We start from the raw sequence: 474,830 nt of genomic DNA on the forward strand, positions 1-474,830 counted from the left end.
TCAGCTACGAGTCAAAAGTCGCGAAATTGCTTGTTCCTAAATTTAGGAAATTAATTAAGTTCTAAATTAATTTCCAAAATTCTTTCCGCGGTAAATATTTGTGAAAGGCTATGCGAACACCGTGTTTTTTCCACGTCGTGATCGCGATTGCTGCCTCGGCGATGGCCTTATCGCTGTCCCTCACGTCAGATGAACGCAAGCGAATGCGTGGTTCGTAGTGGCGTAAAGTGGAAATGATCTTTATTGTTATGAGTAATTTCTCGTCGGTTTTCGTGAGATCTGTCCGCGACGTCTAATTCGGCGTCTAGTTGAAAGTTGGGAGCTACCGTTGCAGGAACGAAATTAATCCCAGGTTTTCTTAGCAGTTTCCGGAACCAGTGGTTTTGGCAGTAAGTCTATAACGATTACCACATGTTTCATATATAACCGCCGAATTAATTATTATATTCTTAGAGAAGATTTTATTTTTCTCATTAAATATGTTCTCTCATTAATAGTAATACTAATATTATTTTTCTATTAATGAAACTTGTTAATAGTAAAATGTGCATGGATACAACGATAAATTTATAGTATTTATAATTTAAGAAAATAAATTCAAATCAAGAAACAGTTTGCATGCTCTTGTCGCACTGAGAAAAAGGATTTGCTGTATTAGCAAATATTTGTCATTATAGTGACAACAAACATTTTGATTTGCTGCGGGTAGCGAACTTTTTGCTATTGCAACAAAAGGTTTGCTACCCGCAGCAAATCAAAATGTTTGTTGTCACTAATTTCTCTCAGTGCGATATATTCGAATCATGCTTAAGAATGTAGTTACAAACGTGTATTCTTTTCTTTAATTTTTGGTCTCTTTAGAGATCATTTCCAGGTACGTGGGAGTTAGCTGATTCAAAGATTAATTTTTAAGCATTTAAATAATATAGATACATTTTCATAATGAAATACATGCATAAACACATGGTGACATTTTATTCGATAAATTTTAATTTTTATTAAAATTTTGAGAAAAGATTTTAATTTTTCTTTGTCGTACATTCATGAATGTAATAAAAAATGTGCGGATACTTAAAAAATTCGATGCAAGTCGAATGGGTACCCTGATATTAGATTATGAAATATCGATAACTTGAATTTAAACGTAATTGGTAAATGATAAGATATATATTGTAAAATATTCCTATATAAAATTTTTCAGAATCTATTATTGGGTTCGACTTGTCTCGGATTAAGTTGGTACCCCAGAATTATTTGTACCCGCATATATTAAAATTAAGATAAAGGCGCATGTACTTCATTATTCTTAAATGTACTCGTTTGTAATCACATTTTCAGTAAAAACTGTTCTATCCATGTATTTTAACTAGAAAGTTGTTTACATATATATCTTGTAATAATGGGAGAACATTATATTTTCTCGCACGAATTTGATTTCGCATAAAACAGAATGATGAATATCGATTAAAATAAATATTCAGAAATTGTATAATTGTATAAGTCAATAAGCTCATACGATTAAATCAGTCAGGAAGAAAAGAGCAATTGAGCCGCAACAGGATGTAAGTGTTGAAAACTATATTATAAATAATTGGCAAACGTTTCGCCCTTCATGGGACCATCTTCAGTGTCGGTACATATTCTTAAAACTAACGCGACAGAACTTAACGTAACTAATCCGCAACAGTGTTGATTGCAAAGAGGACCACTGCAAAGATAGTGATATATATGTGAAAAAAATTACAAAAGGTATTATAGAGAGAGTATCAAAACGTACATTAGGAATATGTTTCCTTATATTGCGGAGTCATTTCGATGCTGATGTGTTACAATAGAGTTAAATCGACAAATTACTCAGCGACGAGAATCGGGCTCGTATATATATACAAAGGAAGGAGCGGGAGGGAAAAACGGAAAGGAAGGGGAAGTACGAAATTACCTGGGCGGGAACATATCTCCGAGATGTTATATATAAAACGACAGACATCTCCTTTGAATAAACAGAAGGACACGGAATCTATATCGGCAGAATATCTCCCTGTTCTTAGTTTGTTCCCGCCCAGGTAATTTCGTACTTCCCCTTCCTTTCCGTTTTTCCCTCCCGCTCCTTCCTTTTGTATATATATACGAGCCCGATTTCTCGTCGCTGAGTAATTTGTCGGTTTAACTCTATTGTAACACATCAGCATCGAAATGACTCCGCAATATAAGGAAACATATTCCTAATGTACGTCTTTGATACTCTCTCTATAATACCTTTTGTAATTTTTTTCACATATATATCACTATCTTTGCAGTGGTCCTCTTTGCAATCAACACTGTTGCGGATTAGTTACGTTAAGTTCTGTCGCGTTAGTTTTTAAGAATATGTACCGACACTGAAGATGGTCCCATGAAGGGCCGAAACGTTTGCCAATTATTTATAATATAGTTTTCAACACTTACATCCTGCTGCGGCTCAATTGCTCTTTTCTTCCTGACTGATTGTATAATTGTATTGTTAAGAAACGGTAAATGTTATTGACTCGCTGCCGAAATCACTACTATCGGAAGCAGCCCGGAAGATAAGGGATTCGTTTCCTCCTGCAGCGGGGCCGCCGATATTTGACGAATCGTTTAACTTTCCTTCGCAGATTGATCTCAAGGAGAGTGGTAAGAAGCAAGACTCAGGTCGCCCGTTACCATAAAGATAATTCTTTTCTGCGTTGATTGCTAACCAGCGTATCACTCGGCAGAGGGGCCTTAATCTGGCCAAATTATTGAGTCAGTTATCCTTTCTTGAACATGGTAATAACGGGATCGTAATTCTTTAAGACTTATAAGGTTTTGAAAGATAGAGCTTTAGAGGGTTAATAGTGGTGTAAATTCTATCGGCAGGTACGATTAATCGAAATCATTTAGAGACAACTATAATGTAAAAAAACAAAATACAACAAAAATGGATAAAAATACAACCAAAATGGATTTGGCCAGTAACAACTCAATAGGTGAGTTCAATCTTGGTCAGAAGAAACGACGGAAACATCTCATAAGGTAAGGTCTATATTAATGACCAGAATTGAAGGTTTGTAAAGTAGTTAACATACAAAATAATTTGATCTGTTTATTTGCCCAAAGTAGGACTATTTTCTTTATATTTTCTCGCATATGTGCGAGATTGGAAAATCCCCATCCCCAATTAAATTCCAATCGCGCACGTTAAAACTCTCAATTCTACGTTTCCCAAATCTCAAGTGATCACTTTGAGGTATGGATTAACAAATACTAAATTGTAATACGGGTAGGTAGGACAACGGATAAAGTTAAGCGTGTAAAAAATGTCCCTCTCGTGGTGTGCCACCTTGCCGTGGTGAGAGGGCTCCCTGTATCAACGATCCACTGGGGCAGTACCTTCGGCTTTACCGAAGGGAGGGCCCGGTGGGGAGGTACAGGGTCTACGAGCACACCGTACCCTCCTCCCAGTTCGCTGGGAGTGAAGGGTACAATGGGGTCCGGCGCTCCCGTCGCGTTGTCTGCCGCCGCGAGACATTACGTTTCGCTTATACGGTCCGTCGCGGGTCTCTCCGCGCCGCGAGACTATCGTACGCTTCGCTCCCTTATACGGTCCGTCGCGGGTCTTTCCGCGCCGCGAGGACTATCGTACGCCTTCGCTCGCTCGTACGGTCCGTCGCGTGTCCCTCCGCCGCGCCGCGGGACATTTATACGCTTCGCTCGCTCGTACGGTCCGTCGCGTGTCCCTCCGCCGCGCCGCGGGACATTTATACGCTTCGCTCGCTCGTACGGTCCGTCGCGTGTCCCTCCGCCGCGCCGCGGGACATTTATACGCTTCGCTCGCTCGTACGGTCCGTCGCGTGTCCCTCCGCCGCGCCGCGGGACATTTATACGCTTCGCTCGCTCGTACGGTCCGTCGCGTGTCCCTCCGCCGCGCCGCGGGACATTTATACGCTTCGCTCGCTCGTACGGTCCGTCGCGTGTCCCTCCGCCGCGCCGCGGGACATTTATACGCTTCGCTCGCTCGTACGGTCCGTCGCGTGTCCCTCCGCCGCGCCGCGGGACATTTACACGCCTCGCTCGCTCGTACGGTCCGTCGCGTGTCCCTCCGCCGCGCCGCGGGACATTTACACGCCTCGCTCGCTCGTACGGTCCGTCGCGTGTCCCTCCGCCGCGCCGCGGGACATTTACACGCCTCGCTCGCTCGTACGGTCCGTCGCGTGTCCCTCCGCCGCGCCGCGGGACATTTACACGCCTCGCTCGCTCGTACGGTCCGTCGCGTGTCCCTCCGCCGCGCCGCGGGACATTTACACGCCTCGCTCGCTCGTACGGTCCGTCGCGTGTCCCTCCGCCGCGCCGCGGGACATTTACACGCCTCGCTCGCTCGTACGGTCCGTCGCGTGTCCCTCCGCCGCGCCGCGGGACATTTACACGCCTCGCTCGCTCGTACGGTCCGTCGCGTGTCCCTCCGCCGCGCCGCGGGACATTTACACGCCTCGCTCGCTCGTACGGTCCGTCGCGTGTCCCTCCGCCGCGCCGCGGGACATTTACACGCCTCGCTCGCTCAGTACGGTCCGTCGCGTGTCCCTCCGCCGCGCCGCGGGACATTTACACGCCTCGCTCGCTCGTACGGTCCGTCGCGTGTCCCTCCGCCGCGCCGCGGGACATTTACTACGCCTCGCTCGCTCGTACGGTCCGTCGCGTGTCCCTCCGCGCCGCCGCGGGACATTTACACGCCTCGCTCGCTCGTACGGTCCGTCGCGTGTCCCTCCGCCGCCGCCGCGGGACATTTATACGCCTCGCTCGCTCGTACGGTCCGTCGCGTGTCCCTCCGCCGCCGCCGCGGGACATTTATACGCCTCGCTCGCTCGTACGGTCCGTCGCGTGTCCCTCCGCCGCGCCGCGGGACATTTACTACGCCTCGCTCGCTCGTACGGTCCGTCGCGTGTCCCTCCGCCGCGCCGCGGGACATTTATACGCCTCGCTCGCTCGTACGGTCCGTCGCGTGTCCCTCCGCCGCGCCGCGGGACATTTACTACGCCTCGCTCGCTCGTACGGTCCGTCGCGTGTCCCTCCGCCGCGCCGCGGGACATTTACACGCCTCGCTCGCTCGTACGGTCCGTCGCGTGTCCCTCCGCCGCGCCGCGGGACATTTATACGCCTCGCTCGCTCGTACGGTCCGTCGCGTGTCCCTCCGCCGCGCCGCGGGACATTTATACGCCTCGCTCGCTCGTACGGTCCGTCGCGTGTCCCTCCGCCGCGCCGCGGGACATTTATACGCCTCGCTCGCTCGTACGGTCCGTCGCGTGTCCCTCCGCCGCGCCGCGGGACATTTACACGCCTCGCTCGCTCGTACGGTCCGTCGCGTGTCCCTCCGCCGCGCCGCGGGACATTTACTACGCCTCGCTCGCTCGTACGGTCCGTCGCGTGTCCCTCCGCCGCGCCGCGGGACATTTACACGCCTCGCTCGCTCGTACGGTCCGTCGCGTGTCCCTCCGCCGCGCCGCGGGACATTTACACGCCTCGCTCGCTCGTACGGTCCGTCGCGTGTCCCTCCGCCGCGCCGCGGGACATTTACACGCCTCGCACGCTCGTACGGTCCGTCGCGTGTCCCTCCGCCGCGCCGCGGGACATTTACACGCCTCGCTCGCTCGTACGGTCCGTCGCGTGTCCCTCCGCCGCGCCGCGGGACATTTACACGCCTCGCTCGCTCGTACGGTCCGTCGCGTGTCCCTCCGCCGCGCCGCGGGACATTTACACGCCTCGCTCGCTCGTACGGTCCGTCGCGTGTCCCTCCGCCGCGCCGCGGGACATTTACACGCCTCGCTCGCTCGTACGGTCCGTCGCGTGTCCCTCCGCCGCGCCGCGGGACATTTACACGCCTCGCTCGCTCGTACGGTCCGTCGCGTGTCCCTCCGCCGCGCCGCGGGACATTTACACGCCTCGCTCGCTCGTACGGTCCGTCGCGTGTCCCTCCGCCGCGCCGCGGGACATTTACACGCCTCGCTCGCTCGTACGGTCCGTCGCGTGTCCCTCCGCCGCGCCGCGGGACATTTACACGCCTCGCTCGCTCGTACGGTCCGTCGCGTGTCCCTCCGCCGCGCCGCGGGACATTTACACGCCTCGCTCGCTCGTACGGTCCGTCGCGTGTCCCTCCGCCGCGCCGCGGGACATTTACACGCCTCGCTCGCTCGTACGGTCCGTCGCGTGTCCCTCCGCCGCGCCGCGGGACATTTACACGCCTCGCTCGCTCGTACGGTCCGTCGCGTGTCCCTCCGCCGCGCCGCGGGACATTTACACGCCTCGCTCGCTCAGTACGGTCCGTCGCGTGTCCCTCCGCCGCGCCGCGGGACATTTACACGCCTCGCTCGCTCGTACGGTCCGTCGCGTGTCCCTCCGCCGCGCCGCGGGACATTTACACGCCTCGCTCGCTCAGTACGGTCCGTCGCGTGTCCCTCCGCCGCGCCGCGGGACATTTACACGCCTCGCTCGCTCATACGGTCCGTCGCGTGTCCCTCCGCCGCGCCGCGGGACATTTACACGCCTCGCTCGCTCAGTACGGTCCGTCGCGTGTCCCTCCGCCGCGCCGCGGGACATTTACACGCCTCGCTCGCTCATACGGTCCGTCGCGTGTCCCTCCGCCGCGCCGCGGGACATTTACACGCCTCGCTCGCTCATACGGTCCGTCGCGTGTCCCTCCGCCGCGCCGCGGGACATTTACACGCCTCGCTCGCTCATACGGTCCGTCGCGTGTCCCTCCGCCGCGCCGCGGGACATTTACACGCCTCGCTCGCTCATACGGTCCGTCGCGTGTCCCTCCGCCGCGCCGCGGGACATTTACACGCCTCGCTCGCTCATACGGTCCGTCGCGTGTCCCTCCGCCGCGCCGCGGGACATTTACACGCCTCGCTCGCTCATACGGTCCGTCGCGTGTCCCTCCGCCGCGCCGCGGGACATTTACACGCCTCGCTCGCTCATACGGTCCGTCGCGTGTCCCTCCGCCGCGCCGCGGGACATTTACACGCCTCGCTCGCTCATACGGTCCGTCGCGTGTCCCTCCGCCGCGCCGCGGGACATTTACACGCCTCGCTCGCTCATACGGTCCGTCGCGTGTCCCTCCGCCGCGCCGCGGGACATTTACACGCCTCGCTCGCTCATACGGTCCGTCGCGTGTCCCTCCGCCGCGCCGCGGGACATTTACACGCCTCGCTCGCTCATACGGTCCGTCGCGTGTCCCTCCGCCGCGCCGCGGGACATTTACACGCCTCGCTCGCTCATACGGTCCGTCGCGTGTCCCTCCGCCGCGCCGCGGGACATTTACACGCCTCGCTCGCTCATACGGTCCGTCGCGTGTCCCTCCGCCGCGCCGCGGGACATTTACACGCCTCGCTCGCTCATACGGTCCGTCGCGTGTCCCTCCGCCGCGCCGCGGGACATTTACACGCCTCGCTCGCTCATACGGTCCGTCGCGTGTCCCTCCGCCGCGCCGCGGGACATTTACACGCCTCGCTCGCTCATACGGTCCGTCGCGTGTCCCTCCGCCGCGCCGCGGGACATTTACACGCCTCGCTCGCTCATACGGTCCGTCGCGTGTCCCTCCGCCGCGCCGCGGGACATTTACACGCCTCGCTCGCTCATACGGTCCGTCGCGTGTCCCTCCGCCGCGCCGCGGGACATTTACACGCCTCGCTCGCTCATACGGTCCGTCGCGTGTCCCTCCGCCGCGCCGCGGGACATTTACACGCCTCGCTCGCTCATACGGTCCGTCGCGTGTCCCTCCGCCGCGCCGCGGGACATTTACACGCCTCGCTCGCTCATACGGTCCGTCGCGTGTCCCTCCGCCGCGCCGCGGGACATTTACACGCCTCGCTCGCTCATACGGTCCGTCGCGTGTCCCTCCGCCGCGCCGCGGGACATTTACACGCCTCGCTCGCTCATACGGTCCGTCGCGTGTCCCTCCGCCGCGCCGCGGGACATTTACACGCCTCGCTCGCTCATACGGTCCGTCGCGTGTCCCTCCGCCGCGCCGCGGGACATTTACACGCCTCGCTCGCTCATACGGTCCGTCGCGTGTCCCTCCGCCGCGCCGCGGGACATTTACACGCCTCGCTCGCTCATACGGTCCGTCGCGTGTCCCTCCGCCGCGCCGCGGGACATTTACACGCCTCGCTCGCTCATACGGTCCGTCGCGTGTCCCTCCGCCGCGCCGCGGGACATTTACACGCCTCGCTCGCTCATACGGTCCGTCGCGTGTCCCTCCGCCGCGCCGCGGGACATTTACACGCCTCGCTCGGTTATACGGTCCGTCGCGGGTCTCTCCGCGCCGCGAGACATCACGCTCATAAAGTTAAGCGTATAAAAAATCTTGTCTGCAAAAGACATCATCAAGGGAATAATTTGTAATTCTTTTCAGCAATTACATTTCCATTAAGCGAGAAAAGTCAAGAAACATTTCGACTATATTGCAACAACGTCGTAAAATTAATGCAATATAGCTGAAATGGCTTCTTGATTTATCTTGCTTAATGGCAATGAAATCACACTGCATTGCCACGAGTCTCAATGTGGCTCGAGACTCCTAGCTGACCCGGAGATGGAAGTGGATTTTGTGGCCTGAAGCGCTTAAAAGAAAGTGGTGAGTGTAATTCATTTTCACGTACTATGTCACTTATGTCATAAAATTTTCTATCTCTTCTGTCTTTACTTAATCGAATCCTTCATTTGAATGTTTCAGAAAATAACGACGCAGAAGATGACATCGGAGCAGCGAGGGAATCCTGCGAAGCTGACATCCCGAGCAGCCTGAGAGGAGGAGGAGGCCTAGGATAGGCATCGGGCATCGGCGTACCAACACTTCTGGTAAGTATTACTTTTTATTTTTTTTAAAGATATTATAGAATCCCTCTTTGTACTTATTCAGTTCCTACATTAAACCGTGTTTCGGAATTTAAATTAGTAAAAAAAGATATTTTGAAAAATTTGATTCAAGTTGATTCTAACGTAGAAACCTTTTTCGAAGAAGTAATTTAAAATATAATATTAATCTGAATAACGAATAAGATGTTCGATGCGCGTGACACGTATTTAATCGATTCGATTATTTTTATGTTACAGAAAATATCCGCGCTGGAAGGAGCATCATCTTTGCATCGAGGGAACACGAGTGACATCCCGAGCAGCCTGAGAGGAGGTGGAGGCCTGGAAGAGGCATCAGGCGCCGGCGGAACAACATGCGGTAAATATAATTGGTTTATACATTTTGTGTCTTTCGCGGAAAGTTTAACCAATCGGTTTTTCAATCGAATAGTAAAGATAGTCAGAGAGTAGAAATTAAAAAAGAGTTTAATTTTTTAAATTCTATTTTGAATTCTTGTGTTCAGTAAATAGATTATACTTTCAAGAAATTAAACGTGTTTTTTTATTAAATTTATTTAATTAAAAGAAATATAGAATTCCGTGTTTTACCTTCGGTAATTATTTTTCGAAATACAAACTGTCTCTTTTCTTCCCTGCTCTAATCTGGATTATATGTTTGATTGTTACAGAATCATCGTAGCGACGTTGCAGATACAGCTCCGCTGCTGCGCATTGGTGTCGGTGAGTTTTAGCGTAGGGAAGTGTGGAGAAATAAGCGTAGGTAGGGACATAGTTAAAACGTAGGTAGGGAATAATTTTTAATTATTTTCAGTAATTACATTCCCATTAAGCGAGAAAGGTCAAGAAACATTTCGACTATATTGCAACAACGTCGTAAAATTAATGCAATATAGCCGAAATGGCTTCTTGATTTTTCTTGCTTAATGGATGAAGTCACACTGCATTGCCACGAGTCTCAATGTGGCTCGAGACTCCTATCTGACCCGGAGGTGGAGGTGGATTTTGCGGCCGGAACAGCAGGAAAGAAAGTGGTGAGTGTAATTGATTTTTACGTACTATGTTACTTATGTCCAAAAATGTTCTATCTGTTCTGTCTTTACTTAATCGAATCGTTCATTTGAATATTTCAGAAAATAACGACGTAGAAGGTGACATCGGAGCAGCGAGGGAATCCTGCGAAGCTGACATCCCGAGCAGCCTGAGAGGAGGAGGAGGCCTGGGAGAGGCATCGGGCGCCAGCGGAACAACTTTGCGGTAAATATTATTTTTTATTTCGTGTAAAAGTAAATTTTTCCTGTTTATTCTCGAGTTGTTTTATTTCCCCGTGATTTAGAAATAATAATTAGAAGAAAAGAAGTAATTTAATATTGTAGAAATTTATCCTTGTAAAGATCCTTTTCGTAAAATGTTTCCTTATTTAAATTAATATCTAATTGAATAATAAAAAGTTTGATCCACATAGGAATTATGTTTCAAAACATTAGGTTTTTTGAACACCATTTTAATATGAATTTTATGTTTGTATATTACAGATACAACGTAGCTACGTGGCAGATGTAATTCCGCTGTTGCGCATCGTGGTCGGTGAGTAATGAATTAACATATTTTTTGAGGTAACGGGGATGTGTGGCAACCTATGAAATATATACCACGAAAAATGTATTCCACATAAATGTATACCTTAAATGTATACCACATATCTAGATAAACGTATGCAATTTGATGATAACATAAGTTTATAGCATTCCATACATCTGTTGCCTTAAAATGAATCAGTTAAAACAGATTAGGATAAGTTTAATCTTGGATGTCTTTTTATTATTATATTTATTGATTAATTTAGGATGTATACGAGAATGTACTCGTATGCATACACTGTGTATAAAGACAGAATTTTTCGGAAAATTGTGAATACCATGAGGATCAAATATTATTTATTAATAATTATATTAATTAATAATGTTATTTGGTTAATATTTAGAATCAAATAATATAATTTTTAATTATATATATATGTACATAACATAATTTTTTTAACAAATATAAAAAATAAAGAAAGTAAAGTAGAATACAAATAAAGATTTAAAAATTAAAATCTTTTTAATTTAATGCTCTTATTTAAGTTTACTCATGATATTCATATCTCGGGATCAACAAATAGAAAGAATAAAATATTTATATTGTTTCATACATGCAATAAGAAAAATGAAAAAATATAATAAAATAAAAAATAATTAAAGTAAACAATATTGTAATCATAATACTGAAAAATATTTATTACAAATATTGTATTATAAAAGTGTAATATTGTATTATTCCTTTTCTCATCTACCTCTTTCCTATTATATCCTATTAAATATTTATCCAAGATTAAACTTTATATAAGTTAGTGCAAAGGAGCGATACATATATGTATACATATCACGTAACATTTTATATAAGTTATTGATCTCGCTTTTTTATATAAAAGACATGCTTCCAGTTATTAATTATTATTACCTTTTTTTATGCATTGACTTTAGCCTAATCTGTTATAGCTTATTCATATGTAGTGATTGATAACTGGATTTTATACCAGTTAAAGTAGTAAAGTGACGTGAGATCCGATATCTTTTTTATTATAAAATAAAAGATTTTTAAAATAATTATCTTATGTATAGAATCTATCAGTTTATCTCGCTTAAAAATTATTTTGAAACAATATATTGTATAAAAAGTAATTTTAATAATATGCAAAGTACAAAGTGATTATTATTATCAACAATAGAAATATTAATCGACTCTACTGGCCATTATAATCGCCAAGACAATACGACCACAATTTGGTTCGATTATCGTCAAGACGCTCTTTTAACCAATATAAGCTGCTCTAATCTTTGATACTTATATATAAGCATCTCATTTAAATAATTAAATTTATTGCGAAAGATATTACCTCAGCCAGGGTTCGAATCTGGTGTCGTCACCCATCACGGAATGAGGGAGGTTCCAGGTTCGAACCCTGGCTGAGGTAATATTTTTCGCAATAAATTTAATTATTTAAATAAGATGCTTATATATAAGTATCAAAGATTAGAGTAGCTTATATTGGTTAAAAGAGCGTCTTGACGATAATCAAACCAAATTGTGGTCGTATTGTCTTGGCGATTATAATGGCCAGTAGAGTCGATTAATATTCCCATTGTTGTTTATTATTTGACTGGCAAAATAAAAATTTATTTATGATTATTATTATATTAATTCTAATCGTGTGTTGTGGGAAAATTATTCTTTTCGGGTCTTACGTCATTTATCTGAATTTCTCATTTTTGCATATATGCTTCTTGATAAGATTCAGCAATATTAAATCGTTCGAATCGATGAAAATACGCATATATGGGCTTTAGATTTTATCAAATGGCGGATCTGTTTATTTTCTAATTAGTTTTATTGTTTATATTATAAAGTTTATATTTAAAATTTAATATAAATTTCATAATCGCGATCGAATCTCTTTGAATAAAAACGCTGTCGACATAGAGATTTTTTTTCAAATTCAGATTTGTTTCCAATCGGATATGTATTTTATATATAATTATTGAATATATTTTAATACAAATAAATAACGCGTGTAAACAATAAATGCGCAATTAATTTGTATAGATACTAATGGAGTTATTATTATTATTGTTAATTGGTTAATTCCATAATTGATTTAATTAATGTGATGGCCCCTTCGCGACGCGTTCGTGTTTCGCGCATCGTACAAAAGCGTAAAATCTTTTACGCTTATTGCTGGCAGCAGGAGTATTTCTCCTTGCTGTCGATCTCTGATCGTATGAAGTCAGAATACGGCCAAGTGCAAAAGGTGAGTCCACTCTGGCCAGAAGAAAGAAGACGAAGAGGATCAAGGTAGGTTGGTGTATAACACCAATCAATTTGTAAAAGGTACATAATGGTAAGCCTAACTGGTTTTCTTGTATACGTGCGATTGCACGTAATCAGAGACGGACAGATGACGTCTCGAATTAAATCTGAATTAAGGGGCTTCCCTAGTGTGACAGGGCCTAAAATGAATGATTTTTAAAAGGAAAACGACAAAGCCAATTGATGAACAACTTTTCCCACATATTTTACTATATTTCAAGAGTGCATACAAATTTTTTCAAAATTTTATATCTGTTATTAAGCCCGTGCCAGCCATTTTTTTGGAGCGCCGCGAAAAAACGGTGACCACGATTGTAGTCGTTGTAGTTATCTGAAACAAAAAAGCAAAAGGATTCTTAATCTACTTGAGTGTGGCTATCGTCTGAAGCAGAATCATGAAAAAATATTGAAAATTTAAAAAATTATAGCGATTATAATTATTTTAATAATTATTTTAATAATTATAACCGCTATAATTTTTTAAATTTTCAATATTTTTTCATGATTCTGCTTCAGATGATAGCCACACTCAAGTAGATTAAGAATCCTTTTGCTTTTTTGTTTCAGATAACTACAACGGCTGCAATCGTGGTCACCGTTTTTTCGCGGCGCTCCAAAAAAATGGCTGGCACGGGCTTAATAACAGATATAAAATTTTGAAAAAATTTGTATGCACTCTTGAAATATAGTAAAATATGTGGGAAAAGTTGTTCATCAATTGGCTTTGTCGTTTTCCTTTTAAAAATCATTCATTTTAGGCCCTGTCACACTAGGGAAGCCCCTTAAATCCGAATTAATTTCGCGTAAATTAAACCTTCCATAAAAACTCCTAAACGATTCCGATTTAAAACCAAATTCGTGCGCATTTTTCTAATTTTGGGTGATCGCGATCATAACTATAGAAATACGAGATAAAAACACGGGTAGGTAGGAATATTATTCATGTAGGTAGGTAGGAATACGGGTAAAACTTAGATAAAAATCGGGTAGGTAGGGATATGGATAGGTAGCGATGCGGGAGGGATGATTCGAACACGAAAAGAAATTAATGTACTTAATGTATTTTATAATTTTAAAAAATTTAAATTTATTTCTATAAAAGTGCAATCATGTATAAAGGTTAAGAAGTATGTAAAGCATTACATTCTGTTGTATAAAACTGTATAAAATGTAATTGTATAAAAAATTGTACCTATATGTCTAATTTGTGTAATCTGGGTTACACGAAATTGAAACGCGTATATAACACAAATTTTTCTAAATTAAAATGTTATTAAATATTTTTTTTAAATTTCTTACTTTATCTTTTAATAGCGAAATTATCGCCATTTTTTTATAATGTATAATAAGAATTTTTTATTTAAATAAAAATACAAAGATTTCAGGCTAAGCTAGTGATCGAATATTAACTTTCTACTCGTGAAATTTGACATCTGTGTTTTACTGACAATGAGTCGCGAATGTATTCGAGAAAATAGTTCCGATTCAGGAGTTATATCCTCAGAAGCATTATATCGTCAGCTACGAGTCAAAAGTCGCGAAATTGCTTGTTCCTAAATTTAGGAAATTAATTTAGAACTAAATTAATTTCTTAAATTTCTTTCCGCGGTAAATATTTGTGAAAGGCTATGCGAACACCGCGTTTTTTCCACGTTCGTGATCGCGATTGCTGCCTCGGCGATGAGCCTTATCGCTGTCCCTCACGTCAGGTGAACGCTAGCGAATGCGTGGTTTGTAGCGGCGTAAAGTGAAAATGATCTTTATCGTGATGAGTAATTTCTCGTCGGTTTTCGTGAGCTCTGTCCGCGACGTCTAATTCGGCGTCTCGTTGAAAGTTGGAGGCTATACCGTTGCAGAGACAAAATTAATTCCAGGTTTTCCTAGCTGTTTCCGGAAGCAGTGATTTTGGCAGTGAGTTTATAACGACTACCACATGTTTAATAATCGCTGAATTAATTATTATATTATAGAGAAGATTTTATTCTTCTCATTAAATGTTCTCCCATTAATAGTATAGTATAGTAATAGTATAGTAATATATTATTTTTATATTAATGAAACTTGTTAATAGTAAAATGTGCATGGATATAACGATAAATTTATAGTATTTATACTATTTAGAAAATAAATTCAAATCAAGAAGCAGTTTGCATGCTCTTGTCGATATATTCGAATCATGCTTAAGAAAATATAGTTACAAACGTGTATTTTTTTCTTTAATTTTTGGTCTCTTTTTAGAGACCATTTCCAGATACGTGGGAGTTAGCTGAGTCAAACCGTAAAGATTAATTTTTAAGCATTTAAATAGTTTAGATATTTTCATAATGTAATACATGCATAAACGGTGACATTCGACATTCATTATTCGATTTTTAATTTTTATTAATTTTTTTATTAATTTTTAGAAAATATTAAAAATTTTTCTTTGTCGTACATCCATGAATGTAATAAAAAATGTGCGGGTACTTAAAAAATTCGATACAAGTCGAATGGGTACCCTGATATTAGATTATGAAATATCAATAATTTGAATTTAAACGTAATAAAGAAATTGATAAATGATAAGGTATATATTATAAAATATTCCTATATAAAATTTTTCAGAATCTATTATTGGGTTCGACTTGTCTCGGATTAAGTTGGTACCCCAGAATTATTTGTACCCGCATATATAAAAATCAAGATAAAGGCGCATGTATTTCATTATTCTTAAATGTACTCGTTTGTAATCACTTCTCCGTAAAAACTGTTCTATCCATGTATTTTTAAATAGAAAGTTATGTACATATATATCTTGTAATAATGGGAGAACATTATATTTTCTCGCACGAATTTTGATTTCGCATAAAACAGAATGATGAATATCGATTAAAATAAATATTCGGGAATTGTATAATTATCATTATATTGTTAAAAAATGGTAAATGTTATTGATTCGCTGCCGAAATCACTACTATCGGAAGCAGCCCGGAAGATACGGGATTCGTTTCCTCCTGCAGCGGGGCCGCCGATATTTGACGAATCGTTTAACTTTCCTTCGCAGATTGATCTCAAGGAGAGTGGTAAGAAGCAAGACTCAGGTCGCTCGTTACCATAAAGATCATTCTTTTCTGCGTTGATTGCTAACCAGCGTATCACTCGGCAGAGGGGCCTTAATCTGGCCAAATTATTGAGTCAGTTATCCTTTCTTGAACGTGATAATAACGGGATCGCAATTCTTTAAGATCTATAAGATTTTGAAAGATAGAGCTTTAGAGGGTTAATAGTGGTGTAAATTCTATCTGCAGGTACGATTAATCGAAATCATTTAGAGACAAGTATAATGAAAACGTTTTTCTGAAGTTATATTCATTATCGCGTAAAATAAAAATAAGTATGAAGGATTCGCGCTGTATCAGCGATATATATTTTATAGAAATTATATTATAGGATATCACAATTAGGTATCACAAGTATCGTGGATCAATTTATTGGCTAATATTCGACGCGATTTGTTTTATTCGATCATTGGCTCAACCTGAAGTTTTGACTGTACTTCCGCAACGGAATTTACCACAAAATTCTTTTTTTTTCCAAAATATTGTCGAACATGCCAGTATTGGAAATATTTTTTTCTATGATTGAAGAGGGGTAATTGCAAATTTTATTAATAAATTTCTCAGTCGCGGTTGCTCGCACTACATAAAGTTTTGTGAGCTACGTATAGTTTTAAATTTATAACTGATGATAAATATTGCGTAATTAGATTATGCTTATCAATACACTGTTGAGTTATATTCTATTGCTATAAAATACGGACGATGTGTTAGTATACGCATTTCAAACGTTTTTGTGTAATCCGGAATTAATAAGATATCTTATATGTAACACAATTTTTTCTTATACTGTGTAATTATATATTATTTTATTGTGTATTATTATGTATTAGGTTTTGGCATAGACTGAATTGTGTAAATATGTATAAATTGTATTTAAAAAAGTGTGTGTGTGTGTGTAAAAAAAAAATATGAAGCTTATATCCAAGAAAATGAGGACCGCTGATTGGAATCGGCGGGGGTGGTGGAGGGCCTCTACAAGTTGGCCCATTTTTATTGGACAGAATTTTAGCTGAAATTAAAAGTGTAACTTAATTTTATTTAAAAAATCTAGGCCGAGTTTAGCCAAAGTACATTTAATTGCAACGATGTCCGGTAAAAACGGGTCCTCTTTTATAAGTATAAAGTTTATAAAATACACATTAATACAATTAATAATATTAATAAGTAGGTAATATATAATATAAAATAATATATATGATTAAAATAATGAGAGAGATGCCACCGGAAAAAAGGGAGGCGTCTCATTATTTTCAGCCTTTATTTTCAGCCTTTGGATTATTATTTGGATTATTTGGATTATTATTGGGTTAGGAGATACAAGATCGAAGAAAAAGTTGTAAAAAAAGGGATAAGAAGAATTTACTGGCAAGATGACAAAGAAGAGACGACATAATAATGATAGAAGAACGAAGGCTCAAGAGATAAATAGAAATCGAACAAGAATAAGAAAAAATTGGTCGAAAAGGGTTCAAGGAAAACAGTGATAGAAGAAAGAAAAATGAACATATAAAGTAGCGTCAAGCAGCGTCAAGAAATGACTAACAGCATCGATGATGGAAATTATATAAGAAAAATTATGAAGATTTTGTTGACGAGGAATCGAAGTAAGAAGGAAAAACAACGATAGAAAAGGAAGGAACGTACAAACAAGAAATAAGCAGCATCAACAAAAATCAAGCAGCATCGACGATATGGACATAGAGGAAGAACAATTTTGAAGAATTATTGATATAGGGTCAAAATGAGCAGAAAGAATAAAGGGGAAGAAAGAGAATTGCATTGTCATTGCTAAAAAGGATGAACAAGGATCTTTCGGCGATACATTGCGATAAAGAAGACAACGCAGGTAGTGATAGAAGAATGAAGATCGGAGAAAGAAATGGTGGAGCAAGAAGAATTAAAGAGAAAATTAACGAAGAAGGATTAAAGAAGAAAAACAGAAACGGCGATATAAAAAAAAAAAAAAAAAAGTAAATTGGGTGAACCAGCCAGTGAATGGACGGGGTCCAGTGAATGAACAAAATCACTTATATTTTAAATATGAAAAAAATTATGGATCGAAGATAAATGATTTTGTGATGAAAATTAAGAGAAAAATTCACAGGTGGCGTTGAGATCAATGTCACGGTTATAAACAAAGTGTCGACTTAAGGAGAAATATTTTCATGCTTATGACGTGCAAGCTAATAAGAGGTTAGTTTTGGAGAGGTTGCGATTTTACGTTTGAATAAGCGTTATAATTGATTTTCGAAGGTAAATATTGCATCATATAAGTAAAGAAAGAGTCAATATTTAATTTTGTCAAACATTTTTCTGTAAATTCGTAAAAATACGCTAAATATAATGATGTCTATTCATTGGTGTGATTTTCTAACCTTTTCCCAGTGAATGAACATGTGGGCTCTATTTTGGTAATTAGGTAGTATCTAGATAGTAATAGATAAATTGACTTGATATTTTTAAGAAGAGAAGGCAGAAATGAAAAAAAAGCGAAAATTGAAAGAGAGCAGACTTCAAAACCAAAGACACGACACGGAGATAATGTATAGGAAATAATGTATAATAAATATAATATAATAGATGTGTGTATAAGTATCTCTTTCATATCGTTTGTCTTTGCCTAAAAATCTATTTTTTTTTGCATAATTCAATAACCACAGAAGATCCTGCTATAAATGTTGATCAAATTATTCCAAAAAATAAAAAAAGAGCAACTAGGAACTCTACGTCGAAGAAAAAGGAATTAGATAATTCTGAGACTAAAAAGAAGTAAAGTTACTTCAATCCCCGATTCGAGATACCTAAACCTATTCTCAAGAGTAAAGAAACCAAAAAAGCTTTATGTTAGGTTAGGTTAGATTAGCTTTATAATACATAGGTTTATATGCTTTATAGTATTATTCCAGTGCAAAAATAACATTCTGTGATTGTTAAAATATAATATTTAACTTTAATTATTAAGACATCTATATACATTAGTAGGTATATATCTACATGGAATACATGTTCATTCACTGGTAAGCAGCCGTTCATTTACTGGCAATTCTGTTCATTCACTGGTATATCGGTCCTTTTGTCACTTTTCCATTTATTTTCTAAATGTTTTATTCTGAAAGCACCTTTAATATTTTTTTAAATAATCAGTATGATATATTGAATCAACTACATCGATGCTGAAAGTGATACGGATAATAATTTTATTTCACGTCTCTAATGAATAGGAGACGCCGCTTATTTGTTCATTCACTGGCTGGTTCACCCTACATGAAAAGAAAATTACAGTTGAATAATTAAAAAATTTGTCGAGAAAGAATTAAATAAAGCAGAAAGCATAACACCAGAGGCAGAAAAATCGTAGAAAGACATGAAAAGGAATCAGGAGGAATACGTCGACGAAGCATCGCGATAGAGGAAACAACGCAACGATAGAAGAACGAAGACCGAAGAAAGGAATGGAACAAGAAGAAAGAAAAGCTTATCAAAGAAAAATCAAGAAAGGAGGACTTACAAAAAATTTCCCGAAGAAGAATTAAAAAAATAACGGCGGAGAAAGAGGATAACAGGAGGAGGACACATGACCAACGAGAGCAACGAGACAATGTAAGAGGAGAAACAAAGAACGAAAGTGAAAGGAGTATTGAAGACGGAAATTGCGACGGAAACATGACAAAACATTACGTTTGTCGAGGAAAAATTAAAATAACGACGGAGAAAGAGGATTGACAAGAAGAACATTGTTAAAAAGGAATAAAGAGGAACATCTCAACGAAACATCGTGATAGAGGACACAATGTAAAGACGAACAAAGACTGAAAAGAAAATGACGAAGAAAAGAGAAGTTTATCGAAGGAGGATCGAAGAAGAGGAAAAGGAACGTCGCATTTTCGGGATTGCCGCTCGAAATCGTCGCATTTTCGGGAGTGCCGTTCGAAGTCGTCGGCTTATCCGGAATTCCGTCGCGCGATTTTAATAATTAGCACATAACTGCGTCAATTTCCACGTTCTCAGACGTGACGGCTGTCTCGTGCGTGGTCCTTGAGCGGAAAGGTGCCGGGATCGCATAACAAGAACTGCCCAGATCATTTGACTTCACTGTGCGTGGAAGGGTGGCTACCAGACGTGTCGGTGGCGAGGGGAGATGATCCACATTGTAGAGAGCTCGCTTTCTACTTTTCGAGGATCTCTCTTCTCTCTGTCGAACACTATTCAACTGGCCACGCGGGGCTAAGTCCTTAATCGGGCAAATCGAGTCAGTTGTCCGGCTCTGAACGCGTCGAGATAACGCGGTTATCGCGGAAATAATCGGGCGTTAATTCGCGTTTCGGGATCGTCGCGTAAAATATCTGTTTTTAATAATTAGCATATAACTGCGTCAATTTCCACGTTCTCAGACGTGACGGCTGTCTCGTGCGTGGTCCTTGAGCGGAAAGGTGCCGGGATCGCATAACAAGAACTGCCCAGATCATTTGACTTCACTGTGCGTGGAAGGGTGGCTACCAGACGTGTCGGTGGCGAGGGGAGATGATCCACATTGTAGAGAGCTCGCTTTCTACTTTTCGAGGATCTCTCTTCTCTCTGTCGAACACTATTCAACTGGCCACGCGGGGTTAAGTCCTTAATCGGGCAAATCGAGTCAGCTTAGTCCGGCTCTGAACGCGTTGAGATAACGCAGTTATCGCGGGCAATTTTTCCATGGACAATATCGGTCGTTACTTCACGTTTTCAAGACCGAAGAAAGGAATAAAACAAGAAGAAAGAGAAGCTTGTCAAAAGAGTATCAAGGAAGGAAAGAAGAATTGAAAAAATAACGACGGAGAAAAAGGATTATGTAAGGATATTGTTAATAAAGAATGAAGTGGAAAAAAATATCTCGAAGAAGCATCGCAATAGTAGAGACCGTTTAATGATAGAAGAACGAAGAATGATGAAAAAAATGGAACAAGAAGAAAGAGAAGTTTATCGAAGAAGGATCAAGGAAGAAAAAAAGGAATGGTCATGTAAAAAGGATTGCGATAGAGGAGACAACGCAACGATAGAAGACCGAAGACCGAAGAAAGGAATAGAACAAGAAGAAATAGAAGCTTGTCAAAAGAGTATCAAGGAAGGAAAGAAGAATTGAAAAAATAACGACGGAGAAAGAGGATTACAAGAGGATATCAACAAAAAGGAAATTAGTGGAATATCTCGAAGAAGCATCGCAATAGTGGAGACCGTTTAATGGTAGAAGAACGAAGAATGATGAAAAAAATGGAAGAAGAAGAAAGAGAAGTTTATCGAAGAAGGATCAAGGAAGAAAAGAAGGAATGGTCATGTAAAAAGGATCGCGATAGAGGAGACAACGCAACGATAGAAGACCGAAGACCGAAGAAAGGAATAGAACAAGAAGAAAGAGAAGCTTGTCAAAAGGGTATCAAGGAAGGAGAGAAGAATTGAAAAAATAACGACAGAGAAAGAGGATTACAAGAGGATATCAATAAAAAGGAATGAAGTGGAATATCTCGAAGAAGCATCGCAATAGTGGAGACCGTTTAATGATAGAAGAACGAAGAATGATGAAAAAATGGAGCGAGAAGAAAGAGGTTTATCGAAAAATGATCAAGAAGGAACAGAAGAAACGGCCATGTAAAAAGAATAAACGAAGGACCAACATAAATGAAGTATTGAAGATGGAAATTGCAGTAAAGAAATTACGAAAAGTAATTGTTCAGGAAGAATCGAAGAGGGCAGAAAGAAAATAACAAAAGAAGAGAGATCGTAGAAAGATATAAAAAGGAATCAAGAGGAATACGTCGGTGAAGCATCGCGATAGAGGAGACAACGCAACGATAGAAGAACGAAGACCGAAGAAAGGAATGGAACAAGAAGAAAGAAAAGCTTATCAAAGGATAGTCAAGGAAGGAGGACTTACGAAAAATTTCCCGAAGAAGAATTAAAAAAATAACGGCGGAGAAAGAGGATAACAGGAGGAGGACATCGTTAAAAAGGATGACATGGAATATCTCGACGAAGCATCGCGATAGAAGGGACAATGTAATGATAGAAAAACGAGGACCGAAGAAAAAATGGAGCGAGAAGAAAAGAGCGATTTATCGAAAGATGATCAAGAAAGAACAGAAGAAATGGCCATATAAAAAGGATAAACGGAAGACCAAGATAAAGGAAGTATTAAAGATGGAAATTGCGGTAAAGAGATTATGAGAACTTTGTCCAGGAAAAATCGAAGATGGCAGAGAGAATATATAACGATCCGGAAGAAGAAGGATCGTGAAAAGACGTTAAAAAAAGAATCAAGACGAATCTTTCAGGGATGAGATATCGTGATAGAGAGGACAATGCAACGATTGAAGAACGAAGACCAAAGAAAGGAGTGGAACAAGAAGATAGAAAAGTTTATCCAAGGAAGATCGAGGAATGTAAGAAGAGAAACGAAGAGAAACGAGGCAATGTAAGAGGAGAAACAAAGAACCAAAGTGAAAGGAGTATTGAAGACGGAAATGGCGATGGAAACATGACAAAACATTACGTTTGTCGAGGAAAAATTAAAATAATGACGGAGAAAGAGGATTGACAAGAAGAACATTGTTAAAAAGGAATAAAGGGAAATATCTCGACGAAACATCGCGATAGAGGAGACAATGCAGCGATAGAAGAACGAAGACTAAAGAAGGAAAATAAAGTAAAAGGGAAAGAGAAGTTTATTGAAGGAGGATCGAGGAAAAGGAAAAGAAACGTCGCATTTTCGGGAGTGCCATTCGAAGACGACAGGTTTTTAGAAATACCACCACGCGATTCTCGGAGGAGTTCTACGGAATTGACAACCGGAACAGTTTGAGAAAAAGTGGTGAGTATAATTGATTTTTATATATTATATTATACATACGAAAACTTCAATTATTTCCTTTTAATCAAATCGCTTATTTAAATGTTTCAGAAAATAACGCGGAAAGCGTCAATCCAACCTGACTCCCGAGGACAGTCTGAGAGGAGGAGGAGGCCTAGGAGAGGCATCGGGCGCGATGAAACAACTATGTGGTAAATATTATTTTTTAATGTATATAAAAGTAATCTTCTTTTCTGTATGTTCTTGAGTAATTGTTTTATTTTTCACCATGATTTACATATATAATAATTAAAGAGAAAGAAGAGTAACTTAAAATTTTATAAAAATTTATTCTTGTAAAGAGCTTTTTCGGAGCACGCATAATTATTTAAATAAATATCTAATTGAGTGACAAATAAAAAGTTTGATGCGCGTAAAAATTATTTAATATCAAATTATGTATTTAAATGCTTCAGGAGATAACGACGCGGAAGGTGTCGCATCGAAGGAGCTGATAATCCGAGAGGACAGCCTGAGAGGAGGAGGAGGCCTGGGAGAGGCATCGGGCGCCAGCGAAACAACATTGTGGTAAATATTATTTTTTATTTTGTGTAAAGGTAATTTTATTTTCAAGCAACACGGTAGTGTCTCGCGCCAAGTACGCGCGAAGCGAGACCGCACCGTGACTTTTTTACGCGAACGCACGAGTTGCGAGTATCCGAGATTTTGAGATCTCAATAACGAGTAACCGGATTAAGTTCTAAGTAGGGTTGATCGATAGCTTGGGGTCGATTTATATAATAAGAGTTTTTAAATTGTTTTTCTTGTACCTGAGTCGTTTTATTTTTTATCATAATTTTAAAATAATATTTAGAAAGAAAGAAGTAATTTGAAATTTTATAAGAGTTTATTTTTCTAAAGATTTTTTCGAAAAATGTATAATTATTGAAATAAATGTCTAATTGAATGATGAATAAGAAGTTTGATGCGCATAAGAATTATTTAATATCAAATCATTTATTTATATGCTTCAGGAGATAACGACGCGCAAAGTGTCGCATTAAGGGAGCTGACAACCCGAGAGGACAGCCTGAGAGGAGGAGGAGGCCTGGGAGAGGCATCGGGCGCCAGCGGAACAACTTTGTGGTAAATAAAATTTTATTTTTTATTTTGCGTAAGAGTATTTTTTTTGTTTATTCTTGAGCCTCTTTATTTCACCATTTGATTTGAAAATAATAGTTAGAAGAGAAAGAGTAATAACTAAATAAATTCAAACGGCCAATTTCGAGCAATTATCAGGTGTTAAAGAAAAATATTTAATACATTCAATATAGTATACAAATTCGTTAACGTTTCGCGCCTTACTTGGCCTTCCTCAGAACAATAAAAATTACAAAAACGCATATATATCTCGCATTATTCTAAGAGTACAACGAATCAACTCATTACGACGCCACAATTTGCATTAATCCGGTCTCACCAAAGCAATCGGACAGTTAGTCATATTGAAAGAGTAATCTTATAAGGAGTAATTTAATAATATAGTTATTATATGTATAACTTAATATTATATGTATTAAGTGGTATTATATGTATAAAGGCTGGTCTACAATGAGTTGTATCGTAAGTCGGCATTTGGCCAATATGTATGACACCGACTTACGACAGGGATACGACGCGGTTGTGACCACGGTCGTGTTCAGTAGAACGACTGCTGAGTTGTCATCTTACCAACACTTTACGTTGATTGGTCGATTCACTTATGACTTACGACTTACGATACAACTCATTGTAGACCAGCCTTTAACAATAAAACCTGCCGAGAGTGCCGAGTGCCGAGTGCCAGCGTTTTGGATGGAATCAGATGGAATCTGTTCACTATAATAGCGCCTCTCAGAAAACGTGCACGTTGAATAACTACGTAGCCGCGGATGTTTCCGACGGGTAATGGGTCTGTTTTCTACTGCTGAAAACTGGCTGCACTAATTCAGAGTTCATCTTTTTCCTTCCAATGCAATGTGGAGTAAAAAAGATTTAGGCCCTGCGCACAATAAAGCATCATATTAGGAATAAGAATAAATATTAAATATTAAGACATATATCTCGACAGGAGCAGCTGATCGAGACACGGTGGAGATAGAAACTCGAAAATTTATTTTGACCATTTTTCCAAAAAATCACTCTGTAGCAGTTTGAAGGCGATGCTGCTGATTATGAATATCGCAGTTAAAGTGCGATTTTCTCATTATTTTGGCCGTAATATAGATTTTACGATTCGTAGTTTACGCTTGCAGCGTGGGGTCTCCATCACCGTGTCTCCCGTCGACCCTTAAATATTTAGGATATGTAAATGTAGGAATATTCCTATATTTATATTATGTATTTAATTTTTTTCCATTCTGTGTGTTACGATTAATTATTATTTCTAATTCCGTTTCCTATAATATTTAATATTTATTCTTATTCCTAATATAGGTACCTATTCTTTGTTATTTTTTTCCAGATACAAAACAGCACTTAGATAAAGTTCCATTGGAGTAGTATCTAAAAGCATAATTTCGTATTTATTGCAAATTCTTATAGAGTAGAAAAAGAATTCTTTTGGTATCCGAAGAAAAGGACTCAGAATTGGTGACATAGAAATAAATTTCTTTTGAACTCTTAAAAGTCTTTTTAGAGCAGAAATATTACGAAAAAAGAGTTTATTTTATAAATCGGGAATTTAAAGAGTTCTTTTTTAATTCTCCTTGCTATCTGGGGTGTTACCATCGGAAATATTCGTGACTACGTAGTTTAATGTGCACGTTTGGCGTATGTACATAGAGGCGCCAGTGGCCGGAGCGGCGGCAGCGGAGCAGTGGAGCACGTGCATTCTCAGCCTTCTTTCTGCCACTTGCCGCCATTCTCTGCCGGAACACGGTCAAACACTGCCAGTTTAATAAGTACAAATTCTTATATGGAACGTACGATCTGAGCGTGCAACGTTAAAGCAACTGATTTAGAAGAACTTCTGCATGCAAAGGAGCTTCTGCTGAAACTCACGTTTCGCTACGACCTGGTGAGGATTAAATAGCGATATATTTATTTGGTACAGCATTAGATCGCGTAATTCAGTATATGATGATCCGAGGTTTCAGTCAATTATCGAGAAACGCGCTTTCCGGCGGACTCCCCAATCTTTTATTCAACGGAGCTCTCAGAACAATGTCGGGAAAATCGACCGTGAGGATCGGCACGCACAACGGAACTTTTCATTGCGATGAAGTCCTCGCCTGCGCACTCTTAAAACTGCTACCGCAATATAAGGATGCATCTATAGTAAGGTAATTATCCTCATCTCAAAGCCAAGAGGTTTTCAACGCATTCAATGATAAAATCCGGAGAAAGGGAATTGGCAGCATAAATTATAATATCGAAACGAAATGAATAGGAAATATTGGGTTACAGAATCCATGGATATCCAATTAAATTTTTAGATCTCGGAATCAGAGTGTCTTAGATACCTGTGATATTGTGGTGGACGTTGGCGGAGAGTATGATCCTTCTAGACATCGATACGATCATCACATGAGGTAAAATAATATACTTTTTAATGATACGCCATTAAAGAAAAATCTCTGCTTTCGCTATATCGTTATTTATTACCTTCCCGTATCAGAGAATTCCAGGAGTCGATGAGTACCGTTATAAAGAAACCAGGGTACGATTGGACAATAAAACTAAGCAGTGCCGGACTGATCTACTGCCATTTTGGTCACGAGATATTGAAGAGTGTACTTTCGGACGTAACAGAGGACAAAGTCATTGACGAAATCTTCAGGAAGGTTTATGACACGTTAATCCAGGAAATCGACGCTATAGATAACGGTGTGCCGATGTACGATGCAGAGCCATTGTAAGTGGATGTAACTTGTAGGCTGTGTTCGCTTTGGGCGCTTTCGTGCTGAAAGCGTCACTCTATCTTTATTGCTCATTACATGTTGAAAAAAGATGGAGTGATGCTTTCAGCACGAAAGCACCCAAAGTGAACGCAGCCGTAATGTTACGTGTTGTGCAGTACGCTTTAGCAAAATTATTGTACCTGCATTTGTTTCAGGTATCGAATAGTCACCAATTTAAGCGCGCGCGTAAGCAGACTTAATCCTCAGTGGAACAGTCAAGATGTGAATATAGATAAACAATTTGAGAAAGCCATGGCTTTGGTTCTGGAGGAATTTTTGGAATTTGTACAATACGCGAAAAACGTTTGGTTACCGGCAAGGGACATCGTGCGACGCGCTGTGGAGAGTCGATTCGAAGTAAGGAGAACCCTCCCTCTATTAGTTTTTTCGCTTTGGATATATTTCCGATTATCGTTTAATATAAAATTGTAAAACGTTTCCATAAGGTCGATCCGAGCGGAGAAATAATAGTGTTGTCGCAAATGGTACCGTGGCAGGAACATTTGTTTCAACTGGAAAAGGAAATGAACGTGTCGCCATCAATAAAGTACGCCATTTTTGAGGGTGATAACGCTTACCGGGTTCAGTGTATGCCGGTAGCGCAAGGAAGTTTCGTGTGCAGAATGTTCTTCCCGGAAGCGTGGGGCGGTTTGCGCACTGACGCCCTTGTGGAAGCCTGTGGAATTGAAGGTGCCGTATTTGTGCATTCCGTTCGATTCATCGGTGGTCACAAAACCAAGGACGGCGCGGTCGCCATGGCGCGGAAAGCGCTCGAGATCGGGAAGGCCGTGCAGTGTGTAGAATGACGATGTCTAGACCGTTCATCTTTTTTAGAATTTTTGTAATGGTTATTGAATAATTTTTAGAAAACATTTCTTTTCATTAAGAGTTGCATGGTGCAACTCGATCGTGTACATTTTGTTCTGTTTATAGACTCCGATCATTTATCACTTAGTGAGTCCCATGCAATATAAAATAAATCATTTTATCTTTTCAATTGTCATGCATCGAATATATTCAATAAACGAAAAAGACTCTATTTTTATATTCGACAACGTTTGGCTAATGTCGTGACAACTCGACCATTGGTTTTGGTCAGATTAATCGTCAAGACTTTTTCGACCATGGGTTTTGGTCTTTTTAAATTAAACCCATGGTCGAAAAAGTCTTGACGATTAATCTGACCAAAACCAATGGTCGAGTTGTCACGACATTAGCCGAACGTTGTCGAATATAAAAATAGAGTCTTTCTCGTTTATTAATTTTTGGCGAAACAAATACATATGATTTTCTGATATTCAATAAAGTTGAACCAAACTACATACATTTGTTCCAGAGATTATAAAAAAGGCTCGTTTATTGTCCAAGTTTTTTTTACATTAGATCCATATAAAATATCCCAGATAACAAAGAGAATTGAAAAATAATTCTTTTTCCGTACCATTTCTGCTCTAAAAACACTACTCTTTATAAGAGTTCAAAAGAAATTTATTTTTATGTCACCAATTCTGAGTCCTTCTTCAGATACCGAAAGAATTCTTTTTCTACTCTATAAGAATTCGCAATAAATGCGTAATTATGTTTAGATATTATTTTAGTGGAGTTTTATCTAAGCGGCAAGCGCCGCGCGCTATTTTGTATCTGAAGAAGAATAAGAAAGAATCCTTTATGATTTATCCAAACGCGATTTATCAAAAATCTTCTGATCCACTTTCTGCATCAGAAAGAACGTAAAACGTACTAGTGCATTTTGCCATTTCTGTGCTATGTGATATCAGAGGTATCACTGATACGCAGCGAAGGATATCATGGTCAGGCATTTCGTAGGCCAGCCTCTTATATTTAGCGCGTGAGAATTTTTGCTTGCGAGAAAGTATACTGGCACTTAGCGCGTCGCGGCACGGTGGCGCGCGCGTTAGTTATTGCTCGCGGTCGCAGTCGCGCTCTTTCGTTTTCTATTGTAACTTTACGATAAGATACGTTTTGAATCGTCTATCACTGATACACGATAAATAACAGTGACTTTTCATTTGTCATTATATGATGGAAAACCATTTACCCATGCCATCGTGATTTTATGACAGATCACGAAACGTTTCCTGTTGTAACTTTACGATGAGATACGTTTTCAATATTCTATCGTTGATGCATGATTAATAATTACAGGTTTTTTAATTGTACGACCTATCTTAGAGAGCCTCCTTTATTATAAATACACAATTAATTACGATAGGTTTTTAATTATTTCTCCTCGATAAATTCCAACAAAACAATAGAAAACAATAAATTACTATAAGAGTTCTATCGTATTCCAACGATTAAATCCGTTTTCAACAGAGAATAAAAGAATAACGATATAGGAAACAATAACATTTCTTTCACAATTTAAAATATGAAACGATAGATTATGATAAGAAACGATAAGATTCTTTGCAAATCGTATCGGTTTCTATAGTTTTCTATCGATTTTTTAATATTCTCACGTAGTATAAATACGTAGGGAAACGTATTTATTCGACCCCGCTCCCAGAACGATGTCGGGAAAATCGATCGTGAGGATCGGCACGTGCGACGGATTATTTTATTGCTCTGAGGTTCTTGCCTGTGTGCTTTTAAAATTGCTACCACAATATAAGGATGCATCTATAGTAAGGTAATTATATCTTTATTTTAACCCCAAGAGTTTTAACTGGTCTGAACGTATAGTTCGGCCTCCTTATCTATTCTTTATGGCTTTTCTGTAAGGGAACGTAGTTCCCATTTTCCGGATGTCCCATTGCAGAGAGCGCCACTAACGCTGGTCATTATTCTTTCATAAGGGCTCAGACACAATGAAAAAAATAAGGAATAAGATAAAAAAAGAAAATCTCTCTGTTTTTGCCACATCGTGGCGTTATTCATTTTTTTTGGTATCAGATCTTGAAAATTTCACCAATAACTCTGTCCTCTGTTACGTCCAAAAGTACATTTCTCAATATATCACGACCGAAATGGCAGTAGATCAGTCCCGCAGCGGTCAGGTGCAATATCCAATCATACTCTAATTCTTGGTTTATAATAATAATTGCAGATTTTTGGAAATTCCCAAAAATCTGCAATTATTATTATAAACCAAGAATTAGAGTATAATTGGATATTGCACCTGACCGCTGCGGGACTGATCTACTGCCATTTCGGTCGTGATATATTGAGAAATGTTTATGTCAAACTAATCAGAGAAATCGATGCTGGAGATAACGATTCTCAAATGTACGGTCTTTCCGCGAAAGACGGAGCCCAGTTTTGCCATCTAGGGTTACCTCTCTCCGCTAGATGGGGGGGCAGCGTTTTTGCTGAGAAATTTCTCAGTGGCCTAGCGGGATTCGAACCCGGTTCTCCGGATTACGAATCTGGCGCTCTACCCACTAGACCAGCCGTCACCCCTTGTGATGTTACATTCTGCCCAGAATACTTTTTTAGAATAATTGCATCTGCATTTGTTTCAGATATTCATCACCATGTACTGATTTAACTGCGCGCATATACAGACTGAATCCATGGTATGCGGACATACAGAAATATGTATAAATGCAAGCACAGATAAAAAAATTAGTAGCCCAAAATTAATGCTATCAATAATTGAAAAGATTGGTAAAAATGTTATGGAAAGTAACAAAGATAATAAAAAATATAATAAAAAGAATTAATAAATAAAAGAAATGTACATACATATACGTAATGCATTATATGTGTTTGTAAATTGTGCGTTAAAAAAATAACAAAAGAGAAAAGAAGAACGTACACATTTGAAGAAAAACCTCTCTACCGTTTGTTTCATTTAATACTAAACTTTATTTAAATTCTTAAATTAAAAACATATGCATAATATGTATGAAGAAATTCCAAATTTAAGTTTCTATTGTAATTACTTTCGGTCAAAATGGAATAGCCTAAAAAGTCAAAACTGCACAAATAAATGTTTAAGCAATGACATTATACTTGTTTTTTTTTTTTCAGTTTTGCAGTTTTTCTATGGTAATATATATTCTGCATGAAATCACCATTAAAAAAATTTATATATAGTTGATTTCTTATTTTTAATATCTTTTATCTGGCTTAAATTATTCCAATTCTTAGTTATTTTTTTTTTAAATAATATATGTTGTTACGCAATTGCACTTTATGGGCATGGGACGGAATCATTGGAACGTATGTGTGATGCCGGCCGGAAATATTCGTGGCTACGTAGTTCAACGTGCACAATTTGTATACATAAACGCGCCACTAGACGGGTTTCACCGTTCGATTTTCCCACCAACAAATTTTGAAGGGGAATCTCGAACCGCAAACGGTATTCATGTAAATACGCTTTAGCAAACCAACATCAACAAGATACTGACCTCTGAAAAGAGGCAGGTGCCAACCAAGGGAAGAAGTTCGATTTTTCTGACAGAAAGGGAGCACGTGCATTCTCGGACATCTTTTTGCCATCCTCTGCTGGAAAACGGTCAGTTTAAGAAGTACGAAATCCTATATAAAACGTACGTTCTTCGGCGTGCAACGTTAAGGTATCTAAGCACAACTTAAAAGAACTTCTGCATATAAAAGAGCTTCTGGTGGAACTCATGTTTCGCTACGATCTGTTGATTTGTTAAATAGCGATATATTTACTTAATATAAGTCTCGTAATTTAATATGATGATCACAATTTTCAGTCGATTATATCAATAAGCGCGCTTTCCGGCGGATTCTCCAATCTTCTCACGATGTCGGAAAAATCGACCGTGAGGATAGCCACGTATTACGAAGGATTTTTTTATTCCTCTGGGGTTCTTGCCTGCGCACTCTTAAAACTGCTACCACAGTATAAGGATGCATCTATAGTGAGGTAATTATTCTCATCTAAGAGTCGAGAATTTTGACGTTCTAACTGATATCGAGAAAGGGTATTGACATGGATTATTATATCGGAATTGAATATGAAATATTGGGTTGCAGAATTCATAGCTATACAATTAAATTTTTAGATCTCGAGATAAAAGTGTCTTAGATACCTGTGATATCGTGGTGGGTGTTGGCGGAGAATATGATCCATCCAGGCATCGATATGATCATAACATAAAGTAAAATATATTTGTACTATTTAATTATGCGCCATTAAAAAAAATTTCTGTTTTTACTACATCATTATTTACTTATTTTTTTATTAGAGATTTCAAAGAATCGGTGAGTACCATCATAAGAAAACCAGGGTATGATTGGACAGTAGAACTAACCAGTGCAGGACTGATCTACTGTTATTTCGGTCACGAGATATTGAGGAATGTACTTTCAGACGTAACAGAGGACGGAGTTATTGATGAAATGTTTAAGTTCATTTATGACAAGTTAATCAAGGAAATCGACGCTATAGATATCGATGAGCAAATGTACGGTTTAGTGCCATTGTAAGTGGACGTTTGTGATGTTATATGCTGCTAGAACGCTTCTCCAGAATAATTGCATCTGCATTTGTTTCAGAAATCTATTAGGTACTAATTTAAGTGCGCGCATATATGGACTGAATTTTTCGTTGGAGTTCCACGAAAAAGAGAAACAGTTTGAGAAAGCCGTGGCTTTGGCACGGAAGGTATTTTTGGAAATTGTACAAGACGTGAAAAACGTTCACTTACCGTCAATGGACATCGTGCGACACGCTGTGGAAAGTCGATTCGAAGTAAGGAAAATACTTCCTCTACTTGTTTTTTCGCTTTTGGATATATTTTCGATTATCACTTAATGTAAAACATTTTTGTAAGGTCGATTCGAGCGGAGAGATAATAACGTTGTCGAAATCTCTACCGTATGAAGAGTATCTGTTTAAACTGGAAATGGAGATGAACATGTCGCCATCAATAAAGTACGTCATTTTTGAGGCTATAGGGTCTAGAAACCTTTTTTATTGGATTGAGTGTATGCCGGTAGCGTTGAGAAGTCGCATGTACAGAATGTTACTCCCGCAAGCATGGGGCGGTTTGGAGGGTGATGCTCTTGTGGAAGCCTGTGGAATTGAAGGCGCTCTATTTGTGTATCCCGAGCGGAACAGCGGCGGTCACAAAACAAAGGACGGCGCAATAACTATGGCGCAGGAAGCACTCAAGATTGGGAAAACTGTGCAAGGTGGAGAAGAATGACTATGTCTAGACCATTGATGTTCTTTAGAATTTTTATGACAATTATTGAACATTTTTTAAAAACTTTTTTAATTAAATGCAACTCGATCATGTACATTTCGTTTTTTTTTATACTCATGGAATTACAGTATGAAAAATTATTTCATCTTTTGAATTGTCGTGCGTAAAATACATATATTGATATATTCAATAAGGACGAACCAAACTGCACTTATTCCAGAAATTATTTAAAAAATGGTTCGTTTATTGTTAAAGTTTCTTCACATCAGATCCATATAACATGGCACAAGTTTTCTCCGGATGTTCTTCTACGATCGGGAAGAGATAGCTTGATTTTATCGATACGCGGTTTCCGATGGTTGCTTAACTCGTCAGTCAGCATTTCGGGCGGCTGCTTGCGCGTGTGCGGCCAAATGCGCGGCCTTAGCCTGGGCCACTTCGGGAGTGTCGATTACTCGGCCGTCAGGTCCAAGTGGAGCGTAACTGTAAGCGTAGAACGCAGGCGAAGTGGCGTATGCCAGAGCACCGTATGGGACCAGCCCGACAGTCTTAGCTGCCTCCTGCGTAAACGAATATTTAATTAAATTAAGAAAAATGTATCAATGCCTGGACACGTACCTATGTCCGGACAGGTAGGTACGTGTCCAGGCATTGGTACCAATTTACCTTACTCATCGATATATTGCGACGCGAGGAAATCACGGAAGACTAAATAATGTTACCAAAACGCCTCGGAGATATGATGATATGTAACGAGATGAATGGGACATTACGATTTACAGTCTAAATATACAATATATAATATTTCTATGCTGTGGAGTGTAGATGAACGTTGCATCAACGGTTCTCGACTTTTAACAATGAAGAGCAGTGCTACGTTGAATGCCGGTCACGAATAGCTATTGCCGTTTGCGCAACTATCTCTAAACCGAGAGTGTCGTACTTGGGCGTGAGCGGCGAGATGGGCAGCCTTGGCCTGGGCGACCTCAGGTGTGTCTACCACCCGACCGTCGGCGCCGATGGGCGCGCCGTACGTAATCGCAGGTGCATAGATCGCAGGTGCATAAATGGCGGGCACGTATCCGTAGCCGAGCGTGTTCCTGGCAGCCTCGTAGGCCTGAGTGGCGAGATGCGCCGCTTTCGCCTGCGCTACCTCCGGCGTGTCCAGGACTTTCCCGTCTGGTCCGAGCGGTACACCGACGCGATATATCGAGTAGGTCGGTTTTGCGGCCGCGATGGCGCAGAATGCGCATAGAACAATCTGTAAAAGAAAAATTCACGCGTAAATCTTGTGCGTAGTCATTCTAAATGCTTGTGAAGTACTTTCTCGACAAAGAATCTGACCCCCAAATTGAAAAAACCTAATTACGGAAAGAATTAGTGACAGATATTATCAAGTTATATTTAAATTTACAACTAATAAATCGGTTGGACGATAATCGAGTTGATCGCGGAATAAACGATTGAATGCAATTAAATTTTCGTCCGTAAGATTATTCGTTCGAGGGTCCCCTACCGATCGATGGTACTCACGAGAGCCCTCATGTCTTATCAGTGAGGTCAAGCGCTGCTGGATGATAAACCAGTACTCGCCCTAAAGTATGGACTGCTATGTCGTATCGTGTCGCGTCTCGGATCTCCTTTTATATATGTGAATCCTGGTAGGGAGTCGTCAACCCGTAGGAGGGGACCACACCCTGCAGCAAGTATTATACCTCAAAGTGCTGACATTGACATTACGTTAATGAGGCCCTGCCACCATTTGATTCTGCCCCGGGGAGGGATATTCTCTCCGGCTCTTCTGCGATGTGGACGCATCGTCGAGGTCAGTCTCACATCGTCTTGCGACTTCGTTGGCTGGCTCTTTTTCACGCTCATCATCATCAACAGTGACCGCCAAGGGCTCGGACCTAATAGGAAGCCCGGCGCGATTTGCTGCACGAAGGGTCGATTACTTTTTGCTGGATAGATGCGCGGAAGGTGATTCCCGGCCGTAAAGTCTCGTTTATTACCGCGAAAATGATGGATAATGAGCTTCCTTCTCTCATGGACATGCGTAACCGCAATGTGCTAGACTATCATCTTCCTGCAGGCGTACATAAATTTACATAGCGTATCAAGTGAGGTTTAAGATGAGCGATTTAATTAAAATGAAAACAAATACGTTAGTTTCCTTGAATCTTACATATAATTTAATAGCATTATTTAATTTGAATCGCTTTATTGCGTCTATATATTTAAAAATATAATAATAAACGATGTAAAAGGGGGGTATAAAATATTGAACAGCTATAAGCTCATTTGTCGGTGTCTTAATCCTTATTGATCTTTATATTTATCTGCGAGAAAAATCTTCTATAAAAAGCAATAAAATCGAGGTTGCGTATCACCGTGTTCGGCGGAGGATCCCCGTTCACCGCGTTACCATAACTTCTCGATACGCTCAGGCATGCCGATCAACGGCCGTCCTTGCCGATATCAAAGCGAAGCTGCCGAAAGGTGGAAGGGAAAGGACGGGGCGAGACGCAATTAAAATGTATGAGGTGCGACGTAGAAAAAGAGAGCGTGCCGAAATGAAGGTCTCGATCGCGCGTCCTCGAGATCGGGATTGATTTTTCCTGGATGAAGATCGGGACGGATCGCTCTCTTTGACGATACACGTCTGATCCGTATCGGCAGGTGCGGCACGCGTCTTTTTGCTCGCCGATCGAAAATTCCGCTTCCTCAAGGTCTCACTTCCTGAACGAAACTCTCTTTGTGCCGTGTGCTCGCGCAGGACGCTTCGGCCACCCGACCACACGTTTAAGAACTCGTAATGTTTCGCGGGAGAAAGATTTTACCGTTTCGCGTTACTCGGAAACGAAAGCGTCTTCCGTGAAAATTAAAACGCATTAATTTCTAGGATCTCTTGGAGAAAATATCTTCCGGAAATTTCAAAGTTTCATTCACGGGGAGCGGAGGGGGAGGGGAGGCAGCTTGAAACTTGCGGAACACCGCGCTTCTTAATATTTATTTAAGCGATTCGTATCTGTTGCATCTATTAAAATGAAATATGTAGCAAATCGTAACGCCTTTATAAGCATTACGTTAATTCATTATACGCGCTCTGCCAACGTAATATCATTGAGCAACGACCGAGTTGTAAGATACCTACATTTGCACATAATGGCGAATTGTTAACCTTATGGGTTTGCACATGCGTAAATGCGGTGAGTTAATTGCTAAAATCACTTTAAATAATTTGATAAATAACTAATGAGAAGTCGTAAGTAGGCCACTTACGAAAAGCAACGTTAGGATCATCCAGTATGCAGTACGGATATACCTATAAACGAATATATTAAAATTTATTTACAAACAAATATATATATAAATTTTATATATTAATAAGTAATGTGAAATACGACCGTATATGATATGCAAAATTCTATATATTATTAAATATATAAAATAATTCATATATAATAAATATATTAAATTTGAAATGTATTCAAAATTAGCAACAATCTTTCTTTTACGTAAAAATGAATTTACAATAGTATCCATGTGTGATTTTGCAACACGCAAGTAACGCATGACCACTATTTGGAACGTTGCGTTAATTTCAACGATTCCTTTAAACGCGAAGAATTTTCACTCGCGTTTTCAGCGAGAAATTTTCCCCATATCTGTGTGGGCGCTTTATTAACGCAACGGCCGGGGAACAAAAGCCCTTTTCCTTGGAATTCGAGATAATCTCCGGCACGCCCGACGACCCTATTGTCTATTAGCATAAGCGCATATACGGGTATGACTGTATGACCTTAAATCCCCGTTAAACGACGTCTGCAATTAGCGCCGGCCAACTTGTCGTTTTCCCTTCGAGCGTACGCGTGCGTGGGCCGAAAGCATCGATCTCCCAGCGATTTCTAGTATACCGATTAGGTGGAGCAGCTATTATGACGAGCCGCGATTTCTCGTGCTGAGATAATTACGCGTGTAATTATATAAGATTTGCGTGTATGGAAAATTGCTTCATCGTGAGGAAATTCATCTTCAAGTTGTCGAAAGAGTGAAAATAAAGAGAGAGCCTGTTATATCATCAAATTAAAGAATTATCGAATTAAAGAAATACGCATGTTAGAAAGAAAAAAGTAAAAGAGGGAAAAGAAAAGTAAGTAGATAAATATCAAAGACTTAATGAAATGGATTAACGTTTTTCATTAATCTTAAAATATTCGTAATTAACATTTTTTTTTTAATGGACCGCGAGTGATTTATTGATATTGCGAGAGATGTCGACGTTGTAAAATACGAAACCTATTCAAGGGGTGTCGGAATCGTTGTTGCGTGTGAAATGTTGTGTGCCTTGAATTGAATTCGACTGTGTATTCAGAATAGGAGCACGGGACGCGGTTAAGTGATCGGATCAATCATTCCTCGGATTCGTACGCGATCGCAAAAAGACGACGAGGTATGCCGCCAGCCAGCCTGCGAGGCCGCAGGCGGATGTTGACAGGTATGCCTGTTGCATACGTCGGTTCTCAACGAGCGATACGATTATTTATAGCGTGCTGTACCGAGAGATATGTATCTCTTCAGATCACGCCTTTTCTTCTAGCGTTCATAAATTATAACACTCGGTCGATGTTCCGTCGTTTAAATAGTTACATCCTGTGCAACGTTCTATCTATGTTAACAATCATAATTTTACATAATATTACAATTGAACATGATCTTCCGTAGTCAAGATAGTAGCAAGATTACATGCAATGTTATTGTGGTATTAAAATTCGATTGTTATGTGTGAAATGCACGAATACGTTTTAAATACGGATATTGAATTTTCTTAAAGATGCAATATATTCCACAAATCAGTTTTTCTCTTTTGCAGAGGAACCATTCTCAGCTAAAGAAACATTTAAGTAGTTCAGTAGAAACAGCAATATTGGGAGGACACACTGTTTTAATAAAATAAGAAATCAGGCAACCAGCGGAATGCTTTATATTTCTTACAAGCTAAAGCATTGGCATTAGCATGTCTTACAATTAGATAATGAATCGGGTACGTGAATCTTGCGGTTCAGCCTGAAAGCCGATTGTGCAAGGTGCGAAAACATTTACGATTGACGTATCACGAAATGCATTGTATAACAAAACTGTTGCGCGTACCAAATTAAGGAACGCGCGTTTTCCAACTGCGTAACATTGCGGCAACGTCAATTTATAATTCTATCAACACCGCGGAAAAATCAGCTCGCGTTCACGTGTGTTGCCCTGTTCCCTTGATTGACAAAGTCAGTAATCGTCGTAGCCGCTATTCGCGCCGTCGTCGTAAGACAGGGTGCCCGACGGGTCGCCGTAATAGCCGTCGTGGCTGTAGACCGGTGGCTTGTAAATCTGCGAATGATCGAACGCGACAGGTGTCGCGGAAGCTATGTGATTGTAAGCCGCGAAATGCGCGGCTCTCGCTCTGGCCACTTCCGGCGTGTCTACCACGCGACCCTGAAAACAAAAGGAAGAAAACAATAAAGAAAGCGGCATATTAATATCCACCTTTTAACGTCTACGGCCTTCCTCTTCGATACGATGTTATCAAATTATCTTCAAATTAATTACTGTAATTTCCACTTACTGATTGAAAAATGTATAAAATTTATTTTCAAAAGTTTGCGAAATTTCAAGTATGTAAATTATAGTGAATAATACTTCTTTACTGTTAATATTCAAAATTTAAAATTAACACCTGAAATCGAGTCAAGCGTAACTATAAGAAATGTGAAGAAAAGTGGAAGAAGGATTTTATATTATTATTATGATTATCTATTATTAAAAAGGCTCAAAGAAGAAAATCAATCAAATAAAATAAAAAGGTTTAGAGTCATAACTAGGTATTCGTGTCGATGTATTTAATACGAATTAATATTCACAGGCGTCTCGGTCCGTAATCAGACCATCTTCAGTGTAATTTACAAAAGGAACGGTAATTAAAAATTATATAAGCACGCAAAGACGCATTACACGCAGCCTATATTCTAATAATCTAATGCAATCTTATAAAGTTATGAAGATCTCCTGATTCTCCTTATCGATACGTGTTCTCGACCGTTATTAATAACATAATGACAGTTTACAACTTATTATAAAGAACATTTGAACCATTTTTATTACTGCTTTCACTTTTTAATTTTTGATATGTTTGCACGCAGGGAATTTGATCTGCGCTTTATATGATTGCGTTGGAATATAGACCGCGAATAATGCACTTTGCGTGCTTATATAAGTTTTAATTACATGTTTCTTTGTTTTAATTACAAGTGTTCTTTTGTAAATTACACCGGTCTGAATACAGACCGAGACGCTTGTGAATGTTAATTCGTTGATTATCATTATTAAATTATATAGTTCAAATCTTCAAGAACTCGAAGAAACTGATCTAAACCGAGTACACTTTTAGGATTATTATTTTCGCATATTTTTGAAACTGTGCACCGTATCGAACTTAATTGTTCACTCAACTGAATGGGATAAAAATCTTACGTCGCGATCTAACGGGGCAGGTGGCCCGTTATATCCGTATCCGTTGTGGTACATTTGATGACCGACCGATACGGGTTTGACGTATCCGTGATAGTCCTCATTTTCCGCGTAGGAAGCCACGCTGTGCGGAACCCTCGCGGCAGCTTCCGCCACGGCGGCGAGATGCGCCGCTTTGGCATGCGCCACTTCCGGCGTGTCCCTGACTCTGCCATCGTGGCCTATGGGCGCCGGTGGTCCGTGGTATTGATAATGCGTCGGCATAGCCAAAGTTATGGCAACGGTGGCGATTAAGAAGATCTATATGAACATAAAAACGATTAATGTATGTGTGTGTGTGTGTGAAGACAGCATTTTTTGATATTAATTATCGATATTTCAGCAAAATGATTTTTGAATACAAATTTCATGGTTTTGCGATTCTCATTGCAGATTTTATCGCAATTCCGACAGTTTGTTTATATTGATACTTGCTCAATAATTTCTTGATTGACTGCTAAAAATAGTTGTAATCCAACAAAATCACTTACCAAGGACTTCATTATTACGTTCAAGTCTGAATAGAAGTGTCACCGTTTTATAACCATCGAGAGCAAAACGCTCGGTTTATATACAATCGGTGATATAATCTTACCTAACAGCGTCACCCCACCAATGGTGAACACCGTTCGGCAAATATTCGTACAACTGATCGTTCGATTTTTACGAAATTGTGTCAAAATTCTCGATATTTTCGCATCAACGGTGCGAGACTATATTACGGAACTAAATATAATGTTGTATTAACAGCGGTCTAATGAAAAATAATCTTGTTAATTGAATAACAGTATTAATGAAACAAATATGTTTTAATAAAATGTCATTAAACTCTTGTTTCAATTAGAATATAATTGTTGTTAGCTAACGTTGTTGATACAACATCTCTTTTTTCCGTGCGGGAATGTGCAATTAATTTAATCACAATTGTTTAGATCAACAATCCAAGCGGCGTCCGTGTAATTTCATTTCGTTGATCGAATCATTAATCTTTCGTTAGATCTCGCAACAAAGGATCAGATATATTTAATTGTATCTGATGTAATTATAATCGGCACTCTTATTGTTCTCCAAGTAAACCGCGATGGCTCATTAAACAATTAGACGCAGTGCTTTTACGTGGCGGAATTTAATTCGCAGTGCAAGATAACAAATCGCGAATCACGTTACGGGTTATTAGAGAACCTGTATTTTGTTATACGATATTTATTAATTATAGTCATGAAGAATGTCAATGTCGACGAGTAATTTCAATATTAAAGGGGACTAACGGGTTTTTTTCCTCGTGGACAAGTAAATTGACAGCGTTTAATCTTTACGTTAGATTCGTTAATAAACGCGATGTCGAAAAACTTGCGATTAATCGCTCGTCTCGATAATCTTCCTGATTTATGTCGGGGCTGCAATCTTGAATCATTCCTCGGAGCCGTTCGCTCGGCAATCGGGATGCCGACGAGATGCAGGATCGATCGGATACGTTCCCATCGGCGCTGACACTTTTTTGCCGAGCCAATTGTACAACATCGCTCGTAGAACGTTCGCGTTTTGGCGCAATCATAATTCCGTTCTTGCGGGCATTCCAAGCCGCCCCTCTATCCCTCCCCCTTTTCACCCTTTCTCGCTCCTTCTCTCTGCCTCTCTGCCTCTCTCCCTCTATCCCATCTGTATCTCTCACTTTTTGTTTCCAACTTTTTCTCGTTCTTTCTCTCTGTCTACCGCGATTTTTCGATCTCTCTTTTTATCGCGCAAAATGATCGCCCCGCGATGTGTCTCCATTTCGCCTTTCAAGCGAAATGAACCAAACACGAAAAACCGCCTCTTTCGCGTTTTTGTTATCTGAAAATCAAGGCGGCCCCATGTTGTAAAACGTTCCGCGTTTACGCTATAATATTTAGTACAGCACGTCTGTACTAGTTGCCCGCGTATCGTTCGCCGGCTATATAAAGTCTACGTGGCCTGACCGTACAGACAGAGATTCGCCTGATCTCGAATAGACGCGCGCAAGTATGAAGTCCCTTGTAAGTACACTGATACTCTATCCCGATCCTTCTTATTTTCACAATTCTTTATTAACAAAAGTATTATATTAATTATTATATTTAAAAAAAATTATTATTTTTTAATGATAAACCCTTTTACTATTAAAAAAGACAATAATATAAAAAAATTTAGATTAAGACAACATTCTGTACTAAGTTTATTAAAATTAAACTTTCTCACGCAATGAAAAGACTGCTTTCACATCTGAATACAATTTTTGCTTATTTTGCTTGTAAATTTTCTTGCAGCGTACACTAAGAGACTTTTTATAACTATTGTTATCGCTGTCTTCCATAGTTTCCTCCTTTTATCTCAGGATTCGACAGATAAATCTCTTCGTTCTTTCAGATTGTCCTATCGTGCCTCACGCTGTCGACGCTGGCTCTGCCGACGCATCACGAGCCTCAGGTGTATCACGTGGGACATTACTACCACGGACCACCAGCCCCGCTGGCCCATGACGGCCGGGTGGTCGACACGCCGGAAGTGGCCCACGCCAAAAAGGTGCATTTCGCGGCGTACGCCGAGGCGGCTGCCAAAGCGGCGCCGCCTCACGTTGGATATTACGCGGGCGGAGGTCACGACGGGGGATTCGCCGGCGGATTTGACGGCGGATTCGACGGGGGATATCCCGCGGGCGGAAGTTACATCGGTTACGCCGGCGGACATCACGACGGATACCAGAGCAAGTACCACGGTCCACCGGCACCCCTCGGCAAGGACGGACGAGTCGTAGATACGCCGGAAGTGGCCCACGCCAAGATCGCGCATCTGTCCGCCCACGCCGAGGAGTTGGCCAAGCATCTGCCGTACGCGTATTCCTACCCGCACTTCTCATGATGAACACCTTGTCGAGGGAATACCACGGAAGGACCATTAACTCTCATTGCTTTCATCAATAGCGACTTCTTCAAAGAATTGTGTCGACGCGCATCTTGTTACGCTCGCGTTGGCGGATGTGCATCTCGGGCAACATAAATATTATTTCATACACGCTATAAATGTAACGACACGAAATTAACAAATACAATATAACGTGTGAGTAAATATCAAATATAATGTGTGAATAAATAACAAATAAAATATAACGTGTGAGTAAATAACATTCATTGATTTCCCTCTCGTACAAATCGAAGGTATCTCGTAAGATTCATTATTGCTTCGAAATAATTATTAAATTTCGTAACGTAATAATTTTGAATAGAAGATTACGGAAATTAATTATATACTCGATTTTTGTATCTTTTGATGTTTTGATCTCCGTGCGTTTCTGCCTTTTGAATAATTTGTACAGCAGAGTGCAAATGTTTTATTTCACGCGGTTAGAGTGCATAAGAATTTTTCTCGCGGTTCTGCGGTGAGAAGTGCTGACGACGTGCCGAGCTCAATTACCGTTCAGAAGCACGAGTTCGGTTGCCGATCGTGCGTATCGATCACTCACGATCGACTGCCACTCCGTCAAGCTCGACTAAACGCCCAAACACGTCGGTGTTGAGCGCGTTGGTGACAAACGCGCGCAATTCCTTTCAGATCAAACGTACCAATAGGGCTTGATCGATGAACTGGCCAAGCGGCCGGTTGCGACACCGCTATCTCCGTTTTAGTAATTCAACAACTATTGTTATCGCCATCCGGTGACATACTATTGTGATTGATACGACACGTGCGGATAAATAATCCCCATAAACTGCGGGGCATAGTGGGTGTAACTCGTTGCGTGATCGTGGTTTAAAGATAATGGCACGTGAGATACAATCGTAAATCGGTCTCGCGGGCTGTTATCTGTTGCTTTCAATAAAATGCTAATGAAAATTTACTGAAAACTTCACCTACAGTATCCATAATAATCGATCATATATTTGTGCAAATAAAACGGAACTTTCTCATGCTTTCAATTCTCAAAGGAACACTGTTAAATATTAAAAGATGAAATTTAAGCCATTACCTTGAGTTAAATAACATTTTGTTATTTTTAACTACACCATATTATGTGTCAAAATATATTATTTTAACAAAATAGTATTATTTTAATTGATATAGTTAAATTAATTGTTTTATTTTATTATTAATTAAAATGTTTTAGTTAAATTAACAATATATTGAGTAAGAGCAGTGGCGACCTATAAGAATGGTTAAAAATGTCTCAAATTGAGTATAATTTGGCACTACGAACTTAACAGTGAAACATTTTTAGAAGAAAAGTAAAGTATCTACTTCTAGAAAAATTTGGATACCATAATACATTTAATCGAGAAATTAAATACGAACGAAATAGTAATTGAGTGAGAATCTCGGATGTTCTTTGCAAAGTTACTTTTGTAACTTCTCGATTTAATTCCTGGCGCCGCATTTGAAGAGGCAATAACGTACGATGCTGGGAAGATCATTGATCTCGCGGCATCAGCGATCACTTTGGCGAAAGCCGGCGACTTAAATGACTGCGAACTGCTTCCGCGGGTGACGCGCATAGCGGCGCAGCATAGCCGAGGTGTGCATTTTTTACTCGCGACACGAGGTCACGGGACACGCGCATACGGGTGCCATTGTTAACGCACGGCGTAAATGTTACGGGGCACGGCGTGTGTGCAGTTAAGGAGAACGTTTTTCCTGGGTGTGGTTGTTACCCCGCGAGTCGATCGCGCCAAGTCAGGCGGGGCACGGGCAGCCACAGCACGCCCGATCGACGCTCGTACCCCTATAAATTGCACCACGCACGTTGATGGCGGCTGTAATGCGGATCTAAACGTACGTGCCAGACAACCGCAGTGTCTTGTCGAGAGATCTGAGGGCGACGGGATACCTTTGGGATACGCAGGGTGATCGCCGCGATGATGATCAGATACGTCGTGAGTACGCTGGCAAAATCGGGGAAAGGTGCTGCGAGGCGACGTGCCCGAAATTCCAGATCGATTTCCCCGCACTTGTCATCTTGATTAATATTAAATTCTCCTATGAAATTAATATTAGTTTACTTTCTAAATCTTATTAACTCTGAGCCTTGTTAATGTCAATAATTAGTCAATCGTTTGTCACTAATCCTTCATGTAACTCTCCAGACAACAATGCCCAAAATCGAGATACAAGACATCTTTAAGATGTCTTAAAGACATCTTATGTCCCGATTTTGAACATTGTGTTATTTGGGTCGTTACTGAGCTTAATCAATGTCATTCTCTTTCTTTCCATATCGTGCAAAGGAAAGGACTGTTCTTCCAACGTAGTTTCTAACTTTGTACGCTTGCTTCTTATATTCGGATGATAAGATTCATTATATATTGTAGATCCTCTTCTTCGCAATGTCGAGCGCTATTCTGGCGGCTCCACAGTGGTACGGGCCCCATGCTTCCCCGGCACCTTTGGGCCCCGACGGTCGCGTGGTAGACACACCGGAAGTTGCGCAATTGAAGGCTGCCCATTTAAGCGCTCTAGCGGAGGCTAACGCACGTGCACCGAAGGGACCGGGAGCTATCGGCGCTTACGTCGGACCCAGCGGATACGCTCCAAGCGCATACGGTCCAAGTGGATACGCTCCCAGAAATTACATTTCGCATTACAGGTTTGTTTCGAACACGCGTTTCTACCCAAGATTGGACCTCTCTGGCATCTTCATGCGTTCTTTTATTCAAACGCAACTAGATTAGACTTAATTTAGAAAGGATTATCTTTTTCAAAATTTTATTTTATTTAAATTCCGTTCATCTAACGAGAGCCGACCTAGCTAAACTTAACCCTAGCTAGCCATTACTTATTTTGGAATCTTTATATTAATTCACCGCACTCGGGTCCATGAGACTGCTCGACTTTGTCGCATTGTCATTTTCATTTTAATTAATATTTTTCAACTTGTAACATAGGAATTGGAAATGCAGAGTCTGAATAAGATGTTTATGCTAATATCAGGTCAAGAAAATTGTTTGAGTTTATAAACTGAACTTATTATAAGAAAACTGAAAAATTGCGTTATTTATGTGAAAACCGGAAAATCGAAAAACGTTCAAAGCGGTCCACTGGACCGGAATGTGGCGAGCTATAGGGTTAACTCTCTAAAATCGTCCGAATACATCACGTTGCAGCGGACCACCGGCACCGCTGGGCCCGGACGGCCGCGTAGTCGACACGCCCGAGGTTCAGCAAGCCAAGGCCGTACATTTCTCTCTCTACAATGCGGAAGCGCGGCGCGTGCCGACCGGTCCAGCCGATCCAGTTGCCGTTGGCGCCTACGATCCATCCTGGAACAATGGCGCCTACAGTCCCGCTTGGGACGGCCCGGCCAGCAGCTACTATTAATTCGACTCCAAGGAAACGATCGGTTCAGAACGACACGCTTCTGCTCGTTCGGTGGACGTCGACGATCCCGGCGAAATCGATCGCGCGATCGGTCGCGCTGGACCCGCTCGTGAGATCCTCGACGTCCTTTCCAGCTACCTCAAGAATTGGAAGACTAAGACAGATATTACTAACTACCTCTCCGATCAGTTCGAACAAACGATTCTCCCTCGCCGATCTTCCGATCGCACTTCCCAATGAACTTCCTGCCTGTATTTTCAGCGCCGCGTTTCATGCATTTCCTATTTGTCACGCGCGAGTACTCGTACTTCCGGGGTATGTAGTGGAAAAAATATATATGCATATGGGATAACAGTAGCGTCAAAAGTTAACCATTTCGTGCTTCTTTGCACGGTCCAACACCCTTTGATCCACTCGTCTTGAATGTTAAAAAAGAAGTTTAAATATTTAATTTTCTAAATTTATGTAAGTCCAGAGATTCAAATATCTCTCCCTAAAGCTCGTCATCAAACTACAGATTGGGATTGAGATTGGATTGAAATTGAATCAATCAGAATAAAGAAAACTGATCTCAAGTTTAGTGAACTTTGTTCTGATTGGTAAAATTTCAATCCAATCTCAATCCCAATCCGTAGTCTAATACGGGCTTAAGAATTTATATTATAATAATAATAATAATTTATTAACTTCAGCTCACATGTCAAGAAGCGGACTTGGTTTATAATATTTCCTTCCCTAAGAATTTCTAAAAACTTTTGTATAAACGCCTGCGTTTTGAACGTGTTAATTCTGGCTCTTCTTCTTTGAATGAAAAGATTCTATTACATTCATTCACGGCAATCGGTGTTTCACGGCATTCACTTCGAGATGTTATCGTATTCTACCGTTACTCAGATCTACTTTCGCGGCAATACGCGACACAAAAGATCGTTATCTGCTGAACTCGGTTGTTGCGCACCTCGTTATGCACGATTAATCGCGTCCTTGCTAATGGCGCTAACCGTCTAGGATCACGCAGGATAATCGCCTCAAACTATCTCGCAGTCGTAGAAACCGGTTTCCTCATCGTTTTCTCTTCGCAATCGATTTTTCGTTTCCTGTTGCTAATTGACATCAAGTGATTACAGATCTATTAGTTAATCTTTAATGAGATGTTCGTTGCCATGATTCGCTCCGCACGGTGTTTTCTACGCAACCATCCGCAACGCGTCAACGCAACGTGCATTCGAATGAAGTTTTCTTGCAAAACACGCCCGATTCGCGGACGACCGGTCATGGATCACGGATCACTTCCCTTCAAGGCGGTCTTCTTCTCGTTAGCTGTCGCTGTGCTTTTGAAAATTGACAGTCCATCGTTTAAAGAACGGTGAAACTCAAGCTATAGATTTCTGTCAAAGATCGAAGAATAATTTTATTAATATCTGCCAGGTTCTCTTTAAAACCTAACCTGATGTCGATTTAAATCGTTCGTCGCATTTGATATGTTATAAATATTTCTAAGCAATTTCTTTCGTTAAAGCAATATCGGATAAGTTAATCTCATTTAATTATATAGATCAGTAGAGCAGCATGAGAGGCAAAAGATTATTTAATCCTACTCTCTAACAAATATCTACCAGATTCTTTAAACTTGACGACTAAAATCATTCGTCGCATTTAACATGTATTATATTGATATATCATAAATCTTATATATATAATAAATCTTATAAATCTGATATATTATATCAGATCATTATATCTGATATATATCTTATATATTATATATCTTATATATAATAATAATATAATAATAATAATATAATAATAATCTTATCTTATATATTATAAATTTTATAAATCTTATATTATAAATGTAATATAAAATATAATAATTATAACAAAATATTATAAATGTTTCTATTGTTTAGCAATTCCTTTCGATAAAGCGATATCGGATAGACTTCGTTTGAGGTCAGCGGGGCAGAGCGAGGGAGAAGATTACTTGATCTTGTCCCCGTTATAATCGACGCCGATCCGCGCGGTAACGTGAGACGGAAGAACTCGGTTGACTAGCTCGCCGATTGTTGCGCAAATCTACGCAAAACGGGGTCTCGTAATACGTAATGCCTTCCCCCCTTCGTACACGTAACGAGTAAGACCACGGTCGCGAACGCGCGGCTGCGATATTTCCACGCAGCATCCGCCGATCTCTGCGCGCGCCCGCGGAATTTTTTAGCTCTTCTCGGGTAGGCGTATCGTCCGATCTTGTATCTTTATATCGAGGTCAGTTCAAGTTGCGCAGGGTAAGGAGTGGGTAGCGAGGTTGCACACTCCGTCGCGAATGAAATCGGTTCTTTTTTTTTCTTCCCCCTCGAGGAAACGCCTCGGTGACAGATCGACGATTTCTGGCGACGTAAGTTCGTCAACGCGCTCCGCGATAACGTCACCTTTGGCTCCGCGTCATTTCATTCTGGCGAATCTCCGAGTCTCGATTCTCCGATAAGTACTCGTAAACTCGTTCACGATCGATTCATCCTTCTTGCATATTCTGCATCGGTTTACGAGTTACGAGTTACGATTCCTGACCTTTTCGCGGCGGAGGTATTCCGAATCACGATGTGCACAGGTTCGTTCTCGAGGAACGAAGCTATTATTCCGCTCCCTCGCTCGTTTCTTCTCACGTCTTTCGTACACTGGTGACCTATGTGGCAACATCCACAACCGTAACGCGAGATGACTACGTTTCAATAGGATTTACATGATATTTCTCAGTTCCCAGAATTAAATCGCCATTAGAGCAGTAATCCATATCGTGAACATCATATACCTACACGAGTGTTTCTCGAGAGATACGCAATGCGTAAAAGAAAAATATAATATATAATAATTAACGTGTTTTCCAATAAAATGGTGTCTGCGTGCGCGCCGCGCAAGCACAATACCGATTAGCTCCACGGTACATTGCGCTCCCTTTTTATTCAAGTGTCGCGATTCGGCTTACGTAAAACTGCGTGCCGCATTCGCGCCGCAATCCTACAAGACGATCGTTACGATATCGTCCCGCGGCGCGGGTGCACCGCAAAACGCAAAACTTTCCTAATCGGCCTCCCACGACGATCCGATCGCTCTCTTCTTGCTCTCTTCCGATTTCTATCTGGATTAAGACACAAGAGTTACATCACGTACCGCCGCGATTTCTTCTGCGAGAAATTCTCCTATTTGCGATCCTTGGCGAATCCTTTTCTTTGCGCGTGTCAAAATAACAAGAAATATTTAATGAATTATTCATCTTAATCTAAATTTAATGCTGCAGGCATACCGAATATAGCGAATTAAAAAAAGTCAGTGCAACAAGCTTCTAATCCGTAGAAGTTAGTTAATTAAACACATTTGCATGCATCTTTACAGTCTTGAATTAATATTTTTATGGTTTAATAGTGGTAAAGAAACATTTCAGCCGTATTTAAACTAATTGCAAGCTAGACGCAACGCAAGATCGAGAAGTAGGCCAGCACGTGAATAGGATCTTTATTAAAACTTAATTGCTTATTTGACGTTGCGCGACGACGAGCTAGAGATATTAGTCAACGTATTATTTTGCAATCATATAAATTACAAAATATCGCTCGTTAATTGACAATAAGAATAATCAACTTGTACCTCTCTATTTTTAATTTTTTACTAATATATTTAGATATAGAATTTAATATAATTTAAATCGTGCGATATTTTTATGTTAAAAATAGAAAGAGAAAAGGAGATTAAAAAATAAAGATAAGGATCATGATGGAGAGAACAAGGTTCGTTTTTTCATTAAATCTTTCTTTCAGCAGTCTTTATATAATATATCACACTTTTTCGGAATATTTAAAAATTTGTGAGATGTACAAGCGATTGATCTGCGTGGAGCGTCGCGAAAAACATGATAAATTCGTAGGAAGGGAAAACAATTTATTCATCTAGAGTATGTACAGGCACCGGAACATGTCGATCGACCGCGATCCGCTAGATTCAGAAAGTTCCTAACAGATGCTGGGACTGAAAGTGATGAGGCTCAAAACCCGATGACGGATTGAACACTTGCTGCGTGGCATAAGGCTGAGTTCCGGGGAAGGAAGATCCTGGGAATGCCCGCGAAGCACCATAGTGTCCTAGATTAGGATTATAGTTGATGGGAGCAGGACCGGCTGGTGGTCCAGCATAAGCTGAAACAATATGAACAATATGAACAATATGAATAATATGAACAATACGAACGATATGAACAATATGAACAATTTGAACAATAAAACACCATTTAGAAAATACCCAGCAATTTCAGGGAATAAAATGCATATAAATGCAAGAGTTATTAGAATAACTTTCAGTAGAATAAAAAATGCAGCAGGAGGGGAGACCATAATTGGAATAATTTTTTGTAAAATAAAAATATCCTTCAAAATGTCCTAAATCGTAGCAATTTATATTTATATTTTTTCTATTTTAATTTACTACTCAGAGATGAAAAGTTATATTATATTTCTATGCTCAAATAATGCTGAAAACTCTTCGGTCTAAAATACTTTGTCCAATTTTTCCGCAATTTTCTTATCAAAATCTTTCAAACTTTTACATCTTATACTTCGTGTTATGTTGCCGCGAGCGGACTTCAAAACATGTTTCTTATCCACGCCCTACGTCAACGATTTACGCCGCGGCCCACGCAGCGGGTCATCGGTCTCTTCCAGCTCTTCGCTTCGCTCACCTTGACCCTGGTCCTCGTTCGGGTGATCGCTCGCGTGTTTGTAAGCCCGGGCCTCCGCCTCGGCGAGCTCGGCTAGTCTGGCTGCCTTCAGGGCCGCCACTTCCGGCGTGTCCAAGACCGTCCCGTCCTCGGCCAATGGCGCCGGGATGAAGGTAGTGGTCTTCGTCGGTAGCGAGTAGCTCTTCTGCCCCACGAAATTAGCCCGTGCGTTGTATTGCTGCGGTTGCTGGTAATTCACCGGGGCGTAGATGGGCGCCTGCACGTGATTAGGCGTCTGATATATCGGAGTGGGTTGCTGGTAGCTGGCCTGTCTCAGATAAGGCGCCGCGGTCGGCTGTACGGCCGAGTAGCTGTACGCGGGCGACGAGATCTGATTGTAATCGGACAAGTGTTGCTGGTTCTTCCCGTTCTGGGCCGCGCGGGCGGCGGCCTTGGCGAATTCGGCAAAGTGCGCGGCCTTCGCCTGCGCCACTTCCGGCGTGTCGATGACGTTGCCGTCCTCGCCGACCGGAGCGGACGGCGCGTAGCTCGGCGAGACTTGTTGAGGGTGGTGAACCAGGGGATTCCCGTATGGGGACGAACCGACGTACGCGGCTCTACAGGTCGCCGCCGTGGCGAGCAGGAAAATCTAAAAGAAAACAAACGAATTGGAATAATTAGATCTTAATTCGACCTAAGAGAAATACGTATTTGTAAAAACAATATTATATTTTATGTATTGTTTCCAAAAAGTGTCATTTCGACTCTGAATCATCTTTTGGGAGAATTTTGCTAGAAAACGATGCAGTTTAGTCGTCACGAACTACCAATACGTAATCGACAGTTAATCCACCGCTTATCGGGTCATCTCGTTGCGCGATCTCGATCGGCATTTCTCGCTGGGCGGTTTCGTTTGACCTACCCCAACCTTTCACTTTCCTTTGTCCCGGGATCACTCACCAGGCCTCTCATGACAATCCAGGGGCGTGTATCCTTCGCTGTACTCCCACACACCTTCTGCACCGATAAAAAGAGCGCTGCTGTGTCTGTCAGTACTCGCTCCCAGGAGTGAGGGACCCGGACCGGGCGTCGGTTCGGTGTTTTGTGTTCCTGGAGAACGGCCGGTTGGTACCATTTATAGTCCGCGCATTCGTCCGTCCCCTCCCACGTTGATGCGATAGCCGGCGACCTGGAGGGAGCCAGAGGTGATCGGCTAACCCGGGTGGCCCGGGAAGTTCACCGGAGAAAGATCGGAAAAGCTATTATCCTCCCTTTCTCTCTCTCTCTCTCTCTCTTTTCTCTAGTTCTCTCTATCTTTCGCCAACCTTGACATTTGAACGCGGCTTCTGCACTTCGTGACCGGAAGCGTGTCAGTAGCTAATGATGCACTCGATTGAATCTTAATTAATAGACATAAAATCGCCATCGTTTCTTCGCAGAGTGGATTTTCATTTACTGTATTAAAGCTGAAAGACATTTCATCATTTACAGTATTTACATCGATCGTCTCTTACAATATTTATTAATTTTTTTAAATTTTCCGGCAACAATTAGCAACGCGAATGATTAATTCTCTGTTATACCGAGTTGCATAAATTAATCTGGCATCCTTTTATCGAGAGGCATATATTTTTCACTCCTGCATGATCCTGGTTAAATCATGTCACCGATAGAAGGGATCTCGCCGTTAAAAAACAACAAAGGCATGTGTTAGTGCTAACTCACCAGCCCTGAGCAAACGAAGGACTCGAAGTCGAAGGACGAGCTATATTAAAAATGCATTCTCACAGTACAAAGCACATTGGTCGTAATGCATTTATGGTGTATACGGACCTGCATGACTCGTGCAGTAAATTCACACAAAAGTCACTCTCTACTGCGATGATCAAAAATTGATTTCTCAAATATTTATCATGTGTAAACATAGCAGAGCTACATTTGTTTCTAAAAGTGTGATTTTAATTACGTTCATTTGTTAATTTTAATTCGGCATTACTAACAATAAGAAAAAATGTAACACGATTACTATAAGGTAGACTTTATCAAATTTCAATTAATCTAAGAGCTTAGATTAATATAAAATTTTAAGAATAATTAAAATTTTGGGTCTCAAATTAAATTTAAATTTGGACTCAAATAAAAATTAAATTTAGACTCAAATTATTCCGATAAAATTGTCAAAATTACTTAAAAACTTTTTCTATTGCTAAATATTACGACAAATACAGAGAAGTTATAAAAATAACATTATATTTATAGTGTCTGATTTGTCACACTCTCCTAATGCCGGATTAAGCCGTTATTCGTCTAATTTAATCAATAATATTTTTTAGTTCACTGAAAACGATTGTGCATTTTTAACATATATGTATATGGTATATGTATATCTATCGAGTATATGTTAAACGGATACAGTGTTCACACATATTTCGCGTGAACACCTTTGACACTACATGACGTGAACACCTTTGACAAGCCCATGCTGCAAAGTGCAAGCAGATAAATGCAGACAAGCAAGGTGACGTATTGCTGTCATCATACGCGACCGCGCCTTTCCTTGCTCTATTATCGTAACTTATCGATCTTCATCGCTACGTTCGATCGAATCGACGAGTGACCTATTGACCACCCGTGAGCCTGCACTCGCTCCGCCGAGCGCAGCGTGTCGATTACGATATGAAAGCGACAGTGAGCGACTATTTACCGCGCGCGCTCAATGTCAATCTACACCTCTGCCCTATACCGCGAGACGCAAAAACATTCCAAACTGAACACGAGCGCGCGAGCGAGCGAGCCGAGCTGAGGAATTTTCGTTCTCTCAGATTGGGCAAATCTGCGCACCGCGCGACACTCGGTGAAACGCGAGTATCGCGAAACGTCACGGTAATCGGCGTGTGTGTAATACGAGAAAGCGGGCGGCGGGCAATTCTTGCTCCTTTTTCCCCCGACAATGCGCTCGCGACAGAATCCGCCGATTGCATACCCACGCTGCACGCTGGGCCTCTCCGCCAGCCTCTGAGGTTGACCCAAAAAATCAATTGTGCGAGAAATGACCGAAAATCGCGTACGCAACGAATCTTTTATTGTCGTCGTCGTCTCGGTGATTGTATCATTATTATGGGCAAGATTACGTATTCTCGGCGACATATGGGATTACGAGAAGCAACCACCGTACTTTTTACGGTCCAAACTATTTCTCGCAAATGAATGAAAATGAAGTATTTCATCTTTAGTTTCACCGATTTAACATAAATAAACAAATTTTTATCATTTGAAGAAGAGATCTTTTTATGGAAATCCCAAAAGTATAGCTGGCTAATTATAATTGCAGATAAATTTGAATAGTTCAAGAATTATACTACCGCAACGTGTTACGTCGAGTCCAATTCGACACAGGGCTGCAAAGAGTTAAGAAGTATTTATGGGTTTTAACGACAAGTTTACAAATGGCGAGTGTATTAACACGATAATTTTCACGGTCAACAGCTTCATTCGTTAAATCGTAGAAGACACGTTCCCAAACGACTGTATTCGAAATTGAATTATTAAGATGCTTTCTCGCGGTGCGAACACGCGGCTGGGAAACTTTTTCTGGGACCACGGTCTCTTTAATGGCGTTACTTTGTTACTTCGAACAGCCTCGCTTAAGTTTTGTACTGATGATTAATAGACCATCGCGAACTCCATACCGGTTGTATCGGAAGAATCAATAAACTTGTCATAATAAATATTTCAATGCCTAATTATACATTCTTGATATGTGTTTTACAACTTCTCATACAGCTTCGTAATATAACTCAACCAGGAAAAGCATGACGATGTGTGCAAAATAAATAGCTAATTTTATTTTCGAAATTTGTAGCGATGTTACTTCTGATATTTATATAAGATTTAGAAATATTTCTATACAATTTTTATTCTTCGACCGAAAATTTTTCGGTCAACGAAAAAAAGTTATATGAGATTATATTTAATTACCGTTTTAAAAGTTGAAATAATACTTCTTTCTAAATACTAAAAAGAAATCAAACGTATTGCAATGAAATATTTGTAATGAAATATATGTTTATTAATCTCTTATCGATCTGTTTACATGAGGCGCGCCTGTTAGAACGCATTCCGGCTAGCACGCATATTGCTAACTACGTTGCATCCTTACAGACCAACGTGGATTTCTACACAACTTTTAATTCTTATTTGAAACTTAAAAAAGATATTTGCTCGTAGTAATAATTAACTCTGTAACAGTATGAGTATAAAAAAAGAAATTAAACATTATGGTAATATTAAAATTTGCAGCTATCCTACGAAAACATCTGAAATTCCTGATGTGACTTGAATTTATAAGAAAAAGAGGTAATCGAAATAACTCTGCCGGATTACGGCGCGCAGGTGGTCCAGATATATTTACACTTTAATGTGGATGGCACGCTTGTGTGTATTAACGAAGATAGTATTGAACGAGCGGCGCGCTGCGGTCCAGGATGACCGGCTGATCGTAGTAGACCGATCTCACGGCTTCAAGGCCGAGCTTCTCGTTGATGTGAGCCGCCGCGTGTTCCGCCTTGGCGAGGGCCACTTCCGGCGTGTCGACGACGCGGCCGTCGGGCCCGATCGGTGCGCCGGGGACCAGTTTCGTCGTCACCGCGACCGGTTGCACCAGCTGCGCGCTACCAACCAGGGCCGCGTCGGACTGCGCGACGTAAGCTAGCACGTGCTGGTCGGCCGACCTAACGGCTTCCGCGGCCAAATTAATCTTCTCGTTGACGTGAGCGGCCGCGTGCTCGGCCTTGGCCAACGCGACTTCCGGGGTGTCGACCACCCGACCGTCCAGGCCGATCGGAGCACCGGGCACCAACCTGGCGTAATAGAACAGCGGCGAAGCGGCGAAGGCGCAAGCCAGGATGGCAGAGAGAACAATCTGGAGAGAACATGATATCACGTTGCGATATAATCTTTAAATATTTATTTAATAAAATCTAGACATTATGTTAATCTGGTTAAACCTAGCTCTAGCTTATGCATCTCCTTCGTTAGATTGTATTTTAATACCACTAACATGAATAAATATATTTATAGAAGTTAAAAACCTATCGTATAATTAACGTAATTCTTGAGATTAAGAAATATGAAATTTGTGTATATCAAAATAATTGAAACAAATGCAGTTCATAATTAAATCAATCTATCTCTATTGTAGCCAATCTATTATATTCCTTTATTTTTAATATTAAAATAATAAAGAATAGCAGTAGCTATTACTACAATATTTGTTATTAAAACAGACTCTTTACTCACCAAGACCTTCATGTCGAACAAAATTACTCAGCTTCTCAGCGCTGCCGATCAGGATCAGTACTCGCCAAGGCGCTTGGATAATGTGCGTGCACTACCCTGTCCACGCGGACTTTATATACCCCGTAGGCAAAAGAGGCTTTGTGGCCAAACCAGGCGCCGCTACCAGGATGTAACCCATCGCAACGTAAATACCAGTGTCCAATAAAAGCCGTCACGTATCTGACATTGACGCCCCGTCATCTCGCTCCCGTTCGCATAATCGCGAATCGTATCAGCTTCGTCGGTCCTCACGGCACGGCACCTATCTAAATTGGTCCCCCTTCCGATTCGATTAATCAAAACCTGCGGATTAAAAAGGATCGATCGAGCGATTCGTCGCGCTCGCCTTTTTTGAAGTCGCCAATTTATCGTAGATGATTCTACTTCCGTTTTCTTATTCGCTTTTATTTTAGGTTTAATCGTTAACCGCTGACGCAAATATTTACCCTTTGTCTCCCGGAGGAACGTGCACAAGCTTTTTTCGATAATGAGAAAATTCTCTATTTCGTTAATTAATTACGTAATAGTTATCATGATTAGTATAAGCACTAGCTATAAATAACCATAGTACGAAACTTACGTAATTAATTAAGTGTAAATAAAATGTAAATTAATTTTGCCATGTAACACAAATTCTTTTAACTTTTTAAAAATAAAATTTACGTGAAATCACTTATTTCAATTTTATTTTTTAAGATTATTATTAAAGATTAATTTTCATAAGATTTTTAAAATTGTTTATCTAAATTATAATACATTCTTAGCACATACACCCAGCTTGGTTCGTTAGCCTCTTTTATCTCCTTTATTTTTAATTTTTCGAACCTTGAGTTATTATTTTTTTAAGATTATTGAAGAAATGTGTGTCTCTCTTGAAATCAACAAGTTCCACTAGACTCAATAAAAAAAAAATGCTCAGAAATGCAACGAATGTAGATCGACGAATCTATTTTCGCCGAACTAATCGAGGATTAAGTAACGCGACAGGTATGCAAGTAGGCAGGCATCCTTACCTAACCGAGCAGAAACGACTATAAGCCCGCTCTAGAACCTGATTACGCGATCGTACGCAGCCTTCAGCACGCGTCGTCTCTCTCTCTCTCTCTCTCTCTCTCGCAGACGCAACCTTCTAGATCACGGCCGATCTGGCGGAGAAATGGAAACGGGATCGGGTGTCTTCCCGACCTCGTAAGAAAGAAACCGAAAGAAAATCCCTCTCCGTTTCATCTCGTCATCCTCCCTCGCCCCTCGCTACAACGTTTTTTTTCCATCCGGCGTAAACTCTCGCTTTACAAACAGGCTTATCTTACCCGATGCGAAACGGAAGCAGCTGACCACAGCTTCACAAATCGAGATCTCTCCCACGCGATCGTTCTATTACGTGATCTATGAGGGCTATAAAGACGATCGCGACGACTGGACCGGTGCGCGTTATCGAGTGAATCCCGTGACGTTACGCTACTCATTGTCTACGATTGCGTGGGGCCACTGTCACTTTCGGCGCGACTAAATAAATAAAACGTAAGAGATGACGCGCTTCGCGATCGTGCTACTCGGTTTGACGAGCCTGGTCTCGGCCAAACCCGCTTTCCTGTCCGTACCCTTGACGTACGCGACACCCTTGGCACCCGGGACGCAAGTCGGTACCAACGGCAGAGTGTTGGACAGCCCCGAAGTCGATGAGAGAACAGGGGTGGCGAACGGGGCTGCGAGATCGGCCGCTGGATCTCTGCTGCTACGAGGAAGACAATCGTCTTCGCTTGTTCGCGACGGTGTACCGTCTATCCTAACGTCTTCCGCGCCTCTCGGCGCCGACGGCAGGGTCGTGGACACGCCGGAAGTCGCGGCCGCGAAGGCGGCTCACGCGGCCGCGCACGTCAACGAGAGAATCAACCTGGCGCACGAGGTAGCGAGATCCGGCGGTGATGCATCGGATTCGTCTGACGTCGCCGACAGCGATCCCAACGGCAGAGTCCTGGACGCACCGGAAGTCGTGGCCGCGCGCGGCAGCGGAAAGATCGACCTGGTGAACGGAGCTGCGAGACCTGGCGACGCTGTCGCGCGCACCGTGAACGGTCGGCTGGTGCCGTTGGTGCTCGGCAACGGTGTCGTCGCTGCTCTCGTGCCCGTCGGTCCCGACGGCAGGCCGCTGGACGTGCCGGAGGTAACCGCGCGCGGCAATCAGATTCTGGCGAGCGACGTGAGGTCCGTCGACGCTCTGGCGGTTGCTGGTCCGGCGCTCGCTTACGGCAGATTGGTTTACTGAAGAAGGTTTTACCGACGCGCTTGAAGAAAATACAGCTTACTTTATATGCGTAACTTTGTATCGAATAATTGCGGAATTTTTCAGATGATAATCATGTCATAAGCTATTTGTAGATCTATATTAGGGATTATGTATCACCTTTCCGACGAAAAATGGAGAACTCAATAGGACAAGAATAGAATAAGTTGATCGTCTGACCATTTCTTGCTTGCACGCAATTATTTTCATTATTCTGTACTACATATATAAAAATAAATAATATACACACACGTGAAGCCAATATATCGTAAAGGAATAAAATTGTTACCTTACACACGAATATGATACCTCATTTAATCCGTTCGTACTTTACGCCAAGCTATTCGACTCGTCTCGATAAAATGCGAATGCCGAGACGGCGACAAAATTTTCCATATTTCATTGATCGCCATAACTTCGCGTGGCAGAGCCGCGCTAACCAGCCGAAAGACCATCCGCACCCCTTGGCGAGCGACCGGCGTCAGCGAGATGGCTTTCGCGTTCCGCGGATACACGAGCGAGGTATAAATCGCGTGATAAATTAGCGATAATCCGCGGCGTCCTCCTCCTCGAGATCCCTCTTGGCTCGGCAACCCCCCGCGACATAACGATCGCGCGGGGTTATGCGCGACCCTGACGGTCGACGTATTAGGGCATAGTCGGGCGGATACCGGGCCCCGCGGAAAAAAAGCGCACCGTCCGATGGACACTCTCGACGGCGAGCGAACGCCGCGAAGCCGGATTCCGAAGACCGCGACCTCGAAGGGGCCACTCGCCGCGACCAGTTCTCTCGCCGCGATGGCCCACAACGCGGCGACTCCTCGCGAATTTCTCGCGACTCCGAGGGAGGAGGAAGAGGACGCAGGAGGGCAACATCATCGCAACGCGCCGCAGGGCGTGGTTGCACCGTGACTGCGTGCATATATAAACGTGTCCTGGCGCCCGTGTCGCGTCGAGGATATACCGGTGCCGTCGATACGATCGCCATGAAGAGCGCATCCGTAAGTGCTCGTTCCGCGATTCCTCGCGTAGGAGGATCGCGGATTCTAACAATAAAATCTCTCCGGGGTTGGTCCTTGGTAGAGTTTAACTGCGCGCGTCAGGATAACCACTGCGAAAGGTTGCTCGGAGCAGATCGGGAATTTATCACCCTCTTGTCTTTAATTTTCCTATTTGAAAAATTTATTTGCCTCTTCAGAAAAGACAAGTAAAATTTTGTTTTGCGCGTTTTATGTAGCTAAATTATCTCAATTTGAAATTTGTAGTTTGTTACTTCAAGTGACTCTCTTGATACAACGGGGATTTAACTTGCGCCACTCCCGCAAAGTAAATCGCTGATACCTGTCGCGCTATAATATTATCCGATACTAATCCTAAACACCTAACACTTCCCGCGTATATCTGATCTGCGATACAGATTTTACAAACCGCAACGTAAGTTGTGCAAACTATGAGCTGATTTTATATATAATTTCAGTTGTTCCTTGTCTTCTGTTTGATCGCCACCGGCTTTGCTAAGCCGCCGGTGCCGGTGTTCCTCAGCTATCAAGACAGTCTGGGCCAGTACAGTTTCGGCTACAGCGCGCCAGGCTCGGCCAGGTCGGAGGTCAGGACGTCCAACGGCGCGACCAGAGGCACTTACAGCTACGTCGACGGAACCGGGGTTATCCAGACCGCGCAGTACGTCGCCGACGGCGAGAATGGGTTCCGAGTGATCGCGACGAATCTCCCGCAGGCGCCACTTCCGGTCCAGGACACGCCGGAAGTGATGGCCGCGCGCACCGCGCATCTTCAGGCCCTGGAACTGGCGGCCAAGAGGGATGAAGAGGCGCAGAATCGCGAGGAGAATCGAGAGAATGCGCGCGAGAAGAAGATCGAGGGGAACCAAGGTGACGCGAGTCCCTCGACACGACTTTTGGGAACTAAGATCACGGAAATTCCATTAAACGAGGGGGAGCGAAAAGCGTTGGAGAACACGAAGAATATCGAGCTGAAGGACAGCGACGAGACTCTGCAAGCGGTCGCTTCGACAAGCGGCACTGGCAAGGCGAGCGAGACGAGCACGCAGAAGGTACGTCAACCGTGAAATGCCAAAGACAAAATAAATTTACAAAATAATAACGGAATGGTATTAATAAGTTGTTAAACATTTTCGAGTAGTTACTTCGGTCTTTGTAAATTTTGCAAATTCTTCAATGAAATACCTAAGATACGAGCGTGTTTCGAAATATTCCGCTCCAAAATTCTCCCCTCATCAGCATTTTTGCGACACGGTCCGCAGGAATTCGCCGGAAGAGTATCGCAGGGAATTATCGGCGGCGCAAATATCCCGGCGATCCCATTAATCTCCTCGCACGTGTCGCTATCTCAGGCGTTGGGACAACACGCGGTGCCGGTATTTCGGATCTCCTATGGAAATTACGAGATCGAGCCTTCCATCATACCGGAGTCATCGATCGCTGAAGGTCAATTATGATTGTAACTCACCTCACCGTTCACTCTCTCCTCTGCTCTGATTGGAAATATCAAGTCGCCGTGGGCTATTTTGATTAAATACTTTTAAACTTTCCGCTCGGCATAGTTCACATCTACTTACAATTCTTCGTTTTAAAGTGCGTTTTGGAAATTTGAAGCCGCGAGGAAAGATCTTAGCTATGTGATGCTCTAAAAATTATTTATTTTTATTTAAAAAAAAACGAGATCATTCTTTCACTTATGTCTATCGCTTTTTTTCCGTCGCTCTTTCGAAGGTCGTCCCATTTCCGGGGCCGAGGACCGTCTGAGGTCACCCCTCTCATACCGCGACTGCGACCGGTTCGCAAACTCGTTCGTTCATACTGTAAATTAATTTTGCAACGAATCAACGTTGTGCAAATTGCAGAGCAAATTATAAAGAGTAGCGCTAGGAATGCGAGCTCGTGCGAGAATCGACGCTGAATGAAAATGATTGTGTCGTCCGTTCTTCTCCGCAGGCGCTTTCCGTGATGTGATCACGCCAGCGGCAACAGCCTTGAAGAGCACGACGGCGATCTCGACCGAGGGAGCGGCGACGCCGGAGAGGAAAGAATCGTCGCAACGTACGACCGAGCAGATTCGCACCGTCAACACTCTGCCGCTCGCACCGCTGGGCGCGATCCCGCTGGGTTCCTCGCAGCCGAGCATCATCAGATACGTACCGTCGACGCCGCTTCAGTATGTCGCCTACAACGTTCTGTAAATATCCTGGAAAGCGGAAATATCCTGGAAAGTGTATGAGAGATTCGCGGGAGAACACGCGAAGAGTTGGAATAAAAGCTCGAACGAATCTGAAATGATCAAGCTGGATTTTGGGGGTTCTTTTCCTTTTGCGTTTGTCAAGATATTTTTATTCTTCTTTACAAAATAATGCAGGATGTTGTCGGACAATACAACGGAGTAGTACACGTATTATGATCGATACTAAGGATAAGGATAATCAAAATCAGCGTCGTCGTCGCCATCGCCGCCAGCGTCACTCGTCGTGGAGACATTGGTATAGCGTGAGAAGTAATGCTAGGTATATAAATGGGATATTGAACAGTCTAAAGGGGGAAAAAAAAGAATCTGACGCAGAGTTCCTTACAGATAATGGATGAGAGAGCCTAATTAAGAATTATAATGTAAGGTCCGATAATAAAATCACGAAACCACTACACAACAGCCGTTGTATCTAACAGCTAACACGATATATTAATTAAAACAAAGCGTATACCTTCAACATTTTAATCACGTTTCAAGAGACGTCAGACAGGACGAGTTGGACACGAGCAGAAAATATCAGTGTTCAAAATTTCATTTACACTCCGCCCCGTGAGTCTGAAATCTTTGATTTAATTGATCCAAGGAGAGCGGGATTGGCGATTCGAAAAGGCAACATTATTTCGAAACGCAACGCGATATTGCCTCGTTAGATGTAATTATCTTTAAAATCGCGAGACAATTGTGCCGGACAACCTTTGCCGGTTGAATGTTTATACGCGGCTCTACGTTTTTTTTTACTGGCCTGAGATTTATTCCTAAATTCTGCATCGCGAAAAATCGCTAATATGGTCACAAACAGTCGCGGCTGCGACTGCGCATTTTTTTTTCGCGGACGATTTAAGCTCGAGATGGATCGCGCTCTGCGACAATTCATTATCACGGCAGAACGAACCTCAGCTATTGTAGCAGGCTCGTCCGAGATTAATTACGGCTTCATCTGCGCGTGAAAAACCGCCGCGCTCGTCATGCGACACGCGTAAATCGATCTGAGGAACGAAAGCGACGGGTTTGCCGATAACAGGACTGCCAATATTGCTTGATCGTTCGGTAATAATGACACAGTAAAATTATATTAATAGCGACTTTTTTGTGTGAAGGAAGAGTTATAACGACGTGATTGATATCTGTGCCTCTCCACGCCTCGCCGGTACCCATTTCTCTATACATAACGTTCTCTTTTACATATATATTTATATATATATATAAATCTAAATTTTATAATATGTATTTATAATGTTCATATTTATATATAACACACTTGTTCTAGACGTCAAATGCATTGACTTCGAAGCTCGGATGATCGACACCCTCCGATCCTCTTCTTTCTCATTTGCTGTCCATTGACCTGCACGGTTTTTCTCCCTATTCTTCTCGCCCTCTACCCGATATATGCTGCCTCAATATATATTTGCTATGCTGCTACCAGTGACGGGTAATTGCAGCGCGCGATGTACGCAACGTAATATACGGCTAAACATTGCGCGGAACGTTTTGAATATTTTTTTATATGTTCATTTAAATTAGAAGATACATCTCGAAGTACTCGTTTATATTTGGCGGATACGCGTTTGTACCTGTGGACGCCGCTGTGCTCGCCGCGATACCTCCGTCAAATATCCGATAAACCTGTACGGAAGCTGCATGGGTCAGTGAAATTCGCGGTCAAAAGTCGTTCGAGAAATGGCCTGAAGAGCCGATTCTTATCGACCCGCGCAGTTTCCCCCAGGAAACTCTCACAGCGCGCGATTTCACGTCTCAACGCGAGCAAATTATTACCCGAGAAAACAGGATATAGAATTTATACAGGCATGAACTACTGTACACACGAACATTCGATCATACGCACCGTGCGCGGCAACAATCGGAATACCTCTTGCAAAAGATAAAATATTTACTTAACGTTACGTGAGCAATATATGGAAACGAGAGTACAATTTCTCTAATTAAAAACAATTCTCACACCCGATCGTCTCAATCCACAACGATCATTTTTTTCTTTCTATTGAAAACTTCTCGGTACCTACTTTTGCGACGGTGAAGATCCACCCTTTCATTTTGTGCGGCTTCGCCGCGCAAAAGAAATTTCGCGAATGGATAATTTCAAAAAGATGAAGGAAAGCTCCTTCGTTAATTTCGATTGGAATCGAATAAGAATTGTTTTGCAATAAATCTCCATCTTTCATCTATCTTTCAGCGTTTAAGAGTGCCGTTAAAAATATAAAGAAGACAGTTTACGCGGCGGCAGGTTTCAGCCCTCGCCAGTGTCCCGAGAATATCGGATGCGCCACGTTCGCTTTCTCTCGATCGCGGCGTATCTTCCTAATCGCGCGCGCGCGCGCGCGTGTGTGTGGGCGGTATGCTTTAAACATCAACGAAAAAATTGAACTCGATCGGACCGACGTGTGCGTGTGCGGGGATTACACGTCGCGCGATCGAAATCGTCGCCGCCGACGCGAGAGGAAAACGAGAGGAATCGTCCGAGCGCAACCGATTTTTTTCCCGCGAAAGCTGCCTTCGGCGAATCCTGCGTACGCGTGCGACGCTTTGTATTTGTAAAAACGTGGCAATTTGATTGTTTAATCCGAGATACTTGGTCTCGAGGGTAGTCTCGCGACTCTTCGGATGGGAAATGCGACGACGCGACCCGTCGAATATCCATAAGTCTCTCTCGCGCCTTCCCTTTCGTTTTTTTTTGTATTATTATACTTCTCTTTTGTGCTACGCCTCCCGAAACTACTGCCGACTTACTTCGCGACACGATAAAATTTATTACTTAATGCTCTCTCTATATATAGTTCGCTATTATTAATCTTCTTCTCTTCTTCACGTAAATACGTATACGAGTATAATCTGTACGCGTCCGTTTTTTTTGGGGGGGGGGGGTTGTACGTGTATGTACGTGTGTGAGTACTCGGGTTTTCACACCGCGTGAATGTAATTAGCTCGGATGATCTCGTCCTGACTTAATTATAATCGTGTATCGACGATTTCGATTGACTACGGTCGAAAGGTGGGCACGTTTTCTTTTCACGCACGTTAATTATGAACAATTGACTTCGTACTCGTTTCTAAAAAACTTATAATCAGACATCGAAGAGCTCTCTCTCTCTCTCATTCCTTCTCACACTCTGTCCCAAACAGTACTCTCCTTAATTTTCACGCCCGAATTTTCGCTAAAATACCTCGTTATTCGCACAATATATTCTCGCTGGATAAAAGTCATTAGAGAGCGAATTGTTATGTACTGCATAAAGAAAAAATATACGCGGCTCATTTTCTTGCCAGCACAATAAGCTTGACGTACAAAAAGAATCGGCAAGCTAAGAGAAGTTGGAAACTTTACACAAAATCAATTTTAGAGAAACAATATCAACGATGCAACAGATAACGGCAATAATTAGATATTTGGATGCTACAATCGCGTCATTGTTCTCGTCGATACTCAACGAGGTACTGTTGGAAGTATTTTTGTTGTTCTCGTTGTATTTAACTTTCGAGAAATATTATTAGATCCTTGCGAATAAAGCAAAGTGCTTCTTTAATACTGTTCCATGCGACTGATTGTGACTTGTGAGTATGTCTGCAGTAAATCTCTAATAAATACTGATAGTAATATTCTGATAGTAGAAGGAGAATAGCAAAAATGTTTAAAGAATAGAAAAAATTATTAAATATTAAAAACGCGACACAAATATTAACTGGTTCTATAAATGCAATATTATACATCGCATATTCACATGGTCATATTAATAGATTATTAATTACTTATAGACGCAATTTAATTTAATAAAATAATTAATATTTGATTTTCCCAATTATTAATATTGTTACGCTAAATGTAAACTCGATTTCTAGATTAATCTATAAAACTATTTATAAAATATGGATTTTTTTCTTAAAAAGAATTATAAGTCATCACAATATAAAAACACAATAAGAAAAAACATTAAATTTGATTTGTCTCATCTTCGTTCTCAATAAACGACTCGTCATAAGAGTATTTTGTAGTCTCTATAATCTATGTCTATAAACAAATGAAAAAATATTTTGCAATTTCTCATCGTGCAAAATTATTTACAGCGTACCGCTAAATTCATCAATATTCCTTCAGGAATAAAATTTACAGTTATTTTTTCGTTCCCAGGTTCAATTTATCAGAGTTTACATATTATTCTCGTAAATCGTTAAGTATTAGTTTCTTGAAAACTTTTACTCTATTAATATTAATAAACATAAAGTGATGTATACTTATTATTACCTACTTTCTTTCCACGATATATATATATATATATGCTTAACTTTTTTTCATAATTTATTATTTATTTATGTTATGAAGTATTACAGTAAAAGATAGTAAACATTTTTATGATTTAATATTTTTTCTTTCCTGGAATTTAATAAATTTACTTCTCTATTTAACTCAGAAATGAATTTATCGATACGCTGCAATCGGACGAGATTGAAATCGAAACGCATCGCTTCCCTCGAAAGAGAACGAGACCTCCGATTTTCTTACTAAATTAAAAAAAAAATAGCAGCTTACCTACATTTACGCTACGTTAACTTTCGACTAATCGTAATTGTCAGCGTCCGCCGTTGTTTCTCCTTCTCTATTAATCTCGGGAACGCTGAGAAATACTTAATAGGGACTTTATACACATATTACGTTTACCTCGCGCGATCGCGCTATTTGTTATAAAGTAATTTATCTAAATTGTATGCGCCGGTCTATGTCTTATCAGCGTGAATCTTAACACGAGTATGCTGACTACGACTCCGCTCGGAAGACGGAGCTCGGACCTTATCGCGAATTTCCCGGCGATCGGAGGACCGAGTTTGTCTTCCGCGGCGCAAACATGTTCGTCCTCGTTAGCTCCCCCTCGTAAAGCGCATAATCTGAATATCCATTTGTCTACCTAGCTACACGGAGCCTTCGCGAGGGCTCCATCACGCGCGTACCACACATACGATGGATTTCGGCAGGCGATTAATCAGTTATTTAGACCGTTCGCCGAGTCCGTTTCTTCCCGACGAAATCGGCTCCATTTACTTACGGACATCATGAATCAGGGTGATTTAAATGGTAAACCGAAGAGGTGTTGCGCCGGACTTCGGAAACATATACACGTGAGATGCGGTTTTTTTTTTACGTGTACATATCTTGCTGCTCGTGAGGGTGTCGTGGTGTGTTTGCGAACATGTGTCTCGTGTAGCACACAATGATGCACAGAGAACAGCATCATGCAGGAGAGAGATTTCGAAGATCGAAAACTGTAGCGACACGGGTCACATGTCGTTCTTGATTCGACGTCGCTACGCGCTGAATTATCTTCCATTCTGCGTCGATATTTTAGAGATATTTCTCAAAATTGAGGAGGAATATCTATTAATATAATAAAATCTCGAACTGCAGAAGGTCGTACGTGTTATTAATTATATTTGATTATCATATCTATTTTCATGCGTAGCGATACTATTATCGAGCCAATAACGACATGGTAATGTCTTAGCGAGTGTCCACGTGCCGGAAAGATCAAAGTTTCTAGTAATAGCGGTAATAGTATAGTAGAATTATATAGTAACAGTAGTAGAGTAGTAGTAATAGTAGTAGTAGTAGTAGTAATAGTAGGCCGTTCGAAGTAGATGGCGAAGGGGAAGACGACGACAGGCAGTAGCATAGCGATAGTTCGACGATCAGTTCGAGCTGGAAGAAAAGTCACTGGGGAAAAAGAGGAACTGAAACAGAGATCTGGAAAATTAATGGAATTAAATAAAAATAAAATCTCTCTTGAGAAGATTTCCTCCGGAATTAATTACACCGAACAATCGAATCTCGATGTCCCGAGGAAAGGAAATGTCGGTCGATTAAACAAAGAAAAAAGAAAGAAAAAGAAAAAAGAAATTAAAAGGATCATCAAATGGGATTTCATCGAAAATTGAAGCTCTAGTACTAGTACAGATATTATTGCTGCGGAATGAAAGGTATCGCGATTGCAAGTATCACAGCAACGTGTGAGGTATCTCCCCTCACGTAACGAGCTACGTAGAGGGAAAAGAAGAGCGCATTATTGGAGTCGTGAGTCTTAGACGGCGATAGAAAAAGGGACAGGGTTATAGTACATATATATACATTGAGATAAGAGTGTGTGTATATATATAGCATGTATATATATAGTATACAGACAGATGTAGAGCTACATAGATATACGGAACGCTAGAGGTACAAGTAGAATATGATATATGGAATACGAAAATTATATAGAGTGCCACTAGACTTAGTTATGCAGCATGTTGACAATACAAAAACGTTAGTACGGTAGTGGTCAAGCTCGTCAGAGATAAACGCGACGTCCATTCAATAGCTCGTGCGGTTCCCCCGGTGCTCGCGCAAAATATAATCTTCCCCCAACGAGATATATGCATCTTTGCATCTTGTTCAATAAAAAAAAAAAAAAAATACAAGTATTTACATCAAATATTTTCCAACAACGCGTTGAACGATCAATCCCCTCGTTTGCCGAGCAAGAATTTTAATTTTCGTTCGATTCTTTTGGCCTGATAACGATTCTCGTCGTTCAAAGCCATTTATTCTAATTAATAATTATTGATTAGGATTTTAAATATCTCTAATCAATTTTCAATATATTAAGGATAAAGAGCGATACGCTCCGACGTAACAGGACTCGTTCCGAAAAAATATGGATGGACGTCGAGAGTGATCTCTGACACATATCGGAAGTGTGTGTGTGTATATATAGATATATACACTTGTTGGCAAAAATTCAGTGCCACCGGAGCAAAATAATCGCACGGCTTACGATCGTGCTCGCAATCTCGACTCGGTCGATCGACGTCGCGGCGGAGACATTGCCAACGCATATATAAATTACTCTGTAAGGATCGCGGCTCGATCCATTCTCTCTAATACCACATTAGACGCCTCTTGCCTCCCTTCACTTCTCATCTCATTCTCTCCCTCTCTCTCTTTCTCTCCTCCCTTCTCGCCACTTCACTTCGCGCACTCTTTCTCGATTCTAAAAAGGTAATGACGTTGATCCCATAGAATACAGTGTTTTAAACATCTAGGCACAATTCCTAATGATTGTTTTGGGCGAGCTTGTGCGCAAGAAAATCTTTCTCCCTCACTCCCGAACGGCGGAACTCCGGTTTCTCGATCTTCCGTCGCGTCGTGTATGTTCTGCCCGCTTCTATAACACATAGTCGCGGGCAATTTCTCAACAGAAGCGCATAACCGAGAACAATAATCCTTAGAGAGATGAAAAATACGTGTGCTTTAATTATTGAAATTGCGCGCAAAAGAGGTCGACAAATCTAAATATATGACGACTTCGATGTCTTCAATCTTCGTCAAATAATCTAGAGAGAGAGACAGTTTGATATAAAAATTTCTTTACTTCGCATTCCATTTCGATGTAAGATTGTGCAAATCATCAAAAGATCGAACAATTGTGTTTAATTAACGATTAATTATGCGCTTCTCTCGTGTTTTTTTCTTTTCCGGCAATGCAGAGTTTTTCAGACGCGTTGAAAGATACGAAACACCAAGTTCGCGGTCACCCTTTCTTCCTGTGTAGACCGTAAGGGTCACCGCGCGCGTGTGGATCACGAGCATCGAGTGTGCAATTTGCGATTCACTCCGTTTTGATCCACATCGACGCGGTTTCTCTTAATTAAAAAAAAAAGGCAGAAGTAAAAAGAAAAACAAGATAAAGTAGAGCGGGTCATGAGCGGGAAATCTGAGGATCGCGCGTGAGAAGCGACATAAGGAGTTTATCAATATGTGTGTGTATATATTTATATGTATAATACATACATATAATGCATCCCTCAGGGATAAAAAATAAATCGTTCCTTTTCGGGGAATAAGTAAGATCGCACGAAGCGCTCTTTAGGTCGCCCCCGAGGATCGCGCGTAATGGAAAAATGATTCAGGGAGAAGGGCGATCAGGCGGCCGGAGATATACAGAAAAAAAAACACAAAAAAATGGGTAGGTTTATTTTTTTTTCTTGTTTCAATCGTTTTCTTGACAAATCGAAGATTAATTATATGTATATGTACTTTCGTCCCGCTCGCTCGCGAAGTCTTTTTATTCTCGCTTCGACACTCGGTGATATCAGAGGAAGGGGTGGTCAGTGGAAGAAATAAATGTGTCGAGAGGGATAGTGTGACAGAGAAAAAAAACGGTATAGAGATTCGCAACACCAAGTAGATGCAAGGGGAGGGAAAGGGGAAAAGGATAAGTGGAAATTTCGATTAAAAGTAATTGTTTTTTTTTTTCGTTAAAAACGAGATAAAATAAAGAACAGGCAAGGACATACAGTTACTTACGAGCCGTAAACGCATTGACGGTTACAGTAAGAGCAAACATTGGTCGGAGCGGCAACAGTAGCACTCATAGTATAGTAGAGTAATACAATAGTAGAGTAATATAGATAATGATAAGAATAGAAGTATAGTATAAAGCACATACGATTTATATGTATATATAATAATAATATATGTATAGAGAGAGAGAGTATGTGAGAAAGATTAAGAGAGATAGAAGTAATATAGATGATGAAGAGAGAGAGAAAAGTAGAGAGACAGAAAAGATATAGTATAGTTATGATAGATGCTGAATAGAGTGTGATAACGATCCGCATTGCCATTAAACTCGATTATCATAAAAAGATAAGGCGTACCCCATCTTTCTCCTCTTTTTTTTTTTTAATTTTAAAAGTTACTGATGCTACAGTCATCGCAAATTAACTAGCAACGAGGATCGTCGTGAATTTTTCTGACGGAGAGAGAAAAGTTGAAGCGGAAAAAGTAAGAGTGATAATAGAATATGGCTAATAGTGACTAATAGTGAACAGTGATGAGAGTAGCAATAGTAGAGTAATAGAGTGGAGTAATAGAGTAGCAGTAAGTGACAAATAAGAGTAAACAGTGATAGATAAGAGTAAGAGTGAACAGTAGTACGATTATCAAAGAGGGATAGTCCGGAGAAATTAATTAACATAATGATAAGAATATACTACGAACTAAGAAGTGCGTTTTCTAAGAGAAGAGCAGTCTCCTTCTCTCTCTCTCTCTCTCGGCACGTAAAATTAAGCGCGTCGTTAATGCTAAGATAAAAAAAAAGAAGGAGAATTTATTAAAGATAAGAATAAAGTAATTATAATAAGAGTAGATAATTAATATTAATTAGCGCTAATAATAGTAAGGATCGCAGTGGCGATGATAATAGCAACCGGCGATGATTAAAAAGTATAAAAATAAGATTAAAAGTAAAAGAAGCGCAAGGATAAAACGCAAAAAAAAAAATACGATAGCTTCAGCGGGAAGAAGTAGTGAACGATGATAATACCGATAATGTCAAAGTGGTGGAACGGGAATACTCGTAAGACGCTAAAAACGCGGACAGACCTGGAAGATATGCAAATTGTACAATCGAACTTCTCGCACTCTTGTGATATGTACATAATATTCCCTTAAATATTTCCTGAGGTAATTTCACGAACGAGCATACACATAAACGTAAAGGAACTTATTTTTTCGCGCAGTGAGATTCGTGAAACGTTATCTCTAATTCACAGAAAAGTTATGCTCGTCTAAATACACACCTCTTTCGGTCTAATGAAACAAATAACGCGACAAGAAATTATAAATACGAATAGAATAGGAAAACAGGCATCTCGAGATGTTTTAAGTTAAATTAAGTTAAATTAAGAAGAGAGAAAAATTTATACGGTACAAAACTTGGAACGATACGCAGCCAATGGAACAAAACGACGCGCCAACGATCGATCTCTTTTGAGATCGAACGGTAAAAGCGCCTCCAGATCTGTCGAGGTGGAAAATCGAGAAAAAAAATACTTTTCTTTTCGTAAAAGAGGGCTGGGGTCCAAGAGTCGAGCTATAAAAAGGTCGTAGGCGATAATGTTAACAATATCGCGTCGGCGTACACTGTACAATGTGTTTTGGTTTCCGTGGTGAGCGTGTCGCGCCAAAAAAAAGGCACGTGGAAGATCGTCAATCGTATGTGTTTCACGCGTGTCAAAAAGTATATATATCTTTGTGTTTTAATAATATATATTGTATATAATTATATATATATATATATCTCATGCATGTGTGTATGTATGATAAATGCGAACGTGTGGATGTGCGCGCGTCTCGCGTAAATGCTGACCGGACAATAAAAAGATCGGTCTCGTCGATCGTTTTCTTCGACGATCCGAAAAAAGAGTCTCTCCTCCCTTTTACTCCTCTCCTTCTCTATTTTCTCCACATTACAACTGTGTGTTCCCTGAATTTTTGTTTCTCTTACTTTCTTCTTTTTCTCCTGCCGCGCGCTTCCATCGCGATTCGCACCGCGGTGCAGGGCGCAACGAATGAAATAAAAAAAAAATGATCACTCGCGATCTCCGCCTTCCTACCGATAGACTAATCCCTAATCGAACTTACTAAGAAAGAGCTTAACCGTAAAACGCCCGCTCTGACAATGGTTCTCGTCGAAAGAAAATTGTCTGTTTTGCCGGAGACGAGCTGATTGTGACTTGCAACGCAATTCCTGGCCCATGATTGGTTTTCTCTCTCACATATATATCTTTTTTTTTTCGAAGATTTATCAGATTTTAGAGCGCGCCTCGCCGACGATCGACCTCCTGCTGAAGCGATCCCGCACGTTTCCAGATTTTATCAGCCGTGCTCACGCGTAGCAAATATTGTTTTCCGCAATAACGGAGAAATATCTTTCAAGGACTGAAAGATCTCCTTTTTTTCCCTATCTTTTTTATCGACAGCGACGCGCGGGATTGCCATCAGCTGTCGATCGGATCGGCGAACGGCGACTGTGAGACGAGGGAAAGAAGGAAGGTACATGCAGAAAACCAAGGATCTTCCTGGGCACGGAATTTTGGAAAGTTCGAGAGCTAAAAGGCGGAGTTGACACACTTGTCACGATAGGCTTGGAAGTTTTTTTTTTTTGCAAACAGGCGAAACATAGATGGCAAGATTGCTCGGAAAGGCTTGGAGCGAAGAAGTGATATATGTACAACCTGAGATTTTTCATGAAATTACCGAAAAGGATGAGAAACGTTAAAGATGTTACTCTAAGCTCTATAAATTTATCGAACGAAATATATTCCATTTTCAATATTCATTCGCAAACGATTTTTATAAAATTTCTCATTAATGCGCCAACTAATAGGAGACTCAACAATGCAGCTAACATATCGTTAAAAGGCAATCCGTTAAAGATATATTTATCGGCCACGAAATGTCGCGAAGACATAAAACTGTCCTTCCAACAATCGTCTTGCGAGAGAAACATCGATCTAGTTACAAATCTAGAACACCGTCGGATAAATAAGTCGCGATAACGACGCGAGCCGGAGAGAAACGAATCAACGTATTTTTATCTTTATATCTTCCTTTTCTTTTCTTTTATTTACAGTTTTCTGGCTTGTTAGATTGCGAATTCGCGCGCCTAGTTGTCCGCCAGCTCGGTGAAATTCTCTCGAAGAAGGAAAGTCCACGATCGGAGAGTATGGGGGAAAGCCTCGTTGTGGGGCGGGGGTGATAGGGGGATGTGAGGGGACCGAGAAAAAGAAGGGAACACGAAGAAAGGGGGTTCGGTGCGTAGGCAGCTTATCACGGCTTTTCCGAGATTTCCTTCGTCAAATTGTCGATATAGAGAGTCGAGTGATTGTCATTTAACTATACACATTACTTAAGTCTGGAGGCTTAATTAGAAAGGAGCTACTACACGACTCTAAGACGCTACTAACGTTTCTTTTTTTTTTTTAACTTTGCTAAACATTCCTCGTTACACATCGCGCCTTTCTTTCTTCTCCTCTCTTCTCCCTTAAGCGACTCGCTTCTCATCGCCTTAATGACTACTGGTTAGTTAATTTCTACAACTCTCGTTGACTTACAACGTACAGCGGTTTTTCTTTTTTACGTAATTCAGCCGTCCTTTGTACGCGCGCTAATCGAGAAGAAACAAACAGATACCCTACATTTCCGACTACGAAGGTGTCGTCTCGTCACGAGAGGCTCTAAACGATCCCCTCAATCTCGCTACTTCTCTCTCTTTATCACCTCGAAAATTAGGCTCCATTGAATTGTACGTTTATCTCTACGTTCGCGTTCCTCTTCTCTTACGGTATACCTGGTTATATCGGCATGGCGACAGCGATAGAGCGATACAGTCTCGGTACTACTCGAAATATTTGATAGCGGCTCCGTCATCGAGGCCTCTCTTTGCTATTCCCCCTTAAAGCAAGAAACCCACCGAGGACTACGAGACGTAAGGACCGGTCGAACCGCTTCCTTCTCCGCGAACGAAGGTAAAATTGATTGACAGGTTGATTGATCGTTCGTTCGTTCGCGGTCCTACCGTCTCGTCTCCGTCACGCCTCCGTCCTCGAAATCTAAACTGGCGTGACCCTCGAAAGTAAGAGCCAGGCAAGAAAATCGCGGAATCACTCAGTCAACAGGCACACCAACGAATAATCCGCGTGTCCCAGCGACCTATGCATGTCGAGACGTTATTTACGCAGAAGAAGAAACCTCTGAGTTTCGGATTCTCCTCGTCCATCCGCGCCCAAAGGATCGAGATAACAATCGATGTGATAAACGCAATCTGAAAGAGCCGAATTTAAGGTTTTAACTTTATCTAAAGAATAATATTAATTGTTGGCGTTTTGATGTAAAAATAAAGTATGATCTTCACAAGTTCTCCGAGTCTTTATGGAGTGTATTATCCAATTGTAATCATTTTAATATTATAGCGTGTAATTTGGAACCAATCGCTATCTCAACCCTTCCTATCGGTTACTCGATCCGCTCTCTTACTGTCGACGTTCTATCCCGAAGACCTCTTTGTTACGGTCCGCACTTTGGAGACCCTGTGTGTCTTTTAAATGCTTCTCCCCTCTCGCGATAAACTAATGTATACTTATTTTAATTTTTCGAGCTGTGTTTTTCCGTGTGAGTGTATGTGTTTTGTGTATGTCGTGTGTATGTCGTAAAGTCGTATTTTCTTGCTGCTGGCCGCCCGTTACCATAAAATCCAAACTGTTCTCTCGATATTAAGAAGAAGGAATCACTTGCGAGTCGTGATGGACTGCCAATAACTCGCAATTGTGAGAAACATAGCAAGGTTTTTGTGCACTATCGCGACTCGGCCTCCTCTAGATCGCGACGTTCTAACTCTACCACACGGAAAAAAAAAACTTGACGCGAGAAAACGGGGACGCCGTCGGCAGCGATGACGCGTTCTTGGATCTGTTCCTTTCTCGGTATAAACAACGCCTAAGGCCCCGGTTAGGCAAGCAGATCGTATCCTGATAATTTTCTCAACAATGTATCTCTAAGATAGCACAGATATAGTCATTTAAAACTCATCATATACATATATATTTTTATACCTCACGCCTCTATCCGATCACGTTAACGTTGCATATTGTATGTACGTGTGTATGTGCGTGTGTACGCGTGTCCTCCTCCGTCTTTGCCGTTTCCATGTATTTGAGAGTTCCGCCGCGCATTATACAATATATATATATTTATATAGATTAATCTCTCTAATTTATGATAATCCGTAACACGTTAGTAACCCTATATATAGACTTATCCCTTATTAATAAAATATAGATTATCGGGATGCAGCCGCCGCGCATTTTGGACACACCTGTTACAATGCGATATATCAAATATATAATAGATATAAGTCCGTGTGTGAATGTACGTGTGTGTGTGTATGTATCTGTGTGGGTGTATGTCTGCTTGTATGCTCGCGTACATATATAGTTCAGTGTTATACCTTCTGTGTGTAGGCTAAGCTTCGTTTACTAACGTGGCTCTCTATCAGACCCCGAATTTCCTTTGGTCCGAGTGCAACGTCTCACCGACGTCGCCGCGCCGTCGATTCTCCCCCCCCCCCCCGTGTCTCGTGACTCTTCCCTCGGGATCAACGAACCGTGCGATCATCGATACGCGGAATTTTACACCCTAACAAGAAACAGACATCGCGTCAGGATAATGAAACCGTTAACGCCCGCTTGAATATCCTTGCTGGAGATCTTTTCTTCTTTGATTACGATCCGCGATGTACCACTCGCTGCCGGATGTTCTCGCGTTCTCCTGGATGCACGAAAGGGTAGCGCCTACTAGTCGCGAGGGGGGGGGGATGAAAGCGAACCCCCCCGCTGAACTATACCGACCGATTCCTCGCGCGACGAGTCTGGGGAAATTTCGGAGTCTGAATAAATTCTACGACACCATGTAGCGAGTGCTGGCTACTCCAACCCTCACCTCGGCCCCCCTCAACCCAGCTAGTGATATAGTCGATCTATCCGTCTACAGGGTGCCTCCTCTCTTTTCTTCTTCATCTCTCTTTTTTTTTCTTCTTTTCTTTATCACGCGAGGACCGTCCGAGCGGAAAGGAGGAAGGCCGATCTAACGTGTCGTACGGCGACAGAATAAACCGAATAAGTGTGCGATTTAACGTCGGGCACCCTGTAGATATCTATAGCTCCGTATTATGGCTGCCCCGTTTCCGGTACGACGTTTTCTACTAATAATAATAGTCCATCACGGAAAGAAGCGGCTCGCGCCGCTCGCTAAACGAGTTACTTTGGCGATAACGCTTCGGAAGGAACCTCGCGCCGAATTCCTCCTCCTGCAAGCAGAAGAGCTGATTGTCACCATTAGCGTGGTGTGGATGTTGAAAGAAAAAAAAAAAAGAAAGGCGGAAAGGGGAAAGAAACGTTCGGGGTTTACGTCGCGAGAAGAAATTTCGAAAACGAGAGAGAAAGAAAAATGAAGAAAGGGGATGAAACGCTGGGTGCGTGCGCTTACGTGGATCGTCATCACGTGTGTTGTGTGTTCCGTGTGGATGGGTGGTGTGCGGACGCGTGCCGTACGCGTCGGCAGGAATGTGCTAAGAAACGGCCGGCAAGCGACAAAATGTAATTAGCGATCTGGCGTGAACGACGGTGGGTGCTCGACGTTGCGATTCACGAAAAAGATACACGTATTTGTGTATGTGTGTGTATATATATATGTATGTATAAATCGAAATATATATATGTAGCTCGGGAAATCGAGTAACACTCTCTGTGCGAGCTGTTCAGGTACGCTTAGACGATATTCGTGCCGGAAGTAAGAATTGTACGGAAGCTCCCGCACAGTCTCTCCCTCCTTTTTTTTCCCATCCTCGTGGCACTCTCACGCTAGGTTCCGCGATATGCGATAAGAATCAAGGAGATACGATCGTGTAAACGTGTCAGCGCGCGGGCTGTACAAGACGCTTTAAAGGTGCCGCACGAAAAACGATCCTGGCAAACGGAACGGGCAAAGTAGGATCCGTGTAAGAGCGAGAAGCGCCTCTTGAATTCCTAGATCAATACAACAGCGAACTAAGCGAGCCACCTAAAAACGAAAAGAATCTATTTCATTCGGCCAAATAAAAGCTGTATCGCGCGCTGTGTGTATATACATCCGTGGGCGATCGCGGAGATGTATTTTCGTGTATTATTAATGGATATATATGTATGAGTGTATGCGCGAGTGTGTATATGTGTGTAGGTTTCGTGATTTGCCTCTCGTGTGACAGACGTTGCGTCCGGGTGCTCGGAACGTGTGTGCCCGGTTAAGAATGTATAAATGCAGTCGAAGTAAATAATGTAGTATCAGAGGTCCAAAAGACACAGATCATAGATGCAAAGACTGGCCCCTTCGCTCATGCCGGCTACTCGCTACGTCTCTAAACAACTAGCTGATTGGTCAGTATTCGATCAAATCGAGACCGCCGATCAAGGGGAGAACCCCCGGGGATCGGCGTCCGCACGATCGAACAGGGGTATCCCACTGATCACCAAGAGATCCCGTTCTAGAATTTTAACTGCTAGCCTACTTTGGCACAAACAGCACATCATGCCCGAGCCGGCATTCGCTTTGTTTTATATTTTTTTTTTCACAGTTTCGTCACTTTCCCCGCCTTGTACGATCGCTGCGCGGTTCGACATGGAGAAACTCCTCTTCCCACCCCCTCTACGTAGTTCATCCGTCCAGAGTCGCGCGACACTACACTCGCGTGAATACAACTCGTTCGCTCCATCTCTCTCTATTTCTCTCGCACTCGCACAATTACTCTCTCCCTTTCTCTCTCTCCCTCTCGCTCGCCTCAGTTACGCCTTCGCATAACAGTCCTTCCAACACGCGCTATTCATCTTCCTACTTCTCTCTACGATCAGTTATGTTATATCAGTAAAATTTAATTGACTCCAACAGAACGTCTATTAGACAGAAACCCGTGGGCTTCGCCGGTGCGCGCGCGGCACGTTTCATCGCTTAAGGACTTCAGGATTCTCACTCTTGATAAAAATGAGAGATCGATTATCCTCAATGCAGTGCCCGATTAAAATTCCGCCTCGCGCTTCTCGACGAGGACACCCCAGACGCCTCGAAAACCGTCCCAATCGATTTCTACATCTTGCGCTTTATCATCACGTCGCGCTACATCATGCTTCTACTAAATCCCCGTAAATACGATTCTAGCTTATTACTTTGCTTTCATATCCACGTATTTATGCATCTACAACGCTCCGTCTAACAAGGACTCAACATTGCAAATGGATTCATCGGATGATGGCCACCTCGAGTACTAATGTTTGATACTTTTCTCGAGATGTTCGCTTGTATTGACGGGGCATCCTCACAATCGCCGACTACTGAAGGAATGCTTTGATATCAGGAACTCTCGATGGGGTAAAGCGAGGCTCGTCAAACGATGGACCTATCGTTGGCACAGAGATAGGATATACTCTTCTCTTTTCACACACGGATACCATCCATCGGCGCGAGCCATCTTCGAGGTGTCCCGAGTGTGTCACGTCGATCCGCCAAAATCGGTACAAACATTCCGCGCGCGCCCCGCACGTTGCAAACTTTTTAATTAGCGATATGTTCAACAGTTCACTCCTTCCTCTCCTAGTCAATTACTTATCTAGTCGCTTACTATACGATTAAGATCCTAACACATGCCTAAGCATCTATTCTAACTAAGAAATCTGCGCGCATTCAGTTGTATCTATGCGTCTGTGTGTATTTGTGTTTGTGTTGTATGTGTGTATTATAAATCAGACGGCGGTTGAAACATTTATCTTCGCGCGCGGCGCGTGCGTGATTGTGTGTATGTGTGTCTCGTGTCCGTGTACGTATAACTGGATAATTGTACGGTCTCGTAAAGACGCGGATACGTGTGCGGGTGCGATATAATACTTATCTCCAAACTGAAACGTACAAATTATAAAAATGCCATATGCGACGACCGTACGATGACGTGTGCAAAACGCGCCGCGTGGGCCTCGGAGCGAAGGACCTCGCCTCAGCCATCGAGCGTTCAGGCGCCGCTCGACCCCTCCTAAGAAGCGTTCGACTTCGCCGGACAGTCGAGAATACTGCAGGTACTCTTCGGGAGCGAGAAACTCACCCCGCGAAGAAGCATAAACGTAGGTCGAGCGGGCCTGAGTACGTTCAGAGTAGCGTAGCCCAATTAGAATTAGCTCTCAGCACGCAACGAACGACTTTGATAATTGCTTCGCTTCCGCCTTACGAACGGATCAACCAATCGCGGATAAGTAACGGATACGGAAAGAATTTTGAAGGCCGATTTTGGGGCCACCACCGCTGCGATTTCGGCCGCTGCCAATTCCGCGACGTAAAAATCAAGGCGAGGGCGATCGGTTCGTCGGCGAAATAGTAGTACCTCGTGAAAGCATGCAAAAGGTCCCGTGACATTGGCCATTTTCTTACTTAGATACCCGGTTAATTAAACACGCCGTTCCCTTCGTACTCAATCGATCAGCATCGTCGATCGTATTGTCTCGCCCTCGAACGGAACGGAAACCACGAAGAAGTACGCTCGGTCGCGCATGTATTTGGTCGTCAGAAGAATGAAGATTGTCTGGTGGGAAACGCTGCTGGTTCACGGCTGTCGGTCGCCGCCGTCGCTCGTGAACGTACGACGATCGTCGGGATGGACCTCGCGGTCCATTTATCTCCACTTGGCTCCCTCCTCGAGTCCGTTCGCTCGTCGAACGAACACGTCGACCTACGGAGACCTACTTCCGAACTGTGATATACGGACGCCGTCGCGCGCGCTTATCGCGAGATGGTCGCCCTTGTGTCCACGTAACTTTGAAAAATCCTTAACCGTAATCACTGTAGCGGTCCGGGCCGCGCGATCATGAATTTTACATGTATAATAATATATCTTATCTTCCCTAGCGTTAACTCTGTACAAGAGTCGAGGACTGTTCGCCACACTGCGCTATTTCCTCGCTCCCGTCTAATCTTAATCTCTCTTTCCTCTTTTACGCGTGCTTTCTCTATAGCCCGGCTGCTAGGCTCTTCGTCTCATTTGCATATAATCTCTCTCTCTCTTTCTCACTTTCTCTCTTTGTGTTTTTCTTTCCCTGCGACGGTCCTGGCTTTCACAAGAATGATCGATTTGTCGCGTTATTATCTTTCTCTCACTCTCACTCACACTCTCACTCTCTCTCTCTCTCTCTTTCTCTCCCCGTGATCGTCGTCTGTTTCTAAATTCCTCACATTAAAAATTATGAAATTGTCGCGTTAATACGCTCGAAAGCCAGCACCGGAAACTACCTTCGAGAAGGCCGTCGCGAATTTGCCTCTTCATCATCTAACTTGAGCGCTTGCAGCCCTGGTACATCTCGAAACACCCTAGCGACCCTCGAATCGTCAGAAACAACCGGATGCGGAAATAGGTGCGTGCCGTATGTATAGACGTCCCAACAACAAGGGCAAGGCCTCGAAAGCATCCTAAGCTCGCTCGGACGAGGTAGCTCCTAGTCCGCTTGTGCTGCCACTTCAAAGTCCGAGTGCGCGACGCAGTCCCGCATGGGTCACGCGTGCAGTGCAGCCGGTCGACAGCAGCGTAGCGATTCTCGCAGGAACGGACGAGCATCTGAGCGGATCCAGCTACGGGACCATCAATCGTAGACCGAAGCGGGTGACCAAAGGGGGACTAGGGTGTACGGCTGGTACCACTGCTGCTCGTGCGGTGGCGATTCTTGTTAGATGTTGCTCTTGGAGAACGACACTCTGAGATGGTTGGACTCGCTAAGCTGGTAGTTGTGCATTTTCTGCGAAAAGGAGAACGAGTCGGCTTTATAGTCAAGCAGTTAAAATTTGCATTACACGTCGTATAGTCGTCACTGTCGTCAGATATAACTTCGAATTAGATTTCAAGTAAAGTTAAAACTTTTTCTCCGTACTTTCTTTTTCCTCAAAAATACTTCCGTAAGAAAAATCGATACATATTATCTTTTTAAAATTGACACCATAAGGAATTCTATTTCTCGTCAGAAAATTAAGATTAATAAATAATAACAAAAGCAAACAAGTTTTAAAAACAAAGCTCCTTCAGAGTGAAAGTTGAGCAAAGGGCTTACAACACTTTTCCATAAAAATTGCAACTAATGAAACAAGAAGGAAGCCATATAGGCTTTTCACCAGGAGGCCAAAGTTCAACTTGAGCTGTAACACTATTGATAGTAATAATGACTTACGATCAGCGCAGCCACGGCATCGTCCATGTTAGGCATCTGTATGAGAGCCATCTTCCTGTCCTTCGGGAAGAACTTGAAGGCTTTCACGGTGAAGCCGTTCTTGGTGAAAGCATCTTTGATCTCTTCCTCCGTTACCGTAGCCCTGAAAGAGTAAATTGAATGTCGTTAAGCCAGCGGAAGAAGAATGCCGCGTGAAATACTTGATTCATGCACCGTTGCTGGATCACTTACGGAATGTTTGATAAATGCAGAGTCGCGCTCGGCGGATAGATGTTCTGGTAATTCTTCGAGCCGGGTTTTTTAAATCGGTGAAGGGTGCTGTTGGTGTAATCTTTCGTGAGGCCCGCGTCTGGCTGACCTTCTTTTGGCAATTGGACTGTTTGGTGTTTGCTGAGCATTACTTTGATTTGCTTTCCAAACACTCTTAACTTGTCCATATGGGTTAGCGCTGTTACATAAATTAAATAATATTAATTAGTCATTGATGTATCTAAATGTAACATAAGTAAGCTGTAATTATAATAGAGGTCATACAATTATAAAATAAAAAACCGTGTTTTCTAATTTCTTACGTTAAAAAATTCCATACTTCGAGTTTATAGAAATAATTTTTTTTTTCGAGACAAATTTAATTAACAGATTATTTACGAGACAAAATTCAATTTCGAGTCACCGCTATGCATGCCTAAAAAAAAATTCACTCACCTAAAAGCGCCTGATGAGGTTCGGCCATCTGTATTAGTGCCGAGTCTTTCTTGTTGTAGAGGATCTTCACACGCTGTACATCCCCGTAAACGCCTATATGCACAATACGCAAATTTCTCTTTAGTAAACTCGGACGGGAGCAACAAACCGCGTATTCTTTTTTTTAGAGAGGCTGTTTTGAGGATTATCGAAGATGAACGGGACAATATTTCGGTCGATCGAGATCGGGGTACGATCGGATCTAAGAAATCGGGACATGCAAGAGGCGAGCGATTCGGCTAGAAGCTTTACTTTCAGAGTACAAAGTTATTTCGGTTAACAAAATAACGGGAATCTGTTAATATTTAAGAGTAATCTCCATATTGATACTTCTATATATTTCGGAGTGCACGTCATTCTTTCTATGAAACGTTCTCTTTTAATAATAATTTAATTTACTAAAAAACTAGAAAAGCTAGAAGTTATTATTGTAGAGTAAATTATTAATATTTTGATAATCAAATAAATTTTTGTTAAAATGAAACGCATTAAATTAACGAAACAGCAACAACATTTTATTGCCCGTGTTTCCACCGAAGTTTAATTAATTTAAATTCTACATTTTTCGATGTTACGTAGCTACGGAGCGAAGCGAATGAAATTTTCGCTGGCTAAAAGTCGAAAAAATGGATGTCTACGGGGCGGACAGAAAATTTTTTAATAATTTTTAAAAAAACGCGTTTTGCAACACAGTACGTGATTTGTGTACGTTCGTTTGTAATTATCCGGGAAAAACTGCATAACAATCGCCCGCGGGAAGAAAAAACGCGACCGCAGCCGAGTCGCCACGCCTCGTTAATAGTGAGTTTTCCTATGGAATTACGTAAAATAAGCGAAAGCTTACGTAATATTAAGGTTGTGTGGAACTGATATTAATAAAATATTAATGAAATAAATTTGTATAAAGAGATGCTTGGAAATAGAGATTGTGAGAGAACGTGTGTTCGGTGGTGGTGGCCGAATGGGCGGCATGACGATATGGTGATGACGGTATGAACGGTGATTATGAAATTTGCGAATGGAGTAGCTTGTAGTAATAAAATAAGTTGAAATCACGAAAATATCGAAAGAGATACGGATTAAACGTTAATCAGAATATGTTATGTATGGCGGATGTTTCGACGAGAATAAAACATGACGAGAGGGAAAGAATGAACGATGCTCGAGTTTTGTGAGTTGCCGAAAAGAAAAAAAGAGAGAGAAAAAAATAATCATACAAATAAAACAAAAAAAAATAATAATAATGAAACGAAATAAAAACAAAACCGAGAAGGAAGGAAGAGATCTTTTCTTCTTTTTTTTTCGGTATGAAACGTAAACCTCGGACGTGACAATCGTGTGTATGAGAAAGATTCTACGTTGGCGTGTTCGTTTTGTGCGTGTACACGTTTTGTCTTGCTCGTCGCTATCCGCGAGGAATATCTACGTGACCGAAGAAAAGATTCGGACGATTGTCTTCGCCTGTGCCATTTTCCATCTCTTTTTCTTTTTTTTCCCCCCCTTTCGTTTTAATCGCGCGTACAAGAATATCCGGAGATACGTGTGTGTCGCGTGTCACGCGCGCGTCCGGATTCGTGTGGTGTTGCGTATATGCGTGAGAGCGCGAGGATGTAAATATAATAATTAATAATGTAATATAATTAATAATATAAATGTGGAGACGTACCAAACAGGGTAAAGAGAGCGTCAGGCGTGACCATCTACACAGAGAACAGACAGAGTCCAGTCAGTAGTCAGCGAGTATAATAGGATTCAAATGTATAGTGTTGATGTGCGCACAAGATTCGCATTTCTGAAGTTAATGCTCGCACGTAGCCACGGGAAAGAGATGTACTTCGTGCAAAATCGACAGAAGATACGATAAAAAAAAGTTTAATTTTTTTTTACACGGTGTATCCGGTATAATCGTCCACACGATAGATTTTTCAGTGAGTTTTGGTGACAGAAAAAATGCGTTTCTCCTTTTTTTTTTGCAAAAATTGAGTACGATCGAGAGAGTGGTTGCCAGACTGCGAGGCTTGTGCGCGACACAACGATAGTAGACACACAGTTATAGTACAGTAGTGACAAGTTGCAGCTGCGAAGTGTGACGTCGACACACAGTTTCTTGCCGAGGCGACATTCATCATCCCAGTTGATGCTTCTTACGCGATAATGTTCGTCGTTTTTGTCATTGAACGCTACATCTAAGTTCGTATGCAGGAGCTGATAACAAGGGCACGTACGCTTTTAGCAAAGACACGCGGAATTGTTTAAACGTACGTAGCCACGAGATAACGGATATTGAAGATGCGTGATCCTTCATATCATAAGTACCGAAGTACGAAAAAGTAAATGAATGTCGCCTCGCAAGAAGTAACGTCGTTCAGTCGACGACGCTACGAATTAATTAGGACGCAGGGTGGTGACACGTTGGAGTGATTTGTATGTGTGTTTCGAAAATGAGCGGGGCAAGATCAGGGGCAGAATCAAAGGGTCTCGTGACGAAACAGGGTACATACGCATCGCGGCTCGATTTTTCCACCTACCCGACAGGAGGATCTTGTCCTATTATCCCAAATAAATTTTCCTCCAAAAAAAAAATAAATAAATAAAAATCAAGTTCACTCTTCCTCCGGATTCCGAAACGTTCGGAAGCCGAAACGATTTAACTCTCTCGCTATTCACCTTTTTGTTCTAAATTTGTACTACATTGACCAAAATATTTGTAAATTTTTTACGGTAATTTTCCATCTCGGTAACAAACGCAAACTTGGATCGCGAGATCTCTTGGCAATCAAGATGCGCACGTCGCGCGTCGCGGAGTTTGCGAGTTGATCCTCTGTCTTGCTGAGTTCCCAGTTGGAGCGAGATCAGCCGAACTCGGCTCGGCGGAAAGATCGAGCCGGAGAATCGAGAGATTGCGGGGGTTTGCCTACGTAGCAACTACGCTTGTAACTCGCTCGTTAGGCCGTGTAATTATACGTGTATGCACGTGCGTATATACCGGATGGGGGTTGGCTGGCTGGTTGGTTGGTTGGTCCCGCGTGTCGCACACTGAGAGAAATAGCGTGCGGTCTCTTTAGGGGGTTGGGTGAGAGAGACGAGGGTACGAGAGCCCGGGGAACACGAGAAGAGAATAGAGAGGGAGAAGTGAGAAGGTACAGAGAGAAGATAAAGAAGAGGCGGTCGCGCGTATGTGTGCGTGTGTCGCGGCGGGCAAGACGATAATGTTCTTGCGAACGGAGTTACAGCGGACCGGGGGCTCGAGTAACACACACACGCGGCCCATACACACGCGCACACACGACATACATACACACTGCATAAAGACACGACAGATGCCACACTACAGATACATTATTCGCATACGACACACTTATTCGTACGTGGGCGGCCTACTTCTCTCAGTGTTGCTCGAGGTCTACTCGAACAAAGCGCAACACCCCCATTATCGCGTGCATCGTTTAACGCCTCGTTTCGTCAAATACGCGTATCGTTGTGCCTGGAAATCTACGCTATATTCATCGTCACGTATTAATCGGAACAGACTTCCTTCTAACCGAAGAGAATTCGTCCAAGCCAAAACGCGCGATTGGTCTACGCGAATAAAACGCAAATTATTGTAGCACAAAGTCATCCCGGCAGATCGAAACGAAGAGTTAAACGAACACGACGTTCAGTGGAAACGGAATCTTCCACCTCTTCTTCATTCAGTGCGATTCCGGTTGATGAAAAGGTGGTACACGAAGAAAATTTCCGGGAAGCTGTTCCAGCGCTACGATAGTCGGAAGATCTTTAATTGTAAGAACGTCGTGAATAAAGAGACAAACTCTCCAATTTTTTCTTCCCGGAATCTCTTCGTGTATACCATGCCGCGAATCTTCGTATGGGATCCTCTCGTTCTTGGGGAACAACGCGTCGAGGAGGACGGGGACGGTAGGGGGTTCGGAGTCACGAGATACTTACCTCCTCATTGAGATTGCTGACGAGCAGCACGGCCGATGCTTGCGCGCTTCCCTGCACCCGGACACCTAGACCGGCCGCGCCGAGGGGGAATCCGCCGAGGCCGGCGAGCCCGCCAGCCGGGGGCACGCCGTTGTAGGGACCGGCCAAGGGCGAAGCGAGGCCGTGCATGGCAAAGGGCGTGGGCAGCACACCCGGTGCCCCTGCAATGGACTCTACTTCAGGAAGTTCAGACGACATTATTACATTGCCGACATTGCGATAAAAAAAAAGAAAAGATACAAGACGAAAAGATATAGTTTCGAGAACCGCGCGATATTCTGCCGCCGGGAATTTCCGGAATCGTCAAGTCCGAACGTAAAAGCTCGCGTTTCTAATTACGGCGTCGCGATTCGTTGTATAGTCATTTCCGTCGTGCCCCGAGCGATCTTCCCTCGGCGTCTAATTAATCGTGCTTCGTCGTCGCGGTTTTCGGAGACCCCGACCGATCGTCGCGAGATCGCCTCAATCCCCAATCATCAACGGACCGTTTGCGTAACGAGATAGGACGCAAAAGTGGATTACATCGTTACAGATTAAACACCAACAACAACGCCGTGAAATTAATTTAATCCAAACAAGCGCCGGGCCGAGCGTGTAATTTAAACTAGCGTTGTCGCCGCGGTACAAACGGCAAAAATCCAGGCGATTCGGCTCGCCGAATCGCGCTCGCCCGGTACTTTGTACTAATTAATTAATTTACCCGAGGAAATAATAACGTCCGACCGGCGCACGCCAGCGGACAGCGGACGTAGGTTTGAAACGCCAGCAAATTGCTTCCACCATCGCGAGATAATAATAATAATTCAGCCCGACGTCCGAGTGACGTAAAATCGGTATCGCTACTAATGTAATTAATTCCGATAAACGTAACGCCGCGCGCGCGATCGTGCCGCTAATTGGCCGATCAACCTTCCAATTATACTTTTCACAAAGCCGCACCGCGGGCTTTCACACGCTTGCCAGAAAAAATACAAAAACGTCCTGAATTCATTCGGAATCGACGATTTAACGGCGATGAATCCTATAAAGCTCGCCTGTCACGAGCTATTGTATGCATATATTCGACTATTATCGGGTTATTATTACACAAAATCGCGTAAGAGTAACGCAACTCCATTGTTTCGTGTGTAACCTATTCAGAATTGCTTCGATCGAATTTCGTTAGATTGAGCGTTTAATGATGAATTTTGCAAAGCGCTTGATGCCAGTTATAGCTATATTCAATTATTACCGAGCATATCGCTATATAGAAACGTCCGAGTTTAACGGATTTATCGGACACATAATTATTATTCAGAAATTACTGTAGTCTCGACATTTTGATATTAAGAATTCCGTTTCAAAATGATCAGGGAATCTACCCGCAAGAATTTTTGCAACATTTACGAAACATCTTGTTAATAAATAATTAAAAACGATTTATTCGGCAGGTCAAACGTGATTGAGATGAAAAATTTCAGAGAAATGGATTTTACATAATACAATACTCACCGGGTATTCTGGCACGCGGCTGGGAACCGGCACCCATGAGCAGCAATTCGCCGCCGAGGGCGAGCGACGCCGCATCCAGATTGGCGTCGCCGGTCGGAAGATTCGGGTTGGTGTAATCCCGGGACTTGTCGTTATTGTACTTAACGTTCAGATTTTGCATCTTGCTGTAGTCGATGCGCAGCGTGCAGCAGGAGTTGTAGACGTTCTGCCCGTCGAGCGACTGCACAAGAAATCATGGAATTCTTCGTGATTTGAGAAAACATGGGCACGTTTAAGCTTAAGAATAACACACGGTGGCTAGTAAAATACAATAACAACAACGACTCAAACATCTGTTTGTGTCGATTTTGTCGTATTTTTTTTTAAATCTTGTCGCTTTATTAATAATTTCCTGTCAATTTAAAATTTAGATAAAATGGAGACATTTATAGTTATCTATTATCTTGTTTTTATAACGTGTATCTTAAGGAAATTAACTGCGCAAAATTTGGATTAAAAAATGACAAATTTCTTTAGGAAGGGATAATCCTACTGCGCGATATTATCGAAGCAAAACTATTCAATTAGTTTCATATCAAAGATCAGAAAATCTCGTGAAGCATACATTGCAACAAATCAGGGCGAAAAAAGAGAAGTTAGCTCTGAAAGCGAAGAAGTTGTAAGAGATCAAGATTGATGGACGCTGAACAAATTTAAAGAAATCCAGACAAATGATTCTACACGCGCTACACGGCGAGATCCGCGAGAGTTACGAATCAGATTTCTCGTAGGTCCGTGACTTCCGCTAATCAACATCATCTGCAATGTTAATCCAGGTGCTCCTGAGACGTATGAAATTTACGTTGCGGGTTGTCATACGCAAGTGTGTTTCGTGCGCTTAATGCGGACGCAAGTTGGTCCAGGTCGCTTGTTTGAGCAACGCGCACGGCGCGCATTGTGCGCGACTACGTACCCCCTGGGGTATCACGCGGGTGTGTATACGCCCGGCCGCTCTATATTTACACGGGCTAATGAATTTCGTACATAATTAGCGGGTCGGCCCGCGCTGCGAGCCTTTGGCGTGCGCGCACGGCGGCCGGTCGTCTCTCTCTCTCTTTCTCGCTCTGTTCCTCGGGCGGTTTATTCGTGGCCGAGAGAGCACTGATAATCGAAGAGAACGAGATAGATCGATTTTCTCGGCAAATTCAAAACAATGTTTTTCTTTGCTTTTCGGAAAACCCACAATTTTACAAAAAAAACCAATTAATCCTTTGAAGCATACATTTTTGCTTACGAAATCCTTGAAACTTGGTATATGGAGTTTAGTAGATTTTGAAAAGTTTCAAAGTTCAAAATGGCAGATCCAATATGCAGGATTAAAAATGAAAAATGGGCTCAGTTACTTAAAATTGAGTATTCAGAGGTTTTTAGTGATTATGAATATGGAGTCAGATTTTGCATTAATTTGCAATTAATTTGCAACTTCGTTAAATTAATTTTTGATCTATTTTTTGCAATTTTAATTTGCCATTTTAATTTTTTTGTATTTTTATTTCATATTTAAAATCAGCGACTCAATAAAACTTTGGATACCAAAAGTGTAAATCAAAATGCCATTTTGCGATTTTGATTTCTTCTATCTTACCTATATTTTGAAAATTTGTAAATTTTAACTTTGAATTCGAAATCAGCAACCCCCGAATACCTATAGTTTCAATATATCATGTATTGACGAATTTTTTACAATAGTACATTATATACATGTACAAAAAAAAATTGTTCGGACTTTGAGTCATCATATTGAATCAACCGTTGTAAATTTTGAAATTTTTACTACAGATTCGAAATCAGCGATCCAAAATATAATACCCTAAATATGACATTTCAAAGTAAGAGAGACATATTTTTTTTAATTTTTATAAAAGGCATGTTATATATGATATACCGTGCTTCAAAGGATTAAAGTAATCCAAGTCAAAATGTATTCGTGAATCTTGATCCTCGAGTAACATAATTTGAATACATTTATTTTACACGTTATGTGCAAAGTAGTTTTTTGTACATTTGCCGGACCACGCGCGTCGAGAGGGGAAAAGAAGGAAAGAGAAGAAAGGGAGGAGGATGCGCGAGGAGAAGGGGGAGGGAATTGGAGAAGAGCGATATCCGCAACAAAGCTAAATTAATTTTCTGTCTTACGCGTTACCGGGTTAGTTCCGCGATGGAACCGGTATATTTCAAGCGAATTAATTTTCCCTTTGATCAGCGCACAGGTTTACTAGTTTGCGGCGTCGAGCTTACGGCGCGGGAAGAGGGCTGCAGGGGTTTTCGAACGGCGGTAGAACGAGGGAGGGAGGGAGGGCGATGGATTTAAACGCGCGGGTGCGGGAAGGGACGGAAGTTTCTGGCGAGCTTCCGTTCGCGATGGCTTGTCGTTGCCGGTGTAAAACAACGCGGCAACATATCCCGCACGCGAGTACGCCGACACAGTTAATTCCGGAATGTAACTTTCCGAGTGCGAGTGTCATGAAACGGTGTGCAACCTCGCCTCGCAAATCCTTTCAGATCTACCCCGTCTTTTCCCATCATTAGAAATGACGTCTTCTAGGTATAATTTCCGTTCTATTTTAAACGAATCTTCAAATAAAGGGCATTTTGGCATTAGGTATTGTAATATCAGTCCCGTAAATCAATTTACTAAGTGGCGGATTTTAAACGACAGCGACTGAATAACAAAGAAATTAGTGCACACATTCGGTATATACACGGCGGTGAAGTGAAGTTGCGTCACACTCACTTCACAAAAAGTTATCGAGTATCTCAAAACACTCATAAGACAGCTGGGAGAAGCCGAGTATATAAATCACAGATATGTACAGTAGATTCCAACGGGGAGAGAAAAGTGTTTAGATCAACAGAAAGAAAGCCAAACTTAATGTACACAGTCAGGAGTCTGAGAGAGTTAATTCGAGCTATTTTTTTTTCTTGAGAAAGTTCATAGAATTCTCTTCGTTTCCTAGTTTGTGGGAGTGTTCTACAATATGGTACAACGTGCGTTGTTAGAAAACTGGTATAGACGGATTTATATAGAGGAAATTAGTTGTAATGTTCATAATAGAAGAAAAAAAGTTTCGGGCAGAAACTACACGCACATTCTCCATTTTTTTTCTGTTTTTCAAGCAGTGTGTCCGCTTTAATGCTGCAAATCTCTCAACTTCCTCAAACAGAGAAGAGTGGAAATAGTTATCGTCAAGACACGTGGGGAAGTAACTTTAACTCGTGATTACAGGAAACGAAACGATTATACGTAAAGGAATTACAGGTGAAACAAAATTTACGGCAGAGACACAACTCGTAGTACCTTAAGCAGCGGCAAGTTTAATGCTACGGCTTTCTCAACCTCCTTAAAAAAAAAGAAAAATAGAAGTAGTTATCATCAGGATATGGCGCTTTAAATCCTGCGGGTTAAACGGATTACAGTAATAATTATAAAGTTAAAGCGTATTGTTATCTTTTTTTTTTTAATGGATAGGAGATACGAGCGAAGTCTATACTATCGATATTTGCGCGAAGTGCGAGGAACAGAGCGAGAACAACACGATCGATCGCGCATCTGTGGTCCGCTTTCAAGAATTAATTTGGTTTGCAAAGCAGCCGATATTTCCATAAATCCCGCGGAAATACCGTGTATCAGGCGAACCGCGCGCGCGATCTTCTCGTTCCTTCCCTCCACCCTCCTCGTCGGGATTCTTTCTTCCGCCATCAATCTTTCGATTACGTTCATCGGGCTTACTTCCGGCAATTAAGCGCCGCACCGTGGCTTTCGTCGGGATGAGCGGAAAATATTTTCCCAACGCGGGAGATATTCCGCGGAAAATTTCGATCTGTCCCGCGAGAGCACGGCGGATAAGCACCGCCCGTTACGGCGCGATGCCTGCCTGGATACGGGAGGAATAAAGTAACTAAAGAGAGGAAAGAAAGAAAAAAGAAGAGACAAGAAAGAACGAAGAAAAAAAGGAGGAAAACAACGGGGGCGCACCGATGGCGGAAAGATGAAATAAAGGGAGGGACGCACAGAGCGGCGGTGGTTAAGAGTGGAAGCGAAGTCAAGTAGATACTTACGAATTTAGCGGTCTGCGCCGACAGCATGTCCGCGTACTGTATTAGTGCCTGGAAGGAGCCTGGAATACAGAAACGATAAAAACCGTTAGACTACGTCGTTCGTTGGTGAATTTTACGACTTTTCCGCACAAGTCGCGCTCGAGATCGCAAAAAAACCACCGGGGCGACCAATGAATTCATTCGCGAATAGATAACGCACGAGAGCGGGCATTGAGCGGCAAAATATACTCATTAATAATATAATTGTACACTTTATGTAAAGAAGTAGGCCGATATGCTCTTATTGAAAGAAATTATTAATTAAGAATTACTTTATTTCGTTAGGCGAATGATCAGGCTTTCGGCTCGAGTGATGATCGTGCTATGACTCCTGGGAGAGTCTTTTGCTCCAAAACGTGACGTCATAAAACAAAAGATAGCGCTAAGTACGAAAGAAATACCGCTTTAAGATAAGTCCGCGTAACGTCGAACGCATGCGTCTTGACAGACGAGTGATAGCGCTCCCTTAAATCGATTACACACTTGAAGCGACAATTCCATACAGCCACATGGCTATTGTTAAACTTATCATATTTAAGAGCGGGAGAAGCAACGCTTGATTATTTTTTCATTCCGCTTCCTAATGGCGTACCGCGCAATTTTGCGTTAGGCCCTGCGTACAATAGAGCGCAATAAGAATAAATATTAAATATTAAAAATATTAAAAATAATAAAAGGAATTAGAAATAATAATTAAACGTAACGCACAATGGAAAAGTATAAAATACAAGATATAAATATAGGAATATTCCTACATTTACATATTCTAATATTTAATATTTATTACAGGAATCTCTCTATATTTATATATCCTAATATTTAATATTTATTCTTATTCCTAATATGTTCTCTATTGTGCGCTTACACAAATAGCGACTCCGGCAAAAGTTGTCGGAATCTTTCCCTTGTAATCGCAAACTTCAAGGTATAAAATAAAAGACAAAAAACCGAAAAATGAAAAATACAGAATATTCCATAAAACCTGTTGGGACGCAAAACGCGCAAAATACCATTGAGAACGCAGCTCTAAATGCAAAATATGTAAACTCTTGAAAATTTGATTCGGAACAAAAAACGGTATATTTTTTTGCGTTAAATACGCGCGGTATTTGAAGTACCGACCGGCCATGGGCACAAAAAGCAGTGATTTGTTAATTTAGTGCGCGAGCGCTGCGGGAAACTAACTCTGTCATGATAATACGTTTTTCCCGTGCGGCCGGAAAGCCGGAATTGTTTCGTTAGCAGCGTTGACCAAAGTTCCAGCCGGAATAGCTACGCTATTTCATTTTCGAATTTGTTCCATCGTGATAATGGAACTCTTTACAATAATACACTAAAACCCGAGGAACGTTCACGTGCGCGCGCACACAATCGCACAGTTTCGCTAAAATCTTTTAATTTTCTGAATCCAGAGAACCATTCCGTATGTAGGATTTTATGCGCATCAAAATATTTATGCGGCAAATACGGTATAATTATACGATGTTAATTTTATTCAAAAATGCTATAAAATTAACGAGTCTGTCCACCCAGCTAGGTCAAAGTTTTTCCCGGAAAATATCAATTGAAGTAGATTAATGAAAATTCAAAAAACGTAACGATATGACTGATTGATGTATCCGATAAAAAAAGTAACAATTCTTTTATTAATAATTAAGAGTTACGGACATTCAATTTACGAACATTTTATTTATTCTGTACTGAATTGAGCGATTGTGCGGATGAATGCACGTGCCACGAGAACGCCTATCCCACGCGTGCCCCACTTCGCGATACGAGTACGCAGGGGGGTAAACAATTGCAGAAGACAAATGTTAAAACTGCCAAGCGCGCGCGCGCGCTCGTTTTGTGAAGTTAATACTACAAAATTCCAACTGTCGTTCGCTTTCCGCGTCCGGTCGTACGTGCGGCGGTCGGGTTTATAATTGCTATTAAATCTCAATTAAACGAAACGTCGCAAAGCAGCCCGGACAATTGCAATTTCGCGAGTTTTAATCTCGCATACGTCAAATTCGCGAGACTCCGACCGTGCCGCGTGCGCGCGCGCGCGCGCACCCAGCGATATTTCATTACCCGGAGCGCGTATGATACAAAACAAAGGATCGGCCCGCGGCAATGTTATTTAATTTTCGAATCTGAATTGCGGAAGCGAAAAAGAGAGCTCTCTCCCCCCGGCGATAGGAGAGCTCTCCCCGCGATGTTACGAGCGTCAGAAAAAGGAGCACCACGCGTACTTCGCTCTAGCTCGCGCTCTTTATCCCACGACAATCACGGTCTCCCCCGGACGAATGGCCGCGTTGACGATAATCGCGATGATAACGTTTACTTTGCTTCGCAGACGTAGTGGCCTCGTGGCCTCAGTAACCGAACGCGGAAATTTTCATTGAAAAGTTTTTTATTGCAATATCTCGTTTGAAAATACGCGAGGTTCGTCGCGAGCCGGAATAATATGGTAAAGCGGGATAATTTGCTTTTGTACCGCCGACAATTTTGCTTTTGTGTTATTTACAGCGTCAAAGTAATCCGTTTTGCGTTATTCAAAAGGTAATTGAAATATCGTCTGAAATTTCCTCCGCCTGTTTCGCGAGTGACGCGTCTCCGCGTAAGGGAAAATAATCGATAGCGTGCGAAATTATTAGGAGGACGTGGCGTGTAGTTGCGCTAACGCAAAATTCTCGCGCTACTCGCGAGTTTCTCGACGACGCGAAACGAACTTTCCAGGTTTTTCGTTTTTGCATTCTCGTTTAAGTTATAGCAACGTAGATTCCGTGACCTTTCACAGTTCAACATTCGCAGAAACCCTGCAGGCAATCCCCAGCGAATGTTGAATTCTGGGAGGATTCGGACGACGAGGAGCACGTGCGTGTGTGCAATAACGCGGACGCTTGACGTCACGACTCGCGCGCATCGCGCTTGTTGCGACGCGAACACACCGACGCACCTGTGCACAATCGCGCACACCGACCCATACGCGCACGCGAAATAATGATGCTCTCGCCCTCATCTACTGCAAACATGAATTAGTAACACGCTCGCCGGCTACGTACCGAGGGCCCTCCTCGTATATACCTTTTGTACAGCAAGTGCGCCGAGAGATTGTGCGCGTTACCCGACTCCCAGCTAACGATTTTGATTGAGGGAGAGAAAGCGGGAAAATTCTAAGATGCCGATTCATTGAGATTTTAAATGTACACTGAGAGAAATACTTAAGTCGTTCGAAAATTAACAAACGGGTATAATCCGACAACTTTCAATCGGAATTATAAAAAGCCGATCAAGGCCAAAATAATGTCCGATTAATGATATCCAGATATCATTGATAATTGGATATCATAGATCGGACATTATTTTGGCCTTGATAGGCTTTTTGTAATTCCGATTGAAAGTTATCGGATTATACCCGTTTGTTAATTTTCGAACGATTGTCCGATTATTTAAACCTGGATTTTTCTCTCAGTGTATCTTCCGGTATTTCTGGGAAAGCTTGTATTATTTGTAAATTGTTGGCAATTCGCGATTTAACTCTAGCTCGCCACATTTCGGTTTTCTTATAATTTTCACATAATAACATAATTTTCCAGTTTCCATATAATTAATTCAGTTTAAATTCAAATCATTTTGTTGACCCGATATTATTATAAACATCTTATTCAGACTCTGTATTTCCAATTTCTTACAGCAGTACAAGTTTAAAAATATCAATTAGAATGAAAATGACAATGCGACGAAGTCGAGCGGTCTCACGGACCGGAGTGTGACGAATTAGAGACTCGAAAACGAGTGTGGCCAGCTAGGGTTAAGTAATGAACGCTGCTGTTCGATTTCCGTGCATCATGCGTTCTTCCGGATAACGATTTCGCTTCGTGGTGGATTTCAGGGAGACACCCTTTGGGGCACTCGGCGCGATTCCAAAAGTACTAATGGCGCCAAGTGCGCGTAACGACGGCGGCAAGCCAGGACGACGACGCACTTCAAGCACACTGAAGTACTAAAGTGCCGTGTGTCTGCTAACGAGAGCGGGATCTGTATACGGCTCGCGGGTTCCGCTCTACCGTTCGTTCTCCCTGTGACATCGATTCTAGGTCGTAACACAATGACGATACGCATATTAAAAGCGGTACTTACTGTTCTTTGTGAAAGTGACAATCTTCAGAACCTTGCCGAAGCGCGTGAAAATCTGCAACACACAAAACAAGTCTTGGCTGAGTAAAAAATCGATCGACTTACAATCCATAAGAAATCTTATCTCGTGACTTTTGTTTCTCAGATAATTTAATTTGAAAATACAATTGTAAAAAAAGCATTCATCTCGATAATCGTAATTATGTTTTGTTTACAATAACAATTAACGAAAATTCAAGGCGACGGGTCTGCGGGTGTTTTGCGAAAAATTACCTCGATTGAGTCTCGTAATTAACGAGAACTACAATCGTCATAATCGTATCGCCACACGCACGAGCACGGGGCAGGAACGTGACCGACGAAAATTACGAGTTTGGCGAACCGACGATATTTCGCAGCGACGAAATTACAAAATAATTGGTGTGGATATTACGACAAAGCGATTTATTTCGGGGCAACGGGCTGCAAAACGGGCGCGCATGGATTATCAGACTTATAACGCGGCAATTATCCACCGGTAAAAGCAGCTATCGGAATCCCCCGGTAAAACAGCGTAATTACGATAACCGGACGGGCCGGGCGTTCTAAAAAATTGATTTGCGACACAATGGGCGCGGCAGCGGAATAGCATTCTGTATAAATACCGGCGACATTCAAAGGCCGGGGTAACGCTCGCATGAATTTTCAAAAAGCCTCTTTGGCGGAGCAAAGCGACGGCGGCGACGAGAGCAGTATCACGCAATATTTACAGGCGTATACGGTGTCGAGCCGCGGGCTAATAATCGCGCACAGCTCACGTCAAACCGCCGGCCGTCATATATTTGGCCGACAATGGCCGATGATCACATTAATGCCGCGAATGCAAATATTTGGCCCGGTATAACCGTCGCGCGCTCGCAACGGTCAACTGTATATACGGTTTTCCGCGGCGGCCCGAACGTACACGGGTGAGCTCCGGGATTAATGATTTTTTGATCCATCCAGCCTTTCACCCCGATCGATTGTGAATCATTCCTTGTTAAATGTCAATATAGGTTTCGTCACTGTCTCGGGCTCGCGTCAATTAACCGCTCCATTGGACTGGTTTGACTGTAATGACATTGATTTAAGCGTTTCCGGGCGCGGGGCCATTTCCCGACGCTCGAGATCGTCAAAAGGGCGCGTCCGTCGAGTAAATACGTAAAAAGCTCGTAAAAGCTTGACCGCGAGGAGAAATGAAAAATTCCCGACACAGAGAGGGAGGGAGGAAAACATAGCTAATGCGAACCGCGTTTTAGCTCCCGAATATTCAATATTGCACCGCGAACCGCGGACACCGGCATACCGAATGTTTATATTTCGCCGCTAACGCGACGATAAATCCGCGAAATGGAAAATAGAGAAACGCGCGCCGGGCATCAGATTGGAAGAAGGAGAAAAAAGAGAACGATTGCAATATCGCGGAACGTCGCGCCGGCATATAAAACCGTATGAGGATGCATTTCGTACAAGCCGCGATGCTTTCGTTCCGCGCTTTGAGATCGTACTCTTCCTTTGACTGTGGTACGCGAGGTATAACGCATAAACAGATTTGCGATCTTTACAACCTTTTGTAAAACTCTTGCGTTCGAAATCGCTCCGTAGAAACTCTTGCGAAGGCGTTTGCTCTCGCAAAACCAACGTGACGATAGTTTCTTCGACTCCGACGTCACAACTCTCCTTCTTGCGTTTGAAAAAATTTGCGGGCATTTATGTTTTACGATTAACGATTAATTCATTCGGGGAAGGAAAAGTCATATAAGAAACGTAATTTGCGGAAATGCAAACTGATTTTTAAAACTCGCTAATGCGTGCGTAAATGTCCGAGATTGCGAAAGCGCACGGCGAATACAGTGTACTCTCTGATAAATTAATTCTCGATTTTCGTGTTATACCGTGTGCGCGCGCACGCGGCAACATCTTTTAGCGAACGCAGGAAATGAAAAAATTGCTGTAATAATGAATGAAATTCCAACGTTAAAGGGGGGTACACACAACGTGAAAGAATGTGAAACACGCGCCGCGGGCTTCACGCAACGGTTCCGTAATTAGTGAGCTCCAGAGAGGAAAGATGTGTGCATGCAACCGCGTTGCATCTGCGCACGCATACACCAACTGGGACAAAGACTTTTCGCGTGCCAACGGCGCAGCCGTTCGGAGAACTTGAACTAGAAGGAGACTATACGGCATTCTTTTCTTTTTCTAAACAAGTCGCCAAAGCGGTGTTCTCCGCGGGTGCCCACCCATGATGCGCATGAGTCGTCGAGTGAATGAAAAATCCGAATAAGTAATGAAATTCTTTAATCAAACTGGATGGGCAAAATGTTCTCGTACAGACAAATTTACGAAAGAAAATTCAAATACGGTTGCATTAAATTTCAATGGCACATTCTTTAATAAATTTTTAGTTACTTTTTCTTTGAAAGATTTGATGAAAAAGTATTATTGCCGTGACTTTTTTAAGTTTAGAAAATTAAATAGTGTAATAGTTAATAATAACACTCAATATTAATTATAAATGAGATTTTATGACAATACAATATCTTGGTAATTTCATGATTGTTCCTTAACCTGAACCTAATGAATTTTTCTTATCAAACCAAAGCTTACAGGTAGACAATGCTCGGTTTTGGATGTTGTGTAATTGGTGTGCTTCTTAATATTTTCTTTGTAGGTAACCATTAACTTTTTCCGATAAAAGAGCGAGCAAATTTTCCAAAGAAACCTTTAAAAATAGGTTGAAACGTATACGAGACTGTGTTAACGAGGAGTAGTGAAATTTTCCTGCAAATAAACGTTGAGTATAATCATTAGAGCCTGCCCATTACAGAGAGGGGCACCGATAACGATAAAAATCAGCGCATCTACGCAAATAGATTTTCTTCATTATCGTTACGTTTGTGTTCCGCTGCAAGCAATGAGAATCACTTAAACGGTAATTGTCCCCGGATTCGGAATTTTCGGGATAGCAATTATATATCGGGATAAGCAATTACATATCGACTTATGTGTTGCATTTTCACGCAACAAGAATCTCCCTTTCTTTTTTTTTCCGCGCGAGTACCGGCGATAATGCGCCGTGTAACGTAACAAATACTTTTGACTAAACCCGCTGGGAAATATTGTATTTCTACGAAACTGACGTTCGCGCGCAGCACGGATGCTACCGGGAGAGTCGAGTATCTCGCATTACATCGTTGGCTCGTATTACATCAAATAGAGAATTCGATTATCATGGGTCCATTATCGCGGATATTAAACTCGGAGATTGTGAACCGAGTAAATTAAAAGTAGATGGATCGTTCACGCGGACGGATTCAGCGGACGCGACGGCCGGGGCCGGGGGCTCGCGAAGGCGGAAAGGTGATAACGATGATAATGTTTAGAATATATGGATTACGGTTCCATCCATTACGTTCACATACATCCGCGGCGTCCATTACAGGCCGCAAGACCGCCCGTAATAGCTCTCGCCCGGCTATATGCGCATTTCCCTCTTCTTTACTCTCCTTCGCTCGCCATCGCGCGGCTGCGGCTGCAGCTGCAACTGCGACTGCCGCCTCTGCGTTTCTCTGTGAGCGGTAACGGCGCCCGCTATTTACAACGCGTAATACAAAAAGCAGCAACGGCGGCAACAGCAGCGACAGCGCACCGTCGGGCCACTGTATATGTTTTTATCCGTTTTCCGATAAAACGGAAAATATTTCAATTTTGATGTTCGAATTTTTGCCATCGTGTGTTTCCGGCTCCGAGGGATGCATGCGTCCGACCGAAAACAGTTCGATCACGAGCGGATATGAAGTCGCGATGCGTCCCGCCAGTATTTACTCCGAGATTGCTCCAATAAACGGACGGATCGATAATAATCGCGAGAAATCACAAAGTACGAGGAAAGATAATCTCCGGAATAGTCGACGGACAGTCCTATAATTGTATTCCTTCTTTTGTTCTCGAAAGATAGTCACCGCGATCGAGTAGGCGACAGTTTCTCAACGCGGAGTTTTCGTCGCAGAGTGAATTTCGGATCCTCATAAACATATATTTAATTCCGTTATAATTTCAAACTGTTACTTAGTTAATTCCTTCTTTCATAATTTGTTTTGCGCGATGAAATATAAGCGCCAAACGGATAGATCGATGTCGTATAAATGTTCCAATTGGCAGCGCAATGGAAAGCTCCCCGGCCTTCCCTTGGCATTTACGCGCGTCCATTACAAACATACTGTACAATAAAATTAATTAAACCGGTATTTAATTAATTAATCGAAATCGGACAAATTTTCCGCTTCCTGCACACCAGCGGCAAATTGTCCCGGTGAATTTCGGAGAAATTCGAGCTCCCGTAGGCGGTAACGTTTATTATCGGCGCAGTTGATGCATTCCACGATTGCTGCCGAACACACACAAACTTCTGTTCGTTATTGCACCATTATTCCCCTATTCCGCTGTTAGCATTTGCCTCCTGCTGTTGTTAGAGATTAGGGAAGTACACTCGGCCCCCGTCGTTACTTCACGATATATCGTACATCGTGCGACACGTGCGACTGAAATTACGTCACCCATTACGTATCAACAGCTATCACCAAATAGTGCAATGTCTATATTGCACCCTTGCTGTCAACATAAATGCTTTGTGCGACTGGAAATATGTAAGATATCAGAGACATGATGTTGGAAATCGCTATTTTTAATCTATATACGTCGCCGATTCGCTCGGCTTCATTCTAAAAAGAAAATATGCATGTTCATAACAAAAGTGCGCTGCGCCGGATATATCGACACTGAGAAAGTAATATCGATAATATTGGATGTTCCGATATCTGCAACTTTGTGACGAATGGATTAAGGCAATCCGCTTTCACGCCCCGGCGGACAAACAATAGCGAGATACGCTCTCGCCCGACGAGATGTAAATAAGCGAAATCGGAGAAAATCGGGAAATCTGGAAATAAATCGGCACCCGGCGCTGAAAGAAAATCGGCGTTTCACAAATTCTGCCGGATTGAAACTAGAACTCAGCCGCGCGTGCATGATTTGCGATCCAAGTTTTAATGAGGACCGAATAAAGTGGATGTTGGTGTAACAGTTATTTTAATTGCTGACGTCTAAAATAAGGAAACCGTGCCATTGAATGCCAGAATAAAGGAGATCGAACGCGCGAGGGGGATAAAATCGCGCGAGAAAAAGAAACCTATTTTATTTTAGTCACAGGCAGAAGGTCAAATGTCGCGGTCAATTAATCTCAGAATAGTTTCAGAATCTATTAATAGTAGCTTCGTCAAAATTGCACACGCGCGAGAATTTAATATTAATTTTCGGCCGTTTATCAGCTCCAGAGGCTATTTTATGAAATTATGCTTTGAATTAACAAGTTAATAATATGTACAATAATATAATACAAATTAGGACGAGGGGGAGAGAGGGAGGGAAGGAGAGAGTAGGGAATATATTTAATGGCAAGCTTCCAAAATCGATTCGCGAAAGTTTAGGAAAAGCTGCGGTCGTTATCGCAATCAAACTGCCATAACATTTCTACGCGGAGCGTGACGTTCTCTTCGTTGTCGGTGCTATACTTTTAAGGTCCGCGACTATATACGCGAGATCGTTGTGTACGTGTGTATGTTCCACGCGCGCGCGAAGTTCCCGCGGGAAATCATTCCGCGCGTGCATTCTACATCCGCAATCGATACGTCTGTATATACGCGTACGCGTGCGGCCCCGCATCCGTCGCCCCGACGAACGCTCGAAAGACACGGCGTTGTTATAACTTTTGCAATCAGACCGACCGTGAGTTATCGGAGCTTCCTGTTTGATCTGAACATTTTTTTCCGCGCGGAAACTCCGGCGCGAGAATAAGGCGCGTCGCGCTAATCAATGCCGCTCTTAATTATCGTAAGTCGAGTTACGCGAAATTGCGTATTATTAAGGATTGTCCGTTCAAATTTCAAAGAAATTGAATAAAAGAGACGTATCATATCGATACTATATCGTTTAATATATATCAATGAATAATTGCGCGATATAATCGGGTTACCTTAAATTAAAAAGGACTATAAATCGATTGTCTCTCTCTCTCTCGGTGCACGTAGGAAAAATCGCAGCTTCGCGTTGAAACGCGCGGGAGCGTACAATTAATGAATTAAGAATGATTCACCGGCGTAAATTATTACATCCGACACACAACGCGAAGTTTTGATTTGATTTGATTCATTAAAGTTCACGTAATTGAAACTTGAAATTGAATGAGTCTGCCCCTCATATTAGCGAGCGATTGTAATGCAATGAAATTAATGTGCCTCGAAATATATGTTATTCAATATGCGATTACCCGAATCGGATATATAATTATTCAATAACGGCTGAATTATTAATAGAATATTGTATGATAAAATTGCGGAAAAAAAGGATTCTTAATAATTTCATAACGCCCGTGTAAAAAATGAAATTTAGAACCTCGCCACGCCTCGCTGCCTTTCACACGATTATGCTCGAACACGATTTTTTCCCATTTCATTGATTCTTTAAATTATTCTCTTTATGTACAGACACGCACAAATTGGCACATAGTTTGATTAAAAAACTTGTGTTTATCGTGGACAAAGAGCATTGTGCGTCGCAATGTCGATAACGTCGCGCTTGTGTACGCGAATTCGCGTTTGCTCATCTATACGCGGCTCTCGCAAAAGCTATCGTTAATATTTTATTTCTCCCGCATTGTGTTTCCAGCCGGCTTGGCCGCACTTACACCGCCGAAATGGGATTGCGCTCTGAAAGGGCACGGGAAAAACGTGTACTACACGACGCACGGCTACGGCTCGAAATGGCCATTGTCATGACTTCCGGCTCGCGCACAATGAGAAAACTTTCGATAAGGAAGATTGTGACCTTAAACTTGCCTTGGCGCGCGAACTGGTCTACGCGACTCGGAAGATTATCCGTAGATAAAAAATATTTTTATTTATATTCATAATAGATTTTGTTTTGTTTTTTAGTACTATATATTTGTGTTTGTAATAAAAACGTATTAATATAACGGCAAATACGTGTGAGACTATGATATAATTTGAATGTACAGACGGATTCTCGCGGCGAATATTCTCCTCTAATGACGTAAGATATGCGCCCGATTAAGTGATTATCTGTTCATCCTGGGGCTAGATATCCAATGCACGTTATTTCGAGGGTGCTCGCGTTAATTCACCTACGCGACCCCCCCTTAACCCCGTTTCGCTGTGGCACGTCGACTATGCAAATCAATTCGCGCCACTATTTGACAGAACCGTGCGCAGCGCTGCATCTTTGACATTCCTGCCTGGTCCTGAAAACATAAACTGGCGGAGAAGGAGAAACGCGTGCAATTTCAATTTAAAAAAAGCACGCGTAAAAGAAAAGGAAGGAAATCGGAATACACCTTAATTATTAATCCTCGAAAACCACACTGGGTTCTCAGGAACCTGAACAAAATTTTGAAACTACGTTTGAAACTATTAGGTATTTATATTTTTTGATAATAATTTTTTTTTACAAATTCTGAGGTTACCAACATAATTCTCAGAAAATTTTCAATTGATTTAAAAAAAACATTACAATGCGTTAATTTTTTCGAAACTTGTAAACGAAAAATGGCTACAGGGGTCCTCCATACCCCAGTGTGGCTTACACTACAAAAAATAAGTGTGGCTTGCGAGGATTAAACGCTCTATCGGAGTTCTAGTAAATTATGATTCGAAATTCTTGTAAGTACTACGTTTCGTTCCCATTATTTTATAAGAATTCACCAAAAATTGGATCTGCAGATGACATTAAGAAACGAAGAGTTGATAGTGGTATCCGTAATATTACGAGATTAATATCGATAAAAGCACCGACCTGGAATCCGGCAAGGATGCTACCGGTTGAGAAATGAATGGAACGCGCAGAAATGCATCGTCCGCGCAACAATTTCATTTGATATTTCGTCAGCAGCGGGGAATCATTCCTTTCTTCTGCAAACATTCCGTCACATATTTCGAGCGTGGCCCCCCCTTCGATCCAGCTCGCTCGCGCAAAATTTACCCCCATAACCAAGAACGAATATACGGGATGTTTGCATTATATATTCTACTCGCGAAATCGGCTTTTCTCAGTCAATATTTTCGTAAAGATTTAATCGCATAGAACATTAACTACAGAATTAAACCCTCCGATGTTATACACACATAAGCTATATACATATAACATTTAGATCAAACAGGAAGGCTTGTCAAAAATTATAATTACCTTACTCAAAAATTTGTTAGCAAATTCGTCGGAAAGTAATTCTCGCTATTTATAATGTATATACAGAATACGCAATCATCCGTCGTAATATTTTCCTCAATCTCCTCGAAAGAGGGAGAGCAGGGAAAGGACCAAGGGAGGGGAGGGAACTGAGGGAGGGGAAAGAAGATGCCGGGAACAGCTCGTTATTAAATCGAACGCGACCCTTTGGCCGGTGGCCATCGCTCACGGATCCCGCGGGGATTCTTCCCTCGTGCCGAGGGATTACAGGTGACCAAACTCCTCCCATTCCGTCGCATTCATTCCGCAAAAGCTACCCATTACCGCCCGCGTATTGATTGATGTAACAGTTATTAATTCGCGTGCTCGATTATCGGCCCGCTGCCCATGCCGGCCGGTGTCTCCGCGGTTTCCGTAATGCAATAACGCGCGATAGCAGTAACGCAATTCCCGCGTCGCGTCGCGTCGCGGCGATCCGTTGTTATTCATTTTCACCCCACGATCAAAAGAGAGGGCGGCGAGTGCTGGTTTCTCAATGTCTGATGGCGTCGTCGGTCGCGGGGGTTCGCGGGCACGAACTTCCGCGAGAAACGGATAGGAATTTTCGCAAAAGTTCCCCTGGAAAGTTGCGCGGGATTTTTCCCCTTGCGGAAAATATGTTTCGTATCGCGGTTCGCAACGATTGCAGTTCGAGAGTCGAGCGCAATTATAGTTACGCGCGAGATCAATTTTTCTCTCGACCCTATAGGAGTCCGCTCCTCGCGATCGTGGTAAGGGTGCTTATCGGCGGGTGAAGTGGATTTTTCCTCCCCATTCTGGGACGCGCGTACGAAAAATCGAATCCTTTTACGAGATTGAATTACGGAAATTAATAACGTACGTCTACCTATCTCTACCTAAAGAAGAAAAAAATTATTAATTTCCAAATCGGTTTAAGTGACCATATCTTTTGATTATAATTAATGAATAACAATGATATTTAATATTAGTTCATTTGTAATTTGCGCGCGAGAATTTCGCAAATCCTATAAAAAGGTTTTAGAGTGCATATTGCGCACTTGCGCGCGTGGCTGGTGCGATATATAAGCTGGGACTGTTAATGCCGGCTGCATTATTAATCGCTACAAATGCATCCTGATATGACATAGGACCGTGCAAGCCGCACGAGCAGGCTTTCAAAGCTGTGTCACAGGCGTCGCCCATTAGCGAGATAACTTTTAATATCTTTGTGCCGCCAAGATACGACGTTATCGCAAAATACCGCCGCAAAAATCCTTTTCTTGTTTTTCTCGCGCCAACGCTCTCTCTCTCCGCAAGTCTATACTTTCAATGACGCAATCTCACCCTCCATTAACATGAACAACGGGAACGATGTAATTCCGAGCAAATCCGAGATAAATATCGCGCGCGAAACTTCGTCGATTACCGCGAAACACCTTGTCATCCTGTACACCGAGGTGCTTTATGCGGAAATTTATGTGGTCACGAATGCACGGACACTTGTGACACGTGTTTAACTAGACGAGCTTCCAATGAAGCTAATTTTTCTACTCGCCTCTCGACTATTGATCATCAAATAAACACGCGGGCGCTTTTGTCACAAGCTGCCATGCTCGAATATCAATTGGAATATGAAAAAGGCACGTTGTTTTTCACGTTTGATTGAACAGCACAGTCGAAATAACCGAAATAATTGCCTCGATCTGCGCAACGTTAACCGTTGTAATTGCAACGTTTTAGCGGAGCTGAAGCCTCCAGCGGATTCAAGGCGTAAAACACTCGCACGCCGGAGCGCTTGTTCGTACACGAACGAACAACTAGAACGATCGAACCGAGACATTAGACGGTTGCCAGCGGTCATTAATCATACAGGACGAGGAGGCAGATGATTAATGTTTCCCTCTGTGCGCGCGCTAACTTCGATCCCTCCCTCCCCCTTTCATCGCCCATTTTCACACTCTCTCACCGGTTTTCTTCGAGTCACCGTTCCTCGGATTCCATCGCCGTTCGCCATCGAGATCGCATCGCGAAACCGTCCGACTGCTATCGCCGAGCGATTAATTTACTATACCTATATCCGTCATTTCGCTCGTTGCTGCTCGCCGGCCACGTCGATTTTCGAAAACTCTGACGAAACACCATGTATATTCTGGTAATTCCACCGACGGTTTTCATTTGAAAAAATAATACGCGAGTCGCGTGCGTGCGTGTTGTGTAGAAAACATTTTACTGAATATAAAATTTAGATGACGAGCCATTTGTAAAATCCATCATCTCGCAGTTATAATTCACGATTCAGAATAATTTTCATTATGCAAACCGCAATATTAATTTATATAAAACTTCAACAGACCTTGCAATGCTAGAATGACGCCAGTGATTTTAGAACACATCAAATTTAATACGTGTATAAATTTCGTTGAATTGTGCTGACTTTATATGTGTGTCTCGTGAATATATACATATATATTTCAAATATCTCCTATATTTACATACATATTTTATATTCCTGTATCAATTATAACTTTTACAAAAAAAGTCAATGAAAAAATAATAAAATAAAAAATATACAAAAATAGAATCTTTTATTATATCTATACACTTATAATTTCTGAAGTAACTTTATTAAGATCCTTGGCTTGAACGGCGGCTTTAAAAAAAAAAAGAATGAAAGAAGGATAATTAAATCTGCCACATTTTGCGTAATCACCCTTCGTTCGGCGCCGATGAGGCTACGGTCTCGCTATTTCAGACCGGTACGGGCCTTAATAAGACGAGATTTAGAGCGTCCCAGGTGGCAGACTGGGCCTCAGCGGTGGCAGTTTATGTCGTCGTGTACCCCGACGGAGTTTCCGGACCATTTAACCGGGACGTAAATGTTAAAAGCCCCGCCCCACCGTCTTTCCCTTTACGCTCCGCGCGTATCCGCGAACGTTACGACCGGTTTTACATTCAAGCTTCGACGCGCCCTCAGACCCGCGGGGTTTCGCGGGTAGTGGCTGAGAGAGGGGGGGGATGCACGATGCAGCCTCCCAGCGCATCGTGGAAAAAAGATGCGAAACAGAAATTACCTGCGGAGAAACGGCTCGCTTGAGTCGCTATCGTTTTACGGGTTTCCCTATCCGCTGACTATGTAATCGGATTTATAGAGGAACTCATAGAGCCACCTATCATACACTTAAACTCTTTTTATAGGACGAAAAGTGAACAGATTCTGTAAAGTGTAAACGGTTAATCTGATACTGAAGAAAGCAAGCGTTTTCGATATACAGCTCATATATCTATTATTGGTATTATTCGTCGAATAATGTCTCAATATAATATGACAATAAAATATTAATATAAAATAGTGATATGAAATATTAAATGTAATACTGAATATACAAAAGATCGCAAAAGAATTACGCTGTTTAATTAAACTTAGTCCTAGAGCTTGTATTGCAATTCGTTAAGAATTTATTGTTAACTCGAGATCCCTAAATTAGGAAAAACTCTGCAAAGAAAGCTCCTTAAGTCCAATCTCCTTTTTTTTCCCGCGCGCGCGACACCATCTTTGCTCACAGATCATTAAGAATTTTCCGGCCCAGGAACGTCGATTAATGGCATCGGCTGGATTACCAAGTTTTTACAGCGCCACGCACCGGTTCCCGCACCGGAGGGTACGCACCTAAACACCTGCACCCCTTTCTTACAACCCCCTGGGACGCAACCTTTTCTTCCCTTCCCGCTTCGGGGCTCGCGCGAGAAGTTTCCGCTCCGCGAGGACGGACTTTTCGCGGCATTTAACCCGCCCTGGCTCGGGAGACCGTAAAGTTAAATATCGGAGGAGGATTTCTAAGGCGCGGAGAGGCGAGAGGGTGGAAGAAACACCACCGCCGCCACGTAAATTGGCTTCGCCGCCGGAGGCGGTCGGTTAATCGCGCGAGGAGGTCGCGGCGACCGAGCAACAAACCAGGAACAAATAAAGAACGAAGTTAAAATTCAATTCGACCGGAAGAAACAATCGAAGTCCGGGATGCGAGAACTGTGGGGAAACCGCATTTGCGATTGCTTCAGCGAAGTTCAGGAGAAATCCAAGGAGGCACATGGAAATTTCATGAAGCTCTCTTTGTTTTTAAAAAGAAGCGAATAATAAAATTAACAGTAAAATGTGCAGTGTGTATGTGTGTGTGTGTGTGTTGTGTATGACTTGTTTATATATAAAAATATATATAAATATAAAAACAAAAAAGCAGATCAAGATTTCAAGGCAAGACAGTGCTTAATCTGTTTTGGACAAAAAAACATATACTTTCCTCGAGAGCACCGCATCGGATTATGTACAGTAGAACAAGTCAAGCTTTCATCAGACTTCGGTAAAGCGCACGCAGCATATACAGAATGTTTCCAATAAACTCATTATTGGCATTATTAAAATTTCAAAGAGCACCGTAACATTCAATAATAATTAAAATTTCAAGACTTAAGACAGCTTATTTAAACGATTATAAGAATTTTTATTTGTAATTGTCTCACACTAGGTTGCACAGTGCAAATTGAGTGCGAAGTTAAATGTTCATTCCCCTGGCTCGTATTTTCAAGTCGAATTGATCATCTTACGGTTTATCCGGATTTCTCGAGGTAAGTGTCAGTCCATACGACAGGATTTTCTTTCTAGCGCAAATCATATGATACCCGAGCAGATCGAAGAATCCGTCTGAGCAATAAGTAAGCTCCAGGTGGCTGGCTTTGACGTGGGTTAATCTTTCGAGCTGATTACAAGTCGCGAACAGCCGGACACAAATCCAGTTCTGCCTCCTAGCTGCCAAAACCGTCGGTGTAAGCCTACTTACACAGCCGAACATATAGCCAGCCAATCGTCGATTGGTAATCCGGGAATGTTTTCTGCCCGGTCCATTATCGGCTTAGTGCGGCTGCCGCGCGCTACTCTCTCCGTTCCACAACGACCTGATTCCATGCGAGAAAAAAAGAAAGAAAACGCCACCCTGTGCACCAAGCGCCTCCGGATAAATCGATAGTGTTAAAGATAGTTTCCTTACACGCCACTTTGCAATCGCAATTCCTCCAAGACATTCGGAGAAACGCAAAAATCCTCTGTAACAATCAACACGATAACGCGAGTACAACTCGATTTCAGTAAATTCAGAATAGTTGTAATTTGCGAGCTATATTTTTCGACAATTTTTCGAAATAGCTGCCAATGAGACGCATTGTATTGTCCGTTTTACGAAATGATTGTTCGCGCGCGATTTTTTTGAAATTTTAATTTGTCGTCGCGCTCATTCAGTGAGACAATACAAATTTGTTACGAACGCAAATAAAAATTTATTCGAAAAAAATTCGGTCGATTGGACGCTGCTCGTTTTATCAGCGTAAAAAAACGATATATCGCTGACTAAAACTGGAGTAACAAGCGTAAACATCTGTTTTCACAAACTTGAGGAAGAATAAAGTACGGCCTTCGTGTATGTACACCATCACCGAGGATATTATTCGCGGCGCTATTGAGCACGCTTAAAAATGCATGAGCCACTCAACCCGAACCGGAAGCACTTCGGTTATCCTGTTATCCGGTATCCTCAGGGATAAGCCTCGCCCTCCCTTTAATGATGACCAGCAATATTTGCTTCTTTGTTTTCCTACCGAGAGAGGAAAATAGTGTGCGCCGTCTTGTGCATTAGTGCGCCTTCACATGATTACGAGGTGTTTTATTTTCATAAACGAGGAAATTACACGTGCAAATAATAAAAAAGTCATGCATAGATAGTCGACGATAGATGGCTTGTCCACTTCCTTTTCGGCTTAAGATTAAGAAGCATTATTTTCGGAAGTCTCAAGCTATAAAACTCTACTAAATCATGACTAACAATTTGATTATCTTTTACTTCTTCATATGAATAAATTCGTCTAAACAAAAAAGTTTTTAGAATATGCATTTACATGAATTTGCATAGATAGTTCCTTGGCGCGCGACGTTTAGAATTGCTCCAATTTAACTCAATATCTCCCAAGTATTTCAATAACAAAGTAAAGTGTCAATTCCGCGACAAGTGCAATTAGTATCTTACGAATAGAAAGTCGTGCAAAGTCTATCGCGATGCGCCAAGCGCAATCCCGGACAATTCCGTTGTCGCGCGCTGGCAGGAGATTATTCTATAATTTTAACAATCAATTATTTAGAATTCAGTTATCTCTCGGTAGCGAGGCTACCGGCGTATATTCAATTTTAAAACTGCAAACAGTCGCAACCGGGGCGCCCGTCGCTCGCGACGAGGCACTCAATATGTAAAGCGCGGATGTAACTTCGCCGCGCGGCCGCCGCGCGGATTAATCAAGCGGAATTCACGCCCGACTTGTAAACGTTGATCAAATATCCGTGAGCGAGTTAACGACCGCGGGATTGTCTGCGAAATTCGACTAATTCAACTCCCCGGTGCGCGCGCGCGCGCGCGACATTTTTCGGCGACGACATCGACGTCGAAGTTAAATTACGTTAGCCCTTTCGTTTCCCGGCGTCTCTCAATTAGGGGCACACTTTCCCTTCGTCGGTAACACGCAAACGCACAGTTTGCACAAGGAATTTTTTTCCCTTTTTTTTTTGTTTCCATAATTTCACGACAGTTCACTCAGTGTGTGGACTCTCGAATCTGATTGTGAGCCGATAAAAAAGTTTCTCCAAAAAGTTCCCGCAACACGCCAACGTAGAAACTCGTGAAAAATTTCCATCCTTTCCTAACGTACGTACGCGTATACGTATATTTGAATATGTATATAATTCATCGTTGCATTACACGCGATACTGCATTCAGCGTACCGAATGCGACCGCTTTCAATATAAAATGAAGAAATAATAAATGAACCGGCCGTCATGTACCGGGTGGTGGTTCGTCGCTCGCTCACCTGATAAAGTATGTCGAGGGTGATCGGGTAGAGCAGGTGCTCCACGATGACTCGGAGTACGGTGTTGGGCCCGCCCTGAGTCTCGCCGGCACCGGATACCTGATTTTGCCCGGCGATCGCGACCTGGTTGTTCGAATTCTGTAACAGAGAAGGAGAATGGAAATGAATTAAGCAAACTTCGCAGGAATGAACTGATTGCGATTTACGAGCGACGTTTACGCGTCGCCCAAAGTACTAAAGATACAAAAGTTGCCGAAGTTCCGAATAACGTCATTTCACAAATGGAGTGATTTTCATCGAACTTGGTCTTTTTGTAATTTTTAGGACTCCGCATATAGATAAATAATTGAAGGCTTGCTTATACTAATTGTTTAATTATTTGCATAATAACAGGTAATAATAGCCAGTATATGTAATAATAGTAATAATATTAATATAATAATAGAAAAGTATATATATGTAAAATAGCCTTCAATTATATTGGGGTAGTATAATAGGAATATAATAATCGATACAGTTATTTTAAAATCCAACACGTCAACAGATCAAGGTCTCTAAAAGCGTCGATAAGACGCACACGAATGTTCTGTCCTAATGTTTCCGATATACGTATCACGCTCATCAATACCAAACGAAATTTCAATAGTTAATGAAATGAATATCACGAGATTTTTGTCGTTTGACAAAAATGCGGAAAATTACTTGCAGCGTTGGCATTGGAACGTTTACATTTCAGGGGAATAAAAAAGTTTTCGTCTAGAAATAACAAAAACCTTGATTTTATTCCCAAATTATAATATAATTGAGAGTTTTCTTTTACATTTTGTACATATTCTGTATGAAATCATATTGTTAAAATAGCTATTGTGTCGGGAAAATGAAATAATTGGAAATTCCCTGGCTTAAAGAATACATCATGGATGACCTTACTGACTTCGATGCGATGCATGATCCTCCTCCTTCGCACGATATACGGATCACGGAAATTCTCTCTCGGGGTGTCTGCTGAGCGTGATGAAGCGGAATAGAAAATGATTTCTTTGAAGCGAGAAGCGAGAAAGAGAGCGAGAGAGCGTCAGAAGAAAAACGGAGAGAAATGCGAGAGAGCAAACGAAAATAGATGCAAGAGTATTAAAATTGGACGCATACTGAGTGTAAAAACGAGGGAGACATTATACTTTGTAAGTGAGAGCCCCGTATAATGGACGATGGCGCTGCTGGGTTATTAAAAGGAGCCGTGTCTTTCCGAGTCTGGCCGAGTGAAACACCCGATAAGTTCGGCCCTAATATTAGATTGGAAATGAAGTGGATTGGAAAAAGAAATCGTAGCAACGGGAAACGCGCTACAAGTTCTGCAACAATCAGTTTGCAAGATCTTGTCTCATCAATTTACAGGATACAGGATAATTAATGCAAGATAAAAATTTTATTTGCTGCGTTATACTCCAACTGGACGAGTATAATTAAATGTTAAACAGTTACGTAAAATATATAAATATATATCTCTTGTTTTACAGAAGAGAACATTCAAACCAATATTCATCTTCTTGCCGTAAAAAATTTACTTATTACAATATTTAAAGAACGTTATTTTTTTTAAAACTTTAAAGATTTATGACTTCCTAGACAATTCCTAGACAATTAATATAAAAACAATGTCATCGCTAGAAATTTGGCGGAGGTTTATTCTTCCTATCTTTCACACATGCGAAATGCGTCTCGCGGACCGTCGTTTTCATCAGCTGCCGCTGCCGGTAAAGCTGTCAAAGTGAACTTTAAGGGGTACGACGCGGCGGGCATTAGCATAAAATGCTAAAGAAACGCGCCACATTAGAATTTCGATGTAGATTAAAGCGCGGCACCCGCCCGAGCGAGGCTTCTAAATCTGACTTCGTAAAAATAACTTCTCTCGAGCTGGAGTATCCTAACGAAATTTCCAAGACGACGACGACGGAAAATCGTCTCGCTTCCTAGTTCGCGCAGAATTGCTGGATAACTAAATTCCTCGGCGTAAGTAGCAGGCTAATTATTTGAGTATCGCGAAAAATTTCCCTATAAATATATGTACGAGTAAAAATTTAATTTTATGTCACTTTATATGTAAGACGACAAATTATTTCCATTTTACGTTGATAAGGTACTTAATGGATTATTTTATAGTGGATGTGCAAGAACAGCCAGTAACCGAGAAATAAAACAAAAGCGTAAAGAGAAATTGATTATTGTTATAGGGCGTATAACGGCTGTTACTATCTTCTATCGGAAGCCATTTCAGACGAGATTGTAGTAAGGAATATACACGGCTTCTCACGTAGCACTTTCCACGAGGCGATATACACGTCTTTAATGGAGACGCTCGACAAAAGCAATTTGGAATAACCGATAAACAAGCGGAAAGACTGATATACACAAGAACGCGCAGTACGGGAATCATCTTCACGGAAGAAATGCAATCGCGGATGTATCGCTACACTTAGAAGGTGCAGCATTTAACCGCAATGTCTTGACTTCAAAAATACGACGCGTTGAGAAAGAGTATAAAAGTAAGAAGTAAAACCGAGCTACAAGTATAGTTCTTCAGTGGCGAACGATGATCGCAACAATTCGGAAGAAGTAACTCGAGTGCACGGCGCGGGAGTGAAATTCTATTTCAAGAGGCGCTCGTAAACGCAAAAGCTTTCGATTTTGCGACGGTGTTAAACTACACGTGTTCGAACGGATTAAAATATTTAAGAATAAAAATCAAGGTGTCTTTTTAAAGTCCTTAAATATTTGTTATTGTTACAAAGAAGACAGGAGTTTGATAACAATGTTTCTTTTAATTTTGCAATCACGTTTACATCTCAAAATGTATTTCAAGAAGGAAAAAGAAGGGATCTGGGAAACAAGAAATATATATCGCGCACATAAAAGTGCTTCATGATTTTTAGGTATATTTTAAATTTCTCAAAAAGAGGGAAAGCTAGTAGCAGCATAACGTGCGAATCGTTCTTTATGTAAAAAGTTGCACGAACTGTTTTCTCGCAGACGGTATGCCGAGGCTAAATGAATAGTTAAATGGCCGGTATTTCCTTCGCGCTGCGCGCGTTAGATCTTACGCGGAATTTACGAGCGTTCTAAACGCTCGCCTCATTGCGCCCTCGTTTCTTCACACCAGCCGACCATCGTCTGTAACATCGCGCTTCGGTTTTTGACGGCGACTCTCGACGAGCGCCAATTTTTACACGCAATTCAGTTACACCCCCGGCGCATCGTGTGTGTTCCGTCTAATTGCGATGTAAAGCAGATTGTGAGGCTTCGTCGCAAGAGCACGGCGGATATTATTACCGTCGACCGTGTCCGTTAATAATTTTACGATCAATTTTATTGAAGTTCGCATCGTGCGCTCTCGCGGTTTAGTCGAGTTTCCGCACAGATTCAAAGCAGCTTCCGGCGATGTTGATAGGGTACAAGTGTCTTTAACTGTAAACGTACTGTAGTAAATGCTTTACGGAAGAGCCGGACGTCGGGTTTAAGTGGAATAGAAATGGACCCATTAAAATGGATGAGAGCGACTGGAAATATCAAGAATAATCTGAAGGAGCACGAGATGCAATAAACATTAAAGGTAATTAAAATATAGCTGCCCGATTTTCAATTATGCGCTTACTTGTAATATAAATAATTCGCGGTAAACGCTAACGCGACTATTTTTTCGTTTCACCGGATTATTTTATCATAAAGATAAAAGCATAAATAAAGTGGTTCGACAAAATTCATGTTCTAAATCCTGATGGTCCTTCGCGACGGATAATATTCGAGATCGCCGCGCTTTCTTAAGAAAAAAGAATTATCTTGACGTCCCGACATCGGAGGAGAGAAGTGTGAGAAAGACGGAGGAGACGAGAACGAAAGTTCGCCAGCTGCTAATTAATTAGCTTGAAAAACGGTAACTGACGGCTGTTTTCCCCTCCCATCGGATCTAAGCCCGTAAGGACGGTGTGCGGCCGGTCATTTTATCCGGGAATTAATCCTAAAAGTTGCGCGGCATATACAAACCCCGGCCTTCTCGCATCGCGCGTTCCATCTCCGTTTCCCATCTTTTCACCTCGATGCCGATTCCACCCCTCCAATTAGCGGCCCATAAATTTCCATGCGTGCGGAACATAAATTCGCGCCGACGCTCCTCGCTCTTATTTCCTTCCCTCCCCTCTCTCATCCTCCCGTTTCCATCTTTTTTTCCAAAGAAATTCCCGGGACCGCTTCCGCTCTCCCGATGTAATCCTTTTTATCGAAACCATGCGTCTTCCGCGAGAGACACGCGATATTGAGAGATTCCTGGAATCCCATCAAGCCGCCGCGAAAGAAATTTTCTGCCGGCTCGAGCGTGCTCGCACGAAATCTAATTTCATTTGCCGCTTATCGGAACGAAAATCAAATATTGCGTCAAAGATAGAAAGGTGTTCGGTTCTCTGGCTACCGGAGAGTATTCCATCCGAATATATTTATCGCTAGTAGTGCGAAACACAGTGCCGGTGAATTTCGCGCATGGCTAATTATGTCGCGGGATAATATTCCACCTCTTCCGTAATAAACTCTTCGGATTTGTGATAAATCTCTTGACCTCGCGCGCAAAGATTTTCCATTCCTCGCGTCACGGCCGTTAGCAGGGCTCTCGAGAACGTAGCATAAATTAATAACGAAATTACAGTTGTTATCATCTTATTTTAGTTGCGAATCATCCGCGCGACCGAGCCGCATAAATTTATATCGAAATAAACAGCCACGTGGCATAAGGAAACGTATGCTACTAAACATTTACTAATGTATATGACAGGCGTATCAACTGGTTCCTAATTAAAATTATAATATTATGCTCATGTTAAAATTACGGTGTACTAACTACACTGGATGCTGAAGCTTCCGTTATTTTTTTACGGAAAATTATTCGCACATTTCGCGGAATTCACGTTGCAAATTAAATATGAAATAAAGAATTTGCATCTACAAATTATGCATTACTTAATTACACGCAACGTCTCCAAATATAAATTGCGCGACTAAATTAATAAATAAAATAATATATTTTTTAACATTTCGTATTTTTCGCCCTTAACCACACTATGTTTATTTTTTTCTGCATTTTTTCGCAGTAAGACCACGTCTTTTGTTCAACGAGAAACGTCACTACGCATTGAAAGACGGGACGTTTCCGTTCCAGTAAATTACGACGGAAAGACGGAAGGGATCTGCTCCCTTCCCGCCGCTTAGACCGACTTAATTATACTGAATGTCGATAATAAAGTCACCATCTGCGAGCGGCCTGGAGAGGCTCAATTAAAGCCGTCCTCTAAGCCGCCAAAGAAAGATCCTTAGAAGTGATGGAAGGAGTCTTCCACCCGAAAACTATACAATTCCGGTTCGAAACTCCCGCCGTGAAATAATAATCCTAATTATTGTTATCGCGAATCGCACAATAGAAGCCTGGAGAAATAGCCGGCAGCTGCCGCTACCTCAAGGTGCTCGGCAAGCCCAGTGATATACGGGGTGTCTTAATCGTTGCGCAATTTTCTATGATTCTCAAACGATGAAAATTGTAGTGTCGAGTAAAAAAATGTCGCGGTCTTTTATTTTACGTCTTTACGTTTATTGAACGCTTAAAGTAGCGAGTTTAGCCACGAAATAATCGCGCATTCGTAAATCTGATGTAATCGTCGTTGATACGACAAACTACCTGTCTTTCGCCCGAGTGCTCTTGTCTATATCGCGTACGTTCGTGACTTCCGCAACCCCACTAAAAACAGACCGGCGGGTGATAAAGCGACGAGTATCTCTCCAGAATGTTGTGATCCGTAACGCGTGCGCGCGGTCTGTGCATTCCGGGGCTACGAGATTGCCGTGGCGCGGCGGAACGCCTCGGTCCGGATCGTTACCGCGACTATGCACTTGCCCGAAGCCGCTTTCAAGGGGTGAAATAACTACTCCTAGGGGTAGTTTCTATCCCCCTTTGATAGCTCGGCCTCGGAACTAACGGTGAGTGCCGGGACTGGGAACATTATCATAACCTTCCATTACTTGTTGCCGCCGCCGATCCACCTATCCCTATCCTCACCCTCTCTTTCTTCATCTTGCACATTCTCCGCCTCTTTTACTCTCTTCACTCTTCCTCCCGTTCAATATCTATCTCCCTAGCCAATCGCGGCCGGCTATCTCGCGACGCGTGTCGGCACCTCTGAATCCGATTGGTATATCCAACAAGATCCTGGCAATCCTGTTTTCCGCTGTTTTGTATTCTAACACCTTCACTAAGCTAGCAGAATCAAATCAGCGAAATCAAACTAAACCTGTTGGATTGTTTACCCATTGTATACTAATGTGTACCACTAATAACAATTTTATATTCCGTGCCATTTTGGAAAAAAAACATGGCGCTGCTACCTTAATATTAAGTTGCAGGACTAAGCTAGACCACAATAAAAAAAGAAAACCAGAGGCAGAAATGCAAAAGACTATCACTCAAACAAAAATTTAATACATTCATCCCTTCTGCTTCAAACGACTCAATTGAACTCAACCCTATTAAGGGTTCAAGGGTAAAGTATACTTTCCAATCAGCAAAATCAATACTTGTGCACTCGACGCGGCATAATTTGTATCATTAAAATATAAAGTTTCAGATTTTGTACCCTCCGCCATTCCTTTTGTACCTTCCGCCGCAAACTACTCCCGACCGTTTCTGCCTTCGGCTTCCTTTTTTAATTTTTTTTTTATTGTAATTCTGCTATCTTAATTTTAAAGTGTCATAGTTTTTTTCGAAATAGCGAAATGGAATACAAAATCATTATTATAAATGGTACAAATTAGTACAAAATTTATATTAAATAATTCGATAGGTCCAGTTTGATTTTGTTGATTTTTGGTCCTGCTAGCTTATGTTAGTAGAAGTGTATTCTGGCACCGGAAGCTATGAACGATCGTAATCGAGATCGTGTCGTAAAATTTTGACTGGAAGCACCGCGGCGCGAAAACGAACGTTAAAGTTTTACAAGCGATCTCTCGCGAAGGTCTGATCCGCGGATATTCTTCGAAAATCTTTCCTGCTCTCGGAGTCTATACCTAGAAATTTGCAACTCGTTCTCCACGCGATACAATAAACCGATTCGTTCGCGCTAACACGTCACGATCTATGTAAATCTTGCTTGCCAGGGTGAATCTTGGTTCGCGCTAGAGATTGAGCTTTTCCAACTTCGATACGATCAAAGGAATTCGCCTCTTTCAAAGACCCATATTTTCGAGTTTTCGTTCCGATCTTGAGGTAAGTTTTTCGGCTCTCTTTCTCAAAACCCGTGATATCATTTCAGACTCGACGTCGGAGGGACGTCACTCCGACGAGAGGCATCGAATGAAAACGACTCCGATGATAAATAACAATGCCCCACGCGGCGTTAATTCTCACGATAAAATACGAACTGGTAGCTGCCGCTACAAAAAAAGACGGCACTTCTAAAACTCGGAACGGAAAAGATGACGACGATTAATGATTGCACGACGGCCGTCGTCTTTTTTATATCGTCCCCCCTCTTAGAGACTTGCATTGTCGAAACCAGTTATTTGATCAGCAATACACTGTTCGTTTAATTGCGTTGAATTTGAGTAATGATACTCCCCCGTCGCCGTTGGAGTTATTGAAAACGTGACAGTAGCCCCTGAGAATGATTAATACCGCGACCATTGTTATCCTTTTTTTTTCGTGTCCCTATTGCTTAATTGCGTTCGATCCGCAACTCCGAATAAATTACATTCGCCTGGGAATTATTTGTTTCGGTGGAATGAGAATTGCGATGAGAATTTCGAGAGTAAGTCCCGCCTCTGTTCCGTTCAACTCGCTCTCTCTGTCGAATTGCCCGAGAAAATAATAGTGTCTGAGAAAATAAGAGGATTCCGCAGACCGCGATATCAAACCGGCAGCTTTAAAATCCGTCTGGACTCGGACGCGGAGGTGCGGCATCCTATTACCTATTAGACTGGAATTATTTCATTACGAGAATATATATTATTTCGAGAACTTATCGGTCGAAAGCACCGAAAAATTTGACGTTTAATTATTATCTCATTTTAATAAATCTTTAACTAGCGAGAGATTTCTCCACGCCCGACACTCTTGTGCAATTTCACTTCTCGTGAAATAGACAGTAAGGATTTTGATAAACACTCTCTCTCTCTCTCTCTCTCTCTCTCTCTCTCTCTCTCTCTCTCTCTCTCTCTCTCTCTCTCTAATCTCAAATTAACATCACCGACAATTATTCTACGATACATTGTTTAACTTCATTTCAAGAGAATACGAAACGACCCCTCTCCCGGCGCAACATACGCTCGAAGGCGGAACGAAGGAATTAAGAATTAATGAACACTTGGAAGCGAGAAGCAGCGGTAGATTGCCGAGAAACGTCCCGCGATTTCTTGGCGAAACGAGGGAGGATAACACGTCGGAATACGGCTATCCGCAGAATGTTCCGCGGATGAGAGAGAAAGAGACGCCGTTAAAAAAAAAAAAAAAAAAAAAGACGAGGAGCGCGATAAGAAAACTGCGCGGAAAGTGCCGCACGCTCGTTACACGAGCAGCGCAAAATTTTTCCTGAATAATTCATCGGCCGGCGCGGCGATGGAATTTCCGCCGTATACGTACACGGAGATGCAACCGTGACGGCGCAGCGCGGAGCCAACGTGTATATCACCGCTAATGGACAGCGAAGGGCGCGAAATAAAAAGTAATCGGACGAACTTCATCAGCGACGAGACCCGCGCTTAAACCCGAAACGGTGAAGAAAAGAAAGGAGGAACGATCTCAGTTCTACTTTGCGGGACGACTCGAGAAATTATTTGCGTTCTCTATGAAATAAATTTATATCTCCTCGCTTCGCTCATGGGATTAATGATTCTCGAGATATGTAAATCGGAGAAAGATACATAAAATTTAGGTTTAGGTTAGGTTAGGTTAGAGTATCTATAATATAAGTGTATGGACAATGTTGGTCGATTTTTCATTGGTTCTTCGATTCGCCATATGTAATAGGAAAATAGAATTTTTTATTGTGTATACCGATAAAAATAATAATATTCGCGTGATTTTAAGTTTAAGTTAATAAACAATGTTATAAAAAGAAATGCTATTGAGGCTGATTATTATATTTTGCTATTTCTTTATGTGACAAACAGAGTGATGCAAGTTAGGTTAGGTTACGTTGTCAGGCATACTTCGTAAGTTTCATTTAATGTTATATTTAATATTCTATTATATTATAATGTTATATTATTATTTATTATATTATAATATTATATTATAATGTTGCTATTATTGAATATATTATAAATAATAAAATATAGACTTTTTTATTTACTTATTACTTTCATAATTTCTTATTAATATACAAATTCCTTATTAATGGCGGACGGTGTCCATACTCTTATTATAGGTACTCTAGGGTAGATTATGTAACCTAAAGGCTGAGTAAAGAGAATCATATATCGTAAGTGCGTTTGATGCTTTGATTTTTATTATATTCCCGGCGCGCTTTGCACGTCCATTTCGGTTCAATCCAATTATTCACCCCGATCTCGTGCGTCACGCGTAACGCGGCAAACGACACGAGGAAGCGCCTCGAGCGGGAAAAACTCCCATATGTGATTCCGTCAAATTAAATTCTATCCATTAAATTCGTGTTCACGGGCTCGATCTCGGGCCCCGATACCGGTCTTTGTGCCGTATTTCCCGTCCGCGTCGACGACGTTAACGGGCGCGACGTTACCATCGCGCGTAGTTTGGAGTTTGGACCAGGGGGAGAATTTGTTGGCTCGCGGGTCGATGGTACGGCCATCGATTTCAATCATGCGCAACCCTGACACCGTTTACTCACCCCCTTTCAGGTACGCACGCGACGCCGCGTATTCCATTATACGCGTCGAGTTTTTCGACCCCCCGATAGTCTCGCTTTTTTCACGATTTTAATTTTTGTTTTCCTCTTTCCTTTTTCTCCCTTTCCCGTCTTCTCCGCCTTTCTGTCCCCCTTTTTTTTCAGCGCCTGTACATACCTCGCGCTCGCGAGCGGGATAAAGAACGCGCGTTCATTGGACGACATTACGAGCGGGATTCGCCGCTGTCAAAATGATGGAGTGGCCCACCCAGCCAGACGGACTCTTCTGCAGTCAGAATAATCAGTCTTCCCGGCTTGTAGCGTCACCCCTTTTCCACCCCGTCGCATCCTCCCGCGCTTCCAAAGCCATTCGTGCTGTGCGGAAATCCGTCCAGAATCGTCGCAGCTACCTTTGACGTATTGTGTGCTCGTAATGTCGAACGAAATCAAACACGAGCCTCGAACTAGCGTTTGGCGAGTTCGTGAAGAAAAGAGAAAGAATTCGCGATAAATTTCAAGAGAATCATTCGCACGCTTCTCCTTTAATTCCTTTCTTGGTGATGTGTCACGAGTAGTTTTCTATTTTCGTTCCTTTCGCAAATTTTCATTATCGTTACGTTATACATCGTGGCGATATGATATAATATAGATGGCCTTCGAAATTAAATAGTACTTGAATGGATATATGATACTTGAATTTACATGGAGTCTCGAATAACATATTGTAACAATACAGAATTGTGACAACCCTACTTTTTAAAAGGTTTTTTTTTTTTAATAATTCCTTGGAACCAAATCCCCAATTCTATATGGATCTGGAGTCTTAAATTACACGGTTTTTTATAACACAAAATCAATTAGTCGCGTTATTCGAAGGTCACCTGTATATCTATTATGCATCTCTAGAAATTGCTTCTGGCTCGGGGGTACTACAATGTTCACACCTGACGTTTTTCAAATCACCCCACACAACAGCAAGATAATTCCCATCTAAAAAATTCACAAAGTCGAATTTCGTCGAAAAGTCGAGGAGACACGTCCCTCGCGCTCCCACAAGACATTCCTACTTCTTGATCCCCGCGTGTCCACGTTCCAGCAAGGGGGAAAAAAAATTGAACGATCTATCTTCATGCATCCTTCTCGGCCGACCCTCGCGCCTCGGTATTGGTAAAGCGCCAATAGGCTCGCGTGTGCGGCTTCGCGATACGCATACAAAGCCGTCGATACCGAGATCCGATACTGAAGAGAGGGTGTACAAAGCCATCGGGGGAGGAGAACGGGGTCGTACTCTTTTCCAGCTGGGCAAGGGGGAGGGGAGGCGAGCAACCTTTCAGATTTGTTGCGAGGAAATATTCGATTTTTCGCGCCATCAGTAAAGGGAGCTCTTTTTCTCTTTCGCGGCGACGCGACGGGGAGGAGGTAAAATATGACGGAGGTCGCGGGGAAGCGCGTCGAATGCGTGGAAATGATGGATTAGGTTGGCGTCGCTTACTCGTCTTTAACTCGCGGTGAAAAAGAGAGGGGAAGGAGGTTTCTCTTATGCGCGAGGATACGCGATATGCAAATATCTTTAATAATAGTTAAATACAGTGTTCCCTTCTATCTGTTAAACTGTTTGGTCTCAATAACAGGTCGTACAATGTCGTATTTCATCGGATGATCTGAATGGTGTGGTTAACTATTGTGCCCATGCTAATGTCGGTGTCCATTATCTCCACGCAACGACTGCAATAACGGCCGTTGTCAGCAATTATGATTATGTCGTTCCCTATCCGCATTATAATTACCGGGGTAATTAATATCTATCTTCAAATCGAATGCGAGACATTCGCATACGCCGCCGCGGATAGTATATTAGCTATAAAACGTCAGAGCTACGACAAGTCGCGTATGCCGCACTTTTTCTCGCGGCACGCCGCATATACGTTGAAATAAACGAGTTCGCTCGCATGCCGCTAGCCGCGATAAAGTGCAGTCGTAAAATGTCCCGCGAACTCCGTTCGTGGGATCGTGAATTAATAAATAGATGCGGAAGTTAATCAACCGTCCCACGAAGTTTACTTTTGTCAGAAATGTTGAACGTTAAATTACACGGCCGTTTAGGTTAAATTACAGTCTGCTCTATTGAATTGCGGCATGTCGAAAAGTTTTTCCGCGTGCCAGTGAAAAGTTCATCTATTTCGACAGCGATACTACCCAAGAAAAAATTACATGCAATTTCTCGTTTCTAAGATAACAATGCGTTATGCTTATAGAACAACCGGTATAGAGGTTCAAAGACAAAAGACAGGATAATATCAAAATTGAATTTGTGAAAAACGCAAGATTGCCAACTATTCTGACAAATAATTGATAAATGAATTTTATTTCACATATTGCGATATTACGAAATTCAATATCATTTCTGAGCAGCTGTTGTACACATCGAGACAAAGTACAGGGCGATGTTACAAGATAATATCCGCGGACGTTCCGCGTTCATCCCGCGAGATAGATATATTCTCGGTCGGGCCGAAATTTCGCCCGAGTGGGCGGGAACGAAAACGACATTTACCTCTCGGCGATAAAGCTCGTTCATAGGGGTCGGATAAGCGGGGGCGCCCTTGGCTCAAGGGTGCGTGGAGAGGACCTCGCTCTCTGTAGCGCGACGGTCTTCATAGCTTGCATATTTCAGAGCTCGATACAGTGAATGTAGGTCTAACAATGGCACATTGTTATTCGGACCTGTCGCGGCTGCCAGCCAAAGTGGAGCAGGGTGGCTGACGGAGGGGCGTTCGAGCCCCGCCGGCCACGGGAATACAGAGGGTTCGCGGCGGCGCGGGCGGCGGAGATCGGGAGGAGGACGGCTACGCGCGCGGCAAAATGGTGTAATATTTTTAATGGAGGGTGTCTCGGGTGATCTACGGCGCGTTGCATTGTTTCTGTGAGACACCCCGTGCATTGTATCTTCCCCATTTCTCAACCCTCTTTTCTCACCTGCTTTCTTCCCGTCCCGCCTTACTCATCCCGTCCCTCACGTCGTTCACGGTCGACGCGAGAGCGACCCCGAAAAATCCCCGAAAAATCACGTGTCACCGATGTCTGCGACGATTCAGTTTGAAATACACAAAATGCACATCACGCAGACACTTTGACGTTCAACACTTGCATTATTAGTTTAATTGTCGCTAAACAACGGTAAATATCACGCAACTACTCGCGACTCTTTTGACAAATAGGGAATATTCTCGCGAATTGCGGTCTATCGCGAAACTCGTAACCGCAATAAGTCGCGCGGGAAGAAAAATGATTCCTATAAAAGCAAGATGGTGCCAAGAATATAAAAGGAAAATCAACAGCACATACAACAATCGCGGAGGCGGGTTTGTATCGCAACATATTAATTGTTAAATGTAACGGGGAGGCAAGCGGGATTATTGAAGCACCCGCCCGTCCTTGCCCCCGTCATTGTATTCGGGACGGGAACAATGCCCCAAATTACGCCACTCCGCCGCGCGTATATACTCGGTCTGAAGGGAAAAAGAGTGTGAGATCCATTGCCAGTTTCCCTCCGGACGTAACAAGATTATATATATACGCGCGATCACTTTTCCGGCTTTAACGCCCAGCTTTTATGTTGCTCGCAATTACCCCGGTGGAAGGCATTAGCCCGTAAACAATGGCCGCGCGGCAAACAGATTAATAATCCTCGTCGAGATTAAGCCCAGTACGTATTATTTAACTCTTTAATTGGACGTTAGGTGCTTTTTCAATCTAATCGCGAAGTATTGTTAACAAATTTCGAGTCTTTAATTTTAACCGGCCGGAATTGCCGGCCCCGATCGCGTGCCCCCGATCTCTCTTTTATTCCTACAGCCCCATTTCGTGCCCCGTAATGATTTTTATATACTACGTACGTACGTCGTTCCATGTTCCATGCATTCGTTCGCCGCGCATTTTTATTGCCTCGTCGTTGAATCGAATATTCAATTTTACTTTTTCTACCCCCGGAGCTCTAGCCTTCTGTTTTTCTAGTTTGCCGCTGTATTACTTTGCATCCTGGTTCTATTGCTTTTCCCGCTGAGAAATGCGTCTCTCTCTCTCTCTCTCTCTCTCTCTCTCTCTCTCTCTCTCTCTCTCTCTCTCTCTCTCTCTCTCTCTCTCTCTCTCGCACTCTTTCTCTCGTTCTCCCTCTCTCATGAATCCGATAGCATCTACAACGTGCGCGGAAGTGTACCAACGATAACCTAGTGCCCATAATAAAAAGCAACGACAAGGTTTTAGTCAAACGCGTCGCTTAGCGAACACGTTTACTTCGTGGTAACGCTGATTTATTCATGATCGCCGCGTTTATCGCGCACCGCGCCGGTTAGCGTCGGCGAAAAATGTTAATGTTGACACGGGTTAATTGCAGAAAATTCATGTACGCGGGCTGTCTCTTTTTTTCTGCGTTCTTGTTTACACACCTCGGCCTAGACTGCCCTAGACAAAAATAGTCCCTGACATCCGTAACTAACCGCTGTAAAAAGAACTCTTTTTGCTTGGACAAGCAATTCCTATAATAAGTGAAACAGGACATTGCAGTTATGACATACAATCAATTAGAGAGAAATTACTGAGTGGGGAGGTCCAGGTTTGAATCCTGGCTGGGGTGATATTTTTCGCAATAAATTCTTTACAGTGATTTAATAAGAATGCTTATTGCCTCAAAATTTAATCGATTATCGATTTAACACTTTAAAGCACTCATATAATGTCTTTAAAAATTTTTTAAAAATATTTCTTTTACTCCGATTTCTTTAAAATTTCATATCTAGGTATTTTGAATCGCTGATTCTCGCTCGAATCTGTAATAAAAATTTCAAATTTTAAACGGTTGATTCAACTCCATATTCATAATCACTAAAAACCTCTGAATACTCGTTTCAAGTAACTAAGCCCATTTTTTTTTAGTTGTATATCAGATCCGCCATTTTAAACTTTGAAAATCTGACTCCATAATCAGCGACTCCAAAACTCCCTGTATATCTAGTTTCAAAGAATTCGTATGTAAAGAAAAATGTATGCTTCATCAAAGGGTTAAGTATGTAGATTTATACTGTTCAAGCTAGGAGCTGTGTTTTAAAGACCGACAGAAAATCGGCGCGCAGTTTACTGAGTTTGGAAAAAGTATTAAAAATTCACACAATATTATTATTAGACTACCAAGATCCAGTTCTGGTTATAAATAGCGTCCTTCTCTCTAATCGATAACATTCCTATGTTTCGAAAATAGACTCAGAAGCAATATCACAAAGATCTCTTCGAATTTTGGGTTAGAGGAGATCATGGGTTACAGTCCATATTTAATATAAAACACGTGGCTTTCGATACGCGACACGTAAGCGCATATAGGATAAAAGCCAACAAAGGGTTTGATCTCCCGTGATACCGCTTCTTTCTTTTTTCTCCTCGCCGATGGAAAGTTTTCCGAGAGAACAAGGAAAAAAGTCGCCGACGGTGTAAAGCAGAATTATGTCGCGCCGTTATAGCGGGACACGAAGCTGCCTTTTACCAGGGCTTCCTGCCGGGCGTGAGTTTAGTTAGTAAGGGCGCGAGCGAGCGAGCGCGACTACTACTAAAGGCTACCGAAAGTTTCCTTGTCGGGAAAAACCATTAGCCGGCGCGCGCCTTTTCTTTCGTGCACAGGCACAGGCGGCATACTTTCATTGCCGGCTTTGTTACGACCGTCGCGCCGAGCGGAATCTGTTTTAAAAGTATCAGGGGCCGAGAGTCCGCCCCAGCCGCAGTCGCCCCGCAAGGCGATAAAAATTTTCCGCGCGCGTGGCCTATCGCGGCGAGCTTTTTCACGCGGGTTCCCGCGTCGGCCTCGGTGCGGTTGACGAAACACGAAAACTCGGGGACATTTTCGTGCTTGGTCGTTCGTCGGGCCCGTCATCACACGCGCGTCAAACAAAGGTGTGCACGCAACTCGCCGCGTACGAAAAATCAACTTTTTCTGAATATTATAAAAATTCCCGGGATAAAAATAACGTGAATTAATTTTTGAGCCGGTTTTCCCTTCGTGAAATATTTTGTTGCTATTCAAAAAATATAATAAGGCAAACCTTCGAGACAAAAACCGGTTCTCCTTCAATTTTGTTAAAAAAAAATTAAATGCTCGAATATTTTACAACGGAACAAAAAAAGATGAATATTTAGTTTCAAGCACTATTGAGAGATATTTTTTTTAGCCCGTGGATATGTAAAAACAAATAGTTTGCGTTGCAAAGCTTCGTGGTTTACGATTATTATTCTACATATACTATATTTACTGGCATATTTGACAATGATACATAAAAGTGTGGAATAAATATCAATTAGCGCCGAAAGGTTACAGTATAAAATATCGGTATAGTTTGTGTGTTACAATTAAAAAACCCCGGGATGCTTTTTACTTTTTTCCTTCTAAAGTTGACATTATATGTTGTAAATTTTTAAATAATAATATCGAGTTAACAAGTATTGTAAATAAATGCAATAAACGACGTGTAAAAATAAAGTGACGCAGTCAAGTGAGTAATTCATTAGTCCGATGAAAAGTGTCAAATTTTCTCGTTTTCTCCAAGTTCATTTGTTTCCCGCTTTTCCGTAACACACCTCTATTTATAAATAGACATATCACTGTGAAACTTCGCTCGCGGTGCATGCCAAGCTATTTACGCGCGCGTTCAAATTAAATCCCGTCGACGTCTCGAGCACAAAAGCGAAATCATTCGAACGAGGACAGGAATGGTGATAAAAGCGGCCGCGTAAAAGCAGTCGGGAATATCTAAATTAATCCAAATTGCCAACTAACATGGAACCGCGGGAAAGGCGTTGTACGACGGGCGAGAAACCACGTAAAAATACCTCTTAATTCCGGCCGCGGGTTTCTAGACTGCGACGAAAAGCTTTCCGGCGAACTTGGAAACTCAGGAAAAGTGCATTTCGAGAGGTTAAAAGTGGAGCTGTAAAGCTGACGATATCTCCAAAACTCTTCGTGTGACCGCGTAAAAACAAATCGATCGAAAAATAAGCGCAGAATAAAGTTATCTAAATCGAATTCGCAATGAGGCTACACGGCAATTCGCATCGATGATCTGACATTTAAGTTTGAAAAATTAGATAAAAACTGATGTATTCAAGGCGATGTAGGTAATGCTGAGAGAATTTGGTCTTCGGTAGCTATTATTAAAACATATTTTCAATTTCGACGTAATTTCAATATATCCGTTATTCAAACGTGTATCAATATTATTTCAATTTCCATGTAATTTTGCGCATTCAAAGCGCGTAATTGAAAGCGTCTAATTGCTCGCACGGTTTACTTCAATGGTATTTAATTTGGTTTTAATTAGATCTCTCTTGATAATAATCTATTTTTGGGCGCGCACAACGCGCCGTCACATTATAACTCTCCCATGTTTTTATCGCTTTGTCGTCCGAAATATACCTTATTCTTGTCTCGCTCATTCCCGCTCTAAACAGCGCGGTTATTCGTTGCGGGGCGGCGAGCTCGGCTCTAAATTAATTACTAAACAATGCCGAGGCGCCGCGGCGCATGGCGTCTTTATTAAACGAGTTCGCCAACCGGGCATTTACTTAACCGACACATCACCCCCAGGGGCTGTCGCGTTTTACTCATAAATATATTCCCTTTCTCTCGCGCTCTTTCTCTTACGCTAAATTTGATTTCTCCTAGCTGTTTCGTGCCTTCGCCGACCTGTTCCGTCCAGTCCGCATTCAATTATGTATATCTCGTGCAATCGATACCGGAAGACTTCTAAGTCTAAGACTGTTAATTTTCCTCGCAGATGCTTCTACGTGAAAAGTAGTAGCAAAGTCTATTAGTTTATACACACCAGAAATTAAATCGAGAAGAAACAAAAAATGTCAATGTCGAAAGTGGAAATACTGGATTATATAATAGATATGTAAGTTTTTAAAGATCGAATCGTATAATACGTGAGAATGAAGAAACTGATATGACTCGTACAAGTCATTCGATCTGAAATTGCGCGATGATTTTTTAATCGAGAATAAAAGGCATGGGACTATAATAACGCGTGTTTCGTGGCAGCCGTCGTTGCGAATTTGTTTCTTCGTTCATGTAAAATTGATTTCTCGTTCTAGACGGCGAGCACGCGGTGGCTGACGCGCGACGTTTGTCTTGCGTTCGGACCGCAGAATTTCCGGCATCATCGTCGCCCACATAGAGACAGAGGCCGATGCGCGAGCGGTGCATCGCCGAGGCTTTCACGGCGATTGCTTTTTCGGCGTCGTTTGTCAGTCTGGACGCCCGGCGAGAAATCATTCGACTGTAGAGGGAGCTAGCGAACGCGACGTGAAACCCTTCGCCATCTTTGCCCCTTCAGAAGTACCGTCGCGTTTTCTTTTTCTTTCTTTACTTAACCCTCCGTCCGTGTACGTTTTTTTTTTGTACCGTTGGACTATTCATGACTTTAAATATCTCATTCGCTAACGTCAGAAGTTAAAATCGTTTTAACACTACCGTTTGTATAAGAGTGATATTAAATTAAAATTACCATCGTATCTTCCTTAACTCTCCGTCTGTATACGTGAATCTGTCACGTTTGATGTTATTTTTCCTTACCTTAAAGTATTTAGAAAAATCTAAAAAAAATTCACATAACATCTGTCTACATTTTAGTTGATTTTATAGTCATTTTGATAATCATCGTTTATTTAATATTTTCTGGCAGGCTTGCAAGTTTTACAATTACAGATATCGTTTTGGCTCGAACGCCATAGACCCACGTATACAGACGGAGGGTTAAGGAAGATACGATGGTAATTTTAATTTAATATCACTCTTATACAAATGGTAGTGTTTAAACGATTTTAACTTCTGACGTTAGTGAATGAAATATTTAAACTATTTAAAGTCATGAATAGTTTCAGCAAAAATGTAGGATGATAAAATTATGATTTGCTAAAAACGCTGATCGAACATGTATTTCGCGATTTTTCATAATTTTGAGCCGTTTCCGAATTATAGGGGGTGGACACTTTTCGTTGGCGGACCCTGTGTAATATTTGTCTTTAGATCACACACACTCGAATTTTTGATGTAGAATCAGAACGGAAATAAAATTGAAGCTCGAGCATTCTTTTATTCTTGAATGAACATTTATAATATAAATATAATACTTTCTTGATGCGCTAGAATGCCAATCTTATCTTAAGAAAAGTTCACTGTTATACGTTCGAATTATTTTAATGTTATTTTGATACGAATAGCTTCATCTCTCAATATTATTTTAGTAACGATATAATTGGAGAAAGACTTCGAATATAAGTGTATTTAAGTAAATTAAATATAAATTGTATTTTTATAAAGATATTTATTTTTAACGTAACTTGCAATTGATTTTCTTTCGTCGAGAATTTAATTTCAAGTTAAATCAACTATTTAACATCGCAAATGAATGAACGGTAATAAATTTAGATATACTTAACATTTTCTCCACGCGCTTGAAGAGAAAAATTTACAAAGTGAAATTTACTTACAAGGATATATATATATATATATATAACTAAAAATAAACGTTAAAAATTAAATCTTCATGAAACAAGTTGGAAACAACTTCAATATTTTCTAGAAATAGAATCCTGCATAGCGCGTGAAAAAAAAACAGTGTACATTAAACATAGTTTAAGAAAGTCACTTCAACTCCTTCTCGTTCTTTTTCCACGTATTTTACGACCGCCCTTATTTAACGAAGCGATAATGACATCGTGATACACCGAGAGAGTAATGTGAAACTTGCGCATAGGAATTTCCTAGAATTACGATGAATTTTGTTCGCAGACAAACCGCGCACGTCGCGGCTCTGTAAATCCTGTGGATTGTAAAGTTTCCACGGTCACGTGTGCCGGGAAAGTTTCCGCGTGTCAAGAAAAAGCATCAGCGGCGACGAGGCGCGTCGCCGGGCTATTTACTTCCTTATTTATTATTTTTCGTGCGGACCATCACCGCCGCGCTCCTTCCCCCCCCCTCCCCCGTCCCGATACACGCGAAACTTTCCCAGAGGATTCCCCGTGGGATCGGTGTCCGTTTCCACCGCGAAGTTGCGCCCCCGGGGGGGCGGCAACGGCAGTTCGGTAACTCAGAGGAGGGAGGACGGAGAGTGTTCTCGGGAGGGAGGCAGACAGACCGACACGGTGGCATCGGGAAACTTACGGGAGTTACGATGTTGACGACGCGAATTGGCGGGGCTGGTTAACGATAATACTGGCTTCGCTCGACGTCATTCTCGACTCTCCCGCGGCGATAAGACAATGACGCGCTGTGCCGCGGATTCGCCGAGCACGTGCGTGCGTTTCGAAACCATCACCGTATCGTTCTTGCCGGATTTCCGACTAAAAACGTTCCACATTGATCCGTTTTGGGCCAATTCTTAGAGGAAACGTTCAAAAGTAGATGCGCGTTAATTCCAATTTTCTGGAGCGAACACAATAACAGCAACAGAGCGTTCCACGTAAGTTGGCGCGTGCGCGCACAATGCAATGTCGCGAGTACCCTAACTGAATTCCGTTAATTGATTCGTCGGTTGAGTTCGCACGCTAATTAATTCGCTGACAAATTTCATTCGGAACGGCAGCCGCGCGCAGCCCTGAATTGCGCAGCGAGTTAACTAGTTCCGATGATGACCGGCAGCACACGATGACACGCGCAAGTCGCAAGTAGTGGCGTACGTGCGACTGTGTGCAGTCATGTAGACGAGGGGTTTAGTAGGGTGTAGGCGGGATGAGCCATCGCGCTCGCTCGCGCCCGAGGGATCGTTCATAAATTATGGACGCATTAATTATAACGGAGTTTGCGGACGCGAGTGTGTTTAGATTGACTTGACGGCGAAATGGCCGTGGCGTGTCCCACCCGCTCTCGCGTAGCGTCGCGCCACGCGTTTGGATGTTGCCGCCGATGATCTGCAGTAAAGATATATGCAAGAGGCTGGATATCGGCTTAACTAATTAAACCGCATAAATAACCCTACTGTCGAGACTAATTTGGCCGCGTGGTTAGCAACCACTGTATCGGCAGGATTCGACTCGTTTCATGGATGCCGCTTTCAGCCTGCAACGCCTCGAGGCATCGAAGTCACCGTCATCGACAGGACATAGAGCGACAGCACAAGCTATTTCTTCTCTTCACGGATAGGAATGCAAAACGTTCTTATCGATTTTTATCAAATAAAAACCTATTTAAGATAAGTATATAATTTTTGACGAAACAACGTGACTATTCACTTGTGAGGTTCGACGTTACTTCGAAGTTTTTTGCTTTTAAATACCTACGACCTATGTCACCGGTAGAAGAAGAGGAAAAAAAGCGAGCGAGTGTTAAGAGGAGATCGAAATAGAGTTAGTCCGGCGAGAACAGCGTTCATGCAGCCGTTCCCAAGGTTTAGTGAAGCAAGAAAGAAGTTGAAGCGAGAAGTATGACACAGACCTCAGAGGTGTTGGCGACATCATTTGTTGGGCTACTGACCGCGTTGTTGGAGTGCGTTTGATCCGTCTTGAGTTCACGGTGATTGCTGAACTGCACGTAGACCGCTCTGCCTCTGAGTTGGGCCACGCCGGAAGCGTAGTAGGTCACCATGGTGGCTGCAGCGTTCTCATCCGCCATTTCAAGAAACGCCTGCAACAATAAAAGAAGATTTTGTCAGCTACGGAACACGCACAAGTCATTTGACTTCAAATATCTCAAATAAATTAATTAAAACACTTAAATAAATATATCATTTTTCACACAAGTGTACATATTTTGTGATACAGTTGTTAATTCTGGCTCAATTTTTTTTCTCGGTGTTAACGCATGATAATAATTATATTGTACAATTTTTTGAGACGTATTTCAGTTGCGTCTATAATTTAGTTAAATTAAAATCCCTAAATGACTTAAACGTCGGCGCTTTTAGAGCGAGACCAATAAATTAAGGTCCGATATGTAACACGCTTTTACTACTTAACTGTTCTACTATAATGCCGTGTACGATTTCACAAAGCATTTACGTTTTATAGTCTTGTTGAGCAAAATCACAGTTTGAGATAAAAGGGGATGACACGACTGTCCAAGTTTGCGCAGTTACTTTAAGCCCGAAACCGATCTCGGGGAGTTATGTCGAGATTCTTTTCTGATTTATGCGCGGCAAGGTAAAACATGCAGGATGGAACGAAAAGCATTTTTATATTTACCTCGTAGTGCAAGTCGTAATGGAATATCTGAAACTCGCGTGCGGGTAAACACGCGCGGAACAGATGACAAAATTCAAGGGAACGAGAGATGAAAACGGAGGCGGGTTCGCGAGGCAAAACTTTGTACGCGCAAGAATTTCGTTTTAATTACGTCATTCCGCGGCAAGATGGCAATTGATTCTGCAAAAATGCTTTCTTTTATTTCTCAACATTTTATTCTATTCGTTCGCTTTAATAAACATACCTTTTTTACAGAGCAAGACTTCTATCGGACGGCTATATTACATATTGTAATAATTTATATTGTAATTTCGTCGGGAAATAAAAAATGTAACCGTATAACGGAGAAAGAATAGCGTCCCTCTTGAGACCCCGAGTGAATTTCGCTTGGATTCGTTTCTCCTTTGAGTGTTCATGAAATTAATAATCCCGTATTTCTAAATCGTCCTCGTGCGCAACTCGGCGTAAAGGAAAATTCCCCGAAGACCCGGGGGTTGCAAAGTCGCATCCGCGACAGTCAAGTGGTACGTTTATCGAGGAAAACTTAATAAAAAGCATTACCTACACCGTGCCGTCCTCCGTTTTATTATCGCGGCCGACGAGGAAGAAGAGCGCGATTTCGCTGAGATAGAGAAATCGCGTGCCCAGATCTAGGGAAAATTGATTTGCCCCGAGAGAGAGAGAGGGGAGGAGGGGAGGGGAGTAAAGAGAAAACAGCGGCAGATTAATAAAACGTCGCGTAATCGTCTCGAAGAGGCGAGGAGGGGAAGATATCTCGCGATAACTGCAATTTCAAGCTCATAATGTATGTGTATAAGTGGTGGATAAGCGAAAATGAAAGGCGCAGGACAGGAAGAAAGAAGGATGTTTAAGTGCGGATCACGGTTATATTCGCCACCGAATAGCTACGAGTCTTCTTCCGTCCTCTCCGTTTTCCGCGCGATCCATTTTCAATTCAATATCGATGCATTCGCAACGCTCGCTTCTCCCTCCTCCCCATTCTCTCTCTTTCTCTCTCTCTCGAACGTTCCTCCCTTCTTCCTTTCTTCAACACCCGTCTTTTCGCTCATGACCGGAGGAGAGAGACGCGACGAGTATTGAAATGCGAATGAGATAGTTTCTTGTGCAACAAAAGCACGAGGCTCGTCGCTCGATTGTGAGGATCTCGACGAGTCAGCTGGATCTGTCGTTATTGTATCACGCGCAAGTCAAGTACTAAAAAGTGCTGTAGGGCATGTCTTATTGCGCGTTTGACTTGATAACTTTCTTAAAATTTTATTATCTCGTCCAGGTATAAGAGCATAAAAAAATAATCTGTATTTTGCGAGGTACCTTTTTACCTCGAAGCTTTGAGAGTGCTTCAAAGAAAACTTGATATCGAGAAATTCAATTTTATCCGGATAAAATGTCCGTTGTTATATATATTTTATGTAAAATTGACGTAAGTTTTCTCTGTTGAATGATATTACTGTGCGAGCACCGCTTGTATAATTTCCGTTTATTTAATTTATGATATTTAATTTACTTTTCGTAAATACATCCGCCGTGTTTGAATATTTGAAGGAGTTCTCGGTGTATATATCCCGAGTTAATAAATGAGAATTATTAAAGGAAAACAGAGAGAAGTAACAATTTAATACGTTGTATTTCTGGAAAGTTACGATATTACGATCTCGTGATAATTTCAGAGAATAAGATAAACATACCGCTATATAACGCGTGCAAACATGACATTACTTACTTTCGTTATACTTACTTTCGTATTTCGTGTACAGATTAGATTAAGAATAAGAATCGGCACGAATTTCCGAAAGAAGTTTGTGACTTATCACGGCAAAAGCAAATTTCACGTCAATATACAAGCAAATTTCGCAAATATAACCACCAGTTAATCTGAGCAATGAACTAGATGAGAAAATTATTATAACGTTACGCGCGAATGACATTATGTATTTCGAATTTATCTAGCTACGTATGTCAACGCGTTTTGGATTTGGTATCCGGACACTTACGCTAATTACAGTGTATGCAATGGACAAATTAATTAATTGTTAACGAAGTGAAACACTAAGCAAACAGTGGTATTACTTCATGCGGTATTTGTGTTTACTTCAACGAACTATCCTTTGTATCCACACTATGATCTGCAGCTGATGTAATCTTCCATTAGCGAAAAAGCAATTTGTTAATGTAGCGAATACAGCGGTACTGTTTTCGCGACGGGTAAACAACGCGTATCCATACATATATCCATAAACAAATTATGATATATTTAATTAAATGCATACATGATTAAAATAAACATTTTAAAAACGCGCGTAATAAACGCGTTTCTTTTTATCGAATGCGAAGCATTGTATGTTTAAGCGGCTCATCTCGTTACATTCATACATTTATGTATCTCCACAAAAATTATTTACACCTTTGTAAAACGCACTAGTAAATGTGAAAAATATTGAAATACTCTTTCTACCCGCGCGTGGTAGTTCATTTTGCATCGGTGAAGTGACCCAGTTTTTAGTTTGTGTATTATAGTTCGAAAATATTTGCCGAATAAGCCACGAAAAATATTGGCAAAGCGACGAGATTCGATATTGATAGAACGCTAAAGGAAATAAAATTTCTCGTCAGTAGATTTCCAAGAATTTATTTTTACTACATAAAACGCGCAATTCTGGGACCGCGATTATCATCAAGACCTTTCCAATCTCTGCTAAATTCGGGGTAATTATTTCTTACATTTGCTCTTATTGACATAAAAATTCATTATAAAATTCTAGACAAGTGCAAAAGAGTACGGTGGAGATCTTAAAAACGATCTCGTATCACTGAATCTTCGTGCAAATGATAAAAAACTATCCTTTTGCGACAATCTCTCGATTGCTAACAAATTGGTTCAGGATAAAAAAAACGTGAGAAGCCCCGAGATGATGCAATGACAGTCGGAGGGAAAAGGTCAGGGAGTAAAAAAAAATGTTCATTGACGAAAATCAGGTTACAGTCGGAACGAACGCGATCGCTCATTCGCATTTCGCACGAGAGATCGTCATTTCGCGCGCACCGGCGACGCATCTGCACGACCGAACGAACGAACGGTCGGCACAAGTGCGAATAATAATCGTAGCCGGACCGACCGACCGACCGACCCGGATTTAACGGCGTTAACTCCGTTTCCAGCGCTAATGACGCATAGAACCGCGCGCAATTGGGTTTCCGCTGCGAATGGGACGAAATCCTCCGCGCGAGATCCGCTGAATCCAGGATCAACCCTTATGTTAGCGGACTACGCAGCCGGACACGCATGATCACGTCGCTCAATTTGGCGATCAAGCGCCGCGATTTTCGGCACAATGATCCATTCGGCCGCCTAAACGAGGACGTGCGTTCGTCGATCGCGCGGCTTTAGAACGGCGGAAAATAGTATGATGTAACGATTGTAACGTATCGCAACAATCCCATCACGTTAATCAGAGAGTTACGTTTAAACGCACAAAAACACCCGGGCAAATTAATTTTAATTGGCGGGGGCTGCGGCGCACGTGCGCCACAACCGCCGATCGACGGCAAACAATCGACCCCGCAATCGGAGTTTAATGGGAGAAATTTACGGTAAAAAGTTACCCGAAAACTAGTTTTATACATCGTTGAATGAACAGGCGTGTTCTATTGTGCATGTTACGATTCGCAAACGATTTGCGTACTCGAGTACATGATCATGTTTTTCGTTTCGCTCGACGGATCGGATAAAAGATCTTGTTGCAAAACTACGCGTGCACGCGCGCGCGCACGTACGTATACGAGCGCGCGTCGATAATTATCGAGCAAACGGCACACCGTTATGGTCGGCCGCTGTATTTCACAAAAGCCGAGCATTTACGGACGATTCTCCACGCCATGTATTTCTCTCTTTTTTTTTTATTTTGTTTCCGCTGTACCAAACGCAAATAAGAGCATTCTTTGGCGAAGAGGGGGGAGGCAGCGTATACGTTTCGCTGGCTGGATGTTCTGCGTTGTTTGCCGTTTTATCGTGACATTTCGAAAGCGTTTCGGATTTCATGGACTATCCGGGAAATGTTTTTCGCGACCATTTGCAACTCGTCGTCCGTGTTCTCCAACGCCGCTGTACGCTGCATTTAATTATGATCGAGGGTGCCACGCTCCTCGCCGAGCGATTCGCGCAAGCAGCGAATTTGAAATCTATTAAATATAATCCGTTACGCGATGCCACATCGTTGCTAGACCGCGATGTATTATTTCCAGTTTTTTTTTTTTTACACCGGAGTTAATCCATCGATCACCCTAATCGAGTAAATCGTGACAGTCGTCGTGCTTGCCTGCATAACGAATACTTATGAGACATCGGACTTCTAGGGAGCTAGAATTTTCAACACACATACACACACACACACACCCACACACGCACACACACACACGAGACGTGTTGCGTAGCCAATCGCGGAAACCTCGGAACAAGGGTGGTAATCGTACGGGCGTATACACCACCGGTCGTAGCCAGAACCCCATTACGAGGGTGCCGGCTACATTTATAGGGCCGTACATCACCGAGAAAAGGCAGGCGGAGGACTTTATTATTTTGCAGATAGGTTTATATATCGGTGGCTTTTGCAGCGAGAGTGAGCGGTGTCTTTCCTTGACTTCTCTCAGGATCAAAAAGGTCAGATGTCGCGAATATAATACTTTCTTTGCTTCATTCCTTTTCATGGAGCGCGATATTATTCTACAACGCGTATTCATCTCGCATTGTCCCATTCCTTTTAACGCATAATAAGCTTTTGTTCCTGATGGTACGCGCGCGCGCGCGCGCGCGCGCGCGAGCAATTATATTACTGTAATTTTAAATTACGCAGTGACATAATTCACTTGTGTAATTCACCGTTGCTACGTAATAATTTTTAATTAAAAGTTCGACATATTCCCTTAACGCTGTCGTCCCTCCATTTGGGATATCGAATTAGACTGACGGTCCCCGGTACACAAATATGTTTCGCCACACGACCGAAATTCTATAATCCCCACGTCGTGACACACGATAGATTCGGACTCCCCTTCTCGTATCCTCCGCTTCGAGTCCCGGCTCTCCCCGATCTCGGAGGTTTGGACGGGCATCTCGCCCTTTGTGATCCCGGATTATCCGCAGTCCTCCTCTCTGCCCGTGCCCGGCCACGAACTTCCTAACATTTTGCCATCGAGAAACCGCGGCGCGCTCGCTCGATGTCGGCTATAAAGCCGTTATTGGATCGAATACTCGCGCCCCGCCATAAACATCCGACTTACGAACGTATTGACGGCGTACACACGTATGTATAGATAGGGTTTGTGTGGCTCGCAATGCACGCGGCCCGGAGTCGTACCGATGGATCGAAGAGTGGGTCGCTTTCGCTCGAAAAACCGACCCTTCAGAAAGCCCACCCTTCTATCTTCCTTCCTTCCGCGTCGTTCAACCTCGCTCGCGAAGCTCCGCCGAAATTTATTCGCATCCGGTGAATAAGTCCATCCCGAGTTCGCGAATTCCCGCGGGTGCTTTCTTAGCGATACGTCTCGCATTTCGCAGACTTGGGAAGGATAGTTTCTTTTGGAAAGTCCGATAATCGCGGTATTCGACGGCCACAGAGATTACTGTCATCCAGCTTCTGAATCTGTCGTGGTTTCACAGAAAATATGCGAGTATAAAAGGAAAAAAAGGAAGATATATTATATATACACGTCTTTTCAAGACAATTGCATTTCAATTTTCAAGTTCTTCGAATAATAGGAATTGAATGAATATTTATTTAAAATTTTATTATTATTTATAATTAAGAATAAATAAATCGCAAAAAAATTGCCGTTTGGTTTCTGCTCAGAGGAAATCCAAGTTAGCTAGTAGCAAAAAGAAATCGCGATAGTACCACGACACCCTATAGAGATAGGCAATTTGTCATGAGATTGTTATTAGAGCGGATAGAAGCGGAACCTCGTTATCATTGACGGAGTTATAAGCGTTATAAGCCATCCGCTAAGTTTCTAGCGAGTTTCGGTGCAGAGAGGGACAGGAAAGGGGTGAAATGCGAGATGAGAGGATTGGGGGACAAGCGAGAGAGAGAGAGAGAGAGAGAGAGAGAGAGAGAGAGAGAGAAATGGGGACGGCGGGATATGCCTCAGCGGGAAGAAGACGGGGCACGGAGAGTTATTTCTGATTTAAATAAACTCCGCTGCTACGTTCCTCGAAGCTCGTCTTCCAACGACGATTCGAACGGGGACTCGCGCGGTGCCCGAAGGTAGTTGCTGCAGGCGACGGAGGGATGAGGGCGCGCGGGGTGGAGAACATGAATGTAATTTATCTCTGCTATAAGGGACGCAAAACGGGTTTTCCTTCTGCTGAAACTACGTTTGAACTCGTCCACTGTCTTCTTCTACCCCCTTCGGTCGCTCAAGGAGAAAGAGAGAGGGGGAGGAAGGAGGTTGGGATCAACTCGGGGCCCAAGAAGGGTGGTTGTTAAGGGAGGTACGCCGCTCCGGTGAATCAAAGAAATATTATATCATTAATACAGACCCCAGGGTGCAATGGGGCCGTTGGGTGTCTGCGTGGAGCGCACTACCATCCTCCGGCAGCCTCCTTCTGTCGATTTCCCAACCACCCGAGCGAGCCAGCCACCCTCACCTTTCCCCCCCCCTTTATCCTACGCGAGAGCTCCTCTTCTCTCTCTCTCTTCTTCGCCAACTCTTTCCTTCTCACCCTTTCGCGTCCGTACCACCCCTGCGAGCCTTTCAGCCGCCCGGGGTACCTTAGGAATATATATCTTGATAATTTGACGCGCCTTATATACCGGGCGTAACTATTGTTTACGGCTTATAGGTTCGTTGGGATCGCGAATGCGCGCGACTAAGTAAAGAATGCACGGCCGCGAAAGTTGAGCGTCTCGCGTGCGTGCGTGAAATTTTTACGATTCTTTCGACGGCGACTGCCGTCGTGTGGCGCGACCGATTTTTATGGTCCCCATAAAAATATGCGTCCTGCGTATATATCAATATTTCCCGACTGGAAATCGTTAACCTTCTCGCACTCCCACCTCCCTCGTCTTCTTCCCGCGCGTATATCTATGCACGGCAGTATATTATGTTTTCGTCTTTGATATAAATAAAAAATTTTATTATTAATCTGGGACTTCAGAAAAGTTTTTCCATCTCTTATCAATTTGCATTTTTACTTTCACGTTACGTATATATGTATACATAAAAATAAGGTTTCTTTCCCAGAATTTTTTGAAAATATTTTCTTAGTCGATGACTGCGGTAAGTTTATTAGTAAGAATTAATAATGTGGTATTAATTAAGCTCTTAAATTATATTCTTCTAAGATGCTCGCTCTTTTAAGTAAAATGATCTATATTGCGAAGTTGATGTATATTGCGAAGCCTGTGGAAAATGATGCTAATACTACAAAGAAGTCCACTTTCGAACATTAAGGATTACAATCAATTAATGTCCTCCTTAATTAGGATAAATTATACGTCCATTATACTCGAAAGATGAACAAAATACATTAATAATCTTCTTATGCGCCTTATAATTGCAATATTAATTTCTCGCCGTTACAATATGTAGGATATATCAAAGTTTGTTTCAAGCATGTCGTTGCGTCTCTAATGATTTCCGAATCGATTATTCAGGATTTTTTTTCCGATCATACGAGAATGCCATGAATGTGTACGAATATATTGACAGATACGCGAACCAAAGTAAAAAGCGTCAGAGTTCATTTCAACGGTGACATTGCGACTTTAATTCGGTCGTTTATCGACGCCCGCCGAAATATATGTTCCATCCGTGACGATGCCATATTTTCCTGTATCAAGAGACGCGGGCTATCGATACACGGGATGTCTCGGAAGTGGCGCACTTTCTCCGAACCATCGATATTGAAAGCCAAACTCGTGGGGATATCTGCAGGATATCTGATACATCCTACATAAAACCAATGTAAGGGTATCCATCCTCTCATTCAACGACGCGTTTTTATCCCGCGAAATTGAAATCGGTGCATTGAAGATGGCCCGAATCATGACTGGATGCTATACGTGACAAAGCCTGTGATGAAAGCTCCGACGTTCTCGTTGTAAAAAAAAGGTAATCACGATGATCGGACTTTCGATCGGAACAAACGATGCCGAAAGAGGATCGCGTGAGACGTGTCACCCAGACAAGACGGATGAAAGAACTCTGAAAAAATTTATGTTCGACTATTATGCTTGAAGGTCTAGCACTGCTACGAAGGCTCAGTTTCGGTCTGCGTGATAAATGGCGCGTATGTATTTAAAGCAAATATCTTTCCATATGTACATATGTTAGAATATTCTCATATATACAGGGTGTAAAGCCACAGAACTAAGCAAAATATAAAATTTTTGTGACCTTAATGACTCCACTTAGAGAAAAAGTAACTTTATCATATGATATTACTTTGATACCAAACGGTTGACAGAAAATAAAAATTTAATATTTTGTTCACCTAATTTTAGAAATAATAGTCTGTACACCTTTAGTTTTACATCCTATATATATAAATATATGGATATATATTTATATATATAAATAAATCCATATAAATAAATCCATATAAATAAATATCCATATAAATAAATGGATATATATATATATACATCCATAAAGCGTCGTCTACAAAACACGGAGTAAGCGTGGAGTAAGGAGTAAGAGTAGGCAGGTGTAAGCATTATAGCCTGTTGCGTCCTGATTGGTCGAGCGTAAGTGTAAGAGTAAGAGTAGGAGTAAGAAATAAAATTAATTTATTTCGCTTACACCCTTACGCCAGCTCTCTTAAACCGAAAATAGCCCTCTTACGCCTACTCTTACTCCTTACTGCACGCTTACTCCGTGTGGACGACGCTTAAATTTTTCAATTCTATATCTTCGTCCATAAAAATTGATGTTGAAAATAATCTATATAGAAGCCGAACAATAATAATGGGAATATGTCATATAAAAAAGGGAGGAGGGGCAACGCGCCTCTCTCGCGAGCTTGGTCCCGCGATCGCGAGAGCAATGCAGGCGCCATTTATTTCCTTTTATAAAACCCGACATTTTTCCGACGAGATCGAGTGGAGCAATACCTTTTCTCTCGATTAGCTTTTCCCTTTTCCTCAAGCTTGTGCAGCGCGAACAAAAGCGGCACAACGACCGTGGAATAAACGTCTGTTGACGGTACACAAAATTCCAGTATAACAGACTATTTTTGAGGGCGGTTAAAAAAGATGGAAATGAAAGAGAGGGATGGATCTTTTATTTCGCAAATCCCCCGCCTATCGTTTTATACAACGGGTGATTTACTCTCGCGTTGAATCTCGTTTATTCCCTCCCTTATCTCTCTATCTCTTTCTTTCTTTTTTGTTTTCGCTGAATTTGATTGCGGCCGATCGGCGCGTCGCGTCGCTCGGGGATCCCGATTGCTAGTCTAAAAATTAATAAGCGCCCTGACAGATAAGCGGATTATATCGGTTCGAATTAAAACTCGCGCGTTCCGACGAGCTCACACACGCATACACAACACACATATCCGCAGGCATGCGCGTGGAGTCGGCTCGCGTGTACACGACGACAATATCGCGATATCACGAGATTCCGTTTTTCCGCGAGGGAAAATAAGCGTGCCGCCTGTGCATCTCGCGTTATTTCAGAAACGGCAAAATTTACTTTGGCGTAATCTAAGTACGCCATATAATCTCCCGTCGCGGCGGACTAAGATACCGACAGATCACCGACGCCGTTAGATAAAGCGCGCGGGGATTGCGAAACAGCCCCGAAATTTCCCACGCGAGAAGAAAATGTCGTTTCTCCCTTTGCTCGGTGACGCAAACTTATTCGCGGCGTTTTCACGAGACGAAAACCAGAGCGGTCTGTTGTAATTTTTGCCGGTACCTTCGAGACTGCCGACGATTACGACAAATCAGGCAAGTTTTACGGTTACGTAACGACCGAAAAAATCCCCAAATAAAATAAGGAATTTCTTTTTTAAATAAAAATAAAATAAGCGACCTATACTTTACGTAATTGATATCTTGCCAATTAAACAAATAGAAAATACTGTACAAATTAAAATCATATTATATTCATGTACGCGCATGTCTGTGTGAGAGCTTCCATATCAATCAAGTATCTCTCTGTTGCCTTGGAAAATGTTAATCTCATTAACGACTAAAGTTTGCTATGGTATCGTATAATGATTCGAGGAAATGTACTAAATTTTAGTATATATATTTACTACACCCACAGACTTCTATACTTTCAATACTAGACCGCTAACGGGGGCCTCGGCCATGATCCCTGCCGCCATATTAATTTGAGTCAAAATATGCTATACTACGGACTCCTACACAATAGTATGTGGCACACATAGTTCAAAAGAAAGAGCTAAATACTACAAGAGTGGTTCGACTTCGGCATCCAAGTACGCTACATGTCATAAGCATGATTTAACAATATTTAACACAGGAACAACATTTTTTTGCCTGCTTCGTCACGTATTGTAATAACGAAACGCTGATAAACGCAAATTATGAGCAACTGAACACCCGATAGAATCAATTCAATATGGCCGCATCCCCTCTTCCACTTCCACCCCGCATCAGCCTTTCGCCTGTGCGTCCATAGACGTTAGCGGTCTAGTATTATACAGAAGTCTGTGACTACAACTATTATCACCATTACTCACACACTCTCCGATTTCGAATTTTCGCCTCAGTAGGTACCATTAGCTAATAACAACAACAAGATGGGATCTCGAGTTAGTTTCCAGAAATAACACTCGTAAACAACGGGTCGGTGGTGGTTGTAAGACTATTTGCTTATCTACCATCCTGTAAAAAGGAACGGCACGAAAACTTTTCCATTGGTCGAAGGGGAAAAAAAATCTTAATGGCAGGCGGACGGTCCGTGTTGTTTATTTGCAGGTGGCGAGAGAACAAAGAACGGACAGAATAGAGAAAGAAAAATAAAAGAAAAACTGCGTCAGAAAAATTAAATTATGTGCCCAAGTACTATTATACGCGTGCGTTTCTCTCGAGGGACAAAAAGTCTTCCACACAAAACTGGGCTCGCCCTCAATAATGGCTATTAATTAATTAGTATCGAACCGTCGGTGTTTGGTACATGTCTCTAAGGAGGCTGCCCCGTATCAGAATTTAATCTTATGTATCTTAATTGACAACGAAATAAATGGGAAAGCTTCGAAAAAAAATGTCAAGATTACGCGAGATGCCTGAACGATTCACGATAGCGAAAAGGAAAACACGTTCGTCGAAAAATCAAGCCTCGCATGTGTGCGTTTCGTTTCCAACCCTCAGTCGCGGGGGTTACAAATGACAGGATTCGAAGATATTAGAGGGCAACTTTGGTGACGCGCAGGGAGTGGGCGAGAGGAAGGAACTTACATGATACAGAGCGGTACGATCGGCTTTGCTCGACTTGTATGACTCTGCCGACGGCAAAGAGGCGTGCGTGTGTGTGTGTGTGTGTGTGTGTGAGAGAGAGAGCAGGGGAAAAAGCGAGGGGTGGAGTGCGACGGGAAAAGTGGGCGCAGAGACGAGGGTGGTAGGGTCACCACCTGGAGTTCCCACCAAAGGCTTTTCTGCGGCTTCGATCCCCATTGGCTCACCAACGACGGGCATTTCCCTCATCCCTCTTCGTTTCGGAGGTATTCACCACCCTCGTCGTCGTACCTGTCCTCCCTTTTGCGCACCAGAATTCCACCCTCGCCCTCCCCTCCCCCCTTCCTTTCTCACCCTCCCTCGCCAAATTCGCCGCAAAAGTTTTTCATCCGTACTCTTGCTTCTAAGGTTTCCTTGTTCTTCATTGAGGTGCTACTTAGATGATCCGCATCATTCAAAGCCGCCTCTTTGTAAGTTTCGATAATATGTCGGTTTATTCAGAAATAAGGAAAGCAACTTTATGAAATGCTTTTTGTATTGGACGCGTAAAGGTTTCTTTTCCTTTTTGTGTTTACCGGAGATCGCTTCTACGCGCGATTTTCATATGTAGATTTCGGATTCAGATTGTTCTTTCGTTAACTTTAAGTTCAGCAATGTATTTTACAAAATATTCATATCTATTTCTATCTTATAAAGTATATTTTTCGACAGTTCAGAATTTTTAGTGGATATTTATGATCCAAATTCGGAAAAGTAAAATTTGCGTAATACAGTAATAGTCATTCCTGTTTATTGCGCGCAGATTATGGTATTAATTAAAATTTCAATATAATAACAATAATTAACATTTTCGATACATGTACGATAGTAATCCCGTAATCCATTGTTTTTCTGTTTATAATGCAGAAATTTATTTTTTGATTTTGATTAAAAATTTATTCATTAAAATCCTTTTCCACAACATTTCTATTAATTATCAAAATCGTATTTATTATATAGAATATTGTATACATTCAGTATACAATACTGTCAGTTTTTATTCTCCTTTTATACACGTTGCAGGAACGTGGAGAATTTCTAATCCTCTTACTATATAATTATATATTTTTGATAAGGATAAGAGATTTTGTACACAGAAAGCTATTTTAAGCAGGGTAAGAATAATGAATAAATTTTAACCGTTCCCTGGGGATGTGAAGACTTTGGAACTCCTGCCACCTATATCGCAATTTTAACTATGTTTTTATCTAGAAAAATAAATACAATTTAATTCCACGTACAGTTAATGCCGAAAAAATATAACAAACTACAGCAGCAAGTAGGTATATATGTATACATAAAGTGGAGAACAATTATTGTTATTAATCTTTTTTCCACATCTAAAAGTAGGAATTCCTAAGGTTCCATATTCACTAATGTGTAATGTCTACAATTAAGAATTTAAAAAAATACTGTAAAAATTTAAACAGCTGTGGCTTTGAATAATATAAAATAAGAATAGTCAGATCTTAAATAATATAAAAAGAAGAGTAAAGTAAAATGACTTAATATTGCTATCCGTTTATAACGAGCTTGTGTAAAACCACAGCTATATAAGTGCGGCCGCAGGCGAATTCAGGCCGAACGATTAAAAACTTGGCCCGTAAAGAGACGAGGGCTATCTCCGATCTGTGAGAGCTGATTCACATTTGTAAAGCAACCACTGGGGGGTATGAGGACGTCATTAGCGAACGAGAAGGACTCCAAAGTTCATGGGATTCGATCGAAAAAGCAGGATCTCTAGGGACAGGACGCAAACCACTCGAGCGACCCTCAAACGGGATTAAATACCATCTTAGGTCAGTCAAAACGCACACGAAAATTTCGGGAATTAGAAAAGGCACTTTCCTCCCTAATGGGCACTTATAAGATTGTCCTCTCCTATCATGTTTTCTTAACGAGATTAATGTTGCGCATGAAATAAGCGCTATCACGCAGATATTGTACTGCGAAAGTCAACTTCTCCGAAAAAAGTCGGACAAATGTGCGATTTAAAATTCCGCGGTGTTTCGTTAGTAACCCGAAAAAAATCATCGCGGTGCGTCGAACAGGATGTGATATTCGACGTATTTTTAGAGCAGGATGATGAAGAGCAGCCATAGCCCTAAGCAGAAAATGTTTTCTCCCTGCGGGAGTAACAGCGGCGATATATGTATATAAAAATATACACGTACCGCATATCCAAAGTGGTTTAATAACGCCGGGCTCGCGCGGGCGCCGTTCTCGAATTTGCCGTGTATTTAATGCGGGCGGCTTAACGCGCGGCAAACCGACGGAAGCCGCGAAAAGCGGGATCGGTCGGTTATTTCCTCTCGATCAGCTGCAGTTTTCCCATCACCCTGCACAGCGCGGCGTATGTAGAGCGCGCGAGACAGTCCGCTAATGAATCGAAAATTTCCGCGCAGCTCACCGAGCGCATAATTATTCGACCGGTGCATCTGTAATCCATCGGCTATTCAGACGTTTCATTATTATCGCCGGTAAGGGAGGCAAGGGGATTCGATCTTGTGTATGTGTACGCGCTTATGCATGACTGGGAAAGCGATATTTCGATTCGAGGCGGTCTCTAATGCGTCGGAAAATCCAAATGCCACAAGGAATCTCCAGAAAACGCTTTTTATTGCGTCGAGCTGCATCGTTTTTAATAATCTACAAATTAATCGTAATTATTCGCAACAATATTTCCCGTTTCAGCGGCAATTAAATCTCGCCGACGTGTAAAATGTAGTTTCACGCTTCGCTCAATTAAATAGGTCACGATGCGGAGAGAAGATTGACAAAGAGAAATCTCGATTTCAAAAATTTAAATATGAGATTACACACAAAGTTGTCGAATAAACGAAGGATGGTACAAATGGCAAAAGAAAAGATCGCTAAATCGTACGAACGCCGCGAAATATTGTCGCGGATCGCGATAACTCTTCGGATGAGAATCTCGTTTGGTTTAATTCTCGGGGGGACCTGTCAGCTCGTCAGCCAGGCGAGAAACGGAGGCGCGACATCCAAACGCACGGGCGTTGATGCGAACGCGCGTTGATGAGCGTGTCCCGTGTTCGGTGAGTTTCCGTTCAGTCGAGCGCATTCTTGCGTGTACGCACACGCTGTTTTACGGCCGATACGCGGAAAATCCGTTGACAAACATGCTCGCTTGTTTATGCACGCGAACGAGTTTAAAAATTAACTCTTGCCGCGTTCTCACCTCGCCACATTTACATCCCATTTTTTTTCTCGTACTTATCGCGTCGCAAAAACAAAACTATCTCGTTATTATCATCGTATCATTTTCACTTGCTCTCTCATGTTTTACATGATGGTCCCGTTGGAGAAAAAAAAAGCTTCACGTTTTCCTCTCTTCTCGCTCGTGTGAGTTTCGTTTGGTCAAAATGGAAGGGAGCCAGAGAACGGACGCGAACAATAGGAGATCGTTATTGATGGAACGAAGCAACCCGGTAGCGAAGCATTTGATCCCGAATGCAGGTTGCGCTAATGGTGCTAATGATCATCGTATCCGTCATGTCGGTATAATAAAGCAGCTCGGTCCCGGCTCGTTTTTTTTTTCTTCTCTTTTTGCAACGCGAGAAATGCGGAAACGCTGTGTGGAAAGCAACAAATGACGTGTGGATTACGTTCGTTGCGGTATCGCTGACGAACAAAGCATGCAAAATCGTATTACGCGGAAAGCTTTAATAAGCGATGCAGTGTTATCAGGTAATACGATTTATGAAATCTAATAGTCGTAACAAAATGATCCAATTACATTCACGCGTGCGTGAAACGTACGCAACATTGTGCGATCGTATATTGGCAATCGGAGTATTGAGACAAGGAAAACCCTCAAAATCGAAGAAATTAACGAGCTATAAAAACACATTTTCAATACATTATCCTTAGATTCGTATAATCGAATTTACATCACGGTTTGAATTTTATTTCCGAAAGTCGATCGAGAAACTCTCGTGCATACGTCATCTCGTTTTAACGAGCAATATTAAAGCCTCGTTGTTAAAATACGAAAGAAATATAGCGTAGGCCGAGAACAGTGCGAGAAGCTCGAAGCTCAGCTCGATCCAGGATCGCTGGAAATAACCGGCTAACATGGGTTAATCGGATCCCATCCTGTTTGCGATTGGATTAAAGTAACTCGCTTAAGACCGGGGCCGAGTATAACCCCGGCATTGATCCTGTCGCTTAACCGAGTTACCTTCCACGATGTCGAGACGACGAATTTGTCGTTCGCCCGACCGTACGACACTCTGGGCACGCCGGCATTGCTCGCTCGTGCGTGTAGATTCGTTCCGAACGATATTTTCCCGATACAGGACTAACGCCCCCCGCGAAAATTTGCATTTTTATCCTCATTTCATGGGCCAGCGGCGATGCATTAACGCGAATTCGAAGCGCGCGGTAACGCGGTAACGCTAATAAAAAAGTATTAGCGACGCGTTCTCCATGAAGGACGTTACGTATCCTACATTCAACATTGAATGACACGCGATAAAGTGAGGTTGCGAAAAGTTCACAAACTTAAGTCCTGCAAACAAGTTTCGCAAACTTTATTCGCGACACGTCTACGTGACACTATCGAATCCGGATAACCGCATTATTACGACTAACACAAAAAAAGCCGATTTCAACGAAGCGCTCAGCGAAGCTTCCTCCGGTTTAACTCCCGCGGAAACATCCACGAACGATCCGCCCCGAGGTCGGGAGGAGTCAATCTCGCCGGGACTAACTTTTCAATTTTCCCTCCCAACTTTGCGAGAGGGTGTACTCTCTCGCTATATGCGTATATGTGAATGTACGTGCCCGATCGTGCAAGAGGGAAAGAGAGATAGAGAGAGAGAGGGGGGGGGGGCGTCGCTCAATTTCCTCGCTGACGAGCCAGGCGACTACCTGTAGACGGCTCGATTTATCACGGCCTATAATTGAACGGAAGCAATTTATTAATCGGCCTTGCGCGTCCAAGCAAATCGATCGTATCGCACCGGACAGAGCGAGAACGCTTCTTCTATTTTGAGCGTTTAGCTGGCCTCCAAGTATTTCGGTGTATCTCGTTCAGTAGTTCAGGTTAACGATAGTTCGACGTCCGAGGTGTGAAACGCATTATGTAAAAAGAGAAATCAAAAAATTATGGACGAACGAGTTTTTAATTAGTCAAATAAATTCAAATTCTCGGAGAAATTTTGCGTCAGTTTTTCCATTCTTTAGATCATTAATTCCGCCCTCATCTTGAGTAATTAATTTTACTAAGTCTCCGAGGTGCTTCCTCATGCGGCACGTAGCCAACAAATTTCCAGTTTGAAAATTTGAGACTGAAGTTTCACTCGTATCCCACTGGATGCATCGCGTCATATTTTAACGCCGTTTTTCTTATTTCGCGCCACTATTTACCACGACAACGTAGTTACGATGAGTATTTTTCAACGTCTACTGGTGATATTTTTGCCATGCGCTCTAGATGTGAGTGAGACCGGCGCGGCGATGCAACCGCGCAACAACGACCGCGCTCTCTCTACGGTAATTGTCTGAATGTTTATCGTTGCGTACAGTTTACGTTAAAAAAAAAAGTAATTTGCGAATTATTAATTGACATAATTATTTTAGATTATGCGATTACTTTTAAAATATACTCGTCACTCGTCTTTCTCTTTTTGCGCGCGGCGAGGAACTAAATATAAACTCGCATTAATCCTTATAATTGCACATACAATTCTTTTTGCAATTATTCCAGCTCATAGGATCGCGTGTAAATCGTATTGTATAAGGTATTATTGTATACCGTGCACACAATTGCACGATTCTATTCCAACGAAGTGTTGTTATTCCCGCTCGTTCGTGAAACTGCGATTAGCAGCAAATTATCGACGCGTCAGTGCCTACATCGCGCGTAAACGCACAAACTTCCGGCGACGAAGTGAAGGTGTATGAAACTTCGTTAACTCCCGCGTTCGTCTTTCTTCCTTTTTTTTTTACGTCGTTTACAGTCATAAAAAAAAACGCGCGAGTGCTCTCGTCCGCAACTCCGTCACGGAGGGAGGCTGTCTCGCGAGACGTCTGAAGCGAACCGAGAACTCGACCCTTCCCGCAACGGAACGGCACGGAACGGCAGCGAAACGTGTTTCCAGAGGCCGGTCGTAAAAGTCTTTAACCCGTTTCGAGACGTGACCACTCTCTCTAAACGTATACCGCAGCTATACACGTTCGCGATGACGGCCGAAAGTTTCCGCGTTTCACGATTCGGCCGAATCGCCCTCCCGAATTCGCGAACAGAGTCGCGGCCTAAAGGAGCCTTTTCCCCTTCGAGGAACCGTCGGAAAATTTCGCGTAGCACTCTAGCACCAAGGTCCGAGAAAGGTTCTTAACGGGGATTTAAAAAAAAGGGAATGTCGGCGTGCGATTGGTCGCGGAGGAAAATAGACGGCCGTAAAAACAGCGGACATAAATGGAACGGACGTTATAGAAGAAAGGGATACTCTGCTTATATTCGTGGCGTGAATACGGTTTTATTCGTCCCGAATCGCATCATCATTAAGCTCGGAGTGGATATCGCGCACTTGTTTGGATAATTTTCAAGAAAGATCTGCGGCGTACCCGTGACTAACGATGTTCCTCGCGGTCTTTTGACGCGCACGTTGTTTCTACTCGTAATTAAAATTCGTCAACGTCGTATTATGTACGGCGCCCGTAACGCTAACGTCCATTATCTTCGTAATGGACAATTAAAAACGACATCAAGGGACCATACGCGAAAGGAACTCGCGCGCCCGCAATTGCAGCTTGTGCAGCACATAAAAAAAAAAGAAAGGGAGACACGTCGCGGAACGGTTATCTCGTCACGCTATTGCAGTCGCCGTCTGTCGACGCGCTTGCGACCGACTAGGGTCGAGCTTTTCACTCGCCGAAGGCTCAACGTACGTCCGTCGCCCGGCCGGCCGTCTTAAACTTTAAAGGATGCTGCACACGTACGAGGGATGAATTTCTATCTCTCGCCCGTAACGCCGGGAGGGACGGAGGAGACCATGAGACGTATTAACGAGGAAACGAGATTAACGTTTCGCGCAAATTGGATGTTCAGGAAAAATGGCAATCGCGCGGGCACGAATTAAAATGCGCAATCGCTAACGAAATCACGAGATTAAACGAGAGTTCGATCGCGGCTGCGGCAGATATTCGGCCAATTTCGGAACGCAAATCCGTCGTAGATACGAGCGGTATATAATCCACGTAAGAGCACTAAAATAGAACGTAATGGAAGCCGCAAATAATTGATAAATTATCAGCTAATTACAATAAATAGATTAATGCATATTTTGATAAGCACTCCGTGTATAATTATTTTCCACGATAGATGCAAGTGGATGAAAATTGTCGTTGCCGCGTTTTCTGTGCTCGACAAGCTGAGCCTTTTTTCCCTTCCGCCCTCTTGTCTCGAGCCTCCTGATATCGTACCGTTACTTTAGTTTCTCTCTTAGCCCGTAAAATTCTGCGAGGTACGCTTGCTTGCAAAATTGGAACAAGCCGCGCCCTCAAGTCTTCTCTTCGAGACATTTTCGTCGTGTAGCTCGTTTTCGGAAATACACAGGAAATAAATCCGTGGCAAATTATATATCGTGCACGTTAATATCCATTACCCGTTATAAAATCTGAATCTCTCTAAATGACAGTGATATATCCATTCAAGAATTTCAAATAGTGTATGTTACGTCGTCCTCGTAGAATTCACGATATGTAGTACGGTTGATTCGAATTATAAATTTTTAATCCACGCAAATTCTCTCTTTACACGCTAATAACGTACGTAATACATCCACCCGATTCACATTTCACATTCGAGAATCAAGAAAGATTGAATTATATTTGGCTTTAAGGAGATACGCTTTCCTTCGTTTCCGACGTTCTCCTGAGTTTTCCGGAATTCATTCTCAAGCAGTTAGACGACATGGATTTTCAGCGGAATAAAAGCAGAATTATTATTTATTACCGAAATGAGAGACGATTCGTCACGCACAAAAAGCAAGCGTATTAAAATGACATTGGCGGACGCAAAAAGTGGGTCGAGTTTCGAGGAGACGGCAGATCGTATTTAGATAAACGGGTGCGTTGCACGCGATGCCGCGAGCGAGCGAATCGATAGCTCAGCCCCCGCGAACGGTCACGCATTCCATGCATCCGCGCATTTGCATAATGGAAATTTCATTTCAATCTAAATACGCGCGTGTCGCGTAACGCGCGACCGGCGCGGCGTCGCGGCCGAGTATTCGAGCACGTCTCCTTGCGAGCTCTCGATGCGGTTTCGACGAACGCGAGAAACTTGGCTTCAAACTGCCCCGAGACTCGCTAACGGGAAATTTTATTTTCTGCTGTTTAACAATAAAATTGTTTTCCTCGCGCGAATCGTACTTGTAAGAGAGATCACTCAAAATTAACATTTAACAACAACTCGCGGCAAGGTCAATCGTTTCCGCGAATTACCGGACACTTCTGCACCATCGTCGCGCTTTATCGTGGGAACAAAGACTCATGGACGAACGAAAGAAGAATCGTTAGACTTGCGTAAAAAAAAGTTATCGCGAATACGGAAAGAGAAAACAAACGCGGTACAACAATTAGAGTAAGTATATGTGCCGTTTGAGCACAAAACAAAATTCAAATGATCGATTTCTTTTTTACCCTTTACCTTTCCTTCCTTTCTTCCGTCATGTGATCATCACTTCCGCCAGCAATGGGCGACGACTGCTATTGCGGGATATAACTTTAATTGAATTTAAATTAAATTAAAAAAAATATATATATTAATATTACCGTCATTAGTTAAGTATTACGTTTCCCCGCCCGCGGCATTATCGTAACCTTCTGCCCTTACAACTATTTTCACTCCCGGCTCCGACCTTTTCCGAGTTCGCGCGACCCCGTGCTCCGTTTTGCAGCCCTTTTAACAGCGCGTCGTTCACTCGGCAAATTAATTAGCCAAAAATTGAAATTGTCGCCGTTAATCATATAAGAGTTCGCCGAAAGGATTTTCCCCTTCCCGTTCGCTTTCTCGTTCTCCCTTTCTTAATTAAATTACATGTACGAGCGATTGCGATTGATGTCTCTGAAAACGGGCACCGTGGCACCTCGCGGATATTTTCCTCGCGCAAGAAACGAGATTCTAGATGAAAGACAAACAGGGACTCGGGTTACAAATACTCGGTGATACACACTCCGGTACCGAAAGCATTAAATACCATCGTACATTTACTCTCTTATCGTTTATTTACGAGATAACGATCTCATATCAATTTTTATAAATGAATAGTGACCTACATTGAGATAAGATTGCAAGAAGAGTATAATATTCATAATCTGGCGCAGAATATTTGGTATTTTTTTTGTCTACTCTCTCTTGATAATGTACACATTCACGGAAAAAAAAGGTTTTGCTGCAACAGCAAATCTATTTGTTAAATATAGGACAACTAATATTTTTTGCTGCGAGAGCTAATTAATTTTGCAATAATAGCAAAACATTTTGTTGCAATAGCAAACAGTTTTGCTGAACTTTGCTATTGCAGCAAAAGGTTTTGCTATTATTGCAAAATTAATTAGCTCTCGCAGCAAAAAATGTTAGTTGTCCGTATAGTAGCAAATCCTTTTTTTCCGTGTTGCGTTACGCTAAGCATATCGAGTTTAACGCGAATTTAACGGACAAAGATAACAATCGAATCCGAGAAACTCAGGTGGGATAATGCGTCTGCCGTGTGTCGAAGGGCCGCGTTCGTCGAGGATTAAAAGGAGATCTGGCTGATGAGCACGCATCAACTGAAATCCTAGGAGGTTCCGGTGTAACAAACGCCTACGCTAGTATTTGGATACTCTGCAGGCACGGCCGCCGGCTGTCGCTTTTGTAGATCGAACACCGGCCGCGAAAGTCGGAGGCCGCCTAAGGGCGGAGACCGAGCAAACACAGCGGCGGGCGGCGAATGGGGAAAGCTCGCCGACAGCGCGCGCACGAGGATTAAACAAAGCGCGGCAGAAATACATTTCTAATGCCGGGAATAGTTGATCGATAGTTGTTTTCCTTTTCCTCCGTTTCTTTTTTCCTCGCCGGGCCGCACCCTACGCCGGATATCCAGCGTAGAGAGGCGCGGCCCCTACGGGCGCTCGCGCCCGTTAATTAAAACGAAGAGAAACAGAAAAATCAAACTCCGGCCAATGCGTGTCTAACTGACTGATATTTGCGCGAAATTGAAGCATGCGCGCGGTGGGAAAACAGCCTAATGGCGAATCAACAGTACGGAAAAACCGCCGGCGTAGAACAGAGAAAGAAATTCGCGTTGTTCAATATTGATAAATAAAGTAGACTGTTTTCCAACGATCTACGCGCCTCCCCGAAGGCACGTGCGTTATATTTATCTTAGGGGCGTAAAAATATTTTTATTATTATAAAGTTTTTTGCACATAATTAAAAAATACATACATTGCATTGAATAAATGTGTCATATCCACACAATTTGCGACGGACTTTTAAAACGCAAACGGCGGTGGCAAACGCGACAAGTTTTTTGGACTTCCTACGAGCGATAGGCATTTCCTTCGTCAAATTGAAGCCCGCGAGATAAATCTCGCTGGTCCGAAGGGCCGATACGATAGGGCCGCGCGTTCGTGTCGAATGGCGCGGAAAATCCGCAAGCGGGAGGCGAGAGGGGACGGCGGCGCGGGAATTTGCGAGATCGAACAAAGAGACCGTTCCGGTAACCAACTTAACCGGAAACTTCGAATCAAAGCAAACACGGCGAAAGTGCCCGCGGGGGTCAGGCCGGCCCGGGAACCGGCGGGTTCATCGTGAAACTCGATTTACTACTGCGTCGTAATGGACATGCGCTTCCTCTCGTCCTCCCCATCGTCCCCGTCGTTGTCCTCGTCCTCGTCGTCGTCGTCGTGGCCGTTTGTTTGCGTGTAATTGGGAAGCTTAAGCTCGGGTGTACGATAATAACGCGAGTTTCCCCACTTGATCGAGTTACTTAGGGATTGTCTTAGCCGCCGCGGGCGGACACGCCGTCGAAAACGCGGTCGGGGAGGAGGGCGAATCGCGATTCCTGAACGAGGCCGCCGGTGGTCGGGAAATTGCATTTACGAAACACAGAGCGTGTCTGCGATTTGCCCCGTAATTCCACCTGGGAGAGCCTTCTCAGCTGCGGCTAATGGTTGTAACTGTTGCCCATAATTTCCTGATTATTACAATTGTAATTCCTGTTCATGATGGTTACGGTAGTAAGTAGTAAATCGTATTGTCCACGTTATCGCATTTTGGGTAAATTAGATTCCTATTCGTTAGATAATTACGAAATTATCGGACTGCAGTTCGAATGTTTTTCTATAACGTATATGAACTTTCGTTTCTCGTAAAAATATATAGATGAAAGAAGGTTTCGGCAAGAGCAAGCAGTGTCGAAATGAAATTCCACGCAGTTTGTCTACGGGCAACCAAGGAAAAATAGTCGTGTGTGCGAAAGACGATCTCATCGCGCGAGACGATCGAAAATTGTCGGTCCGTAAACGACCGATGAAACCGCGTTCTGTTACGTACGAATTTGTGAGAATCACCGGGTCACCCGACTGGCTTTCAGTGTGGATCGCCGACGACGAGGCTTTGTCGACGCGCCCCCCGAGATTATGCGAGTGCATTTAATGTTCGCGTGCATACCCCATGCATACGCGCACTGATAACTCTAATACGGTGGCGCACAACAGGTATGATAATGCGAATCGAGCCGGGCCGCAGTTTATACCGGGCGGGGGATTAAAGTAATGCATCGATGCACCGGTTCGCCGCATTGAGCCAGATGAAGAGATTTACCCCTCGTGCAAATTACATACGCATTAGCGGCGGCGATGCTCGCGCAACGCGCGAAATTCCCGCAAAACTGCACGTGTGCGTATGACGCATCGCGATCTTACATGAGATATCTTACATGAGATATATCGCCCTACAAGAGCGATACTGACATTGGGATAAGCCTTCCGATCGTTTATCTCGATAAAATTATTTTCAACTGTGTGCATATAAAACACTTTTCAAAGTAAACTTGAGATGCATTAAAAAGCATTAAAAAAAACGTGAGAATTATTTATCCTTTCTGCGAGAATGGTTGTCGTTACGTTTATGTCGTGCATGCAACGTGTAAGATCGAAAATATCTTGCACGGCGAATACTCGATACCCAAGGTAATCCAATTTTTGTTGAAGTTGTTCGCGCAATGAAGATGTATTATGGTATAAATAGAGAATTACCCCGCAAGACTCGCGTAATGTAATGATGGTTGAGCAAACATTCCTTTGAAGGAGTTCTGTGTCCGCTTATAGCGCAGTCATTTAATGGATTCCGAATAGGGACGCTTCGCCTATTGCGTATCTCGTGCAAAGCGTATGCTGCAATTAACCACGCTGATTAGGCAATGCGCTTTGAAGCGACATGCAAACGATGAAAGGTTCATGCATTCCATATATATCCCTGATTTTGTACCCAAAGGATTCAAATTTCTCGAAACGCAAACGAAATAACGAGATCGTAATGGCGTTATCGTATTCTAATTAGCGGAATTAATTCCACTCTTTTTATTACAGTGTACGAGCCGAAAAAACCGCTTCGAACAAAAAAGAAAATTAAGAATGCTTTTAATCTACACAATGCGCGTAAAGATATGCACAGAAATATATATATATTTTTCTATATAAACGAATTTTTAAGATTGTTAAACACATCAACTCAAAATTTTGCGCTCCAATCATTTTGTTAATAAACGCAGCCCTCCCCCCCCCCAACAAGTAATACTTTGAAGCAAAATTGGAGGAAGCGATCGTTTATCGACGTAATGAGTAATCACTTTTGACTAAAACGATGTTTTAGCAAATTACAACGAAGGGTTCAGCGGAGGAGTATGATCAAATCGGGAATACAGAGGGGTGGTTAGACATCGGCATAGGGGAAACTAAAATGAGTCGTGGGAGAATTCAAAATCGAAACGCGCCATCAAATACGCGTTCGAGGGATTTACAAGTTATTCAAATATTCCCCGCTCGGTAAGCTATGATGAATACTCGGTGTTCCAATTTAATCCCCTTTCGAAGCCCCGTCCATCCTCAAATCACATCCTTGCCGCTCGCACGACCCCTCCCATGATTTCAGACGATTCGCCATTAATTCGTATCGAAAAAATTTTGCGCGAGCTCGAGGAACCGCCGGCATGAAAAACACCCCCTCCGGAATAATTTGCGGTAAAGCGGATTTCGGTGCACCGCCAGTAAATTCAAACGAATCATTGATCGGCCTCTCTGGCACGAGCACAAACGTTAAAGCGAGATTTAAAAAAGATAGGATAATATAATCCCGTATTATTTAAACGTAATCGTTTATCAGTAAAATTAATGAAATATTCCGTGAATTTTCAGCTGACATTTACCAGATATGTATTTAAATTATAAACAGACCTTTTTTATATATAAACCCCTCTGCTTTTTAATACCGGGTTTTGTATGACGATAAGATATTAAAAGTGGATTCTGTTATTATTAAATATACGTTATTTCGAGAAATATAGTTATTAATTTCTAAAGTATCAAAACGCGTGAAACCTGAATTTTTTTGTGTATTTTAAACGCGAAGAGAATATACGAAGTTTCGGTATGCTGACTATCTACATTGTTCAAAATCTGGCACGGTATACACAATATGAAGCTGTTGGCCCATTTTTTGCAATCCGTGCTTACATTGCTGAGAGTAATCATTGCAACTGGAACTTGTGGGATTTTGTAGAGACATTGTGACAGTGCGTTGGGCGTGCGTTGTTCGTTTTTATATAAAGCTCTATTTTTATGCGACGGAAATAGCATAGAACAATGTGAAAGTAATTTATAAAAAAAAAACATATAATCCAACTTTTTCTCACGCAAAAAATCTTCAAATTAATAATTTTCTTCATTACTAAAAATTAAGCACGAAGCAATAATATATAAATATGAAAATAATATAGCACATGTAAATAACATTAAATTTAATATTAAATTATGTAATATTATATAATCTATAAGATAATAAAACATAAAACATCATTTTCTTTACATTATTTTTGTTCCATTAAACTTATGACGAATATTCGTGTCGAGATAATGACGCAGCCATACTTCTCCCAAGAAAATTGATTGTAAACGCGTGGATAAGAGATACGAAGCAGCCGAGGATATCTGAGGACCACTTACCGCGATTGCATCGCATACGGGCGCGAAGTCGAGAGATGGACAAGCGTCATTATTTGAATACGCCGTCGCGTTGCCGACGACGCACGTCGCAAACCCGCAGAGCTTCATGAAACGATGTTAACCTTCCGGCGAGTATTGTCGCACGTGCGGGCAGGGAAATTAATACCACCAAAGCGAATTTGATATTTTGATCACGCAGGCCGGAACGACGCTCGCGCGCGCTCGCGTAATTTCGTTTATGCGTAATTGAGCGTGCTCCGGGAGAGATCGCGGATGGTTAGTATCGTTCGTAAAACTCGATCGCGCCGCTACGATAGTTATGCCACGAAATTGGTCTGAATTTGCCATTCCGTCGGATTTTGATCCAACCGTGGCGCGCGCAGTAAAGAGGAAGCATTAAAATTTATACAAACCAAATCACAACTACTGAAACGTGAAAGATAATTTATTTCCTCGCTAATGGAGGATTTCTCTTTATACCCGAATACAAGCTTTCAACAATATTTATATTTTAAAAAATAAAGTATTAAATAATATATAAATGATCTGACGAATACGATAAAATTCTGAGAATCAATGGAATCCGAAACCACCGAAAAAAAAAACAACCGAAGCAAGGGAGTCCGTAAGTGCGTTTATAAGCGCAACATCTATGCATTCTATGCGGATAACACGAGAGCGAGACAAGCTAGTCGATGGGAAACGTCGTTCGATAAACCGAGACTGCAACTCGATATAAACCGGCTCTCACCGTACGAAATAATAGCCTTGCAATGCGTGTAGCGTCACAAACGAGCATCGATAGAAAGGGCGCGCTGCCGGGTGGGTCAGAGAGTGTCGAGAATGACGGTACATCAAGGGGTTGCGTTTCCATGGGGTAGAGAACACGGTTCGCCTTTGTCGCGACGTGGAGTGGAGCGCGGCGCGGGTAATAATGGATAATAATGCTTAAACGGACGATCGCCAACTCGACTGGACTCAACTCGAGTCGAATCGATTCGACCGCGTATCGGCGATTCGATTGTCTCCGCTATTGCACGCTATTGCATCCATATCGCGCCGGTCGAAACGCGTCATGTGGCACAAACTCTCTCTCTCTCTCTCTCTCTTTCTCTCTCTCGCGTGCTGCAGCACTCCCATCTCCGCCTGGCAAGTGTGCAATGTCGCAGAGCACGTGTAAACGGCGTCGTTGTACTGAACGACGTCGTCGTTCAGTACAACGCAGCGCTGAGAGATTTTGCGATCGAGCAGCCCGAGTAAATAGGATATTCTTCCGCGGAATTCTTCTTCTTTTGTGTGTTAATTCTATATCATTACTTTTAGCCTGCGCTACTGTCAGCAGCAAGTAACGATTTACAACGATCTTGTATGCGTCTTTCTAAATAGTTTGAAATAGACAGTCGCGTAAACGTCTGTAATTAAACTGGACTTACCTGATTCTTGCCTTTGAGAACAAGTACATTGGTGACACGGCCGAACGGCAGACCCAGATGGATGATCTCTGCCTCTGTCACCTCGTTAGGTATGTTCCTAATATGAATGACTCTGGAAGGTTTGCCGCTGTGACTTTTGTCGAGCTTAACCTGGAACAAAAAGAATGGATCCCTGGTGAGTTGTCGGATAGAATGAGCTGAGAACTTAATGTCTAGCTCACCATAAATATATAGCCCAGAAAGGAAAAAAAGATATAATGGACTCATAAATAAGAAAAGATGTTAGGATCATGTAACATCTAAAAAAATAATCTTGTTATTGTCCCCCCCCCCATGCCTATATCCCGTTTGTTGTATTGTATATATACAATACAATTTAATAACTGTTTAAATATAGCTAACGTTTAACGCTTCAATGTACATATTTACATTTATCCAGTTTATTTCGTATGAACCCCAATATAGATATTGTAATAACATTTGTAATAATCTTGCATATATTCCTACCAAAGATACGCTATTATTATACGCGATTAAATGTTTTGTCTTTTAAATATTATATATTGGGGTCACAGGGATTTAGTATAATTCGTTTTTTGCAAAATCCCTTATAGGAAATCCATAAAAAACCGGGATATTGTAGAATAAATAACAATTATTAATATAAATATAAATATAATTTATATTATAATATATTTATAAATATAAATTAATAAAAATTTTAACTCACAATTTCACTCAACCTAGGATTTTGCAAAATCACTAGTAAAATTGTGTAATTTTTATTCATTCCATAATATCCCGGTTTTTTTGTGGATTTTCTAAAAATTTTGCAAAAAAAACGAATTACACGAAATATAGATACACTTGCGACATATAGATACACAGATTTTGCCGGAGAAGTTTAATAAATCTCTTTTATCTCCAAGACGGGGTTGACCAACGATTAGCGAAAATCGATAAACACAAAGACGAAGATCGAAGTTATCGCTAACAAAACAGGGCATAAAGACGGTGCAATCTGCATGATTAGTGTATACCTGCACTTGATACTATAATAAAGAGATAATGTCAATTTTCCACGCTACAAAACCACCGGATGGGGAAGGGTCATATCGCGCTCTTACGACGCGGGCGCACGCAGGAAACGAGCCTCCGCATGGGTTCTAGGAGAAAAAGATGCGGTTAGCCAGCCCGGCAAAAGTTTCACTCGGGATTCATTTTCGCGCGCGAGGCAGAGAGGAACTTATCAAATTCCCGGACGAGTTCGCAATCCCGGCCGCTTATATTATTCCATATGCGGCGGCGGGAAGTCGAAGAACGCGCGAGATATACACGTACGTATATACCCTCGTTGCGTACGTGTGTGTACGCACACTTAAGTGCTCGAAGCTCGTGCTGCCGGGGGCGGTGTTTTCAATCACAGCTCTATCTAGTCGAACTCGAGAGCACGACGCTTCCACCTTCCTCGCTTCGGAAAGAACCCTCCGAAAGCCATCCTCCTCCTCCTCTCTCTTGGCTTCACCGTCACTTTTCCTCATCTTTTTTTCCTTACCGCTTTTCCTAGCCCGTTCCAAGGCTCTCTTAGGAACGTCGCTGAGGTTTAGTCGGGCTTAACTGATCGGAAAACGCGCTTCTTACCGGGTTAAGGAAGATGGATATTTCAGAGGCGCCCCATCCTTAATCCCCCTTCCCTCTTTCACATCCCGGAATGGAGCTCGAACGAGTGGCGGATATTTTTATTTGAGCGTGTCAATCGATACAAAGTAAAAGAGAACAAGAATAAGCGGATAATTAAAAATAATTTGTAGATTACGAGTTATTAGCGGATAATTGATTTAATTAATTAGTTGATCAATTAATCGCGCGAACGGGTTTATGTGTATGGCACAGGGGAAATATAAATATTTCACGGTAATGAAATAGAATACAAATTAAATGGAAATTTTCAAGTTATAACGTGTTCATTTCATAAGCCGAATCAATTTACAAACGGAACCACATACAGTCACATTATATACTGCCTATAAAAAATGTAATAGATCAAATATTATCTAGAAATGATCGATAATTTTGCTGACATTCAAAAATATATATATGTATATTTATCCTGAAAATTATTTGTAAATTTTCAACTTATATGTAAGGCGAATTTGTCTGAATACTTAATAGGAAAATCCAGGGAGAGTTAAACGGTTTATTATCCCTCATAAACACCGGGGTTGACTGGCATTAACTCGACTATAAGAGAAGGTCCGGCGAGTTGTGTCCAACAGTACTCGACTACCTGTGAATGAATTAAAAATCAACCCTGGCCGACGTTCCTTTACGCTCTCCTCAATTTTACCGACGTCCCTTTTGCGACCACGCTTTAATCTCGCTTGTACGAACTGCCGCGACGACGACGACGGCGACGACGACACAACAATGAAATCAGATTATAAGCGAGTTGACGTGCCGTATCGCGGTGGTATGCCGGCGTCGTAATAAGGCGGCTTCCATGACGAGGGTGGCCGACGATAACTCGTTATAAAAAGTGTTTCTAGCTCAACAGGTCAAAGTCGCAATGGAACGACCGTGATTCAATCGTTTTGGCTGCAAAACTTCGAGAAAAAGATATTCTTTTTATATTTCTTTACAACAATGAAGCATATACAAGAATATAAAAAGATAAATAAGGAAAGAAAATCTCAATCAATTGTTAATAATTGCTATTAGTACCTTGTAAACCTTATATGCAACAAATAAAAAAATCAATCACCGAAACTGGATCTATCAATTAGAAGCCCTGTCTTAACGCGCGAGAAAACAACTCCATCTTGTACGCTCTTGATTCTACGCGAAATAATAACTTCCTGATTTTCTTGATCGACTCTAGTTGGAGGTTTCTTCGTTAAACGAGAAAACAAATGGGAATAACGGAGCAATCAGCAGCAGTGCTCTCCTATGTCTATGTCATAAAGTCGATTGCAACACGGTAATTATGTTACAAAAAACGTAAAATTAGTTGAAACAAGCGTTAATCATATATTGGAGGAATCGGACCTAAATACGAAAAAATGACGGCGACACGAAAAATTCCGCGAGTGTTAATTCCAGGAAGGCCGAGATACGACGTGAGTGGACGTCGAATTCAGGGAAGAAGGGCCCTAATTGCTCGGTGTTTTTCCGACGTGTACGCGGAAATCACGCCGCCGTGGAGAAACGCGGTCGTCGCGTAAACAAGATTCGCTTCAAGTGACGTTCATTTACCGTCGAGAATGGCCTCAAGAATCACCACCACCACCATCCCTCCCGTCGAGTCTGGACGACGCGCGTGTTTCCAGGTTCTCCACTTTGATCGTACATAGGGTGAGACTAGCACCCTCGTCCACCTTCGACCCTTACTCATTTGCTCGACCACGTTCTAAAACGTCACCTCGGAGTCCCTAGTTGTTCAATACGGTCGCACGTGTGTCCATTTTTAACAACAATGATCACTGACAACGCGAGAAATTTATTTGATTTCTAATTTTTTTCCCCATGTTGGAAGTGAGTCGGAGGTTTGCTCCGAAGTTGCCTCTCTCCTTCTCGTTATCGTCCGAAGAGGCAGGCTTCGTTGGAGCCGATAATTGGGCATAATAGAGGCAATTCGCGGAAAATCGTTCGTAGGAAATAGGCCATGTGAGCCTCGTGCGTCACAACGGCGGGCGCCACCGAAAGTCGAACGTGACCCTGCGATCTGATTTATTGACAAATGCGCCGCTGTACGGTCGCGATAGCGTGCATTCTTGTCTGACACGGGGGCTATACATTTTCCGATGTTACATATCATCATACACGCCACACGCGTGATTGATAAAAATTTCCAATGGCAATTTCGACACGAGAAAAAGAGGAATGGCGATTTAATTTAAAGGTCCGTGATACAAAATAATTCGAAAATATCTCCAATTTTAATAATATTAATAATAGGATTATACATTATCCTTTAATGTCCGAGTTATTTAAATATTAAATCCAACTCTCATTGGCCGTAAAATTCGAGCGCGCGTGAATTATTCAGACGCGGAGCAAATTACGTTGTCGCGATTCCGTAATTACTGCAAAAAGATAGTATATCCGTATTTTTATACGCGCATTTTTCTAATAAAACTCTACACGAGCACCCAAGGTGCCGTAAAGCAGAAAGCAGTGGTAATAGTAGATTCGCCGTAGGATGTTGCAAGGAATTACAGAAGATGCGTTACGTCCGATGCGAAGTGCGCCGGTAGAAAATCTTGCGCGAACGATAAGCAAGTGATCGTAACTCTCATCCCTTGCGCGTTCTGTACATGCCAAAGGTAAAGCGTGTAAAAGCAAAGTTAACACGTCAATAATCTTTACGGCGCCGCTACTGCAAGCCGCCGGCTTTAAGGGTATCTGTAAATGAGAGCAGCCATCCGCAGCGGATGCTGCCTATTACACAATCATGTCAATCATTAAAAACGATCGTTACGGAAAACGGCGGATAGATACACCAATGAATCGATATCGCGAGTTCCAATTCGAATATTTTGACACACGCGATAAATGACGATCAATCTTTCAGCTAAACAACAACCCCTTTTTCGCTGTCAACGATTATCGCGGATTTACAAAAAATATATGATATTAAAAGAAATATAGTTACTAAACGCGAGCGTATTTTTTGTTATTTCTACTGTAAAAAATAAAATTCAAAATCCAGTGTGTGAATTAAATTATTTTGTTTACAGTACATAAGAGATATTAGTTTTACCTGTGTAGAAAAATAATGTTATATTCATGAAATTGTTATATGGCTTAATGCTACATATGGTGTAGAGAAAGAGAGAGAGAGAGAGAGAGAGAGAGAGAGAGAGAGAGAGAGAGAGAGAGAGAGAGAGAGAGAGAGAGAGAGAGAGAGAGAGAGAGTAAAATAAATAAGTACATTGCGATCTGTTATTGTACAATATTACGAGTATAACAAAATCTCATGTTACTAAATGCATTCTCTTGTAACGCGAGAATTTTTTTTCAGTAGTATAAAATAATCGTATTTCTGTTTTACGTATTTTCGTAAAAATCGTGATCTATATAAAGAAATGTTTAGATTATCTTGCAGAATTTATTATATAAAAGAAAAGGTATTTCATAACGACATTAAAGGTATTTCATTAAAGATCTATCATAATAGCTATAAACCAAACACAAGAACATGCAGCTATTAAATATAATTGAACAATAAACATTTAAAGTATGGCAAAGAATCGCGATAAAGAGACGATTCATATATTGTACATTTATTTTTCTATCGCGCGTTAAGAAACGTGCAGTACCGAGAATCCACGTTCCGTGTTTCACGAACATTACACAACTTGTGCTCCACATAGTGCTGCATATAATGCAAGATCAATCGCACTAAGCTTTGCGCTTCTGTCTCAAGGTTACAACAGCCGTATGTTGCAGCCGCGCTGCGTTCATTGTTGTGTGTTTACGTGGCGCCTTGCATTAATAATATAATTCGCGTACACTCCGTCCGGAGCATGTAAGATAAACGACGTATTAAGTCCCAATTATCTGCCGCGGGCTATAATACAAATTGCCTTCGATAAAGCGATCCGAGAATTCGCGGCGATAAAGCCGAGAATCCCGGATATCGCTGGAAAGTAAAACGAAGACGGATATATTCTCCTTTCGCGTTCGATACTGCGAGATCCAGAAACGTGCCCGATATAAAAATGATTACGTATCGATCCCGAAGGACGCAGTTAAACGCGGCATTAGCCACCGAGGGGGCCACATCGTGGATACACTTGAGATCAGAAAACGGTCGAATAAAGCGCAAAGGAAAAAAAACGGGGATTTCGATCCCGTAATGGGCGGTCGGATACGTCCGCCTTATTTGCTCGCCCCCGTGGCACTTTCCAAAATGAGGGAAAGCCGGGGAAAAGCACCGTGGCTTTTCGCCGTTTTCGCCTTGCCTTTTGCACGAAGATAAATGTTGCGCGGCGAGCCGCGTAAATCTTCGACCTCGTTCGATGATAATTGATAAGAGGGGACACTCCGGATCGACGTTCGAAAGCAACCTTTCTCGGCCAGCTAATTTCTTTATAGGTTTATCCTTTTCCGACGCACAAAATGCAACTCTCCCCCAATCGTTACAGAAACAAAGATACAGAATCATACAAATTATTAGTACAGGCGTGTAGGACGATATATTTCGTAAAAATGTTATCGCGAAATTGTTGAAATATTAAGCTCGTGTTTGCAAATTAAACGAGGAAACAAACGGCCAACAATACGATCTAAATCAAGATGTTATATTAAAAATAAATGTTATTCATAAATGAATTGAATAAACAGTAAATGTTTCGACTTCACTTAACCTTCTCAGTACTAAAATAATTGAATAATGATAATCATAGAAGAATTCGTCTACCATAAAATTTTTCGTAATTAAAACGAATAATAAATAACATATTGTTTGGAATAAATTAAAATTTAAAAATAATAACAATAAAATACATACACGAAATACGAGATCACACGAGAGGCTATAAGACAACGGCAAGAAATATAATCCTTATTTTTTTTAAATTATATAGGTAGATATTAAATAATTGAAATCCCGAGTCGTTAAAATATGATGGTTATCGCGAAATATTCGTCGGTATTTCCATCGAGTGTGCCACAATATTTTATTTCGTAGACTATTCTGTTTTTGAACGAATATAGTTTACAGCACTAGCGGTAATGGAAATAGAACTCGAGGCGAAACGTGAAAAATGCTATCGAAAAACACGAACATTTTCGTATCGCGAAACGAACGCATATATCGGGAGAGAACCGCAATTTCGCGCCTATGTAATAGTTTTCGACGTTCAAAGCTCCGGCAAACGTCAAACAAATATTTTCGTAAAGAAAAATTGCAAGAGTCACGTCGCTCGCTTCGTATCTCTGTGGATCGGCAAAAACGAATAAGTTTCGGCGACGAAAAATCATCTCGACGCAAACGGGATTCAAACTTAGGTCCCACGTGACCGCCCATGTTCGCGTTACCGATAGCTGACGCCATGTTGCTCCGGGCGCTTCGCGCGAAAGGACGACTGAACGAACGAGGCACAAACGAGATATGTATATCTCGAAACGCGGCAAGAAGCCGGGAGACGAGGTAGCGCGCGAGCAAGGTGTACTTACGTCGAGGAAATCCATGCGCATCCTCAGGTGCGAGCCTCCCCTGGCCCACGTTTCGTGCTTGATACTGCCGCGCATGCCTATCGAGCCGCCGAGCGCCAGCAGGTGGTGAGACTCGCGATAGACGTCGAGCGGCACCGGCTGGCCGACGACGCCGATACCGACGCCGATACCGACGCCGACGCGGTCCACCGCCGCCATATCCGCACTCCCGAGACTCTTGTTAACGAGCCGAAACATAGCCAGTAACCCGGCCGTCGCCGCGGACGCCGACAACGACGACGACGCGACGCGCGGCGCGGCGTCCGTCGCGCGCGAACGTGCCCACGGAACAACGTGTTGCGGCGCCGCCGGCCGCGCCGCCCGGTCGATCTCGCGTCGCCGCTCGGCCGGCTCCGCCGCGACTCGGCGAGCCTCGGCAAGCCTCGCGCCGCTCCGTCGGCCCCGCGCACGTCACGTGACGCTGCGCCGGTCTCTGCGTACATGATATAAACATAAATAGAAAACGTGCTGTAATGCGTGATTTAACTTCGTTGAATCGGTTGAATGTTCGTCCCCCCCCCCCCCCCCGAAGATGCCTCGATAAATTCGCGCCTGACGTTCTTCCGTCTCTTTAACAAATCAATTTTTCCATCTCGTTTTTTGAACTGTCGACGCGTGCTTATACATTCACGAGCGCGTGTCGCGCATATGCGAATGTATAATCTGTGTATGTAATAACTGATATAAATGTAAAATCAATTAAAGCGAAAAATGCTATTTACAGTCTGGACTGGATCTTGGTAGCCTAATAATATTGAGTGAATTTTAGCATCAAATTTTAATTCAATTTTATCGATTTAAGTTCATTTACTGTTCCGACTTGAAGCTGTGTTTTAAAGACAAAAAATCGGCGCGCAGTCTACTGAGTTCGGAAAAAAGTATACATATATAAAATTCACGTAATATTATTACATATTATCAAAATCCAGCCCGGACCGTAAATGGCATTTTCTCTCTAATGTAAAATATGTATAGATGCAAGGTGTATAATTATATCTGTGAAACTATAATATATAAAACATCTTTCCGTTTAATTTATCATTTATCATACTCTGATAAAATAACTAATGTATATTAAAACTGGTAAATTATGATTAATGTACTCGACTTATATCTGTAATTTTTTCTTATATCTATATATTTTATAATTTTTATAACTATAATTAGTTACATGTATATTATATCTGTAAATAATTTTTATATTTAAAAATTGTATCTTTAATTTATATCTATAATTTTTTTATATCTGATGTAATTTATTTTAAACTATTATAGAGAGCAAACAAACAATATGCAGAATATTCCGAAATTACGCACCTCTAATACTTTTTTTCGATCTTGTACATGCTTTTAACAATTCAGCAACAATGAAAGGAAAAATGAGCAGTAATGCAGTAAACGAAGGTAAACGAAGGTATTAATCACGTCAAAATTTTTTATTAGGTTCAGGCTGATAGGCAGAATTTGTTTGCAGCTTGTCCCGGAGCGAAGTTGCGCTTATTCGATTTGAAACGAAAGTGAAGCTTTAAAGCTGCAAGGCCGTTTAAAAATTCTATTTCATGCAAATGAAGAGAGGCGAGAGATGCGCGTGTGCCATGGCTATAGGTTTCGCAAATTCCGATACCTCGTAAAAGGCACTCCGGTTTGTGTCAGCGCGCTCACGGGAGGCAAAATTTGTTTTCATTCGATGTAATTAGAATTCTCAATCGATGATTATAATAACGTTAAAACGTTGCCGTTGAATTGGCATAATTAATGCGCTCCAATGTGAACACGGCGTATTTTCTAAATCTAACGCCCTCTATTTGCATTGCACGACGTGTGCAATGCAAACGTGTACCACCGATGAAAATAACAATAGACTCAATTGCCTGTACTCGCCATTTTCGCTCGCGCTAAAGCAAAGGTCGTTATTATCCGCAACTCTACGCAAAACTACATCGTCGCGACACATTTACGTCTCCCAGCTCCCCAGCGAGTCGTCTAATAGCGCGAATGCACACTTATTGTTAAATTCGGCGGCACGTGCCACGACGAAAGACGCAACAGGCGGGCGGCAGTCGCATCTCGCATTAGAAATCCAAGTAGGCGCCCGCAGCAACCGGTCCAGAACTTGTGATCCTCCTACGCGGTGTCGCAACCGCCAAGCCGTTTCCAAACTCTTCGCCCCCCCCCCCCCCCCCCGTAGGAGAAAATCCAGGTTCTCTTCCTCGGAAGTCATCCGGAAGCGTCTGCAGAGCCCCGAGATAAGCGTCGCGACAGATGCACCCGAGTGCATTCGAGGGTGATGCAGAAAGGAACTCCCCCGCCCCTCCGCTTCATTCTCCTCTCTCTTCTATCCACCCTTCACAATGAGATGTATTCGCGTTACCGGGTTGTCTTGTCGAGCCCCTTTGTGCATCTCTATGTAGATCCCGACGACGAGAATCTTTTATGACGATCCGCTCTTCCACCCGAACGCCTTGCCATCAAATTTTAATCGCGGATTCTTTGGCAAACTCGCAATCGAATCACTCCTTCTGAGATACTTATAAATGTTTCTTTATGTACCGGAAGTGAAGTTTTACTGTTTGCGAAATGGATCAATTACTGCTCACTTGCGTCTATGTATGTAGTTTCTTCCTATATTATATTATGTTATAAATTATTTATGGATTTTATTTATTATAATAAAAATAAATTATATTTTATGGAATATAGAATACCTAATACGTAATATAGGCTAAAACCGAGAGGAGTAAAATTATATTTAACGTTAAATACGAAGCGAGAATTTTTATTTCCGTTTTCCTAATTTAATATGCGGCGACTGAAAATTCATGAGAGCGAACGGTCGAAGATTTATTTCAATGTGCATAATTTAAACCGTCGGAATCAGCGATCGATTCGCTTTTTCTCGAATAGATTAATTAGTGCTCGAATTGAGCTCCGACGTGAGAACTAAACTCATTTTCCGGAACGACCCAGAAATACGCGCCAACCGTGAGTGTATAGGGGAATAGCCAGGAACGATACGAATTGCGCCGCAGGAACATCGATCGTTGATATCACTGACGCGAACTTTCAAAAGAGTGACGAAAGAAAAATCTTCGGTTCGATTAATTGGTCGTCCGCCACCTAAAAAAAAAATTGGCGGAAAGAAAGGCAAAGGGGTAACTGGCTGGCTCAAACCCAATCACGTGACGGTGTCGATAAAAAAAAAGAAAGAAATGAGAAGAGAAACGAGAGAACGCAGCGAAAAGGTACGGCTGGAAAAACGTAGCGGGACAAAAAAGAGCGAAAGAGAGAGCGATGAGGAATGTATCCGGAGGGGTTGGAGCGGAAGGGTTAAGGCGAGGGAGGGAGGGAGAGAGGGAGGGTGGGTAGGAGCGAACGTTGCGAACGTTGCGAACGTGCGGGCGCCCGTTCTCGATATTAATTAACGCCAATAATGAGTTATTTTCTGTTTGGCTTGGCGCGGACTCGTCGCGCCGCGGGCAACCACCACCTGGTCTCCCGCGTACAGTTGTACAAACGATCGGCTTCCATCCCTCTTCTCCGTCCTGCAATCTCGTACGGTCCCCTGCCCCCCCGCAGCAGCGCCCAACGGCAGCCAGCCGATCGCACCCACGCGCGCTCTCGCGACCCCACCGATCGCCAATCATCGTGCGGGTTTTGACTCTGATGAAGGCGAGCCGCAGTATCGATTTCGATGGGACACTTGTCCCTCTTTTTTTTCCCTACATCGCTCTTCCGCTGTCCTGGCTTTCCGCAACCCTTCCGTTTCATCCCCCGCGACCGGCAGCGATCTCTTTCTCCCTCACTCTCTCTCTCTCTCATTCTGCGACGAACTCGCAAAATTAACCGGTTGCGAGCCCGTCGTGCAAAACGGGAATATATAGTGTAACGGCGGCTGCCACTGCGGATTAATTAATTCGATCGAATTTCATATGCCGAGGGCTGTACGGATGAAGGGGTTGTTTTGGCGAAACGATCGAGGAGCCGATCGGGGTAAATACGATCGGGTAAATTTTACAAATACGTGACCGAACGCACCGGGAACTGGCTACGCGCTTAGCAAAAAACGATGGATATTATTTTTAATTTCTTTTTCCGCAGTCACGTGTCAAATCCATTTTTCCCCGGCATACCGGCAAATTCTTCATCGTTTATTTAGCTCGTTTTATCGATACATGCAATACGATTACCACATTAATTTTTAATAATAAATTTCACGATTTCGAAGCCAATTATTTTGTAATTATTGGCCGACGAAAAATATTGGACGATTCGAGCACATTAAATCTCAAATAATTAATAAAATCATAATGTCTACATTAAATCGTAATTGCAATAACTTTGTGTATATTTTAACCTGAGCGTCCGGTTCTACGTATCGGTTTTTCTTTTTTATGTAAAACACGATCGGTAATATTGAAGGATGATTCCGAACTGAAAATAACGCAGTAAACCGTTCTCGCTTGATTACACGATACGAAGTTGTTGCATTTGGGGAATAATTTGCACGCAGGGCAGCGTCCAGGAGTGTACAATTGCTCACGCGTTTTCGACAATTGCAACGCGAGGGCGGTAACTCGATAGTCGGGAGGCAAAAAAAATAATATCGCTCGCAAGCGTTTAGAAATTTTTCCCCGGTCGCGTCGAACGTCAAAGTGGTTAGAGAAAAAAATTTGTCACCACCCGCGATGTGCCATGCCGCGGTGGAAATCGCACGCGCGTACCGAAATGCGAAAACAAGCAAGCGTGATGATGGTGATCAACGCGGTTGGTCGCGACCCATCGGTGTTTATGAATACGCCGTCCGACGTATTTTGTTAAATGTTAAACAAACACATATGTCTATAAAAAATAGCGGAGTATATCGTCCGTGCTCTGGTGTCGCGCGCGAACGCACGAACGGTACGCGTACACCGTGCATTATTCGCGTAATAAAAATACCCGGAGTATAAAATCTCGATCGGCTCTTCGAACAATTTGCATCATCCATAACTGGCGAGCAGTTTATAAAAATACAAATCCCTCGATTGACTTATAAAGCATGCTCGACGACCGTGATGAATCGATTTCGATCATCCTACTCGAAATGACGAAATGGAAAAGTAAGAATCACGTAAGGGAAAGAGAGAGAAAGATAGAGAGAAACAGAGAAAGAGAGAGGTTCGTTCAACCCTCGGCGAAGTCTTCGATCGAGAAGCGGTATCCATTATCCTGGAACATCTTGCTCCTCTGACCGCCCGACCAGACCCGATTTACCCACTCTCGTTTCCTCATCCCGGAAACGCATTCTATCCGCAGACTTCGCGCACAAAACGCTCTTGTGGCCCGGGGTTTCCTCGTTCGACGCCTAGCGCCGGGGACGCCGCGGGAATTATCGGCAAAACGTCAATATGCATTACGTCGCCGTCTCTTCATCCACCCGGATCTGACACCATCCCCTTGGCTATCCTAGGGAGATCCCAACCCTCCGCGCGTCCTTTCGACAATCTGCAATCTCACCGCTCGGTCTCTCTTCCTGTCTCTACCTCCCTCTTTCCCTCTCTCTCTCTCTCTTCCTTCTTTCCTTTTCGGCTAACTTGACTATCTTTTCCTTTACCTTCAGCAAAAAATTCGCTCGTTATTCCTTTTCTCTCGTCGATTCAACACGCTCGATCGCCGATAGAAACGTGTTGCTATCGACAGATTTTCGGGACGGTTCAGCGAACTTTTAAAACGATACCAATTGCGTGTGTATACCGTTCTTGTGAAAAACATTTCTAACAATAATCGCTTCTTCGCAAAATGTCTAAATAATAATAACAATTTTTAGCGCATATAATTTTACAGCAAAACGCAAAAATGTTTTTTACGTCATACGAGCTTCAATCATATAAGCGCGAATATCGTAAATTAACAATGGAAAAACAAATTGTGGTTTTTAAAATCAGATTTTTGGATTTTTGCTGTTTGAGTCGCTGACAATGAATGCATGTAGCACTGTATGTAGCATTTTTTTGTAATGATGGCTACACACAATAGTGCGATAACAATCGATATTAAATATCCAATCGATGGATCAGGGCAGATGTTATTTATTTCATCTCGCGAGAAAAACGGGAGAGAAGGGATGAGCAATGGTAAAATGTTAAAAAGACATTAAAATCGAAATACGATCAACCGATTTGAGCGTGCGATATTATTGCGTATGCAAATGCAAAATGCACCGTGACACTCGTGCGATTTCGCGTCCCAGATCGCACGAATAATTGAATTGTGGGAAAGATTGATTTGTCGCCCGTTACCGCGACACGAGAATATGTACCTGTCCTTTCTTCATCATCTTTCTTCGTTGCCGGCGATGTCTGTACGCGGCGAAGCAATAAATGATGCACGAATCGGATGGAACGAATTTAAACACAAGTATTATCAAATCTGCGATCGTCGCGATCGTCAGCGCGATCGGATTAAAGATTAACGAGGAATCAATCTCTCGCGAGATAGACCATCACGATCGATCGAGAGATCGGGCAAGAAGCGTAAATGTCTTAATCGCGCGGAGCGCCGTCTTAAATCAAATCAAACTTTCGCGAATAATTGATCGTAGATTCAATGCATTTTCCCGGGTACCGCAATCTCGGACGGATAATAACGCGGGGCTTGGATGAATCTACATATTATGCGAGCCAATTTTGACTGTACAGCGGATGATAGCGTTTCACGATAATTATACCAACGAGTTTAAGAATTCCTCGCGAGAGAAATACGACCGAGTTCCGAGATTGAGCAGGATGAAATCACTAAATTTACCGGGGATCGCGCTATTCGTTCCAAACTTCTAGCCGGCAAGAAAGCTTTAACTTGCCATAAATATGCATTCGGCACGCAATAGTCTGCTCGCCGTAAAGAACCTGTCAATAAGAATTACTCCGTGAAATCGCCAAATCGCAAACTGAGAGTTTCATTTAGTTAATATCGACGCGAGACACGGCAGCGGGGGGAAGGAACGGCGTGGTAAAGACAGGGTTGGTTAATAAATTGGCAGAATATCGTGATGGGGGACTTCTACATTTTCATTGCTTTTACGGGGAGTGAAGCTCGAAAGACTCGAGGGACGGACGATGGAACGACGAGAGAGAAGCGCTGGTTATTGATGAACCGTTCACCCTTCGTGCGCACGTTCTCACCCCTTTATGTCCACCGTCCAGCGTGACGCCGGCGTGTGCACAGGGCGATACAATGAATATTTGGATACGCCAACTTGGCCAGTTTGTGCCACGACAACGTGATTAATCGTGCACCTCTTTCTTTCCCGCAAAATGAGCCGCGCCGCGCGAGAAGGAGGCGGGCTTTGTCGCGCTCCTGGCCGTCGTTTCGAATCGATTACGCGCTCATTTGCGACGACAAAGACCTAATCCGCTCCGCTAAGAGACACGCGAACGATTAGTGAAACTGAGGTGGCGCGAACCTAGTCCGACGATTGATCGAAGTAAATGAATTCTTTATAATACGGGGCTCCTATACATTGTGGCCGACGCTAGTTTGAAACTGTAATGATGATGTCAATAAAACGTTGGGGACGTATAAATATATAAAACTATAGTTGAATCAATTTTCACCGTGCGTTTGTTTGGTAACCTTGTAATGAAATGATATTGATCGAAAATAATTGCAATTTCGGGCAAGCATAAACTGAACCATGCAAATAAAGCTGCAATGTGTGATTAGCAAACTGCATCGTGAACTATACTGCAAACTCTGCAACTCGATGAAAGCTAATACTATAAATTAAAATTATTTCGATATTATTAACGTAGTGCGTCGTACGAACGCCTTAATCGCAAATTTTATTTTCACTCTACTTAATTGTTACCCGGTTTTCGTGCGACGCGATCGCTCAAGTTATTAAACACCAAATTACGATCTCCGTATACATAAACTTAATGACGCGGTACGTAACGACGTCGACTTACGTTGAGCCTGTCGACATGTTCGGGATCAACTAGATTATTACAATGTCATCACCGTATCAGTTGATCTCGATTAAGTGCAAACGAAAGAACGAGCTGTCACTCGACAGTAAAATTATTATTCATTCAGTCCTATGTCCATGCCTTCTCTGTCTATTCCCTGTCTAGTCCCATTATCGTTTCTTTGACAAATGGCCTCTATAGATCTGTTCCTATAAATATCTTTTCATTATATCAATTTTCGTGCCGTCAACCACATTATCCTTTGTGCACTGAAAAGCGGCATAAAAAAATTATATTTATATTATAATCATTATTAATATTAATCACCTTAGATACGTTTGTGAAGCGACGCTCAAAGCCTTTCGAAGTCTGATTACGTCTGAATCCCTTTTCGCTACGATTAATACCGCAGAGGAGCTCTATTTGCTCTAGAATCTCCAGCATGTGGAACAAGTTCAAACATAAGAGTAAGTTCCGACAGCCTAGAGGAGTTCATCGGGATATTATCGTTTGTACGTGCGTTGTAAGTTCGGGAACTCGATCCGAGGCACGCGTCGGATAAATTCAGAATAAAGGCGTATATGTACGCAAGCATATGGGAGAAAAGTATCTGTCGATGTATTAACGAGCCGGCTATGATTCACGACGCGGTGATTCGACATCTGCGCGAGAAAAACGGTGGAAAACTTCTGAATTTCCGCGAGAATCGTGACAAACGTGATTTAAAGTCAAAGATATTCATCAAAATATTTTTACTGAGAATCTTAATGTAATATGTTATATTAAAGATTTAAATTCGTATTATATCGAAAAATTGCTATAAATTCGTGAATTCTAACGAGTTTTTGGACGTTCTAGTCCATGATCGCCCATGCAGTCCTTCCGAGAAATATTATGGCATTAAAAGCCTCTCTATTTAATCAAATTTGTCAGTATACTTTAATCAAGTTTAATTTAATAATCTATCAATACCATAATTAATATCTCTCTTATGGTTAAATTATTATTAATAACGAATATTAATAACACTGCAATATAACTATAATCACTGATACATTATCAGAGTCTCTTCCGGCACATATGCATAGTTACGGCTTAGTTAATAATGATTTAATTAGTATCCGGCTGGCAAAACCCGATTAATATTAGATTACATGTTAATTAATTTTGAAATCTGTACTTCGTAAGCAGAAATCCTGGCGCAATCCAAAATATTTTCTTATAATAAATATTAATAATTGCAAAATCGCATTTAGTTGAAATATTTTGAATATTCCGCATAAATATTTTTATAGATACTTTTCAGATATTTGTAAAAATAATTATTTTAGTCATATCTTATAGTTTCATAATCGTCCGAATGAATATTTACTACGTAATAATTGAATTAAATTGTTTTCCGCTAAAAAGGTAAAAATTGTACATTGCGAAAATAAATAAAGTCGGTAGGTAAATTTTTATAGAATCATGCCTCGTCATGAAAGAAATATTACAAGGTTGCGGTTTTGTTTCTAGCTCATCGTTCCATTTACACGCACGAAGATATGACGTCTCTTGAATGGTAGACTAATTACTCGCGTACAGAGTTTATAATTACAGCGGCTGTTTTATCTACGAGGAAAAGTAAATTAAATAATTGCTAACGGCTAAAATAATACGTGGTATGCATTATACGTTAGATAATTCCGTAAAATAAAAATACCGTGGTTTCACGTGAGCTCAGGGTTTCTCAAAGGGTACTCGACAAACCGTAAAAAATTCCGCGTCTTTTCAGACGAATATCAAAATGTTTCTTTTACTTTTTTGTTTTGGAAGAAGGACGGACAATTCAGGACGCAGCCCGCAATTCAAGATACTTCAGGCGCGGCATGATTACGACCACTCGTTAGAAGAAACCGCCAACTTCGTTACACTCCTGAAATGCACGCTTCATTGACCGCGCATCAAAATTCAGAAGAGAAGATAAGAATTGCGGGGGAAAAAATGAGATGTCGCGGGGAAAAAAATGTTTGATGTTCCAAACACGCTTTCTCAACTAGCTAAATTCGTATATATTATCGCGAGCTGTACTTTGACGAAGAAATGGAATAAAGAGATATTAATTTTTGTTATTTACATAGATATGACAAAGAAGAATTAATATCCTGGATAAGGAACGATTTTGCAGGGTACCACAAATGATTAATGAGGACGTATTCGAGTGATAATATCGATACGGTATTGCGATTTGCGCAGACTATTCGCGAAACGAATGTATCCTACGTGTGTATGCACGTATGCACTTTTACCCGTGTTTTCGGAAGGCGCGGCTTGGCACGGCTCCAGCGGCTTTGAATCTCAATAGGAATCTTGTTATTCGTTCCACACTACTTTGTACGAGTTCCATGTCGCGCTTGTCCTAATCTCTGCGTGTCTGCGTGATTTATCACGTCACGCGATATCCGCGTCGAATTTAAAAAGAAAGAAGATTCACGACGTAAACGCACGGATTGTATAACAATGAGCAGAACGCGAATTCGTAAGATTCGCTTTGGAAATGAATAATACGATTGAATAACGTCGAGTCTACGATAATCGTGGACAATGACAAAAGATCGTTGTCTCGCGAACGCCGAGACGAAATTCCCTTCGCGTTCTTCCCCCGCCGGTATAAAAATATTCCCTCCTTGTCTACCAACCGGAGGTTGCTTTAAAGCTCTCGCGCGTCGACAGACGTCGATAAATTCATCGTCGCACCTTCACATTTTCAAGCCGACTACGCGCGTCGCAGAAAGGGAATGACGAGCCTCGCGCTCCACAGGCCTTTTCCTCCCGTTCCTCTCGATAAGTGGCGTGCTTCCGTTGCGCGCGAGAGAACGTTTCCGCAGCTGCTGCTTATCCGGCAAATAAAAGCCGTCGTAAAGATAATCGGGAGTGTCGTCCGAGTATCGTTAAACGCTACTACTTTCATCGTTATCGAGTTCGTTAGCAAATGTGACGTCAGTGCATTAAACCCGTAATAAGGGCGTAAAATTTTTTCCTCCCCACCGGAGAAAATAACGTTCGGTTCACTCGACAACTGCTTGTCCGCTAACAAGATAAAGATGATCATTTCGATCGCCGACATTTCATATGGAGGTCGATTGTTATCATCTGTCAGCGTAGTTATACAGCCGCGGATATAATTTACAGTAGATATTTAACTGTAGACATAACGTTGCAATTGCTTGACATATTATTTGGGATATAATTTCAAAATATTTATTTTACAATTATATTTTAAGACGGTATAGTTATCACTTTTTAAAAATAATTTGCTAAGGTTTGCCAACGCGAAGAATTGCACGTAAAATTCACGCGAATAATATTATTAGGCAACCAAGATCCAGTCCTGACCGTTTAACGGCGCTTTCCTTAATTTGATTTTATAATAATAAATAAAAATATACATATTTATCGATGTCGTAAATATGTATTACCTTAATAAAACATGTCACGCGTTCAATGCGTCAATCTTGGTTCTGCGCACCCTGCAACGGTCATCCCGTAAGGGAAACGGACCGTCAATCGTCGCTCACTCGTATCGTTCGTGCGATTCACGTGGCGATACTCGAAGGATAGAAGCAATTTATCTAAACGACAGCTTTGTGAGGTCACTTCGACCGAAAGCACAGCCCATTCGTAATATTACTGGCCGGACATACCGCCATTACGTCGGCGGGGCTTTGATTCTTTTGTACCTTCCGGGCTGATGCTACCGACCCCGCGCGCTGCCCTATCGTTGTCGTTGCCTTGTGGGCGATTATATACGTCGACGTCGAGCACCGCGGATCCATATTGGTAGCCGAAGAGAACGGGAGAAAGAAGAGAGAGAGAGCACGTGCAGTGGGGCCATGGTGAAGAAGCGAAGCAAATTGGCGAAGTCGAGCGGTCGCTCACAAAGAACGCTTTTTCTTCTATTTATGCTCCTTGGCTTCGTTTCGCCGGTCTCGAGATTTTATTCGATATCAACCTGTCGTGCGGCTCTAGGGATGACAGAGCGTCTGTAATCGCGTAATTGACGCGGCTATAGGTATATCGGGGATTTTACAATTGTATTATGCAACGAATGGAAGTCATTTGTACAGAAAAGCTATTCAACGAACTGAATTAAGGATAAGTCATTAAATGAAGAAAAAACTTTTTATAGAAATTTTCTGACTTTATATCTCGATATGAAAGAAAAATATGATATAATGCAAATAGTGAAAATAATAATCATACTTTTAGCTCTAATAATAATTTTGATGATATTTTCGATATTTCTAATTTTTCTCAGACACTTATTTCCTTTATTGCAGACGCGACGGTGTATTTTTAAATACAAGATCGTCATCAATAATAATCGTTGTGGGAATACCATGGGTCGTCTATTTCCCGACCCGTCACATCGTGGCTCAGATCAGTCGTAACCTAATTCGACAATCCCCTTCATCGTCTATTTCGATTTCGACGTCGCTTGTATTTGACATAAGCTCTATTAATTGATGTTTCCAAATGCGACGCAGTCCCGTCTCTCATCGAATTTTGAACAGATAGACAGAGTCTGTACAAAAGACGATCGAAATTCCGTTCAAAATATTACAAACGTGTGAATTAAATAGATCGATCGTTTCACACAAGATATATTTGTATTTTAGACCTGTGTGCAAAGTCGTACCTTAAAAAAGACCAAAGCTTACTTCACTCTAATACGCGATCAATAAATAAAGTTATCATTTATTATTTCAAGATTACATTTCAACCCTAGAAAAGAAAAGAAAAAAAAGAGAAGTCCAAAATATGTATTCGACTACGTGCAACTCGAATTAATCGCCGTAAGGAGAAATATTTGCCCGATCGGGCGAACATGCCAGAGAGAGAGAGAGAGAGAGAGCGATACTTTGCTCGGGCGCGGCGCCATACGATACTGCCGTTCTTAAATCGAGAAATCGAGATTATCCAACACGAGGGACGGCTGGCATTCGAAAATCGTGCCCGACGTTCCGGTGCATTCGGAGAGAAACATTCCGACATGAAATATGTCAGACACGCCAGCGAGAAGTTCTAGTCCGGTTTCAGACGTCCCGCGTCGGTGATTGACCCACCCCGTTGCCGCCCGTGTATACGTATACGTATATAGCCCTGTATATACACGTTTTTAATATAAAATTCCGGGATTCGCAGGGAGAATGGAACAGGGGCAACTCCGCGTGTGCGCAGTCAGCAATCTCGAATACTTCGCCGCTACCGACGTGCACGCCCATGGGCTACGTCAACTTATTGGTATCTGGTAGTAAGCACGTGGAAGAACATGGACATTCTTTTAGCGGAGAATGCAGAAACGAGGAATCTACAATTGATTCCGCGCAGATGCATCGGTAGAAATTTTTCCGACAAAAATATTAAGTGGTATAACTTCTTTCCCAAACTCTTTCTCTTGAGTACATTTTGATCGTTGCAAAATTAATAAGATATTTTTTTTAATTAACAAAATTTAAAAAATCTCCTGTGTCTTTAATGTCTTAAATATAAGGAGAAATTTATAGAAATTACAATGTCTTGTTTCTTGTGCAACACAAAACTCACATGAAGTACCGAAGTTCCTACTTAAGTAGAAGTTTGCCTCTTAATTTGAAGCACTTCTCTACTCGTCAGTTTAAGACCGTTTAAAAAAACCGGCACGGCAATGAAAGGATTTAATTGTGGCTTCCTTGGGCGCTTTCGGAATTAGGTTGCCGCCTCGGAAGCGACGGCTTACCCGACGAAAACGTCGTTGGCGTTGACCTTCTGTCGTCCTTAATCGAGAAAATAGGAGCACCGCAACATCGTCAGAATAAGTATTCAATCTTAACATAACTATCTTACGAAGTCATGGAGGAATACATACTTGTGATTGACATAAATCGTCTTCTAAAATCTTTATATGCGTGAAGGCATATATATTTACGGTACGATATACCGTAATTGTAATTCGAATTATAGCACGACGACTGAATTATTTTCTTAAAAATAAAACACGTTCCAATATTGGTTCCAAAATTTTTAAGCCTTTTTGTAATATACAAATAAGAATTCAAAATGAGAGAGGAGAGAGAAAGAGAGAGCTAGAAGAGTGTATAATGTATGCGTCATATAGTTTTGTTCTTTTTCATAAAATAAAACATTAATTTAATTTCTTCAATTGATTACATGTCTTCTTTCCGAATTATATTAATTATGGAACACAAATGTTATAGGATCATCACAAGTGTCGTCAAAAATGATTGAGAGAGAAAAGCAAAGGGTCGCGAAGAGCCAATAAAATCGACTATATGTTGTAACACCCTTAACGAAGCCATGTTCCTAGTGTCCTCTCTCTCCCTCTCTTTCTCTCTTCTTTTTGTCCTCTAGTGTATCTAGGCACGAGGGATAAGCACGCGGACGCGCGTTTAAGTGACATGGCTACCATTCGTGGATAATGGGATGGAACGAGGCAGAAAATGGTACATCAAAAAGAAACGGGGACAAAGAAGAATCCGTTGTCGCCCTCATAAAGCGGAGTGGCGAGCACGCCAAAGCAGTTTTTGCGCGACCCGAACGGCTCGTCCTAAGATCTCGTCCTTCGCCCTACGAAATTTAAGGATATTCGAACAGAACCGAATAGTGTCGACGCGCAGAGAAATTAACAGCCTTGCTGAAGACGAACGAAACTGCAGATTTTATTTTTGTAATAGAGTCTTACAGATATAACGTTTTTCCATTTTATTTTCTAATTTCTCAGATATGTTTTTGGTGACAGTTAATTTTAATTATTCTTGGTACTCGTAGGTCAAACACAACTAGATTTAAATTCCATTTAAGTGCAAAAATGTTACCGGAAACATTGATATTATTTATACATTTGTTTGTCTCTCGTTTCTGATAAAACGCGATTTACGGAAAGTTAATTGATGATTCATGAAACGCACACAGAGAGATCGGTGGAAGATTAAACGCTGAATTTTGGAAAGAATTTCGTCATGGCCTTCATCAAGCCGCTCTCCGACTGATGGAAATACAAATTGCGATATTAATTCTATATGGAGCGTTATTTACGAAACGGAAATGGGACGCTGATAGAGAAGTATTTACGTTTCAGTGAGTCCAGTTTCGCGATTATTAAAATTAGCAATTCACAACGGCCGGAATGTAAATTACACGGTCCTCATTAAGCCGAGCGTGCAACTAATCAATTTATATACCCGCATTTAATCCGCGTTTCCCAAACGCGATTATTCACGCTAGACGGGATCTTACAGAGCGAATTAAAAATCCAGATTAAAGCGGATACACGTCCACTTAGCAACGTTATATAGAATTAATACTATATTATACAATTTCTCGGTGTGTGCGTCCGTCCAAGGAAGGATAGAAGCGTTATATCGACCCGCCGCGAATCATCATCGCGGTATCACCACTTTCCACGTTACACGTTACGTTGCATTAATTGCGTCGCAAACATCCCGCATTGTGTACATTCTACGTTCGTATTCGCGAGAGAATGTTTTTTTTTTTTTTTTTAAGTAATACTGTCGTACTTGCGAAAAACGCGGGGGCAACTGCTTTCGCGATATAGACAAGCATACAAAAGACTGCCACTTACAGACATCCTGCCGTTGGAGGGTTGGGTAAAGAATCCTAAGTGACCGGCGACGATCGAGAAAACCGTCCCGGGACTCGACTCGTCCTCGATTGATACGGTATCCCCAACCGGATGGGAACAGTCGTTCCGCGGAGATTTGCTGAAGAGGAGGACAAATCTGAAGGCGAATCCGGAGCGATTGATATCGAGAGGAAAGCCCCGAAGGCAAGGTAGGTGGAAATATGACGGTGGAGGCTGCGGAAAAGCTGTATGCTTCCTCTCTCTCTCTCTCTCTTCTGCTTTCCTCCCCTTTCGGAGCTTTATTCAGCCTGCAAGGCGCAATGAATGGGAGCTTCTACGAGCTTCGAGCGTACCTCTTCAGACCGTCTACGCGAACATCGGCAGAACTCTTTTCCTTTTTCCACCGTCCCCATTCCACCCTCTCTCACCATCCGCCCGCAACGCCGTGCCTCCAAGAGAAAGAGAATTTCCCACCTTTTCTCGTCCCCTTCCTTTTTCCTCGCTTCGGGAAGGTCGACTCTTCGCACCCGCGGATTTTCACTCCACAAGCATCGCGGAAATGGCGTTCTTCGACACATCGTCTTTCTTACTGCGAAATTAATTTGTGTGATTTCTTTTCTTATCGCAAACGCGTATTACAAATAAATTAAACAAGTCAATTAATTGATTTAAAAAGAAGTATAATTTCTGTCTCAATTTTTAATGTACGACAAAAAGCCGTGTGACTTAATAAAGAAATAATACAAAAACCTCGAAAATCTTTCTAGGTCAGTAAGACGTCGAAGACGTTCGGTGAAGCGGGAAAACAAATGTTGAAAGTACGTGAAGGATTATGGCGCGGAAAAGTAGAACACCCATAAAAAAAGAGTGAGAGAAAAGAAGGAAAAAAAACAGCCGACATATCGCGCGCAATAATAGCAAGCGGTTGATGTACGTCGATCGGTGTCCAAATTTCGGAGGGGGGGGGGGAATAATGACAGCGCACCTTCCTTCTCTTCCGAATATGATGAAAACAATGCCGTTTCTCTTGGAACGAAATCGCAATCTCCTTGTCCCCCTCCGAGAAATCAACTTTTCTTACCCTTAATGGATTACACGGTGATGGCGAGCAGCGAGTTCGATTTCCTCACTGATAAATCACACCCTCCAGACCTTTTTCCCGAATACCAATTTATATTAAGTGAGAAAGGCATACGTGTTATGGCAGCGCCGTCCAGAAATATATACCGCGTAGGTCGGGGGGCGAAATTGCTCCGGCCAGGGTCAATTTCGAGAGAAGGTTTCGCCGCTATTCCGGCTATGTTTAGGAGAGAAGCCGACAAATCGCCACACGGATTGCTTTGTAGGCTCCAAAATAGCCCGGAACTTTTTAAGTCTTTTCCGGGAGCGGCTCTAAGGCTGCATCCCCATGGAGAAAGAAATAGCGGAACGGAGTTAAAACGGAATTGCTCTGATTGGCTAATCTCCAGGTGGGAGCTCTCAAAATGGGATATTAGCCAATCAAAGGAATGCCGTTCCGCTATTTCTTCCTTTATGGGGATGCACCCTAAGACCTTTCTCGGAGATAAAATCGAAACGTATCCGCAATAATTTTAGTCGGTCACTCGTCATAAGTCGCTTATAACCACGTGCGCGTTTCGTTAAGTGCGTTTCGCTTTCAAAATCTTCCTCGTAACGTTATTCTCGTCGCTTTTCTTACACTAGCGCTAATCCGGCGAGCCAGCTTTGATGTAGGTAACTACTCACGGCATTTCTCGACGCGGTATTTTCTCGCGCGCCCCGTAAATGTTGCGATTTCAAATAACGCGAAGCACACACATGTACTCGACGACGGCTAATAATTTCCTCGGATTTTTCTCGTCGTCGAGACCGTCGAAAAGTAGAGAGCGTGTACGTTTTCAAAGTAAAAGGCGCGTGCAACGAAAGGCTCGGACCCTTTGTCACCGAATCTCCACGCCGCTCTAACCGTTCTCGTGCGCGTCGCGACGCCATGCGTGTAAAAAGCATGTGTGTCCGCGCGCGCGCGAACAAAAAGAAGAAAGAAACACGTACGCGAACATTAACGATCGCCGATAGACACAACGGTTTTGCGTTACATGGTTGCGCTATTGTAATGCGCTCGCATTCTCGCCGAGATATTTGTGCAACGGGCGCGCGCTGTGAAAAACATCAGCCTCGCGCCACAGCATGATTATTTTCATTTCCGCAAATGCTCTGTAAAACAGTAACATTGTTGTTTGTGACAAGAAAGAAGATGCGCGCGCGTTTCCCAACAAATATAATTACGGTAAAATTAATTAGTATTTAATTTCTGCGAAAGAAGTAATATCAATGTATCAAAGAACGCTTTGAACATAATTATTCGCGACGAACATTTCGTAATAATTAAAATGCACTTAGTGTGATTAATATGTATATTTCAAATGCGGGAGGAGGGGGGGGAGTAAAACATTATTTTATACTCCGTCCAACGAGAGATCATGGTTGATCAAACATAAATAACGATAATTTAATAGTGCTGGAAAATATCTATTAAAAATAAAAATAATTTAACGCGAACACCTTGTTGCGGCTCTGTACCCTATCGTTATTTACGTTTGATCAACCGCATGATCTCTCGTTGGACGGAGTATAGACGCGTCTATTCAGCCGCTAAAAAGTCAGACCGCGGTTGGGGGAAACGGCTTGCGCCCCGGCAGTTATTTTAACGAGGCTATTAAGATCGCTCTGACATTTTCAAATGGCATTGTTTGTCATGATCAAAATGACGGTAACGTCGGGAGAAATAACGCGCGGCGTATATGGCGTTACTGCCCCGATACGTCGATTTATGCCGCGCGCTAAATGGCCATCACGTCTCTCTTCGTAATTTATAAAAACATGTGCCAAAAGATAACTCCGGGCTTTAAAGAGCGCATCGGTCATTACGTTTTCCCCGATTAAAATACGAACGGTCGAACTACGCGCGCGGGCGACCGGCTACGCGTTCCGATGACCGAGGCTATTAATCAAACCGTATCGGCATTTTTCGGTGACGCCAAACTCGTGGATTCAGTTAAACAGGAATTTCGGTAAATTCCGCGGAAAATGAAAGCCCGCGCGCGTAGCGCTTTACACGTATATCGCGCCCACGGGTTGCTTCTGTTTGCCAGCTATACGGAAAATGATTAACGACGCGAGGAACGAGGTCGAACTTTCGGCACATCCGGCGGTTGCACGTGCAACCGAGTGATCCGAGACACGCCCGGCGCTTTTCCCGTGCGGTTTTCAGACACGCCGTCGTCGTCGCCGTCGTCGTCCGCGTCCCCCGGAAATTTCACCATTTTTTTTTTCACCGTCCTCCCGTCGAAACGACATGTGACGACGTTGAGCATACGTGACGAGAGCAGGTGCGCGAGAAAAGTGCTGTCCGTCCTCCTCACCGTGGAGGCAAAGCTTACCGCCGTAAACGGCTGTCGCCACGGCAGCGCGCGCAAAATATTAATTAAGGTACGTTACCTCGCTAAAAGGTCGTATCTTACGGCCCGCATTTTTCCCCTCTCTCGCGGAAACGAATGTCGGCCTCTTATTCTTCCAGTTCTCTCAAGGCGTGAATTTTTTAATCTCTTAAAATTCTAAACGTCTGCACAAAAATTCTTTATCTCCTTCTCCACCCCTCCCCGCCGTTTCTTTAAACATCTCTTGTCGAAATATGTTCCGATAAAATATTTACAGCTGAGCCGACTATCAATTTCAGCGAAACATAAATAGACTGCTTAATGCATGGTATTCGCAAAATCATCCATTCTTTCATTTTGATCCCGTATAAGTAGATCGATTAATAATCGTCAGACTATCGGATGGCCACTTTCTCTCCGCTGCGCTGCAGTTTTCATCGGCTCGAGGCGACGTGCGAGGGCTGTGCGCCGGGAATTAATTTTTCCTGCGGAACTATACACGCCGAGATAATTTCTCTTCGTCCATCGGTCGTCGATTATCTCACGACACGCACACACGAGGCTAATTAATATTTGTCATATCTCTCGTTAACGCGCGCCGATAATAACAGATTATGTTAAAAAATTTAAGTTTTTCCTTCGCGAGTCTGCCCCGCCTTTGCATTTTGTTCCTCTCGTCTGGTCGAAAAATTTCTGCGAGCGGCGGCGATTCAGCGTTAGTCGACTTGTCCGAAAAAACGATTCCCGGTCCCTTTGATGGACAGCCATACGTTCGTCGCAACTGGGAAGGCCGGAAGGAACGCGAGAACTCTTCGGGGAACACGAAAGCGCGACCGATCAGATTTCAATGGATGCATTTCAATCGGGGTCACTGCATACGAATTTCTCTTTGGTATGCAATGATTTATGGTTCGTTGCGCGTTCTGGTTGCGGTCGGTTCGCCGCCGAGGTAGCTTCGAGAGAGAGAAAAAAAGCTCTTCTAAAAAGCTCCGCACGACCGCTCTGCCATCGGCGAAATGGACGGACCCAAAAGGAAGTTATCGGCGTTCCTTGTATTTTATTCCGTCATGTTGCGCGTATTACTACAGTCGCCGAAAATCGAAGAGGGATTTTCGGAGAGAAACAAAATATAAAATGCGATTCGACGAATTTACGCGATCATCCGTTTCTCAAAATTCCTTAAAATTTTTATCGAATCATCATAAATAATAAACGATAATTATTAATAATTACTAATACGATCGTTTTCGCTCCTGTCCTGAGCTAAAAGCCTCAAAATATTATTGGGCCCTGTAAAATCTGACACTGACACACAATATTCGACTTCGCTTTTATTTCAATTAAAACCACTCACCTTCTTGGCGTCATTGTTGTTGTCGGCCGCGTGATGAGGTTGCGGACTCATTGAAGCACCATTGCTGACTGCCCCGCTTTGCGATAGAAGCTCGTCACTACCCCTCTGCAACAATAGAAAACACTCGTGTGAAAAAAATAACTCTTTTTACACGACGATTCCTCAATAAATTCTACTTTCCGCCAAGCATATTTTACGTTCAGCGAGCAATAACGTAATTCAGAAATATTGCAAACATCGCAGGTTTTTGTATGAATTCTACGTTACGACGATCTCCGAATATTATTATAATTGTATATTTTCGGAGCACGGATAACAACATTATTGCAACGTTATGCGAATCGGAAGAGAATATTTACTGGAGAATATTTACAGAATAACATTAAGCCGGACGGTTTAGTATTCCACGAGTACTAATCGCGTCGCCCGTCCCATTTTATCCATGAAGCTTTGAGGGGAATTGAAATAAATTATCGCGTCGAGCATCTTTCGATTACTTAAAAAAGTGGAAAGAAGCAACGCGGATCTTCAGCGAAATCCCATTCGATGTCTCGTCCTTAGAGCGCTGATAAATCTCGGACTTGGCGTCAAAAGAAACGGATCAGAAGCGTATACAGTAGTAAAACGCTTTTAACACGGGTCTGAATCTGAATTTAAATGCTGAACGGAGTCTCTGAGACGCGCGGAGAAACGTTGCGGTCACTCGAGCGAGGAGGGTTTCCTCCTCGCGAGATATTAATAATTAATCCCTATGAATCTTCGTCTCTTTTGCGAATCATCAAGAACTTCTTTCGATTCGTCTCTCGAGATCGTTAATCGGCCTACACGCAATTGCTACAAAGAGGAATTTACAGAAATAAGTGGACGAAACTATTATATTCATAAGAGTAATTAACAGTAAGCTTAATCAATGCTGTGCCTTTATATACGTGTGTTTAGTAACGCTCCTTATTATTATTATTATTATTATTATTTTTCTACGGATTATCTATAACGTTAAACACCGTTACATTATTCCGCAGATATTTTGCACAATAATATAAAATATGTAATCTATGAAAATAATACAAGTTTTATGAGAGACTCGCCTTCTCACAATTACGACTTTTCTTATTCGCATGCCATTCATTGTACATTAAACACCGTTACATTATTCAGCATATATTTTGCATAATAATATAAAATATAGGAAATATGTGTAATCTATAATAATATTAATAATAATACAAGTTCTTTAGGAATGTAACATTTCCTCATTTATGACAGACTCGCCTTCTCGCAATTACGACTTTTCTCATTCGCACTGCCATTCATTATACAGTGGCGGTTTTCTTATCGGCGGCATTCAGCGTCAAAGGATTGCGTCGCATGCATCGTGTATCGCTCAACAAAATATTTATTCTCCGCCACGCCGTCGCTGCATTTATTCACGAATTACCGGCTGTATTATGCAATCGCGGTTGGACACGGTCCGTTAATATTGCAGATGAACTTTGACAGCGAGAGAGTCTTCGCTGTGGGTCTCAAACAGGCGAAAATGCATGAAAGATAATTCATAACTCGTAAGGAAAACCACCGAGTTCGGCCACATCGAGACGGAATGCGAGATCAAAGACAGAAGAGACGACTGAACGAAGCGGAAAAGGAAGCGAGCCACGACATATGGCAGACTTCACTCGCGGCCAACCCTCCGGGTCACATATAGGCAACAAAGAGCGCAAGAGTCAACCCGGACTTCGTTATTCTTTGACCGTTAACTGAAAAGTTGCTGGCCGATTCAAATAAATGCATTCACTCGTTTACGAAACGCCAATTTTATTATCCTCTTCTATTTCTTCCATTTACGAAGATCTCTTTCGATTTGAGAGAGAGCAAGCCAAGAAAATTGCCGTCCATGATTTGCGACTTTCTTCGCATAAATTAAAGAAAATTGGATATCTAATCTCCACTTTACGAAGCAGCATTACTTTTTACTTTCTCGAAATTTAATGGAAATATTACTTCTTCCAGTTTTTAATACTTCCCGCTCGAGACAGCATCGCGCGAAATACGCAGAAACGTACAAATTAAATGCAATAAAAAAAAATATGTATCTGTATATACATTTAAATGTACGTTATGTAATATCTACTCGTCCGGTCGCACGGAGTGCAGAAAGTCGCAGAAGTGTTTATCCCGAACTCGAAAAATAAATAAAAGTAGAAAACCTCGAGCCGCGAGAGAGTGCAATTAGGAGGATGCGTTCTCTGCGACGACGCACGTCTCATACACGGTTTATCTTACGAGGTACGAGAGTACACCGCGAGCGTTCTCAGCGCATTGAGTGCGCGCTGTTAGGCGGAATATCGTTCAAAGAGCGGCAAGAAGGGGCTCTTATACGGAACGAGGTCCCCATCTCTTTGCGATCGTAGAGAAAGAGAGAGAGGGGGAGTCTCGTGGGTGGAGACAAGCCGTGGAAAGGAACTTGGATTCTGTATTTTCGTCGGATATGGGGATAGGGGTTCATCCTCTCTGACCAACATCCGGCGGAGTCTGTCCACCCCGATCCCGGTACTCGTATATTATTTATTTCCCGCGGACGTATGGATTATGGACCGGCCAACTCCCCTTTCGCTTCGGAGCCTCTCGCAACCCCCGTCACGAACTCTGTTCTCTCTCTCTCTCTCTTTCCCTCTGTGTTTTCATCCTTCATTTTTCTACCCCCGACCGCCCGCCGTCCCGATTGCCGCCCCGGTTTCTTCTTTCAACTTCGCGGATCGCGAGGTTGTTTTCTCTCGATCTTCGCGAATCGTCGAGATCTTAAATCCAGGAAGCAGCCGCTGTCTCGTTCCTTCTCGCTCCCCTCCCCGCCTCTCGGTCACCGTTCTCGGTCTCCGTTTTCTTCTTTTTTTCTTTCCTTTTTTTGTCCTTCATGTTTCCGTTGAAAGAGAATCTCCCGTGCGACCCGGCGAAAGAGCGCGCGAGCATTTTACGTGCCCGACGACCCGCACGGAATTGTCTCAAGATCGTCCGCGCGGAGTGGACGGGGTGGAGACGGACGTTGGTACACCGAGCGAGAGCGTACCCGGGAAACGATGGAGCTTCGCTCGGATGACAAACCAATCTCACGCGCCGGCTGCGGGCCCGATGAGCTCTCTCCCGGCCGCGGACGCTATCGAAGAAGAGAACTCGTGACACGCTCCGTTGGGCTCATCCGGGTCCGATGACTATCGGACGAATAAATACCGAATGCACGAGTGGGCGTATTAAATTGCGCTCGATCACCGAAAAGCGGGGATAGGGGTACGCGCGTTAAGAAATAAAGTGCAATTTTCGATCAAAATCTAGATGTCGAAGTCCGTTACCGGAAGCAATCTTAACCCGTGATCCTGTTATCCCTAAGCACGGCTACGAGACGGCAATTGCCTAGCTCGTAGGTAGGTCAATTTTCTCGGTAGATCGTCTCGCGCAAAGCATGACGAGGATGACGACGACGACGGTGGCGGTGGCGGCGGTGGTGGTGGAAGGATGCGCAACACATGACGTAGAGCCGCTAAAATAATATTGGCCGAAGATAGGCTGCCAAGGAAAGGGCTTGGCTGGCTCGGGACGAGGGTGCGGGGGCCATTATTGCCTTTCGAGATGGATGACCTCTGGATACACGAGCTCCCGACACACAACCGACCGAAACTTTCGCCGAGAAATTACGAAGGTTTTAAAATCAAGGAGAGTTGGATCACTTCGTTTTATGGAGCAGGATTATGTACGAATCATATTCCTGGATATTACCTGCTCCTATCTACGCTTCTACGCGCGTGCCACATTACCGCTGATGAATAAAGTTTCGTCTTTCCCCACCAGTCTCGAGAAGTTATTAATATCAAATGATGTCTGATGACGTAAATTTATCCACGATTGATCGTGCACCTGCGACGGGTTTATCGTTACGCAATGAAGACTGAATACTATCGATAGAGTGCCAATGAGAGTTAAATATCAGCTCGTTTCGTTGACGCGTTAGAAACTAACGAAGAAACGCTGGGTTATTAAAATAATTCTTACGCAAGGGCCAAGGCCATTATAACAAATTGAACGACAGCAGTGAAACTTAACAAATGAATTGATAAAAATGTTAATCAATTTCAAGTATATAAATTTATGTAAAGGTCCTCGGTCTTTCGTAATTCTTTACTTTGGTAAGAGTGTCCTCATTTCAATTAAAATTTAATCGAATGCAATGGAAGAAGCAAGACGTAACGGGATCGCAGACTCGATATCGGCTATAATTACTAATAAGAGGAACCTTTATGCGACTTGTATCACGACTTGCCTACAAGCTGGATAATTTGACGGAAGTTTCCCCGTCGAGTCGTGATTCTCGTCGAGATCCCTCCTCTAGGGCAAATGACGTGGAAAGAGGGCAGAAATTAAAGCCGCTCGTTAGGATGAAACGCTTCCGCTGCGATCGCCGAGCTTCGGCGTCACTGAACCGCGAACAGAGAGGATGGTAGGGACCTGATATTCGAAACATACAAAGAGCGCCGCGAAAGTGGATTGCGTCTTCTCTTTCATGGGCGTTGGAATTTCGCGAAACTCGTCGGGTCAAACGGCGGATGGGAAACCGGATTATCGACTACGATAATCGCCCGTCTTGCATCTCCCACCGTGTGCGGTTCACCTACCCCGAAATTTATTTAAGATTAGAGAATCCTTCATAAGTCCGCGGCTGACAAATTCCTTGAGAAACTCGACTTGCCACGACTTAAATTGATTACGAAATAAGATTCCTTTTGTCTCACGGTCGGCTTCAGACAACGAAAAAGCTACTACCCCAAAGCGCTATTCATTATCACACACAATTAGGAATTTCCGATTCTCCATTCCTCCGCATCTCAAATCGATACCCACTACACAAATTTTTCATTCGCAGACCCTCCTTAGCACATCAACTTCTTTCCACATACTAATTATTCGTATTCCCAAAACAGAATATAACCATCTGAACGTAATCTCGTTTGTATTAGACTATATCAAACTATTATACTGCAGTATCGTTTGTATTATGTATCTCAATAGTCACAACATACTGTACAACAATCCATATAAAGCGCCAAACGCTGCTTTTGAAATAAAGTATTCAAAAAAAGCTGTTGCTTCAAGACACCGAGAAAAAAATCAGCATTGAGAATTGATCGCTCAAAGGAAAATGGGATGAAAAGAACGTCGCGTCGGTGATTCTAGGACATCTTTCATATTACGCAAGCCCGCCACTCTCGCGCAACTCCCGTGTGAAAATTTACTGGACTTAATGAACGGTTAATCCGACGCTCGTGAGGGTCGCATTGAATGAAAAGTTCGATGTGTACATAATGGTGCCGATCGACGCTACCAGGTACGATGCCATATGCCCGTGACTAGCATCATTAGTGGTGTTTCCCTCCGCGGTGCCATATATCTATCCGCTAATGAAGTCGATACGAGGATCGAGAATTTCGCTTTAATTAGCGCGCGCAGCTAGGAGGTTTCATTTGCATCTTACGGTCGGGAGAAACCTGCCAATGCGTTCCCATCGATCCGGTATGAAATTGATAGACGATCGCGGTAGCGCGAAAAACTTGTACATAACGAAAAAGTTACATCGGCGCATTTTCCTATATATCGATTAAATACCGTGCACGTTAATTTGTCATTAATTAGCTTTATCATACAATACAATACAATGATATGAATAATTAGTCCAACCAATTGCGTGCTGATAAGTATCAAAGTAGCTCGCCTTGTCGTCCGCAAGTCTCATAAATTACGTCGAACGAGCTTTTCACGGTTTCTTCCAAAGTATACGACAATAAAGGCAAGAATATTCTATCTTGGAAAATTAACAGGCGGTACAAATGAATGAAGTAACAAATGGATTTCCAATTTCTCTCCGTCAATTGTTGGGAGAATTAATCCTCTATGAAACATAACTGATATCGGTGATATGGGAAGAATAACTGACTCTGTACGAGGGATATGAACACAATGTACGTCTTTATCGCGTGGATTGACTTTTAAAACAATGAAGCCCATAGTGAATCTAGAAAATATCTGCCAACCGGAAATACCTGCCGTAACCTCCGTTCGTTATCGAACGTAAAAATGACTTCTCCCGATTATATTTAATTTCGGGGATGGGACGGGATATTCAAATATCGACGATGTACTTTCCGCCGACGCATGCAAAATAGCGAATGTGTTTGCCAACGAGGCGTTTGCGGTGGCCTTTTTTTCATCGCCGGGTGCCATCCCCGCCGTTCCGTACTCAACAAAAGTTACTTCAACCGGGCCACTTCGCCCATCCCTCTCCGCCAGTCTTTTCTCTCCCCTTCGTCTCTCAAACTTCGTCCTTACGCGGTTACGCCATTCGACCTCATGAATTTCAAAATAATGCCTTGGCCCGCTGCCTACAAAATACGCGCGAGCATCTTCGCGGGAGAGCAAAGCCTGAGCGCGACGACGAATTTCGCGTATGTGTATGCGGGACTCGTGGTGTACAAGTGCGAGTACTTTCGCGAAAACCAAACACAAGGACGGGAGAGACGCACGCGGAAAATTCGCCGACTGCATTCCGCGAAGTAAATTAAGTTTCGACGAGCGCAACTTCGCGATGAAAAAGAACTCGGTAGCTCGGGTAAATAATCCAGCGCAATGTAACCGTAGCTTCAATGATAAATCTGTTCATCCGAGATGCGGAGCATCTCAAATTCTCTTTCAAATTTCTCTCCCCGTAAAAAGTAGCATGGCAAGGAAAATTAATCAACCAACGCGCGGAAAGAAGCTGCCGTTTATCGATCGCAATTTTCATCGAAATTCCAATTCTCGAGAAGGTGAATGTTCGAAATTACGCTTGGCTCGCAAATATTCGTTTCTCTCCAGCATCTATTGTAAGACACCGCGCGTTGCAATCTTGAATCCTTGATTTGGAAATATAATCTCGAGACAAAGCTTTTCGACCTCATACGCGAGATGAGATTCTCTCAAGGGCTTTCTACATTTCGCGTTTTTATCACGATTACGTCGTTCGGCTTCATGAATTTCAGAATAACGCATTTTGAAAAAATACGTACGAAGCTCTCGGAGAAAACACAGCAATAACCGGCGACCTCGAGCATTACTACGCTTGTGCCTTTTCAGCTACGTTTTGTGAGAACATAGGGTGAAATAAGGATAAAGGGCACGCAAAAAATTTGAAAAAAAAAACTGTTTTAATCTTGCATATCGTAATTTACGTTCTGTAAAATATCATCGTGTGTGAACAGAAAATGATTCGCGAATATTATTTGGTATTCTCGATGTAAGCGATATGAAAAGAGTAATATATGTATAAAGAATAACAATATATAAGGACATAATTAATATTAATTTTTTGTAAAAAGCATGAATAAAGATCGCTCTGTCCGGTCTAAAGTTATTTTGCACTTGGAGTCTTTATTGCCACCATTTTTATTATGAGAGGCAAATTGATGACAATTACTTTTGATATATAGCAATTTCGCTTAACCAGGCGATTGTCTTGGGAGAAATAGAGCGACAGTAAAGAAATGCCGCGTCGATAGAAGACGATCCGGAAGAAAAGTCGCCTTTACGGACGATTATCTTTGAAATCTTTGGGGAACAAAAGGGAGAAACTCGCCTAATAAAGGCACGAGGGCTTAATAAGCCATAATCGCGGAAGAAAGTAGACTTACCGACGGTTTTTCAAGAGGTACTTAAGAGTTCTTCGTGCGGGCTAAAAAGCTTTGCGCGAACGACTGCGACGATGACGACGACAGCGGCGATGAGAAACAATGAGAGAGAGAAAGAGAGAGAGTAGTTGCACAAAAATAAGATCCGTCGGTGCCGGGTTGTAGCTGTGCGAATCGAAGAGAAAAGTACGAAGAGCGCCAGTCTCGGAGCACTTCTCCAAAGGGATTGCGTTACGCGAGTTTCAAGAGCGCGAGTGGTCGATTGGCAAAAAAGCGTTTAAAGAGCTGGAAAAGTCAGCAAGTTCTCTCCAAAACTGGGCTATCAGGGCTGAAAGTAACGTGAATTCTTGAAAGCTAGCGCGAGTCGGATGAATCGTGAAAACGCGGGCCGAATCCCGCGGGAATCCCTTGAGAAAAATTCCACGGCGGCGATCCGTGCGCGGACGAATTGAAAGTCTAAGACGAATAATCAATTTTTGTCAGAAATCCGAATTCTCGTATTTTCGCGCTCTATGGAAATTTACTCTTCGAGCCGCGCCAGCACAACTCCCCTCTCGCGTAGTACCTTTATCTTCAATTTTCTCTTCTTCTTATATTTCAAATTCAGCATTTTCATCATTTTCTTGAATATCTTCTTGAACATCTTGAATATCGGTTAGGATCAAATCACAGAGAGACGTATTATTGTAAACACAGAGCGCCGAGGAAACGCGTCCGACACTGACGGAGCTTAGTTCGATACTGATAGACAAGTACTGTTTACATGTCCTCGTTCGAGGCTGTATTATGATGACAGTTGTAATTCCAATGTTCATGGACGCTTTAACATTCTTATTTATAAAACGGGGAATATCGGTTGAATTGACAAGCAGACAACTAAGTCGAGCTTTTACCTGAAACGTTTCACGATACTTAAATCTTAACGGAAGATTATATTTTTCGTGAAAATAAAGTGATAAATTAACAGCAAAACAGCAATACGTTTCTTTATATGTCTTATTCGATTGGCTGTGCCGGTTTAATAGACGGTGAAAGATGGAATATCGCATCGGATGTACATAGTAGCCGTTATGGTTCTATTATGCCGTTGCGGAGCCACGAACGATACAATTCGGATTTTTCCACAAGAGAGCTAGCTCGCGATCACCTTTATAATTCCGTTACGGAGAAGTCCGCGAAAAACGGCCCCGCGGGGAAAGCCGAATGGAAAATTTAGTCGGCCAGAATGCGATTAAGGTCGAACGTGGCGCAGATGAAATTTCAAGCATCGCTCTCCTCTCGTCGATCCTTTGAGATATGCTTCGCCATTCATGCGCGGGATATCTCGATCTTGCTACAAAAGCGCGTAGCTATCGGCCCCGATATTTCACTTTCAACGTTAAAAATGCGAATCTTCACCGACAAGCCGATTTCAACGCCTTCGAACAGCGATATATAAATCTTATCAGATCTGCGTTTAACTGAAATAATAATTTCCTACGTTGAGCGCGATTTAATTTAATTTGATTGAGTATCTTCCGGATTAAGAGACGCGCGTGCAGATTTATCGATAATCTTTTAATCTCTTAAATCACAACAATACAGTTTTCCTTCAAAATATTAATCACTTAATAGAAAAATGATTTTGTTAATTTGTAAAATATTAATTATTTCAAGCATTCTGCATTTAGAAAAAGTGATGCGAATTTTGAGAGACTTTTATTTCTTTTCCGCCGTGGCTTTCTTATCTATTCAGTCTTCCAATCTGTTCAGTTAAAGGATTGTTGATTAGAAATCATTGGCAGAATGTCTGCGGAAGATAAGGATAAGCTAATCTCGGAGGAGAGCACAATTCAAATGACATAACTAAAGGATAAAACGAGGGAATAATTACCCCCATCGATTAACAAAGAGTCTAACTAATTGTTCCAAGAAAGGCAAAAACGCTCGATCGATCTCATAATAACGTTCTATTTTCCTTCTTGTAATTCTTCATTACATCGTCATTTCATTTCATTGCAAAAACTTTCCGCGTATGTTTATATTTGAATTCGTAAGAAGATGTCTTGAATCTTATTTTCGTAATAATGAAAAATAATGTCCCAAATAAATTAGAAATCGTCTCCTTTGAAGGAAATCTTTAAAGGAAACATATTGAGGGGATGTTGACCTCGTTTCCAGAATAGGAATGATGAAAGGCGGAACACCACGAAATGAGCGATGAAGTCGCTGAAAGAGGTCCAATTAGCCGTACGTGTCACGGTGTATAGCGGAGAAACTTGTAAAATAACGCTTTTGCCGTCAGCTTGATCGTAAAGACTAGTTTACAGTCTCGTCTTTGAGCTAAGTATATAAGAATGGACGAACGAGAGAGAGAGAGAGAGAGAGAGAGAGAGAGAGAGAGAGAGAGAGAGAGAGAGAGAGAGAGAGAGAGAGAGAGAGAGAGAGAGAGAGAGAGAGAGAGAGAAGTTCGTTCTTCGAATGTGTTCAGCTATAAGCAGTATAAACGCGATTTCCCGAGTCCTTAAGTTTCAAAACGCTTTAAAATCATTTAGAAATAAATGTAAAGTCCCATTTTTACTAACAATAAGAGTGGTAAATCGACACGAATTTATTGAAATTACAAAAAATGGCGAGATCGGAATATTCGATTATGTTTATCCTATTTTCAGTAAGGAAAAGCGGAGATTGTATTTTTGCTGAAGAAAAGGATTTATCGAAATTCAAAATTCTCTCCGCAAAACTGATTTACAAGCGAGCGCGACGTAAGCGAAAGAGGAAAGCCGTTTCAGTAATCGCGCATTTTTCGTCAGCGCGATGAAAACGAGGCCGTCTCGGTCGATCGACGGTAAAACGACCGTTTGGAGCCGTTCTCCTCGGGATATATAAGGGCAATTATATCGGCAGAAACGACGGATGGATTCCGGAAGCGGAAGGGACGTCGCCCGATTGTCCGGAAGGCGGCGAAGATTGCCGTCGCCAGCACGTTTCACCAAGCCGATTTTCGTCTTTTCTTGTCCATTTCAGACCTCTTGTCTGGAACTCACCTCGTTCGAGAATGTCATTCCTAACTCGTAGAAAGTTCTTTTCGCCCATCTCCCCCATCGACGAGCTGGTAAAAATCACTCGGGAGACGAACAAAAATTCGCGGAGTTAATTTAAATTTTTATTTCGTAACTTTTGTAACATGTATTTCACATTCTCTTTTTTTTTCAAAACTTTTTTCAAAAATTTTTTTCAAAAATATATTCAGTTAAAATATAAGAACCGTGCGAAACTTCAAACAACGTAACTTCCTGAAACAAGCTTTTTAAAAAAAATTGCTTTTTTAAAAAATTGTTTCAACGTTAATAGTAAAGTCAATTTACCGCGTATATTGCAGTCGCAATTTTATTCCGATAAAATATTCTATCTACGTCCACACTCTTGTTCAAACGACCTCTCGACATCGCGCTTAAACTCGACCAGGCGTTAAAAAATTTCCCGGTAATTAAAACGTTAACGTCGTTTCAATTTCGAGGTCTTCGAGGACCCGTGTCTGTCCGTTAGTCCGAATACAATACCGCTATGCACGCGCGCGCGCGCGCGCGCGCACACATCGAATTCATCCCCTTCCGAATTCCTACCCCTTCGCGGCCTCGTCGGGAGCCGGCAGCCTCAGTCGACCGCCGCGAGCGGCGAAATTGGATTGTTATTCTATTTTCGAAAGCAATTTGCAAGTGTTATCAAAAGTTTTCGGGCCACGCCTGCCATTCTCCGGCTCGCAACCCGACCCCTGCGAACGCGCGAACCCAGCACTACTCCCGTCCTCCGGTTCGGTTTTCCTTTTTCGCCTTTTTCGCCGAGCCGAGAACGCGACGACGCATCGGCGCGACGCCGATGGGCTCTACATCTGAATTTCGGATTTTCTCCGACGCATCTCGCGAGACGAGCGCGACGAGAGAATCCGTCATGGTAAGCTCCTTTCCGAAATTCGCGGCGACGACGCGATTTCAGCCGCGCGTTTATTGGCCCTTAGACCTGGCTCTTAGACCTGGCGCGCGTTGCTATTTTCGCACAATTTGACGCGAAGAAATAAGTCTGTACGGATGAAAGCTACGCAGGATACATCCGCCACAAATCTCATCCTTCCTCTTACTCAGAAGAATTTTTTGTTAACATAAATTTCCAAGTTTTATAATTCTTTGTGGACTGAAAGTAGTTTTATGAATTAACATGACGTGAGCGCGCGATGAAATTTTCAGCTTCAATTACAAATTGATTCTGCTATAATCATTTTTCATCTGTATAACCTTCAGATTCCTGATTAAATTCGATCTGTTACACGAGAAGAAAAAAAAGTTAAATGGTTATTATTTCGCTACTACGCTCAAGTAAGTTGGAGTTCATTCATTATCCATATACTATCTCAAGGGACAACAGACATTTCCATTTAATCCCGGGACACGTTCTCCACTTTATCTCGCGACCCAATGCGAACCGTTTTATCCTCGACTGACGATTGTGGAGATCAACAGATGGTCGTTCGAACTTCAATACTTTCTCAACTTCGTCGGGAGGGAGGAACGCACGGAGGACGGGAGAGTGTCGTCGCACGGAAAAAAAGTTCCGACGATGAAAAAAACGGAAGATGAGCGAGGAGAAAAAACCCGGAGATCCGTAATTAAAAACAATCCCTTATCCATCGGCTCGCGATGTAACGTACACATTTGCGCGTGGCGAACCTATTTTCGTCTCGTAACACCGTGGAAACCCGTCGTATGTAGCTACGCCGGTTATTTCCTGAAGTTTGCGAAGTAATCTTGGATAGATCGTCTGGGATACTGAAGGGAGCTTGAGCCCCCGTGTCGGCAGCACGGCGTCCCAGCGAAATTTTATCGTCTTGAGAAATTCGCCGTCACCTCCGTATTCAAGATTTCGTGCCAATAATGGTCATTCGAGCGGCCGAATTGATCGCGAGTAGATTTACACGGACAAATTGAGATATTTGAGAATTTTAATTATTTAAATCGTATATTTAATTTTCAATTTAAGTTTCAATAAAATTATTGAGGAAAACGTTATTACGATTAAATATTTATCAAAGTCACAGTATTATATACTTATAGTGTACTTTGTTGTCTTAAAGGCGAACTAAAAAGTAAGCTTATAATGCTGCTTTTCATAATCTCATCATTTTCAGTCTTTAATATAAAACGCATATCATTTAATTATAATTAAATGAATTCAGCGACAGTAATCACGTTACTCAGACTCGAGTACAATGGTTGAGAATCAAGAGCAATTTTTGTCTAACGCAGAGGAAACTGACATCAGCGAGGTCGAGCGACCGCCGCGCCGCCGCCGGCCTGTGGGCCTCCTTGAAATCGAGCAAATCGGATTTCCAGACTTAACGATCAACAAACGTTGTAACTGCGACCGTGGCAGTCCCCGTTAGACCACCTATCTCGCTCCCTACGGCTTCCAACAGACTACCCCACCCTTTCGTTCTTCTTTCCCCTCGAGCGATGGATGGATGAGTTAAGTAATTCCATTGGACGACTCGGAAGGGCCCGGCCAGTTTTCTCTTCCCAGTCGGGAGTTCGTAACTATGTCAGAGCGTTTCCTCGACTTCCGAGCCGCGGAATTCGATTTTAATCATTCATCGCGTTCAACCCAAAACGATTTCTTTTCCCCCCGCTCGTTCGTATCCGTCGCGGTAAACGATACTGCGAGGCAGTCTCCCTGCGAGCGGGTTCGCGATAATAAAGCATGCTCCTCGTCGGACGGACAGACAATTTACGTTCCAGTTAAGTCCGCCGCAGATTGCGACCGCAACGAGACAATTAAGGAGCGCGATTTTAAAAAGGAGCTTGCAGATTGTTATACACGGTACGAAAGAAAGTTATATCTGAGGGATCAAATCGCTTAAAATTATAAGACGTAGTTCGGCAGCTTTCCGTTTCTTAATTATTTCTTATATTTATGCATAAATAATCTTTCTTCCTTCTTTTCGAGGACGTTTAATAAGATATTACAATCAATTGTCTTTGATGGTTTTACGCAAATATATATATATATATTTGTCGCTTTGATTCAATCATTTTTTGAAAGTAAATAAATAAACTCTGAACTAAACTTCCTACATAACGAAGAATTCTTATTCTCAAGGATAACTGACTAGTCACTCGGCAAGTTAGCACGCCTTTGAGTCCGTCGAGAATGAATTCCGGTTCGACAGTTCAAAAGATACCTGGAAAGTTTACGCGAACAAAAATTGTAATGTAACGACACGTCGACAAAAATATCTCCGGAGAAGTAGCGTATTCCAAAAGTACGAGTTAACAATCTGAATAAATTGCGCATTGAGCGCGGCGAAGCGGTGCGAAAATCTTTGCAAGTAAATTCTGCGGGATTCAGTGAAATAGAGTGTAAGATAACGATGCAATTACAGCTTTTTCCATTTTCTATTTCTTCTTTCCCCTTCTTTACACGAGACTGTTTATGTACAGATATACGAATCTCCTTCCAATAAAATTATCGTTTAACCGAGATTTCTCGCCTCTATTCATTTCTGTAAATATTTTCAAGATCGGAAATCATAAATAAATCACCGACTAACTGTAACACTCGCGCACTGATCTCCCCATGGCATTCTCGAAATTTGCATCACTCTCCGCGCGTATTATTTTTCAAAAAACACTAGGGGCTCGGCGAGATTCGAAGCGGAGCGAGAGGACATACGAGCATCGAGCGAGGCGTAAATCAAATTCGAATGTCCCACGTGCGCCCGTGTGTCGCGAGAAAAGCGTGCGCGAACGAACGCACACGTGCCCGCGGGAGATGAAATACGTAAATACGGGAGATGAAATACCGCAAAGAACGGGCGGCAGCTTGCGCGACGAAAAATCCCCCCGAGTGTCGTTTTCAATGGTGTCCGGACCTACCGAGGGTCTCTCTCCCTCTCTCTCTCTCTCTCTTTCACTCCCTTCGGACTCGCCGCCCTTTTCGCTCCCAAATCGAATAAATGCCATTGCGTGAACTACGGAGCTACAACCGAAGACAATTGGATTTTAATTCGATTCCTTTTCCCGTTATCTCTCGTTGTCATTGCTGTATTGTGCTGCCTTCCCCTTGCATTCCTTCTCTATCTATCCATCCAACTCGCTTCACCGATAACCTGTGACGAGAGAGAGAGAGAGAGAGAGAGAGAGAACAGGAGAGGAGAAGGCACACGGTAGTTCCCGGGTTACAGTGTTCCCTATGATCTCGAATTTCTGGCAAGATTGGATTACGGGCTTTTCAGTGTTCGCAAAGAACAGCGCTCTTTATTATTTAATCGATCGTGGAATTAAAACGGAATTCAATTACGATTGTTGAGGTGAAACGACTTCAACGGACGGGTTCCCACCGTCCGTCCGCAATTATTTTCGCTTCTGCGGTAAGATCCGTTCACGTGTGCGATACCAAGTAGCGGATAAACCAAGTTTATTTGGGTACGTTAGCCGAATGGTTTTCCACGATTACACGCGACGATTTAAGGACTTCTTCGGGATGACGTGGGCAACTATGAGACGTTAAAAGTACGAAAAGATTCAGAAAAAAAAGTTATCTGGAACGCAAGAAAGGCATTCTGTTTAGCTCAATTATTTCGAGACAAAATGGCATTTTATACAGTACATATCTGTTTTCTTCTTTAATTCTGTTTTTCTTTCGCGCTTAGCCACGCTTGCATCCTTTCGATTATTCCCCGAAGCTTTTAATCCACCGTTGAATGCGCCGCTGTTTCGAGAGCATATCCATACTCGCGATGGTCATTTGGAAAGCGGCACTGAAGGCACCGCGATTATCCGCGGGGCGTCGAAAGCCGCAGCAGCCGCCGCCGCCGCCGCGCTTGAACTAATATTTAAGCAGCGGCTTAAATCGGCAAATGTAGTCCCGGTGGTTAAAACGACGCTGTTGCGAGCTCCGCCCGGTCGCGGATTAACCCAATACCCATCCACTTTCGAAATTAACTGGGGCCGCATATCCCGCAGCGTACGCTGCGTCTCGATATGGCCGACGCGAAACGGCGAGATCGCTCACGATGGTGGAAGAAAAACGCATATCCCGCGGCGTATTCAGCTACGATGAAATACATTTCATCATACGATTCTCTATTTAAGTCTTTTAATTATTGGTTTCAACACATATTGATTATAACAGATTCAAAATAAATTTCGTACCATAGAATTGATTATATTAAGTATTTCTGCCATTATAACTGCAGTATTATTTAATGTTTAAACAAAAACGATCATTAACTCGAGTTTTGTTGTTTAAACTAGATCCCCGTCTATTATCCGTGTTACGTTAACGATATTTCCCTTGATCACCGCGAGGAAAACAATAACACGAAGCAGACGCGCGGCGCAAACATTCTTTATAAATTAATTAGCTCGCGTGAAAAGGAAAGGCGCACAATCGCCGACTAACGTATAAACTGGCTTGGTTAATTGCCCGCCAAATCGCCGAGGCTGCACCTTCGTGCAGCAACGAGAACGCGGCAAAAAAAAAGTGATGCAGTAGAAAATTGAGAAATAACGTTGCCCTCTATCTCCCTGAAAAACTCGACGACACTTCGCCAACTAACTTGATTTACGAAATTTCCATATTTATGCAGACGACCCTCTCCCCATCCACCCCGAATACACCCACCACTCGCCAACCATCCTCTCTCGCGTTGTATATATCCGCGATCCCCTGACCTGCGTGTTTCTCTCTTCGGCCCCTTTCACCCTCCCGCACCCGTTTCTCTCGTCGGAATCGCCTCGGGGTGGAAAAGAAAAAAAGAGAGAGGGATCCTCCCGTCCATGATTAATTTAAACGCGCGAACGTGAAAAAGCATTCTGATCCTCAATCGCTTTTCGACGTTGCGCGAAATATCGGGAAAACAGGGGTCGCTACCCGCCGCTCTCCCTCGTGTCCCCTCCTTTCCCCCATGAAATTGCGTTGACATCCAGGAAAAAGATCCAACATGTTGGGGGCCCGTTTGCATATTCGGGAAATTGATGAAAGCTCTGCATAATTCATACCGACACGAAAGACCCGTTGTTTCGCCGGATACGAGAACGCTACTCGAATCGACGATAACGATAACGTATAAATTGCAAAAGCGGTGTATTAAGACAATGTTATATTTGCTTAGAGATTATTGTTCCATTCTAAGTCTAACATATGTCAGATCAAAATTTAACCCTAAAATTTGAATTTTAGGATCGAAGTACCTAAATCAAGGCAATCAACTCGCAATCTTTGCATATTTAATACAACGCAAGAACATTTTGGTGCTTCACACACAACACATACACACACGGAAAATTATAAGGCCAAAGTGCCGCCTTTGTTCTCGCGATTTTATAATTATAATAGTAATTAATTTACAATTTTCTTATTATTCAATTTCAACGTTACTTTTTTCGCATCGCAAGAACGTCAAGCGGAAAATAGTAAGAAAACACCAAGGTAGATCGAACTCTTCTCGTTTCCCATAAACCTTCGCGCCTGTTTAGCCGACGAGAAAATTGCCAGCTTCATGTTCTCTTAATCTCTCAATCACGTGGAAGGTTATATAAGTAGTCCGCGTGAAATGGAGTGCAATATTAGCAATGGAGCAGTCGGTTTTCAGCCGAGTTCGGCAAACATACCGTCGCACGATTTTTCGCGCTTCCGTCATTTTTTTTTATTCGATTTTTTTTTTAAACCGTTGGTATTTGATCGTCTCTCCCCAAAACTTGGTTCTAGTTCATTTCGGGCAAACAGGATTCGAACCCCGCGTCGGTTTATCGGGTCGAACGGCACACACTCGCGCCGTTCGATATTACATACACCGTATTTTCCCCGACGTTCTAGTGCCCGCGAGCGCGCTCTCGCGTTTCTCAAACATAAAATCGTAAACGCACTTTCAGGCGCGAAAAAATATCGAACAAGACGCTGTGCCGCATCCACACAAGAGAGACACCAATATATATACACGTATGTATGTATGTATGTATGTAATATATATTATATATTCGGAGGGTGAAACGTCGGTGTACTCCCCTCGTTGTGGGGGCTCATCCAATATTTACCTGACCAGACCATTGAATATTCTCTCCTAGCAATACATTCGGAGTACGATGTAATGCCCGTCGTCGTCGTCGCGTTACCCGGAGAACTCTGTGTATACAGGGTGTCGCCGATCAACAAGTTTTACGATTATGTTACGCACAAATTGACTGAAGAAAGGCAAACATCATGTCAACGGCATCTATTTTTAATCAAAGATCGAATAAAGTGGCGACGTTGCCAAACAGTCCGCTCCGCGTTGCGTTCGCATTACAATTTAGAATCAATAGAATAGAGCTAGGACGTTTGTTTCGAAATTAAAGAAAATGCTTCTCTCGATTCTATCGACGTGTCCGATTCTTTATCTTCTGATCTCCTGCTTCGGAAAAGAAAAGAAAAGAAAAGAAAATGTTCGTTCAACGACACCACGTATATACGATACGGAACCACGCGAAGTACCGACCGAAGGACCAACGACGAGCGGGGGTTGCTTAGGGCCGGGCTGGCGGTATCGAATTTTCACCCCGTCTGAGAGCACTCGAATTAATACTGCACGCGATTGCAACCGACCGCGCTCGGCCACGGGGATACGGAAGGTCGCGGGTCATTCTCGCGGAAACGAAAGTCGATCTCGTGAGAGATCTGCTTTTAACCGCATCAAACATGTATCGTTTTTGCCTGTCCCTTGCACGTAATCCTCCGTGGTGACAAAACGTCATCGCCGGGCATGACGTCGACGTGTTCGCCGCGCATCCCGAACACGGATCCGATATTATGAGGGGGTCGCTGCGAGAACAGAATTCGAAAATCATGTCATTTTTCTAATCTCTCCCGCTTTCTCCGTATCATTCTTGTATCGACCGTGTCACGTCGCGTAATCATGTAAGATCCCCACGAAACATTGATATTCCGAGAACGTTGACAAGATAGAACCGCACAATACGCGAGGAATTTCAGATGGTAGTAAAACCACGGCGATGAGCGTACGTATACGTCGGCTTAATTAGGACGCGACAGTAATATCGCGACGGAAATATCGTGGCAAGAAATCGTCGAACGGAGCCGCATCATCTTTATTCGTGCCGCAGTTAAATCCAGTTTCCAAGATCAATATAGTCTCATTACTACCAGGTTAGTGTAACACACATCTTTTATTTTCGTTGTGAGAGTTTAGATATCTCCCGTGCGTTATGATTGTCATTATTATCCGAGTTTCATTTTACGTCTTATACGGTTCGCGGCATCTTTGAAACAGTTGTCATTTAACGAATGTGTATAAAAGAACAGAAAAAAAAGGAGGAAACCCATGTGTATATATATTTTCGTCGACTTGAAGTATTGAAAATATTATTCTTAATAAATATATAAGTTAATAATCATATAAGTTACAGCCGAAGTATCTACCATAAAGGAAGTTTCCATAAATAAAAGCGCTTGGGGATTAATGATACATAACGCTGCGCGCGATCGAGATGCACGAAGAGAGCGTATAATCCAATAAATATCTTGAAAATATCGAAAGTACGCCAAATATTGGCAAGTTTAGCAAACTGCGGCAAAATAGCGGCGTTATTTTCAGAGCAAACTAACGTGTTATTCCATCTGAGTAAATACCTCTGGGGAAGGAGAATCACGCGGAGCTCCGGAGTTAACGCAATTTCTTCAAGCGCGCGCGCGCGCGCGCGGTAGATTAAAAAGGGTGCGCGATCCTTTCTCCGGGAGGAGAGATGCTCTGGATTCGCCCCGCGCGAGCCAAGACGCGCGGCGCGGCGCGGCGTGGCGGCGATGCCACGGAGTTTAATCCAATAGTTCGTTTGACCTGGATTTAATCAGGATGTCTATCGCGGATCGATCCAATTGCAGGACGAGTCTGGAGATTCTGTCTCGTGTGCCACGTGAATCAACTGCATCGAAAACAGCGCTGACCTTTTAAATAAGCCGACTCACGAAAGAAAACTATCGTTTTATTCGGCAATATCGGCGGTGAAGGCTAATACGTTTTCAGATAACAGCGTATCGAGCAGGTGAGTTTCGATGAACTTGTACGTATGTTTAAGTGCAAACGTACTATTATATCGATTCCTTTCATTATTCTACGTATAAAAATATCAAGGTGAAGTAATCGAAAAGTGAATACTTTATGAGATATTTCATATTTTATATTAAAAATATCATGACAAAATTTAAAATATCTGAAGAAATTCTTAAGGAAAGAGAGCTTTATTATAGTGTTTTGAAAACGTCTCGACGAGATCTACAACTTTTATCTGAAGGAAAAAAATCAAATTCCATTTAAGAAATTAGTCGCTTTTGAGATTTCTTGAAAACGACGACATCTACGACATGGCACATATCGGAATCGTGTGTCCCACTTCAAGCCAAACAATTTTTGTCCGAAGCATTTTTTTCTCAAATCAAAAATAAAATAGTTTAAGGTAAATTAAAATAGGACACTCTGTATATATAACAGTCGAATGCTGTTTCTACTCTATCATTTTCAATTTCACTGATGTCAAATACCTATCTATAATATTAGCGTTTATCTATATTTTAGTTCTGCCAATATGACACGCGTGTGTAACATACGCGAAATATTTTTTCAAACAGTTTTAAAATATTGCTGTATTAAATGTACGATTAATATTCTCCGTAGGTACTCTCGATGTAGTAACGATTCAACCCACTTGACGTAATAATTTGTAGCTCCATTGTATCGAAATTATTAATGCGAAAACTATACAGGAGTAGCAATTTTGCGGCGCACAAAAGTGGCGCTCGAAAACGTATCTCGATCAAAGAACGCGAGCGAACATTACGGACCGATGAGTCGGCCGATAATTTTCACGGTAATTGATTAATTAATTCGATTCACTGGAGTCAAAATATGCTTGAATAAAGCCGCTAATAGATGTATCAATTAATAAAGTTAACCGAGAGTTGATAACACTTTGTGTAAGTACTGTGAGTCATTTGAATTCGCTTTGTGATCGGTCGTTCTACGACGCGGGTTCTCAGAGACCGAGACCGAGCGGTCCAGCGGCGTGCAAGGAGAAAGAATCCAGCTTATTCTCGATCCCACGGTATCTGAAGTATCTTCTTATTTCGCCGGCATCATGCGTTATGAAAGCGGTTATTTCGACGGCGACGCCGATAAGCGACTTGTTTCCAGCGTTTCATCGGGAAGTAGTATCGATTCTCTCTGGCTAATCATTAAATATTGACGATGCAATTTGGCACTAGCAGAATGACGTCCCTCGCAAATGTGGCGAATTTCTACATCGAATCGAAGCCGATTGAAAACCTACCTAATCAATTATTGATGCGTTGTTGCTCTCGTTATTGAAATTCTTGCTTTTCTCGTTTCTCTTAAACCACTTGATCTTGAAAATAATAGTTACGTATATTCTTAGGTACGTTATACAATTAATGTATACTATTGCTCAAAAGTATTTGCCGCCTTAAAGAAATTTGATTAGAGATGAGTTTATTAATAAAATTTTAATGAAAAGACCAGTAATTTGCTACTTGTCTTTATAGGTAGTTACATGTTATTTAAACAATGATTTGACAAGAAAATAAAATTGTTTTAAATTTTTGCCTCATCAATGTGGGTGGCCGTCATGTTTTTTTATTACAGCCTTACACAGTTTTGGTACCCTTTTGATTAATTTTGTAATTAATTTTTGGTTTCTAAATACACCAACGTGATGATCTCAGAAAATGTATTTATTATTTAAGATTTTCCATACACACAAAATAATTACATGAAATTAGAAAGTAAGGGATACCAACATGACATTAGTTTTGTATAAAGTAACAATGAATGCATGCCATGCAATACTCTACTTTAAATTAAGTTTATTGCAAAAAAACTAGAATTTTTCCATTTTTTCTGGACTAGCAAATACTTTTAAGGTAGTGTATTAGTCATATTAGCTCTTAATGATTTTTCGTAAATATAATTATGTGATTGTCGCGCTAATTATCAAAGTTACATTCGCATTCTTATCTCGCAATACCGGGACAGAGAAAACGTAACGTTGATTGCGGAAAGCAAACTAAAAGGTACGTAACAAAATAATGCAGAAACATTTCCAACAGCTTCTTCCTATCCTCGCTTTCTTTTTATTTCTCCGACGGTTACACATACGAACGCCACACGACAGGATTTATTTAGCGAGCTTTTCGAATGCGGCATCTGTGCGCGCGTCGAGTCGTGAAACTTGCACGACGTTGTTTCTCGTCCCGAAACTCTCTCCGCGCTTCTTCCTTTTTCACGTTCCTTCCCATCTACGCTCGCGTATCCCTTCCGACGGTCACGCTAATTCCACCGTTAATTGAATCGTTTCTTGCACGTCCAGTTTATCGTTGATTCGGTGCGATGAGAACAAATCATTGAGTTGTCCGATATGTACGATAATTCGAATTGCTTATCGAACGTATTCTATACGAAAAGCAACGGGTAGAAGTGAGTATTGTACAAATAAAAAATGCGAATTAAATACCGAGTTTACAAATTTCTTGATTGAATCTGTTCAATGTGACGTTTCGCTCAGCCGCGTACCAACGCGACGTAATTTTTCCGTAACGTTACCGTTCTCGAGTTAATATCGGAGAAACGCGGTTTTTGTCATTCAGATGATAAAAGTAAGCGTGCGTCTCTGTATGTTTTAGAGTTCGCCGCGACAACTTGAAAACGCAGTTTCCGCTTCATTGAAACAACGTCAAGTTTGATATGCAATATCCAGTGCATCACGAAAACGACATCCGACACGACATTTCGTTTTACTGAACATTCCACCCGGTACACAGAAATGCACTCATGAGAGTCTCCAAACGATTCCTGCCGGATGTTACATTTCATTCACATCGAAATATACAACTGATTCATTAGACATTAAAATTGGCAAATCATGACGATTTTTACTAACCGTCTGATATATTGCCATTTAGTACAACACGTTATGATACTTCTATCAGTCGCGTTCACCAAAATAGTGGAGTTTACTTAAATTGCGAAAACACATGCGAAACAATTGCACTATCTCAAGTCTTATACGAAACAACTTACACGTCCGGAATTTTCTAATTCATTAGTCACGTGTAATTGTAATGACCAACGTCTAGACTGAACTTATCAAGATGCCGCAAACGGAACTGGCGATCGCAAGGACGCGATAGAACGCACTCTTCTTCTTCGATGATTTCACGCAGCATAACACGTCACGTCGCGTCCAACATTTACGCGATTGATATGATTTTCCTCCGTTCGTTCTCTTATATTCAAGCCGCGCGCGGTTGCACGTAGGTGTGGTGCAAATAAATTTCGGGATGACAGCGAGGCGGATGAAAGACAGGCGAAAAGAGAGACTGGCGGTGCAATTTAAGACGGTAGTCAGACGGACAATTTAAATTTTCCGCTGGCCTCTCCGGGGTGCGATTACATCACGAGTAATCGAGGAGGGTTGGAAGGACCGCGAAGACGAAAGAGCGGTGGAGAAAAAGCGGGATGAGGTTGCGAAGAAACGGATAACTGCAGCGGTAATGATTTTCTCGTCGTATCCTCGACGAGACGCACGTCGTAAAACACCCCAATTTTGTCTTTTCTGTCCTGAACAACACTCTGAACCGCGAAAATGTAAAAATATATCTGGATCTGCGCGTGAAGGTCCAGGCTAAAAACAAAACTCTCAATTGGAAAATTATGCGTACGACTGGTGGAATGTATTAGCCCGAAATTTCCACAAAGCAGGCAAATGAAAACGTTCATGGTGTTAATCGGAGGACGGCCGCAATATAAATGTTAACCTCAGCGATTGAGCGCGGTTGTTTTGATCAGCGTTTAACGCGTTTCGGCGAGCCTGGCGAAACGTTCGTCGCCAATACCCAGTGACACGTCGGTGCTATTGACGAAATAGTTCGTCAGTGGCGAGGTAACACGCTGCCGCTAGCTGCCTATCGATATCCCGTTTCAACCGAGACGCGTTTCCCATTTGCCGCGTTAAATTCTGCTCGACGTTGTACCGAAGCTATCGAAAGAAAATTCTCGGAATCGCACGACCACGAGCCGCGTGTAACGCGTAAATGTTACAGGAATAATCTATCGCGTTCCTACGCGATCTTTCCAAGTTCCTGCGATATTACATAGCACATATAAAATCGTTTTCTCTTTCCAACCTTCTTCCCGTTATACATATACGACTGACTGAATAAATGTTATCTTTCGTTATCATCTTTGCTACATAAATGGATATGTCATGCAGCGAGAATTTAAAATATCAGCTTGGACATCCTCTCCGTAAATCGGGACACGAAAACGATGCTAAAGATGCTAAATTTTGCCGCGACCGCGTATTACGAGAAAAAAAAAGAGAAGACGGGAAAACGCGCCCGCGAGATGGAAAGAAAGAAAAGCAAGGTACCCACCTCCTCCTCCGCCGGTAATTTAACTCGACCTTATCGAAGTTTATCGCGGCGGTTCTGATAGGTTTGCCCCCATAATCCACTGCTTCGTTTCAAGCTGGGGAAACCCATTAAGGTAGCAGTTGCAACACAGCGTGCGCGAGAACAAAACGAGAAAGCGAGAGCGAGAGAGGAGGACCGCCCTCGCATTCTCTCTTCCTCGCCGGAGTGATTAATGTGAATGGATGAAGAACGAAAAAAAAACGCAAGACCGGTAGGCGAGGTGGGGAAAGCGGGGGATGATGGAGAAAAGAAACAACAAATCTGGCGCGAAGTGTAGCCTCGACCGTTGTTTTCTCTTTTTTTTCTCCCCCCCCCTCCCCCCCCTCTCTCTCTTTCTCTAGACAGGGCATCACCGCGCCCGATGAAAATCCGCGTTTCGTTAAAATCGTTGGGACCGCCAGGCGCTCGCTTAATTGCGAGTCGGATTAAATACGACGGTTCTTTTCACGAGTCGCGAAGGAGGTACGGAAGATTTTACGCATTTCACTGAGATAATTATGGAATTTCGAGAGATGACTTATATCGCGGGTTTCTGAAACATTCTCCAGCTCAGCGCGACGAGAGAAGACTAAGGAAAATTCAAGTTATCTCCCAATTGTTAGAATAATTAACGTTGCGTAATGAGGAAATTGTCCTATACATTAACTCGATCCTATTGATGCGTTGTAACGAAAATGGTTTATTACGCTTGTTAACAGGTAATCCCTTTTCGATAAAAATAGCGGAATTCCTGATATATCCGATTCATCCTGCGGCCGGATATAGCCGATTACCGTTTATGATAATCGGCTGGTCGACTGTTTTGTCCGATTTCGCGAACGAGCGGTCTGTTACATAATTAACGACGAATTTTCATGCCATGAATATGAAACACGGCTAATGAGGAACATTAATATTGTCCGTTCACCGTATCTCTCGTCGTCCTACCCCCTTCGCCCTATTGCGGTCTACTACGTCAGAATCGAGCGAATCCCGTTTTCGCGTATGCACGTTCCTGAAGGAGATAACCGCCGCGCGGCGAAGATGGAAAAAAAGATCCTGATAGATTATTCGCGCGTGTCTGTCTCGCGAAACGATCGCTATTCCGGCCGAGTTTCCTTAATGCGATAAATTCCAACGGCGGCGATTTCGACGAAACTTTATTCCGCGATAGGAGCAAACGTGCAATTACGCGAACAACAGCGGCAAGATTTATCGCGCCGGTAAATTTTATTATACGCATCCGAATGTATGGATGAACACCAATTAATCGTGGGGATTTAATTAATCTAACGTAATGCGGTGCGGAAATAACCGGATGCGGGATTATTGTGCGGGAGACGCGTACCCATTTTGCGCGTTGTTCCCTCGATGGTAATCTCCCCTGATTATCTTCTATTCCTCAATAATAATATATCCCCTATTTTCCCCGCAATATTTCCCTCCCAAAGAAACGCCAAGTTTCTCCGGTGTGTATTATCCGCGTTAATTCCGTTCTCGGACGTATAATCGCGCGTATTCTTTAGGCGGCGTATTACCATAGCAATTCAGACGCCTACGTGAATCATTGGTATATTACACGTCACGGTACTTTATCGTAACATCTCGTTTTCCTGTCACAACAAAATTAAACCTACGTTTAAAGATTTACATCGTTTAAAAGGTCAAAGGCCGCCAACAATCCGGTATAAACGTAGATTGCATGCATACACGCGCATTAGAGATTATAACGTGGCAAATAAATTGTTTATTTGAGTGACAATCGGAGATTTTCAAATATCATCGTAAAAGATCAAAGATCACCCCAATGCGATTTTATGCATTTTCTTCTCGCCTTTATACAAAAGTTTAAATTGCGGCATATGGTGCCCCAACAAGTCGTGAGACATTCAAATGCGAGGGTAAATTTTTTTTTTTAATTAATGATGGAGATAAATAACATACTTATGTATATATATTCTTATCAAAACCTAAATAAAGTTACTGGCTACGAAAAGTTATTTCTCACGAATCCGTCATGAATTTTGTTTCAAGAACAATATTCTAAATCTCGTGGCAAAATTCGCAGATGATATCGCAAATCATATACAAAAGTTACATATATTTTACATTTACATATATACATTTAATATTATTGTTATCAGAAAAAAGCACAATAAATCTAGAACGATATTTGCTATGCGTAGGGCAACAAGTGTGTTGTGTTGCGTAAAGGATCGGGACATCCACTGAAGTAGAGATTTACGAGCGATTTGCAGAATGCTGTAGAAACGCAGAACTTTTATGCGCGCCGCGGAGATTGAAAAGAAACTAGAATGACTAACTGGCAACTGTAATGGGATCTGGAAGACGAATGAACCCGCGAACTGAAGTATCCTTCAAATCAGATTGGATAAACAGAAGTGACAATTCGTTGGAAAAATCGATCGCTATACTATTCCGCACATACAAAATACAAATCGGCTAAAGCTAGCAATAATGCAATGTTAATGGAACAGAAACAATATAAAAAGCTAAAGATAAAAATACGATTAAAATTCTCGGAACAATTGAAATTGAAAATTAGCGAGTTACAATAAATGAGAAAAAAATGCAACTTTATCAAAAAATCTGTGGCTGAATGTTGCATAATATGTCTTTGATATTAGATAACAGCAATCACAAATGTGAATATGCATCTAATCCGGAAGTTCGTCTAAATCAATAATGCTCTCTTCATGGTTTAAATACCACACGTCTTATTAAAATCCGGACTAACGTGCGAAGTCATAAATTGCGTTTATTCTTCGATAAAAGATCGCGTAGAATATTTGAGTTTAAGTCGCGATCGGATCTCTCAATGCGGTGAGAACATTCGTTGAAACATCTAACGTCGCAACAATTGTTGCGACGTTAGAAACTGTTAGAAATGCTTCGCTCACATTTTACACACCTAACGCAATTAACAGATGGTCCGGTGTCCGTTTTCATTGCCCTTTAAAAACGCGTTGCAAATGACCAATGCTGCGGTCCACTTGACGCTACAAATGCTTCGAAACATTCCTCTTCTCCTTTCTTTCAATGAAGAAAAAAAGGAAAAGCAGAACGCTTTAAAGCATTTGTAGCGTCAAGTGGACCGCAGCCCAAAGTTAAAGGCGACCTTTTTCAAAGCACGTGACAATTTCGAATAATGATGATTGCGACAGCTTTTCTTCCGCGCGTCTCCGCGTTTTTCTAACACTATTGTCATTTTTGCTTCTCGAGCTTTGTCTTAACGGTGAAAGTGTTGTATTAAGACTCGTAACACAATTTACGGCTCGTAAATATTGTAATAAAATTGATATATTGGTAAAACATCTCCTTGGCTTATATCTCTTATCAGTCTGGTTCTAATACACAATATTCTAATACGGTTCTATTCAACTCTATATTCATTACATGCACATTTTTAAGCACTTACACGCACTTCTGCTTTCTCTTTCTGTATCATTGTCTCCTTATCTGGCGGAGTTATAATACCGCGCTAGCTCTCCATTTGCATGGCGTCTATAGTTAACCAGAAACTGAGCATGCACGGTTATCTTTTTGGGGCACACTTCACGCTTGGCGAGAGTGAATACCAGAGGCATCGAGACAGAACGAGAGGAAACCAGATTGGGATGCTCGTCTGCGCCCAAGTATCCGTCATGACGGCCGACGACTGAATTGAAATTTTGAAACACGTCGATAACAAAGAATATGACTGTTCGATTCGTTTCTCACAATATATATCTCATAATATATATCTATCGAGTGAATTTTCTAAATCAATAAAGTGCCACTTTCGACTTATTTAATATTGAAAACCAAAAACGGCAAACAGCAGCCTTGGGCTACATTTTTACTAGAAAAGAATCGCGAAACTCTTCCAAGAATAACAATTTTGCTATAAGTTTACTACTTTTTCGGAACAATCCCTAAACATGAATGTTTCATACGATTCCTCGTCTCACATCCTTGTTTGCCAAGAAGGAGCTATTTCACAGAGGAAGAGAGAAAGAGAAAGAAAGAAAGAGAGAGAGAGAGTGAGTGAGTGAGTTCCAGCTTGAAAGGGTCGAAGGTTTATTTTAAAGAGGTAAAGATCGTTGCGCTCGCGCGCCGATCGCTTTCGAAGTTGGAGTTAAAGTGCTCGGAGGCGGACAATGGCGACGGGCGCGGAGGAAGGAGCGTGCTCGATGCAAAATAACTTTTATCTTCCTCGGATGATAAATACCTTCCGTACGACGAGGGGGTTGCAACGTTATAGTGAAGTACGTGTCTTAAGGGTCGTCCGGTGACCCTTTTGTCGGTTCGAACCTAACCCCTCTCTAAATAGAGAACTCGATCCCTCGAATCTGATCTCCATGATCCCTCTCCAATCTGCCGCGCGGAAAATCGTGGGTGTGACGATACCTTATAAATATAGAACACTCAGTAATTGGAGAGATAATCGAAAAATAAACGATTCCCTTCTCGCCGGAAAGTGTAATTCTGGCAAGAATAACTTTTTCTCAGAAGTTAATTAACTTTCTCGTAATAATATAACATACCATAATTATATCACTTCTATGTTTATTTCATTAATTCCTGTTTCTTCCTACATATTTACTTCTTTCATGTGTTCTGTATAATATTTTACCGGCACTAAGCTCGAACTTCAATAACTGATGTTGTTCGTCCTCCTAATATGTGTATATAATAAGTAAGCATTCGAAATATACAACGCACGATAAAAGATGTATCGCCATAAACGAAGTGCACAACGGAGTAAGTACGAATTAAGCTGTACGAAAGCTGCTTTACCAATTGGCCGCAAAAATTAATTTTGCACGAGACGCTTAGAAATTTCTATCAACTACGGCCGCGAGGATGCGGGACTGCACAGGAAATGTACTTTAAGCAGCCTTCCGCATTTAATAATTGGGTAACCCTCGATCGCGAGAAAACAATGACCGACACTTCAGAGTATTTATACGTTACACACATCTTTCGTTAATTAAATATCTCCATTCCCCGACATATGCACGCTCCACGCTCGACCGTGACATTTCTCGATTAATGTCGCAAACACGTTACTTGCTAAATGTATCAAGACGAGATCAAGAGCGACTTACTTAAGAAGACGGTAATATCGGCGAGTTCTGAGATGAGCGACAGACGGCACGACCCACTCCGGGTAATATTGGAAAATTACGAAGGACCTACGGGACACGAACACCGCGAGCTACCCCTAGGGTTGTTAACAAATCTCGACACCCTCTCTCTCTCTCTCTACCTCTCCGCGTTTCTAGCCCTCTCATTTCTCTCTTCCGCCCGCTCTCGTTGACGGGACAGCGATATGCGGGGACCGAGGTATCCTCGGGGACGAGCTCCAAGTCCTATTTCATTGGACTTTGCCGGGAGTTCGGGGTCTCTGAGTTTCTGATGACTCGCGAAACTCCTCCAGACGCCTATAAACGGATATATTTATTGCCCGACTCCTCAGGAACTCGTTCCTTTGGCTGGCCAGTCGATTTACTAAATGAGACCGGAAGTGGATTGCCCGTCACCGACATACTCCTGTGATCTTCTTTGAAGCAAAAACTCGAAGAGTCATCCTCTATCGTTTTTTCTTTCTTTCTCCGCGGGCAACGATTCACTCGCAATTTTTCTACGATAACGGATATTGTACATGCAAAAACGAAAGAACAAATTCGTCTTATGTTCATCAAAATTATACCCTGTATAACAAACGCATTGTAATTTATGCATCTTGATACAAATCTTAGCTTATATTCTCGAAAAATTAAGTACGAGTATTCCGAATTATGCACTGCAATCGTTTCTGCACCGAGTGTAATGCATGAAAATAATCATGTTCGTCGATTAATATAAAATAATATTTTTTTATATCACATCTGCAAGAAGCACAGACACGTGCATAAAAATGTACGTGTATTACGTGCTTCTACTTCGTACGGATAAACTTTGGAGAAAAAGAGAAAGAGAACCACACGTACACGCATACGCCGCTGGTGAGATTCGGTGCAGCGAGAGGCTCGGGAAAAAAGTACGGCGTTTAAAAAAGCAGATCGGGAAATCGACGGAGCGGGGTCAGAGCGAGGGTATACCGGGCGCGCTCCATGTGCGGGGCTTATCCTTTTCCAGGCGATTTACGTGCGAAGTTCGCGTGGAAGGAAGCGAATCGTTTATCACGCGGAGAGCTAATAGATAACACGGCGGTTACGTGTTCGAGCCTCGATCGGCGCCCTTCCCTTATTTCTCCTCTCTCTCTCTCTTCCTCTCTCTCCTCCTCTCTCCCCTTCTACCCTCTCCTCCGCCATGCCCTCTAACCCCGAGAAATTCACTTTATCTGTCTCGATCGGCGCGCAATACCGCGCAGTTCGATCCTACAATACCGGATTTACCCCGAACTTCGAGATACGATGTACCGGATGTGCGTAACTCTTTCCATGGTGTGATCCTTGTTTCGCGAAGCGCACGTGCGCTGCGTGTTAAGCGCAGTCCTGAAAACGAGGAGCTGAATCCCGCCGACCGCAACGTTTCGCGAAGAACATAATTTAAGCGGTATCGTCATGTAATTATATAAAAACAGCGAGCGAATATATACAGATCGATTAGGGTTAAAATAAGAAATTTGCGACCCTGAGAAAACATAACGATGGGATTAAAAAGCAATCGTGATGTATACGTGTTGGTATACGTTAAGCGAACGAAAATTAATATAATAATATTTATATAGTTTTTTATTCGGTTCTCATCTTAAGAGGAAGAGAAATGCAAACTTGTGAAATAAGTATGTGATTAAAATATGTGCGTGTTAGCTGAAAAGAATGAAAGAGTTAAATTAAAATATGATTAGCATTACAACTGGAAACGCACACTTGTAACAGTATAGAGGGCTAACGGCTAACTTTCATCAGGAATCTCATTTTATCGGCATCGTCAACAACGCCCGGAAGAACAGCAGACTGCCAAATGGTTTATGCATGCGCGGACACAAGGGGTATCATCGGGATTTTATGTCACGGAAGTGCGGCGCGCCGCGAAGAGTGGACTTTACGCAGCGACCGTTTTATGATGTCCTTTTCGCGACAATATCCCATTTATAGTGCGCATCTGAAGAAGCACAGTCGTTGTCTCGGCGGGGGAAAAAACGACGACCTTTCCTAGCAGACAGTCGTAACTACTGTTTTTCCCGGCGTCTCACAATTAATCTAACGTACCCTGCCCTCGTTTTTCTTTCTTTCTTGAAATGAAATTAATGAGGCTTTACTCTGAGTGATGCAAAAAAGGATAAAAAACCATATTTTTTTGTAGAGCAAACTTAATTTTGCCAAAATATATACGTATAAAAATAACGTAGAGCTTCTGACAGTTTATTGTTGGTCGCAATAATTGCAAAAGATCGAGCTACATATTGGTAATATCATTTGTGCGTAATAATTAATAACGTTAATTTACATTACAAAAGGAGAAATCGAAAAGCTGTACTGCGCAAATAATTTACATTGTTGTGAAATTATCTATAAAAGCATTGAACAGTAATAATAAATCAAATGTTGTTGCTTTACGTTATACAAAGAAGAAAACGTTAATTTGATCGATATTACGCGCGTGTCTGATAAAAGTATTAAACAGTAATCGTAAATCACAATTAATTCGCGTTAAAGAAAACAATTAGCCATTGAGCGCGAGAAGTGATGGGCTTTGATTCCTGCTTGATAGTGAAAAATGCGAATCGAGAAGCACTTCGAGCGAGCGCAACGGGTGTGTAATAGAGCGTGCTCATGGTTTTACGTGGAAAAGCGAGCTGGAGTAGAAGGATGAGAAAAGAAACGGGGCGAGCTATTTTCATGCGTCACAGAGATGGTAATTGAGTCGTGTGCCGCTCGAAAGATCGAGTCACCCTCCACTCACTGAGACACGATGGAGATTTAAAGGTGTCACGCGTGCACACATGCGAAGCGCCGCCGCGCCGGTGGAAATGCCAATGCGAGAATCAGCTTTAAAGTTAAATCTTTCGTTAAATTTGGAGACGACTTCTCTTCGACAAAAATGCAATCGCAAAACTTCGGCGGCATCTTCGAAGTTTTATATCGTAGACGTGATACAATCTTAGAGCTCTATATAATTATATTATCCGAATCATGGTGAAATTGACTTTTAATCTCATTCTGTTTATATACAAAGCTTTTTTTTTTTAAACTGCGTCCTTTCTTAGACTGCGTCCTTTATACTTTATTTGTCGATGACTACGCCTTATACTCGACTTTCTGTAAATCTTCGTTTTTGACTATGTAACTTTTAACGCTGAAGAGGACACGAAAAATGTGTCGAAACGTTCGTTAATATATCTATTTATTACTTTTAAATTGTTTTGCGCTTTGACTACCGCGCTTGGCTCTAATTGCCTCACCTATTCACATTGTATTAATCTAGAGAGCCTATATGCTTTATTGTTTTTTTTTTAACTTGTATCATACATTTTAAAAGGATACAAGGACGTCAAAATCTTTCCAAGTAATTTGAAGAACAGATGTATTATTACATTCAGTAGGTATCCTCTACGTCCGCGTATGTATGATTCTTGTACGATGATATTTCCCACTTTTCGTAACGTTTCGCCGTTCGCGGTGCTCCCGTTTCCGACACTTCCAATGCGCTTCCGATGCCGACGAACGAATGGTATTTCCGTGCGGTGAATCGCGCGGAATCTATTTTCGCAATGGAGTGACGTATTCGCGGCTGAGCCGCTCAATGACGGCAGAAGCCGGCGCGCGAGTAAAAGTAATCTATCATAGCGACATTCCGCCTCCAAGATATTCCGACAAGGGTGACAAACTTAGGTGCGTGATCACTGCGTGATTTGGAACACGAATAAACGCAAAAATAATAACAAAAACTAAAACAAGAAAAGAATATAATAATCGCTGATAAATTTTACTTTTTGAATATGTTCGTTTTGAAGCACCGTTTTGAATGATACGTTTTGAAGCACCGAAAAAGAAAAGATTATTCTAAAATTATTCAAAGATGCAAATAAGTAAATGCATCAATATTTCAAAAAGTCTTTCTTACACATCCCAGAGTTCTAAAAAGAATTTAATGTGCTTTATTCTTGATCATTGTCGCAAACAAAACCGAAATAAACGTAGTAAGTGGATCAGTAAGATAAGATGGTAAAAATACTTTTGGTCAGGCGCGTCGCCGAAACAAAATTAACACGTATTGTCCATGCATGATATCTGATTTGGGATTTCTACAAATTCTCTCATTTTAATGCAAAATTATTTATAATAAAGATACGATAAAGCTATAAGTAAGAAAAACACAATTTTGGTCCAAGACGAAACTGATGTAGCCGAAAGCGTAGTGGGATAATAAAGACACCTCGGGGGGCTGATTTCGTAACTCTTAACGACAGTTTCGTTATCGTTATATTTGCGTTGCGCAGATATTATATATGGTGTGAAAAAGCTGCGCAACGGCAATATAACGATAACGAAACTGTCGTCAAAAGTTACAGAATAGGACAACTGGTCAGTGGTCAGACGCACCGTCGAAACAGACCTACTGCGTGACGCATAATATTTGATTTGTTTTAGGATTTGCTCTTTTAATAGGGAATTATTTATAGCAAAGATATAAGATAAAGTTATAATTGAGAAAACCAGATGAGCAAACCTGTGGTCAAAATAAGCGCAGTGAATAAAGGGCGCTTGTGGTCGAACAAATCTATTCTGCTTTTTAATGCATAATGCTTGATATTTGCTTCGAGTTTATGTAAATTCTCTTATTCTAATAATAAATTGTTTATAATAAAGTTAAACTAAAGCTACAAACAAGGCAAGAGTAATTTATAAAATAATAAAGCAATTTCACATGAAGGTTAGTTATAATCTATATGCAAAACACCCGACAACATTATGGTATTTTCGCAGCCCTTTAAAGTCGCTCACATGCTGCTAGTAGCGAGACGAGTTAAAGGGCCATGGGCTGGAAGTGTCAAGCCAAGGATTCGCCCGGAGAAATGGTTTTCCACGTACGTCACGTCCTCGGAAATTCGCCGTCCAGGAAATCGCGAGGGCGAGAAACCGCCATGCTCCGCGTACGCGCTTTGATCTCCTGGTGAACAACGTAAGCTCGCGGCACAAAGGCGAAAGCCCACGGAGAGAGAAGAAGGTTCTCGGCTTCACAGAGAGGGAACACTTCGCGAAGAGGCGTTCTCACGCAGGAAATCGCCCAAAGATGAGAGGAGAAACAGTCATTCCGCGGCATGTGAAACTAGATATGAATTTCAGGGCGTCGCGCACGGGGGTTATCGCGTAAATATTTCATCGGGATATTGTGCGAGAATATCGCTGTCAACTGGAAACATTAATTCAGATTACTTCGATCGAGTCCCGATTTCAACCTGCCAGCAATATTAATGATTCATATTAGCAAATAATTACTATTAGTACGCTGAATTTGAGGTGTTAATCCTTCCATTCGTAATATGCACGAAAATATGTAATATTACTATCGCTACGATCAATTTCGCAGATTGCATGTTTACACGGGCCCCGTGAAAGACGTAAGACTCTCTTAACAAGCGAATATTCAGCGTGCGGAGGATTAACGACGCAAAATATAAACACGGAAGGAAGTTCCAATAATGAGATGGGAAAGAACGCCGGGGGGGTAACGAGGAAATAAATGCTAATGGTCAACTTGTTCGTCGGCATGCCGGGAGCGTGTCGCGCTCTAACGATACCTGGAAGGCTTGCACGGCTTGATAAGACCCGTTGCCCCCGCAGGTTTTACGCGCGGAATAAAGATAAGCCCCGATGCGTCATGACGTCGCGCGTCGTCGCGCGCGCGTTGCGTCGTCGCATTTGCCGATGCGGGTCGTAAGTCGGGGAGCGCTTGCATTTTGAAACAATTGCGATCGTTAAGTCCATTGCGCAATGTACCGTGTACCCAATGATACGGTGAAGACATGAAAAACATGAAACCGTCTGGAAACGAGACGGATCTCGGAGAGGCATTATTAGGAGCTTTGTATTATACGGATGCTAAAACGCAGCGCAGCCGCTCTGATCCGACGGCGCGGTTCGGTTTACCGTCACTTTTCTACCTCCGCTACATTCTCTCTCGGATCACGCTTTTTAAATCAGCGTCCGTGACGCGTGAGAGAGGTTGATTCGCCTCGAATAAAACGCGGCGTAAAGAACCGAGCGATCAAAACCCTTTTACGATCGGGCGCACGATTGAAAACGACGGCAATCGATACATGGTTAATAACGAATTCTGTCGTAACACCCGACGGAATAAAAGCGGTCTATTCTATTTTCCCATTCAATTTGTTGTCGTTCAAACATGCATAAACATTACACCGGAATGGACGAAGGATCATGGCAATATTTACACGCGCTAGCAAAGTATTCCATTGCAACAAATATGGAGAATGCTATCGGAAGAAAAAAGGAAAGAGAGAGAAAGCAAGAGAAAAAAAATTAGCATCAGCGGTCCGCTTTAAAATATCGGGGTAAAAAAAAAAGAGATAAATCCACGCACCGTGGAAAAACCTATCCTATTTTCCTTCCGATATTAACGCGGATTTCCCTACACTTTGTTTGACGTGTACGTCATACCCGCCGTTTCCAAGCACCGTTTCAACCCCCCTCGCGACGCCCTTTCGTGCGTTACGTGTTCTCGTGTGACATCTCTGACGATCAGCCTGACAATATACAAACACATTCGTCACTGTCGCCCATGGGACGTCTCTTATTTCACGCCGGTAAGGACGGCCGAAACGACGGTAAAGAGGTAGACAGGCGATCGAATAGGCGGATCTCGATTTTTCTTCCGGAAACAGCCAGTGGTTATATAGTCGTATTACAGTGCATCATTATCGCGTCACGAATTTTTTATACCCTTGGGACTAGTTTAATACAGCCGCGAGACGTTCTCGCGCGACGTCTCACAACCAGCCGATTTTCCGCGAGACCAACCTTTACTTTCTCATCGCGGGATATTTTGCGAAATATTAAAAAATTTTGAGAGAAGAAATTTTGTAGCTGAACTTTAAAACGTTCTTGGAGCCAAAATGAAAAATTTGTCCCAATTAAAAAAACGATTGTGCAAAAATATATTTACATGTATAAAGACAATAAAATTATAACAAAAACAGATATCTCAAATTAAATGGAAGCACTTCCGGCCTCGCCTGTTAACAAACTATTTTAATTCTTATAGTCGGAAATTTTAGAAATTATCTGTGTGTGTGTGTGTGTGTGTGTGTGGGCGCGCGCGCGCGAATAAACGTTGTCTCACATAGCCGTGGCCCGTCGCTCCCGACACCATCCCAACTTGGTCGATTATACACCTGGTGTGCGATTTCGCGCTAGCACGTTACAGCAGCGATGCGGAGCATCGTCGGCGAAATGGAGCCGCGGCTTCCCGTGATTCGGTGTACCTCATAGTCGGCCTACCGCCACTCGACGCGAACCGACCCATCGTTATAATGCCGTGTGACGTCACGCCAGGGTGCCTAATTTCACGCTGATACGCGGTGAAGGACGTTCCCCCGCGAAATCGAAACTTTCGCAATCCGCTCAGTGGCGCGATATTTTGCCGCCATTTTCTAACTGATACGCGTCGCCATGAGCGTTAATCACGGACAGATTTACGCGCAACGGGACGACGATCACCCATCGATTCCGACACTCCGGACACTCGTCCACGCGCAAAACTTCGTCTCGACAGGCGAAAAGACGTGAGAGACACGACGGAGCAGGCGCGACGCGATCTCGCGCCGTTATAACGCGACTATACGGTATACATGAAAAATTTGGGAAAAGCGCGCGGGAAGCGGGGCGAGAACGTCCCTTTCAGGAAAGCCGGGCGAAATAATCAAAAGTAATAACCGACCGTCTGTCAAAAAGTACGCTCCGAACCGTTTATCTATACGCGAAGCTCACTTTCGACAAATAAAAAGTAACGATCGCGACTCACCTGTATATCGCCGAACTAGAAGTTCACCTGCCGTCCGCCATTTTCAATGACCGAAGAGGTAGGATTCTGTTGCCGTCGCCTCCGAAAGTCACAAGACGCGTTAATCACGATCGCACGGACCATCGGTGCACTCGAGACGATCGCCCGTCGCTCGATTCGACACTCCCGACGCTCGTTCGCACGCGAGATTCACATCCGACGGATAAAAAGACGCGAGAACTACGAGAAGTGCGTAGCGGCCGCCGTCGCCGCCGTCCGGCCGCGCGCTACGCACTACGCGGAAGAAGAGGGGAGGGGCGAGGGGGCGATGCGTTCGTTAAGCGTTCACGCCGCGACCGGCGGCCAGCTTCACTGAATACAAGCGGTATTACGCGGAAACGGAGTAAACTCGCAAAATTTCTCGAAAAATGAGTTACGTATGCAGCTAAGTCGAAATAACGCTTTAACGTATTCAAAAGGGATTTTAACTCACTTTTGTATAATATTTTAAGACGCTCCGCGTATGAATTTCGCGTTGCAATCGCGCGCGAGAGAGAGAGAGACATGGCGGCGCGCTGAAATTAGCCACGGAATCACTCGACGTTTCGCACTCGTCGCCGCGCGCCGAAAAACAGTTTCCATTTATCTTATTACTTCGTAGGGAGATAGGGAGAGATTGAACGCGGAGTTTAAGAAGCGTCGCTCGCGAGCCGTCGCTCTCAACTGTCGTTCAGGAATGCCAAAACGCACAAAACGGTGTCGCGGCCGCACGGCCCCTCGGCCCCTCGTCTAATCAGCCTACCCCTTACTGGCCTTACTCCATCTCCGCCAATCGTGTCGCCGAGGAGCCTCGGACGATCGCAGCTGCCCGTTTACGTTTTTTTGGCTCGCCGAGGTTGTTTACGTTTTTTGGGATTTCTTGGAAGACGCTCGACGCGGCGTACGCACCCCCACTCCCCCACTCATTCCAAATTTTTCCTACACTACCACAGTCGCGCCAGTCGCGGTTCGCCGCGGTCGCGGGATAGTATTATTAATGCGCGGTCGAGGCCCGCTCCGCGTTTCTCGCGTTCTTCAACGTTCTTTAAACCCTCAATTATGAATCTTTCACGCGAACGAGGGTCGGAATTGAGCGACGAGCGATCGTCTTGTTGCGTATATAAATCCACACGATATATAAATCGCGTTTCTCGTAAGTGTCGTCGAATTAATTTATTTATCGCAAATCTAACAAGGTTTAATCTTATTTAACGCGAGTGAATCGGCGAATCCACGTCTCCTTATTCGTCGAGAATGAATCTCCCGTCGGAGATGAACGTTTGACGAACGCACCGCTCCTCCCCTCTTCCTCCGATTTTTAAACTAAACGGCTGTATTCAGTCTGGTACTCCGATCGCGTAGTGCGCGGCTCCGACGGCGAATCGCGGCCGCCACACCGCACACACGCATTTCTCGCGCTTGTATATTTTATCGCAAAACACAACGTTTGTGAAATTTTATTCTGTGCTCTCTTTTATCTTTTGTTATTTGTTTAATTTTATTATTCTTCATATAAATATATTTCTTTTTAAAATCCTTTTTAATTAGAGCAAATTTTTATATTTTCTCCATAAACGCTCGAAACTTCAACTACATGAGAGAAGATTATCCAGAATCGTGGACAGATATAAAAGCTAACGTTGAATCCATTCGCGGTATAACCGAAGTTGCACCCGTGCACCGTGTGCACTCGCGTGTTTGAAAATGCATAAGAGGCCTTAAACGCGACGCACCGCTGTCGTTTTATTTTCATTCAACCACCTTCGGATCTCCATTCCCAGGCCGAAACGGGAGGCGAAACGGGAGAAGATCTCTGCTGCTAGTTGTTTGCACACGGCTGTTTCCATAAAAGTTTAATTAATTAAGCCGTCGTATATTTGATTAACGCCGCAGGATCTTCCGCGTTTCACGAAAATTGCACGAGTACACGAGTGACGACTCATCGCGTTAGCGTTGGAAGCATGCTTAATAAAAGCATCATGACATCAATGGATTAATGCAGTGAGCTGCAGTTACGTTACATTGACGCATTAGATCAGCTTAATATACCGGCGGGCTATATGAGCGATGGAAAATATCGGCATTGACTAACTGTTGTTTTCAATACGTAAAACATCGACGCCAATATTTATTATCTACGCTAAAATGATTGATTCACGTGCGATTATATGTCCCAGGAGAATTGCTATTTATATTTAATGTGGTAAAGAGCTGCACGATCGAATCCACGTCAAATTTATTAAATTACGAAATTTATGTTGCAGCACACAACACACGAGTCAGATTTTATAAAGTGATGCACATATTTAACAATATTTCGCTATAATTAATGTCGTAAATTACAAGATAATTGCAAACTTCAAATTACAAGGATAATAGAAGAGGATATGCATGACATAAGATAGAAACACGACATCTAATTAGCGTTCGTCTATGTATTATTTTGAAATAAAATATAACAAAACGCTACACCTTTTATCCGTCCATATTTCGTCCGTATAAATTTGCGACAGTTTAACGAAAGACATTTCTCCAACGCGAAACAATAACGGAATTAATGCGGGGGAGGAAACGAGCTAAATTTCTGCGGTAATTTTTGTCATGCAGCGAGATTATTAGGAGTAAGCTGGCGCATATTAAACCGAATACCTCAGCCCGGGCTGCTCAGCTCGGGCGGAAGTCGAGATGTATCGCGACGTTAATTAAGACGGATGTGTGCCTGCGAGATATTAGGACCTCTTCCCATATCCTTCACGAACCACATCGTCCCGGTGAGGAGAGAGTCTTTCGGCGGGAGGGCGGCAATACGCGGTTAAAGCGACGGTGTACATTGCTTTGTGGCTTACCATCGTCAGGGACGCGCCCGTCCCGCGCGCGTACTGGAATTCCTGGACACTCACCTGGAAACAAAAGAAAAGAACAGAGGGTTAAATACCGTTGCGAGGATCATCAGATCGATGTTTCGAGCAGTTTATCTAGGATACCGATCGCGAGTAAGAGTATCAAATGTGTTGAATTGTTATGTCGGGTATTTAGAAATTTAAAAACTCGTTATTCAAACGTTGGAATGTGCAGAAATAAAAAAAAGTAGTAATAAATATAATTTAGATAGACAAGATCTGATTGATCACTTGATCGAGATATTGTGCAAAAACTACCGGAGAATTTTTTTATTTTTTTTCAAGTTAACGCCTTCGTTCTTAAGGCGTCGAGTATATCGCAGGTCCATTAAAATCTTTAATGGTCGCGCGCGAGTTAAAGGCTTCCCTTTTCCGCGAGTTAATTCGCGCGGGTTAAAAGCGCGAGCTCGCAGCCCAGATATCGATGATGCACTTGGCGAGATGCACGGGCGCGAGCTATCTCGATCGTGCCATCTGGCACATACGGAGTTCGCGAGATATCTCGGCTGTGTGCCACCTAATAGCCAGATTAACACGTCGACAAGCGAGCCTATCGACCAAATCACACATATGGCGTACAGTTTGCTCGGATCGCATCCTGGCGGACAACCTAATTTCCCACCGCCGCGCCGCCGTGTGGAAAATTTGCCTTACATTACATCATGTGTCATTTACATATGCACAAGTGGAGTTATGAGACATGTATAGAATTATGTAACATAATATTGTATACGGAAATAATAATAAACGAGGAAAAAAAATACGAGTTTATACCTTTTTAAAGATTAATTTTACGTCAATGCGTCAATCGATCCCTGTCATTAAAATCTCGCGCGTCGTGCAAGAATGCCGTGGCACAGAAAGTGCATCTTATTTCTACGGGGTGATAAAAAAAACCATCGTAAAATTCTTACAACATCCGCACGATTAAAAAAATAGTTTGCAGGTATTGCGTGATATACAACGACGTAAAATAAATATTAAACAAATTTCTCAAGCTTATTTACACGCGCGTGCGAGTTATAATGCTAAAAATCGCATAAAAACGCACGAAACTTTCTGATAGAAACTAATAAAAGAGCGAGATCTCGCGGATATCGTAAAGATCCACGTGCGCGAACGATAGAACGCGATAACGAAGAAAAACCGTCCGTGAAAACGTGTTGATGAAGAAAGGCAACCGGAGAACGAACGGAAAGAAATCCCTCCTGGATGTGATTCAGGCACGTGTTTACGTAAATACCGTAAGGACGGATCGATATAGCGTTTTACCACGCTCTTGGCACGCAACTTTGACGACCGGCTGCCTTTTTTCTCCACGCGAGCCTTTATGCATGCTCTTTGACACGGAATTGACAAGGCGGAACCGTGTGCTCCGTTATCGGCCGTTCGGAACACGCTCTCGCGCAGTGTGCCACACGCAGTGCACACGTGCGATAATATACGAAGCAGGTCTCGCAGAAATTTTTAATGATACGCGTCGACAGAAAGATATTGATCGGTATCGTTGATCGAGACCGTGTGCACCGACGCTCATTAGCGCTAATCTCGATCAATTCGATTTCTTTCCTTGCGAACCCTGAATACGCGCGATGTCGCAAGAATTCCATTCTGCTGTACGTTAAGAAGTAAATCCAATGTCCTATCGAATTCCTATATCGAACATTTTATCCGAGCAGTCTGTTGCTTTTATCCTTAACAGTCGAACGGATAGAACGGGTTTAGGAAGAAAATTTATCAGGTGATGTTGGGAAAGGGAAAGGACCATTCATCTTGTTATATTAGCAAATGGATGATAATGACATCCCAATGAGGTAACACGCCGATATAATCAACGGAAGCAACGGTCGGTGTTTACGGGCAACCAAATGCATACACGAATGTGTGCGCGTGCGTGTGTATGCGTGAACACCTTTGTAAGATTAAGCCCGTTTGCCTGTCCGACGTGTAAGTATACGCATAGAGCTGACGTCGGTACACATTGCGTGACGTGTGTGAGCGCGTGCACCGAAGGCTGCATCCATACAAGTTGCATGTAGGAATGTTCCCCGCTGTCAGCATCCTTCCAATAATAAAGGTCGATTCTCACTATCGGTCAAGTCACGATCCGGTCACGATTCGGTCAAAAATTATTATCCAAAATTAATATGCAATTTTAATACGCAAACACTTCGGGAGCATTTTTATACAAGGTATTGATACGGATAGCACTGCAAAACTGACCGATAGAAGATCGATATGACCAAATAGTGGAAATGCACTGAAAAATCCATAACCGCAACTTGACCTAGTCTAGTGAGAATCGGCCTTGTTGTACGAGTAATCGCACTGATAGCAGTAACTCAAAATACGTCGAAGGTACCATTACGTAAGTTGGACAGGTGAAAACGTTTCGATTAATTGAGCCTCGGCAACGCGAACGGATAACGGAATCTTATTTTTCTGTCAATTGCAAGCGGACTATCTTCCATCGGAACTTTTAATTCGTTCAATCTCGAGCGGGCTTCAATTTAACAGAGAATCTTAACTTCCGATTTACTCGACTAGCTATTTAATAAAATTTGAGAAATACTAAACAAACGAGTCTCTCCCTCTCTCCTTCTTTCCTCGCTCCCCTTTCTTTTGACTCTTTCTCGCAAAGAAATTTCAAGGAACACATGCCAACCGGGGCATGCGTGCGGAAGGAGTTAACGTGTGTTTCCGTCAAGGGTGCCCGGTTCGCAGGAGTGTGTACATAGTTACGGACGCTTTATGATACTAATTGATGTCGGCTGACGGACAGACCAGACGAGACGGCCGGATCAGCCGTAGAAGCGCACTGGCGCCTTCACAGGGTACACCCTTCCGCCTCACGATAGTCTTCGACTTCTCCTCGCTTCCGCCTACGAGCCCGGACGAGCGAGTCGACAATGGACACGCCACTAGGAAGAATGTCGGCGCATGCCTCGGCAACAATGCGCGAACAATGCCGCGTAACGAGTAACGACTTTGGCTCTCTCTCTCTCTCTCTCTCTCTCGCTCGCTCGCTCGCGAAAGCGCAAATTGGCGTCGCGAATCACGAAGAAAGATGTCAACTCGACGCAGACTTGTTTCAAGAAGGAACGACTACTCCCGACCAGCATGTCGGTTTGATAAGTGATTCACGTCACTCATTGCGTTTTCTCCGGAAACGCGAAAATGTTCACCGGCGCTCGAAGCGATGCCCCAGTTTTTCAACGGGGCATTTTATGAACGAATAATCGAATGTACAGACTTTTTTATCTCTTTAAAGGTTTTGAAATTGACGCTAATTTAGGGGAAACGTTAAAAAATATGACTGATTAATTTTCCGATGTTTCAAGTATCGACGAACCATCAAATTCCACGAGTACGAATCAATAAGTTATTATGTGGTCGCTTATTTCTGATTACTATTTATACATAATGTATTTCTCGTTATTCAATCATTAACCGGTTCTTATTTCGCGACAAAGTCAACTGACGAAATCAGCGGAGAACAAGAATAATTAGTATCGATCTTAACTTAAACCTTTATGGTCTCGAATTTCCTCATCGAGGCGCGGGTCTTATCGAATTTCTTATTTCCGACTAGTCTCCTCACGCGAAACCAACATAGCGAGCAGAAGAAAAAAAAGACGATAACCATTCAGGACCACGTGGAGAGTGTGGAGACAGGTGGTAAGGAACACAATGGACAGCCGGGATTGATGGATTGATAGAAGAGAGGAGGCTCAGCTGCTGTAAGGCGATTGCGACGGCGCGAGGAAATATAATTTTCCGATCGGAAGTCAGGAGGCGGAGGGGACGCCGCGCGAGCACGACATACGTATCCTATGAAGGCAGCGAGAAAGGAGTAATTCCACAGCTACATAAGGTATCTCGGTGTGAGGCATTAAGATACGCGCGAAGGATGCGATGGCGGAGGAGATGGAGAAAGAAAAGGATGAAGGATCAGAGCGAACGCGGGCGAAGCAGCGAGAGGAGCGAGAGGGCGGAAATCGTCCCGGCAGCTAGATGGGCTTCCAGGATCGACCTTCCACTCGAGTAATGAGAAAATCACAAAAGACGTGTCACTTCAATGGGTCTCCGGTATCTGTCGCGTCTCTCTCTCTCTCTCTCTCTTTCTCCCACCCCTCTATCTCTCTCTTTCCCTAAAATACTTTTCCATTCGACTACCAACGACAATCTACGAAGACCAGTAACCTACATCGGTCCAGAAGCTTATTATCAAATTTTATCCTTAAGAGACAGGAATCGTCTCGTATAATACGCATTGTTGCGCTTTCCGATTGATTAATCTGACGTTTTCGGTAAGACTCTATTGCAGAATTTTCGTTACTCTAATAAAATATAAGAATAAAAGTGTCTATGAATATACGATTACGACGGAGATAATCAATTGTCAAATTCGAAAGTGCCGAATGTCATAAGTGAGCACTGCACATACAGCGGATCAAAAAAGTATTTGCACATCCAGTTTTCTTACAATAACTTTATTCGAAGGAATAATACGTAATTATGAATTGTGACCATAAGTAACTTATTACATATACTGTACGTAATAAATTACTTGTGGACACAATTCGTACTTATGTATTATTCCTTCGAATAAAGTTATTGTAAGAAAACTAAAACAAATACCTTTTTGATCCACTGTACATCGAGTCGAGTGCAAAGCGGAATTCGGTTGCAAACTCCTCAAAGTAAGTTTTCGAAATTGATTACGATTACAGCCTTATATTGGCATTGCTTTCTCGCATACAATGTAATAATCCAAAATAAATTACTCATGCGCGCTTAAAAATATTCAAAACGCCAATAAAATGCCGTCTGATAAAATTTACTCTCGAAAGAATTTCGCGAAATGATCAGAGAGAGATCGCTGGTTAATAACTGGCGAAAAACTGTTTAGTGGGTCGATTTATTCAGGAACACGTAGCGGCCATTAATGCGCGATAGCACCGGCTGATCGTAGACGGCGATACGTACGAAGAGATTTAAGTATCGGCTGACTGGGCGGTTTCCGAGACTTTTCCTCCGAACGAGGGTGGCAACCATCTTTCCGAATGGTTTATTTACCCGTCTTCGGCTCTCGTTTGCATACGTACGAGGATATCTTGAATTTTTTAGAAAATTAGCTCGGAATTGACCGGCGAGCGATACCGATTTTTTTTTTTTTTTTCATTTCAGCTAAGTATCTTTTTCCGCAATATTTGCACAATTTCCGTAGATAAGGATAAACCAGTTCGTTCGATGGAAAAACGATACATTAAACGTTTAAGAATATATACGAGGGAATTAAATCAGAGGCTCAGTTAATAAGTTGATTGCAAAGAGTTCGAAGAAGCCTTGCCTTAAAAAAATTCAGTCTCTCACCGAGCAGGAAATTTAAAGAGTCGCGACGGAAATGATAAATTACATCATCCTCAAAGAGAATTTACTTTTTTGAATTTACTTTGAGAAATCTCGGTTATACGTATTATTCCGGGGCACCTCTCGCGCATACATCAGGTACGAAACTGCCAGCCGGATTACTTTTATTTCCACGGCGAAACGAGCTTAAACGGAGCTGGGAAACGAAGGGAAAAAGGAAAGGACGTCAAAAGGAGGCTGTGTTCTACGAGAGGAAGGTAAGAGCAGATGGATTTCATACAAAGAGCCCGTTATTTCATAATGTACGTGGATACTAAACGGACGTGCGATGGACGTTAACGCGCACAGGGAGAGGAATGCGATGTAAAAATACAATCGGGAAAAACAATACGCGTCTTCCCGTTCCGACCGCCACCGCCGTCGCCGTCGCCGCCGAGCTGTATTCCGTTTCGCTGCATGAAACAAACACTCGCTTTGAGATTCGCGATACAAAAAAGAAAAAGAAGAGATAAAGGAAGGGAGAAAAAAAAAAGAAGACGATGGAGAAATTGCAGGGATGCACGGAGGGTTACGTCGCGGTGTGTCTTCACGCTTTTACTTTGACTTTCTCTGACACGAGCAATCTCTCTCTCTCTCTCTCTCTCTCTCTCTCTCTCTCTCTCTCTCTCTTCTCTCTCTCTCCTCTCTCTCTCTCTCTCTCTCTCTTCTCTCTCTCTCTCTCTCTCTCTCTCTCTCTTCCCCCCTCTCCTCCCTCTCTCTTTCTCTCGCTGAAATGTAAAATGGAATATTTTCGAAGTGCCGCAACGACCTGTAGCCGAAAGTATTCTCTATGTATGAGTCTGCTACGTACGTCAGTTTATCTCCGATTTATTCCGTGTAAAACGCTCGAATGTTCGTTACACTCGGAAACAACAAGAGATTATTTGGCTTAAAAACTGACTCAGCTGCGCAGAATAAATTTCGGAGGGACTCTTTCGAGCGGTGGTATGATTTACTTGATAAAATATTTATCTTAGGAAGTGGAATTCGGCTCAAACGACGTCATGTGTGTACGATCTTGGAAAATTAAAATCCAAAAAAACACTATTAGTATCCTCGATATTATAACGTAAAGAAATCCGAATGCAATTACACTCGAAAGTAAAAACATTAAAGCCAAAGAAGTTGATATCCGAATGCGTAAATAAATTACACAACCGCCCGCCAGCGATGGTTGTCGTAGACGTAATCATCTCGGTGTACATCTTAAGTAAACGAGGAGAAGATAAAATACCGTGACTCTCTCTCTCTCTCTCTCTCTTTTCCGACTTTTTCTCCGTCTTCCATCGGGCGATGTTGTAAGAGTTATTGCCAATCTCGTTCAGTACGCAAAACGAATCTCCTTTGATGTCTTTCAGAAACCCTGAGATTGCCTAGAGGCTCTCTCTGGTCGAACACGTTTTCAAAACTGTCCGACCTTTGAGAAACTTCACATTACTCATTAAAAGTCTGATACCTCATTAACTATCACTGAAATTAAAGTCACTTTTTGTAACGGCAGCTTTGCATTTGACTGCCAAATGCGAGGCTTTACAACGCCCAACCTCCAACTATTTCTTTATGAACTTGCGTGTCCCCTTGTTATACATTCGAATATTGTCATACACATTAAACTTTAATCTTGAAATAATTGGACTGCTTTAGATCACAGATGATATATATATATATATATATATATATATATATATATATATATTTGTATATAAAAAGAGAAAATCTAACGCCCACAATTTTTAATGTCTCGCCATTGTCGTGGTATTATTCTCAGACTTTTGACACTGTACGCGCGTCGTAACTTCGAGAGTGCATTTATAGGTATCCCCGAAGAAACACAGTCTATATTCTCGCGAGACGCGATACTTATCGGCCAACCAGCAACGATTCATCAAAAAGCACTTTCAGCATTAATATTGAGGCGTGACTTACGATGTAAATCAATTTCTTTTTTCTTTGTCAAACGTGTCTGCGATCAGGATCTCGAGCCGGGCTTTATTACTCAACCGGGAGAAAACGAGCCACGCGGTTCGAGGGTGAATTACCGAAGCGAAATCGCTACGTTGGTTCCGGCAGTCCCCACGCACAGCGCGGTTTACGATGTAACTTTGTCGGGCGACCATTTCCGCGGGTATATCACATCGTAAAAGGGACAAGTTACCGATCCAACGTCGAGGGAGGACCGTTGTTGGGCTCATATCGCGACAGCGTCGAGGGTGGCCTGCCCTTCCTGCCGAGCCGATTTTGGCACGCCATTCCTCGCTTTCCCCACCGCGGGGATGTAATTCCTATCGCGACGACGATAACGTTCAATCGAGTCGAGCATGCGATCATTGTGATCGAACTAATCTACGAAGTTTCCTCGTAAACGATCTCGAGAGGCGGTGGGAGACAGAAAGAGGGAACCTGTAAAAACAGGATCGCGAGAAACGTAGTGCCGACTGATAAACGCGGCCGATAACGCCGATGGTGCTGGTAATCGCGGCATTAATCGTCGAAGGATTTCGTCGAGATATTCGGCGGAAATCGAACTTTTAAGGATAGGACGTTTTCAAAAGCCTGCCGAGATCTTCTTTTCGTGCATCAGTAAACGTTAATAATAACTTACGTCGCACACGTAAGAAAATGCGTGCGTTTAATTTATTCCAATTAAGAAAGACGAGCAGATTATTTGGCAAAGTGCAAATGACTCGTAAATGCTACGTCTGATATCTCGTACATCGATTCCGAACAACCTCGTTGCCACCGAGTGAAAGCTACAAAGAAGCATCGCACTCGGCAGAAAGAGATAGAGAGGGGGGAGAGAGGGGGGAAGAGAGAGAGAGAGAGAGAGATATCTCCGGTACCCTATTAACGAGGCAATTAATAATAATGGGGCACAAACCCCCGCGCAGCCACACCCAATTACCGCCTCGTTCTACGGGCCGCTGTATTATCCGTTTTAATTAGTGCAACGCTTTGTGCGATGCTCGCTAATAGCGATAACCGTCAGCCGATTACTCCGGATTCATCAATATTCCGTTTTGCCGGCGTTGCGCCTCCAACCGGCTTAGAATTTCGCGCGCGGAAGCGGCAAGATCAAAGTCTCAAGTAGAGATCTCCGTGCCCGGTCAGCCCCGCTCAAAGGGAATTGGATCAATGCATGATCAACCTCATTCGTAAGTCGTCGCGTTGTTGTTTCAACGATAATCAAGAATCGATTGATGGCGTCGCGCGGTATCAATGAAAGTTGTGTAAGAATTCGCACGTATCACTTCAGGAATGAATGTAAAGTGAAAAATTAAATTGCAAGTTTGTAGATTACGATCTAATCGATATGTATACTAAATATATAAATATATTACACAAATAGAATAGTTTAAGAATTCCTATTGAAAAAGTATGCTGAGAATTAAGAACTACCGAATTTAGAAATGCTGTATTTCAGCTGGACAACTGCGCTTATTTACATTTAAATGCATATATCATTGAATATATTGAATATATCATTTGTAGAGCTAATTTACAGATTACGCGATATTTGTAGCTCTATGAATTCGTAGGTTGTAAAATCTTCTATATCAATAAAAAAAACATGATAATAAATCTTTTAACGCAACATGATATCGTTTTCAAACACATATATTACATATACACATAAATATATTGTGTGTACATACAAATATACGTAATATAATGTATACGTATATATGCGTATATGTATACTTTAAAGAAATAGAGACGAGAATAACGGCGATAACACAGATTCATCGCGAGACTGCAATCGGCAACGTCGATAAATGGAAGCTGATACGAAATCAATCAGCGAATTCCCGTCGAGTCGGGGATGGCGCCGCGTATGTTCTCGGAGTCTATTATTTACGTATCGGCAGCGCGAAATCAAATGATCGACGGCGCAACAGAGAAACGCGGAATTTCGTTTCGGCGCTCCTCGCGAGAGATGAAGAATGGCTTCCAGCATATCCGGGGGTAAAAGCTGGAAACGAATTTCGAGGCGCAGCTTCGCCGCAGGCGGCGGCGCGGCGGCGGCAGCGCGCAGCGGCGACGGATCGAAGTAACAATACCGATGATTGCGGCCATGTAGTTAGTATCGCTTAGAGGACCGGCTCTTCGCCTCGGTATTAGTAGGTTCCGATCGAAACTGGGTAAAAGCTCGTTATTGGAATTGTCCCGGCCGACATAGAACGAGAATGGTATAACATAGTCGAGATAAGCGCAATTTTAAAGGCTGCGGTGTACTTAACATTTCTTTTCTACGCAGTGTACACGAAAGACGATATCGAAATCTATTTCTTGGATTTTTTTAGAGAGCTATTTTAATTGTACTTTTAACTCTCGGCATGTATACTGAGCCAAAGATCTCTTTCCTTTGATTTTTATAAATTCATATATCGTTTAAATAATGTTTCGATTTTTTCTTTATAAACTTTATCTCATATTTTATTATTATTTGCCTTTAGTATAAATTTAGACACAAGTCGATGTAAAGATGATGACGTAGAGATTGACGTAGAGGGAGAAAACAGAATTATTAATAAATAAGTGAGATTTAACTCGGTTTAGAACCCAAGATGTTGATCGCAAAATAAATACAATTTCACGATGCGATGCATCCTATTTCTCGGGGAAAATAGTCCGTGCAATAAATATTACACAATGAGCGCCACTGCATGGGTCAACAAACTACAAAGCAGGCAAGGTAAACGAGAAATTTTGCATTATAAATTGCACGCAGCCGTTATTATACGGTAAGGGCATTACTACATAATGTCATAATAGTAATGTTGCTATTTAATTCAGTGTTTACGAAACGCAATTTCATAACGCCGATATAATGAAATTTAATCAAAATGACGTATTAGACGCTCAATTATTTATGACAGCGATTATTATTATTAACATTCATCCGTCATGTGAAAGACAGTTCGTTCTGTTGCGAGTCATACACGAAAGCATTAAAAATATTGTAACATTTTTATGATACAATACATATTACATAGCGGTAACTTGAATTTCTACCGTGCGCAATCAATCTACCTACACGCATCCGCAGATTTTTTTCTTTTGCGTCTGCAACTGCGGTCTTGTAATTTATTCAAATAATACGCATAAGTGCTAAATGCTTCTAAAAAATTATGAGAAGATTACTAATCCCGATTTTAAGATATTATTGACCAAAACGTCAGCAATATTTGATTATAGCAAATACGTGAAACAAACTTTAAACGCGGTCGCGTTCGCGGGGTTGGAGTCCTCCCTCACAATGCGACGTCTCGTATCTGGGGCCCGTATCGCTAACGAGAGAGAAAGAGGAAGGAGCGAGTCGAGGCAAAAGGAGCGCGAGGGATGGGACGGAGGTTGAAGCCGACGTCGCCTTCCCATCGCGGCCTCCGGCCAATGCGAGGTAGATAAAGGCAAGAATGAGCGCCGAGAGGGACGCCGACATGGGGGAGGATGGTCGGACGCCGGGGAAGAAGAAAGAGGAACGCGGAGCCAGGCCAGGAAATCGACTTCCCCGGGCTGGCTCGGCAATGGCGATACACGATCGCCAATTGTCTCGCCGCGCGCTAGCATACGCTAACAATGCGCTCGCCGCCCGCGTCGCCGCGAAATGTAGGTAACGGGCGCTCCGCAGTTTAATTAAACTCGCGGCGAAAGTCGGCCGTGGTTGGCTATCCCTCGAAATCGAGAGCATCTCACCTAACGGCGACCGAATGAGAGATATCGTTTTCCCTCCCCAAAAAGGCGGCTATTTTTTTCCAGGTGAATCATTAGATTCGATCGCCCATTCGTTCACGTTTCGGATACAATCCCGCGAGATTCGACGGATTTTCACCGGTTGACGTCCCACACACGGTGGACAATACGTTTTCCGACGTTCGACCCGGCGCGCGGTGTTAAATTAAACGCTAAATAATACATAACAATGGAAGGAAGGCATAAAGGGAACGTAGGCGGCAAGTCGTGAATTATTTCGCGCGCCGGTCGACTCAACTTGCCGCTGCTCCTCGATATTTTTCGAGAGATCCAAACGTGCCGCATCCGCAGTTACGACGAACGGCCGCCCGTCGCCGGCCCGAGATCGATCACGCGGGTCTTACACCCCGGGAGTGTTCTACATGCATATTTCGTTATCCTTTCCCTCGGCCGGCTCTCGTCCGCGCATTAGGTTACGCCGCTCACGTCGCCCTGGCCATTCCCTCCACGAGATCCTCGTTCGCTCTGCTGGGAGCGCCGCAGCGCGCCCTCGGATCCAGGACAGTATTCATTCTTTATCCCCCGCGCGTTTCTGCGCCATCCCGAGGCCGTCTTATTCCGTCGGTTACGCTTCGCCACGGCAAAGCCGACTCCAATTACATCCGGGATACCGGAATCCCACCTCGTGCTCGCTCGGCCGGGCAATTGAAAAATAATAGAAGCTCTACCGGGCAGGCCGTCCCTACGCAGCTTCTTTCTTCGTTTCTTCTTTTTTTTTCTCTCTTCTCGCATCCCCTTTACCGACAGAATTCCCTGCGGGAATTAGCGGGATACGCGAGGAGAGATACAAGTCTGTAGGGGAGAGAGTGGTAAAAGGACCCGGGAAAGAACCAAGAGCGAAACGAGATACCTTTACCGAGAGCGGTTAAACGGTTAATCGACGTCGTCGGGGGCGTCGATTAATCAAAAGCGGCACGAACCACGAACGGCAGGTGTCGTCTCGATTTACAAATGGTCCTTCGCTTATTTCGACGATAAGCGGATCCTTATTGGATGGTTGAGATCCCCGCGGGATCTACCAGTAGGGTCGATTATCCAGCGCCGGCATCCAAGGGAGAGATAGCGAGATTTCGCTGGAGAAAAAGGCTCGTAGCGGCGGTGGGAACACCTAATCCTCTGCGGTTTCCGTTCAATATATCCCGCGAGAAAACAGGCTTGCGTAGCAAATCCATTTGTAAGATTTATCTTACGAGATTTCATTACTCGGCAAGTAGATCAAAACAAACATCTTTCGCGCAAAATATACAATAAAAGTCTTCACGTCGATAAAATCGAATACGTCACTTGAATTTTTTATTAGGGATGAATTCTTTGTTTCGATCGCGTAAGATTATTTTTGCTCAAATTTAAATTTTTTATGTCAACAGCGACTTTCCGTTCCTCTCACACTTTTATAAGTATTTTATATATGAAAAAAAATGGTACAATAAAAAAAACAGTCTATTTATGTCATACAAGTTTCACCATTAAGAATCGTTGAAAAAAATCTTGCTCGATTTCAAGAACGCTAAGAAATATATCTCACAAGGTATAAGTCGGCTACGTGTGGGAACGAGAACGCTCGCGAAGGTTTCGATAAACGCGAACAAACAGCGGGGATCCCGATCGTGTCGCCGCAAAGCGCCTCGAATACGTCACACACAGCATACATCTCCGGATCTCGGGATTTGCGGGATCTCACGAACGAGATTCGTGCGTACGAGGGCTGAGAGGAGAAACGGCGGCGAGAAGGGAAAAAAAATGACAGAACGAACGAAGGCAAAGGATGGCGGGGCAAAAGGATGAAGAAGCTTCCGCGGAGGACTCGTGATCCCTGTCGGCGAAGCGAACGGACAGCGAAAGCGGCGGGAGTCCTCGCGCGTCCCCTCTGTAAGATATATTTTCTATTTCGCGGCGAACGTGCGTTGTATTCGTCTCGCGCGGGCGACGAAAAGAAATACGAAAATCTTTCCGCCGACGACGTATATTTGTTACAATTGCGTTGACGACCGCGGAGTATTTCTCATCGACGAATGACGGCAGGGCGTGAATACGAAGCAGAAAAGAAAGTGGAGGGAGAATCAGAAGAAAGATCGTATTTTTTCCGCAGCCTCGTTAAAACTTCGCTACTGGAAAAACTCGATTTCGCGATCAATCGCGGGATCTGTGATCTAAAAACTCATTCACCATTAATTTTCCAGGGTATACCAGCGAGAAATCATTAAACTGTCGCTCGAGTCGGTTAATCCGTCATGCGAAAAGATGGGGGTTTGCTTTAGTTTGGGGATCGTTGCCATTCGTGACGTAAACCGCGCGTCGGTCGACAAGGGACGGCAGCTACTATGAACGTTAATTATACTACGAAATTTACTTAGAAATATGACGAAAGGGGCACGGAGAACGAGAGAAGCCGACGAAAGGGAACTGGAAGGCTCGGTGAGAGAGAGAGAGAGAGAGACAGAGCGCTCGAACGAAGAAAGATAGATGAAGAGGCGGACGAGGTGGAAAGCTGAAACGTAGAATGCTGGAAACTACCCCGGAAACTAACTCGAACGGTTAAGAGGAGAGCGGGGTCTCGGTTGCCGGAGACGGCCGAAGTTTGCCCCTTGATTAGACATTTATGGCAGGGAGTTGTAAACGAGCGTTACAGACATTAATTAGCATTTATTATTCATCATGGCGTTTGCCACTTTCAATCAGCGCAAATCGACCGGGGGAACTATTTGAGATGATTCGCTGGTTGAGATTCGCACGATCCGCACTCATCATTTTTTAATTATATCACTCACATTAATGTTAACCGTTCTCTTTCTCCTCATCTATGCTGAATCCAAGATTGCTAAATCACATAATGACTGAGATTGTTTGTTAATCGTAAACACTCTTTGTACGATTCAAACGTTCAATTCACTGGACATATTTCACTCTGATCGAAACAAAAAAAATATATATACATATCTACATATATACAGGGTTTCTATAAAGTCTGTTGTCACCCCTATATTTCGCAAACGACTCAAAATAATGAAAAATCGCGAAATACGTGTTCGATCATTTCGAGGGGCTACTCTTTTAAGAAAGTTGGAGGGGATGTACCCCCAAGGGGTGCCCCAGGGGGGACCTCAACTAAAAAATTTCAATATTTTGAGCCGTTTGCGAAATATAGGAGTGACAACAGACTCTCTTTATAGAAATCCCTATATATATATATAATATATTTACGCGAAACGTCGCATTCTGCGGTCTTCAGGATCGGCACGCAATCGAGCGCGCCACACTCGTCCATCCGTCCGTGTCCCACAATGCACTTTGACAAACTTTGTGGCCAGCTTTGTGGACCGCGGAAACTGCATCGGCATCGCCGATGCGCGCCCATAAAACTGATCCATTACAGACGCAGACCGATATGGTTACGCGGCCATAACTGCCGCCCGGCAACAAAGCCTCCCCTACCCTCTCTTCTCTTTCCGTCCTAAAAGCAGCCTTTACAATGCGACGAGCTTAATTGGTTTGACAGCCGCTATGGGCACTTTCATACTTGACCCTCCCCCGACACCGGGTGACGCGCGTACTCCGTTCTCACCAGCAAACCCCCTTGTGTTCAACCCCCAGGATCGCGTATCGGAGATGAACCGCGCGCGATTTATCGTTTCGATCCACGTTCCGGTATTGCGCATGATAAAATATAAACGAAAGAACGGTTTTTATACTCGTGGATCGCGAAGCAGGTAGGCAGACAGATAAAGCCCCGCAATGAATTCGAACGATTTCGAGCACTCGCTTGAATTTTAATGCGTTTAATACGTACGACGTCGCTTTCGCATATTCCGCGATATCACGGTCGTTACAGAGGCGCCGTTATAAACAAGAGTCCACGTGGAACATCGGATGTTGTGTCCTCCGCTCGCCCGTGTCGTGTCCGTCGACGTATCATAAATGCACTTCGAGGCGGCATTGTAACAGTTGAGGGACACGAGGTCGGGCTTCACGGGTCGTCGTTGCAATCGCGCACGCTCCACGCGCGCGATACCGTGAAGATTACGCGTGTGCTTCCACGCGCGCATATAGATGCACATAAAATCCCATCCCTGTCGCGCGTCCACCATCCGAGAGTGGCGCTTCTCCGCTCTTTGTCACTCTCTCCCTCGGCTAGAAATCGCGTGCGAGCGTGCGCGTGTGCGTGTGCGCGCGCGTTTGTTCGCGCGATGCGGTATTTCTAGGAGAACGTTAATTAATAATTTAATCGAAGAGCCTGTTTCGGTCCTGCAACCTCGGGTACGTGGCGCAGGCTCTCTAATTAAAACCGACCTGGCCGCGTGTGCGCGCACGCACGTGCACGTAAGGTACACACACCGATTCTCCCGTGCTCCGTGCTCGCGCGCGGCTTCGGCACCGAGGAAAATAGGGGAATCACGATGTCCACTCTCGGTGGCTAAGAGGCGAGACCCGCCGGTGTATTAAATACATTCCACCCGCGAAAATCATCACCCCGTCTTGCGTGTCTCGCTTTATTTTAATCCCCGTGATAACACGACGCTCGCCGCGCTTGCGGCGAATGAATGAGATGAGCGCGCGGTGCTATTTATCTTCCGTTTCGTTTCTGTTGGCGTTGTCGTCGAAATGCCGATGGGAGAGGTGCTCGTGGCGGAATGCGCGGGGAGCCGTTGGTTCGTCGAGAAATCTCGCCGACGCGACGTGCAGCGGGAATCGAAAGATTGATTGATGGACGTGTTACAGGGCGGGGGGGGGAGGTGAGGGAGGCAGCTGTCGACGTCTTGCTTCACGCTGACGCGTCGAACGCGAAACACCTTTCTCGCGCTTTGGAATATTTAGCGCAATGTTACATCAAAGCGGCGATAATGAGTCTGCATGATAAATATAACGTAAACTGCATTACGAATGTATAATGAGCGCAATAATAATAAGTGTTGCAAATTTAATGGCCGGCGTTCGCGCGGATGTGTCTGTAATGAATATTGTAAATTCGCGTAATATAATTTCGTTCAATTTATAAGTCATGTAATATGTAACGGTTTTTCGCGATGCCACTAATGACGCGATAACGTAATACGTTTTATTATGAATTGTTAATGGCGTCAACTACTGCCTTAACACCGCGCGGACACCGTGAGCCTTTTAAGGCATAGTCGATTTTTCGTTTATAATTTCCACGTGAATGGCTTCAACGTTCTTAAAAAAAAAAATAAAAAATTGCAACCGTTCCGACGTAATGTAAGTATAGAAATAACTGTTTGAAACCTTAAAGATGATACATGAATTTTTGTACATTTTTTTATAACACAGAAACGCTTTTAAAAACCCTTTGGACTTAAAAGTCCCAGGGTGTCCGGGTGAATGCTCCAAAAACACGGTGTCCGCGCAGTGTTAACGTGTAAAGGATATATACAAGCATGTAAAGAGTACATAGAGTACTTCTGTCGCTCGCGTATTGACGCAAGTACCCTCGGAGCAGGCGTGTAATTTCTACGTTACGAGTCCTCGGCCAATAATAAACTGCTATAAGTACGTCCGGCGCAGCGACGCGCGCAATGCGCGCGTATATTCCGCAGTCCGGTGTCGTCATAAAGGATGATCATTGTCCTGCGTGATTCCTGGTTTATCACCGTGTAACTTAGTAGCCGAGATAGAGAGAGGAGCCAAGTACCTATTGGTCAAGATGAACGTTTATACGATGCTCCGGTCGGATACCGCTATCCCTAGCTATACGACCAAACATTCTTTCCGAAAGCTCGCGAAATAAATCACGGCAAACAAAAATTTCCTGCACCGCAACGTGCGTTTAATGCCCTGCAATATTAAATTATTATCCAAGAGCGAGGGAAACGTGCACGTTGCGCGCATTTCGAGAGCGCAAAAGAATTGATATATTTTATAAATCGTAAGTTTTATGCGTATTCTATATATATTATTCTATGTATGTTGAGATAATTATATCTTTTCCCTTCTATTGTTACCATATCAACTCCTATCAAATCACAATGTTTGAGCGGCGACCCAAAGTAGTTGCGGGTCGGACATAGACAGACGCAGCCACAAGCCGTGCCGTAAGAGCGAGTGCCATGCCGTTACGGGCGAGCAATGTAGCGTGGCCAAGTATTCAACGAGATTTCATGCGAGCATTTCATGCATCTCGGCTCGTTACCGAAGGGACAAGCGGACCGACAGGACCGAGAGAGGATGGACGCGGCGCGCGTGTCGGGGCCACGGCGTTTTGTAGCCGGAAGAGAGAACGATGAGAGATAGAGAGAACACACCAGCCAGCTGCGCTGCGGAACCTCGTTCTCTCGGGAGGGTTAATGACCAAGGCCACAGGCTCGTAACAATGCATCCCGCGGCATTTCTGCGCGCTATTTTGCAAGTCTCTGCGAGCTACGCTCGCCTCTCGACGCGCCGTAAACCGACGCGGCACGAGAAGATTTCAACGGCGGAATGCGCGCGCGAGCGCATAGCTCGACCGATCTGACACCGCGCGATATTAACGCTTCGCGATTATGCTTGCAACGAGCGATTGGGAGATATCCTGTCTGAAAATGATGAATATGTCGGAAGCGTTTTGTGTGCGAATAAAATTTTAATTAAAAACACTCTGATAAATAATACAATAGTTTACGCATTAAACTAATTCGAAATAAATCGTCCTAGAAGATTTACAAGTGTTGTACAATTGCTATTACGGTCAGCAATTACGGAATTAAAAGATCAATTTGGTAAGTAGACCTACGGAGAAATTTCTGGAGCAAGACTCTAAAGTAAATATCGCACTTACCAACGGTACGCTGAGCTCCCTTGGGACTTCCTTAGAAAGGGACGAGACGGAGACCGTAGAACGATATTAATATGGGCTATATACGTGACGCATGCCCCAATTCTCTAAAAGTCCATTAGAGGAATCACGGAACGGTCCAGGGGAGCTATCGTTCGGCCGAAATGCAGATTAAGGAAATTACAACCATTGCGAAAGAGTAGATTTTGAAGAGGAGATTCAACTGGCTCAAACTGACAAATTAATAAATAAATAAAAACGAAGAACAATTCCGATGTACAATGTACCTCACAACAGCGGAATAAATGGAAATGGCAAATAATAATCAAATTTGAGATCGATAAAATTTGAGATAAATTAATAAGAAACACGGAAACATCTTGGAATGAAATGTTTTTCGTCCTCTAAAATTTTCAGAAAGATGAAATTTCAACATGCTCAATATTTTGTCACTTATATTAATCACGAATCGAGACTTACTGCTACTCCCTAAATTCGGCCGCCCAGTCGCGGGGGAAACCTGATTACTCTATCTTCAGTTGCCTCGAATCTCCGACCATAATCTTCAATTACCTACCCGCACCGGAGAGATCCGCACGTTATTCCTCGGGAAAAAAGAGTTTTCCCGTCGATTAAGGACCCCCCACCTCTGTGCTACCGAGAAGCACCACCGCTGGATCACTTCGGACTTCCGCGCACGTTTCAAGATGAGTTTTGAAATCCCATAGTGGTCGAGTTAAGGGGGAAGGGAGCGAGGGAGGGTACAACGTATCGTGTGCTAGTGGTGGGTTTATTCCTCGGGGACGCGGCGTTCCACGTTGCCCCCCCGGATTCGGACTCGGAATTACTTCCAGTCAGATAGGCCGGAGAACGGACGGCGGGACTTAGGTGGTCTAATCGCGTTTACACGAGGCCAATCCGACCTGGGTCTCGCGTTTTGTTCGGCAACGTATAGGCAATCATGCGTCGTCCGTTTAATTTTTAACCACGTGCCGTTTAATTTTTAACCATGTCGCGTCCATTCTCGAAATTACATTGGACGCGTCCCGCAGGTGGCGGCTCTACGTGGCGCTTCAAGAAGGGTAAATGAACCAGGAGTGATGGCAAGTGATAGTGCCACGCAATCCGCGGACGTAAGTGGACATTTTACCGATTTACGCGACGCAAACAGCTGCGTTCTCAACTTTATCTGTCAGCTAATTTTAAACAGCTTAATAGTTCTTTAGTTCAAAGAATCATTAAGAACAGCAACTTTATCCAGCTCAACTAATTTCTTAAAGACCATTTATTTTAAAAAAATTACGACTCTTTGCCTTTTATCGATTAATTTTGTTAGGTTCGCGAAAGACGACAATATACTTCTTATACTTTAAGAAAAGAAAAAACGCGAGTGTATGGAATGGCGAAATATAGCGGCGAAGACCCGATACTTTTCGCGAATGAGATCTATTCGTCGGAACGTGTACGGGCTCTCGCGTGAAAAGTTTCACGGGGATACCGCGGAAGGAAAAGCGCGTTATCGAAGCGACGGATAGATTCCCGGAAAGAAGAGTTGCCTTCCGCTCGGCCGGAGTAACGGGTCGAGATATCTAATCGAGATATCACGATCCGCACCGTACGCTCGAGCGATCTTCGACTTCCGTAGGACCGAGGGGCAAACGAGGAGCGAAATCCGTAGCGCGTAAATTTCCAACCCCCCGTTCCACTTCGAACCCCCGCTCAAGGGAGGAGAAACGGGAGGGAGACATGTTCTCGAGAAACTGTTCGAGGATGCACCTTCGAGCGTGAATTTCTTCGACTCCGGTGACATGCAAGGTATCGAAGGAAAGACGAGAGACTGAGTAAGAAAGTGAGAGAATGAGAGAGAGCGGGGAAGATAGATAGATAGATAGAGAGAGAGAGAGAGAGAGAGAGAGAGAGAGAGAGAGAGGTCGTCGTGCTGGAAGAAAAGAAAAGCATCTTGAAACGTGGGAATAAAAGCGCGAAAAGAGGCACCCCCTGCTTGAATCGACTACGAGAGATTGCGCTCGTCTTCCGGTGGACGAAACGAAAAATATGACGCATTGAGTACGCGCCGAATGGTTTTGGCTGAATAGAAACACGGGACTCACCATCTTATACACGATGAATGATAAAAATTGACTACCAAAAAAACTTGGATTTTTTTCCTGACATTTTGCACACGCGAATATCGACTAAAAGTTTATCAAAATGCGGCTTTCATGATTGCTCACGCCTGGTCGTTTCGTCTGGTTTTAAAGCATAAGAAAATCTTGCTGTATCTTTCTAATTTCGAAAAAACGCAAATGCGGAGCGAAGTATCAAATATTCATCTGTCATCTCGCGTTGCCTTTCTTCATTCCGCCGTGGAATCTTAGGGCTTCAGGCGCGGATTGGCGGACCGCCGGAATTCGCCTGATGCATAGTCGATCCCGCGGCGGGTTATCGAACGGATGCTGAAGAGCAGGATGCACGTAGTGGTACAGCCCCACCGGGAGCCACTCCGCTGCACCGACGACGCTCGGTCGGTTATTGCGGACGAGGAGTTTCTCGAGAGGGTAGCGCGCGCGCGCGCGCGACTTGCGAATCTTCGAGAGTGGAAGAGCGGAAAGTCAAATTTGCTCATGATAATACCGCGAATTTCTTATGGAAAGGTGAAAACTGTTTGCGTCCCGCTTACCCGCTGCCGTCCCGTCGACGTGTCCAGAATCTCTCGTGAGAAAGGGACTTTAGGAGCCGAAGGAAAAGAGATTTTTGACATTATAAAATCATTATATATCACAATGGCAAACGGCAGATCCTAGCATAAGTTCAGATATGCTTTTGACAAATATTTATGTATCTAACAAAAGGACTGAGTAAATTATTATTGTTACATATATTATTTAAGCAAACTGCGACACATTTTTGACGTATAGAATTTTTTAAGCGGAGTAAGATGTAATTCTGACTTTCCTACATTCCTTTCCGTATATCCAGTTCATAATTTCGCAGACAGCATTATTATTATTGATAGACTGAAATAACTGAACCCGATAAAACACCGACGCTCGGAATTTTAACGAGTGAAGGCAAGGAGTTGCGATTCGAGTTGAATGAGAATCGGAAACTTCGCTTCTCTATCGCCGTCAGATTAGTGCCGCTCTAACGGACTTTGCTTCAGTCTAAAGAAAAGATCGCTACCGGCTTCCGAGGCATGGGTAAACACGAAGCTTCGACAGCACTTTGAAGACGATTATCGAATGCAGAACAATGACCCGTCTTCGAGTTGCTCCTTCCCTGACTGGGCTGAAACTGGCGGAGCAAACACTTTATTCCACTAAACGGTGCATGGATCTCGTAGTTGTCGCTTTTAACAGTTCTCCGATTTCAAATTTAACGTCGTTAAAGTTAGCAAGTATGCGATGTCGATGCGCTTATACGCGACATTCTACAAAAGGAAAATGTTTGTCGAGATCAAGTCAAACGGTTGTCGGATAAAAAAATTGCGTTTTACGAAAAAGACGAAACGACAGCTGGCTGAATTAGTATAAACTAATTAAGTAAACCCTATCCTTTTTAGATATACGTTTATGAATCGTTTTTACAATATTAATAAGATAAGTCTGGAAAGAATACAAAACCTGTGAAAACTTTTGTCAGACAGCATTATTCGTTGCTCAATAATTAACAGTTAATTTTCCTCGCGGGGAAACAGATCGTGCCAGACGTACTTAAGGCGCGTTTCACAATTAACTATTAAAATCCTATTTAGAAAGGAAAAAAAGAGTCAGAGGAGTTCCCGCGATCGTTACCTTCCTGTTTCTTACGGCGCGGTATCACTCTTCTGGGAAGAGATAAAACACTTCTCGCGGGCCATTCGAATGCAGTTCGAATTCGTGCAGCAGCCTGCCTACGGTATAAATATCGAAAATGGTGGAGCGCCTCGTGAATCGTGATAAACGGCCCGAAATTTCTCCGAGTCTGCCCCCCCCCCCTCTCTCTCTCTCTTCTCTCTCTCTTTCTCTTTCTCTTTCTCTCTCAGAATCCGACGAGGCCTCCTTCGCTCTACCAAAGCGTGAAGCTACACGATCGACCATGACAGAAAAGTTCGTGTGAGCGTCTAGCGCAGCGGCTCACACACACAAACACACGCATCTATACACGTGCAAGTGACTACGAAAATTCGATGCCCGAGGGAGCGGCTGAGTTAAAGGTACCGAGAGTACCATAAATCCGTTTAAATTGCAACGACGACCCTCGATCTGTAGATCGTTGCCGCGGCCCGTGAGCAATTATCCATCAGCTTGCCTTCTCTCGCGCGATTCACCTGTTCTCCTTAACTTGCCCATGCACCTTGGCATCTTTCCACAAGGCGAAATGTTTCAACCGTCGACATGAAAATATTAGCATTAAGCATCTGATTTCGATAGAGAGCGAAAATCTAATTATACATCTAAATGATTAATAAATGCGATATTTGTTAGTAAAACACATAATACCGTGAATTCTACATTTCTACCTTTTCCCCAATGATTTGTTCGTTATCGTTACGTGAATTTGTAAACGAGAATAAGCGTGGTTTGTCTCGGCTAATAAATATTGAAATAGAAATAAGAGCGCCAAAAGATTACTATTATCGCGCCGCCGAATACCTTCAGTCAACCGTTCCTCGCACTTTTACGATTGCGGAAGCACTACTTATTCGAGGGTTCGATCGGTCTATTGTTTCTTTTTATAACTGGCGCTACGAGCGCGCGTTCGAGAGTCAACGTGAGATCCATGTGACAGAACAATAAAATAAATGTCATAGCACAGCAATAAAACAGTCACGTAGTCGAACGGAAGCACGTAATGGCGCATTTGTTTCGTCGTTGCGCGAGAAAACTGAAGGCGCGATAAAATTTGCATACTCGATAACGTTCTTAGAAATCTTGAACTAAGAACTTTCCGGCCGCAAACTATAATCGTGGCATCAGTGATCGTCAATTGATTTTAAAGATTTTTCGACCATTCCGCAATTGTAACAAATTGATATACAATAATATGCCTGAGCAAACATTATTTTCTTTTACATGCAAATATTATACATTTGTGCAACATAAATTTATGTATCATTTGTGTAAATACGACGTGATACTTCAAATGGTAATATTTCATTTAATTGCATGAGTGTGTATATGAAGTGAGTCAAACTTACCACCGGAAACGGTGCTGTGGGAAACGGACGAAAATTCGAAAGGTCTGGAATTCTTACCTGCAACGGAAGAAACACACAGTTATGTCTAGATAATAATTAGCGTCTTGGACCGAGATAGAAGTGTATCTCGCGTCTTATTTCTTCCTAAATGACATTAAAGTTTCAAAGTTGAAAGTTATGTCCAATAAATCTTCTCAATATAATTACGTGAAAGATGCGGGCTTGTGAAAGGGGCGAGCAAGTAGATAAAGTCCGTAATGGACGGCCACCGCGCCGACTTAGGTCTGACCATCACGGTCTGTTGCGAGTCGACAGGAAGTGCAGTCCGATTTCTTTCTACACTTCTCCCTCCGCTACTTTCATTATCCTTCCGGCCGCGGTTCCGCGACCGCGAGTTGTACGCAAGAAACTTGCGATGGTAACGAGCTTAACTCTTCATAAAGAGATCGCAAAATACTTTTGATCGAATAAATTTGCTGGTAAGTAAACTGGTATGCGATATTCGACGAACAGACATTATTCAGCGCGTTACAAACTCATTTTTGTCTTTTTGCAGGCGATCGGTATCACGTACTCGCGATCGTTCCGTGAGGTACAAGCGTAGCTCGCGATCGTACAATTAACGCGCGCAATTAACGTACGATCAGAGCGTGTCGCTCGCGGCTGAAAGAAGCTACAGAGGAGTACGCGTCGCCGGCCACTTAATTGAAAGGAACGATGGAAGGCAGGCAGGCAGGCAGGAAGGAAGGAAGGAAGGAATGAAGGCAAGGGCGAGCAAAAGAAGAATGAGGAGGAATGGCGCTCCTCCAGCCACCAGCTGCAACCTGTTGAATTCGGAGATACGGAGAGATGGGGAATCACAGGCACCGTCCATTTGGTAACTTCGAATTACTATGAAATTGTTTTACTACTTCACACGCACCATCCCCGTATACGGCGTTTGTCGTTGGCGTGACGTTCGTCCGAAATCTAATTATGCTGCTAGAATCGAGGAGCACCATTCGTGGAAAATTATTGTCGAACACTGTCGCTACGATATAGTTTATAAAAATCGTTCTTTACAAAATTACATTGACCATTATTCGTAGAAAAAAATACAGGTAAAATAGATGCCTGATAATTTTGAAATCAACTAATTTGGTTCGACTTGTGTCGTTTCCCGATAGATTAAAAAAAAATTACACTTTTTTGCCAATTTAAATGACTTTTTCGAACGTTTTGTGAAAATATGCATGACGGTGCAGAGAGATAACCCAGATTTTTACGTGATGTGAGTTTTTATAATAAATGTACGTAAATCGTGATTCGTGATTTATCGGAATGTATAATATCATTTCCCTGAAACTCCAAAAGTGATGTTGTAATTTATTTCTGTCGTATACGTAAATCAATCATTTGACCATATTGATGATTCAAAACTGTTGCAATTTTTTTTATATTCTCGCGCCTCGTAGTTTGCGCACGTTTCCAAATGGCGTGATTTACCAGTGGAGAAAATATACAACAAAAATATTGGTCGCAGAATCGCTCGAACGAATGCCTGAAAGCCAAGAATAAAAACAAGGGCAGCCAATTTCTTTTATCAGGTTTCTTCGCCATATTTCTTACATTAAAGAAACGAATAGCGGGTCAGACATATCAGCCGAGGTCGCACTTTCCTCTCGTCGATGTTGAAAACTACACCTCGATTAAATGCGTCATTACCAACTATCTCATATTGCCAAGAAAATCTTTCCACCCGAGACATTAATTGCATCGCACGTGTGTGTTACTAAAATAATATCTCGCAGCTTTCATTTCGCATCACGATATTTCTCTCTTATATTTCAGTAAAATCTTCTATATTCGAGAAATTGCGTCATCCGGCTATGAACGTAAAAGGTCCGAATAAACACGCTTATCAGTAAATCGTTGATTTGAGCAATTAATCTAAAAGCCCATCCAAAAGCGGAAATGACTACGTCAGTCGATCGAGGAGATAGGGGAATAAATAAAATCATACTTTTTTAATTACGATGTTTTTGAAGTTCCGATATGCCATCTCGTACCTATAATTACATTATTCCAATATCTCGCCGATTTTCGAGAATATAAAGTTTCGCGATAGCTCGAGAATATACGAGAAGCTGAATGCGACGACGCGTGACAAGGATAGAACGGAGCGGATCTTAAAGCGACGAAGAAGGCCTGGCAGAAAGGGCTTGGCGAAAGAAAGACAAGGAGAGTGCAATGACCAAGTGCACGTGGCCGCGCGCAGCACGTAGTGCGTAAAGCGGGAATGTGCGGCGGAGCGAGCCACTCTTGTGCATTCCGCGGTTTCAAGGTTGAGGTCAAGGCACACCTAAGTATCAATCGTCTGAAGTTCCGACTTCCGGGGAAGCGCGGAAACTTCGGCCGCGATCCCGCATATTGAAACGCAGTTTCGCTTCGGTAAAATTATCGCGAAGGGAGTCGCAAAGGGAATTGCAAAACTGAAAGAATTTTTACCATCTTGTGAATGAAATTAATGATCGTGTAAAAACTTGTAACGTAACCGTCGCGCGAGATGCCCATTAATCGTTGCGTATCCGACGTAAAGCTCTAATTGGTACTCCGAGGAGGTGTATTTGGAAACACACAGCTGAACTGATACAGCGTATCTAAGCGACAAGATTGACGTAACGTTACATTGTGCACGATATAGCCCGCACGAACGACGCTCGGTCGACGCCCTTGTTTCGGCCTCGACGTCCGCTTCCGACCGGACGCGGACAGGGATCTGTTGTACAGCTGTGTGTCATGGTTGTCGATTACGGCGCGATTGTATATATTTTTTTCTCTTTTTACGACGCAAAATATGTCCGCGGCGGTGGTCGCGCGCGTGAAACAGAGGAAAGTGAATTGGGAGTCGGATGAATCAATATTTTTCGCGCTGCGTAAAAATTGCACGCTGAAGCTGCAATTCCCCGAGGACCGGCTGCAAGATTGCGATTACACGTGCAATGAATCGATAGCACTGCAGAAATAAAGATCACCTCAATTCGTGTAAATTCTTGAACAAATATTAACATATTTTTTAAAAACATTTTTATATTGTTGAAATAGTACCAATAAAATACAAATTGCAATACTAAATAAAATTAATAAGATACTGTGCGATGTATTGTTATCGTATCAACAATAATACTGGCATCGTATAATTGTGCAAAGGATTATCGAGAAGAGAAGGAAAAAAAGCTGAACTCAAAAAGACTGAGAAATACAAAAAAAATACAGAAAAGAGTAAAGTTTACACGAAATGGAAACACTAAGATAAAAACATTTCGACAAATTTGCATACGCGTAAGCTTTTTACTTCGTCGTCGCGTTGTAGATTTTCCGATGGAAACAATTTCACAGCGTGAGCAGAAAAAGATTCACGAAGCCTGCTTCTTTCTTCTGGCCGGATTTAAGCTCGAATTATTGTCAGAATAAGGTCTCAATAAAAAATGTGGAAGAAATTTAAAGAGGATATTGGACAATCAATTTCAACTCTGGTTGGAAGAAACAGACATCGGGGAGAATATAAGTTTTACAGAAAGGGGCATGATATGCATATGGGAAAACGGATTTTAAATGAAAAAGTACAATACTAAAATCCGCGAATTTCAAGATTACGATCAGATCTCCACAAATATATGTATGCTTTTTAAAAAATAAGAAATTATTAGCAATAAAAGTTTTAATTGTAACATAAGATGTGCTAAAAAAATAATTCTTACACTCAAATGTGTATTACTCGACAGTCGGTTCTTAAAAAAATATCTTATTACATTCTTAATATAGATATATAATTTTACCCTATATTTTTACCTAAAATCTTATTTATAATAGGCAAATAAAATAATAAATAAAGTCATACTTTTTTAATTACGATGTTTTTAAAGTTCCGTTATGCTATCTCGCACCTATAATTACATTCTTCCAATATCTTTTTAAGAATATAAATTTTCACGATTTACAAGTGTTAAAATTTAAAATTCTTAAAAATTCTCCCGCAAAATTGATTCGGGGATATTTGGGCATCCCTGCATTTTAAAATGTAATATTTTATGGACTTTCTTACATAAAAGTAAGAAACATTATAGAAGAGTATATTCTAGTTCATCTAAGTTCCTCCTGACATACATTACGTAGCGAGTCAGTATTTCAAAGATGTAGTATAAGGTTACAGGCGGAAGTTCGCAGGAAGATAAAAAGTATACGAGCGGCAATGTGAAGAGAAATAATTCTAAATCAAAGGAAGCAAGAGTTACGCGTGTCAAAGTAGCAATCCGACCTCTTACGCCTTTTTATATATATAATATATCCCTTTTAGTGTTTCGGAATTGCGACTCTCTCTCAGGTACCTACTCGTGCTGAAAGTGCACTCCGAGCTAAGGATAGCATAAGTAATCTTTTTCTGATTTTTCAAGAAAACGACGTCGATTGTGCCAGATCGAAAGAGGGCGGTGGCACGGAGAAAATTCTCCTTGACTCGCACAATATATGCCATAAAAGACTTATGGCTTCTATATATATGCTCCGAATTTTACTTTCAAAGCGAATCTCTATGAACTGCAGTCGAAATATGGCTCGCGCGAAGCATCATTAAGAGTGAAAGAAAAACGATAATAATTTCTCATGCCAAAGAGACCCAAAGAGTATGATAGAAAATTGTCCAATTTTACGGTTACAATTAATCGTGTACTTTTAATAACTTATTTGAAGACTTAAAAAATTGTTCAGGTATATAATTGCAAAACGCTCATTCCTCTACCGAATGGACTTCTTTAATTTTAATATCTATTTCTGATTTAATGTCATATCTTGTTTCATTAGTAGGTCCGAGATATTTCTGTCCTATAATAACGCAGTTCGCAAAGTGCCTATGAGGAAAAGGATTAAACGGAGCAACGTGTATAATAGCAGCGCCATATCCTAAACACGGTAACCAATATCCGAACTTCGTAAGCCTATACGAAAGTCAGGACGCGTTATTACATTATTGCATTATACATCGGTATATGCTACCCGGGTGCATGTCCATCGAGCTTTCGAAGCGGTAAACAATGGCGGCTGACCGCCATGGGGCAACCGAGTCTGTAATCACGACCAGGCATCCTTCCAACCGAGTCCTCCACAGAGACGTGGATATATACAGACGCGCGAAACATTAACCGTGAAAATGCATCTGTCGCTGTTAAAAACGAGAACGGGCACCTGGGGCTACTTAAACACCCCAGTGTCGAAAAAATGAAGCTCACGTCACAGTAATTTTAATGTGCTTCTTTCGTTTTTTTAATATTTTTTAAATTTCTTCTTACTTTCTTTCGGAAAATGTTGAGTAAATCTGTATGCAAGTTGTGTCCTCAAATACTGATAAATTAGAACAATCCAAAATATGCAATATGTAATTAATAACAGTGACTTTTAATTGGGGTGTAAAAATAGCCCTAGATAACTGAGCCGCCCATTCTCGGATTAAAGTCAGTTTCTCAGTTGATTCGAGATAATTCATAACTGCGATTTATACGCGCGTCTCTGATAAGAATAGTAACATCGATAAAATACAAGTTAATTTAAATTTAAAAAATATTTTATTTCGCGATTAAAGTTAATACTTTATGTATATGTGGCTTGTAAAAACTATATTCTCTTTAAAGAATACATCACGAATCTTGTTTCAAGTAAAAATAAAAATTATTTCAGTTAGATTCTTCCCGAGTGACGTCAGAGCCCCGCAAATTGCGCCTCGAAAATGCATCGTTTGTCAGAATCCGTTTCTGGCGCAGCGTGATATCCGTCATTAGACGTAGCGTATCTTTCGTTCGACGGTGACGATGATCGCGAGATAAACGGGAGAACTTGGACGAGCTGGGTGAACGGCTGGCTGCCTGGAGCAGAGGATGCCCGCGAGCCTCTGCGACATCTGTAGCAACAACGCGTTTCCGTGGACTGTCACGATAATGTGACAGCCGAGAAACACGCGAAAGCCCTTAGCGGCGCCGCGGCGCCCTCGTTTTCGCGTCGTCGGCGTCATCCGGCGAGAAAGGTACGACAGTTTGCTTTATTTGGCCGCCCGATTTCATGACGAGTAAAACCTACTACGGTGGTGTACGGGGTTGCGGGGGGGGGGGGGACAGAGGGAAAGAAAGAGAGAAAGATAACAAAGAAAACAACCTGGGCGTACTCGGGCCCGCGAAAGATCGAAAGGATTTTTCCCACGTTTCCCCACGACTCCTCGGAAACTCCGCGGCGAAGAAATAAAGGCATTTTCCAGCAGCTCGCCCGGGTAACGATCGCGTCTTGGCGGTGCTTGAACCTTAGAAAATAATAAGAGATAAGCTTTTCACGACACGTCAGCGTGTCGGAAGATTTATCCGGTTGTAAACCGAGGGAGCAATATTTTCTCCTCCTCGCGCGATGAAGCCGCGAGTTATTTGGCAGGGCGCGATCATCTAAAGTTTTGTCGATCGTATAGATATTCTTCTGTAGACGTTCAGATAGATTTACCGCACACTTAATTTACATCGTAAAATGTCCAAGTGCAGGGAAACTTCAAAATCGCGTTTGATAACGATTTCTAGTAAAATCAAGGATTTATCATAGGAACGTCTCTATCCCAAAATCGGCAGAAAACTCGCGAGTCGAGATCCAGACGCGGAAATTCCGGACACCTTATGATCGAGCGCGCATTTGTGCGCGTCGTATGTGCATCGCGCAAACATACTTATCCGCGAGGCGGATGACGACAATCGGGGACGGAGACGGGGATACAACAGGAGCAGCATGAATATCTCAGTCGGCTTATTTACATATTCCTTTTGCAGATATTCATGGATAAGATGACGCGCGATAGGATCGAAGCGGAGCCGCAGCCGAGCGCCATGGAAACCTCATCGTCGAGGGGGGGTGGGGGCGACGCGGGAGATGAAAGGAGGGAAGGAAGCGAGCGTTGCGAGGATGCTGGACCGTGCTCCATGCCGCCCCGTCACCGTGGAGACACGCGAGATTTGTCGAAGGGAAAATATACCCCGCCAATGTGAAGAGGAATTTCAGACGACGCGAAAAGTGTATGTCCTCCTTAGCGAGGCAGTCTCGTGGAAACGATACGTTAACTTTTGAGTCAGTCGAGATGTATCGACAGCTTTGTCTGAGTGTCCTCGCGAACGGTTCTTTCACGAACTCTCCATTGTCATAGTTGTGATGTAATGGAGAACGGATAAAGAAAACGAACCGTTGATAATGTTAGACGCAGACTTGTTCTAAAAACATCTAGATACAGCTAAGTTTATAACAATCAATTTCAAGAGAGAGACTTTGGAAATGTTACAAGATATATTGATAGACATAAATAAATTAGTTATAATTTCTAAAGATATCCTTCGCACACAGGTACAAAACTTACGACACCTATCTCGCGCGATTATTGTAATTATTATTGAAACAGCGCGGCCGGGGTACGTACGCAACTTCGGCGCCGACAATAATTTTCGCGAACTTTGCCGCGCGTGAAAAACGCTTCAAAAGGCCGTGGGCGTCGAGCACCGCGGCGCAAAATAATTAAACGATTCCGGCAACTCGAACATTAAGTAGACTTAGGGGGTCTACTTCGCCGCTCTTACCTCGCGGCGCCGCAATAATCTTCCCAAGAATCTCCAGAAATAGCTTTCGCCGCGACATGAGAGAAAGAGAGATAGGGGGAGGGGGAGGGGAACTTTTCGCCGACGAGAGAAGAGCGCGAACTGCGAAAAGCGAACGAAGGCGTGTAAAGCTCGAACGAAAAACAGAAGGTAGACGGCGCGGCGCGGCGCGGCGCGGGCTCGGCAGGATTCGCCTTTCGCTCTTTAATCCACGAGACGCCAATTTCACGAGATGCCCCGTGCGTATCGACGGCCCATACAGTTCGAACGGCCATGGTACGTGAGTCCGATAAAAGGCAACGAAACTGCCCCGAGGCGAAAATCTAAGTCATACAAGTCATCATTAAATGCGACACATACTCAACTCCATTGTTCTTTTCTGTTTACGAATCCTCCGCATCATATTCTCAATGCTCCATAGTCTGCAGCTCATTCTGCACATGAGCGAAAATATAGACTGGGCTGTATTTTTTGGTTCTCTTCCCTCCCTAAGAATGAAAGGGTAATGTGCGTTGCCAAATTTTCGAGCATAGAGAGCATTTGTAACTCACGCCGTCAGCAGGACACGGAGCATATGAAGCACATGAAATTCCGGACAATAAAATAGCATTTTGAGCACTTACACGTGCTCCAAAGTCGTATTTCTTCAAAAAGTAACTCTTGGGGCACTGACCTTTTTAATATAAATTAAATGCTACAAGTGCTACGCCTACCTTTTGAGCATTTGTATGACATATATTTTCGCCTCGGGAATAGATAGGGAACTGTAACTTTGAGGATAAAGAAAATGGGTCGTGGATCATGCTCCACCTCGCATTTCCGCGACTTTCCGTCACATGCTCCGCGTGTCACAGGGTCTCTTAATATTATACTTGCAAAGTGCGCCACGTTCTTATTTTAAATAGGAAAAATTAATCTCGGTTCCTGTTTGCACGTGAAAGATTTCGCGGGTCGTAATTTTATATGGCCATTTGAAAACTGGCTTTACTCTTTCTCTCTTTTTTTTTCTTTTCGCAAAAATGACGAAACCCCATGAAGCAACGAATCCTTTTACTCCCCACCTCTAACTTATTCGGTCTCGAAACATATTCCTTCGTAGTGCGTAGCGATTGGCAAACGTTTACACGATGGTGCAATCACGCAGAAATAAAGAAAGTACATCTTCTCGCCTGGAATACGAAAAGAAACGATCGGAAACGATATCGCCGTGAATTTTATATCTACGTCGCGGAAAATGGATTCGTTGTTGTTCGTGAGCGGCAGAGAAATAATATTTACCTCGTTGCATATATAAGCGTCAGATGTAAGCGTAGATTTAAGCTTTATCGTTCGCACGAGCTATATCTACGCCCTTGTAGTTATGGCCTGTGCTTTATAGTTACTTACATGGAAATTATCGCACGCGTATTACCTCGAGGTAACGTTTACACTCCGATGGATTAGCCGCACGGATGCATTCGTTGCCACGTCGGCCTACTATTTTTATGCAAAAATTACAACGCATTGCTCCAAATAATCACATCACGCTGATATCAAACTCGAGAAATTAATCACAATACAAAAAAGAAAAAAGCATAAATATAGTACATCTCGGAAATCCGCGTCAAAATTTCGAAAAATAGACCGTGTGAGATTTCGAAATGCTTATTACTTTCGTAGTAATTATAAATTTTCACAGAGAAATATCTTATGTACACTGTTGGAAAATTTTTGTAGTTTTGTTAAAAAAGGTCTTTGTTAAAATTTTTGTGTAAAATAATCAATACATACATGTGTAGATTTAACATATCCCTGCTATGTTAATTGAACTTAACAAATTTTAAATGTAAAATTATTAAAATAATTTAAAAAATATGTTAAAGTAACACAATTTGAACGTATTTATTAAACGTGTTAAAATTTACCAAAAAAGAATGTTGATTTTACTCTATAACAGAAGTGGGAATAAAAATTTACAGAAAAAGAGTGTTGACTTTATCTTACAATCTTAACTTCAACACAAAAGTTATGTTAATTGTACACATAATTAACCTCAAATTATGATCAGAATTACAGAATTCAACAGAACAACTTTCTGTTGAAATATTTTAACATAGTATCGGTGTTACCATTTAACACATCCATATTATGTTAAGTTAACACAAAAATTTGAGTGGACAGTGTAAGAGGTACGTCTTATTAACAGTACTCGCGGAAAAATCGCAACGACATGAAGAGATCCTCGAGGAATGCGATCGACTACAAAGGAACAATCCAATCCCTACAATAAAGTAGTTACCTGTCGGCAGACACGACGCAATGGCGCGTCAGCATGACAGGATCGAAATGCGCACAGTAGTAATTCGTCACAGCGAGTCGGATAGTCGAAATGGTTGTATCGCGCGGGTCATTGAAATTCCAGCAAGAGTCGTTCTACATGAACGTCCATCCGACATTCCAACCTGCTGCCGTCAAACTCCAACAAATGTAATCCTCTTACAGACTCCGTTTCGGTATAGTTACATGAAAGGCACGTTGCAATTACGTTATTCGTACGTTAAATCCCGACGGTTCTCCAAGTGCCGGAACGCGTCGAGTAACGGAAGACATCGCAAAAGTGGCGAAGATTAAATCAGCCCGATATTATTACCCCTCAACAATTAGACAATCAATTAGCAAGCGGTTCACTCCAAAAATTTTGCAAACTTATAACGGTAGGGGATTCAATTATAATTTTTCCGTTCGTGAAAGCGTGGACGCGGAAAATGCCGCGGAAAAAAAGGAAGAGAAAGAGAAAAGAAAAGGGAGGGGAAATTAAAAGCTGGCATAAAGACAAAAGGCGGAGAAGATAGAGAGTTTGCAAGGTGGATGCGGGGGTGACGCATCCTTCTTCTGCGACGCTGCCACGTACAGATGCGTGCGGGCTGGTTTAAAGGGATTTACGTGCGCTGAACTTCTTTGTCGTACAGCATGCCGCGTAATGGTACCCGGAGAAGACGACAGACTTTTTTCATTGCTCAGATGTTGTTCCTGCGCGAGGATCCGCGCGTACGCGGTTCGCTCGGAATTCTACGCAGAAGGCCAAAGGAAACTGAAACGCATGAAACGTATTGTATATCGTCGCTTACAAAGCGAGATGGTATTCAAACGTATTACGGAGGAGCACGCGAATATGAATTCGCGACTGTGAAGAACAATCAGCGATTTTACTAGAACTGATTGACCGTCAAAAAATGTAAGTGTTGGTTGAGACGTTATGAACATTTCAGTCTGAGTGCGCAGAGGAGAGCCCAATTACCAACATTCTCAAACTTTGAATGGAAGGAAAGCTAAAAGAAAGTTGAAAACGTTAGAAAAGAAGTTTCTTTGATGATAAAGAGATCATCGATACAATCAAGCTGACGTAACGACACGCGCGAGCGAAGGAATCGTTTCCCGACGTGAATCTTGTAGAAACGTCAAACTCTGCACCGTTCCCCAATGTAGATCCGGGAAGCTGGGTCGGAATTCAGTACTTTGACTGGCACTCTAGCTACGTGCTAATCCGAAGATTCTGGTAATTAGCAACGAAAGATCGAGAGAGAGAGAGAGAGAGAGAGAGGAGATGAGAGAGAAGGATAGAGATAGAAAGAAAGAGAGAGAGAGAGAGAGAGAGAGAGAGAGGAGATGAGAGAGAAGGATAGCCCAAGCGCGATTATGAATTCAGAGGCCGTCGTCACGTCGACAAAGTGACAAGTTCCAGTTATCGAGGTTTCAAACGGGCCACCTGTTTTCCCGTTCCTCCTGACTACCCCCGACCTGACGTTCTATCGAGGCAAATGGAACATTAGAACGCGATAGGCGTGCAGGTGCAGGTAAGCTTATCTCTCGCAACTGCGCTACGCGAGAATTTATGTGTTTCGCGCGCCGGATGGTCTCCTTCGATTTCATCAAAGAGCAAAGGCAAAACGAGAGAAAAGCCACTTTGTTTAAAAATTATCTCACAATCCACGACTTGTTCATCATTTCCATAATCCACTGACGCGCGTAGTCGCATAGGTCAGAGATAATTTACAGGGCACGTCGTCAGCTCCTATCCGCGTCCCATTTTTCAACGTGTGATTTTGATTTAAGGTCGACACGACAGCTGGCCTCGTACAACGGACAGCATCGACGAAAACACTCCTATCTCGATTTTTCTCTCCCGAAGCGTCGACTTTGCAGCGAATACGTCAGCCCCCGCATATTCGACGGCGCGTAAACGGTGTAACGATGTTTCAGCCCCGGCTCGCTTAACAGATAGATATAACGGCGTATAAATGAATGAAAATTTTCGCGCGAAATTCGCGTTAGATTGGTAGCAATTATCCCGGCCCGATCTGCTAGACAGTTATTTTACTTGCATTCTTTCCCAATTTATCGCCAATAATTTCTTTCATTCAAACACTCTTCCGGGCAACGTTTGAAGCCCCATTTAAACAATTTACCGTTACGTTCCCGCTACGAGGGAACGCTTTTATTAATTCTTTCCATTCGACCTGCGTGGAATTCTACGTTATTCTTACGTTGCATTGTACCCTTAGAAAAAAGGTTATCTCGCCATGAGGGAATATAATGCGAGAAAGATATCGCGCGAACGAAACTTATGTCATCGCTCGTCTCGCCGCTCAACTGTGAGAACGAACGTGTCGCGTGTCAACGCGAGACTACGCACGTCAGAGTCACCGGCAAACTACGTTAGGTACTACGTGTGCACGGGGCGTATATTTCGAGAACACTCGGGAGAGAGAGACAGAGAGAGAAAGAGATACACTGGGGAGGAAGGAGTGAGGAGAATGTTGCTGGCGCCCGATGCGGCGCGTTAATGACAGGAAACCGGCAATATGAACTTGACGGCTCGGTACCGCACCGCGTACCGCAGTAACGTACCAACAAACCGCAGGGTCCCATCGTCAGGCAGCCCCCCTTCGTTACCCCGGTTTCTGTCACTGTCTCCCGTTGCCGTGCCACCCCCCTGACTCGGTTTTACCCCACCTTCGTCATTAACCGTCGCTCGTCGACGAGCCTCGCCCCAAAGACATGTTGCAGGCACAGATAACTTTGAGCAAATAAGCGCGCGTATGATACTTCCAATTCTGGGTTAAATATAAATATGATTTATGTCAAATTGAATTGAAAGTGGCATGAGAAGTCGAAATAAATTTTCATACATTTAAATGGAAGAGTTAATAATAATTTTCTGACTTCAGGGTCGGATATCAGGGATATGTACATATGTACCTATATCTTCCAGTCCTTACACGATTCTTTACGTCATCGCGCGATGACGTAAGGAAAAAAAGAGGATCGCGATCGACGGGGTCGTTGGAAGGAAAAAAAACGACAGCTTAAAACGCGCTCATTCAGTATAACCACTCGTTAGCACGAAATTACAGCTCCGCACCTTGCAATTACTTTCAATATCATGGCTTCCACAGTCTGCCTTCCAGTTCTCCCTTCGCCGTCGTTTACAGTGCCGGCGTTAAATTGGAACGCGGTTAATTATCATCTGGCGGGGAATTAAACATTTCGCTTTCTATCGCGCCGGCTCCATTCAACGGAAGAGCTAGCTACGGTCAAGTAGTTCCTCGTAGAACACCGTGTGAGTAGAATATATGTGTGTGCATCTCCTCTAAATGAGTTATATAAGGTACTAGAGATGTCGTTATCGTTAATTCGTTATCGCTAAATTTGTCGATAAAAATATACCGAAAGATATAATTACATAGCATGAATAAATATTTTATGACCTATAACATTAAATTTCCCATCTAATTTATATGGATCTGATATGAATACATCGTCCCAAAGTGGAAAAAAAGCTAATCAATTGAATGAAAGTAATAAGTGGCCCTACTCTCATCGTTCAATATCGCGAATGTCGATCGTGTGAGTTTATAAACGAACCAAGTTGAGTGCGGTAGACATTATCAGAGAGAGAAAAATGCGAGAGAAAAAAGAGAAAAAGGGGAGCGAATATTCGAGGAAGACTGAAAAGACAGAAATAGACGAAAACATCCCGTGGCGAGAATAAAGGCAAATCCTCAGCCATCCGATTTTAATTAACGTCATTAGGTAATTAGATACGTCTACTGTTAGATGCCTCTTGGGGTTGCGTGTGGTCGAGTGTTACGTTTCGGCGTGTAAGAGGGCTCTACGAAAGAGAGCGACAGTAAACTCAGCAAGGGTTGAAGATGGAAACTCTTTACGATGGATAGGCATCAGCGATGCATGTTGAGTAATTAACGAGACATTGAACATAACGCTACGAGGTACTTTCGAAACATATATATTGCACGGACTGTGCAACGTCATACATTAAATATCGTGGACTCAATAATAAATTAAGGCACATTAATCACTTATTGCGAAGACAATTTGTCCGCGCTTTCATTAAAATCGAATACGATATTGCGCAATATTTTGCAAGATCCAGGGAACATTCTATACATAATATCTAAAGTAATATAAGCGTATAGATACGTATAGATATCATTTAATAAATAAAAACGCAATAGAATGCATACATTGACCGTAGTAGATTTTACGATACAATATCGCAGTGCAAGAAATGTAGAAACATGAGATATAAAACCGTATGAATGGATGGCTATTAGCCTTTTGAAAACACCGCGTCTAATACCGTTTCATAGATCCTGAACTGATAACGTCATAGCATGATAAATTCGGAAACAAGGCAAAATAACAAAAAGGGTGATGGTTAATCGACATTTTTCAATCAATCGACCCATAGAAAATTACTACATCCTTCGGATAGCAAATTCATATGATATAATATTTCCCTTCCCGTGTCATTGCGCTCCAAAAGGAAATACTCTTCTCTTCAGTGTCGCCCTCAAACAAGCTATCGATCGAAATGCAATAACACGCGCGATCACCTGTCACGCTTAAGAAAACGCGACAATCGATACCGAGCAAAATAAACAGGGAATATTTTGAAGAAGATTAATACATCGCCATATATTCGTTCCGGGCGAAAAAAAAGGTTTTCACATCGTAAAACTTGAAAAACGCAAACAAACTTAACGAATTAACGTCGCGCGAATAGTGTCCACGTTGTGTCCACTTTAACGCGGTTATCTTTTGCGTCGCGCCGAATAAACATCTCACGTTGAACAAATAAAGTGCAACGTCGCCAAACGGTCGTCGCATTTAACGGCGAAATGCAGGCAGAAACCTGACGTAAACGCGCCGTAGTCCCCAAAAATATACAGCGTGGAGTGACCGAAACGTGCAGGATGAGCCGAAAATACGCGGTGACGCCGCGCCGCGCCAGTCGCCTTCCCACGCGTAAAACCGAACGCGAACCCACCGTAACTTCACCTACGGTGAAGAGAGTGTGCCGTAAGCGGCATATACGTACGTAAAGGTCTGACGATCCGCGGTAAGGTGGCGAACGATAATTTCTAGCCGGCGTCACGTGCCAGCGATATAAATCACATCCCTTTCCCTGCCTACACCACCGGGCGACCCCCTTTTCCGACTCCTCGGCAGAACTCCTCGGCCCCGCAATTACCTAATACGTCCGCCGCGTTATCCCTAGACACCATCGGCGCGAATCCCTCCAGCCCACCCCTTCGGCTCTTCGTCTAACTCCCGCGGCCGCTAACTTACGTCCTGGCGTCCAATAATAGATCTAGACAGCCGCAGCTTGTGATGGATTCCCCTAAATCACCGTACCGCTCGAGAAGAAGGAATTGCAAGTCGTAATCCCTTCCCTCGCCATTGAGAAAGAAACGAGAGAGAGACCCTGGAGAATTGTTCCTCGATCGATTTCTCCTCGATTTGATCACGGAATTCGCTCGATATCGATCGCTATGCAGCCACTGATCTTCGTAAAGTCGCGATACGCGTCGTGTAATACAGAAGGTATTTCGATATTCTTGAAGTCAACGCCTATGATCGCGATGCGCCAACGATACATCTCTCTCGCATCGCTTATTCCGAAAACGGAACGGAATAAAGTGTGCGCGGTACAAGCAAACTGATAGTGGATCGAAATTAGAATTCGCTCCTCGTATCTTCGCGGACACTTTGGCGAAAAAAAGAGGCATGTTCGACGCAGGCGTAAGCCGATAAGCTCACGTCTCGGAGAAACGTCGCGGGGTTACTTTCGTCACCGTCGAACGGCGGCGAGCCAATGCCAGGGCGCGATCGATCCTTAAGTAGAACGCGGAAAACGGCTGCGTAATCCCACGGAAACTCTTTCTCACGTGCTTCCATCCCGGTCGTGCAAGACCATTCTTGACGCCTACGTACATAACCGACATCTCCACTCTTCTTCTCTTTCTCTCTCTCTGTCTTTCTTTCTCGTAGCATTTACCGCGTACATTTACCACGGATAAGTATTCGTGTTACTATGCCCGCAGGATACATAACCGGGATACTCGGAGTGCATTTTCCAGCATCGAAGAAACGTAGGACATGTCTACGAGAGCCACTATAGAGTCGCGGAAATTCGCGATTTCTCGACGACGATCCCGAAATATCTTGACTCTGAATTTTTCGTATGCGACGTTCGAATGTTACAAATGGTTCTAAAAAAAAATCTGTATTATCTTTCTCTCGTCAGTATTGCAAATATTTTATCCATTTTTCGAAAATAGAAGTTGCATTCGTTTCCTTCCAGGGAAAAAAATAACATTGGCTATAAAAAACTGGAAGCGGTTTTTTTTTTTAATAAACTCAGTTTAAAACAGGAATAAAGTATCGCAGATGACTGTAGAGCCGTCTCTATCGATTTAAATGGTTCAACATGCAACTGACGCTGTAAGTGAGTTATCGTCCCGTTAGTCGCGCCATTCTCACAGGAAAATACAAGGCAAATACGCATCTAGATATTTTTCCTGTATATTTTCACAATTGAAAGCCAATCACTTCCGTTAAGCAGATGACAGTTGGTCAATCGGAAGACTAAAGATGTTCGAAAGGAACGTTCAAGATTCAGACGCGGCCTTTTATTCTGCTGGAAATTGTTAGAGGACAGCGTTTCTTTTTTTCTGATAACGCTTCCGTAAGCTCCAAGTGCATTTAAAAGGAATGGATGCACGCCGCACATCTCTTTCGCAGAAAAGTGCAAAATCGGAAGCCATCGGACGCACAGTAAAAATCTACCGGCCTGCCAACGTTCGCGCGTTCAAAATCGGATTACCAATTTCCGCTTGACCGAACTCCGAAAACCACCCTATTCGTCGTGCGAATGATTTTCCACGTCGAGCAAGCCGCGAAAATTCGCTCGTAGTCAACGTTGTCACATCACTGCATGTCCCTTTTTACTATCCCCTACCGAACATTTTTAAAATATAAATAAATTTCAATAACGGTTTAAGAATAATTATTGACGTATGTAGAAAAAGAAATAACAGTAAGTGGAAGAAGGAAAAGTTTTAGGAGCCCTGTTTTGGAGCGCATAAGGCCCACGTGAGAATAATCGCCCGTCTCGCAACCCCCGGAGGTACGTCTTCACAACACTGCATTACGCTATCATCCCCCCCCCCCCCCCCGACCCGTATCCTCTTTCCCACGTTGCATCACCCTCTTTTCTGCGCCCCCACCCCCCGTCTCGTCTACGACGGAATTGCACTCGGAGGCTGAAGTATGCGCGACGCATGATGGAAGGCGATCCTCGAGAACGAGATCGAAAGTAGGCCCGCGATGATGCATAAAATGGGAGCGACGCGAGGTTCTCTCTTTGAGAAAAGCGAGAGAGAGAGAGAGAGAGAGAGACAGAGAGAGAGAGGGAGGATGCAAATGGGGAGCAGAGGGGAACATAGATTCCTCTCCAAGCGTTCTTATCCTCCGCCGTGGAAACTCTATTACGCGGATTTGGGTCGCGCGCAACGTATTATGCAGATCACTCGAGTCGATCCGCGTGTAAGCTCTTGTTACTTACGGATTTTAATTACGTCGCGCATCACGCGTGCTTATTGAGGAACTGCCGCTCGGCGTGGCGTTATTTTGCTTTATCGGTTAGCTCGTAACGCGATGAAGACGCGGCGAACTAACAGTATCACGAAACGCACGCACCATGAAAAAAAAACCGGGATAGAGGATGTATATTCGAACGCAGGTGCATATCGACACTGCGTGCGATTTATTTTTTATCCAACAGCACCGAATTGCACTTTCTCGTTAAATTTTACGATTCGGTTAACACACGCCGGACGTCCAATGAACGAAAAACTCCAGTCTCGCGCGCGCACGTAAAGCTTCCGACGAATTATCAATTGTCAGTCGCTTTTTGCGCGCGCGCGATTCACCCCGTCGCGATCTTTTTATATTCCGGAACACGGGGAAGCAGGAAAGATACGAGCGCCGGCTCGTAGGATATCGCCGATAAAACCGTGTCGCGCGTCGGATACTCGACCGCCTGCGAGAGAGAGAGAGAGAGCGCCCCGTTGCGCTTCGCCGGCTCGTAAAGAAGAGAATCGGTGTGCCGGTGGCGAAATCCAGCGGCGCATCGAACTGCATCGGGGGCCACATCGAGAGGCCGCATCGCCTCGGAATCGTAAAGTACGAATTCGACGTGAGCAAGCGAACACATACCCGGATCAACACACCGTATTACAACGATCTTAGTGCATTGCGGGGCGATTACGCCCGAGAGATTATTACCGCGTTTACTACCGAATGAAAGAGTTTCGCAGAAGAGATAATAGAATCCTTTCGTTCATTTCCTTAATCCTTCTTTTCTTGTTCGATTCTGTCTACTTCGTTTCTGTAATTTGCACAGCGATTCGAACTTTTTATCAAGTAAAATTACTATCGTGATTAAACGATAATAATCAAACTCCGAAAATGAAATAGAAAAGAATTCCGAGATAATAAAAAAGTCGAGAAGACAAATCCTGCTATTTAATTGCAGATTGTCATATTATACGCGCATAAATATTACGCGGTCTCTTTATTCAAATAAATTTCCTACCCAAATATCTGCAATATGAAAGGATCGATCAGGGCCTGGTTTGGACTAATCGAAAACGCCAGACGAGCGTGTGTCAGGTAGCTCGGTCAAACGTGGAACCCGAACTTCCGAATTCCCGAAGAAGCATGAGTAACGTGTGAGCAAGGCTTATGTGACGGTCGGTCAATGCGGTTGCAACACAAGCGGGCGGTTCTTCGCTACAATTTAACTTGGCATGAGAAACTGTTGGACACAAGTTTCCTGATGAATATACCACGGTGGAGTTTACCGAGCTTATGTGCGCTCCACGTGCGGCTACATGTTAGCGCGCACATTATGTCACGTATGACGTCGCTCTAATTATGTATACTCAAACGGGACAAAATTATCGCGGTCATTATGGCGCCCGGTACACACAATATTTTCGCGCTTTAACACGCGAGAGTGGGCACAAGGTGAATTCCAGAGAAGCCAGGGGGCTTAAAACGAAAACGCCACCGCCACTGTTTCGACACGAGAAATACGTTTAAAAAACAAGCTTCGACCTATATGCAAAGAAAAGAATAATAAAATTTCTTTATTTTCTAAATCTAATTTTTAATTTTCTTTTTTAGCACCGTAACAAATACAAATGGAGAACGAACCTTACGAAATCTTGGATGACGAGAAAAGTTTCAATTTTTTTTCCGGCGCTCGTGAGTTTCCGATCGGTGATATAGTGATATCGGATTCGGCGATGGCGGGTTGATGCACACGTCACACTTGGTGAACGCGCGCAGGAAGACAGGCAGGCAGGGAAAGACACGGGGGTTGAATGCACGAAGTCGCGCCGAAACGGTTCTCGTCCGGGAGTTTACGTCCATTTTCATTTCGACGCGTCGCCAGCTTTTCACCCGTGCCGCTGCACGCTGGCACGGAGTTGCGAATCATTCGGCGAACTCGCCGACGGAATACGAGGGGGCGATTAAACCGGGTTGATGGTGGTATCTCGTTTGGAAAGGGAAGGGCAAGAACGGAGAAAGGATTACGTACGTGTGGGAAAAGCCCGGTGGTTTCGGGATCGCTCAAAAGCGACTACGACGTCCGATAATTATCTCCCGTGGCGACACTCCGTTTTGATTAATAACGGCGCTTCGTTTAAAGTGACGTGTTATCTGATTTAATTTGCGAATATGGACCTGCAACTGTCTATTGACGATTACGTCAAACGCAAGGAAAAAATTAAAACGAAGATATGTAAGCACTTGTGTCTCTTTCCCGGTTTAAAAAATTTCAGAACGGGTCAAATCAAATAATCGCGAAAGCAGGATGAATCAATCGTATTAAAGACTTCTCTTATCTCGTGTTTTCGAGTAAGTTATTAAATGACAGTAAAATGCATATTCGGTTGCATAAAGTTACCAAAAATCGATATATTCGTTGTTCCACTTCGCGTTTTGCGGAGAATCGACAGAATGAAGTTATTGCAACGTTCGTACGAAAGAAAGCTGAATCCTGAAAAATGTTTACGGAAGGTAAACCTGAAAGACGTGCGCGTAGTATTTTGCACCTTACCCTGCCTCCTGCCAAGTCTGTCCCTTTCAAATAAAATTCAATCAAATCTCTCTGACACTGCTACACGTTCCGTTCGCCGCGCATGCCATTTCCGACGTAATACGCGTGTTACATTAAACGAGTGCGCCCGCGAGGAATATTGCAATAACGAGCAAGAAAGCAGATTTCCAAAGAGATTTCCGTCGAGTGCGCGCATTCCCCTTTCCGCGTCTCTTCCCCATCTCCAGCGTCGCTCTGTTGACGTTTCCTCCGAGTCTCATCCAACGAAAGGAGGAAGGAACCGTAGATACATTCATTGTGGGACAGGATGACCCATTTTATCGGAAACGTACACGTGAAAAGGGGCGCAAGAACGGGATGGGAAAAGGGGGAAAACTCCCGCATATCGTTACGAAATGAGTTGCGCGTCATTCAAAACGGAACCTCGAACGAGGCACTTAACATAATTACTTCGCTTGACGGGATGCGAAAGCAATTGCCACCGAGACGGTCTCGACGACTACCTGAAGAATCGCAATGTCAACAAGAATTTCTAAGCGCTACAAATTATAATTTGCATGGAAAAGTTGAAAGAAAAAAAAACAATTCCGTGTGATATTAATATTAGCTTAAAAAATTATAGAAACTGACGATTGCAAGTGTATTTTACTTGTACATCGATGTACATATGAATTACAAGAGCCTAACAAGCATTAATCTTTATTAGGTAGAATATATATTCAATAGCATTTCGTCAGATCTGAGATTCACGCAATGGCAAACACAGATCGATCAATTGTCAAAAGAAATGTAATCCTTCCGCAGCAACGCCGACAGATTTTTCCAGCGCGAAAAGAATAAAAGAAGGGATATGAGTGACGTCTTGCCGGTTTATTTTAAACGTCGTAAAATCGCGACTCGCACCAGTAAATCTTTCCGCGAACGATGCATTCGAACGACCCGTCAAGAAGGTAACGACTATTCTTTTGAACATTCTCGAGCGCGATCCGTTCGTAGGAGGCGGAAACTGGCGGAATAATCGTGCGAATATTCAGCGACACGTGAACCACATATAACGATTTTTAATTCGCAACCGAGACCGAGCACAGTGAAATGGGAAATTTTCTGGCGGTACACAGAAGTACGTGTTCCAACAGATCGAATGATTACCAAATTAGATTCGCACTTCGAGCTCGAACTATCTGGCGAGATCTCGACGCTCTACGTATGATCGTGGTAGGCAAACTTCGCGATCCCATCCGACATGCCCGTCTTGACTCCCATACTCCCACACTCGCGGCAAGTTCCGCGCTCCAACAACTGTGGATGGAGATTACACGTGCGCCAATTAAACGCGCGTATGGGGGTGTGTATATGTATATATAAAGAGAGAGAAACTGTAGAATATCGACTGCGCTGTATGCCGCCGGCAATAATGCGATTCTTTCGCTACGTGCTTGACGAGGCGCGGCGCAACTCGGGCACGAAGAGGTGGATGAGACGGAACGACGGCGGAGAGGCTGAGAGAGAGAGGCGGAGGCGAAGGGCCCGGGATGCGGGAAACGGGTGAGAAAATTAGGTTCTCGTGCCGGGGATCGACGAGCGGCGCGATCATCCGATCAGGCGGAAAGGGTAGGTTTGTTCGGGATTCTCGATCGCGGGATGTCACGTCGCGAGGCGGAACGCCTCCGCTCACGTTCTCTCTCGCTCCTTCTCCTCCACTCTTGCTCGACACCTGTCGATCGAAGGATTAAAGAGGATGCCCCCGTAGAGACAGTCCGGGATTTAAAGCGCCGTCCGCGCTCCCCGCGAAACGTTTACCGAGCGGCGGTGGAGGAGAAGCAAGAGAGAAAGAGGAGGAAGAAGAAGAAGGAGCGAGAGCGTGAACGGAGGTAGCGAATTCACGCCAAGCCCCGGGTTTTCGGTGAGGATACTCCCCCTGTTTACACGGCAAACGTAGAAAGTAATTCATCGTGGCTCGTCGCGACTAAATCCATTCCTGATTCACCGCCTCTATCCTCCGCCGTGCACGGGAGTATTACTCGTGCCCGGCAGTAAGTATCCTCGTTACTGGCTGTCGAGGGTTCGTTACCTCCGAGGAACTCCCGTGAGAGCTTTGTCTTCGGAGACACGCGGAGAGTACGCGGATGCTCGGGGGATTTCCACCGGGTATAGCGCCATTGTCAAGATCGCGAATATAGCGCGATCAAGACGCGAGAGGCAACTGATTCTCGCGCGATCGACGTTGTTTGCACGAGAAGACGCAAATTGGATGGTCGACGAATAACAATCATCTAACAAGCTAATTATCGCAAAATTTTTATCGGCTATTTACAAGAGTGAAAAAAGAAATAAACAAGACTCTCGTTATTCAACGTTATTTCAAGTCAAACAATAATAGCTGTAGAATATATTCTTCATAGCGTTTTCGATACGATAATTGCTATGAATCGTACGAAGAAGATACACGATTGGATCCGAATTTTCAGATCTACCGCTAGATAATTGTACTGTCAGAGAAGATGGACTAACCTTCGGCAGAATTCCTCGTGGCAACGATTGAGCGAAGAAAGGTGGACTCACCATAGTGTCTTTGATATGATCAACTGGTTGCAGCAGGACCGCCGTGGTACCGAGTGTCCTGTGATGCTGCTGCTGCTGTTGCTGCTGCTGATGCTGCTGCTGCTGATGGTGGTGTTGATGATGGGGGTTGCAGTTAGCAACGATGTTGCAAGAGCAAGTGCAGGCGAGGTTGCAGGCCTGCTGAGCACCGAAGAGATGTCCTACCAGCCCCGGGGTGATCGCTGCTGCCGCCGGGTTGTTAATGCCGTTTAGCAGGGGCGGGGGCAGGGGCACCGCACCACCCGGGACGAACGGGTACGAATGAAAATACGTGGTGATGGGGGAACGTGTCTCGTCAGCGCCGATGATCGTCTCCGCGAGCCAGGATTTGCTCGTAGGATGCAGGAAGAGATTGCGGCTCGTAGCGGCCGCGAACGACTGCTGCAGGCCCCAGAGGGTCCGTGCGCGTTCCTGTGCGTTCCAGCAGGCACGTTCCACCGACGCGGCCTGCCAGCGAGCGGTTTCCGTTTTGTACGAGCGGCTCCACTCGTACGATGGCCACCACAGCTTGAACGAGTACCCTCCCTTGTCCTCACTCCTCCGCCGGTCCCCGTTCAGGGACGCTCGTCCTCCTCCTGTTTCCCTTATTTTTGCTTCCTCGTCGTCCTCCCCTCGGGACAGGACGCTCGATTGGCCGTTTTTTTTTTATTGTTTTCCTTTCCTCTCGTTTCAACGAACGAGCCGAGTGACGCTCGTTCGATTTCTCGTTACAGCGAGTTCTACGCCGATCTCGATAGAACAGCGATGTAGAAAGAGGGAGAAAGAGAGAGAGCGCACTCAGCTGACGATCGAATCGCGCGGGATTTGCGGATAGTCGTCCGGACGGGAGAGACGCGCGGTTGCAGGTAATCTCTCTTTGACTCGCGAAGTGATCGCGTAGGACTTTGGTACCCGTACGCGTACGCGAGTACACCAAACAGACTGAATTCTACTTACGAGCTATATACACGTACTCATACACACGCACACGCAAAACGTGCACACGCGCTACTCTTACGTTACATCAATACAACAACGACGTGGTCTAAGCGTTATCTACATATGCAATCGAGACAGCCGGATTGAGATCCCTAAATGATACGTGCGAGGATGTTTACCCTAGGAGGAACGGCGAACGCGAAACGCGTCGTCGGGAGTGAACTTCCGAATGATTGTCAGTAGTGTGAGCGAGCGGAGAGAGGGCAACAGTTACAACAGTTACAACCACGAAGAGGGAGATCCGCGAAGGGGCGGTTAGTGATGGGTGATAGACAAGAAAGAGAGGGGAAATTTACGCGTGCGGATTAAAATATGTACTTAGTGTGCGGAAGAGGCGCGAGAGAGACGGAGGCGACCTTCGTCTCTCGATTCGCACGATTCTCTTGCTCGTGTAATTGAAACGACGTAGGTACGTGAAATATATCTTTTTTTAATCCTTCTTTATCTACGCTCCCTTCTTCTCCTCGTTAATCCTCCCTATTAATTCGACGAGCGAACGTTATCCTATCGGAAAAAAAGGTGATACACCTCGAGTTACGCGCTAAGAAAGCTAGCTGAAAATGATTGTCACGAAGATTGACAAAGAGTAGTCCTATTATCGGACAGGGAAAGAGATCCTTAAGTTTCTTTTTTTTTACCTTCTAATACGCCTTAACCTTCTATCACTTTACGATCCGTTTTTCCTCGCTATTATCCAGCCGTACTCGAATCACGTGTCAGCGTCTTGCGGCATGCCGATCAGATATGTTTTATACGTATAAACGTATATATACGTATGTATAAGTGTAAATATATATATATGTATATATGTATGTATATATATCGATTGTATATATATATATAATATAGATATTAATGTAGAGCGTGTAGAATTACACGTAGAACGGTACAGAGGCTGAAGATCACATAAAGAGACACGAAAGTCGATCGCTCGACCTCTTATCTCACACTAGACATGTACATTACCGCCCTGACCGGGGAAAAAAAGTCGCAAATAACTTCCCCTCTCTTTCCCTCGATATGTCCCAACCCACTACAATTACAATTGATTGTCTTGACGCGATTCTCTTTGTTCCACGACGGTCACCTGACGACGCAGATGTCGCGATTGTTTCTTAATTTTTTTTTGCTCTATTTTACTCCTATCTTTAGCCTAAAAACTTAGCGACGAGACTCGTCTTTATACACATACGTTTTTACACACCTAACACACAACTGAGACTCTCCGTTCTATTACTATTACTTAATTTCTTTCTCAAGTCTCGCGCGGGGGGGGGGGTTACTCGCGATGATTTAACGTCTGAACGACTATCGTTTAGTGACTTAATTAACGATTAACGCTTAATCTCGCGAGAGCGAGAAACGCGACGTATCTTTTTTCCGCTGTTTTCTTCTTTCTCTCTCTTTCTCGATCGCTCTTACTCGAGACGATCGGTGGAAGAACTGCTGAAATGGGACAGCCGCGTGCTCCGTTTCGCGTCTTTTTGCAGAGATATGTATACGTCTATTCGTGTCGACTGCTACTCGGCTACTCGGAGGAGTTTCCCTTGCCGGATGTCCGGTCTCTCGTGACTTTCCGCAGCGATTTCTCATTCAGCTTGACATATTTTTTTCCAGCAGCAATCAGGACGATGAGAGGGGGAGCAAGAGGAGCCGGTTAACAGTTTCTTGCCCAGTTTGTTCGACGTGTGTGTGTCGCGAAAACGTGTGTCAACAATACGACGATACGACGACGACGACGACGATGTGACGACCTTGAATCGCTCTCGCAGTTCAGTCCAGCAAGCTCTGTCGCTCCACGACACCGGTGGCTCGTGCTCGGCACACACAGACACACACAGACACACACACACACGGGCTCAAAGAGGGGAGACAATCGGGCGCGCAGTCAGAGGGCTGCTTTATGCATGCGTACTCGGCATACAGAAAGAGAGAGCGGGAGAGAGCGAGCGAGGTATAGCGTTAAATGTGCTTGGGGGAGTCTCTTCGCGGCGCTGATCACGTGGACTTGCTCCAACGTTGCCTTCCTTCTGCCTTCTCTCTTCTTCGCGTTGCGTTTCTCAAACGGTGGGCGAAGACGGGGCAAAGACGGCAGGCGGCGGCAGCGACGACGACGACGACGACGACGTGGACGAGGGTGACGTATGTCGGCTCGTGCGATGCTTTTACTTGCGCGCGCGTACTTCACGGATTCAGGCGCAAGATAAACGAAAGCGGAAGAGAGTCGGGAGAGTTGCTCGCGGCGAAGAAGAAGGAAGCAGACTGGAGGTAGCTGAGACTGTGGGAGGTGACAGTGTCTGTCTGTGTCTGTCTGTGTGTGCGTTTGTCGTACGAGCGCTTATGCCGCGGGTCTCGCGCTTGTGTGGGACGTGCGTACCGTGGCGGATGTGTGTCAGTCGGCGATGAAGGAGTCCAGCGTGGAAGGAGACAGACGTGGCAAGAGATGGAGGAGGAGAAAAAGGAAGGGAAAAAAGAGGAAGAGAGAATGTGTGTGAGTGTGTGTGTGTTGTGTGTGTGTTCGTGAAAGAGAGAGAGTAACTCGGAGGCGGAACGATTAAAGTGCGTCCTACTCGATCGCCTAGCTTGACACAACTGAGGAGCGTCTCTCTCGCGCGGCGCCGCGTAAGCTTCCGCCACCGCCGCCGCCGCCGCCACCACCGCCGCCGCCGCCGCCGCCACCGCCGCCGTCGCTGCCGCCGCCGCTACCACCGCTGCTGCGGCCGCCGAGTCGGATTATAGCGTATACGCGCCTTTCAAACGTGCCTTTCTCGGCCCCCACCGAGCGAGCGGCGGCGCGTAACCAATGGGGTACCAGAGTACGCCGAGAGAACGCGAACCCGTACGAGGCCCATCGAGTCTGCGCGGCGGCGGCAGAGCTCTACTCCCGAGCTTCTCTCCCTCTCGGTCCTTCTCCACCCCCTTTCACCCCCGCTGTCTGATCCGCGCACGCCTTCACCTTCCACCCTCGCGGCACCCTCCGACACCCCCGACACGCTGCCCCCCCCCGCCCGCCTGCCCGCCTTCTCTTCGCCGCAACGACCCGCGCGCGCGGACGCGTCCATCTGAGAGGCGCCACCGCGATCCCGAAACCGCTCTCTTAAGCTTCCCCACCCTCCCGCCGCCGCGAAACAGACTCTGCGCACGGGTGCTTGCGAGGTAGGGAAGAGCTTGTATTTATTATGCGCTTGAACGGATCCTAGATCTTTCCCGCGAGTGAGCCAAGATTCCATTCGGTTCCGCTCTCCGTGAAAGACTACCTGCCCGTACGTTAGAAGGATTTAAGAAGATGCACTATCCGAACGATTTCAGATACATTGCATTTAGCGAATTTCAATCTCGATTGTTATCGATCTTTGAAGAAAGACATAGATTTTGTTGACCGATACGAGATAATACGTTAACAATCGTGTATTACAATCACAATCTCTCAAATCGACATATAAAATTAGTATAGACCTGATAATCTCAATTATTACAACAATAAGTAATTTTGTAAACTCTATAAATAATATCACGATTAAGTATTTCTTCTTAACAAAATATATATCAGGATATTTCATATTATTGATAAAATTAAAAGTGGTAGTTTACGTGTAGTCTAATCGTTGATTTTCGCCCCATTGAATGATTTCGTTAATTTTCCCAGACCCACACCTTGCAATTAATGTGGGAGTAGTAACGTTTACGAGCGATACTCGAATGGGTCCTACTTGCCGAAGGTGATTAACATAATAGCCGGGAGTTTAAGGTTAAACATCGGCCATTTTAAAAAACCCCGTTTCTTTTAACGCGCATCGTCATAGTTGCAACTGTGGTGCGCGCCGCTTAACGATAGCGCTCTCCGGGAAAAGTACACTGAAGAAGTTCAATGGATAGCAATAAAGCACCGACGTCGCAAATGGTTCCCTCCACTCAGTCCGGTTGCCCGTTATAGCAATAGGCTGGGGTGCGCGCTAAAACAACCGAAACTTTCGCGTTCACCGACCATCCGCGAGTCGAGCAGATGAAAAAGTTTCAGAGACAAATAACGGGATGGGGGTGGGAACGCGTAAACAGAAGCCTCGTGAGTGCATCCCCGAGAGCGGGCCCGGGGGATGGGAGGGGGCGGGGAATAGGAATGGCGAATCGCTGATTCTCAAGTTGGCGAAGAAAGAGAAAGGTGTAAGTGTGAAGAAAAGAGGGGGCGGAAGGTCGCGCATTGCCATTCGTTCGACGAGCGCTTCTCAGAGCGAGAGTTCGGAGTGTTTGTTCAAGGCGGAGATTACTGTTTTCGCGAAGAGACAGAGAGGTAAGAACGTAGACAGACTCGGAGAGAAAGAGAGACGGGAAAAGATTCGAGCATAATCACCTCCTTCCATCTCGACGTCCTTGATGTCAGAACGAAAACGGCAGAACTGCCGCCTTACCGTGAAGGGCTTCGACGGGCTCTCTGGGACTGATTGCGTCGCGATCGACGAATTCCAAGTTCCCCAGAAACAAATCTTGAGCAGGATCGATTGCGCTTGTGAATGATTTGCCCGGAATCGGGCGTTTACGAGGGCACTTCACTAACCGCCTAAAAATGCCCGGTAATATGATTGCCGAGGAAAGTCGTAACTATATATCGCGACAAGAGGCGCTGCTAAAGAGAGGACCGAAGGGACGAGAGAGAAGTGGGTTGATATTTATATGAAAACCGAGTTCAATATCGACATCTAATTACTCTCAGTGATGGTGACATTGAACTGATCGATCGAGAAACCTATTTGTTGAAATAATCAGGCATGGAACGCCGGACACGCTTTCAGGACTTTTCAGAACGCATAATGAGTTTCGTTTTAATAAAAACCGGCAAAGAATTTTTCCAGAAAATTCTATTACATCAGATGTACCTCCGTCTAAAAGGAGAGTTGGTGACGTCAATAGAACGCCATTATACAAGCTAAAACTGGAGTGTCCGTAGTCATTGTAATGCTTGCAACTTTCATAAAGGACGCTTTGTCCGCTCTCTCCGCGGTGCACGAGTATCAAGCTTGTCATGTAAAATTATGTAAAAAAACGTACTGTTATTTAAAAACGTATACCAAATTGGTAAATATTTGCAGATTTCAAATTAGAAGCTGTATCTTTCGAGCGCACTCGTCCCAGATTTATTTCAGCGATTTTTAATAAACCTCCACGGGGCGCGCACTAGTACTGTTTTCTATCTACGTTTACATTTCCAAATGTCATTTCATTTAAACTGCACTTTCGCGTTTAAAATACCTATCGTCAAATATAGAAAATGAAATGTTATAAAATACGAAAGCGCGGTAACAAAATAAAATGAAACAAAAATAAAACGAAAAATTTTAGACAGCTCCAACTATTTGCCGTAGTTTTCATCAAATTGCAATATGCCGTAGGCTTATTATATAAATAATAAATAGTAGAAAATTCAGTAATCCTTGTTTAACTAAGCACAGTACGGCGAAATACGAGGTCGAGGCAAATAATCCTAGCTGTCAAAAAAATTGCTGCACAAAACCACGAAATGCGAAATCTTTAAAGATTTCTCAGCGCGCGCTCGGTCGAAATGCGGCGAAACGTCAAATGTTCACAATTTTCGGTAAATTATCCAAGTTAATTTCGCTTTGATCCTCGCCTAAAACTAAACCGCGTATCGCACAATCGCTTTAACGTTCATTATCGGCCGTCCGTAGCGTTTTACACATATTTTTAATTACGTCAACGAAATTAAAGCCGCGCAGCTGAAAGGCAGCTGTGCGCCTTTACTTGTGAAAAGTTTAATTAACTTACTAAAAGCTTTGTGTGCCAGAGAAAACGATGTCAAAGGGGGCCGCGGCAGCGCTTACCTGTAAACAAAAATTATTACGGGAATTATTCGCGAACCTCGCCGTATTAATGCAATAATACATATGTTGATTCAAACGGTCGTCAAAAAGTTTATATTCAATAAAGAACAATACGAGTAATATAGAATTAAAAAAAAATAATAAAAACTTTATCTGCAATTTAATGCTGTATATCATTTTGCAATCTCCCTCTATACAATTAACTCGTTTATATTCATAATAATAACGTATAATAAATATAAAGTAATATATATATAGTATAGTAGATGAAATGGCATAAACATGTTTATTAATATTAATATCTCAATTAATATTAAAACAACTGTGTGATGCTTTCTATGCAATATTTCCAAATACATAGATTTCCTTAAAAATATCATTTCCGTTCATATATTAATCATTTTATCAATATTCAATATTTATACCTTCTAACATGTTGACAATAACTTTATATATATACTTTGGAGCATGTTAATAATCAAAAGCATGCGAAAAGACGAGGTCGGAGCAAACTCCGACGCTCTCTACTCCAATGTATTCTTAGCTCGCGTCACTAAGCACTTCATACACAGCATACGAAACCTATCTATATCGCAAGCGATGTTGTAAATAATCGGAATTCCAAAATAATTAAAATGTGTTTTATAACTATACTATTAAAAACTACATTTTACAAACAATTAAAGATTACATTTAAAAAATATAATGTGTATGCATTTCTTTCTCTCCTCCAATATTATATAACATATACATTATATACATATTTTATTATGACATGCTGTTACATTCGTTAGTTTTATCGCTTAATCAAGTTTAGCGTTAAACTTACGAAGCGCGATCGTTGTGAAGCTGTTTCAAGGATTTAATCGTTTCTCTGGCCGAAGGCGGCTCGCGCAGTCGATAGAGGCTGCGAATTGCTACAAACCTCGCCCCTAATATAGCGCTAATAACGTCCTAAGAACGCACATCGCGCGCCTGAACCCTCCGGGAGAGTAGGTGCGAACGAAATCGCGAGGAACGTTAGAGTGATCGTTAATCCCGCCGTGCCGACGACTTAATACGTCGGGCAAACCGTTTCGCGCCCTCCCGGGGCCCCCCGCCCGTTCTCTCTAAGCCCCGGTGAAATTACTACGGGAGTAAGCAGTATGCAGATCGCGAAATCGCGACGTACGTTAAGGATTAACTCGGGCGCCGGCCCGGAGGGGCGCAAAGAGGATCCGCTCGCGCGAAATCGGGAAGTCGAAATGCCGCGCGACAGCTGCGGCACTCGCCCGTTTAATCTATTTGATGAGCCCCTCGTCCCTTCTCAACTATTTCTGGAAACCGTTAAGTTCTCCCTCTAAATTTAAACGACTGTGTTAACGTTTTCGGCTCCGCGGAAAATGTACCGATTCGCGGTATCCCATGTACCTATTATTATCTCTAATTGACAGTTTTTATGTAGAGAGAGAGAAACAATATCAAAAATTGAGTAATTTGGAGCTCCATTAGGAAGTAAATTTTCTCCAGAGAGACAAACGTAACAAGATAGTTTGTATCAGAAAAATAATTTGTAATTTATATTCGGAAGCAAGCTTTTTTTAACTTACTGATACAAGTAAATTACTATACATTAACAAAAGCTAAATTGATAACTAATAATTTCGTGCGTTAAGAAGGAACAACAGTAAGACAGTGATAATATATAAATTGCTGCCAAATGTGATCTTTGAATAATTCAGTATTGACAAATCGTTTACGCGTTCTCAGCTCGGCTCAAAGCTCGATTACGAGTCGCTCCGTACGCGTTTGATTTTCATAAACGATAAATCGCTCCCGATAATAATCCATTACGATTTCTTGCGCTTATACTCCGCACAATCTTCCCGTCAATCGTCCGCACTCGACATCAATCATCCGCCGCAATTTAATAGGCGGGACAGCTGCCATACGTAAACCGATTCGTCGGTGGCGCACCGTTAGCGGATGACCGCAATAATGATTCGTCCAAACAAAATTATGCGCCGTCGATTTTGACCGATAACTATCGTCCCCTCAAATTCGCTCTCGCGCGAATTCCGTCTCGATATCGACATCAACTTGCTCGCGTCGTCGTGTCAAAAAATTATCGGACACCGAAAAAAACCGCATGCCACACCTTTTTCGTCCGCAAGAAACTTTCGGCCCCCGGAGAATTCTCTCATGCAGCTCGATCCGTTTTCGGTACGAAAATATCTGGTCGCTCCTTTCTCGCTGTTCCCATTTCCCCGTACGACAATCGACGAATTTGCGCGACCAGAAATCAGCAGACGAGAGGTCACGACGACATTGCACTTCGCCCGGTCAATCACGCAATCGACGTGTGGGATAAGGGTGCGAAGAGGTCAAACGAATTTTCGTAAATACGTACAGTCTTTCCGCTTTTGTTTTATTAACTCTCCGGTGGACGCGTGAGGTGTATTTTACACCCCAGGCTTCTTTTTTCGTAATGGGTGTTCTAAACTCATTTCAATATAGAACCGATTATTATCAAAAGAACGTTAAAATTATAGTTTCAACCTATTAAAAAAATATATACTTTAAGATATGTGCAACAATGAATAATATTAAACAGAAAACGAAAAATTTATTAATTGGTTTAATATTTATAACATAAATAATATGTAGGGTGTAATTTATATCCCACGCGCCCTTTTACGTTTCAAATTTTCATGCGCCCACTAGGCTGCGTTACAAAATTCAATCTTGGTAACTAAAATCTATAGTTTATACGTCACGTACACTATAGAATTTTAGTTACCGAGGTTAAATTTTAAAACGCAGCCCTGAAGGGTTAAGGAAATACTCTGATTTTAATCGAATAAACTGGACATCGCAGATGCTCGTATGTCACAAATACGTTTTTCCTTCGATCAATTCAGCTTCAATTTAATTTGGTATTTTTCAAGGTTATCTGAGAGTCGAATAAACTGATATCGGATAGCCGAGCGGACTGACGTTGGTTAACGAATCTCCGATATTAATCGGGCCAACACGTCAGCTCTAGAATCTAAATGCGAATTTTCAAATAGAGATTCGATATTCGCGCTAACGAGCGTTCGTCAGATAAACATTTCAACGCGACGACGGAAAAGCGATACGATGAGCAACAACGGCCGGGAATCGTTGACCGAAACACGGTAATCGTACTCCAAAACAGGCGATTCATAAACCGCCGCATGGGAATGGGAATGGGGACGGGAAATGTTCGCGTTTCGCGTGTGACACAGGCTCAAACGACAATCTTACCCCTCTAAATATGTTATTCCGCGATGAATAACGATCGCGCGCGTGCATCGTTTTACGCTTTGTCGAGGAAACGGAGGCGGGAACGGCCGCGAGGTACTTTACACGCGACGTATACACGGCGCTAGTTAATCAAGTAGTTAATCGTCTAATCATCCCCTGGCGATCAAGGCCGACGGTTTTCCGGCGGATTTCTCGACGGAACCGATCTTATCCACCGGAAGTCACGCGACGCGCAGAAAACTCTTACAGTAGCGAATCGCTCTTGTCGTTACCTCCCGCCACCAATCGTCACGGTTCTTTTCCACAATACCGCCACGGTGTCGTGGAAAAGTTTGTACGATAACAGAAAACACGATAAAATAAACTGATGACGAATGGATCGTAATGACTAATGACAAATACGGGGATGTATTCGCGGCGAAACTTTTCGAGATAGGACGAACTCGCGTCGTTCGAAAGATAAAAACTTTAAAGAACCGTCTACAATAGCCGTAAGAGTATGCAGTAAGACGTAAGCAATAAGCTATTGACTAATGGGATTTTTACAATTCAAGAATAATTGACTGTGGTTGATCAATAGCTTACTGCTTACGTCTTACTGCATTCTCTTACGGCTATTGTAGACGGTCCTCAAGATTACAGGGATCCTCCGACATGAAAAAAAAGATCTAAGGTGCGATGAAAGACGCGTCAAGATCTCTTTGAAATAACTCTTAAGTTCCTAGCTCTGGTTTTTCTCAACTCTCGGCGATTGGATAAGCGCGGATCACGCGCCTCAATCTCTTTTCCCTCCGTCGTCGTCCGCTGCGGAATCGCGAATCTGCCTGATCCTGGGGCCCGACGCGACGCGACGCAACGCCCGGGGAACGAGGTGAACGGGTTTCCTGTAGATTTCAGTTACAGCCAGAGGGAAGCCAATAGTTAGGCTGTCGCGGGTAATAGGGGTTGATGCATGGCTCCCACGACGCGGCGCGGTCCCTCTCGATCTGCCATTCTTCCGACCGCGCCACCCCCGTATGCCGACCATCGCCCGCCGCCCGCTCTTCTCACCCCCCTCTCGCCGTTATCCTTCTCAGGCCCGCCGAATCCACCATTCACTCCTCTCGCGAGTCACTCTTTATTTATTTAAAGCCCCGAGCGACCGGCCGTCCGCGGTCTGCACGGAGAGTACCTGGCATTTCCGATGGGATTTAACCGCGCGAAAGGGATTCGGCCCGTACACATTCGCATACATCGTGAGAGATAGAGATATAGATATAAATAGAGATAGAAACAGATTGAAAGAGAGAGAAAGAGAGAAAGAGAGCGAGCGAGCCAGCGAGCGAGCGATCGCTTCCCTATTTCCGCCGGTTTCGTTTCCGCGGGAGTTACCGTCCGTCGTCGCGATTTCCATGTCTCTTCTGGTTCCCAGCAGACCGATTACGCTTTTGGACGACCGTACTGGTCATCTTCCCATTCTTCTACTCTATGCTCGCCTAGTCGATTTATTGCTCTGAGAAGCCCGGAATTGCGAAATTTTTCGTTCGAAGGCGTACCGAAATATGGCTATAAACCATTGACTTTCGGCATTTCGGAAAATGGACGGCAAAAATGTTAGTCATCTGGCTATTGAAATATTCAATTAGTTAGTCGGTTGGTTTTACGAGAATATCGCTAATAATCGAGATAAAGAAGTATCGAGACGATGTGTTTTTATTCTATCCCGAAAATTTATTGTCGGATTTACTTATCGGGATGTAAACGTAAGGACATCTGGGGAACGGGGAGAGAAAAAAAGGAGGGTACCTCGTCAGGAGGATCCGCAACAAGAAGTGAAAGCTCAGGGCGGTCCGGTCTGGAGACGAAAATCCCTTTCGTCGATACCTCACCCTTCGGAACCGAAGGATTAGCGAGGATCGAAAACTCGGGTGATTTGTAGCCGACGGGCAAATAGAATCCTGACATGGCCAACAAAGTCCGCGCGACGGAGAACGGAAAAAGCTTGTTTACACGGCTAAAGCGACGAAAAACATTTTCCGTGTATCTTTTGTTGACCAAATAGAAAGCAGGTGTTAACGACACCGGCCTCGTCCTGCCACGCGCTGCGCATTGCCCGTAATTAAACCCCTATCTATTAACACCGTCAATTGATAACGTTTATTTCGGACTCGCGCTTGAACATTTGTACATCTTACGTGTTAATTACACCTTCGTGCAATTTCTCCGTTGGTTTTTTTATCGTGTGTATATATATATATATATATATATATAGATCAGAGTAAAGCGAGGATTTTTATCGAGAAACACAAACGTGTCATTCGCGCGACACGATTCAATCGCCAACTTTTACCGGCCGAAAGCAAACGCGCTAGCGCCCGTATCTCGGGCGAGGATGAGCGTTTCCGGGTTAACAAGTTTCCATCAGTTCATTACCCTACCTACCCGAGTAAATAAATCATTGCCACGAATTGCGCCGGCTGGGACTCCTCCGCGATCTTTGCCGTCTAGTTTCGACATCTACGAGTTTACCCCCGATGCAACGGGCCGTGGCTCTCGATTAAGATCTCGTTCGAGAGGCTGAGATACACACGCGCGCATACACACACATATATCTCGGTGCTTGTGTACCCAGTCAAGTGTACATAGCTTGCTCCTTGCTGACAATTGCGTTAGGATGCGAAACGCGAGGACCATCATTACGTAACAGACGCGAGGTGCGGCGCCGGCGGTGCGAAGCCACCCTTAAATTACTAGCAGATCGTCATCAAACAATCCCCGCACCTCGCGATTCATGAACGCCTAGTTTGCTTTAATCTCACGGAAGATTAACGAAACGTTGAAAGATTTCAATCTGCTCACCAGATATTACGCGTTTATAAATTCGATAGGTTAAGTCAGGCTCTCTCGTCTTAATTCGATCGTTGCTAATCACTCTCGTAATTCATATGAGATAACAACCACTTGTAATCTCTTTTCACGCTCATCAAGAAGTTCCTCAAAAACTTGCGAAAGCATGACAGCCTTCAATCGCGTGACATAATGATGCACGACCTTATTTTCAGTTCCTTGTCGCAAGCGTGTAGGTTGCGCGATAAGAATATCGCAGACGCGAGGCATGCCTGAGCATGCATTTTTTTTTACGTAACTGATAATTCTCAAAGATAAGGTGACCTCGTAACGTTGAACGCACGATCTTGAAGAATCCTGGCTTTCGCGGCGAGGATGTATGCGACCTCGAGACAATTTGCAACGCAGCTGGCGCTTCTTAGAGGATAGCAAACGTATCAAATTCCACGTTCATTGTGCAATCGCAACAATGGCTCGATAAAACGCGGACCGATACAACGTTTCTCCTACGAGACTATCATCGCGGGAAAGAATGCAGGCGAAGAATTTGCGACCGAGTGACCCGCGAAGTGCGAGAATAGGACGCGTCTAAGAGGAAAAACAAATTCCTAATCGATTTTCGAGATTCTTATCATCGGAGCTCGAATATTATTCCGGTAAGAGACGGTACTCTCCTCGGTCTATTCGAGGTCTACTTGGGCATTTTTACTGCGTTCCATAAAAATTCTTGGTCTAATAGCTCGTAGCCGAGGAACGGCCGAGTAGGCTGAAGGGGAGAGAGCTAATGTTACAGCTGGGATACAGGAAGTAAAATAAAAGCCGGATAGTCACGTATATAGACAGGCTGACCCTCGCGTAACTTCCGATCCAATAAACCCCCGAAGCCCGTTAAATTCGTGAAATAAAAAAGATAATAGAACACATCAAAAGCGACCGATCTGATCTTACGGTGCTGCGTAAATTAGGGCAGCTTCTCTTGAAAAATGTACTGACGAAATAAGCCATTGTTTAGAATTTCTTTTCGCAGCCTAGTAACGCGGCTAGATAAAATTAATTAAACGGGGGAAGATATAATGAAATTCATGTAACGGTTACATAATCGAAGTTTCGAAAAGGCACTTTCCAAAGTTCAATTAATTCTCGATTATCATGATTAAATACGAAATCTAAACTCGCTAAAGTCAGGCGACATTTCGCTGGCATTAACTGCCTAAACATTAAACAAGAGTTTAATAACTCCTAACTTTAATTACACTTTGATACCTTCTTTATCTTTCCCCGATCCAATTTTTCAGAATCAGAATCTATTCGAGAGTTTGCGAACGTGAATAGAATTATCATTTCACGATACTTAGCGAACGATACGTGTCCTCCAGGCGTTTACTTTCGAGGGATGCTCCGCAGTTCCTTCGCCTGGAGAGCACATTTGCGGGAGCAACTCTCAGACAGTAACGTGTTTAATCGCGTGAACGCGCACGACTCTGTACAGCCGACAGATGCTCTCAACTGTACGTATATACTTCGTAAAGTTCAGAGTTGTTAAAGGGAAAACACGTGACCGGAATTATCTGTAAAGATGAAATAATATTGGGTGTCTCAAGATAAATCTTATGAATACACTTTATGCGAAGAGAAACTGCGAACACTGTTCTATCGGTCGTAAGAATTAACTAAGCACGAAGTGTCAGATTGCGTATCAACGCAGATAAAAAGAAAAACAATTATGCATTTTTAATTCATCATTATCAAAAAGTCCTCAGTCCGGTTGGACGCATATCTCCATCCTCTCCTGTCCTGAACTGACCTACGCATTTCCCTGAAAGTAGAGCATCCTACGTCTTTGACTATTTATGAGCAACAATCTAATCTAGGTCTACATCTACCTCTCTTTATTCCTATTATCTACGCCTCCAATATGTCGCAAACTATAATCCTTCGTGTCTCAGCAGGTGTCCTATCATCCTATCTCTCCTACTCTTTATTGTTTTCCATATATTTCCCTTTTCCTTAATTCTTTCTATATACTTCCCTATTGCTAACCCTATTTGTCTACGATATTCTCATCATGCGCCTGTAGCACCATATTTCGAAACGCTTCTATTTTTCCTAGCATTTTTAATTACAAGTATTATTACGTATAAATTTTATGTTACGTAAAAATTTACATGTACAGGAGGATGCATCTCTCAAAAAGTTAAACACCGCGACAGCAACGTGTGTCCCATGAGAGACGAAAAAGCTCGCGCTGCCGTTGCGCGCTTGAGATAGACGAGTCGCATTAAGCGAAACGCTTAAGTGCGGATCGACGCGAGATAGCGAACGTAATCCGTAAATGAGCGAAGCAGCGACTTCCGGCACTAAGCAGCCGGCTGACTTTGATTAATCGTGCGAAAAGTCCGGCTCCTAAGGTTCCGCGAATTCCGTATCAACTCCCAAATTGGCGTAATTCCTTCGTCCAACGTTTGACCTCTCCCGACGAGGGAATCTTACTTTTGTCGCATCCCCATTTAGTCCTAATGCACGAACCACGTTCTCTCCCCTTTAATCTCGTGGTCGAGAGGAACCGCGCTCTACGAAGCGTGGAATGGAACACGGAGATTCGCTGCTTTGTACTGCCATAAAAATGGTAATAACGATAACGCACTCACAATGCGCTCCGTTTACCGTGATATTTTATATGCGATATTTATTGTGCCGTTTCTCCTGCATCCACCCGAGCCCTGACGTTTCGTATACGCTATTACATCATAATCCCATACATGAGACATACACGTAAACGTAGTTAAAAACATCGCGAATGTAACCAATCGTGAATAAGAAATAAGAACGTTGCAACGCTGCATAATGCAAATCGAGCAAGTAGGCAAAAGAAAAAAATATACAAAGAAATGCCATGATTCGTAATCAAATTGCTATTATTTATTCATTTATTGTGTAAGCAATAGGCACAAAAATGTAAATAATTTATCCGGGGAAATGTCTGATCATTCAAATTAGGATAGCCTTAACGGATTGAAGTAAGCTAAATTGATGATTCGCATCCGTATTCGTAATTGTACAGAGAAATTAGCGATTTGCTATAGAGGCGCCTTCTCATTAGACGCGCGTAGCTTCCTAAAAGATTCTTTCTGATCGTTCCAACAACCTGAGAGAAGCTACGTAAAGATGCATCAAACGAAAGTGATAAGATAAAAGATCGCGCAGACTAAGAGAATAAGCGGCGCTGTTGAAGCGGGTTATTTATACATAATTCTTTGTGTAGTTATATTTCATTTAATAGCACATGAAATTATGTCTGTACAACGGGCAGAGTAAATTTAATAATGTTCAATAGATATTATTAATTGAACATTATATTACCGACTTGCTATTGTAGCGGACACAATTAAACTTGCAGAAAAAATTATACGGTACGAATTTAAACTGTAAAAGCTATAAAAGTTACAGGTTGTAAATCGCAATTATACGCCGCAAATTGAGAATTCTCTGATCACCGTTATATATTCAGTGTAGTTCTCCTGTGTCATACATAGACGATGTTTAACATTATCTCGTGTAAAATGTTTGAAAATATATAAACACATCATTTTCGCATTGATCCAATCACGTCAATAATGCGCTATTACATCTTTATCTTATCTGAAAGTCTGATAACTAAAGAACTAAAGGTAAAACGATAACTGAATGTTGACAGCGTAATCCGACAAGCATGGAGTGCAACAGAGCTTCGTTAAACCAACTGTAACAAGTATAATAAAAAAAAAGAGAGAGAGATTAGTGCATACGAGGGACAATGGAACTTTACGCAGAACTGAATTCGGCCGCGAAACTTCCATTTCGCGGCAGAACACAGCCGTGACAGCAAACAACATTGTTACAATGCACGCAAAATGTTTTTTGAAAAAAGGGAGGCGGAAAAAGAAACGTTCAGCAAACTCAGCCTTGTATTTTCGTTTTCCTTTTCCAATCGGAGCAACACGGAGCAACACGGCGACCCACAAGCGCCAAAGCATAGGCAACATTCGACCCACAAACGCTCACACAGGCTCACACAGGAATAGAAAGAAAAAGAAAGAGAGACAGAAAGAAAGAGGAAAAGAGAGAAAGAGAGAGACAAGAGTGTTCAGCACGGACGGACGCACGCTTAGAGACGAACGTACACGGACTCGGGAGCCGCACGTACGATGGTACGATTCAATCGCACCCTTAATTAGCACACTCAATTAAACACACGAGCTCGCAGCTCGGACCCGCACCGCAACCCGGCAGAGACTGTGCCACGCGTGAGTTTTTGCGTTTAAACTGCGTTAGAGGATCGAATTACGGGCAATTACACGCCGGTTGAGCGAACTGTTTGTTTCGCGCAAACCGAATTAAAGAGAGGGCGAAAAGCGTCATGACGAAGTACGTAGGAGATCAAGCGGGGAGGATAACTTCTGCGGCTTCTCTTTAGAAGTATATATTCCCACAGCTGTCGACTCTCTTACGCGTTATATCTTTGTAACAGCTATTCGAACTTTTTTCCTCAAATAGCAAATTAAAGTTTATCTCTTCGATGCATTAATACTGAATAAGAAGAAATCTAATTAAACAGCAAGCAGAAAAAAAATTATCATCGAGAAATCGAAACTTTCGCACAAACTTCCACAGTCAATAAAATTTTGTAGTTTATAATAGTAATTTTATCAAGCCATCTTTTATGATTATTCAAATTAAAAATTTAATTAAGAAAATCGAGAATTCTCTTTCACAGAGTGCTTCTCCTTTTGTGATACATTTGTTAAATATTGCGAAGGTAACATTACATAGAAACACATATCGCACGCTGGTTAGACATACTACACGGCTGGTTAGACTTTTATAGTTCTCTATATAGTTATAGACTTTACATTGTCTTCGTAAATGTGCGAGTTCGAAGGAGCGTTGTACAGTATGACGGAAGATAGCAGCACGTCGGAGTAATATGCGTTCTCAGATCCAACACGTGCCGCACTAAAATCGTACGAGGGCTCAATTTTCCATTTGCTACCAGCGTGGATACCTCCGATTTCGCTATTCTCCCGCGCGGATTGCGGTGGAAGCGTTTATTGGAAGATCGTACCGGAGCCCGTTCTCTTCCGCCTTTATCGCGCTTTAATAAATAGGATAAATTCCTTTCTCATTAATGGGAAATGCAAGCTTTCAACGTGCTGAACCGGAAGATTCTTTTTTAACGAAATCTTCAGGATATGTGAAAATACCTCCATCTATCCCGGAGCTATCTAAAGATTAAGCATCCACTTCGTGAAGCATCCGCGCCGAGAAGAATTCCCATTGTCGAACTCATACATCGAACAGTTACGACCGAGTTAAGCTCTTCGCGAAGCTCGGCATCGACCAGAGATATTCCCGGACGATCGGAGCATATTATAGGCGATATCGTATCGCAGCATCTCCGTTCTTGCCCAGCCCATTTCCAGCGGGAGGCAGCACAGGGTAGATCGCGTGACAACCGCATTGTCTATGACGAAATTCTCGATGCCTGTTTACCGCCACTTGCCTCGAGTGCACAGGGAGACAATGGCCGGACGAAAAAAGTCCGATACTTCGAGCGAGTGCGGCGAGACGAGTATATAAGCGCTCGCTACAAGAGATGAGCCGCTTTCTAAGACTTGAACTTGAAGAGGTGCACCCTCGAGACTGTATCGAGGGGGGGAGGGAATATAGAGAGGACGTAGGAGAGGGATACTTTGATTATTTCTCATGTATGAAACTTTTCGCACACCAAGCAAGGAGTCAGGATTAATTGAATGCACCACGGCGTTAATGTAATTAAAATTTGATTTACTCCTCGGTTACTCGCCCTGCTCTTTGTGCAAATAATGAACAATAACGCGCTTGCATCATCCAAAATTAAAATAATTATAGTAGAAAGGATGGAGTACTATTGTACATCGCAGTACATTAATAAGGCTTGAACCATTTTTTTTTTTTTTAAATTAAATATTATAATTCAAGTAATTATAAGAATATTTTTTAGCAACAGTAAATTTTATATAAATTTTATTAAATACTTTAATTTCAAAATTAACAAACGTTATTGGCTACCAAAAATATATTGTAGTAGATTTTATTATCTAAATATCTTTCCAATAGTGCTTTTTTATACACGATATTTATACTTTTATCATATAAATTTAAATGTAATATAGAATATAATATAATATTTTAATAAAAATATTTATGTACAATTATAAAATTTTAACAATAACATTAATGCATAATATATTTTTATACGTTACTCAATATAAATATGAAAACTTTATAAATTTAATATAAATATTTTCTACAAATATATAAATCATCTAGTAGAATTTTTAATTAGTTTCATTCATTGGAAAAAATTCACTGGGTTTAGTACAAATGTAAAAGCTTTATTTTTTTCCCAAACTATATTAATTTACGTAAAGTAAATAATTAAATAAAGAATCTTCAATATACGTAATAACTTCCAATTAAAAATTGCTTTATTGAATGTTAGAGAATATTATTTTATTAAATGTTATATTCAGCTGTATATTGTTACGTAGATAAATTAAAATATAATTAAAACATGGATTATAAACGCGTTAAAGCCACAGTTAAAGCCATCAAGAATTAACGCGTCCGGCAAACTCTTCAACGTATAAATTATCGATTCTTATTGGAATAAATTATCGGACTCTTAGACACTCTTAAAAGCTTGCGCAGAAACTTTCTGTCTCAGTAAATATCGGATATTTTGCGAGACGAGTTTTATTTCCTCACCTTTCTTACTCTTGAAAAGAAATTTCCAACTGTGCTTACGCATCAACCTCCTGTTTCCATCGGCAATCTAAAAATCCCGTTTACGCCGCTGATTGCACTGTTCTATCGTTATCTCTCGCGCGGAAAACTTTTGCGAACCGAATGCTGAAAAGTTGTCAAACTAAATGCGCGAGTGACGTGCTAAAGAAAGGAGCGCCGCCAGTCAGGAAGACATTGTTATTCCTGTGAAATTCGTTTCGAGACCTGACAGAACACATCATTAGATGCATCTCGGCACAAAACATCTCATCACAGATTCAAGATATTGTTTTATGCTCGGTGCATAACGTGCAAGATGGCCGACAAAAGATATTTGATCGTAAGTTTCTAAAACCATATAAAGTTAACTAGTTTTCGTTAAAAGCTTACAATATTTCTCCTAAACTCCAATGTTTTATAATTTCTTAATAATTTATTATATATTTCAATTAGAATTCTATTATTATATTATTACATTATAATGCATACAATTAAAATTAAGAAATATTAAATTGTTTCATTATATATTATTAATATACAATTAGAATTCTATTATTATATTATTATATTATAATTCATACAATTAAAATTAAGAAATATTAAATTTTTTTCATTATATATTATTAATATACACATACATGTAATGTTTAATTTATTAAAATCTTTTAACGTCCAAATATTAATCGTTCAAATATTATTAATGGCTCAGTGACACAAACGCCATTTTTCCTGACTCAGTCTCTAATAATAAATAATTTGACGGAAACCGCAATTCATTGTAATAGATATGTTACGTATCAAATTACTTTGTCAGCAGTTACGACATGGTTGCAAAAGCAATTTATACTGGACACATTTTTTAAACTCACGTTAGAAAAAACATTCCGCAATTTATATATATCGTGTGTATATTTAGAAAAATTTGCTGTGCAATAAACGCATACGCAGCCATTAACTGTGCACAATTATTCGTTAACGGAAAATGCAAAAGACACATTTTCCTCCATAAAAGAGACAGCTGACGCAGCGTTAAAAATTTCTCGCGAGTCAGAACGATTTAGTATCCTACACATCACGCTATTTCATAGATTAAACAACGCTGATCTTCAACGTCCCTGGAAGTGAAGCTCATAAAAGAATTGAAAGACTCATCTTTCGTCCTGGCCGTTTATTTTATCGACGTTCTCACGCGCCAAATCCCCAAATTTCCGATGTGAGAAAATGGACATTAATTTTTCATTGAAGTCGGACCGTCGTGTTTCCTTTCAAAATGCCGCTATCGAACCCCGCTATCGAACAACGTTTATTCACCCTAATCCGACTTTCGACAGTAAAGTCAGCGATATCAAGAAATAAAGTTTGCGCTTATCGAGAGCAAGTAACCGTGTCATTTTGGAGATACTTAATTACAAAAATATTGCGAGATAAAACTGATGAAACTTTCGGACTCACGCGAAAAACGAAGATTGGACGTTCCTTTTGAAACAAACCGAGACAGTGAGGCACGATCGTGATTTCGAATGTGAAAAACAAACGAGTATAAAACAAACGCGACATTTGTGCGACGTCATCACGTCCATCAGGGCAATTAATTGACTCTCGAGTCTTCGGTATCGGACAACGCGTGTTTACCCTGGCGTTCCATTTTGACGAACGTCATTAATTTTTAACGGCCGCGCAACCGTGTCGCGTTACATCTTTTCGGCACTTTGTTAACGATAATTAAAATTAATTGAGATCTGCCCCCCTCTCCTATCGAGTTGATAGCGATTCGCTCGAGCGGCGGGAAATCGCGCGGGGGAGGGAGGGAGCGTAACACATTCTTTTTTTTTACATCGCGCCAACTCTCGCGGCGTTAATTAAAAACAATAAAATATTTTCACAAAGGGACTGTTAACGACGCGCTCTCCGGCTTTTGATAAAAAAATAATGAACAATGACGCGCAATTATCCCCAGTTCATTTACATAACGCTGCTCATCCCCCAATTACTCCACGCGTTCGCAAACTTTCGCAAATTATTTCGCATATAATGAAATAACATTGTAATTATGCGTAATGCGATAGCTGTTTTCATTACGTGTAATGCAATACATGCAACGGCTATCTCACTTCCCTTATTATCAGCGCGAGCTTCATTCGCGCTCTCCTAAAACCGCCCCGGCATTTGCAAACCAAATTCAACCGCAACGTGTATTACGCTGGGTCGATTTAGGCTAAAAACATTTCCTTTCCGAGTTTGGATTTCTTGCAACGTGGAAAGATTGTGTAATAATAATTTGTGCGGATTCGAAAGAAATTTCGGACGCGAAAACAAGAACAAAATATCTTTCCAAAATAATATATATCGTGCTAAAGTCTATACAGTTCTTTGTGTATAATTAATAATCTTTAAGGTGGTTCATGCATTTCTTTTGCATTCTTCTAGGATAGATATCAACGCGCGAACTCCATTTAATCGTTATAATCGCTCCACATGCATCCGAAGTTGCGGAGTTTCGTGGTTTTCGCTTGTCGCCCCAGAATCTTGAATGGATTGCGTTTCGGTGTTTGAGGCTCGCTCGTACACATACAGGGTGAAATCGCATAAAAGCATTGAGTCGGATTTCCATTAGTTTAATTACGGGAGGGAAGGATAGTCGATACCGATAGGGAACAGCCGTGTTTTCGGGAACTGCAGCCGAGACAGCAGCTACGAGGCAATTCCAACGAGAACGGAAACTCGCGCACCCTATCATTATCGAAGGGCAAATACGTACTCGTGTACAGTCGAACACCCTCGTATGTATATGGCTGTATAATCGCACGCGAAGATTCCATTATGAGGATTGCTCGATTATTCCTGGAATTCTTTCTCAATTTTCCGAGTTACGTACCGTTTCACAATATTTCGCAAACATGTCGCTTATCTGTTTCGCCGTTACAGAGGACCGGCACTTGTCACGCGTTTTAGTCGCAACTAAATTTAGCGGAAAATATTCAGCGGCGCGAAACTTTCGTCGGGCACGTCTCTTGGAAACGCCCGCGTTCCTTAAACTTTCCTCGCTCCGAGCTAAAACACGCACGAGAAATATATCGATAAAGTACGAAGGATATGGCGTCATGGAAACGGAATTCCATTTCTATAGAAATCGTAAATCGGCCTTCCGGCTAGGTATGTAATTAAAAAGCCGCATGCATTCGAAATGATTCGCATTGTAAACTGTAACGCGGAATGGAAAAAAAAAGGACAACATCGGAGAACGCCGACGGGGACCGGTGGCGAACGAGAGAGTACAGCAAACGTTAGCGGCGATGGTTACGACCGGCTGGAAATAGTCAGGGGGAGGGAGCGGGAGAGGGACGCAAAACCCATCTGAAAGCTACACCATCGTCTCCTCCAACGCGAGAGTACCAACGCTTCGTTCGTCTGCGTGTGAACAAAGCGCGAAAGCTGCGGCCTGCAAACGTGGCGCGCTGGAAATGCCGCGCGGGAGTCTATAACAATGGTTATTGTTTCGGAGGCCGTGCTGTGTAACCGGGCTAATAAAATAGAGAAGAGGAGCTCGCGAGCGGGCGGACGGGCGGGCGCGGAAAACGCGGCGTGCAGCAACGGGTGAGGGCGAGCGTCGGCCGCGAGCCGGGAAAATCAGTGGGCAATAGGAAAGCGTCAACGATGCGGCTAACTTCGGAATCGGGGGCAACCCAAGTTCACCCTCTAGTCGTTATTCCGATGCAGTGCAATAGTCGCTTACATACCGCGCCTACTGTTAAGCCCTTTTTACCGTTCATGATTGTGCATATTTATCGAGAAGCTTATGCGGCGCGCGGTTAGTTGAGCATTTTCGGACCTCCGCGTGTTCCAGGTTAATGCAGTTGCAGGAAATTTTCTGCAATGGCACGTATACGTGTGCCGCAGATACGGCATATTCTAATGTTGCTCTATTATCGCGTGAAGTCACACATGGAGTCAAATGACGATGGTATCGGTCGAATAAGATGAAAATCATCGTGAAACTATTTCGCGTCAAACGTACGAGTTTAGTACAATTAAATTTGTAATAGCTTTTTATATATTATATTTTAGAGGTGTTTATGTTATATTGGAAGAGAGATCACTGGTGAATTTTCTATTTAGGGAACTCGTCTGTTTAGGAGGAGATAGGCGGTTCTCTCCGAAATAAGAAAGTTGTATATCTTCACGCGCGCGAAATTCGGGAGGAAATGGAAAAAGATGGATGGCCTGAGATACATCGTTAGTCGCTTGAGCATTAAATTATCGAGACGCGAACAATGCTTGATCGATTGTGATGGATCCATCCATTTCACTGATATTCGGCGCAAGCATGTCATTATGTTTTTGATTAAGATGCAAAATAATTATTGATTCAACGATTTGTCGATATATCGACACTTTCCACCAACAATAAAGTACAAAAATTAAAGTAAGCCAGATAACAGACGAAATTGGAGCAGAGATAATAGAAGAGTGTCGACGTTAAATATTCATTCGACGCTCATAGACCGCAAAATAAATCGGCGCGACGGAGACACCCCTGGAAAAATGATAATAAGGAAGAAGGGCGGGCCACGTCGGGAACGTAATAAGGGATCCATTCGAAGTTTATAAACTGAATATTATTGAGATACTAGCTACCGGTAGCGAGAAGCGTCGTGACAGTGAGCGATGAGGTATCTCGCAGTTCTCCGATTTTCTATTAAACGTCGATTTATTTATGGAATATTCGATGCGACGTGTCTCGCGTGACGGTGAGGGACGCCGCGAGGCTGAGCCGACATAGAAAATTCAAATCAACCCTCGTCGCGCTCAGGAATTTTTCGCGAAAAGCTCCTAATCCGTGAGTCATTCGCGGATTCCTTCCAAATCGCGAGGGTATTTCTCGTTATTTGGATAGACATAATAATAATAATAAAAAAAATAACGTGGACTCTAATTTATTTAGATATTCTCACTAGGTAAGTTAAAATTAGAAGTAAATCATAATACACTTCTAATTATTTTTAGAATTCGTTAATTTTGAAGTATGACTTTATTTTTTGCGAGGCCACGCCGAAACAAATTCAGCGAAGCTAATTCGAATAAAATTTATAAAGTTCGTTAGAAAACAGAGAAAGCACAAACGACGTAATCAAATTAGGTACTTGACGCAACCGGAAAGAAGTCGGGACAGGAGAGAGTTTGGCAAACGCGGCATGCCAACGGGGGCCCCGAGGACCCGTCAAATTTCAGGCAATATTGTCGATTGTTCCGACGTGTTTCGACGACAATAACCTGCTCGAGACGACAATAACGCGCTCCCGGGGGCAAAGGACCTCCGATCGAGCATGCAGCGCGACGTGTCCGGCCCTAATTCCACTGTTTGCGTATGCAAACGAAGAGACGAGGTCACCGACGGGGTGCCAGGATATTCATGCGCATTTCCATCCTCTTCGTTTTGTCGTGCAGCCATGTACAATAAGCGTATATGTGCATGCGTGGACGATCAAGTGAACAATCGCGGCTCGATAAGGGCACACCGTTACAAACGAGAATATCGAAATACAATTTGAAATAAAATCATTGCGCATATGGGATATATTACAGGTAGATAAATTTAATTTGATTACACGCGGCATCCGAATTCTTACATTACAATGAATAACGGACAAATTAACGAATCCAGAAACGGAGGGAGAAAGAGGGAAAAGTAATAAATAAAGTGCTAAAGGGAACGAGAGAATGCGGAGTTTTGAAAATTAAGCGAATTTATTACGGCGTCGCATACGCCGCGCTCTCGTTGTTAATCAATTAGCCGACGTCTCTTCCGGCGCGAATAAATATCAGGAGAGTAACATTTATTAATAAACGCGACGAACGAACAGTTACGGAGACGGATGAAACTCGGCCCCGTATACACCTGCACGTCGCGAATGGAAATTAATTCGTCGCTCTCCGCAACAATCAAATCGTTCCCGAATTTGATGCACGCGCACGCGTTAGCCGCTCCGCTCGCTCTCTCGCTCTCTCGCGCGTGCGATGCGTGCGTCTGACAGGTGGGCGGCTGTGGCCGCGGCGCGCGGTGGCGCGCGCGGGACGCAAGTGGAAATAATACGAATGACGTCAGAGCGCCTCGGGAGTTCGAGCGGGGCCGCCGGATCCCGGTATACGCGCGGGATCAACCGACCTGGACACGATTAACGCAAGGAAAATATGAAACACACCGTCGGGAGAACGATCGGCCAGGCCTGACGTACTCGAGAGGACGCTTTGTGAAACGACGCGGCCTTTAGGCGAGAAAGAAAACGCCCCGCCGGCGTATGAAAAATATCCTTCCGGTCGAACGGTCGCAGAAATTGATCAAAGTGACGCGCGGAAAATCGAATCCTCAACGTAATCTTCGCTGCGCGAAACATCAAGCAGAAACCCCGCGGGCCACCGTCCGCGAGTGCTGTTTCAAACAGCGGCGGCGAGAATCATTACAAAAATAGATTTGTGACAAGACGAAGCTATCAAATCTTCATCGATAGAGTCAGAAGGGGATAGCTATATGAAGATATAATACACTATTTGTTACACAGAAAGAACAATTATAGCGGGATAAATTTAGAATTTATCATTTATGGCTTCTTTGGTTTATATCGTGACAGTTATAATAAATACCGTTATATAGCTCTCTAATTTAAAAGCGAGACTGATGTTAATAAAATATAAATATTAATCAGATAAAAAGATTAAGATGTGGAGGTTAACGGGGGTAAGAATCTTCGCCGGTGGTTAGCTGCGAGAACACGGCTCGCGCGCTCTCGTACCGACGGGCATTGTGTATTAAAATTAAGGGAATACATTAAGCGAGTTAATGTTATTCAGGTTTTTGTTCGCGGCAGCGCTTCTATAGAAGCAGGTTCTTTGCCGACAGCCCGAAAACGCTCTCTTTTCTCTCCCTTTTCCGACATGAATCCGCGCGCGTTGTATACTTCCCGCAACGAGCCGACAAACTTCTTTGCATTGAACTCTTAAAAACCTTATACAGCGTGTCGCAGAACTATCTCCACTTTTCTCAACTACCAGAAGATGAATTACGAGGGATGTTTTCAATATCGAAGTTTAGAATATCCCTCTACATGAGCTAGATACGGTTACTTCTCGAATATGAAGTCGATTTTCTTTTTGAGAGGGATGATCGAACGGCGAGCAATAAAAAGTACGAGTACAATAATATAATATTCAGTTAATTTCAAGCGCAATTTTTTAGTTTTATAATAATGGAAATGGCGTTTTACGCCGGACTTCGAGATAGCTTTATATTCTATACGGTTATCCTTCGCTGGAAATAGTTTAATTAAAGTTAAAGTAACCACCGCGGGAAATACGATACCGCGGGAAAATACAATGACTCGGCCCGAAGAGAAAGAATCGAGAATAACGCAAAGAGTATCTCGGAGCCTCTCAATCGCTAACTACCTATCGTTGAAAGCACGCCTCGTCGATCTGTTTGAAAGGCAGCACCCCCCCTTCTGCACTCGTAAAGGGAAACAGAACGCATTCTTTTGCGACAACGAAGATAAGTTGTACAAGTTATCTGTTGTAATAAGATCTCACCTTTCACGACTTTTCCGTGGCGGTCATTTCAGACAGACCCTTATTCCGTTCCGTATACAATTAAAGGTAACTCGAATTATCTTATATACATATGCCCTCCGCACAATCTGACTCAATTATTTTATTTATCGATCTACTCTCCAGCGGAAAAGTTTCCGAGAATAGCCACGTGTAAAAACGGAATGTGCATTCAAGCAGATTTGCATTCGGGATTTCATTGGCAAACTAATAACGTTTGCGAACTGAAAAGCTGAATAGTAACAACGCAAATTCGCTAAGCATCAGTGATGCGGTTGCGGCTGTAAACAACGCAAGAAAATCTGGAAAATTGCAGTCACGTATTTAACAACGCATACGCGCGTATGATGACCAGTGGAATTCACCGCACGATCGATTATTAGCTCGCTTTTCTACCGTTTAGTTAGTTAAGTTAGTACATCGAAAATGTAAAAGGGAATTGATCATTTCTCTTACACAGAAAATCCAGTCTCTACGACTTTTTGGTTTGATATAATGGCGAACGTCATATACGTAACTTTATATTTAAAAGGGGAAAAGTCTATTATTTATTTAAAAAAAAATTAATGTAATAAGATATTAACGTTAATATATACTTCATACAAGGTATAATTTACTGTACTTTATACAGTCACATTTTTTGCACACATAATTTAATATTACTTTAATATCTTATTTTCTTCTTTACACAGTTGTAGAGATTTACTCTATCCTAATTTTAATTAATTTTTTTATTATCTTAACATAATTGCATCCCTCGCTTGCAGCATTATGAATGCAACTATTAGCTTTCACGCGAAGTTGACGTAAGTAGCATAATGGAATTTTGATGGCTGTTGTTGCTTGTTTATTTCAGAACGTGGAGAAGATCGCCGAGTAAATTAGACGCGCCAGCGCAAACGCCCGTCCCACGCCGCGCCGGTTAGCCAATACACCGTACTCACCCCTCACTTCCGCGTTGGAAGTATTTCGGACGGAATTTTAATTAATATCTCGCGGCTTGTAGGGCGCTCGCACAGGAGTGCAGCGTGAAGCTGTAAAAGCCGAGGGATGAAAGGCGATACCCGATGCTCCAAAGAGATCCGCCACGGGTGCTTTTATATCGGCACTAAAACGTTCCAATTGCTCCGAGGGAGGAAAAAACCGTAGAGACATGAGAACCGGCGAGAGAACGCGCAATAGTCTCTTTTTTGGATAGAAATGTTTACAATCATCGCTAAAAATCGCCCGCAACGATTTTATAGTCGGCCTGTCAAAAAACTGTCGGTAGAAAATATCAGTTTGAGGACGATCGACGGTGCTTTTGCGTGGACTAAACTCGAAATTGTTTCATGCGATCTGTTTCGTACGCGTTGACGCTTGCGTTTTTAAATAAGCATACGATGATAAGGCACAGCTAGAAATTGTAATTGGTACTTTGATTGTATTTTCGTATCTTCGCGAAACTCAGTTTCTTTGTTGAGGTTACCGCAGGATAAATCAACTCACCTTTATTCCGAGAGTAGGCGTCAGCATCCCGTAGTCCGTAATGGGTGGCAGCATAACAGGGGGTAGGTTTGTCATCATCATACTGTCTAAATTCTTCGCACGTATTTTCCGTCGATGTATCGAACACACAATTCTATTGCTTATTAGACCTACCTGAAACACGAAAAAAAATAAGAAACGTTAAAAGATATGCTTCGAAACAATTGAATTTTGAAAAAAAAATGTTTCGAAACTTTTAACTTAATAATCGAAAAAATCGTTACAGAGAGTTGCAAAAGATATCATCGAAAATAGAATTCTATAAAAATAGAAACTGTTTGATATCTCGAAACTAACTTAATATTTTAAAACTAAGAAATTTAACGCGATAAAATATCCCAATTGCTAGCGATACCGCATTCGTTTACAATAACAGTTGCTAAAACGCGGACAATATTCGCCGCGACCGCATCGACTGACAGACTTGTCACTTTGTGAGCTAAATCACTGAAACGCCAATCGATTGTGGTGCTCCGTACTACAAAGCGCCGATGGAAGCTTCCGACAAAGGGCCGGAATAGTTTCGTATCCCCCAACTTTTCCATAAACCGGTAACGCACTGTTGACATTTTCCAACATAGTCCAAAACTCGCGGCAGAGAGCGGGGTCTCCGAGAATTCGGTTAAAATTTTGTCGCAACCCCTTGCCGGTACCGTCTCCGGTCATATAGTCGCGTATAGTTGTGCCTCAATTATACAAACCACCCAATTACAAAATTAATCCATTAAGCCCGACGGTATCACGAGGTTAGGCTTTTGCCACGGGGGTGCCTGACTAAGTTTGGACGTATAGATCGGATCGCGCGAAAGTCGACGAGCTGTGCGTCGAAGATCGCGCGATTACGATTGCATTAGTTAATAAAGCCGCGATTGAGAGAGTGTCAGAATTTGAGATTGATTACCTTCGATAGCGAAGATCCGAAAGCGAAGGAGCGATTGATTAAATAAGAGTACCCTCGAAATAATATAGCGAGTTTATAACGAGATTGTTATAAACTGTCTCTCTCATACGTGTCTTTGAAATTCATATAGTCATCGCAGCATCAGCCAAGAAAGAAATATTGACCGATTAATTAATTTTCAAAATCTATACATAACATCCACAGTATTCAAACAATAAAATGTCTAGAATATTCTATGTTAATGATTACTACATTTTATAATTGCCCTTTTAGTATTTTGACAAAAGTTCACACGTGCGGGTATTTCATATTCAAAAAGTAAGTTTCTTTGATATAAATTAATATTAAAGCAGCTATTGTTTTCTTGTCAAAACTTTTGTCGTCTTTCTATATCTGCAAGATGGAAGATACGAATATACATTCACAAGTCAACAGCTGGCATCGTGTATCCTCTGCATCCTGACCAACGTGGGACGTCGTTTTGCCACGTTCGCGCATCGCACGACGGCAACCCTCGTGTCGAGAATTCGTGACGGAATCGTTTCGGCGCGGGATCTTCGATCCCGGGGTTCGACGTAGTCACGTATCGCATCGGCTCTGAGCCGGTCTAAGTGCTCTTCAATTACGCGGCGACGCAAGCAATTATGAGTGTAATCCTTTAAGATTTACATGGCAGACACGCGCCCGCGCGACGCAGGCAGACCCGGGTTTTAGAATCGGCGTGCGGCAGGAGGAACGAGGCCGAGGAAGAGGCGGAGGGGAGCACTTCCGGCGGCTACGGGCATACGGGAACGCCGTGGAAACATGGCGTTCGCGGAAATAGAGATTTCGCGGGGGATCTTACCTCGGATTTGCCGGTTAAGCCGCCTCGAATCGTGCTGTTACAGTGTTCCCGTCTCTCTCCCTCTCTCTCTCCCTCTCTCTCTCTCTCTCTCTCTCTCTCTCTCTCTCTCTCTCTCTCTCTCTCTCTCTCTCTCTCTCTCTCTCTCCTCTCTCTCTCTCTCTCTCTCTCTCTCTCTCTCTCTCTCTCTCCTCTCTCTCTCTCTCTCCTCTCTCTCCCTCTATCTATCCCTATCCTCTTCTGCACTCTCTCTCCTCGACATTTCTCTCTCCACCCCCTCGTCTCTTACTTTCAGATCGCCGAGAGCAACGTGACACCAATCTAAGTTTCGAAGTGTTCTCTCTTTCTATTTCTATCTCTTTCCCTCTCTTTCTCTCGCTCGCATCCCTCTCTACTTCATAGTGTCCTGCCTTTGCACTCCACTGCTCTCGTACTGTCTCATTTTCTCACTCTGTGACGTCAAGCGAGATTATTCGTTCGCAAAAGTTGGCCAAGTTGCTAAACACGATGCTGAGTGACCGTAAACAATGGAGAGGGCACATTGTCGGTATGGCCATTGATATGACCAATCGCTGGGTGTGTAAATTTCGTATTAATTACGCGGATAAAGCGCATAATACGTTATAATTAGATGGCACTTCATTTGTAGCGCGTATCGCGCTTTTAAACCTGCCTATAATAGCCCTGCTAATTCTAAAATAATAGTACGAAGCAACGAGATAATTCGTGACAGATCGATAGAACGATGCCGTGAAATGAGACGAGTTTATGTACGAGAGCCGACACGAACGCGAATATCGCATCACGTGTCCCGATCCTGATCTATTCAGATATTCTTCAGAAAGTTCGCGAGGTATCTGCAGTCGTGTGCAAACGATTCGTGAAAAATTCAGACTTTTCTCTCGAACGAATAAAGAGAAAGACTCGGAGACCTTTCTGGATGCGTTAAAAAGCCGGGCGACAGTAATATCGAGGCCGCGTTTCAATAAACAAAGAAACAACGGGCAAACGGGACGGCGAGGTGCGATCGGGCGCGTAATAAATTACCGCAACGATCGGCGGGGAATATGAGGCGGCACTTTAATGCACCCGCGAGATCCCGCGCGGCCGCATGGTCCCCGTGTGTATCTATTGTGCAGCAGCAGCAGCAGCAGCAGCAGCCCAGGTATAGGGAAATCGAAATGCGTCTGGCGGCCGTTCCGCGCCCCATTTTCCCGCCCGTCTCGTGTGCTTTTTTCCTCAACGGCACCGGATATTTTATTCAACGGCACTCCGCTCGCGCGCCGTTTGATATTGCAGTCTCATTGCATAAAATCCAAGACCTGCATAAAACAGCCCTTCGCGCCCCCCTTCCACGCGACGCGGCTCCCGCGCGGACACCCCGGGAACACGGCCGGAAGACCGCCGTTACGGCCGTAGAATGGGATGCTCGCGCCACGATCGAATCCCGAAAGGGATTTCCAAATGCAATTTCCGACGAAGTGCGTCAACTCATTAATGCCCCGAGTAACATTTCTTGCTGAAACGGCCAGCTGCAAAGAATCTCTTCGTATCTCTGTGTTTCCGTCGCTGTATTTATCGTATTAAAATGCAATTCGATTATCGTTGTTCCCCGTGTAAACCGTGTAGTATCAAACGCGCGGCATCGTCACGCCCAAGTGAAGGGTTAACGCGTATCAGTATACCTCTCATTGAATTTTTCCGTGGCTTGAATTCCAACGGAAATATGTGGAATATGCGTGCCGTCCCAGGGTATATAAAACGACTTTTGAAAAATAGTCCACATATTGAAAAATGATTCACAACAATGCGCGCCGGCCATATACACATAAACAGACGAATAAAAAACGAGATACTCTGCGTATTGCGCCTGCGGAAAAGATTACAATGTATCTCATACAGATCATTTTATATTATTTTCTAATACTAGATCTCAAAAATTTTTTTAATAAATGCCAGGAAATCGTTTATTTGTTAACACGACGATGAAAAAAACAAATATACGTCACACGAGAATTAAGTAGTGCATGGATATGCTCGATGCAACCTGTCTGCTTTGTAAAAAAACAAAAATTTAATTTATAAGAATATATGAATTTAATATTACCGGATCGTATAATAAGCGAGATCATATTAATAAATAATACGACGTTTCAACGTCAGTTCAATTAAATATTTTTCTACTACATTAATTAGGCGTAATTATACAATGTAGACAGATTTCTATTTCACCGCATATCTACGATTAAGGATCATCCTGCATGATGGAGGAGCAGAAACAGCGATCCTTCAGCGAAATCTTCCAATATTTCTTCATCTCGTATTATCTTGAGCGCAGCAGCAGCTCATCGCGTGAGAGTGCAGTGATAAAACAAGTTATCGTTATAACAGCGAGATATGTGATATACTCCGCCATAGGAAAATGTACGTGAATTTTTCATATGTGCTCACATTAAAGCGAAAGATTGATCAAGGGTAATCGCCAGCAGCAGCGGTATCAACACCTGGCACTTAATCGCAATATCAATACTGCAATTATCCGTGCTGAGCTTTACATTCACTATAATTCTTTTCCTCTCATCGCAATGAAACAAAAAAAACACAGTTGCAAAAAAACGTAATCCGCACGAGCCCCGTACAAAGCAAGGCGATCGGCGTTTTCAAAAAGTCATCCGAGCATAAAATATCACGCAGAGTCGCAAATTGCAATCGCCAATTAGGATTACGCCGGATGGTCGTTCGGTCAACGATATTCGCGGTATTACGACTCGCGAGCGCGTATATCGAATTGGAAGCCTTGATATCGACCGCGACACTCATCATCCGGGATCACGGGCCCATAATCCGAATCGATCCCGCGTCAATAGCTAGGCATACAAGAGCGGGAGCTTTTTTATGGATTTGGCCCATAGGTTAAATCCGAAGGATTAAGCCCGGCTGAATTGAGTCCGGCGAATCTGATCTCTCGTTGTTCACTAACGTGACTTCGCTCGCGGATCTGTTCGCGCAAAATTCGTTAATTATATAGCGACTTAAAAATTCGCCAAAATAAAGATTCTTAAAAAGAGAGATTTCTAATATCTAATATCATTCTAAAATTTATTCTACCTTCTACCTGCAATTTGTCACTACCGGCATTCATTCGAAATGTCAGATTGAACGAGCTGCGATAGATACGGTCCGTTGTAGTATACGTACGTAGGTTTGTTTCAAATAAAAGGATTCGATCCGCAGAGTTAATTCGCAACAACGCAAATCCGTCAGGACATCCCGGTTCTTTTCCGGACAGCAGACCCGACCTTTTAGTCGCGGTGCAGTGGTTGCGCGTCTCCGCGACACAAGTGCATATGATAATGCACACGTGACGCGTGCAGACGGTGCACGCATTAAATAGCAAGCTCAAAGCAATAATTGCGCGCGTTATTCCGCATTAATACGGATAAAGCGACTGTAGCATGTCCACTGACCACCCGGTCCTTCCCTGGCGATGCCCGTCTCCCTTTCTTCCTCCTATCTCTTTCTCCTTCTATCTCCCTCCTGTTCTCGTACGCGCCACCCTCTACGTTTCTCCCTCTTTCCCCCCTTTTCACCCTATATCGCGCATTTCCCTCCGGCCACGCTCGATTTCCGCATTCTCTCTTTGCCCTCGTTCAATCTGCCGCATGCCTCTCTACGCTTTCCGTGCTTCTGGCATACCGGCACTTTTTCCGTCGCTACAGTTTGCATTTGATTAATTCTGCATTCACTTACAGTTAATTCGGCACTGATTAACTCCGCTTCTGCCAAGAAAACATGCAGACGTAAAGAAAGAAATAACATTAACTCAGAAAATATCTCAGAGATGTAAATCTGTATATTTATTTAGTCTGTACCGATAAAGAGCGATCTGAATTCCTAGAAAAAGATCCTGCGTAGTCCATCACTCAATAAAAGAAAAAGGAACGAATGAACTTATCCTCTAATGTCTTCGCAAGCGGGAGAGAGGTACGCGGTCGTTTAATGGAGGCAAAGGTGGGAATGAAAGTGTCAAAGTCGACGATTCCTAAAGGCCGGAGTTAACGCGCGCGTTATTTCGGGAGGTACGAAACGGGCTCCTCGCACCAATGACAAATTGAACGTGTCGCAGCTTTCAGGGGGAATTTTGGAAAAAAAATTCTTCCTTTTTTTTCGTCCGTTACACGACGCAGTGATGTATCATCGGCACGAGTTGCGACGTTTCCCCGACGCAAAAATAAATTCCTCCCGTGCTTTCTCTTCGCAACGTTCGAGCACGGTCGACGCACTTGCTGTTTCCAACCATTTCTGCAATTCACTGTACATCCAAAAAAGGCTTCAGACAAAAACAGATGCTACGAGAAATATGAGCTATCCCAAAAACGATGTATACATGTAAAGAGATAAATCGTGTCTTTCCACGAAATTCAAGTTACTAATTCATACCAGCTATTTAAATAATTAAATGAATTTTTAATATTGTAGTATTATGTGCGCACATATATCGCAATACAAATATTCTGATGATATAACAAGCACGTACTACTGAATCAATAGTTATTTAAGAAAAGATCATCCGGCACTTAAAAAAGGCTGACTATACACGGGCATGTACTACTGCAGATATAACATGATACTTTGCCTGTGTCGTTATTACTTATGCTTCTTCGAGAATAAAAGTTTTATAAAGCGTGCGAGGCAATAAAATAAAAATGCAGTTTACGAAATATTTTATGCAGCGTCTAAGTTTAGTGCCTCTCTGCGTACTTACAGTATGTTTGTTCTCTCGCCTTTCGCCCTTTAAAAATATTTTCCACAAGAGTACAACACTCGTCGAGAGCACATAGAACGGAAGCAACGTCGATACAGGGAAGGGAACGATTCTTGGTCAGCATGGCCCGGAGATGACGCGTGTTTTCAATTATTTCACACAGCGATCGGGGAGGGTACGTCGAAACGGCTGAGAGAACCGTCGGGGTGCACGGTGTCGAGGCAATTTACATTTTTAGCCAATATTCGAGCCATTCCAGCGCCGTCAGCTCGGTCGAACGTAATACACCCTCGCTCATCCCCCTTTTTCCCGGCCCTCTCTCCATCCCTCTCTCCTTTCTCACTCTCTTGCACACACCCTCCTCGCACAAATACCGATTTCAGGATCGTCTCGTTGAAGTTAGCGTACCTGTTGCCGGATACGACGGGGGTAGCACGGTATTGATTAAACGTCGCGAGTTGAGAAAATTCAATCTTAAATCTCCGTCGTGTTGGTTTAATTGAATTATTCGGTTTAATTGAATTATTATTTTATTTTATTTTAATTATATATATATATTCGCGCAAAGTTGCCCCTTCTCTCTCGCTGTTTCTCGTTTTTCACTATTATTATAATACTTGGATCAACTTGACAAATACGAGCTAACTACCTATAATCCGCCGAGCGTTTCCTCCGCCTGAACAAGCAGGAGGAAGACAGAAAGGAGGGCAAGTACTCACGGAATCCTAGGGAAACCTCTTGCTTCCTTCCAGCTATTCCCAGAGGAGTAACGGGTACCTAAGTTAGGCACGGATCGTTAATTCTGCTATGAATATGCCGAGTTACGGCACAGTTGCAATCTTACTTAACTGATATATCCTCTAGCTATCGTCTTCTGGCTGTTTTGACTACGAGTTTATCTCAACTAACTATCTAAAAACATCATGATCTATCCATTACGTAATGATGCGCAAATGGATTCGTTTGCCGGATTTGCTATTGATATTAATCACTGAAATTTGCTGAAACGTGTACAAGTGTCGCCGACGTTATTCTCAACGTGTAGCAATACAGTGGAAGATCACGATGATTAAACGTCATTATCGGACCGATGAAAGATCGATTTACATCATTCATCAAAATGCCTTAATACCAGGAAATTCCCGATTGTGCGTCAGACAATCGCCTCATGGTCTTCCATTATCGCAGGCCGATGTCCCATTATAACGATTGTTACTGGAACGATAACGTCGACAAAGCGCCCAACGTCGCGGTTCGGTTTCTCTGCAAGTGCGAAACGCTCATAGAAACATTAGCGCCGGACATTAGCGGACGCTAATGTACTCGCAATCAAAGTAATCGACGTTCGATAGACGGCCGCCGCGCCGCCGTGTTTCGCGATTATCGGTACGCGATCTCGCGAATCTGGCGGATCCCGGGCAACAGGTTCCGCGCGCGGCTCGCTGCAACGACCACCGCCGCGCCGCGCCGCATTGAATTGAATTCCAGCCAGATTGTAAATGCGATTGCAGACGGCGGCACGCGCCACGTTACGACATTAAAGCGCGCCGGCGTCATCGCGGATAATCGATCGGCATTGTTTCGCGAGAAATCTGCTGCGGGATTACCATTACGTTTATAGGACGTTGTGCTTCTCACGGTGTATTCACTCTTTTACATTTAATTCAATTGCTCACGATATACACATACATATAAGATTGAATGGTATAATTCGCAAAATAAAACTCCCTTTACGTGCCAATTTGCGCGTGCGCTATTATTTTCACTTTACCTTTGACAAAAAGAGTTGGCTCTCTTTTAGAATCATAAAAAGGTATTACGATGAAAAAACTCGATTCTGCGTTAAATAACGCGCTCCAATCTCGCGCACCCCAAGGTATGAGATATCCATAATTTCGAGGACAAATACATCTTTAATATCAGCATTTATGAAAGAAGGAAAATAATTTAATTAGAAGGGTCTTTCCCTCCCTCCCCCTCGCTGTAAAGAGCCAGAAGGATCGTGAAAACGAACGGTATATCTGAAGAGTCGTTTTTGAACGGCAGAGCCTCTCCGAGCATCTTGGCGAAATGCATTACGCAATCCTTAGACGGCGCCGAAGGAAATGTGTCCCAGACGAGAAGGCGTCATTCTGCGAAAGCGTGCACGGGTTTATAACGTAATAAATTGCGGTTCGTTAAACAGTTAATGGAGTTCGTCTAGCGGCACCCCCGCCGTCGATGGAATTACGAAGAGGCGACGGCGGCGGTAGCTTCCCCTTACACGGCACGCTTAGCGAATTATTATCGACAGGTTAATCCTTTGGTTACGAGCAGCTGCGAAGAATGTGCCCCACGGCTATTGAGCTAGGAACATGCAACAGTGAAAACTAACGCTTACCCTTGAGCTTCAGTAGAGCGAAATAGTGGTAAAGTTAATAATATCAGGGATTTTAGGAGGTACAATGCTTGACATCTTGACGTGAAAATGCCAAGAGAGAAAAAGAGACTTATATTTTGGGAAAATAAGAAGAAATATTAAAATTTTTATATTTCTCTTGCTTATAATCGTGAAAAAAGAGTACTACAACAAAGCAGCTTGATCTTATATACGAAATAAAAATTCTGCAATTTTGTAATAAACTGGAGTAGCCTCCGTCTCCTATTCGTCTCTGGGAAGAGCAAGAATGCAAAAAAAATCTCTTCCATTATGTTTAAGCGAAATGCGAAAACAAGATTCTTTTAATAAATTTGCCGCAAAAACACGTGGCAGCGCGGCGATTTAATATCGGCTCAGAAGGACAATGCCGTCAGAATATCTTTATGAGGCGCAAGCTTAATTACCTTCGGCATCTCGCGCCCCTATCTCCGAGCGCAACAAGCCCTCTTCCTTCCGCAGAAATATACTATCTTTCTGCTGCAGATAGCTGGTACCGAGAGAGCTAGTGCGGAGCTTCTCGACCCCTTTTTGGCCCCCGGTCTTTATCGTACACGTGTACTCGCGCGCACACGTACATTCCGCTATATGTGTCTTAGTCCCGCCAACGTCGCCGCAGCCTCAAAACATAATTAAAATTTTCTAATTAAGAATTTCGATAAGGAAGCGGGCGCTCGCTTCTATATCCCGCAAAAGAGACGGCTTTGCCTTGTCAGGACCTCGTCCTTTCTTCCCATGTCCCCTCGCCGACGAATTCTTCGCAACCCCTATTCGCCTTTGCCTTCGCCTCGTTTAATATCGAGACAGTCCCTGATGCACCCTCTACCGTTTACCGAATTAACGAATTCGGCGAACGTTACGCCCAAAGGCAGCTTCTCTGTCCCCTTTTCATTCTCCTCGAGACTTAACCGAAAGTTGGTATCTCAGTGTTTGATTTAATTCGGCCGTTTATTTTATAGTTTTGTAAGCACAGCATATAATCTTGCGTATGTTTAAATTACTATCGGTATCATCCTTATCCTTTCTTTCACAAATATTATTATATGATCCAAAATGTTCAAATAGAAATCAATCACACACCCTGTCACTCAAGACTCTTGAGTGACAATTAGCGTTACGGCTAATAAACAATCGATCAAGATATATCGCAAATAAGAACGAAAAATATATCGAGACAGACGCGCTTAAGAAATTACAGAGATACGCATCTCGTGCCGAAATCGCACATTATCGTCGAATATCGAGACGTCGGATATGAAGGCTGCAAGAGGGATAATCGAAGGACCGGCGCTCCGGATCGCGCGAGATCAATCGTGCGAATTACGAAGAGACGCGAAATACACGGTGTGTTACGTTTCCAACTGTATCCCAACCGCCGCAACTCCTGGGACGAAGACTTAATCAAAATAACCGAGATTCCAGACTCTGGGACTCCGAGCCTCCGAAGCACCCAATTCCGGGTTAACCTCGTTCGTCCTTGTAACTAAGTGCCGCGATCCTGTCGTGGATTCTCGTTTCGGTACTTAATCGACTGCTCATACGCGTCGTTGATCGAAAACCAAAATTCCCCATCGATCGATCGGCACGGATGTCGACAAATTGAAACGTGTAGAATTCAATAATTAGATCCTTGAAGAGAGGAAAATGTTCTAGATCTGCGAATCCGGAGATGTGTATACAAGATAAGAGAAGACATATATGTTTCCGTGGTCTCTATTAAACAAATTATTATCAAAAGAGTCGAATATTTTTTTCGACATATTATAAATTATTAATTATCCGGCAATTACGTGAAAGCACGTTTTTTCAGAAAATAAAAACTCATATACTCATATACGAAATAAATCTGCGATTGGCAGTTTTTATCGGGAACATTTCACCAATATCAGGCTGAAAAAGTTGGTCGAATGTATATTCGAAAGAGCCCAATTAATGCGCGTTGTGATTCGTACAAATTAGTGTATTTGCCAGTATTGCTCTCTAATAATTATTGCTTCTCTCTCTGTAAAATTTTTGGAATACATCGGATATAAAAAAAAATAATCCAACCTCTAATAAAATTTTTTATGATTAACCTAATCCTTATATCTTGGAACAGTTGAAGAAAAAAAATTCATAAAAAGACCAAAAATTCAAGAGACCAAAAACTCGCATTATGAAATACTTCAAAATTGGCCAAGGAATTTATAATCTAGAGAAAATACGCGACGTCTGATACATTCTGCATATTTGTGATATAATATCCTTAATAAAGCTTTCGATGAAAAATGTCTTTTCAAAATTCCTCAAGGACCCCATTAACGCGCGAGAATTTCACCAACACACTTACGGGGTTAAGAATGTCGAAGGGCCGAAAGGATTTTATCCCTATAACGACGGCAATGAATCTAGGGCAACTCGCTCGAATGATCGTGTACCGTTTCCATTTTTCCAACAGATTGCGCATACGTCGGAGGTGCATGCGTAAAAGTTTTATCTTCTGTCCGTATGTCTGAGAGTTTTACCTCGTGAGAAAGAAGCGCGGATGCCAGATGATGTAAACGAGACGCAAAAGAAGCATTAATCCCTGATATACACAGCGAAATGAGGTAACATTAACGGCGTTCCAGGCAAACGAACACGAGGGATTTACCGCGCGAATGACTGGTATCGGTGGAACCCTGTTTTTCACCCTCTCCCCCCCCCCTTCTCCCTCCTCTGCCCTGCGCTCTGACGGAAAATTGGAGCCCGACACTAATTGAAAGTCGATTGAATGCGATGAATGCATCGGTTGGTTTGGCATCGACTCCCCGCCCTCCTCCATCCGGAAATCGCGGCATTCTCATTTCTTCCTCTCTCCCGCCTGGTAGTCTCTGTCTTTGTTACCGCGGGAAAATACACGGAAAAGCTTTCGATTCGAGCCCGGAGATCTCTTTGTGCCGAGCGAAATGCGGCGGGGGAGTATTTAACCCTTAACCGCGGGGGTCTGGTTTGCACTTTGGCCGGAATGCAATCCGCGGATTACAGATCCCTGACGCGAGTTTATTTTACATTTGCGTTTAAGGCGAATAATTTGCGTTGAGAGAGTGCAATGTCTCTCGTTTAGCATTTATTTCCAAGATCACAAAGCAGTGAGTGAAGAACTTTTTTGTGACATATGCATGTAGGCAATGCATATCCTTTTATATTTAACCCTTAACGTGTACACGTGGGTCTACAGTGTCCGAGCCAAAGTGATATCTGCTCGTAACTGTGAAACTTGCAAGCCTGTTAGAAGATATTAAATAAACGATGTTTATCAAAATGATTGTAAAATCGTCAACTACAATGTAGACAGATGTTTTTCATAAATTTTTTTAGATTTTTTAAAATACGTTAAGATAGGGAAAAATAGCGTTAAACGTGATAGATCCACGTATACACTTAGAAAGTACCGAAAAAACGTATACACTTTAAGGGTTAAATTAATTACGGCCTTGTATTTTTATTTTATAAATGCTTTTAATGCACGGAAAGAACGGTTTTGCTGAAGTATCTAAAAATTTAGCTAGGTACAGATCTGAAAATAATTTTGTTGCACCATCAAAATAATTATAGTAGGTCGCTGAAATATGATGATAATATACTGTAAAAAAAATTTGATATTTTAGCAATCAGTTCGAGTGTTCTACATAATTATTTTAATGGTGCAACAAAATTATTTCCAGATCTGTATCTAGCTAAATTTTTAGATATTTCAGCACAATCGTTCTTTCCGTGTGGCATTGGCAATTATTCTTAAACATTAGCGATTCGATTAACGTAATAGATTCCAAAAAGTCAACAGGACGAACGACATCGTCGGCAAGAAGATGACTGATCAATCGTCGACTCGACTACTGAAATTCGACAGAAACCTATTTAAGAATAACAACCGCGCTCCAATACTTGGAGCGGTGGCAGTTGTGCCACCACGTCGTATTTTGACGCATCTGCGATTTCTGCCGACGACACTGATACAGTTTCAAGACCCACGCCAAGTTTCCCAAAGCACTTGGAGACGCCACGAGGCCCTCTCACGCCCGCCCGCCCTCGATGTCTAATTAGTTATTACTAATCGCCGTGAGTAGTTCGGCAGTAGTTCGATTTGCGGGCGCATTCGCGTCGCGGCGCGACGCATTGACGAGGCGAGGCAGGGGAGAGAGACGGCGGATTTCAGAAACTCACGTCAGAAGGGTAAAGGTTGTGCTCTCGCTCAAGTAGCCGAGTTATATGCGGAAACTCGTATCTTCCGTTTAGCGATGACATGCACGTGTTTTGCATCTCGAGTGACGTAACGAGATTCAAAGCATGAATTTAATCTACACGTCAGTTTTCGATTACCCTTTATCCCTCCTCTTATTCGTATGTTAATGAAGAATCATACACGACGGCGATCCCGCGGATGATACTGAGAATGATCTAATTAGCAGTTTAAACATTACGTTTCTGTCATTCATAGGGTGTGAAAACAGAAGCCACGATCGAGAAGAATGATCGCCTTCATTGCTTCATCGCAAGACCGAACTTACACCGAGAGACAAGTTGCCTTTGAGATGTGAAAACAAAGAATAACAGCGACTTTACTTTGAAAAGTGTACTAATGACGCGTCATTGCGACAATAAAAAATCTTGTCGGTAATCAGCTGTTATTATTATACTGTCAGTTGCACATTTCAGATAAAATATCTCGAATCTATCGTAATATATTTCAAACCAAAAATTTCATAAAATATAAATCGAGATATATCGAAAAACTAAAACACAGCCTCTGTGTACATAATAACGAGATAACGTTTCTTAGTTAATGAATTACAGCGTGTATATAGAACGTACACTTTTACAATGTATAGTTACAGATATTGTATGTTTAATTTAAGCAATTTATTTTCGAGAGATACAAAAGTACATTTTCAAAAAACGCCACGTGCTACGCTTTGCCACTTTAATTTAATAAAACTCACTTTCCGTATTATTTTGAAAGCAGATGGAAATCAAACACGAGCCTTAATTTAATTAAAAAAAAAAAGAACACGCAAATGAAGCGCGAGGTAAATATTGGCGCGTTTTTCAAACAACGCGCATTTGCCGCGATAACGGGGCCGTCCCGATTCTCACCGTCGATCACGGGCCGTATTCAAATCCGTATACGAATTATACAATAAACGCATTGCCGCTGTTATCGTTACCGCCGATCTTCGCCGATTGCGCAACAAATCAAATATTCTCTCTGGCCGATGCGCCGATAAACTCGACACATGTTTGCGATCGAATTCATTTCAGAGATTAATTTCGGTGCGAACAAAAACGGAAAACGCGAGAGTCATATCACGCGCGATGACACCCCAATTAAGACTGCGCGGTCAATAAAAGATTAATCGAAACCGGATATATCCGCGGATATAATAATGGGCATTCGTATACCGTACGGAAACTCCGAAACGGCCATTCGAAAAGCTATTATAAATGCAACGTACAATTTATACTCGATATTGCCTCGGCCAAGCTTATCATCGGCCTGTATTTTTTTTTTTAATCTCGCAAGAATCGCAAACGAGCCGCTATTCCGTAATTCAGGAGTTAATACGTCATGGCTGCAAATTGACGTTATGAGAGGCAGGAGCACGGTCTAGGATCACAATCGGAGGGCATGAACCGCGACCTGGTGCAAACCGCGAAGAGATGACTACTGTCGTGCACGACATCGGCGATTCCGCCTGACCATCCGCTGAACTCCTGCGACGTCTCGTGTCTCCGTAACACGCGTCTCCGACAATCCGGTCGCCTCACTGCATCATTTATCACGACTGGATGACGGCCGAGCATCTCGCCGTCGAGACATCGAAGATTGAACGATGGGGGAGGCGGGGGGGGAGGGAGGACACGAGAGAATCGAAGGAAGGGGTTCGAACGGGAGCGAGGGGAAAAGAGACGTTGCCGGCGTTGCAGCAGCGTTGTCGGGACTCGGGTATTGTCTCTCTTCGTGCTCAATATTTAATTAATTCTGCAGCTGCTAAGGAGTTTACTCTGGAGGTTGAATCGTAGGTTAGGCTGGGCCGAGTTTAGCATCTCCTACGAAGCAACCGCCTCTCCCTACGCGTAACGTGGCGGAGGGGGGGAAGGTCGGAGGCTCCGTCGAACTGACTTCTGACAAGCTCCGGATGGCTTGATTGTCTTAGCACGGAGAGACGTCGTGCGACGATCGCGACCGATCGTTCCGTGTAATTGGTCGGTTACGTGACGACAGTTGTTACCCGTTAATACGGCTAAATCGTGAACGAAGATGAACGTAGCATTATCTCGATACGCTAGACCACCAAATATGGCAAACAATTGCAAAAAAAATATTCCTCGAGGTGCGAGCAAAAGTCACCTTATAAAAAATGCACAAAATAGACCATCATATAAAACTATCTATTAAACTTGTAGAAGACGATAGATTTTCAATAACGAGAAAAGCATTCTAAACTACGCCCCAATTACGTACGAATTCGCGCTCCCTTTTTTTCTTCTTATTATCCAAGCGAGAATACGCGGAAATTAGATGCCGTGTTTCAGAACGGAAGTATATCGCGGCCATTCGGTTCTTTTTAATTTCGCCCTCGTCTATTATTCTATCACCGCTCGGGGATCGAGGCGAAAGCCAAATGGAGGCGAGCTACACTATTCCGGATGGGAATCCCGCGTGGGGATGTGCCGATAATTCTATGAATCCGGAAACAGCGAGTGGTTTCTGCCTGGAGTTCTGGAGAGCCCATTACCCGGATTACTTTTCCGGGCGTTTTCTACCCGACCGGTCTCTCGCGCGCGGCACTTAGAACATCCCCGACTTTTGCGTTCCGCGCCATCTGAATGCCGCGGCTGATTGATATAGCGTATCGACCGTATACCGATAACGCGTTTTCAACGCGCATCCGTGGTTTTCGCGATGTGCTCGATTGATTCCTCTCTTGAAAAAGAATCACGCATTTATCGAAGCGAATGAACAAGACTGCCGAGAAATGCAAGCGTCAATGCCTATTAAACTTGTACAATGAAATGTTGCATCACGTAAAAATAATTGCGCTCTACTTAATTACGATTTACATACGCTAATATTGACAGTCGTCACATAAATCTCGTATTGAAAACTGAACCAAGCGAGATAACTAAAGTTTTGTTTCTAAATAGGATAAAAATTAATGTAAAAAAAAATTAAGATAGAAATCGAGAAGACAGATGCGAGATAAAATAAAATAATTAAGATTAGAACGACATGATAAGACAATAAACCTGTTCGTTTTAGCTAAACTTCTTGCACGGTCCTCTCTTTCTTTTCACGTTGGAAAGAAAAGGAGAAAAGATGAACTGTGCAAGAAGTTCAGCTAAAACGAATAGGGCTAATAACATTTAATGGAAAAAGTGCAGAAATCTTTGAAAAAGCCGAAGGAGGCGCGAAAAGTCAAAATCAAAACTTTCGTGGAATAAAATCCAACTCGAGGCATTGACATCTTAGTTTCGTCTTTACGTACGCGATGTCCCGACGGGAACGAAAAAAGAAACATTGACAAGCGCATCGAGGAGCCAAGTTCGTGCAAAAGATGTTTCGGTATCGACACCAAGCGTGCGCCATCTCGACCGTCCTATTAAAGTATTACCGCTTTCCGAAGTTGCGAAATACTTCGGGATCGCTATGCTGTAATATAATTTATCAAAGAGTTAACCCTCCCTCCGATCCCCTCCTCCCCTCCCGTTAAAGCTTAGAAAAGTTATATCTGTCGGAGCAGACTTTAATACCTCCCTCGCGAAAGCGTAACATAAACTTCTAGATTTGTACCCATACAATCGAGTACAAGAAGATTTTCTGACATAAAACTCCAATATTTCTTTACATTCACATTTCCAATATCATCAATACTACAGGGTATTACGAAAGGTTTGCACTTTACTTCGACACAACGTAAATATGTTTCCTCGGTGAAAATTCGATTGACTATCGTTTTGAAATCTTCAAAATTAATGTAATCTTGAAATTTTCCATTCTCCGTATAGTCGCTCTAATATTATCTTCACTCGAAGAATAACTGAACATTTATATACCTACTTAGCGAAGTGTTGTGATCACGAAAACCTCAAATGACTGAAAAGTTGGACAATGCATGAAGGTTACTAAAAACAGTCATGGAAATACAAAATTCTTAAGGTAAAGCATGTAGCAGGTGCTACGGAACACGATTTCGGGTTCGCTTTCCCGTACACAATTTCATAAGAAGGGTCGAATGAGACGTTCTCGGAGAACCAATCCGGAGGAATGTTTCGTACATTAGTCACGAAGGTATTTCGGGAGGTCGTGAGCACGACAGCGGATACGTACCGGCGAAGGAGCTTTTTCGCACACGTGGCGCCCATCGGAAAAGCCATCAGTGCACAATAAAGAGCGCCCATGTCGCCGCTCGTAGACGCATAGTTTTGACGTTACATCTTTCCCGGTTATTCCGTTCGCCTTCGGAAAGGCGAGGAGACGGACACGTGTCGAGGCTCGCAAAGTTTTCAGAAAGCGACTGCCGCGCTTGCATCTTCATCCGAAGATTCCCTGGTCCCTTTCTTCAAGCCAACTATCCGAACTGACTTCCCATAAAATGTTATAATTATAGAAATGCCTATTTATGAAAATCTGAATAGACATACAGGTGACCCTCGAATAACACGTACGGTACTTGAATTGCACGGTTTTCAATACACAGAAAAAAAGTGTTAAATTAATATATACTTATATACTCGTAACAATCTATAATCTTCTTATAAGAATTTCAACTTTTCATTTCAACTTATTTTTCTTGGTTGAACTATTGTATAAATAACTTCATTCAAGCAAATTCTTAGTGCAACATATGTCTCATTTCAAGATTATAGATTCTTGTACAAGTCTTAATTTGACACTTCTCTTTTTTCTGTGTAGCACGGAACGTGATCTCCAAAATTATATGAATTTTAAGTTTTGGCATTTTTAATAAACCTTGATTTTGCTGATTTGGTCCTGCTAGCTTAATAAAGGTTTTTAATAACACGGAACCAATTAATCGTATTACTCAAGAGTTACTTGTACAAACTTCTCTGCAGGAGCATTTCGCCGAAAACAATCTCTCGCGAGAACGGATTCTTGCGAACCCGTGATGTTTCGTGCGACAGAAGACAACGATCGATACACGAAACGGCTTCTGCGAGATCCGCTTGAGGGTTAACGATGCGTGAAAAATCGCTAAAAATCTCTCTCTCGACGGGTGAGCGAACCCAGACCCGAAACTTCAGAGCGAACTTTCCCGACATCTGCGACGTAATAGTTGGCGTAGTAACCGGTCATTAGTTATAAAATTGCGCATAGGCTTTCAGCTATATGAACTGGCACTCGCCCCCCCCCCCCAATCGGGGCTTCAAGAACGAAGTTTGACCGGGGCGAATCTGTCCCGGCGCAGCTCGGCAAATTATCCCTTTTCATTAAAAAGATTCGTTCTGCGCCTGGCGACGAACTTTTCCTATGAAACACTCGCGAACTTATCTCGCCGGTTCTGACAAACTTTAACCGAGCTAATGGAAAAATGTCCCGTCTCGATCGCACATGGCGACTGACACTCTTCATTTATTATTGGTAATCGACTCGACACGTTGCAAGAATAGTATTTAAAATCGGAAGAACTAACTTATATCTATTAAATTATCATCGTAAAATTAATATTTTTCACCTTGATATTACATAGAGAAAATGGGAATTTAAAAGTAACTGATTTTTTATCAGAACGACAATTAGACGACATACTAATAGCATGACCCGATTATAACTGGGGATTTAGACACGTAGGCAGCACACTGGCGCTTAGAAAGGAACTTATTGTACATTCGTGCGAGCCAATCGTTTGGCAATGGCGAACGTGCCCGCTATTCTATCAGGGTGAGAAGCCGCAGGTAACTCGTTTACTAAGTCCAGGTGCAATCCCAGGAACTAACGAACCACGTCTAAGTGCCACCGACACTCGATCGGAAGTTAGAACGACGTCTGCACGACGCAACCCCTGCCGCTTCGCGTTCCCTTCGAGGACCCTCGACGACTACTCGTCAGCGCACAGCGCTCCGTAAATTTTTCAAATCGACGTCCACTTTAGAAACATTGCAATTGTTGTAAACTCGCGTGAGAAAATCTTTCGTCGTCCCAAGATCGTTAGGACACCGAGAGCTTTTTCTCAGCGTTTAGTCGCATTTTCCTAAAATCTCACGACATTCGCGACATTTTTATCATAATACAAATGTGTCAAAAAAAAATGAAAGTTTACAAATTGTTGGATTACCAAAAGAGAACAAGTAAAAGAAAATGCGATGTAAAACGCTCGAAGATAATTTATGTCCGTGCCGCGGAAAAATACTGCACGCTAAGTCTCATAAAATATGCAATGTATATATTGTAGTCACGTAAATACGGATTAAAACGTGGAATGACAATCACGCAGAAATTACGAAGTGAGATAAAATAACGCCCGAGTTTCAATCAGCGTAGATGTTACCGTCGCTTCAAGTTCGACAAACGTTAATTAATAACCGATGCTAGCAAAAATTATAATTGTCGCGCGAGAACGAGACTTTTTCCATTCACGCGATTTCCCTCTGCGAATTTCCGAACGCATTTCCCACTTGCTAATTGAACCTCAATTTCGGCGACAATTTAGCATCGACTAAAATAGACCGATTCCCAATTTACACGGCCGACCATTCTTCGTCAATATTAGGTTTACCTCTCTCTCAGTTATATTTTCATGCAAATTTCCCTCCAATATGAAAAAAAATTGTGTACACTTTGGAGAGAAAGAAGAGCAACATAAACAATATGCATAACGAACTAGAAAGAACAGATCCAATAAGCTTATCGTCACTTTTTTTCCATATCGCCGCGCTGTTCTTTTTCGGTTATCGGCCAACACGAATGAGAAAAAAAAGCCTGTTCGAGGCATGACGAATGTTCGAACGAACGAAGCCGCGGCTGATTTACGAGCGGTCATTCCACAGAGACGTTTTAACGATCGGCCAGAAGCCGCGAGGTGTCACATCGGCATGGATGAACCTCGTGTGGCTCGATTTTAGTATCCGATTTAATGCCCCATTTAATGCATGCACGCGGCGGAAAATAATAGCCCGCATTATCAGCGTTGCCGTAATAAAAACGCGCCGCGCCGCGCCACGAGGCGGGCTACGATTAACAATCATTACGCGTCCGATTCGATTTGCCGATGCTTTTAATGCCCGCACGAGTAATGCCCGCCAACTTCGACCCTCGTATCTTCGTCTCGATAATAATTTGTGAATATTTGATAAATAGTTTCGTGTTAATAACAAAAATGGATAAACTGACGATTAATCAAGCTGGTTGACATATTTTCCATAAGTCGAGTAAAAAGGAACGAAATAAATTGATGCTTTATAAAGTAGATGTGTGTGAGATAATTCACTAATATATGATAGCACAAATTCTTACGATAGGACCTCTGTTAGCGCGACGTTATAGAACGATCGGTACGTTAATTAAGAATAATTGCTCGTCTTGCAATAAAGAGAAGTACAAGAGAGGAAGAGAGAGAGAGAGAGAGAGAGAGAGAGAGAGAGAGAGAGAGAGAGAGAGAAGGAGGGGAGCGCAGATGCAATGCTTCTGGTTGCAATCACTTAATCGCAGAAGCGAGAAAGGACGACGACGAAGAAAGGCGAGCGAAGTAAGCGAGAATCGAACCGGAGTAATTACGGTCGGTGAACTCGCGCGAGAAGTAGCATCGCGAAATAAACGCGAGTCGTCTGACGACGTAGCAGAGAAAAGGAAAGAGAGAGAGAGAGAGAGAGAGGAGAAAGACGCCCGAGAGAGAGAGAGAGAGAGAGAGAGAGAGAGAGCAGAGAAAAGGAAAGAGAGAGAGAGAGAGAGAGAGGAGAAAGACGCCCGAAGCATCTCCACTCACTGCATACACCGGAAGATTTTCTGCAAAGTGGAAGTCAATCAAGGAAAACGCGCGCGTGCAATCGCTTTAAAGAGCCTGCTCGCAGGCAGAGAAATTAAAAAACTACCACCGCGCCGTTTCATCCTCCGCATTTTCCTCCCTTCCTCTACCCCTCCCCCCCCTCTCTCTCTCTCTCGCTCTCTCTTTCAAGATGCGGCGCGCGACCTTTGGACTTTAATCTTTCCCTGTACGCGCGAGGAGAGAGTGAAGGGCCGTTACGAGCTGAGAAAAAAAATGAAACCTTTCGAGAGAATTTGTTTGACGACGAAACGATTCTCCGTGGCAAGGCCGCCACGAAGCGCGTTTGCCGCAATTCCAATATTTAACTCTCCGGTAGTCATTATTGCAAAAGTAACGTCATCAGTCGCGTCCTGACGTACGAGATACGCTATTTATATTATAAAATGACGCGAGATCTGAAAAAAGATGCGGACGAATCGCGACATTCGCAAGTCTCTTTTAAAACTCTCGACCATTGAATGCCTCCGCTCTGTTCAAATCGGCAAGCGGTCCCCCGATCTAAAGGATATACACACTGTCTGTTTCTATCGCTTACACGCGCACACAAATGCGTTGCACGACGGAGCATAAATTAATGATCTTTGCGTAAGTACCGAAGATAATTTAACCGGGTATTAACTAACCCTGTTCGAGCGGTGCCGTTAAAGCTACTCCACTCCCGCAAATGGTTTATGAACGTTATTAATTAATTTCTATTTGTCGCGCGCCGCGATCGTTACGGGTGATCGTCGTTAATAATCGGCCAATCAGGACCGGCGACAATCCTCGGACAAGTCTTCAGTCCATTTAATTGAAAACAACGTAAATAAAACCTAAATAAATGACAAAGCCGAATGACGTTGGTCTGCAATAAAACTCGCTTCAAAACTCATTTTAGAATCTTTTATGTAATATTAAATCGCATTATTCTTTGATAATCATTCACTTATTAACCTTTAGGGGACGGAAAGCCTATTTTTAGGCTTCAAACTATGCGCTAAAATATCATATATAAGGGTTTTTTGGATCATTGAGTTCTCCGCAGTTCCGGGAATCTAAAGGAAAACAAATGAAAGAGAATTGAGCGATAACTCTTATCTTCTTAGAACTCTTTTGTGAAACCTTTAGATAATATGTCCCCTCTACCTTTACTATTTTCCTACTCTATCTTTACTCGTAAATAAACATTTTTTTCTCACCAAGTCCTTCTTATGAATTTGTTTGCATTTATTAGCTCTGAATTTCAAAATATATTTTTATAACAAGATTTTGCAAAAAGTATTTCCATATTTCTCATTCGAAATCTAACTATAGATAAATAATATTTTTTTAAATTTACAATTATATGAATATTTTATGCAATTTTTCTATTTTTGTTAACGTACCAGATGAAAAGCCTATTTTTAGGCTCCACGGAGGTCGCTCATTTTTCGTAGTATAACACATATATGAAAGTTATAAATAAAAATCATAAAAAGTCATGAAAAAACCTGCCCGTCCTCTAAGGGTTAACAGGAGTGTTCGTTCTTTATTTATTGCAATTCATAATGGTCATGATCGCAGAGAGAAGTCTCCAATTGTGATGTATATACATATATTTCGAAGCCCGATGAGAAAAGTATATGATTATTGACAATTAGCTATCCGGTATTGCGAAAAAGGAAGGAAAACAATAGCTGCATACGCAGCATGCCGTTTACATTAATAATTAACGTTCGTGTACGCATAATGAGGCATTAATAAGCTATTAAAACGGGGCACAATCAACCGTGTTACATAATTAACATTTGCGCCACTGCCCCGTCATATAATATTAATACAATAATTAATCCGTCCGTAATTGCGCAGGATTTCTACTCCCATGTCATTATGGCGGAAACAAAAATCGGGCGTTTTCCGGAGTCGGGAGGGGGGGATAATAATAATCAAAATCTAAATAGTTCAAACGCAAGATTTTTGTATCTATAAACAGAAGAATGAGGCACGGTATAGGCATGATTCACTCTTAACCCTTCCGTTCATTGTAGACATGTAGCCACATATTATGAATTATGAAATAAAGTATCACTGCAATCTATATTTTTATATCTATATTTATATTATATACATTATTTCCTTGTATATACAAATGGCTGTAAAAGCTTTACGCTTCTATCAGTAATACATATTTTGATATGCATTTAAAAACTTATCGGTATCAGAGAGTATCATCGACGTTTCGTTTGTTGTCGTTATGGCTTGATGTGATAAAAATTACCATAAATATAATTAAAGAGCTTGCAGAATTACAACTTTCGTGAAATATATTAAACGTAAATTTTACCAAAAGTAAAAAAAGGGTTTTTATTATGTATAGGTCTGCAATGCAAATTACTAGATATACAATTGTAATAAAAATACTGCATAAAAAAGTCCTCGAACGTTTTCAAAATATTAAAATGTTTCTACGAATCGTTTATCTGCTCTGTAAAACTGCACAAAAATACAAATATATATTTTTTGTAGCTGTTAAATTATTCGAGAATTGAAAGGGTTAATAAAATTACACTCCGCCACAGATAGAGCAGTTTGCGCGGCACGATAAAGTCGCGTCGGCGACGCGCACGCAGGTGCGTGAGCAAGTTTTAAAATTTATGGCCACCCTACAAATTTCCACGGTTACAGCGCCCGTAACCGGATTAATATGAGGGTGCCAATAACGGCAGCCGTTAGTCCCCGGACTTTAATATTAAGAGGCACTCAAGGCGACCCTTTAAGCCGAAGTGTCGTCACTGACGACGGAAATGACGACCACGTAAGGATACATAATTTCGCGAACGTGTGTCGGTTTTGGTTTATTTTTAATTCACTTTGAAACGTCGATTGAATTTAACTTTAAACGACGGTGAATTTTAAACCAACCGCGCGAAAATCGAACGCGAAAATTCGATTCAACTCGTCGTTAATCGAGTTGCGTGCTCCATAAACAAATGCGCAACAAAGCGCGTATTGTACACAGTCACGTAATGCGTCACGGAATAACTTGGCGAGAGTAATCCGACGATACATATTTAAAGCGCACATTTAATGCGCCTGAGAGCCGTTAAGATGTTTCTACCTGAGCATTCCTAAATTAGAGCTACTTGGATAAACGCAAGAGGCGTCGTAAATAGCTCGCAAGCCGCTGCGAGATGCGAGATTGTCTCGCGAAAAAGGACGAAACCCTAAAATTATCGTGTTTACGAGCGTGACGGCTTTGCACTGACCTTTCGTCAGCCGGGCGCCGTGAGACTCCTCGGGACTTTACAGCCGCGACATTACTCCTCTGGTAAAAATAATAAAGTTAATAGCCGCCTTTCCGAGTAAACTGCCAGCATATAAGAGAGCATACGCTGAACAGGTGCAACCTGAGACACATCCTGCAGTTTTTCCCGCTTTTACATTATCATCCAAAGTACATTATGCTACGTTACGTCGGTAAATATCTGTCATAATTCACTCGCCATGTTAACTAAGGCAATTCGAGGTTGTATTAGTTCACAACAAAAACATTTACTAAAACGATACATACTGGAAAAAGATATAGACGCAATACAGACACGTGTTGTTGCAACACGAGACTTATAATTCGATGTTTAATGCTTAAGAAACATCGAATGACAATTCCTATTTCGCGAATCGACATCCCGGCAGCATCCAAGAACCAAACGCGATGATATAAAATGGAGGGCAGGCAAGTGAACGAGCACGATCATAGCAAGGGTTCTTTATGGGCCAATAACGGAGACGCGCGTCCTTGTCGCTGTAAATTATTAGGCCACCAACCCCCGCCGCGCCTTCAACGAGCGATAAAACGCGACCAGGTGATATCTGTAGTCACCCAGGCTACAGGTACACATACCCGGAAGACGTGCTACGACGCGCGTCCGTCCGGCTCTCGGGCTAGTCCCGTGGGAAGATAACGATTAACTCGAGACGTCGTTCTCGGCGACACCGTGTATACCGTCGTAAATCACGTACCGCATCCTCGCGCGCGCGCGGCTTTGTCGACAAAAATTCTATTAGATGCGTTCATCGTTCGCGCCGCGAGAGGCAAGACGCACGCGGTGCAATTTATTTCTCGAAAGGTAGAACACCACGGTATCGCCTCGTGCGTCCGAGAGACATGTTTATTAACGCCCAAGATTATATATTTATCGTTAACGGCACCGTCCATCATTTGATGTTCTACAGCCGGATATTTACATGCCGGATATTAAGTAAGACAGATCCTCCGCGGAGATTTTTTTCAAGAGGATTTTTCAACTTTTCAGAGACCTTTAAATATAAAAATCCGTAGATTTGCAAGATCAACTCCGTAAAAGTCCATACTTCAGAGGAAACGTAAGATATAATAAAAGCGTCGGGCTATCTCGCTGAATATCTCGGTTTGCACTCGCATTACCGGAGAGCAAAAGAAGAAATTAAAAGTTACTAACATTGCAAAACTGTCAGGCACGGCAGTGCTGATTAAAAAATATAAATCGTATCTCCGCGGCTCGACGTGAGACAACCCTTTGCAGAGACGACCCCCGTGGCCTTCAGTATATTGCACCCCCTACGGTGCAGGCCGCGACGACGTCGGGACGACGACAGCCCTTATATTACGACTCTGATCTTCGAGGCGGCGACAAGAGACGTCTCTAATTAAACTCTCTAGATTTTTAAGCCCGACACGCTTCGTCTCGACGAGCGCTTTCCATCAGAGCGATAGCGAGCATATTAGACGTTCGAAAAGGAGAAAAAAAAAGAATAATCGGAATATCTCGTTCGCTCTCAAAGTGCAAGAGACACTCATTGTCAGCACAGACAATGAACATTTATTCATTAAAATACAAGTTCTTAATTAAACCGCCCGATTCATAAAAAAATGGTCTACGAATCATTGATCAACAAAATAAGATTAATTTAATAATCTTCGCTATCATAATACCTTCCAGAAATTTTTATCAAGAAGAGAAAACTCACTACCTATAAAATTTAATTTTTTAAGTACGTACGGAATATTTGCAACTACAGAAAACATTTGCGTATCGTTAGGGAAGGTTCAGTTAACCAGACTTCAGCATTAATCGACGTAAATGCAACCTGGGTCGGATGTCCCTTTTGCGGCAGGTCGACGAAAGCCGTTTTCTCTCCATTCTCGTTCGGGAAACACATTTCTCGTCGGGGCGAATTGTTGGACGAGCGAGCGCGCGCGCGTTGTTACCTACACGCGCGGTATTTATCCGCCGGAAACTGTGGCCGTAACTTCGTTTCCATGGGAATTGTTTGGCAACAGGTGGGGAAAATTTCCACGCACCGGCTGCCCACCGCCGTCCCCCCGGTCCCCGGGCTCCCCGCTGCACGGTAACGCAATTTCGTTTTCGCCGGCCATCTTCCTGCTTTCCGATGCCGAGTACGTTGGCGTCGAACGAATTTGCGATTCCCGCGAGAAATGCGCTGCGTGGGAAATCGATGATGGCCCGCGAAACAATGCCTGCGTCGATTCGATGCGCTATCAGGAATCGAATGGCCCGTTCGAGCGAGTAAACGCAAAACCGACTAGGATAGATTTGTACTTTCTTCTTTCGGTGCAAGTTATAACCTTACAGTCAATATCGAATATGCCATTTACGGTCCGAGCTTGAATCTTACAAATTAGTAGCCTAATAATATTTCTGTGTATTACACATATTTTTCAATCTTTAGTGTGTTATAACCCTATATTTAGTATATAATATTATATACTAAATAACCCTAAAATATAACCCTACAGATTACGATTTATTTCAATCTGACCAAATCCATTTTTTAGATATTTTAATTTAATTTATAAATAAATTATTATTCCCACAGATCACATAAAGAACATTTAAAAAATTTTATTTAAAACAAATGCGTTTCTTCCGACAAATCTTACTAGTCAGAAAATAAATCATCTTATAAACCCCAGGAGGATGCGAATTAAATAATTCGCATCATAAATTACCGTTATTAGTCGTATAAACCCCAATATGTACCCAACACGTAGGTAGGGTCAGGCGTTACAATTAAATTCTACAGCACCCCCTCGTTAATAAGATAATATGTTTGTGAGAGAACCGGTGTGCTCTAAGCTACTTCGTAATTTCTGAAAATCAACCGCTCCCATCAAGGAGTCATTCTCGTTAGGGACGCAACAAACGTTACGAGTATCCCTAACGTGCCTTATCGCCGTGCTTACTTCCCTCGTGATAAAGAGAAACGTGCTTCCGTAACTCCGATACCTTTCGCGGACTGAGAAAAGTGGGCCACCATTTTTTTTTAATTTAACATTTTAAGTAGATTGCGCCTTGCCGGCCGCGCGCAAGAAAAAAAAATGAATTGCACGCGTCCCGAAGACGCTCTAATATTTATTTTAATCCCGAAACGAGGGAACCATTCCGCATTCGGCGGAAAGTACCGGGGCGAAGAACCGGAGCGAGTTATCTCGGTCGGAGATTTTTAGACAGTCCGCATCGCATATCGCAAGCGGAGGAGAGCCCACTTGTCCGCCGTGCGCGAGCGCACACTCGGGCAATAAGGGAACGAGCGGACGGGACGAACCTCATGAAGAAACCAACGAGGGCTCACGGGCCCGCAGATTGAGGAACGCAATTCCGTTTTGTAAATGCGTAATGCTACTGCGGCCGTTTTCCTCCTCGCACGACCCCCCGAAGAACGACGACCGTCTCGCCTGACGAGGTAACCGGCCGCCGCTCTGTACCCGAGGGTGCAATCGGTTATTTAGAATTTCGCGACCGCTCTCGACACGGCCCCATCGATTTCCCAATCGCCCACGCTCGTTCCCGACTCATTCCCCGTTGGACGGCGGACTTTTTACCTTACTTTGGCGAACATTGGGCAAACGCGTAGCCGTCGCAATTTCCGCGGGAACGAGCGGTGCTGTTGACTCGTCGGCGAAACAGAATTTTACCCACTCGCCTAATAAGCATCCTAATCGGGAGACCCATAAACGTTGTTACGAAGTTTTCCGAGAGCGTTTGTACACACTCTGCGCGCCGCGAAAACGCGCGCTCGTAACCGATGGAAATAACGCGAGGTTCGTAAAAAAAGTGTCCAGTCTAATTAAAACGTTCGTAAATTAAAGCCTACCTGAATTTATTGCCAGGAATAAATCTTGCTGTTTATGCTCGCCAACTGACTTAAGAGCTTTGGCAACAACGCAACACGATTGGTCTCGTTCAAGTTCTTGCCGGTCTTAACGGTCAAGTTTTCGACACTTAATATATATATTCTCAGATTCTCACTTTGTAATCTCACTTTCGACGAAAGCAGAGGAAGTTCAATGCTGACGGAGAGGACCTCGATGTTAAACTCATCTGGCGGGGATCCTCTCAGCAACAAATCTCCTCCGAGTCCAGCGAGAGAGAAAGAGAGAGATCTTTACGAAACTTTTGACCTTAACTCACCAACTTGGCGCGCTGAAGTCTCTTGTCCCTCAAGAAAAACGGAAAGTAAACTCACCTGAAACAAACAAAACAAAAATCATTGAAATCATAGCGGCACTAGCATTATAGAAACAAAAGCGATATGCTGTAAATATTATTGTTGCTATTCCTAAATGTCTGCCACACTGTGTTGGGCGAAATAAAATATTCATATTATTCGGTTAAAATTAATCATCGACAGGCGACTAATGCCTTGTATAATTTGCGATAATATAATATTAATGACTATCCGAGTTAAATAAATTATGAGCTATGAACTACGAGCCGAATGAAACAAATGAAATAAACTGGTTTCTAAGTGAATAATAACGGTTCGAGTAATGACGAAAAAATGCAAAATGTTAATCGCGTTGTATCGACAAATTCTGCTAACGAAAAGTTGTTGTAATTCCGTTAAGAAAATTTCTCCCGAGTTCCACGGCGCGATGGCTCTCCTTACAAGATTTACACGCTCCGGGGGCGACGAAAAATTCCTCGAGTTTGCAGCGAGAAATTGGCGGAAGTTTGCCGGAGTCCGAAAGAAGCATTGGATGTAACCGGATCTACGCTAAACGCGAAACTTTCCTAACTGTCGCATAAAGCGAACGTAACGCCACGGCGCTACGTGGCGCCACGACACGTCAGATTTACACGCTAATATTTAAATTCGCAGCGCGATAGAATCGCGAGTTGAACTTGCGAATTAAACAATTAAACTCCGAATTAAAATTCCATGAAATTAGAACGTCGGCGAATCTGTTTTCGAACGTATCACAATCACGTCACGTGGAAATAGAATCGTCAAAGTTTCAAGATGCGCACACTGACACGCTCACTTTGACTTCAAATGTAGCGTGCGGATCGACGAGAATCGATAATGAGAGTGATCTAACCGGGAGAGACTATTCAGAAAAAAAACCGCGAACTATTGCACAAAGCGATTCCTCAGCCTTGGCAGTATCGGCGCGCGATGACGGGCCAATAATTCACTGACAATCCGCGCAGTCATCGTGGCTAAGGGCTTTATCGCGGCCCGGTCGCAACGAACCGTTACAAGATTTGTCACGGTCGTGTAACAGGTGCCCGGAGGCTGTGTCCGTGCGCGCCGCGACGTTTCTCGGCGCACGTTTCATCGCGGCGCGCCATGCACGCCGCTCGTTTCCACGCCGGCTGTCGCGTACGTGTCGCGGGCACGTGGACGTTTTGCGTTTCGTCGCGCGGCGCGCATCGCGAACGGGAAACGCGCGGCAGAACAAAATGCGACAGCAGAACAGCGATCGACGGCTGACAGTGGTTTCGCACCGTCACTGAACAAATTAACCCGTGAACGTTCGCGTCACGGAACGGCCGTTTCGCGAAATTAAAATGACCGGCGTGTAACGCGGATCTGTGCTCCCGCACGCACGCGTTCACGTGGCAGACTTTAATGCGGTTAATTATAAAACGGCACTTATCGCGTAGTTATTTGGTATATCTCAATTTCTATTTCATTTTTAATATTTATATTTATTTTTATCGGCCTCGGCACGTTTTTATCGGCGCAGCGACAAAAAATAGTACTGTACGATGTAAAAGTGCTCCCTTAAAAAAAAAGCGCATACAGCCAACCGGCCGTTCCAAATGCGTGCTGCCGTTTATTTTCAGCGTTTGACTCAACTATTCGACATCCCTCGAAATGGCACGGAATTCTCCCACGCTTTTGTCGGTATATTCCGTGCCTTCGCTAGAATAACTAATAATAAGTCAGTGACGAGAGAGAATGTTCTATACTATCGTCAAGATAGTTTCAAAATTTTTGTAACGTTATCCACATGTTTTCAAGTAAGAAGTACAAAGATAAAGCAACAAGTAAAGAGGAAAAAGAGGACTACTTTTACGTGCGCTCGTATTTTGCGCCAGCAATAAACGCTCAACACTTCCACAGTCCTGCGCAATTCGGGACAATTCCAGTGTTGCAAAACGAAATACGACGAAGACGACAGTGGCGAGGACGGATTCAAAATGCTTCACCCCAGTAGGAAGACTAAGGCTGCGCGAGGACGTTCTAGGAATAACTTTGTCGATCCAACTTGTCGCGGCCAAAGCTCCAACTTTCACAGTCGAAGTTTCCACGAGTAGCTGTAGTAGCTGGCGGAGAGACAGACGACGACAGGGCCCCAGGAGTTTGTCTGCTCTCGGGCCTTGTCCTCGTCGCACGCGACGATATGCCTAAATTTAGCGCGTACCGCTCGCAAACCATGTTAACTGTCGCCTGCCGCCGATTAACCTTTCGAGCGAATTATCTCGCGGAGAGAAGAAAAGAAATTTGAAGAGAAATTTTAAGTAAATTGTAAAAGTGATTCTCTCGTTTGTTTATTTGAGAAAAAGAATAGGTGTGTGCGTCGCTTAACTTCTTTCTCTGCCTTGAGAAATCTCGTTATTTGTCGCGGCGCGATACGAGCGATAAGCGTCGAGCGAAACGTAGAAATCAAGCGGAAGAGGTGGTGAATTTTACATCGCGGTCGCTATCGCCGGGCGTAAGTCTCCCCCTGTATTAACGTAATTCGCGGTGGCACCGAGCCGCGCTTTTTAATTAAAAGTACCGCGCCGCCATTATCTCACGAATTTATAATCGCGCCTATCCACCCCCGTCCCCTCCGCGCCGCGGAAGTCGGCCTTTATTCTCACGGCACAAGACCTTAATGAGCAATAATTCAAATTTCTATGCTTTCCCTTGCGGTGGCAATAAAGGAGGAAGCAGCAGCGGCGAATATAAGCAAGAAACGGGGATGTCCCCATCGCGGAATAACATATTTCCTTCTTAACAAGATTTCTTCCGGTTATGATAACCAATTGGGCTGCGTTTTACATCGTACCGCGCCATAGGGATGTTCCTACCGTTTTAACAAATTAATCCCGGACTGATAGCTCCAGTACATTATATTTGCAATTATTTATCATTATATCTTTCATCTCCTTTGTATCTTTCGTACTTCCGCATTTCGAAAAATAAAAATAGAATATTCCAAAAAACCAGACGATATCTTATATCAAAACTAATTTTCTTTAAGATGGCATGATATTATCATTTATGGTAATAGCCTACTATCGCAACAACGAGTTAGAAAAATCTGTAAATATAATTAGCGTGAAACAACGGCTCTAATGCCGACTTAACGCATCATGACGAACAGGCCCCGAGAATCGCTGTTGCGAACGTGCGTTATCAAGTAACATAATTCCTGGGTGAGATAACCGAATGCCGGTCGCAGTTACTCGAATAACTGCTGACACAAGGATCGACGAAGGCGGCTTGACATCACCTGGGAAAGATTCGTGTCGGCAAGAAGGAAGAAACGAAGACGCGAGGGAAAGGACAAATTTACCGGAGAGGGGAAAAAAGCATCTGACATCGTCCTCGCAGAATTTGCATGCTAACGAGGCAACACGGTCAGGCCTTTCTCCGGTCGACACCCCGCCCCGATAAAGTTTCAATTTATTCATGACGACCACCTTCCCTTTCCTCGGGGTACATTATTGACACAGCGCGAAATGCAAAAGGTATCGGTCGGAAATAAAGAATGACGAGCAGACCCGAAGGCAACAGCTGAAACATAAATGCCAATTTTCGAAACTATACATATATCTGCGCGAGAGATTTATCTCCTTACATATCTAAATCATTCACTACAACATCGGAGAGCCCCCGAAGTGATAATTTTTATCGATGCAATAAAAAGATATTCTCTAAAGTCGACGTTCAACATTGCAGGAAATAAACGATTGGTTTAAGTTGTCCATTTTTACCAATGTAGATTAATTTTAATCTCGGTTTAACTTACTTTCTATCTCTTTCTAACTCTAGAAAAAGATGAAAGATAAGTTAAACCAAGATTAAAATTAACCTGCATTGATAGAAATGGACATTAGTCGGATGATCAACAACGAGATGACTGGTGAGAGCCAAGAGGAAAACGCCGGCACACTTATCCGCGTTTCGTCGCTCGATAAACTTTCCACCGCGTAAGAAAAAACGAACGAAAGCAAGGTCCGCCGAAGTTGTTAACTCGCGTCCCGATGGTTCCCAGGAACGTCAAGATTCGGACGTTCGCACGTCGGAAACTTTCGCGTGGCGGCAATTAGCGGGGTCTTCAATTAACGGAAACGCATCCGTACGAAGTCGAGATTTCTTTTTTCCATCGACGGCGCGAGATCGAGCCGTTTAATAAAAGCCATTCAGCCGCGTTTAATCGCGTGCGAATAAACGAATTGTGCGGGAAATTGTGGGTGTGGAGGACGAGAAGCATCGCGGAGAGGCTTTACAAGGAGAGAAAGACATTGTCCCGGGTTCGTTGCACCGGAATGACCATGGCTGCGATTTCGTTGAACGATACCGAGCCACGCCACGATTCCCGAGATTCACGTTCACGATTTAATTGGCCACCTCCGACACGACGTGTCCATTAATCAGCTGGCTTTTTCTTCAACAGCTGACTGGATTGACTCTCTTGGCCGCTGGAAGATAAGGTAGAAACTCCGGGTTCATCCGCCGACGGTAAGGAAGCGTACCGGGGAAACTGAACGGTGCGCCGTACCGACCAGAAATAAGCCTCTCGCGTAGACCGCTTCTGTCCAAAAATTATTCTCCTGCGAGACCCCCGACCTTCTTTGAACATCGATAAAAAGCTCCCCTCACTTCCCGAACGGTCAAGGATGCTCTCGAAAAATCTTAGAGAGCCAGAAAGACGACTCGAGCGTTTGAGGAAGAGTTCTCGAGACTTTCCGCGATTTTTCTAAACGCTCTTCGTTACTTGACTCTCAAATAAAAGAAAAACCGTTTCTTTTCAAATCGGCATCGAGAACAAAGATACGCGAGACGCTTAGCTCGCGCGCGTTTCAACACGCGTCGCGTTTCACCGCGAACTTTTGCCGATGCTTGTACATGGCCGCGATTTGAATTACAATCGGCGCGTCCCGCCGCGCCCGCGCCGTGCCATGGCCGTCCATCCATTCGTTCGTTCGTCCGTCCGTCCATCCGACACCTCTCGTTAACCACCCGCCATTCCCGTGTAATTTTATGCTAAATTTCCCGCCACCGTGCCGCACTCGCCGCGCCACCACGTCCCGTTTTTCCCCGTGTGTGCCGCGAGTTATTTTTCCTCATCCTATCTTGCCTCTTCACGTGTTGCCGAGCCAGTGGAGCAGCCACGCTTTCGCCCGGTCTACTGCCTCTTCCTCTTTCCCACTTCTCGTGCCTTTCCTCTCCCCTTGCTCTGCTCTCCCCGGCCTTCATCGTCTCTTCCTGCCGTTCTGTTTTTAATTCTCCTTCCCCCTTCTTCACGCGCCCCTGCGTCAGATTGCTCGGGACGATAATCAACGGATGTTCGCCGTGTTTCCTCGGAACAATAGTAAGAAGAGGAACCGGGTGGAACGAGAGCCTCTTGACACAGCCCTGGCTGGCCTTGGCCTTGGCGATTTCGCGTCGTCGTCCTGCGGCGACGGCATTTTATGTGCACATGGGTATACAAATGAGTCGCTGAAAGTGCACACGCAAGCGATTCCCTTTATTTCGTCTCGGTCATCGATCGAAATAGGATCGATCGAGGAATATGATTTGTAGATCGCAGAGGATATTGCGTTAGAGGGGAAATGCCGACGCTTTCGCAAAGAGCTTTTGATCTTTTGATTCGTACGGATTCTATATTCCGATCTGACAAAATTATACACATAGCAGTGAATGATAAAGTAAAATAAATATACCGTATTTTATAAAAATGCGAAGAGAAAATATTGTAGAAAGCGATCTGAGTTTATACAGAATCGATTGCTCATTTTTAACCCGGTGGTCGGATAAAAAAAGGAACGCGCGACATGAGGCAACGACTTTCCCCCGTTTTAATTTTATCACGTCGCCAACACGTCGCCTTTCATAAAATCGTCATAAATCTTGGAACCCCGGAACAAATGCAGTTCGTTTAGAAAGGATGGGGGCGGAGCAAAGTTCGCAAGTTCATAAAGAATAAAACGTAGTCGGCGCGACGGGCAAATCCTCCCCCTAGAACTAATTACCTATTCTTAATCCGTGCACGCAACAAGAAACAAATTAACGGAGCAGTCCACTTTAATTACGTTGACAACCCGTCGCGTATTTTTGCGGAAGGATTAGGGAAGGCCCGCAAGACGACCCAAACGAAGATAAATATCGGGACGCGGAAAAGGATGAGAATTAAGTGACGCAAGTCTCTCTCGCTCCCTCCTTCTCCTTCCTCCCCCTTCCCCCCCTCTCTCTTCTTCGCAAGTTCATAAAAGATGAAATACATCGGCCTAGTTTTTCTCAGGATCAATAAATGCTCGATTGTTTCCCGTGTCCTTCTAAATTAGTAAAATCTTAGATAAGGATTCCGTGTTCGAATCGCGAAAATTCTCGCAGCAGAGAACCGTCCATCTCGGCGGGAATGAAATTTTCGAATAGGAAATCGATGGAGTGAATATACGACACCCTTTCACAGGCCACCCCTGGACAATAAACGTCACATTGCGTGTACAACCGATATCCGGACGCGAGAGCGCTCGCACGAGCGAACGAACGAACGAACGAACGAACGACGAACGAACGAACGAACGACGAACGAACGAACGCACGCATACACACAGCTCGTTTTTACCGCCACTTGTTGGAGCACTGCCATATGTCGCCGAGACGAACATGCGTGCGTCTCGGGGGTACACGTGTGCGTGTACAGCCTCGGGCAAAAATCGGCTCGCAAACCGATGAACGGTAACAGCTGACAATCTCTCAGCGGTGAGATAACTTTCTTTCGGTTAGAACGAGACGTTTACTTCTTATTACTGTGAATTATTTTTTAACGTAATTCTCCGAATTAACGATACCTCTAATCGGGATTAATGCCTCTTCTTTGTGCTACTGTAACGCGCTGTAAAATATTAAAGATCAATCTGCGAAAATGAGATCGAAAAAAGGGACGTGCCGTGATAAAGAGGGCAATCCAGAAGAGCGCCGACGATGCGTGTGGCCAGCGAGTAATTTTATGGTGGGACATGACCGGACTCCTGAATCGGCTGGAAACGCGAATCCAATTGACCTAACAGGTCGGGTTGAGTAATTGGCAATTGTCGGCCAACGTTGCCGCGCTCATTCGTCTATCACAACGAACGTTCTCAAGTCGCACCTTCCGCCCACCTTGCACTTTTCACGAGTACCTCGTCAACGTTCTGTTTACCTCGGCGCTCTTAGCTCGACGGAAAGAAATATTTGCGTGATCTTTGTGTTGCGAGAAATAATCGCGGCAAATTTAGTATAAACCAGATTTAGATTCCTATTTTGTAACAACAATATATCAAAAATGCATATAAAAAATTAGTTGCACCTTGACATGATTATCACGACAAGTACAACTATTCACTCTTATATTTTTATATATTTTCCAGCAAATTTGATATCAGAATGTTTCACTTATGACTTCGGTAAAAATTATATATCGTTGCGACCGATTCGAATGAAAATCAGGCGAGCCGAAAGGCTCGGTACTTCATTGAGAAGCACTGCATCGTACGAGACATATAAGGCGGCAAAAACCACCGGGCTCGCAGTCGCTAGACGAGAACCTGTCGACCCGGGTAGATCTGCCGGTGTCGAAGCGCATCGAGGCTGGAACATCGAGAAACGAGACAAGATCCCGGTGAAGACGAAGCGGGCGAGTCTCTCTCTCGGAACGCGACTGTATTTCGGTCGAGCGCCCTGCGAGAGCAGGGACACAGTGGATAAATAAATTTCCGGTCGGCCTATTCCTGGCAAGAAGTAAATAATTCGCCGCGCAACACACCGGGGTGCGCGCCGATTGGCGACGCCGCGCCGCCCGCCGTTCTGTCGCGGTAAAAATCTATTCTCGGTGACCGACCCCAGAGACGCGCGGGGACAAATCTCCGTATCGAATTTCCGGCATCCAGCGAATCTCACGAATTCACAGGTTCACACGTGACTCACGGTTGTGCCGCCATTCGTACGCAAAGACGCGGAATCAATCGAAGCGATTACGTCGTTCGGTTGAAACGCGAGCCCGAACCTATTTTCCCAACGACCGACAGTCATTATTTCTTACTGATTGCATCGCATCTGAATGCCGAATGCTTATCATGCCGAATGACTGTGACCGAAGTCACAAAATCGATAAGAACTATTCTGGGTTATGCTCATATCGACGGAGTCATTTCGAAGGTCAGAGGCATTAGGTTAGCAATATCTATGTGGAGCTGTGTCCGACCCAGTTTCAATAATTCAAAAGACTTGAACTAGCCAACGTCGCCGATGTGCCCTGTGGTCCCTACCAATGGCCTGGCGAACAGTCTCGTGCAGCCTTTGCCGCACGTGCAACGACTGCGCCGACAATGTACACGTGTCCGAAACGCGATGATTTCCTATTTTATGCAAGGAAAGTGCATGCTCCTCCTAAACGCAATTTTCGACACGTTGATGCGAAAATTTCCCGCCGGGTAAAATGTTTACCGGCTCATCGATTTTGCAACGTGCAAAATTCTAAATGTCTCTCTCATGCCTCATTTTTATTTCCCTTACGTTCCCTCAATCAACTATTTATCAACGTAAAATGGTTTCGATAAACGGTGCCACGAGAATTATTCGATTTACATGAAAATTGTATGCAGTTGGCTATTTTGTGCCGCGGTTGATTTCGAAAAATTAGATTTATTCTAGGGAAGGGTTAAAGTTTGGTTACGTCATTTGCTCGCAGCTAAAAGCGGAAGTTGCTAACTCGATTAAAAAATCGCACTGGCAGCTACAATCTGCGAGTTGGAGGTTGCCGTTTTCCCTGCTAATTCCATCGGGCCACTTTGCGTGGATATAGCAATTTCGTTCTTATCTGCGTCACCGCGCGAAACTGTTGGCTAACTGACGTTGCGACCGCTAATGAGAATCAAGCACTTTTATCGGAAGAAATGAGCATTGATCGTTTTCTCCTTTTACGCCGTAGCCTGTAACTGAAATCCGCCAAAAATTTGTTTAACTGGGCGTCACCCTAACTTGCCCCGTCACCGACGGGAAAAACAACATACTTTTGGCCGAAAAACCCTGTATCTCAAATGTTTCTTTTTCGCGCGCCGAGTTGAAACCCGTCCGAAAATAAAGCCCGCCAAAAAATCCGGTCATTTCGGCAAAACGCTAAAAAAATATGCCGGTATACAGCTGCTCGACTCGCGTAACTGACAAAAAGAATTCAAAACGCCAACGTGAGGCCGATTGGCCCTCGGCCAGCAAACCGACCGACGACGCCATGTAATTCGATCATCGTGTAAACTTTGCGGTTCCGAGCATTTATGTAATTCTCGCTATTCCCTCGGTTACACGGTTTTCCTTTTAGCCGAAGAGTCGATCGGCCGATTGCGTCCCCGGCCAATTTCGCATTCACGAGTTCTAGATGACATCCCCCGGAATCGAATGCCTCGAGTCTAACTCGACTAGTTTTACTTCATCAACACGATAAAGCATGAAAAGAACGCAGAAATATTTATTGTACGCGTAGCAATAATTACCTTAATGTAACGGTAATCATTATTTATCTATCGTGTTTGAAATTGCATATTGCAATTTCGCATCCGGCCGGTTGCATCAGCGTCAAAATTAATATATTCTTCATTAATAAGAGTCACTTAACGTTGCATGAAGACTGCCGGTTTTATGCCGGTTCCCGTTAATACGATTAATTAGATTTAATAAACCGTTCAGCTGGACTAGATAAATAATCCATTCTCATGTACAGGACGCGAATCAATCGATAACGCAACCGCAGCAATCACATTCGTAAATTTAGCCGGCTTAATAATATTCATCAGCGAGACGTAGTACATCGACGAGAATCAATAAATTTATGCAAAGCGCAGACCGAATATAATTACACTATGCTCGATCGGGGAATATAAAGGTGATTTAGACTGGGTAAATTTCGTGCCTGACTGATCGGTAAAAAAAAATTAACTTGCTCGTGTAGCTATAGGAAATTCGACGAAATAATTCAACGTTTTAACAAGTAAATTACCCGTCGCTAACAATAAATTAATTATTTTTCCTACGAATAATCCTTCATCGAGCATGACGAATTCCGGAGCCAAATCGCGCACTTGGTCACTTTGAAATTTGTTCGATTCCGCGTGCGGCCACCAATTTGGTTAAGCAAATACGGTATCGATGGACCGATATGTATATATTTACAGGCGATCGAATAACCGGCGCGCGCTTTACGCGCAGGAGGACAAAGAGATGGATGACTGCCCGTGTTTTTTCGGAAGTCGATTAACATTTGAAGAGAGCGACGAAAACGGGAGACAGTTTCCCCACTTGATCCAAATAAAAATACACTGCAAACTACTGCGGTGAACGGACGTTTTCCGAGGGACAAACGGTATTCATATACATTCGTATATAAATATATTAATTTAAAATAATATCCTTCTCTTGTCGTACATATATTTAAATATCTACAATCTGTCGCGGAATTTATTTCACTTCGAGTAATAACTGTCTAATTGTCAGGACATAATTAAAAAATTGACATGTCATAAAATGCGATTAAAAAGCGTTAAAATCATATTTTTCGCATATCCGTCGCTAAAAGACATAATGAAACCTGTTGAACTGCCTGGCACGAAAAAATCAACCGGATCGCAATTTAAAAAACGCTCTCTCTCGGTCCCGCATTGATTACATACGCGTAAGATTAGCGCGGTGTGTTGGTGAATTTTATGAGGCGCTTCGGTGTCTGACTCATCGACCAAGATATTGATTTCTGACGGTTCTTTTCCCTGTGTGTAGCTGATTAGATCACGTAAACGGCCCGCGCTTTCGTGCGATTCGATCGAGCAGCCGCATAACTCACGCTACGATCACCGACGTATTTTTTTTACGCACGCAACTACATTGTCTGATCCTGTTATAGCTTTATTTACGCGTAACTGACTCCACGTGACAGGTATTTCAAAGTCACACAGAAAGCATTGAAAAAAGTTCCTTCAAATTAATTTAATGGCCATGTATCTCGAATGCAGCAGGAATTAACGAATTATATTAGTAACGAATAAAAAATAATAACATTAAATCCGACAATATTATCGAAAATATGGATCTTTACGTGCTTAAAATTATACAAGGAAAAGAAAATTGTATAACGAGATTGTTAGCTCGCTTAATTTATCATTAATGTCAATCTTCGAAATTGAACGAAAAACAATTGTGTAATGAGACTCTGTTGAGCTTATTTAATTCCACACCATTAAGGCTACTTTCTTGGAAATTGAAGCATTAAATTTTAAGCACGAGCTGCTCCGCCAAACTTTCCATTGTTCGAGGACCGACACAATTCCACGCGTGACGTCAAAAAATGTCAGACAAGGTTACCCAGGTGAGCCACGTGGAACGAGCGCGAGATATCGACGAGGTTTTCATCCCATTGTCCGCGACGTTCCGGGCATGTAAATTTCTGCGTATAAATAGAGACAAGGTGTTGCCTCGCCTCGCCGAATAATCCATAGAATGCGGAATTCACCGCAAACTTTCTAATATCGCGTGCGATAAAAGATTCTATAGGTGACATCTGTTCGCGTAGGCCGTGCAAGACTCCGTAAACCCACACACACATGCGATCGAAAAGTTAAAGAAATTTTGCCAGCTATCAGAAAGATATCAAGAGTGCAAGCAAGGTTAAGGCTAAACCGAAGGTCGCGCAACAGGACAAACTTCTGATAAAAAAGAGAAAAAAATCGTTTTCTTAGCACGGTAATGAGTCGGTCTTCGATGAGGCGTGTAATCAGTAAATAATCCCGATTGCGCAATCCGCGATTACGCTTACGACTTTACGCAAAGCAATACGTAAGAAGTTAAATATATGATAACGCACATATGTATAGACAAACTCCGACGAGATGCTGCATTCGCTTTAAATGATTGCATTTTCCGTCACCTTCGGAATTTTTATTTAATTCTTCCTCGCCGTAGAAAATGCACAAGGATGCACGAGCGATGTTAAATTAGAAATGTACACCGAGCGAGAATTACATGACGCTTGACGCTTTTAAGGTCGCATCCGGTAGCGGAGGAGACTTAAAGGAGGAGACTTCCGTCGTATGGCGAATTTTGATCGATCAAAGAAAGTATTTTCGAACGCGCTCGCCGGGCACGCAGACACGACTCCAGACGCTGACGCACTGTGCATACGTAATTTTTTTTTTTTGCCAATAGTTCTCAGTCGCGAGTCCTCAAGGTTATTCCGAAAAGCGTTCGCCGTGACGCGCACAGCTGAAGCTGTTAATCATCTAAATTATCGTCAATAAGTACATGTAATTACAAGTTCCATCACGAGAATTATACAAAATACATACGATCATTATTATCTATCCTGCAAAACCTGAAACTTAATTCCGCATTTGCCGTTTAAAATCCAAAACTACATCGTCATCTACATATTTTTGTTCTGCCAATCAATTTTGGCAGAGTCATCGATGTTTCTTAATTAGCATCCCGGCGTCAAATATTCAGGCATTCCTCCTGTACATCTTGCCTGTCTGAATAATTGGCGACGGCCGACGACTCGTACTGTATCTACACGCTTTAATCTCGCGCAAAACGTCGGCGCTTGCAGCTGCACGCGCGCGTCGTCCCAAGCATATAACGAACAAATACGCGCGCAAATAGTCCGTATGCATATTTATGTGCAATACGACTCGTTGTTTTCGCCACACTCGCTCGAATAATAACGGACCGTTAATATTTGCGCGTTACCGAGGCGATGAGCGCGTGCAAAAGTGAATAATATGTGAACATTAGCTAGCCCCCGATCGCGCCAAGCCTCGTCGAATAGGCTTATCGAGCTACCGGCTCGCTTTTAATTATCATTTACCCGTCAGCGTTTTCGAAGTAGGTCGTGTTTTGCGTTACATGATTACCTCGCGTCCGGGGGTAAAGGCTATTTGACTCCGCGCACCTTTTGTTAACCCGACAACGCAATTAATTGGAGGTAAAACTCCTAATCGATCGAATGTGCGTGCGTGCGGTCGTACGTACGCGCAATCGTTCGCGAAACAAACATTTTACCTACGTATATTTGCGCGTCAACTGTTGCTCTAAGTAACAATCTAATGTAATAATCCTAACAGTGTCGAAAATATAATTTCTGTTAATATTAAGAAAAATGGAAGCGAATGATTGACAAAACTTTTGCTATAAAAAATTAGCTGTCCATAGAAATAATAAAATTAAATAAATTTCATAGAATTATTTATAATACGGAGTCTTCCAAAACCACTGAAGATGAGAAGAAAACTATTTTGACCGCAGCGAGGGATAAGGGGCGAGGACAGAGTAGACAGAAAGAGAGAAAAGCGAGGGAGAATTAACCGGTTTGAAGAATGTCGACCCTCGGACGTCGGAGTCACGAAAAAACACCGAGAAGAGGCACCTGTAGTCCTTCGCCCGTGTTACTCATACTCCTTAAAATTAAAAAAAAAACTCTATAGTTGTCGCTCGAAATGGCATCACAGTCGCAACAATGGATTATTATGCGCCACAAAGGCGAACAAGAACAGAAGAGACGGGATACTGTGAAGCTGTGTAAACAAGATGAATAAAAAAGAGTAGACGAAGTAGAAAAGAGGAAAAAGAAACCACTTCGAGAAACTGGTTTCGAGGAATCATTTCACGAATACGTAGCGGTCTCCGTTTTCTCGGAGGCTTCGATTCCGCGGCCTTGAGCATTTCGGGAAATTATCCCGAGGAGAAGTTACGAAGAGAAGTTACGAAAACGTGGCCCGCACTCTGAATACGCGCAAACACGTGGTCGAAACGGGGAACGCAATCGATACTTGGAAAGTATCGCAAGTCTACAAAAGGGGGAACTATCATGAGAGAAGTTTCGATACTAAGCTATTAGCGTGAAAATATCAATGTCGTAATGTTCATATTTTACGTGTCAACTAATACAATTCGCATGTACGTGAAACTATTTCCCAGGCGAAGTATATACTTCACTTATTTAGCGTTGATAGTCCACCAAAGGCGAGCGTTATCGATACTCTTTATAGACAGCGTGAAATGTATCGACAATATTAACACGGAACAGATCAACATATAATCAAATCCTTATGAATAAATAAGGCAATTGAAGAAGGAAAAGGGAGATATATGTATATCGAGACATTCAACCTTCGAAAGAGTAAGATGGATCGCGCCATTACGCAAGAATCCTTACGCGCACACTTGACCCACCAGTATACTTTCACTTTTTCCATTCGGAGAGCAAGAAGGCGAGTCTGTCCGCAATCCCTTTCATGTTTCGTACAGCGAAATACATGAACGAATTGGCGAAGGTGATCGATTGAAATCACAAAGATTTAACCTCGCCGAATATCTACAGCCCGAAGCGAAAACACACGCGAACGGCGAAGGTGAAAGTTCTGGTGTATAGAAGTTACCCCGAAAGAACTCCGAGAACTCTAACAAATTCATCAGCTTCTTCCCGAACTCGTCTCTTTTTTGCACGACCCCGTAAACTTTCGCCTACAACGGTTAGATAAATTCGAGAGTGATATTAAGTGGATAATATCATCCAATGTTCTGAAATATGAACAAATTATTAACAATGATGGCTGACTGCCATCATCTGATCGACGCTATCGAAATTTTTTAAAACGTTCGTAAGAAATAAATGCTATTTAATAGAAAATTTGAATGACAAATGGATAGATAACAATGTAAAGTAAAAATATTATTCAAGAGATAACACACTATTCATGAAGTAGTAGCCTTACTTGAAAAATATTACGTATATTTTATCATATTTTATATGCTTGTGATAACGAAAATTCAACTGACGCGGCGTGTACACGGTAAGACATGTAAAACTTTCTGGGCAGACAATGTGTTGAAGATCATATGCCGTGTTAGATATTTATTCTAGCACAAGCAAGATATATTCTAACTCATCCCTATCTATCTCTAAAATAGTAATTAAATAAAACTTTCCAAGTATATGTCGCAAGAATGACAATTCAAGTATAACAGTACCTAGAAAAGATAACATCAAATTGGTGTCAATTTTCGGAGTACTGTTATCTGCAATTATATTGTATTTGCTATGAGAAGTGTACCCGAGTGTTCTCGCAAACACTGCAAATGGTTCTTGACCTCAATGGGTTCTGCTGCATTTGTTGTACTTCGCTTACCAGTATTCACGCTGCATTACTGATTGCGTCATGAAGATGAGTATAATTGCAACGAGCTATTTGACGGGCACTGAGCGTCATGCAAGTTGAACACTACTGTCAAACCATTTTAGAGAACATAGAGATTCTGTGAAACGCACAAGAGGACATTCCCTTCTTTTGCTCTTTGTTCTCTTTCGCGATTTATGGGCCTATTATATTCTGTTAGACCGTTATAAATCAATTGTATCCATTGTTAACCGGGTTTATACATGCAATATTTATTAAATAATTTTAAATATTAATCGAGCGCACGCGAAACAATATTATTGTGCAAAGGTATACGAAATAATATTTTTCCTAAATGAATATCTTTCTCTGTGTGACACTCCTATCTGTAATATTTTCCGACCTGACAATACCATTTTGCACACGAAACATACTGTATATCAACGGATACAAATGACGTCAAACGTATCAGACAACAAACATGCAATATTCAGCGCGTTTCGATTATTACATTTTCCACGTTACGAATTTTATCTCTCTGTAATCCGATTTATAGTGCGCACAAAACTGTCCTGCGTAACAATATTCTAGGATTAATCATTTCGTCAGACCTTGAAATTTATCAGATATTTTGCGGTATTTTACTGAATACCGAATATCTACTATCAGGATTTATGATCTTCCATATTATTAGACGTTAAAACTTATATTTCACGAATATTTTGCGGTATTCTACGGAAAATGGAGGCCATAGTGAAATTTAAATACGGAGATTTTCTCGTAAAGTTTACGTGAAGGCCTATAATTCGCGAGTTCCCTTTCCACCGAGGGAAAATATCACATTTCCAAAGTTTCCCCAGGTAGAAACGACCGCGCGTTTCACGAAGGGTTAATTTCTTGCATTCGAGTACCCCTTTATTCCGTCCTACAGTTATTATATCGGTGGTCTCGTCCTCTTCTCTGTTTCCTTCGCACCGGTCTCCTCATCCACCGAGGCGTTTCAAAGCGTGGAGGCGGCTTAATAATTCAAATGTTTACCGTCGCTTTCAAAGATAAGCTGATAAAAGCGTGCACTCGCCTCAAGCCAATATAGGTAGGCGGACTTAAAATTATGCGTGTGCGAGTGCGCACGTACGAGAGAGGTACGCGCGCGGGGTGTAGCGCGATTCGCGGTAACACACCGCGCGCGCGCACATGTGCACATCCCATGTACGTACGCAATGCAACGGATTAATCTCCGATCGGCGCATCCCAGTGCCAAGACGTCACTTTCATTAAATCACCGTCACGCAGACGGTAACCTCGTTTCCGCTGCCGACATGGGCACAATGTAATCGAAGAGCGTTACGACACACACGCGAGCGAGCGAGCACATTCTAGCTCCGTGTAAAAACGTGGATTGATAATTATTCTAAAAAACGCAATTTGTTTTACCCGTCACAAGTCTCGTGAGACGAAAAAAATATATAAAATATAAAAATAAATTGCGCAGAAAATTAAAAAAAAGAATTTTTTAAATGCATATCGAGAAATATGTGTCAAGAAAGTGAAGGAATCCATCCAATCCTACACGGAAAAAAATTTAGCTAAATTTAGTCGTAAAATAGGGATAACTAATTTTTTTGCAGCAAGAGCTATATTTTTTGCACCGAGAGCTAAAGTTTAGCAATAGTAGCAAAACCTTTTGTTCTCGCTGCAAAAAATGTTAGTTATCCATATATTACGACTTATTTTAGCTATAGTAGCTAATCTTTTTTTTCCGTGTAACTGTTGTCGCATATTGATTTGATAAAAGATAGAAATAGAGCGCTCCTCGCGAAGTTTCATTATACTAAAATTCGATTATTCCGCGCGAAATAGCCCAAATATATCGGCAGTTGAACCAGGCGAATAGTTCGATCAGTTTCGACTGGAATAACGCGAAATTTAGGCACAGCTAAATACATCGACATTGCGCGCAATTATGCGTGCAAAATGAAATTGTCCTGTCCGCCAATAATCGGAGCGCGTCCATCCGAGCGCGATTATTGTTTCGAAGAGTGCACCCGGCGACAATGCTTCGTTTCGCAATAATCTCATCGCGCTGAGTAATACCTTTGCCGAACGGAACGGCGATACGTTCTGCGAATAGAACACGCGAACGCATCCAACGCGCAAATTGTCGTTCCGAACGCTCACCAGATTATTTCGCGTGACGACGCGAGCCAGCCGGCTGTCGCGTGCTATCATAACGCATTTTATCACATGTTTAAAATGCAGGGATGTTCCGATAAAGAAGTTTCAATATTATTCTTCGAAATATCTATATATTCCCCCCCCCCCCAGAGCACCCGTTATTTTATAATTGTATATATTTTTTATTCATTCAATTATATTTCACGACTCTTTCTCTCTTTTTCTCTATCTCTCACTTCTTATAATTCAGAATAATATCTGAAGATATATATCTTAATTAAGCGTATATAAGCCGTCAGAGTTTTTTATATGGCCTGATATTATCAAGAGCTCTCGAGATCTCTCGAGTTATACTATATATCGGATCGACTTTTTGTAATAATAAGCCGTAACTATTTGCACGAACTTATCTCACGTAAGAGAGCATACTTTGCGATACTTTATAAAAAAGTTATCATTTTATTTTTATCGCGAGATGTATGTGCAAGCCACTAATCGCAAGTTAACGAGTCGCTGACGGGACAGACATTGCAGATGCAGCTCTTCAAAATCGCGACAGCGAAGCGGCGGTAATAATGTAAACACCGGTGTCTCGAGCATGTGCAAGGCTTGAACAGCTGTATTCAACCGTCTGGGGCTTCTTCTAGAGCGAGACGAACGATTTAGAGCGCAAAACGGAGGCGCAAACCGATTCCCGAATAACCTTTCCGCCGGCTCGAAAGGTCGCGCTCGCTAAGCTATCCGTAGACCAAGAACGGTTCGACGAAAATGCTGAGTTATGACCAGAGGTATTTGACGTAAGGCAGCTGCCGATGCCTCACAGTTACTCGACCGGAACTAATAAACGACCGCCGCGTGGACTTAAGAAATACTTTGCGATATTACGTGTGCAAAGTGTTGATTTTTCAAACTTGAACTTCCGCAGGAATGAATTAAGAAAATAGCTGACTTAACAAATGATTAATGCACATCACATCAATACGAAGTTTTCGCAAAAATGTGTGACCAACGAAAAGGATCGAGAATTTAATTAAGGTACATTCTATTTCAACTTTCAAATATTATAACAAATTGACGTAAATTTGACATTCTAAACAGAGCAATTCAGGTCAGGTTACATTAATAATCAAAGTTAATCCGAGCCTGCGATTTGTTGACTCTTATTAACCTAGCATTATAAATAAAGACGGAAGGTTGAACTGACTGGCGTTAATCTAAATCAGAATAGATGTAAACCATGTCTTAATATTAGTCAAATAAATCCCGACTCCACGGGATACGATAATCTGGCTGCTTTTGGTCCGTGACTGTAAAGCCGATCTATTTGCCTGCAGTTGAACGTCTGCTCAGAGTCACATTAATGAGTCCTCGGAATGTAACAGACGAGAAGTAAAGTAAGGGACCTGTTGGCCCTGACACACATCTGTCGTGATTGAATTTTCAAGAAGCCTGAAGCCGTCGTTTTTCCCAACGAGAACTTAAGATATCGCTAATAACGAATTGATTCGCTGACTCTCAACTAACATAGTGCGATCTGTAAGCTGGGACTATTTGCAAAAAAGGAAAATAAGGATAAAAGAAAAGCACGCTCGTCTAAATTTATAAAATACAACTACTTATAATCTACAACTACTTATATCACAAATAACAAAGTTACTTTCTGTAGATTATAAATGGTTGTATTTTATAACAAAGTTACTTCCTGAATTATATCCTCTTTATAGTTTCTGCAAAGAAGAGAAAAAGATATTCGATCACAAATCGGATTATAAAATCGCACCTCTCGTCAGATCTATTACAAAAGTCACCCCCTCCGTTATTTTTCCGCTGATGAAACCCGCGCGGCGCTGCCACTATGCCGCGACATTTTTATCGCCGCAAGAATATCGGCGGCGTTCCATCGAGCGGTGGAATTAATTAAGTATCTCTCTCCGCTGCTCGGTGGGTGGACGTGCGGGATGGCGAAATTACTCGCTTCCTGGTTGAAGAGCCTCGGATTGTTCGCCGACGCGAGAACTGACGCGCGCGCTGAGCTCCGTTTACATCGCGTCATTTTATGTAATAATTAGGATTATCGAACGCGCGGCAAATTACCGCAACTGCGAATGATGGAAAGTTAGGTTTCGCCTCCGTTTACATTCTTAAAACGTTATTTTCAGAATAACCGGGAAATGCGATATACGTATTCGATGGTTTATTATTTCTATATTTGCCCAACCAGATATGGTATCGCCAAAATTTCTACGTGACAAGAATTTTCCATCCATCTGCACGTAGAACGACTAATCCATTTTATCATGTATCTATACCAAAAACCATTTTCCGGGGTGGGATATACCCGAAATACGCATGATAGCGAGAACGTTTCTGCGGCTTACGCGTAACAAGAAATTGATTTTCAACGGCGAGAGGAAAAAAACAGGGAAACAGAGAGAGAGAGAGATGGGGGGAGAGCGAATCGTTTTCGCCCGCGCAACCAAAAATCGTGCTCTCGGCGCGCGCAATCTCGGTAATCCGATCTAATTAACGAGGAGACGTGATCGGATCATCGAACGCTCGCATTATTGGATACGCCGCGTCGACGATCGGCGGTTTTGTACACACAACGAAATTGTTTTCGAAAACTGGCCGACGAACGACGCCGATGAACGACGGTGGGTAGCGCGCCTCACGACTCACGGCGTTATTTTCAGCGGCTCTCGCCGCGACGCTATTCTGTCGATTTATTTACGGCACAAACGCGACGAATCCTTTATTCCAACCGCGTTTCGGAAATCGGCGGGGCCATGTTTTGATCGTGTTGTTACCGATTATTGCATCGCGCGCGACACCGCAATACTCGGAACACATGTATAAATATATTCGCGACCTTATTTCTGCAAATTAATACAAATGAGATTCCACGAGATTACACATTCAGGTGAAAGAGAAAGAGAACGAGTGAAAATCGGTCGCACAAACTTTTCCATTTAAAGTACAAAATTCACGCTGTTAGAAAAGATGCATTTCTATTTGGTAGCAATCTCAAATAATCACTTGGTATTGTATCCGGTATTGTAAGAAGAGAATTAAGATTGCGTCGTGAGAATATTTTGAAATAAAACCGCGGAAGCTTTTTACGACAGGCCGAACACCATTAGCACAGCCGACGCAGAATAACGCCGCGGCGATCGCGTATTCACGATTATTAGCCCGTCCGTTAATTTGTCGTTCCCGTCGACGACAGGCCGTCTCCGCGAAAGACAGACGGGCCTGCGCCGTGAGTATTACGGCGGCAGTTAATTTTCAGTATCGATCATCCCGCGCGCAACGAGGGCGATTTAATTAATTAATTTCCCGACATGTGTATGTGTGCAGAGTTACGAGTACCCTGTTGGACGTTCGATCGCCAGGAAAATGGAGCCAGCCTTCCCGTAGAACGCGCCTAAACGCTAAGCATCTCTCTCGTTCGCGTGAACGAAAAAAACAAACAGTGTTTCAAAACAAAATCAGCGGAATAGATTCGCTGCCGAAGCAAGATAATCGACAAGCAAACGTACACGAAGAAACTTACATTCAGAGACACGTGCTGCATCCGTTTTTAGAAAGTATCGTAAACGAAGGTAGACAAAGTTCTTTTGTAAGACGGAACTCGGTGGCGTTTACACGGTAAAACGTAAGCGTTTACTTGCAGCGCGAGTTAAGAGACTCTCGCGTGATAGCGGCTCTTAAGTTACACTCGTTTCATGCCGAATGAAATCGCGTACCACCACCACCCGTGGAACATCACGTCGATGCCACGCGAATCCCGTGCATTGCTTATTTTTCCACGGGATAGTTTCCGGTAGATGTTTACCCGAGCGGAAGACTCCGACTGAGGCGAAGAGACGTGGAGAAACAGAGATAAAGAGAGATCTTTTACTCCTCTCGCAACGCTACCCCCTTCCGCGGAGTGCTAGCCGGCGGTTTGGAAACCGCAAATCGCGAAACACGGAAATCCACGCAGTGGAGGGGGGAGGGAGGGAGGGAGAGAGAGAGAGAGAGAGAGAGAGAGAGAGAGAGAGAGAGAGAGAGAGAGAGCATGGGAATGCCGTCGAGCAATCGATTACGGGAGAGGAATCGCACTCTTATTACTCCAGACAACCGCTTTGCGAAGTGTTGCAAAACGAACACCACATCGATCGACAGCCGATGCGATCACAAACAAATGCTGGAAAGAATCCAGACTGACGGCTATAAATATGCAGACGCCCGGGAATTCGAGCGAAATTGTTCGGCGGCATATGTCTAAAAAATATATATATTACGAAAAAAAAATTCAATATGAAAAAAATAGAAATAGGACATTTCCACGGTGCCGAATGTGTTACGCGTATCAAACCTTTTTATTAGGAATTTCCCGGTGTCCCCTTGCGCCTCCTGGGAGGAGTTCCCGGGGCGTAATCCGCGCTTACAAATCTCGAAATCACGGAAGAAAAATCGACGGGGGCCGCGACGACCATAAACGTCGGAATGGAAAAATATGATACGCCTCGCGAACCCAAAATACGAGAGTTTCAAGTCCGACGTAAAGAAAATAGAAGAGAAGAACTCTTCGAAAGGAAATATTCCACTCCGCGCGGCGGCAGAAGGAGAATTGATAGATTGCTTTGCGGGAGTCGGGCGACCTTGATGATCAAAAGAGCCCGCGTACCACGTGGGTGGCCGTTCGGCTTAAATGTCATTTAAATAGTCCTGAATTTCATAAATCTCATAATTACGAAAACGCTGATTTTACAATGATACACTAAAAAAAAATTTATTATTTGCAAAAAAATAGATTTCTTTGAATTTGATTTCCTTAATTCAATTAATTCAAAGAAGTATTGGATAGATTAAAAAAAAAACAATTTTCTGAGTTTAAAATATTTTCTCGAGTCTACCTAATAGTTCTTTGAATTAAGGAAATTTAAATTCAAAGAAATCTATTTTCTTGGAAATAATAAATTTTTTCAGTGTACTTTTAAACGAACTTCTCCAAACACGAGAGAGAAAAGAAAGAGAAATAAAAATCCGCGTATAACAAAAAAAAACAAGATAATAAGTGGTCGGCTGTACAAAATTCTAAGTGCATTATTGTTAAAGAACAATTTAATTAACGTTACCTCATTCGCGTGTTTTAAATTTTAGGGTGTAGGTTGCGATTTAAGAAAAAAAACATCGTGTTTTTATTGGCGTGCGAAAGAGCTATTACGCCGTATCAGTACAGAAAATAAGTAGCGAGATAAAGCAAAGTCGAGTTTACATTACAATCTAATTATCATGAAATCGATGGTTACAGTCCTAATGGAGATAACAGTAACTGCGTTTAGCTCGCGGAAATGTCTCGCGGAGGGAAAAGGTTATTAACTTGTGAAAAAAGTGCAGAGACGAAATTGAACCTTCCGCGCTTAATAAATCCTTTAATATCTCGGTTATGGGAAGCATTTAGTCGTCTCGCAGGTCTAAGACCGTTCCGGCGCATGCTCAACATTCTCGGCATAGGGTTCCCATAAATTGCGAGTATGATACGTCCTGAAAACGTCGGCCGGAGTGCTTTAACACTAAACGACGAGAGGAAGAACAAAAAAGAAAGGAAAGATTAAACGGATGACACGTCGGATCGATATCAAGGTAAAATGAGACACCTAACGTGCGCGGCTCTCGGTAGTGCAGTTATAAAATATCAGCAAATGAGTTTTCGCAACCTCTGTCAGCGCTTCTTTGAAACTCAATAATAATTCTATATAACTAACCGATAAAATTCATCGCCGGTTATCCAATAGCGATAAAAACTGTATTTCCCGCTATTAATACTTCTATTAAATATCGTTACCATTAATTAATGCTCCGTGGTCGCAGAGCGGTTTTTTTATTTATAAAAAAAAAGCATCTGAGACCGTCAACTTTAAAAATAGAAATATAATAAGATAATCAAATTTAAGCGAATTGAATTACCGCGTCTCTGTGTACAGACTCTCTTCAGGTGACGACGAAAAAAGATTTTCGCGTTAGGCAAATATTCTCGCGAACGGCGAAAGCGAAGTCCAAGCGCGCCTAACGCGCATTGGTTCGCCGAAAAGCATTCGAGGCGAAACGAGGAGCTCGACTTCTCTCGAATTGCGAAACGCGCTTCGCATAATGATGAACCGCGGCGATTGCGATTTCGGTTGCGGCGCGACGATAGAGTCCCACACCGGGACGACAGAGAAAAAGAAGGCCTGGCGATAGCGAGGAACCGGTTTCTCGCACGTTTCGGCAGACGGCAAGGTGATCGTGGCACACGGCAAAAATGGTTTAATCATAATCCGACTGCAATATCGCGACATCGCAGGTGTCAGCGGTGCATCATCAGAGAAAATAGCACTCCGAACCGTTTCGCGAACCGTCTCGATTACCATTCGCGGCGCAAAAACTACACCCGAGACAGTCTTAGTCATCGATATTCGGATCACGGCCACAATTACGGCCGATATCACCGATTTCAGGCCGAGATATGGCGTGAATTACGAAGCAGCCCGTGAACCCTTTCAACACATGTCATACCAAAATTGCCGAGAGAGAGAAAGAGAGAGAGAGAGAGAGAGAGAGAGAGAGAGAGAATATTTTTCCGACTTCTACCAACGTTACGTGTATAAAAAATAAAATACGTCAAATTTGCTAGAGTGAAAATTTCGTAATCACGAAAATTGATTGTAAACACGGATACGATACACCCCGCGGGTGCTAATAAATTGCGATTGAGCCTGAACGGCAATCATTTTTGCTCACCGAGAAATTACACCTAATTACGATTACAGTAGATTTCCTATTACGTCGACTGGCGACATTCACGTAACAAACGCAAAAGGTGTGGTTTCTAATTCCCGAGCAATTACGCGCCGTAAGTTGCTTCACTCGTTCGTCGGCGAGACTCGCGCGCTCGGCTTGCAAGGAGGTGTACGCTCTGATTGCCGGTTTGCAGCCTAGTTTCTATTGACAATGGCATCGTTGACGACGGCGACAAGTCTTGCTCAACGAGGCGCGGGCCTAAAGGATACGAATTTCCAGCCTTGCGTCTCGCGAATTGCGAGGGCGCCGAGAATTTCGACGCGAGCTAAGCGAAATAGTGCCCGCGTTTTAGGACAAGTTGGATATTTCCAAGCGGAACGGTATTTCGCAAAAGAACATTTTCGAGCAAGTTGGCGTTTCAAAGTGAATCAGAAATCTCGAGACTACCTAATACATCCGGGAGCGGACTTATTAAAAGGAAGTTTCTCGTTAAATCGCCGTCCTTAAAACATTCTTAGGAAGGTCAAACGTAACCCCGGCCCCGGTCGATTATTTCAGCGACCGCAACTTTGTCGCTGTAGATCGGAAACGGTGACAAGCGTGGAAGAGTTCGCGTCGCGGAACGGGACGTGGGACGGCTCTGCGAAGTGAAGTCGCGTGCGTGGAGGAGCGCGGGGACGCGCATCACAACGGCGCGGGCGATTCTCACGATCCTGAAGAACCTGGCGTACCACGGCCGCGGGGTACCGTAGGCCAGGTGCATACATGCATGCGGCGGCGACGGCGGCGCACGTACGAGGGGCCGTGGGTTCGAGGAACGCGGCGTTGCGCCGCGCAATGCGGCGCCGCGATAAGCCGCGCGTAACTATACTAACTATGCGCCACCGGCAGCCAAGCAGCCGGGCTGTTTATGGCAGCGATTTTTATGCTCGCCGCCTCGCAAAAAAAAAAACACGCTCGGACCTCGTCCAGTCTCTCCGGGAACGCGCGACTCGTTGATACTCGACTGCTCGTCGAGTCTCTACCTGCGACAGCGACGTTTTCCCAGCGCGCAGCGGTAAAACGATTGTTCCGCGAGATACGTTTGTATAAGCCGGTGGAAAGAACCAGTCGTGTTCTACCTCGTAGCCCCCCGGGACGACGAAAAATTATTTACTGGAAGACGCGACATAAATATTCAACGACATATGACACGAAAAGGTATTAGACAAATAGGCGAGGAAAGAAGTACCTACACGAGCGCAATTTATAGATTTCTTGCCGCTAAAAGTGAAGATTAATGAATGTTAATAAACTCCTGTTTAAAGACATCGAGCTATATCTCTGTCCTGTCACGTCACTCGCATAAAAAAATAATAAAATATTTATGTTAATTTTACCGCGATTTTTTTGTTGAAATTTCTAATTTTGTTGAAATGTCGAGCGTAACGCCATCTCTTTCGGATATTTCTATTATTAACGTTATCAAGGGCCGGTTGTTCCAACCTATCGGTAAACAAACTAATAGTTAAATCAAATATATGTCTGTTTTTCCTTCAAATTAGACAAAGATAGACATGTGATTTTAACTATTGTATTAGTTTAATCGGCCCTAAGTGTATTACATTTCTCATTATTGACATTGGGTGCATTCCGTTAATTTATCCTTGTTTAACATTCGGTGAACAACAAGGATAAATGATGCATTATGCGCATCACGCGTGAAACGGCATGCGCCCATTATTAGATCTATTATCCTGCTCCGCAGCGCGCTCAAGAGAACTCGATATCGCGCGGCAAACTTAATTTCGCAATCTTAAAAGAAAGCCGTCACGTGTATCCAGCCGGCAACACCTGTTTCTCCTCATCAGGAGCATATTTCCGCTCCTTTGCGCAAGCCGGGCCGCGCTCCGAAACCGGCGCGAAATCGGCTTTCCGGTGAGCGCGCGCGCGCGCGGAAAGGGCCAAGGCCGAGGGACCGTGACGAATGGCATTCGTCCCAAGGAGAGAACAATCGCTCCGCCGACGGACTCGACCGTCGCGTCGGACGGACGGAGAGATCGTCGACGGAAATTCACGACCACGTGCGGGAACGGAGCGGCGAAAGGGGGGCCGTGGAAGCCGGTTTCAACGCGCGCGGACGCGCGGCGGACATGCGCCTTTCGCGCGGGCGCGCATCGCGGAAAGAGGGAGAAGGATCAAGGATCCGCGCGGATTTCGGAGCGCGCGCAGCGGGCACGGCGCGCGGCCGCGTGCGACCGCGCCGGAAACGCTCGGCTCAACGTGGTGCGGCAGCCGAGGATCGTCGCCGAGGGCCAGCAGGCAGCGTGCGGCGCGGCGCGGCACGCCGATCGACTATCGGCCGAATGTTACTAACCGTGTCCACGGTAGGGCTCCCGAACGGCGGCGGCAGCGGTGGCGGCAACGATGGAAGGAATGTCCAGGCGAATTCCGTGGGATATCCGTGCACTCGGTGGTTCGGCGACGTGGCTTCTCTCCCGCGTGGCTTCGTCTCACTCACAAAGCGCGACACAGACGACGCGTATAAATTCCGGCAGAAACGTTTTTTCCCTCTTCCTCCTGCCTCAGTGGATTTTTCCGCCTCGCGGTTACTTGGACTCGCGCGGCTTTTGTCACGCCGTGTAGACCCGACGCGGTGAACACACACGCGAGAAACACACCGTTTGTAAAGTTACGACGACGACGACGACGACGACGACGACGGTAGCGGCAACGACGGCAGAGACTGCGGATCGCGCTCGTTATGAATCGAAGATAATGTCACGAGGACGCACACACACATACACTCACACGCGCGCGCACACGTCGAGGTGGCAGCGTCGCTCGTTTGTAGGTACGCGTCGGCTAGGCGGCGAGGAGCCCGTTTTGGAGGTTAGGAAGCGCACGACGACGACGCACCACCGGCTAGCTACTGCTCTCCTTCCTCTCTCCGCCTTTCCCTACAAGCTACGTGCGGCCGCCGTCTCGCTCTACCCGTCTGCCCCTCTCACTCCGGCTCTCTCCCACACGAGGGTCTACCGAGGCACGACTGTACGATCTCTCGCGTCACGTTGTACGTTGTACACCGTTCATGCAACTAACTAAACCGATCGTCCGTTTTGCCGGGGGTAAACACCCAACGAGATAGGTAGTGATAGAGAGAGAGAGAGAGAGAGAGAGAGAAGAATAAATAACAACGGCGAGAAGGAAAACAAACAAGGAGGTGCGAAGCGCCGTACGAGCGACAAAGACGAAACGCGCGCTTCGGAGAAAGAGCGAGCAAAAAGTGAAGGGAAGGGGGTTTCCCGAATACGCCGGTTAGAAACTCCGGAGTGACGCGCGACCACGAAAACGCGTGTCGCGTACGCGCGATGAATCCGGCGAAAAATTATATCGCACGAAGAAACAGAGAGAGAGAGAGAGAGAGACGGATAAAAATAGAAGATAAAAAAAGAGAGAGAGAGACGACGTTAAAAACTTCGCTACGAATCGTGGCGCGCCATGAGAAAACGGAGCTGCGAGCGGGGCGGAGGAGGCGCGAGGGGGACGCGCTTTGGAGACGCGGCGACGAGCGGGAGATGGTTTGGCAAGGAGAGGATGGAGAGGAGAGGAAGGGAGGAAAGGGGGGGCAGACTCACCGTAGCCGAGTGTGGCGCGCGGCGTGTGGGCCAGGTGCGGCGCGGGGTTGCGCGAGTGGGGAGCGACACAACGACTCCGTCTCGGCAGAGGGACGCGGGGCGACTGACGCTCCAGGCGGTAGAGGGGGAACGTAGGCTTCCGTGGGATGGGTGGGTCGGGAGGGGCGGGGCGGGAGGGGGGAGGCTCGCCAGCCGGCAACAGCCGACGCGGCTCGATCCGCCACGATCTCGCTCGCGCTTCCCACGCGGCCGTTAACGTCATCTTCGTCGCTCTGCCGGGGCTGTTAGGCTGTATCGCCGCCGCCGCCGCTGCTGCCGCCGTCGCTGCCGCTGCGATGTGTCGGCGAACGACGTAGGAGACGCGCCAGGGTGTATACGGGGTGTCCACGATATTTGTTGACGATTACGCGCTATTCACCCTTCGGCTCCCCCGACGGAACGATTTTGTAATGGCGGTTATATGAACGCGGCCGTTAATGCAACGCGCGAGCGCCCCGTTGCAATTTAATTCGTCGTAACGCGCGGTAAATAATCGTCGCGCAATGTTGTAGGTGTAATGTGTAAACTCTCGCGTAGAATGCTTCCCCGCCCCGTTAGGAAAGTGGAAATAAATGTTCCGCCGAGGGCATTTGCATAATACGAGTTTGCATAGCACACATCTTGACTGTATTTGCATAATACGGATCCTGTTTGTATTTGCATAATCCAAATTTCGATTTTATTTTCAGCGAAGTAATATTCTATCGTTCGAAAATAGTTGACGTATCCGGCGAGAATTACGTGTGTTCGATGCGTTATTCATGATGGCCACCGAAAATAATCCAGAATTCATGTCATTTTTATTGTAATATTTAAAGGTGAAACACGTGTGAAAAGAACTTTTTATGGGTTGCTTACAAAGACAGCTATTAATCTTTGAAAGAAACCACGAAAGAAAGACCGCAAGGTATACTCAATATCACAAAAATTGTACACAATTCCGCCTCGATGTTGTTCATATATAAAAATAGATAATGGCTTCATAATTCCCTTTAGAATCCTCTTGGAATTACTCATCGTTATTTAAATCGACCATGCGCCGCGGATCTCGGTACTCTCGGTATTCTCCAGTACGTTCGACTCTCCATCGCGAACAAAGAACACGTAGCAGGGGGAATTCCGCTTTGCGCGCGCGTCTCACCCGGTATATACGCGCGCAGGACGATCACACGGGCGAAAAGAATACGTGACTCGGCAAGGTAAGAGACGGGGGGGGGGCGGGGAGACGACGGAATGGGGCCCCGAGGAAGAAAACGAGTCTGCGAAACGAGGATAGCACGCGCCGTGAAAAAGCGACGAGAGAGATGAGCATAGAAGGGCGGCAAAAGACGGAGGGGGCGAAGGGGGGATGGACACCGGGTGTCCGGGGAAACGAACGGGAGAGACCTTGTACATCGCGAAGAACGAAGCTTTGTGTCGGACGGCAGTTGTGTGAAGGGAAGAGAGTGCCTGCCAGGGCCTGCCCAGAACAGAGGAGGGAAAAGAAGGGACGGGGAGGGAAGGGCGCAGAAGGGCCCTCGACCGTCTGCGATCCGTGCGCATAAAGGTCCTCTCATACGACCAGCTTTCCGGATGCGGTCCCTCTCTCCTCCCTCTCGTCCGTTTGCCAGCGGGGGACGGGACCGAGCGAGAAAACCGGATTGCCGCTTCACTTTTTACGTTTGAATACCGGGGAGTATTTTTCGGAGATGCGCGATGTGTGTTACTCGATACCGGGTCCCCCTTCTCCCCCTCTTCCGCCCTTCCCTGCCCCCTGTATACACACTTTCGCCCGCGGAGGTATTTTTAGCGGCGGACCTGCGTATTTTTGACAACGGATCCCGAGAGGGGCTTGGACCGATGCCCCTATTAGATGCCCTCGAGAATCCAAGCGGGAATAAATGCTTCGATTTGTCGGCAATCGAGAGGAGTTTTAACCCTCCCCCCTTCCCTCCTCCCGCCCTCGGCACGCACAACGAGGAACATTCGATACTTTGGCGAAATAGATCGCGCGTAGTCCGAATTGTTGCATCACGCAACCTATTCGAGAGATAGGTCTTTTTTTTTAAATCTAAAACTCGTAACGCGTGTAGTCATTGTTCCTCAAAATCTCGACGCGATAAGAATTTCGTCATGAGAGTTTCCATTTCTGTGTAATGAAGCAATGTCAATTTCACTTTCACTCCTCGATTACTTCAAATTGCTCGATCACGCTTTTGACTCTCAGAGCCGAACGTTTCAATCACGTCTCGTCACGTGTCATGCACACGTCAGGATTAATTCCCGAAGTGTGAAAGTATTGAACGTGGTACCTATGATCTCTCGCGCATCGTAATTCTGCAGATTAGTACGTGACGCGCACACGCGGAGGAGGTGGGAAGCGAATCGTAACCGTGGGAGCGCATCAAACGGAACTCGACAACGAAATCGTCTCTATCGTGCGAGAAGCGGCCGTAAACCGGCCGTATCATGTATCAGCCGACTAATCAGTGAAATTCATTCATTAAGCGCACGTGAAATCCCGACGTTATTGTGCAAGGCGCGATTCAAAAAACACTCGCGAATGCTTAGAGAAGCGTACTTTTGTAAAGATTGCGTAAACATGACTCCACGTAATTATTATTATCAGCTGTCAAGCGAGTCACTTGCGCTTAAGCATGATACGTGTTTATTGATAAATAGCTGTATTACTCAGCATTGCTTCGCTGCAACATTTATACATACAATTATGTCACACGTCGAACTAGAGAAGAAGGTGATTAAAAGAAAAGCCCGAAAGTTATATATATATATATATATATATATATCGAGAAGCTAATGGGCCCTCGGAATTAACTTGACGAAGCTTTCTGTCAGAACGTATGGCGCGAGGTGTCAGTTACTCTCTCCTCGAACAACAGGTATTTCGAGACGTCAGTCGCGTTCCGAAGGTGCGATATGGACGTGAATATGGCGGGACGGCTGGCGTCGGGCCGGACAAAGGAAGCGGTGGATCGTGCGGCCCTGTGTATTTGCATGGGAACGTACCCACAGGATCCCATGCTCGCACAAAGGACGAGAACGAGCCACCTTTTGCGCGTGTACTCGCGACGCGAGCGATTGCACGCTCACCTGTGCACCAACGGACGTGCACGCGTGAACGGGTTTGTATATATATCTACGTGTCGTCCCCCCATCCCTGGGCCTCTATGCATCAGCGCGGAGGCACGTACGAGTGCGGGGAGAGAGGTCTTAAGACCACGTTTAAAAATGTAGGATACCGCAGGACGGAGGGTTCGTCGTTCCCTCTTGGGACGGGGTCAGATCGTTACTTTCCATTTCGACGAGGGATACACGAGCCCTTGGGCGAAGTCTGAGGAGCGAAGGGAGCGCGCGCGGCTTACCTTCCCCTGTTTGGGCTTGCTCTCGGCTCGAAAACCCAATTCATCGTCGGGAATAGAGTGGTACCGGATAAAGACGCAGGGACGGACAGGGAATGTTTTATCGCGGATTTATCACGATAAAGTCAGCTGATTTGCGAACTTACGGAAGAGTGGATTTGGATTCTGGGTCACCCGACAATCCGCGTTCACCACGAATTCTGGAATCGTTTCACATTCAAATTCAATTGTGCCAATACCGATTTAGCATAATTCAATATTTGGCGAATCGCTAATTCGGTTTAATTCGATTTGACGTCCTCGAGTCTAGAGTTTGTCCTCGGAATATCCTTATATAGCGAGAGAAATTTATACAAGTTCCATGACGCGCCACGTTTCTTTTTCTCGCGCCTAAGGATGAAAATATTGTTTATCGATTTCTCGCGTATGTGGTTATTAACGTCCTGTTTACGTAGAAATATTTATTATGTATCGCCATCATCGAAGGCAATTATGCTTTATATTTGTTACGGAGCCGATTGTAATGTATCCTCGTTTCCTGCTATTAATCGATACGACTTTACGATTATTATTTTATCAAGGCTGCAGAAGTCGATTCCATCAAATGATGAGTAAATTAAACGTTTGTTCTAGAAAGAGCTGTCGTGATCGTTTAGGAAGAAAACAACCACAATTTAATTTTTTTAATGGCGCAACGATTATTTCAAATTGTCTTTTATTTTATCGAACCGTCCACGATATCACGCTACATACTCAAGGTCGTCCATCGCTCTCATTTCCGGAATAAAAATAGAAGGGCATGCAAATCTTGAAGAAACAAATTTCTCGGCATCTTATTCTATGAATATTTGTGCAGGTACATTTTATTAGAACGAGATGTAACGCCTACCAGAAAAATATTTTAAGATAAAATATATTTTTTCTCAGTCCCCAGCCAGAAATGATTAGTCGAATCGATTCGATATCGATGTGTCGATGATCGCTGTCGAATACCTTTGACCTCATCGTAATTGTTTTCATATTAATTGAGCAGTTGTGAATATTTCTATTAGATTTCTATTGTTTTTTGTTCCCCCCTCCCCAATTCTACATTGAATACACAGTATATATACGTATAATACTGTGCTTTTCGATTTTGCATCAATTTGATATAGAACTGGCACAGACACAAAATCTTTTGTTTTTTTTTAGTTGGATTTTTCATTTTGAAAAGACAATTTACTTTATTTAATAAATAATATTCTATATCTCATGAAATCTTTATTTGAATGTAAAAAATGTATAATAATTTTAAATAATTTATTTAATATAATACACATATTTACTTAAAATAAGATATTTTTATTTCTAATAAAATATCTAAAAAAAATTAAGATTTAAAAATTTTTTTCTCTTAGTATAGAAATATTCATAATGACGAGGTCGAAGATAACAAAAATATCGATCAACCAATCATTGACGCATCGACATCAAATCGACTTCGATTTGACTAATCATTTCTGGCTAGGTCTTAATGGAAACTCTTAAAATTTTATTAAAAGAGTAAATATACAAATGCAGAAAATCTCTCAAAGTTGACATTGGATATCGGCATATCGCCCGAGATTCACCATAAAATGCTTTAGTGAGAATTCAAGCAAATCTAAATCCTCACGTACATTAGCAAAGTCGATAGAATGGTGACTCATATCATCATCAGCTGATTCAAGGCTGAGAATCTACTCGACCCTATCGAGCCATCCAACGGAAATAAAGCGTTTTCATCGATGTCGCCCGGTAATAAAGTACGCAAATGAGGTCATGAGAAGAAGAGAGAAAGAGAAAGAGGATACGAGTTCTCTTTCTCTCTCGTGAATTTTCCGTCGGTGTATTTTGCAGCTACAAATCCCAAAACAGCACTCGCGACGCGGAAAAGAGAGACAGCGAGTGGTGGGCCATATCTCACCTGGCGTGGAACGCTAAATGCCGCGTTTCAACGTGCGAATTAAGATTTATCGCGGCCGCCGTTTGACCAAGAAGCCTTTCCGCGCCGCCGTAAAGTCTCGACGAAGACTTATGAGTCTTGGTTACCCCGCTGCAACGCGTCGTCCACGTCGCTACTGAATCCCGGACGAGAGTTCGTCCGATCTTAGGATTCTGACTTTCGTCTTTAAGCATAACTCCAGCTTAATCCCAAATTGTTGTGCACTATTACGTTCTAAAGCGTTATCGGCGCGAAAACTTTATGGAAACCATAAGGATTCTCTCGTGACTGGGGCTTTGTTTGGAATTTCTTTGAGAATCGCGGAGAAGTCTTGAAACTTGACGAACACCCCTGCAATCGCGCGAATTGTCTTAATGTAGGCGACACTCACTTGGCACAACTGGCGCCGTTCATCATTTGGAGGAACAGCTAGAAATGCTTACCCGAGCGAACGATTACACTTCTCACGCGGCCGGTCCCGGAAAAATCTATCTTAACTAGATGATTATAAATCAATCACCTGTTTCGCGAGACCGTAAAGTCGCGTAGAGTTTCTACCGTCTATTTCTACACGAGATATACGTTACATATATACATGTAAAATAAACGTTTCATCGCAGTGTGCAACGTACGTGGATTTATCAAATAAAATAGAGATTTAAATCTGTAACTAAACAACGTTAATAATTTTTGGAATTTGATATACTTATACAAATATCCTTCACAGAGAATCCTTTAAAGATAAATATCTTTTTAGTATAAATATACGCAATTTAATGCAATTTTTTATCAGAAACAGTGCTTTCAATATATTTATAAAAATGCAACAACAATTTTTATTAAAAACAGTGCTTTCAACGTATTCATAAAAATGCAACAACAAAAATTAAAAAAAAATAGATATGTTAATACCTAATTATTTACAGCGTTATAAAGATATTTTTAAAGAGTTTCAATTAATTAATTCGTCAGGGGAATAATATAATCATTTCGAGCGAAAGTAAGCTTAGAAGATAATGATACCGTTCGAGTCGCGTGCTTGCTTCGGCGAAAGTAATCGAAGCGAAACGCGAGCGATTAGGCGAGTCGACTGGACTCAGCGTTATCGGTTATCCAGATCGGGTGACCGTGAACCTGAATTCGAGAACGAGACTTGTCTTAACCGGTATGTTGTACATACAGTGGAATAAGATATTCGCTCTATATCATACACGCCTGGTCTCTTTATCGTCATTCAGTACATTCCTTGTTGGAGGAAGGGAAGAGGACAGGTTTATATCCACTAAACTCTTGGACTGGATTATATTTTACCACAATATCTGTCACGTAAATCGTCCCGCGATCGCGCAATAACAACAAACTCGCGTATGTAATTGTAGCGTCATATGCGAGAGCGCGAAATTTAGGGCGCGTTAACGTTAAGAAATATCTGGCCCGCGCATCTTTCCACTGACAGGTTTTAACATTCAACGATTTATCGGATGTCCGTTTCCTGCGAATGTTCTTTTATTTAACGCGCTAAGCGTCACAACGGATCCCGGTGTGTGTTCGCCGTGATATTTATAGCCGATGAAATATCGATGCTTTATACGCCGCATATGAAGATGGATGTGCGTGCATACAAATTTCAAGGCCTTTACCCGGCCGTTCAGTTAAATTAACATTACGTCTTGTAATTTAACTGAAACAATGTGTTATTGGAAAAATCTCTACGTACCGAATGACGTTACCATATTACGACATTCGTCACGAATCGTCAAATGAAACGTCTTGATATTATTCTCTGCGGCGCGTCGGTCGCTTTGTAAATTTTTCGAGAAACGTTTGCGAGACGGCTGAGTTGCGCCAGCGACGAGTCAGAAGCAAGGGGAACTGAAATTAATCTAAATTAAGTAATGACGCTCTCCTGCTCGCTAAGAACCTCGCGACGTCGGCGTTAGAGGCTCAAATTGCCGCAGCCCAGTGGCGTATTTCAACAAAACCGAAACGGCAAAAAATTCCCCGATTTTTTGGAGATCCTATCGTGAATACAAAAATGTACTCCTTTTTATTTTCATCGCCATATTAATGTTCCTCATAATATTCATAAATTTAGAACAAACGTATTCCTTTTTATCAACATTTGTTCGAACCATGACCGTCGATTCAGATTGAGTCCCGATCATTTTTCGGACTTAAAATTAAAACTTTTAAATAATAAATTTAAAATTCATGTCAACGCAATAATTACGAAAAAATGACATAAAAAAACAAAGAGCAACTTATTTTTATGCATTTCTCGTTAATTAGTGTAACTGATTCGAATATTTCCGAGATGTATGTACCGAGACTGAACTGTAAATATTACGCTTGTTGCGACTGCCGCCACTTTCGTTTGCTCTCTTTCCTCTTCAGCCTTTCTCGCGGTCTTGCGTCTCCACGGCATCGCAGCATCTGCTGGGCGTCTCCTGATTAATTAATCGACTCGTTTGTCTGACCCTCTACTTACACTCTGCCTTTCTTTGTACGTTGCTTCTATACGTTTTATGGCCAACACGCGCTGTTTTGACACAATAAAATCGATATATGAATATTATAAAAAGTATCAGGTTCAAATACAATAAACTCCAAGCTTCAAGATATGAAACTTGACACATCACTCATTGTCAGTAATCCATTATCCTGCTATTACTGCATATTTAATACTTTAATCCGTGAAATTTAATACTTTAATCCGCGCTCTCCTTTCAATATTATTAACTGCTGTTCTCGAAAACGATCGGTGTTTTGTCTGCGATGCCATACGCAATCTGAACGGACCCCGCGTTACCGTCTTGGCCAAACAATAATTCACAGTGAAAGATAATGACAATCTGACACCGTCGGTGACGGTGCTCAAAGCAAAAAGGACGGGTTGGCACCATTTCAGTCACTTCTAATTCTGTCGACCAGACATCAGCTAGCCGATTTACTAATCGACCAGCGTTCCTCGGTTAACCGGCAATACTTGAAATTTCATCCTAAATGGTTTTACGTTAAAATTTCCCTACCGCTTGTCCATGGTATCCTGTTACCCGCGATGACTCGCGGATGATCTATCGAGTGTCGCGCAGTCGCGCACGTGAGCGCGCCATAAATTGCACGCTGCGAAAAGCTATTTTTGCGGAAACTACGGGAGCGTTAATTGCTGCAGACAAGTCAATCCCACGTAGCTTGCCGCAGTATAGCGAGTTAATTAACCACCACGTCAGAGTCTCTTACTAAGCGCGGTCCTAGAATCTGGCTTCGGATCCTCGTCGCTTCGCATTTCGCTTCCCTCTCTCTCTCTGTCTCTCTTTCTCCGTTCCTCTCTCTTCCGCGTGTAATACATATCTACCCACCCGCCTATCTCTATCTCTATCAGCGAAAACGTAAGCTGGGACCATCGCCAACTTCGCCCAACCACGACTCGACGGCTTCGTGCTCGGTCGCTGTTTGACTTACCGACATAACGATTTCGCCAAAACTTCGCGCCGTTCAAACACCGCCTACCAGAAACGTTTCCGTGTATTTTGACGCTTTGACCCAGACGCATAAACAACCGTGAAGTTGTATAGCAGGCAGATTCGAGATCCCCGCGTATCTCGCGCCTCATTGCCAGGAAATTGAAACGCGTCCTGAAAATTTGCCTGGAAAACTGGGAAAACGCCCTGGTGATATGAAGAAACTGGACAAAAAAAAACGGAAGACAGGTAGTATCCGAATAATTACTGTTGCCGGTAATCTTATTCGCGATAAAACCGTGTCACGCGCAAATAAAATAGCCCCCCCCCCCCACCCTTCCGTGTGGAGTGCAGCTCGCGTTAAGCTCGCCGTAGGTGTCTTTCAAAAGCTACGACAAGCACGAAATCCAGAGCGCGCGGCGCAGAGGGTTCGCAGATTATGTTTTTAAAAAGCGCGGCGTATCATTTACGGCGCGAATTAATCACGAACTCGGTTGCACGGCGATAACAAGCTTTTTGCGTTCTTTCTCCTTTTTCCTTTCGTAAACAGTCACGAGTGTGTTGCCCGCCGTCGGCGTCGGCGGGTAGGGAACGCAATTTTTCGCAGGCAATATGTTCGTTTTAATCCGTATGTACGTTACGATTTAAATTGGATATCGGATATTAAATTGAATCATATATCGGCGCCCTTAGTCACGGATATTCCGCGAAATAAATCTGGTTACGGCGCGAAAGCTGAAACTTTTCCACGACAATTCGATTATAGCCGTCCTGACGTTTCGGTACAAGTTTTAATTTTTATCCCGCGCAGATGGCGGAATTAGATAGCCTTCATTAAAACTTGGACGATATATCACGCTCTATTGGCTGAAGGAAGGTCGCGTCCGGGTCTTTTTCGTTTAAAAACGATAGCTATAAACGTCCTTAGTAATGAGATCATTACCGAATGTAATAGAACAATAAGGCTACAAAAAGAAGGAGAGAGATACAAAGAATATCGCTAGCCGCGTATTTCTTTCTCCCTATTTAATATTCCTTAATATTCCTCGATGAATTCCACGTCCGTCTTTCCTTATTGAAAGGAATTGAAGGAACCTATCGGGAAGTGACGATGGAAATGGAACGACCTACGTGGAAAACGAAAGTCGTTACGCGACGTGGAAATTTTCACCGTGCGGAATACAAAATGCACTTACAAGCTGTCGAGCTTCGCCGCAAATGATAACATTACGGCGGGTAATGACGATGCAATTTGTGTCGATAAAGAGTAAAACGACCAATATTATCGCATCGACCCTCGTGTCGGCCATCACCTCGCCGTTGTCTCACGCGCGGAATACACGTATCGACAATATCGCGTGACCTTAAAGTCGCCTGCCACCCCGGTATCCCGTGCGCTCTCGTTTTTTTTTCCCTCTCCGACGACACGTTAAAAGAAAAATAAATGGTTCTAAGTGGAGAATAGCACGATCTAAATATATAGGCATAGGCACGCGGCCGTGCTATTAAGCGAATCAATAAATATCGTCAGCCAGATAGAATCCCAGCCCGTTATACTTTCCTATGTCTGCTGTAGGTATTCTTCTTTTCGCAGACCGCCTTGTGCGTGACTCACGGTATAGGTACGCTCCGCAATGCATCCACGTTGTTCTCGACCCCCATCGGAGCACTGTTTTTTCGCAGATAAATCTCCTACGCGAGAATGGAGCGCGGGGGGAAAGCTCCGAAATCATGCATCACGCTTTAAACGTGCGTACGGCAGGTGTGGTTACATTACCGTTATTAATCCAGCGTTAATTAATGGCGCGGGGGAAGAGTTGTTTGCGAGGGAAGGGCGCTGCAGCGAAAGCGGACAAAGAACGATCGTTCCCACCACCTCCGTTCGTCGACGCGAATTTAAGGAGCGATTCTTCACGCCTCGCGGTTACCCCGGTGGCCGCGAAATCCGTGGCACGTAAATCCAGATTCAAGATTACAGAGGGTTTCACTTGCTGCGTCACCCGCACACGCAACCCGTCCGTCGAACGTATAGTGTCGTAAGCGTGATTTCTCGAATTTCGTCGTGTACGACTCGAATATCGTTCGTATTTAATTTTATTATATAACAAAACTCTCTGGTGACAAACTACGTCGCTCGATAATTCGATAAAGTCCGCAAATGCGCTCCCTGCAACCGTGACATTTGCACAATTTTGCAAATGAAATTTACGTAGCTAAATTTACGGTGTTCGCATCGAAACGAAACGGGGATTGCGGGACCGAAATGATGCGGCGAGACTTTTCCCACGGAGAGATTCGGACTTACACGAAGGAACTTGTTTGCGAGGTGAATCTTTACGGCCGGCGGTTAGGTGTCTCGCCGCAACGAAATCAAAATTACTTTCCTTCATTTTCCAGGAGGAGGAACGCCCCGGAGGAACGTCCAATTAAAACTCATTTTACAAATTTCACGTTTTACCCTTCTTTCATTCCTGTTACGAGGATGAACTTTGAAATTTTTGATTCAATAACTGTTACCATTTACGTTATGCGCGTGCTCTCTCCCTTTGACGCGATTCTAAACAAAACTCAATTTCCCAGGCAGCTTGACCAGCGAGCATTGCATATTTCCAAAATGGATACCTGCAGGCGAATCTATTCGTTAGCAAATCAATTCTCGTAATTCCAAATCTACGCGACACGGTAATCCGATCGGAAGGTATAATGTTTCGAATATTGGAAATTTGATCAACGTTGGTCTGCCTGGCTTTACGATGGAGGCCCGTAATTACGTTAATGGCGAATCGTGGTAGATGGTAATATCGATTACGCTAACGTACCGCGTGGCTCTTTTAGAACCGCGCGGCAAAAGGCGCATTTGTGAGAACCTTATCGGGCCTGTGTATCGGGACACCTCGCCAATTTCCAGCGCCAAACGCTCCCCCGAAATGATTTTCGCCGACAGTTTACGCTCGCGGGGTGGATCGTAGAAAACACGCGGAAAACGCGTCCAAGCCGTCCAAATGATTCCGATTGCGTACGGCGGAAAGACGACTTTCAAAAAAATTCGTTTCTCGTATCGCAGAAATTACGCCACTCGAAGGTGGCGCGCGCGGTGCGCCACAAACGACTATTTTTTTTTCTCTCTCTCTCTCTCTCTCTCTCTCTTTCTCTCTTTTCCACGCCGACATCGTCGACCGCAAAGGCAAATTAAATTATCTCGCCGCGAGTGCGGAAATTTTATCCTTCGCGTCTGAGCGTATTTTACAACGCGACGGGAGAAACAAAAAGGGCGGACGATCGGCTCGCGCGCGAGAAAAAAGCGAGGGAACGGAATTAAAAAAAAAAGGGGGAAAAGAAAAAGAGATACAAACGTAATTTCCAATGCGTTTGAATACTAACGGGCGAAACAAACGTCCTGCCGTTGCAAAAAGCTTACGCGCCGACAACATTCGAAAACACTTGCTGAATTCGCGGCGAGCGAGGCGAGCGAGCGCGACGCGAGCGAGCAACGTCGATATTGTGCACGGTACAGACTGGGAATACCCATTGTTCGACATTGTTGGCACGTATTCCCCTTCTTCAACGATGATTGATAACCGACTTCGCTGGTGTAAGTTCGCGTGCACGCGAGCCGCATACATTAGCGATAATAATGCGTATCGCGGGCGAATCGCGCGGGGCACGCACTTCCACAGCCGCGCTCTCGGAAGCGGCACACGGACGCGCTCCGTCAGGGATGGCCATTTCTCGCGGCGTTATACACGATCCGACCGCCGCTAATGACACCGTCACTTCATTCCCGCGGAGATAGCGGACGAATCTTCCGGATGTGTTCACGCGAGTCATTAAGTCTAATTATAATTGCGCGTAATTAACCCTCTGTCTGTGTACGTGGGTCTACGGCGTCCGAGCCAAAATGGATATCTGCTCGTAACTGTGAAACTTGCAAGCCCGGCAGAAAATATTAAATAAACGATGTTTATCTCAAAATGACTATAAAATCGTCAACCACAATGTAGACAGATGTTTTGTGGTTTTAAGCAAGTCTGTCACGACAAGGTGGACGAATTGGGTGGGAGTCAACCTGAAATTCGAGATTCCCCTTATGTTTATTCATTATTTGTTAAAACTGTTTGCTTTCCTCGCGAGTTGAGAACCCCGACTTCGGTTTATATCGCGGAACGAGCATTCCGCCGGTTCTACGAATGAATAGAGGAGGCAAGCGAGGCAGAGCTTCGCGCATACGTGCACCCATTGGGACCCGCTGTACCCGCGAGAGACCGGCACCTATGTGCCCTCCCCCATAGAAACAGCGGGCCGTATTGTGCGACTCGATGTGTCTACAAGTTGCGCGAGATAAGTGCTGAATAGGTTCGTTTATTGAACTTCCACACTCTTCGAACCTTCGCCACCGTCGATTTTCCGAGCCTCCCGCCCCCTCTCCTCTTCCTGTTTGCACGCGATACCGTGACAGCACAATTTTTCGCTCGATCGGATAAAGTAATAATATATTTTATATAATTTCAATAATCTTCGCAATATCCCCCTTTAAAGCAGATATAATTAATAAACATGGCCACCAAAATAATGTCGATATTTTGCATAATTATCGCGACGATAAACAAGTTTATAGCTGTCATCGAAATACCTGCGTCACGATGATTATATCCGCGATTATTATTCACTCAATATTACAGCGTGGCGATGCAAACGTTTTTACAACCGGCACATTTATTTGTTAGTGGATATTACGAATATACGGGGAATATTCAATGCTATCGTAATCCGGCAAACCCATCTGGCATCCGTTAGTCCGTCTGTGAAAATAATCGGCGTTTGAAACAGTCGCATTCCTAGAACGACGGCGCAGTTTAGCGATACGTCTAATCTACGTATCTTGGGACAGACTGCCATAACGCAGTGTATGTGCATCGTAAATGTCGCATCGGCCATTACGAGCCGATGCTTACAGAATATCTTGGCGAAATGCTATGAAGCTCCATTTGGCTCTGCATCAATATGTTCCTAAGCTTCCTCAAATTGGCGTCCAAAAGACGCTCTCCTCCTTGAGATTCCTACGTAAGACAGGAATATACATCGTCTTACGTTTTAACGCTCATATTAATCAACAAATTATAAGAAAATTTGCGATGCTAATTTCTTTACGAAATTGAAAACAAAGTCTGCAGATATTGCAGCACAAATTAAAATCTATAAAAAAAAATACAATAACCATAAGGAAAACTTAAACGAATAATTCCAATCAAAAATTCATTAATTTTCATTAATTTTCAGGATTATTTAATAAAACTGAATATTCGATGCGAATTTTGCAGAAATTTAAATATTTCGGGTCGATTACAAGTCAGGTGGCGCGTGGCCTTGATGTTTGTTTTTATAACGTAACATTGTGTAAAGCTCATCGCTCCGCGCACAAGGTCGCCGCGCTACCATTCGAGTGCCGACAAGCGAACTGGATAGACGTGGCGCGTGCCGCTCCGTCTTGATCGTCGCGTTATCCCTCGAGATGCGATAACAAGAATTTGAGAATGCCAGAACGCTATTATATCCTTACGATTATTATAATAAAAGCGATTTATTGGTCGCGTAATCAATAATTCGTAATAAGCGACGACTCTTTATCAGAGCATACATCTTACGTGATGATTCATTCGAAGCAGAGATCGAGGCGATACAGAACAGAAATCGTCAATTTCGTGATACTTATACGCGATAATTGCTTGCTTAGCGACACTTGGGTTCATAAATCTCTCTACTAATACCTTGAGTCATCGAGATTTACATGTGCAGATTTTGTTACTGTTTCCGGATTGAGAGCGCGGAATGAGTGTCATTCGAATAAGTGATTCGAGAATCGAATATTACGGAGTCTCGCCATATCGACCATTTATTAATTAGTTTGTAGTACATTGAATAAGCATTGGGCATTTACTTATTTTATAATTCACTGTAAATATCTTTAAGGCTGACGAACTGACTGGGAGTTTATTTCTTTTCTTTGACCATATTCAGAGGTACAATTTTGTGGCAGTACTTTGACTGCAAATTGGATGATATCCTAACAATGGGGAAAGTATAAGAATTTATTGTAATAATGGCAAGATATTCAAAATTCTGCCACGAGTCGAGATGACTTACATGACGAACACATTCCATGCATGCATTGAACAGTCCCGTTTTCACCGACAAAGCGTGCCACGGTTAATCTTCGCATCTTAATTAATCTTAATTTCGGAATACCGTATGAAATGTCGCGCGATCGTCGTATCTTGATAATTAGTTCGCGTGCGATCGTAATTAACCGCGTTTCCTCGAGTGTTGCGTTACGGTAAATTGAGCGAGTGAGTGTCTGCGAATCTCAACAATCGTAGGAATCTCTGGAAGGAAAAGGAAGAGGCCTACGAGGCATCGGGCAACGGCGAAGCGACCTTGATGGGTGAGTAATTTATTATTTAATTATTTACACATTATTTCTTACTCGCGAGATCGATCGTTCTTTCCCATTCGTTCGTATCGTTTATTTAGTCGATTTAAAAATAGGAATCAGAGGGAAAAAGATTTTTATCTGCAAAACTTCATAAAAGTTACATACTCGAAAAAAACATTATCTTTGTAAACTGTGATTGCTTTCGCGAGGAATATGGAATTCGACACCGCGAAACCGCGGCGCAGCGCGGCGGACGATCTCCGCGCGATCGCGGATGCGGACGGGCGTTGTCATTTGCATATGCGTGCTCGCGAATAGCTTCAAGTACGGTCGACGGCGGCGGCGGCGACGACCGCATGTTTATTCAACGCACGGCCGTTCATTTCCCATATGACAATATTGGTCGATAGACGAATCGCTCGTATCCCGCGCTATACACGCGCGACTTGATATGCGAGCTTTCACGCTGCGCCACATCGGCGATGGATAGAGACACGGAAAAAGACGTAAACACGTGGTAATGACGTTATCATAAGTATGGGTAAAATAAAGCAAATTAGATTATCGTTAGGCTTACTCAGGCGTACATGAGGTTTAATACGTAAGAGAAAGATATATAAAGAACGCTGAAAATTTTCGTGAAACAGCGTTTTCTTGTGCCACTAAGTAGTTTAAATCATTAATTGCAACTGATTTGACGGTAATTTATTTGAATTTATTTTGCAACATTTCAGAGGAGAAACTTTGAGAAAATGTTTAGATGTAAATAACAGTCTTTTTTTCGATTATTTTCGCTGTCCGCCGCAAGATTCGTTTATTGAAGTTCGGTGATTGCAGAGCTAATAGAAATAACAGCTTCAATTTAAGTTAGCAACACTTTTTGGTACAATACGAAATTCCAAAATCCAGGGTCTCTACTAATCGGTATCGAGCTTCAGTCCACAGAATACCGCGAGCAGAGGCTTTCAAGTTCGAAATAATGGCGAATTGTCGATTACCGCTATCGTGGTCATACACCCAACTCCGCTCGGAATACGACGTATTTTAGGATGCATCATTGCAGAGCGATAGACCATTGACGCGGTCAATGGCATCAGCTGTACATAGGTACAGCTATGAGAATCCGCAGAGAAGGTAGATATTTATATATTTATTGCCCTCATTATATTAATATAAAAATCACTATTTAATTTTTTGACATGAATATAAAACAATAATGAAAAAGTATTTTGAATATGATAAAATACGAAAGCAACAGAAACTAAAAAGAAAATATTTTCATATTCTTTACAATTCCAGAATTTGCGAGTCATGAGCGTTTGCATTGCCAGTTCAAGTTCTGTCTAAATATAAATTATTTAATAGCGCGCGCAAAAAAAACATTTGATGTAAAGTTCTCCTATAGCAACTTGTTGAAGCACAAAGTGCTTTTATTTCATTTTCGATCTGATAATCGATCGCCTATCGTTATCGGCGTTATCGAAAGAATCACACAATACAATTAATACTTTCTAAATATTGACTGTTCGTAATTAATTTAACGCATATTCCTGATAATATTAATTAATTATCCGTGCACCGTGATAATATATGTGTGTACGCAGCCCATCAACAAAACAGCACGCGAATATGCCATTCCGGAAGGACGACCGTGATCGCGTATAATCGCGCACATTCGGCATGATCAAGATTTTATTAATAGCCCCCCCGATAATCCACGATACTCGAAATCAGACGTTACCATGACAACCCCTGAATTAACTTTGATCTCAGGTGGGACGTCCATCGGAAATGTGTCCGCTATTCGTCAATGCCCCGCGTAATCAAGATGGAGAACACTTCAATAATATCCGATCGGTTAATCAGTTTCCAATGTGGCATCGCCGTATACACACGGGGCCTGGGGTTGTGTCGCTACTTCCCACAGGGTTCGATTTCGCGGTTTTACCCTCGGAACATTCCGACGGTAATTACAACGAAATTGTTTAAACAACAAAGACAACGCAAAAAGATTCCGCAACATTATCTTTAATGTAATATAAATAACGAGATTGTGTCGTCTCATTATTTGAGATAAGACAACATCGAGTCTTCTAGAGATACAAATTAATATTCGATGTATTGTGTAACCTGCTGTTCGAGATAAAATTTCTTAGATCCGAATTAAAGTTCTGATGTAATGAAGGATTAAATCTCTTTAAAAGCATTCGAGCTTGGAATGACGAGAGTAAAGTGGATTATATTGAAACAAAATTCTCTGTCTCTCCCTTTCTTCCCTTCCCCCTCTCACCTTCCTTCTTGATAATGCCTAAAACTTTTCGATTTTCGAATTCGGAACTTCAGCATCCGGTAGATTGTGCTTTTGTCTCTGCGCAAACACGCTTCTCGACGGTACAATCGCACGGAAGAATCGATCGTATCTGTGGCGGTAGTAGCAACAGCAGCAGTAGCAGTAACAACAGCAGCAGCAGCAACAGTAGCAACAGTAGCAGTAGCAGTAGCAGTAGTGCATCAGCAATAGTAGCATCCACAGGCTATACATGGCGGCTAGCTCACGTCGGCATCGGTACGGAGCCCAGGTTTGCATACAGCGTGACCGCGGTTGACCGGGTTTTGCGTCGGGAAATTTGCATTGAACGACGCACGCGAGAGCGTGCGCGCGGGTCAACGCGCGTTTTCAGCCCACGCGGCGGACGGGTGTATTGTACATACATACATACGGCCGGGAATGCGCGCAACCTCTTCCTCCCCCTGGTGCACGTCCGCGCGTGTAAACGCGCGTCCGAATAGAATGGTAGAAAATTATGCATGAGGATTTCGCACGACTCAGCCGGCGGTCCCCGCGTCGCCGAGTATTCACGTGTTACCGGTAATTTATTCGTCCCCCGTGAACGCGTGTTTCCGGCTCGCGGGAACGATCCGGGAGGATCAACCGGGCGCGATAACGTCGGCAAGAAAAGGGACCGACTGGGAATCCAGCCAGGGCATAAATTTTCAGATCCGATCAAAACTGCGAGACATCATTAACCCGAGAACGGGCGCTGGGGCTACTTAAACACCCCAGTGTCGAAAAAATGAAGCTCATATCACAGTAATTTTAATGTGCTTCTTTCGTTTTTTAAATATTTTTTTGGTTTCTCCTTACTTTTTTCGGAAAATGTTGAGTAAATCTATATACATATTGTCTTCAAATACTGATAAATTGTAAAACAATCCAAAATATGCAGTATGTAATGAATAACAATGACTTTTAATTGGAGTGTAAAGGTAGTCCCAGGTGACCGTTTATGCAAAAAAAAAAACGAGGTGCCCGTTCTTAAATGTTATTAGACGAAAATTACGAAACGACTTGTATCAGTAAGTCTATTCTATCCTGTCCCAAAATTAATATTTTTATTAACACAAAATTGATTATTGATTATTGATTATTGATACTCATATAAAATTAATAACTTTAATTTCTTTGCTAAAAAAGGTGCGACTTTACCGCAAGCGTGCTGTGCTACGGCCCGACGCGAGCTTGCAACTCGCTTTATTGTATTGCAATATTTTTTAACGTTTTTTATCTTTGCGAGAACTGTCTTCGGGCGTACCCATTTTGCAGATGGAATACCGCGAACCACGCGATAACGGAAGCAGCGTTTTTTTGCCACGATGGCCGTAGAATCTTTCGTAAAAGGCACATAGAGAAACGCTGACGAGTTCCATTTTCGAAAACACGAAAAAAAAGTGTGAGAGAGAGAGAGAGAGAGAGAGAGAGAGAGAGAGAGAGAGAGAGAGAGAGAGAGAGAGAGAGAGAGAGAGAGAGAGAGAGAGGGAGAGAGAAATAGGGAGAGACCAACAATCGGAGTTATTCGCGCGCGCGGTGAATCACCCCGGGCCGTTCGCGAGAGGAAGAGATGACCCCTGCGGAAGATAACGCGGTAAGCGCTTGTACGTACCCGATTGCATGCATGCAGGCGTGCATATTTGATCGTGCCGCTGTACAACGGTGACGTTACAAAGGCGACGCGTGACTCACATCGCCATTTACGCCGAGCACGGAATGTAAAATTCAGCGAGCTTACGGATTGTTGTAACTATAAAGTATGCACCTGTGACGCCACGCGCGGAACTGTATATCCGCGCAATTTGCATAGAATTTTAAAATCAGTTCTCGGCTAGTTCCAGACTCTGACGTGCTAATCGGCAATAAAATACGAACGTCAGCAACGTCACGGGATGTCGACGCGTGCAATGATTTTGCACGGAAGAGGGCGAAAGGTCGGAAAAAGTGTTCCGCGATGCATCTCTACGAAACTGTGTTAAGTAATCGGGACGACAAATTTTACGCGTCTCTCCCCGGCATTTACCTGTGCGTGAAGAGTCCATTTATTTCCCTTACGGACTTGTCGAGCACGTCGCTCGTTGCTCAAACGCGATTTATGCGACAGAAAACGTTATCGACGACTTCACGATTTTTTATCTCGCGCCGCGTTATCCGAGATTTCGGGCTTTTCGGGGAGTTTCGGCATTAGCGGTGGCTTTTGCTCGTGGCGCGATTGCACGCGCGGTTCGTTACATCTAAACGATCGTTATTTTTCTGGCCCCCCCGATACAGCTATCGTGCTGCCATGTCCAGCGTATTCGATTTATAACGGGTCTCTCTTTCGGTATCGGGATAATAATGGCGCGTGACATGCACAACACGTAAATGGAGAACAACCCCACTTGAGACGCGGAGACCCGAAATCGTGTCATTAATCGCGGACCAGGACCCGAAACATATATTTGTACAACCCTCGCGGAGTTTTCCGCGAGATCGAGTACGATACATAATTTGCCAATATCAATATATCAACAAAAGAGGGAGAGAGTAAAAACGTAACCTTTATTACTATCCAATCCAATAACTTACTTTCTCGTCGTATTTGAAAAGGATCGTTCAATATCTTTCATTCTACACGCGCGCAACTGTTATCACGATATAATAGCCGTGTTTTCAAGGAAAATGATTTCGCCGCTGCGAATTTATTTAATTTACAAAAGCGCCATACATCGGAGGTCGCAATACAGCTCAAGGCGTGCTCGTGCATGCATTGCTCTTGCGCCACCGGCCACCGGCCACCGGCCGCGCTTTTACGCGCGATATCGTCGAATTGACGGGGACGCATCCGTCGCGCGCGCCGTCGGAACGAAGATGGAATAAAGCATTGTCAGTTCGGACCCGTCCATTTTTGACGGGCCATCGCTAAATGCTGGACCTCGCAGCAGCGTGCAAAAAAATTGAGCTTCACGATTGACGCGCGCTGCGAGCTGCGAGACATGCACATGTGGACGCGTCGGTATATCGACGAGTTCGCTGCATAAGAACTGAGACTCGAAAATACATGTGCAATCATGCGATAAATCGATTTTTTTCCAGCGGACTCTCCAATAAATATTTTTTTGTTCGCATAATCTTGTTCTGATGTGATCTAAATGCAACGCGCATTTCGTTGATGACGTTAATTGGCAATTGACGCGCTTATACTCACGAGAATATAAAAAATGTCGCGAGTCTTGCGAACATCGCGATGGTTCATATTGCCCCATTATCTCACAATACCCGCGCTTTCTTTACGTGAAACAATACTACGTGATAAACGAAAAAATGCAAGAAATACGAAATAGAAATAGAGAACAACTGCCACTCTTAGGGCGCTAGGAGCCGCTAAGGGCGCTAGCGAAATTGGAGATGCACCGAGCTGTCACCGAGTACCGAGCATATCGTTAACGAGAAAAGCTGTGTACATAAACGTGAATATTTCGGAATTTTTTAACATGCCGAGAATGTGTGTGGCATATGGATGTAAAAATAAGGGAGGGCATCAGTTCCCGAGAGACAAGACGATGAAAAAACGCTGGATCACTGCTATAAAACGCGAGGATTTATGTCCGAATACAAATTCGCGACTAAACATATGTTTCATTACATGTCTATTAATTGTATTGTAAACTCACCACTTTCAAAGCCGGTGGTAATATAATCCTCAGGTCTAAAGTGATTTGTGCACAGTCGCGAATTTGTATTCGGACGTAAATCCTCGCGTTTTATAACAGTGATCCACCGTTTTTTCATCATCTTGTCCCTCGGTAACCGATGCCCTCCCTTACTTTTACATCCATATGCCACACACATTCCCGGCATGTTAAAAAATTCTCCAAACCTCTCCACTCGTTAAACGTAAACATTATGACACGTCTCCAATTTCGATGCTGCCCTTTGCGCTGAGCTTGTCAAATCACCATCCCCATAGAGAGCGAATCCAATTTCGTTAAATTTTCATGTTAAATATCCCCCAGTCAGCCGAACAGAGAACAGAAGAATCTTCCGATCGATCCGCCGTTTGATTTTGTTAATTTTTCCTCTCTCTTCTGACACAATACATCAACATGCCTCATGCAATTTCATACGATTGCGATTTCGCGATCGGCGGCGTTGTGACTTGCTTTGAAGAGTGACCAATCGTGCGCGAGTTTTCCGGAGAATCTTAGTGGCGTATCGACGTAACTGTCGATACCTCGTCTAATAATATGCGAGACCGGTCGAGATCGCTCGAGCGGGCCGCATCGGCCGCAAAGCGGCGGATTCTTGCCGATGCTGAATTTCGCGGACGCTTCTCGATAATAGGTCCGGCGGCGGATTGCGCAGATTAAAATTGAACCGTCGGCATTATCGGCCGATATTCGGGTTATCCGTCGACGTGCGGTTATGATCCATCAATGCCGACGGAAACTGATGAAAAGTGCGCCAGGCGGAAGTACGATTCTTTTTTCTCCTTCCGATGAACGCGCGCGGTCGACGTCTGAGAGATGAGGCCGTCGTCGAGAGAGTCAGCGTTCGCGCAAAACATCCCCCTTTCCCCTTCTCCTACCCTCCCCCCCTCCGCTGTACGTGGCTCTCGATAGAAATGCCGTACATACCGAGGTATATACGCGCGTATTACGAAAAATATCTATTCACATCGCGAGAGAATATACGCATAGCTGTGCGCTCGATATCAAATATTTATCCGTCGCGCACCGTCAGTGACATACACCGCGGGAGACACGGAATCGTCGGTGTAACTTTGAAACTCCGGCCGGTAGTTAAGGAATGTTCCGAGTAGTTTTAAGTAGACAGTCCGGCCGGCGCAAAGTAACTTCGAAGTAACTAACGCGAAATTTCATTAGCTCGCCCGCGGCACGTCTTTACGCATTCAGCGAGCGATTTGGAATGTCGGAAAGAAATGGCGAGATAATTTCGCGATCTTGTCCTCATATAGCGGGAACAGTAATGTACCTAAATATATAAGAAACGTACATAATACAAATTACTATCGCGATAATGAGAGATTATCTAATTAAACCAATAGCTTCAAGAAAATTGCGGTCATCCTCGATTCGACTCGATGAAGCTGAATCGAATATCCAACTTTTAACTTCGATTTAACTTGGAAAAACTCAATTGCGATGCAAAACTGCAATAATCCGATATAACATCCATGGTGATGCGAAAATCCATATCGCTTCTCGGGCACGCCCGGCCCGCGAGGAGCGATTCACCTTCAAGCACCTCCGGCGCGACCGGCCGGCGAGGAAACGCGATGGCGGCCGGGAACGTGGGGGAGATGGCGATAAGGGCGGCGAGAAGCGGCGGCGGCGGGCTCGCGGTACGTAGTAATAGAATGGTAAATACTTCATTAGCGTGTTACTGCACCCCGGTGGCCGAGCGATGGCCGGGAAAAATCGTGGGGGCAAATGAAGCGCAACCCCCGTGTGGCACGCGGCGCAGACAGCGCGCGCGTTTCTTTCTCCCCCTCGCTCCCTCGCCGAACGTTCCCCGCTCCGTACGTATAAAAGCGGGAGATCGTGCTACGAGAGAGAGAGAGAGAGAGTACATTAAATGTCATTAAAGTACCCAAGTAATCGTCTCGCGCGTTTCGCGTTTCGCGTTCCGCTCCCGTGCCCCGTCGGCGTATTAAGTCAGTTGTATGATAATTTTCGAGCTGACGGCGAGCTGCAATCAACGGCGCTATTATGAACGACGCGAGAAGTTACCGGCGTTGTTGCGAACGTTCTTGGGGGCTTGTTGAGCCACTGAACGAAGATCGTGACGATCGAAAAACGACGATGACTCCGTAACGAGCGAATTTGCGCGGAGCTTGTAACGTCTCTTCTCGCCCCGTCCGCGCCGGCGCCGGTGTATTATTACCGTCTACTTTGCAACGGATTCCCGGGGCTCGATTCTTGAATTCATTATTCGCACAAGAGAAACGTACGCGTAAATTCTGTTCTTACAGAAAAGTTGCAAATCAATTGGCTATCCCATGGCTTCTAATCAATCAACTCGCAACGTTTGTGTCAGTTTCTGGGTAAGAGTAGAATTTTTGCGCATACGTTTCGCTTGCAAATGAATTTAAAAATCGAGTCCCTGATTGCAGATTCGTACGATATTGAGATAAATTTACGCTGGAAGGCAAACCGGTATAAATTAATGCGCTCTTCCTAAAAAGAAGATACCGTTGTTACTGAAGATAACGTTTCACGCAAGGATAAATCGGTGCGGGAAGAGATTATTTATTCAAAATAGCAATGGGAGGCGGTAAGAAAGTCAGAGTTCAGTTAATAAATCATGTTTCTACGCTCGACGCTCATTTCGCAGATTGACGCGCACTTTTAACCTTTCAAATTAATTTTCTTTCAGCTCGTGCTCCGCTATGTGCGATGGGAAATTCTTCAGAGAAAGCGTTAAGTCGGATATGTATTACAATTTCAAGATTGTGCTTCGTATTATCCCTGGCTCTCTCATCCACCATTATAAGAGTCCATCTATCTCCCTCTCTCTTTATTTTTCTTTCCGGGTTACGTATCTTTTCCAGCTACATATCGTAGCTTTTTAAGAATCGACGAAATCCACGTTGGCCACTTTGAATCGCGCAGCAAGACGAGAAAGGTAAAAATAAGCAGTGCTTACTCGGAGCTCGTAGCCGACGGTACCGGGATATTTTGTGGGAAGAGAGAGAGAGGGATATACGTCCCAAGTGTCGATATCTCGAATTAATCACCCCCTATGATCCGAGGTGATCGGGGGCGCGCGCGCTCTTGAGGAATCAAGAGACTTCCGTAGACAGGTTAATGGCAATATCATTATTGCAGCCGGTCGTTATTCACTCTAACAAACTGTGCGGCGCGATGCATTAATCTCCCGAGGCAATGCATCACCGGGCCGCAGTGCTTTCTCGCGTACGCGCCGCGGTGCATGCAGTGTGTGTATGCACTCGCGCGCGGTTTGCGCGCGGCATACAAGCTGCGAAAGCTGCCCGCTGATGCTGGTGGTTCATGTAGCAATGTCGCCAGTAGTCTAACGTGCATATTTCACTTTCGCGCGGCCAAGTGCCGCCGGCCGTTTCTCCCTCTCTCGCCCTCTCTTTCTCTTGTCCTTCCACTTTCTCGAGTAGATTTCGCGGAGCTCGGCTCCGGCGAGCAGCCGAATTAAAGGGAATTTCGAGAGCGTGACGGCGAAAGGCGACCCCAAAGGATTCTCGCCTTTCTGAACTCGGAATCCCGCCTTTTTCACGTTCCCAAGGACCGTCGCGAGCGTTTCGTTTAAGGACCGACAGAAACACCAACATTACATCAGCACGCGCAATAACAGCGGCGACTTCTTACGTTCTTACTCCAAATATCTTTTTATACCTCGGCAATAAAAGGTATAATGCACGAGTCAATTCAAGCTTATACGCGCGTGATTTACATTTCTTCACAGCTTGTGGGAAAATCGATGTTACAGCCGTCATTAAAAATTTATAATTCGAGAGTAAAGTCGTATTTCGAAAATAGAAAAAGAATGTATGAATGGTGTGTGTGTGTATATGAAGCAATATATCTGTTTGGTACTTTTGCGATTCTTTCAAACTTTGTACTTTACAATAACTGTGCCGAGAATAGCGGTTGTAGAAGTTATTTTTCTTCGACGGAGCTCCCATGTATTATTCACCCTTGCGCCCCTGATATTTTGCCCTTGAACGCTCTAATACGCCCGAAAAGCACCGAAGGGGAGTAAGCGGTTATGGCGTTTGACAAAAGTAACCCCGCGAGAATAAACCACTCTTAGCGACCCCGAAACATCTTACACGACCTTTGCGAAACCCCCGAAACTTCTTGTCCGTGTCGTGTCTTCGTGACAAAGAATATTATGTTATAAAAAATATAAAAAGATCTAATGTATATTTCAGAATAAACTTACTCCGCCATTGGTGGAATGGCAATAAATGTGGATTGTAAAAGAGAGGAATAGGCGGAATTTAAATGTAAAAGTTATCTTATCTACTGACGTATCCGGCCATTTAACCATAAAGAGAAGAAAGTGAAGTATATATCTAATAAATAATAAAAATCCCAGATCGTAAAATTACGGTCGTAAAATTAAAAACCGCAAGAAATTCCAAATTATACGGAGGATCATAATCTTTTTCGCGGAGTCACCGTAATACAAGAGTTAAAATAAAAAAATTCCTTTATTTATTATAGCTTCATATTTCCGGATGTTTGTTCGCTAGTGATTCGCCTCGAACCAAATTTTCTTTTAAAGCGTAAAAAGGATGAAAAACAAGACGTAGTACGGTCTTGTTTTTCTCATTTGGCCAAGCGCTCTCATTTTCCCTTTGTTCGTAATTCCTTTACAGATATATACGCGCGCTTTTCAACGACAACATTAAACGAAGATAAAACCGCGACAGGAAAAGAACAAAAAATAATTCCAGCCTCATGGCACGTAGTAATAATGCCGTCGTGCAAATACAGGAGACGGCTACAGAGCTAATTTTAGCGTCGATAAATAATATCGCGATTAATAATTTCACGGTAGCGACCATTCGCGTCGGTTAATTCATCGTTTCGCGACATTTAATGCACGTCCTGCATTTATCCCCTCCGGTAACGCGTTACAATATAATTTCGCGTCGGCGGTAAATTCGTTTTCTCGCTGTGTAATCGCTCTGCACCCATATGGGAGCGCGCATAATGACGTTTACATTAAATTCAACATTATCGACGTAACGCGATATGCGTTAGCCACGACAAAAAAGTCGCCGTCGTCGCCGCGCAAACGCGTAAAACTGAAAATGTTTACGCCGCGCGCCGTGCCGAATCGCGACGGTTGACAAATTGTCGCTGCAGCTCGCATACCTACTCCGCAAATTGACGCGATGACGACATCGCGCGCGCCGCGGAAAACCTTGTGGCTGCCTCGTCTCTGGAAATCATCTCGTTATGCAAATGTGTCATCCCGCGAGACTTATCGTGCACGGGCCGCGACAAAAACCGCGCGCGCTTTCCCATTGTCTTACCCGCTCACGGGTCACAGCATTACGCTCTCGGAAAAGCACTCTCGGTTTACGTTTCATTATTATAATGCACTCACGTATGTGATCAAAGTCACGTATACCTCTCTTTATTTATTAACGCGACGCGGTATTGACAAAACACTTCCAGCTTACACACAGGACGTTCCGATTTAAACGGAATTACAGATTTAAAGGAATGGAAATGACAACGTAATATGAAAACGTTTAACGGCCACAGTTATTAATCATACAAACGTTAAACGATTTCAGCGGGGTTTATAATTGTATACGTAGAGGATGTAATTGTACATTCGACGATGTTAATAGCGGAGCATGACATGTCGCTCGACGCGTGCGCCAGCTGGGAAAATTGGTGTACAAAGTAATCGTGACGAACTTTGGCGACATCGTCAAGAATGAGGGGAATTGGTCCGCATACCGATGCGAGAACGCCACGCTATTTCCGGACAGTTCTTGCCGTCGTGATGCATGACTGCACCGCGTACTGCAATTAGTCCACGACGTGACAAATAGACGAATGCATAATCCGGCGCGGCGTTCGCCTTTAATCAAACACGACGGGCTCCTACGCGCACATGGACATGGAAATAGCCGATATTAAATCATATTGACGTTCTACTCGATCCGACCCCTCGCGCTACTCCAAGCCCGCCATTACGCGAGCGAGTACCGAATTAATCCTTACTTTCTGTCGTCTTTAGCATTCCGGGGAAATCAATCCCAATTAGATAAAAGATTGACAAGTGTATAGGCGTTATTTTTTTATTTTTCTAAAACATGATCGTACATATAAATAAAATCGTAGAGATAAATAAAAACAAATTGTATTAAATTAAAAAAAAAAACTAGATTATGTAACTAATTCGCACAGAAACAGATTGTATTTTACACGCTTGTTCGACAACATATACTCATGTAGAAATATCTTTTAATATACGAGAGAAGAAGAAACAACGATTCACAAGAGAGGTTTGCGAGATCTCTATACGTGTGAGCGAAACAGCTGATCTTTATTGTGTCCGTTAAAACGCGTCGACCATGTCTTTGACATGATCGCACATGGGTTCTTAAAAAGCGTAAATCAGTAAAAAATTAGAATTTTGCGTCCTTAGTGCCAGTTGTGAATAAGTTATCGTTATCAGTTTACTCGCATGTTATCATTTTCGTTCGCATGTTACTACGTTCACGCAACTAGAGACTTTCGTTCGCGCAACGCTATGTAACGCTAAGTGTATACATATATCCAATTAAAATTTTAACATTTTACATTGCAAGTATAGTATGTTACTTAACTCAACGATTTGGTAATTCCTCACGCGCCCTCATTATCTGTTCTTATTCTATCAAGTTTGCCCATAATGCTATGTGCATGCTAATTGCATGTAATACTTAAACTCGCGATAATAGATAATAAAATAGATAATACGACAGATACGCAACGTGCTGATAGCGCTTTAATGGGATGTAGACATTTGTGCATATGATATGCTGATAGTGCTGTTTTTTACTTTTTAACATAGATACGCTCCGATACTGACACGGGTAGCCCATCAGTGGATTTCTATCGCATGAATTTATTTCGCGAACAAATAAACTATATACATAAGGATTGATCGTTTTTAGAATGCAATCACTCAATTACTTGATAGATCCAAATACGATTCTCCTCAATCAATTGGGCAGATACTTCGAAACAAAGTACTTAAATACAAGATACAAGATACTTTTCTGACATATATTTAAATACATTTATAAATACTTTAAATACAATTATTCTTTGCGTTTATTTTTTAAATAATTAGACATCACAGACGCGCGCTACGCGCGCGCTATTTAGCTTTATACAACTGATGCACACAACTGTCAAAATATGCTAAGACAGCCGCTCACGAAGTTAGCGCAGCGAGAGAACCAATTAGCATCGCGAAAAAGAGTCAACAATTTAACTTCGAGACTTTCGAGAAGACTTCGAGAGATGCGAGTATCAATTTAACATGCCTTTTTTTAGATATAGGAGGTTAGATACATATTTAAATACGTATCTCAGATACTTTAAGATATGTATCTGCCGAATCCTGATTATAGGCGAGATTTTTATCACAATTGCTATCGTGATTCGTGCTAGATACGAGATCGAAACGGAAGGAAAGATGGAGATCGCGGAGGAGGGAGCGAAAGACTGCGATCGGCGTGAATCTGCGGCCAAGTAACACGGCATAACTAATGACGAGGAGATAAACGGCTCAGCAAACGACGCGTAACGAGTGAAGGTGCCGTGGAGATTTCGTGCGGAAACGGACCGGAAACTCCCGTGGGAAACCCCTTGTCAGGAAATTGTTAGGACCCGAAGCACCGGCGGAAGCGGATCCTCCACCGCGGCAGCGGAGGTAGTGGCGGTGGCGGTGTGGCGGTGGCGGTGGCGGCGGCGACGGTCGACGTAGAAAATCGAGAAGAAAACCCACGGGATGCGGTAAGAGCGCCGGTGAAACCCGAATGAAATTAGACGGTCGCTCGACTTGAGATAAATAAAGAACGATCGCCTTTCAAAGGCCCGTTTCGCGCGGCGTTTCGGGTTTTGAAAAAAAATCGACGTTATTTAAGATAATTCCGCTCTTGCAGCGGCGCGGGCGTCGGAAAATATTAGTGCTTGTTAACTCCAAAACTGAATGAATTAAAAAAACTAATATCAGAAAATTAGGAAAATTATAGATTTGCGTCGTTTTTTATGAAGCTCTTAAAAAGATGCATTATTATTGCGTTAATTCTTCGACTGATTTCTTTTCTGCTTAAAAGTCTTTATATATGTATTTTTTGAAACAATTATTTTACTCCGAGTTTAGAAATAAAATCGGCGACGTCATTTAAAATAATTCCGCTCTTGCAAGAGTGTCGAAAAATATTCGTGCTCCAAAACTGAATGAATTAGAATTAAAACAATGATCTCACACACTTTCTTAAGAAAATTAATATCAGGAAATTAAAAAAATTATAAATTTGCGTTTTTCCGGTTTTTCCGAAGTTCTTAAAAAGATACATTATTATTGCGTTAATGCTTCGACTATAAATTTCTTTGCTTGAAATCCTTTATATATGTATTTTTCGAAGTAATTTTACTTCGTCGTTAAGATGGCTTTTGCGAAATGGTCGGCATTTCCAGTTTCAAATAACCCTGCGCGATTGTTGACATTGTGAAGTATGTAGTACCACGGCGGAGAGCTAAAATGCACCGTGTTGAATAATGGAATGGTTAAGAGTAACCCGGGTTAAGTTGCTCATCTATAATAATGTGCAGTATGTAGCTAAGCTCCGCCAAAAGCCGCATTACCCCTCGCTTAATAATACGTCACGGTTGATAGAGATCCTTCTGGTGAATAAATGATGTAAAGACGGTGGGGCGAGGACGGAATATTCAATCACTTCCTACGAAAAACATATACCTATCTTCCAACTTTTCGAGAAACAAATACGTGAAAAAAATAATTAAATAATAATTTAATTAATGTTATGTATAATATATATTTTTGCAGTTTTATCAATTCACATGCATTTAACGATTTGACACGAATTTGGAATGTGCTCTTGATGACTTAAGCAATTTACAACGTTATCTTAAATGCCTAATTATATAGGTATTACGATAACAGTTTGAAAACAGTGAATTAAATCAATGTGTGTGTGTGTGTGTGTGCGCGCGCGAGGCGATTAAACTTCAAAGCAAAAAACTTGTCAACTTTTTAAACATGTCAAGTTTCTTTGGATAACATACAAATCGTTATCTAAAATTGGTACATTTATAACAGCGTGTAAACCGCGTTTTATTTTCTTAAACTCATTATTTATTATTATTTATATATTTTTATATTTATTTATATATTATTTATATATTATTTATATATTTTATATATTAGATATTTCCTAAATAATATTTACAGAGTGTGGAGATTAAAGTCAAGTTAAATCCTTTGTCACAATGTTCCAAGATATCTTGATCTCATAAATTTCGTAAACTTGAACAACATTGTAAAATCGTTCGGCTCAGCTCGGCTCAGCACTAGTTCGTCGCATTCGTAAAAATTAAACGTGACGTAAATGTCACGTGACAGCTCGCGATAACGCATTTCATAGTTGTGCATATAAAGTTGTGCTGCATTTCAGTCGTTTTATGTACGTTATCCGCGCGCGATCCCACGCGACAAAGATATACGACAACGTGAATCTCTCGCATGCGCTGCGCTATGTCGACACTGCGTCTTCGGTTAGACGTAAGGATTTTTTGGCAATCCATGTGCGTCCTCGTGTCCCTGCTCGTCCTGGCCGACGGCTTGTTCATCGAGTCCAAAGAACTTCTCGTCAATACGAAATGGGGCTTCGTCCGCGGCAAGTGGAGCAAAACCGTGCGCGATCGGAGAGTCGCGAGTTTTCTTGGGATACCGTACGCTCTACCCCCGCTAGGCGAATTAAGATTCAGAGTGCGTATAGTTATTTATACACGTGCGCGTATCACTCTTTCTTTTCTACATGCCTCGATAATAATATGTAAGGGTAAACTCATCTGATTATATCTGATAAATCTGATTCTTGCAAAAATTTCAAAGAAATCCGATGATTTTTTTGGCAAATAAAAATTGTAATTGAATGGTATATAAAAATTTCAGTTGCATCTACCTACATCTTAACTAAAACACGTCTAAATTCAGGTCTAATCTAATTAGAATAATTAGATTATATAATGAATGATTACATAATGAATAGTTATATAATTTTTTGAAAGAGCCCGCAACGATGGAATCGCATGTGGACGACAATTCGCGACGCTACGGTCGATGGGTCACAATGTATGCAACTTTCTAGGGAAGGCAAAGTTGTTGGCAGTGAGGACTGCCTCTATCTGAATGTCTACGTTCCCTATGTGAGTGATGCAATTACAGTTATACACAAATATTATCGCTAGATATCAATCACAATAATTGGAATACGTATAACAATAATAAAGCCCTGAATGGAGATAGTCTCGTAATCAAATAAACAATCAGCGTCGCGCGTTATTTTTATAGTTCTGCCAAAAGTGTCAAAGCAAATAGAGAGTTACAATGTTCCAAGAATGAACGCGAACTCAATTAGACTGCGAGGTCTAACGGCTCATGTAATGGCTTAATAAGCTTAATTAAATCTAAACGGATCAAGGTTACATTGTTATTGCGACATTCCGCGGTTTTTACGTTGAAAGTTTAACGCAACATTTATTAAATATTTCGTTCCTCCGTTCGTTTATATATAACGATTTTGTGTCACTTCGTAATTTTATCAAAAGTCTTCGTAGATTTCAGACAGACAGCAGAAATCCAAGAACCTACCGGTTTTGGTCTTCGTCCACGGGGGTGGATTTGCGATGGGAAATAGCAACAGCAAATCGTACGGGATGGATTATTTGGTGGATCAGGATATAATTCTCGTCACGATGAATTACCGACTTTCTGCTTTAGGTGGGGAAAAAAGAATTATCGATCAGTCGACTTCTTCTTTATAATAATGTGTTAGACGTATTGCAAATTGAAGCGTATTTAATCAGACGATATAGGTCTTATTAATATACAATAACGCGATAACGAGTCACAGGGTTTTTTTTTTTTAATCACTTAGGGTTTTTTAGCACAACGAACCAAGTCTCGCCGGGTAATTACGGCGTTAAAGATATAAAGATGGCCCTCGAATGGATACAAGAAAATATTCATAACTTCGAAGGGGATCCCAAGTCGGTGACCCTTATGGGGCATAGTGCCGGTTCAGCGGCCACTCATATTCTCGCTCTCTCAAATAAAACCGAAGGGCTCTTTAACAGGTACATTTTGCAAAGCGGTTCTGCTTTAAGTACATGGAGTGTTCACCCTCGAAGAAGGTATAGACGAGTGTGTTTGAAATTGGCGAAACTCGTCGGCTGCCAGCTGGAAAAAAAAGACAATGACGTAATCGCGTCGAATGAAACGACCACCGAAAATCCGAAAGAAGAAGATGTAAGTACGAGCGCCTACGGCGACATTTCGGACTATGAAATGAAAGATGACGAGGAAATAATGAGATGCATGAGAATGGCCGATTCGAGAAGAGTAGTGAACATGACGCAACATTTCGTAAGTGCCATTAGTGGAGTTATAAAAACGTCGGTATATATCCAATTACGGTAGTTTTACATTACTTTGTGTCAGACTGTTTGGAGGAATCACCCATATTATAACTTTGGCCCCACATTGGAGGACGACTCGGAGGACGCTATCCTGACGATGCATCCATTGAAAATAGTGAAGCACGGACTGTTTCGCGATATACCGGCGATATTTCAAGTCGTGAAGGATGAAGGTTTAATAAAGTCAATCGGTAATTTTCCCTATAATCTTTGTTGTAGGTTGTGTTGGAGGTAGTTTTTCATATTATTAGTCCCTTACACATTAGATACTCTTTTATTAATCCTGGCCTGTAACCACTTTCTTATTGTATTATATAACCTTTATTATTATGATAAAGCAGGCTTTTATATACATATATATCAATTAGTATCATCGACTGCTCTAAAACGTTACACTTGTCTTAATAATATTTAATAATATTTAATAATATTTAATGTAAAGTCGTCGCGCAAATTAATTAACAGCGTCGGATAATTTTCTCAGATGGAAGAAATGTAGTTACAATTCACACTATTACATTAATTAATCTTACATTAAATAAAGTTAAAAGTCTCATTTTATAGAGGAGATACTAACTACTTGACGTTAATAAAGAAATTATTACTAAATTTTTAACTAAATTTCGACGCCGCGAAAAAAATCTCGACGGCATTCGCGTCCACGTTCGTATTCTTTTCAGAATTATTCACAAATGCTACGGCCGACGACGAACTGATGAAGAATTTCGAAGAATATTTGCCCTACTTCATGGAGAATCACGAAGTGATTACCAACCCTAGCGCTTTCGTTTCCGCGTTACAGGATTTTTACTTTAACGGAAATGTGTCGGGTATCTCGGACAGGCAACGACGGATAGATAACATTACGGAGGTGAGTTCGCGGATGAATGTGTAGATAACGTTTGACAACAAGATCATTTCTCCAGATGGTGGGTGATGGCACAGTAATATGGCCGATGTTTCAAGCTCTACAATATCAGTCGAGAATAGGAAATTCCAGCATTTATTTTTCCTACTTCACGTATGAAGGCACGTTTTCGGATACCTTCAGTTTGGACACCTCGAAGTATTATGGTATGTCATCTGTTACAGCAATTTCCATAACATCAGAGAATAAACGGTTTAGATTAACTCTTAACAAGATCTCTCGGAGTCTGAACTTTATCTCCTCTCATTAGTAGGCAAGATAAATAATTAGAAGTATCGATTTCAACACGATAATATTTCTCTTCCAGTTCTGTGCTTCTAGATACTTTAGATGTAGCTAATAAAAATCATTATGTTGGATAAAGCTATTCGAAAATCAATATAATAAAGACAGATCTGAGAAAGCTTTTATTCTCAGATCTTTATATCGCCTTTTCGGTTTTATATCAACAGCTGAAAGTTAAGTGTTTCTAATAGCGAATTCGGTTGGACGCACTATATAGTGCGTATTAAAGCCGTTGCACGCTGATTCTAATATTTAAAGTAAACTGCAAAAATCTCGACTGATAAAATGCCTAATATATTTTACCAAATAGCACAATAAAGAAGATTGAGGATTTCGTGATTTAACTCGTTTATATTAAACATACACTTCATGTTGATTTGTGTGCATCCAACCGAATTCGCTATAAGGCACTTACGAAATTAAAAGTCTATTCCTCCAGGTGTTGCCCATGGTGACGATTTAAACTACTTATTTCCCATACTGAATAATAAGTATCGCAATTTGTTGCTGCACAATACGGAGAACGATATTACTATGATTAATATCCTAACAGAGATGTGGACGAGTTTCGCGATAAAAGGGTAAATATAATTAATAGCATTACGTAATATTATTACGCAATAATTATTGTTATTATTTAAATATCTTCATGGAAGATGTAACATTTAATCTTCTTGCGTATAAATCTACCCAGATAGCACAGGCAATCGTTATGAACTCAAAAAAGGATTCACCTTTTCAAATTTTTTATGAATTCGTGTAATTTGTTCGAAATGAATTGAAAAAGAATCCCTTTTTGATATTTGAAAGAGACTGCGAACGCTAGTAACGTGCGCTGCTGCAACGCGGCTACATGCGCCAGTACCTTCTCGTAAGCAAAAATCCTCATGCGCCAGGATAAAAGGCGAGCCTGTGAGACACTTGGCTCTAATATTTTTCGTGATACCTCCGAGAGAGAGATATCATACAGTGCAGAGATGGCAAAATGCACTAGTACATTTTATGTTCTTTCTGATACAGAAACTGGATCAGAAGATTTTTGATAAATCTTTTTTGGATAAATCATAAAGAATTCTTTCTTATTCTTTTTCAGATACAAAATAGCGCTCAGATAAAGCTCTATTGGAATAGTATCTAAGCATAATTCCGAATTTATTTCGAATTCTTAAGGAGTAGAAAAAAAATGTCTTTGTATATGAAGAAGAACTCAGAATTAATGACATAAAAATGAATTTCTTTTGAACGCTTAAAGACCCTTGCACAATGCCACGCAACAGGCAAGGAACATAATTTCCGATGCTTTGGATCTCTATTCTCTATTGCCTATACCTGACCAATCACTAAAAGCGCCATATAAAATTAAATCACTGCGATTGGTCAGGTGCAGACAATAGAGAATAGAGATCCACAACGCGTCGGATATTCTGTCCCTATTCTCTGTTCCTATTATCTGTTGCCTGGCATTGTGCAAGGGCCTTAAGAGTCATTTTCGAACAGAAATGACACGGAAAAAGAATTTATTTCATAAATCGGGAATTTAAAAAGAATTCTCTTTCAATACGCCTTGCTATCTGGGTAAGCATTACACAGTAAAAAGTCGTGTGTACATAGCGGTCCATATGTTAAAATTTTTCTTGTGTTACCAAGATTTGATGATTATTTCAATGTAAAATTAACATACAACAGCTATATTATTATTTTCTTAACATTTTCATGTGTTACATTTATGTCAACGTGATAACTTAACGTTTTATGTATGTCATTTAAAAATTAAATATTGTTTTGAATTCTTTTAACACAATTATTTTAAAAAATAATTATTTTTTAAATAATTTAAAATAATTATAATAATTTTAAATTATTTTAAAATAAAATGTATTAATATATTACACTTTGTAAGAGTTACGTTAAATGTGTTACACAAGAAACTATAATATTAACAAGTAAAATATTCAAAACAACATTTCTCTTAAATTGAAATAACTATCGTTTATTCGAATGCTAGCAATCCAGCAGAAACCGCTAGGAGCGCGAACCTCGCACTTAGCTTGTCTGTTATTATTACATTATACTTAAAGTCAAAAGAACAAATATAAATGTAAAGTATAGTGTCAATTAATTAACATTTCTAATTTGTCAAGTTTCTAACAAGTTTCTAACAAGTAACACACGATGAATGAGTCATTTTAACTTAAAATTTAGAGTGGACTTTCTGGGACATGTAAAAAATGTTATAATTACGTCTTATTTTTTACTGTGTATCGAGAAAATCTGTACAGCGCCAACAGATCCCAAAGGTTTAATAATTATTTTAATTGTATAATTTCTCGAAAATAAAAATTCTCCGAGCGTTCTATTTCTATACGTCACGTTCTATTTCCGTTTGCGATGGCATCATGTCGCATGATCGCGCGTCATCCATTCAAAGCCGATCGGAATACTAAATCGCTAGGAAATTCCGTTCTACAGCGACGACCGGATGTTCTTACTGATCGTGATGTTTATTACATATACAGAATCCCGAAAGCGTGGATGATCCCCGCGTGGCCCAGCTACCACGATCATCACGAGTTCATGAGATTCGGGATTGACAAATCGCCGGAAACTGTGGTCCAAACCGATTTCCTGTCTAACAGAATGGAATTCTGGGAGAAGTTGATGCCCAACGAATCGACGGAATCGATGAACGACTTGTTTGTCAGCGAACCACCGGAGGAGGACGTACCTACCAGTAACGCGATCAATCGTAGATTATCAGTTCAGTTTGCATCATTAGTAATAATTTACTTCTACATATGAACAAAATTATCCTATCTACGCTCGAGAGGATACATTGTACAGCAAAAATACGATAAATCACATAAATTATGAGCTGTTATCGAGCAAATTATTTCCGCGCATCTTATCGCACATATTGTTAAACGATTTTTCCACACGGGCGGTTTAAACCAATAAAGTTCAAATTATATGTCAAAACTGCCTGCGGTATAAATGCAAAGAGAAAAATACACGAATATAAATAGATAGATGTAGCTTTTGTTTAATACGAAAAATTATAAAAAATATTTATCTCGTGAAATACATTTTCACTGTTGTAGTTGATATAATATTATGTGTTATTTAAAAGCGCCAAACGTATAAACCTATGCGCGAGAAAATATGAATGCATCAAATATGAATGCAGAAAAATATAGACAGAACATATACGATTCGTTCTTTTTTTTTGTGATTTAAGATATTTGAAGTTCGATGCACTTTCAGCAGAAGCTACTTTTACCCGCGCCGGTAAAAAGTAATGATGATAATAAATACGGGGCGAAGCTGTTCCGTTTACTACCTGACGCTTATCTCTCTCGCGGCACGAGAACGATACGGTTGTTAATAGCATCGATAAAGTTTCGAAAAAAATACATAAATAGAAATGTTTTGAATTTAACTGTGTAAATAAATATTCAGAAGCAAGCTTACGTTCACTGATCCGAGTTACGAAGTTTTCAATTAAATATACGCGTTATATTTAAATACACATAAAATTGTATTTTAATACGTCGAAAATATATATATGTCATCTTCCCCGTTTTCTACCACTCATATTTTTATAACGTTCCTCACATGAACACAAAATCATGACTAGAAGACATATCCATGACCGCCCCTGAGAGTCTCCGTCTGCAATTACCGCCGAGATTAACGTCATCAAAAGTCCCCGACGGTCGGTGCCGTCGCGGCTGTTGCATTAAAGGGAGCCCTAATAAACGAAAAGGCATAATGAAATTCGCTGGAAATTAAGTTCGCCACGCGACGAGTTAACGCGCATATAAAATATGCAGCTCCCAGTTTTCCCGGGTACCTGGAGCGCGCGAGTGCGCGCTCGGGGAAATTAATCATCCGCCCTAGGCAACCGCTGTTTGTCTTCTTTCCGTTTTCCATTCCGTTTCCGGATGTATCGCGGGAGGTGCTCGCCGCCGCGAAGGAGAGCGCGAGCGAGAGTGAGAGACGACGGCGAGGCGGGACGAGAGGGAGGGAAAGAGAAAGAGAGGCTCAAACGTCCTCTCGAGCAATGATTATGCAACGATGAAACGAAGACAAACACGGTCCCGCCGTCTCGCCCTCGGAGCACCACCGCGCCGGCGAGACCATATCGTCGTGCCTCTCTTAAGGATGAAAAGTGCTAACAGCCATGTAAATCCGCGAGATCTGGGGACTCTACGTGGATTATTGTACGGCTTTCGTCTTCCGCAAATCTCAACGTGACGCAGCGAGATAAGTAAAACTGTCGACGTTTCAGTGATGCATTCCGGTAACTTACACTTTCCCTTAGGCGAAAAGAATCTAGTTAACACTGTAATTAATACATAACGCAAATTGTTGCGGACGCGTGTTTTATTTATTGATATTAACTGGAGTTTTTCAAACATTATTATTAACATATTATATGTGTGTCGCGTTTGCAAGCTCGTGAAAACTTAAATAGCGAGCGCGAAATTAATGAAAGAGGAAAAAAAAAGAGTTTGGTAATCAAGCGCGAATAACAAGCAGGGAGAATGTTATATATTAAATTTTAGCCGGACAACGTCGTTCCGGCAATATTTCATTATTACAAGAGGCGACGCAACGCGCCGACGCGCTTGTCTTTCTCGCCAGTCACCTTATTCAAATGCCACATATTTTCATCAACGTTCGCGCAAATATTTGCTGTCGCACCGTCTCTTATATATCCAAGGCAGCGGAAACGCAAACAGGACGGCTCTTGGCCGTCGATACGGAGGCAGGAAACTAATTAAAAATGCGCCTCCGCGCTTGTCGAGAACGCGAACGACCAATTAACGGAATCGTATATCGTGTCGATATCGTGATTGTAACTCTCCGTTCGCGATATACGTTATTATATGTATACGTGCTAAAACTAAAACGTCATCGGAAAACGAATGTTTGTTAATGGCTTCTGATTTAAATTTAGCGACTCTAATCTTGCTTCATCAACTCTCCCAACGTTGGCTTTAAGTCAGTTGATTTGTAATTTGACATTCAATTCCGCCCAAAGCGCGCGGAACTAATTAATGGCAGAACAAAGCGGAGAATCGCAAAGCGACCAAATTCCTATCGTTTTAAACTACATGTGACCGCGCCAATTGAAATGACGTGCAAAGATAATATTGTTACACCTTGGGGATGGAAGGCAGCGAAACTAAAAGCTATTAAAGTTACGTATGTAGAAACGTCAACTTTTACCGCCCGCAAGCGTTAACTTTGCACAAGGTGGACGAACTAAAATAGAGAAGGACTTATTTACGCAAAACCGAACGCTCTCGCAATTCAACGGGGAAATAAATTCCTTTTTTTTTTGTAATTCGTTTATACATTTGACGGACATGTATAACAGAGTGGCGTATAACTCGCATTGAAATAATTTCGCCCTAACAATGGCGCTCCGTATCCGAAATAGGATTCCGTTGCGCGTATTACACCGCGAGAGACAGTGTCCTTTATAAGTTCGAGACAGCCGATGCTTAATCCACTTTCCTCATCGCTAATGAATAGAGTTCTGCTAACGGCGTTCGCGACTGCGAAACCGTGCCGTTTCGTGGCTTCGGAATTAGATTCGCGAGATACCGCGCGCTAATGCGATATTCAAAATCCGCGGATCTATCGCGCACAATGGGAATCCCGCGCAAATATCGCGAATTAATTGAAAGATACGCCCGATGATAGGTACCGATACCATTTAATAAGTACGAATTTAATCATTCTCGCTCCTCTCCCTCCCCTCCCTCTTTCTCCCTCTGTCTCGCTCGTCCTCCATTTTTTTATTTTAATCCTGACATAAACGTAAATTATCATATGAAAAATACGCGACATCCCCGTTCGCAGACAAATTTTTTCATCGCTCACATATATTAAGGCCGTAGAATTTGTCAGGCACTTGATCTGTTTATCCACGTTAAAAGGCACCGTTGTTCACAAGCGGAACAGGACGAAAATGCTATTATCTCGAGCTCGAATTATCTCCCGGGACACACTTTTCCGCGCCGTTCCAGCGCCGAGCTTAAATTGTAATTTCAGCCTTTGTCGCGGTCTCCGACGACAATACTTGGAAAACGCGCGCGGGCAGCCACGAGCGCATTTCCAGTCTGTTTTTGCGCTCCCGGTCACGTGCGTATGAAAAACGCGCTTTGACGTGAAAAATGCACTACCGTTTGAGGTAAAGGGCGTTGCGCGAGCGAAACGCAGGAGAATTTCAGTGGGGGAGGGAAAAAAACGGACAGCGAAATGGTATGTTTTTTTCGAGTTCGCTGGAGAAATCGTGAGAAGGGCCCCGGCACGTAAACGAAGAATTAAAAATAAACACGAAGTCTCGAGTTCATTCGATGTGCAGGATCGTTCACGTTAACGACGGTGTTTAGACGATTTACATTTTTTTCTCGTCTCGCAAGTGAACCGTGTACCCCTCTCGCCTTGAAACGAATGCCGGGAGATAAAGGGAACCGCGGGGAAACACCGTTGATTGACGATTTGCATAGGCAAATAAGCCCCCAAAGAGACCAGCGGACCGCCGCTACTATTTGCGCGGCAGTCGAGTGATTGTTTTCGGAACGGTTCCGAGCTGAAAGTGTACATTGGTGTGCGAGGGGAAGTGCGTAGATACCTTCAAATTCATTGGAGTTCGAGCCAATCGGCCGAAGAGTGTCAATTTCCTGCAAAACCGAACGCTGTTTGTCGACGCTGAAGAACTTTGGACTCGTCGACGCAGTTAATTTCCACTAATTTTGTATATATTATATATATTTGTATAAATATATACTGTAATTAGAATTCGAAAGAATCTTTGTTAAATAATTGAATCCCCTGATATTCGCCAATTCGAAAATAAATGTCAGGACTATAAAATCAAAAGATGCGAGAAAAGTGGATTTGCAAACAATAATTGTTTAAAATATGATGGTTACATGGCCAATCTTCGAGCAAAACAAATAGACGGTGGTTTAATATAAATAATAAAATTTATTAGATGACAATCGTTTGGTTTACGTTTCGATTAATAGTCTTCATCAGTACACGTTAGGTCAAACCGATTAAATTATATTATAAACTATATTATTATATATATAAATTTTATTATTTATATCAAACCAACATCTATTTGTTTTGCTCGAAAATTGGCTATATAACCTTCATATTTTAGCTTTGCTATTATCAAGCGTACAATACTCTCTGAATCTCATAGAGTGGTTTCGCCACTAATATATTAGAGTGATTACGATAATCACTCCAAAAGAGAGAGTTGTCACTCTAATTTGAGTTGCGGGTACTCATAAGGTAGGAGTTAATTTTAATTCAAATTTTTAGAGCGGCTACTCTACCGGAGTGATACAATCTCACCCTAAGTGAATCATGATTCACTAAACATCAACTCATAAATGACTCTAACAGAGTAAAGTTTTCCACTCAAAATTGTAGAGTGACGCAATTCACCCCTGGACATTGATCTACCGCATTCGAAAAGAGTGCCCCTTCACTCAAATGAAGTGCGATTTCACTCCAACTTATAAAGTGCAATTTAACTCCTTCTTAGAGTGACGAAGTGCACAAAAGCTCGATTTTCACTTTTCGTTACACTTGCATTTCACTCTTCGACTTTTAGAGAGTATGTTTGTCTTTTTATTTTAATAGTTGTTCAGCTAATCCATAAAGTGACCTTTGAAATTTTGCAATTCAGCTTATACCGTACACTGTTGGAAAATTTTTGTAGTTTTGTTAAAAAAGGTCCTTGTTAAAATTTTTGTGTAAAATAATCAACACATACGTGTGTAGATTTAACATATGCCTGCTATGTTAATTGAATTTAACAAATTTAAAGTGTAAAATATTAAAATAATTTAAAAAATATGTTAAAGTAACACAATTTAAACGTATTTATTAAATGTGTTAAAATTTACAGAAAAAGAGTGTTGATTTTACTCTGTAACAGAAGTGAGAATAAAAATTTACAGAAGAAGAGTGTTGATTTTATCTTACAATCTTAACTTTAACATAAAAGTTATGTTAATTGTACACATAATTAACCTCAAATTATGATCAGAATTACATTTCCTTTCTGTTGAAATATTTTAACATAGTATCGGTGTTACCATTTAACACATCCATATTATGTTAAATTAACACAAAAATTTGAGTAGACCGTTTAGGACATGTGATTTATGTTATATTCAACACAAATTTTCCAACAATGTATTGTGTAAAAATCATTTCTCCCCGTGATCCGATGCTCCGCTTGTACCGCTTAGGTTTCCGGGTCGTGCGAGTAACGATGATAAAAATGTCCTAGATTCCGCGGCTCGAATACGTTGGAATTCGCCTTTTCACAAGATGCAAATCGCAGAGCGTCGCGAATTGCGATACCGGCGTGTCGCATGACAGCATCAGCTGGTCGATGTCGCGCTAGCACAATACGTTAATGCGACATATTGTTCGCCGCTACAAAAATTGCCCCTCGTTACAGGCTCGACAATAGGAAGCCCGCACGCTCTATCGTTCTTCATGATACCGTCGTGCCTATATAGCGATATACGAAGCCAGTCGATCGGGAAAAATCGCAAGAAAAGTAGAGCATTGACGAGTTTATTCATATGTTACGTCCTGTGGATTCCACAATTTCCTTCTTTCGTATAACCTTTCTTAAGAACTTTACGTAAGAAGTTTTTCTAATAGAATTATCTTTAGGATAAGAACCGAGTAATATTTAAAGAACAAAGGTTGTCATCGTTATAAAAATTGTCTCACGTTACACACTTTACTGTCCTTCGTGATATCGTGGACGAGGATCTCGCGGGTTCATCCCTTCAACTCTTAGGACACCTTCGGGCCTCGGGGAGATATAAGCGTTACGGTATTACCGCGTAATCCGTTGCATCCCCCGACGAGGGGGCTGGCGGTTGGCGGCTGCGGCGCCGAATCGGATGGAAGCAAATGCACTCGTGGGCGGCCGGTATGAGAAAATGAATATTTGAAAATCCAAGAGTAGATGGCTAGATGGGTATAGGTACGGTACGATGACGGGCGCCGCCGTTTCGCCCGCGAATATCCCGCTGCAACCTTCTAATCTCGCTACCTCTAATTCCGTCGTAAGATTTCTCTCGCCTCGCTCATTCCCGCGGAAACCACGACCTAAGGAACGAGGATTGCTCGCGGAGTTCGCTCCGCCCGTATGCATACAAAGCGATATTTCGGCTACGCGCGAACGACGCAGCAAGCGCGGCGTCGCGTCGTGAGAACAACACGCGACTAGCTGGATTGTTTCGTGAAAAGTCATTAAACTATCTCCTTAATCCATAATTCATCAAGAAAGTGTTAACCCTTTGAAGCACGGCATATCAAAGATATGTCTTTTGAAAATAAAAAATATATATTTCTTTTATTCCGATTTTTCTTTGAAATGTCATATCTGTAATAAAAATTTCTAAATTCACAACGATTGACTCAATATGATGGCTGAAAGTCCGAACAATTTTTGTTGTATATGTATAAAATGTATTATATTATAGTAAAAAATTTCGTCTATACATATACTAAAACTATAAAAGTATTCGGGAGTTTTTAGGGGTCGCTGATTTCGAATTTAAAGTCAAAATTTACAAATTTTCAAAATACAAGATGTCAGAAACCAAAATCGCAAAAAGTCGTTAGATTTACACCAAATTTGGTATCCAGGTTTTTTTAGTTACTAATTTTAAATATAAAATAAAAATACAAAAATTTAACACCCTATAACGGATTCAATATGGAGAACCAAAATTGTCCCCCAATCAATTTATTTCTTGCAACTTTTACATTTTTAGTGCTACTTGTCAAATCCATATTTTAAATTTTAAAAAATTTTTAAATCTGCAAATTCTATTTGTAATCAGCGATCCCAAAACCTCCTATATAATAAGTTTCAAGGAATTCATCAGTCAGGTTTATCATTGAAAAGCATTACGATTGTTCGTGATATCTTTCAGATATGTATACCCTATTGCGCGTTTAAATTTTCGTCTTTCCATACGAATTGCTTTCTCATCGATTTTTATCTCGAAAACAATGTCACTAAAAAGCGAATCGATGCGCGAAATCGGTTGCTTAAATCATTCTTGCGATATAATTTTTCGCCAAGTACCTATTACGCACAAGTCAAACTTTTAAAAAGGTCAAGGACCAGAATACACATCCGCAAACACAAAAGCTATACAGCGATCGCTGTTTAAGTTTTGTTCTGTTCACGAGACAAGAGTCACGTAGCGCATTCACGAGTATCGGCCGCCCTCCATCGGACGGGGGTATAAAACGGGGTGAAAGATTCGGTGAAAGGAAGCGATTATGTAGAATAAAAAAGGAGGATTTCGCCGCAGCACGAATTTACATGTCACGTATCGAGAGACGAGCGAAGCTGCGGAAGCCTCTGGCGATGCAATCCAACCCATACTCTCTGCGCGAGCCACCCCCTCTCCTTTCCCCCCATTTCCCACCCTCGTATATGTTTTTTCTCTCCGTCTATTCTCCCCCCCTCTCTCTCCCCCCTCCCTCCCTCCCCTTTCTACTCTCAGCCAGCTCTCAAACCTTCGACCAGTCGACGTACGTGTACTTCGCGCTAGACTGCGTTTTCGACCACTCGATGCGGAAGAGAGGTTAATTGTCGCGCCTTTTTTGTCCGCAGCTTTCACTGCGGCGGGTAACCCGTCGGGAAAGCCGGGAAAACGGGCGAGCAACCGGGCGGATCGGGTAGAGAGGGACAATCGATTTTTCGGTAGTACATGTCACGACCGATGAGCTCTCTTCTCCTCGCCCGTGGCTTTTCGCGAGCTCTCGATATCCGTTCCGCGTATTTTCTTATCCGAGGCGAGGAAAAGCTCTGGGAAAAGCGCTTCTACGCTACCACGGGGGAAACAGGGTGCTTTTAAAGCTCGCCGAAGAACGTAGCCGACGTGCGAAATCGCCGAAAAGAGCGTGGAAACGTAGAGAACGGCTCAATATTTTGTGCTAAAACAATTGTCAAAAAACGTTACTAAAAATTTGATGACAAAAGAGAGAGAGAGAGAGAGAGGGAGGGACGCGAAATTCGAAACGTTTCTGATATTCGAGAAAGTATCACAGTTCAATGAAACACGACAAAACTGTATTGATAACACAGGCCGATGAATTTCGACTTTTTTTACACTCAGACCTCAATAGTCGTTTCCGAAGAATTTTGGCATGCTGAAACCGAATCCGTCGCCCGAATTGCTCTATCACGTCAGGTTTCGAGGATATCTGTAAATACCTAAAAGTGTCAAAAAGGCCATTTTTTTAGCTTTTTTTTAGGTTGAAATAACTATATAAAACGATCCATTTTTTCAACGGATTTAATTCTGCAGGAAAAAACCTATAGAAACCATACGTTATTCCTTGAAAATCAAAACTGACATCGGCCTGTGTAATCCTTCACTCAAATATATATCTAAAAATAGATATAAAAGAAGGATACACTGAGAAAAATCTCTCGGAAAAAGTTAACACAATATTGTAGACATTATTTTGTCAGATAAGTAACTTTAAATTGTAATGTAATAGAAAATATGAAATACACCGATTAACTACAATTTTGTAGCAAATTTATTTTGTCACATGCAAACACAAAAACTGTGATTCTGTGAAACAAACGCGCGAATTAATATTATAATATTTTACAGTCTTAAGCAGTTTGTCAATTGATTTCAGACAATCTGAGAATAATTTTTTAGAACAATTTTTTAGACTCATTTACTACAATTTATCCCTGTCCCTATTTGTACTATTATTTGTAGAAGAGATCTTCACAATTGTACTATCTGATGCTACACTTTTTTCTGAGTGTAATTTTGGAGTAAAATTTGAAATATTTTAAAGCACATGTTAAAACGTCTAATATACACATGTGTGACATTATGTTAAAATATTAATAACTTATATCAGTAAAAATTTACAATCGTACATCTTTTTAGTGTGACGTGTGTAAAATTATTATACCCGGAGAAGATCTTAATATCAAGAAAGAAAAACACCTTGGAAAACTCATGCTTAGATAACGTAACGTCACGTAACATCCGTAAAGTTTTCCGCTCACTTGGAATTCGCGTAACTTCATATCCAACTCCGAGGATTGCCGGCAAGTCGCCCCCCCCCCCCCCCCGCGATCTACATCGCAATAGTATCTACGTAAACCACCTCGATATGCAACGGGTTCAGGCACTGAATAATTGAAACGATCTTTCGTCTCCGCCACCGAGCACGAAATAAGGCAACCGTGTAACAAGAGCGACATTAGCCTCTCGGAGTTTCTCCATGCCCGGGCGAGAGAGAGAGAGAAAGAGAGAGAGAGAGCGGCGCGATGGTTGCTTGCAATTTTAAGATGAAGACAAATTCAACCAAACGTATGCGAAGTGGGAAAGACACATGAAGATGGAACAGCGTTGCGCAGAGTAGTACGTACGTACTGCGAAATGTTTCTTTTCGTTGCGAGTGCGGGAGAAGTACGAAACAACAATATGCTTCTCCCGCGAGCATCCCTTCTATTTATGTTCGTCACGGCGTTTACTAACCGGAAAAAATTAGCTGAACCCGTACCGCGCTATTGTTCATTCTCATCTATCCTGCTAACTGAAAAGACATTAAAAGAAATGTATTCTCTAAAAGTCGAAGAGTGAAATATCACTCGAAACGAGTAAAATGCAAGTGTAACGAAAAGTGAAATTGAGCCTGTGCATTTCAAGTGACTCTAAGAAAAAGTAAAATTGTGTTCTGTAATTTCAAGTGAAATCGCACTCCATCTGAGTGAAAAGGCATTCTTTCCGAGTGCAGTAGATCAATGTCCATAAAGTAAATTGTGTCACTCTACAATTTTGAGTGAAAAATTTCACTCTGTTAGATAGAGTTATATTTATCGGTAGATCTTTAGTGAATCATGATTCACTGTAGCTTTAGAGTGAGATCGTGTTACTTCGGTACACTAAAAAAAAATTTTTGGTTTAATTTGAAAAAATATTTAGTCCGATATGTGGAACTAAACATGTTAGTTAGTTAACTAAACATTAATTGTTTCAACAATTATTAAGTTGCACTAAAAGTAGTCATCAAAATTTTTTAATAAAGAATTAATTAATTCAACTAATGTTCAGTTAAACTAACTAAAATGTTTACTTGCACGTATCAGACTAAATATTTTTTCGGATTAACAAATTTTTTTTTCAGTGTAGAGTAGCCGTTCTAAAAATTTAAGCGAAAAATTCATTCTTATCGTATGACTGTCCGCATTTATTCAAATTGGAGCGACAACCTTCTCTTTTGGAGTGACTATCACTCTAATATATTAGTGGCAAAACCACTCTGTGAGATTTAGAGAGTATATATTAATAATATTAATTGGACACGTGACATCTCGCGCTGGATAAAAAAATGGTAAACGTGCAAAATAAAGTACATCGAGCGGTCGTTGTCGCGCCGACTACTACTGCACTTGACACGACGCGATAACAAATCGTAACGATCGGACGATACGAAAGCGCACCCGCAGACAGTTTGCCAATGTTAACTGCCTCGGATTCGAGAGCGCGGCTTGTTAACGCTCCGCAACTTGTAAGCCACGACTAACAAAAAGGAGCAGACGTAAAGTGGATCTTTCGGATTTCTCTGAAGGGACAAAAGCCTCAGCGAGCTATGAAAGGCAGCGTCGAAGGATTACGGGCGATAACGACGACGACGGAGAGAGCCCGCTGATATAACGACGCGAACAGGTGCGCGTGTATACGCGACTGGAATAACTGCAAAGAGGAGCGGTGCAGTGGGAGGTGGGAACTTTGTTCATTATTCCAACAATTAGCGGGGCCCCCTATTTCTTGTCCCGCTCGAGCAAGAAACGTCTCCTCGCGAGATGGTGACGCGCGCGCGCAAGCGTTGCCTGTCGTTTCCTTCTCTGTCATTTCCTTCCTCGAGGCGCAGCCTCACTTCGCTTTTCTTACCGTCGCTTATCTTTCCGAAGATTGACGAAAGTTGACTGTACTATGCCCGACAAAATAAAGGATCCCCGCATCATCGTAGTCGGTTAATGGACAGGCCTATAATAGCGATGTGGGACTTCCTGCTAATTAGCATTCTTCAACATTTTCTATAAAATCCGTTTCGATAAAGATCAATTTTTTAACAAAAATGTCTGCGCTTTACGTAATCACGCGAAAATGTAATTTTACTGTAAATCGATGTTAATGTAAATCGCTTTTTTTTCCCCCAAACCGGTCTCGATTTTCTGCCTGCGAACAGCTAAAATACGATTTACCTTTCGATGACATGCACTTACCGTGCACTTAAGTTAAACTGACCGCGGGATAACAACATTTTGTAAGCTGCCAGTTGGAGATACGCCATTAAAATTTTACGTGATACAAAAAATACCGTGTACACGCTTAATCGCGAAAATCATACACCGCAATGGTCTCTCTACAATCCACGGCTCGGAGAAGTTTCGTTCGTTCGTGCAACTTTTTACTATCGCGCCGTTATATAGAAACGCAACGTTCTATGCCTTTACGTCTTGTCTCTGAAGAAAGCCGCGAAAGCCGTCGCCTCTAAACGAACATCGTCAAACTAACAAGTTGCCGGCAACTCGGGGCGACAAAGGGGCAACAAAACGCTGAAAGATGGTACGGTCACCAGGTAGCTTTTCGCTGAACGAAATCGACAGGTGCGACCGCAGGCTGAAGCGGGGCTTGCGAACAGCAGAGAAAACCGCAGCGGTCCGCAACCGCCGAGGACACTGCTGTTATTCCTGGCCTGCGCGTTTCGTACGGACACGCTCGCTCTCTCTTTCTCTCGTTCGGGCCTCAGCCTTGGTCGTCGTCGTTGTCGTCGTCGTCAACCGGGAACCGCGAGCAGCTTTCCCGACAAAGCTTTCCGTGTTAATATTCCGCGCCGGTGGAAGTTCCGTCGCGCTGCATCGCGCGACACCGACAAAAAGTCCCCCCCGTGCTCCGGCGATCGTCGCGCTTCCCTGCCGCAAAAACTAACGACCTCCCTTTGCTAAAGGGACCGGCGAGATATTTTTGCCGGTGTAGCGCAACGGTGTACCTCTTCGAAATACGATAAGCCCCGTGACCTACGGTAAGTCCGGTTACGCTTCTGTGGGACTAACGGCCAAGTGCTAGTGGGAAGGTATTAACGTACATCGTTATTGCAAGCTTAAAAAGCTCGTAGAGAAGTGTCGTCAAAAAAAAAAGTTGGCTGATACTTCGCTCTACTCTTTTTCGGCGACAAAATTAACGGCGCGTATTCACGAGAGATGAGGCGAAAAATAGATCTGGACGTAGATAATCCAAATTTCGCATCGCCGTTGATTCGTTCTTTCCTCTTTGTGGTTAAACATTTAACGCACGCCTCATTCGTGAACATTGACAAAGAAAGGGCCGATCAATGGTTGTCGGAACACAACCGCGATAGGAGAATGCAGGACAAAGTGGCGAAACGAGACGAGAGAGAGCGTGCGTACATAGCTTTCTCCAAGTCCGTAATTAAACGGTACGCGGCCAACGACAAAAGCGGCGTCGATCCGAAGGCAGCGAAATGAAACAGCTGACGGGACATCATGGGCATCAAAGCTTTTCGAGCGCATAACGCATAAACGAGCGTATCAACGGCGCTATACGAGCGCGAGATCGTCTGGAATATACGTCAGGTACGATTAATCGATTAGGATATCTCGTAATCGCAGCGAATAAACGTGCGTCGTCGACAATTTGTCCTGCGAGCGACTTTGAATATTATTTCGGGTAAAAATCTTAATCGAGATGCATGTATATATAAGCGTTTGACACAACTCGGAAAGGAGGGGCCCGCGCCATGTAAAATAATGAAGTGCTTTAGCCCGGCGTCGGGGAAAGATTGAAAAATAAAAACTTCCGGCGGGCTTGCACCTGCGTTCTTCTCCTCCGCGTAAGGCGGAAAGGATAAGAGGAGAAATAGCCGACAACCCGCCGGACGTAAATAACCCACGAAGTTGTGAAAAAGAACGGTAACTGTAGCCGCAATCACGGGAAGTGGCCGAGTTTCAGCAAGTTTTCCATAATCCTCCTTGCGGCTTTACCGCGTACGTCTTTTACGGTCATGACAGAAAGATGAAGATCTCGTAGGAACAGGACATGGAATAAACCGCCTCGGTGAAATCGGCTTTTCCGCCGGATATATGTCGGGACGTGCATACCGCATATGGAATAACATTTAATCGTCGAAGTCGAAAGTTCCGATCTCCTAAGAGCGCTCTCAAACTCCTATGCCTTTCCTAATTAATCTTTCGAATTAATTTTCGAGCCCGCGCGTAGTCGAAGGGCCGAAAAGAAGCCGCTTTTATTTCCCTCGTTACGTATATATCGTATATACAGACGGCAAACGAGGTCAAAGTTCACGCGTTAAACATTTAGAGCGTACTCCGCGCGATAACTTTGATTGCGTCCGCATCAACGGGGCTGTTAGCATCCCGGACAAAGAGCAACAATTCCGAGCGTAGATTTAACACGGGGGCGCAAGCCCTCTGAATATCGCGGCGGCGACCGGAATTTGCGCGAAACCGAATTTCTACCGTTGCTACTCTGCACCTAATTACGCAATTCATTAACAATACATGTACTTCAAACGCGCTATACTCTCTCCGCCTCTTTTTCTGCGCCGCGTTTGAATATCATTAGTCCGTAACAATGCACTCAGATTTGTAATGTCCATCAAAATCTGTTTCTGCCGGCGGTTGTATTACATCTGTAATTAAATCCGCGATGGATACCGGAATTGAAAAGCCGTGCGCTGCAAATCCAAGGGTGTTATTTTAGCCGAAGCTCTTCTTATACACATTTCTTGCCGTTTTAAGTCACGTCACTTAACTGAACGTATTAACTTTTCATTTTAAATGACATAAAGAAACACGTAAAAAGAGTTTCAGTCTAATGTGTCATTTTTAGACGTTTATGTGTGTAAAAATAACACACTTGGATTTGCAGTGCGTCGAGATAATATCGCGAAAAATCGTGATGATTGCGTAAGGATTTTTCAGGAACCTCGCGAAACGTTTCGCTGCGGCTACGAAGATAAACGAGAACGCGTGTTGACTTAGGCAAGTTACAAAGAGTTATATTTAATGCGCTCACATAAGTGTTCTTATAGGGCAAGTCAAATTTGCACATTACGCATTATTCGGACGTTATTGCATACAAATAATACACGTTACTATTGCGTATAGATAATCAAATTCTGTTAACAAGCTTGATTAACGCATTATCGTTGAAATTAATTATTGATAAAGCACATTATACTAGTAAAAAGCACATTATACTAGATTTTAGCTGCAATTATACGCAATATTGTAAACCGGGATTATGATAAATGCTTTAATTTTCTCTCTCTGTGTGTGTGTGTGTGTGTACGTGTGTCATTATGTTGCAATTACATCTTTTGAGTCTTACTAATGTAGGCAGATTGTAATACCGTTCTAATAACACGTCGCAAAATCCAGAATACCAGCAATGCCGCCAATATTTTGCAATTCCCTTTGTATCGAGATGATACGGATATCATGAAACTGATTGGCTACACGGGAACATTATGGACATTGCTCGTCAGCCTCGGCACGATTCCGGTTGACAGTTTGATTGCGAGTGCGATCCGGCAGTGCAATCCGGCTAACTTACAACGTTATCTGGAACTTTGTTCGGTGCCGATGAAATGAAATAAGCTCAACTGGGAAATCCCTCCCTTTCGCTCGCTCTCTCTTTCTCTTTCTCTACCTTCCTCCAGCTACGTTTCTACATTGAAAAGCAAACGGCATATTCCAACACTTCCGTTGGGTGTGACATTCAAACTTGAAGCGAAGTTATCCATAGCGCAGTGCAGGAAAACCGAGCTTATTTGAACATTCGCGATCCTGAGTACACATGGAATAGACTTACTTCGGAATCGCCGCATTGTTTCCCAAACCTTTTGTTACCCTCTTAATTATTACATCATAAATTTGTCGAGTGTAATTATCACAAATCTGCATCGCTTGTTACTTGTAAAAGAAAGGAGGAAAAAAATTGTCTAATCATTTCAATGCAATAGTGAGATATTAATAGAGAGATTTCGGAAACAATACGGTGAGATCCCATATAGCTGCGGTGGAAAGTACAATAGTTTCCGAAAATTAAATTTCTGTCCCGCTAGACTTTTCGATGGATCATGTTAATAACCATTGTACGCGTGAAAGGCACGATAAAACCATTTTCAAAAGGCCGCAGTCCGGTTTAAGGGAGGTTATTTCAAAACGCACAATATCGCTATTCTAATACGTCATATAATATGTATCGATTGATGACCTGCTGCACGAGCTGCTACGAGAAGAGAGTATAACAATCGATATCGTTAATCGCGGACGGGAACTTCTCACAAAGGCTGAATACACCGAAAGATGAATACAATGGACAGATAAGTCGATGGCTTCGTGCTTATATAACTCCTCCTCGATTACGCTATTATGCTTCCATACGTTATATATATAGGCTTCACTGGTTTCATACGATAATATGTTATTGAAGCAGCAAGATTAATTAGCATTGCGACAGAACGAATATTGAAACGCGCGATGCAATTTATAAATAACGGAATTGCATCTTCATGTATATATATATATATATATATATATATATATATATATATATACCGGGGGAGGGGCGAGAGAGGGGTCGAAAATAGGCAGAGACAAAAGGTTACTTTTAGCGTTATCGCTGAGAAGAAAATTATTTCCAGCGTTCGCGATGTGCCAACGCTCGTCTTGTTTGAAACGCGAAAAGCGGTGCCCTCACACGCGCGTTTTTGTCCGCTAAGAAACAATTTCATCAGCATACGCTCCGCTCTCCGCGGCTACGCTCTCGGAAACGGATCGTTCTAAATTAAGAAGCCGACATGCGGAAATAAACTTGCCTCCGTTACGGCAAAGCGGCGCTCTATCAGCCCCGGGGGTTGATACGGTCTCTGGTTTCTATTGGCAACGCGATATGGAGTTCAACGTCGAATCCACAGTATCCATAACGGGAGCATGATCCTTTCGAGACTGGTAAATTGAAGCCGAGATACGCAAGACCGGATCGCTTTTCCAAATTGAATTTTCCGCGGTGCTTAAACGTTCTTCCTCGTTCCGCGTTTCCCTACAGCGACAGACTAAAATCACTGAAATGTCCGTCTGTATGGCGGTATGTTTTCATCTCTGGGAATAACATCTCGTCGGCTTCGTCTCAGCTGAGACGGTACGAGAGCCATTTATGTTGGGGAAAGCGCGTCGCTAATGTAAACTTCAGAAGCAATAAATTGAGGTAAGATAAGACGTAAATATAAATGAGTGCAACTTTATCTACCTCAATGATAATATTTAATAATGTTTTAACGTAAAATTGTGAAAATACTATTTGGAAATACTTGCCGTAGCGTAGTTGACAAAATCGTGCTTCAAGGTTTCATTCGTTACGATTGATTATGACACGATCGCTTATAAAGGGTCGACGAACGCGCGGATAAGTTTAATTTGATTCCAATCGTTGGGAAAGCGTAACGTACTCTCCACCTGACAGAGATAAGACATCGTCATTGCCGCCGTCGAGAGGAACATCGAGTCGAATACGGAAACCGCTCCGAATATATCCTCGTCCATCGTCCCGTCACGTCGATCCCTCTCAAGCGAAATTAATCAATAAATAGGACGGTTACGTTGCTGTCTAACGGACGGAAATTGCGTGCTCGCGCGTCAGTAGTAAATACGAATAACTGGTCAGACTTATCGCCACCGCGACACTCTCGATCTCGCATTGAAGGATCTTCTGTTCTGTTTGCCGAGATTCCCCAGCGAGCACTCAATTAACTCGAGTAAACTATTCCAAATTTATGTAAGTTACTTACGTCAGACACCGACGGCAATCTGTGCCCAACGTATAAAATTTCCAACAGCCGTGACAATTATGTCATGTTGAAAAATGTAATACGCGTTGATACTAGTAATTACGACTGTTTTATCGATATATACAATATGTATTCGATTTAGACAACTGATTTAGACAATTTCAATAATTTAGATTTAGGTAATTTAGATTTAGGTCAAAGATTTAGGTAAGCATATTTTCGAGGCGGAAACTCACAATAATACACGGAAAAAATGGATTAGCTATAGTTAGTTGTAAAATAGGGATAACATTTTTTGCAGCAAGCTATAATTTAGCAATAGTAACAAAACTTTAACAAAAGGTTTTGCTACTATTGCTAAATTATAGCACTCACTGCAAAAAACGTTAGTTGTCCCTATTTTACAACAAAATTTGCTATAGTAGCTAATCCTTTTTTCCCGTGTAATTATACAGGCTTACGTCCCCTGTTTCGGGCGTAAAGCTTCTCTATATGTTTCTCCGCGAATTTCTGATAACCAATTTACTCGCATTACTCTGTATGAGCAATGCACTTTGCCCGGTTAGGCTTCCGCGCATGCACACATAGACACAGTAACGTTCACGCATTACTGTGAACCGAAGGGTCCATCCCGCTCTCGCGTCTGAGTGCGGAGAGGCCCGGTATAATCCGTGGTCTGGTCCAGATCAAAGCCAAGTCCCGCGTAATATATTCTCTATGAATAACTCACGTCGAGACGTGAAAGACGCGGGACGGTTTCCCGGCGCCGTGACCTTTTCTTCGCCACTTTTCTCGCGTTTCAAATCGGAAATTGTGTAACTGGAGAACCAACACCGTAATACACGAAACGGGAAAATTAAACGGCGAAAACGCTCGCTCTGTAGAGACCGCTGTTGCCGCACACTTCTATCGGAGAATATAAAATAAACTAGCGACCAGGGAGACGTTGGCGATAGTTTAATATCGCTGATACTTGGTCTTCGTTATTAGATCGATATCCATAAACAGAAATATAACATGTGTATGAAGGGTACAGGGGAAAAACAATCAAGGTCCACTTTTTGTCGAAATTGATCTGATCATGCTATATCTTGTGGCATTTTCATAATTCTTATCTGTTTTGATCAAGAATAGTTACAATTTATTGGAAATAAGGCCGAAAGATGTACCGTGCTGGGGAAAAGCGATCATAATCCACGCTTGTGGGGAAGAACCATCAAAGTCCAACGTATACAATGTAAACACATTACTTTTTGTACTAATTTTTCAATAGCTTCCTAAGATAGCTGTCTTGAAATTTAACCCTAGCTATAGCCACACTTATTTTCGAGTCCTTATTCGCCACACACCGGTCCGTGAGACCCTTCGACTTTGTCGCATTATCATTTTCATTCTAATTAATATTTTTAAGCTTGTAATATTAAGGAATTGGAAATACAGAGTCTGAATAAGATGTTTACGATAATATTAGGTCAAGAAATTATTTGAGTTTAACTGAACTTATCTATTATAAGAAAACTAAAAAATTATTTTATTACGTGAAAATTAGAAAACCAAAAAACGTTCAGCGGTCTACTGGGCCGGAATGTGGCGAGTTAGGGTTAAAATTGCGTGTGTCTCAAAATTATTCCGGATGGACATTGATCATTTCTCCCCTGTACCCTTCATATATAACATATAATTTCCGTAAATACGTTCTGTAATTTCTAAACCACACTGGAGTGCCACTGACAAAGCATTCCAAGGGGACAAAATACAATAGTTCTCGCGACGGAATTCGCCAGCTTGCTCGGACGTGACTCTGCCGTAGAAAAAAAGATTGGAGGAAACCAACTTTATTAGGATATGCCGGTTAACCGGGAAAATGCGGACAGAGCTTAAGCCGTCTCCGACGGGCGCTAAATAAGCCCGAGCGTTCCCGAGCACTCGGACAATATGGAGGGTGATGGTGGGTTCCACGGGATGGGCTTGCCCGCGCGCGGCTTAAACGGTAATTACGTCTCGGCGCATAATGCGTACATTTGTATCTATTAGTCGACAGCGGCAACAATGACGGCTCCTCGCGCGGTCCTAAGACCGCGGCATTAATCATCGTAACGCGCTGTCGCACGAAAATGCGACACTGATAGGAATCTCGAAACAGAGTGACTCGATAGTTCGCCAGTTAGATGGTAAAAAGTACTCGTTGTAAGAACTGCTGTTGTAAGTGGCGTGTATCGATTTTACATCGATTGCTGCAGGAAAGAATGCTGCTGTCGTTAAATACCCCCAACAATGAAGCGACGCTGCCGACGCTTATCGTTACTCTCTAAAAGTCGGAGAGTGAAATATCACTCAAAACGAGTGAAATACAAGTAACGAAAAGTGAAAATTGAGCCTGTGCACCTCGAGTGATTCGCCTTTCTAAGAAAGAGTAAAATTGCGCTCTATAAGTTGGAGTGAAATCGCACTCCGTTTGAGTGAAAGAGCACTCTTTCCGAGTGCGATAGATCAGTGTCTAAGAATGAATTATGTCACTCTACAGTTTTGAGTTGAAAATTTCACTCTGTTAAAGTGTTAGAGTTATTTATCGGTCGATTTTTAGTGAATTGTGATTCACTGTAGCTTTCGAGTGAGATCATATCACTCCGGTAGAGTAAAAATTAAATAAAATTTAAGAAAAATTTACTTCTACCTTATGACTGCTCGCACTCACTTAAATTAGAGTGACTGCAACCCTCTCTTTTCGAGTGACTATTGTAATTACTTCAATATATATTAGTGGCGAAACCACTCTGTAAGATTTAAAGAGTACCAAGTACAAATACCGTATATATTGTACTATAATATCAATTTATTAATTTCAGACGACTAACGCGCTTGTTTTACTGTCCCGCTAAGAGATTACACCGAAATCAGTGTGGTCATTATCTGTCGCGTACGATGCGTTTATTACGCGTCGTAAATCTGCGCGGAAATCTCGAGTCCGGCCGTCTACACGCTATTGGGATAATTTTATGATATTTCTCGCGTGATTTTACGGCCCGTCCCGTCCTCTGCGACTCGTCTGATTAATTTGATTGTGACGGTGAGACGATGACTGTGCGCGCGGATCGGACGAAGTTTCTTATCCGTCCTCGATTATAATTGCGACGAGTTTATTACAATCGGCGTCGCGATATTATCTCTCGACGGCGAAAATCTCCTCGCCTGCTAATCCGCGCCCCCACATTCCTCGCTCTAGCTAAGATATTCGCCCGCGCGGAGAAACGTCTCGCGTATAATCCGGGCGGAGTCACGGCGTTAAGTGACGCGGAATTCAATGTTAGAACGAAAGCCCGGGTAGCGGCGGTAACGAAGTCTTTATAGGCATCCCGTCGTAGCGTCGCGTCGGCAGCGGGGCGTTAATTAATGCGTTAACGAAGAGGGCTGCTCCCCTACCGAGCCAGTAAAATTGGTATAAACATTTACGGCTCCAAGAAAGGATATCCGATTACGGCGAAGAACTTGGAGACGTGCATTTACCCCCGGAACTGTATGAGCAGCTGATAACTGAAGTAACGTTAAGACGCTTATCTAATTGTAATGTGGATAGACGGTAGGTTAATTATGGGGAACGCGAGGAGAGAAAAATTTCGCGTTTTTTTTTAAGTTAATTAAAGTATGAATAATTTCTTTATACCGCTCACAAATTATGTATAAATATTTTTGCGGAGTAATCTCGTTCTTTGTTATCTCAGAAAATAACGACACTCCAGAAATTTTAAGAAATTTCATAATAATTTCATAACACTAATTCGTAATACGGAGTTATCACTGGTGTGCAGTATCATAGCTTGTTATTTTTTATTCTTACCGCTTGTGTAATTGTCCTTCTGATTTTTTTCCTGATTCTAGGTCACTCCGAAGATCGCTCTATGCCGTCCGTATGCGCGGTTTTAGGTGTATTTCATGCGTAAATAACATATCCTGCGAAACTAAAGGAATTATAAAGGATTCGCGGCGTTGAACGGGCGACGGATATGTAGCGCGCACGACGTCGAACGAAATTAAGCTTCGCAGCTTATTAAGCTCGTAGGCATCGTAGTAGGGTCTTGCGCGCCCTTGCGAGCCTATGAGGGGCCGCAAGCTCCTTTCCCAGCCGACTTTCATTTTGCGCGCGAGTGACTTTCGTCCCCTCGATCTACCCTTGAAGCAGTCAGCCTGTAAAGACGACGTAATTTTGTGCCTGGATTGTTTGTACATCGCGAAATGCAACGCTAGAAAACGGCACACGAAGTTCGCGTCTAACGAAGATTCTTAGGTTTATCTCCTTCAGTTTTCTTTCTCTATCTATTAGTATAGAAATAAAATTGAAATTTAAAGAAGAGATCGTATTGTTGGAATAAAATCGCGTTAATGGAACAAGCTCTCTTGTTTCTCCAAACAAAGCTTTTTTCCACGAATTTTTTGGGCGATGGAAAATCCTAAAATAACGGCCGATTGATATATTTAATAAATGTTTTTTTCAAACAACTGCAATAACAGGATTCAGTTGCGTAGTCGGCGTAGTGTATCGGAAGGATAACTATTAAATTGAATAATACAGTTGTTACCGTTGTATATTGTTCGGGCATTGCCAATTATTTGTGAAGAGCAAAATGGAGGAATGTTCGAACTGTAGATTTCCACGGTTGAATAGCACGGTTGAATACCGAAGTTAAATCGTTTAACAAGCGTTCTCGCCACTCGAACCGCTAATTTTTCTCATGGACGGTACGATGCAAGAATTATTAAGGGATATGTGGCGAAATTGCGCGATATTCTGGATTGGCTTGGAAAGTTTCCAGCTAAGAGCGAGGTAGAAATGAGCTCGAATTGGTTGCCGGGCGTATCGCAGAAGTTGAAATCATGTCGGTTGTTGTTCGCTTCGAGAACGGACGAATGTACCCTTATTAGTCGCGATAAAAAAAAACTTTACAAGCAACGACGATAACAGCGGCTTAATGATCGCGAACATTGTTATAAATGTACATAAAGATCGATATCAACCAATAATATTTCATGTACAAGTATCTGCACATTCATTTTTGCCTCTTCTCGCCACGTGATATTTTAATAAAAATTCTTAAATTATATGAGAATCAATAAAACTTTATCATATGTCAAATTTTGTTGGCAAACCGAAACATCGCACACATTTGAAATATTTATACTATATTTTTTATAGCAAATGAAACATTCGGCTATAAAATTTTCCTCGGTAATTATTTACTTTAGGGACACCACGCCAATGACTTTGATCTTGACATATGTTCTCAAGAACATGATCCTGAGTAACCTTCGAAAGGTTTTAGTGGGCGATTATTGTTTATTCAAAAGTTATTGATAAATGTAACTGAGAAATATAACAGTTCGTGTCAATATACTAAGAGAAGTAATTTGCTGATATGTGTACTGTGTCTATACACACATATCAGCAAATTACTTTCTTTAGCACTGACACAACCTGTGGTATATTTCTCAATTTCCTGGTACATTCTCAAATTTTTTTGTTTATAACTTTTGAACAAACAATGACCGCCGACTAAAACCTTTTGAAGGTTGACATGAACTCTGAGGTCATGTCCCCTAAAAGTACAATAAATAATTATCTTTTCTTCTCTCACACTCTTGTTTAGACGAAACATCTCGATATTTAGCTTCTCTCCGTCATGTTCCGCAAGAGCGATAAAGATAATCCATTATAGAGGATTTGTAGAGGAGTGCTTTAATTAGCGGGCGATTTGCGAGGATGTTAAGACAGTCGGCAACACGAAACGGAATGGATGTGCTTTGCGGAGAGCGAGAGCTTCGTACGGGTACATCAAGGATCAGCGAGAAAAGCGGGCCCTGAATCTTTCATGAAGAGGTCCGGTCCCTTTTAATGTGCATGTTAGGTGGCGCGGTCGCTGATGCGATCTATGTACCCGTATACATAATGTGCATGTATGAATATAGCGGCGGTACAAGTCCCTTCCGATGTATCACATCCTTATACATGAGACACGAATCCTGAGCGCTCTGATTATGGATCTCGGAGATGGTCCTCTCGCCGCTCGCGATTAATGCGTAAGATTTTTCACTCGCCAAGAAGTTGTAACTTGACCCCAAGATTTACATACCTACTTCGGAACATTCTAAGAATTTTCACGAGAACTTCCATTACGCCCAAATTATCAAATTACTCTGGGAACTTTTTAACATTGAAGTCGAAACTCCCCCCCCCCCCGCGTAACAATTTGCAGACAAATAAAATTTTTCATCACACATCTGCCCGCGACGTGCCTTTTTTATTCATTCTTCGAAAAGTCATCTTAGGCCCGGCATTAGACAAGTTAATTTAATTAGCTTCATGACGGTACAAAGCAGATGCTTGACGATGTTCCTAAACGAAACGCACCCACGGCATATCGCCTTCCGCGAACAATCAATGAAGTATTTGCGGAGGGTCTTTGACGAGCACAAGGGCCGGGCGTAGGCGCTATAGAGATCAGCTCTGTACGCAGGTTTCGCAAGCGCCGGATAATCAACGGCCATTATGTCGTCAACGCTGTCGTTATCATCACCGTCATCGCTATCGTCTTCTTCGACGCTGTCACGAACGTCACCGTCCTCACCGTCCTCACCGTCGTCGTCGTCGTCGGCGTATCTAATCCGTTAATGACTATTGTTGTGTATCGAGGGGAGGAATCATCCCTTAGCGCCAACGTGACCCCCAACAACCTAACCCGGACTGACCTGAATTATCTGACTATATACGCGAGGCCAGGTCGAGGTGGACGTATGTCCGTTAAGCTTCTCCTGCCCACTCCTACGAGTATCTGAGCTAATCTGAGGAGAAAATCGGCTCTCTCTCGCCAATCGATCAGCGAGCTTACTCCATCAGCCCGTATCATCGCCACGCGCGCGAAAATATGTATCTCAGTACTGAAGAAGTACATTAAACGGTACGAACCCATCGTGATGTAAAGATTCAATGATGGATCGTACCTTTATTCAGTTTATTCTGACGCAAATTTTTAGCTTTCCCTTCAGCGAAATACAAGTAACTATTTTGCCCGATATATAACGATTATCATAATTCCAAGCAGGTATTTATCGCATTAATGCAAAATGGAGATGCGCAGGCCGGCCGCTTGGCCGGTGACTACTCGCCATGGATGAATCGGCATTATTCAGGCCGACAAAGCGAACGAAATTCAATCGCTCTATCGAATCCGCATGGCCCGTAAACCTCATTGTCGTTATCGTCCAATCGGAAACAGGTCCACGCGACGTCGTTCATGTTCGAAGCCCGTCGAGGATTATCAAACTGCTAAACGATGTTTCGTTGTCACGAATAACAAACACGTTTCAAGTAGCGGGCAAAGGCTCTTGCACGCGCGACGCGGGCAAAAGGGGAGGGGGGGCATCAAACGGTTAATTAACGATTCGAGGAGATTAATGATGGATTTCAAGAGCGCCGATGTCGACTCGACAAAGCCCTCGAGATCAAGAGGCCATCGTGGGAGAACCGGCGGAGGGAGTGGAAAGAATAGGCAAGAGACAGAGTCTCGATGATAGGAATGTAATTGATATAATAAAGAAAAAAAAAGCGTAGAGACAAGCCTATAAGTGAGAGTCACTGATCTTTCTTTCTCTTTCTTTTTGTTTTAAAAAATATGTCGGAGAAGTGATTTTTCTACCACGCTCTTTAATTTAATGTAATTAACTTTGATTAGTTTACAACGCGTTTATCCATACGTACGTATTTATTTTCAAGGATTTTGTAGCTTTATGTCGACTTGACGACTAAGACTTATCATTATTAACGTACCAATGAACAAGCAAATATTTAGCTAATGAAGAAATAAGATAGCGTGATCCGAAAGAGAAGCACAGTAGGAGGAGACGATGGAAGGACCGTAACGGAGAGGAGAGGAGAGGAGAGTACGCATCGAGCGATCGGGTAATCAGCATAAGACCCTCCGTCGCCGCTTTGTCGTAACATACACAAACGCATCGACGTCCGATGTGTTGTTACCAAACACACATGAATATCAATGCGACGCGACGCATCTCGATGAACCGTGTCGGCACGCGGCGCCAGCCGCCGTGACGAATGACGGACTCGTTTCTACGGTTTTCATTTTCACACATACGACTTGGCTTGCTGGCACGTGACTCCATTGCGAATAGCATTTCGTCGAACGCGACAACAAAAATGTTCGCAATTATATCGCGACGCGGCGATACGGACGAAGGATGCGAATGCGGTTCGCGATCGAACGCATGATTGGACGAACGATCGTCTGTCCGGCAACGATAAAACATAAATATACCGCTCGTGTGTGAGAACATACATCGACGTTTAAACGAGGCCAATATATCACGCTTTTTGAAATTAAAGTATTTTTCTAAGTGCAGTGTTATGTTTACACGCGTAAACGTCTAAAAATGACACATTTGACCGAAGCTCTTTTTAGTACATTTAGTTTTACATTCTTCATGTTAAATTACGTCATTTAACTAGAAATGTGCGACAAAATTATGCATCGCGATTGCGATCTTGTTTAAGAATCGCAGTGAATACGTGTTAAATGTATAGAGATGTGCGCAAAATCACACACATCTCTACATTTAACACATTTAATAGTATTAAATGTGTTAATTTAATGGTATTAACACGATTGAACGTATTAACTTGTAATTTAATAGTACTAAATTACAAGTTAATACGTTCAATCGTGTTAAAAGACGTAATTTAAAACGGCAAGAAATGTGTAAGAAGAGCTTCTCAGCTAAAATAACACACTTAAATTTGCAGTGAACTTGTTTCTATTATAGAGCAAAAATAGAAACGTCGCATTACGTGGAAAATAATGTGAGAGAGAATCGTCCCGTGAGTAATTTATCCATCGCGCTTTCAACCGTGTGCTCCGTGCTATTTCCTTAGAACATCTTAATCCGAGGTTTACATCGCATACGTACGCAGCTCGAATAGCTTGATAATTTACTCGGCAAACCGCCTGTTACCAATGTCTTGCGCGAAATCCGGCTTTGCGCACGTTAGATCGGCAGCCTAAACGAGCAGACAATCTCCGCCTCGCTACGTCGCGTTACTCCGCGAAATATCGCGGTAAGTATTCGCGAGATATCGGCGCGACATATCGGACGGTCATTTCATCGCGAGGAAAATAGCCGCAATTACGCGATCTACGCGTAATCCGTTAAGTCCCTGACATAATATTCCGTTATTATAGCAAGGAAGAGGGCAATTACCGCGACCGCGCGGCTAATCCTCGGCTGCTCGATAGCGTTTGCACGTGCCGCGCGCTAGAGCTATTCCGTTTGCTGTGTTATTCATTAGCTGGGCCTAGGAAGCCCCGAATTATACAGGCTATCTCCCACGACTTACAGTCGTCCCGCGTATATAACCCGGGCCCTTTGAATCGTATTTGCCTACGCATATGTTTAAGCGCTCTTGGGCGCTTTGACCAAGGTGTACCCGGGGCCGATTATCCGAGCTCTCCCGCGAAACCTTGAACACCGGTCGCGGCTTCCGGCCGTTTCCGTCCTGCGCCCGCAACGGATAAAACGTTAAACGGCTTGGGGCTCGTTAGACCGCGATATATCCTCACGTTCGTGAAAGAGAAAATTCTCCCCCGACGGGCGAGAGAGCGCGCGCGCGCGTTTTAACGCTGCTCGAAAACTTTGAATAACGGGTCTGTTGTTGGTCTGTTAATCCCTCGGGGGTGCTCGTATTAATGTATTAAAGTCCCGTAAATATTTGAAATTTCGCTTCGCGAGATAATAATCTATGTCTGCGCAATTATAAGAGTATTTTATACATCCACGATATTATCAGAAAATATCAGAATGCGTGAAATCACTTTATCCGTGCTTCGAGTAACGGCACAACTCGATAAATTTGATATATACCTATCCAATAACGTTACAGCGATGCCAAAGCAACCGAGGGAGAGAGGATTCGTGCAGGGGAGAAATGTCATCTTGTTACCGCGTCGAAAGGTTACTCACTACGTCAAACGTGGTGGGCGGAGAACAAAGAAGCAGGCTTCGATGAACAAAGAGCCGGAGAACGGATCGCATTCGAAACTCCCATGTTCGCATAGGAATCCAACAATGGTCGGGTATCAACCGATTTGCGTTTGGGGGGGGAACTTTGGTATCGCGTTCGCTATCCCAGCCAGCGTCAACTTACTTGGGTAACCAGTAAGAAGAGCTACAAATGCGCGGTGGACAGTCGTACCTCGATGCGCCGAGAATCATTTGGAGCTTTAGATATTTACCGAGTAGGTGTAATTGTCAAGTGAGGTGAACGTTGCAGAGAGAGAGAGAGAGAGAGAGAAGAGAGAGAGAGAGAGAGAGAGAGAGAGAGAGAGAGAGAGAGAGAGAGAGAGAGAGAGAGAGAGAGAGAGAGAGCGCACAGAAACTTCGTAAAGAGAAATTTATAATATAACTTTTGTATGTGTACGACTGTTTGCACGACGTCAATTCTGCAGTCCCCTTGAAAATTGATTGGGGAAGCTATGTCTCGCGATACACGCAAGGTCTTTCCTTCTCAGATCTTCGCCGGTTTTCGAAGCCGACAATAAATAACATGGGAAGTACGGGAAATCCCATTTGCTGTCGATCCGGAATGATTGATAAATTGCCCTTATTAATCCTCGAGCGGAGCCTACGCGCGGAGGACTCGAAGATGAAGTTCCGTCGCAGACGATATCTTCCGGAAGTTAACTTCTCTTGAAATAACACCCGTGCGGGGTTCCTCCCGTTTACATTAATACGTAAAAACCGAAGCGAGCTTACGACAAAAATTAAACGAATCAACAAGTTAACAAATAGAAAAAAAAAATTATCGCTCGACCGGAAACTCCCAAAGTTGGGAAAATAAAAAAAAATGTCTACTTACGTGAATGGCAGAAGTTTCAAGAAGATAGGTGGAAGGACTGTCAAGTGCAGGTATGGACATCACATCGACAGGCTTGGTCGTTATAAACGGAGGGAACCGGAGTCAAAACATTGGCCGTACAGCATTGGCAAAACAATCGTCGCATCGTCTAATTTTTTAATTAATTAAAAACGCGATACCACTCTTCGCGATTGTGGAAATAAACGCTCCTTCCGTATGGACAAGAAAATATTTCTTTAATCTTTAGCATCGCGCGCTATTCATTTCGTCATTCCAAGATCTCACTCGATCACAATAATAAGTGATGTTATACTACTATAGACGATAATTTTTAACACGATTCTAAAAGTGTTATCAATATTGATCAAAGTTTCCTCTCTTATGAATCGCATGAAGTTGATAATCCAATTTGTAAAGAGTCTTACTCCCCTACAAATATCTTATTTATATTTTTTGATACGTTTTCGGATCTACTAATTCCACCAAGAAATTATAGAAGAGAGAAACAGCGATAGTCGTAGAGATGCAAGAGAATATACGAGAATGAAAGAGAAGGAAGGGCGTGATAGATACAGAGAGTTCTACGAGAGATAGAAGTAAAAAAAAAAGAAAGATAGAACTAAAAACGTGGCGCATACGGGAGAGCTCGTACCTTCTGCCCGCTGTGAAGAGTATCTCTGTAAAGTAAAACAGAAAAGAGAAGAGTTAGAAAAAGTGTACATAAATATGATAGGTAGATAGATAGATAGACATAGCAGAAAGCGCAGGTACAGTAGGCGATTCTCTAAGTTGAAACAGTTACCCGACAGAGAGAGAGAGAGAGAGAGAGAGAGAGAGAGAGTTTTCTATTCTATTAATAAAAATCACAATGTGAAGATAGATGTGTGCGTATGAAGGAGAGACAGAAAAAGAAAGAGAGAGGCACAGAAATGGGTGACAGAAAAGTAAAGAGATAGAAGTAACACATACAGCTAAAGTGGTAGAATGGACTCATTTTTGTGAATTAAGTAAATTTCGTCTATATTGAATATTGTCTCAAAATAAAAAATTATCGATTAGGAAAATTATTTATTAAAATTAATTACCGATTATGATTATTTAGAAATTTTTTAACATCCATAGCTGCATTTATTATAAGAATCGCGACGAGTCTTCAATGTGCATTCAACGTAAACTTTATCAACGCATAAGAGGTTTCAAAATGAAAAAAAAAAGAGACAGAGACAATTATGTCGTCCCAACATTATTTATTCAATTTTTATTTACAACTTAAAGCTAAAAATATCTAGAAACTAAAATATATCTGGAAGTAGCTTCTTCTCCGTCTCCGAATATCAGTAGCTGCAACCATTGGTCTGAAAGAAAGCCCGGATTGAAGGGAACTGAAAACAACGAAGAGATAAGCGTAACGTTTCATACCGTCTAAAACTAAACGTAGTTTTAAAAAAGTAAGAATATTTTTTTTCATAACGCAATTAAACTGCTGTTTCGTCTATAAACATAATAAATAATTATATTGAATAAGTAACATTTACTTCGCTAGTAAATAATTAATCTAATTAACAGTTAAGACTTTTTAATAATAAATGATTATATTATATATACGCAATACGCATTAGCATTAAATCCTGCAATTAATAATATTACACGCAAACATTAAACCGCGAGAATCTCTCTCTTTCCTATAATATCGTTCCGTAATTTCACATTAATTCCAATTGAAATTTATTTTTGCAAAGGCAAAGGAAGGCCTTCGAGGTGATTTAGTCCACCACGTACGGTAAAGTTTCTCCCTTAGGTACTATTTACGTAAGCAGCGGCTGTAAGTTTGCATAACTTTCGGTTCGCGATGGCCCAGGCGATTTTTCGAGGCGCCGCGTGATGCCCCCGTGTTTAATTTTCTCACCATCTCGCTTGCCGTACCGTCGGCAACGAATTCTAATTAGGCACATTATCAACCCTTCGCGAATTGCTGCCTGTTGGTCCACGATAACACGCGAAGGTTTCCCTTTAACGCGGATCGCAATGGCACGAGGAACTAAGCGGAATTTCGACTTAAGACGCGAACAACGATCGAGTAAACCGCGACTCTGACCGCAGGATGCGGTTTATTCTGCCAACGTGGCTAAAGAAACTACCTCCCATGTCTTTCCAGAGAGATAGTCAGTGTATTACTGTATCTATTAATATCTGTTAATTATTTCTTTCGCCGATGGTTTGCTCTTTAACCCTTTCGCGCCTCGCCGGGATATATATATGTCCCACCTATACGGAAAAATTCATAACTTTTTCAAATAATAACCTTTTGATAAGCGGCTTGGCTTATTTTATTCATGGAGGGTCAACACTACTCGGAAAAAAATTATGAAGCATGTTATTCAATTGTTATTATAAAAAAATGGGTCAAATTTTAAGCAAAAATGGAAATTTGGGGTAAAAAATGTTAGTAGCTCAATCACCAACTTCTACACGAAAAAAAATTTAGCTAAATTTAATCCATATATTACACTGAGAAAAAATGTTCTGCATTTTAGTAAATATTAGTTTGCATATAACTGTGACTCCATTTACTAAAGTAAAGAAAATTTTCCTTTTTATTAATATATGTGTATTTATTCAATTTATTGAGAAAAATATATACTAATAAAAAGGAAAATTTTCTTTATTTTAGTAAATGGAGTCACAGTTGTATGCAAACTAATATTTACTAAAAGGCAGAACATTTTTTTCTCAGTGTACGACTATATTAGCTGTAGTAGCTAATCTTTTTTTTCCGTGTAAGACGGAATAAATCCAGATAAGTTGGCTTTTAGGGTTTTTGAGGTTACTGATCAAAAATGAAAATAATTAGGGAGCAGCATATTTAATAATAAATAATTGTTATGAGAAGTTGCGTAAATTGATGTTATTACTACGCAAAATGACGACCGATATATACTAGTATAATTTTGTCGATAGAATAACAAATGCGGTCGATGAGCGGTGAAGCTTTTCGTTGTCGCGGTATAACATGATGCAGACCCGAATTTGTCAATGATAACGATGAAGTGTCCATTAAATTTACATAATTACAAATAAGCTTAATGGCATGCTAGGTGAAGTAGGTAGGTGGTGGGCTATTTCGAGTCCGATTACGCGCATACTAGACATATATGTAGGTAAGCAAACATCTCGGGTGAAGAGCCAAATCGGAATATACTGATTGCACCCAGTCCCTCTTATTGCACTGTATATCATCGATGTCCCGTAATCGGAATGGAATCGAATACTAATGCAACAGCGCGATATACATTATTGCATTAGTTGTATTAATTATGCTAATTAATGATGTTAAACAATGTCAACAAACAGCGGCACAGGCTCCGATGACGCACAACATTGTCGATTATCTGGCGCGCGGATGCCGCGCTGCGCGTGTAAATCGTGTATAATCTTTCGTTTGAATAAAATTCTTTTCTACTTATTATGTAGGATACTTAACGGTCGTCTCTATACACTGTGGATCGTAAACCAAACTAATCCTACAGGAATAATTAATCCGCACAGTCATTTAGGCTTAACGGGCCCATGAACGTAAGCCGAACACCATGTGGACACTCGCATATATTTACACATCATGTACACCCATATACTCGCGTTTTTTTTCACGATAATGTAATAAATTTGAGGAAAAACGAAAGCAGTTATACAATCTAATTTATAATAAGAAAAGTAAGGACAAGATTCACGAACGGAGAGCGAAAGCTAAAGCTCATTTTTATGTATTTACATTCCTTAATTAGAAAAAATAAATCAGACGAACGAAACGGGCTATCGCGATTACCTATTTCGTGCAACACAAAAGGCAAAACGCGATTGACGCGAAATTTTCATGATAAAACCAACGTCGTCCAACACGATCCTTCACCGCTCCTTCAGCTCGCGCATGTCGCGCACTCGTGTGGACTCGTCGTATTGACATGTAGGACGTGTTTTGCCTGGGCTCGCAGCACACAGGCGTCCACTCGCAGACACTCGGGGGCACATGCACGAGCATCAACGGATACCACATCGCGATTGGCACTCGAGAATGCCGTACATACGGCGTCCTCGTCGACCAAACGCGTGCATGTGTGTCCCGCCGACGGTGGCTGTGTGTGTATGCGCGCACGTGCTGAAGAGAGAGCGGATAAGCGAGGGTAGGATGATGCAGCAGCTACAGGTAAATGTAATTAGGGATTGATCGAATGGTAAGCGCGCGGAGCCGTCTAATTGCCCGAGCCGATAGCTATCTTCCGGCGGATGCTCGACCGACGAGAAAGCTCGAAGCTCCTAGGACTACGATTGGCGGAACAACGATTGGAGAGTCGGCGGCGGCCAGGAAGAACCTGGTGAGACGAGATTATGATTCCCTTCGCCCCGAACTGATCGTAATACGATCTTTGATCTTTCGCCGAATTTCGAGATTAAGGATGTTCTGGATGATTTGTCAAAACGCTACGAAGTTGATGAAAATTTAATATCATATTTTGTATCCTCTTTCGAAGTTCGGGCCAAATTTCAGATCGATTCACAATTTAGATAAAAAGTTACCAATTTTTTAACATCCGAATTTTAACACGTAACCTTGTGGCGTTACAGAGAAAAGTGCAAAAAAAAACATTAAAAAATGCTACCAATATAGTGATATTTTACACACAAGTAGATCATCAGCGAACAAAAATATGGCAACAAAATTTGAAACGATTTACAACATTAGAGTTTTAAAGAAATTGCAAAAAAAACAGTGAAATTATTGCTCGGACTTTTGGCGCGCGCTATGGAAGCAATTACTTTATTTTATAATTTTTCACAAATTTCACTTTATTAAGTTAAATTCAGGGCAAATTCACTCTCAAATTTTTTGCCGAGATTTTCTTGAAGAAAAAAATAGTAACAGTTATTTACAATCACTAAATCTACGTCTCTTACATTCTATTAGATTTGCCATAACTATTTATATACATTTTTTTGTCTTTGGATCTCTGGAGAATTAATATTGGCCGGTGTTTTTAATATTTCCATGGTTCCTTTTGGTTGGACTCCAGAACGTCCTTAACAAAATCCTTAACAGATTAAGAAAATTTTCACGAAAATGAAAACCATGAGGCGTACACAGAAAAAAAAGAATATCTTGATTTAAAAACATCTTTAAAATGTTGAAATAAAAAGTTGAAATTCTTATAAGAAGATGTAGATTGTTTCGTATATACGCAACATTACTATAATCTTCTTATAAAAATTTCAACATTTTATTTCAACATTTTTTTTCTTGATTGAACTATATAATGAGTTCATTCAAGCAAGTTTTCTTCATTTAACGCAATATAATCTCATTTCAAGATTATATATTCTTGCGTATATATGAGTATAAACAGTAGTGTTGATTTGACACTTCTTTTTTTTCTGTGTAGTTTGTTAACGAAGAATGAAGGTTAATGCAACTTTTGCGTCTCCATTTCCGGCGTTTACGTAACCGAAGTCAAGATGCAATTGTCGACAAAGTTAAAGGCGATTTCGGCGAGCGATGTGTTAGCGAAGAGACGCCGTCGAAGCGTGACGCACGAAATTTCCATTTAAGCTGCGAGCGTCGAAGTTACGAGATGGACGGACCATCTCGTGAGCGACTGTCGATAGATGGATAGGGACGGAGACAGAGACAAACGGTGGGGGAGGGCCGGGGGGCGGGGGAAGGAACCGAGGGACAGGCCTGTATGAAGGGAGAGACCCAGGCACCAAACTATTGTTGCCAATATCTCGGACAGTTCAATTACTTGGTTATTACGCGCCTCCAAACTGACAGGGTTGCTTACATGCTTCGCCAAGCGGCTAATGCATACATGCATGTACACAAACTGCACTTATGATGACATTTCGCGCGATCCCGTCGCAAAGCGAACACTGTGCCGTCTGCATCATCGAGCATTAATCTGCCGCAATCAATGGCGCGTTTATAGTGGGTGTCTCTATTTGAGAACTTAATCGTTTAATCTCGTAGATATTCTTAGCGAGCTAATTAAATTAACGAATTAAAAATATGCGACTTTAAATCAAAGCGATCAACTGCCGATTTCAACGGTCCGACTCGAAGCTCCGTTCGTAAAAGTTATTTACATAATGGAGAACATTTTCCCCCGCAGAGAATAAATCCGCTCCCTCTCGTCCCTTTTATTAATCTCGATTCTCAATGTGAATTGAACAAGAATTTAATTCCGCACGGATCTAAATATGTTCTTCGAACGAGAGATTTTATATCCTAACCCCATAATGAAGGAAAATTGTCTTGAAAACTGATAAGCGCGACAAACCGTTCCATTAAAAACTAAATTTTTTTTACCTTTATATAAAATATCCGTCACCGCAGTGCGAAAAGTCGGTGCCAGGAGAGAAGTCTCATATATTCTGAATATTTTATATTTTAAGGTCAGCATAATTCAAGCCAAGAATGAAACCACGTTTTGCACTTCGTTTTCATTTAATGGAACCGACGCATCGGCTACGACGTATAACGATTGATATTTCGGTTAACTGTACGGCCGATGCACGTTGATTGGAACGAACACTTCTTTTTCTCTCTCCCCGACATTCGGCAATAAGCGTACCGGTAAAATGATTTCCATTTCACGCGGTCAAAACGAGCAACGCGCGCGCGAAAGAGAGAGAGAGAGAGAGAGAGAGAGAGAGAGAGAGAGAGAGAGAAATCCCGCGCGTAGAAATAAAATTCAGAATTATTAATGCCGTGACATATCGTATTTCGCTCTTTTGTCCTTGTAATTCTTATAATATAAAAAAACCATACTGTTGTAACGCATAATAATGTGATATTGCAATATATATATGCTACGCTTTTAACGATAAATCAGAAATAGTCGGTGTACAATAATATCTCTTTTTCGAAACGCGGTCAAACGATACATGTATATCTGAGACGTTAAAATTGATAAAATACAATTTTGTTCGTCTCTCCACTTTAAATTTCACGAGAATTAAAAATCATTAGGAACTGGGCACTCGGACAATTTTTATCCTCGTGCTCGTGCTCGCCTTTCTTCCGCTGGCTATCGGTCTCTTGTCGCGAGTCAAAGAGAAATTTGATACTGCTCGGGAGTCTCGGGATGCTCCCAGATTATTCGGGAATCTTCATGATTATTCCTGCATGCTTACGAGTGATCGGTCGTCTATCGACATCTCGACATCATTATTACAAATGCAGCACTACTAACGATTTATTCTGCGTTCTCGCATAATCGCACTCGTAAATATTCGCGAATATGTGTGGGCCTGGCTTAAGATTCCTTAAAATTACAACAATCCATTATCACCGACGTAAAATAATCTTTCTCCGCTAGATCGATATTCAATATTTAACGAGATTATTTTAATTAATCCGAAATCATGAATTCTCAGTGATTATTATTCCGATATACACAAGTGTAAGAGAGTATTTGAATGGAATGGAATTTTTTATAAATCGCGAGAACAACGGAACGAAAGAGTCGAATAATTCTGATCGAAAGCGTAGAATTCGATTTGTCAACTTCCGAGTTGCGAAGTGAATTGCCCGGCCATCCTCGTTCGGCTCGTCGTTGGGGCCGGCCCCGACACGGCCACGTCGTGCATTTACGACGCTAATGAGTCGAACGAGAACTTTTCTGTTGGCGATGCAAATGAGGCGCGCGCAGAGCTACAACGCGACCGATGTACTTGCACTTGTCGGAGCCGCGAGGATTAATGGAAAAACGCTTCGGAAGCTTCGCAACTCGCGATAATTGATCCCAGTTTCCCCGACTTAATTGACATAGTTTTAGATAAGTAGAAGGGGGGTTTCCTAAAACGGTAGATGGCAAGAAACGGTTTGACTGATGGCTAAAGTATGACGAGGAATGTTGAAATGTCATAATGAGATAAGGAAGCGAAAGATGAAATTGGAGCAAGAGATATGTATAAGATAAATGAGGATTCTCAGTCGTACCGCTGTCATTCTAGATACACGTTAAAAACTCATTTCTATAAAAATTTAATATTTAATATGTAATATTTAACATGTAAAATATCTTGTCTCTTTTGGTACAATTTACAAGCAGGTCGTTATATATTTGCGGCGCATTATCGTTTACTTTCCAATATCAATTACAGACATTACGTTTTGCATTTTGATGTGATTAATTGATGTGACAAAAAATATAAAATAGAATGAAAGTTTTCGTAGTAATTAATGAAATCTAATTGCATAGAGGGAATACAGGGAATGAAAACATAATATCTCGCTCAAGCTTACTATATTTAATTTAATATCGCCGCATAAAAAAAAGTCCCGCGTTTGTTCACTTTATTAAATGGACTTGTAGTTCCGCGTTAATATAATTGCGCGCCGCTATGCAAATGTAACGGGTAAAAATATGAATCACGCAACACACATCACGTTTCGCTTAACAAACTTTACATTACATTACCAAACATAATCTTCGCGTATTCATTTTACACCACAGTTCTCCGCCGGTAAACGCCGCTCCCAAATGTACAATCACAAATGGAAAGCTTGGCAGTTTTTTGCGTCGATTTTATCTGCGAAAATGCATTTCAATTATGGCTTTTAAATTCCGCATAACGGATTAAATTATAAATAACTTCGAATTACTTATCTCAACCCGCCCTAATGACCTATAAATTGAGCATAAAAAGCAAATTCCTGAATAATGTTAGGAAAAGTTGTTAGGAAAAGCAGTTCATTTAGAAACAACATAGGTATATAAATTCAAGTGTTATTTGCCATTTTACAGAAGACACGCGTGGCATGCAAAAAAATAAAGAAAGAGACAAACATAAATAATTTTAAGTGATATACAAAAATAGCATTTTGTAAGAATAGCATCTTGACTATCTATGAATCTCAAAGAAATATAAAACATTCTTCAAATATTGATCATTAAATGTTATACGTGTAACTACGTTATTATTGACAAATATTAATTATATTTAAGCAGCAAATTCCGCCTTCGTCGACCTTTAGTATCGTGATATGTATATTTGTGCAAACTGATTATTAAATAACATCAAACAGCACGCGTTGCGGCTTCCTTTTGCCTCACGTTTCGCAGCGCGTATCGAATGGTGAATTCGTCGAAAACAGGCGCATAACAAAATGATCGTTTTATGTGTCGTTTCAATTATTCCATAAAATTATAAACGAGAGAGCGCACGGTCGCCGCTCTAATCTAAATTTCGAGACTTTCAGTGGATTTCAACGAAATCCACTGAAAAAGTAATAAAATAAAAAATAGTTCAAACTACCGCGAATAAGTAGACGATAAATCGTGCTAAGACGACAATTATAACTCGTCGCGGTGATTTCTCGCGTAGGCATGGAAGATGATTACGAGCGAAAACCCTCGGATCCTGCGTCTGACCGATATTACGGAGTAAAAATAGGCGCGGAAAGTGCTCGCGCGGGGGCGCGAAAGCGTGGACTTTATTTACCGGATGGAAACTGATAAAAATCGGCAAAACCACCGCCGCCGCACCACAGCCATCGACGGCCGCCACTGCCTCGCGCGCATCCATCGGGGTTAAAAGTTTAATACCCACCGCTAGAATTTCACCTCGTCGGAGAGAGCGATAGACCCCCGAAGTTCGATATTAACTTTCTTCCCCTCCTTCCCGTCCCAGCCCGCTCCCTTTTTTTTCGGACGGGGGGCACGAGAGAACTCGATGATGTTTTTTACGAGCTGTTCATCCCATTTCCCGAGAGCCCGTTGGCCGTATATCGGCTACATTTTCGCTCATTAAAAAGTTCCCGAGCTCGTGCCCAAGCGCGGGTGCCTTTCTCGTTCACCTCCTTCTCGTCTTTACAAGGCGCGGCAGTGGCGTCCAGACGGGATTTTCATTATTAAAAAGTATTACAGCTGGCCGAAGGGATGAAAGGGTAGAGAGTGGAATGCGGGGGGGGGGCAGGGAGAGAGGGAGGGGAGGGCGAGGGCGAGGGATGGGACGGAGGCGGAAAGAAGGTGGCCGAACGAGGGAATAAATGGGGGATTACTTCGGGCCACCGAGGTGGTGGAGCTAATTTCAAAAACCCCGGACGGAGTAATCGCCGGGATCTTGAAGGCTTCCCGGTTAAACTCGGCGACGACGGCGAACATCCCACCATTTCCGCTCTGTATCTCCGCGCGATTAGCGTGTCCGTCCTATAAACGCGCGGCGGCGAGTCTTAAATAAATTACCTCCCTTGATCTGCTGCGATCAGCGCGCTTGTACCCGCGACGTTACTTTTAAGCGTAATATTAAATGTCCCCAGTTGGTTTAGAAAAGTGGAGCAATATTAAATGTAAGAAGAACTCTTACTGAAAATGGCGTGGCAGATTCGACGCTCAGCGAACGCAATTAGTGACGTGAGTAGTGACGATGGTTGCGGCATGATGACATCGACGAGGTATATTCTATTTGATCTTCATACGCAAACGTTTACATATCCCATTAGGTTCTGATTTGTCGAGGACGAGAACGCATGGACGCGTGCGATAATAGTAAATACTGACCAGTATATATCGCGCCAACTGGATTATGTCAAGTAAATACAATTATTATCATAGCGCCCAAAACTTTAAAACTTACATCGAGGATTCGTCGAGAACGTCATTAAGCCTCTAATCGTTAAGCCATTGATGTTATGTTAGGCTGGATTTTATCTTTGTTATAATTCTGATACCAGTGATGAGTCTGAGAAAAGTATTGTATTTGATGCTTATAGAAAAATTAAGAAAAGAGGTAAAATAAAAAGCAAAATAATGTTACAATTTTAAAATCTTGAAACCATTTTCCTTATGAAATAAGTAGACTGTGCTTATACGGTACCTATCTGTATCAGTTATTTTTAAAAATATTAAAAATATACATTCCCCCCCCCTCTCTCTCTCTCGTGAGATGTAGGACAATGCATCACTCTTGGGTAATAACGAGAAATTTGTTTACGGAGAGGTAGGTGGTTATGGAAGTTCGTAGGAGGCGAAGAAAAGCAGATCCAATATTTCATGACTTCTAGACATCCACGTGGTATCTAAAGTCATATTATGCACGAAATACATTTAATTTTTTCGCCGAACTTAATTACTCGGTTACCGTGGGAAAACACGTGGAATTTAGTTAATTTCACAGCGCGCACATACGCGACCGGCGTGCCTTTTGAACCACGCTTAATTAAAACTTTAGATTGCCTACTGAATACATTAATGCTATGCTTTCTACAGAAAAGTACGATGAAATAGGGGGAAATATATCGCAAAATATACCGGTAACAGTTTTGTCCGTTTTGAATTAAATTAGAAAATGGAAGCAGAACTTGAACCTTTGGCCAATTAAGTCTCAAAGGTACAAATAAATGGTAGCACCTCTGTTTTCTCATTGATTTCAACTGGACTTTGCGGATTTTGCAGAAATTCAATTTAAAGTTTTATATTATCAAGATATCTAACGCTAATAAAAATTAAAATGCACATGTGTGCATAGCGCATAATCACATTCTTGATGAATGAGACCAAAAGTCTGCCAAGAAATTTGTTAATGAGAACATTTGTTCAACTTTCGTTATCTCGTTATAATAATACGCATTGTATATTTAAATGCGTATTTTGTTTGGTTGCTTGAAACAAAAAAGCACGAATAAAAACGCACCCGAAATGTAATAGAGATCAGGCGGCCCAAGAATCAGAAGAACGGACAAAGGAAGAGAGATTAACACGATGGATCCGTTAGCAATACCGTAATCCCATGATCCTTTTGCACGATCCCTGCAGGCAAGCCGTCCGGGAAATTCACCTTTCCGCCGCGAAACAAACAGAATTAAAAGCGACTCGGTATATGCTTGTGTTAAACATGATTAAATATCAAAAGCCGCCCGTTTCCCGCGACACGCCCATCCCCCCTAATACTCTCCGCGCGCGTACAGCCTTATTATACGACGGCTAATTAGGATGATGAGGGGGTCAAGAGCGGATAATATATTGTTCTCGCAAAAGAACTGAAGCCAGAGCTGAAATTAACTAAAGAAACGGAATAGCCAACGCGCGCGCGCTCTTGGCTACACGTGAATTAACCGGACCGAGCTCCCTTTTCAGTATATTTTGCATGAAAATGTGCACGGTTGCAAAAGCAGAATTCGGTGTACGTTGCAAAAGAACAGAGACTCTCTTTTACAGCAAACCACTAATTTGTACGTACTTACATGCTTAAGAAATTTTTCTTGAAGCTGAACGATTACGAGATAGATCCAACGGAACTAAAACGCATACGTAGCTATATTAATATCGAATAATCACGGTATCGTGAAAAATGAAAAAATTTGAGGAAAATCGGGAAAGAGCAAGAGAACAGCATTACTGAATTGATGCTGAATACTTCATTTCCTTGGCTGCTGCATTCGATTGTAGACAGGTTTGAGTGATGACAAGCGGCTGATCCTTGGTTCCAAAATCGCTGTTTAATTTTGCCGCTTGATTTATACTTTCGATTTTACGTAAGTGCCGAACAGCATAACGAACAATAATAATTTATTAATATTAAACTTTCTCGTACATAACTCAACCGCGGATAATATTTACATACTTAAATCTTTAGAAAAATGTATATTTCCTTGCACTTATAATGTTTTAATTTGTATAAACGACATAAAATCGCAGTGCTTTTGATGTTCTTCTTCAATTTCGTCAAAAAAATTCGCTTATTTATATAATGTCAGTCTTGTGAACTTTACCGGTAAAAAATATCAGAGACAAAAGAGAAATAAGGAAGAGGTCCCTTTATTAATTTCGTTTATTGTCGTCGTCGCACCGCGATGCCTGCGGCTGCTGTTCTCTTTCTTTATTTCTTAATTCCGACAAATTATTATAAAACAATATTATCGTTTCATTTGACGTTGAAATTCCGGAGATATGCCTATGGAAACGGCGATGGACCCCTTATATACCTCGGGCACGCGCGGCAGAAAAATTTCAAACAAAGTGCGTTCAACGATAATTACATTTGAAATTTCTTTCTGACTCTCTTTCTGCGCAAAAAGCAAAAGCCAATTCAAAATTAACGCACAATCAAAAAATAGTGATCCAGAGATATAGATATACGTGCAAAAGTCGAGCCAATTATTGAGAATAGGTGACATAATTCTCACTCTATTTTTCAATATCTTTCTCTTTGTAGAAATATTCATGTTGACATAATAATAGCAGAGACAGAAGTATATTTTTGATTTATCGAAATATCCCGAAAAGGAACCGCATTGATGAAAGCTTATGCTCTCGAATCGAATATTGGGCACTGTATTTTTCCAGTTTAGCGGAACGTTATTAATTGAAGCTTAGGCTTCAATTTTCAACGAATAGCACCACAACTTCCAATAGCGTGAGAAAGATTATTATTCGTTATCCCGCCGTTAGTTCGACCGCCGAGCACGAATTTACGATCGCGATCGAACGAGTATTTGCGCGAGGATACCTCGGAGGGGCTTAAGCGGCTTTCAAAACGCACAGTGACGTGTTTTACGTGTCTTTATAACCCTTGTTTATATCCACGACTATTTCTAGGTTAAAAGAAAAATCCTTTCTAGCGTCTAACGCGAAACGACATGTTATAAAACCATGTACACATGTTATAAAACAATTCCGTCTTGAGAAATTCGATACGTCTACATTTAAATATACATTACGAAAAGCTCGTGTAACAATACGTTCACAAGTTTCTTAAATTCTGACTCCGTTATATGCTCTGTATATAGGATACAACGAGCTTTTCTTGTTATAACTCCTCTGGTTTATTAAAGACAATGTGCGCGCCGCGGCGCCGTCTCGAATAGAAATGTATCTTTAGAATCTTGATCGTGTTTGGCAAACTTATAGTATTTCGCGCCGCGACGAGACAAGGCGTTTCGACGACAGAAGTCGGTAATTACGAGTCGACGCCACGTACAACCGAGAAAGGGAAAAAGACGAACGTCGGATATACAATAATCCGTGGTGCAATTATCGAAGTTTATCGGGTCGCCGGGCTGCAGTGATTTTCCGTAGGTACAAGACCGCGAGGAGAGAAAGAGAAAGATCTTCGAGAACTCGCGAGTAGCGGCGATTAACTCCGACGATGCGGGGCGAATCCGGGGAGGAATATAGGAGTCACGAAACGAACCGCTTGGCAGTCGTAGAAACTTTTAATGGCGCGACGCGGGGAAAAGCGCGGAGCTCGACATGAAATATGTAAGAGCGTAAGAATCTATCGGACACAAAGCGGCACATAATCGCCGGGGCCGCGCATTGTTCCGCGCACAATGCCCAGGCTGCACGCGGAACGATGCGACGACGCACTGACGAAAGTCGGGCGACGACAACACTCGGCGGCGCGGTCGATCGGTCGGTCGGTCTTATGAATTTTTCAACTCGACCGTCGCGGCGACAAAACCGGCAAGGAATATTGGATTCACCGTAAAAATAGCAAATGTCATCAAGATAAGTTGTTTTTGAACGTCCGGTTATATTCGGTCACGGTGCGCGAGACTGACAATGAGACGATATCCTGAATTGATGTGGCTTTAGAATATTACGAGTGTCTCGCAATTTTAATATACCTCTATATTTGAGAATTAACTCGGACTTGCGTCCTGCAATTGTAAATGTTTTACGCGCAGCGACGCGACGACCGGAGTGTCTCCAAGGCGCGTTTGGCGGCGTCGATGCCGCACAGTTTTCCCCCGGAACGTAACGAGGCTGCCTCTCTCGTTTGCATACTGATCGCTCCTTGTTTTTAATACGACCGTAGACGGACGGCGCGGCACGATGTACAATTAGGTTGCCGCACTTCGTGTCACGCTCGACCGAGGTGAGTTAACTCTCGCGAAGCTAAACTGCTCGTCGTCGGCGCTTTCAGTCAACTCTTTTTCATTATAATCCGTCGGAACGGCGCTTCGTTTCGCTCGACGCGCGAAACCCGCCGCGACTCGCTATACCATACCGTCTCTAACGAGAGAGCTGTTCAGATTCACGCAGATTCAAACGCAACCATTGGGCTTTATATTCGTCAAAATTGCTTCGATTGGTCGTCGGATACACGGCAGTCAATAGCAGATCGCTATAATATTTAATACTCAACATTTTTCGATCGAACCATCACACAGCACAGATGAAAGAACTACTTTTCAAACGAGAGGATTCAATTTACAGCAAATGATGCAAGTACTCCAAAACGAATGCCGATACAGTTTTACAAAGCAAAGAGCAGGCGGTATCATGTGATTTACGGCCACTCTCCCTCCTCTCCCACCTTTTCACGCACAACATATCGAAATACACTCGATACCCGAGAGATTTAAATATTTCACATTGTCGTCGTGATACCGACATTTATTAAACCATTTATTAATGGTTTTCCATTTTTGTATAACCAGCGGCGAAGTTTGATTTATAACGTAATCATTAATATAAAACCATTTGCATTAACGTAATGGTAAAACGACCTCAATATTAATTTCCTGCTAATTTGATATTAGATCGACAAATTAGTAATTAAATTAGCACCTGATTATACCATAAATCCAAACTTGATTTCTAACGAGAGTGGTAAGTTGGCGTAGGTCTTATTAGTGGTGCAGAAAAAGATAAAGAGATTGAAATACAGACGAGGGGAAAGGTTTTCTCTCCTATAACGAGGACGAAACAAATGTGAAGCTGAAACCGATTAATTAGCAGTTAATCGACCGTGAGATTGCTACATCAACAGATAACCAGGATAACTTACTTGCGCGCTGCTATCGTCTCAAGCTATATTATTTTTTTGATAGAAAATTTAGCAATATCGATAAGCTTTAAATGGATGCAAGATGCACGAAATCGACAGTTCGCCCGTTATCTGAAATTAAATTTAGATTAATTTAAAATATTTAGTACAACAAAAACCTAATTTCGATAGGAAATCAAATCCTTTATTATTTAAGTAAAATTACATGTCTGTATATTTTGGAAGATATCGAACGATCGATACACAAATTCGAATAAATTATGTTTTTATTAAATTAATAGAATAAATTATGGAATAAAATAAGCTATATGCGCTGTTGCTTTAGTGTTTAGCTGCGCAAATATAAAAATAGGTTACATTCGCTTTGAATTAAAATTAATTGAACAGAAATATTAACTTTATTTTATATATTGGCTTTATAACATAAATAATTTGTACATGGTACAGCCATTTAAATTTTACAAATTATTAATTTCAAAAGGGAGGCATTATTATTTCACTAAATCGATAATGTTCAATTCGAAAACTCATTGCGGATGACATTATATTTTTTAAATTCTCTTTTCTTATTCAGCACGTATCCCGGGTACTCGATATAATAATGTAACATGAATTTTTTAACTTTTGTCTCGATATTCCGTGATAAACGCATTAATCGACGCGTGAAATCGCGTTATTGCGAGGTACATCGTTCACGTTACATCGTGAAATTTCTATTCTCAAAATAGGAAAAAAGGGTTAAACAATATTCATGTTAATCTGCATTTTTTTCCACGGAAGTTGACCACGAAAGTGGAGACGATGTCAAAGCACGCGTCACACAATCACGGCGCTATGTGTTACCGGAAATGATATCGAATATCCAATTTACGACCGATGTCCGTTTTACGCCCGAGCGTTCGAGCCTCGTATAATTTCCATCCGCGGAATAATGGCGTTTCATTATTTCGCGGGAGGGAGAAGGGTTGATCGATCGGACACGCGGAAAAGAACTCGCTCGTTCTGCGTGTCACCACGTTACCCACGTCCACTGGCTTCCCGACGAGTGCGAAGTTAATCTTGCGCGAACGAGAGTCTCTCTCTCTCTCTCTCTCTCTCTCTCTCTCTCTCTCTCTCTTGTGTACAGGCGATCGCGTGATCGAAATTGAAACGAATGAACGGCGAGAGGTCGCGTGTGCTATCAAGAGGGCTCTCTGTGTGGAGCACAGGCGGACCTTTCGCCATCCCCGCGGGCTTTTCGTTCGCGGCCCAACTGTCCATTCCCAGCCGTTAATCCCAACGGAGGGTTTCCGGTCGAAGGGTACGCGCGTCCGGGCAACACGTAATGGCGCTGCCCGCCTGACGGAAAGGAGCAAAGGGTGTACTGTGGATATGTCCCAGGTATCGCGCGCTATCTCTCCATCACGGATACTTGAGGCAAAACTCGGTGGAATTTAGGTTGCCTCTGTGTGCGCGGTATCACGTTCTCGTGAGGTGAATTACAGGAATTGAACTTCGGACTTGTGGACAGATGATAAAAGCATATTTTTTATTGAATTCTCGATAGATTTCGCATTGACGAAACTTTAATTTGAGATTTATATAGAAAGGCAAACGTTGAACCTTATAAGAAATCATGGCAATTTTGCAACACCAAGTTTCTATAATTAAAACGAAGTCATTAGAGTTCGTGTATGATTCTTTACAGAGAGAATATCAGAATATATCCACAGCTATAATAATTAAATTGATATATAATTAAATTGATATAAACAAGACACAAACTTATTCAACCATGTGTCGTGTTTTCAGGTAATTCCTAACTTTTTCACGGAAATTCCATTCATTTGCGCAAAGAATAGAAGACGAAAGGAAAAAAGAGAAAGATAATCCACGCATCCGAGCTTCGAGAGTCATGTGACTAATGAAACGAACAATGACGGGTTCTCGTCGGTGCGCCTCTTCACGCGCCTCCTCGGCGTCGCGCCTCCGATTTCACGTCCATCAGGACCGTAATATCGCACGCCAAATCCCGGTAAACCCGAGAAGCTGGCATTAGCGGAGCACGCGCGAGCACGAGCGGAGCGGCTGCGCAATTCCCGGACCCTTAGAACGAAATTAGAGAATCCAACATTGCCGCTGAACGACGGCGTGGCGAGGCGCTCGCGCGCAAACCTCCCCGAAGCGAGCAAATCCGATTTTACCTCGTCCGACTATTCGATTCCAAATTAACATAATAACGACGAAAATTAGGGGAACCTACACTCTCGCTTGCCTACGGCTAGACTGCAGGAATTGCGGAATAATTAGGAAACGCTCGGAACGAGCGAATCCGATACGCGTAGCGAGCGAGATCGCAGGCAGAATCGATATCTCTCTCGAATTTTAATGTTCTCCGAGGGTGACTACTGACAGAGTAGCTGTAATCGATAAGGGAAGTGCTTCGCCCTCATAGGTACATCATAATCAAGAATATGCTCCTTGAATCACGTGAAATTACATTGGCGTACTAGTTAATCATCAAGAGATATTAACAATTAGCTCAAAAAGATGTAAAATTTGTAAATTACCGTAAATAATTTACATATGCAATACAAACGCAATATGGGAAATAACGTTACAGGCCAATTTTAATCAACAAGTCGAAATCAAGTTTCTTTCCATATTTCTATATTCGCCCACGTTTTTATTGTCACTAATTAATTTATTATAAACACTAGTTTACCTATTTTGTTCAATAAGAAATTCGGAACTTCTCTTAATTCTCCGCTTACTACGACAACTGGCTTCCCGATCCCTAAATAACGCCTTTGTATCGAAAAGCTCCTCCAGGATCATCCAACACAATATAGCCTAGTGGGTCACACGGAAAAATCAAATTCTGAACGAAATATTCCGTCCAGATCTTCCCGATTTAGCTGGTTGACGAAAGCGCAAAGAGCGTGAGGAATATTCAATATTTTGTCGACCTGCGTTACGCGCGACCCTCAAGTCCTCAACCTCGGCTTCGCCTCTGTTGTCGACCCTCCGAATCCCAGGCCGAATGCCGTCTCCGCGATTTATTATTTGCCGAACGATTTGTCATTTGCGCATCACCCTCGAGTGGCGCTTTGTGTGCCCTTAGGATCGAAATATCGGGCCGGCTTGTCGAGTCGAGATATTCCCTCCACTACCGACGGCGTTTCTCCCAGGATGACGATTTTCGCGACGCCGAGCCCAGCCGAACGCGAAGCGGATATAAGGACTTGCTCGGCGGATTGGATTCGTCATAAATATTTTTATCCGCCACGTGACACGTCAATCTGGTCATTCGAAAATCTTTCCCGATGTTTGAGATGCGAAAATTTAGATCATCCCATTTCTCTGCGCTAGATACGGCAGACAGGAATCGAGCTATTGCGACAAAACTATAGATTAAAAATTAATTTCGACTCTTTTTAGATCAGATGAATAAGATCAAGATTGCCACAGAAAATAAATTTTGAAATTCTCTCACTGTTCCAAGTTTTGCAATAATGGGGAAATTTCCATGACCAATATGTAATCTTAAATGTTTACGTTTAGAAGCAGGGATTGCAAAATAAAAAAAAAGACAACTTGTATTATTAGAGCAACACAAACTTTGACATGTAACATAATCCTGTATGCAAATTTAGATCAACAAAAAATAAATGAGTATTAAAAAAATGCTGTTATGAAAGGAAAGAACGATTAAAAAACACCGAATAAAATATAAATTTTAATTATTTTGTTGATTAACGTCGCAAGAGAAGAATTAGGAAAAGACAAAAAAAAAGAAATAAACGCAAAAATGCCTCAAAAATGCTTCTCATAAGAAATGATTTGTAAAGTGTGCGAGTTTTGAACGCATTTGACTACAAATGTTAGAGATATGATGTTTAGAAAATTATAAGTATTTTTTTAAATAAGAGAATTGTGTTAGCAAAGTTTAAAATTTCAGGCTTGTTTATATATTTCCTCGATTTTTCGAGGCTTTCCCTGACCAATTTATATTTTCTCGGTTTTTCCAGTTTTCCAGGTCTGTGGTAACCCTGAAGATTAAAGCGTAAGTGATTTCAACATCCTGATGTCTTGGCAGATTACATCGGGAAAAAGCTTAGTCGGTTAGCGCTCGATATTATACGATAGTCTGATGACGGTCTTGCGAGGACGAAGTAAAAGGCCGACAATGCAAGATAAAGTCAACGCGAAATGCGAAGCCGCATGGCATCGTCACGCCACGGCGTGGATATGCGTCATGGGACACGGTGCGTCAATTTTAATTAGCGCACGCCCGACATCGATGCCGGGGTAACCATCAAATATCGGGCCGTCGGCGCGTTACGGCCGTTAATAAAATTCCGCGGACATCGGTCGTCCGTCGGCCATTTGCGGAAACGCAAAGTCGGCTCTCGCCGTTGCAGGGCATCCTGTGCGATTATTCACGTTCGATCGCGGAATTCCAGAAATCGTGGGGAAGCCGCGACGTGTCTCGTCGCTGTACAGTACGTTTCAAAATGATCAACCTATTCCCAGTGGCCGCGTTCAGGAAACACAACTGTTGAGTGAGCGCTCATTATGATTGGTTCTTACACTTGGATCCGGAAAAGGAACCAAAGGCAAGAACCAATCATATTAAAGAATCACTGAGCGCTCACTCAACACTTGTGTTTCCTGAACGCGACCAGTGTCAACTGCCGATCCTTTCCAATTCAAAGTCAATCTTTCTGATTCGGTGGGACTTTTACGCGCAATTTTCAAATTGTTAATCCTCTGCGATTCTATGTTGAGTTGGTTATGATTCGACACAATGCACTGCGTTAGCCTATCACATAATTCTTCGAGCATTCGAATCCTGTACGCCATTATAATCGACAAATTGTACTGTTAAAATCTCTATAAATTCCTCCAAGCAATAAAAATTCTTTGATGCGTGTTAAACCAGGCGATTAGATAAAAAGGACAAAATATTCTTGATCTTTGCTTGATTTGAGAAAAATAGTTTAAACCTCGAAGGGTTAAACAGTCATCTTATATCCATTTCTACCAAACAGATTAATTTTAATCTTGGTTTAACTTGCCTTTCATTTTTTTCTAATTCTTAAAACTAGAAAAAGATAAAAAGCAAATTAAACCAGGATTAAAGTTAATCTACATTGGTAGAAATGGACATTAGTCGTTAATAGAGATGTGACATCTCGTTTGCAACTTAAAAATACTGCCGGTCGGAAGCAAGTTCAACTTTTGCTACTTCGACCTTTCTTATCTATGCAAAATTCAATAAGATCTCGAGTTTTATCACCACTTCAACACCTTCGTTAAACAACATTTCGCCTCGCCTGGCCTCTAATACTCAATAAAAGTATAGTGATAATTTCGAGACACTTTGCATAAAATCCAGAGCCCTTAGATCGTGCAAGCACATCTACGTTTTACAATAAAACAAAGTTAAGATCAATATGCCGACCGGAATGCTCGTACTCGGAAATATCGGGCTCGGAAACGACATATTTACTGTGCATTACGCATATCGTACGCACTAAGGTGGAAAGTGAGTGGCTGCGTGTTAATCGGTCACTAAGCCGCGCTAGAAATTAAATCCATATGACATTTCGCAACACCGCGCAATATTCCACAGTATTGTCAATTCATTATTGCAAACACTCGAAGCAAGTGCACGTGTACCCTGCAGCTGCTCTAAATAAATAATGCATCCTCACTCCTAAATAAGCGTCGGATTTATTCAGTATTTTTTGCTTCTTCTCTTCCAGAACTTATTTAAAAACGAGGCGTATTATCTATATTCCCTGGGCTACTCAAATAATCAACGCTCCACTTCGACGCAGGTGCACCAAGGCGAGGCTGTGTGTGTGTGTGTGTGTGTGTGTGTGTGAATGCTGCAATTTTCAAAAATTAAGTCGCGAGCGGGAGAGGTACTCGTTTTTATACCTTCCCAGCCATCAGCAATGCTCGCGCTAGAAGCTCGTATATCTTTCCCGGGAAAAATTGTACGCCGTGCATGAAGTTGAAAGACGAGACAGATTTCGTATTCCTCGACTATCAATTCACCGCGTGTAATAATTGGCCGTCGCTTATCTCGCCGTAAGCAGCATTTCGCGGAAAGACACGAGCGTCGTTAAATACGGGTTTATCACCGCGGGGAAATCACCGACGATGATGACGGCTGTTGATGGGCGGTTGAGATATTTGCGCTACCGCGAGTCTTGTCTATTTTAATTATCATCGAGCGCTACAGGCCGGCCCGATAAGCATTTACCCGTGACAGAGAGCCGTGTGCACGTCGCCGGTTCGATGAACGCGTCGATAGCGGCGAAATGCGGGCGCGTTCTCGCCACCGTATGCGGGCGGCGTTATGCATTCACTATGCTATTCTATGAAGCTGCTGTGACGATGCGTAAAGTTTGACTCGCGCGGCACGCACTCGCGTACATACATGGCGCACGCACGCAAGGTAGGCTTGTACCGGCGTATAACGCAACAGCGTAAGGCTCGCGTGACGGAATGATAGTATAGTTAACGACGGTAAATGATACAACGGCGTTGTAGCGAGGATCGAGGTTTAATCAGATTCTAAATTAGGAATTCGCGATTAGACATTTCCGCCCGCCCTCGATTTCGCTCCGTTAATTTCGCGAATTATCGACACTTCGCGTCGAGATGTCAAAAAGTTACAGAATGAATAAATAATGCAACATTGCGGCATTGTCGAGCTATTCGCGCGCGCAGATCGTGATGCGCGACGAAAGCTCGACGAGTTCAACCTCGAGCGAATTTTTACACGCGTAGACCCTCACCGCGGATCTCTTCTTCGCGCGAGTCGCATATAAGTCACGCTTTGGCAAGACGCCGCGGATGTCATACAGGTGCGGCACGTGCGTGAATCAGAGAGAGAGAGAGAGAGAGAGAACACTTCCGCGACACGAATACTCGGTAATTTTACCGCGACAGGGACAGAAACGCGCTTATGCAACGTAAGAGACCCCCTATCGATGCATCGCGAGCAAATGGCACCAAAGTGCGTCCTAACGCAACGGGTGTTCCAACGTCCCGCGAAAGCTCGTATTTAATAATTCTCGCGAACCGCCTGATTGAGCACCGCCACCAGCCCATCGCAGCTGCATCGATAACGCGCGCGCGAGCGTGCACGCACGCGGCCGCAGTGAAACATAATATCAGATACGAAGATGGGTGGCGAGCCTCTGCCAGTATTCATGCACGTTAATTTAGTCCTCACGCACGTTAATAACGCGGCCGACACTGCATACATAAGATCAACATGACTGGACGACGGTCGACACGAGAGCGATTCTGCATACTCGGGAACATAGTTGAACCTCCATAGTTGAATTTACTGTAAGATTCCTGCTTTCACAAGAATCCGAATTTAATATAACGTCCGGGTTGACCTTCCGAAACGTATAATAGTTTATGCAGGATGGAAACGAATAGAAGAAGGCTACTGTAAAGGGACGGGAATAGAACACAGTATTCTCAACAACCGTTTTAGGCCAGTCAGTAAAGACACTAAAATTCGAAAATTTAACTTTAATTACAAAAGTTTTCAAACTGTGATGGAATATTGGGTAAGTTGAAATAACAATAAATCTCATTTTGCAACCATCCCCGAGGTCCGGAACATGTTAAACATTGCAAAAAAATGTTAATTTATTGTAACTGCGAAAAAAATTGCAAAAGTCCTGCAAATTTAAAGCAATGTCTATTGCAATATTTTCCACAATGTGTTAGATTACCTATTTCGAAGCACGCAACATTGAAATGTTTAACATGCTCTGGATCTCGGGGATGGTTACAAAATGAGATTTATTGTTATTTCAACTCACCCAATATTCCATCAAAGTTTGAAAACTTTTGTAATTAAAGTGAATTGATTGTCTTTAATGACTAGCCTATTTAATGTATTTATATACTACGATACAAAAGAACAGTCCATTGCACGGAAAGAACGCGCGAATCGCGTTAACAAAATCCGCGTTTTTCGGCATAATTTCTTTCTTTACGTACTGTTTACCCTTTACGCTTAATCCTTTTATTGCAGCGTGCGTATGCACACTGGATTGGAAAAGTGATTCAAAGAAAAAAATTATCTAACTGCGCGAAGAAAAAATACTGTTTCGTTAAATTCAATATTTAGCTTAGTCATTCACAGCTTAGACAATGAGAGATCAAGGTCCCAATGACACTGTTAAATATTAAACGATGAAATTTAAACCAATATCTACCTTGATTCAAATAATATTTTGTTATTTTTAACTATCATGTGCATCAAAATTTATTATTTTAACACAAAACAGTATTATTTCTCTATTATTTCTCAGTATTATAACTCCATTGATTTAGTTAAATTAATATTGTTTTAATTAAATGAACGATACATTGAGTAGAAGCAGTGACGACCTATAAAAATGGTTAAAAATGACTCAAAATGAGTATAATTTGACACTATAAGTTTAATAGTAGAAGGTCAAGCGATGTTCAAACCACTTTTTCGATAAGTTTACAATTATATAGAATTATTAAATTAAGAAACTTATTAATGAGTTTTTCCGACAAATAATAATTCTTATACACAATGACATTGTAATATATATATATATATATATATATATATATATATATATATATTAATGTATGAAAATTACATCAGTTATTATTTAGAAGAACCAAAATTCATGGTCGAAAACGTCTTGACGATTAACTGATCAAAATCAATGGCCGTATCGTCATGACGATTATAATGATAGCTAGTAGGGTCGATTAAAGTCTTTACTGCTAATTAGGTTAGTTATTGATTGGCGAGGTAAACGGTTCTTATTCGGTTTGTATAAAGATTATATGAAATGTAGATGGATCTTTAAAACACCGATTCCGACTAAAGCAAGCAAGCTAAAGAGTTCCAAGTTCGCGGAAAAAAAACTGCAATCTAAATCAGTATATATTGACACGGTAAAGACATTATCGCCGACTCATCGGCAATGTGCCAATTCATAATGCGCGAAGTCGTGTCTTTCGCAACGAGACATTTCTACGAAACTACATTCGGTCGTTACGCGTTTCCGCAAGCCGCGTCTTGCGAAAATACGTGTGAAATCTGACACGATTTTGCAAAATGCCCGAATACAGTCGCCTCAGCAGTTCTGGTGCGACAAAAAAATTTGCGAAAATTTAGATTTGCGAGGAAATTCGCGCTATTCGCCATTGTGAGCATTGGCCGACCCACTGCATTCGGATACTTCATGCGGCGGCAGTTTTTTTTTTTTTTTTTTCGACTCATATCACTCGTCAGGACATTAGACGAGAACGAAAGAGGACAACAAAGAGAGGAATCGGATGAAGCGAATCGCAAGCGAGTCATTCCCTGGCGCGGATCCACGCGGTCGCCCGATCGCTGCCAGGCTTCAGCATCTCGCTGCACGTTTCTCAGAGCGATCTAATTCCGACTTCGCGTTGCCCACGTGAAACGAATATAGCGGTCGCCGTGACATAATAAACTCTCTGACGGCGGTACAACGCCGACGGTCAATTCATTACGACGGCGAAACGAGTGGCGACTTAATTAAACTAAGAGCGCTCTCGATTAATTAATTCGCCACGTTTCATATGGCTCGGTGCACGCGTGTGTAAAGTATGCACGGTGATAAGAAAAAAAAATAGCGAGTAATATCACGAGCGAAGGAAGTTCTTATCATCCAGCGATAGGTACGAAATAAAACGCTTGATCGAATCCGAGGCGCCGACGTGACCGTGGGTTGATAAAACCCGTTCGTTTGTTCGCGCGGAAGGAGTTACCACGTGCGCGGTCGCGAATACCGACCGAAGGGTTTAAAGCCCGATGCACGTGGCACGTGACGGTGCGTGACCCGCGAAATCGAGCGCGTTGCCGATTCGCGAGAAAACAACCGTGACACACGCAAATTTCGTCGACGAGATTGCGTGCAAAATCAAGCAGGACTCATGGTGTAAATATATAAGGTGAAGCATTCCCAAAGTTGCGCAGTGGATGACCAATCAGAGATTTGCCTCATCATATTGCTATTTCCATGGCAATGCTTCACCTTGTATATTTACACCATAGGACTACTGTCGTTGTGTATGAATACGCCCTGTGCTACATTGTTATTTCGGCAAGCGAAAGGATTAAATTTTGAAAGCGATCGAAATTCGATAATTTTTCGGGCGGGAGAAAAATGATATAAATGATTCGCGCTAATCGTATTACGTGTCATCGAACGCGCGGTACTTAAATGTACAATTCTTTCGAACGCGCTCCCGTTTAATATCCCCATAATGCGATTTTAAAATCGGCAGCTGCTGAAATCGGAATACCGATTTAGAAGCGAAACGAGCTTTTTATCAAGCGCGATCAATAGAGAATTATATTTTATGTAGAACTGCAGAACTCTAAAACAGGTAGATCGTGTGATAAAACTTTTAACGATACAGCATGTCCTCTTCGCGCAATTCCGTTTGCTTTTTTTCCTTTAGATTCTTTTAGCTCGGTGTTATCCGTATGTTTAGTAATTATTTAGAATTGGAGCTTTCCCCAATTTTAAAGTTTTTCAATTTTTTTTCTTTGCGAGTGTATTTTGTTGTCAAGTTAAAGAATCGTACGGGGGAGATAGAAAAGCTATTTTTTTTGCGAATTTTAGGAACTTCTCAATTAGCGTTATTTTTGGGAGGAGGTAAAAAGATATATTTTAGATAAATATATTTGGATAATATACGATAAACGTGTGTTTAACTCCATACTTCAATATAACAATGAAGTTTAAAGTATAGAGTTAAATATATACGTCAATTAATAACTGTTTGACCTGAAAAAATAGGTAGATCATATATTCTTCGACCTCCCCCGATTGATTATCGGAGTCACAACAAAGCTTTTTGCCAAGACAGCCGCAAAAAAATATCAAAATTGGGAAAAACCTCAATTTTAAATAATTACCATCAAATTGGAACAAACCGCTATTCCGAGCTTGGATTGTTAATAGCCTAATACTACTATTTCTTGTGCGTATATATACACATATTTTTTCCAACTTACAATTAGTAAACTGCGCGCTGAGAAACATTAAAATCCTTTCTCTCCACCCCCCCCCCCCCAGTAATTAAATCAATTCCATTTTAACTTTGATGCTACAAGCCAGTATAAGCCATAAGCATCTAAATAACTACGGAATTTATTGCGAAAAAAATATTACCTCAGCCAGAAATATTAACTAAGCTACTAATTATAAGATCCAAGCTCGGACCATAAATGACATTTTATTCTTATTTGATTGCATATCATAATATCACGGTCTTATTTCTCTTAGTATTAAATAATTACCATTTTCTCTTATACAAACTTCGCGTTATCGGACAATCGAATAAACGCATCGAGAGTTAAATAGACACGAGGGAGGAAATACAAGAAGCCAAAATACAGGGAGAAAGCCCGTTAAACCTGAGCTCACCCTGAAAACGTTGCGGTTTCACGGTGCGCGCTCTATCCGCGATGAAATATAAGTAGAGCGGCGTTACGGGAGCGCGAGCTCGCGCGCGCCCCGGCGAAAAGGACGCCGCCGACGGCGCGGCAAATATACGCCGTCGGACACGTATTGGATACTGTTGCGCGGTGTAATCGAATATTACTCATAAAATGTGGCGCGCGCGCGAAAGCCGAGCGGTGCGCGTAGCTTTCATAAACACGGCTAAAAGCTCCGGGGGGCAGGGCTTGCGCCCGGGAGCCACCACCGGCGGCGTAGCGCTCCACATAAACACCGCGTGACGTACATACGCAGCTTCGATTTCCGCGCCGAGGACGGCTCCGAAAACCCATTCCTGGCGTCACCGATGCGAAGTCGCGCGCTCGCGGCGAGCGACAAACGATCGGGGAATTACCTCGCGGGTTATCAGCGCGCGGTGCGTCGCGTCTCTCGCGCTTAATCAACGCACGGCTCGCGTCTCGCTTTTGTGTTATTGAAGAACGATCACGGAGGAGTGGGTCAAAGGATATTTCTCTTTTTTTTTTTGTAAAAGAGCAAACGCATACGAGCGATATCAGATAGCCGTTATATCGCAATCGTCGGAGATTAAAGGACTCTGGCGTTGCTTAATTAATTTTCCACGGTAGAGCTCTCTTCTTTTTCTCGTTCGCCTCGCCGAACTGCACGCGATTACAGAGCACGGGCAGACGGAGTACCAGCTGCACACGTGTACTCTTACAAAGGCAGAGAGCTGGAAGAGGAACAGAGAGAGAGAGAGAGAGAGAGAGAAAAAGAGAAGTAATGCATAACAAAGAAAAGCTTCCATACCTTCTATCGCTCTTTCTTTCTCTTCCGATAATCTCTCTCTCGCTCCACGTACAATCGCAAATCAATGCATTATCTCTCCCCCTCTCTCTTCAACTCCAATATAGCATTCCGGCATTCCGACATATACCGAGAGTCGAGACTACGTTCTTCCCTTTCCCGTCCATCCATACGTTCGTACATTCGGCTGTCACTCTCACTTCCCTCTCCCGAGCTTTATCTTACGAGTACGACGAAACTATTCCATTTATCATCTATCTAGATCTAGGTGTCGTCTTACCCGTTCATACTGCCGTCAGCTCCCAGCGTCGACGAGCCGGCGCGTTTCCCAGGTCGGCGACGGGCGCGAGGTTAGGTCGGCCGCCAGCACGTCGAATGCCGCACGTCGCTAGGTCGCCGTCGCTCAGCACGGCTGCGTGTGTCAGTCAGCAGGCGGTGAGGAGTGCGCCGCGAGAGAAAACAACAGGTTGCATGCACCACCGCCGCCGTCGTCGTTGGTCGCGAGATATGGCGGAGATACGACGATATCGACGAGAGCGAGCGCGTTACGGACGGGCGGACGGCGGATCGACCGCGGACGCGACGGTGACGGGTAACCACGCGACTAGGAGAAACCGAGCGACGTGACGCGATGCGACGTGACGCGACGTGACGCGGCGCGATGCAGCAGCCCGTCTCCCCCTTGGCGCGTTCCTTCCTTTTCCGTCTGTCTGCCTCTATGCACTCCCTCGAGAGCCTCGACCAGCCGTTGCCAGCCGCGTGGCGAGGGGCCACGAGAAAGGAGCGCGACGGCGACGACAACGATTCCTCCGTCCCGTCGGTCGGATTTTCCGCGACGCGGACGACGAACCCGAATCCGTACCTCACGATTAATTCCGCGAGGACCGCACGCTCGAGGATGCACGCTCGCGATATCCGCCGGCACACGCCCGGCGACGCGGAGGGGGAGGTCTACTACCGTGACAACCTGACAACGCGACCCGTAAACCGCGGAACAGCGAGCGGACACGCGCTAGCACTTGCTTTTCTCGGCGCTGCGCCGGCCGCGAGGTGCATCACAATCACCGTACATCGTTACGCCCGACGCGCGACCCTTTCGCGCACCGTGCCGCCATCTCGCGGCGGCGGAGCGCGTCTCTCACGCGCCGGCGACGTGACGAAATTAAAATAAAGCCGAAAATCACCTCAACAAAGTTAGCCCCCCCAAGTGGATTATTGATACTTTTTTTTTTACCAATCGATTGGTGGTTGATTGGTAGTATTTGGTACCGTATTCAAAACGTTTGGTAGTTTCTCGTTTTTTTAGGAAATCGAAAACAAATTTTTGATCTTCTTTTAGCCCCCCCACTTTGACTGTGGTAATTTTTTTTTTTTTTAATCGATTGGCGATTGATTGGCAGTGTTTGGTACCGCATTAAAAACTTTTGGTGGTTTCGCGTTTCTTTAGGAAATCGAAAAAACAAATTTTTGATCTTCTTTTAGCCCCCCCACTTTGACCGTGGTAAGTTTTTTTTTTTTAATCGATTGGCGATTGATTGGCAGTGTTTGGTACCGCATTGAAACCTTTTGGTAGTTTCGCGTTTTAAAAAGAAAGAATTAATTGTCAACAAATTTTTTGTCAACAATTTTTTTAGCGCCTTCACTTTTACTGTTGGGAATTTTAAATTCTTTTTTACCAATCGTTTAGTGGTTGATTGGTAATGTTAAGAGCTGTAAGTTATTGAAAATTTTATTTTAAAGCCTTTGTGTCCACGATGCTAGAACTGTGTCCGAGTTTCGGTTTAAAGCCTTGTGTACACGATACTAGAAATCGGTCCGAGTTTCGGTTTAAAGCCCGGTGTCCACGATGCAAGAACTGTGTCCAAGTTTCGGTTTAAGCCAATGAAACTGCTACTTTTCTGTAAGAGCTGCAAGTTGATTGGCTTAAACCGAAACTTGGACACAGTTCTTGCATCGTGGACACCGGGCTTAAGCTAATGAAACTGCTGTTTTTCTGTAAGAGCTGCAAGTTGATTGGCTTAAACCGAAACTTGGACCGATTTCTAGTATCGTGTACACAAGGCTTTAGTCAATGAAACTGCTACTTTACTGTAAGAGCTGCAAGTTGATTGGCTTAAACCAAAACTCGGACGCAGTTCTAGCATCGTGGACACAAGGCTTAAAGGCACAGTCACAATGAGAGGAATAAGGAATAAGATAAAGGAATAAGGAATAAGGCATGTTGCATCTCACTTTAATGTACGTGTACTGAAGTGAGATACGACATTCCCTTATTCCTTATTCCTTTATCTTATTCCTTATTTTTCTCATTGTGACTGAGCCCTTAAGCCCCTTGCACAATAGGCGATAGCGACAGCGACAAGGTTGCCGACAAAGCTATACCTTTGTCGGCAACTTTGTCGCTGTCGCTATCGCTATCGCTATCGCCTATTGTGCAAGGGGCTTTATGCTACGCTATGCATTTTGTGTATTATAGCCTTAAGCGGGGAACACGTACTTTTGCATAACGCATAATACGTAAGCATAAGAAAACTGATTGGTATATTTTCTTATGCACATGTGTATGGACCAATCAATTTTCTTATGCTTACGCATTATGCGCTGTGCAGAAGTGTGTGCTCCCCGCTTTAAGGTCTATCCAGACAAACTTACATAGGTGATGAACCATATGCATAAAGAAACGGATTGGTCTATTTCCTTATGCACATGCATATGGACCAATCAATTCTCTTATGCTTATATGTTTATGGGCTTATGCAAGTTTGTGTGGATATAGCTTTTAGCGGGGAGCACACACTTCTGCACAACGCATAATACGTAAGCATAAGAAAATTGATTGGTCCATACACATGTGCATAAGGAAATAGACCAATCAGTTTTCTTAAGGCCATCGCACACAAAATTGCATAGCTTAGCATAAGCGTAACATAAGACCGCTAAACCAATGAGCATCCAGCATAATGTCGCCATATTAATTTACGTAAGATGCTCATTGGTTCAGCGGTCTTATGCTATGCTTATGCGACGTTATGCAATTTGTGTGTGACGGCCTTTATTGTTTACACCATCGTACGTACTAATTAAGCCAATTTAGTCCAAATATAGTACTTAGTGCGCGTATCAAACGGTGGGTGTAAACAAGGCCATTATAATTATGTATGTACTTTTCCAAATTATGAAAATGGTTTTCCAAATTTCTCTAAAAGATTTCCAAATAATTACAAATACTTATTTAAAAAAAAAAAACGATTGTCTGCCAAATATATTGAGGTCTGGATTGCTTGCGATCTAGTAAATTCTAGAAATTCTTCTGAGTGCTGAGTGGTGCAATTATAATAATTTACTAGATTGCAAGCAATCCAACAAATACATTCACCACTGCACTGGCTTAAAACGCGGGCGCATGAGCTGAGCAGCTAAGCCCTAGAGCATGCGCATGTGACCCCAGAGCCTAGTGCGTATACACACTGTACATAGATAGCGGTTGCGCTCCTGAATGCCCACTATGGTCGCGTTCAGCAGACCAAGCCGCTCAGTAGCAGTCGAACGTGATTGGCTCTTAGTTTTAGAACCAACCAATCAACGTAGAGTGTTGATAAGACGAACTCAACAGTTGTGTCTGCTGAACGCGGCCAATGTGTGCAATCGTCACTATACGTAACTGGAATGTTAAGGCTCAGACACAATGACAAAAATAAGGAATAAGATAAATGAATAAGGAATAAGGGAATGTCGTATCTCACTTCAGTACACGTACATTAAAGTGAGATGCAACATGCCTTATTCCTTATTCCTTTATCTTATTCCTTATTCCTCTCATTGTGACTGTGCCTTTAAGCCTTGTGTCCACGATGCTAGAACTGCGTCCGAGTTTTGGTTTAAGCCAATCAACTTGCAGCTCTTACAGTAAAGTAGCAGTTTCATTGACTAAAGCCTTGTGTACACGATACTAGAAATCGGTCCAAGTTTCGGTTTAAGCCAATCAACTTGCAGCTCTTACAGAAAAACAGCAGTTTCATTAGCTTAAGCCCGGTGTCCACGATGCAAGAACTGTGTCCAAGTTTCGGTTTAAGCCAATCAACTTGCAGCTCTTACAGAAAAGTAGCAGTTTCATTGGCTTAAACCGAAACTTGGACACAGTTCTTGCATCGTGGACACCGGGCTTTAAACCGAAACTCGGACCGATTTCTAGTATCGTGTACACAAGGCTTTAAACCGAAACTCGGACACAGTTCTAGCATCGTGGACACAAAGGCTTTAAAATAAAATTTTCAATAACTTACAGCTCTTAACATTACCAATCAACCACTAAACGATTGGTAAAAAAGAATTTAAAATTCCCAACAGTAAAAGTGAAGGCGCTAAAAAAATTGTTGACAAAAAATTTGTTGACAATTAATTCTTTCTTTTTAAAACGCGAAACTACCAAAAGGTTTCAATGCGGTACCAAACACTGCCAATCAATCGCCAATCGATTAAAAAAAAAAAAACTTACCACGGTCAAAGTGGGGGGGCTAAAAGAAGATCAAAAATTTGTTTTTTCGATTTCCTAAAGAAACGCGAAACCACCAAAAGTTTTTAATGCGGTACCAAACACTGCCAATCAATCGCCAATCGATTAAAAAAAAAAAAAATTACCACAGTCAAAGTGGGGGGGCTAAAAGAAGATCAAAAATTTGTTTTCGATTTCCTAAAAAAACGAGAAACTACCAAACGTTTTGAATACGGTACCAAATACTACCAATCAACCACCAATCGATTGGTAAAAAAAAAAGTATCAATAATCCACTTGGGGGGGCTAACTTTGTTGAGGTCCGAAAATCGGACAAGAGCGTCCAATGCGAATCGGTTTTCGTAATTGTTATCTTTTACTACATGGATCTTTTTTTTAAAATTGTCACGCAAGTCTACTTGCGGAAATCCACTTTATCTACAGCCGATAAACGATTCACGACAACGAATCGAGAATAATTTTATTCAATGCAACTCAGAGCTATAATATGCCTAAATAGATGCTCGAGTTAAATTATGCCTAAAGCTATAGCTTTAGTATTCTTATTTCTCTTTTAGTATTCAGTTATAGCGATCGCTATAACTGTTACGTATGTACATACGATGTATGTACACGCAATTTTTTTTTTTTTTTTTTTTATTAGGGAGGGGAAAATGCCTGACGCACACCCGCGTCGGCCGTCCGGCGCGGTAGTGTGGGGCTTGCACCCACTAAAAACCCCTCCCCATCATTCTACAATATTAAGATTTCTAACAATATAAATAGTTAATACATTAATATCTTTGAAAAAAAAAATATATATATGTATATTATTTGGAAATAACTAATTTTTCAGGCTAATTTTTTATAGCTATGCTATATAAACTATTTATATTTAGCTGATGTGCAATTTAAACATAGAACGCATTTTTAAAAAAATTTATCAGAAAACGCAGAAAAAAGATTTAAACTTAGAAGTTTTATTTCAATACTTTGTGTTGCTGTTAATGAGCATGACGTAAAGACCACAATACAATCAAATTTATATTTCATATATATTATATATATAATACTTAAAAAGATCTCTTTTTACAGCTTAGAATATCTTAATTTGAATTTAAATAAAATAGATAGAATTAGATTTCCATCTTCAACATCAACAGATATGAGATAGGACTGCTTTGTTTCCAATGCTACGTCATCTACATATTTCGGAAAACCACATATCAGAGGTAATAAGTTAGATTTTCATAGATAGTATTGATGCAGTTAAAGTTTTATATCAAAATTTCTAACTAAACCATTTGACATGATAATATATCGATGATATATTACGTTTGAATATTTCCGCCAATGGCTGCCGAGCCATAGTTACAATAGGCGGCCGATAAGTGGCGGCGGGGTCACTTGTGAAATGATTAATTTGTTAATTTTTCAATAAAAATGCAATAAATCATTCAAATAATGATGGAGCAATAAGGAGCAATTAAGGAGCAATCGTTCTATGCCGGATTTAGTTGCATAGAGTTATTAGAAATATGTTTTTGAGTGAAAGTTATAAATTTTACGTTTTTTTTAAATATCTTAAAAAATAATCATTTTAAAAGGGGAGCAATTGTTGATTCTGAGGGAGCAATTAGGGAGCAATCGTTTGAGCTATAGTTTATTTAAAAATATGAACTTCCAGCGCCAACTTATTTCCGGTCATAAAATCGCGTAAGGACGTAAAACGTAAGCATAAGAAAATCGACGAATCCCAATCAAGTATTGTGCTGTCCGTAACCCCAGTAGGGGAAAATACTCGATTGGGATTGATCGATTTTCTTACGCTTACGTTTTACGTCCTTACGGCATTTTATGTGTGAAGACCTTTACCGATAGAGACCTGGCATTTCACGAAAAAGTTGTAAAAGAGACATATATACTACGTTTATGCGAGCTTTAATTCTGTAATAACTTATGATAATTCACTCGTTTACCCGGAGTGAATTATCATAAATTACTACAAAATTCCGTTTACGCGGAAGAATTATTGGCCGCGTTCAGCAGACACAACTGTTGAGTGTCGTTTTATCAATACGTACGCTACGTTGATTTGCTATACCTTTGTCGGCAACTTTGTCGCTGTCGCTATCGCTATCGCTATCGCTATCGCTATCGCCTATTGTGCAAAAGGCTTAACGCTCGCGTAAACATAGTAATAATTAGATGACGTCACATGTACCGTTTGCTGCCCAAGCTCAACAAGAGCATTTGCGCGCGAATTCGGCGCGATAATCGGTGACCATTTTCTCCATAGAGACTTTAACGGGCGCATGCTCCGCGCGCGGCTTCGCAAACTTGTTCAATCGAATTGTGTGCAGCGACGATTACGTATCATATTATTTGTGAGAGTTTGGAAATTCGCTTTAATCGGTGAATGAAATCTTGAAATAAATATTTAATGACAGCAGCGAGAAAAGAAATCATTCCGAGAAATAGACGAAGACGATTCATCATTTTAAGATAGTACAATCGAACTGCTGATTAATTTAATCATTGATAAATTTGTCAAGCAATGTCTGCACTATTCTGTTAATTTATATACATGGGATTTATCATGAAAAAAAAAAAATAGGAATAATTTTGCTTTCAATAAAATTCTGCCAATAAAATTAATTATCGATTAATTTACCAAATAATACTTTTGTCATTTTGCAAATGTAGATAAAACTAATTTTTTGTTGTTTAACATATGGACAGAAAAGATTTGGAATAATACAATTAAACATTTGTTTTAATTCTGCCAGTTGATTTATTAAATAATACCTGTACTATTTTATTAACATATCGAATTATTAACTTTTTTTTAATATATAGAAAATAGACCAGAAATAACAAATTATATAGTTAGAAATTTAACTTTAAGCAATTCTGTCGGTTGAATTAATCGCCGATTAATTTATCAAGTAATATCTATACTATTTTGTTAACCTAGATAGAATTAATAATATTTTGTCGTTTGATATACATTATATAAAAAAAATTACGAATGACAAATCTATATAGTTAGAAATTTTGCTTTAAACAGTTCTGTCGATCGCAAAGCACATTAAATCGAAACAAGGAAACAACATTTTAAAGAACTTGCCAATTCAATTTAAAAGTAAAAAGTTTCATGGAAGAATGACTGCAGACATGGCTCATGGTCTGCAAACTGAGACTATCGTGTGAAATTATTTTTGCAATTCTACTGGATTAAAAGTGCAAAACGAAAATTTCAGTTTGTCAGAAATAGGTTTGGGTTTGGATAGATTTTTTTCAGGGAGGAAGTGCAGGGGGAAGGGTGGAGGCCCTCTCCCGCCCACTTTTAATATTTTTTAATACTATATACAAGAATCATTTTTAAATTCTTATTTATTTCAAATAATTTTGCGCACTTTTACATCACTACGCATGCTTTCTCTGGTATGTACTTGCCGATATAGCATATATTTCTTAACCCGAAAATTGTCACTTTTAGTACTTTATCTTTATAACTTTCGTTCTACTTGAGAGCGACGATTTTAACTTATATATTCGAATTTAACACATCAAAATACATAATATATTGTTAAATTTTAGCCAAATCGGTAAGGAAGCCACTTTCCTTCACATTCACAGCCATTCCTTATCATCCTCATATATTCCCTTTTGATATTCAAGGATGGACACGTGTGGATATTTTTCCTTCGCCTGAGCAACGAACGCCTGGCTATCACGCATGTCGTCGTCGGACCATTTCCGCCTAACATAGATTGTTTGCAGTTTAGGACACTGCTCGAGAATTGCGAAACTAGACATATAATCCAAGTATATTTGTCTTAAGTTTTTACACAGTGTCAGTTCTTCAACGCAATTGAAAATCATATAGGAATCTATCAAATTGACTTCTTCTAAGTATTGACAGGAGGAAAACAATTTACATAAGCTATGCTTATCGATTGTCGAATCTTTGTTCCTGTAACAAAAGTCATATTATTATGCGGTTTTTCAATCGCAATAAGAAAAACAACATAACTGTTTCATGATGTTTGCAAGAAATTTAAATACACATTTTGATAGAGAATAATATGTGTTTTAAAAGAAAATCTAGCACACACGTACATATTCATCATTGTCAGTTTTCGTAAATTCTTGCATTCGGCGAGGGCATGAATACCTTGCGATGTAATAATATTGCCCGTTAAATCTATTATTTCCAAGTCTGGACACGAATCTCTTAACTGTATTGTAATTGCATCCAAATGTAGCGAATCACCACACATCGTCTTCAAATTTAAATCACGCATCCGGCAAGTTTTTTGCAGTATTTTGCAAAGAGATTCAGTTCTTATACGGGTCCATTCAAGGTCTAATTTCTCTAGAAATTCTAGATTTTCGAGACTCGAAACTTCTTGGTCCATTTCCTCCAGAGTACAATAACTGAGATCCAATACTAAAAAAAGTATATGTTAGTCATGTACAGTTTATCTGTAATCTTAACAATCATATTTATTTATGTACCTTTCAATTTTTTGCATATCTCTGAAATTTTTAATAGAGATAATTCGTCAACAAAATTGCAGTCACTTAATCGTAAGTGCGTTAAACAATCGCCGCAACTCTGAAGAAAGTTTATGAAATCCGGAGCAGAAATGCAGCTGTTTGTAAGATCCAACTGTTGTAAATATTTACATTTGGATGCAAAATAAAACAGAATTTTATCATGACAGAAGGATGAATCCTTAGAGTATACTTTTTTTAAATTTCGTAAGTTCAAACATTTGAAGAGAAAAGGATCCTGTGTTAAATTATTGAGGCGTTTATTTACTTTGCTCATACGGCAAAACGACCTCATATCCAAGTATTTTAATATTATTAGTATTATATCATCCTGCAAAAACAAAATATAAAATTTTAATACATGAGATTATATTATAATAAATTATTACGAAAAATAAACTTCGAATATTTTACAGGAAGCACAGAAAAACTGTCAAGTTGCTCCTTGGATTCTCCCGAAGAGAGTTTGATATCTTCTATAAATTTTACATAATTCCAATGATTTCTTAATAAAGGGTGATCTGGGTGATATCCCTGTTTAGAAGATGGCATATCTTCCTCCCGAGATACTTGCTTGTGTGCGAGCTTGCTCTTGTGAAAACTCGTTGCTATGTCGCTGCAAATAACATTGAAACACAAATTATTTCATTGTTAACACTGCGCGGACAGCGTGTTTTTAAAAGCGTTTCTATTTTACAAAAAATCTATAAAAATTCATTGTATCATCTTTAAAATTTCAAAAAGTGATTTCTACATAGGCCGGAACTGTTGCAATTTCTTTTTTAAGTGTCGAAACGTCAGGAGAAAACTGTAAAATGCGAGTTTTGATAAATAATAGCATATTTTTTTAATGTGTGGCTAAAAAAAAAGTTGTTCAAGGGTTTTATAGTTCAATAATGGTACTTGAAAGGAAAATACACGAAGAGAACCCGCTCAAAAAAGTTGAATTATTGAAGCACTTGAGAGCACTTGAAAATTGGTAATTTCGGTATACGGAAAAAATGAGATTTGAAGACAAAAGCAATGTTATTTTTTTGGAAAAGGTTACTTCTTATTTATTATTTATAAGTAGGATCAATATAAAAAAAAACATTAAAAACGCGTAAAATGCAAAATTACTTACTCGTGGACAAAATTAACGAGGTAGAGCCAGTAATGCTAGACGGCAGACGGAATAGCATGCTACAGCATGTGAAGGGCACGGCTGTGCAAGGTACAGCGACGCACAAGCTCCACCATCTGTGTAGCCGACACGCCGAGCGTAACATGCTGTTCCGTCTGCCGTTTAACATCCGAGGTGGACACCCTGGGTCTTTGAAGGCACACACTTGCATACACTTTGATTGCTCGGTATCGCGAACTGTCGAACCTCAATGCCGCTTGGCAGTTACATGCCGACTATCACCAAGTTTTTTTAGGGAGTAGAGCCAACGTAAGCGCTGAAGTCATTCGCGTGGGAATTATAAATGAAAAATCGACTGTGCCTTAAAAGTCCCACAGTGTCCGCGCAGTGTTAAGAAAATAAAATAAGATTACTTAATGTCGACAAATATATAATACCTTTTATAAATAAAGCAATATTTAGGAAATTCTTTTTGAAGATCAAGTATATCCAAGTATGCATTTTCATAATCACGTGTTGTATTGTTAGGATCAGACAATACAGAGGAATGCCAAGCTGGCAAAGATTCTGTATCTTCAAACTTGTCTATAATTCTTGAGAATTGTTCACAACAACGTGAAGAACACAATCTCTCGGAACAACAATGGCGTTGTGCCCGAATCCGGTGTAATAGATTAGTTATATTCTTATTATCTTCAGGATTTTTAGGAAAAATCAATTTTGATGTACCGATCAGCATCACAGCATCTAGCTGTGTGCAAGAGTTGGATATAAATTGTAATCTGAGCATCTTGGTTTTAAAATTACAAGATCGTAACGGCGGAGAAAATATCCGTGATTCCGAACGTCTACGTTTGATTGGATAACAACGTTCGTAGAATTGAGGCGGTCCAACCCATAATACAAAGGGGCACCGACTCTCATCTTCAGAATCTTGAGCCCAAATTTTAGTTACGTTCCCAAAATTATATACTTCATATATAGAGATTCTGATTGGATATACAGCTTCATGAAACTCGAGATCTTCAAAATAAAAAATTTAATTATAACCTTTCCTGAACGCAAACATTTTCCTTAACAATATCTTATTTATCAAATCAATTGTTACATACCAATATGATGAAAATAATAATCTTTTTCATCCTCTGGTACAAAAGTATATGGCACTTGTTTCTGCCATGGAGATATTGAAATATCGAAATTATACGTCTCCTAGTATTAAAGAGTAAAAAAAAATACTGACTATTACCAAATGTTGTAGCATAAATTAGATTTTGCGATTATATACTTTTTACAGAACAGAAAAAACACATACCAAAAGAAAATCTTCATGGCTTGGAAAATTGCTAGGTATTCCAATTATATTCTTACGAATATTACTTATGCTAGCAGTATTCTTACAGTTCTTTGTGGGTATATTGCTATCCTTCACAAATTGATATATGAAATCAACATAATCCTCTCCTACCGCTACTCTGTCAGTATAAGGATATCTGACATCATTTTCGCAATGTGAGGAATGATAATTGGATGTCATATTCTCTCTTAAAAAAGATGGAAAATATAAAGTATAATGGTAAATATGCAGAATAGTGGCCTCCTCACCGATTTCGCTGAACTTAGGCTTAATCGACGCGTTTTTGCACAAAACGATCGATTAGGGCGTCTCACCAATTACATCAACTTTGGACTTACTTGGAGCTGACGTTGTGCGCGTGTACCGCTTGTAAATGTTCCTCTTTTTCCGCATGTAGCCGTTTGAGTTCTTGCTCCATCTCAATGATGTTCTTACGGCTTTCGGCAGTTTCTTGGGTGGCGCTTTTTATGAGTTTCGACACGACGCTTTCTTCAAGCGCCAGTTCCTTATTAATATTTTGCACCCCGTTGTTTCGCTCCGCTTGCCGTAAGGTGTTGGAGTTGGATATTACATGATTAAGCTCTTCAGATGTTTTCCTTTCATCATTTTGGATATCTGTGCGGGTAAAATAAGAGAAGAGTTACAGACTCACACGAAAATTTATAATTTGCGACAAAATATTTGCGACATAATTAACGCAACGGTTCACGTTGCGAAAAGCTCTTACCCAACATCCTTTCGTATATCGCTTTTAATTTATTACGCTTTTCGTCATCGATTTCAGAACAAGTATCGAAATCTTGTAAAACTTGCTTGAATTCGTCTAATAATAATGCCATGGCAAATCTAATTTTTTCTCGAGCTTGTTCTGCCATTTCCACTCGTTCGTGCATAATTGCAATTTCTCCTAAATTCAAATTTAATTTTTCCGTCCTGTCTCTGAGTTTGTGATATTTCTCCTCGAGTGCCTCATGCTCCTCGGGACACGTTATGCCGAGTTCTTGACTCATAAGGGCCAGCCGCAGTTCCTGAACCAATTTGTTCAAGCGATTGATCTCCGCTACTTTCGGATCTTGATTCACGATCGGCTTGTTCTTTATCTTGCGCGCACGATCGGCATATCTCAACGTACTAAGAGTTTCATCTTAATTATAATCTGCAAATCGATTTTTCATAATGAAATACGTTAAGATACGAGTGGGCGCAGCTCTAGTTAGACAGATAAACGGACAGATTGGACAGGAGAAATTAGCATGCGAATACCAACCGGCTGGACTGACCGATATATATATATATATATATATACATATATATTGAGCATAACGCGCGTAACGTTATCACTCCTATCGCTATTTAGCCATGTTTGTTGCATTTATACATTTTGCTGTAGTAGCCTCCAACATGAAGTAATATTGTATTTGTAAGACAGCTTACCTTTAGGGTCGGTCTCGACTATCGAGTGCTTTCGCAGTTTTCGCACGGAGCGTGACAGAACGTGACAGAATCAGACAGAACTAAGGAACGAGCTAAGTACGTATTCGAAGAAAATTCTACCGGTCTCGTACACAAGACAATGCGAGTGCGAGGTGCGAGGTCGTGCGAGGGTTCCCGGCTGTTTACATACTGTTGACGCGAGATACGGACGTATATACATAGGCCTAGTTTACATCGATCACTTGATACGCGTATTAAATAGTAAATAACTAGTAATCTAGTTTGATTATTGGCTGATCAGTTCAAATATACTATTTGATCGCGTATTAAGAGACCGGGGCTAAACAGTCTGGTTTTTTTCGGTGCCGATTTTTATCAACAAAATAAATAATTTCAGTTAAATGTGGTATACCACTGTAAAGAGTGAACCTTTAGCTACAAAATTTATTAAGGAAATTTTTATCTACGTCGCTTTGTTTAACCGGTATAGAGCAAAAACGACAACGGTGGAAAAATTGAAATCTCAAAAATGCCGGGGCTAATCGGTCCCCCCCCCGGGGCTAATCGGTCACACTGCATTTTCAATACATATACGTACATCTAATCCTGAAAAATGATAGGATACATTTGAATAATTGTTTTTTAAGAGAAAAATATAAAAATTTATTTAAAATTTTTATGCGAAACATTATTAAAAAATAATTATTTTACCTATTCCATAAAACAATTTAGGCACGTGAATACAGAGGTTAACCAAATCGTAAACTCCCCAACGGCACGTCACATTGTCAACGCGGGCAACCACGGGGAACACGCGTGACGGCGTTCCCCGGTGCCATAGGATCAGCGCGGACCCTCGAGCAACATAACCAAGCCGCGTTTCTCGCGGGGGAGCGATAAATAGCGACAGGGGGGTTGGAAAAGCTCGCGGTGGAGCGCGACCATTTTACTGACTCGACGGCGTCCTCGCGCCGATTCCTCGACGCGCCGACGACGACGACGACGACGGCCACGACCACCACGACGACGACGGCCACGACCACCACGACGACTACGGCCACGACCACCACGACGACGACGACGACGACGACGACGACGACGATGACCACCACCGACACCACCACCACTACAACGGCGGCGACAATGACGCCGAGACGATGCGGCGAACGCTGGACGATGCGGTCGCACGCGCGACTGTCACTGACACAAGGACCAACAACGACAATTTACCGCGGTCGGGAGTCGGGACGATCTACCGCGCGCGCGGCATGTCAACTCTCGCACGGAAATCGCGGGATCTCAGAGCCGTGCCGTGCCTCGCCGTACCTCGCCGACGTGCCGTGAGCGCGAGCGATCTCGAAAACAACGGCCCGCCATCTTTTCGGTCGGCCAAAACACCCGTTTTGCGACGATACGTGCGTACCATTTCCCTCTTACACAAACTGACGCACGTGCAAGGGAAGACAGAATCACGCTCGAGGGAAACCTAACCTGAAATCGCCGTGAGCTGAAGTCGTGCGCCCGACGCGCCACAGTGATGAGATTAGCCCGATTAGCCCCGGGTGCTTGTAGACTGATTAGCCCCAAACACAAGTTTCAGGTTTGATCGCCCATGAAATATTAGACATCAACGATAATGAAAAAACTACACTGGATTCGTGTTCAGCATGCATTACTCTTTATAATCACGTACTTCGAGATTTGGAGAGCAAATATTATTGCAGATATTACAAAATTTCCACGCGCAGAAAATTTCACTTTCACCTTCCGAAAACACGTTTGCCCTCGTAAAAATCATAACACGGCAGGTAACCTGCCGAAACTCCGTTGGTCACATGGGTACCATAAGCAGCGTTTACAGTGTTAATAGCGAGTTCGCACAATATACAGGTTTCGAGATATTTGATTAGACGTATTTACCCCGTAGACTTTTTAGCCCCGGTCTCCCCTACTATTTGATCGCGTATTAAGAGATCGGTGTAAACTAGGCCATAGGCTGCGTTCGGGGAGCGCGCTATTAGCGCTATTGCATCGTTCTATCTTTATCGCTCATCAGGTGTAAAACAAGGATAGAATAAGCAAATAGCGCTAATAGCGCGCTCCCCGAATCCAGCCGTACATAGATTCGTCGTATGTACATACTATGTGAAATAGGTGCTTTCCATTTACATCAAAACTCAGATAATTCTCACTTGTGACGTCGTTCTATCCTTTTTGGCAATTAATGAATAATAAAGACAGAATGACATCACAGGTGAGAATTATCTGAGTTTTGATGTAAATGGAAAGCAACTTATATAAGCAAAAAATATGCGTGGCGTCATTTCATGCGCGCGCTGGATTTTTAAAACGCTATAACTGTACAAAAAATGGACGTAGCAACTAGCAACGTACAACAGATAATGGGCACGTTCAGCAGAACAAACCGCTCAGTAGCGATCGAACGTGATTGGCTCTTACTTTTAGACCGAGCAAATCAGCGTAGCGTGTTGATAAGACGACACTCAACAGTTGTGTCTGCTAAACGCGGCCAATTGATTTTTTGCGTTTTGCATTCTGCAGGTATCTAGGTATGTAAATTGTTGGAATTGAATGATAATTCTCGGAATTCTTGGAAAATTCTTGAAATTTTATATAGTGCAATCTCCTTACCGATTATTTTCTCCTGATATCTTTTCGATTTTCAAAATTCTAAATTTTTGCGACTAGATCTCTCAAATTCTCAGGATCGCGATTTTTTGAATTCTTGGAAATTTAAATAGTACCTCGATCTTTGCCGATTATTTTCTCCTGATACTTTGTCGATTTTTGAGATTCTTTATTTTTGCTACTCGAGTTCTTACCGAATTCTCGGAATCGTGATTCTTGAAACTCTTGAGAAAATTTTAGAATTTTAGATTGACTTTTTTGCCGATTATATCCTCCTAATACTTTTGTCAATTTTCGAGGTTCTTAATTAATTTTTCGCTATTTGAAGTCATAAAGTCAGTTATTTTTATAACGATATCCTGTAAATTTGAAAATTTTTCATATTATCAATAATTGATAGGTTATTCTGTATACTTATATTTATAATTACTTATCAAACTGTTGATATGGTTATACTATATATAAAATACGCGCAGCGATTATTATGGTGTCAATGCCGATAACTTATCATGATTTGGTTATTCGCGACAATAAACAATAGTTTACCAATTGTCAGTAAAAGAAAGAAACAAATTTTGATAAATTTCAGATAAATTGAAATACAAAGGAATTAAATATATTATATAAGTTAAATGATAAATTAGTCTATTTTTCCTTTACATTTTTACAAATTTCATTATCATATTATCGATATTTGATAACCAAACAGCAATGTTGGTAATTATACGGCAGCACGTATACATTGTATAATCACCGGAAATAAATTGGCGCTGGAAGTTCATATTTTTTAATAAACTATAGCTCAAACGATTGCTCCCTAATTACTCCCTCAGAATCAACAATTGCTCCCCTTTTAAAATTATTATTTTTTAAGATATTTAAAAAAAACGTAAAATTTATAACTTTCACTCAAAAACATATTTCTAATAACTCTATGCAACTAAATCCGGCATAGAACGATTGCTCCTTAATTGCTCCTTATTGCTCCATCATTATTTTAATGATTTATTGCATTTTTATTGAAAAATTAACAAATTAATCATTTCACAAGTAACGCTTAAAAAGTGACGATAAAAAGTTTATTGGCTACCGCGTCGCTTCTTGCCGCGCGGCAAGCGTTTCCGCGTCCTGTGTGCGTGCAGAAGCCATTAGAAATAGGGTGGCAAGAAGCGACGCGATAGCCAATAAACTTTTGGTTCTTAGGGAAAAGCTGCACGTTGATTGGCTATTGCGTCGCTCCTTGCAGCGCGGCAAGCGTTTCCGCGTCCCGTGTGCTGGAGCCATAAGTAGAGACCCTCTAATCAGAGTTTGGCCATACGGTAGCAACTTTTGATTAGTTCGTCATTTCTTGGCAAAAGCAAGGAAACAGAAAGAGAAAGGAATATAAGAAAGAAAAAGAAAGCGATATGAATGTATATCCTTCTCTCTCGCAGAATTTTGCTAGAACTGTCAAGTTTTAAGCAAGCGAGAAATAGTTATTCTACCGAAAATTAATAGAAAATGTTGACTAAACTCTTTGAGATATAGTTATGAACAATAGAGCAAATTTGTGACTGATAATATATCGATATGATATATTACGTTTGAATATTTCCGCCAATGGCTGCCGAGCCATAGTTACAATAGGCGGCCGATAAGTGGCGGCGGCGTCACTTGTGAAATAATTAATTTGTTAATTTTTCAATAAAAATGCAATAAATCATTAAAATAATGATGGAGCCACAAGGAGCAATTAAGGAGCAATCGTTCTATGCCGGATTTAGTTGCATAGAGTTATTAGAAATATGTTTTTGAGTGAAAGTTATAAATTTTACGTTTTTTTTAAATATCTTAAAAAATAATAATTTTAAAAGGGGAGCAATTGTTGATTCTGAGGGAGCAATTAGGGAGCAATCGTTTGAGCTATAGTTTATTTAAAAATATGAACTTTCAGCGCCAACTTATTTCCGGTCTAAAACCGGGCCGTGACGTCTCTCATTCTTCTCTCTGGTACTACCATTTGATAAATTTGATAGGAAACGAATAGAAAACTATACTTCGAAAGGAAAAAAGTACAATTATCAGGTTTGGAGATGATAAAAAAAACGATAGTTTTAAACATAGGAATGTATAAATTTATTATTCTGCTCATTAAATCAGATACAAGCTCCCCGATAACGATTCGCAAACATTATTCTTATATCAATGAGATAAAAACGCGACCTGAGAAACGGTACTGTACGCTAACGCCATCTTGGAAATTATCGCGAGCAAGATAAAAGAGCCGCCGACTGACAATTTGCCTATTGAACAGAATGGATTGACCAAATACGTATCTAAAGCCTTGTGTACACGATACTAGAAATCGGTCCGAGTTTCGGTTTAAGCCAATGAAACTGCTGCTTTTCTGTAAGAGCTGCTAGTTGATTGGCTTAAACCGAAACTCGGACCGATTTCTAGTATCGTGTACACAAGGCTTAAGGCTCGCACAGAGTCAGCCGATCACGATCCTTCATGTCGATCAATACTTTCCCGCTCGGCACCGTCGCGTAATAATTGAACGCATCGTTAACGCGGTGTAGGCCGAAAATCGCTGAGATCCGAGGACGAATCGCGCATTCCGACTTGTAGTCCAACACATGCTGCATGGTCTCTCTGCAGGGAAACATATTCCGGTTATGTACTCGGTCAATTGTGTGAGTGATCGTCTGGCTCTTAAAAATACAATGTCGACCTGTACACTAAAGCGTCGGCGACTTTGTAATGCTCCGCGGCGACTGCAAACATCGTGCAGTTCGCTGGCATGAAGGAAAGATCGAGAGATCGTTTGTTTCGCGCACCACCGAGGACAGCGACCAGACCGTCGTATTCCAAGCTAAAAAAGAAGATACATACTTATATGCGCCATGTATAGTATATTAACTGAGATCCGTATCGAAGACTACGGGCGGAATTTATAATTCGATCTTGTATTCAAGATCGTCTTATTGTTAAAGGATATTAAAGGATGAAATTTAAATCAACACCTTGAGTTAACATTTTGTTATTTTTAACTGCCATATGTGTCAAAATTTATTATTTTAACAAAAACCAGTATTATTTTAACTTTATTGTTTTAGTTAAATTGTTAAATTAACAACATATTGAGTAGGAACAGTGGCGACCTACAAGAATGATTAAAAATGACTCAAAAGTATAGCTTGACATTCCAAATTTAACAGTGTAACAAGTCTGGTCGATCTTAAGATTCGATCCAATTAATGAAATGACTATACAGCGTCTCGAGATCGTACTGAAAACATACAAGATCAGATTATGATTATCGGCCTTAAATGCAGTAAAAATCGCGAATTAGAATTTAATCAAGCAGAGCCTAATCTCAACACATTTAATGTCATTATCACCGATTGATCAACGCTATCATAGAAATGTATAAAACTCGTAAAAAATAACGTTTATAATTTTATAAATGTAATTAATATTAAAATAATAGTTTAATAAGTAATAAATAGTACTATGCATGCTAATTGTGCACAATTCAATCACATTATATAATATTTTGTCGAAATGTGGATTTAATAGTGAAAATTTCACTCCGAGACGTAGACGTAGAGATGAGCGAATTAAAAATCCAACATTCAACGTGTTAACCAAAAAGAATTAAGAATAAGATTATTTGATTTTGATTCAAATTCTAATCTTCAGTTTGCAATCCTCGATTTCCAATGCATAGTCTGATGTCTGATATAAAAGTTCACGTCGCTGATGTTCGCGATTAGCCTGGAAAGTCGCAAACGTGTCCTTTTAGGCGAGTCTTAACATCTCGGACGATCTACTTTCCACGTTTCTAACTTCCGTTTCACAATCGCGATTCTTGCTACACCTCCGACTATCAAAAGGAACCTCGTAAATCTAGTCTCGTAACATAGCATACGTGATTTCACCATTTGATAGCGTCCCGAAAGCACGGCCCGCCTTCGGTCTCGATCATCACGCGCACTTCTTCCTTCCCGCCGATTTTCTTCAACTTGTACGGCAGGCAATGTCCGCTTCTGCGTATCACGGTCGCGCCGAGATCCTCGCACAACTCGGCTCGTCTTGCATCGTCGCATAGAGCTATCGGCTGTAAAGGAAAGAGATAGAAAATTCCGCCTTCTTTGAGTAATTATTAATTACCTGCGAAGTAATTAAACAAATAATTAAAACGAACTAAATATAATAAGTAGCTTTACAGGAAGAAATATATATTCGTGGGAATTTGATCTCAGTCATTACATCGATGAAATTATAGACAAGTATGATATATTCTCCAAAAGAAGCATGTAGTTTTCATTCTTGTCTCTCATTACACGTTTATCGTAATGAAAATAATGAGATTGAGATAGATATACTTTCGCTCCGAAGACTCGAGTGGCGAGATCGATGACGGCGAGAGCAGAGCGCGAGTGTCTCGCGTTAACAAGGAGGCATTCGTTTCTCTGGATGCGTGCTCGACGTCCGATCGCCAGTAACGCCGAGAAATAATCGTCCGTAACGGCCGCCGCGTTTTTCAGAGACACCCGTCTCATTAATCTAAACACGTCCTAACATTTACCCGGCTCGATTATTCTCTCAGCGGGGACCCGATCCCGGCGGAATGCGGCGCGCGTGAAGAAAGTCGGCGTGCGCAAACCGACACGGTGTACGGTATTTACAAATTATAAGTCTCACGGCGGTATCCGCGAACGGATCTGAAGCATATATACGAATTGAGATACGCCTCTCCTCTTCAGGGTAAAACACGCCCTACTCTGTAATGAGCCAGGCAGCTCTCGGCGAGACCGCCGCAAACGGGATAGTTGTGCACGACGACTTCCTCGCCCATCTGGTAGCCTGTCCTCTCGTGTGCCAGTCTGCCCATTTCCAGAATCGTCCCCGACACCTCGAAACCGAGGACCATGGCCGGCTCCGGGATTCTGCGGTGTTCGCCGCGCCAGAGGAGCACGTCGCTTCCGGTGAGCCCGCAGAAGCGCACGTCCACGCGGACCTTTCGACGAAACGCACCTCGCGAATTTCGCGTGGAGGAAAGGAAGAAGGATCCCCGCGATCGGAGAACGAACGGCGCGCGTCGCCGGCGAGCGAGCGAGCGGGCGGAGAAAGTGTCTATCGCTCGCTGTGTGAATTTCAGCCCGGCGACTTTTAACCTTCGTGCTCGGATCGCGAATCGATCCTTAAGTGAAAGCGAGATTTTCACAAGGCGAAGCGACGGGTATCGCCGCGACGCCTTATGAAATTCCGCGATTAGGTCGCGAGTTGGTCGCGACATTGCAACGCGTAGAGCGGCGTCAAAGTTCACCGAGAGACTGGCGGTTTATTTTGCCAGTACGACTATCTTAATTCCGCGTAGAAATTGCAATGCCGCGTGGAGAGCAGGAAGTAGCGATTAATCTGCAATGATATAGGAAAGGAAGTGTGGCTGGATTGGAGTTAAATGCGAAAACATTGAGTTTCTTTGAGAAACTTTAATAAAAACATTTTATTAAAGACGGCTTTAAATGTCTTTTAGACACATATATATCTAAAAGATGTCTTAAAGATGTCTATAAGACGTCTTTCAAGCGTGCTGTCTGAATATTTTATAATGCAGTTAAGATGGCCAGGAGACAGACCACATGGAAGAACGTTTTCCTTCTAAGAACCTGTGTTTTCTGAATCGCCTCTTCGGGAATGTACTCCAGTTTCAGATTACGTGGTCCATGCAGTACCGCAGCTTGTAGTTTCCTTCCGGTTTGCGTGCTCCGCGTTGGCTCCACCACCTTCCGAATTCTTTCCAAACATGTGGCAAGCTTACCATATCGCATAAATATCTTGGAACTTTTCTCGGCAACAGCTCGCGGCTCAGCGAGCAACTTCATAATTTATAACCTGTTATCGCGTCTATAGACAGTTTCCTGCAAATTCCTCCTTTCAGGTCGCTCGGAAAAAAGACGATCGCATGGCCAATCGATCATACTTACGTTTTCTCTCCGCGCGTGATCATCTCCTTTGTAAAAAATGACAAGATTTCTAATCTAATGATCGCTAAATATCGCCACATAAAAATTCGCGAACCGAAATATTTCTGCAAAATACAAAATCTATGACAGTGTATGAAAGTTTGCTAGATCTTCTATTATTTTAAGGGATTCAATCCCCTCAATCCTGTAAAAGTGTAAAATCTAGTTTTAAAGTATCGATCTTTTGTTTTTCTGAAACTTGCGATAGCTCAATGCTTCCTATGACGGTCTTATGTCCATTTTTACCAATGCAAGTTAATTTTAATCTCGGTTTAACTTACTTTTTATTTCTTTCTAGTTCTAAGAGTTAGAAAGAGATAAATAGTAAGTTAAACCAATAGATAAAAATTAATCTACATTGGTAGAGAGACATTAGGCCGATATTCATAGTCAAATCTTAAGATCGTCTGGTCGAAGGCAGTCTTAAGACTGCATCCGGACTATGAATACCAGCCTCAGATGCGGTTCGCGATTCGTTCGACGCTCCATTCTTCCTGTATAAAAACCGCCATCAGGTTTTACCTACCATCTCCAGCCTCTCGTACCCCCCAAGGTAAGCGACTCTCTCGCGAGAGGCAGGCGAGCCCTCGCCTCGGTCTCTCTATAGGGCTGGCTCTAGCGCGCGTTCAACCTTCTGGCCGCTCCTAAGATCCTCATAAGGTTGTTTATCTATTCGCTGCTTTTGGCATTTACCTCTCGCGTTTGTCCCAAGCTAGACCGGCTCGTGGAACACGCACAGCTTAATGGCCCCGGCCCGGCCGTTAAGCTGCGCGACGACGACGTCGTCATAACTCACGCCTACTCGTTTCCTGTTCCCTGTGTCGCGCCACCGTTTATCGTCCACCTTACCCTCGCACGAGATGTTCTCCTGTTCATGTGAGACGGAATTGACGCTAGACCGATCGAATAAGGGTGTGGGCCACTCGGCCTACCCTTTCCATCGTGCTCGGTCTTATATACCCCTAATCGCCAGCCGAGTCAGTTCGCACCGTTTGTAAAAACTCACATAACGCCATCCGCGTCTACGGCCGCGGTGAAATTACGCTCGTGTAATCCTAATCGGTACCGTGCACACGAGAAGTGGTGGATGTGAACCATCTTGCGGAACGGTGAAAGCGTATCATCGGGCTGAAGAGAGAGGGGAGAGAGAGGGAGACGGAGTCTCGAGACGTCTCTTTCTCTCGAACGAGAGGAGGCCGCCGTGCTTTTTATAGTATCCTTGGACGCCAGGACGAAATTTGTTCGAACCTGCTCAACCGTAACTGATTCGGCACCGCACGGGCGAGTTTAATGCTCGGTGCGCGCGACTGAAATGATACGCGACGCCGTTCATGATATCCTGATGGGGTGCAGTCTGAGTTTGGTATCAAATGGCTGCCGACGATAGGACGAGTCACGAAGCAAAACGAGGATCCCGCGTCGTCATCTTGCGCCGCGCCGCTGAGTGAGAACAGCAATGGCACCGTAGGTATTTATCGGCGGAAATGGGCGGACGCGTCCGCTCGAATATAGCGTCTGCCATCGCGATATGAATGCTGGCACGTTTACCGTACAGACCGCTACAGAATCATTAGACAATCTTTACACGAATTCTGTTGCCAATTCAATTTTTGCTTAAAAATAAACGAATCTTATCACGTAACATCATATATCTCTATTAAATCAAATCTTGAACAAACATTCTGTTGGAGTAAAGTATTTAATTGATGTACACTTTCCGGGAAGCATAGTCCGTTAAAAGCAAACCCTTTGAAACAAAAATTGACTTTAGATTGCCTAAAGAATAACCGAAAAAAATTCGAAGAGGATTTTCGCAACAAAAAAAATGTTCCTATGATAATTGCTTCTTCGTTTTACGCCGTTTCGGCTTACAAAAGATTCCATAGGAACGCTCTACACTTTCGGATAGCGGGGAAAGCCTG

General features: G+C 42.5%; 14 protein-coding genes and 2 long non-coding RNA genes across 28 annotated transcripts; 9 read left to right on the forward strand and 7 right to left on the reverse strand.

The window, feature by feature from the left end:
• The first annotated feature begins 8,259 nt into the window (after positions 1 to 8,259).
• On the forward strand, positions 8,260 to 10,671 carry LOC139768572 (uncharacterized). 2 transcript variants are annotated; one of them, XR_011717400.1, is made up of 7 exons: positions 8,261 to 8,626; positions 8,726 to 8,850; positions 9,106 to 9,226; positions 9,537 to 9,588; positions 9,656 to 9,899; positions 9,999 to 10,122; positions 10,401 to 10,671. It is a non-coding gene; the product is annotated as an uncharacterized lncRNA (long non-coding RNA). The 2 variants fall into 2 exon arrangements; XR_011717399.1 differs by having other exon boundaries at positions 8,260 to 8,626; positions 9,537 to 9,899.
• A 6,292-nt stretch (positions 10,672 to 16,963) lies between these two features.
• Positions 16,964 to 27,955, forward strand: LOC139768574 (MYG1 exonuclease-like). 4 transcript variants are annotated; one of them, XM_071698895.1, is made up of 11 exons: positions 16,964 to 18,125; positions 19,094 to 22,713; positions 22,804 to 22,904; positions 23,169 to 23,280; positions 23,727 to 23,838; positions 25,516 to 25,750; positions 25,807 to 26,015; positions 26,169 to 26,264; positions 26,351 to 26,587; positions 26,789 to 26,990; positions 27,080 to 27,955. In XM_071698895.1, exons 7-11 carry the CDS (start codon positions 25,810 to 25,812, stop codon positions 27,437 to 27,439), a joined length of 1,101 nt encoding a protein of 366 aa, XP_071554996.1. In that variant the 5' UTR covers positions 16,964 to 18,125; positions 19,094 to 22,713; positions 22,804 to 22,904; positions 23,169 to 23,280; positions 23,727 to 23,838; positions 25,516 to 25,750; positions 25,807 to 25,809; the 3' UTR covers positions 27,440 to 27,955. The 4 variants fall into 4 exon arrangements, with proteins under 4 accessions (XP_071554996.1, XP_071554999.1, XP_071554997.1 ...); XM_071698898.1 differs by having other exon boundaries at positions 25,823 to 26,015; XM_071698896.1 differs by having other exon boundaries at positions 16,964 to 18,065.
• A 2,325-nt stretch (positions 27,956 to 30,280) lies between these two features.
• On the forward strand, positions 30,281 to 32,879 carry LOC139768575 (MYG1 exonuclease-like). Of its 2 annotated transcripts, XM_071698900.1 has the most exons (6): positions 30,281 to 31,180; positions 31,328 to 31,500; positions 31,640 to 31,735; positions 31,823 to 32,059; positions 32,133 to 32,328; positions 32,411 to 32,879. In XM_071698900.1, the coding sequence occupies exons 2-6, from the start codon at positions 31,379 to 31,381 to the stop codon at positions 32,783 to 32,785; spliced, it is 1,026 nt and encodes a 341-aa protein (XP_071555001.1). In that variant the 5' UTR covers positions 30,281 to 31,180; positions 31,328 to 31,378; the 3' UTR covers positions 32,786 to 32,879. The 2 variants fall into 2 exon arrangements, with proteins under 2 accessions (XP_071555001.1, XP_071555002.1); XM_071698901.1 differs by having other exon boundaries at positions 30,281 to 31,500.
• Positions 32,880 to 33,008: 129 nt separating this feature from the next.
• LOC139768577 (uncharacterized) lies at positions 33,009 to 34,403 on the reverse strand. The gene is made up of 3 exons (XM_071698903.1): positions 34,319 to 34,403; positions 33,729 to 34,046; positions 33,009 to 33,345 (listed from the first exon to the last, which is right to left on the reverse strand). Exons 1-3 carry the CDS (start codon positions 34,328 to 34,330, stop codon positions 33,157 to 33,159), a joined length of 519 nt encoding a protein of 172 aa, XP_071555004.1. The 5' UTR covers positions 34,331 to 34,403; the 3' UTR covers positions 33,009 to 33,156.
• Positions 34,404 to 38,062: 3,659 nt separating this feature from the next.
• Positions 38,063 to 39,843, reverse strand: LOC139768580 (cuticle protein 2-like). The gene is made up of 3 exons (XM_071698906.1): positions 39,832 to 39,843; positions 39,305 to 39,601; positions 38,063 to 38,269 (listed from the first exon to the last, which is right to left on the reverse strand). Exons 1-3 carry the CDS (start codon positions 39,841 to 39,843, stop codon positions 38,063 to 38,065), a joined length of 516 nt encoding a protein of 171 aa, XP_071555007.1.
• Positions 39,844 to 41,343: 1,500 nt separating this feature from the next.
• On the forward strand, positions 41,344 to 42,465 carry Cpr92f (cuticular protein 92F). Its single transcript, XM_071698908.1, has 2 exons — positions 41,344 to 41,355; positions 41,726 to 42,465. The coding sequence occupies exons 1-2, from the start codon at positions 41,344 to 41,346 to the stop codon at positions 42,215 to 42,217; spliced, it is 504 nt and encodes a 167-aa protein (XP_071555009.1). The 3' UTR covers positions 42,218 to 42,465.
• Positions 42,466 to 43,955: 1,490 nt separating this feature from the next.
• On the forward strand, positions 43,956 to 46,018 carry LOC139768578 (cuticle protein 2-like). The gene is made up of 3 exons (XM_071698904.1): positions 43,956 to 44,223; positions 44,659 to 44,933; positions 45,451 to 46,018. The coding sequence occupies exons 1-3, from the start codon at positions 44,206 to 44,208 to the stop codon at positions 45,662 to 45,664; spliced, it is 507 nt and encodes a 168-aa protein (XP_071555005.1). The 5' UTR covers positions 43,956 to 44,205; the 3' UTR covers positions 45,665 to 46,018.
• A 3,562-nt stretch (positions 46,019 to 49,580) lies between these two features.
• Positions 49,581 to 51,555, reverse strand: LOC139768576 (uncharacterized). Its single transcript, XM_071698902.1, has 3 exons — positions 51,330 to 51,555; positions 50,391 to 51,018; positions 49,581 to 49,851 (listed from the first exon to the last, which is right to left on the reverse strand). The coding sequence occupies exons 1-3, from the start codon at positions 51,339 to 51,341 to the stop codon at positions 49,658 to 49,660; spliced, it is 834 nt and encodes a 277-aa protein (XP_071555003.1). The 5' UTR covers positions 51,342 to 51,555; the 3' UTR covers positions 49,581 to 49,657.
• A 2,861-nt stretch (positions 51,556 to 54,416) lies between these two features.
• LOC139768579 (uncharacterized) lies at positions 54,417 to 56,260 on the reverse strand. Its single transcript, XM_071698905.1, has 2 exons — positions 55,668 to 56,260; positions 54,417 to 55,290 (listed from the first exon to the last, which is right to left on the reverse strand). Exons 1-2 carry the CDS (start codon positions 55,677 to 55,679, stop codon positions 54,811 to 54,813), a joined length of 492 nt encoding a protein of 163 aa, XP_071555006.1. The 5' UTR covers positions 55,680 to 56,260; the 3' UTR covers positions 54,417 to 54,810.
• Positions 56,261 to 57,234: 974 nt separating this feature from the next.
• Positions 57,235 to 58,285, forward strand: LOC139768592 (uncharacterized). Its single transcript, XM_071698925.1, has one exon. The coding sequence runs from the start codon at positions 57,235 to 57,237 to the stop codon at positions 57,970 to 57,972; it is 738 nt and encodes a 245-aa protein (XP_071555026.1). The 3' UTR covers positions 57,973 to 58,285.
• A 626-nt stretch (positions 58,286 to 58,911) lies between these two features.
• LOC139768593 (uncharacterized) lies at positions 58,912 to 61,308 on the forward strand (the record flags this gene model as incomplete). The annotated part of the gene is given in 5 exon segments (XM_071698926.1): positions 58,912 to 58,930; positions 58,933 to 58,991; positions 59,468 to 60,061; positions 60,272 to 60,455; positions 60,963 to 61,308. Coding segments are annotated over 5 exon segments (1,101 nt in total), but the record flags the coding sequence as incomplete, so codon positions are not given.
• A 6,092-nt stretch (positions 61,309 to 67,400) lies between these two features.
• Heph (polypyrimidine tract-binding protein 1 heph) lies at positions 67,401 to 452,345 on the reverse strand. 8 transcript variants are annotated; one of them, XM_071698916.1, is made up of 18 exons: positions 451,557 to 452,345; positions 423,832 to 423,856; positions 302,100 to 302,252; positions 250,588 to 250,644; positions 227,429 to 227,482; positions 187,375 to 187,479; positions 159,799 to 159,948; positions 131,902 to 132,090; positions 110,539 to 110,676; positions 95,365 to 95,416; positions 91,201 to 91,259; positions 87,103 to 87,322; positions 85,573 to 85,787; positions 83,291 to 83,324; positions 81,586 to 81,678; positions 81,112 to 81,328; positions 80,881 to 81,022; positions 67,401 to 80,454 (listed from the first exon to the last, which is right to left on the reverse strand). In XM_071698916.1, exons 1-18 carry the CDS (start codon positions 451,562 to 451,564, stop codon positions 80,386 to 80,388), a joined length of 1,980 nt encoding a protein of 659 aa, XP_071555017.1. In that variant the 5' UTR covers positions 451,565 to 452,345; the 3' UTR covers positions 67,401 to 80,385. The 8 variants fall into 8 exon arrangements, with proteins under 8 accessions (XP_071555017.1, XP_071555020.1, XP_071555019.1 ...); XM_071698919.1 differs by lacking the exons at positions 227,429 to 227,482; positions 250,588 to 250,644 and having other exon boundaries at positions 131,941 to 132,090; positions 451,557 to 452,344; XM_071698918.1 differs by lacking the exons at positions 227,429 to 227,482; positions 250,588 to 250,644 and having other exon boundaries at positions 85,573 to 85,772; positions 451,557 to 452,344.
• Positions 225,297 to 227,058, forward strand: LOC139768594 (uncharacterized). The gene is made up of 2 exons (XR_011717401.1): positions 225,297 to 225,735; positions 226,847 to 227,058. It is a non-coding gene; the product is annotated as an uncharacterized lncRNA (long non-coding RNA).
• Positions 389,064 to 395,890, forward strand: LOC139768586 (esterase E4). The gene is made up of 9 exons (XM_071698913.1): positions 389,064 to 389,392; positions 389,695 to 389,832; positions 390,244 to 390,406; positions 390,564 to 391,051; positions 391,127 to 391,295; positions 391,785 to 391,975; positions 392,031 to 392,178; positions 392,757 to 392,898; positions 394,834 to 395,890. The coding sequence occupies exons 1-9, from the start codon at positions 389,147 to 389,149 to the stop codon at positions 395,114 to 395,116; spliced, it is 1,968 nt and encodes a 655-aa protein (XP_071555014.1). The 5' UTR covers positions 389,064 to 389,146; the 3' UTR covers positions 395,117 to 395,890.
• Positions 452,346 to 459,146: 6,801 nt separating the features above from the next.
• LOC139768595 (uncharacterized) lies at positions 459,147 to 464,528 on the reverse strand. The gene is made up of 10 exons (XM_071698927.1): positions 464,246 to 464,528; positions 463,539 to 463,967; positions 463,150 to 463,426; positions 462,770 to 462,998; positions 462,567 to 462,666; positions 461,892 to 462,477; positions 460,746 to 460,947; positions 460,293 to 460,662; positions 459,894 to 460,224; positions 459,147 to 459,747 (listed from the first exon to the last, which is right to left on the reverse strand). The coding sequence occupies exons 2-10, from the start codon at positions 463,819 to 463,821 to the stop codon at positions 459,405 to 459,407; spliced, it is 2,721 nt and encodes a 906-aa protein (XP_071555028.1). The 5' UTR covers positions 463,822 to 463,967; positions 464,246 to 464,528; the 3' UTR covers positions 459,147 to 459,404.
• A 4,822-nt stretch (positions 464,529 to 469,350) lies between these two features.
• Positions 469,351 to 471,812, reverse strand: LOC139768583 (quinone oxidoreductase-like protein 2). Its single transcript, XM_071698909.1, has 4 exons — positions 471,656 to 471,812; positions 470,818 to 471,025; positions 469,608 to 469,748; positions 469,351 to 469,528 (listed from the first exon to the last, which is right to left on the reverse strand). The coding sequence occupies exons 1-4, from the start codon at positions 471,810 to 471,812 to the stop codon at positions 469,351 to 469,353; spliced, it is 684 nt and encodes a 227-aa protein (XP_071555010.1).
• Between the last annotated feature and the right edge of the window lie 3,018 nt (positions 471,813 to 474,830).

This window comes from Temnothorax nylanderi, unplaced genomic scaffold (genome assembly GCF_030848795.1).
Source record: "Temnothorax nylanderi isolate EJ_2023f unplaced genomic scaffold, tnyl_v1.0 TNYL_tig0017_pilon, whole genome shotgun sequence".
Taxonomy (NCBI): Eukaryota; Metazoa; Arthropoda; class Insecta; order Hymenoptera; family Formicidae; genus Temnothorax; species Temnothorax nylanderi.

Bases quoted from the DNA above. Each gene is read 5' to 3' on its own strand.
- LOC139768574 (XM_071698895.1), top strand. From the start codon at position 25,810: ATGATGATCCGAGGTTTCAGTCAATTATCGAGAAACGCGCTTTCCGGC. The intron at 26,265-26,350 runs GTAAAATAATAT...TTCCCGTATCAG, and splicing joins CGATACGATCATCACATGAG to AGAATTCCAGGAGTCGATGA. The intron at 26,588-26,788 runs GTAAGTGGATGT...CATTTGTTTCAG, and splicing joins ATGTACGATGCAGAGCCATT to GTATCGAATAGTCACCAATT.
- LOC139768575 (XM_071698901.1), top strand. From the start codon at position 31,379: ATGTCGGAAAAATCGACCGTGAGGATAGCCACGTATTACGAAGGATTT. The intron at 31,501-31,639 runs GTAATTATTCTC...TTAAATTTTTAG, and splicing joins AAGGATGCATCTATAGTGAG to ATCTCGAGATAAAAGTGTCT. The intron at 32,329-32,410 runs GTAAGGAAAATA...CATTTTTGTAAG, and splicing joins CTGTGGAAAGTCGATTCGAA to GTCGATTCGAGCGGAGAGAT.
- LOC139768577 (XM_071698903.1), bottom strand. The intron at 33,346-33,728 runs GTACGACACTCT...TCGTTTACGCAG, and splicing joins ATCTCGCCGCTCACGCCCAA to GAGGCAGCTAAGACTGTCGG.
- LOC139768580 (XM_071698906.1), bottom strand. The intron at 38,270-39,304 runs GTAAGATTTTTA...TTTTGTTTTCAG, and splicing joins CTGCCCCGTTAGATCGCGAC to GGTCGCGTGGTAGACACGCC.
- LOC139768578 (XM_071698904.1), top strand. The intron at 44,934-45,450 runs GTTTGTTTCGAA...ATCACGTTGCAG, and splicing joins AATTACATTTCGCATTACAG to CGGACCACCGGCACCGCTGG.
- LOC139768576 (XM_071698902.1), bottom strand. The intron at 49,852-50,390 runs GTGAGCGAAGCG...ATATTGTTTCAG, and splicing joins GAACGAGGACCAGGGTCAAG to CTTATGCTGGACCACCAGCC.
- LOC139768592 (XM_071698925.1), top strand. From the start codon at position 57,235: ATGACGCGCTTCGCGATCGTGCTACTCGGTTTGACGAGCCTGGTCTCG.
- LOC139768586 (XM_071698913.1), top strand. From the start codon at position 389,147: ATGCGCTGCGCTATGTCGACACTGCGTCTTCGGTTAGACGTAAGGATT. The intron at 389,833-390,243 runs GTGAGTGATGCA...AAGTCTTCGTAG, and splicing joins TGAATGTCTACGTTCCCTAT to ATTTCAGACAGACAGCAGAA. The intron at 392,179-392,756 runs GTATGTCATCTG...CTATTCCTCCAG, and splicing joins GGACACCTCGAAGTATTATG to GTGTTGCCCATGGTGACGAT.
- Heph (XM_071698916.1), bottom strand. The intron at 91,260-95,364 runs GTAAGTACCGCT...TCTGTATTCCAG, and splicing joins TGTCACTTTCACAAAGAACA to GCTCCTTCCAGGCACTAATA. The intron at 87,323-91,200 runs GTAAGTATCTAC...TTTCTTGTGCAG, and splicing joins CGGCGCAGACCGCTAAATTC to TCGCTCGACGGGCAGAACGT.
- LOC139768595 (XM_071698927.1), bottom strand. From the start codon at position 463,821: ATGAGTCAAGAACTCGGCATAACGTGTCCCGAGGAGCATGAGGCACTC. The intron at 463,427-463,538 runs GTAAGAGCTTTT...TTACCCGCACAG, and splicing joins GATATACGAAAGGATGTTGG to ATATCCAAAATGATGAAAGG. The intron at 462,667-462,769 runs GTATGTGTTTTT...CTTTAATACTAG, and splicing joins GCCATGAAGATTTTCTTTTG to GAGACGTATAATTTCGATAT.
- LOC139768583 (XM_071698909.1), bottom strand. From the start codon at position 471,812: ATGGTCCTCGGTTTCGAGGTGTCGGGGACGATTCTGGAAATGGGCAGA. The intron at 469,749-470,817 runs GTGAAATCACGT...CTTCTTTTTTAG, and splicing joins TTTCGGGACGCTATCAAATG to CTTGGAATACGACGGTCTGG. The intron at 469,529-469,607 runs GTCGACATTGTA...GTTTCCCTGCAG, and splicing joins GCCGACGCTTTAGTGTACAG to AGAGACCATGCAGCATGTGT.